This window comes from Aulonocara sp. 'chitande type north' Nkhata Bay, linkage group LG11 (assembly GCF_057382095.1).
Source record: "Aulonocara sp. 'chitande type north' Nkhata Bay isolate Kocher_YH1m ecotype deep benthic linkage group LG11, A_spYH_male_GT1.1, whole genome shotgun sequence".
In the NCBI taxonomy this organism is placed as follows: Eukaryota; Metazoa; Chordata; class Actinopteri; order Cichliformes; family Cichlidae; genus Aulonocara; species Aulonocara sp. 'chitande type north' Nkhata Bay.
Window position 1 is genome coordinate 15692487 of NC_141354.1, and position 409708 is coordinate 16102194.

Sequence of the window (409708 nt, forward strand, 5' to 3'; positions counted from 1 at the left end):
TACTTTGTTATAATACTGTGACATACTATGACATGGCCTCCTCACATGGGTGCCAGCGTCTGGATCTGCTAGCTTTGTTTATTGTCCTGGCATCTTAATAGAAGTTATTACAGTGGTCTGAGTTGTTGAGTTATTCAAAGGTTCAAAGGTATTTCAGATCATTGTCCCACAACAGCAGGACTCCTTCAGGACTTTAAGGTAAAGAGCAGAATTTATGGTTCCACTATACCAGGTCCTGAAGCAGCAAAGCAACCCCAGACCATCACGCTACCACCAACATGTTTGACTGTTGGGTTTTTTGTGTGTGAAACATTGTGTTAGTTTTCTCCATTTGTGGATAATGTCACTCACCACCATTCACTGGAATCCCAGACCCTTTTAAAATGCTTTGTAACCTTATCCAGCCTGATATATGTCAAGTTCTTTTAGATTGTGTTGCTTTTTGAAATCTTTTAGCCTACTTCACTTTGTCAGACAGGTTCTATTTAAGTGGTTTAATCCAGCATGTGTGGCATTAATTAGTCCTGGGTTTATCTTGTCAATTTCATCAACATGATAAAGTCACAAGTGTTCAAGATGCAGTCATGAAACTTCTGAGATGTGTAGTAAACACTGAAATGAAGACCCAGCTCAAAGAACATTGATACTGTGGTCTCTCTTCGTGACTGTAAATTTGCAGCAGCTTTTGTTTTTTTAACCACTGAATCTGTTGCCTTTTTAACACCAGCACTGGTTTCTGGGTTGTCTACAAAGGAGACACTAGTGGTGTCAGTGAAAGTGAATTACATGTCTGATTCAATGGGCGGTGAATGTATATAAAGTATTTTTGTTGCCTAACGTGAGACCTGAAACCTACTGGCCTGAATTAACCGGAAGAACAGGAAGCTTAAAATTAGATTAGCACCAAGAGATGAAAGAGAAGAAGCAAGTATCTTACAGAAAGATTGCATACTTTCTCATAGAGGTAGTACTGCAATACTTCTGTTAGAATGCATGCTCTTTCCAGCTTTGCTGCTTTGCACATGGGTTGTATGGGTTTAGTCTGTCTCTGCAAGACAGACTAAACAAGTTTGCACCCACATGTCTTCTCTTGTGTAAGGAAACATGTGAACACAGTGATTTCCTCTTTAATGCAGAAGAAAGCAAATAAATCAACTCATAGTGAAGAATATATGTATATGAGTACATATCTTGTGATGATTTGGGAAGAATTTAGTAATCATCTCCAATATGTTGCATGTTTTATTTCATCCTAAGAAAATACTGAGTTTCTGCTGTCTGCACAACTAAAAACAAAGTGGAAGTTCCGTCATCCTCAGATAATTACCAATTCAGCATCAGTGCTGTTTATAGTCTACTCGAATTTGTAGAGCCACCAAGACATATTCTCACTAATTGTTTATGTCTCTTTCAGTGCTTTTAAAACACATTAAACACCCTGATGAATCTCTACTGCAGGTCACAGGGCAGCACAGAGAGGTTTAGAAGCTCTTAATGCATCGTTGATAAATTAGCTTGACAGACCCATACTTGCATGCATATGCTGCACATAATGACAGCATTATGCGGTGTAAACTTATCAGATAATTACACCTCATGCCTCTAATGTATGGGTGTAGGAGGCTGGTCCACTTTAAACCCTGCTGCCTCCATTTCCCTTCACGCACCCTTCAGCCACTCCCACCACATCGCCCCATCTACCTAACTATTTCAACAGGGCTGACTCTCACAGGGAGCCGCTGTGTGAAACACTGTACACAACCCTCTTCCCCACCACTGCTTGACAGAAAGTAGTCCCCAGACTAGCTCAGGACAAACCCATATCTCTTACATGTCAAAGCTGTGTACCACTCAGCACGCTGCAATTGAATTATCAAAAAGGAAACTCTTATCCTTGTAGAATTACAGATATCAGAGTTAACAGCAATCAGTGCACATTTCAACATGGGGCAAATATGCTGGCCATGTAATGGGATCTCTGTGGTCTCAAACGCATTGTGATTTGAGATTCAGTTACGTGCTGATGGCTAGTAGATTATAATGTTTTCCCATCTGATCCCTCCCAAGTGAAACAGCATCTTGGGCATGCTTTCAGGAAAAACCTCACATACCAGATATTTGAAGGCTGCTGAGCCTAGTGGGCTGACAGCATGTGTTGGACTGGACGAGTCCAACACATCAGGGCTCAAATATGCATTTTCAATATGAGATTATATATTTGTAGTTTTCTGTTCTGATCTATTTCTATCTGTTCAAATAATTATGCACTGCAATACAAATGTGCTTTGCTCTCTGAATGTTTTGGCAGTACCGTAAAGACTCATGTTTGAACCTAGTTTGGAACAAAGCATAGGTTTCACATCACAAGTTCAACTTTGCAGCTAAGAATAGATGCTAGAAAAACACTTTTCACAGGTCCTGCCCTCCCTGTCTTTATGTATCTCCCACCTTTGCAATTACCTGCTCTGCCCCAGTGTGTTGCACCTGTGAGTAATTCCCTTCCCTTGTATTCAAAATGTGTTTTTTGCCTGTCCTTTGTCAGCTCGCTTTTGTTTATGTATGCACTTCAGTAATACTGCTCTTGCATTGGATTTCCCACGCGCCTAACCCTGTTTTGCCTTTTGGCTTTTGCCTCTGCTTGTTCCAGGTTTTGTCTGCTTTGATCACGGTTTGATCACCTGTGGAACAAACTGTGCTTTACCTCAGTGAAGTGGTGAACTCTCATGTGGTCTCTCATACATTTCAGTTCTGTGTTGTTACAACAGGAATGCTGGTTAGATAAAAAAAAAAGAAGGCTGATCTTTTACTATCTCTTTGAGACTTATTGAATTCACCGCTGTTTCTACGCTCATTCTTTTATTTCTTTTTTATCAACCAATCACACCCTGTGAAAGAATGCATCATACCAAGGTCACCAAGCACCTAGCTAAGATAAAAGTTTCCACCCCGTCTAAGATTCCTTCCATGAAAATGTTTGCACTCTCTGACAGGATTCTCTACTGTCCAGAAAACAACGGAAATGAGCGCAGACACCAGAGGGACAAATAAACAAAAGACCGATACATATGTGATTGCAATGCTGTATAGTTGCACAGAGCCTAGAAAACTGTGATATACAGTGAAGTTAGTTCTTTTTCTGGACTGAAGCAGTACTGGGGATCTTATGCTAAGTTAGAGGAAAAACACCAATACTTTAGATCATTTATTTTAAATAAAACTGCTGTTCCTCAAATGTTACTGAATTCAACTGAAAGACTTTCTTTGAAACTTTTAATAGAGATTTCGTAGCGTATGTCCCTGAGATAAATTCTTGGGAATACTTTAGTGGTTTTCTGCCTTTGGTCACTTAATATCTGTGCAATCAAAAGTCACTCTGTGCATGTTCACATTCATGTTCAACTGAAGACAAAGAAACGTTTTTAGAAGACTTTTCACTGTTAAAAGACTTTTTCATGAGCAGAGAGTGGAAACTGACTCATAAAATCTAAGTCTTGATTGAAATACGGTAGATTATGTATAAAAATTCCTGAACAGCTGATCAAATACTTTTGTGAGAAGCTTTAAATTAAAGCTGAAAGTCTGCACTTGAATCACATGATGTTTGTTAGATTTAAAATCCTCTGTACAGCAACAACAGTTGCCACTGTCCAAAACTGGACCAGAGACAAGTTATTTCTCGTTGATGAAATAACTTGTCTCTGCTTTATTTGGATTAAAGGTTAATGTCAGATAGCTTTTGAGCTGTCTGTAATACAACCTAATAATATTACACTAATGTTACCCCCCTTTGTCTCGCCCTGCTTTCTTCTCTTTCAGGCTCTCATTTGCAACCTACTGGAGCAGATGGCAGACTCTCCTTGATCCTGGTCCTGCCTGAGATTCCTTCCTGTTAAAAGGGAGTTTTTCCTTCCCACTATGACCGAGTGTTTGCTCATTGTCAGTTGTCTGCTTGTTGAGTCTTGCAATATAAAGTACCCTGAGGCAACAATTACTGTGACTTACCGCAATATAAAAAAAACTAAATTGAATTTAACTACAGAGTACACACATAAGATTGAAGTCAGTTTACTATGCATTGAATATTTCTGATTATAAGCTTGATTATTTTAATATGGAATCAACATTTCTCAGTGCTGGGTTGTTCTCATTTTAAGGTAAGCATTATTTAAAGATGTTACCATACTAGTATTCAACTAAATTCATTTAAATGTTATTTATATAGGGCTAAATTACAACAGCAGTCACCTTAAGGTGCTTCATATTGTAAGAAAAGGGCCTAACAATAATGGAGAGAAACCCCCAACAATCAGACAACTCCCTTTGGTCAAGCACCTCATAGTGTGGAGGAAAATCTCCCTTTGAACAGGAAGAAACCTCCAGCAGAACCAGGCTCAGGGACAGGCAGCCATCTATTAGGACTGAATGGTGCTGAGCAAAGAAGAAAACCAAGTGTCCAGTCTTTCTCCCAGATCCAACCTGGGAGCTATTTCCACAGAAGAAGAACCTAAAAGCTGAAGGCTCTACAACATTTTTAAACCATTACTCCTGTGTAGCTGTCAGAAATACTGATCATGTGTCTGTTGGCATCTCCTTGTGGCCAAACTGCAAAATGCATGTCCAGAAACATTTGTAATGCTTGAAGCAAAACTCTCTCTCTCCTTTTTTTTTTTTTACACGTGTACACTCAGGAGGAGCAGCAATAAAGCTGCCAGCAAAATTATTGTAAAATCCCCAACTAAGAGTCAGTAAAATATGTGCTTCCATCCCCTTCACCCCAAGTGCTCAAATAAATGTTTAATTATAATTGCAAGGCCTTATGAAAGCATCTGAGGACTGAGACAATCACTCAGACAAGTCAGCAACTGTGATAACATAAAAGCAGCCTACAAAGGATTTCAAAAAAGAACGCAATCTTTGCTTTTATCTCAGTATGAAGTTGATTCAAGCCTGATTTTCCCCCTTCAATATTTAAGATGATCACTTCATTACCAGGGGAACGACATTTTCTGTTAAACTGACACAATGATAACAAATAAAAATGCTGATTAAAGTAAAGAAGTAAAAGTAAAGAATTAGTAAATAATTCACTGAAGACAAAAGAATATTCATAAAAAAATTTCTTTGCATTATCCTCTCTGTAGATAAAGAGTTAACATTTCACTCAAGTCAAGTGAGTGCCTGGTGGAAGCACATTTTTTATTCATAAAGTCTATACAGGTGACGTTCTCTATTGTAAGCACTAGAAGTAAGACCTCTCAAGTAGCATTGTTATGTCTCGTGTCTCCTATCATCATGATTTACAATTTTAACTGAACAGACAGACCATGTGACCTTTTTCTCTTTGGCATTTTCCAAAGCAGCCGTATCATTTTTAAAGAGAAGTCTTCCTCTACAACTGTTGCTGTGTGATAGTTGCCTGTAGAATTTATATTTATATTTTTGAAGCAAGCAAGTGAACTGGCCAATAATACTGACGAGTAATCAGGGACTAAGAAGTAACATCTAATACTGAATCCTCATTTGTATTTATAGAAGGCCGGCCTTTGTCCTCAGGGATTAAGATGCTCAGAGGAGGCTGATTTGCAAGACATGCTGTTTGTGTGTGTGTGTGTGTGTGTGTGTGTTGAGCAATTTCTGGACTGCTGGCAGGTCAGTTTATCCACTCACTCTTTTCATGGCATTTGGAATAGCTGCAGAACATTGCTCGGCATTGTCCTGTTACCTTCCCTAGCTTACCTTCCCTAAAGAAGACGTCACCTGGAGGGCAGCATGTATTGCTCCTAAAGCTGTATATATAAGTTAGTATAGTCACACATGTGCATGTTATCCATGTCATGTGCCGAAAATGCGCCCCATACCATCAAAAAAATCAGATTGTATTTTAAACCTTGAAAGAGGATTGAAAAGTGACACCATGCAGACTACAGCAGACTTTATTCAAAGAAACCACATCACTCCATGCAGCACAGTCTAGCCAATGAGGAAACACTTGGGTCGGACACCGCCACTGACGTTAGCACAATCATCTGAAATTACAGCAATGCGTGGTGATGCTAGAGCACAGATTTCTAAATCCCCTAAAGGGCAGGTGTAAAGGGTCAGGTCAGGTGCAAAACTATAATGGTTTGGCAGGGGATGTAGTTACGTTTGATCATTATGAAAATTTATCTGAGTTCTCCAGGTTTTAAAAATATATAACAGGACAGTAAAGTGTGGCATCCTATATTTCTGGTACATTCAAATCAAAGACAAATGCCAAATCAGTGACGCAGAGAAAAAAGTGAGCAAATATTTAATAAATTTGCATAATTTAGGTTTTAAACTTTCATCTTAATATTTTTTTCTGTCTGAGCACAGAAATGTAATGAAATTTAGTTTATTTGAATGTACGAAAAAGTCCCAAAGGAGCATAATTTCACTTTAAGCCCACTGACAGTGACTGAGTGATTGTCTTGTACTGCTGTTGGGGAATACTGGCCAGCTGTCATAAGACACAATATGAATCAATAACATATAATCAGCCCTAATCTGCCATTGTATATTTAAAAAATACTACTTTTGCAAATTAGTTAATAAATAACTTAATCACTAGGATATTATATTAGAAATCTTTAGCCTGACACTTCATGAAGCCCTCCATGTATCACGCATATATTCATTTGGAAGCAGTTTCTGACTGAGCACCTAAAAAAAAAATAGTTGCAGACAAACACTGAGTCAGAAATTCACAAAGTGTGCAATACATTCTTTGCTGAACTCAAAAATAATTTAGCCTCAATTCAACCACACAAAACACTGAATTTACCCCCAAACAAGTTTTACACACAGAAGACACAGAAGCGGCATAGACAAGTGCACTGTGACGTGGACAATAACGTGATTAGTGATCCGTGAGAGACAACGTGGAGTCAACAGAGGGAGAAAATGCAGATATAAAATGTTATTTTTGGAAGTCTACATATGTTTTTGTCATAATTAGTAGATACATAAATATACAATAATTTGCGACAATGTAATATTTACCACTGTTAACTCGACTGGATTCTTTGCTGCAGACAGAAGGAGAACTGCCTGTTAGACAAATTACTCCACATTCCCTTTATGACATTTTACATCTGCAAAACTCCATCAAACGTCAGTCACAACTTTGGTTATCATTCAGGGATCGGAGTGGACGACCCCTTTTCCAGCGTTTTTTTTTAATGACTGGCCTCCTGCAGAAGCTCAAATGTCAGCTGCGTGATGTGCTGCCATGCTTGCTGGATGTGATGTGACTCAGTAGTGCGTGCACAGATGGCAAAGCGCAGGACAAAGCGGCCTGAGAGCTGACAAGGCACCAGATGGATCTCTCTGCTCTTGGTGATCCTTTTCAGCAACTCTTGGTTCAGTTCATTGGAGCCCTGAGAGGAGAAAGCAAGGAAGAATTACACCAGCTAGGCTTTGTGTCATGACTACTTAATAATTAGGTGACTGGATTAAAGTAATCACAGTCTTGACAGTCAAATTCCCATAGACAGGGAGCTCTGATATGCATTTTCTAGCTTTTCTAAATAATGCCCTCGGTGTTATTGAACCTTTGAGGTTTCTAGGTGACTTTTTTACTTTTTGTGACCACTGCAGAGATCAGATCATAGAGCTGTACCGTTGGGTGCTGTTACCTTGAGCCTGAAGCAGACCAGTCCCAGGACAACTTCAGCACAGATCTCAAACCTCTTGTCTGCTCGCACCAGACTCTCAAACTCCTTGGCCAGGGCCACTTGCTGTAACAGAGGATGTGAATTATTCATAAATATTTCATGAAATGTAAAAGATTTATTGTACATGCAAATAAAAGTGAAGTTTTTTTAAACCAATAGTTTTTTAAGCATTTGCTTAAAAAAAAATCCTTCACCTGCAAACAATATTAGCTGTAATTGGCATTATTTTCCACTAGATGCCAGTGTGGTTTGTTACGTAGCCTCGTGCTTTAGGATTGGAAGACTTTTTTCTTGTCATTCTTAATTAAAACCTTTCTTTTTTCTTAGAGCATCACTGCTTACTGTGAAGTAAATGCGTTCATCTGATTAAACAAGCATGCAGTGTGATATTTCACATTTTAGAAGAGACAATTCCTGGTGAGCTCAAATCAGACAAGTTCAAAATTTGTACTCAGCACCCATGAAATAGCCTTTATCAAAGTCTGCTCTGAAAATGTCATCTTCCTCATACTGATTTTTCTAAACATGGTACTTATCAAAGATGTTCCTTAAGTACAATTTATCCACTTAAGATCAAAGACTCTGCTGATGCATGCTGAAACGTGCGTCAATGCAGTTATCCCGGTTATATCGTTGAGCTTCCACTCAACTTTTCCAACTGGTAAATAAAGCCAAACCTCTGGCATAAATGGCCAACAATTGGTTGACTGTGATCTTGTTTCTTAAGTCCCAGCAGATAATCCAGTATCACTGTATTTGATTACAAGCTAAACTCCAGTGACCTCACTTCCTGTCCTACTGCTGACTGTATGCCAGGCAGAACTTTTCATACATATTATTCATATTTTGCGGTTTCAGATGACTGCAGGGATCGATTCTGCTCCTGTCACTTTATTTGAAATGGAGCATAAACACAAAACAGGCTGATTTGATTGACAGAGCAGACTGGAAGAAGAGAGAGCGAGTCAGACAGGGGTCATGCATCAAAAAGAAAAGATGAAAAGAAAAGGCATGTGCAGGGTTGGGAAAGGAAATGTAGTTTTAAATAGAAGATACATGCCAGACATATATGACTGCAGGGCTAATTATGCCGATGAAGAGATAGAAGAGGAGGGAGGGCAATGGCAGGACATTAGTGGTAAGGAGGATTAGGAGCAAAGAGTTCTAGGAAGCAGGAAGGCGAAGGCATTTCCCATAAAGGCATATATGATTTCCTGAAGTGTTTTTTTTTCTTTTGGAAGTGACTGAGATGTAGAGAAGTGGTGTGTGACAGATAAATGGAGGTGAAACAGCAAAGTGAGACTGATACCACTGGCACCACTGTTGGTACAAGGTTAATCTTTTTACTACATGGAGGATAAGAAACGCAGGTTAGCAGGGTTACAAAGCCTGAATTAGCACTAACACACTGCTACTTCTTAAAGTAATTGATCTGTTATTTACATCAGCTCTCACACATTATGGGGAATAATTGTCAGTAATCCCTGCACAGCTAAATGAATGGAATAAGTGAAATCCATCCATGCTCTTCTGCTTTAGGGTCACGGGGGTGCTGCAGCCTATCCCACCTGTCATAGGGTGAGAACCTGGAGAAAAACAACACCGGAGAAAATATGCAAACTCCTGGATTCAGACCCAGAACCTTCCTGCTGTAAGGTGACAGTGCTGACCACAGCACCACTGCACCATCCACATATGAAAGCATATATTTGAATAACCTCAAATTTAATGTGTAACAGGCAAATAAATGATCCTATTACTTCAAATTTTGACCACAAATGCCACAAATTTGAAGAAACCCTTCACATCCCCAGGAACAGGTACATTTGCCGATGCTGAGTGAGAGATCATTTTCCTGCGTGTTTACCTTGCGTATATGAGCTTGCAGACCTTTGAGCCCATACATGCGAAAGACAAACCACATCTTCAGTGAGCGAAATCTCCTTCCCAGTGGGATCTGCCAGTGCTGCAGGCCAGAATTGGATAAGGAGAGAAGTTATTACCACAATGTTCAAATCATGATTATTAATCATGATAATAATTCATCTTACCCGATAATCTGTGACCAGTCCTGTTGATAGAAAAACAGATAATGTTGTCCATTACATGTGCACAGTCTTAATTTTAAATAAAACCCCTTTAAACTACTCGTGTCAGCCAGCCTGCTTCCTGGTTAATAAGAATCGTAAGTGCAGTCAGTGCATTTTGAATCACAGACTAAACGCGTTTTGCACAAACAGAATAGGCGAAAATGGCATTTTATAAGATTATAAGATTTTATAAGATACAAGATCTATATTTTCTGAATGTAAAGCAACACACCACAGATTACAACTTGCATCGACTTAACAAAGCTCCAACATTAAAACAACCCTTTTAAATTCAAAATGTATCTTCTATAACAGCTGCTTTTTGCTATTATCTTAGCGTACTGTTGATTGTCCAGGTGTTGCTGTCACTGCGCTCAGCGCCTCTATCTCACTAATCACAGGTAGCTCATCTCTGCAGAATAGATGTCTGTGTTAGCCTGGACTAATAACCACTAATTAGATTGAGGAGTCCAGAGTGCATGAGCATACGCTTTTGTAAGGTGCTTCACAGTGGTGGGAGGCACTGCAGCTCTCAGTCTTTCTGTCTGCTTGACAAGTAAATTACAGTGAAAATCTGAGACCATCTGCAGGCTATAGGAGAATTTGCACAGACACACAAAGTAGAAGCAGACAAAATTGTTGTATAGGAAATTCCCTGATTATATCTTTATAGTTTTTGTTTTTATTCAAGTCTCCAAGACAGGACAATAGTTTACCAATGGAATTTGGACAAATACTGTCGACTTCTAAAAGGATATCAGTGAAAACTATAACTACCTGATTCCTGGTTTTCATGTTTCAGGTAAAGTGGTTCCATTTTAAAGGCTCCAATGATGTCTGCTCTCTCCTTCACCCTGTGGACAAAAACGTCTTAATATGGCATTAAGCTCTAAGAAAAATGTCCAAAAATTGAGTGTTTTACTTTATTCGTGGGGGTTTGCCACGCAAGATTTTTAGGAAAATTCCACCTCTTTTCAACCAATGAGTTGCAAAGTGAATCTATGGTATAGAAATAATATTTAAACACTTTATTAAAACTTAATAAATGACCTTTTGGCTTTAGACCTGTATTTTTAAGGAAATCAGCATATGCTTTATGAAACAGGCTAGTCTGCTCTAGTTTTTGCATAGTTTGGAAATGAGTTATGGTTCATTATCCTGTAGGAGGAAACTGTCTCCAGTTGAGCAGTTTCAGAGTACAGGATGGTACCGTGATGTGATCAATTTCCTTCTGCTATCATATTTTCTCTTTTAATCTTATTAAGTGAATTTCTCAAGCATTTATCCATTTATTTTATTTTGTGTTGTAAAAAAAAAAACCCATAACATCTAATATTAATATTTTCATTTGTAACTTCAACATCCTGATAATGCCTGTTGGCCTGTTGTTTTGCTGTTATGATTTAGTGAGACTGAGAATTTAAGACCTGTTAAGTGTCTGTTTTTGAAACATGAGACTCTGATGCACTTGTCCAGTTGCTCTGCTGTGCACCTGAATGTCCCACTTCTCCTTCTATTCTGGTTAGAGGCAGGTCATCAGTTTTATTTAGACATCACTGTCTGGCATCTTAATGTGTTTATATAATTGACAAAATTCATTAGACTATTCATCTGGTGAATAAGTGTTACTAGAATGCTGAAGTGATAGTTACTGAAAAAAACCTCTGTATTTCTACACACCTACACTTAATTATATCCATTTTTATATAATAATAATAATAATAATAATAATAATATTTACCTATATATTCTATACCCAAATGTGAGCCAGCACACTGGACTTCTCTGAAAATGAAGAAATTGATCAAGCATAACATTTGATCACAATTTTTTTTCTTCAGGAATTCTAGTGAATAACTAAAAAAATATATGTATAATGTGATTTCCTATTTTTCATCTATTATTAAAATAGTTCATTTGAAAATTCATGCATAACAACATTATCTATATTGAATAGAAAAAATATAATTGTGATTAAAGTGCATACTGGTAGATTAACCATTACAGAAACAGTGGTAATTACCACTGCTGTTTATTTAGGGGAGCTTTGTGATCGGGTGGTTTGCACATTTGTTTAGCACCAGAAATCCCAAATTTTTTCACCACCATGTAAAATGCTCCTATTAGCCCATACTTGACTTGTTCGTCCTCCAGATAAGCAGTTTACTGTACAGGGTGGGCCATTTATATGGATACACCGTAATAACATTGGAATGGTTGGTGATATTAAAGTCCTGTTTGTGGCACATTAGTATATGTGAGGGGGCAAACTCCTCAAGATGGGTGGTGACCATGGTGCCCATTTAGAAGTCGCCATCTTGGATACAACTTTTGTTTTTTCAATAGGAAGAGGGCCATGTGACACATCAAACTTATTGGTAATGTCACAAGAAAAACAATGGTGTGATTGGTTTCAACATAACTTTATTCTTTCATGAGTTATTTACAAGTTTCTCTTTGTTCATAGCCATTGACATGTCGAAGAGGTTAACACATGAGGAGCGGATCGAAATTGTGTTGATATCTGGTGAACGCAGTAACCGGGTCATTGCAGCAGATTTCAATGCAAGACACCCTACGAGACCACCCATCTCCAATGCTACAGTCAGCAAACTGCTTGCTAAGTTTCGTGAAACTGGTTCAGTGTTGGATTTGCCAAAATGTGGACGCAAGAAAACTGTCACTAATGAAGAAACATCAGTGGCTGTCCTAGCTTCATTCAGCAAGAGCCCACAGCGTAGCACTTGCCGCATGTCACTGGAGGGTGGCATTAGTCGAACATTCCTTCGGCGGATATTAGCTACTCACAAATGGCACCCTTACAAACTCCAGCTACTGCAGCATCTCAACAAGGATGACCCAGATCGGCGCACAGAATTTGCCGAATGGGCAAAACAAAAATTGGAACAAGTTCACGCAGAAGATTTTGTTCAGTGATGAGGCAAACTTTTATGTGAATGGTGAAGTTAACAAACAAAACCACCGCTATTGGTCTGACACTAACCCACATTGGATGGATCCCTCCAAGACTGTTGGAACAACAAAAGTGATGGTTTGGTGTGGTATATGGGGTACAACGACACTGGGTCCATTCTTCATCAATGGTAACCTCAAGGCCACTGGATATTTGAACTTGCTACACGATGATGTGTTTCCCTCTTTATGCACTGAAGCTGGCACGTTCCCTGAGTTTTTCCAGTAAGATGGTGCACCACCACATTATGGGTGCCAGGTCCGAGCATTCCTAGATGAACAGTTTCCTGGAAAGTGGATTGGTCATCGTGGGCCAGTTGAATGGCCCCCAAGGTCTCCCGATCTGACCCCCTTAGACTTTTATCTTTGGGGTCATCTGAAGGCAATTGTCTATGGTGTGAAGATACGAGATGTGCAGCACCTGAAACTACACATACTGGATGCCTGTGCTGGCATTTCTCCTGCGGTGTTGCTATCAGTGTGTGAAGAGTGGGAGAAGAGGGTTGCATTGACAATCCAACACAATGGGCAGCACATTGAACACATTTTATAAGTGGTCAGAAACTTGTAAGAAAGAATAAAGTTATGTTGAAACCAAGCACACCATTGTTTTTCTTGTGACATTACCAATAAGTTTGATGTGTCACATGGCCCTCTTCCTATTGAAAAAACAAAAGTTGTATCCAAGATGGCTGACTTCTAAATGGGCACCATGGTCACCACCCATCTTGAGGAGTTTGCCCCCTCACATATACTAATGTGCCACAAACAGGACTTTAATATCACAAACCATTCAATTTTATTACGGTGTATCCATTAGACCCCATTTCTACAAAACTGCTCAAAGACGTCCTGCCATTAATTAATGCTTCAATCTTAGATATGATCAACCTATCTCTAATAATCGGCTATGTACCACAGGCCTTCAAGGTGGCTGTAGTTAAACCTTTACTCAAAAAGCCATCTCTAGACCCAGCTATCATAGCTAATTATAGGCCAATCTCCAACCTTCCTTTCATATCAAAAATCCTTGAAAGAGTAGTTGTCAAAACAGCTAACAGATCATCTGTGGAGGAATGGCTTATTAGAAGAGCTTCAGTCAGGTTTCAGAGCTCATCAAGATTAGGCTTAAAACTTTCCTTTTTGCTAAAGCATATAGTTAGGGCTGGACCAGGTGACCCTGAATCCTCCCTTAGTTATGCTGCAATAGACGTAGGCTGCCGGGGGATTCCCATGACGCATTGAGTTTTTCCTTTCCATTCACCTTTCTCACTCACTATGTGTTAATAGACCTCTCTACATTGAATCATATCTGTTATTAACCTCTGTCTCTCTTCCACAGCATGTCTTTATCCTGTTTTCCTTCTCCCACCCCAACCGGTCGCAGCAGATGGCCCCGCCCCTCCCTGAGCCTGGTTCTGCCGGAGGTTTCTTCCTGTTAAAAGGGAGTTTTTCCTTCCCACTGTCGCCAAAGCGCTTGCTCATAGGGGGTCATATGATTGTTGGGCTTTTCTCTGTATCTACTGTACAATATAAAGTGCCTTGAGGTGACCTTTGTTGTGATTTGGCGCTATATAAATAAAATTGAATTGAATTGAATTAAATGGCCCACCCTGTACATTTACCCCTGAGACCACTTTTAAGATAAGATAAGATAAGATAACCTTTATTAGTCCCACACGTGGGAAATTTGTTTTGTCACAGCAGGAAGTGGACAGTGCAAAAGTTATGAGGCAAAAATTAGAATACAATAAGAATAAATACAGTACACAACTGTACAGAATAGAATAAAATAAAATACTATATACAGTAGAATAAAATAAAATAAATATACAATAAGATAAAAATAGAATACAAATACAAATACTATATACAACTGAGTAAAAATACAACGATGACAGAAAGGATTATTGCACTTAGTATTATTGCATATGTATGGATGTGTGTGCTTGATCAGTTAAAGTCTTTATTATGGAGTCTGACAGCAGTGGGGAGGAAAGACCTGCGAAATCTCTCCGTCCCACACCGTGGGTGCCGCAGTCTCCCACTGAAGGAGCTGCTCAGTGCTGTCACAGTCTGCTGCATGGGGTGGGAGATGTTGTCCATCAGGGATGACAGCTTAGCCGCCGTTCTCCTGTCACTCACCACCTCCACTGGGTCCAGAGGGCATCCTAGAACAGAGCTGGCCCTTCGGATCACCCTGTTCAGTCTCTTCCTGTCCCCAGCAGAGATGCTGCCGCCCCAGCAGACCACGCCATAAAAGATAGCAGAAGCCACAACAGAGTCATAGAAGGTCTTCAGGAGTGGGCCCTCCACTCCAAACGACCTGAGTCTCCGCAGCAGGTACAGCCTGCTCTGCCCTTTCCTGTAGAGGGCGTCTGAGTTATGAGTCCAGTCCAGTCTATTGTTCAGATGAACACCAAGGTACCCGTAGCTGTCCACAGCCTCAATGTCCATACCTTGGATGTTCAGTGGTTGCAGTGGAGAATGCTTGTGCCTGCGGAAGTCTACCACCAGTTCCTTGGTTTTACTGGCGTTGATCTGGAGGTAGTTCAGCTGGCACCAGTCCACAAAGTCTTGGGTCAGACCTCTGTACTCCTTGTCGTCCCCATCAGTGATGAGGCCGACTATTGCAGAGTCATCAGAGAACTTCTGCAGGAAGCACTGGGTGGAATTGTGGGAGAAGTCTGCAGTGTAGATGGTGAAGAGGAACGGAGCCAGAACCGTTCCCTGTGGGGCCCCCGTACTGCAGACGACCCTGTCCGACACACAGCCCTGAGTCCTCACATACTGTGGTCGGTCGGTGAGGTAGTCCAGGATCCAGGTAGTGAGGTGATGGTCCACTCCAGAGTTCACCAGCTTGTCCTTTAGAACCGAGGGAAGAATGGTGTTGAAGGCATTGGAGAAATCAAAGAACATGATTCTCACAATGCTTCCAGCGGTCTCCAGGTGAGCGAGGGAACGATGTAGGAGGTGAATGACGGCATCATCCGCTCCAATGCCAGGCTGGTAGGCAAACTGAAGTGGGTCCAGTGATGAGCTTATTAGGCGCCGAAGCTGAGCCAGGACCAACCGCTCCAGGGTCTTCATCAGGTGGGATGTCAGAGCCACCGGCCTGTAGCTGTTGAGGTCCTTGGGGCGTGAAGTCTTTGGCACTGGTACAACATATACCTTCTTTTTACATTTTCTGAGGGGTTTTTAAACAGGAACTGTTCCTGTTTTCTTACAGCAACCTCGTATGCACTCTTTTTTAGTGTTGCCATGTTAATCTGAGACAGCCTTATTATGCTAAGAATATAAGTTGAATTCCTGTGTTTTTAAAATAGTTCTAAACCTTCTACTCTTTTTAATAATTTCCATGATTATATAAATATGAGATTTTTGATGTGCCCTCAGGCATTTAAACCCTACACAGGACACCTTTTTTGAATAAGGTTCAATGATTTTAAAGAACAGTATCAGACAACTAAAACATTAGGCTGTCTTATTGGTTATATTGTTATATTGTCAACAGTAAGAGAGTACGAGACAGGCAATGGAAAATGTTTTTTAAGATCCTCTTCCTCTAACCACATGTTGAGTTTCTAACTTTTTCCATCTTGTGAAACACATGTCTTGTTTTGTGGATGCTGACAGAAGAGGCAGGTGGAAGGCGTGAGTCTATTTTTACTGTGCAAATGACTGAGGTGTAGATGGATATCAGTAGTCATTGTTACTTCATGGGAGCATGTGTGAGGTGAACTTGAAAAGAAATTCTGGAACAAAACAAAACAGTACTGGATACTATAAATGGTGTGTGTAATGCTCCCTTTTTTAAATAATACTTATTTAACTATTGCTGCTGTCATATCTGGTGTGTGTTAGACATCTTACCACATCGCGGAGCAGTCAAAGTTGACTAAAAGCCACTTGTGTGGGTTGAAGTTGAAAGAGTCTGCAAACTAAAATAAAAACCAAAAAGTTAGCCACAGTGCTAAATCTTGAACAAAGTGATCGGAGACCAAATAATCCTGTAAAAAAAATAATTTTTTTTGTACATGCTTTGTACATGCTTATTTAGTCTTACTAGTGCCAAGAAAATCCTATCACCAACATTATTATCTAGACAGAAGGTGTCACAGTGTATCTGAAATGCAAAAGAGGAAGATCCAGCCATCAAGCTCACAGAATACACTGGAAATAACCCTTTCCTGACAGGGTTCATTCAAAGAGAGACAAACCAGTCTTAATCTGCTCTCATCTTTTTGTTGGCTATCTTCTGTAATATCCTTTTCCCTACCTCCACAAATGCAATAAGACAGCGCAGAGAGACAATGTGATATAAACCCCTGTCTGACAGTTGCCATGCTGACTGATTCAAAGTGGGGGGTGGTTGCTTCCTCGTCCCCGTCATTCATATCCTAGCAACCATCACTTCAGCAGGGCTGCTCTCTCATCCAAAAAGGACCGGGCTTCCTCTTCATGCCCTCATCCAGTCATTTTCACTGACCTCATAATGCTTCAAAGTTATGCAGTAGAACTACGGTGCTATAAATGAAATCCAACTATTGTTACATGTGGCTTAAATACTTTTTTTTTTGTCAGTGACGTTTAAATAATATTAGAAATTCTAAAATGATGTGTTACAGGTACAAACCCAAAATCAGCACTGGCAACAGCCACACTAAAAGAGAGGATGGAACAACAGCTGTTCCTTTTACAGTTAAGTCTGTTTTCTCTGTGTCTCCACCAACGTTGTTTGAACTTGTGTGTCTAATAAACAGTGATATATAAAGGTCTAACGCTGCCTCAGGAAATTACTCTGTCCTTATCTCTGCGTCTCTGCACAGCTTGGGGAGCAACAGCTGCCTCGGCAGCCTCAAAAGGCAGATTGATGCTCAGCGGTTTATGCTGATTGTTCGGTCTAACACTCAGCCCTTCACGCTTCCTCCTTGACATTAACGTTATGCCCTTTTCAGACAGTATACGGTTAGTGTTTGCTTTCATAGATGCAACGGCCGATACTACATGTGCAATCTGGCAGGATAGGTTTAGCACCGCCTAAATTTCTGACCACAATTAAACCACATTAATCACACGGAACCACATTAGTCACTGTACCGGCAATGATTAGAGTTAAAATTGTGCTGTGCCACTTTTGTGTTGGAGGTTCTTGTAGCAATCGTGATTGTAGAACCTTCATGAAGGACTAAAACATTGCGGCTAAGATTAGTCAGGGTCTTAGTGCACTACATGAACATGACAACTTGTACGTTTTACTCACCTCAACACCGTTCAACAAAGGTCTAAATTCTGGACAGATGAATGCACTCCCAGCATACGCCGCATCAATGTGCATCCACATATTTTCCTCATTACCTGAACAAGAAAAGGAGACATTATAAATGTTTGTAAGACAGTTTGTCAGTATAGATAACTACTATCAAATATTCTGGACCATCATAAAAATGAACTGAGATTATTCAGAAAACTGACTTTTTTGTTCTTTCTCAGCAAATTCATGAAGTGCATTTGGCATTTCTCTTCCTGGTCTTATTAAATCAAAGTCACTCTCAATGTGCTTGTTAGGATTTATTTGTGTGCTACAAAACAGAAAAAAACGAGTGTGTGCGGCAGCGACTTGTTGACTCACATAAGGGTCCCAGCTCAGTGAGGTGATCAAAAGCACAGGAGGGAGTGGTGCCCAGCGTCGCACAGAACTGAAACATACAAATATTGGACACACCAAAGTGCCGTGTTTCCTGTGTTTCCAATTTGACTGTCACAACTGTAACAGCTGCTGTAAGACATTGCTTTTATATCAATTTCTAAAACATAGATTAAAGATAGGTTATCACTCCTGACACAGCGATGATTCAGAGCTGCTGCCTTTTCTTTAATATTCACTGATAGTGATCTGTAGGTCCAGATGAGCCAGGGATTATTGTCCTTAACCGGATAGACATACATTATATTCAACAGAAACAATGTTATCCTTCAGCAGAAGCCTCAGGGTGCATACAGCTGCATCACAGGCTAATTGTATCATTGTGGCTAACAGCTGACAGACGTGTTGCTCAACTGCTTGTAAGCTTTAGTAGCGAAAGCAAAGCAATGACAAATGAGAATTTAATTCCAAACTGTTAAAATCTATATTTTTTGGTTGCCGTATGTGTCTTTCTGTGTGATAGTTAAGTAAATGCATGGGGAGTTTTGTCTTTTCCTACATAGAAAGGGATGAGTCCAGCTGCTTTGTCCTCCTCCACCATCTTCTTAAGCATTTCCCTTCTGACAGCATAACGGTTATCTGTGGGCACCTTCCTCATCATGACTGCTCCAATCAGAGCAGCACGCTCCACTGAAGAATGGGCCTTAGGACAAAAGAGATCCAGCTCAAGTGAGAACAACAATTCAATCAAGTTCTTGGAACACCTGCTCCTTTAAGTAGCTGCATAAAGCTGCCATGCAAACAGCTAAGTTCAGCTTTATGGATACTAAATGATTTTATCTGATTATTATGCAGGCAAAAGGTCAGAGAGCACACGTCAAGTCTCACAGCAATCAATTGCAGACAATCAGCTTATTAAAACAAAGTGTTCAAACAACAAAGTACTATGAACTGTACAGTATGAAGTCAAGTATCACTGTTGTGATGTAGTTTTATGCCATTTGATTCATGCTGTAAAATTTAAGTAACACAAACTAAAGATGAAGATTTCTTTCCTGTGCTTAATTTGTTTTTGGCTAACAGTGCACAATACTAAACGGCACAAATCAATCAATTTTGAATTACCTGCAGGAGATTATCACTAAACATAACTATTCACTGTGAAAAAGGCATATGTTGGATGGATTTGTTGCTCCTGAACAGGCAGTAGACAAAAATCGCCGATCTCCCTGTAAAGGTCGGTGTGGCCCTCGGGCGACTCCCTAACACAATCACAAAGTCAGCCTGGTATTAAACCTGATCCGAGCGCGCTACTGCCTGGCTGACCCTCTGTCTTCCTAAATTGCTGTTACTGACGTAACCGCTGCCGTCACATGGACTGCCGTTTAACTGAGTCTACTTAAAGAAAATCTGTGTTTGTAATGCATTTCATTTATCTTTATGTCACAGTTGCGTAACTTAAAACTATATACCTGCAGATATATTAAGCTGTTTTGAAATATAGCAAAGCTAATAACTTGCATGTGAACTTTAGATGAATGTAAACACTGTGACTATGGTTCTTCACAGTTGTAATAATAAACAAGTAAATGTTAAAGTGATGGAAAAAAAACTAAAATTTAAGTAAAGTTAGTCATTTTGAGATGAATTGTAGAATTAATGTAGAATTATGGACATGCAGTAATTGCATCGTTTATATGCAAGTAAAGTTGATAATTTTGATCACATCAGGAGTTTGCATCAAATAACAGAAGAAGAAGAATAGTAGAAAGTATATGTTGCTCTTACTTGGTCAGATGTGTATGCCACCAGCTTGGAAAGGATTTCAGACTCAGACTTTTTGGCATTGATCGTCTGGACCCGTCTGACTGCTTTACAGCGTGCAGCGAGCAAAGATATCAGGGTGGCCTCACTGGCAGTTCCCTGTTGAAGAATTAAGGAGGCTGTGAAGCAAAGCCTTGCTGCTGTGGATGTTATTTGACTGTAAAAAAAAAAAATCAGATGCTACATGGTTGCCAGTCAACGCCAGTCATCCTTTTGTTTACGATGGACTCTTGGAGCTTAATTATTGGTTTTTAAAGGCAGGGTTTCTGCAGGTGTTCTACAAATTGTCTAGAATGTTGCTGCTGTGTCACATTACTTCTATCCTCTTTGCACTGGTTCCCTTTAAAATTTAAGGTTCAGTTTAAGATTTTGTTGATCCATTTCTTTGCTCTTAATAGTCCGAAGCCTCCCTTTATTATTGAACTACTTCATCTGTAACTGTTAAATCTTAGATCAGCAGATTAGTGCTCATTGACTGTAGCTGAGTTCAGGTTAAAGACAAAAGGAGAAGACAGCGCTTCTGTTTTCTTGCTTTTATTTTTGTGGCTCCCAAGTTGTGGAACTCACTTCCATTGGAGGCAAGATCAGTGAACACTGTTGATAAAAAGAAGCTGGTGTCCTGTGCAGGATTGCCTTTCATTAGTTTTATTAATTTATATTATTTTAATTTTTGTATTGTTTTGTTTTTTAAGGACTTTGTGACTTTTGTTTTTTGAAAAGTGTGCTATAAGTAAACTTTAATTCTTTACTTGTAAAAAATTAGGCATTCAATTATTATTTATATTTCATTTTAGAATAATGAAAGCTATTAATAGAGAATTTAATTTCCATCTTTAAACCCGAGACGATATGTTATGCATGTCTATATACATTTCAATCTGAGATGTCTGTGGTCCCCTATGAAAATTATTTAATGATAAGGATTCTGTTATATCTCTTTTGTTAATTAACTATGTCTGTATGAAACTTTGAGAAACTTTGTTTGATTAAACATGTAAAGTTTTTGTGCTGGTGGATAGTCCCTTTGACTGCATGACTCATGTTTAGACCAGAAAAAAAGAAATTTGGAAATTGTTGTTTGAAAATAATCATCAACCAGCCAGCTGATACAGTGGCAACTGTTGGAGCTGGATATTAATAAAGTGAAGCATGGCTTCTAAGGTTTGTGGAGTCCTTTTCACAAGGAGATCAATGAAATGTTAAAATCACCCAATTAATAGGCACAAATCAGCAGAAAGAAATTACATCAGTGGTTTTTAATCAAACTTTTGTCACTGACTAACTCCAAGGGATGAGTGTGAGGCTTGAAAACTCGTGCTAGAGAGCTGGGTGGAAGGCTTGGTTGAATGTGATTTTAGGATTTTGGACATGCATATAGATCTGTAACCAGCTATAAGGACATCTGAAATGTGAAGATTTTGTAAATATAATAATAACAATGCAACCTTTCACCAGAAGCATATTGTAAGTATTTTCAGATGTGAAGGCGGGAAGCGCTAACCAATCACGACTCTGAGAGCTTGTGCAATGTAGTCATCATGAAGGAGTTTAAAGCTTTCTGCCTAGCCAGGTGGTAAAACTGGGTTTATGACTCTGTGTGTAGAAAGTTGCCTTTTTATTTTAAAAGGCTTTCAGATAAAGGGTCCCTACTCCTCTGTAAATGAACAAACCATGTAACAAACTGTTTTATGAGGCGATGTGAAAATCGCATTAGACTTTGGGACCATATCTGGATGCACTGAGTATCCTGGTTTGTAAATATATCAAGAACTTTGAAATTCTTTGAAAAGCATGAGGACACAATGGGTTTTTCCAGCTTTCACACACCCAGCTGTACTAATAGGAAAATGTAGCCTTTTATTTTTCATGTATATTTGATTCTACCTTTTATCAGCTGAAAAGAAGAACAGAAGCCAAGATGTAGTACTGCTAAAGATGAACTGTGTAGTTTCAAGAATTTAACATGTTTTTGAAATAAATGTATAATGGTCACACACACAAACATACACACACTTTTTTAAATTGAAGCCATTAGTCAATTAGCACATGTAATCTTTTTAAGTAGTATTTTTCTCTGTCATCACGATTCATACGGGGTAAAAAGGGAACTCTAAGGTCACCAGAGGTTTTTTTTTAACCATCCCACTTCCCCTTTGTGTTGGTATAAGGTTTATAATAATAGGTCTGCAACGTGCAGTCACAACACTCAATTAGCCTTGCTGCAGCGAGAAGAGCCCCATTCGTTGCCATAGTGAGTCGTGCTAAAACAGGAGAGAGGCAAGACAGAAACAAAAACACGATGAGCCAGATGAGCACGCACACAAAAAACACGCCCTCACACTCAGGTGGTCACAATAGAGGAGGCATGAAATGATCTGTCATCAGAGTGTGCTCTCATGCTCCACCATTCAACATCCCATTAACACACACACACATATATATAGAGTGTATCCTCAGCTATTGCTTTCTGTATTTCTGTCAATGGAACACCAAACTAATGCTTAGCCTTTTTCCACACGAAACAATCCCAGCACCATCATTGTCATCTCTGCCTGCCTGTGGATGACACATTAAAAGGCAATTTCCTGCCAATTTTCTGCTGGATTGAACCAGACAGAGGCAGAGACAACAAATCAATAGCATAAAAGCTGGTGATGAATATGAGCACAGGGGCAACCAGGTTATTTGTATACACATAAAGACTCTCAAAGTCAATCTGCACCGAAACTTTTAAACAATAACATGTATAAAAGTGTCAGTTAGAGCCACTGATCTTCAAACTAGTGTTAAAATATGCAGAAGCTGGTTGGACTCCTTGATAGTGGTAGCCAACCAAGTGTTTGACCAAAGCACACATGCAATGAACACATACAAATGACCGTTACCTGAATGACACCACCTCCACGGCCATGTGTCCCAGCTATAAAACACTCAGGCAGCTGAAGCATCTTCCCAAGCCAATCTAACATCACTGTCTCTAGCTCGGTGCAGGCTGGGCTGGCAGCCTGAAACCACACGGCCAAAATGCAAATGAAAATGTCAAACACTTCAGATATGGATTAATTTCGAAATGCTGAGTCAGATACAGGAATACAGAAAGGTTTCAGTTACCCAGGAAAATCCAATGCAGCCAATAGCTCCACAGAGCATGTCGGCCACCATGGCAGGGTAAGAGGATGCTGCTGGAAAGTAAGCAAAGAAGTACGGGCTGTGCCAGTGGGTGACCTGGAAAAACACAAAACATAGTACAAGTGGTTATCTAAATTCATCTTATTCCTTATTTTGAACAGCTAATTGACCATCCTATATGGCCCAACAGAGTCCTAATATCCTGCAAACAACCCTTTTAAAAGCTGAAGCTTTAACCAGCAACCAGTTTCTACCAGATCATCTACTAAGTTTAAACTGCTACACCAGAGTTGCCTGAACCTCAGAGATATCTAAATCACAAATGAATACATTTATACCCCCAAAATATATATAATATATACCCCTGGCATTATGACCCTCTCGACGTCTTTTATAATGTCCTCATAGCTTTCTGGCTCCAGTGGTGCCTCATTGGGGATTAAAGAGCGAAGATATCCTGGTTCCAGATCTGGGTAGACGGGTCGCTTCTCTATGTTTTCTAGGTAGTCGGCCACATAGTCTACCATCTCTTTGCCTCTGCGTCGAAATTCTGCTGCATCCATGGTACAACTGTAAGACACCACAGACACTCATTACCTTTCAGTTTTTGTTGTTGCTTTGACTGCTTATAAATGATTTTGGTGTGTTTTAAGATTAAGATACTACAGAGTGGTACCAAATATTTAAAAGAGCAGCTATATTAGCACACAGAAGTTTGACCTTTGATCTTGCTGTAAGATGATGCTAAGTTATGTCCGGAGTTTTTGATCATGAGGCGTTTAAAATACATAAAAGCAGTTAAAAGTTACATTTAGTCACTCATTAATAAATACATATACACTCACATTCACTCAATCATATACACTTCATCACCTGTACTGGCTTAGATCCTCTTTTGATTTCATAACTGCATTAATTCTTTGCTGCACAGATTCAACAAGTTGCCGGAAACATTCCTCAAACATTTTGTTGCAGCAGATTTGTCAGCTGCACATTTAAGATGTGAATCTCCCTTTCCACCACGTTGTCGTCTTTGATTGAGAACTCGTTGTGTTCAAGAAACCAGTTTGAGATGACTAGAGCTTTAGGGCGTAGTACGTTATCCTGACAGTAGTGGTATCTGACGCGGTCTTCTGCAGCTGTAGCCGATCTGTTTCAAGGCTGTGTATTCAGAGATGCTTTTCTGCAAACGCTGGTTAAAATAAGTAGTTATTTGAGTCATTGTTGCTTTCCTATTAGCTTTAAAGAGCCTTGCCATTCTCCTCTGATCTCTGGCTTCAGCAAGGGACTGTAACCCAGAGAACTCTCTGTGTGCCTAAAGGCTTTGACTTGTTGTCATGTGATTTCATGATTAGACATTTGAAGCAGTTATTATATGTACAGTATCTGTACTGTACATACTGTATATAAGCACAAACATTCTGGATATATTTGTCTCATCTCAAACTATAATTCTATTTTTAGAGACAGCTCAGGGTTCAGTATCTTACCCAAGGTTATATGAGAATCCGCTTGGCCACTTGAGCATTTTTACACATGCCACATATCCTGATTCTTTAATATTGAGGATAAGAACAAACCAACACTGGCCCAGATGAGTTCAGTCAAACGATGATTTTATTAAACACACGCGTGGGAAGATGTATACTGTAACAACATCAGCATAGATCTCCGCTAAAAAGCACACTTCAAAATGGTTTTAATATGTCAGGGTTCAGCCCTTTCTTGCGTCAGCGAAGAATATAACATGCATCAGTTACAGTTAATGATTGATTAACAGTTAATGACAGTTAGACAAGTTCCCATTATCAGCAACATTTTTACCATACATGGCTGTTTGTTTCAACCGTCTCCCCCTCCAGATGGTTCCTGATGACTTGTTCATTTCACGTTTATTTTAACACCTCTTGCATCAACTGTTACTATGCAGGCACAAATGCAGTTACCAGCAAAATGTATCTCTCACCTCTGACCTAGAACTTCATCTACAGTTAGTTGCAGAGGTGTGGACTCAAGTCACATGACTTGGACTCGAGTCAGACTCGAGTCATTAATTTTATGACTTTAGACTTGACTTGAAAAAATGTTCTAAGACTTGTGACTTGACTTGGACTTTTACACCAATGACTTGGGACTTGAATTGGACTTGAACCGGTTTACTTGAAAAGACTTGATATTTCACCCCAAATATAAAATTTAACACGCATATTATATAGAGATTGAAAATGTGACGTCATTCATGGGTAGAACCGCAAAGGATTCTGGGAACTCGTGGCAAGCGGTACTAGCGCACGCAGGCTTTCAATTAAAATCAGTCACACAGCGATAAAAAGAAACACAAAAATGTCAAGAAGCTGTTGTATTATTAACTGCAATAGCCGGTCGCATGACAGCCACGGGAAGCCGACGGGTAAAGAGATCGGTTGTTATCGGATTACGTCGTGGAAGAGAAATTGTTCAAACCATGTTTCCGAAGTAACAAAGAGGCGACTGGATTGCAGCCATTCAAAGATCAAATATAACGTCCTAGAACACTCCAGCTCACATGTTAGTCTGCTCCAAGCATTTACACAAAGGTCAGTGTTTTTTAGTAGTTAATACGTCATTTTCATAACATAATTGGTGATATAGGTTACAAGCAAGTCTGGCGCTGAACAGAAATGGTCGCGCTATGCTCCTTTATTTATTGTGCATAAATAGTAAATTATCCTGACACAATATTGCGTTTCGCTTCTGTTATTATGGTACACTGACAAAAACACATACTTTTATTCACAGGATAAAACAGGTTTTTTGTATCACTAATTGCCCAGTACGATTACAGCATACAATATTATTGTCACTGCTACATTTCTGTGATGCTACCAGAAATTATTTCCACTACTAATTAATTACCGTTGAGCTCAAAGGTCCTATTAATAAACGGTTAAGGAATGTGTATTTATGAAGACGATTTGTGAGACTGGTAAACTTATGATACGTACGATGGTCTTTCGTTCTACACGGTGCATTTCAAGGTCCTGCACCCATCCGTCGGTAAACTGTACCTGGGCTTGTTGCAGTGACCTGAAGTTACTAAACTTCATGAGTGTATGCACTCACTCCAAGAACCGTATAATTATAAATATGCATATAAATATGCTAAGATGAGATAGCTGACTTCATCTAACTAGCAAATGTTTTCCAGGCTACGTTGGTGATACAGTTTTTTTTAATGTGTATGATATTTTTGTCATGCGATTTTAAAGCTGGTCCTACAACCGCATCCAAGAATAACATGCAGCGTATCTCAGAACTGTCGGTGAAAATTATTCTTGGAGCTAAGTTTAATTGAGCTGCATTTTAAAGAGGTGCAATTTCACAATTTGTGTATATTTTCTAAGTTCACTATTTTGTATGTGTTGAGAAAAACACAGATTTTAAAATTACATGGTCTAATATTTACATTTAGCATAACTGCAACATTATTTTTTCGTTGTTTTTTTTTTTAAAGACTCGAAAGGACTTGAAATTCAAAGTTTCAGACTTGTGACTTGACTCGGACTTTTACACCAGTGACTTGAGACTCGACTCTGACTTGCCTGACATTACTTGAGACTTGACTTGAGACTTGAGGATAAAGACTTGAGACTTACTTGAGACTTGCAAAACAATGACTTGGTCCCACCTCTGGTTAGTTGTGTCTGTAAGCGTGCTTGCCTTGGCCTTCTTGCACTCTGGTCACCTTACACAATAGATCACCTGGACATTCACGCCAGACAAAGCTTATGACCCTCAAAAGGACTGAGCACCACATTTGCGAAGTGTGTATAAAAATAGCTACAACTACAAGTTTTAATAAGGTGGCACTAAAGCAAGCCATGTTAGCACTTTTAATTCCGCACACAAAACTTGATTAATCCTGGAGTCACGTAGCCACAGTCGTTCGGGTTTTTCTAATTGCTTTCTTCTTTTATTTTAGTCAGTTTATTGAGTTTTTCATAGCAAATAGTTCTTCCATTGAATAATTGTTACAGAGGTTTAGAGGCAAACAACATCCTGGCATCTGGATTTTTAACATGGGTCAGACATGGATCCCAGGTCCTTTCAAATAGCCTAATACAGCCTTACTGGCCAGGATCAACTTAATTTCTTCCAATGTGAGAGAATAAAGGACCTCCCCAATTTAGCATGTATACAGTAAATAGGTGAGGCTGGAGATTTCCTGTTTAATAGCATTAGTTATCTGGCCAGCAGAACTGTGAAAGCTTTTAAATTTAACAGGAGTGAAAGTAGCCTCAGTGAATAGGGCAGTCATGGCATTAGGAGTAACGTCGCTTCCAGTTAACGTGGAAGACATTTAAAAGATTTCAGACAAGAAATCATGGCCTTTTCGCATAGAGGAAACACAGTATCAAATATTTTGCGTGCTGAGCTTTAGCATAGGGAGCTTGATGTAGGATCTGACATGGGACAAGATTGTGTCTGTTCATTCTGACAGTAAAATGAGAAAATCCTTTTGTATTTATCCTGGCAGCCATGGAAAGATTTAGGAGTAAGTATTTCTATTTCTATTTATTTATTTATATAGCACTTTTAATAACAACAGTGGTGTTGACCAAAGTGCTGTACAAACATACAAATTACACAATAAAATAACACACAATAAAATAGCAATATCAATTAACATCAATGCCAAATAGCTAATAACAAGTGAATAAGTAAATAACGCTCATGCAGTCTTAAAAGCCAGTGAGCAGAAATGTGTTTTAAGATAGGATTTAAAAAGGTTAAGGGTAGGAGCCTGTCTAATGTGGAGAGGCAAATCATTCCACAATTTAGACTGCACGACCGCAAATGCACGATCACCTCTAAGAACCAGGCTCGACCTTGGTGTGGCCAAGAGCAAAAGATCACCCAATCTAAGAGCTCTAGGGGGAATACAAGTCTGACTGATACCCTGGGGCCTGTCCATTCAGTGCTTTATAAGTCACCAATAAGATTTTATAATTGATTCAAAAATGTACAGGGAGCCAGTAAAGCGAGGCAAGCACCGGGGAGATGTGCTCATGTCTCTTCGTTCGTGTCAAAAGATGAGCAGCAGCATTCTGGACCAGCTGGAGCCTTGCAAGACAAGTCTGACTAATGCCTAAATATAAAGAATTACAATAGTCCAGTTGGGATAGCATGAAAGCATGAATTGCCCATTCTAGGTTTTTAAAAGACAAAAAATATCTCAAAGTGGATAAAAGCCTCAGTTTAAAGAAAGACCGCTGTACAACTAAACTAATCTGTTTCTCAGAGGTGAACTTATTGTCAAATATAATCCTCAAATTTTTAGCATGCAATTTAATAAAAGGTTCTAAACTGCGAAAATTAAAATGTGAGGTTCTAGAATTACAACTTGGTCCAAAAACGATCACTTCGGTTTTATTTTTGTTGAAATTGAGGAAATTAGAGGCCATCCAGACCTTAACTTCGCCAAGACACTGAAATAATGTTTCTTGGGAGGCAGAACTGTTTCTCTTTAGCTGAAGATAGATCTGAGTGTCGTCAGCATATGAATGAAAACTGATATTATATTTCCTGAAAATAAGACCCAGATGCAACATATAGATAGAGAAAAGAATTGGCTCCAGTACAGAACCTTGGGGAACACCACAAGTAAAGGGGGCTGTGGAAGAGGTAAAATCTCCAATCTTCACTGAGAAAGTCCTATTAGAGAGGTATGACCTGAACCACTCTAATGGAGTGCCTTTGATGCCGCAGTGCTTCAACCGAGAGATAAAAATGCTGTGGTCAACAGTATCAAATGCAGCGGTCAAATCCAAAAGCAGAAGCACAGCTGAATCGCCTGAGTCAGTGGCTCGTAAAAGATCGTTAAGAACTTTTAAAAGTGCAGTTTCAGTGCTAGGAAAAGCTTTAAAACCAGACTGAAACTCTCGAGAACATTGTGACCATATAGAAAAGATTGCAGCTGAACAAATACAATCTTTTCTAAAAAAAAATTGACTGAAAGGGGAGCTTTGAAATAGGCCTGAAGTTTGCAAGTACAGAGGATGAGAGATTAGGTTTTTTTAAGCACTGGTTGCACAACAGCATGTTTAAAACAGGCTGGCACAACACCTGATTTAAGACTGCTATTAAAAATCGCTAAAATGTAAAGGGCTGTGAGGACCGAGCATGACAGATCGGACAAAAGTAACCAAAAGGTCATCTCCGTAAAGGGCCATGCAGATGACCCATGGTATTTCTGACTGTGCCAGGATCATAACAGGATCAGACAGTGACGCAAAGGGCTGCCTTGTAGAATGATATAAATGAAAATATTCAGAATTTGAGTCATTTCACTCAAAAGCTGCCTGAGAGGAAATGTATGGTAATATCACACATGAAACTAATTTTTCCCCAATCCCAATCTACTCTGTCAAACGCCTTTTCGGCATCCAGAAGAAGCATCCAGCTTTAATATGAATTGAAACTTCTAGTAGAGCAGTTGGAGAGGAGTTATAAACTATACTAACAACTTGTTTTTTTAATCAGTGAGATACAATCCTGGTTCAGAGTTTCAGGGAGTATGCCTGTATTAAAAGACCTGATAAACATCTCTAGCAGGAATGTGACCGCCTGCTTCCAAAAGGTTCAGCCTGGGCTTTCACAGCTTTGTGAAACCTCGACGCTCCAGTTCAGATTCTGATCCAGAGCAGGGGTGTTGAAACTGTTTCAAATGGCCTATAATCTATCGAACATATCTCTCTTGAATTAATTTTCTCTGTTTTCTTTGTGTTATTGTTGGGTCTCCATCTTACATTATAAAGCATGTAGTGATTTGGTGTATATAAATAAAATGGAATTGAATGACATCAAGTCAATTTGCACCTGAAAAAACATTCCTGTCACAATGTAAAAGCCAAAATCATTTTTTGGAAATTAGACATTTATATATGCTTTATTTATCTACATAAAAGGTATCACTGACACTAAAAATGCCAAGGGCAGCAGAAATGGCACCAATAACATCCCAGTTTTATAAAGATTTTAATGCCGAGTAATAAAGACACTTTTATGCATAACCCTTTCTTAAATCCTGTTGACTACAGTCTATTTCCTAATATACGCAAAGACAGACATTCAAAAAAAAAAAACACTCAGAAACATCAGAAATTGGCACAAACCTGGCAGCACTGATAAAACCTGTCTAAAAAGGGATTTTTCATCACATTTGGGAGCAAGACCCACCTTTATGTCAGAAATGTGCTCCAAGAAGATTATAAACCTGCCAGCAGAATCAGAAATGCTTTTACCATGAACAAAAGGAGAAGCTCTACAGTATGTATAAGAAAAGCAACATCTCTTAATTTACTGGAAATCGATGAAAGATAAGCTTTCTCAACGCAGGTTCTTTTCAGTCTAGTATTATCTCTAAAATGAGTTTCCTGCAAGTATATGACAATCAAGGTGCTGTAAATACTAGAAATGCTAGATGGTGATTTCTTAAGCTGAGCCATAAAGAGACAAAGCTTTCAACATGTGACCAGAACAATAAAAGGAAAAGACAAGAGAGAGGAAAAAAGGACAAAGACAAACAATTCTAAATATACAAGAGCACACTAAGCACAACAGAAGCATCCATACAATTATGTGTGTTACTTCTGCCCACAATAAACCAAAACAACCTGTGAACAACAGAAGAGACAGTGATGTCATTTTAAATTAAAAAAAGAAAAGTAACTTTTTTTTCAAGTAAACAGAATTTTTTTAAAAAAAAAATACGAGTAATTCAGCATCAGTATGCTTCAAGTAGAGCACTCCATATTATATCCAAGTCTGTGAACAGAGACAGCAGCAGCACAGCACATAGCTGATGCTACATGCTGGAAATGTAGTTTTAAGTCACAATATTTAGGGGAGTTTTTGTATCTGCCAGAATAACAGCTACAAGTATTCCTTTTTCAATCCTGCTTAGTTTATACAAACAGTCATTGAAAATGTGCATTGCTTGCCCAACTTAAACAGCCCAAAAGCTCCGTTTGCATTCACTGTATAGAGTACAGGCATGGTTTCATAACAGAGTGTCAGTTTCATGAATCTGTTCAAATCAAGCAACCATCAAGGCTTCCTTGTTCGTGTTAACATTGAATTATTTCAACGCATTTAATTTCCATTTCACACGTCTCACAGTAACAAGCAAACCTTTTGCAATTAAATGAATAGCAGCACAAGAACACAAGCTTTAAAGACACCGTATTTGAACAGAAATGACTGTCAAACTGCTGATTCAGTGCCACAACAGCATATGAACATTGCCCCCTGAGCTCCACTACTGCTATCATTCAACAAGTGTTTCACCCTGCAAGTCTCTGTCCCTTGTTGAGATGACAAGTGAGTCCCTTATCCTTATCCTTATCCCAAATAGGATTACACATGTTGCATGAATATCTGTGTGTGTCTGTATACTCACATCTACAGGTGAGCTTCAGCTTCAGCAGCGGTGTTTGGATAGTGGATCTCTTCCTTTAGCGTCCACAAAGAGACCGACAGCTAGGCACGTGGTGAGTGTGTTTGTGTGTGTGTGTAAGCAGGACAAGAGACATTTGCTCCTTTTATCTTGCCACTTACCACCCTCATCCCACCAACCCCCACCAGACCAGCCAATGGGAATGGGGCTCATGGCCAACGTAAGAAAGACTGATTCACAAGGAGTTCCTGGAGCTGCTATTACCATGTCTCTACACACACATGTACATTGCACTTGTGCACACAGTGCATACAAACACACAAAAACGGGCACTCAGTCTTTTTACATATATTTTTACCACATCCTCTAAATGTACACAGATATAGACATAAAGACATATTTAGCACTAAAATAATGTGCACATAAAGATAAAATAAACAACTAGTAACAAAAATAGTGTTAGTAATTTGTAATTTTATGATAACGCATTGTACTTTTGCACAGTTAGGAGGTACTTTTTTTGTGACAAAGGAAAAGCCTAATGCATCCAATTTGAAACCACCACTAAATAAAGTGGTTGTTTACACAATTTCTTTGAAATCACACTGAAAAATATGTTTTTGTAAACCAGCCTGGTGTTATTATTGTTTTCATTTTTGCTCATTATGAGCTGTCCATGTGTGTTACACATATGATGTGGAAATCAACCTGAAATAATTAGAATTCCCTGTAAGTTTATATGAATTTGAATGAACTAGAGCACTCAAAGTGCTTTATGGTAAAAATGCTATTCTACTATTTCTATCTACTACATACAGTCAAATCTGTCAAAATGCTTTAATGCTATTAGTACTCTTTCTTTATAAAATGCATCCTGACTTAACAAAATGAGGTTCGAAATACTCAGAACCAGCATCCACATCTTGAAATAGAAGCCAAAATGTAAGCTAATGTGCAATAGCACTGAGGTAAGACAGGAGCTCCTACTTACTCTGGCAACATGTAATTCTCTATCAAAGCAGCAAATTATTGTATTCTTCCTGATCACTGTGCTGGTGGGTATGATCACTCATTTCAGCAGATGTTAGTCATCAAAGTTAGATATTTTTGCATGCGTGACATTTTTGATTGATACACCTGGATTGAGGGAATTTACAATCCTCAGGCCAGAAATGTCAGAGTGTGAGTGAGTGAGTGAGTGAGTGAGTGAGTGAGTGAGTGAGTGAGTGTGTGTGTGTGTGTGTGTGTGTGTGTGTGTGTGTGTGTGTGTCTGTCTCAACATTTCTAGCTTGAATAAGCATTTAATTGTCCACAGTGAGTTTTTCAGTTCACCTCTTTTATTCATTTCAATCAAAAAGGGATTCTGGTATATCTGTTTTTCTTCTCCTTTTTTTTCTCCTTTTCTTAATAGTTTCCTTTGAGAAAATGAGAACATTGCATTTTGCTTGTTAACTCAGTTCAGGAATTGCTATAATATTTCCCAGAGCAGGTGCTAACTACTGGACTACACCAAAGAACTTTCAATGCAATTTAGTATGCCAAACCCCCCACTGTAAATCAAGAGGGCGGCTCCACCTGGGTTCTTTCAGCTTCCCGAATGTGCACTATATTAACATTAAATGTGACTTTGGAATTCAAGGTACTAACCTATTTGATTTCCCCTTTTGTCACTTTTTTTCTGAGCATTGAGGTTTGAGGTTCACTGCATGTTTGACTTTCCCACTAGATGGCTCATGCACTTTCACTGGGCTGAACTTATAAGAACTTAACACAGAGTGTCTGTGTGTGAGTGAAAAAGATTACATTTCCTGTGACAGTGAAAGAGACAGTTTGACAGGTGGTGTCATCCAACCGTGTAAGGTAACAGAAAAGATGCTTATTTTACATTATTTATTCATCATTTGTCAATACACTGATTTCCCCCCCCCCTCTTCAATATTTGTTAACACACAGTCTAAATGAATGTTATTTACTTTTATATTAGGTAAGCAATCAATCTAAATGGTAAAAATGGTAAATGGCCTGCATTTGTATAGCGCTTTACACTACATTCAGTCATTCACCCATTCACACACACATTCACACACACTGGCAATGGCAAGCTACCTTGTAGCCACAGCTGCCCTGGGGCGCACTGACAGAGGCGAGGCTGCCGGACACTGGCGCCACCGGGCCCTCTGACCACCACCAGTAGGCAAACATGGGGTTAGTATCTTGCCCAAGTATATTTGGCATGCAGCCAGGAGGCAGCCCTGGATCGAACCACCGACCTTCTGATTAGTGGCTGACCTGCTCTGCCACCTGAGCTACAGCCTAAAGGCAATCGCAGCAAACTACACACACAGCAGTGTTGGGGAGTAACGGAATACATGTACCGCCATTAAGTATTTAAAATACAAAATATGAGTAACTGTATTCCGTTACAGTTACCGTTTAAAAAGGTGGTATTTAGCATACAGTTACTTTGTTGAAATAAATGGATTACACGGCGGTATTTTCCTGTTTCATTTCCTGTCTCATTGAGTAACGTAACACGTTACAAAATACATTTTGGGGCATGTATTCTGTAATCTGTAGTGGAATACATTTTAAAAGTAACCTTCCCAACACTGATACACAGAAACACTCAATGCACAGACATAGCACCTCCTATATTAAAGTCTATTTAGAGCTGTAAGATTAAGAAGGTAGATGGAAAAACAAATACTGGTTCATAAAGTAATCCATTTCTTTCAGAGTTTCACAAATGTTAAACTCTCTCCAGCAAAGTGGGCACAAAAAAGCTTTAAGCAAAAGTATAGGCAACTCACCTTGTGTCCGGATGTTATAAAAGTTTCTTTGGTTGCAGGCTGCGAAGCTGCAGACATGTTAATCTTTAAACTTTTTCTTTGCCCACAACAAAACTGAGCCTCAACACATGACTCACAATCCAAAGGGCGTGACAGATGGTGTCAAAGGGCAATTTCACGATGCCTTTAATGACAGCCCCGCAACTACCAACTTTTCTTAGCACCACTAACCACATATCACAAAGATTTATTCTGAGATTTTAATGTACTAAATCCTAAATCTATCAAATACTTCCAGAGACACTTTATTTGCTAGCTCTTGAGCTGGCTGTAGCACTGCACCATCTTCTGGAATAACCAAGTATTACACTTCATGGGTGAAAACACGAGGTTTTATGATATCACATTTTTAAAGTTTCCAGGAAGGCTTTCTACAAGATTTTGGCATGTCTGTGTGAATTTTTGCCCTGGAAGAAATTTCACACATTTGTTATAACAGAAGCCTCCTACTACAGGACCACACCCGAAATGAGGGAATACTTAAAGCCCCCAAGAATGGGTCGTTTTGTTTTATGCAAAAGGACTGAATGAAACACCCAAAATTAGTTATTAGTAGATGTGTCCATTTAGTGTATACAGCACTTGACTCAATTATCTGTTTTACCCAAAGTAGCAGATAGAATAGCTTTATAATTTGTTTTTCACATTCAATTTAATGTACTGTGTTAGTCCCTCACAGAAACCTTCACATGCTACTTTTAATAAGACATATGAAAGGGAAGCTTCTCTGCATAAAGACAAACACTGTCTTTTTTTATATCAATGTATTAATGTTTTATTCTAATTACAATAAACAGAATATATCAGTCCCTTATTTGTACAAAAATACCTGAAAAGGTTACAATTAAGATTTATCAGCCATTAAACTCTTTACAGATTGAAGCAAAGCACATTATGAATACAGAAGCTCTCTCTTACAAAAAGAGAAGTTACCGTTTTCTTTTTTGCATTCCCTGAAATACATAAGTTTATATTTTTATAGACAGATTTTTACTTTTACTCATTTGTACAGCCACATTATCTTGCATTATGACAATGTTATGAAAATGCACAAGAGTCAGAACAGATTGCGCCACCTTTGCAGAATAAGGGCCAAATGTCTGAGCTCCAGAAGCACACCAAAACTGCAGCTGAAGAGAAAAGCATTCATTCCTAACAGCTTATACCAGATTCAGAGTGTGAGTGTGTGTGTGTTTTATATGTAGTCATCAAGTGTTTATGGACAGTAGCTTTGCCATTGGTCCACATCTTAGACCTAGTTGGTGCACAGGAATGGTGGTGGGGTGTATCAGAGGCACGATCTGTGGGTACAAGTTACCTGACTGCCAAAGCTAACAACATGCTCCAACATGAGTGATATACGCTTGTCTAATTTGAGTGTGTATTTGGCGGTGCGGGAGGGGGGTTGAATCAGCTCAGGAAACCAGTATTTCAGGCCTTTAACAACAAACAGAAAAAAATACAAACAAATTATGGAAAAACCAAAAACACCGTGTTCTTTAAAAATAGCTTGTTCTGTTTGATTTTCTCCATATATACTTTATGTAATCACAACTAGCAAATGGGTGGTGCATGCAATGGAGAAAAGTCTCAACTTAATTAAACTACAATATCCAAGTTTGTCATCATTGTGTACTCGTCTTTTGACAGATTAGTAATTTTAACATGCTTCAAGTGCGCCCTGAGCAACCCAGGTGTATTCAGTTCAGTTAGGCAAAAATATCGATAACCAAAAATACTTACTCCACCTTCCACGTGTTCCCCAATTTAAACTGAGTTTCGCATTTAGTGTTAGTACAACCCTTACCGTTTTTATGTAAAATATAAACCCACACTTACAAAGCTCCCTGTACTGTCCCTCACATGGTAACATCTGCTACATCAAAACAAAGCCTCATTGGGGGGTACTTAACATTTTCATATTACAATAAAACTAACGGTAAGGACTCAGCAGCTTAGGATGACTTCCAGCAACTGTGAAACACTGTGTGATAATCCATATTCGTCCAAATCTCTGCAAGTAAAACATCAGTGACAGACTCCTCCCACATTCATACAATGATTAAAAACAGCATCGTCCTTTTTTCATTCTTAAAAAGATACCATTATTGTAATATTGTTTATTATATCCAATCTAAAATTTTTACTTTAATTTCTAAAACTCCTTTTTAACAACAATGTTGTCCTCTACCTGACCGAGTTTCCCAAAACATTTGTGGATTTATTACTTTAGTTCATGTCTATGGTTCTTTAAGGACACCACGAGAAAGCCAACTTTAGAGGTTTTGTGTTCTGGAAAATTTTGATATCTGGAATAAATATCAGAACTGTCAAAGAAAACTGAAAAAAAAAAAATTCAAAGTGATCAATGCTTTGGGAAACCCAGATACCTTTCATTCTTTCATTTTTCCAGCATGCCATCATTTGGAATGACAATGTTAACACTACGGAGGCCAGTGTGCTTTAAACATGACTTCATAACAAGACTGATGATAACAAATCATTGCTGAATAATCAAAACTAAAAAGTCAATATAGGTCATGTCATTACAATTCTATTAATCACCCTGAACAATGAATTTAAAGTAATGACAAAAAACAAAAACAAAGTACTGAACAGCGCCGAGAAAAATATCTAAAAATTTCAAGTAATCAGTCACATCCAGGTAAATAAATAAACATTTTGCTGCAACAATAAAAACAAAAAAAAGCCATTGCATCTTACATAAATAATGGTGAACACACGGAGTGTCAACATAGCGCTGCTATTCTGCATCTCACTTCTAAAATACCTTAAGACAACCTGCTGGCAAATAATAGATGGCTGTTGATGTAAAAATGGTAGAAAAAAATAAACACTCCGCAGAGATTGTTGATTCTGAACCTACTTAAGTGGAGGAAAGCGAGAGCCTCCAACATTTACGTCCAGTGTAACTCTGAGATGCCAGTTGTGCGTCATCTATAGTGGGAGTGTACGAGTCTATCCAACGAGAAAGCTGATCTATATGGAGACTCCAAACTGAAACAGGTGATTCTAGGAGCTCCATCGCAGACAACTTTTCAGCCAAAAAAACATTTATTTGTATTATTCAAATTGTTTTGTGTGGGACAAAAGGTAGTCACAACTGCTTCCAGACCAACTGTATGAGCTGTTCTCAGTCTGATGCTCCTATTGTTGTCACTCAAACACACATATTTAGTAATATTTCCAGTTTTCCCTCTCTGCTTACAGAGTATGTTCACTTTATCGAAGAGCAGGCTGAAGAAAGAGTAACAAGGCCGGGATAGGAAAAACGAGAAGGCGGCGATACAGGTATCACTGTTGGATGTTCTGATGGTGTACTTTTGTGAAAGGTCTTTCCTGGTTGTAAAAAGGTGGGCTGTAAATGTATGTGTGACTGTGTCTTGGTACAAGTAGTTCCAGATAGAAAGAAAAAAAAAAAAAAAGGCAACATTATGTGAGAAGTAATGCACAGAGTCTGCCATTAATGTCAGAGCACGCCAAACTGTTTTCATTGCCACATGTGTGTTTTACAGCAGTTATGAGGTCATTTATGGAGCAAAGGAGCGTCACTGTGGGACGGAGGCTCCCCACAGGATCGTCTGCATCTCTGGGGGGAATTTTGTGTTGTTTTTTTTTTTTTTTTTTTTTTTTTTAAACGAACCACATTTCCTTTGATGTGTTGGTAGTTACCTCTAGAGGAAATGCTAGTGGTTATCCTTCCCTGTGCTGTGGCAAAGAGAAATGAAGCACTGATACCGTCCTGCATACAGCTGCAATAGTATTTTTTTTTTCCCCAACTGGGCCTCAATTTAATTTGACCAAAATTCACTCTTCTAGTTTGTTTTTGTGGAAGTTGCTTTAAGAATGTCTTGGAAAACTGAATTGCAGGTAGAATAGATAAAAAGCTTATGTGAAAATCAAGAGCTTTTAAAATCCAGGATGCAAAAAGGTGGATTTTGTCTTTAGTAATGATAATAACTGAAGCTGTGTGTGGGAAAAGATTTTGTACTTATACCAAAAGCTTTGTTTCAATAACCTTTAATTTTTGCAAAACTCAATGGGATTAAAAAATAGAAACCCTGGTGCCTCAAAATGTCCATGCATTCTTATGACACTAGAGGGCGATGGCACCACCTCACAGTTAAGTAATGCGCCACTTGAGAGATCATGCGGCATCCAATGCCATGCCCACTTCCACGAGTACAAAACTAAGAGACAAACTCTTAATTCATTCTGAGGACATTTGATAAAAATGAGCGAGACTCGTTTGTCCTTAAAGAGCAGAGTAGTCCGCATGAAAGCTTCAATTCTCCTGCTGATTGTCCAGTTGAAGGGGAACGGTGCTCACATTTGAGCTGCGTGGTAAAACCTCGAGGGTCCACGCTTTTCTGGTGACTATTGGTAAGAATAATGTGGAAGATTCTGCAACAGCATCGACACAAATGGCAGTGTTCATTTCTTTCATCTTCTCTTAAAACTGCGAGCCTCTGGAGTGAAGTTGTGCATCAGACTCCTCGAACCTCCATGCAGATGAAATGAAATCCCCCCCCAAAAAAAAAAAAAAAAAAAAATCAGCAGTCTCCAGCAAGCTCACAACAATATAAAAACAAGTGTAACAACAACAACGTCAGTCAATTCACCAGCTTCTTACAAAGATAAAAACAAAAAGAAACGATCAACGGGGAGATTCTTTTCATTTTAGGCAGAGTCAGGTCAAGTGTTGGGGGGCGGGGTCATGTGATCTGAAGGTGTCATAAGGCCACGACGGTGCACGGGTGTTTGAGTTTGCAAGGCAGCACTCCTCTGTTGAGCTGGTAGAACTCCACCAGCTGAATCAGGTCGGTGAACTTGGTGGCGCCGTCATCAAGGCTGAAGAAGCCTTGGCCATCCTCTTCACACTGGCGGCACAGGCGAGAGCGAACGGCAGAGGGAGGGAAGAGGTGGAAAAGACAACATCAGACTTTCCTCTTATGGATCAACAAAATAATTTGAAATGTCTGATCGGTGCATTTTTTAACATAGCTTATGAAATAATGCTTTAACCCTGAAAAGCCTGGATCATCAAGTGGAGTGATTACTGAACCTTATGACAAATTTAAAAATTAAATATCAATTTGCATATATGTGTTTTGATTTTGCCACATTTGGAATTTCTGTGCAATTTAGTTTTTTATATTAGTGCTGTCAGCGTTAATATCGTTAAAATGACGTTGACGCCGTGCAGCGGCTACATACCATACATACAAATAAAAAAATAAATTAAAATATAAAATATAAAAACACTGGTGGTTTAAAGATCAAACACTCATAACTATGGTACACTTGGCATTACAGGGTTAACAGACTAAGCTACCATGGAAGATGCAGTATTTAACAAACGTATTAGACCAACACCCAGTGTGAGTTTTATGCCACAGCTGCCCTAAACAACAACAACAACTGCTTGTAATTATCAAATAATATTTTTGTTTCTGTAATGGTTAATGTAATGGTCCAAATTTAATATTGTATTTTTAAAAAAGTTGAAAACAATAACAAACATTTAATTTGGCATCTTAAGGGGAAAAAATGAGTTCATTACTTACATACCTGAACAGGAATTATACTTGATTAATTTTTGACAGAGTTCTAAAACTCTTGTGTTTACTTACTTTAATTGTGGTCTAATAGATTTGGCAAGCACTTAAATGCAGTAAAGTAAAGCCATCAGGTGCAACAATATACAAACACGCACGAGACATGTAACAAGTAAGCGAGAGTCTTACCGGTAGGATCTGGAAATGCTTGATTTTCTGGTGATGGCACAATGTGAGCACAAACGCCTTGGGATTACTCTGACTGACTCTCAGCAGAAACAACCTGTGCGACAAAAAAGGAGACGAAATGTTGTAAAAGCCTTCACTTAGTGTTACAGATTATATATCTATATAGACACACCGATATATAAATAAATAAGTGTAAAAATATATAAAGAAAAAAGCTTTGCCAGCTTACTTACCCATCTACTTGTCCCTGCTGGTGGATAATGCGGTGGGACTCTTCTCTGGTTATCCTGCCATGGAACCAGAGCTGAGCTATGTGGATGACTGCAGAGAATAACATTTTTTTTTTTAAAGTACATTTTTATAAAATAACATTATATACACAGAAAGAATATGCAAAGTTAGGGAGCAGTTGCAAGTTTTTTTTCCTGTTTTGCATTTACCTGAGCTTAGTGAGGAGTGGTGTAATGGACTGTTGGACCCCAGTATGTTCATTCGTTGAGTCCTCTTCTGAGAAAGATGCCACACAGAGACAAAACAATGTGGTTTAGTTCATGGTCTGTTTGAGCGACAGTAAACAGCAGCAATTTGTAGCATCTTAACATAATTCTGATAACTTTAAGTGAAAAACAATCACTAAAACAGTAAACAGGCTAAGGAAAGATCAGATCAAATGTGGTGAACGCATGGTCTAATTTTAAGACTGTGGAACCTGATCATTGTCTCCTTTACAATTGGACAGAAAATGGAATTTCAGACAGCCTAAATCAAGTACTTAAAAGTCACCTTGTACATTTATAAGTTAAATGAATTTTTCCAACTAACTCTCTATAATCATCGGAGCAAACATAAACAGAACTGCAAGGATCATTAAAAAACAAAAACAAAAAACCTAACAGGTAACAAAAAGCCGAGCATCTCTCACCCGCCACGCGTGCCCCTCCTCCATGGCAGCACTCTGAGCTTCGACCGGGTTGTCAATCACTCTGCCTATCCTCCCTGAGAAATCCATTGCCACGAGGGAGTTCTCTGATACGCTCCTCTAGAGGGAGACAAAGACACATGACAGTCAAAATACAAGAGTGCAGACAGACTACATACGAAGGCAGATCATTTACCTAAACTAAGTCAGACTATATCCTTACATGCATAATCACTCCAGTAAACTTACCACAGGAGCTGAAAAGTGTGAAAGTAAAGTTTTCCTTTGTTGAGGAATCTTGTAATTCTGGTACAATACGATCCCATACTGCAAAGGAAAAGGAACAGAGTAGTGAATAAAGGCCATCAAATTACTTGCATTACAAAGAATTAAAAGTATGCTAGAAGTCATGTTGGCTGTACTGTGATGTAGGCAGTGCAGAATTACCTTAAAGATTCGAAAAGCAGTCATCCAACAGCTTCTGCTCTGTTCGTCCTCTGCACACAGCATTCTCAGCTCCTTCATATCCCCTCTGCTTTTATTAGGCTGCCAATGAACAATTTACACAATCAGAACAGAGACTACGCTCACTGCATCAAACTCTTATTTTTGACACCACTTCTATCACCATTATTATTAATTGGAGAGAGAAAGATGATATGAACAACAAAACCAAAGACAGTTCATCTGAGTTTATAACTCATAAATCACAGGGAGGGAAAAAAAAAAAAGTTGCTGCGCTGATAAACCAGTTCCACTGAGACAAGAAACGGCACAGGATATGAATCATACTCAGCTCATAATATTTCATCATTCCACTATTTCATAATTAGATAAAATCTGTTTCATCTCACTTGCGTCTCACCTTGATGCAGAAGCCGTAGTCTGTGGGTGCGCCGTGCTGCTTCTTGCCTGTGATGACAGTGAAGATGTTGCTGTCCTCAAGGTCTGCTAGTAACTGTAGATGTCTGGGCTCCTGGAGACAGAAATTAATAAATTAAAATATCAGAGAGGAGACAGCCCGGAGGCACACGAACAGACAGAGGCGTGTGCAACTCGGCCGTCAATAATACGGAGTTTCTTTCAAGGAGATTACATTTAAGGTGGACTGTATTTCGCGTCTGAGATGAATGGAGCGAGCCGCCGTTACCTTTGAGGTTCCTTTTGTAGAACAGTAGAGCCCTGAGCGCCGCAGAAACATGTAAACCTTCTTCCATGATTTCCTTCCCACGTCCTTCATGTACAGATGCCCCTGGATTTCTGGACAGCTGTTGGTGGCTAGGAAGTTCTAAAACAGGGAGCAGGAAAATGCAAATAAATAACAATTTATTCCCTCTGTCATTTCTTTTGTAAAAAGGAGCCAGATTACATCTGAAGCCTTTGAACCCCCTGTCACTACCACAGGCAGAAAGCTGGCACCATCTGTAGGGGTATCAAAGACAGGAGGCTCATTGTGACAATGTGTGAAAACTCAAAGGCTGTCACAATCCTGATAGTGACATTTGTACATTTAATTACAAAAAATAAGAGAACAGTATATGCATAATTTACTAATACTGCTTGGAAAAGATATGTCTGTTAAACTCAAAAGAAAAACTCCATTAAAACTGTGTCCTGTTGTGTTTTGTGGCTTTAAAATGAAAATCGTGCATTTCTACAGGGAAGCCTAACTTGTCTTATAGGTGTTTGAAGAATTGGGTGTTTGTGGTTTCCATGTTTTAGGAAAGCATTTCACCGTGAACTGCAAGTCAAGTTACTGAAGCTGATCTGGAATCTGTGGCTTGCGGGTAAAGGCAAACTGTTCCACAGTACTTTTGAATATTTAAAGCATGTGTTTCCCAGTGTTTTGGAAACAATTTGACATTAGGCTTCGTGCATGAACATTATCCAAACTCTGCACAGTCACACGGAACGTTAATACAAAGAGCTGTCCCTTGGAGGCCGTTCGCTTCAGTAACTTACTCACATGCATCTTGCATAATGCCAAATATTGCAAACACCTGGAGGAGCTCAGGATTAGAGAGCGCCTTGGTTTACACAGGACTCTGAGTGCAAAGATCTTGTGTTTGGAAGAATTCCGGCTCTGGAAATTCCTGACAACTCCAGCTCACCTCATTCCGATCCAGTTATTAACTCCTCTATGCAGAGGATAAGTGCGCATAACTTCTATATGATCAGCCGGACTTAAAAGCTTTCTGTGAGTGGCTACCTTGAAGTGATGGATTCCACTTGTGATTTTAACTCTGACAGCTCCATTACATGATGCAGGAGAACGCCAGCCAATCCCATTAAGATATTTCAAAAAAATAAATAAAAAAAAAATCTCCTACCAGACATTTTCTCTTTTTTGATATTTGTAAAGAGTATATTGGGAGTATTAGTGAGAAGCCAAAAAGTACACATGACACACATGTGGAAACAGTACTGAGAAAACATACAACAGGTAGGTGCAGATCCCAACTTGGCTAATAAAAACAAACTGAGTGTAATTACCTAGAACCCCAAAACAGAACACATGGCTCGAGGCCCGAGTCATTCTAACCAAAAGGTCACCATTTGAAAATTTTCCACTATGGAACTACGCAAATTGTTTAAATCCTATTGCAGAGACACTCAGAAGATGGATGTATGAACATAAAGATATTTGGAGATTTATACACAGGAAATCCCACGAATATAAACCTGCCTCGGCCCAACCTGTCTAAGTCCTTACAGATTTCCTAAAGGGTGAGAAGTCTGGAGAAAGGATCATTCAACATCTAACATGTATCGACAGCCAGCTTTTCTGACAGCCATTTACAGCATCTGTGATAAAAACATGAATAATTTCCTAACATGTACAGCTGCGAGTTGGATCTGAAGCTCTGAATATGATGATACTGACAGGCACAATTTTGTCCACTAAGCAGAAGCCACTGGACACACCCACTGCAAATTAAAACGACAGCACATATTTGTAACTACATTAGAGAAAGTCCACTAAAAAACTTCAGCAAACCTATCAAGTTTTTTCATTTTGGTTGCTACTACAGCTTTGACAAAAAAAGCATCTTAATATATCCGACCAGCCTCCTTCACAAAAGCGGCTCACCGAATTACCATCATAATCCTCCAGTCCACAACCTGCCCCCACCCCAAACCTCCCACAACATTAAAAAGGTAAATGTTTTAGAAGATATTTTATTTTTTGCCCCATCATTCATTCCGCTGTCTGTACATTTTAAAAGACACTGTTAAAAAAATTCAATTCAGCTGTGTTTTGCTCGTATTTCAATCAATAAAAAAAATAAAATAAAAATAAATAAATAAATAAAAATTCCCAACCGCACAAGGGTAGATCCGAAACTCTGCGTTCTATTTCTGATGGCTTAATTCCATCCATCACAAGAGCCGGACCTGTGGTGTGCGCCGAGACAGTCGTGTCAACAGGGGATCAACACTAGTTATTACTGCAGGCTCTGACGAGACACACTGTCTAAGGGTCAGAGGTGAGGTATGCCAGCTTGATTGTACAGTATGCATGTAGCAGGTGCTGACTCTGAAAACGAAACTGTTTGCGTGTTAAGAAGAGCAGCGAGACTGCAGCGTGTGTGAGCTGTACGTACCTGAAGGAGCTGAGATGGTAGAATTGCATGATTAGTTTCCTGGCACCACGCGACCATGTGCTCTGGGAAAAACGTCTGTTCAAAGAAGGAGGTGTGGAGAGAGAGAGAGGCAGAATTACAGATACTGTGACGATAATTATAGTGTCAGATTTTGTGACAGAAGCACAGGTGACTACTTTCATTATTGCAGTCTGCTGTAATTATGAAATAATCTGCAAGGTTAAGCTGGCTCAAATTTGCTGTTTTTACAGGCTCTGTATTTCAACAAGATGCCGTCACGAGTGACGTGGAAAGTAAAGAAGTGTGTCAGGAAAAATAATTACCAGGGGGTTTCTGAAGAATTCATATTTGGCATAGTTCTTCCTGAAGAGGAATCTACCGTCGCTGTTCATGGAGGCCTGGACCTGAACCACCAGCTCATGGTCTTCTAGACAGCGTTCTGAGAGGAGACGGGAAGAGAAAGTCAAGCTAATTTCACAAGCTTGGCCGAAAACATCTTCAACATCTCACAAACACCCTCGCACCAAACTTAAATAATTAAACAAGAGAAATATTAGTCATCAACATTTCTTGTAAACCAGAAATTAAACTTAAAGGGGGAGAAAAAAAAGCAAAAACAAAAACTCAGTGGGGTACTTTCGGCTGCTCCCTTATTTCCCAGGAGATTGCCACGGTGGATGTTTAATTTGGCACAGATTTTACGCCGGATGCCCTTCCTAATGAAACCCTCCCATTTGTACAGGCTTGGCACCGGCATGAGGAGTACACTAGCTAGCTTGTGAGTTTGCGTCTCCTTCCGTGCTCAAACCAGGAATCTTTTACAATTAGAAGTAACCGTGTTTACTACTACTACACAGCAGAGCCAGAAAGGAATCAATCGCAGTCATTTGGTCTAAATTTAAAAAAAACAAAAACAAAACATAGAAGCAGTATGATGTCATCTCATCTTTTCCCAAGATAAAAAAGGACAGGATGTCATTATAATAATTGCAATGTACATATGTCCGTATGTTCCCCATCTCTGTCGCTGACGAGTGGACCAATCTTGATTAAACTTTGCATAAATATTGCTTAGGGCACTGAGTGCCAACATCTATATGGGATATACAAAAACTTTATGCTAATCCCACAAATGTAAGTATTTGTACATCTGACAGTTCAATTAAGCACCGAATAGAATCTCAGATTAGAATGGAATCACAATAGGATTTCTCACAGCATCAAACTGTAGTGATTCCTGGCATATGTATGTTTATATATTCCCTATGTAGTATATATCCATATAAATCACTAAACTACAGATGTGCTTTATTGGTTCGTGCCCAGTGCCTCTCAGTGCTACTAAATAAATGGTTAAATCTGCGAATCAACTAAAAGTGTCCTTGAAGGAATGTGGAGTCAGAGGTCCTGCTGATTTAGAGTTTCTGATTGTGACACATTGGACCGGAACATGAGTCACACGGTTACTGCCTCCGAGTCCTGTCATGTCTTAAATTAAAGACATCCTGCCTTTTCAAGTGCATCTAATTAAATAGTGGAACTTACCAAACTTTTTGAGGACCATTAGACACCAGATCAGACACAACTCTTTCATGTAAAAAAAGGAATACTCGAGAGCAATTTTTCAGTAAACTCATCTCACATTATTATCTCATTCCATGAGCCCCCTCCTCTTTACCCCCGCGGCCACAATCTCCACTCTGTCACGACTCATCTTTCTCTTTCCGTTTAATCCTGTTGCCTGTCTGATGAGTCACTCATGTTCGTGACCGTGACTCACCCTGGCAGCCCCACCTCCCCGCCTGATAGTTGTTAACCTTTGCAAACCCACTAGCAGAGGTCAGTGTTACTTATCTCAAAAGGGCCATTCAGCAGCATAGCAAGAGTGGGCAGCAGGAATAGGCACTGTATTGTTCTAGACTCCCGGAAACATCTATTCTCGTCTACCGTCCAACTGCATGTGCACACATTCGGGATCACATGCCGTGTGCTGACCCGACATAAAGCGGGGGTGCGCACGCAAATGGAGGCAGGAGTCTCACATACTGCTACAATTCAATTTCACTATATGAAAGAAATATTTAATGCACATATTACAGTGGCCGGCACCTCTCACGCAATTAAATATCAGCAAACAGCTACCGAACCGAGTTTTGGATATTAAAACGTTCCATCAAATACTTAACTGCATTTATCACAAATGCAATTTTGTCTTTTATGGCCACAAGGCTATTAAAAAAAAACAAAAAAAACCCAAAATCAATACTTGAGGGAGAATAAAGTAAACAAATGTAATTATGGCCTGTGACAAGCAATTAAGCACATCTGTTAGCTACTCAAAAATACTGACGAGAGCCACATATATGGAAATGTGTCAGCAAATGTGTTGTGATGCATACACTGAGCTTACTTTGATTTTTTTTAAGAACACACATACAAATGGAGTGAAGCAAGTATAACATTAACAAACGGCACGCTGACGTCTCACTTACTGAAACGTCTAAACACTGGAGATGATAAGTAGCAATTCCAGACCTGAAAAGAACAGCGTTGCAGTACAGGTGTGCCAGAACAGAATAAAGGGCTCCCAGCCAAAAATGATGTCACTCACAATAAGCCAACTTAACTGTATTTGGCAGCAAGGTGCTGGCAGGAGTGATGAGAAATGTAAGCAGATCATGATAGATGGTGAAATGTAAGGTTAGAGCTTTGGGACTTTTACTTGCAGAGAACAGATCGTATTATTCCAAGTTTCCTCACCTGACAACATTAACAGCTAGCACAAAAAAATAAAATAAATAAAACTACACAAATATACTGACACAAGTTACTGGTTCATAAATTAAATGTCTTTTTTTTGTGTGTTAAACCGTGTTTCTGTCTACTGTGCACTTCACTTCCAGACATGCAGCTCTATATAAAATTACACCCCCTTCTCTCCCACATCTGTTCAACTGTGCAGACATGAGCAGAGAGCACAGGCTCAACTTGTCTCTCATAAGTGCTTTATAATTGCCCCCTCCTCGGGGGTTTCTTTCCTTTTTTCTTAAACAGTCAGCTGGCCACAACCTTCCAAAGCCCCTCTTATACTGCTGAGTCTAGCACAAAAATCACCCGGACATAAATGTAAACCTCTGCGGCCTTCTTAATGCAGCACCAAGTTAAAATAGAGCTGTGTCTTTATAATGCTACGTTAGTAGTTTGGTAGTATTCGAAACTAAATGTCACATTCTTATACTTTTTAGCAAATCGGGGTAAATGTTAAGCCAAGTCGGCCGCACTGCGTTACCTTCTTTCCACCTTTTTGAATAACTTCAGCAGTGTTTACCTCTAAATACAAGAAGAACATATAGTATAACACACTACACATGTCCCTACTAATGAGCAGCAAAATCATCCCCATCAGGTCAGCATCTGGTGCACTCATTGGCTTCACCTCTCCATCAGTTACAATAGCAGGTCTAGTAACAAAAGCTTTAAACAACTCCATCTGCTAACACATAACCACCAACCTCTCAAACCGTATCAACTGTAATCACATTTTAGGTCAAAATATTTCCCAACAAATAGATCAGGGCTCATAATGACAGGTGGAAGTGTCCTGGATTCTTTGTCCATTCCCATTATGATTGTTTTGTATTGTTTTTATTTGATCTTAAATCAGTCTGCCAGAGTTAAAAATATCAGGACGTCCAATATAATTACTCTGCACTGGAACTACTTTCTCAAAAATTAAACAACAATCAAAAGCATACTAAAAGAACCTCAAGATATTGATTTTAATGTAATCGTGCACACATGGAGATTAGACTGTCTTTTGCTCTCATTTAACTGCTCGGTTTTGAGCTTTCTTTTAGATATTTCTTCCCCAAATAATCTTTTGTCTCTTCTCTATTGAATGTGAAAATAATTAACCTGTCAGTACTAAAATAACCCTCCTATCGGCTACTGCAACTTTCCACACAGCCACTGCGTGATACTGGATAAGATCAATGGAATTTTTGGCTTCATGCATGCATATGCTTTCTAGCATGCACTCATGCTTGAATACACGCCTGGGTAAGAATCAGCGCCTCAACTGTCCAGCCAAGTATACGGGCATGCATGCATGCATGCATAAATATCAATGCACCTGTAACTCAGTGATTGAATTGCAAGTCTGAGCCCACCCATGAGCCCATGGGTTTCTGTGTGGGAAAATGTGCCTGTTCATGTGTGCTCACGGGTATGTGTGTCTGTGTATGAGACTGAGAATGTTTTCAGGCTTCTACAGCTCTGTTCCTTACCTAGCCCTAGAAGTGGGTGGTGTTCAACAAGTGCCCAACTGTTGTCATCCACACAATGGCTTTTATAAACCAGGAGCTGGCACAGGTCCCTGGCTGTCATGTTGGCTGGGATCTCCACAACTTTACCCATGCCGTCTTCACTGAAGATCTTCACAATCTGTGACAAGAAATCCAAGGTTTCAGTTTGAGTGAACAGAAATCACATGAAGGTAGTCTGACAAACGAAATACTAAAAAAAAGTGAGAAGAAACTTTTACAGTAAACCCATCGTGACTTTTACACAAATCCTTTTTTTGAACACTAGAGTCTAATAGGTGGGTGAAGCCAGCAATTTTCCTCAAACACTGCAATACGGTTTCTCATATAGCACCTTATGCACTATAGCATACGCAGCCTTGTAATTACGGCACACAATAGAAAAGAACAGACATTCAAAACTATACGGTAATTGTGGCGTTAGAAATAACAGATGAGATTTTCTTATAGCAACTTGTCGATGTAATACAAAAGCAAATACACTCCAGTGCATAACAAGTGTCCGCTCTTGTGAACACAAAGCCGGTCCAAATGGGTACGTACTGAACACAGCTCAAAGAGAAGTAAGCACAGTTTTAAGTTACAGTATATAAAAGATGAGGAATACGAACACTGTGCTTTCCAGCTTAACCTCAAACAAAACTGTCTTAACTCGAACTGACTGTTGTTAAATTGTTTACTTTCTTTAATAACGCATTTCACACAGTAGCATCATGAACGTTGGTAATAGTACTCTAGCCAGCTCAAAAATAAATAATATCAATAAAACCCATATTTCTATTAAAAGCATGCTCGTTTGGGGAAGGTTGTAATATTTGGAGATGGTTGAGGTGGAATTTGTTTTTATTTTGTACGAAACAAAAAGGACAAACAAATTTGGAGCGCTGTTACACCTCTGCATAAAATGTAAACACATCTACTCCACTGATTGATTGATTGGTAATTTATTTCAACATGTGAACAATATACAAGTACATTTAGAAAAGAAATGAGAGAAAAAAATATACTATACAAATTACATACAAAAAAACATTCTGATTAATTTACATGTTGAAAGGGAGTGGGAAGAAGTATACACTTATTTAATCCCACCCCTGTCCCATAAATTATCAGTGAATATTTAGTCAGCTTCCTTACTGATATAATTTGTAATAAAAATAGTGAACAGATTTCTGATATACTATATACTATAATATCACATCATGAATTTTTTGTTTGTTTGTTTTTAAATAGAGACATTCACTTAATTTAAATATTTTCCTTTTCTTTATAGATCGAGAAGATCATATTTTTATAACTCTTTTTGAACAGTTTTATGTTTGGACATTGCTTTAATTCCATATTCAGTTTGTTCCATAGTTTCACTCCTTGAACAGAAACACAAAAGCCTTTTCTTGTGGTACGTACCTTCATTGTTTTGAAGTTACAAAAACCCCTTAAATTATAACTTCCTTCTTTCAAAAAAAACATACTCTGAATATTACCTGGCAGTTCTTTATTTTTTGCTTTGAATAGAATTTGTGCTGTTTGGAATTTCACTATATCGTCAATTTTCAATATTTCAGACTGCAAAAATAGTGAGTTTGTATGTTCCCTATAACCTGCATTGTGGATGATTCGAATTGCTTTCTTTTGAAGAGTAAAAAGTGAATGTAATGTGGTTTTATAGTTATTGCCCCAGACCTCTGCACAATAGCTTAAGTATGGTGAAACCAGTGAACAGTAGAGAATATGAAGTGATGTTCTGTCGAATACCTGTTTTGCCTTGTTTAGTATTGCAATGCTTCGTGATACTTTGGAATGATCTTTCTATATATTGCTGTACAGCAATAATGCATGAGGTGCTGAACAGCTAAAACCTTCCTCTAATATCCCATCTGTGTGAGAGCCTACCATCACTATCCAGGCGTCTAATATTAGCATTAGTAGCACTACATCTATACTGTGGATAAGCCTTTTATTCCACCACATAATCCAGGGGATTTTGACAGTCCAAGTTCCCAGAGCCATTTTTTTAATAAACAGGACAACATGTGTTAACATTTACTTGATACATTTCTAATGGCCCCCAGAGAAACTAGAGCAACCTACTTAACCTACAGACAAATGCAGCCCTTAGTAGGCTGGATTCCTGTGTAGGCTAAGCTTTCACATGTATGCATGCCTCCCACATAATATCATGACAAAGAAATTCTGTTCTCTTCCTGAGCAAATACCCAGCTTATAGCATCACAGTTTGCACAAGCCAGGCCTAAGGCACTCTGCCCATCAAAGATGTTTAAGATGAAACGCAATGGAGCATATACCCCTTTTCAAGGGTGCTGACGTATTTGGATCCTTTTGCTCTGCTCACATCTTGGAAAAGGGAAAAAAAAAAAAAGAAAAATGTCTTCGGCCTTAACAGTATTTACACATTACATTTCCTGCCTCAGGTTTAACGTGAAAGTACTTCAAAGAGAAAATGTCTTAAATTGTAAAAAGAGGAGAGGGAGGCGAAAAGAGAAATGAGACACAGGAAGAGGGGTCTTACCTCCACGGCCCGCAATAGGCAGCAGTCCGGGGAACACGAAGGCATTTTCGGAATGAATCGGCTCCCACAAACACTCACATAAGCGCACTCACTCCAATATAGTCAATAAGACAGAAAACCTCGCTGTTCTGTCGCCCTGTGTCCTCCAGAAAGAAAGGTACCAATTTGAATGCCAACAGCTGACAGTTGTGCTACCTGTCATGAGGCTAGTCCTCAAGTCTATCTGTAGACTGCAGTCTCCAAAAAAGAAAAAAGGAGGAAAAAAAAAAAAAAAAGGAAAGGAAAGGAAAGGAAAAGAACAAACTGTCTGTGTGACCTAATGCCGGTATGTATACAGCGCACAGGACGAAGACACTGAAGCAGTCGGCAATCGGATGGTACAGTAGAGTGCTTCCAGTGCCGGTTGAGTCTGACAACTATGCTCTGTCTCTCTCTCTCCCTCACAAAGGGTTACAGCCTCAGCCATGGGCTCTGAGGCACACTGAATCAAACCACACGCTCACTAACCAATCATAAAGCTGCAGCAGGCTGATGTAATCATTCCCACACAGACCGAGGCGCGCACACAACACACACACGCTCCCTCCGAGGCACTCAAGTAGACACACATACGCACAGTCATGCACAAACACAGCCAACTTTTTCAGACCTCTTGACGATCTGTGCTTAAGTTTCTTTTCAGAGCTCGATGCAAGAGGGGGCACGTTTGGAAAGAGTGCGGCACAGTGAAGAGGACAAAGACAACAACCCCCCCCCCCCCAAAAAAGTTTCTCTTTATTGCTCCTCTCGTTCCAAAATGTTCGCAAGTTTTTAGGTGAACGTTCGGAGGCTTGTCCGTTTTTCCTTCTTTTGTGTTCACCTTCCCTCCCTTCTTACCTGCATTCCTCCCTTTATGTGGCTTAACTTTTAACTCCCAGCTTACAGCAGTAACAAGACTCATTACAGTGCAAATGAAATGAAACAGACCTGGGCTGGCACTTCAGCACTCCAACCTCCTACTTCTCCCGTAGTGGCTCGCTTTGTGCCAACATTCTTTCTCTCTAAAGAACAAAAAAGCTAGAGACTTCTGCACACATGCACACACACACATCACACCGCTCCTTTCAACTCTGATATTTAATATAGCATCAGACAGACAAAAGCTTTGACACACCCCGTCTGGGAAAGGCAAGAGGAGCTTTACCTTATCCTTGAAGTAACTTCCCCTTCCCCCCCCCCCTTACTTCTTCTGGGAAAAGCAGGATGCGTGTGCTTATACATGTGTGGGTGAGGTGTGATGACAAAATGAGCACAGTTCCTCGGAAGAAAGGAGGAAATAGTGGTTAAAGTGGTAGCGGGAAACTTTGGGGAGAGAGCGGGAAAGAGTAAGGCTGGGAGAGAGGGGAGACAGGGGGAGAGTGAGCGAGCAAGGGAGAAGTGTATGATTGAACATGGGCAGTGGCAAGTATGTGGGAGTGTGTGTGGGATAGGGAGAAAGAGACAGACGGATGTGAGATGTGAAGGAAAACGAGTGGGAAGCAGAGGGAAGTGAGAAAGAAAGACTGTCTGGTGACACGCTGCAGCAGAATGTGTAGTATGAAAGCTCTCTATTGTTAACCGTCTCTAGCCTGCACAGCTGTTCCCACACACCCCCTCACTGTCACTGCATTCACCCTCACTGAGACCAGGACACACTCCCATGCATACGTCACAGTTTGTTGGCAAGCAAGGAAAGTCCCAGGAAGGCTGCACGCATCATACGTGTGATTTAATCAAACTGTTTAGTAGCGAGTTTGTTTTGTTGTTGGTTGTTTTTTTTTTGTTTTTTTTAAACCTTGCACATTAGGGCTGTGAGGGTCAACAAAAGTGCTCTTCTTTTGGTAAATTAGAACTCCTTTGCACTAACCATTTAAAAGCATTGTATCACCATCTTTGCCAATTTACATTCTATGACTGTGCACCTGTTTTATTAAGATCACTCTAAAACTGAACAAAACTGCCAAGTAAACAAATATTTTTTGAAACCATGCATGGCTGGTGGTACTCTGGTGTACACACACACACACACACACACACACACACGCAAATCAACCAGAAATCACCAGTTACTAGACTGATGGCATTTTCTCTAATCCACACAGGGTCAAAGTTGTACATACCATAGACCTCCACTAATATTATGTTAAAATCGCTTAGTAAGTTTAGTAACCATCAACAAACTCATAGCATAATTCTGGCTTGATATTTGGACACTCTTCTTGGCAGAATTGAGTTAATTTAAATTGGTTGGTTTCCTGGCTTTTAAGTACAGTCCACAAATTTTGCAACAGGGTTGAAATCAGCTTTTGAGAAAACTACTCAAGAAGCCTAATGTTGAGTGTTGAGATTGTTGTCTTGTTGGAAAAACCAGTAGTGTCAAGGTTTCGACCATCTACCTGCTGATGTAAAGTAAAGTTGAATAATTATGATTCCATCTACTTTTTGCAATTCCATTAGTGTCAAAACAGGCCCAGAACATGATGCTTCCACCACGCTTAACAGTCAGTACAGTGTTTTTAGGTTTGAAAGCCTCACATTTACTCCTCCAAACATACCTTTTGTCATTGTCGCCATATGGCTCAGTCTTTGTCTAGTCTGACCAGAAAACTTCACCAAAAAGCATTTGTCTTTATGATGTGGGCAGCTCTAAGTTTCACTCAAACTTTAAGGTTTTTGGGCGTTCCCATTGTTCCGAGTATTGGTCAGTCCATTGAGTGCTGTCCAACAAACCCTTACCTGGCATAGAGAAACTTCCAGTTGTAATCAATCAATCATGATCACTAACGGCATTAATAGACTTTGACCTTGTCAAGTTAAGACATCGTAAAACCGTCAGCACCACCTAAAAAATTCAAGTGAATGCATGTCTATATTTGAGCCTGTGTTGCTTTCTAGACACATGATGAAGCTAAAACTGGGATTAACTACTGAAAATAATAACCAGCATCTGCAAGAACAGCATGACTTATTGTTGGAAAAGCATCTGTTTTTATGTTACTAAAGAACCAACACATGGACATGTTTCACTGTTAAAACAGTCAGGAATACACCAATGAGCTACGAGAGTGTGTGGCTTGGTTTGAAAGTAAATTTTCCTTTTCTGTCATACCTTAGTGTTCATAAAAACAACATACAACTGTATGACCAAAAGAAATTTGTGCATATAGTAGAAAAGAGGAAGGAAAGCTTTCAGAGGGCCTCTCAACCTCTGTGATGACTCAGGTCTGATAGCTGCCCCGTGATGCAATCCCCCAAAGAGAGACTGAAAGCTTCTAGCAACACACATATACACAATCCAGACAGACCGGAACCAGATGTGTTCATATATGCATCTTCATATACACTGACCCATTTTTTTTGTATATTACAGTATCTGCACAAACATACATGCAGAATTCTCCAAAGATACAGCTAGACACAAATTGGAGAAATACAGTTGGGTCAAAGCAAAGCTGAAATATGTACACAAGCATGTGTGTGCATGCCCTGCAGCCAACACGCACACTCACATCAATCTCTGAGAATTGGCTGCAGCTCTATAAATAGTTCCACTGGTATTACGTACACATTACAAGCTATTACATCAGACAGGAGTTACTAAAGACTATTAGCCATTTGGCACACAAGCCTGCACACATTAAGATCCAACACATACAGGAAGTTTTGTTAGAAGGTAAAAAAGATGGCAGGCTGGATGACAGCTGTGCCATAGGAGAGGAGTCAGTGTTCATAAAACAGTAGGAGGGAAAGTGGGGACGACGCTAACAACATCCATATTTAATTCACTGTAATCAAAGATAAGTGATGAATTAGAAATAAAATGTCTCAATTATTCTTTGTCATTACTAATATGATCTCAACCTTCTGGATTACATGAGCTACCTAACTATGGCATTTTTAACTATGCATATTTTAAATAGTTTTATCTTTGTAATTTTGGAAGGGGTCCATGTATTATCATTTGTGGATGTTGCAGGTGTTGCAAGGGAACACTGACTATTAAAAACTCCTGCACTTAAATTCAACATCCAATGGATTTGAAACCATGCAAAACCACTTTGTCAGTGGGAATTTGTACACCTGGTAGGGCTGCACGATTAATCGTTAGAAAATCGCGATCTCGATTCATACTTATGTGCGATCTCATTTCCAAATGACAACGATTTAAAAAAAAAAAAAAAAAAAGACGATGACGACGTCCCGGCATTTTGATCCGGGACGTAATCTGCAAGTAAACAAGCGCTCACTCTTCCTGCTCAACAAATGACAAGGGCGGAGCCTTATACCACGTGGTACAGAAGCTGTGCCGTGTGATGCTAAAATTAGCAGGGAAAAAACAACGGAGAGCACGTCAGGGATGACGAGAAAGTGACAGGAGAAAATCCGCCCCGGTCAACCACCCAAACATCAATAACGGGAACCTTATACAGCGCTTCCCTATACCCGTCGAACTCCCGCAGGCACAAAGAAATTACGGAGGCTATCACTTATCACCTGACCAAAGATATGGCTCCCATCAACACTGTGCAAAACGAGGGATTTAGGAAAATGATCAACACCCTAGACAAACGCTACACAGTGCCGTCCCGCAACTATTTTTCTATTGTTGCACTACCTGCTCTATACACGCAGCGCCGAGCAACGGTGGAGACGGAATTTCAAGCAGTACAACATTTTGCGGCAACAACAAAACGTGAGACATTTGTTGTTTTATGTTTATTTATTGTTTTTATGTTCAGTCTCAACTGTTACGAAGTTGATGTGCAGTTAATAAGTGCAATAAATATTTATACTGGAAAAGAAAATCGTGAGAGAATCGTGATCTCAATTCTAAGCCAAAAAAAATCGTGATTCTCATTTTATGCAAAATCGTGCAGCCCTAACACCTGGTGCAAGTTAGTGTGGATATCCCCCCACAACCTGGTGAAGACGCAACAATGCTGATGCAAACATTTGAATGTATTGCCTTAGTAAGGCTTTAGGTCACCAGAATAGCTTCAATATGCCTTGCTGTGTCATGTTGATGATGGTGCCGACTGTTATTTTCTTTGATGTAGGTCTAATATCCCACATGTGTTTCTACAGGTTGAGCTCTGAAGACTGATAAAAGGCTTTCTTAAAGGTCAAGTCAACTTCAAAGTGATTTTCAGTGGCCTTTCCCTCTAAGCACACAAGTGGACAAAAACTACCAGCAAAGGGTCAAGGGTTCAGGTTTTTCTTTTAATTGCCACCCGTCTGTATAACTGCCATCTCTGTTTTACAAAAGCCCTTCATGTTGCCAGAGAAGAACTGTAGCCATTGATAGGCTGATTTGGCTCACACGACCCACCCTAGTTCCATATTCCCATTAACAAGTACGCCTTATAAAGCCCCTCTGACTGTAATGCAGGGCTGTGTGTGGTCCAGGGCGCTCCTGGAAACTGACGTCTGGATGATGAGATGGAGGCACAAAAACCTGAATGAGCCTGGGACAATTGGCCATCCCTGGTCAATGCCTGTAGTCAGCATAAGTGGGAGGCATTAGCCAAGAATACTCTGCTGACTCACTAAGAAAGGATAGTGAGTGGTCCCTCACCATCCAATTACAGCATCAAATTAAGACCCAAGATATAAAAGGGCCTATCTGGGCTTAGCAGAGCCAGGATAGGGCAAAGTCCAGAAGGCAAGAATAAAAAAAAGGTTTACTGGACAAGAGACAGACAGAGGAAAAAAGATGATGAAGAGGACTGATGTATAGAGAGAAGCAAAGAAGGAAACAGTGCACAGTAACTGTACACATTTAAGTATGGTGGCAAGCTGCCATCTCTGCCACTGTGCAGCCAGGAAGAAGACTATACACTCTATATTGGGCAGTTAGTTAGCCCACAGAGCCTGCTCTGTCTGTAAACAATGGAGTCTTAACACCCATTTAGACCCAAAGTTAAAGCTTGGAGGATTCCAGAACCGAACTGAGTCAAATTTAATTAGCAAAGCAGGCCATGTAGCAAAAATTTAGGTCAGACATTTGGATAAGAAACAGTATTTAACAGCCACAGGAAATTAATATTAGGAATATGAAGGTAGAGGGAAGGTACGTTATATTTTGACTTCAACTAAAGTGTTAGTTGCCATTTTAAAAGCATCTCAGACCCCATCTGCACTTTATTAGTTAGGTCAAAGTCATATTCAAGTTTAGTGGGTTATAAAAGCAGCCAAGTTAAATGAACTTGATAAATGTGTCAAGTAAAATTACAATTACTGTAATATGACTATTTGTCACAAACCCCATTGTTATAGTCTTGCTTTTCTAAAAGCAAATTGTTTATTTTAAATGGAAAACTCACAGCCCCGGTTTTTAAATGCATTATTTTTAAACCACAGAAACACAATAATACGAGTTTACAGGAGTGGCAATAAAATGTGGTCACGGTAACAGAAGTAATTAACGTGACTGAATTTAACATGTATTAAAAGTGTGTTTATTTGGTATGTGTAATCTTTTTTTTTTTTTTTTTTTAAAGCGTGGGTCTTGTTCGAAGCTAGCCGTTACATTACTTCTGTCTCTCGTAAACTTAAGACAGAACTGTTCATTCAGTACGTGCTACAAAAGAAAGCCACTGCCGAAATACAGCTACAGCGTAGTCAGTTATTTTGTGTATTTTTAATGCCAAAAAAGTTGATAAGAAAACTAGAGGAAACTATGCTTACCCAAAATGTAAAAATCCATGCAATTTACTAATGTTCATTTGAATTTTAGTGGCACACTATTAAAAATTGGTTGAACATGCACAGTTTATGGCAACACGCTTTAGTGAAGGCCATCTAGACTGGGTTACCACGATGCAAGAACGGAGTCCCCCTATTTACTGTGACCACCTGCTGAGAAACACCCCGCATGGAGTCAAATATTTTACCAACAAGATTAGAAGTGGCAGTAAATGCTTAATTGTGCACCAGGGCTGATTGCCATCAAACCCTGGGGAGCAAATGTGCTTTCAGACCACTGCTGATTTGGACACAATGTCCAATTACAGCAGGAGGGCAAGATGAGGGGGTGGTGGAATTGGATGAACAAAGGATGACATCATTAGTATGATTTTGGCACTAAACCAAGAATGGTCCACTTGTTGTATGGCAAGCAGTGACAGTGTTGAACTGTTACCCTGAAGAAAGTTGAAACGACCAGCTGACGTGAGTGTATTCCTCTCATTTGCATTTCATACAATTTTATAAAATCTAACTACATTTTTACGCTACAGAAGGGAGAGGAAGCTACAGGTCTCTGTAGCATGATTGATTGAAGAAAAAACAAAGAGACTAATAGCATAACAGGCAAGTACAAACAACGATTTCCCATTCAGAGGAATCACAGCATGTGCCTCCGTTCTGTACAAACTGTCCTCAATAATGGGAGTTTTCTCTGGAGACATCAAGATCACAGTGTCTGTCTGTCACATTCTCTCTCTCTCTCTCTCATTGCTGACACAAATCCCATTGCCATCTTTTTGAGTCGAGCACTCGTCTCTTAAGTTTCTTGGATCAGAGTCTTTAAGCAATGGGGGAAAAAAAGTTGGTCTGAAGGCTGGTTGATTTCAGCGTTTCCCTTCTTTTTGTCATTTTCCCTATCGTCTACATTTTTCCAAGTTAAAGCTTCCAAGGGATGCTTATAGGTAAAAAAAAACAAACAAACAAAAGAACATAACTGGCTTTTCCATGCCATTTATTTTTTACTTAAGAGCCGTCTCCTCGATTTGGAAAGCAGTTCTAGTGGCATTCAATCATCCATTCGCTTCCGCTTATCTTTTTCAGGGTCACAGGGAGCGCTGGAGCCTATCCTAGCTGTCATAGGGCGACAGGTAGGGCACACCCTGGACAGGCTGCCAGTCTGTCACAGGGCCAACACAGAGACAAAGACAACCATTCACTCACATTCACTCCCGCATTCACACCTATGGGCAATTTAGTGTTTCCAGTTAACCTAACCCCACTAAGTGCATGTCTTTGGACAGAGGGAGGAAGCCGGAGTACCCGGGGAGAACCCACACAAACATGGGAGAACATGCAAACTCCACACAGAAAGACCCCGGCCTGATGGTGGAATTGAACTCAAGATCTCCTTGCTGTGAGGCAACAGTGCTAACCACCGTCTGTAAACATCCAAACAGTCTGTTGCAATCTAGGGAGATAAATGGTTTCATTTTTTACACTAAAAGCATAACTTAGCAACAAATTCATGTAATAAATAACTGAAAAAAAACCCTTTAACAATACTTAAATTATCCCTCTTAGCAGCTTTTAATTTCTTCCTCCCTCATACTCCTGTCGCTTCTCTCCTTTTTTTGCCTTTCCACAGCAGCAGTTTCTGAAATCTGATCTGTCCTACTTTCCCCAGTCAGAGACAGAGAGGGAGAGAGCGAGCGAACGGGGGAAGGCTAGGAGAGAGGGAAATGCAGTCTTCATGACCTACATGAGTCCAACAGCTCTGTTCAGCTTCAGCCAGATAAAATGCCTACAGGCAGCAACACACAGCTGTCTATGTGCGACGCACGGATATAAACAAACGGACATGTGTATACATACACATGTACATACACCTTGAAATGTGTGTGCAAGAAGAAGAAAGAAAAGAAAGAAAAACATTCCCTGAAAACCTTGTGCTAGAAAAGGCCTGATGATGTAAAAATACTTAGTTAAGCTTCATGCACTACACGTTAAGCTGTTATCATAATCTGATGAATGAAAGTATTCTCACACATATTTGACACAGACCATCACGTATAGACTGAGAAACAGAGCAGAAAGCAAACAGTATCAGGGATTCCCATTAGTTGTGGGAGTAATATGACCCCGCCCTTTTAGCTGGGAGAAATGTGGCTTCTAATCTTACACTGCTTCGGGGACAAGGAGTGAAAGATGGACCCTTAAAGGTGTATCATCCTCCAGTGCCTGGGTGGTCTCACCATGCTCCCATTAAAAGACAAATTATTCAGTTAAAATTAATACTAAGAGGTAGTAAAAACAACTCAATTATATGCAACGCTTGGAGCTTTCTTCCAAAACCCCAAGGAAGGACCAAATCTCACCAAAAAGTAAATGCCTCCTAAATCCGTCACTAAAACATAAGTCTTTGATGAAACAGTAGGGATGCTGGGATGAAAAGGGATCAGTATTTACTTGGAGGTCTCTTCCGGTTTAGCGATAGTCTAGCTTCATTCTTGGGCTTACTCAAGAACGAACATGTTCTTGCTCGCTTTCTCTTGAACTTCAAAATAAAAGTACTTAAAACACTTTATCACAAACCTCCAGTTTAATCTTTATTGCTCTACTTTATGTGCTTTTAATCATACTGCAGCACCATGGCTGATATGGGATTATTTTAAGTATTTATAACAACAATGCTTCAACAAATATCAGGTCTTTGTTGGATTTTTTCGTAGTTCTGAAAGAAATTACTTTAAGAAGCTGTCCACCTGCTGTAGATGGTTTGGGGTTTGTTTTTTTAGGCCTGCCGCTTCTGTCGTTTTTGACTTGTCCAGTTTCCTCAAATTGTATTATACAATTCAAACAATACAAAGATTTGTCAGGTTTTCAGTTTGGAAATCACCTTGTTTGTGCAAAAGAGCAACAACTTGATCCCTGTCAAACTGGATGTTTTTTCTCCCATAGATTCAACTAAAGAAATGAAACAAATGTGTGACAGGCTGCTAGTAATAATGTGCCTAAAGATACAATTTAAATGTGGTTCTTTCCCCAAGTTGTGTGTATGCAGACAACACTGGTTCATCTCTAGAATTGGGGATTAATTACGAGTTAATTTTTTATGCTTTAATGATTCATAGGTCAGCAGTGTTAAGTGAAAATGGGCAGCCATAATGATTGGACAGAAAACACCAGTGTCCAAAGAAAAACTTTGAATGACTTTGAGAAGTAATGATCACATGAGTCTAGCTGGAAGCATAATATTAATAAACGAGGGCTGGATCAAGACTTGTAAAGCATTTGCATTTTTCCACAAACCAAGTTCATCTCAGGAGGTCTTTATTATGGTGGGTCATTTTATTTTCTAAGCATTTACCTTGATATTAATACAGCTGTGAAATAAGATGAGCTGCTCTGTTCCGAGTCCCAATTATTGTTTGTACTCCAACTAATCATGCCAGTGTATTAAACAGGCTGTGTGTGTACATTTGTGCCCGTTCATCCATGTGTGGCACTAGCAGGCCGAGACATGTTTCCATTTAGTGGCTCGGGATAAATGCGGTGCTGACACACGAGATGTTCCAGACTCGACCGCAACCTGGCTGGCTCCCCTCCAGGTTGTATTTGTTCAGCGGGTGCCAAACAATTTGTATTTTGCAGCACTGAATACTGCAAATCCACTCACTTAATTCATTGTGTATACACACAGAATTTGCAGGACAAATGTCTCATTGGGTTGCTCTACATTTTCAGAAGTGTACCCAAGTGTCTGTTTGGTACTTCTGCCTTTTCAGGTTCCTTCTTTAAAAGATAATCCTACCATTGAACATTACATTTACTTTGCCACGCCCATACAGGAGGTTAATATGAGAGCTATTGGGATATGTTTTAATGCAGTCGATTACATCAGCAAAGCAGAAAATTAAAAAAAATAAACTGCAAAACTCTTTGATTACTTGGGTTAATCATTACATTTCACAGATATAATAATAAGAAAGTCAGCATACGAGTTCTCACAAAGGGTTACTGCTCCTTGCATTTTATTTTTACTCCTGCCACAAAAAGCATCACTTTGAGCTCAGGGCTAGATATAATGTTAGGAATAATGAGGCCAACAGGCAGACATGCATCAAACACACATGTCTATACACACGCACAATAAAACATCCAGTCTGAGTTACAAATAATCACAAAGACATAAACAGTACAAATCACACACACGTACACCACAAATGTATAAATGTAACTCGCCAGTGATTGCAGAATACAACAAGTGTCTGTATGTGTGTGTTTTCCATGTTTTACTTTAAGATCCACTTAAAAGCAAGGCTGGCAGCTGGAAGAGTGAGCCAGCAGATTTCTGGCGCTGCGTCACCTTTGATCTCTGCACAGTGTGGCTTGCAGAACACGGGAATGCGCGCACATAAACGTACTGTCGAGCACTCACAAACCTACAGATCCCCTATCGTAAAGACAGCCGTACGTGCGTTAGAAACGTGCAAATACACAAAAACGACCCTCCTCGCCAACAGACCTCTACTTTTGCATACATGCGCGCACACACACGCACAGCTGCGCGCAGCCACAGATGTTCCCACACATTAAGGCCAACAGTTTGGGCATCAGCAGCATTCCATTCTGAGTTTACAATGGAAAAATCTGCCCTTTGACCTGGAGCATTTTCAACATTCATGAAAGCAACAGCCAGGGAATGCCTTGTTTGAGTGCTGAGAGGTGGGATGGATTGATGTCCTTTATTTATACATCAGCTGTTTCTGGTTAAATACTGTTATGTTTATTTTCCTCCTCCAACCAACAGAACGGACGTCTAAGAATTCTGAGTTTTATTAAAATGACAATCCATTTATACGTGGAATAAACAGTACACCTTGTAAAACTATTACATATTATTATAGTCTCCATTATTTTGAAGCTTCTTTAATCACTATTTTGAAAACAAACAATCAAAAAATTAAATAAAATGTGTGAATTTTGAACTTTTAAGATGACTTGACATGCACAAACTGAGCATCAGAATTGATGTGATTTTAGTAACTTGTTTTTAGTGCCAGATGGGCTGTCTGAGTATTTTAGAAACTGCTGATCTGCTGGGATTTCCCACACAACCGTTTCTAGCGTTTACAAAAAATGGTCAGAGGGAAAATATCCAATGGCAGTTCTCTGGAACAAGCAGGTGGTCAGAGGAAAGAAGGAGGCCAGGATGCCTCAACCGGTGGCAACAGCAACTAAAATAACTACTAGTTATAACCAAAGTCCACTTCAGGTCATCAGCTAAGAACAGAAAACTGAGGCTAAAATTCAATGATCACCAAATTTAGACAACAGAAGAGTGAAGAAGCTTTGCCTGTCCTGATCAGCCTTGAGATACAGGAAGTTGGGTCCAAATTTGGCATAAATAACAGGAAAGGGTAACAGTGTGGGGGATGTTTTCATGGACTTATCAACTGAGCATTGTTTACCCGAGTACTGTTGCTGACAACACCCGTTCCAGTTGCCGAATCCTGCTTCCAGCAAGATAATGCAATTTGTCAGATCATCTCAAAAGGATTTCTTGCATATGGCAATGACTTTATCCCTCCACAGTCACCAGATCCCAGCACCTCTGGGATGTGGTGGAATGGGAGAGTCACATCGCAGATGTTTAGATAACACATCTGCAAGAACTTTGTGATGTCATGATGCCAATGTGGAGTAATATATTTGAGGAATGTTTGCAAAACTTTTCTGAAACTATGCCATGAAGGCATCTCTAAAGGAAAAAGGCAAAAGGCAAATAAAAGCATGTAGCAAGGTCCCAAAAAAAAAAAAAAAAAAGTTGTCTCTATTCATCTGGACGTAGCGTTTTCAGTGGGAGAAACATTTCCTCACTCATTCCAAGTGACTTGTGCCGTCTCAACTGACTGTAAAACTTTTAAAAAGCACATTTGCATAATGACTGAAACTAGCAATGGGCTGTGAGGCCAGTGTTAGTCAGTGGCCTGTATTTCCAGATGCAATATTTGCATAGAGATGGTGATTTTACATGCAAGGCTCTGTTATCTTTCAGAAAACACATAATCAGATGCAATACTTTTATAACACTGAACATATTATATCTGAAGAATAGCCAGTGTTCGTTCATGCTAGAACACTGATGAAATTTTAGACTGTCAGTTTTCTTAAATCTGCCTAAAAAAAACACAGCAATTACAATTTTATTTAATCCGACTTGCTCAACTGGACATGATGATGACACTGAAAACCAACAGCCCATTTGCACATTATTAGTGTCAACCAATCTTCCCCAGCTTGTCTGGCACTATGAGCTATTTTGGGTTTGTCATATCATCATGTGCAAATGAGTATTCATCTACAGAACTTAACTGTCACAGGACACACTTGGAAGTACTAGGGCCAAGCTAAGACCAAGTGGATCTTTGGATGACTAAAAGCTTGGAGTAAAGACCTAACAAGAGATGATGACAGAGAGAAAAGGACAGATGCAGTTTAACACCCCCCCCCCCCCCATTGGGATGATAGTGAAACAGACAAGAGAAGCCTGCCATAATGTGGAGTAAAGGGCTACAGGACATACAGGGTATGCTGAAGCCAACAAAATCTGGCTATCCAGTGACCATATCACTGCTTTTTACTCCAGAATGAATGGGACAACTATGGAAGCACAGCATCCACCAAGCAATGACTACACTACTGTTGTTTCTTAGAGGATTTCCCATAACACAAGAATACATGCTGTCCTACATGGTTCACAATGGGTACATGTATGTAGCCGGAGAACTGCCTAAAATAAAAAGCATGTTGGCAGTAATACAATGTACAGTACCTATGCACGCTTTTAAACATGCCACAGTAGTTAAGTGTCAGTGATCTTACAAAAAAAAAAAACTAGATAGTTCAGCTTTGTTGATCATCCAGAAGCTCTTGAAATAACCTATTTTAATGATTCTCATGCACCATCACTGACTAAAGCTTTACACGAACACTGTATTTGATCTCTGTTCATTAAAAATAAAATAAAAACACAAAACAAAAGAAAACACTAGCCCATGTATTTCACAGTGTACAGTTAAAAAAAAAAAAAAAAAAAAAAGCCTGTGAAAGGAGAGCTGAGAATTAAGTGGAGGAAAACGGGAATGGGTTGGGATGGGGTGGCTTTTGGGGGCTGGGTGGGTAATTGCGAATCATATGGCTGTGTCAAACTGCGTGGCCAATGATTCCTGACAGCCCTGCACTACATCCTCATGCACGGAGGCCAAGGGCTGAAGTAAGGAGGACCAGAAAGACAGAAGTATGAGTCTGTCAGAAAACGCCTGGAGGTCGGAAAATTCTGTAAACTAAACAGAAACTTCTCCACAGCAGACTGGCTGCTTTAATTTAGTATTTGGAGGACATGCAGATGAGTACACAGAGACAATGTCAAAGACAGAAGAAAGGGCAGAAAGAAGAAAAAAGGCACACAACAGGGCACATATGGTTTAAATGATAAAGTAGAAAGTAGGTGCAATAATTTACATGCTCACCATCCTACATGTCAAACCTAAACAACTCACTTTCTTCTTTATGGATCTGAACCACTATACCACAAGAAAGTGGTGCCATCGTCTCCGAAACTGGACCCCCTTATTAGGCACTGGTGTGAGATGAGATTGCTCCATGGGAGAGTTTTTAGTGGAAAGGTGCTGAATCAAATTTCCAATGAGACATACTTTCCATTGCTATCAACAATGGATAGACAGTGCCAGTGCTGTAAATAGTTTACAGAACTCACAAAGAGTAAGAGGCGTTTGTGAATGCAGCCACACATGTATCTAAAAAACAAATATACCCGTATGCATGGACGGATGCATAGCGCGTTTGCATGTTTACAAAAGTGTGTACACCGTAAACACACAAAAGGAGTTAAATTTTCCATAGTTGCTCTTCTTTGTAAAAGTTTGGTGATCCGTAAAAAACCTGCAAAAGGTCCTGTTGGTCTTTTTTTTGTGGGGGGGGGCTGTTTATCTTTATGGGTATGTTCAAGGTTTATTACAGTCTCAGTATATGTATAGCAGAGATTCAGCACGTCATGCTAACCTTCAATTATGACTGGCAAACAGATCTCTCATAATTAAAATCAAACCAGTCTCACAAGACAAACACTTCATGATGAAATTAAATGTTTACACAGCGCGTGAAAGATGTAAACAAAACGTTAGCTTGGAGTTGTCATATACAGAACAACAGTAATAGGAGCCAGACTGATTTATCATAGGGCCAATATCATCAGCTGGTAATTAGCCATTTGCTAATGAATCACAGCAGCAATTACAGTCGGTAAATTACAATTTAAAAGATTAAAAGTAAAGACGACCCTTCAACCATGTTATGGGTGTGGAAATAGAGTTTGTCCACCTGAGGCATTCAACAATTTCCTCTCCTACAAAGACAACCCCAGCCCAGTTTATGTCCAGCTGTGTTGGGAAAAACTAAATGCTGCCAGATGTATCTGAATATTGGAGAGGAGAAAAAAAACCAAAAAAAACCCCCAAAAAACCACACACCACCAAATATTGGTCTATGCCTTAAAAGTCTAATAATAAAAAATAAAATTAAAATAAAATACAAAAAAGTCTAATAATCAGTCAGGCTTTCATCTTTTGCTGCTTTATTAAATCATTGCTTGTTACAATGCTCGGCACAAACAACACATCAGATCACCGCAGCTCTGCTTCAATGTTAGTGGAAACTGTTGGTTTGTAACAACTCCAGTTCCTCTCCACATTCCCCAAGACCGCACTTTACACTCTGCATAGAATATTTAATTTAATATGTGTATTTTAAAACAAAAAACATCAAAAACATTCACATGCAGAGTGAGTCACCCACTATAATAAAGTGGTTTCGAATATTTACCCAATACGCCTGCTTTACTAACATACAGACAAAATGTTTGCACAGTTAGCAATTTAATCTGAAACTCAAAGTCCTCGTGAGACATTAATCTTTTTAACCGCATGACCGATGATTTACCAAGGTGTGTTTGATACCTGATGAGCTTGGCAAGCAGTGTCTGGAACAGTTTTGAAAAAGCCAGACCAAAAAATAAATAAATAAAAAAAACATTTTTTTTATAATTTAAAACTAATTAGATAAAATGTATCAGTGAAAACAGACGATAAATTCAACTTCTTTCAAAACCAGTTAAGGGAAAGAAACTTTTTTGTTTGTCTATTACAAAAACAGAGAAACTCTGCTATAGCTGATGCTAGAGCGCAGTATACACCAGTCCAGCTTGTTTCCTTTTTGACTGTCGTCACACCAAAAAAAGACAAAAAAATAAAATAAAAAAAAGACAAAAAAGAAAAACAAAACAAAACCACAGCCGTGGATGCCAGGGAACTCAACTGTGGTTCACTCACAAGCACATATGCTACACACTGGGCAAGACGTAATCTTGCAGATCTCATGAGAATCCAGCTGCCTCACAAGGTACCTGGATTTATGGCACATCTAGGATTTCAAGCTCAGAACGTTTCCACACAACTTTGTTTTTTGAGGGAGGGCTCAGAACGACTCAGCTGGAACTAGAGTCTGTGATCTCGTACCAGAACAGGCAGGAGCTGCAGCCAGAGTATTTATGAGAAATAGTCCACCCCCATATTACTGTAAACTGCTATGTTACTGTAACCAGTGTTGGCTGGTTCCATATGAAGATCATTAACCTTGTTAATAGAGAGACTCCAGCTTCCAGGAACAGACAGAAGAGTCCCTAAATCTTTGTCAGCACATAACAAACACACATGCCAACATTCAGCCATGTGTGCAGGTACACATGCTCACAAACAAACACACACGCACACACAAACGCTTCCAGTCCACATCTCACTATTTTCCTTAAATCGAGCCGCACACCCTCTTGAAAACATGTGCACTGTACAGTACAGTGTCATCACATGCAAGCAATAAACATGCCTCAGACGAGCAAAACACGGGGCAGATGTGAGCCAGGAGACTTTCCCAAATGTTTGACATGGCTAGCATACAGATGATTCACAATATTTAAAATCTGCATCCTTCAAAACAAATACAGCACTTTGAGTCGAATGTGCTTCAGTCAACAACATGAAAATAAATCAAGGGTCTGTGAATGTGTCACATCCAGTTCTTCAAGAGGGGAAAAAAAAGTCTTCCATGCTCTCCCAAACAATAAGACAAAAAATGTTTTTGATCCAACACATCCAAACGCAAAGAGATTAACATGTAAAGTAGGGAAGCCCGTTTCCGCCACAAAAAAAAAAAAAAAAAGGATCCATAACTTGAAATTTCGAGTTAGCGCTGCCAATCAGTAATCTACGTGAATGACGTCATTTCCTTGTTACCCGGAAGCTGAAGCCCTGAGCTACAAATGCTACAGCTAAGCTACCAGTATTATATCCAGTCATGAATCCACAGATTGCTGAGTATTTTCAGCGTGGCTTTAAACATGATGAAATCCTTGTGTTATTAGCTGAATCGCATGACGTCGCTATCAGCAAACGTGCACACGAAAGCGCCAATTTGTTGCGATGCGGTTTTGAGTGCGCGTTACTCTGCGCCATATGCTTCCGGGTAACAAGAAAGTGACCTCATTCACGTAGCTTAATGATTGGCAGAGCTAACTCGAGAAAAGTTTGAGTTATGTTTCTCCAAATTTCGAGTTAATAAGTCGAAATTTCAACAAAATATTTCGAAACTTCGAGTTATGGATACTTGTTTGTTTTTTTTAAGTGGCGGAAACTGGTGAAAAAGAGGCGAAAAAAAAAAAAAAAAAAAAAAACCAACTTGAATTTTACTTACATATTTTCCCGAGGAAGGTTCCCCAGGTGGTAGAGACCCAGGACTGAGGACAGGTGAGCTAGCTGGACTGCAGAGCTCAGGGAAAGGGTTGGGGATGGCCGGGAGAGATGACGTCCTCAGCTGCTGCTCCTGCTCCTGCAATCTCCTGAAGAAAGAGGCGGATAAAGACGTGTAAAGTGGTTTGATGAACAGAGCATGTCTTTTGGTTTAAGCTTATGTTTATTATTATGGTTACAAAAAACAAAAAACAAACTTTAGTCCAAGTCCATGACCTGGAACAGCCTTTTTAGAAGCAAACTTTAAAACAGAGCTGCTGACAGCTGTGAAATACGTGCAGGAAAGGCGGCTAGAATTAATAAAAGTTCTGCTGTACAGTATTCAGCCTCATGCCCGTTTCTGTCTGATCTGCTCGTAATGAACAGTCTCGAAGCAAGTGGAAATCACAGAGCCACCCCAGCCAGCTAGTTAATTTTTTTCAATTAATAATACATCAATGACGAATCAAGACATCGCTTTAAAGCAGATTTCTCTTTTTTTAAATATATAAATTTGGCACATGCAGTGTAAGACTCAAATTATTATCGGACAGCCAATCAACCATTACTTTCAGTATTTTTTAAATTGGCAAGTCTGTTTGTGGAATCCCAGCTTAATAACTACAAATAAATAAATGTGTGGAAGACTGCTTAGCCTCCGTTTCTCTTCCTCAGTCGAGCTCTGTCGCTCCGAAGAACCCAGCGAGTTCAAAAGGGAACGGGCCTTTTGATGTCGTCCCATCTGAGCCGGAGAACAGGGTTATCTAGAGGTCAGTCCTGAATAATAAGAACTTCAGGGCCTGCTTCTGTGCGTTTGAAAAAGAGCGCTCGTAAGACAGAATACTCCATTACCTGATGCTCCCCTCCTGTGTTATTGTCACGTAGTCCAAAGGCGAGTAATGGGCGCTGACACCAGCTCTGCGGTGCATGCACACAGCTATACTTCTATTCTCCCAACGTGTATGAGTGCAGCCTCGAGGAGGATGCGGGATAGCACGGTTTAATTTGAAAGAGACATATGCACATGGTACTTAAATGAGAATCTTCTTCTCGCCTTTGCAGGCTGATGTAAAAGAGGAGTGAAAGGGAGGAACGGGTCATACAGGGGTTACAGATCGGGAGCCAGGAGGAACCATTATGCTCAATTATCGAGTGGGTGTGGAGGGATGATGGTGTACAGTGAAAATTCTCTTTTGAAATTTGAAGAGAAAAAAAGGGTTTGAAGTCTTGCTGTGTGGCTACGCATGTGGCAAACGCATAATACGAGGCTGAAAGAAGTTTGTGGCTGAAGTTACTACCACACTTTTGCTGATTCTGTGGGTGCACGAGCAGTTATAGCCCTGTTGTTTTTAGCATTTTTTTAAATTTACTTATTTTAGGGCGATGATTGCACATGTCTTGACAGTTAACAGAGGATGAATGAGATGCCCAAAGATGGTGTAACATATACTGAAACCTAATGTCTCAGATTAAATGGAGCCTGAACTCCCATCCAGCTCCACATTTAACTTTGAATACTACCAAGTTACTTTGCACACATCACAGACTAAAAGCATGCTTACTCCTCTTATCCTGTTAATTACTAAAGCCCCTCAGTTCATCTACTGCCTCAAACAAGCATTTTTAGCACCCTCTCCCCTTCTGTAAAGCCAACTCTGATCTGATTGGCTGTGCCTCACACACAAAAGTTTTGAACAGGAGGTACATGGAGTTTCTGCTTCTGCCGTCACTGTGGAAAACCAAATATTTAGAGCAGTCTGAAGCTTGAGCCTTTGGCTTATGAAGATTACAACGACTTACACTGACCTAATTTGAAACTTTGGCCATGTAGAATTGAGGGGGGGGGGGCAGCATAATAGATTCTCTTTATAGGTTTCCTCCAGTCCGAACTTTAAACCCATACTCTTAACACTGAAAGTTAAGTTTACTATCACATCAAGCAAAAAAAACAAACAAACAGAAAGCTCATAACTGGAGGAGATGAAACTAGTTGAGCAGCTACCTGACAGCATTGATGTGCATCGGCTGTGACCGTCGGAGGCCGGTTTGAGGCGAGTCTGAAGACGAGGAGGGCGGCTCTGGGGAGATGTGGCTTATCCCGTGTGAGTGCTGTCCCTGCCGTGGCTGGTTGTGTTGATGTGCTTGATGGTGGTGGCTGTGTGACGTCGAGGTCCGTCCGTTGTGCAGCAGAGGAGTCGATTCTGTCTGTGGACCGCTGCACGAGTACAGGCTCTCCAGTGAAGAGTCCATTTCATTCACCAGGGCCTCCAAGTCGACATCATCCTCTAAAAGACACAGATATGGCAGAACAAATCTGTGAGTTAGCATTAACCTGACATGAGCTCCTGTAAAGTAACAGCATGAACTGCTTGTGTAATGAAAAGAACTACAACAAATCGACAAACACCAAAGGGAACCAGTGCGCATATTAAATTTGAGGTTTCAAATAACGTGTATGTGAAATTTGCACTGTGGGCCAATGGTCATATGTTTTAGATCGGTCCAAGCTCTTCTGTAGGCTCAGGAGGTAGAGTGGATCATCTACCACTCAGAAGGTAGGTGGTGGTTCAAACCCTGGCTGAGTTCAGCATCTTGCCTCTGTGCATTCATTAGTGTGTGAGGTAGGTTTAAAGTGCTTAGTTACAGAATTGAGTGCTTAACTTAAAAAGCACTATATGAGTACCAGTCCACTCCTTTTCTGTATTCCTTTTTTAAAACCGTATACTTGTTTACAGGGTGGGGGGCCTTGAAGTGATAGGAGCTAAAACAGCCAACGCAGTTTAAAAAAAAAAAAAAAAGTTCCTTTAGAGGAGACTTCAAAATAAATATTAAAAATAAAAAGTCAGCCCCCATAAACTCAGTGTTAAAATGTCCAACTTTAGCATTTAAAAGCATGTTCACAGCCTGGTAGAAACAATTTTGGCATCTATGGATACTTTTCCCCACTTTAAAAGATCGGCAACTGTGACCGTCAGCTGAAACTCGCTCCAGCTAATAGAGCAGCTGCTGTAAAACCATGTTCAAAAAGTTCATACAGACAACTCAAGTGCCCAAATACCTAAAAATCTAAAGGTGGAAATCAGCATAATAGGTATCCTGTAAGTGCAACAACACATAGTGGGGTTGGGGGTGCGAGTGCTGCAGACTTATAGGACTGATTCTTATTTTAAAACACAGTAAAATGATTAAGTCCCTGGGTATTCAGCCACTTTCCCCTTTCAGTTTCTCATCTAGCTGTGGCCTGGATTTGAACCTTTGCACTAGTAACTCAAGGTAAAAGAAAAAAAGAAAGAAAATACACAACACACAAGCGCCCACGCAGACACGCGCACAGATTTGTTGCCAGTTTTGCCAGAGTGCTCAATCAGCAGGAATATCTTAACATCTCGACTGAATACACCGTAATGCCCTGTGAGCCAAATCTCCAGGGAGATCAGGTACAAGCACAAACCTGCCCATGACACTTTTCAGCTCCAACCGTTGGGGTTCAATGTAAAGGCACCGCACTGCAAGCATCTGCTCTGCATTCAGGGCAGCTTTCAAACACTCAGCTTTTAAATGTCTTTAAAAGAAAGATGTGAAATTCTTCTCAGAAGGTGTCTATCTTCAAAGTCCTCGCGAAAACCTCCAGGCACATTTAAATTCCTGAAGTGAATTTTTCAACCGACTCCAGGAGCATGTTTTATCAAAGCCTGACGTGAGCTCAGCTGAAGGGAAACTCGTCTAATTGCTCCATGCTGTGAAAGTTTGAGCATCTGGGTAAACTGACAGCCCAACTTTGCTCTTTTTAAATTACAAGCCGCAGCTGTGATTCTGCTTGTGATTAATAATTCTCCATTATGAAAAAGAAATCTATCCCATGAATTTATCATAAGGTCTCTGTAGAGATCCCAACCGTGCTGTTGCACAAATGCAAACCACTAGAGGGAGACAAACTAATTGGATGAGGAAAGGAGCTTTGAGACTCCTGAAAACAAACATTTTTCAAAAACTACATTAAATTTGCATCCCTGGAACACAGGACCAGAAGACTTTTGGGATTAGGAAGCACTGAGGTTGTTAGTTTCTTGTTCAGCAGTGAAGATGCCCTTTGTGAAAAATCTTATGTGGATGGATTATACATCTATGCTCATTTATGAATATGCACACGTCAGCTTTAGATCATAGTTCTGTTAGTAACTAATTGGTAAGTCTAAATGAAATGGAAAGTAATACAGATGCTTTGTTAGCACCAGCCGCCTCCTGCATCCACAAAACCTTAGGCTATACCCAGTATACTTGAGAAAAAAAAAATACTAATCTAATGAATGTAAATTAATACTACATTGTAACTTTAACAGACACCGGACTGCTGTCAGAATTCAAATGAGCCCCACATGCCTCACGTACTGTCCCTGCTGACTCAGAGTGCAGCACACCTGACAGCTGGATCATGCAGGTGTCATATCACAGGTAAAAATCCCATGACTCATCAGAAAGCTTACATTGGAAAACTGTAATCTGACTAATGTAGTTTTAAAAGCACTGGCCTCAAAGTGAGCACCAGTCTGGCAATGGGCCATTTTTCTTTTGGAAATGCCACTTTTTCCCTCTTCTGGGAAAAAAAGGGAGAAAAAAAAAAAAAGAAGAAGGAGGGATTAAACAACAAGAGGCGTCACAGGTTAGTGAGTCAGTATCTTCACGCAAACATCTACATGCAAAGGCATGGCTCTGCCTCTAGCTATAGCTACCTGCTAAAACTTGTGTCGCCTTTGAGGACCTTTTCCTTAAAACAAAATGTAAGGAAGGTGCACCACAGGTGTCTGAACTGCTGGCGCTTAATCTGCAGGTATAAATAGTGACAGATAAGCTGCAGCAGCTACTTATAGATAGCCTAGAGAGCTAAAGACCTATATGCCACAGGATCCAGGGTGCATACGGGGCTAAACACAGGACTAAGGACAGACAACACAGTTGTAATATCGAACAGAGCACCACGACCTGCATGCTGCACCTGTTGTTTAAAAAAGGAAATCTACATACATCTAAAAGTTTAGAAAATCTACATGAAATGTAAGACCAAATTTCAAAAATTACTTTTATCCTTTTTATTCTTCAGAGATGCGACATGACCCTCAAGGTAGGGAGAGCATGTACCCGACCTAGTATGGCTTCTGGGGAACTGTCAGCATACAAAGAAACACCACCCATAAACTCTTGCAGCTATGGAAGACTTGTGCGTCATTATCAGTCATATGATCGCAATCACCACTGCATGTCACAATCGCACAAACAAAGATATGCGTCATGCTCCGTGGCGTGAGGCAGACAGACTGATGACACAGAAGGCATGCAGGCAGGCACGCACACATGCACAGGATTTAAACTCTGAAGATCTGGAGAGGGAAGCAGCCTATCATTGTTCGTCGTTGGACACAGCCCAGAAAACAGAAGCTACACGTGATACTTGGCTTTGGCAGCCACGAGAAATGACACAAACCTTTATATCTATCCTCACATGTGCTCTCACTATATTACAGAAATTATAATATACTAATAAAATATCACAGCAGCTCGTGCAGCAGGAAGCACACATAGCTGCAGCTTTAGACTCAAAACAGGGAGGAAAGAAAGAGACAAGTAGCAGCTCTGATGCATATGCTTAATGTACAGCATCACTACCATGTTATGAGCCTTGTTGTAGGCATGGAGCTTTAAAACAACACTGAACCTCGCTGTGAAAGCCATTACACAGTTGCTGCACTCCTATTCACCACCATGCGCAAAGTTTACAGAGCAAAACAGATTGAAAGAACCAACAGATAGCAGGATTTATTTAAAGCTGTATTCACCCGAGAGGCATCTCGGTTAAAAATCTTACAGCTACAGGCTCTGACTCAGCCTCATCCGTTCCTCACAGGAAGTATTTACAAATGCAACAGGGATCACACAACAGAATGGGTAGGAAGGAAATCACTAGCGGCAGAAATTAGTCCTAATACTGAGCGGTAAATGGATATGAGCACAGGTAACAAGTACCTCATTACTTAATCCTTTCGCTAAATTAGTCCTTTAAGAGGTGCGATTATCCTGGATCCTATCATCTTAGAGACTGTGCATCCACGTGGAGGTGGTTCAGTTACTGTGCTTTTCTTCTACATTTGAAGAGCACTGGGTTACTATTTAAGCTCCATTTGAGCAAATTGCTTTAACTGTCATATTTGATAAGTATATTTTTGGTTTATTCATAATAACCAAATCCTTTCCCCTTTTCTTTTTAAAGAACTCGGCCTAAACTCCACTGGAGAAGTCAGATCCAAATATAAAGCCTCGACCGCTCCAAGACCAACACGGACATTACTGTTCTCATTTACTCATCGTTTCACTTCTCCCATGAGTGGAATTCATTCCCTCCCCTCCTCCTCTGACATCTTTACTGCCCTCCCTCCTCTTCATAGGACCCATAACAGGTTAAATTAGGGGTAAAAATAGCCCAAGCACCCTCTATTGTTTGAGCCACGCCAAATACAGTCAGAACACACTGAACTAGTTGGACCTGACAAAAATCTGCATAAAATCCGTTTTGAATATTTTGGATCATTAGCGAGAGAGCGACGTGGACAAAAGCAAGACTATTGCGATGATGGCAGACACGTATGGCTCTCCAGGAATGCTGCCTTTTCATCTTTTATTCATTCCTGCTAGTTAAGAAAACAAAAAGGGCCGCAACCCTAAAGAAGGGGGAATATATACATGTACAGTACATCAACTGCACACACACACACACAAAAGATGTACTGAGGGACAAACAGCATTTGAATACGAGCCCAGCAGAGGGGTTTACATTCAAAGAGATTGGGGGAGTATAGACGGGCCAAGTCTGAACTGTTAAGCGTGGCTCTGCACTGGGGAGTACAATACCTCCGGTGACAACACCCACTGAGGGCCAAGCCTCCTGATTTGGAGGGAGTGTGGGATAGGGTCTGAATGAAACTGGAGGAGAGGAGGAGGAGGGGGAAGATTGGACAAGAACTGAAGGAAAGAAAATACAGGAGTGAACAGAGGATCAGAAACACATCTGAGTGGGAATTATATGTAAAAGGAAAAGTGGGTGAAATTGCTTAGAGTGATAATTAACAGCGCAGATCTGGCTAGAGGGATGATGGTCTATCAGCTGGCTGACCACTGTTAATCTCTCAATAGTGTTAGGCTTGCCACAGAGTTATGGTTCACAGGGCCAATTATAATATAATATCCCTTGTTACACTCTCACAAATCTTCTCACACTGCTATACACGTCCAAACACACCTTCTCAATGTTTGGGGTCTGACCAAGTATTCACCCTTGTTCTTTGCTGCATGCCTGCACACAAAAGCCCAAACCCAAAAGCTTTGCAGCTGCCACACTGATGTAGCTCTTGCTAAAAGCATTTCAACCTCCACCCACTAGCTTCCCCTTAAGTGAGAAGTTAGCATTGTCACTCCCCTGCTGGGATGACCTTGACATATCTCTGTGGGAAGCCAAAGTGTCAGAGCTTAGGCATAATACATACAGGACCTAAGAATGAATTTCACACGAACTGGGTGAAATGCTGTTTGTTAAAATGGTGCGTCTGTCACATCCTCCTTAAAAATACCAAGCATAACTTGAAGACCTAGGATCTTCATTTCCAGCCTGAGATCTTGACTGGTTGACCCCTTGAGGAGCCACGCCATCAGATTACTGAACTGCATTGGTTGCATTGGTAGCATTGATGGGATTTGTTGCCTAGCAGCTGCATACCCATCACAGATATGCCCCCACCACCACCAGGAACAATGGTCACATCCATGTTTACCAGTGAGGGTCTGAGGTGCGACAGTGGAGAGATGTGGGACTCAAACATCTTACACTTGTGGCAGATGGCATTTTGCTACATTCACTGGATTCAAAAAGGCCAATAAATACTGCTACTATTAAATAACCTTTACATAGTCACATTCAGAGGATTTCATCTTGCAGTCGGCAAAGTGTATTTATGACAGAAGACGTTTAAGATGTGTTAGACAATATGGGTCTTTTTTTGCCTTCATAAGGAGAGAACGATGTCAGAACAATTCCAAAATATGAAATAACACCCAAGAATTCAGATTGTAAAGATGCAGATTTTCCTTATTGTCAGAGATACATCAGAACACACAAAAAACTTGCTGTGTCAAAACACATGCTGTCATTAAGCTCCGTTATACCAGAGAAATAACTGACACGAACATGGAGAAAAACAACAAAAGCAGAAGGAATTAGCACACTCTGAGCCCTTGACACGAGATGACTCACGTGGCATGCTAAGGTACTGGACAATGTGGTCTTGTCAGTTTTCTGCTTACGCACTTGGACCAACATAAGCTGTGCAAAACACTCAACTCCACACTAAATTAATTATAACCTAATGTGGTTAGCACAGCTGCATGTTGAGAACATCATCCAGAGCAGCTCCTATTTCATCAAATCAAATACTGGCTTGCAAATGATTCGATAAAGGCCATTGTCCAACAAAGCTGTACTGTTTCATTTGTGAATACTTGTGACTTTAATGGGCTAAAAAGGATAAAAGTGGATAGTTATTTGAAAACAAGCTTAATAATGTCAGCAAGTACAGTGATTCGACTAAAAATCCAGATGTACCAATCGAGTGTTAAAGTGCTTGAATGAGCTCTTGTAATAATTTGTCGTCCAATGTATGAAACTGTAAAATAAGCATGACAAAGAGATATTCCGAGTGTGTAAACAAAAATATCGCCTAGTGACACTCATCTCCATTCATCTGCCTCTCCAGTCCTCAGTTCCCTCTATCCCAGATGATCCTGAAAAATGACAATGTAATTTCTGCTCCATTTATTTCCCATGCCAGCGACAAGCGTTCTAATTCACTGGTTGAGTCCTCACAGACTCCCCACCCTTACCTCCCATGCTGAGCCAATATTGTGTTTAAATCTCATGCTCCGATTGTCATGGATGAGCCCTGTATGGCACAATTCCATAGACAGTGTAATTATAATAGCACCCTGCGTCCATGCACATCATCCTTTGAACAGCTCAAGTGTTGACAGCGGAAGAGACCCAAATATATATCACACCCCCAAAACCAACACGTGAACAGAATGGCAATGGAAAAATGTTTGATATGTATTTTATTTTATGTATATTTTAAATAGCATGCAGTCTTAAATGACAAGCTCCAAAACATGCCCAAAACTAGACATTTTAAAATGTGCAATCAGGTAAAAAACAAAACAAAAAAAAGGACCAACCTTGATGGTTAGGAGAACTCTGATTGGCCGGTTGCTGAAATCTTGGACCAATGAGATCAGTCTGTCTGTGATTGGAAGACCGGTCTATATTTTCCTGCTGAGGGAGAGAGAAGCAAGAAGACAGAAAAAAACAAAACAAATAATAAAGAGTTGCTTAGAACTTTGTTACAGTAGCCAATGTAAACATGCATTATCTAAACATGATCAACATTTAAAATCACCAGTATATTACCCCTTTAAATGTCAGCTGAATGCAAATTTTGTTTTCTCTCCCCTTTCATTCATTTATTTTTAAATTAACCATTCATGCTGTGGAACTGAACGCCCACATGGTGGAGCACGTTCTTGTTGAAACTTGTTCGATCACGTAAAGGACCGATGAGTAGGAATTAGTGGCATCTGGCCCAGAGTTTGCAAACTGCAACCAGCTAAATATGCCTTTCTCACAAGCATGTAGAATAATCTTATGGTGGCCATCATTTCCATGTGAAACCACAACACGAGGCCCTCTAAAGTGCCAGTGTTAGGGTCGTTTGTCCTGGTCTACTGTCAAAATAAGCAACAGAAACAACCACTGATAGGAACCGGTGATTATACATGAACGCATATATCATTTTGAATAGTATATTCCATTTCTGGAAATCATTTTTCCTGCAGAGCTGCACTTTAAAAGGCGAAGCTATAACTAAACAGAAACAGCTTTTTTTCCTAAGAACATTTTAGGGGAAGTAAAAGCTATAAATGGAAATAACCAACGGAAAACAAACCTCAGTTACAAAGCCTTCAGAAAACCTGAGCCAACTTATTCTCTACTCTCCCTACACTGCGAATGTAAAATGACACCACATATAGCATAAACAGTGTGCAAACATGGGCAGGTGTGCATCAGAGCACAGATGGAAAGCACTTAAGATACCACTCATCCACAGTGTCCTCGATTGCCCTTTGTTATGCTGGCTTGAAGCAGTCCAGTCAGGACAAACTGTTCAAAAAGTCAGAAATAAAATAAAAATCAGAGTAAAAGGAGCGACCATGTACATTTGTGTAAACATATTCGTCTCAGATTTGTTTCTGGCACAGCTAGAGCAACTTATCATTTGTCTGTGTCCCGACTAGCGTCCCGCACAGGACCTGACACAGCAGGAGAGGGAACAGAACGTTCTGGGTGGACAGTGTTCAGAAAAACATCACTACTCACTGTAAGCACACAAGACCTCCTCTGACGCTGTAATAAAAGCTGCTACAGTAGCTTGTTCTGTCTCATTTAGAGTACAGACAATGCAGGCAGAACTAGATTTTTTTTTTTGTATAAAAACACACCTCACAATTTTTTTTTTTTATTGTTTTTTGAAACTATAATGGAGTCTGTGCCCCACATTGGAGTTAACAGGTCAAAAGGATTGCAACAAGCAGCCTTTTGCTAATACATTTAAGGTTTTAGGTGAATCTCATTAAATTTGTTTCCTTGCAGCGCAGTGCTTGATGGCAACAACACATTTAATCTTTATCTTGTTACACAAATGTGAGGCTAGCAGTGATTCCTAATCAAAACTGATTTTACACCGTAATGTAAACACTATAACAAGCTTTATTATTCTCATGCTCAAGTTTTAAAGCATTTTGACATCTAAACCCCACTAACCAGGACTGTTGAACAGTTCAAAGAGGATCTAGTCACTTTGAAATACTGTTGAATTTCACCCTGATGTCTCCATTCTTCAAAAATAATGGTACTGCTATACTGAATTAATGCACGTTTAACTTTTTTCTCTCCTCTGTTAAAAACCAAAGCCTTGGTAAAAAAATAAAAAAATAAACTGGTATACATGCTATGTACTTTGTCAGTGTATGTCTGTCGACCACAGCTACCCCCAACCGCTTTTCTATACCAACTAACCCAACCGCATCCAATCATTAAGCTGTATTGTTCAGTCTTTTATTGTCTTGAATTTCAGTGGTATTTCTCCCCCCCCCCCAGAAAGAAATGACCACCACACTACTACATTTGTTCCCATAACACAGCAAACCCATCATCAACACACACCGTCTGGTCCAGCTACCAGACTGTGACTGATCCGTACCCAGTCACCCAAGCAGTTTGGTTGGCGTGCAAGTGTATCACAAAGTTGCTGTGTGTATTCAGGACAGGATGGTCATGGTTGAGCATCACTGAGCAGAAGTGTAAAGACTCTTTCACACCATATACTGTTCTTCAATGCTGTATGGCATGGCTGTCTGGAAGTAAACCACACGCACGCACACCTCGTGTCTTACCAACAAAGGAAAAAAAAGGTTCTTTTTCCTGTATTCTTGCATTTTGTCATCACACCTCTGAATCTTATAAGCACAGGCACATAGAGCTGGGCGATATGAGATTTTTTCATATCACGATATGTTTTTTTCATTTCAGGCGATAACGATATCTATCACGATATAAGCCAAATAACTATATTTGTAAGATTTAAATGTGCCGTTGCTCACAAGTAAAATGTGAAATAATCAGCAGCTTGTTTTTATTTAAATATTTATTTCCCATAATAAGTTCAACAGGGTAGATGTACTTAAGGAACATGAGACTTTTTCAGATAAATAAAGGCAAATATTGCAAACTACACAAAAGGCAGCCGCTAAAGCGTTTAAGTTTCAAAATAGAACAAACGAAACAGACTAAATTGTCAATTCCACTTAGAAACAAAATATTAATTCTAAAAATAAATCTTAGTTTGTTTTACAGAAGAACAGACAAAACTGACTAACTTTTGTCAATATCAAATAAACTGAGAACTAAAAGGAAATTCTCAATCTCTCCTTGTTGTATAGCTGAGCTTTTCAAACAGTTTTAACAGTTACTTTAGTCTGACAAAAGCCGAATGACGAATTAGCGCTTCCAGTCAGAGACTGAGGCTACGTCCACACGTACACGGGTATTTTTGAAAACGGAGATTTTCCGTTTTCGTTTTAAAAAATAATCCCGTCCACACATAAAGGCAGAAATGAAGGAAAACGCTGCTATGAACATGCCAAAGCAGCAGGTGGCGCTAGATTCCTAACCGTGCAGAAATATTGGCCAATCAGAAGTCTAGAAGCCTCGGTGGGAAAAAGTAAACAAAGCTGGGGCATAGAAGCAGAACCGAGTCGTATGTGTGGAGGGACAGTAACTGTGTGTATTTGTAAGCATTTAAACACTGCAGAGAGTAGAATTAACAGTATTGTAGAAATTCATTTCACCGAAACAATAACGTGGCGCACAGTGTGACGCATGCACCAGTTTATTGTATTTCCAGACTTGCTTTCGGCACAATTTACAGTGCACGCTACTCTGTTTTTGTCAGACTTGAAATAGCCGAAATACCTTCACACTACGGAACTTCTATGGCTCTTCCGTTCGACAATCTCTCCGGCATTGGAACCATCATCTGTTTTCTCTTCGGTCACGCTCGGTTGATTTTTCTAGTCGGCGCACTCATTTCCTCCATTACGCGCTGGCTGCTTCCCAAACAAACACACGTGCGGCTTGGCACTTGTGCGGTACGTAACAAGTCACGCGACGTGACGCTGCGGCTGTGATTGGTTCGGCTCTGCGCTACTTAATTTGGATTGGCTGACCTTTTTTTTTTTTTTTTTTTTTTTTTTTTTTTTTTAAGAGGACAAGAGCGGCGAGGTCTATCGCGATAGCTTAATTTCTCTATCGAGTAAAAGTTATATCGCGATACATATCGTTATCGTTCTATCGCCCAGCTCTACAGGCACATATGCACAGACTTCCCCACCCACCCACATATCCTGCACACTATTAAGGGGCAAAAAGCAGGACTTTGACTGTAGGCCAAATTTTGACAAGGAGCACAGAAGAGCCCTTTCATTTTAATGAAGTTGAAAAGAACTTCAAAAAGAAGTCAGGAGGTTGAGGATTTAACCCTTTAAAAAGGGGTCAGTGGAAGGCCAGAGGCAAGGTTAAGGCACAGACGAAAAGGAGTGGAGGCTGGACCTCAAACACACACTAGTAGTTGATTCACATTCACCAGTAAGTGAAGTCATCATTGTTAACACAGCTCAACATTCCACTCTGATCCTGACAGTCTTCTCTTCACCATTGAGTTCAGACTGTTGCTAGTTTAGGTCGTTTCCATCAGTTGAATTCAAAACTAGCTCACGTGAGTATGATTCAAAACGTCGGTACCTCAGCAGCCTTTTATTTAAAGCCGAGTTATCAGATTACAACTGTCAAGCAAGCGTCACTCACAAGCAGTGTTGGGACTAACGCGTTATTAAGTAACGCGTTACAGTAACTACGTTATTATTGTGGTAACGAGCACGGTAACTAGTTATTATGCCAAAATCAGGAACGCGTTACTCGTTACTGGGATTTAGATAGGGTCGTTACTCGTTACTTCGTGTGGTGGCTATCGCGGAGCTTCCACAGATTCAGTAACATTAGCAAGTGGTGGAGGCAGCAGGTGGATGAAGGAAAAGGGACGCAGAAGGAAAAGGGACCCGAGGCGGCCGCCGGTCCAAGTGTGAACTGAACTTCAGGTAAGAAGTTATGACCTGCAGTCTCTCTGGGTCAGATATGAACCAAGTTTAGGTGGAGTTTATTTTCGTTATTCTGACTTTTTCCGTACTGCGTGCTAGCTAGCATGACGGAGTTTCTATACAGCTGGGTGGGTGCTATGAAGTTAATGATGTTGAACCTTATTTTGTTCATAAGTTATTAGAGTTGCCAACCGTCCCGTCTGGTATTCAGAGAAATATTACGCGTTTCTTATTGAGGTGAAAAGGAACAGTTTGTCCCGTAATTCAGCTACAATGAAAAAGGCACAAAGCTGGAGTTATTCTGTGTCTTTACGCTGCACAGCTGCCTCTTCTTCTCTCATTCTCCCCCCTCCCTCTCCCGTTTCTACTTCAATCATGAAAACTGATCAATGATCAGCTGATCGGCTCTCTTGTTTGTTTATCGCCCACTTTGCACCGAAAGAGGAAACCAGCGGATGTCGCGCTAAACAACAGCAGCACGTTTAAGCTTGATCAGCTGTTGTTAGAATTTATTTAATATTAATTTTAAGTATCAGCTGATGTTTGCTGGAGCCACAGCTGTAAAAAAAAAAAGCTGCTGGTCATGATATGGTTTGGTTATCTGGTGAGAGGGAAACATGAAGATGAAACCAGGAGATGTCCTTACTGAATCATCAGAGCTGTGATGGAGAAACAGGTTTACCTTTTAGGTGACATGAATGAGTTGAAGGGAAGTTATGAACTGTTTCTGAGAGACAAATAACCCCAGGATCCTTTTTTAGGTAGCTGACAGCTGGTAACTGTGCAGGGGCGGATCTAGCAAAGTGTGGCCAAGGGGGCAGGTAGGGCATTAACAGGGAATGGGGGGCACAAAGAAATACTTTTCTTTCTTATTCTCATTTAAAATGTCTAGCTTTTAAAAAATAATTATCTGAATCTTACAACAAACGATTGATAGATTGATGCATATATACCATCAAAACAGTGTACATCACTGTCACAACAGTGTTTGTTTTCATTCAAAGGCTTTATGATTTTTCCTATAATGGTGGGCCAGTTTCTAGTCAAAATGCCCGGGCCAATTTTCTTTCCCAGTCCAGCCCTGTGTGCAGCTCATCTGCAGTCTGGTGTTACCTACATCTTCCTATTCAGAAGGCAGAATTTCTGAGTTCTGAGTACAATCGAAAGCACCACGACTGCAGTTTTTGTGTTGGAATCAAAAGGCGCACATGACTCTGTGACGTAGGCTAGAATCATGGCAGCAGTCAATGACGGTTCAGGCGTGGGATTTCTCTCGTGGAAATATGCACATTATCTTTTCCTTTCTATTGGTAGGTGGCACAGTGCACTTGTGGCAAGTAAGCAAGCTAGAAGACTGGCAAAGTTATGGAAGCAACACATTAACAAGAGAATTCTGAGTAAAACCAAAGTTACTTTCCCTAGTAACTAGTTACTTTGAAAGTAACGAGTAACTTGAAGTAACTGAGTTACTTTTGAGAGAACTAGTAATGTAACTAAGTTACTATTTTAAAGTAACTTACCCAACACTGCTCACAAGTGAGGGGAGGTTTTTTCCTCCTGCCTGGCAGCTCCATCTTCAACATCCTTTTTCCCCAGTACGTTCAATTCAAAATTTTTAACTTTTCAGTGCACACAGTAATTACATAAGCACCAACTGTGCTCATTTAGGATCCTTACTGCAAAACTGTCCACTTGTCCTCTGCACAGTGGACACTACACGCTTGACTGCAGTCTGCAGACATTAGAGAGGCTGAAGCTTTTAAGTATCACAGGATAAAAATTGCACTTTCTATTACCGTTTTAATGAGAACAAAAATTCTTTAAATATAAGATCACTAATGCTAAAAGGGTCCTAGTCTTATTTCAGACTGACCTACTGGGAAAAAAACAACGCTAATAGGCTTGTTGCAACATACAGTACATGAACACTAGGCAGCAAGTGGAAATCCCTTATTACATAACTAGAATGAGATCAGGAGGTCACACTAATGTCTGCTACAAAGCTTTGTTGATTAATTTGTTTATACTGTGGAAACGTAGCTGTAGTTAAAATCAAATGAGCCATGGCAGAGCTGGGCCATGACAGACATTTGCATAACATTACAAGACTGAGGGCTTTAATCACCACTTTTTAGTCTGGAAATGTTATAGTAGTAAACCATTTCAGGTTTTGTGCTTATAAAGAAAAGAAGAGCCTTGAATATCCTTTACAGATCCTTATGACTGCTTAAAGAAACTACAAAAGTTGTTAAAAATGAACAAACTCTAGTTTTGCCCTCACGTGTAGCATACTGCTGGTCTTAATGTTCATGCACTGACAGTAAACTGGAAAAGTGAAAAGATGCACATCTTCACACTGCATAAACAAGGACAGTCTTTAGAAACTCCGAACTGCTGATGTTAAGCCCAAATGACATGCAAATGCTCAGGTAACTCTTGTTATAACTAGCATTAATATTAGCGTCCTGGGGTTGGTGCATGTTTATTCAGTGAACATTTCGTGACAGTATTGTTCACTGGCATGTGGAGATCTCTTTAGATGGCATTTTAGTGTTTTAGTCCTTGTGTCACAAGGAACTCTCCTTGTACTCTCCATAGTTACATAAAACCGCATACACTGACATTTATACAGACTTTGACTTGGTAGGGCATAGTGTAGCTTCCTAGCAAGCGTCCTTTACTTCATCAGATGTGCCTAGTTCTGCACATATAGATCATTTAGCCAGCAGTCAAGATTATCAAGATTACATCTGAAACAAGATTAAAGTGGTGATATAATCCCTGGAGTATAGAATGAATGTTATCTTTAGCTGAATCGGTTTGGTACTGCTGCTTCAGTTTTATCAGGGAAAATCTTCCACAACCCTGGAATTTCACAGTGAATGGGTTTTCTCATCCAGTGAGTCAAGGTACATCTGTTATAGGTGAATGGTTTCCAAACAGCCGAGTGAGCGAGTACTGCTCTGTGTGTGTGTGTGTGTGTGTGTGTGTGTGTGTGTGTGTGTGTGTACATTAACATCCATATACTACAGCTCTAACAGGACCCGCCCAATCCATTGGCAAAGAAATAAGAGCTAAATGATGTCTCATTTCTTTCTGAAACAGCCTCCAGTCTGTCTTTAATTAGTGCTGAATAATCTAAAACAAGAAAAATATTAATGCAGGGCCAGATGCAGGAAAATTATTAGCCTGCACATATTTACACTGCCATCTTTGGGCACCATGGTTTTTTGTTTGTTATTTTTTAAATTCACTGTGCCTTTTCACTTTCTGGCAGCTTTTTCAATAACTTGTTATTAAAAATAAAGACCAGCAGATACAATATACAGCTGCTAGAAATTGCTGTATATTGTAGTAGAACCACTGACACAAACCTACTACATATACAAGTATGTGAGCACATGTACATAAAAGAAATTTGAAAACTGTGCCAAAATAAATGAATCGACACAGACTAGCAGACTGAACTGTATCGCACAGCCGGACTGGCCTGCTCTGAATGCTTGGAAGCCCTTTGCTCCACTGAGGGTGATGTGATGATTCTGCTAAATCTAACAGCAAGGTCAAAAAGTCAAGTTTGTTCTTGTTCCTCTGCAACAAATGATGGCATTCGCTTGTAAATCAATGTCTGTGGAAATTTGAATTAAACAGAAAAAGACAATAAGATCAGGGACAACTTGACCAAAAGACAAATCCATATCTAAACCTCAGCAGCTGGGACAGCTGAGGGGATACTGAGTGATGGAATTTGGTCATGTGCAGTTTGTAGAGTGAAGTTTTATTCATAACCATCACACCGTTTGGGCCAACTGTGATGTCACCAATGCAATCTTCTCCTGAATTACGGGCATCACCATTCAGGAAAATCCCTGGCATCAGCACTAACATGGGAGTAGAAGAGTTAAAACAAACAGGAAGCAGAGAAAGCACAGAGTCTCTGCGCTCTAATATTCCACATCTACACAATCGATAATCGCACACTCATGACACCAAAGCACAGTTCATATTAGTAGCTGTGACATCACTTGTTGTGCAAAGACCAGGTGTAAGGAGACAAATCTGACTCCAAAGTCAGCCAAAGTTAAGGATTTTAAGAGAAATCATGAATTAATTTAACAATTTAGTTTACTTTAGTATCTTTTTGGAGCCTCAGAGGTCCAGCCAGCTGCTGCTCTTTGTGGATTCATCTTAGTAGAATGATGCAACCATGCCACGACAAGTTACTGACTCGGTCTTTGATCAGGGAGGATAAAAGAACATTTTTGCCCTTTTCCCAAAAAAAAAAAAAAAAAAAAAAAAAAAATAGAATATCTCAAATGAAATATTTCCATTTACCTGATAATTGGGATGATGCAGGAAATAATCCGGACATCCGGCCACAGCCATGGCTTACGTTTCTCAGATATTTTTTTTTGCAATTGGTTTTGATATTAGGTGCTCAGAGCGACACCTGTGGAGAAAGAACACAAATGGAGCTTAGTGGAAAAGTACAAAGGAAGCAGGGAAAAGATAAGAGCGTCCACGAGAGGACGGATGAAGGAAGGAGAGGCGGATGACACAAGGAATGGAAGATGAAGTCTGAAGAAGACAGATATAGCACAGAGTAGTACTTAACCCACATAGACTACACAACGTCAACAACAACACAGAAGATATAATGGTTGGTTTAGAGAGACATCAGCACTTGTTTCAGAATTCACTCATGTACCAATGAATGTTGCTTGAAAGTGACTTCGAAGCTGGAAAATAAGGGTGAAGAAAAAAAAAAAAAAGCTGCTTTTAATACATTTTTGAAAGGTGGGCAGTTAAAGGTCAGCTGTGTGTACAAATCAAAGTTAAAAAAAAAAAAAAAAAAAAAAAAAAAAAAAAAAAATCCTCACACTACCAGGTTTTCATATTTAAAACCAGCTTAACCCTACAGAGGGTTAAGCTGGTTTACAGGAGAACAAAGGCTACTTGAAACTGCGGCGTTAGTTTACTCCACCATAAAAGTGCATTCAGTAAGCCAAAACAAACTTTTGCTTTATTCACATAATACAGCCAAATGAAAACCCCACTACCAAGAGCATCGCATCCCTGCGGCAACTTCAGCTTTACTGTAGATCTTTTGCACCCTCTTACAAAACATGAAAATTCTACAATTCGCTTCCCCCCTCATTACGAGTCCTGCACTTGCCTTCCTGCCTTCTAGATTTAGTTCACCAAGGTGGATCTGAAGTGACAGGCCATAAGTCATAAGTCAGTTTTAGACAAATAAAACCACTGCACAATCTGAGGTGTGGTCTTTGATAAAATAACTGAATTTACTGCAATAGATGCGGCACTTTACGGTACTAAAAATTTGAGATAGACCGATCCGATATTACGTATCGGTATCGGTCCGATACTGACCTAAATTACTGGATCGGATATCGGAGAAAAATAAAAAATGTAATCCGATCCATTAAATATCACGAAAGCACCTCACAAAACTTGCAACACACCGTAACTCACCTCAGAACGTTAGCACGTCAGAGCAGTAGGCATCACGTGATAGAGCGGCTGTGGCATGCGGGACCTGTCGGTGGTCTGGATAGCATTTGGAGCTTCGCTAGCAACCCGGCATTTCATCTCCGACAAAGTTATCCCCGAGAGAAGTAAAGCAAGTGTGTAAGTCCATCTCTGAATGTTTGTAAAGCATTCCTGCGTTAAGCTTAACGAGCGATATATGGAGCGACTGCCTCTTCTTGCTGCTACTTCAATCGTGAAACTGCTTAACGATCAGCTGATCGGCTTTTCTGTCGCGAGTCCGTGTCTCTAGTTTGCTTTTGGCCCACTTTGCACCAGAAAGAGGAAACCAGCAGCTGAACAACAGCAGCACGTTTAAGCTTGATCAGCTGTTGTTAGAATGTATTTATTATTACTTTCTACTCCAGGATCTTTTTCTACGTAGCTGACGGCTGGTAACTGTGCAGGGGCGGATCTAGCAAAGTTTAGCCAGGGGGGCCGATAGGGCATTAACAGGGAAAAGAGGGCACAAAGACATACTTTTCTTTCTTATTCTCATTTAAAATGTCTAGCTTTTAATAAATAATTATCTGACACCCAAAGTTTTAATTTGATGTAAAAGGAATAGAAGTCAATTACTGTATATAGTGACTATTAAGTCTAATATATATACCCTAGTAAGCTATAGTACTTTTTCCCTTTGGGAAGGTACCATCTGTGCAGTCTGCAATTTTGTTGAAGAAAGATGTTGAATCTATTTAATATTTCTTGAAAAATAATTGATTTCTGTGCATTTTTTTTCACACTGCATCAAATTAAGGTTGATTACGTCGATTAAGCATCATGAGGTGGAGCGTGAGGGGTGGTTCCCTATTTTTTATTTTTTTATTTTTGTTGTTGCTGGGAGTTGGAACCCTATTAGTTAGGTTGCTTAATATTTATGCTAAGTACTCTTTAAAATACCAGAATAGGGAGGATGGTGTAGGTTTAAGTTTATTAGATTGATCAGTATTGCTGAACTATGAAATATTTTTTTTTGCATACAGGTATAACAGAATAGCTTTAGTGTAGTTGTTGTTTTAAACTTGAGTATGAACTTGCAGACTTGCAAAATGCAGCAAGATATTTTAAAAAACACTTTTGTTGATTAAAAAAAACACTATCGGATTCATATCGGTATCGGCAGATATCCAAATTTATGATATCGGTATCGGTATCGGACATAAAAAAGTGGTATCGTGCCATCTCTACTAAAAATAAGTGCTCCTGCTCCAAGACCCTGCCTCCCGGCTATCCTTGGTCAAAATAACCATAATTTCAACAACATGAACTCCAGTGTATTTGAACTTCTTAAAGTGGGTATCCTACTAACCTCCTGGCATTGCTGCCAGTGAACAAACACCTGTAAACACTGACCCAAAAATACCCTACAGGCACATATCCAGGTCTGAAGTTATACCCTGGGGTATATTTGGAGTCGAGCAGCTCAGGCTCATAACTGTGATGGTCTTTTATGCAGCAGTTCGTGACCCCCAGTTCACATTATAAAAATAGGACCTGGCATTTTATAGATTGCTAATATTATCTCATGCTTGCATTAGCGGTCGTGAGCCAGCTGCCCTTGCGGTGGAGCAGTGTTTGTATGTGTGCGTTTCTGCCAAACAGTGTTTGTTTCAGCATGTACATGTGCACACGACGGTATGTGTGGATGTTTGCGTCCAGTATACTGCAAATACTTGTGTGTAGGTGTGTACTTTTAAGAATCAAGTCATGTTTGGAAAGACCTCAACAACTTCAGAGTCCCATGAAATCCGATTTGTATACGGCGATATGTCCTCTCCCAGCTCCAGCAGAGTTGACTGTTAAGCACACATATTGCTAAAGTGCAAAGCTTCCTGGAAAAGGAGAATCAAGCAAGCAGCAGCAAACACATTGCACTTGTACGCTCTTGCTTTTGATGCAGACACATTACTTATTACACTTTTAAGATGTTATCCTGACACTGTGCCCACTGAAAAGATAAAGTTGTCGATTTCCACGGGTTTTTTTTTTTTCCCCCTTGAAGCCCTAAAATAAAACCTCCAAAACTGGACTTGCAAATACCGACCAAACTATGAATGCAGTCTAAACAAAGAGTTTGGCACCGTGTTCACTAGGACCAATGAAAGGGCTCGCTTGTAATGTGCGTGGCATCTGTGCGAGTATGAGCGTTAACCCTTTCAATCCATGTGTGGGGCCTAGCTGGCTGGCCAACAAGCACAACTTTTCATCTACTCATCATTTACAGACACACCGTTGACAACAAAAACAAAAACTAATTTACATCAGCCTAAACGCTCCAAGCCACCCCTCACTAAGCGCCACGAACCTACTATTCGTGGCCAAACTCTAGGCTGGGTTATTGTTTTTTTTTTCCCCTTCCAGAAATCAGGAGGTTAAGCAAGGGAAACAAGTAAGCTTCAACTAATTGTGCTTCTGGATGCCAAACAAATAGTTGGGCATCACTGGAAATTTTTGTCAGGGTTATATGCAAAACAGTCAATACCACAAAAACAAAAGATACACTCAGCCAACATTACAGGTGTGCGCTGGAAGGTTAGTTTCAACTGTGCGTGATAAAACATGAGAAAAAGTCCAGGTGCTTGATTTAGCATTTTAAAAAAGTTCAAGGAGCTCATACATGCCATAGCTACTCTCAGTGACTGATCTATTGACCAAACATACATGTACCTATTCTTAATTGTGCCCTGACACAATCAAAGCCATTCCAGTGCAGGGATTAGACCCCTTCAGAGCCCTTTGATTCAATTCCTTCCACTTGAACAGTGTACTGAAACCTAACCATCCATGACCTTGACAGTACAATTATCGTCATAGCAGAATGGGAGACTTTGGGGTGCAGTGACACTGAGAGTACGGCATCTGGTTTAATTAAGGTGGTTTTGTTTAAACTTGCATGACAGTAGGTTGTTCAATGATAGAGTTCAAAATGTAACAGTGTCACAATGCTAACTGTAAATCATAAATTTTTCCTTTGTGAAACCAGCAAAACAAAAACAAGCAAGCAAGCAAACAAACAAACAAACAAAAAAAGCAAAACACCTGGTTTACTATAGTAACACCTAAGCACAAGGAAAAAAAAAAAATCACAAGGAAAAAGGGGAGAAACTATAGTAAACCAAGTGTAAGAATAGCGGTCTGACATGAGACTTATTTTTTGAAAAGGGTCACTAAGCGAGTTCTTGCAACTTGTTTGGGGAAATGCTATCTTTGTATCCTATATGATAGGATTATTAATTATGATAATTAAAATGTTCATTCCTCTTTTTGATCACAATATAGTAGTCTGCAGTCTGACTACTATATTGTGATAACAGCTTGCACATGCTATACGACCCGTTTGTTATTTGCAGACTCGGCCTGTACTTTTCTTAACATCCATCAGTGGGCCAGTGAAGTCATCCCCTGACTCGCCACCATATAATACAGGAGAACTCAGGGAAATGTTTCTGCTGATTACATGAGACTTCAATTAGCCAAGGTTTCTGACCTTACCTTTGGCATCACTGCAGGGCTTATCACCTTGGGATATTAAAGCTGGACCCTTGAGGTATACGCACATATCAGCACATTAACCACTAGACCAATTAAGCATGCAGAACTTCTATTTGTTCAAAAATCTATTCTTTTCACAACTTCCCTAAGTGTAACTGCACAGCTATATGTAAACACTGTGCATCAAGTACTGTGTAAGCTGCTGTATAATATAAAAGGCCAAAGTGTGCTATTTAAACAACATCCTCCTACAAATACATCAAATGAACTTTCGAGGGAAGTAAAGCCCTAACTGAATAATTGCCTTAGCTCTGAGTAATGGCTTATTGGTCCAGTGCAATGTTGTGTAATACCGTGTCCCAGCTCATTAAGAGAAAAATCCCACCAAGTCCACATTGGTGCTGAGTGTTTTCTAAATATAGGGTTTTGTTAGAGTTTCTGTGATTTTTACTTAGTAGAAGCCAACTAGAAAATGCCCAGCCCACCACAGCAAACAGGAAGTTCCAGTTTTGTGTATATCACCATAACAACAAAACTACACATTCACTGCATGGTTTTATTATTTATTGTTACTGAAGTTTTAAAAATGTTATATGAAAGCAAACCATGCATATATAGTCTACTGATTTGAGGGCAGTGTCCCACTGCAACATTTCCATCATGCAGGACTTTTCTAAGATAGCATTTAACCCACCCCAAACAAGTTGCAAGAACTCAGTGGAAATTACACAAATAGTGCTTTGTGGCAAAACCTTAAAAAAAATAAGTCTCATGTCAGGCTGCTATTATTACACTTGGTTTACTATAGTTTCTCCCCTTTTTCCTTGTGCTTAGGTGTTAAACTGCTTTGGTTGCCTATTCTTTTGGGAAATCATGGATGCTGTGTTCTCTACCATCCGGCTTGTTACCAGCACTCAGGTCAAAAGTAGACATGGCAAAAGTTTACGGAGTAGTTTAAAATGATTTGAAAATCATTGCATTCTCTTTCTAATTTACATCTTACATCAGGGGTCGGCATCCCCGGGGCACGCGTTCCACGGCTGGCACGCCAAGGGTTAACTGATGGCACAACCACAGCTGGACTGGCCATCGGGCATTTTCCCGGTGGGTCAATGGTGATTTTTCGTTTTTATGAGCCGATGTTTTTTTGTTGTTGTTTTTTTTTTTTGTAACGGTAAACAATGAAAGGTGGTGCATTGGCCAAATGCTGGCAGATGTGTAAAAATAACTCCGTTGTTCAGTTGTTTGGTGGGTGCTATGATGTTACTGATAGTGAACTTTATTTTATTCATAAGGTTAGTTAGTAGAGTTGCCAACCGTCCCGTAAAAAACGGAATCGTCCCGTAAAAAACGGAATCGTCCCGTATTGAGAGAAAATATTACGCGTTTTGTGTTGAGCTGAGAAGGAACAGTTTGTCCCGGACTTCAGCTAGAATGAAAAAGACAGAGCTGGAGTTATTCTGTGTCTTTACGCTGCCAGCTGCCTCTTCTCTCATTCTCTCCCCCTCCCTCTCATGAAACTGATCAATGATCAGCTGATCGGCTTTTCTCTCTTGTTTATCGCCCACTTTGCGCCAGAAAGAGGAAACCAGCGGATGTCGCGCTAAACAACAGCAGCACATTTAAGCTTGATCAGCTGTTTTTAGAATTTATTTAATATTAATTTCTAGTATCAGCTGATGTTTGCTGGAGCCACAGCTGTAAAAGCTGCTGGTCATGATATCGGTTTGGTTATCTGGTGAGAGGGAAACATGAAGATGAAACCAGGAGATGTCCTTACTGAATCATCAGAGCTGTGATGGAGAAACAGGTTTACCTTTTAGGTGACATGAATGAGTTGAAGGGAAGTTATGAACTGTTTCTGAGAGACAAATAACACCAGGATCCTTTTCTATGTAGCTGACAGCTGGTAACTGTGCAGGGGCGGGTCTAGCAAAGTTTTGCCAGGGGGCCAGGTAGGACATTAAAAGGGAAAGGGGGGCACAAGGAAATACTTTTCTTTCTTATTCTCATTTAAAATGTCTAGTTTTTATTAAATAATTGTCTGAATCTTACAACCAAAGTTTTTATCTGATGTAAAATGTATAGAAATCATACATATACCAACAAGACTGTATATCACTGTCACAACAGCATTTGTTTTCATTCAAAGGCTTTATGGCTTTTCCTATAATACCTGGTGGGCCGGTCTCTAGTCAAAATACCCGGGCCGTTTTTCTTTTTGTCCCAGTTCAGCCCTGGGCACGACACGCAGTGAATTAATCTAAGATCACATTAACTCTGTATCTCTGTATTAACAAACATGCCATATTGGCCCAGTTTATTTTTCTTATTGTTGTGAGGAGATCATAAATAGCATTTGCCTTTTCTGTTTTAGTTCATCTGGTGTTATGGAGTTCTTGTTATGGATAAAAAGTGTCTTTTTTGGGGTTTCAAAATAGCTGATAACTATTCGCTGATAGCTGCCAACATCTGCAAACAAATATAATTCTATAAAGTGGTTCTATATAGTGTGTAACTGTTAATATAGAGCGTTATGAAATTTATTGCTAATGCAATCATATGGCACACTGACTTTGAGGAAATTTTAGATGGCACTCATCAGAAAGGTTGCCTACCCCGTCTTACATAATACCACAACCTTTCTTGGAAACAAGATTCTGAGTAGTTACTTTAAAAATAAAAAATAAACTTCATGCCCTTTGCTCTAGTTTTTCTGTATTAACTGCCAACCTGTCTGTTCAGTTTGTATTTCCTACTTTTTGTCAGCATGTTAGTTACTGATTAGTTTACCAATCCAGTCACAGCATAGCTTCCTGCTAGGATCTGTGACACACTCAATACTTTACCATAGTATATCACTTTATACCTCTTTCGTTATTGGGGGGGACACACACACACACACACACACACACACACACACACACACACACACCTGTGTCAACTACTCTTGTTGTGTATACAATTGTAAAATATGTTCACCGCAGTCAGCCTAATTCCAGCTGATTAGACTGGACACAGCTTAACAGGTGGCTGTTCAACTCTACTCAGTCATCTCTGGAACGCAGAGAGCATTCTTTCCACACACTGTTGACAGAGGAATCACAGGCAATACAGTCCTCTGTAATATGATTTAATATCAATGTGCATCTAGTGTGCAATCATTTACAATACACACTTACACAGTGTTTAAGCTTCCTAGTTAGGTATCATAACATCAAAAGGTGACTTTTTTAACCCCTAAAGGGGTGGTCTTGTGCTTTTTCTTAAAACAGACCAATGCCCTGGAGTCAACATCTGCACAGGACTCCTTTTCCAAGCTCACCTGTTTCTCCTGCAGGGATTCTGATCACTCATTGAACACCTTTGATCTCTCCCTCACTCATTCTCTCTCTCATCCCACTGGGAAAAATATGGGAAAGATGTTCGACGGCTTAATAAGTCAGTATTTAAAGATTATTGGAAAAAAGGTTGCGTTTTGAGAACGTGCTCACAACAGGAACAGATTTCCAAATAAAATTCATGTCTCGTTAATATATTTTATATATTAACACACTTCATGCAATGCTAGTCAAACCAGGTAAGATTAAAATGAAGCACCCTTTTATATTCTTCGACAGTCAATCCTGTGATTATGATGCAGACAACATAAGATCGCGTCCTTGATTTCCATGTACATGAGATGCTCAGCTCTTGTTTTATGCAAGTCCTGTCACCGCAACAAAGTGCAGGTGGAACAAGCTTGACATCACTCGACATCTTCAAATGGAAGTGTCAAGAGCCTGACGAAAGAGTCCGCTTCTAACCCGAGGGGTAGAGAAAAGTAACTTGTTACACCGCCATTATATTTTGAGTCTGCTAGTATGCAATGGTCAAGTTGCTTTGGACAGATTTTATCAGAGGGTGAACATGTGCATTGTTTCAGGTGGATTCCAAGTGGACCTGAAAAAAGAAAAAAAAAAAGTATAACAAAAACAACCACTTGTCAGTGGCTCCTGCAGTTGTCTGCACGAGCCCCTGTAAGCAAGAGTAACCCAGTCCTTCAGTTCTTTTTACTACTGCAAACATTACTTAAGAGAATTGACACAGAATAAACAGTTTTACTGGATGGTAACTGATGACTTCCAGAGTAGCAATAATTGAAAAAGAACACCGTTTAGGTAAATGTTTCTCATTTGAGCAGATGGCAAATTAACTGGCAGTTGGTGCTTAAGGAGGAAGTTATAAATGACAACATTTGTTGGCACACAAAGCGGGCAGTTAGCAGTAGTGCTGCAGCTATCGATGAATCGATTTTATCGATAAAATAAGAATACTGAAAACACCGTACTCTATAATGCATCTTCACATCCACCCAGTCGATTCCAATATGTATGGCTTTTCTTCACACAGTCTTTGGAGAAAAGCATTCTGGAATTAAATCATGAACGTTCAGTTATTGCCAGCCCCTGCCGCTTCCTTAGACGCAGCTGTAATAACTGCTGCTTGGTTACATGTGCGCCTGCATTGCCCATCTTTGTCCTACTGAGAACTTTGGGTGGGGCTTATGTGTCCGTCTTGAGGTGTGTAGTTAAAGTTAAGTCATAGCTCAAAGATGGGTGTTAAAAGAATTCACTGCAGTGACTCTAATGACTGATGTAATGTTTATGAGATAGTCACAAGTGTGATTGTGACTGTCCTGACCAAGTTTTTTTTTTTTTGTAAGAACAGTCTTTAGACATTATTTATGTTTGCACAAATCTGTACTTGCCAATTTACTTTTGCTGGAAAAAACATGAATAATTTTTTTTTTTTTTGCAGTAATAGAGATTCAAAATCTACACAACTAGGATAAGTGGCAGAAAATAGATGGATTGGTTTTGGTCTCTAAAGAACTGCCAAACAAATAATCACCAAGGAAGAAAGAAAATCCATCCATCCATGAATCACTAAAGACTGGTTGGCAACCCAATAACAATCACCACTTATATATTTTTCCTTTTCCCCAACTGTTGTTGCCATTCGCTATTTGAAATCATTCTTTAAGAAGTTGCAGCACCAAAAACCTCCTGCTGATAGCGCTGGTCACTAGCAGTTTGCAATCTTTGCCTGTGGCTGATTTGTCTATCAACACTAACCACCAGCTGAGCAGTTGTTTGCTGTAACTTGTCCCTGACTGCTGCAGCCAACATGTTTCAAAAGCACAACTTTTACTTTGAAAGCACCTGTCTCCATTTCTGATTTGTGGCCATCTTTCAGTTTTATGACCACTTAGAGACTAGCTGGTGAGTGTTTGCAGACAAGTCAGTGACTTGCAAACCACGGTAGTCTCGCTAACTAGTTGAGAAACACATTTTTCCCTTTGCGACTGGCATTTGCCAGATGGTTGCCAATTGATCTGTTAGCAGATGTGATTATGACAATTCCATATTTACAGCTCGTTTCTACTGCTCCCAAGTGTCCAAAAAATATCAGGTAATGTGTTTTTAAGAATTCTTATAATGGCCCTTCTTGACATGGAATACATAACGAAGCCCAAAGTTGGTGTTTGACAACTTTCTAAATCTGAACAGATCAGACTCTGGTACAATAACTATGGCAAGCTTACCCATTCCGATTATCACAGTTAATCGATGCTGCAGTGTAACAGACCAGCTACCGCCCCTTTCTCCAAACCCTCTCTCAGTCTCAGCCCCTGTGCTTCAGTCCAGACCATAAACAGTGTCTCAATTCAAGAATTGAAACAGCTCCAACTAATGTCTAGGGACTTGTGGAGAACCCACTGAAGGGAATGACCGTAACCCAACCCTGAGGGAGGGAAGGTCAGTCATTTTTCTGTATGTTTAAAGAAGCCAGACACCTTAAGTGATAATATTCAGTTTTTAAAGCTGCATGTTATCAATTCGTCCTATGACAGGGCAACCTACAGAAATCTATTACATGCCAGAGTGTGAGTGGTAAGGGTGTAGCACTTTGACACATACAGCACCATAATGTAAATCGAGTGAGCTGGAGATTTACTCTCGATACCTTAGGCTCCATAGGTTTATCTTTAAATCTGTGTAATTTCTTTATATCTTGAACATTATTAAACAAATATAATTCACTGCATGTATTGTAAGATATTAAACCCACAAATAACTATTGACACTTGCCAATACCTGAAATTATTAATGTTTAAGCCTTTCTAGTAAGGTTGCCAGAGCTGGCGGTTTTTACAGCAATGCAACGCTGAAAGACGGAAAGAAAAAGTTAAACAGAGGATCTCTGTCTTCTGTTTTAATCAGCAGATCAGATGGTAGTCACTCCTCAGTGGATGTGCTTGTTGCACATCTTGATTAGTCATTAATTGGCAGCTTTCATTATTTGTGAGCAGCAGCGTAAAGTGGGGCTATAAGAGAGGGCCTGATGTCATGCCGGGGTAGGCTGAATAGCACCAGTCTAGGAGAGAAAAGCCTTTTGGAAATGTGGACAGTGCCTAATTGGATGAGGATTTCACTTGGCTGCTTTGGAGAACTGGTCTTATGCAATGGCATAGATGAATGGACCAGGCTTGGGAGCCACGATGCTTGCACTCAACTTGGTTGCAGTGGTGGCCCCAAGGGGTTACATTAGATGTATTTGCCTTCTCATGACACCATCTTTACAACACGTTAGGTGGTGGGAGCACCCAACACCGTTAACTGTACAGCGCTGTAACATGCAAAGAAATGCCACACCATAAAGCTGATAAATACCAAAACTGAGTCACACAGTCTCATCCTCCATACAAAAACAAAACATCAAACCCAACTAAAACTGTCCTTGTAATGAAAACTCAAATCAGAAAGGCTCTTGAGTTCTGCGTGACCACTTTAGGGGAATAAGACTTATTTTACTTACTTAGTCTTAGGAATGCTAACAAACTTGGCTGTCTGAAAAACAATTACCGTAACAAGGACTTAACATAAGTCCTATTCATAAGTACCAAAGTACACCACATTAAGTCCTAATCCCTTTTAAGACTGAGAAATAATACTGGCAAACCAAGGGGCAGAAAATCTAGTAATGTACAGAAAAATAAACATGTTCATAGTCAATGGTGTGGCATTCAGATACAAGAGAGACTAAGACACCGATTTAGTCCAGAACAGATATAACTAACACCACAAATACTGTTAAGAGTTCTTGCTGGGGATAGTTTCTAGGGGAAAAATAAAAAATTAATCACGCAGTTCATGAAGACAGCTAATTTTGCTTTGCAGATTCCATCTAACATAGTAAGACTGATAAAGATGGTAAGTAAAAGTAGGAGATAGGTTGCACCTAGACAAAGACAATGCGCTACACTGTGAGAACTAAAACTAAATATTGTAACTATGTATAAGAGGGGTCATTTCATCATCACCGTGCAACCACAGCACATTACCTGCACCCAAGTGACCACAGGCTCCGGTAGGCGTTTTGTTACCTGCAGAATAAAGGAAACATTCTTGCCACTCGCACAGGCTTTCAGCTACATTTGGGCGAACACCAGACAGTGAGAAACTATCCACTGTACTTAGACAAGCAAGCACTGCATCTCCTCAGGTCACAAGTGGAAAGTGGTGAGAATCAGGTTTATACAGGTCCATATTTACAGTATGGAGGTGGGGGGGAAGAATAACACCACAAAGTTTTTCCTCTGGCAAGGGTTTAGGTTCTTAGAAATTACTTTTCACAAAGCAATACATGATTACTCAGCAGTTATAGTTGAGATACCAAGGCATTCATTATTCTGTAAGCAGTCGGGGACACTCAATCCAATGTATACAATTTTAACAGTATACACAGTCCAAAAAAAGAAATAAATTATACATGTTTATGCAACTGAGTCTAAATTTACCTTTGTCCAGAAACTCAAAAAGCTGTCCCTAACATCACAAGTTTTTAATCACCGACAGCTCAGCTGAACATTTTGGCACAAAGGGTAAAGTTGCTCTGCTTTTAGATCCGGAGTCAGTGGAATAACATGAACTATGCTGTGGTCCCTGAGCAGACCTAGGTTAATGGTGTCATGGCATCAGGGAGGGGGGGTATTAACAGTGTATAAGCCCAGACCAACCAGTTCTGAATGACTGTTAGCTGACGCAAGACCTGATGGAATGCTGCTCAGAGCACGACCACAAGCTCTTACACCACCAATACCAGTTAACAGGATATCTCTGCTAATTTTCCCCTTGGACAGCAAGTGAAACTATGCATTTATAAAAGCAGCAGTAACAGAGATACCCACTGCATACATATACGTACCTACCGTATGTCACATCGCCTCGAGTTTAAAACGAGACTCAAGTCTTGGCTTTGAAATAATTGTATTTATTACTGCAAAGCAGACGATATTAAAAAAAAAAAAAAAAAAAAAAAGTATGTGCAACAGAACCAAACTCATTGTAGATTCTTATGAAATACACAAACCTGAATCCTTGTGGGATTGAAGTATAACTTATTGTAAAATTCTTTGGAATACGTGCAGTCAGCAGCGTTTTGGCAGCCTGTAGCTGTACAGAGTTCATGCCCCATCATGCCTGTGCTTACTTAGCATTGACTTGAAATAGCAGGACTGGTGCTGGAGGGGGTGAAAGAAACCGCAGCTCTGGCAGTTGCCATGTGCGCAGTGATTTGACCACAAAATAATCAAACTAGAAGGGCATTTAGAGAGAGCATTCCCAACGAGGTCAATGCCCTTTATTCCATTGTTTTCAAAAAGTGACCGAAGTCTGCACCAAAATGTAATGGGTCCTTCTTTTACTCATGCGCTACCTCTCTGACAAGGTTCGTGAAATCTGACAGTTTTTTTTGTTTTTGCTTAACCTTGTTGACCGATACCATGATCACAAACCTTTACCTCTGAGATATAGAAACGATATGTAGCGGCAGCCACGTGATAAGGCCACTTCAAAGTTGTGTGAGAACCAAGTCTCACCACTTGGCAGCGATTTCATCAAGACCAAGATCCCATCTAAACTGGGAAAGAGCAATAACTTTCAGTGGTCACGGGGACATAAAATAGCTTGTGCTGAAACACCGCTTAAATCGGTCATGTTTTACTGCATTGCTAAATATTTTGCATCATTAACAGCTCAGCCCAGAGTGGCAAATTGATCAACTCCTCAAGCTCATCTCACCAAATATCATGCGAACTCCCATTAAAGACAATAAACCAAGAAAAACAACTTCACTTACCTACAGTTCTGTGTAAATCTCTTTAGCTACCCCTGATGTTGTTACAATTTGCTATAAAAGGAGCGCTGACCTTCATTTCATTTTTAAATTGGTTTTGAGTAATAGTTCTCTAGGCCTTCTGAGAGATCATTCAAGGTTTTTATTTGGGCATTAGCTGCTTTGTCACTCAATTTCATTCCAGCCCTTGGGCTTAACCATTTACATTTTCCTCCTCTCACCCCCAAGCGGTCGTAGCAGAGGCTGCCCCTCCCTGAGCCTGCTACGGAAGTTTCCTCCTATTATAAGGGAGTTTTTCCTTCCCACTGCCACCAAAGTGCCTACTCATTTGGGTGGGTGGGGCATCTCTGTCTTGCCTGTATCATTGTAGGGTGTTACAACAAAAGGGTTTTAAGGCAACTGTTGTTATACAGTGATTTGGCCCTGTATAGATCAAACTGAGCTGGACTAAATTTATAAAATTTGAGGAAACTGGAGATAGAGGACCGAAGGAAGTGGCAAGCCTTAAGAGGGGGACGAAACAAAAAAAAGAAGACATACAACACTATCTACAGCAGATAAGCACTAGGGCTGCCACAAACGATTATTTTGATAGTCGACTAGTCACCGATTATTTTTGCGATTAGTCGACTAATCAGATCATCATCCATTAGACGTAAAACTACAGCTTATTGCACCAGCAGCATCTGCTCTTATATAACTATCATTAGCTTACAGCTTTAAGTGTTTAAGGTCTGTGCTAACTAAAAATAAAGACAAGATGATAGTTTATTAAATTTTAATGAAATTTGCAGATTGTTTCGGTGAAGTTTAATAAACTCCTTGCTATCTAAAATATAACAGGACACTGGAGTATATTCTGGAGCATCTCACACTTCTGATAATCAGCTGTCTGCTTGACGTTTATTCAGCTGTGTAAAAACCAGGGGCGGAGCCTGGGGGTGGCTTACTGGGCTTAAGCCCGGGTTGTTTTGTCAGAAGCCCGGGGTCTTTTGGAGTGTAATTTTTCATAGTTAGATGTCTGGCTGACAACTGTATAAAAGAAAAAGTACACACAATATTCGAAGCACATAGTGCACACTGTGGGAATTTACGACTGTGCGTGAATCCCCCCTGATATTGGTATGATCCGAGCTCAGGCACTAAGCGACTGAGCGAGGGGGCGGGGCAGCTGCTGCCTGTGAGTGCGCTGTTGGAGAAACTGAGCCAGCTATACTAAGGAGAGCTTAAGTTTGACCAGGTACCAAAGCAAATCATTCGTACCGTACAAATAATGTAAATATGACGGTGAATCACGAAAGATTGATATCAAACTGATCACTTGACCCATATTACGTTACTTGCTCTTCAAGTGAATCAACAAATGGCGAAATGAAAAGCGAACAAATGCTATTTTTTTAAGAGTCTTAGCTTACATGTGTTTATTTCATATTTTCAGTTCTTACCCTCCCCGACTAAATCGGTTTCAGTTATGTACTGAAATATAAGAATGGACATTAGAGGCTTCTTTCAAAGAAAAAACTCTGGTAAATGTTATTTTATATATTATGCTTTGTATGTTGTTCAGTATATTTCTATGCAAAACAAGAGGGGTTTCAGTACACAGCAGGATATTCACATTTGTAACCAGATATTTACACTTTAGGGAGAAAATTTTTTTTACTGTACAACATCAATTTAGAGTAAACTTTTGTTAGATAAATATTGAAATATCTTTTGAATTAGTTTAATGTCAGAATAAAGAGAGACAGAGCTGTCTATTTTTTATCACTTTGATCAAATTTAGGAGTACATGTACACTAAGTTTGTTAATTAATAAGAAACTGCAGACGATTCCATTCTGAGCTGAAGAAGCTTCTGATAGGTTAGTAGAGTCCATGTGAGTAAATTGGTGGCACACCTGTGGATGCATATAAGGCAAAACACAGAGCCTGTTTCTTTGAAATGGGAAAATCAAGAGATGTCAACCAAAACACCAGGAAAAGAATTGTGGAGCTCCATAAATGTGGCTCAAGTTTGAATACAATTTGGTGCCATTTGCAATTAAGAAATACAGATAGTTTCTCTCTTTACCCTTAAAGTTAACAAATATGTTTTTTTATATTTATCAATCTAAAAAAATAAACATTTAGTTTGATTTGATCTTACAATTAAAAAAGTGTTTGTGTTTTGATCTGAAGAGTACATAAATATGTGGTTTCAACTGTATATTTGATGATTGTCAGCACAAAGAGCGAGAGAGAGGAACAGAGAGGGAGATGGAGAATGAGGACAGAACAGAGATGAAGAAGAGCAGGTGAGACATACATGTTAGTCAAATGGTTGTTTACCAAAAGTATCACCGTATCATAGGTCCTCGTGTATCTCGTACCTAGTGTTTCTTTTTAGGTTTGTTATTTTTCAAATTCTATATTTATTAAGTTATGCAGGCTTGTTTGCACAACAAGGCTAAATGATTATATAAACTTTTCTCAATCTAAATAGTGGACTTTGGTAGAATTAAAAAAATAAGTGTAGTGCAGGTCTATGATGATTTTTAGTGCTACTATCATCTAGTTCTGATTCTGGTTCTGTCTTTGTTAAGTCCTAAGTAGTCCTGATTTTGAACTCTTGTAGTCCTGTTTTAATTCCGGATCAGTTCTGGGTCTGGTTGAATTGGGGTTTAGTCTTCGTGTCTTGATACACCCCCGACTTTGTTCTGCCTTGCTGCTTAATTAAAAAACTAGTTTAAGGTGTCCTGCACATGTGATATATATTTTTCCCTATATGAAGTCATTCATTATTGAACAAAACTCAAAACAGAGCCTATTAATCTTTCAGTCATTTCTAAACACCCCCCCCCAAAAAAAAAAAAAAAAAAAAAAAAAAAATCCCACATGCATACTACCCTTTAGGGCTAAGCCCCGGGTGTTTCAAATGTCTGGCTCCGCCTCTGGTAAAAACTATAACTTTAATCTCAGACAAACTGATTTACTCAGGAACAAATAAAATACTAAAAAAAAAAAAAAAAAGCCAAACAATAACATTTTAAGTTATCTAAGTGACTCATATATATTTAACCTGAGTAGCGAAAGACGGCGGTGGGTTTGAAAACGATTTGCGGGGAGTCTGGTGTTCTCACGGCGCTAGTGAGCCTAGCCCCCGGCTCGCTAACGAGCTAGTGGGTAACAGATGTCTCCGAAAATGTCGGAGCGCTTTTGAAAATATGTGGTGTCCTGATAAACTGAGCAGATATTTGAGGTTTACACAGCTACATTCTCGCCTGAAAATATGTTAAACTTTATTTTGTGACCAGAAAGAATAATAAGAGTAACATTAAAACTAACTAGCTGCCGCCATTGTTGGAAACTGCGCTGGGCCGCGCTATGAATTCTGGGACACAGCTGCTTCTTCTTCTTCTTTGGGGTTTAACGGTAGCTGACATCCTTGTACATGCAATGCTGCCATCTTCTGTTTCAGTCCGTTATTACACTCTTAAATCCTGCCACTTATTCCTGCGTCTTTTGTGATCGTACAAAGTTTCAAACGACGCGTCGACTATTAAATCAGTCGTCGACGATTTTGATAGTCGACGTAATCGTGACTAGTCGACAAATCGTGGCAGCCCTAATAAGCACCATCTGAAAATCATGTCTTTAAGCAAAGACCTGACACAGAACCTAAGAGATGCATCTGATGCTTCAGTTGATACATCGGCTATTCACTAAAGCCTCATTAGAAATGGTTTCAGTAGATGGGTTGCTGTCAAAAAGCTATTCTTACGGAAGGGAAACAGGGGGAATAGGCTAAGATTTAAAAGCATAGCAAGACAGAGGAAAAAGAAAAGGAAATCCCCACAAAGCAGCACCACCAGTCATGGATTGGCCTCATTCAAGCTGTAATGATGATGAATACAGGTTGCCAAACATCAACTTTCAAGTTCATGAGAATTGTATTAACTGTTTTTGCCTTATATAATGCATTTCTGTGTATATTTGCACATGTTTCAATAAATCACCCATTTCCCTACCAAATATAAATGAGGGTTGGCTCAGGGCTTTTGCACGGTACAGTACAGCTTGACTACAATAAGTAGACATACCATCATAATACAGTTGTGAACATCATAACCTGGAATGTGGCTTATGTTTTTGTTTGGTCCTGCTGTTGATTGGCTCTCTGGTGGCAGGAACGAGGATCCTTTAAGTTGCAAGAGTTTGTAATAATGATTCTGTTTAAGAAGCACTTCCCAATTTCATGTGCACCAACTGGCAACTTAAGTAAGATATCAGGAGTTGGCAGCACTGCCCTCTACCTGTATTTGTTCTGAGATGGTATATTAAGTAAGTATTAAGTATGCTGTGACAAAACAAATTTCCCACGTGTGGGACTAATAAAGGTTATCTTATCTTATCTTAATTTGAAGACATGCTACCAAATTTAAATGCTGTGGATTTGGAATCTCTTTTTTAATATCAGAACCAGGGTTGAAAACAAACAAAAAATATATATATATCAGACAAGTTCATTGGTTATTGATCGTCGGGTGTTTTATGTTTAATTTTGTGCTGTTTTTATGTGTGCCTTTTCCTTGTTTCTATTAACAGTCCAGTTCCTTGAGAATCAACTTAGCAAATAACTAAATGCAATTAGGAAGTCTTGCTTTTCTGAGTTAATGAGCTATCCCAGAGCTCATTCTAGGGAAGCCAGCCTCATATTGCTGGTTTTTCCCCACCAGCAACAACACACCTGACAGGTTCTGCTCCATATGTTATCACCACCTGTTTGTAAATGGAATGGCTGCAAAAGTGTCCTTCATCTGATTGCCTCATTTAGGTCAATCAGTCTGTGAAGCACAAACACCTTGGTGAATAGATCAACAACTGGATTAGTGGGCTGACAGCAGCCTTTTTTGGAAGGATTTAACTTAATGTTGTAGTTGTATTCAAAATAACTAGATATAATTCCTACTTTAATGCTGACCAATTTTATACAATAATAGTTAAACAAGAGGAGGCTGAAAGAAAACTGAAGATCATCAGATAAGTTTGAGTTTAGAGAAAAGCAAATAGTCCATATTTTGACAAGACAGAAGTACTTTAATAAAAAAAAAGGAAAAAAAAGTGGTAGTAGTCAGTCATGCATCAGCCTCCAAGCGCCCCTCTCTGGTCCCACCCCACATTCCCAGAGAGAACACTGATCTGTATTCAAAACACACAGGCCAACATCAATAGTCTCTAGAATCATAAATTTGGGCGGTTATGTAACTTTCTGCAGAGACCACATGCAGCCAATAAAGAAATTGATTGGACGAATGCCCAAATGACAAGGCAGATTAGAGGACCTAAGAAGAGTTGCTTTGTCAGGACCTTTCCACATAAAGTTAGATAATGATCAGGCTCTCTCATTTACTAATCCTTTCACTGCTAAAATTGTGATCACCAAACATGTTTCTCAAAGTATTGTATAACAGACAAAATATTGGGCTGTTGACTTAATATGTGCTCCAACGGCCTTTAAGACAGCGTGCAATACAGACTGAAGTGTTCAACAGACAGGCTCCCCTTGTGCATTCAAAGTATTTGGGGTAAAGCTCAAAGACGGGGTGCCTAAAGATTTTCACACTAAGCAGCCTCTATAATGGAGCCTGGATTGAAGCTTACACCCTCTGAGAGCATTATTGATTCTTCTTCCAACTAAAGTGACACCTGTTACAACCCATTAAAAACAAAATACTTCTCTCACTTTATCCTGGACCACCTGGAACCCACTCAAGGACCCATTTGGGGTCCCAGGAGCCCACTTTGAGAACCTCTGCAATGGGGCAACAAGAGTATCCCTGGAACAACTTCCTTTACCCCTCTCCCTCCCCTCTCCCGGAGTAAATGCTGCAAAAGGGATAAAGAGATAAGGCGAGAGTGGTGAAACTCTTGGGAAGGGTGTAAAGGAGAAGAGGAGGAGGGGGAGGTGGACACGGGGAGCTGGAGTCCTACTGGATACAAAGAAGGCTAAAGGGCCACTGCAGACTGCTGTCAAAGTACTACAAACAAGGCAGGCTCCTGGAATTCCAAACTGGAATAAGATAAGATAAGATAGAACTTTATTAATCCCTCGGGTGGGTTCCTCTGGGAAATTCGACTTCCAAAAAGCACAGCAACGACCGAAGTTACAGTTACAGAATTGTTATATATACACACACACACACACACACACACATATATAAATACAGAGACAAATATAAATAAAATATACAAAGGGGATAAATAGAATAAATAGGAATAAAAAATAAATGCCAAGAAACGCAGAGAAAGGTTTGGGAAATGCACGAGATTCACTGCACGAGATTCACGCACGGCTTCTCGACGTGCCTGTTCGCCTCAGGACAGGCCAGCCTGGGGCATCTTCAGCGGAAGCTTTCCACTTGTAGGTTTACAACATGGTCAGTTCAAGTGACTGCCGAAGAGCGGCGCAATGAATAAACTTTCCAAAGTTCAATGACACACCGTTGTCAAAGAGGGAGGCAGGTCCCGCACATGTCCCGAACATTCATAATGGCTTGTGTCATCGTTAAACTTTTACTACACGTCCACAATGAGCACTCTTCTGACACGCACGAGAAGCATGCTCTCGGAAACATGCACCCACCTTACAGCGAAAGCACCTCGGGCAGGCTGCGACCCTCACACGCGGACGGACACGGAGAGCCGGGGCAGGCTGGAGATGAAGGGACTGACGACAGCGTTGGATCAGGACACGCTGGTGAGCATTCCGGAGTGAACCGCTAGAGACAGAGGAGGAGAGGAGAACGCAAAAACAGTGACTGTAAAGACTGCAGGGCACTCGTCATCTCATGCGGCTAGGGGAGGACTCTCTCTCTCTAACACACGCGCACGCTTACAAACACACCCTCGCAAACGACGCCTCCCATTTATATTAGACCACGCCCACTAGAGAGACCCGATTAATGCGGCGTTCAGGTCTAAGTGGGGGAGGGCGTGTTCAGAGGGTTCCCGTGGTTTCTGGAGATGTATGTTACACTAGAACTTGGCGTTCAGTTCTTGCTGTCAGGGAGCACACGGAGGGGATTATAGAGCCGGAAATGCTATGTGCGGACATAACGTCATGCTGTCGGGGTAGCTCGTTTTCTTGTGTTTGGGGACTCTAACGTTTGTGCCCTTTAATGAATGAAAATAAAAGACAAAAACAGAGTTTCTGTAATTCCAACGAGCCTGAAAGTCAATATTTAACATGAGCACCTTTATTCTTTAAGCAAACCTGAACTATCTCTCTTTTTCCTGTAATTTCTTTAAGTAGCATTCATGAATAGTTGTATGGGCTTCTTGAAGGATATTCAAAGCTCTTCTTTGGATGTTGGCTGCCTTTTGGTCTGGTCTCCATGAAGATGATTCCACATGATATATTGAGATCTGGGTGCTGGGGAGGCCAATCCATGACAAGAACTTTTAGTCCAGTTCTTGTGTGATTTGGCATACCTCAGCCTTTTCTCTCTGCTTCTTGACAGACACCCTTCTGCTGAGACCAGTACCGATAAGGCGTCAGTGAAGAGTAAATGGATCACCTGTAGGGCCTGTGTCGGATCTTTGCTTAAGCTTTTTGTTTTGTTTTGTTTGTTTGTTTTTTTTAAAAAGGACATGATTTTCAGATACTGTTCATCTGCTGTAGATAATTTTTTTGGCCGCTTGTGCTTTTGTCCTCCACTTGCAGAACACACTGCACACCATGCTGTGATATACCAATTTTTCTGCTAATAGCTAGAATCACCTTGTTGGTGCCTGTCAAACTGTGCTATATTTAGCATTTTCTGTAGATTCAATTAAAGAAATATGAAGAAATACCTAAAGATAAAGTTCAAAATTGATTATGTGCTAAGTTGTCTTATATATAGATACAACACTGGTTCGTTCCTTGGATTAAGTGCCTTTTTATGCTTTAATGATTCCTCGGTTAGTTTTAAGTGGCTTGACCAAAAAAGAATCCTTTGAAAAAGATCAGTTGAGTTAAAAAGCAGTCAATGTCCAAAGAAAAACTGTCAAAGACCCTTAGAAAGGGGCTGCAGCTGCAGTAATGCAGACGCTGCACCGGTCCGTCGTGGTGAAGAGGGAGCTGAGTGTAAAAGCGAAGCTCTCAATTTACCGGTTGATCTACGTCCCTACCCTCACCTATGGCCACGAGCTGTGGGTAGTGACCGAAAGAACGAGATCACGGATACAAGCGGCAGAAATAAGCTTCCTCCGAAGGGTGGCTGGCCTCTCCCTTAGAGATAGGGTGAGAAGTTCGGCCATCCGGGAGGGGCTCAGAGTAGAGCCGCTGCTGCTCCACATTGAAAGGAGCCAGCTGAGGTGGTTCGGGAATCTGACAAGGATGCCCCCTGGGCGCCTCCTGGGTGAGGTGTTCCAGGCATGTCCCACTGGGAGGAGGCCCCGGGGCAGTCCCAGGACACGCTGGAGAGATTATATCTCTCGGCTGGCCTGGGAACGCCTTGGTGTTCCCGCGGATAAGCTGGAGGAGGTGGCTGGGGAGAGGGAGGTCTGGGCCTCTTTGCTTAGGCTGCTGCCCCCCCAACCCGGCCTCGGATAAAGCGGATGAAGATGGATGGATCGATGGATGGATGGACCCTTAGAAAGCTGAAACTGAAGCCTGGGCTATTGCTCTAAATCCCTTAAAAATACAAGAATACAAGTCTAGCTTTTTAGAAGCAAAACATAAAGAAATGAAATAAAAGAAGCAGTACAGCATGTCAGTGTTAGGCCTACAGATTAAAGTCTAAAATTACTTGTCAGGACTGAAATAGTGAACCATGGTGGCTGCATGTAAAGAGTGCTATTAAAGTGATACACCTGCAGCCTAAAGCTAAGGACTCCGCTTTTAATTAGAGCCGTGCTCTGACAAGCACAATCTGAAACAAAAACACCAGTAGCTGGAAGGTATATAAATTGCACAACTGAGGGTCAGATCTCATTCTAAGTTATCTCTCAGCACTGGTGTGTTTTCACCCCTCTGAGTTTCCCCATATTGCATAAGAGCTTCTCATGTTTATGTTATTGAAAGCAACGTCAGTGTTGCAAACGTAGCTTGTGTGTTTTTGTAATGTAGGCTGTTAACTACTTTAAAACATACACACACTTTTTAGGCAGACTGTAATGCATCAAAGAGAACAACTTGAAACGAGTGCCCCACCCCTTCTGTCTCCACCAGGAATTAACCAGTGTTCAGTTCATTTTTATGCATACATAAAGCTTGAATAGCTTCATAAGTGATGGGAAAACCCCATAAGAGTCTGAACTGCAAGAACTCGTCAGTCCTGAGCTGTTTGCATATGCCAGGACTTAAAGAATAGACACTGTGAAGCCACCCAGTCACACACACTTACACACGCTGACATACAAGCATGCAACAAAGCATTCGCTTTATGTCTGTCATTTGAGAAAAAAGTAAACACACAGTGTGCTGATTTTATGTCATCAGACATTCAGCTTCACACAGGCCTTTTGTTTAAATGATTGATCAGATACATAGTAGACTAGCCAACACTGGAAAACAAAAAGAGCGCAACCCCTGCTGATAGTCAGCGTGTCCATCACTCATAAGTCGCCGAGTCGAAACTAACAAAGCTGGGTAATATACACCCAGGCAATTAGTGAAGCGTTTATTAAAGTTTCTTACATGATTATGGATGGGCCACTATGGAGGGACATAAGGCCATGGTTAGTACTTATTAGCTATTTATTTTATTATTTTAAACTTATTGTGCTGTCTTTGATCCCTTTTCCATTAGTGAACATGGAGGCTGTCAGAAATCTAACCCTTAACAGGCTCAGGCCTACATGTTACCATTAATATGTAATGGTTAACAAACACAAACCCAGCAATGAGGAATAAAATCAAGAACCAGAGTCAAACCTGAATGACTATATTTTTGTTCGATTATGTGGCGTAACCTTCTGGTAATTCTTGATTTGGAGGTTGTTTACGTTGGTAGGCTGGTTAAAATGGTTTGGAACGGCAACAAAGGCACAAGCCCGAATACACGTACATGCTCAGAACAAAAATATCACCCGCAGTAACCCACCCACTGACACACAGACATCCACCCACTCAAACACACCCTTTCACATATTTGTAAGGAGGATTAGAATGGTTGTAGAGCGAGCATGAATGCGAACCCACTAAAGAGTCTGTGGTCCCAGCAGGAATTTACTGCTCTCTCTCTTGGCCAAGCTCACCCTTCTGCACTCTGATATTTTTTTCTCCGCCGTGAAAGTTTCAATTAACCTGTCTGTCTGGGAACACCTTGAGAGAAGGCATTTAAAAAGCCTCAGTGTTCAAATTCTGCTAGCTTTTACACGACACTTGTGGCGAACCAGGATGTGCGTGCACAAAATATGCATTTCTAGTTCAATTTGGAATAAAATCTGGATGTTTGCATCATTCATTTGCATCTGAGGGGTGGGGGGAGTGAAGCGGCACAAAGTCTAATGTTTCAGGATTCAGGAATACAGGAAAGGTTCAAGTTCTTTGAGAGTAATTTTGTGTGACCACATAGTGATGAGTCACGGCCATGAGCTGCTGCCCGGAATAGTAGCTCATCTGTGGCGTGGCAGAGAGGTTACAATATGTTTCATAAGGACTGCAGGATAGCCACAGTCTTCCAGCGAACCACAGTGCTGGGAATGGCACAGACACATCGGGAGGTGGGGTGGGATGCTTTCCAGGGCAAGGTTCATGCTGCCATCTGCTAAACCTAACATCTGTCTAATTGCTATTTGAGAGGTGGGGCACATATTTTCATTTATATAATCAAAACAAAAGACAGTAGCAGGTAAATTTTTGCTTGATTACAAAATGTATTTATTGAATCAAAAAAAAGGTAAACAAAATTAACCTTCTCCATAAAACAATGTGCACTTTAAACATAAAAAGCAATAGCTTATAAAAACGTTCACTCAGTAAGTGGAATAAAGCAAATCTATCGCAATGATTTACAAGATATACACTTCGGTAGGCTTTTATTTTGTAGCTCCCTCCCAAAATTAAGTTAAAGTTTACCTCTGAAGTTATAGAATTTTGCATCATGCATGAAGTAAACACAAATTAAAGTTAGTGTCTATAAAACTAGTTAACCCCCTTTACTCAAAGACTCGAAATACACAGCAGCAAACATTTTACCTGAATATGGAGCGTAAGCTTTTCTTCATTCTAACGATGATCCAGCATGGACTTTAATCGTATCTAATACAAACTATTTAATGGCTCTCACTCATAGCTATGACCCACTAAACCTCCCCTACATAGCAGAAAGAAATGCAATAATGCTTAAATTATGACATAAGCTTTACTAAAGCTGGTTTTAGATTATCTTATCGATTTAATACACTAATCTCTTTGCTTTTTGTGAAACCGTTCTTATGGTTTTTAATGAAAATGCTTCAAAATGTTGAAATGTCAAAAAAAAAAAAAAAACTATTTCAGCTACAGTATGTACAGTATGTATTTATAGCAAATGTTAAGGCTATGCTTATCATGTTTTCCACCGTGAGTCAGAAATATCACAACATAGCATCTACAGATTTTTAACAGCAGCACAAATGAAGGTTAGAAGCTTAAACAGGAGCACAGTGCACTAACAGGCACCAGCCAGTTGTTACAATATGACTCCTTAGAGTCTGAACTGTGGAAGTTGGCATTACGGACGAGATCTCCATAAAATAATACACTTAAAGCACTGCTCACGGACCTACTGTTTTCTTAAATATACAAAAAAAATTGTTTTAAATAATGTTAATTGTTACAATAAAATAGGAAGTAGTCCAGAATCTGATCAAACTTATTGCACCTCACATCGATTTTTTTTAAACAAACAATATGTGCATAACACTGACTTAGCATTAGGCATATAAGGCATTTGAAACCTACAGTGGTAAAGGCAAATGGAAATGATCACAACACAAAATGATATGAAAGTCTCATATACTATTACATTTTGCTTTCATTGGCACAGATTTATGTCAATGCTCTAGTTGCGCCTTGTGAATTCAAGGGTGGATGGCAGCGGATGTATTTACGAACAGCAATATGTTACAAAGGTGGAAAGGAACATTTCCCAGCAAGCTGCTGTTTGTCAAAGCGGAACATAAACTGCAAACCTTTCACCTATCGCACCCTTTGTTAGACAGATTTTGCAGGTGTTTGGCTACTAACACAGTGAGGTTCTTCTTGCTAGAAGAAATGTTTAAATCCTTCCTCATTCATAAGTAATTACATCCCCGCTTTGCTGTTCCTTTTAGAACTACACCAATGTACGAATGAGGCCCAATATTAGTAGTAAGAGGTGTGAATCTTATTCTGAATTATTTATTTTTACTTGATTTTTCACAATTTCTGCAGTGCAAAAAAATATATCAGACAGCATTCACTGAAAATGCAACTCAAACTGTTTTTCCCCAAACACCTGCTGTAAAAGCACTATGGCAAAACACAGAAACTAAGACTACACTTAATCTATTATTTCTTGTTGTGGTGATGCTGGCTCCCCCTCTTACTGCTCAGGGATTGTTGAGGAGCTCGCTTGGATCGTTCCCAGTTTGCCGTTCACTTGAACCGTCTTCTTGGGAACTGCGACCTAGTTGAAAGAAATTGAACATGTCATTTTATTTCTCCACTGTGATAATGACAGGAGCAACAGTTTGAGGCAACACAACAACATGTGATCGGGAGTTCTTTGATTTTTCGCCCTCTTGATGCTATTCAGTCGCTACCATTGTTCCTTTCTGGTATAAACAGGGCAAAAATAACAATTCAAAAGTTTCAGAAGTCTTATTTTTCCATAGCTGCTGACCTAAAATTGAACTTTATCCCCTCGAAAATACTCATGGAGCAGTACAGTATGGCTGTCAGATTTATCTTTGTACGTGTTACAATCTGCAACTCATTTCCAGTTTCCTGGCTACTAGACCGCAGGAGATCTTTGTAGTGCCAGTGATGTCTTCCAGCAAGGGAAGCTGTGTGAAACCAGACCAAAGATGTTTTTCACGAAACTGCTGCTAATATAAAGCAAACAAAGGTTGTTCATAGTTGTAAACTTCTCTATATATTTTTAATAGTTTTACCTTTTTGAGCCTCTCAGCCGCAGATCCAGAGCGGATCGCCTCCAGCATAGCCTCCCTGGCTAGAGCAGGGTTCCTGGGGGCGTTCGCATTCGAATGTGGCACAGAGCTAGTTTTACCCTGGGGCAAGACAGGGGCAGGAGGTGGCGGTGCAATCATCGGTGGTGGTGGAGGTGGTGGGTGCGTAAAGAGAGGAGAGGTGCAGGTCAAATTCTCGGGGGAAGAGGGAGAGCTTGGACTGCTTCTCTCTTCTTCAGATGCCAACTTTCTGAATTTCTCAAGCTCATGGGCAGCTACAGATTTGACCTGTCACACAGAGCGGTGAGACAATGGTAACTGTAGACATGTAACCATATGGAAGGACAGCTGCTCCCATATGAGTCTCTGACACACACTCCTGATACACCTGATGCATAGCTAGAAAGACAAACAAAGCCTTTTCTATTTTCTTGTTAGAGACATTCAAATTTATATGAGCACTCATTACTTATTTTATAACTCCATTTAATATACATATTCAGTCTGTTTACCCTCCTTTTCAAAGAAGTACAACAGTTTTGTTTTCCGACTAAGTCATACAGCATTCCAGAGATTCCAGATCTGGCAGGGAACCTCCAGAATAGAGCCACAGATGTTTCAGCAGCAGTAGCACATTTTCTGCCTCTTTCATTCCACTCTGGTACGCAAATGTGAGCAAACCACAGAACGCTTTCCAAAAGGGTGGATGAAAATAGACACATGTGCTAGCATAACCTGCATTGCAGTGTAAGCTGCTAATGAACTAATAACACGAGACAAAGTGTTTAGCATTTACATTCTAATTTAAGCTCTTCTTGACTGTAAATGTAACGGGTACACATGCTCGTACTGTGCAAAACCATATGCGTACAACATAAAATGATATTATCAGCTTTGCTATGTATTACATTTGGCATAGCAACATGCTCACAACAACAGTTCAAACATGCTGATGTTTATTAAGTACATACAGGATATTTGACCTGCAAATGGCACTCAGAAATCACAGGGTATAGATAATATTAGGAGTTATGCTCTGCGGATATTAAATAACTGTATACTGGATACATTTTAATCTGCATCCAAATGGTGAGAAGCATTGTAACTACATGCTAAAAAGAACAGCATTTTATATATTTATAAGGAAGTGTTTTTTTATACATGCATAAATGTTAAAATAATAACTCATACTTGTATGTTTTAGATCACATCCCTCTTACTTCCACCCTGGATATCAGCATATAGAGATCAATGATACTTCTTAGCTGTTAGGATAATATTTTACCTTCTTCAGCCTGCCGGTGTTATTCTGGGCTCTAATGGCAGCCAAAAGAGCAGACCTCTCATTCTCCTCTTCAACATAAGGCCCTTTCTTTAAGGAGCTGGGGCCAGAAGTTGATATCTAACAAGGCAATAAAAAAGGAGAAAATCAGCCAACATTATTACCTAGCTTGTTTAGATGAACATATGAAACCAGATAGATGGGCAAAACGCTATCCTACAAATCATTTTATCTTGAGCTCACTTTCTTCAGCCTGTCTTTGCCTCCACCTGTCTGGATTGCCTCCATCAGACTGCTGTGCAGAGACGTCTCTTTCTCAACAGATTTATGGATCACTGGTCTGAACTTTTTAATTGGCCCAAACACCGTCACACTGCTGTCTGACACTGTTTCAGGCAGTTGAGATTTTGAAGCTGTCTCCTCTGAGTTCTGTGAATTATAAAAACAATTATTTATAGTATATTTTCAAGATTTGTATGTTGTAATATTAACAGTATAATCCAGGTTAAACTTACGTTTGTCTGTCCTTGAGATATGGTCTTTGGGGCTGTTGGTGGTTTGATATATGAGTTTAGGGCATAGCTTTTTGCTGGGCTCGGACCTCCAAGCTGATGTTTGACATTATCTTGGTCATTGGCAGTTACTTTTATGTTGGTGGATCCACTCAACTCAGCGTGATTATTCTTGGCTGGTTTGGTTTCCAACATATCAGAACTTCTTTTGGTGGCTACAACACCATTTTCAAATCCACCCCTGTTTGCTTCTCTAAAATCTTTCTGTTGATCTGACATATACTCTGGGTAGCTTGTAGATCTTTGAGGACCAGGATACCTGACTGCAGAATTAGAGCTATTCTCCTTATTCTCTAACAAAGACGACAGGGAAGATTGTCGCGGATTAACTTGCATCGATCGACCTGATTTCTGGAGGTCAGTAGTCGGTGTCTTCAGGGAAGCAGAGCATTCAGGGCTGTTAGGGACATAGCTGGGTTTCGCTAAGGTCTTTGGGGGGTGTTTAGCGATGGCAGACGCTACATATTGGCTTGAGGTTCGCCTGGGCGGTCTGAGGAAGGACAAGTCTGGAAGTATTGAAGGAGGAATGGTAGGTTTGTCAGCTGGGGGCTGAACATTTTTGGGTACTGAACTTTTGCTCCCCACCTCAACACAGCCTTTGTCTGGAACTTTGACATTCCTTATAGGCTCTTTAGTTTCTTCTTTCACCACCTCTTTAGGTTGGATTCTCTCTGGAGGTTTAGAAACTGTACTCTGTGTTGATTTCAGGTACTCTGTGTTACTGGTCTTCAGTGTAGTTTCTGTGACTGCTGTAGAAGCACTTTTCAGTTTGTTTTTGCTCTCCTCAGCTTTATCTTTGCTGGGGTTCACAGGAGTGTCTTGTCTTTCATTTGAGCTCCAAAAAGCTTTGGCCTTCCCAAGAAGAGGAGAACCCTCATCAGAATTGATCTGTGACTCTGAAGACCTACTGACATTATTCCTGGAGATACCCTCTTTCACCATGTTTCCCTGATCGTCGATCTTAATGGCACCAATGGTAAATCGAACACCTGACTGTTCTTTAGCAGTGTTTATAACAGAGGGCTTGGGAGGGATCACAGTGAAGGTTTTCATACCAAATCGTGATGTGACGTTGCGAGTAATTTTATTATGTGAAGTAGGGAAAACCCTATGCGTCTGTTCATCTTTTTCCATAGATACTGGTTTCTGACTTGCTGGTGGAAAATCCGGTTTCTTCTTCTCAAAAGACTCAGCATTATATCTCACAGGGTCAGGCAGTATCTCAGCGCTCTCCATGTTTTCGTGCACGTCATCATTAGATTTAACAGCCGATATTTGCTTATCTCCTTTCACGCTGTTGCTATTGACGAGATTCATCTCTTTAATTTTTTTCTCCTTTATCTTTTTTTCCTTTCTGTCACACACAGACTTGCTCTCCGCTGGTTTAGTGTACTGCTCAGATTGAGACAAACCCTTAGTATTTGTATGGTTTCTTTTATTATTGACTGCTTCTGTATAAGCATTGTTGTTTTTGTTCTCGGGCTCCATTCTGGACTTGTGACAAAAGCCATGTTCTGTGATAAGATAAGGGAAGAAAAATTGTAGTAAACATAATACAGAAAAGCAAACCATTTTAAATCTGATGCACTGGTTGTTTTTCCTACCTTTGCTGCCAGCTGACTCCTTCCTGGTAAATGACTTCACCTCATGTTCAATAATATTATGATCATAGTCCTCCAGTACTTCATCTATGGCTGTAACTGGCACATCCAAGTCCACTACAGACACTGGAACCTCATTACTGTCACTAGACATGGTATAAGGAGCCTCTTTTGCTGAGACTACATCTTCATGGTCTGCAAAAGAGTGACAGATCCAGGTCTTAATAGGTAATCCACTTAGTGTGGAAAAGTCGCTTCATGTGGAGTATCATGAAGTGTTGTGTTTTATGTTATATAGAACATTTACAGGATTACTTCAGTTGATCCAGCTACAGTAGTGTTATGATGATCAACAGGTTAAACCCTTTAGGAATTGTTTTTCAATTTCAGTGCTGGATGTATACATCTCAGTGAAGACATTTCTATTCAGTGTAGCTTATATTTTTGCCCCTTTTACCTGCAAGGTCTGCTTCAAAATCAGCCAAAGTCTGATGGAGCTCGGCTGCGAGCTTTGGATCATCTTCAAAGTTGTTTTTCAAAATCACTGACTGCGACTGAGGGCTGATGTCTTTGTGCCTGAGAAGGGTACATAAAAAGAAGTCATCATCATGTATATTACATACACATGTAAATATAATCACGTAGAGACCCTTATCGTTTATAAAAAAAAGTCACTACTGAAAAGACTATATAGTAAAACCCATTACTTTAGTGATGCTGTTATATTCAGCACCCTTTGCTTAAGTAATCTGCCTAAGAAATCAAAAGGGTAAAGGCAGTTCAGAAGTAGAGGAAAGAAAAATATGTGTAGACTTTAAGTGTTTAAAGTCACATTTTATTTTCACTGGAGTCTGCTGGCTTTGAAACACACAGCTGTTAAGATATTAATACCACAGTTCAAACTTCCTGCACTCTCTTCAGTGGTTCAACAGAGAATTCTCATGGGTTAGTGGCATATTAGCCATAACAAATTGCATCAAGAAGGCCAACCCAAATAGAATTTATCTTCTAAGAGACTTGGACGGGTCCTCTTTTCCTCAATAATTCTGAGAAAACTGGGTTATAGTGGTTTCCTGGAATAATGAAGAGCTGGCAACATCAGGCCAGAACCTGGATTCATAAAATTTCTCTGAGTAGGGGCATCAATCCAAGATCCCTGGTCTGGGTAAATGAGCGTATGCTTTTCAAAACAACTTAAAATGTGAAAAGGGATCTGGAGCAGCATTGATTTTTCACAGACTTTTGATTAAGGGCCTAAAACCATAACTATAAAAGCCCAGAATGCAAAGCTGACTCAAATATACTATGGTAGGAACAGCTCTTGATTTTTACTGCTGGCTCAATAACAAATATCAACTTTGTTAAAATCAAGTTGGATAAAACTGTGACAGTTTGTTGTAATAAGATAAGATAAGATAAGATAGAACTTTATTAATCCCTCGGGAGGGTTCCTCTGGGAAATTCGACTTCCAAAAAAAGCACAGCAACGACCGAAGTTACAGTTACAGAACTGTTATATATATATATATATATATACACACACACACACACACACACACACACACACACACACACACACACACACACACACACACACACACACATATATAAATACAGAGACAAATATAAATAAAATATACAAAGGGGATAAATAGAATAAATAGGAATAATAGCAGTTAGGCTAGCTTAAATGGACAGCTCAGTGGATTAGAGAAGATGAGCTAATATTGACAATAAGATTAGTAAGTATGGGAAAGAAGTCAGGTCGATAAATGAAGTAAATGCAGATTTCTTAATTAGTCCCACCATCTTGAATATAACTTTAGTCAAATTCTTTATATGCAAATATGAGAAATAATTTTGTTGTGAGTCTCATTTAAACTGCCCAACCCACTTTCTTGGTTCCGTTTTCTACCTGTGTACTGATCCCCAGGTGGCACATCCCTCATCGCTCTCACTGGAACTATCTCGCACTGGCCCCGCCGGTTTCCACCCACTACTTCCATCCAGAGACACGCTCCCATCGGGGGAAGTGGGTTGGGTGTCAGAGGGAGAACTGATCATGCCCGAGTCCTCGCCCTCTGCCATACCTTCAGAGGCAGCGTAACCCTGGTCATGCAGGCTGCTGCCGGCACTGCTGCTGCCCAAAGACAGAGTCTCGGCCAGAGGTGCTTCAGTTTCTGGTTTCTGGTCACTGACTGCAGAGTTCTGAACAGAATGGAGCCAAGCTGGGAGAGAACAGAAAATCTTAGCACTGGGACTGACTGTTATCGCAGTCAAGAAATATTAGATTACAGAACAGTAAGGCCACAAGTGTTTTAATTAGGAAGTGCATTATAGTTTCTCTGATCAACAAAACTTAGAAGATTAATGATGGCTAAAACCTTCTAAGTGAGAGGAATAAAAACAAGAACAAAAAAAAGCACAAGCTACAGAACAGGCATGAAGATCAAGAGACGGTAAACATGGAGGGAAAAAAACCGGGTAAGTATTTAGTTTAGTTTCAAGATTTCATTCTGACATCAAACACACACCCAGACACACCCACACACAGATACACATGCACCCAAGCCAAAAAACATAAGCCAAATATGTTAAAAGCAAGACTGAAGAACCACCACTTGTGGCTTGATAAACCATCTTTAATGATGTGTGGGTAGATTTACTGTATTCAAACTCTGTTGATTAGATTTTCACTGTACAGTTTTAGATTTGAGGGAAACCTAGCATTGCTTATACCCTCTCATTTTTTAGTACACTCATGTTCTGGTCAGTCATGTGGGTTTGGGGAAGTTATTTACTCCATCACTGATCTCACTGAACTCAAGGCCAGAAGAATAAAAATCAATGTACCACTTGTTTGCTTTTTATTAGATCAACGAGCAAGCACAGCGCTGGCTATTTAGCAGTGAACTTTTTTTTTAATGAATTTAACAATGAATGACTCTGTTTGTAATACCAGTTGTCAATAAGATTGTGCATGCATTTGGTCATGCACTGCACTGCAATATAATGTGTGTTGCAGTGTACTAGGACTGTCAGTTTTGGGTCTGCTCCTACTGGTGTGGAGAGAACAGTCCGTTCCAGGAGATGTGGTGATGACTCACAGGGCTGTCCCCCCAGCTCCTTCCCAGCAACAGCTTAGTCATGCTGGCAACAGCCGCAATCGGCACACATCCACAGAGACGTGCAAAGACAAGTGCACATATGCACACACAGATTTATGCTTGCATATGTATACGCTTGCAGACAAGCACACCCACACACAAACAGACAAACTTCCAACTCAACATGACCTTGGGCAAAATTGTCTGTTAGAGCTAAACTAAGGGTGTCTCCATTCCCAAGCTGTTAATACTGTGACATGCCACTACATTCCATGCACAGTGCTAAATCAGTGTCCTGGAATCTTGGGGCAGTCTTGAAAAGTTTAATCAACTATTTCTTGTAAACATATTATTTTTTCAATCACCCCAAAAAAGGAAAAAGAAAAAAAAGAAATCGATGATCAATCCTTTGCAGGTTCAAAAAGTACTTAATTTAAATTATACATCCCCTGAAATAGGCTACGCATATGCACCGTATTTCAAAGGCTTGGAAGATTCAGAGTTCTAAAAATGTCATCAGAAAGAAAATTAAATTACCGTACAATTAAAATGTAATCAGTTCAGGCCTGTACATTGCTGTCTAAAACTGTCCTCATCTCAAAAAAGTAAAATTCGTCTTCACCGCATAATACACTTCAATACCACAAATGTTGCATTCATACAATAGAGAATTGCTTAATAAAAACAAAGATAACACAAAAAACTGTACTTTAGCATGCAGGATGTTTTCTATTACACCGCTCGTAACTGTACACAAGTTCTTTCTATGAAACAGTTTTTTAAAGCTCAGATTTCTTGTGGTTTTTCATCCTAAATAAAATTCCTAATTCTACAGTTAATGCAATCCTTCAAAAACAAAATGTGAAGCATTAACTGAGCTACAAGCTGCCTCCAGTTCACAGTGTCTTGTTAATTTTGAAGTAGACTGTTAAAAGCTTTCTTTGGAGAGAGGTCTTGTATTTCATATGCTTGTCTTTATGAAATTTAAGAGCCATTACCACCTAAAAGTAACATGTCATCGATACATCACTCTTTCCATACTTTTGCTAAAGTCAGCACGCGTTCGGGTTTTATGTTTCTAAACCAAGCCACAATACCAGGCAAAGACAGAGCGACGTACACTGTCCTGCAATCGATCTGCAGCTATCACATCACCGAAATATTGGCTGAAATCACATGACCTAGCACCGCTGCCTTCTGACCACATTCTGTGTCCACTTTTAACTCAACTCTCAACGCTGACAACCAGTGGATCAATGTGAAGTAAAAACCATGCAGAATATGTACAAACATTTGTAAAAAGGATAAAAACAATACAAACAGTACAAAAAAAACAAGCTTTTTTTTAAAGAGCAAAACTTTTTCCAACTTGCTTTCACTTTTGTCACAAGGTTATATGCAGTGAGAATGGATTCTGTAAAGGCAAGTTATACAAATGAAATGGTACTCAAACGGGAGACTGTAACACCAAATACAAGACAGCAGAGAACAGCAGAAGTAGACATCAAAGGGATGAGAGGAGGATGGTGATTATCAAAGAAAAGTCCAGCAGAAATAAGCGAGGCCATGGAGAACCAAAGGGAGCTGATGAAAAAGGACTGTCGGAGTGAAGGAAGGATCGAGCCAGAGAGAGAGAGGGAGAGAGAGAGACTTCAGGAGTGTTTGGAACGAAGACGCACAGGCCTGCAGCAGTACACTACACAGGAGGGTGAGGGGTGGGGGAGGAAAGAAGAGAACAGATGAGATTTGAGATGAGTAGATCATTAAATTTGTATTTGGTAAGGTAAGGAGCATTAAAAGAAAAACCAAAACATATAGGGAGCACCTACAGGGACAGAAGGTGGCATTAAAAACAGTTCAGCATCACTCAAAATTCTCGTCAATTATACATCTAATTTACTCCCACGTCCTGTTTAAATGCAACATGAAAGGTACTCAAGAAGATTGCTGTTGACCTTAGACCTGACCCTTTGGACCCAGGGAAAATATCAAAGCTTAGAGATTGACGTTTATATATATATATGAAGCCCCCTGACCTCATTTGGACCCAGCATCACTTAACAACTCTGCTGCCCAGGTCACTGAAGGAGAGATGGAAAACATGAAAGGACAGAGTTCAGGACTGCCATAGAAACACAAACATCAAGGTTTGGCAGTTAAGCCAGATACAAACTGTGACTGGGTGAAAACGAATTAAGAGCTGGAAAACCTGATTGGCAGCTTTTAGGAAAGACAAGAGAAAACAAGAATCGAGGTTAGGGGGAGGGCAGTCCATGTGGAACCTACACTGGGGAGCTTCCTCCACCTCCGTGAGATTCTGCGGAGAGTTGCTCTCTGTAGGCTCAGGGGGAGGGGGTGTCGAGGGAGGAGTAGAGGGTGATACATGCTGTGATGGCTCCTGCACGGGAGAACGGAGAGGTTTGGGTGGCACCAGACGATGAGTGTTTCCTAAAGGAAAAACAGCATGCGGGCAGGGCAAGCACTGATGGTCACACTTCAAAAATGGGGAAAGTGACTTAACAAGTTATATTGAAACTTCTCATTGAACTGGAAGTTGTAAAGAAAACTACATTTATTTGTGGAAACAGTTGCTTCTTTAGCCCTTTAAGTTCTCATGACAATCCATAAAATATGGACCCATGACGTCCATATTTTATTTGGGCAACTCTGTGACAAGTGCACAATGGTAGATCATGGGCATGTGAACCAGGGGCAGGTTTTGAAGGAGGAGGGGGGTGTTTGAGGATCCCCTCAACTTTTAATGATACAATAAATAGTTTTTATACATATTTTATTGACTCCATTTACATATAGGGGATTTTCACATACTTCACTGAAGAGGTATGTGCAACGCTGCCTAGACCTCTTGCTGCTGGGGTCAGAGGGCTAGACGATGTAAACCAGAAGGTTTGGTGAGACTATGTCATAAAGATTATTCATGAATCTGGTAACTAGAATTCAGATTTTTTTCTGCTGTTGTTCTAAATTGCCAATTATTATATTTTCTAAATCACCATGTTTGCCATTAGAGGCTCACTAGCCACAGGTTATGTCTATCACTGAGTTATAGGAAAGAGTTAGCTTTTTATTCATTTATTTTGCTGACCTTTATTTAACCTGGAAGTCCCAATATTATAAAAACGTATTTATAGAAAGTCCAAAGTCCACTCTCAATCAAATACTTGCTTTGTGCTTCTTCATTTGAATGAACCTCCCAACTGTAAAAGGCATCAAAAACCTACAGTGATGTGGAAATCAAAGCACTGTGGTCTGTCATAGCACTCCCACAAAGTTTTTGGCCCTTAAAGCACTACAAGGTCCTCTAGAATTGCATCTATGGTAATTTACAATGAGAGGCATCAATAATTAACAATATAAATAAGCTATATAACATCTCTAGGAAGCAGAGCTGTTATGACATAGTAAATTAAAACATTTTAACATATGTTAGTTAAGACTGCAGTTTTACTTGTTATAGCTATGAGTAAACACCTTTGAAACTAGATTTCCAGAAAAGACAAATGCAAAGCTTTGTTGAACTGTTTACAGGATCATTACTGAAAGCACAAACAGCTTTTAAGCAGTAAGGAAACAGTAAGAAAGGAAGTGAGGAGTCGACTGCAAATGATACATACGAAGCATCTGAAAAAGTAATAGGAATAAAAGCACAATAATGGGGAAAAGCTGTGCTGAAATCCAGCTGCCTAAATTTACTTATAAAGCTTGTGATTCGTCAACTTTCTATGTTTTCTGTTTACTCTGTTGTTGACAGTTGGATGGTACCGAAATAACAGGCAGGGCTGGGATGATAAACTACGCAGTTATAACCTTGAGAACCACTGGAGCGCACACTCATACACATATACACATTAAATGACAGGCTCAAAAAAATCATACATAAATTAAGGAATAATGAAAAACAGAGTAATTAAAACCCTTCAGATGGCAAATCTCTGCATTTTCAGGCATGAGTGAACCACTCTATATGTCATGTGCAGTGTTGGTCAAGTTACTTGAAAAAAGTAATCAGTAACTAATTACTGATTACTTCCCCCAAAAAGTAATCCCGTTACTTTACTGATTACTTATTTTCAAAAGTAATTAATTACTTAGTTACTTAGTTACTTTTTAAAAACACGATTTACAACCTGAATAGGTAATAAAGCGATAGATCTTTCAGCCCAATTCTGCTTTTTCTACATAATCCATCATACAAAATGTAATCAAATGGAAAAGTCTCTTTTTTTAACTTGTTTTATCAGTTTTAATCTTTTAACTTTATGCATCAAGCAAAAATTTAATTATATGCTACATTCTCTGACTTGAATAAATTTGTTTAACATTTAAACCTATTTTCTGCACATTCCAGCACATAAAATAAAATATTTTTTGTGTTTACACTCACTCTTTCAAATAGATGCAAGTAAAACACAGCAGAAAATAAATAAAGTCAAAGACTCAGCGGTCCTGTTGCTCTATTTTCACCTGTAAAGCAGGACTGCGGTAGGCGGCGGTTTACCCTGGTGCAGGTGTGCCGCGGTCAGTTGAAGAATCCGCGAGTGTCATGGTCTCCGCTCCTCGACAGCTGACAGCTGTCAGGTGCTTTGTTTTTGTTTCCCTTTCTCTCTCGCCCTCTTCCATTCTCTCTTTCTCCTGCCGGGGCGGAGCTCAGTATGGACTCCTGCCCCTGGCCTACACACCTGGAGGTGATCAGCACATCTGTTGCTGATCATAAGAGATTGGAACCCTTCTTAAGAGGGCGAGTCTGCTCTACTCGTCGCTGGATCGTTGAGCCATCAGCGTCAGTCGTCCTGTATTTTGTAAAGTCAGTTTGTGAGCCTGTCTGAACCAGGAAACTAATGGTTTTTTTCTGCCTGTGTATAGATCGCCTCTGGACCTGTTCTTTCCCTGTGCATGGTGACTGAACGGAAGCAAGAGAGATAAAGGAAAGGAGAGGAGATGTGCGAGGGCTGAATGAAAACCTTCCCTTCCTGGACTCCTGCCTCTTTCACTCCTGGACCCTGGAACCCCGGCCCCTTTTCCCCTTGACATCACTATATGTATATATGAATTCCACTGTAGAGGAACACTGTAAATAAATGCACCTTTTGAAGACACTAGTGGTCTGCGCGTGAGTCCGATCTACAAAACCTGACAGAACGATCCAGCCACAACATGGACTCAGCAGATCAGAATACCATCGGTCAGGCACTGGCTGCCCAAGAAGCGGCGCTGACTCGCCACGAACAAATGCTACATCAGCTGCGAGGTGAGATCGCCGCACTAACTCAAGCTGTTTGCGGTTTGACTACGCCAGGGGGAGTACAGCCAGGGACCCCCCAGCCGGCTCACCCTGCCCCGCAGGAGACACTCGCAGCGGCTATGGCAGGTCACTCATCGGCAGCCACCCCATCCTCTGACGGTCCCCTGTCTTCGCCCGAGCCCTTTTCGGGGGAGACAGAGAAGTGCCCTGGCTTTCTGGCCCAGTGTTCATTGATTTTCCGCGAACAGCGGCGTTTTCATAACAATGACGGGGCAAAGATTGCTTTTTTGGTACAGATGCTTCGTGACCGGGCTTTGAAATGGGCCCAGGTCGTGTTAAACTCCAACCCGGAGATCTCTTTTGAGAGGTTTGTGATTAACTTTAAGACTGTGTTTAATCAGGGCTCTGGAGTCGAGGCTGCGGCGCTCCGCCTCCTTAACTTTAAGCAAGGTAAGCGGAGTATGGCAGACTATTCAATCGATTTTTGGATTTTGGCAGAAGAAACCGGCTGGGGACCGGATGCGCTCAGGAGCACATTGTTAAATAACATCCGGGAAGATCTGAAAGATGAATTGATTATGCGGGACCTACCCACTGCTTTTGACGAATTGATGTCGTTATGTATTAAGGTGGATGAGCGGCTACGAGCTCGTCGGCAAGCACGGAACTCCAGTTCCCAGGAGGCCGCAGGGCCACGAGGGGCAGAGGCTTCGGCCGATTACCGGTACTCCCGGACATCAGGGGGCGCCGACGGAGAGGTACAGCCCATGCAAATCGGCAGCTCTCACCTAACTGCTGCAGAACGTCAGCAACGCATCACGGCCGGTGAGTGTCTGTATTGTGGTAATAAGGGACACATGATTGCCTCCTGTCCGTCGCGAGCAAAAGGCCGTGCCCGCCAGTGATGGTAGGAGTACTGGTGGGCGGTTTGAATCAGGATAAATCTCCTCCACGTTTAGCCCTGCCGGCTAAGCTTTTGGTCCACTCCGAGTGTCATTCACTTTCTGTGCTTATTGATTCTGGAGCAGAACAAAATTTCATTGACTCTGAACTAGCAAAACAACTCTGTGTGACTGTGGAGTCACTACCCCACGCCTTACGCGTCACGGCTTTATCAGGGCAGTGCCTCCCCGACATCACACACATCACTGAGCCGCTCACCCTCACACTGTCTGGTAATCATTCGGAGGAGATTAGCTTTTTTGTTTTTCACTCCACTCAGACGCCGTTAGTTCTCGGTCATCCCTGGCTCCAGCAACACAACCCCACGATTAATTGGCAGAAAGGAGGCATCACGGGCTGGGGAGAGGAGTGTCATATGACTTGCCTTAAGGCTGCTGTTCCTCCTAACAAATCGGTCACCGGCCCAGAGCCACCGCGGTCTTCCGACTTAGCAGATGTGCCGTCTGTTTACCACGATCTCGCTGAGGTGTTTCGGAAGGACCGAGCCCAGTCGCTGCCACCCCATCGGCCCTATGACTGTGCCATAGACCTGCTGCCGGGAGCTCCCTTACCGACCAGCCGCCTCTATAGCCTCTCGCTGCCGGAACGGGAGGCTATGGAGAAATATATAACTGAATCCCTCGCTGCCGGCATCATCCGTGCCTCTTCCTCACCCGTCGCAGCAGGTTTCTTCTTTGTGGAAAAGAAGGATAAGACCCTCCGACCCTGTATTGACTTTCGGGGACTCAATAACATTACGGTCAAGAATAAATATCCACTGCCCCTGCTCACCTCCGCTTTCGAACTTCTCCAGGGAGCCGTCATATTCAGCAAGCTGGACTTGAGAAACGCTTACCACCTGGTTCGGATTCGGGATGGCGATGAATGGAAGACGGCGTTCAATACTCACCTTGGACATTTCGAGTATCTGGTAATGCCATTCGGCCTCACTAACGCACCTGCAGTATTCCAGGCTCTGGTCAACGATGTTCTAAGGGACTTTATTAACCGATTTGTGTTTGTCTATCTAGACGACATTCTGATCTTCTCTTCCTCCCAGGCTGAACACGAGACCCAGGTCCGGCTGGTACTGCAACGCCTTCTGGAGAACCGGCTGTTCGTCAAAAGCGAGAAATGTGAGTTTCATGTGCCCTCAGTTGCCTTCCTAGGGTACATAATCGAGCGTGGAGATCTCCGACCCGACCCTGTGAAAGTCAAGGCTGTTGTGAACTGGCCCGAACCAGACAACCGTCGCCAGTTGCAACGCTTCCTTGGCTTCGCTAACTTCTACAGGAGATTCATACGGGACTTCAGCAGGATTGCCTTACCATTAACCCAGTTAACCTCTCCCAAGCTTGCTTTTCAGTGGAGTGATGCTGCCCAATCAGCCTTTCAGGAGCTCAAGAAACGGTTTGCTTCAGCGCCCATCCTGGTCCAACCTGACACTACTCTTCAGTTCGTGGTGGAGGTCGACGCATCCGACTCAGGGGTGGGGGCCGTCCTTTCCCAACAGAGGGAGGGTAAGATGCATCCTTGTGCCTATTTTTCCCGTCGTCTCACCCCTGCAGAACGTAACTACGACGTGGGCGATCGGGAGCTCTTGGCGATTAAGCTCGCCCTGGAAGAATGGCGGCATTGGCTGGAGGGCACCACTCAACCCTTCGTGGTCTGGACCGATCACAAAAACCTGGCCTACCTTCAAACGGCGAAACGTCTTAACGCTCGACAGGCCAGATGGGCCCTGTTTTTCACCCGTTTCCACTTCTCAATCACCTACAGACCCGGTTCCCGAAACGTCAAGCCGGACGCTCTCTCCCGTCAGTTCTCCGCTGCTGACGAAAAGGCGGATCCGGATTCTATCCTGCCGGCAACCTGTACTATCGGGGCCATCACCTGGGAGATCGAGGCGGCCGTCCGGGCGGCTCAGGTAGCCGAACCGGATCCGGGAGGGGGGCCCACCCACCGACTCTATGTTCCGCGCTCTGTCAGATCCCAGGTTCTACAATAGGCTCACACGGCCCGGTTCTCATGCCACCCAGGGATACATCGCACCATTAAGTTTCTCCAGCGGTGCTTCTGGTGGCCCTCACTCACCCAAGACACTCGGGAATACGTCACTGCTTGTACGGTCTGTGCCCGAAACAAACCATCGAACCAACCCCTGGCGGGTCAGCTACATCCGTTATCCACTCCTTCCAGGCCATGGTCTCACATAGCACTGGACTTCATCACCGGACTACCTCCATCAGCAGGTAACACTGTCATTCTCACCATAATCGATCGTTTCTCTAAAGCGGCTCATTTCATTGCTCTGCCTAAGCTTCCCACAGCTCTAGAGACCGCACGCCTACTCGCCACTCACGTCTTCCGCCTGCATGGGATCCTGGAAGACATAGTGTCCGACAGAGGGCCTCAATTCACTTCTCGGGTCTGGAAAGAGTTCTGCAACTCCCTGGGCGCAAAGGTTAGTCTATCCTCGGGTTATCATCCTCAGAGCAACGGCCAGTCCGAGCGGGCCAACCAAGAACTGGAGACCGCCCTGCGCTGTGTCGCCTCCACCAATCAAACCATCTGGAGTGAGGAGTTGCCGTGGATCGAGTATGCCCATAACAGCTTGACTGGACTCTTGGCGCCGGGGACGTGGCTGTCAGTACCTGGTTGACTGGGAGGGCTATGGCATGGGGGAGCGCTCCTGGGTCCCTCGGGCGGCCGTTCTGGACGTGCCCATGCTCCGGGAGTTTCACCGCCTGCATCCGGACAAGCCTGGTGGGTCGCCGGGAGGCTCCCGTTGAGGGGGGGGTACTGTCATGGTCTCCGCTCCTCGACAGCTGACAGCTGTCAGGTGCTTTGTTTTTGTTTCCCTTTCTCTCTCGCCCTCTTCCATTCTCTCTTTCATCTGTTGCTGATCATAAGAGATTGGAACCCTTCTTAAGAGGGCGAGTCTGCTCTACTCGTCGCTGGATCGTTGAGCCATCAGCGTCAGTCGTCCTGAATTTTGTAAAGTCAGTTTGTGAGCCTGTCTGAACCAGGAAACTAATGGTTTTTTTCTGCCTGTGTATAGATCGCCTCTGGACCTGTTCTTTCCCTGTGCATGGCGACTGAACGGAAGCAAGAGAGATAAAGGAAAGGAGAGGAGATGTGCGAGGGCTGAATGAAAACCTTCCCTTCCTGGACTCCTGCCTCTTTCACTCCTGGACCCTGGAACCCCGGCCCCTTTTCCCCTTGACATCACTATATGTATATATGAATTCCACTGTAGAGGAACACTGTAAATAAATGCACCTTTTGAAGACACTAGTGGTCTGCGCGTGAGTCCGATCTACAAAACCTGACAGCGAGTTTCTCTGTGAATTTCCCATTACGTCGTTGCGCACTCGGTGCTTGCTTGGAAGTTTAGGGGGTTTTTTCGCTGTAAAAAGAAGTTTTCTTCCCATGCACAACGGACACTAATGTTTTTGTCACTTTTTATGGAATCAAACTCAAAGTAAGGTCAGTACTTCCACGCTTTAAACGCTGCACGCTCATACTCTCTCCCACAATCGATATGTGATCCATTGTTGATCTGCACACAGCTGTTGTCACTAACGGCGCACTCGCTTACGTCACTGTCGTGAGACATTCTCGCAAAAAATCACGGTTTTAGTAACGCAGTAATGCAGCGTTCCTACAGGAAAGTAACGGTAATCTAATTACCGTTTTTGCAATAGTAATCCCTTACTTTACTCGTTACTTGAAAATAGTAATCAGATTACAGTAACGCATTACAAGTAATGCGTTACTGCCCATCTCTGGTCATGTGTAGGGTGATGCTGTTTACCTAACATATATGTAAGCTATTCACACAAGTTTGTACTTGTTCATGTATAACCAGTTCAGTTGTCAGGCAGAAAACATTTTTTAACAGTCACTGTGGGTGAAAAGTTTAAAGGGTGAAAAGGGACCACTTGAAGGAATGTAGTTTTTGGAGTATAACCATTTCAGCACAAATACACAAACACACATCTTAACTCAGCGAATAGTTTCTTATATAGTTTGAAGATACAGAAGAAAGACTGAAAATAGCAAAAGTCGAAGCAAAAGAGAGGCGAGAAGGTGGTGCACTGTCAGCAGAGCGTCAGGATAGAGAAAAAGAAAGTAGCTAGGTCTATAAATTTATTAATGACCTTCGTGCTGTGTCTTCTGAACTGTCTAATGCACTAACCTCCTCATACTTCATCCTTTCTCTTGCTTTCATCCGCCTGTCCATCACCCTTCTCTCCTTAAACTCCTCTAGTCCCCCTGCCTCTGCCTGCCACCCTCTGTCAAAACCTCTGTCAAAACCTTCCCATGCTCCACTCTCTCAACTTCATTCTCATACTCTCACCTTTCTCATCCCTTTTGAGGTCTACAGCTCTCTCATCTATGCCCCTGTCAGACACGACAACCCTCTGCCGCAATCTCGCTTTGCTGTGGAGAAAGATTTGGGTTATATAAAGATCAATATGAGGCCAGCTAAAGTTCAAGTAGATCCTGCTTAAATCTGTGATGGATCTGTCTGCCTTTGTATCTGCCAGCTTTAAAGGTTTGAGCGAGTGGGTGCAGGCATAAGAGAGATAGAGAGAAAGAAAGAGAGGAATATAAAAAAAATGAGTGTAACAAAAAAAGGGAGGGAGGGGGGTGAAAAAAGACAGAAGAATGTACTGTAAGAGGCTGATAAGCTTAAGGGAGAAACAAGGACTATATTGTCTCATGGGCGATGATGAAAACCAGCTCCACGAGTTCCTGTCCTTCATGACACGCACGCACGCACGCACGCACGCACGCACGCACGCACGCACACACACACACACACACACACACACACACACACACACACACTTTCCTTCAGCAGGTTATGCATGTCATTCGTGACACTTTCAGATGTTGCTGCAGTGTGACAGCTGAGCTCTCTCGAGCAGATATTCAGTCACTTCTAACACGTAGAAATCTCTACAGGCAACTTCTGACTCACCTCTCACTTCTTCAGCATATAGAAAGTGTGTTTACAGTCACTGTCAAGAGTTCAATGAACAATGGCAAAGCTCACTTTTTCTGCCAGTGGAATCATGATATGCTCTTTTTTTTAAGACAGACAGAGATACAAAGCATATATATGCAGTAGTTGTGTCTGAGAATAGGTAGATCTCAAAGTTTCCCTTGTATGCCTTCTATGTCACTATAAATATAATTATCTTTTTTTTTTTACTTGCTGCTAAACAATTTATGTGTCTTTTCTGCGTAACTTTTGTTGCTTTAGTGTGTGAATTTATGAAGGGAAGTCTTTAAATGTTTGCTGCTGTGTTGTACGCTTGCTGTAAGGCCATTTTATAGATATTTACCCATTCCGCTGTGCCTATTGTTCTCAGCCTCATCCAGCTTCAGGTTCAGGGCGGACTCAGTCTCCGACATGGAGTTATTCTCTGACGTCCTGTCTTGAGCTATTTTGCCGGCCGCGCTGCTGACTGAATCTTCCACTCTGCCGCTGGAGTTTTTCGCAGCAGGTTGGACCCGCACGGACCCACTTGTTGTGCTTCTGCTACTGTAGCTGTAATGGGATTCAGCCTGCTCTAGGTCAGCATCTGAATCATCAAGACCCTGGCTTAGTTCAGAGCTGGAATCCTGCACAGCAAGGCTGTCAGTAGTGCTGCTGCTCGGGGTTGGGGAGCTGGAGGTTGGCATGGCATTGGACACAGGATGTACTGCTATTTTGTGCGAGGCTGTTTTTTCTGTTAGTTTTATCACAGTGGCAGCTGAGGCTGTGGTCGAATGTGCCACCTTGATGCGGGATGCCGGCATAGGTTTATCAGGAGCTTGACTGTCAGGAGTGGGAGCCGGAGAGGCTGAAGTGTCATCAGAGCCTTGCGTGATGGATGTTGGAGTGGGAGGAGGAGCTGGAGCCTTTCTTTTCCTCTGCTGGCTCATCTGATAAAATTGAAGGAAAAGGAGGCAGACAGTACAAAGTTAATTTACATGAGCACCTTGTGCATATGTGTGTGTCTGTGTGTGGTTTAACCATAAATTAGCCTGTAAATTCAGTCTGCCAAGCCTCAAGTAGAGTTTCCTACAGACTAATTAAATCAAGTGGAGTTCTGGCAGGCGTACAGGTTTTTAAATCCATCAGAGTGCCAACATTCCTTTTAAATTATTCTCCAACAAGACATATAGGGCCCGGCGTAAATACAGTCGATATGATGCAGTGGCATATTACGAGTACAATATATGTACTTCACTATGGTATTTCTTAGTTATTCAACTGGTAAATCAACAATTATTCAAATGCAATGCTGTTATACTGCTGATTTACTTACTGCCAAGCCAGTGATGACTTCCAAAAGAGACATGAAAGTCAGATTGTGATTTTCAGGTCAGTGCTTTAACAGAAATATCAGTGGATGTTCATGACTGAAATATTGTTTTGTGTTTTTCACAACGACAGAAGCTGGAGCTGAAAACTGAATAATAAATTGCAACTGGATCGAGAGGATGTTTTAAAGAAGAAACAAACAGGAAAGAAGGACAGAGCAGGAAGGAGAGAAAATAAAATTAAAAACAGAGCGATGGGACAAACCAATGAATCAATAAGAAACTATGTGGAAACTCAGTTTTGCTCAATGAGCAGATGAGACCTTTCATATGCTTTTTTTTTCAAGTTAATCTCACTTTCTATGATACGGTTTCAAAGAATCAATTTAAAAGTGCTCTGGGCAGTCTTCAGCAGTATCGATAACCTACTTTCGACTGGCGATCACCGCTTATGCTTTCAGCTTTTCCTTCATTCTGAAACGCAACAGAGAACATGCCTAGAGCTGTATGGAGCTTTGCATCATACAACAGGACAAAAGAGCGATAAGGCCACCTTGCATTTTTGCAGGTATGCTGGGTTCAAACATGTGAACTCAATGAACTCACTGCATGGCATTCTATGGACCTCCAAATGTCTTTCAGCTGATTGGCTGTCTCTTTTTTGGTCTCCCACTTCTCTCCCTCTTTAGCATTCAAATATACGTGAATGCAGACATACCAGTGCAAGTGGACAATAGTTGAAGCTGCAATAGATGACTGACTGCTCCAGAAGATTGATGTGTATTTTTCTAAGTGTGTGTACGTGCCTGTATGTGCTGGCTGCAGAATTAAGAGTCAGGCCTGGTACAAAGGGAAAAGAGCAGTGGCCTCAATACACAAGCATATGCCCAACACTTTTCTGTGCAACTGTATGAGCACGAGCATGCACACAGACATACACTTACATATGCACCAAAGTGCACACACACATTAAAGGAACAGTATATCTCATACCTCAGGCTGAGCTGCTGTAGAGATTAGGGGGTTGTTACAGGCTGCATGGTTAAGTGTGTGTTGCTCTCATGAGCTTATTGGCGCCATGACTGGGAACGCAGCATGTACTTAAGATTGTTAGAGACTGAAGACCAGAACTCTGTAATATACTACACTCAAGGTCACACTATACATTAAGTTCAGCAGACTTTGCACTCTTATTATCTATAAACTATGTGTGTGCTGTTTAGTGATTCTCCATTTTCAATCAGACTATCTGTATTCTCAGTGCTGGCTGTTTTTCAGATTTATCACAGAGTGTTTCAGTATATTCAAGCTTTTTCATTATATACCACGGGGTTGGCAAAAACAATGTCAAATATAATTGACAAAAGGTAGTAAGTTCATCCACATCACAGTATAATAATTTCAAATTCAAATTCAAATTCAAATTTTTATTTGTCACGTACACAGTCATACACAGTACGATATGTAGTGAAATGCTTGGACAACTGCTCGTGACCTAAAGAAAACAAAAAAGGAAAAGGCTATGAATAAGAAAGGAAATAAATATGAAAAATTAAAAAGGGTAAATTTAACTAGGAAGGAATAAAATATAAATTAAGGTTAAAAATGAAATAACTGTACAACACAAATTAGAATGAAGGGTAAATTTAACTGGGAAGAATAAGATAAAATATATAAATTAAAGTTGAAAATAAAATAACTGTACAACAAAATACACAATATAGAACTATATAAGAATGTATGAAGAAATCTAAATATAAATAAATATATACACAATAACAGCAGCTGTACAAGTATTAACCGGAAATGAAGAATATAGTGACCAGTGTTGTGCAAAACCAAAGTCCAGAAAGTCCAGTGTGTGTGTAAGAACTGTATGTGTGGGTCAGTACTGTGTGGTGGTGTGATTGAGAGACCGTATCGCCTGCGGGAAGAAGCTCCTCCTCAGTCTCTCTGTGTTGGTCTTCAGGGAGCGGAATCGCTTTCCTGACCTCAGCAGAGAGAACAGTCTGTTGTTGGGATGGCTGAGGTCCTTCACGATCTTCCTGGCCTTGGTCCAGCACCGCCTGCTGTAGATTGAGTGCAGGTCAGGGAGCTCGGAGCGGATGGTGCGCTCAGCTGACCGCACAACCCTCTCTAGAGCTCGTCTGTCCTGCATGGTGCTGTTCCCGAACCAGGTTAAGATGTTTCCCGCCAGGATGCTCTCTATGGTGCACGAGTAAAAGTTCCTGAGCACCTTGGAGGGCAGTTGGAAGTCTCTAAAGCGTCTGAGGTGGTAGAGACGCTGTCGGGCCTTTTTCACCACGGTGTTGATGTGACAGGACCATGACAGGTCCTGCGTGATGTGAACTCCGAGGTATTTGAAGCTGTCCACTCTCTCCACTGGGCACTCGTTGATGACGGGGGTCTGGTAGTTCCTCTCCTGCTTAGTGCTGAAGTCCACTATCAGCTCCTTTGTCTTACTGACGTTTAGAAGGAGGTTGTTCCTCTGGCACCAGTTCTCCAGATTCCTAATCTCCTTCAGGTAGGCCGTCTCGTTGTTATCAGAGATCAGGCCCACCACGACGGTGTCGTCAGCAAACTTGATGATGGTGGTGGAGCTGGTAGTGGCCACACAGTCATATGTGTACAAAGAGTACAGCAGGGGGCTCAGAACACACCCCTGGGGGGCTCCAGTGCTGAGAGTGGTGGAGGCTGAGACATGTCCGCCCATCCTTACTGCCTGTGGTCTGCCAGTTAGGAAGTTGGAGATCCACTGACACATAGATGAGCTGAGTCCCAGATGCTCCAGCTTGGTGGTGAGTGTGGAGGGAATTATGGTGTTAAATGCAGAGCTGTAGTCTATGAAGAGCATTTTAACATAATTCCCCCTTCTAGTGTCCAAGTGAGTGAGTGATGTGTGGAGGAGATGAGAGATGGCATCGTCTGTGGAACGATTTGGACGGTAAGCGAACTGTAGTGGGTCCAGTGTGTCTGGTAGTGAAGAAATGATGAAGTCTCTGACCAGGCGTTCAAAGCACTTCATCACTACTGAGGTGAGGGCTACAGGGCGATAGTCATTGAGAGAAGCAGGGTGGGGTTTCTTCGGGACAGGAACAATGATGGACTCTTTGAAGCATGTGGGGATCACCGACTGAGATAAAGAGATGTTGAATATCTCAGTGAACACAGGAGCTAGCTGGTATGCGCAGTCTCTGAGGATACGACCTGGGATGCCGTCTGGTCCTGCTGCTTTCCTGGTGTTCACTCTCTTGAAGGCTCTCCTTACTTCATGCTCGGAGATGACGAGCACGTTTCCGGTGCTGGCAGTATCTTCCTGTCTGCAGCCGTTAGCGCCGCTAACACTAGCATTGTTGGAGACCTTAGCTGCAGCCTCGAAGCGAGCATAGAAAGTGTTCAGCTCGTCTGCCAGAGTCACGGCCGCGTTCGTCATACCGGTTGTTGGTGCTTTATAGTCCGTTATTGTCCTTAGTCCCCGCCACAGGCTCCTAGAGTCACTCTGTTGGAGTTGTGACTCTAGTTTCCTCCCGTAGCGCTGCTTCGCCTCTTTCACCGCCCTCCGCACGTTATATGACGCGGCTTTGTACGGGTCCATGTCCCCTGTCATGAGTCCCGTGTTGTAGGCAGCGGTGCGGGATCTCAGAGCGTCGCGGATGGTTTTATCCACCCACGGCTTCTGGTTGGGAAACGTTGTGATAGTCTTTGTCTCCACGGTATCATCCGCTAGTTTCCCGATGAATCCCACAACCGCTTCCGTAAACACGTTGACGTCATCGTCGGAGCTGTTTCTGAACATGCCCCAGTCTGCGTCATCGAGTGCGTCCTGTAACGCGGCCACCGATTGATCCGTCCAGCGCGCGACCTTCCTCTGAACCGGAACTTCCTGTTTCAGCCTTTGTTTGTATTTTGGCATGAGGAAGATGGCGGCGTGATCAGATTTGCCAAACGGGGGGCGGGATTGTGCCTTGTAGCCGTCCTTGACCGTAGTGTAGCAGTGGTCCAGTGTCCTTTCACCCCTGGTGGGGCAGGTGATGTGTTGATAAAAGTTCGGCGCTGCGCGTTTGAGGTTGGCGCTATTAAAGTCCCCCGTCACAATAAGCGCAGCGTCCCGGTGTTGTGTCTGGTGCTGTGTGAGTGCCTCATGCAGCTCGCATAAGGCGGTGACCGTGTCCGCTTGTGGTGGAATATAAACGGCACTTACAATGACCGATGTAAATTCCCGAGGTAGATAAAAAGGACGACACATGATGGACAGTAGTTCCAGATTTGGTGTGCAGGAGCGTGTGAGAGGAACAACGTTCGCACTGTTGCACCAGTTGTTGTTCACCATTAAACACACGCCGCCTCCCCTTGACTTCTCCGAGTCCCGTGTCCTGTCCATGCGGTGAACCGAGAGGAACTCGGCCGGCTGGATGGCGTGGTCCGGCACCGCTGGGTTCAGCCATGTCTCGGTGAAGCAGAGGAGATTGCAGTCCCGAATGTCTCTCTGGAACTTTATCCTGGCCCTGAGGTCGTCAAGCTTGTTCTCCAGTGACTGGACGTTGGCGAGCAGGATGCTAGGCAGAGAGCAGAGTGAAGCTGACCCCCCACCCACTTGAAACGTAAAGGCAAATAGGCGGAGCGGTTAGTGCTACGTTTGTGCTGATTTGTGCAGGTAAAATTAGCGTTTGTGCTGCTACGGTTTCCGAGATATTAAACTTTATTTTATAGGTCATTCAAAGGTCACCATCCCCCCAGACTGCTCCAAAACAAACCAAAATGGTCTACTTTTTTAGTGCTACGTTTGTGCAGATTTGTGCAGGTAAAATTAGCGTTTGTGCTGCTACGGTTTCCGAGATATTAAACTTTATTTTATAGGTCATTCAAAGGTCACCATCCCCCCAGACTGCTCCAAAATGGGCCAAAATGGTCTACTTTTTTAGTGCTACGTTTGTGCAGATTTGTGCAGGTAAAATTAGCGTTTGTGCTGCTACGGTTTCCGAGATATTAAACTTTATTTTATAGGTCATTCAAAGGTCACCATCCCCCCAGACTGCTCCAAAACGGGCCAAAATGGTCTACTTTTTTAGTGCTACGTTTGTGCTGGTTTGTGCAGGTAAAATTAGCGTTTGTGCTGCTTCTGTTTTAAAGATATTAATGAAAATGTAAAGGTCAACCAGCCCCCCCACATTACCCAAATCCAACAAAAGTGGTATCAAACGTTTGTGCTACGTTTGTGCTGGTTTGTGCTGCAAAGATTTGTTTGTGCTGCTATCATTTTAAAGATATTAATAACAATTTCTAGAGGTCATCAGAGGTCAACCAGCCCCCCCACATTAATTAAATCAAACAAAATGGGTGTCAATCAACTGTGCTACGTTTGTGCTGCTAAAATTTTCGTTTGTGCTGCTTCTGTTTTAAAGATATTAATGAAAATGTAAAGGTCAAAAGGTCAACCAGCCCCCCACATTACCCAAATCCAACAAAAGTGGTATCAAACGTTTGTGCTACGTTTGTGCTGGTTTGTGCTGCAGAAATTTTTGTTTGTGCCGTTATTATTTTAAAGATATTAACAAAAATTTCTAGAGGTCAACCAGCCCCCCCATATTAATGGAATCAAACAAAATGGATGTCAAACGTTTGTGCTGGTTTGTGCTGCAAAAATGTTTGTTTGTGCTGCTAACATTTTAAAATGTTTAATAAAATAACGTCTTGATGCGTGCTTAATCATCCAGGTAAGTAAATCCCAAAAGGTTGATTCTGTTCATCTGGACATTTTCAGTTGGAGAAACGTTTCGTCACTCATCCAAGTGACTTCTTCAGTCTCAGCTGACTGTAGGTTTCCCCAACCATATAAACAGTACATTTGCATAGTGAAGGAAACTAGCGCCACTGAATGAACAATGTGCCGGGGGGTTAATTCTATGATTGTTAGTATGCAAATTCTTATGACCATTGATCAATGACAACTAATCAAAGCCTATTGATCAATGGCCATGAGTACCATTCACAGAAAGTGGGGAATGGCTACAATCACAGCATTGTAGGATGGCGAAAGATGTACCCTTGGGCCCCCCTTCTCGATCCAGAGATGGTCAGCATCCTGACAGCCCGATGGACGAAGCTGTCTCTCAGTCTGCTGGTTCTGCCCCGGAGGCTCTTCAGTATCCTTCCTGATGGCAGCAAACTGAAGACGCTGTTGAAGGGATGAGTGGAGTCACCTGTAATGGAGACGACCTTCCAGATGAGGCAGGTGCAGTAGATCTCCTGGGGAGGGAGGCAAGAGAGGTCCCCACAATGCTCTCGGCTGCTCTCACTACCCGTTGTCATTTTTTCCTGCAGAACCCAATGCAGGAGTCATACCACACCAGTGATGCAGCTGGTGAGGATACTCTCAACTGTGCCTCTGTAAAAGGTGCTCATAATGGGGGTTGAATCTCTTGTGCTTCTCAGTTTGCAGAGGAAGTAGAGTCACTGTTGGTCTTCTCCACATTCAGGGACAGGTTGTTGTTGCTGTACCACTCTGGCAGATGGTTAACTTCACCCCTGTAGTAGATCTCGTCGTGGGTCAGCAGAGTGAAGAGAAGGGAGCTCAACACACATCCTTGGGTAGCCCCCGTATTCCGTGTTCTTGGGCTGGAGGTGTTGCTGTTGACCCGTACTGTCTGCTGTCTTCCTGTCAAGAAATCTAGCAGCCCGTTATACAGCAAGGTGCTGATCCCCAGCAGATCCAGTTTGTGAATGAGTTGCTGGGGAATGATGGTGTTGAATGCTGAACTGAAGTCTATGAACAGCACTCTGACATATGAGTCTCTAGTGTTCAGATGTGTGAGGGCTGAGTGAGGGGCAGTTGAAATTCCATCATCGGTTGAGCGTTTTGACCGGTATGCGAACTGAAATGGATCCAGGTTGGGGGAAAGCAATAATTTGATTTGATGCATGACTAACCGTTCAAAGCACTTAACTTAATAATGATGGAGGTGAGTTTGACAGGACGGTAGTCCTTAAAGCAGGAGATAGATGACTTCTTGGGTTCAGTAATGATGGTGGAGGGATCTCCACACACTGTCTGGGGATTGTGTCACCACGGTCTGTAGAGTGGGCTTGTAGTCTGTGATGGTTTGTATTCCTTGCCACTGCCTCCAAGTATCTCTGCTGTCGCTGAAGCTTTGCTGTAGCTGATGCCACGTGACAGGTTTGCCCTTGCTGTTCTTAGACTCACCTAATTCCCGGCTCTGAAGGCTTGCATTTTTCAACTTTAGGAGCATTTAAACCTGACCTGTGAGCCATGGTTTCTGATTGGCCCAGACAGTGATAGTCCTGGTCTCTGTGACATCATCGATGCATTTTGGGATGTAGGCAGTGACAGTTTCTGTATATTCCTGAAAGTCTGTGGTGTTGTCGTGTGTGGCGGCCTGTGGTGGAAAAGCAGTGCCTCTGAGGACCCTTCTGGCCACACCTGTACCTGCTTACGAACTGGTTTGGTGACTTTGACCAGGGGCCTGTGGGAACCCATGGCACACCTAGATTTCTGCCTGTACTGACCCTTATGCAAAATAGGTGGAATTAAGACAGTTCCAAAAGCAAACACAACTGATCAGTGCTGAGAGTGGTCCTGTTGCTGAGGTTGGGATGATCCTGTAATCTCTTATGAACGACCTCCAACGCTTCTATGACTGGGATGCAAGTGAAGACAGATGTAACATCTCTCTCTCACTGTACATGTACTGTTTATAAAATTAGGGAAACATAACCTGCACAAACAAAATAATTTGCAGGACAAATGTTTGACATCAATTTTGTTCGATTTGAAGAAGGTAGGGGGGGCAACTTCACTCACGGGTGTTTATAAGGTTGGGGAAACCTGCAGTCAGCTGAGACTGAAGAAGTCACTTGGATGAGTGACGAAACGTTTCTCCAACTGAAAATGTCCAGATGAACAGAATCAACCTTTTGGGATTTACTTACCTGGATGATTAAGCACGCATCAAGACGTTGTTTTATTAAACATTTTAAAATGTTAGCAGCACAAACAAACATTTTTGCAGCACAAACCAGCACAAACGTTTGACATCCATTTTGTTTGATTCCATTAATATGGGGGGGCTGGTTGACCTCTAGAAATTTTTGTTAATATCTTTAAAATAATAACGGCACAAACAAAAATTTCTGCAGCACAAACCAGCACAAACGTAGCACAAACGTTTGATACCACTTTTGTTGGATTTGGGTAATGTGGGGGGGCTGGTTGACCTTTTGACCTTTACATTTTCATTAATATCTTTAAAACAGAAGCAGCACAAACGAAAATTTTAGCAGCACAAACCAGCACAAACGTAGCACAGTTGATTGACACCCATTTTGTTTGATTTAATTAATGTGGGGGGGCTGGTTGACCTCTGATGACCTCTAGAAATTGTTATTAATATCTTTAAAATGATAGCAGCACAAACAAATCTTTGCAGCACAAACCAGCACAAACGTAGCACAAACGTTTGATACCACTTTTGTTGGATTTGGGTAATGTGGGGGGGCTGGTTGACCTTTACATTTTCATTAATATCTTTAAAACAGAAGCAGCACAAACGCTAATTTTACCTGCACAAACCAGCACAAACGTAGCACTAAAAAAGTAGACCATTTTGGCCCGTTTTGGAGCAGTCTGGGGGGATGGTGACCTTTGAATGACCTATAAAATAAAGTTTAATATCTCGGAAACCGTAGCAGCACAAACGCTAATTTTACCTGCACAAATCTGCACAAACGTAGCACTAAAAAAGTAGACCATTTTGGCCCGTTTTGGAGCAGTCTGGGGGGATGGTGACCTTTGAATGACCTATAAAATAAAGTTTAATATCTCGGAAACCGTAGCAGCACAAACGCTAATTTTACCTGCACAAACCAGCACAAACGTAGCACTAAAAAAGTAGACCATTTTGGTTTGTTTTGGAGCAGTCTGGGGGGATGGTGACCTTTGAATGACCTATAAAATAAAGTTTAATATCTCGGAAACCGTAGCAGCACAAACGCTAATTTTACCTGCACAAATCAGCACAAACGTAGCACTAACCGCTCCGCCTATTTGCCTTTACGTTTCAAGTGGGTGGGGGGTCAGCTTCACTCTGCTTAGGCAGAGGTGTGCGGTGTGCACGAGCTCTCAGCCTGTTCCTGACGCCGGCTCGCTTCCCTCTAGGACGCCGCCGCTTCCCTTTGTTCTCCCTCGAGATCTCACTCAGCCAGCTCGGATCCGGAGTTAAAAACTTCGAATTGTGAGTACATTGTATACCAATAGAAACAAGAGTGTCACTGTCATACCTAATGTACCCAATGGTGATGATTTTGCCGATTTAGAAACGCTGAAAACTAACTTAAAAAGCAAAGACAAAGAAAAAGTGGTCGGAGCAGTCGTGACGGCAGCCGACCTCACCGGCGCCATCTTATATCTTGTAATTTAAAAATTAATATATGTGAATATTAGCAATACTAACTATTTCCATTTAAATTAAAATTAATTAAATATATATACATATTTTACTCCGTTTGTACATTAAACATTTTTTATTATCACAGGCAGCCAGATAAATTTTGAGGTATATTAAAGTGGAAAGCAGAATTTTGTTTGTTCTACGGTAAAGTTACCAGCAAGACCACAACAAAACAAAGAAAGAAAACAGGTTTCTCTCTGCAATGATTTTGTCTCAGAAGTGCATTTAAACTGAATGCTGTACATTGGGTCAGTTTGTATGTCTCTAAACTTAGAAAGCAAGTGGAAAATAAAATAAATAACCTTGTCACATGTTTGATCAAAATAATTAATCACCACATTTCCCTGACATTACGCGATTTTATTTTTAAAAAACAAACAAAAAACATATGTGATACATGTGAGCAGTTTTTAAGGGGAATGGACATTTACAGAATGACGCACAGAAGGTGATACGCGGACAGTCTGCTGTGTCAATTAAATTTTCCACTCCGTGGTTTGGAAGGCAAAGGGCCCCATGTCAGAGCATGTTGATCAGATAGGGCCACCCATGGAGGCATCATCCTGGTAGCGTGACCATTCATCAGTTGTTTTTGAAGGACTCTTGATGGGTGAAGGCCTTTGTGACAGGGCAACATAACAAGAGTAATGTGGAACGTGAAAAGGATATAATGGATACATGAGAGGGGGCTGCTCTGTATTTGTGTGTGTCTAAGCACATCAGCAAGGATGACGTCATTGTGTATGTATGTGCTAATGAGAGACAACAAAGCAGCTGGACTGTCTTCGTCATCGCTCACTTTCCTGTACTGAACTAAAATGTGGAAGAGTGTGTATCAATGTTGACAACCACACGCTGCAGTCGTGTTTCTTATGTCGAATGCCTTTTAAGACAAGGTCAGCTAGGCACACTTTATTTGGTAAAAGCACACCACTGCTAGTCTTTGCAGTTTTAGGTTTTTGAGCCAGCTGGCATGTGATCAATCAGGCAAAAACTACTGTTTTTATTACTGCATTAATCCAAGACCGTAACAATAGGAACAAATCAGATGGTCATTGTCCTCTTTAGCCCAGATAATGCATACTCTGGCTTTCTCTGTGACTCCTTATTTTCTCACTCACAGTTACTATCAAAGCACACATTATTTGAAACCAGGTTAGACATTAGCAGAAAACCCAATAAATATCTTCAACATGAGCTCTTTTATGACATTTCTGTCATCACTGTAAGGACAAGATAGATAATATCGCAGAATATTCTGTTAATAATTTACATACTTTAAAACATAGTGATTAAATGCTGGTAGTCACGATTTTTAATATAACATACAGCGCAAGTCTTTTTAACTACAGGGAGTGCAGAATTATTAGGCAAATGAGTATTTTGTCCACATCATCCTCTTCATGCATGTTGTCTTACTCCAAGCTGTATAGGCTCGAAAGCCTACTACCAGTTAAGCATATTAGGTGATGTGCATCTCTGTAATGAGAAGGGGTGTGGTCTAATGACATCAACACCCTATATCAGGTGTGCATAATTATTAGGCAACTTCCTTTCCTTTGGCAAAATGGGTCAAAAGAAGGACTTGACAGGCTCAGAAAAGTCAAAAATAGTGAGATATCTTGCAGAGGGATGCAGCAGTCTCAAAATTGCAAAGCTTCTGAAGCGTGATCATCGAACAATCAAGCGTTTCATTCAAAATGGTCAACAGGGTCGCAAGAAGCGTGTGGAAAAACCAAGGCGCAAAATAACTGCCCATGAACTGAGAAAAGTCAAGCGTGCAGCTGCCAAGATGCCACTTGCCACCAGTTTGGCCATATTTCAGAGCTGCAACATCACTGGAGTGTCCAAAAGCACAAGGTGTGCAATACTCAGAGACATGGCCAAGGTAAGAAAGGCTGAAAGACGACCACCACTGAACAAGACACACAAGCTGAAACGTCAAGACTGGGCCAAGAAATATCTCAAGACTGATTTTTCTAAGGTTTTATGGACTGATGAAATGAGAGTGAGTCTTGATGGGCCAGATGGATGGGCCCGTGGTTGGATTGGTAAAGGGCAGAGAGCTCCAGTCCGACTCAGACGCCAGCAAGGTGGAGGTGGAGTACTGGTTTGGGCTGGTATCATCAAAGATGAGCTTGTGGGGCCTTTTCGGGTTGAGGATGGAGTCAAGCTCAACTCCCAGTCCTACTGCCAGTTTCTGGAAGACACCTTCTTCAAGCAGTGGTACAGGAAGAAGTCTGCATCCTTCAAGAAGAACATGATTTTCATGCAGGACAATGCTCCATCACACGCGTCCAAGTAGTCCACAGCGTGGCTGGCAAGAAAGGGTATAAAAGAAGAAAAACTAATGACATGGCCTCCTTGTTCACCTGATCTGAACCCCATTGAGAACCTGTGGTCCATCATCAAATGTGAGATTTACAAGGAGGGAAAACAGTACACCTCTCTGAACAGTGTCTGGGAGGCTGTGGTTGCTGCTGCACGCAATGTTGATGGTGAGCAGATCAAAACACTGACAGAACCCATGGATGGCAGGCTTTTGAGTGTCCTTGCAAAGAAAGGTGGCTATATTGGTCGCTGATTTGTTTTTGTTTTGTTTTTGAATGTCAGAAATGTATATTTGTGAATGTGGAGATGTTATATTGGTTTCCATCCATCCATCCATCTTCATCCGCTTTATCCGAGGCCGGGTTGGGGGGGCAGCAGCCTAAGCAAAGAGGCCCAGACCTCCCTCTACCCAGCCACCTCCTCCAGCTTATCCGCGGGAACACCAAGGCGTTCCCAGGCCAGCCGAGAGATATAATCTCTCCAGCGTGTCCTGGGTCTGCCCCGGGGCCTCCTCCCTGTGGGACATGCCTGGAACACCTCACCCAGGAGGCGCCCAGGAGGCATCCTTGTCAGATGCCCGAACCACCTCAGCTGGCTCCTTTCGATGTGGAGCAGCAGCAGCTCTACTCTGAGCCCCTCCCGGATGGCCAAACTTCTCACCCTATTTCTAAGGGAGAGGCCAGCCACCCTTCGGAGGAAGCTCATTTCTGCCGCTTGTATCCACGATCTCGTTCTTTCGGTCACTACCCACAGCTCGTGGCCATAGGTGAGGGTAGGGACGTAGATCGACCGGTAAATTGAGAGCTTCGCTTTTACACTCAGCTCCCTCTTCACCACGACGGACCGGTGCAGCATCTGCATTACTGCAGCTGCAGCCCCAATCCGTCTGTCGATCTCCGGCTCCCTTCTCCCATCACTCGCGAACAAGACCCCGAGATACTTGAACTCCTCCACTTGGGGCAGGAACTCATCCCCGACCCGGAGTGGGCACTCCACCCTTTTCCATGGCCTCAGATTTGGAGGTGCTGATCCTCATTCCCGCTGCTTCACACTCGGCTGCGAACCATTCCAGTGCGAGCTGGAGGCCCTCACCCGATGAAGCCAACAGAACCACATCATCCGCAAAAATCAGAGATGAGATTCTGAGGCCACCAAAGCGAAAGCCCTCTGGGGCCTCTGCTAGACGTTCCCAGCACACCCTCACTACGCGTTTAGGTGCACCAGGTCTGTCCAGCGTCCTCCCCCGCCACCTGATCCAACTCACCACCAGGTGGTGATCAGTTGACAGCTCAGCCCCTCTCTTTATTTTATATTGGTTTCACTGGTAAAAATAAATAATTGAAATGGGTATATATTTGTTTTTTGTTAAGTTGCCTAATAATTATGCACAGTAATAGTCACCTGCACACACAGATATCCCCCTAAAATAGCTAAAACTAAAGACAAACTAAAAACTACTTCCAAAAACATTCAGCTTTGATATTAATGAGTTTTTTGGGTTCATTGAGAACATGGTTGTTGTTCAATAATAAAATTATTCCTCAAAAATACAACTTGCTTAATAATTCTGCACTCCCTGTATGACATTATAATTCCAAGTAACTGAATCACAGGTGAAGAAGTAAACAGTCTAATCAGTTTGATCAATATTTTATATTTAGCTGCCGTCACCCGTAGTATGTCCCTGTCAGGTTTCAGATGAACAAATAGATTTAAACCTCTAATCTAATAAACTGCAATATTCTAGCTTTATGATCCATTAAAACTGGGATGCAATCATTTTAATTTGCGGTTGTACTAGATAAAAATGTAAGCTCAGATACCATGCTGAATTATGGCCATGTTTTCTCTCCCATTACACATTAACTCACACATTAACTCAAGAGCTGACTGTGCTAACTCTGCGTAGTTCTGATCTGTTTTAGGACCAAAGGTTTCCCAACTCAGGGTTAATCAACTCAAGAGTTTAGGCTTAGGCTCAGAGTTTGTTAAGCCTGCTTCCTGGAACAGACCCTGGTTTCATACATAAGATGTTTTGACAGCAAAGTGCAAACAGATCTTGTCATATATAGGCCGCATGGCAGGGGCACATATTCCCCTAATCCTGGCCCCTAACTAATACTAACACAGCCTTAAGGTTCAGTACGTTTGAAAGAATGCTTACTGTGCCATCTTACAATACTTTAGCCACAATAATCATATCACCTAAGAGTCCGCTGTGGCGAAAAATTGCAAGTCATGTCAGGACAGGACCTTATGTTATTTTAGAAAGAAATCCATTGATTCTATTTGAGTTTGCATTCAAAGAGGATAAATGATTTGATCTTAGACGTAACAGGAACAAATCTGTGATAGAAGCAGGCTCAGAGAGGGCAGCTGTTGAACTTAAACACATGAGGTGAGGGGACAGTTAACAGCCTTCCCCTTGAACACAAACTTGGAACTGGACACAGGAAAAGAGTGTAAAAACTGAAGGCTGTAAAATTAAAATGTAGTCAGCTAAGTTCGAGGAGTTTAATTCTATGTTTGCATTTTTTTAAACTTTTTCATATACACATTTTTTTTCCACTTGTAAATTATGTAAATGTACTACCGACGATGGTGCAAATGTCAGACACATTTAGACTGAGATTAAATCAAGTTTTCTGTTACATGCTTTGAACAGCTACGTCAAAGCCTTTCTGAACAAGTTTGTAAAATGTATACTGTCCTGCTAGAGCCAGACACCTGCTTATATTGGCCATAGCACACGTCAATAAAATTGACAGCTCCAAAGGAAAGTTAATGACAGATCTATAGTATACTGGATGATGTATTTGCTTTGGCACTAGTATAACATTCTTTTCCTTCTTTGCTCAACTTCTTTAGAGCATGTGGAGTGACACAGTGGTGCCATACAGCACACAGGATATCTTACCAAATAAACACATTTTCCTTCTTTTATTTTGCTTTGTTTTGCTCGCCTGTTCTTGAATAGATCTCGCATGTCTTTTGAGAGAGAGAAATGAAGAGAAACACACAAAAAAATCCATGCAGGAACTCCACACATATCCAATAGCAAACAAGAAACTGCTGGGTATGTACATGCATACATGCCAAAAACCAAATTTATGGGCACTGCAGGGCCATTAATATGGAGCTGGTCCGCTGAGTACTACAAGCAGAACTGCGAATTAAATTCACTTTATCATTTGGTGACAGAAGTCCAAAAATGTTTATTACAATTAAATATATAAGCGGAAAAAAGACATAAAAACTGAAAGATAAACTAGCTGTAGGTAATATATTTTAAAACATTTGAATTTAGAGACAGCCTGCTTACACGACCACGCTTTATAATATTTCTGTCCTCTGAGCTGTCGTGTAGTCCTCCTGCAAGGTGAGGGTGGTGCTAAGGACATGCCAAATAGATTTCATGCTGTACTGCATTTTGGAAACATGACCCCACAGCTAATACATTGTTAATGCTGTACAACTTAAACACACACCTAATACTCATATAAGACTGATGTTACCTTATTTTGACTGTCTCTGCAAACCTCTCACCAAAGTTTCTCACTTCTCTTTATCACCTCTCTTACTCTCTACTTCAAATGTCCTAACTCTTCGTGTACACACAGCAAAAAAATGTGTTTATTCAAGACGTATCTCCTTTTTACGGGCAGTGAAGCAGAGAGCTCAGAATTTCTCTCAATTTCTCTGTCACACGAGGCAACACAGACACGGCTTTCATCCCAAACCACAATAACAGATTGCCTATCACTGCTGGAAAAAAAAACAAACAAGGTTGTGTTTCTCTGAGCTCGATGTTCCAAAACATAATTCAATTAAGTCTGTCTCTCGTAAAGACATACACAGATTGTTGACTGTCGAGCTGGAAAATAAAAAAGACAAAGCTGTAACTTCCCTCCATGCTGGAGTCATTAACTGATCAAAGAGCATCTAATTCTCCTATAGCAGAGAATTGTTTTACATTCATCTGGAAATGTAACACCAATCCCAGAGTGTCACTTTTATTGCTGTATATAAATAAAAAATATAAAATAATATAATAAAATAGCTGTTGCCGTCGTTACAACTAGAGTTGGATGCTGACAGCCAGCTTTAATTCCTACTTTTCATTAAAAAGAATAATCAAAAACATGAATTTGCACTTTAATTAACCAGCAATCACTGACTATACCAGTGTTGCTTAGTTCCCTAACAGCTTTACTGAAACTTTGGTCTCTTGTCTATTGTAATCTTTGCAGGGCAATGAGTGTACTCGTCCAAAGTTCATATAAAAGAGGCACCTCTCTGCAATGTATCCCGAGTGAACTTTTAAGCTCATAGTAATGACTCATTAAAAATGTTGCATAATCAATATATTGAGCTAATAGCGTAGCTCTGAAACAGCTCTTCATTATTCAGATCAAATAATATATAAGTAATACAAACTAGTTTAGATAAAACTTATCCTGATTACATACAATTCAGTTTTAAGGCCTCTATAAAAAAGGAAAAACAAGGGACAGGGCTTCAGTTAAATCAGACCTTCCCAAAGTGTGGGGCCCGCAGAGCCATTGCAGGGGGGGCGCGGTATGAAAAGGAAAAAAACAAAAAAACCCAACAAAACGCTTGGACACTGCTAGCATAATGGACAGGTTTTTGACGGGGCGCCCACACAAATGCAAAGCAGGAGATGAAGCATCGCTGAATATGTTTCCAAACCAACTTCATTCTAAGCCAAAGACTAGAAAATATGGTGAAGCATATCTTCCCTTTGGTTTCACCTGCACAAGTGCCAAGGTAGGTCTCCCCTGCAGAATTGGTTTTCCCTTCGTCGGGAGCAGCGCTGGGTTCTTCAAATCACGGACAAACAGTATCCCACATTCTTGATTTTTAGTTCACAAACACTAGTTGTAATGACTAACTACTCCTGACACTTTGGAGATGTTAGCTCTGTATACAGTAAAGTTACAGTGGGATACAAATAACATCAGGCTGAGCCTGCCACGATTTGTTCCCCCGGTTCAAATCCCGGACAAACAGTATCCCACAGTTGTTTATGTTTTTAAACCGATTTTGCACAGAGAGGCATTTTTTGAAAAATGTATTGATAGCAATGTTGAATATTATTACACAGAAAAAAACAACTACACGTAAAATAATCACACCATGACGCCTCTGCTTTTGTAAATAGAGGGACATTAACTGCGTGTGTATATGTAAGCCTGTAAACCTGCAGATAGAGACAAAGTACTGTTAAGCTGACTATCTGTCATTCTGCAATTCATCTCATGTAAACAATAACGTGGCGCACAGCGTAACGTGACTCTAGTACCTCTGTATTCCTCGTTTACACGTACATGTGGACGAAAGGTCCAAACACATAGAAACAGCTGCATTTTCAAAAATACCCATGTAGGTGTGGACGTAGCGTAAAAGAGTTAGTAGTTTATTTTTTTAATACCTGTAATTTATTGCAGATTGCTTGTATTTAGTTAATTGTTTACTAATTGTTTGAGGTGTGAAATAAAGCGCAATGGAGCAAAATATGGGAGTGTGTGGTTAAAGGATGTGTTTGCGCATGCATGTGCGCGCGTGGCAAAAAAAGTTTGGGAACCACTGAGTTAAATGTTATATGCATCTAATCATTCTCTGATCAGTCACTGGGGATAGACACAGAGGGTGTAAACTGGTGCTGGCTTTTCAACACTCTGACCTTTCATGTGAAGAATGCTTTATTTCCATAGTCAATAATCAAGAGAGTCTGACCCTCCTAATTTTGTCATTGATTTTAATCAAACTATGTTGCTTGTATGATACAAATGGCCACACATAATGATCTCTGGTCTCTGATGTCTATTTAAAGCCACTTAGCTTCATTATAACAATCTCATCATTCTTATAGCTTATACTGCAATGCCAGTGTCAATTACTGTCTTGTAAGTCATAATTAGTTGACTACCTAAGCCTGTTTGGCGCATAGGGAATTCTATAATGAGGACAGCTGTCACAGAGAGCTGTCCTGAGATGACCTGTGTCCTGTAAAAACTGCCTATGACTCTCAGAAAGAACGCACGGAACGCTGACTCTGTTAAATTTACGGAAAATACGGAAAAGGTCAGAAAGTTTTCAGCCATCTGAGAACCCCCGCCCCCCAGAGTGCAGCTTTGATAGTAACTGTAAAAAAAGCAAATAAGCAAAAAAAAAAAAAAAGAAGATGTTTTTCACTGGTTAGTCATTGTTTGGTTGTGTAACAAAGTCCCAGAAAAACTCTCCAATGTTTGTTACAAAGTCAATGACTGAAAGAAAGAATCTCGGGTTCTTAAAAAGAAATTCATTAACTTCTGGATTCTATTTTAATAGTCGTACATGCCCACAGTTTCTAAAAAAAAATTATTTTAAAAAAACAACAACCTGAAAGACAAAAATACACTTTCCTATTTTGTGTTTTTATTTTACATAAAGACGCAAGCTCTGTATAAAATGCACTGGCATTTTTTTTTTAAGATAATTTGTATTCTAAAAACATAGGTAAGAATAAATGATCAACATGCAAATATATGATAAATAAAAGTTTATCATCTATCCAGTTGTCCTCATCATCAAACATGCACGTTCACATGATCTCATGTGTCATAGAGTCAACTACGTGCTGCAGAACTGAGAAGATATTTTCACGGCATGTCTGAGTAAGCAAAATATAACAAAAAAAAATAAAACAAAATAAAAATGAAAATAAATAAAATATAAAAAATCCCCACATTTGACAACTGTTTACTTCTGCATTATCCAAAGCTATTTGGGCCATTTGCTCAACAAATAAAATTTATGGTGTGACATCTGTTTTCACTGGAGCTTGAACTCATCTACAGACATAAAAGTTTGCAAGTCCCCCCCCCCCCCCAGTTTAGCACCCCACCCCCTCAAACAACTAATGTCAATGTGAAAGTACAACTTTTAAATGTAATGCAAACTGATTTAACATCTGCAGTTGGACCACATATTCAAGAACTAAGAGCTTGTTAATGCCAGTGTCCTGATATGCCCTCAGAAACTGTCCTGAGAAGCCTCTCTGCTATGGCATCTTTTTTAGTCACCTTCGTGAAGCACAAACATGCCAGGCATAGCGCTAAAGCCTGACTCCTTGCACTTCTGTTGCGTCGTTACACATAGTCTGTTTTTTTTAATCAAACAACCCTTTAAAGTCCCTTCATTCATTTCTAAGTGACTATCTCAGTTTTATGTGTTGTTTTTACTCTGTAAAATGTGTGCACCTGAACTGTCGATAAAACAATCTAAACACATCAAAAATATTCAAAAACAAGGACACGTGACAGGTGACCTGCACCGCAGTAGGACCTTGCATTACGATACATGTGATAGGCTAACAGTTTAGAGAAGGCATACGGAAAAAATGAAGAAATCTATTATTAGACTGTCCATCAAGTCCTCAGATAACCTTCCCAACTCTAGCTTCTCCTGTGAGTCTGGGTGGTGTCTGGTTATTTGAGCCCTGGTATCTGTCATAACTCTTAATCTGACAGGTGGACAGATAAATTACCATCTCTGTCTGCTCAGCAGCTATAAGGAGCCTATGACTCAGAGTCACAAAGGACTGCAAAACACAGGAATATAAAATATCTATATTTACGTTTCAGTTATTCTAATAAAGAGGACACCAATTTAGAAGGTGAGTTGACACTGAAGGTGTATTAATGTCTTGTCAAAGGGTCCTCTTGTAGTTGTTCTGCCATTATCAACTAAAGGACACAGATAGCTGAATGCTTTGGCTGACTTCTGATAAGTTAACTTGAGGTAAACACAAAGTTGGATGTGGAATAATGAACATTGATTCTCGTGGCTATGTGGTATTTTTGTCTTTAGTGCTTTAGTTAATATTGTTTATTGCATATTTAATGTTTTGAGAACAAGAGACTGTGAATCAAATCTTTTAGGATTGTATTTGCGGCCCCCTTCAGTACACACATTATTTCTCAGAAGACTTTTCTACTCCATACTCTGCTCTTTTTTGAAATAATTAAGCAAAAATCCATTAAATGCTTAGATGCTGAATAATGTTCTTTAAGATCACTGGTTCCTTAAAATAAATAAAACCTATTATCAGAGGGAGGGCAGAAGGATGTTGGTTGCTAAACAACATTTAGTAGCATGCCTCCATAACAGAATAATAAGACTGCAGGGAGTTGTTGCTTATTGTAGACAATACAGGTCATCCTGACTTTGAGGTCAGAATACCTAAAGGAAATTCTGCATCACACTGATTGCAGCTTTCAAATATACTCCATCGGGTCAGTGCTGAAAGCTGAGAGTTACTGTATTTGCTAGGATGCGGATTTTCCATAAGATGCACAAAATTAGCTGTGTCATTAAAATGATGCCAATCATGTTGAAATTGTGTTTTTAAGTAATGTGCATATACAGTGCATCTTTATATAATAACTAATTTCATTTGTGTTTCCTGGTACGACTTACTGCTTTAAAACACAGGATATGGATTCAATTTCACAACTCACAATTCCAGTCCAAGCGTTGTCATGAAACACAAACATAAAGAGCAACACACATAAATCTGGCACAGGTTAAACTGTTTCCTCACCTGACAGCTTTCAACTGTAGTGTGCTCCATCCTGGGTGCAGGGGCAGGAGGCAGTGGTGGGGCCCTCCTCTTCTTGGTCTCAGCCTTGGGAGACAACCTCGGGATACTGGCGACAGACTGAGACTGGCCCAAGGTGCCGGACCAATTAGGTCCACTGGAGAACCCAGATACTGTGGACACGTCCTGTGGGTAACATGAAAAATAAAAGGAGAGGGAATCAGACTGACAAATGGGAGGAGGAAACATGAAAAAATGTACAAATTTAAGAGTTTGAAAAACATTTTTGTAATTAGTTTAAAGCAAGGAACAAATATGATCACTGACTTGTAAACATAAAAATGACTGATGGCTAAATTGCCATTAAATTTTCAAGGACAGCTCAGAGCTGTCTTTATCAAAAATTAAATCCAGTTCATTCTGGGTTCATCTAATATGTTAACGACCATATTTGGAGATGAGGGGATAAAACTTACAGGAGTTTAAGAACATGTTTAGCACAGCATTTAAAATGGTGCAGAACTCTGCTTGGGTCAAAAATCACAACTAAGTGTAATGAAACCCAGTTGCTTCTTAATTTATGACGTGTATCCAAACTTAACTTGAAAACTATTAGACAGCAGAATATCCTGTTGATTCACTGACAATCTTGATTTCAAGGGTTATGTTTAGTGTAAAAGCTGACACGTGTATTCTTAACATCCACATCTAGGAAAGCCACAAACAAAATGAATAAAAACATGCACGCGTGCACAGACTATGAATGCAATGCACAGGAACATTTCTGAAAATACAGTCTATTCTTCAGTCATGACAATTATTGCAACATTTGATCAAATTGAGAGTGCGACCACATTTTCAAAGGGTGGCTGCTCCCGACCAAAGCATTGAAACAAAAATGGGTTTCGATTTCTGATCAAAGAGGGCCTAAAGTGCTCGTGAAAACCTCCACCTTCCTGTGGCTCAGCTTGGTACAGACCTTTGCAACAACAGGAGCACCAAAACCACAGCTCAAAACCCCATGATCGAAGAAAACAAAAAGTGCTTTAAAGCAGATTAATTGATGAGTTCAGACAATGCCTGGATACAACATAAAAGCAGAGCAAAAAGGAGCATAAAGTTCAGGTCATTAGGATTAATTGGGCCTTAGGTTATAACATCTCACAGTGGGGAAGGATGGGAAAAGAACAAGGCTTCAGAAAAAAAGAAATCTATAAGGAAAGTATAGCATGCCTGCAATTTTTCTTTCTTGCTTGTTACACACAAGACTATCGTTATTTACAGCACTGTCGGCCGATGTTTTTTTTTTCCTTTTACTTACTTCCGAAAAGAAAACCTTATTTCTGCCCTTCAATGGGCTACTGAACAAATTTAAACTTTTTAAAATTATGCAAAATGCAAAACGCTTAGCTGTGTCTCTAATAAAACTGCTGTAACTTCAGAGGTAATGTTCATATGTTGATTAATGGTTTTCTTTCGTTTTTGATATACTGCAGAATATTTTTATAAAATCCCAGGCCAGGAAAATCACCTTCATGTTTTTCTGTGTTTTATCTTCAGCTACTTTGACACAAAGGCATCTGCTGTGATGCTCACACCTTTGATAAAGTCTCAAAAGTGTCAGCTTCCTTTTTATAGATACAAAAATATGTAAATGTACTGATCTGAATTATAATATTTCTGACTGAGGCAAAATTTCCCTGATTCAAATTGAATTGAATCTAATCGAATCGTGGATCGAATCGATTCAGGGCCTTGTGAATCGGAATCGATTCTAGAAATCATTGACGATACCCAGCCCTACTATCCTCCTAATATATAATCACTAATATATAATTTACTATTGTGCAATAAAATAAAAGCTTCTAACTTCCTCTATCCTTATAACCATGGCAAAACTCAATATGTCTATGACTGTAAAAACACAAATGGAAGGCTTAAAGGGGAATATTAACACAGAACCACCTGAAACTGAAGCAGAACACACACACACACACATATTATATATATATATATATATATATATATATATATATATAAACTAATTACATATATAAACTACACGCCTTTGGAACAGAGGATCGCAAGTTCGATTCCTGCCTGGGGCGTCTGTATCCAGTAAGGGTCCTAAGGCTAGACCCCCTATGCTGAGCAAGCCTACCGCAGACATGAGCGAGACAGATAAATATGAAGGCATGCCGGCTCGGACGTCGCCCGGATCAACAAGGTCCGCGTCAGGTGTTGAGGAACCAGGGCACCCTGACGAAAAGTGGGCTACTGGAACAAGAAGGCATCGGTGGGCAAGAGACGAAAACAGGGCGTTGTTGGAATGCTACTATGCAAGTAACCCCGGCGGAAGGGGCTACATGAATAGGATGAGGGACCTATGGATTCTTCGATACCCAACATCCACAATGTGCGACAAATAAGGTGCCTAAGAAATACAGCAAGCTGTCCATACCTGAGGCCTTGGAAACTGCCAAGCAAAGACTCACAGCCTTGGCCAGCCGCTTGAGGAGGTACACCAGAGAGATAGAAGGCAGGAGAATAAACCAGCTGTTCTCCACAGAACCAGCAAAGGTGTACTCTCAGTGGCAAGGGAACAATAAGAGAACAGCACCACCAAAGCTGGAGACGGAGCAATACTGGAAGAGCATATGGGAGAAGGATGCAACCCATAACGGCAATGCTCAGTGGCTAGAGGATCTGACTGCACTCCACGAGCGTCTGGCAGCACAAATGAACCAGCTGCTAGTTAACGAGAGACACCCGGAATGGCTAACTGAAGGCCGGACGGTCCTGATCCCCAAGGACCCCAAGAAGGGACCGGTCCCCTCCAACTACCGACCAATAACCTGCCTCAGTACTACATGGAAGCTCCTGTCAGGCATCATATCGGCTAAGATGAACAGGCACATGGGTCAATACATGAGCGGGACACAGAAAGGAATTGGCAAGAATACCAGAGGCGCAAAACACCAGCTACTGGTAGACAGAACAATCAGCCGAGACTGCAAGACCAGACTGACCAACCTGTGCACTGACCAACCTGTGCACTGCCTGGATTGATTACAAGAAGGCCTATGACTCAATGCCCCACAGCTGGATACTGGAATGCCTAGAATTGTACAAGATCAATGGGACCCTAAGAGCCTTCATCAGGAACTCAATGGGGATGTGGCGTACAACACTAGAGGCCAACTCCAAGCCCATAGCACAAGTCACCATCAAGTGCGGGATCTACCAAGGAGATGCTCTGTCCCCACTGCTGTTCTGCATAGGCCTGAACCCCCTCAGTGAGATCATTAACAAGACTGGCTACGGATACCGACTACAGAACGGAGCAGTTGTCAGCCACCTCCTGTACATGGATGACATCAAGCTGTATGCCAAGAGTGAACGAGACATCGATTCACTGATCCACACTACCAGGCTATACAGCAATGACATTGGAATGTCGTTCGGACTGGAGAAGTGTAGTCGGATGGTAACAAAGAGAGGGAAGGTAGTCAGAACTGAGGGGATTGAACTACCAGAAGGCAACATTGCAGACATAGAGGACAGTTACAAGTACTTGGGGATCCCACAGGCGAATGGGAACCATGAAGAGGCCGCTAGAAAAGCTGCAACCACCAAGTACCTGCAGAGGGTCAGGCAAGTCCTGAGGAGTCAGCTGAATGGTAAGAACAAGATCCGGGCCATCAACACGTACGCCCTGCCCGTGATCAGGTACCCTGCTGGGGTAATAGGCTGGCCAAAGGAGGAGATAGAAGCCACTGACATAAAGACAAGAAAGCTCCTTACCATGCATGGAGGGTTTCACCCCAAGTCCAGCACCCTGAGGCTGTACGCTAAGCGGAAGGAAGGGGGCCGGGGACTGGTGAGTGTCAGCACCACAGTCCAGGATGAGACAACGAACATCCAAGAATACATTAGGAAGATGGCCCCAACTGACCGAGTGCTCAGTGAATACCTCAGGCAGCAGAAACCCAAGAAAGAGGAGGGAGACGAGGAACCATCATGGAAGGACAGGCCCCTGCACGGTATGTACCACCGGCAGATAGAGGAGGTGGCTGATATCCAGAAATCCTACCAGTGGCTGGACAAAGCTGGACTGAAAGACAGCACAGAGGCACTAATCATGGCAGCACAAGAACAAGCTCTGAGCACAAGATCCATAGAGGCTGGGGTCTATCACACCAGGCAAGACCCCAGGTGCAGGCTGTGTAAAGATGCCCCAGAGACAATCCAGCACATAACAGCAGGGTGCAAGATGCTAGCAGGCAAGGCATACATGGAACGCCATAACCAAGTGGCCGGCATAGTGTACAGGAACATCTGTGCCGAGTATAACCTGGAAGTCCCGAGGTCAAAATGGGAGATGCCCCCAAGGGTGGTGGAGAATGACCGAGCTACGATCCTGTGGGACTTCCAGATACAGACGGACAAAATGGTGGTGGCTAACCAACCGGACATAGTGGTGGTAGACAAACAGAAGAAGATGGCCGTAGTGATCGATGTAGCGGTTCCGAATGACAGCAATATCAGGAAGAAGGAACACGAGAAGCTGGAGAAATACCAAGGGCTCAGAGAAGAGCTCGAGAGGATGTGGAGGGTGAAGGTAACGGTGGTCCCCGTGGTAATCGGAGCACTAGGTGCGGTGACTCCCAAGCTAGGCGAGTGGCTCCAGCAGATCCCGGGAACAACATCGGAGATCTCTGTCCAGAAGAGCGCAGTCCTGGGAACAGCTAAGATACTGCGCAGGACCCTCAAGCTCCCAGGCCTCTGGTAGAGGACCCGAGCTTGAAGGATAAACCGCCCGCAGGGGCGTGCTGGGTGTTTTTTATAGATATAAAAAAATATGTGCCACAAGCCTGTTCTGTCATTTTTAACAGTTCGCTGTGTTGTGTGACTTGTGCATCTATGTTGTGACAGGAGTAACATCAGAGTGATGCAGAGGCAGAGGAGATGGCAGACAGAGGCTGACAGAATAAAAAAAAAATGCTGGAAGAGAGGAATGATGCGATTCCCATATGGAATCTTCAAAAACAAAAGTATGTTTTCACCTCAACAAAAATATAATGTTCAAAGTGGAAAATTCACATGAACTCTCCCTGACTTTTTCACCCTTTTCACCGTGGTAAACAATCTGAAATGTGTGGAAACAGTGAGAGAGGAAAACAGAACAAAAGGTACTCCAGCTCTTTTGGGGGGAAATGGAGTTCACAGCACATTTATAATTACAAAGTGTGTAACACAAAGTCAACCTTTTGAAGCTCTGTATAACTAGGATCATGACTTACACACTGAATCTCCTGGGAATTCCTTTCATGTTTTTATGGACAGGAAATTAACTTACTGACATTTTGTTACTGACATATATTTAATACATATATATATACATATACACACATATATATATATACACACACACACAGATATATATATATATATATACATATATATATATACATACATATATATGTATATATATGTATATACATACATATATATGTATATATATGTATGTATATACATATATATACTACGGCCGTAGTGATCGATGTAGCGGTTCCCAATGACAGCAATATCAGGAAGAAGGAACACGAGAAGCTGGAGAAATACCAAGGGCTCAGAGAAGAGCTCGAGAGGATGTGGAGGGTGAAGGTAACGGTGGTCCCCGTGGTAATCGGAGCACTAGGTGCGGTGACTCCCAAGCTAGGCGAGTGGCTCCAGCAGATCCCGGGAAAAACATCGGAGATCTCTGTCCAGAAGAGCGCAGTCCTGGGAACAGCTAAGATACTGCGCAGGACCCTCAAGCTCCCAGGCCTCTGGTAGAGGACCCGAGCTTGAAGGATGAACCGCCCGCAGGGGCGTGCTGGGTGTTTTTATATATATAGGGATGGGTGCCGGTGTCCGGTGCCATGATGGCACCGGTTCTGACATAAACGGTAGTAACTAGACCGAAAAGCAGAGCACATTTCGGTGCTTTATTTCGGTGCTTTTTTTTCCTGAGCTGTGATACACTTCTAGCCAATCATTTTACGTTTCCGAGGATAGTAGGCGGGGCCAGGTACGTACGTTCTGTTAGAGCAGAGCTACAGATTTAAAATGTCCAAGGCGAAGCGGTCAAAAGTCTGGCTGTACTTCACAGCAAAATATGCAAACTCCGCAGCCTGCAACAAGTGCTTTAAGCTGATACTGTGATACTGTCAAAGGAGGTAACACCAAGAATCCGATTAAACACCTGGCGACGCATAGCGGTTTTTTTAAAAGCCGAGAAATGCGCCGTATTTGATAGCTTGCTGCGAGACCTCACACCGTGCACGTCGGGTGGGTTGCCAGTTATCGGACCCGGAGCAACATCCCCCAAAAACCTGAAGAATAGAGTCCTGGCCCCTAGCCCTGCCAGTGTAGCAGAAATGATGACTGATGATGATGGCAGCAGCAGCCGTTCTTCTCTGCGTGAGTAGCTTCATGTTGTTCGTGTGTAATTTACATTGAGTAGGCTAACCACGTTATTACATTAATGCATGTAAGGTGAACTAGCAAACATCATCATAGCTACATGCGGCTGTCTTCTTGTTTGATGGCAGATACTCCCTTCACCCTGGCCAAAAAGGCTAAAATGACCAAAGAAAAAGTGGGAAACAGTTAAACATGAGAGGGTTTAAGTTTGTGGTTTTTCCATTGTTTAAGCACTGCTTCCAGCCAAGAGTGATGCCATATATGCCACATAGCTGCAGAAAAGGCACACATTGTTATCTTTTTACAAAAAAAACCAGCTGAACATGAGAGGTTTTTGGACAAAGTTTGTGTTCTCCATTCTTTAAGCACCGGTTCGAGCACCGTTTAAGCACCGGCACCGTTTCAAAAGTACCGATTTGGCACCGGTATCGGATAAAACCTAAACGATACCCATCCCTATATATATACATATATATATATATATATATATATATATATATATATATATATGTATATGTATATATATATATATATATATATATATATATATATAAAAACACCCAGCACGCCCCTGCGGGCAGTTTATCCTTCAAGCTCGGGTCCTCTACCAGAGGCCTGTGAGCTTGAGGGTCCTGCGCAGTATCTTAGCTGTTCCCAGGACTGCGCTCTTCTGGACAGAGATCTCTGATGTTATTCCCGGGATCTGCTGGAGCCACTCGCCTAGCTTGGGAGTCACCGCACCTAGTGCTCCGATTACCACGGGGACCACCGTTACCTTCCCCCTCCACATCCTCTCGAGCTCTTCTCTGAGCCTTTGGTATTTCTCCAGCTTCTCGTGCTCCTTCTTCCTGATATTGCTGTCACTCTGAACCGCTACATCGATCACTACGGCCGTCTTCTTCTGTTTGTCTACCACCACTATGTCCGGTTGGTTAGCCACCACCATTTTGTCCGTCTGTATCTGGAAGTCCCACAGGATCGTAGCTCGGTCATTCTCCACCACCCTTGGGGGCATCTCCCATTTTGACCTCGGGACTTCCAGGTTATACTCGGCACAGATGTTCCTGTACACTATGCCGACCACTTGGTTATGGCGTTCCATGTATGCCTTGCCTGCTAGCATCTTGCACCCTGCTGTTATGTGCTGGATTGTCTCTGGGGCATCTTTACACAGCCTGCACCTGGGGTCTTGCCTGGTGTGATAGACCCCAGCCTCTATGGATCTTGTACTCAGAGCTTGTTCTTGTGCTGCCATGATTAGTGCCTCTGTGCTGTCTTTTAGTCCAGCTTTGTCCAGCCACTGGTAGGATTTCTGGATATCAGCCACCTCCTCTATCTGCCGGTGGTACATACCGTGCAGGGGCCTGTCCTTCCATGATGGTTCCTCGTCTCCCTCCTCTTTCTTGGGTTTCTGCTGCCTGAGGTATTCACTGAGCACTCGGTCAGTTGGGGCCATCTTCCTAATGTATTCTTGGATGTTCGTTGTCTCATCCTGGACTGTGGTGCTGACACTCACCAGTCCCTGGCCCCCTTCCTTCCGCTTAGCGTACAGCCTCAGGGTGCTGGACTTGGGGTGAAACCCTCCATGCATGGTAAGGAGCTTTCTTGTCTTTATGTCAGTGGCTTCTATCTCCTCCTTTGGCCAGCCTATTACCCCAGCAGGGTACCTGATCACGGGCAGGGCGTACGTGTTGATGGCCCGGATCTTGTTCTTACCATTCAGCTGACTCCTCAGGACTTGCCTGACCCTCTGCAGGTACTTGGTGGTTGCAGCTTTTCTAGCGGCCTCTTCATGGTTCCCATTCGCCTGCGGGATCCCCAGGTACTTGTAACTGTCCTCTATGTCTGCAATGTTGCCTTCTGGTAACCTGATCCCCTCAGTTCTGACTACCTTCCCTCTCTTTGTTACCATCCGACTACACTTCTCCAGTCCGAACGACATTCCAATGTCACTGCTGTACAGCCTGGTAGTGTGGATCAGTGAATCGATGTCTTGTTCACTCTTGGCATACAGCTTGATGTCATCCATGTACAGGAGGTGGCTGACAACTGCTCCGTTCTGTAGTCGGTATCTGTAGCCAGTCTTGTTAATGATCTCACTGAGGGGGTTCAGGCCTATGCAGAACAGCAGTGGGGACAGATCATCTCCTTGGTAGACCCCGCACTTGATGGTGACTTGTGCTATGGGCTTGGAGTTGGCCTCTAGTGTTGTACGTCACATCCCCATTGAGTTCCTGATGAAGGCTCTTAGGGTCCCATTGATCTTGTACAATTCTAGGCATTCCAGTATCCAGCTGTGGGGCATTGAGTCATAGGCCTTCTTGTAATCAATCCAGGCAGTGCACAGGTTGGTCAGTCTGGTCTTGCAGTCTCGGCTGACTGTTCTGTCTACCAGTAGCTGGTGTTTTGCGCCTCTGGTATTCTTGCCAATTCCTTTCTGTGTCCCGCTCATGTATTGACCCATGTGCCTGTTCATCTTAGCCGATATGATGCCTGACAGGAGCTTCCATGTAGTACTGAGGCAGGTTATTGGTCGGTAGTTGGAGGGGACCGGTCCCTTCTTGGGGTCCTTGGGGATCAGGACCTTCCGACCTTCAGTTAGCCATTCCGGGTGTCTCTCGTTAACTAGCAGCTGGTTCATTTGTGCTGCCAGACGCTCGTGGAGTGCAGTCAGCTTCTTTAGCCAGTAGACGTGAACCATGTCGGGCCCTGGTGCTGTCCAACTCTTCATACTGGAGACCCTTTCTTGGATATCTGCCACTATGATGGTTACTGGACCCTGTTCAGGGAGGTCGCTATGGTCTGCCCTCAGATCCACTAGCCACTGAGCATTGCCGTTATGGGTTGCGTCCTTCTCCCATATGCTCTTCCAGTATTGCTCCGTCTCCAGCCTTGGTGGTGCTGTTCTCTTATTATTATTGTTCCCTTGCCACTGAGAGTACACCTTTGCTGGTTCTGTGGAGAACAGCTGGTTTATTCTCCTGCCTTCTATCTCTCTGGTGTACCTCCTCAAGCGGCTGGCCAAGGCTGTGAGTCTTTGCTTGGCAGTTTCCAAGGCCTCAGGTATGGACAGCTTGCTGTATTTCTTATGCACCTTCTTTGTCGCACCTTTCTGCAACTCCGTTAGTTGGCTAACCTCCCTCCGTGCTACTTTGATCTTGCCCTCTAGCCTCCTTCTCCATGGAGGGTACTGCCTCTTGTTGCTGTTCAACTTGTAGCCAAGCATCTCACTGATCACTGCTGCCGTTTTGTAGATCAGCTTGTTAGTGTCGGTAATCGTGGTTGTAGGTATTGTGTGTGTGTGTGTGTGTGTGTGTGTGTGTATATATGTATATATATATATGTATATATATATATATGTGTATATATATATATATATGTATATATGTGTGTATATATATATATATATATATATATATATATATATATATATATATATATATATATATACACATATATACATATATATATATATATACATGCTAAACTTTACCTCTCACTAATTGCTGTATCATTATTCATTTTGACATTTTCTGGATACTCTGAATTTTCCCTACTTCTATCTTTTAATGCTTCTGTCTTTCATTTAATCTAATTTGTTTTAATGACTTACTGGTTTTGTTATCATTAACTGTTTATTGTGTTATTGTGAAGCACTTTGGTATACCCTTGGTTTTAAATGTGCTATACAAATAAACCTGTATTGTATTGTATATTAAGAAGTATACGAGATCAAAATGGGAGACGCCTCTTAGGGTGGTTGAGAATAACTGAGCTAAGATCCTGTGGGACTTCCAGATACAGATGGACAAAATGGTGGCTAACCAACCGGACATAGTAGTGATAGACAAGCAGAAGAAGACGGCTGTAGTGATAGACGTAGTGATACCGAATGACAGCAACATCAGGAAGAAGGAACACGAGAAGCTGAAGATGTACCAAAGGCTCAGAGAAGAGCTCGAGAAGATGTGGAGGGTGAAGGCAACAGTGGTCCCAGTGGTAATTGGAGCACAAGGTGCAGTGACTCCCAAGCCAGGCGAGTGGCTCCAGCAGATCTCAGGAACAACATCTGCGATCTCTGTCCAGAAGAGCACAGTCCTAGGAACAGCTAAGATACTGCACAGGACCCTCAAGCTCCAAGTGCTCTGGTAGGACCCGAGCTTGAAGGAAATAAGAACAGGGCCCTGTTGGAATGCTACTCCGTTTCCAGCAGAAGAGGTTACTTGACTAGGATGTGGAACCTATGGAACCTTCGATACCCAGCAGACTGACAGAGAAACAACTAATAGCTTGGTGTTCCAACATTGAGTAGAAGGAACTGCTTTCACAGCTAGAGATCCATAAGGTATATAGCACAAATGCTATGGCAAGGGAGAGCCAGGACAACAAGTCAGGCGGGAGATATTACCTCCACCCGAGATTGAGTACCAGGCCCCAAGTACGATGGAAGAAGGAGCACTGAGTGCGAGCGTAGCTGACCAGAACGAGAGGATCATGGTGAAACTGGAAACCTGGACCCTCTGTAGTTGGTTACCAAGACTACATGAAGTACCCTCTGAAAGTCTACTAGAAGATGTGAATGCAGCACTAAGGAAAATTCCTACTGCAAACAGCAAGCTGCCCATATCTGACGCCTTAGAAACTGCCAAGCAAATACTCACAGCCTTGGCTAACCACTTGAAAAGGTATAGCAGAGAGATAGAAGGCAGGAGAATAAACCAGCTGTTCTGCACGGACACATCCAAGGTGTACTCTCAATAGCAAGGGAACAATATAAGAACAGCGTCACCAAGGCTGGAGACGGAGCAGTATTGGAAGAGCATATGGGAGAAGGATGCAACCTAAAAGAACAATGATCAGTGGCAAGTGGATCTAAGAGCAGTATGAAAAAAAAAAAAAAAACGCTTGGACACCGCTAGCATAATTGACAGGTTTTTGACGGGGCTTCCACACAAACGCAAAGCAGGAGATGAAGCATCGCCAAATATGTTTCCAAACCAACCAGCGCGAACATTTTTCTTGTAAAACAAAGGGGGGCCTAGCAAAAAAAGTTTGAGAACCACTGTATTAGAGGAACTTAAGCAATGCCACTCCCTAAAAAGCTAAGAACAAATAAATACTGCATATTTAAAAAAAAACTTTTAGAAGTGAGTTTGCTTTAGAATGAGGTCTTCCCAGACATAACGCTATTTGACCATGCTAATGTTTTATGACCACACACACTTACACTGACACACACAGTAGTTTAGCCCCTAATGAACAATTAGAGATAAGAGGCTGGGCTTTTAGTGCTAATGTAGCCAAGGTAGGGTAATGTGATGCCTTTGGGTTGATAACACTCTGTGGGTGTGTGTTTTCTGGTGTGTGCAAATGCATGCGTGTGGTCTAAAAACTGCCCAGGCTGAGAAACAATCATAGGGGGAAAAAAAGCTGCATTAAAGTCCAGTAGAAAAAAAAAGAATTATTAATCAATCCAACAAAACTGTCTTTCATACTTTTCAGTGTTTCAGCAAAGTAAATGAGTTGTGCTGTGTCTATAACAGTTTTGATGTTTAATTCATAGTCTGCTGACTTTTTTCCTTTTAATTACACTGTGATCCCTATATGCAAAATCTTTAAGAAATAATTAAAGATAACGAAGAGAATAAAAAAAGGACAAAGAGGACTGGCTGGAAAAGGAAAAGAAGAAGATAATGTTAATAATGCTCAGTATTAAGCAGTAGACACAAAGTTGGAAGGGTGGAGTCAAGGGCAAGCTTAGAGAAGCAGTGTACTGAATAGGAGGGAGGCAGGCAGGCTAATGTAATCAAATGCCATTGATTTAGTTATAGCTATAACAGCTTCAGTGCTGCTAAATGCAGCGTCTAAATGTGCATCTGGATATACTGCAGAGAAATCTTGGAGGAAAATCTTTTACATTATGTTACTGATGTTTATCATATTCAGATTCTAAAATCAGCTCAAATTTGTATACATATATATATATATATATATATATATATATATATAAACATTTGAGCTGATTTTAGATATATATGTATGTATATGTATCCAAATTGGATACGTACTACCAAATTAGTGCTCAGATGCAGAAGTAAAGAGATGGATGATGGTTGCTTAAAAGAAAATGTAATGGTGTTATGAACTGCACTGATAAAGACCTGTGATGAACAGATGCTTGAGAGTCTGCTGACTAATCTTATAGAATGACTGCCCTCTGGAGGACATCGGCACACATTACTGCATTGAAATAATCTAGTCTCTCTGCACCATAGTTTGTGCTTGGTCTTCATTCTAACAGCTCTCTCTGGTCCTCTTTTGTCTTTTCCTTCTACTTCCCTTCACCCCAACTGGTTCTGTATTAGATTTCTCCTGTCTGTAAGCCTGGATCTACAGGAGATTTATTTCTGCTAAAAGTTTTTTTGTTGTCCTGCAGTGTCATCAAGTTGTTGGTCATAAGGGAATGTTGGGTTTCTATTGCAGAACTACTTTTTAAAGCTGAAACAACTAAAAATTTCCATTAAAACGAATAAATTATCGGCCAAAGTGACGGGCTTTGGTGACACAGGCATGGATGGATTACTGTGACTGTGGGTCTTAAACACAAACTTGCCATGGGTCCTTGTTATCTACTCATGCAAATACCAGGCACAACATATGCCCTTGTCAAAAGACAGTTTTATTGCACGTAACAAGGCAACTTACATCCACATTTATCTTGTATTTGTTGACATGTTAAATTACTGCTATTATGACTACTGCTACATATAACTCGTGCAGGACAATTTACCCCGAGGCACCAACAGGAAGCTTTCAATAGTCTTAACTGTGTAAGTCAGTAAAATGTTAAATGCAATCCAAAATCAAGCACTAAAGGTGATGACAAAGGACACAGATGGCATAGTACTAGCAGTGCTGCTCTATTGCTAATGCTTGTTTCAAAGCTAAAGTCCATCCATCCATCCATTCGCTTCCGCTCATCCTTTTCAGGGTCGCCGGGGCGCTGGAGCCTATCCCAGCTGTCATAGGGCGAGAGGCGGGGTACACCCTGGACAGGTCGCCAGTCTGTCGCAGGGCTTCAAAGCTAAAGTCCTCCTGTTTATTTTGATACATTTTTTGAAAATCCCTTATATTAAAAAAATTAAGCAATGATGATGCACACAACTTAAGGTAAAAGCCACTGGCTCCAAGGTATGTTCCCAGTTTGCACAAACAGCAGTCTGTCCATAGAAGCAGTCTGTATTATGTTCCAGTTATACAGAATAACTGGAACACCGTATGGGATTGCACGGCTTCAGTAACAAGTTAAGATGAGAGCTTTATTTCCCTTCTGGACATTGTAAAAATTGTTAGACGTACTTACACAGGATTGTGTGTCAGTGTTTTGGATTATTTTATCATCAAAGTCATCCATGTCCACAGATGTTGTCTCTGTCTGCAAACGGAAGGCACAACTAACATGCAGCATCAAACTATTCAGCCATGCATTTAGCTTGCCTCAGCTATCAGTTAAGTATGAATGGCCTATAAGTATGATGCTAAAGGTTAGTTTGTAAATTACTTCACACTATTATTTTTCTAATGATACTTGTATAAATAATTAAATGCAAAAACTAAGGGCAGAATTATAATGATGTCCATGCTGTTTTCTTATTTAATAATTCAGACATACTTCCTGCACACATACAGCATATTGCCCAGGAATGAGTCTCACCTTGGATTTCCTCCTGTTGAACTGGAAGATACCCAGGAGGCCTTTTTTTTCTGGTCTGTCCAAACTGCCAGTACTGGAGCGAACAAAGTCTAAAAAAGTAAAACAAGAGCAGGAGGAAAGTAATGTAAGCACCTTATAATTAAAGAAAGGGAGGAAAGAAAAAGGGAAAGACATGGTTTTTTCTGCATGCAAAGGTTAACGAAAAGGTTAACATATGGTTAACAGAAAAAAATAGTTTTTTTTTTAACAGTCAGTCAACTCTAAATATTACTCCAAACAGATACCTTTGTTTTAAAAGCAATAAATTAACCTTCCAGTTTTGCTCAGAAGAGGGAGCTGCAGCTTTGCTTTTCCTCAGGTTCACCTCTACCCAACTTTTATAATCAGCTAAGCAGTAAGTAAGAATGTGTCGTGATAAAACTACAGACTCAAGGACTGAGAGGGAAGGTAAACTAACTATCAAACATTTAAGGGCTAATACTCATGATTTGGGTTCTGAAACGAGGCAGAAGCAAGCCAATTTATTAATAAAGCCTTTAAAAATTGAAGGCATTGATGTTCACGCAGGTTAAAAAAAAGTACATAAAGCAACAAATGATTTCTTTTAATATGGCTGGTTAATGGTTAATATCCAATGCAGCAACAATGCAGGGTTAATAAGCAAGCAGCGATACATTGGGTTAAACAACCACATGTATTTGAATGGTGCCAACGCTAAGACACACAATATATACGTCTAATACCTGTGTAGTTAAGTGCAGGGGCAGAAGCCATTTTAGGCTGGAAAGCTGTAAAACATGATAAAGTTTAAAAACACAAACGTCATTAATGGATAACTCATCTACATGACAGAGCGGCTGTGCTTGTGCTTTTGTGTCACAGCACAGCCGATGCGCTACGTAACTACTGATTCACAAGAGGAAGTCATTTGTATAATTGCCTCATAATAATGAAAGTAAACTACATTACTACTATGTTCAAAAGGGTAGGACTGTGTAAAATGTAACTGAAAACATGACGCGGTGATTTGGAAAGGATTCGAACCCTACAATTTACCAAAAACCTTTTAGCATACCAAATGCTGAGAAAGAAACATTTAAAGGGAAACTGGGTGGCCTTGTTGATTACCAAAATCTTGCACAAGAGTGCTTGACCATAAAAGTGACATAATGTTCTACTGTTCCCTTGTCACATCACTTAAGTGATAAAATACACGTTTTTACTGTGAGATCACAAGAGAACCTTTAACTATAAATACCAGTGGGTGTGGATAATCGCGCAGTAAACAACCATAACTTCATACTACATGAATTATGTATTAATACAAAGGCCGTACATGATTCATAAAAGCTCGCTATTTCAGCCATTGTATGGACAGGATAACAGCAGATACTGTGAGACAATAGCAGGGCAAGCCAAAGCACACACCAGTATCCACGCTAACATCCTTTGTCTGCTTAAATTTCACATCATCATCTTAAGTGTTACATCCTATGTTTACCAGATAGTTTTATTCAGCAGAGCAAAGCATTATTTTATCTTTTAAAAAGTTAATACAATTTTGAATATATGTACAGACACTTGCTTTAAAGTGACTGGAGTTAGAGGTGAAATGTGTAAGATTTAGGTATGTGCTTAACAAGTCCCCTAGAATTTTAAACGCTCTTTTTCTACAACAGCAGTCACCTAATGTTATTATGCGACCTGCAAAAAACTGGGGCTACAGCACGGACAGAGGGCTCCAACCCTCTTTCTCTCTGTTTTAGACATAGTGCATTTGAGCAAGGTGGAGAGCAAGCAGCTGACAGATGCAAAAATCAGCACGGCTGCACAGTACTTTGATGAAGAAAACGATGAGCAGTTGTACGTCTGTGGTGTCAGAGTAAAGTGGCATATAACCACGTAACCAAAGTGATGTGTAACCACATGCAGCACAGGAGCGTGAACGCTAACCTGGAAGGAAGGAGGGTTACCGGTGCTAGTACTGTAGACTTTAGCCACATTCAGGAAACTAATCTGGCAATCTGTGTCTGCTTAGATATATAAGATTTGCAACATTATAGATGGCACAGACATTTCAGCGACATCTAAAACAAAATACAATTATTAAGGAACCCGATTAAGAGTTTATCTAAACAATGTGAAAATTGAACAACTGAGATTTATTCTCAAAGACAGTTATAACAGATGTATCTACTGAATATAGGATGCTAACCCGTCTATGCTAACCTGTACCTACAGACAAAATAACAGAGGGGTAACTCGTCAGTAGTGCCTTAAACATATATTCTTTCAACTTCTGTGGTGGCAACAAGTCTTCCAGTTTGTGTAGAAACCTTTGGGAAATAATTTGGTAAACATAATTTCCTTAGGGATTAATAACGTATTCTGATTCTGAAAACAGACCTTAGCTCCATTTCTGTGAAACCTCTGTAAACTCCTAATAACTTTAAAGTCGCTCAAGTTCATTTTATCATTATCATTATTTATTTATTTTATTTATTATGACAGGTAGCTGACTGCTGTTACATTTACAGTCACAAGGTAGTACGTTCTTATCAACTCTTATCTTCCATTCACCTTTTCCCTCTGCGTTCCTCCCATACAAGCCCCAGATAAAATTTTGCCTGACCGACATGGTTCACCGATGGAAAAACAGAGAGGAAAAACCTTTTATTAAAAATCAAATCCAGAGAAAAAAAATGCCATCCTGTCTTCCTTCTCCTGTTTCCTGATCAATGTAGCCATTACAAAGACTGTAGCCATGTAAATATGGTTAGTGATATGTGTGTGATATGATATGTATATACGTTTGACTGTGAGATTGTGCAGCTTCTCCATTATAGCATTACACAGATTAATGAATAAATATTTCCACATTAAAAGAATCAAAAGAAAAAAGTATCATCGCTTAGGATCTGTATCATCTTGCGTGCTACTGGGAAAACAATACTAACAGAAATTTGACATATTTCACAAAGAGCAAAGAGAAATGAGGTCAGGCTTACCTAGCCTCTGATCATGTACGTAGAGATCTTTGATCCCGAGTTCTGCTAGAGTTTTGTCCAGCGGTAACTCTCGTTGGCTGATGCTATCCTTCAGCAGCAGGACACGTGTAGGGTCGAACTCACACTTGTCACAGATGACTGGTATCAGAGCCTGGAGCGATATCAAGGGGTTCACCCGTACTACGGCCTTCTGGTTGCCATGATAGTTCACCATCAATCGCACAGTTTTCTGATACACAGAGGGGAAAATGATGGAGAAAATTAGACACGCAAACAGCTGGATGACATTAAGAGCTAATCAAGGATGAATCATCAAGTCAAGAAAAAGGATGATGTAGTTAAGGGAAAAAATACAACAAAGTTAACTGACTGATAAAATATGCTAGCCTAAAAGACATACTTAACTAATATTTATACATATATATATAAATATATTTAAATATAGTCATATTTCTGATTGATGTACAATAGCATATTTTGGTTTAAAAATATAAAAAGTAGAGGAGAACACACAGAGGATGACACTGCAATAATAAAGAAAAAGAAATAACAATAAAAGAAAGCACAATTCTACCACAGTACTATTGGCAGCCTCTTTCGTGAATGTACCAAGCTTATCAGCAAATTGTGGAAGAGGTGCTAAGTTGTTATAATTTACCCATTATATATGAAAATGTTCAGGTTGATGGTCATAGGTTTTCCAAAATAAACAGTATTTTAAGCCTGTGACATGGGTATATTTTAATGTTTCTGCTAATATGGTCACTAGATAGATGGTTGAAATACTCGAGACTATCGGAAGGTTAAATGGAGACAAAAATAAATTTCCCATCTTTGTGACTGAAGCAATTTTTCCTAACCAAGAATAATCAAATTAGCAACCAAAACAGGTAACTGATAGTATAATGTAATATTAAAATAAGGTGCAAAACTGACATATTTGTTACTGGTAGCCATTTCCGTGTAGTTTTTCTGGTGCATCGGGAAAGGACAAACAGTTTATTTATCGCTAACTATTGTTCAGTTAATCAATTTAGTTACATAATTTCCTAAAGGATTAATAAAGTATTGTGATTCCTTACTTCTGACAATTTTATAAGTACTACACTAATTTTAAATGTTTGCATTTTACTGAATTTTGTTTCTAACATTTTGAACACCCCATTCATATCAACAAAAAACATTTCAATAGCAGTGTGAACGATATCTTCCATAACCGTAGACTTTATTCCTGGGCTAACATATTAGACTACTGGGTGGATCCAATACACTGGCAATCGAAACAAGCTATTTAATTTGAGCTGTTGAAATTGGTTACATAATGAGAAGATGTGAGATAAAACAGAGAAGACCAATGACTGACAGTGCTGTCTGAAACAGTGTCAGCCTCTGGCCTATGGCCAGGTGGGGTCAAAGGGAGAGAGAGCAGCCAGTGAGTCCTGAGAAGAGCAGAGAAATAATGCATGGTAACTAAAGGTAAGGTACTCATCAAATATTCAAACGGTAGGAGGAGAGTGAAGGCGAAGACAAGAAAAGGCAGAGAGAAAGAGATTGATGCTGAATAGAATAAAACATCCAGACAGACAGTAAGGCAGAAAAAGCACACTAGACTTAAAATCAGTTTATAAACTCCAATAAGGGACTTGCTGGCCAGTTTAATACCAACCAGCTTCCTACCTTAGAAATGGCCCTTACAGGATTCACTGGCCATGCTTTCTGCCAGTGGTCAGTGATAAAAGGCAGAGAGGGACAGGCATTACATAAGACTTGCAGTGAATGCAAATTTGATTTGTAAAAACATGAGATAACCCTTTGTGCAATCAAAACAACACAAATCCAAGCCAGGCATAAAAAAGAAAACATTTGCAGGTTTTAAATATGCTGTAACAGTATAGTCCAACATATAAAGCACATATGACAAAAGAGGAGGTGGCTCAAGGTGTCAGGATCCACTGCAACTCACCTCTGGCACTTTGGGTGCTGGTCTGCGCGCCACTTTCTCCTCCAACACTTTTTCCTTGATAAGCACACAGGCCACGTTAAGGGAGCCCAACAGTGCGTTGGGCTTGAAGCCCAAAGACCGGCCCTCAGGAGACAGAACCTCCAAAGTGTGCAGAGCTGGATTCAGGTGGTAGCGACTACACAGCTCGACCAGCAGATCCATCAGTGCTTTACTGAGAGGGAAAGAGAGAGATAATAGGAGTGAGAGGGAAAGTGTGTGTGTGTATGTGTGTGTGAGTGTGTGTGTTTAAGAAAGAAATGCAGAAGGAGATGAGAAGAGAAGAAAGGGAGGCAGGACAAAAGCTAGGGTTACAAAGTCTTCGAAGCTTAGCTGATGTAAAGAGAACGGAATGAAACAATGCCACACTCTCACTTGATGCACTTCAATGAAACAATGGGTGGTATTTTGATCTAAGCCATTTCCACAGACAAAATACAGATACAATGACAGCAGCAGTGATTTAAATATGAACATCAAAACATTGCCTTCATCTTAATTCTTTCTGTACAAATATTTTTCATTCATTTGAGGTTGATTGTATATTAGTAGCACCTTTTTCTGAGAATGTTCTTATCCATTTTAAACCCCTACAAAAATCCATGTTATTGTTTAATTTTGCCAAACTCTGACTGAAAAATAACACACTGTATGTGAAGTAGAACTAAAACCTGAGCGCGTCCATATGCTCTATAAAAGGTAAGGTGGTTGCTGAAGATTTCACCTGTGCAGTCCATCTAAGAGTCTTTACAAAAAAGGTAGTGACAAAGCACTGGGCATAAAAAATAATACCTCTGTCATTCACTTATGCCCATTGCTTTGTGTGCCTGTTTGGATTGCGGTGCTCATGTGGAGGCCTATAGTACTACTTGTCAATCCTCACATAAAGAAACCTAGAAACAGTCTCCAATGTTTTCTGGGAACAGAGATCAGATGACAGAACTGAGAGAGATACTGCTACAAAGAGCACCATTGACAATCACTAACACATGGATGCAGACTGCAACTAAAACCAAAAACAGACCCAGTGTCTGGTGTGCTTCTCGAGATTCATTTCATACAAAACATGCCAAAACATAATGACTATCTCTAAGTATTTACCGGTACTCTATTTTTTTCTATGTATTTACTCTAGCACTGAATATATACCTCCCTGGTTCACATAGGGTCATTTTTAACCATGTTATGGTCAAGCATTACTAAGCTGTAGTTTCAAGTACCTATCGTAGATATTTAAAGTGTGACAAATTACATTACGAGGGTGCACAGGGCATGTAGATCATTCATGAAGTGTGACACTGCGGTCATAAAAATAATATATTAGGTGTAATAATAATATTAATAGGAGCATGACAACAAAAACACACAACCAGATAATAACTAAATAAGTAACTAACTGCCTAAGCAACAGTATTAATTCAGTAATAACATATACTATCATGCCTGCATTGTAAATGCCTAGTGCAATATCTGCACCACATTTTTCACTATTTTTAAATCCTACAAAATAAACCTGCTCGTGGTGATTGATTATAGCAAATATCCTAAAGCTTGTTTTATTTTGTCAATAGTGAGATCATGTTTATTTAACATGACTACTCGACTTTTGTAAAATAAGTTTGTGCTTTAAGAGAGCAGCAAAGGTGCGTCAACTAGAGCAAAGCCTCTGAGAGTTTCTGAGTCCTTTGTGAGGCACAACTTCCCTTAATCACAGGATTAATAAGGCAGGAATGAAAGTAAAAAAACAAACAAAGACTGGAACTTTACATTGATAACTGAAGTTTATGAGATCAGAAGAATGCAAAGATATGCCATATCTTTATTCAACCACTGTTTCGCTTATTTTAAAAGTAGAGAATTACGTCATCTCTGGTATAGTCATGACTGGAATGTGTTTAGATGAGACAGTCTGTCTTTTAAGTTCACAAAACATAAAACTAAAAAGTCCCAAGCCCATAACTATAAACAAGATAAAATTATATGTTGCAATGTGCTGGCACATTCCTGTATGTGCTATTTTTAGTCCTTGAATTTAATCACTAACTAACTATCACTATAGAATATAACAGGTGATATAAGTCTATGAGGAGTCTGCACTTTGACCTTAGGGTGGAGATAGTGAATGAGCCTTTGTATGAATGATTTGTGTTTACCCCTTTGTCATTGTCATAGTTTGCCGAGGCAAACTGCGTGGCGTGCGAAGAGAGGACCCAGGTGCAGACATTCTCAAACTCAAACTTAACTGATGATGAACTGTTTATTAAAGCAGGCAGAACAGTACAAAATAAAAGGGTGAAAACAATGCAAACTAAGCAATAACCTAAACTGGGGTTTAGGTTGAAGAACATGAAGAACCCTGGCAAGTAGAAAACATAGGGAAACGCTAAACATGGCAATGTGGTGAGGAAAACCTGAAAGCAGGACATGGCAAGGGAAAACGCAGATGATCCGACAAAGACTGAATGAGAAGGCACAGACTAAATACACACAGGAGGCTAATGAGAGAAGTGGGAACACATGGGGGAAACAGCTGACACACATGAACATAACGACGTCACAGTGGAAGAGTAATACTAGACACAGGAACACAAGACCTCTTCAAAATAAAACAGGAAACATAAGACGCAGACATGACAACCTGAACTTGACAACGTAAGACACAGACATGAAACACATGAAGGGCAAGGGAGACTTAACAGGGGTGGAAGACACAAGGGGAATCTAATAACAAAGATCTAGAACAACCTAGGCATGATAAAAAATGAACTTAGAAAACCTGAAGAGCTTAAACATATACTAAAACTCAAAACGCTGGGTCAAAAGACCCAGGACCGTGACAGTCATAGCAACAGGTTCTGATGTTTTAAGCAGCATTGATCATAATATGACCATCTTCTATTAAACATAGAAGGTCATACAAGGTCTTACCTTCATAGTGTCATAACAACCCGTGGTTTGTGCAATATTTAAAAGTGGAATGGGGGGCAGAGCCTTCAGCTTTCAGGCCCCTCTTCTATTATACTAGTTTTGCATGTTAGAAAGCCTCTATGACAATAATATGATACATAGTTTTTCTGGTGATGAGCATAGAGAGGCATCTGATGGTGATACATTCTCTATAGTTATTAAAAGAGTCTCTTGTTGTTTTATACAAGATAGACATCCCCAGTTTTCTGCCCTAGAGACAATTGCCTCATTAGGGACAGAGAGCACTAGCAGGTCAGCCACTGACTCTCTGGGACAAAAAGCTTGTGTTGGAAATTGGAATGGAACCCCCCAACGAGGCCCCGCTGGCACAGCGAACAAAACATGCACAGGAGCAACAAACATACAGTTTTTCTGGTGACTGAATGAAGATCAACCTATAGAATCATATCGCAGAACTAACAATAAACTAAGGTTAGATTCGATTTGTATTTCCAGATATAAATAATAAAATAGCTACAGATATATGAAGATTTTATAGTCAAATAATATGAGATTAATGGGCAAAACTTTTGGTCATGACACATGTGACAATAAAATGAACAAATCAAAACTATGTTTGACATGTGCTTGTGTGGGCCTGTTTTTCTCACCTTCCATCCTCAGTCACATAAATCTGGTTGCCCTGTGGCAGGGTTAACTGTAAATCCACTGTGGCCCTCAGGATGTTCTCCTTGGCCTCCATGCCTGATGTCCCTCCCCCATCAGGTGTAGTGGTTCTGAAGATATGGCGTGGAGCGGGTTGAGGGGCCGGTGGTGGAGGTGGGGCATGGGCCTTCATCCTCCTTCTTGGTGATGAAAGTTGGAGAGATACACAAATAAGAATATTTTTTCTTTTTCAGGCCATCCTTTTCATATGATACAATACTTTAAAATTTCCTAATGACATATTTATTTTTATACAAACAAATTATATATTATAAATGTCTGTTTCCTCTGAATCATTACTGTTTTTTTTTCTGAAGTTCAGTCAGTTGCACAACATGACAGCCTATGAATACAAACCACTGCTACCACATCAGGGGCAGCCGGAATACTAATGTTGACTTTTTTTCTATCTTTCTGTTTCTGATTATGACATAACCTTCCCTTCATTTAGATTACATAACAAACTACAGACACGCCAAGATGATTATTTTGGTTATCAAGATCTCTGAGCCTTTTGGAGCTGTTTAATCTATCTGGTCTATTGCCTCTTTAATATCACTCCTACACTCCTACAATCAATGCCTGCTATCAAACAGCTTTCCAAAGGCAAATTAACATCTTTGCTTTGACAGAAACAACACCCCTCATTAGGGCTGGGCTATATCATACCGTTCACGGTAATACCGGTATTAATGTTGGGCAATGATAGGAAAATGAAATATCGTGATAGAATATGGGTAAAACGCGCATGCGCAGTGCCTACGTTTACATACGCACATGGCGGTGACGTAGAATGAGAAAAGCGAAAACAGATCGTTAAATGAAACGGATGAACCAGAACTGGTTTGTAAAAATGCTGCAACTTCAGTGGTGTGGAACTGGTTTAGTTTTCGTCCGTCAGATACACAACAAAGCACTGTTTTTGCTAGAACATGCTAGCGTGCCGTCGTTATTACCGTGTTGTTTGGACAATACGACACACTTAAAATCAATCCTTTGATTTTTCTGAAAATCGACAGTGCCCCTTATAATCCCGTGTGCCTTATGTATGAATTCTGGTTGTGTTTACTGACCTCTAAACGATTTTATGTACACGGCGCTCGAAAATCTGTCAAATGTTTTAGTACGACTTTGCTAAGCTACGAAGCCGCACCGCTTGATGGATTGTCGGAGCATCACGGCATCGTAGGCAGGAGCCTCGCGGAGTGATACTGTGCTTCAACATAATATTACCGTATTGTGTGTGTATAACCTCTTTTTAAGTTTTGTGGATATTATACATGGTTATGCTGAGGATATGTCGGCCAGTTTCCACTGGAAATGCCTTTTGATTAAACTGTCAGCAAGGAATTTGCACTGTTACATTTTTATATAACTTTAATGCACATAAAAAACAGCTGGTTGTTTATGTGAAAATACATTGATGGGTTTTTGGTTTTTTTGCACTAATAAAGTTGTGGAGTTGTAAAGTATTTTGTCTGGTGTCAATTATATCGTCAGTTATATTGTTATCGTAAATTTTCAAATGTATATCGTGATAAATATTTTTGGTCATATCGCCCTGCTCTACCCCTCATTCATTTTCATTCCACCCCTGAGGAGAATCTATAAACATATCTGAACATATGAATCAACAATGTTATAAACAGTAATACAAAATACAAAATTGGGCTGACAGAACTGTAGCACCGTTGAGAAAATTAGAAATTCTATTGGGGGGTTTTTCTTAACAGAAATAAAGGAAGCCATAAAGTACTGAATGAGCCAGGGTGCAGACCACGCATCATTGAATCTCTTTAAAATACTTTTATGAAAATCACAAATTAAAAAAACAAACGCAGATGCAAAACATACTCCAGCCACACAGCTCCTCGTGAGCACTGTGACAGATGTCAATGACAAGCTCCTTCTTGTGTGTTTGACCTCGGCTAAACATAAACTGTACTTGCCCTGACACACACAGCTGATTAGACAGAAATGAAACAGTTCATTCTCTCAGCAATGACAAGTGCCATATGATTAAGCACACACTCACTCTCTCAAGTATTAGCCTTGGATAAGAAAAGAAAAAACATCCCACTCACATCAAAAACAGTCCTTGTGCTGATTAAGTGTTCCGAACGTGTTATATATCAGACTGTTTAACTCTCGTTCCAAGGATTCGGGAGACACCCCGAAGAATCAGTGTAAGCATTTAATTGTAGACTCCGAAGTTGTTCAATCCAGTATTCTCGACGTTATCCCTGCCCAGTTTAAAGACAGCAAAATGAAGGACGTTTGCACATGGACATAGCACAGTGAGTGGACTCTAACCTGGCTAAAGTTAACCATTAACAGCTACGTCACATATCAACTAACTCGCGCCCAAAGGGCTCATAGAGTCATTGACTCATTATCCAGTGCAGTGAGAATGTTTCACTTTTTGGAATCACAGTGCACGTCATTTCTAATTATTGACTAGAAAATCTCTGACTATATACGCACCTAAAACTGTGTGTAGTGATGAAAGAGCAGACTTACAGACCTGTAACTGTGAGAGACTTTTGCATTTTCCTGTTAAGTCTGAGTCTTTTAAGGTAAACAGCACAGGGCTCTGTGGAACTGTGGGACTGGGTCCTGGCCAGGCTTAACACAGGCAGCTAGTATCCTCCTCTCTCTTTCGCTTGCTGTTTGTCTCACCGTAACATTTCCCTTTCCCTCTCTCTCTCTCGCTTTTCCTCGCTCAAACATGTACAAAGACTCCTTTAGAAGAAGCCTAGTCTCCCACAGAGTTAGAATGAGCGTAAACAGAGAGAAAGAGTGGGAAAGTAAAGAAGCACCAAGGAACGCAACGCAAAAGGAAACCCAGCTCTGGCACAGGGGGGCAGTAAGTGCTGCTGAAGAGACTAAGTTACAATGCTCACACACATACACACCTGCACACACAGAAAAGGTTACTAATGGATAGTTCATTTTACTTGACAAAACAGCATTAACAAGGATGGATTTCTTTTGCTGGCCTCTATTAAAATTCTTTTAAAAAATTCGTCCACAATACTTTCTGCACAGGAGTACACATCAGTTTCCCTTCTAATAAAAAGAAGTCTATAGCAATGTATTCACATATATAAAATAATTATTGGTTTATACAGCAATGTCAGAAGTTTTTAACCCTCAGCATCAGCCGGGCTCCAGTCTACGGTGCATCTGAAATTAGAACATGTGGGCAGCTATAAAAACTTACCAGAAGGCACATAAATAAATATTTGAAAACATGCTTTACCTCTTCTATAACCTGAATATTACTATGCTCAATCTTGATCAAGACACTTGGGTTAAATCGTGACTGAATGTTAAGGCATGACTTTGTGTGGTGGCACACATATTACACTACAAAATGTAAACACTGCCAATGTGTACGTCAGAGTTAAGATTATTCCTGTTTGATAAAAAGATTGCATAATACTAAATACACACTGGAGACCACCTTCACTTTGTTTTTAAATAGGGGAGAAATAAAGGTTAGACAATGTATCATTTATCCTTATTTGTCAGGGAAACACTGAGTAAATGGTCCCACGTTCCAAGATCTTATCAACCCAATATCCAAATATACTAGTGCATGACCCTAGTATATTATCCTCTATCAGAACCATCAAAACACATTTTTGAGTGGGTTGAGCAGGTGACCCATATGCCGAAAGGCTACTGCAGGATCCCTGGCACACTTCTTTATTTATCTGTTAAAAAAGGATTCTTTTACATTTAATTTATAAGAAAAAAACATTAAGCTTAATCTAGATAAAGCACAAAAAATATTTTTATGTTTTGTATGTCTTATCAGAATTAATCATTTATATTTCTTTCATGTATTTGTCCAGTAATCACACATTTGAAAAGTCAGACTTACGTTTTCACCTGATTACGCAATAGACACAGAGTGTGCAGCACACATCCGGGACACTCAGGTTCTCCCACCACACATGCATCTAGTCAGCATACCCTTTGAGTGTCATGGTGTCCCCATGGCAACCTATATTTACACCACTTGACTGCAAAAGAAGGCAGATCTTAGTCCAGTAGCAGCTGTGGATTGGAGAGGCATGCACACCCAGGGTGAGTGACCCGGAGAAACACCAGTGAACAAGAGACAGAGTGTGGGAGACTGAAATTGGACATATGAGCCAAGTAAAGCATTTGTTTGCAGTTGCTAGTCACAAAACCTTCTAATTCAGCATATGTCTTGATGCTCATATTACTATCAATGTGCTTAACCCCCACCGCATCTCAATGTCAAGTCTGGAAATGCCAGCTTCATCCTCTATATTCACAGTCTCACCGCTGCCCCTCTCACTACAGCAAAGTGAAAATTACAAAGCATAGAGAAGCAAATGAAAAAATGTCAACATTTATTTTTGAACCTCTGATTTTCTTAACAGACATACAAACAAATGTGTTGCCATAATATCTAAAAGGCAGTCCTGCTTAAATTCTTTAAATGCTAATCAAAGCTGGTTCAGTGCTTGAGTACAGGATGTACCAGACCAGCTTTTACAAAAGGATAATACCATCCCACTGCATTAGCTACATTTAAAGGTTATCAATATTTTATAAATGTAACAATTATTTTCTACAGTTAGACTGGTGCTAATTTATATTTAAGTATGGACAAGAGCAACTATTCGTATTGTAACAACCTTTTTGTTTCGCTGCTATTTCTAGCATGTAAGGGAAACAATATTTTTTAAAAAGTTGATGTTTTTTATAGCCTGCATAAAACATGGCAAGAATGCACAGGACAAAATATTTACAGCTGTCTCTGAGTGATCTTTGGGACATCACAAATTCACCACAGCCTTTTGCATGTGCACGCGTTTAGCACTGCTAAAGTATTCGTCTGTCTCCTTTTGATTTTTGCTTCACGTCATTCCTTGACCTCATGGAAGACCTCAAGGAAAAAATGATTAGGACGTAGGATGTAATTTCACCAACGATTTAACCACAACCCAGAGTATTTATTTCACAACTAAAGAGAAAAATCCACCTACTGTGGATAGCACCACTACACATCAACCCTCTTTTTTGTATTCATCTCTTTTGACATATATAGTTATCATGTCTGCTTGTGACCAGTGACTAAGAGACATGCTGTAAACAGTTTAGCACAAAACATGTACCAAGACAACCACAATTCTCCAAATACAGGAACAGGAAGCTGACTTAACAGACTGTCTGCAGAGCTGGAAAAATCATGCCAGTTTTTTCCTTTTCTTATTTGGTCTTTTTTGAACATTTATTAACTGGCCTGTTCCCAAGGGCATTTCACTGTGTTCCAGCTACATTGTGGTAAAGCTCACGGGTGGCAAACAGACCAACAGAAGTAAGAGAACAAAAAAAGACAATAAATGGTTAGTAAGAAAGAGAGAGAAGAGGGAATCTCAGGTGGCACAAAGCCTTGTGTCGAGGGGGAACAGGGGGAAAGGGAATAATAAGGGTGGAGCAAAGAGTGGAATGTAGAGGAACAACAGCAGGAAATAATAATTAGTTTATTCTCTATTCCCTAAGCTGCTGCTTGTTCAATTAGAGAGAACTCCTGCTGGAGTGACAGGAAGAAAAGAAGAAGCAAAAATTAAAAAATATAAATATATAACACAAATCAATGAAAAGCTTCAGAAAAGCTGAAAAGTGAAATATTATCACAGCATTTGTGGGGAGAAAGTACAAAAGCATTCATTCATAACTTTTGGCAGAAAGCCATGCCTTAAAGGAAGGTTTGCCAACGTGAAAAAAGACTGCATTATGTGTTTAATAATAATAGCTTAAAAATGTCACATGTTGGTAAATTACTGATATGATTACAGGTTATTTCTTATCTTTCTCTGCAATGAAGGCAAAAGCAGGGAGAAACATTCCAAGGTTAAACATGTGCAAATCTATCACATTGAACACTCCTCTGCTTTATCACATCAGCTAGATGAATCCACCCAGCTTTAGTCACACACATGCAGTCCGTCTGTCTTCCTCTGTGACAAACACACATACCACAGAGACTAACATATGACAGCAGGCTTCCAGAAATAAATCTGAGCAGTGCATAACAGCTGCATAATACAGGCAGATACAGTGTACTGTAGATACTGTCAAATATACAAGCACTACTTTGTTGTAAGGTGTCTGCTAGTGCTTTTTTTGCAGGGGAGGGAGGGTGGGGGCAGAGGTTGACAAGTGGAAGAAAACAGAGTGGATAATGTAGTGAACCTAAGGATCACGATAGTTTATAAATAGGGCCAGTCTAGATGTCTGAAATGTCACTGATATAACGAAGCATTGTGCTGGAGTAACTATCTTATGAGCATAAGTGCTGCCTGATAGTGCGCTGCCCAAGGACCGATTAATTTCATCCTACTGTGCCTGGCCTTGTAAAATGCACTGTTGTTGTTAATTAAAGGAGTAGCACTTCCAGTTAATTTAATTAATAAGCTAACTACTTCACATAAAGATTATATGCCAGTCTTGTGCTTTTGAGCAAATATATTCCATCAGCGTGTGCTGAACAGGCTTGCAGAAGCACTGCATCCACACCCTCTCTATTTTAAACGGGATGGCCTGAGAGCTAGATGCAGACATTACCAGATACATACTGCACTACTGCCAACAACGCATAGCCTCAAACGCAACCCTCTCTCTCCCATCTCAGCTTTCATGAGTTAAATTTAACTCATCATAAAAATAACGTCCAGCTGTTACCATGTACGCCCTTTGCTAAATATGCGCACTGTATAGGCTTCCGAGCAAAGACAAAAAGAAGGGAACTCCCTTAGTCAGCAGCCCTGAGCTAGTGGCCGACCACATGAACCTTAATATTTTATGAAGTGGGTGTGAGGTTTGGAAAGGTTACGTCTGCTTCTGTCTTAAAATCATCTGAGACACCAGCTAGGAAAAGACATACAGTATGCTAGCTTAGATTACTCTTAGTCTATCTATACGTGTGCAACACAAATGGCATTCAAATGCTATGCAAACAGTCAAACAGTAAGAATGGCATTTGAGTTCAGCGGACACAACTTCAAAGTAACGAACGTTTTTGACTGTAGCTAGGCGAGACCTCTCTTCATATACATCACTTATTAGCTCACACAGACATCCACATAGAACAGGACAGGCAGCGTGGCATGCAGTAATTACCTCTGGGTGTGTGTATTTGTATGCATGCATACAGAATTTATCTGTAAAATCTCCAACCCCATCTTCCTGGGGGTGTGTTTTTGATTGGGCACCAAAACAAATAAACCAAAAAAACTGCAGATGTGTTTAAAGTAGGATGTGTGGCCCACCAGCGATGAAGCACATGGCAGCACAAATCTGGACGTTGACGATGGTAAGGCTGTTTTATTTTTTTTGCTCTTTGCGCTTCAAGAGGCCCTTTGAACAGCTAATAAGTGGGACCAAATGTGAGGTTTGGGTGGATGATTGTTACTGGGGACTGAACCATGTGACCAAAGTAAACTCACAAGGTTCTGACGTCACATGCATCAACGGCGTCTCAAGAAAAGAGAAAAGAATTCTTATTAAACTTCTACCACCTCAGTAAAACACTTTGAAGGATGGAAGAAAAGAAAAACACAAGTGGGGAATTCTGTAAATTTGTAATTTACTTTAGTGGTTCTGCTTTAATTAATTCTCCATTTATTTAAGCCACTCTGCTGTTTCCTTATTGCTTCTGTGGGGTCGTGTACTAACCATAAGACCATGAAATAAAGCCATATTAAACAGACGCTTCTGCTCTCAACCTCGCTCGGCACACAAACAAGTACAGAGGCAGTCGCTTACTGACACACAAACACCCCAGGTCCAGACATGCAGAGGAAAACACCAGTGTGCTCATTAAGACTTCGAGAAAGAGGACTAGTCTGGTATAAATACAATGAACACACACTAAAAAAAGAGGGTGAGGTTAAGTAATGAAAACTATTTTGCTTCAGACGAGGACACATGTTGTCGAATGTTCATCCTGACTTTTTGTAACGTTCTCACTGGGAAATCATTTGTTTCTATTATTCAATTCAATTTCATTTTATTTACACAACAACTGTCATCTATACATCTTATATTGTAAACTGCAGACCTCACAGTATTACAGAAACAAACAAAAACAAGCACAAAATAAGCCAACAACAATCAAACGTTATATTCATGCCTAATTAGACTTTCTTTAAAGCTTAGGAACTAAGGCCTTATTCAGTCCAACTTTGCACTACTGATAAAAACAGGCTTTGTAAGCACTGATACACAATCAAACATGCACATGCTCAGATTTCACTAGCCAGGTACAAAAGTTTAAAAAAGAAAAAAAAGAAGAAAAACAATCAACGGTCTCTTCCCAGACTGTTTGACTGTGCTGCATGTTAATGCAGTTTTATGAGCTGTGTTTCACGAGGGCGGCACTACGTAGTAAAGTAGCTACTCCCTGTGTGATGACGAAAGAGAGATCACAGAACAAAAGTTGTCAAGGTAGATTTAAATGGGAATACCTGTCACATAAAGAGCAGATAAAAAGCCATTTTGCTTCCACTGCCAGCTACCTCCGTGACCTGTGCGCTTTATAATTTGGCCAACAAGCACTTAAGAGTCTGGATTCACTGTAATTAAGAGTATCTGGTTAAAGGAACCTTTGCTTTAAAGGTCACAGCAGGAGAAAAAAGAAAAGACCAAAATTTTATTCACCTCATCAACACTATCAAGTGTTGCTGGTATTTCCCCTGAAGAACATCACATTTTACTGTTTATACGATAGTGAACTATTACTACATAACTACAGCACATGAACGATGGCATTTTTATGGTGTCCCGCTGAGTAAAAGGTATGACTCATCTAAATTAGATCAGAATTGACAAGGTCAACGACAGGTGCTCTCAAGTACACAGGTATGACCATAATTAGCACCCAAGTACCACATAATGATGCTGAAGGACAGAGCAGCTCACCAGGACATTGCACACTAATTTTCTTTTGCTGACCACCCAGTAAAATACAAAACAAAAAAAACAGACACTGACTATTATGACATATTATTAAAAACATAGGCAGATGAAGGCTATAATTTGGCCTTTTATATCTTGCCTTTCTACCCCTGGACAACAAAAACAAACAGACTGGTAAATATAAATCAGCAATACTGCTTTTAGGGTGGAAAACACTTACTTTTATCCGCTTGTAGCACAACAACATGTGAAAGACTAAGACCTGCAATCATAGTGTGTGGACTCTGTCGTCAACAATAGCATGTTTTGGCATTCAAATGTACAGTAGATGATAAGGAGTTACTTGGTATGATCTGTTGGAGTGTGCCCTAATATAAGTTCTCATAACATGTAGGATAATCAGGTTGCATTTAGTTTATGTTTGGTTTTAAATGGCAGGCTCAATATGCAACTGGCGGCCCCACCCAAACTACACAATTAAAAGGAGCCTTTGGAAAGTACAGTTCACAGTTGTTGCTGTTCCAGCACCAGATCTTGATTAATGTCTCTCCATGAAACACCAAGGACACAGTTAAAATATTATGTGCTTCTAAGCCGCTCATGGTTTTTTCTATGTGTGTGGCAAACAGACTGGGCTGCTGGAACACTCTCTGTTGTCGGTGCTGACTATAGGCTGTGTGTTATTACTGGGCAGTCATATACACTTGAATGGGCAACGGGCCTATCTACAATAATTCATTGCCGTGAAAACAAACTTATAACAAATAGCACCCTATAATATCGCGGGAACATTAGAACCGAACCCATTAGTAGGTTATGGCTTTCATAGTAAGACTAGAAATTAGAGACTGTTATTCAGCCAAGGCGAATTCCCAGCTGACATTATTACAATTATCCAGAAACTTACGTAAACAATCAGAAGAAAAAACACTCACACGAACTGAGTTGTAAATAGTCTGGCGTGTCGAGTGTTTGTTTAGAAATGGGCTACTTACCCTAAAGGCGGCTTTGAGGACGCGCTCATCGCTGAGACTGCCTCCAACTTGAGATTAGCGGGGCTCGCTCCCAAAATGCGCTGTTACTCAGACTCGGTGGCTAACCATGATGTTGTCACCTGCGAGTTTTAGCATCATACTTACAATAATTTATAGTCGGCAAATTTTCTAGTATAACTCTAACAGGGAAAAACTGTCTATAAGAGTGCACAACAAGTGACAGTGTGCAAAGATGAGTCAGTCTGCTGTGAGCTGAAGCATACCAGCCGCAAACTGTCCCCGGAGGCTAGCAACGACCTAACAACATTAACACTATTGCTCACTATTTTTAAGTTATAGTCTATCCATGCTGAACATTCTTACTGAGTCATTCGGACTGAGTAACTTGTCATATCCACTTGTTGTAATCTTCGTATCCCTTCGCGAAGTTGTCAAGTCAACTGAACCATTAAAAAGACTACCGGGATGTCCTTCCAAACTAAAGGTTTCCTTTTGAAAACGCTCATTTCAAAGTCTTTCCGTCTTTGTGCGACTCTAATGAGGGATATATATTAGCTCCACAGAAAACATCTACGTTATAACTGTGCTATTTTCCCTACTGTACCTCGCGTGAGGACAGTCTTGTAGCGCTTAAAGCGCATTAACGCTTTTATTTAGAAAGGAATCCCAAGCGATTTCCGTTATCTACATACTCTTACTTTGCCGAGATTATTCTCTTCAGCCCGCTTTCGTCAGCAGATCTAATGTCAATCATCCTCATCGGGACTTCATTCAGCGCCAACTGGAGAGCGTCGTTACGAATACCGTATAGAAATAGCCTACTACCAAAACACAAAATATAACAACATAGCGTGTGTACAAACAGCAATATGAACTCCAATTAACACACACACACACACACACACACACACACATCTATCTATCTATCTATCTATCTATATGATGTATTATTATTATTGTTATATTTTGTTTGATGTCAGGTCTACAGCCGCCAAAGTCTGAGTCGTAGCTTCTAGGTGATAATACTTTATTTAAATTCTGCAATGACAATTCAAACCTTTTCTCCCAGCATGCTTTGTGCCACGAGAAAGCGTAGACATGTAGTCAAAACTGTCCACCACAAGAGGTCACCATAGACCATACAGTAATCACTCAGCGACTCTACTTTAAACATTATAAAAGTTATAGGTCTTATTAGGTTAAGAGTAGACTTTCTGTGGGTACACTGGCTATACTAAACGGTTTATAAAGATATTTATGTGGAATGTATGATATGAAGCAGAGGAAGAAGAGGAAGTAGTAGAGGAACAAGATGAAAAAGAAAAAGGAAAGTGAAGCTGGACGTGTGCAGGCTAAAACAAAATAACAATCAAACAAACAAACAAACAAACAAACAGTATTTGAACAATAATAACAAGTCCACCTATAGCCACAATAAAAATTCCTCTTTAAGCCTTTAAGCTAAAAGAAAAAAAAAAAGAAAAACTACAGTCCTTTTCTCATGATGTGAATAAGGTGTGTAACCACATGTTATGTGTTGTTTGCGAGATTTGCTTGATAGTTGTTTGGTAATTCTCACTTCTAGACAAACAGGAAACTCTATTGGCACCTCTATTTCTGCACACCTTGTACTTGCAGACTTTAAGAGTGATAATTCATCTGTACACATCTGAAAGCATCACATGAGGAGCTGTGAAGCGTAATTCCTGACTCTACTAATTTGAAGAGCAATCAGTGAGATATCACTAAGTCAGGTGAATACATCAAATAAATATTCACTGTCAGGGTTAATTTAGTTTTAAATCAATTCAATTGTACTCATATAGCACCAAATGGAAACAACAGTTGACTCAAGGCACTTACGATGGTATATAGTGACACTGGCCTGGTGAACTTTTAGACTCATAAGATTTGTCTTATATTAGTTGCAATGGTGATTTAGGTCAAGTTTTCATAAAGCAGTAGAATCACTTCGATTCATGAGAAGGAGTGACAAACATTCAGAAGAAAAGACTACCTATGACAGCTCATAAGCAGCTCATAAGGAAACTGTGTCCAGGTCTGAGTCTTGCACAGCAGGACAAATCCACAACTAATATCATATCAAGACCTAGATGCAGGTCATCCTGTCCAGATTCATTCACAACAGCCTGATTTTTCTCGACACGATCTGCAGTCTTTATTTAAACAGATCATCCCCCCCAAACTACTGAAATAACTCTGTCAAAGCTAAACTATTTCTTAAAACATGCTTGCCTTTACCGTTGAAACTAACGATTGAAAAACTTTTTTTTTTCAGTTAAATGTGAAACAATGACTGAATTCTGACTATGGGTGTGAGTGAGCCATTATTTTTCAGTTAAGGCTGACATTAGATCAGATTAAAAATGGTTACAGTGTGGGAAATTCAAGCAGAGTTTCTTTGAAATCCTATTAAGCATTTCTTATCCATTAATAACAAAAATAAAGAAATTCTTGTCTTAAAAAAAGGGAGGCTGCTATATTCCATCAGTAGATTAAAATGTTACTAAATAATTACTCAAACACTGGAATAATCATGAACTGTAGTACAAACTGTTTTTATTTAACTAAAAAACGGACTTGAGGGCAGATCACAGGTCCATCAATGATCTGTCTGATCTGTTTCTCCACATTTTTATCATCAGTTTCTGTCACCCACATATACTTACAGTTATAAAGATTTAATTGTCTTTATAATATGTATCTAAATATAATCATGATTATTAAAAAATTAAACATGTCCTCTGCCCATTGGATTAAAATGGTGTTGCCTTGGTGAATGCTGGGTTCTTTATTTCCCTACTCACCCATGTGCCAGGGTTACTACTCAGAATTGATTCAACTTACTCTGATGAGCTTTTCTTGGAACAGTTTCCTGTTCCAAGAAAAGCTCTGAGTTCAGCAACTGAGAGTTGCTGAACTGAGAGTTGCTGAACTCAGGGTTTATTTTTAAGCTGTTTTAAACTCAAAATTTGATGAACTTGTTTCCTGGAAATAGAGCCCAGAAAGCAAGTTTCCAACATGTTGATATAAATAACCAGGGTAATCCCTCGTGTGTGAGCTCCCCTAATATTGGAGAAGTAGATAGAAGAAGTAGATACAAGTTCATTATGAAAAGAGTGCCTGGTACACTGTGCAAAAATGGTAAATGGTAAATGGCCTGTATTTGTATAGCGCTTTTACTAGTCCCTAAGGACCCCAAAGCGCTTTACACATCCAGTCATCCAGTCATATCACTAAGTCAGGTAGGTGAATACATTTTGACAGTGTTTGAAATATATGCAGTGTGATGTTTTGCATGATTTTGGAAATATGTTTGCACTTTAATGTGTAAAGCTTAAGGGTGTACACATTGCTGTAGGGATTTGAATCCAAAACACTGTCACCTACTTTTTTTTCTATCCTTGTACTACTCTGATTGGAAATTGTTTGCAAAGAACAAAGAACAACGCGAGGATCAGTGTCTCTCCAGAATCTGCTATATAGCGGTTTTTGTTATCTATGACCTTGTCTGCTTTTTCCTTCCTCTTTGTGACGTTGAGTAGAAGGTGGGCAGGGGTTCCTGAAGGGAAGCAGACTTGTTGACACTTATTTAATAATGCTTGGTGGCAATTCTCTCCCCTGCAATCAAGCGTTTGGGAGGAAGTATGTCATCGATCTGTTTGTCTGTCTGTTTGTTAGTTAGTAACAATATACTAGGCATAAATACATTTGAATACACACACAGAATGTTTCACAAAAAACACAGACTGAAATACAGACACAAATTCCCTGTCCTCCAGCCTCTCCTGTTCCCTGTTCTTATTTTCTTTGTCTTTTTTTGTGGCAGTTTTGGATTTTGTGATTATTAAGAACTTTTCTGACCTCAGGGTTACTCCCAGTTTTACTTTATTAGCTTGTATCTCATGTGTCTTGTCCCAAATTTTACTTCCTGTATGTTATTTCCCTGTGACAGTCCTCCTCCTGATTGCACATGTATTCATTACAGGCGTGTCTGTCTTTGGTTTTATATGTGGCGTCTGTTGTATTCTTCAGTAACCTCACTTGTGTGCTGCCTGCCTGTTTCTTGGATTCAGTTTGCAATTTTTTTCCAGCATTTGGATTTTGTTTGGACTCTGCATATTTGGATTTTCCAACTTCCAAAATAAAGGTGCGTTTTCTGCGTATTAACATCTCCCTGTTCAGCATCTGGGTCCTGTCATTCCATACAATATGACACGTCCTGACCTTTTATGCCTTTGATCTCACTGTGGAAAGCACTTTTATCTCTTGGACCTATGCTCAGCTTCTTCTTTTTCTTTTTTTAAGCTTAGAGTTAACTTCATTCAGGCTATCGTTCCATTTCTTAAAAACACATCATGACACTGCCCAGATTCCATTAGACAGGGAAAAAACAATTTCACTTCCTCACCGAAAAGAAAACTTTATTCACCTCAATGACTCTATCCATTGCTGCCGATTTTGTCTCGAAGAACACCGCGCTTTAATAGACGTGGAGCTACTACTGCGTAAATACGTTATATAACTGCACAGCACGAGTTGCATGTTTTTAGAGTTTTTCACCACAAGATGACGATAAAGACCATGCATAAAATAGCAAGAATCGCTCTATAAAGAGTCATAAATATGCACCAGAGACGTACAACGAAACCAAGATCAAGGGAAAAAATATTTTAATATTATTAATATTTTAATAACAATACAAAACAAAAAATCAAAACAAAACGACAATAAAGACATATGAAGATATATATATATATATATATGGAAGCTAAAATAGAATAATTTGTAAAAAAAATCTCTAATTTGCCTTTTAATAGTGCAGCCCATTAAATAAATAAATAAATAAATAAAAACTTCATCCATCCATTGGTTCCCGCTTATCCTTTTCAGGGGGGGCGCTGAAGCCTATCCCAGATGTCATAGGGCGAGAGGCAGGGTCCACCCTGGACAGGTCGCCAGTCTGTCGCAGGGCTAAATAAAACCTTTTTAAAATTAATTTTACTTAATTAATTTTTTAAGAGGAAACTCTTAAAGCTAACTCTGGATAGAAGTCTTGAACAAATGCTAATATTTAATGCGTGCACATTTCTTATTCAAAGCTGCAAAATGTGACAGGAAATGTGGCAAACCAAAAGATAACCAGATACTGCAAACCTGTCTGATTAAAACAGATAAATAATTACCTTAACTTTAAGGAACTTTAAAAAGAGTAACATTTTATGAAACTGGAAAACACGAATAGCAACATGCATTTCAAAACGTTAATGACAAACTGTTTGGGCCTTTAAGCAAAAACTAACGGCTGTTTTCTAAAGGTGTGAAAATGTGTGTAATCATATGCTGTGCTGTTCTTGAATTATTTTTGGGTGTCTAGATGGTAAGCTCAGAGTTTAAACTGATAAAGATCTCACCCAAGGACGTACAGGAAACGACATCTGCACTTCTGCTTCAGTACTACTCATTATCAGACTGCAGCATTAAGACTGTTATTTATCTCTCCACATCTAAAGCTATCGTCGCATCAACAACAGAGGGGGAAAAAAACGAGCCTTGACGCGTAATTCCTGACTCTACTTGGTTGGATTAGCCATCACTGAGATATCACTATGTCAGGTGAATATATTTTAACATTAATCCCGAATTTGGGATATTTGCAGTATAAACAATTTTTTTGTGTTATAATGTGTAATGGTAAGTCTGTATGCATTGCTTTAAGAATTTAAATTCAAATGCTGTAATACGGCAAATACTTGTTTTTTTCTCTTTCCATATTTGATCTAGATAACATTTTATTTGAGAACACTGTGCTCGAAAAATTGTTTGTAAAAGTGTAAGAAATAAATGCACTGCTGCGATATCTTTGAAGTTCACCTTAATAAACCTTTTATATTTTCTTTGATCTGCAAACATGCATCTGCTGATTGAGACAATGTAAAAAATATTATTATAAAATGATGCTAATCATATTAAATAATCCATTAATTAAAATGTCCATGTAAGACAAAATGCTAAAATAAAGAAAAAGACCATAATGAAAGGTTAGTGGTTTAAGGTTTATAGGTTTATGGTGGTATTTGTGCTTTTAGCTTAATGTGATCTGGATTAAAATCAGCTACAATGGCGAACTAAAGTTTAAACTCTGTTCACATTCCCACAATTGGAGTACTTGTAATAACCAGCAGGTGGCTCAATAATCTCCGTTATCACTTGACTTAAACCTAATACAACAGAGCTGAACTGATTACTATTGGTATTTTTTTTTTTTTTTTTTTAGAAATAGAAAAAAAAACTCCTTTCAAAAAAACTGACGCGACAGCAACAGTGGTCTTCAACTTACATTGCAACTTTTTTCACCAGTTTTGTTGTTGTTGTTTTTAAATTAAAATGCTTGATAATGTGTGATAATATAACCTAATTTGGATGGTTAATTTTTGTAGTATGTGTGTAAATAATAATAACAAAAAATAAGACTACTACTACTACTAATAAAACAATTATAATAACTCTCTTTACAGAACAGACCACACTGTACAGTTACGAGGACTATGAAAATGGTATAGGCGACTACGCTCCTACCAATTTCAGTGATGTACAGGTCTTCAGCCAAGTGTTTCTATCCACTCTCTATAGTTTGGTTTTTGCCTTGGGCTTCATAGGTAGGTGTGTCTTCTACTATGGGAATGACAGTTGTGTTTACACATTGGAGGGAAAGTGTCAAAGGTATACAATTCTCGACTCTTTTTTTCTGCCAAAGGTAACGGACTAGTGGTGTATGTCGTGGTGAAGTACCGCAATCAGAGCAACCTGACAGACATCTGCCTCTTCAACCTGGCTCTCTCTGACCTCCTCTTCGTCTTCACGCTGCCGTTCTACTCTCACTATGCCAGGGTCGGCCAGTGGACTTTTGGAGACTTCATGTGCCGTTTGTTGTCCGGCTCTCACCAGACTGGCTTCTTCAGCAGCATCTTCTTCATGGTTGTCATGACGCTGGACCGTTATGTAATCATCGTGCACTCTCACAGGGTGGCACGTTATCGTACAACGAGGGCAGCCATCATTCTGACCGTGCTCGTTTGGACGCTGAGCTTGTTTGTATCTCTGCCGGATTTTATCTTCACACAGGAAACAAAGGACGAGTCTCAGAAGTTTGGATGTAACTATCCCGAGGAGAAGAAAGTCTGGAAGCATTACAACCTGTTCACCACAAATGTGCTGGGTCTCGTGATTCCCATGCTGGTGATGGTAGGTTGCTACTCCAGGATCATCCCCACACTGGTAAACATGAGGACCGCAAAGAAGCACCGCATTGTCAAGCTGATCATCTGCATAGTGGTTGCATTCTTCTTGCTCTGGGCTCCATATAACATTTCCCGTTTCTTGAAGTTTCTTCAGGAAAAAGGAAAAATCCTACGTGATCCCATCTGGTACAAAAATGTAAGGCTGTCAGTGGTAGTAACTGAGGCGTTTGCTTACACTCACTGCTGTCTGAATCCCATCATATATGCATTTGTGGGAGAGAAGTTTATGAGAAGGGCCTTGAAGCTGCTGAAAAATTTTGTGCCTGGCATCAGGAATCTTCCAGACAGCTCATTCAGGAGAAGCTCAGTTATTTCCAAGTCCTCTGAAGTCACCTCCACTTATATCATGTAGAAGGTGTAGGGAGGATTGTTTGACATGAATGTTTCACCCTGTTATTACTGCAGACCATATCTTATTCATGTTTCAGTGATTTGTTTTGTTAATTTGGTCACTCCCACTTGCCACATAGCAGTTTTCTTCACCTGTGTCTCACCATGTTGAATTTTCAGTATTGTTTTGACTGTAAGATTTCAGATTTAAAGGCTCATTACTTCTGAAATGATTGTAACCTGCTAGCACTGCTGTCTGCTTTACAGATTCTCAAGTCCTTTCTAAACTATGGAATGAGGTTTTTTTTGCTGATGGTGTAAAATGAAACTATTTTCTTCATGCATGTTTTTATTCAACAGCTATGTAGGATAAACATATCGAAAAAGAAAACAAGGCATAATGGAACATTTTATACTTGTGTGCATAAAGCGTTTCATTCAAATGTATGCAAATACAGTGCTAGGTGTTAAAAGTACATTTTCACGTGTCTTCTGACATAATATTGGGTATTTGACAAATGATAAGGAACAACCTTTCCAGTGTGTATTTTTGTGTCAATTTTGTATACGCATGTACAGTATGCTGTATAGAGTTTTATATATTAGATTTTCTTTTTTTGTTTCAGTGATTATTGCAGGTATTTCAAAGGTTATACTAAATATATATATTATCTTACTTTATTGTACACATTTGTTATGCTTTTTTTGGCTGCTGTTGTTTTTGATTCCTTGGCTTTGCAATTTCTTTACCAGTGAAAGTGATTATATTCTGCAATACTCATCTCTCATCCTGATTTTACATGGTAGTTTCCTTAAGACAGTCACTGATATGTAACTTCTGTCGGTGCTGTGCTTTTGGAAACCGAATTTCCCAGAGGAACCCACCCGAGGGATTAATAAAGTTTTATCTTATCTCTTATCTCTGATATTGCATATTTTGAGTATAATAGTGTGTATTGAGCATGATCTCCTATATTTCCCTTTGTAACTGTAAAGAAAAAATCCTTACATGAAAAGTCATGAAAAAAGAGATTATTAAAAAAAGACAAGATATGACGTGAGACAGTTCCTAATTTATTTATTTGATACTTAACTGTTTTCCACCATAGAACATTAGTGTTGTCTGTTATAGGGGACCATTAGTGGAAGACCAACTAGTATAACAAAGATTTCATCAGCTGTGAGTTATTTTCAACTGAAGTTGAAGTAAAGGTGAGCTGTGTAATTCCTCATGAGCTGAATGCTTTTTGCAGATGTTATATGAGAAGTATATTTGGCAAACAGTCTATTTTTGTAAAATCAAAGTAAGTAAGTTGCAGGGTAAGCAGAAACACCCTAAAAACACAATTCAATATTTTGAAAAGCATTAAAACTCAATATGTAGTTCAAATACAAAGAAAAATTACAAAAATTTAAAAATGTAGGTTATTTACTTACTTTGGGTGTTTGCGTGTTGTTGATTTTTTTAATGCTATTTTTAAATTATACATCAGCAAGAGCAACAGAAACAGAAAAATGTAATGCTTATAAAGTAAAACAACCTGGGTGCAAAATGACTGCTAACTATGTATATTATTGACATTCTTTGAAAAAAAGAGTTCAGAAATAATCTTTTCTTCCATGTAAGAGTAAAATAATTTGGGGATTTTGTATTTACATGCACAGTATGTTTTTGAAACATTCAGAAAATATGAATAACAACTATTGTTAAACTCAGCAAAGGTTGTCACTGCACCCCCAAACGCGAGTTTAAACACAAAGAAAAACTTAAGGTGAAGAAGCAGCAAACGTGCAGGAAAATGATGTATGGGTTGTATGGTACTTGAAAGAAAATCTACATTTACTTACTTTTTTCTCCAGTTGTGTTTTTAAGACAAACATTACGTGATAAATTACTTGTCTGGTCTGCACCAGGTGAACTTTGTCTTTAGGAAATCAAATCATTGTAATGTAACAGCATAGGTCAGAAACGATGAGATCGCCTGCAGTGGCTGTTAAATACAGAGATACAACCAGATTTAGCAATCTGAGGCACTGAGGCAGTGCCATAACTGGTCAGTGAGCTGCTAACCAGGATGTCACACACTTATTTCCTGTTGATTCATCTACCGGTAACCCCCCCACCCCCCACCCCTCAGACAGCCATCTCAGAAAATGACCATGTGGTTTGATTATGCGTCACTGAAATTCTACCAAAGAATTCAAACTTTTGAAATGTGCACCACTTTTCTAATTTTCCACCACAAGAGGTGGCAGTAGACCACACATACGTGTTTTCCAAGAATCAATCATCTCTCATAGAGTAAGTGGGTTGTGCAGCAATAAGTATATAGAAACGGGTATGTGGGGTCTATGTCATGGAGATGCACCACAATGACAACAAGAAGAGAAAATGATGACGAGAAAAGGAAGACATCAAGATAGAGATAGAAACACCAGTTTATAGTAATATTGCGTTTGACTCTGAATAGAAGTCTTTGAACAATTACTAATATCAGTCGAGCACATTTCTTAATCAAAGCTGCAACTTGTGATGTGAAATGTAACAAAGCAAAGACCAAAATATTAATTGCAGAAGTTATCACTCGCCCTTTCAGCTGTGAGTGAAATTATGCTGTTAAAATTAAAGATGTATTCATATTGAAAATTATTTGAAAAATAGTGCATTTTCTAAATAAGTTTAAGTAGAAGGAAAACTAAATATGGTGTAAACCTACATGCAAAAATCATGAAGGGTTTTAACTGTTTTTTAAAAGCCAGCATTCAGTTTTAGAGGTGTGAAGGGGTGTAACCACATGCCATTCTGCTCTTTGAATTATTTTTGGCATTCTTGATGTCTAGCAGACATCTAGACAAGATAAAGATCTTACTTACAGGACATACAGGAAGCAACATCTGCTCTTCTGTTTTTTTTTACTGCTCATTATCAGACTGCTAACTATTTGGGTGTTAGTTCATCTCTGCAGAATAAAGGCATCACATCATTAAGAACGAAAAACAAAAAGGGGGGAGCCTTGAAGTGCCATTCCTGACTCTACCTGGCTGGAAGAGCCATCATTGAGATATCACTATGCAAGGTGAATACATTTAATAAGTAATCCATTGGTATCCAAATTGGTACTTTTGCAGTGTAATATTTTAATATTTTCTTTTAAATATATCCATGTTATTATGTTTAATGTCTAAGGCTGTGCGCATTCCTGTAGAGATCTAAAACCAATAATACTGTAAAATATTATCTTTTTATTTCTATTTGATAGTTCTATTTCTATATTCTTCGAAAAGTCTTCACAAAAGTGTACAAAATATGTGTATAACCACAATGTCTGTGAAGGTGACCTTTTGCTGTCATCTACAAACATGTCTGTTAAGTTAGACAATATAATAAAAAATAATATTTTAAAATTATGTTGATAATCTTAAATAATCTCATTACATGGATATTTTTGTAAAAATGATTATAACATAACGAAATGGACGAAATGAAATAATAATTTTCAGTGCCCCAGGGTTCTAATAGTACACATTTAGACTGGGCTTATTGGCTTTTAGCCTCATATCACCTGTTTTTATTGTAGCTGATATGGTTTAAATCATAGACAGTATAAAGGAAGTTTAAATATCGTTTTTCATAAAGCAGAAGCATCCGGTGAAAAGTGACGAACGGTGGCTTGACAGACGTACCTGTAACTACCAGCAGGTGGCAAAATAATCCTCATTATCAACTGACTTTGAGGGCCTAAACATACGTAACAAAGGAAAATCATTTTCACAAACAGTAATCAGCACCAGTAACTTTTGAACTTTTTCCTGTGTTTCCATGAAAATGATTGAAACTTCATTATTAACATTTAATGCCGTGAGCACTCAAAGTGTTTGAATGCAGCATTGTAGACAGGTGCTATATCCATTGTACATTAATATTGATGGTCTGTGTTGAAATACTACTACTATACTACAGCTACTACTACTAATAACAGCTCTGTCTCTCTCTCTCTCTCCCCAGACGAGAATGCCACAGAAAATGACACATACAATTATACGAGTTACTATGATGAAGGTGTCACACAAGATTATGCTCCTATCAACTTAACTGATATTCAAGATTTCAGTCAAGTGTTTCTTGCCACTCTCTATAGTTTGGTTTTCATCCTGGGCTTCATAGGTAGGTGTGTCCTGTTGTATGTTGGCTGTGAGAACACGTCCTCACTTTCTGGGGACAGAGATAGATTTCGTAAGCTGTTGACTTTAAGGGATTCAGGGGAAAGAGTCTTGTATGTAGGTGTGTAACAGTGATGTAAGAAACACAAAAACAGACATCCTTATTTTACATGTAACAGTGTGACAGATACACTTATCGTGCCTTTTCTCACAAAGGTAACGGACTAGTGGTGTGTGTCCTGGTGAAGCATCGCAATCAGAGCAACCTGACAGACATCTGCCTCTTCAACCTGGCTCTCTCTGACCTCCTCTTCGTCTTCACGCTGCCGTTCTACTCTCACTATGCCAGGGTCGGCCAGTGGACTTTTGGAGACTTCATGTGCCGTTTGTTGTCCGGCTCTCACCAGACTGGCTTCTTCAGCAGCATCTTCTTCATGGTTGTCATGACGCTGGACCGCTACATGATCATCGTGCACGCTCACAGGGTTGCACGTTTTCGCACAATGAGGGCAGCCATCATTCTGACCGTGCTCGTTTGGATGCTGAGCTTGTTTGTCTCTCTGCCGGATTTTATCTCCACACGGGAAATAAAGGAAGAGCCTCAGAGGACTGGATGTAACTATCACAACAAAGTCTGGGAGCGTTACAACCTGTTCACCACAAATGTGCTGGGTCTCGTGATTCCTTTGCTGGTGATGGTAGGTTGCTACTCCAGGATCATCCCCACACTGATGAGCATGAGGACAGCAAAGAGGCACCGCATCGTCAAGTTGATCATCTGTATAGTTGTTGCGTTTTTCTTGCTCTGGACTCCATATAACATTTCTCGTTTCTTGAAGTTTCTTCAGGAAAAGGGGAAAATCCCACGTAATGACACCATGGACAAAAATATAAGGCTGTCAGTGGCAGTAACTGAGGCGTTTGCTTACACTCACTGCTGTCTGAACCCCATCATATATGCTTTTGTGGGAGAGAAGTTTATGAGACGAGCCTTGCAGCTGCTGAAAAAGTTGGTGCCTGGTTACAGCAGAGATTTGTCAGACAGCTCATTCAGGAGGAGCTCAGTTATGTCCAGGGGCTCTGAAATCACCTCCACTTTTAAACTGTAGAAGTTTGAGGGCAGTTGTAACTTGTTTAACATGCAGTTTTCACGTGTTATTACTGCAGAGCATATCTTGTTATTGTTTTTTTGTTCATTTGACCACTTGTATTTGACACATACTGCAGTGTTTTTCACTACAGAGTTTGTGTTTACACCTTTAGATCCTATGATTACAAGGGAATACTTCATTTTTATCATAACATTTCAGATGCAAAGGCTCAAAACTTATCTCCAGTGTTTTTGAGACTATGTAATGCTCGTCCTTCTTCTGCTCAGGCTCAGTGAAACTTGCTGGTGCATTTAACTGAACCTGCTGTTTGCAGCATCCTGTAACAACAAGCTGACACAAACATGCAAAAACAGCATACTGCAACACAAACAAACCAAAGATGGCAATACAGAATGTTCTAGTCTTAGATGAAATAGAAATCCTTCAATCAAATGTATACCAATACGGAGCATTTTCCATATTCACATGTCGTCATTGATAATTGAATCTTATAAAATGATGTGGAGCAAACGTTCCAGTATTGGCAACATTGTATATATGTACAGAATAGAGCTTTACATGCTGGATACATTGTCCTTATTGCTTCAGTGACTTTTACTGTTGTGCCAGACCTTCTTTGAATGAAACTGGTGCATTTTCTTACTTTAATTTACATATTTCTATCTTCAGCCCCATTCTGATGTTTCACTTTTTGCACTTTTTTTGTTTGTTACATCATTTTATGGTTCTTTGCATTTGTAATGACTGAGTCGAGTCAGACACTCCTTTATCTCTTTTGCTGATTTTATATGATAGTTTTCTTAAGACAATAAATGATAATGCAAATCTTCAGCTTACTTCAAATTAAAGTCATAAAGTGGTTTGTCATATTGGAGGAGTCCATTGTTCATTTTGAGAAGCTCTCTTAATTCTCTCTGTTATGGAAATGACAAATTCTGTACACAGTCAGAAAAAAGGATCTGTTAAAAAAGAAGTTCTGTGAGATAGTCCCAAACTAATTCATTAGATAGGTTACTCTTCACCATCACTATAATTTTTCTCGCCCGTGGAAGAGTTCAACTGAACCGTCATCTGAAATCTCGGGCTTTCAATTGAGGCCGCATGTAATGTCTTTTCAAAATGACAGGAGTTGCAGCTTCCACATTATGTCAACAGAGGAGGATACATGATTTTTTTGTTGTTGCTAAAAATCAAATTGATATCTTCACTTTGAGACCCTTAACTTTTCCTTTTAGCAGCACTTCAGAAATTCAGTAATTTTACTCCTTTCCAAAACCAAAATCATATTTGTTGCCCTTTGTAGTGGACAGCAGAAATAACTTTGGCATATTTTCAACCTATAATCATGTTTCAGGAAGTGAAAGTACGGATTTTCCTTAATATTGTGGAAGGAGAGTCAGATTAGAGCTGTCAAGACATTAGGTGGACATTAGAGTACAAAGGTGAAAGCTCAAAAGAGCACATACAGAGATTGTACCATGTATTGCTCTGACTTTTTTAGGCATTACAATTTCTAGAAGGGGAAATAAAAGCATTTTAAGTTGAATTCAAACACACATCAATTTAAGGTTTGATTTCTTTCTTCAGTTACCCTGTTGATTTATTCAGTTAATTATATTTGCTAAAAGTGCATTAAACTGTACCGTTTCTGTGTTTACCAGTTCAGTTTAAATTATACTGAAACTGGGTTGAAATCATTTTGTTGTTGGTGCTCATCTCTGAAGGCAGCATTAAAACTGAAATGAACAGAAAATATTCTTCAGCATATTGCTGTTGTCATATTACTGATGACTCAGATAACCTCTGAAAGGATTCAAATGAACTGGTTAGCCAATTCGGTAAGTCAAGACATGTTATTCAAGATTCACCAGCAGCCAACAGGCCCAGGGTCCTCCAGCATCTCCAGGCCCAGGACTCTCCAGCAGATACCAGGCCCACCACCAGGCCACGGTCAGGCTCCAATAGCCTGAGACCAGGCTTCCTTATTAGCCTGCAGGCGGAACAGAACGAAACTTCAGTAGTACCATAGCCAGTTTTTGCTTAAACGATACCAACTATGGCTGGTAAAAGTGCCTACTAAATGGTAAATGGACTGATTCTTACACAGTGCTTTTCTACTTTCCCAGAACACTCAAAGTGCTTAACATTCTTAACATGCCACATTCATCCATTTACACAAGCACTTTCTTCTATGCTATGTAAGTGCTTTCTACCTAACACTTGCACACATTCATACTCTGATGGATGCATGTTAGAGTAATTTAGGATTAATATCTTGTCCAGGGATATCTGGCATCCACACTGCCAAGGATTGAACCACCAACCTTCCAATCAGCAGATGACTTGGTCTACCTCCTTAGATGTCAGGAGAGCTTTCTAATACCTCTAAACAACAGAAGTTGCTATTGGATATGATGGAACAGATTAAAGAACTGCAAAAACTAAATGAAGAAAAGGATAAAAAAATAGCCCTCTTGGTTCCCAAGTGGATGATCTAGAGCAGTATACCTGTATGAATGGCTTAATAGTAAGTGGACTGGAGACCAAACACAGAACGTATGCTAGAGCTGTAGTGGCACAGGAAGTCAATGAGCCTACTAAAGCTGACGTCGACTCTTTGGAGCAACAAACTGTCAATTTCTTCAATGGCAAGTGAATAACTATTAATAGTAAAGACACTGAGGTTTGCCATTCTCTGCCTTCAAAAAGTAATAGAGTAAAACCATCTATAATAATAGGCTTTGTGAATAGAAAATCAAAAAGGACACTGTGAGCTGTGAGGAACCAGTGTCTACATAAACGAGCATCTGACAAAGAAAAATGCAGACATAGCATGACAAGCAGGAATACTAAGAAGACTAAAAACGGTGCAATCAACATCTACATCAAACTCAAAGGAACCCCAGAAGAACAAAAAGTTGTGGTCATTAAATTAGTTTCAGATCTGGATAAATATTAGAAATGAACTATGACAGGTTAAATAAAAAATATAATTCTCCATTAGGAATTCTTAACAACCAACTATACATAAGAATCATATAACATGACAAAATATGATGATAATAACTTTTCTTAGTAAAGTGAGAACCAACCTTCCCTATAAATAATCATTGTATATACATGATTTGGGACTAAAACCCTTTTAGTATACTGATCACAGACTATGGGTCTTGGAAAATGATATAGACCCTGAAAATAATTTCTACACCCATAAAGATGATCAACAATGTGAACGTTATACTAATGACCAGTTTAATGATGTAATAAGCTAGTGTGTGGAACACCTGTACAGATGAAGTTAAGAAAAGTCCATCAATACAAAAATTCACACCAATTTTGCTTTTCTAAGATCAGCTCTATAAATTCTCTCTTGTTCACGTATTACTTTTATCTGTTTATTTAATCACTTTTTTTTAGTGTTATTTCAGGTATTCAGGTTATTTTAGTTATAACATTGTGTGTAATATAGTATAGTATGAAAATATCTTAGCTGACAGAAAAAGAAAGGGAGGGGGAAGCAATAATACAAGGACAGTCCAGGGCAAGGTTTGTGAAACATGGAAAACCCCGCCCGCGCGCAGTGTTGAAAGCGCTACGTGGGTGTGTTGGTGAGTGTATAAAGTGCACAGGGTGAGTATGACTGTGTGAAAACTAGGGTGCTATTAAAACTTGTAAAACTTGCAGGGGCAACATCAGAACGAGTGTCCAAGTGTCCATACGTTGCGGTTGCTGTGCTTCGTCATCTAGCTAGCGCTGCAAAAGAGGAGCGAGCATAAAGGGGATAATGTTTTTTAAAATAGCAGTTAATTTCAAATGCAGCACTTTTATCAGCTCAACAAACATCACCAAACACACAAACTGCAGTTTATCTCACAGTGTGTTGCTAGCCTAAGGTCCAGCTGCTGTATTTCACAGGGAGGCAAAAGAAAGACACCTAACGTCACTAATTGATGAAGAAAGATTAAAAAAAGACAGGACAGGGAAGGAGAGGAAGAAGAGAGGTTATATAGGGACTGCTCAGTCTTGTTTGTGAACTAGAAATTTAAGGATTACATTAAAGATCAGATGTTGGGTAAGGCTCCCCTCTACAATGTGGGCAACAGAAATTCTTTTTAATTTTCTTCTTTTTCTTTGCTCATTTTCTGATTCAAACTGAGTGCATTCATTAAAATTTAGTTTTAAACAGAAGTAAAGTTTGTGATCTCAATATTATTTTATTATTACATTAATATAGAACAAGGTTCAGGTAGCATTGCACAAAAACAGCTGGCAGAAACATCATCCAGAGAGCAACTTTTTACTTTCTTCATTTCAGTGACTGTACTTTTTCACTACTTCAACTTCTACTGGAGTATTTTTCAACACTAGTGTCTGTACTTCTACCCAAGTAGAGAATGTCTGTACTTTCCCACCTCTGGGCAGATGTGACACAACCACCCAACTGCTGCAAGGTAGAGCCCCCTCATCGCCAAAAGCCTCAGTGTCTAACTTGCAGTTTATATCTCTATCACTAAGTCTTTATCTCCTTTGCTATCACTAACTCTATCTCTGTCCCTATCTTATCTACGTCTCTATCACAAACAGTATCTCTATTTTTATCTTCATCTCTGTTGTTATCTATATCTGCCATCAGTGAGGTTTACAGAAGAAACAAAACAATTGAGTGGCAGCTCTCTGGGTGAAAAATGTGCTTTTGATGCCAGAGGCAAGCTATCATCATCAATATGAACCAGCAGCTTGTTGAATCTATGCCATGTTGTATTGAAGTAGTTCTGAAAGCAAAACTCAGTCCAGTGATAACACGGTGTCTTTACTAAAGTGTCCTGAGATATACAGCGGTAATGTATAACAATGGGATCAAGAAGATGAAGGAACAAATAAAGAAAGAAATGATAATAATAATAAGCATTGTGACGTGCTAAAAACTAGCAGTCATCTTGTGAAGGTGTGAATTTGGGTCACCAAAAGCTGTCTTGCACTTTGAAGTATTATCTAGCTGTCTAGATTTTAAGCAGACTCCTGATAAAGATCTCACTTGAGGACGTACAGGAAGTGAAATCTGCTTTTCTACTGTGCTCCTCATTATAAGACTGCTGACTTTAAGACAGTTAGTTTATCTCTGAACATCTAAAGGGATCACATCAATAAAAAAATCAAAAAAAGAGTTCCTGACTTGACGTGTTTGGAAGATACAACACTGAGATATCACCATGTCAGGTGAATACATTTTAATAGTAATGCAGAATTTAGTATATTTAAAGTGTAATATCTTTCAGAGTTCTTAAAAATATATTTTTAATAATGTGTAACGTTCACAGCTGTACAAGTTGCCGCAGGGATTCAAAACCAAATGCTATAATTGAAATTATATCACAATTAGTTCATGATTGCTATTTCTAAATTTAGTCTACACGTTTGTTTTTTATTTTAGTCTACTGTGTTTGAAGATAGTTTTTGAAATTATTCAAAAGATATGCATTGCCACAATGTCTTGTGGTTGACCTTTATATCTACAATCATCTCACCCACAAACATGTATTTTTTTAAGGTAGACAAGAGAGTTGTACAATGATAATTATGTTAAATAATATCACTATGACCAAAACATACTAGCGTGAAAAATAATCATTAACAAACAGGCCAAATTGAATAGTAACGTTTATTACGCCTGCTGAAATGAGCAGGTTTATGATTGTACAAGCTGACGCTGGGTTTATGGGTTTAAAGCCTTTTATGACCTTTCTTCAGAATAGTTACAGGTTTAAATCATAGCCAAGGAGACTTAAATCCTACTTTAATACAGGAGCGTCACATTATGGATTGATGTGAAGTGGTGAGAACTTTCCTAAGGAGGGAGTACCTGTGACAACCAAAAGGTGGCAATCAATTATCAACTGGCTGGGGGCCAAAAGCCCAATGCAGCAGAGCTGAATGGAGTAGCATTTGTGGTGCTCATGGTTAAGGAAATTTCCCTTTTCAAACAGCAACATGTCGGCAAGAATACTACTGCTACTACTTTAACTAGCACGTTCTTCTTCTGTCCCAATAAAAACGGATGAAGCAGCAATACTATTTAATTTTCTATTCACCTTCCTCAGGAGACAAAAAGCAAAAATTTATATATATATATATATATATATATATATATATATGTATATATATATATATATATATATATATGTATATATATATATAAATTTTTTTTCTTTATCCAGATAATACAATTAACTTTACATTTGATCAACTTGCATATGTTTTTTGACTATGCATCTAAATATTACAAACAGAGTTGAAAGACTATTACTGATACTACTACTAGTACTAATGACATCATTCTCTCTCTCTCAGCAGAATTTAATGACACAGAAGACAATTATGGCAATTACAGTGATTTTGATTATGGAGACTATGCTCCAGCCAACTCCACCGATGTAAAGGAATTCAGCCAAGCGTTTCTTGCTATTCTCTACAGTTTGGTTTTCATCCTGGGCTTCATAGGTACGTGTGTCTTCTTGTGTCTATATTGTGGGGATTGTATTGTATTTACACATTGCAGGGACCTGTTGTCCCTTATGGGAACAGAAAGCACGTTTTAGGCCTAAACTCTGTATGCAGGTGTGTTTATGTGCAACACAACAACATGAGACCGACAGAGAGAAAGAGACAGAAAGAATATGTAACAGTGTGACATTTACACTTATTGCATCTTTTCTTCCAAAGGTAACGGACTAGTGGTGTGTGTCCTGGTGAAGCATCGCAATCAGAGCAACCTGACAGACATCTGCCTCTTCAACCTGGCTCTCTCTGACCTCCTCTTCGTCTTCATGCTGCCTTTCTTCTCTCACTATGCCAGGGTTGGCCAGTGGACCTTTGGAGACTTCATGTGCCGTTTGATCTCTGGCTCTCACCACATTGGCTTCTTCAGCAGCATCTTCTTCATGGTTGTCATGACGCTGGACCGCTACATGATCATCATGCACGCTCACAGGGTTGCACGTTATCGCACAAAGAAGGCAGCCATCATTCTGACCGTGCTCGTTTGGATGCTGAGCTTGTTTGTGTCTCTGCCGGATTTTATCTTCATACAGGAAACAAAAGAGTCCCAGAAGTTTGAATGTGACTATCCTAAGGAGAGCAAAGTCTGGGAGCATTACAACCTGTTCACCACAAATGTGCTGGGTCTTGTGATTCCCGTGCTGGTGATGGTAGGTTGCTACTCCAGGATCATCCCCAGGCTGGTAAACATGAGGACCGCAAAGAAGCACCGCATCGTCAAGCTGATCATCTGTATAGTGGTTGTATTCTTCTTCCTCTGGGCTCCATATAACATTTCCCTTTTCCTGGAGTTTCTTCAGGAAAGAGAAATAATCCTCAATGATGAAACCTGGTACAACAATGTAAAGCTGTCAATAACAGTGACCGAGGCCTTAGCTTACACTCACTGCTGTCTGAATCCCATCATTTATGCTTTTGTGGGAGAGAAGTTTATGAGACGAGCCTTGCAGCTGCTGAAAAAGTTGATGCCTGGTTACAGCAGAGATCTGACAGACAGCTCATTCAGGAGGAGCTCAGTTATGTCCAGGGGCTCTGAAATCACCTCCTCTTTTAAACTGTAGGAGGTGGAGGGCAGTTGTAAGTATTTTTACATGAATGTTTCACCCTGTTATTACTGCAGACCGTGCATCATGTTCGTATTGTTCATTTGGTCACTTCTATCTGACAAATACCACAGTGTTCTTCACCTGTGAGTCACCTTCAAAATGTCTCTGTACACTTTTGGACCCTTTGCATTTACATTGGTTTATATTTGATTCTGACCATAAGATTGTAGAAGTAAATTCTGCCTACTTATAAAATTAACATGTTAGCACTGCTAACTGCTTTATAGAATCTCAAGTATCTTACTATGTGATGCCCTTCCTTGTTTTGCTCAGGCTGACTTACATTAGATGGTCCATTAAACTGAACCTGCTGTTTATAGCAACTTGTAACAGTTTGCTTTGTTCTTCACACATTTTTAATGAGTTTGCTATTTTGCAGAAATGCACCAAAAATAGCGTACAACAGTTTTAGATTTTCTTTAAGCAAAAGAAGATGTGAAATAGCTGCATGTGTGAATCGTAATTTTCTCTACTTCCACGTTGTTTTCTGATGTTCAGCCTTATATAGTTCTTTTGTTTGTAGTATTATGTTGTGGATCCTTGTATTTGTCATTGTTTACCAATGGAGCTGATTGGAGTCAGGCATCCAATCATCTGCTTTCCGGATTTTGTATTATTGCTTTGCTAAGACAATAAATGATACTGCAGATCTCGAACTCATGTCACATGAAGGTCATAAAGTGGACTGTCATGTTGGAGAAGTACATTATTGCTTTTGAGAAGAATATTTGCAGCGAGCATGTTCTTCTGTTTCTCATTATTATTGTAATGACAAATTCTGTACACAGTGATGAAAACAAAGAAGATCAAAAGTTCTTTGAGATGGAGGTAGTTGTTCACATTCATAAAACAGCAGCATGATGTCATATAGAGGAACATTAGTGGAGGTAGACTTTATCAATAGTTAGAATATTCAGGGAAAGTTGATCAAGTTAAGCTTTCGAATTATTTTTGTTAGTAAAGATTAGTATTATAGATTTTTTTAACAAGTATTATTTTTTGAAACGAAACAAACAAAACAACTCTTTATCTGAAAACATTTTTCAGTGTCTTTTTATTTTTACTCATATTAACACAAAAGGCCAGTTTTGCTGAAAAATACAACTCCTTTGTCTGGTGAAAGTACGTTTTAGGATAAGCAGTAACAAGCCCCTTCATGTCCTTAAATTAAATTAATTCTTTTAAAAAAAAGAATAAAGGCGTGATGAGTCCTTTAGGTGTACAAATGGAATAGTTTTGCCACTGCATCAAATATTACCTGGAAACAGTTCAGTAATCCAAAAATAATGGGTTTTTTTCCCCATGTAGAATTCAAATACTTGGAATTTTCATATTTTCACATACAGTATGTTAATAAAAGGTTCAAAGGATATGAGTGACAACTGTTGCAAAACTGAACAGATTGTGTCACTACATGCAGACATGGTGAAGTTCACCCAATGAAGTTCAAGGTGAGCATCAAAATGTCAAAGAAAGCTGACCTAAGGGACGTTGAAGACAGGATGGTTTGCAGTGCCAAAGGGGATGGTGTATGTACTTCAGAAAATGAAAATGAGCATTCAGACATGCAGTCGTGGTCAAGTCAACCTGCTAAAGTTCACAGTGAGCATCGGAATAGAGAACATTTCTGCTAAAGTGTCCTGTGAGTGTAGAATCTATGATGAGCAGCCGGGCTGTACGACAGTGAGACCGAGAAGAGGAAGAAACAAACAATAATAGTAACGAAAATGATACTAATAAAGTCTCTTGTACTTTATATAAAAACCAGCAATCATTTTGTAAAGGTGTGAATTTGTACCACCATATGCTGTGTTGTTCTTTGAAGTATTTGTAATGACCTCACTTAAGGACAAACAGGAAGTGAAATCTGCTTTTCTTATTTTGCACTTCTCATGATCAGATTGCTGACTTTAAGACTGTTAGTTAATTCCTCCATATCTAAAGAGATCACATCAATAAAACACGAAAAAAACAAGCCTTGTGTTGTGTTTGGAACAAAGAGAACAACAAAGTCTGGGAGCGTTACAACCTGTTCACCACAAATGTGCTGGGTCTTGTGATTCCCGTGCTGGTGATGGTAGGTTGCTACTCCAGGATCATCCCCAGGCTGGTAAACATGAGGACCACGAAGAAGCACCGCATCGTCAAGCTGATAATTTGTTTAGTGGTTGTATTTTTCTTGCTCTGGGCTCCATATAACATTTCCCTTTTCCTGGAGTTTCTTCAGGAAAGAGAAATAATCCTCAATGATGGAACATGGGAGTAGCAGTAACCGAGGCCTTTGCTTACACTCACTGCTGCCTGAACCCCATCATTTATGCTTTTGTGGGAGAGAAGTTTATGATACGAGCCTTGCAGCTGCTGAAAAAGTTGATGCCTGCAGAGATGTGTTAGACAACTCATTTAGTACACATTCAAATCCTCTGATGTCACCTCCACTTTTATCTAGTAACTTTTTTTGCTCATTACTTCACAATGTAACACCCCTGTGTCAGATGTTATTGGGATTCAGTGCTGCATAAATGAAACTGAACTGAACTGAAGGTGGAGGGCAGACGAAACTCGTGTGACATGAATGTTTCACCTTGTTATTACTGCAGGCCGTGTCTTGTTCATGTTCTTTTTGTTTGTTTGGTCACTTCCTTGTTCTGCTCAGGCTAAATGAAACTTTTTGGTCTGTTAAACTGAGCCTGCTGTGTATAGAATCTGTAACAGTTTGATTTCTTCACACATTTTTTTCATGAGCTTCCATGTTTGCAGAAAAATATAAAAAAAAGGGCCTAAAATGGTTTCAGATCTCCTTTGTACAAAACTTGCTCATTGCCTTACTGTCATTCCTATTTATACCTACTTCCACATTTTCATGTTTTATACTCTTCTTCTTCACTTGTTCTACGTTATGGTTCCTCATATTTGTCATTACTTGGTACTCGGATTGATTCAAGTCAGACATCCATTCATTTCTTATCCCGATTTTGTTTTCTTGAAACAATAAATGATAATGCAAATCTTGAACTTACATCAAATGAAGGTCATAAATTGGATTGTCATGTTGGAGAAGTGCATTGTTCATTCTGAGAATATATTTGCAGTGAGAATGTTACTGCATTGACAAAATCTGTAGTGACAGTGAAAATTAAATCTGCATTTCCTCTTTTTTGTGCTTCTCGTTATCAGACTGCTGACTTTAAGACAGTCAATCTCTGCACATCTAAAGAGATCACATCAATAAAAAAAACAAAAAGGAGAAGCCTTGAATTATAATTCCTGACTTCACCTGATTTAAAACGACATCACTGCTATATGACCATGTCAGGTAAATATCTTTGAACAGTAATACAAAGTATATATATATATAAAATTCCCCGCTCGCCCCTGCGGGCAGTCAATTCTTCAAGCTTGGGTCCTCTACCAGAGGCCTGGAAGCTTGAGGGTCCTGCCAGTAGGTGTGAACCATGTAGGGGCCTAGTGCTGTCCAACTCTTCATACTGGAGACACTTCCTTGGATATCTGCCACTGTGATGGTTACTGGACTCTGTTCAGGGAGGTTGCTGTGGTTTGTCCTCAGATAAGATAAGATAAGATAACCTTTATTAGTCCCACACGTGGGAAATTTGTTTTGTCACAGCAGGAAGTGGACAGTGCAAAAGTTATGAGGCAAAAATTAGAATACAATAAGAATAAATACAGTACACAACTGTACAGAATAGAATAAAATAAAATACTATATACAGTAGAATAAAATAAAATAAATATACAATAAGATAAAAATAGAATACAAATACAAATACTATATACAACTGAGTAAAAATACATCCACTAGCCATAGATCCACTAGCCACTGAGCATTGCCGTTATGGGTTGCGTCCTTCTCCCATATGCTCTTCCAGTATTGTTCCGTATTGTTCACTTGCCACTGAGAGTACACCTTGGATGGTTCTGTGGAGAACAGCCCGGTACCAAACGACTCACGGACTGGTACCGGTCCGAGGCCCGGGGGTTGGGGACCACTGCGCTATACAAATACAGGCCATTTACGATTTAGTTCAGCTGGCACCAGTCCACAAAGTCTTTGGTCAGTCCTCTGTACTCCTTGTCGTCCCCATCAGTGATGAGGCCGACTATTGCAGAGTCATAAGAGAATAGTGATGGGTCGTTCGCGAACGAAATGGCTCTTAGAGCCGGCTCCTTATCGCGAGCCGTCACGTGGGTTTTCTTTTTTTTTTTTTTCTCTCAGCCTCTCTCTCGCACTTTTTTTCTGCTTCACTCAGCAAGCGAGCCTTGTGCTTTACGCTGGGCAGAGGGGGGAGGGGCGGTAATTACACTCAGTAACACAGGAACAGATCCAGAGGGGGAGAGAGAGAAAGAGAGCCAGGGACAACAACGTCACATTAGAAAGGTATAGTAATCATCGACAACTATTTTCGGTTGCAGATGATAAAGGATTCATCAAGTTTATTCATGCAGGCCCATATGACAGATAATGTGCATGTTTCTTTTTGTTTTCATATTTTAATTTATATTTAATTGTGTTGTGGTTTGCAGTGTTTTGTGTTGTTTCACTTTAAATTTGTAAAAGGAAAAAGCTGAAAATTTAAATACTTAAAAGTTGAAATGTGAATAGTTGATCTTTGTATTATATGATTTATTTATTATATTTTATATGGAGTGAATAAATAAAAGTATATTTACAGTGGCCCCTAGAGACAAAGCACATACAAACTTCAAATCATGTACGAACTCTGAAGCATGTACAAACTCCAAAACACGTAAAAACTCCAAAACACGTAAAAAGACGTACAAACTCCAAAACACGTAAAAACTCAGAAGCACATAAAAACTTAAAACACGTACAAAAGACAACAGAAGTGCTCCAGGATGCTAGGGGCAGTGTTGAACTTATACCGAGTGGCTACACAAGCCAGCAAGTACCAACGACCGGATTTGGTGTGTGGTAATAACCGGTAAATGAACATTTTTTTTAAATTATTTGAATATATATGAGTGCCTGTGTATAAATACACAAAGAATACACATATGCTTTCAATTGTGTAATTTAAGTGATCTAGTAGCTCTGCTTTGGAAGTTCAGTTCATGCTAGAAATGTGTCTTGGAGTTTGTACGTGTTTTGTCTCTAGGGACCACTGCATATGTTTATATATAAACATATATATATAAAACCACTTTTTTTTACGTTAGTAATTCCTTTTGTGCATAATTTTATAATATTGTTAATAATAAATTAATTAAAGCAACAAAACAACCTGAAGAGCCGGTTCGGAGCCGAAAGAGCCGGCTCTTTTTAGTGAGCTGAACCGAAAGAGCCGGATCTCTAAAAAGAGCCGGAAATCCCATCACTATAAGAGAACTTCTGCAGGAAGCACTGGGTGGAGTTGTGGGAGAAGTCTGCAGTGTAGATGGTGAAGAGGAACGGAGCCAGAACCGTTCCCTGTGGGGCCCCCGTACTGCAGATGAACCTAACCACAGCTCAGTGCAGTGGCTTCGGCAATGGAGATTCTGAACATGGTCCATCCCGACTCAATATTCCCAGTCTCCTTCTGAATACTGCTGAAGATCTGCCGGAGGTGTGCGTCGAAGATCTCGCAAACTGGGGCCTCTGCTAGGCATTCCCAGCAAATCAAATCAAATCAAATCACTTTTATTGTCACATCACATGTGCAGGCACACTGGCACAGCACATGCGAGTGAAATTCTTGTGTGCGAGCCCCACAAGCAACAGAGATGTGCAAACACAACAACACAAACGAGCAAAATACAAGAATGGCCAACCTGAAACTAATAAATATATGTACAATATATAATAGTGTATGCATTTCTGGATGTGTATACTAAATATTTTCCTACGTGTGTGTGTGTGTGTGTGTGTGTGTGTATACACATTTTTACAAATTAAATAGTAAAAAAAAAAATAATAATAATAATAATAATAATAAAATATATAAAATATACAGAGTTGAATATGTGCAAAACAAGTGGCATTTATATACAGTGTGGAGTGCATAATGTTGAAGTTCCAGTAGTGAAGCTGAGGTGTCTATGACGTGTTCAGCAGTCTGATGGCCTGATGGAAAAAGCTGTCTCTCAGTCTGCTGGTACGGGACCGGATGCTGCAGAACCTCCTTCCTGATGGAAGCAGTCTGAACAGTTTATGGCTGGGGTGACTGGAGTCCTTGATGATCCTCCCCGCTTTCCTCAGGCAGCGCTTCCTGTAGATGTCTTGGAGGGAGGGAAGCTCACCTCCAATTATCCATTCAGAGCACCGCACTACTCGCTGGAGAGCTTTGCAGTTGTAGGCGGTGCTGTTGCCATACCAGGTGGTGATGCATCCAGTGAGGATGCTCTCAATGGCACAGTGATAGAAGGTCCTGAGGATGCGGGGGCTCATGCCGAATCTTTTCAGTCTCCTGAGAAAGAAGAGGCGCTGCTGCGCCTTCTTCACTGTTTTGTTTGTGTGTACTGACCACGTAAGATCCTCAGCCAGATGTACTCCAAGGAACCGGAAGCTGCTCACTCTCTCCACAGCAGCGCCGTTGATGGTGATGGGGGTGTGTACTTCTCTGCACCTCCGGAAGTCCACTATCAACTCCTTTGTCTTTGCGACGTTGAGGGTGAGATGGTTGTCTTGACACCAGTGGGTCAGGGCGCTGACCTCCTCCCTGTAAGCCGTCTCATCACCGTTGGTGATAAGACCCACCACTGTAGTGTCGTCCGCAAACTTCACAATGATGTTGGAGCTGTTAGTGGCTGTGCAGTCGTAGGTGTAGAGTGAGTACAGGAGAGGGCTCAGTACACACCCCTGTGGAGCACCAGTGTTCAGTGTGATGGGGGATGAGGTGATGCTGCCCAGTCTGACCACCTGGCGTCTGTCAGACAGGAAGCTAAGGATCCAGCTGCAGAGGGAGCTGCTCAGTCCTAGATCCTGCAGTTTCCTGTCCAGCTTCGAGGGAACGATGGTATTGAATGCTGAGCTGTAATCTACAAACAGCATCCTCACATACGTGTCTCTCTTCTCCAGGTGTGACAGGGCAGTGTGTAGTGTCAGGGCTATGGCATCATCAGTGGACCTGTTGTGGCGGTATGCAAACTGTAGAGGGTCCAGTGAGTCGGGTAGTGCAGAGCAGATGAAGTCCCTGACCAGCTTCTCGAAGCATTTGCTTACGATGGGGGTCAGGGCTACAGGTCGCCAGTCGTTCAATGAGGAGATGGTGGAGGATTTGGGTACAGGGACGATGGTGGCCATTTTGAAGCAGGCTGGGACTACAGACAGAGAGAGGGAAAGGTTGAAGATGTGCGTGAACACTCCAGCCAGCTGAGCCGCGCATGACCTGAGGACGCGGCCGGGAATCCCGTCCGGACCAGTAGCTTTGCGTGCGTTCACCTTCCTGAAGCACTTCTGCACATCCTCCTCAGACACAGTGTGTGCGCACACTGTGTCTGAGCACACAGCACACCCTCACTATACGTTTAGGCACGCCAGGTCAGTCCAGTTACCTCACCAACCCTTTTTGCGTTACATGCTGAGCCACTAGCGCAAGAAGTGCAGCAACACCCAAATTTGGAGGAAGTTACTCTAGCTGAACAAAAACATCTTATTGGATTATTTGCTGATGATATCATTGTTTTCTTACGAGATTCTGACAAATGCTTTCCAATTCTGATGCAGTTATTCCATACTTACAAAAATCTATCGGGCTACACAATTAATGTATCCAAAACACAAATTCTATCATTTAACTATTCACCTTATCAAAAGATTAGAGACGAATATAAACTAAAGTGGCACTTGAACACCATGAAATATTTGGGCATAACCTTGACAAAATGACTATCATCCGCTATGTTTGAGACAAACTGCAATCAGGTGGAAGGTAACATAAAAAAAGAATTAGAACGGTGGTCAACAATACCTACAAATTTCTACTCTAGAATCCAAATAATAAAGATAAACATTCTCCCAAGATTACTGTACTTGGACCAGTCACTCCCACTTCCTATACCTCAAAGTAAATATAAGATATGGGAAAAAATGGTCACGAGGTTTTTATGGGATGGGAAAAAACCAAGAACAAGGACAACAACACTGCAACTCCCGAAGTGTAAGGGAGGGATGGCTTTGCCCAATCTAAGGGAATACTTTTATGCAGCTCAATTTAGACCCCTTGTTTGTTGGCGTAGACCAGACTATGAGGCAAAAGAAATTGAGAGAGAAATCGAGGGAAACAAAATGCAAATTTTTATCTCTGACAAACAACTAATGACCACTTATAGAAGTAGAATGAACCAAATTTTGAAATTTACATTAGAAATATGGCACACAGTAATAGAAAAATGCCAGTTAAAGGAAAAATTATTTTTACTGAAATGATTCAGACAAGTCCAAAGACATGCAGCTTATGGGGGTAGGTTAATTGGATAATCTAAATTGCCACTAGGTGTGAATGTGTGAATGAATGTGAGTGCGAATGGTTGTCTGTCCCTGTGTGTTGGCTCTGTGACAGACTGGCGACCTGTCCAGAGCGTACCCCGCCTCTCGCCCTATGACAGCTGGGATAGGCTCCAGCGCCCCCCGCGACCCTGAAAAGGAGAAGCGGAAGCGAATGGATGGATGATTCAGACAAGATTAAAAAATTTAAACCGGGACAATGGGACCAAACGTTTAAGCAATGGAAATTAAAAGGGATTACAGCAGTTTGTACACTAATGAAAAATGGAACACTAATGAGTTTCCAACAACTAAAAAATAAATACAAATTGGAAAATAGAGACTTTTTTAGATACCTGCAAGTAAGGGATTACAGCACAAAACAAATAAAGACCAACTGGTTTAAAAAACCATTGGGTATAATCAGACTAGTGAACAATTGCTATGAACAAAAACAATTCAAACCAATTCCCACCTTTTACAGATCATTAGAAGAAGGTAGACAGGATACAACCTGTTACCTTAAAAAGAAATGGGAAACTGAACTGACCATAAATATAACAGAGAAAGAATGGCTCAGTATGTGTGAAACACAACACAGTTCAACAAATTCGCCGTTGTGAAGGGAATTTTGCTGGACAAATCTGACCCGTTTTTTCATAACACCCCAAATTAAAAGCAAACGGATCTCAAGTCCACAGAGCTGTTGGGGGTCGTGTGGAGAAACGGAAGCTGATCATTCACACGTATTTTGGAAGTGCATAAAAAAAAAAAAAAAAGTACTGGGAAGATCTCAAAATGAACATGGATAATATTCTTGGTTATGCACTCCCAAACACCTGCCAAATTATGTACCTTGGAAACATAAAGGATCTGGTAAAGAAGGAGGACATGTATCTAGTAAAAATAATTCTAGCCGCAACAAAGAAAGCAATCACAAAGAACTGGCCACAACCAGACCCTCCCACTCAACAAGATTGGATTAGGAATGTAGAAGGCATCTCAGAGATGGAACTAATTACATACAATATTAGACCGATGGGATGTAAATATGATAGACAATGGGGGAAGTGGAAAGCTTGTTTAAGTTGCACCTTACAACATACTAAGAAATCTGCATGTGATAAAAGGTGAAAAAAAGTAATGTAAACTCCAGACTGTTTGTTTGTTTGTAATGTTCTTTACTGTAATGTTTTTTATACTAACTAAAATTAATGAATTGCAAAATAACAACATGTGAACAACAGAGAGAAAGAGACAGAAAGAATATGTAACAGTGTGACAGGTACACTTATTGCATCTTTTCTCACAAAAGTAATGGACTAGTTGTGTGTCCTGGTGAAGCATCGCAATTAGTGCAACCTGACAGACATCTGCCTCTTCAACCTGGCACTCTCTGACCTCCTCTTCGTCTTCACGCTGCCTTTCTACTCTCTCTATGCCAGGGTCGGCCAGTGGACTTCTGGAGACTTCATGTGCCGTTTGATCTCCGGCTCTCACCACATTGGCTTCTTCAGCAGCATCTTCTTCATGGTTGTCATGACGCTGGACCGCTACATGATCATCGTGCACGCTCACAGGGTTGCACGTTATCGCACAAAGAGGGCAGCCATCATTCTGACCGTGCTCGTTTGGATGCTGAGCTTGTTTGTCTCTCTGCCGGATTTTATCTTCACACAGGAAACAAAAGAGTCCCAGAAGTTTGGATGTGACTATCCCAAGGAGAGAAAAGTGCTGGGTCACGTTATTCCCTTGCTGGTGATGGTAGGTTGCTACTTTAGGATCATCCCCAGCAGAGATGGGCAGTAACGCGTTACTTGTAACGCGTTACTGTAATCTGATTACTTTTTTCAAGTAACGAGTAAAGTAAGGGATTACTATTGCAAAAACGGTAATTAGATTACTGTTACTTTCCCGTAGGAACGCTGCGTTACTGCGTTACTAAAACCGTGATTTTTTGCGAGAATGTCTCACGACAGTGACGTAAGCGAGTGCGCCGTTAGTGACAACAGCTGTGTGCAGATCAACAATGGATCACATATCAATTGTGGGAGAGAGTATGAGCGTGCAGCGTTTAAAGCGTGGAAGTACTGACCTTACTTTCAGTTTGATTCCATAAAAAGTGACAAAAACATTAGCGTCCATCGTGCGTGGGGAGAAAACTTCTTTTTACAGCGAAAACCCCCCCCCCCTAAACTTCCGAGCAAGCACCGAGTGCACAACGACGTAATGGGAAATTCACAGAGAAACTCGCGGATTCTTCAACTGACCGCGGCACACCTGCACCAGGGTAAACCTCCGCCTACCGCAGTCCTGCTTTACAGGTGAAAATAGAGCAACAGGACCGCTGAGTCTTTGACTTTATTTATTTTCTGCTGTGTTTTACTTGCATCTATTTGAAAGAGTGAGTGTAAACACAAACAATATTTTATTTTATGTGCTGAAATGTGCAGAAAATAGGTTTAAATGTTAAACAAATTTATTCAAGTTTGTGTTTACACTCAGTCTTTCAAATAGATGCAAGTAAAACACAGCAGAAAATAAATAAAGACAAAGACTCAGCGGTCCTGTTGCTCTATTTTCACCTGTAAAGCAGGACTGCGGTAGGCGGAGGTTTACCCTGGTGCAGGTGTGCCGCGGTCAGTTGAAGAATCCGCGAATTTCTCTGTGAATTTCCCATTACGTCGTTGCGCACTCGGTGCTTGCTTGGAAGTTTAGGGGGGTTTTTTTCGCTGTAAAAAGAAGTTTTCTTCCCACGCACGATGGACGCTAATGTTTTTGTCACGTTTTATGGAATCAAACTGAAAGTAAGGTCAGTACTTCCACGCTTTAAACGCTGCACACTCATATTCTCTCCCACAATCGATATGTGATCCATTGTTGATCTGCACACAGCTGTTGTCACTAACGGCGCACTCGCTTACGTCACTGTCGTGAGACATTCTCGCAAAAAATCACGGTTTTAGTAACGCAGTAACGCAGCGTTCCTACGGGAAAGTAACTGTAATCTACTTACCGTTTTTGCAATAGTGATCCCTTACTTTACTCATTACTTGAAAAAAGTAATCAGATTACAGTAACGCGTTACTGCCCATCTCTGGCTGTGTGTAAGATAAGATACAGTTTACATTTGGAAATTTTTTTTTTGGTCACAGCAGAGAGTTAAGAGCAGTAAAAAAAATACAATGGAATAGGATAAGATAAAACATAATAACATACTTGTACAAAATAGAATAAATGACAGTACAAAATAGAATAAAATGCTTTGTTGTGGTAGGAAAAACTGCAATTGTGTATGCGATGTGTGTGCGTGTGTCTCCTTCTGCACATGTGTGGTCATCTGCAGAGACCATGTTGTAGAATCTGACAGCAGCTGGAAGGAAAGACCTGCGAAATCTCTCTGTTCCATATCATGGGTGCCGCAGCCTGCCACTGAAGGAGCTGCTCAGTGCTGTCAGATAACTTGATTACAGCGGTACCAATGCCCCTGTGGGGTTGTATTTATCTGGGGTGGATTTGGTTTTTTAAAAAGGGGCACCTGTTTTCTTTTGGTGAGAGCGAGTTATGAGGTGATTGTGACATTGCAGGCAGGTTGCACCATTAAAGGTACATTGTTGGTCGTAAGTGACCTTTTATTACAATGTTCTAATTTTATTGCAAACTGTATTTTTTTCCTTTACTTTTAAAATAATAAAATCTGATATATTCTGGCTGATATTGACCATATAAATAAAGAAAGAATAATAATAAAGATCAATGAATTGGACCATGGCAAAGCCATAATGATCTGCCTTCAGACAATAATTCTGATTGCTACAGTGCCAAACAGGACTTATGGAGGGAAATGTAAACTCAAAAACACTCAGCTTTATTGCTGGATTTCAGACAAAACAGAAAAGTAGCTAAACTGAGAATACAAAAAACTAAACAGGTAGGCAAGCTGGCAGAGGGGACACACAGTGTAGAATGATGGACGACAGTTCGACGAGCAAGGGAAAACACAGATACTATATACAAGAGGTGAACAGGACTAAGAGGAAACAGCTGGGAGACACGGCTGACACTGATTACATAGAAAAGACGGAGGAGCACACAAAACTGAATACACTGACATAAGACACAGACCTTCAAAGTAAAACAGGAAACTCAACACACATGCAGAGACACAGACTCAGAACTGACTGAACAGGAACAGAGGGAATACAAAACCAAAACCTAAAAACTAGCAAATCCAAACAGAAGACATAACCAGAATAAATAAGAACATAAGATAATATTAACAAACACAAAACACTGAGTCATCAGACTCAGGACCATGACACAGTTTTACAGAAAATCACTAAATACAATATTTTGTGATCTGGATGAAAATGGTCAGTCATCTTTCAGCTAAAATGATTGCAACAGTAACTAAAATAATAACTTGTTACACCAAAATATATAGAAAGAATGTAATGTAAAACATGCTTTGAGTAGATAAGCTACACCAGCTTAAGACCACTGGATGCCACTCCTCAGATAAGAACAAGAAAATGAGGATGCAGTTTGCACCACATAATTCGGACAACTGAAGATTGGAAAATGTCATCAGTTCATATTAATCTCAACTTCTGCTCCTAAAATTGAATGGTAGAGTCAGAATTTGGCAGAATGGTGCATCTCCCTGTGCATCTCTTCATGATCACAGTGTTCCGATCTTCTGATGGTTGCTTCCAGCAGGATAACACACCATGTCACAGAGTCCAAACATCTGAAACTCTTTTTTAATCTGACAATAAGTTCGCTGTGCCCAAATGGGCTCCACAGTCACCACAGTCTTAATCCAACTGAAGAGCTTTGGGATGTGGTAGGAGGTTCTGAATGTGCAGCCAACAAATTTACAGCCGCCGTGTGATACTATCACATCAACATGAACCAGTATCTCAAAGGAATGTTTTTAGCAGCTTGTTTAATCAATGCTGTGTAGAATTAGAGTAGTTCTGAAGACAAAAGTTGGTCCAAACCAATACGTGCAAGACATACTACTAAAGTGTCTCATGAGTGTAGAATCGATGATGTGCACTGATGTACAACAGTGAGACCAAGAAGAGGAAGAAACAAATAATAATAGTAGCGAAAATGACAATAATAAACTCTCTCATATGTTATGTAAAAACCAGCAGTCATTTTGTAAAGGTGAGAATTTATGTTACCATATTCTGTGTTGTTCTTTGAAGTATTTGTCATGATCTCACTTAAGCACATGCAGGAAGTGAAATCTATATTTCTTTTTTTGTGCTCCTCGTTATCAGACTGCTGACTTTAAGACTGTTAGTTAATCCCTGCACACCTAAAGAGATCACATCAATAAAACACGAAAAACAAGAAGCGTTGAAGAGTAATTCCTGACCTCACCTGAGACATCACTGAGATATCACCATGGCAGGTAAATATCTTTTAAAAGTAATACAAAAATGTTATATATTTAAAGTTTAGCATTTTTCAGAGTTCTTGAAAATACATGTTTATAATGTGTTAAATCTGTTAAGGCTGTACATAGTAGAAATTCAAATGCTGTAATTTAAAATTGTATCACAATTTATTAGGGGTGGGACATGATATACACTCAACAAAAATATAAACGCAACACCTTTGTTACTGCTCCCATTCCCCATGGGATGGACGTAGAGACCTAAAATTCATTCTAGATACACAATATAACCATCCCTCCCAAACAGTGGTCACAAATCAGTCCAAATGTGTGGTAGTGGGCACATCTGCTATATTGAGATAATCCATCCCACCTCACAGGTGTGCCACATCAGGATGCTGATCTGACATCATGAGTAGTGCACTCAGTACCTCAGACTGCCCACAACAAAAGGCCACCCTGGAATGTGCAGTTTTTTGCGCTATTGGGGGTCTGGGGACCCAGAACCGGTCAGTATCTGGTGTGACCACCATTTGCCTCATGCAGTGCAACACATCGTCGCATGGAGTCTATCAGATTGTCAATTGTGGCCTGTGGAATGTTGGTCCACTCCACTTCAATGGCTGTGCGAGGTTGTTGGGTATTCGTGGGAACTGGTACACGCTGTCGTATACGCCGGTCAAGCACATCCCGAACATGCTCAATGGGTGACATGTCCAGTGAGTATGCTGGCCATGCAAGAACTGGGACATTCTCAGCTGCCATCTGCCCTGAACAATGTGAACCATGATTCATCCGTGAAGCGCACACCTCTCCAACGTGCCAGACGGCATTGAATGTGAGCATTTGCCCACACAAGTCTGTTACGGCGACGAGCTGGAGTGAGGTCAAGATCCCGATGAGGACGACGGGCATGCAGTTGAGCGTCCCTGAGACGGTTTCTGACAGTTTGTGCAGAAATTGTTTGGTTGTGCAAACCAATTGTTCCAGCAGCTGTCTGGGTGGCTGGTCTCAGACGATCTTGGAGGTGAACCTGCTGGATGTGGAGGTCCTGGGCTGGTGTGGTTACACGAGGTCTGTGGTTGTGAGGCCGGTTGGATGTGCTGCCATATTCTCTGAAACGCCTGTGGAGACGGCTTATGGTTGAGAAATGAACATTCAATGCACGGGCGACAGATCTGGTTGACATTCCTGCTGTCAGCATGCCAATTGCACGCTCCCTCATTGCTTGTGGCATCTGTGGCATTTTGCTGTGAGACAAAACTGCACATTCCAGGGTGGCCTTTTGTTGTGGGCAGTCTGAGGTACACCTGTGCACTACTCATGATGTCAGATCAGCATCCTGATGTGGCACACCTGTGAGGTGGGATGGATTATCTCAATATAGCAGATGTGCCCACTACCACACATTTGGACTGATTTGTGACCACTGTTTGGGAGGGATGGTTATATTGTGTATCTGGAATGAATTTTAGGTCTCTACGTCCATCCCATGGGGAATGGGAGCAGTAACAAAGGTGTTGCGTTTATATTTTTGTTGAGTGTATATACATATATTTTAATGAATTAGAGGTTTTGTAGTTAATTAATCTTGATTAATCGCATTTAAGGTGTTTTAGTGGGCGACGGAATTAAACAATAAACATGGACATGAATATTGTAAACTCCAGCTCTTTTAATTTCTGGGGGGGGGAAGACAAACTAACCTTTTGTTTTAGTCTAAAACTGTACTCACCTCTACCATGACCATGTGTCTACACTAATACACTGTAGCTATTAATTTTCACTGCTTGTGATGAGAAATAAAAGAATAAAATAAATAAATAATAAATACCTACTCTCTCTCTCTCTCAGCAGAATATAATGACACAGAAGACAATTACGGCAATTACAGTGATTTTGATTATGGAGACTATGCTCCAGCCACCGATGTACAGGAATTCAGCCAAGCGTTTCTTGCCACTCTCTACAGTTTGGTTTTCATCCTGGGCTTCATAGGTACGTGTGTCTTCTTGTGTCTATATTGTGGGGATTGTATTGTATTTACACATTGCAGGGACCTGTTGTCCCTTATGGGAACAGAAAGCACGTTTTAGGCCTAAACTCTGTATGCAGGTGTGTTTATGTGCAACACAACAACATGAGACTGACAGAGAGAAAGAGACAGAAAGAATATGTAACAGTGTGACATTTACACTTATTGTATATTTTCTTCCAAAGGTAACGGACTAGTGGTGTGTGTCCTGGTGAAGCATCGCAATCAGAGCAACCTGACAGACATCTGCCTCTTCAACCTGGCTCTCTCTGACCTCCTCTTCGTCTTCACGCTGCCTTTCTTCTCTCACAATACCAGGGTTGGCCAGTGGACTTTTGGAGACTTCATGTGCCGTTTGATCTCTGGCTCTCACCACATTGGCTTCTTCAGCAGCATCTTCTTCATGGTTGTCATGACGCTGGACCGCTACATGATCATCATGCACGCTCACAGGGTTGCACGTTATCGCACAAAGAAGGCAGCCATCATTCTGACCGTGCTCGTTTGGATGCTGAGCTTGTTTGTGTCTCTGCCGGATTTTATCTTCATACAGGAAACAGAGGAGTACCAGGAGTTTGGATGTGACTATCCTAAGGAGAGCAAAGTCTGGGAGCGTTACAACCTGTTCACCACAAATGTGCTGGGTCTTGTGATTCCCGTGCTGGTGATGGTAGGTTGCTACTCCAGGATCATCCCCAGGCTGATAAACATGAGGACTGCAAAGAAGCACCGCATCGTCAAGCTGATCATCTGTATAGTGGTTGTATTTTTCTTGTTGTGGGCTCCATATAACATTTCCCTTTTCCTGGAGTTCCTTCAGGAAAGAGAAATAATCCCTGATGATGAAACCTGGTACAAAAATGTAAAGCTGTCAATAACAGTGACCGAGGCCTTAGCTTACACTCACTGCTGTCTGAATCCCATCATTTATGCTTTTGTGGGAGAGAGGTTTATGAGACGAGCCTTGCAGCTGCTGAAAAAGTTGATGCCTGGTTACAGCAGAGATCTGACAGACAGCTCATTCAGGAGGAGCTCAGTTATGTCCAGGGGCTCTGAAATCACCTCCTCCTTTAAACTGTAGGAGGTGGAGGGCAGTTGTAAGTATTTTTACATGAATGTTTCACCCTGTTATTACTGCAGACCGTGTCTCATACTTTTTTCATTCATTTGGTCACTTCTATCTGACAAATACCACAGTGTTCTTCACCTGTGTGGCACCTTCGAAATGTGTTTGTACACCTTTGAACTTACAGTAATTTCTTCCCCTGACTGTTAGATTTTAAATGTACTCATTACTTCTTCAATGCCTTTAATGTGTGTTAGCACTGCCAATTTACAGTATATTAATTACCTTCGACTCTAATTATCAAATTCTAAATGTAAATGCTGCCTACTTATAAAATTAACCTGTTAGCTGTGCTGGCTGCTTTACAGAATCTCGAGTATCTCACTTTTTAATGCCCTTCCTTCCTCAAGCGGAACTAAACTTGCTGGTCTGTTAAACTGAACCTGCTGTTTATTTCAATGTGTAACTTTCTTCTTCTTCTTTTTTATGACCTTGCAATTTCATAGAAGCACATCAAAAATAGCATACAACAATTTCCGAGTATATCTTTGTACAAAAGAAGATCTGAAATAGCTGCATGTGTGAATTGTAATTCTCTCTACTTCCACATTGCTCTCTGATGTTTAGCCTGATATTGTTCTTTTGTTTGTTGTATTATGTTGTGGTTCCTTGTATTTGTCATTGTTTGCCAATGGAGCTGATTGGAGTCAGGCATCCAATCATCTCTTATCCTCATTTTGTATTATAGCTTTATGAAGACAATAAATGATACTGCAGATATTGAACTTATGTCAAAGAAGGTCATCAAGTGGATTGTCACACTGGAGAAGTACATTATTCCTTTTGAGAAGAAGTTTTGTTATTAACATGTTTGTTTGTTTCTTATTGTTATTGCAATGAGAAATTCTGTAAACAGTGATGAAAAGAAAGAAGATCAAAAGTTCTTTGAGATGGAGGTAGTTGTTCACATTCATAAAACAGCAGCATGATGTCATATAGACGACCATTAGTGGAGGTGGATTTCATAAACAGTTAGAATATTCAGGGAAAGTTGATCAAGTTAAGCTTTCTAATTACTGTTGTTTATACAGATTAGTATTATAGATTTTTTAAAGAAGTATATCTGAAAAAAAAAAGAAACAAACAAAACAACTCTTTATCTGGGGAAGGACATTTCAGGAAAAGCAGCAACAAGCGACTTCATACATTCTTATATAGTTCTATATTGTGTATTTTGTTGTACAGTTATTTTATTTTCAACTTTAATTTATATATCTTATCTTATTCTTCCCAGTTAAATTTACCCTTCATTCTAATTTGTGTTGTACAGTTATTTCATTTTTAACCTTAATTTATATTTTATTCCTTCCTAGTTAAATTTACCCTTTTTAATTTTTCATATTTATTTCCTATCTTATTCATAGCCTTTTCCTTTTTTTTTCTTTAGGTCACGAGCAGTTGTCCAAGCATTTCACTACATATCGTACTGTGTATGACTGTGTACGTGACAAATAAAAATTTGAATTTGAATTTGAATTCATCTCGTAAAATTAAATTAATCTTTAAAAATAAAGAATAAAGACACGACGAGTCTTCTAGATGTAAAAATAAATGTTTTTGCCACTGCATCAAGAATTACCTGGGAATAATAGTTCAGTAATTTAAAAATAATGGGTTTTTTCATGTAGAATCAAATAATTTGGAGATTTCATATTTTAACATATAGCATGTTATTAAAAGAGAGCATGAGTATACACTTACTCCTCATATAAAAAGAACAAAACATGCCTTTTCAACTGCACATGAACGCAAATATCTAATCAGCCAATCACGTGGCAGCAACTCGGAGCATTTAGACATGCACATGAGGTCCAGTTGACCTCCTGAAGTTCATGGTAAGCATCAGAATAGAAAACGTTTGTGCTAAATTGTGCTGTAAGTGTAGAATCTTCGACAGTGAGACCAAGAAGAGGAAGAAACAAATAATAATATTTATGAAAACGATAATAATAAACTCTCTCATACGTTGTGTAAAAACCAGCAGTCATTTTGTAAGGTGTGAATTTGTGTCACCATATGCTGTGTTGTTCTTTGAAGTATTTGCAATGATCTCACTTAAGCACATGCAGGAAGTGAAATCTGCTTTTTGTTTTTTTGTACTCCTCATCATCAGACTGCTGACTTTAAGACTGTTAAAGTCAGCAGTCTGACTTTAAACGATCGCATGCTCAGTGAATACCTCTGGCAGCAGAAACCAAAGAATGAGGAGGAAGGTGAGGAACAATCATGGAAGGACCCAGTGGTAATCGGAGTACTAGGTGTGGTGACTCCCAAATTAGGCAAGTGGCTCCAGCAGATCCCAGGAACAGCATTGGAGATCTCTGTCCAGAAGAGCGCAGTCCTAGGAACAGCTAAGATACTATGCAGGACCCTTGAGCTCCCAGGCCTTTGGTAGAGGGGCGAAAGGGGAAGTAAGTATATATGTATATACTATTATATCTTACAAGATTTCAGATGTAAATGCTCATTATTTATAAAATGCTAATTTCTTTTACGAATTTCAAGTGTATTGGATACTTTGTCATCATTTGTTTATAGCAACCTGAAAGCGTTTGATTTCTCACACATTTTTTTGAGCCTACAAGTTCAAACAAACAAACCAAAATAAGCATACAAAGACATCAGATCTTTTTCTTTAGAAGACCTGCACTTTGTCTTGCTGTCATTCAGATATTTCTATCTAGTTCCCCATTACTTTCGGATGCATAGCCTTATACACTTCTTTTTGGTTATGGTTCTTATATTTGTCATTAACTTTCCACTTGAGTTGATTCAAGCCAAGCATCCATTTAACTGGTATCCTGATTTTGTTTTCTGAAAACAATGAATGATAATGCAGATCTTGAACTTACTTCAAATGAGCGTCATAAAGTGGAGTCATATTGAAGAAGTCCATTGTTCATTCTGAGAATACATTTGCAGTGAGTATGTTCTTTCACACAGTTATGAGTAGTTAAGTAAGTCAAGTAGTTAAACTCAACTTTAGGTCTTTAATTCCTGATAAGATGTTAAAATACACTCAGAACATTTAAGAAGTATTTTCAAAAAAACAAAAAATAAATAATGTTTTGAGATGCTCTAAAGACAAGTAGGGACCTGCTGGATCCCAAGACAACAAAAGAGGTGAGGCAGTTTCTGGGGCTGGCCGGTTATTACCACAGGTTTGTACCTAACTTTGTGGAACTGACCAGCCCTCTGACCACCTTCACCTGGAGGGCTGCCCCGAATCTAGTTTAGGGTACAGAACAGTGTCCCCTAAACTGTTCTCCATAGTGATGCCTTGAGCATAGGGCTAAGGCCATTTTGTTCCAGCTGATAAGGGAGGGGTGTACATCAGTCAAACGTTATTAGAGCATTAGAATGGCTACAGTAGCTTAGGCTCCCTGGTGGTGAAGTGTGGCTTGTGGCTCAGCTGCAGGGAAGAGGTATTGTAGCGAGTTTTGGGGTCAGTGGCAGGGCAGGCTAGCTGGCACAGGTCAGGTCTTTTCCATATTTAAAGCAGTAGCAAGCTGGGATGGGTGTGGGTGGGGAGAGAGAGAAGACTGAACAGAGTGATTGGATCTATAATATAGATGCTGCTTTCATATAGCTGCTATATGAAAGCAGCACGACAGTAATCAGTCAAACTACGCAATAACAAGGTCACGTGTTGGCCAGCAAACACTGTGTCTGCAGCATCATGCTGGAGTTTCCTGTAGCTTGAGACATGCTACAATGAACCATCGTGAAAATCTCAGAGAAATACATTCAGCAGCTTGCTGCATCTACATTATAAGTAACTAAAGTATCCTGTGAGCGTAGAGTCTATGCTGTGCAGCAGTGATGTGACCATGAGACCAAGAAGAAGAAGAAACAAATAATAACAGTAGTGAAAATGATAATATTAAACTTTGTGACACATTAGGTAAAAACCAGCAGTCATTTTGTGAAGGTGTCAATTTGTGTCACTGCATGCTTCGTTGTTCTTTGAAGTATTTTTTGTCTGTCTAGATGTTGAACAGACTCCTGATAACGATCTCACTTGGGCACGTACAGGAAGTGAATTCTGCATTTCTGTTTTGTGCTCTTCTTTATCAGACTGCTGACAGTGAGACAGATTGTTCATTTCTACATATCTAATAGGATAACAACAGTAAAACCGAAAAAAGCAGCTGAAGTGCAATTCCTGACTTCACGTGGTTGGAAAAGACACCACTGAGATATGTTGGGTGAATACATTTTAACAGTAATACAGAAATCCTAATGTTGCAACTGAAATTATACCATAATTCATGTTTTCTGTTTTATATCGTCTAAAGATCTTTTGATTTTAACATCTTTTGTGAAAAGTAAAAAGATACGCACTGCCACAATCGCTTTGAAGGTGTCCTTTACATCTGCTAACATCTACAATCATCTCACCCGCAAACATGTATTTTTTGAAGCTACTCAATATATGAATACTATTTTAATAAGATAGTTGTCAAGTTACATAATATCATGGTATGCAAAAAGAAAAAAAAGATCTGTGTGGAAAATTATTGAAAAGGAGACCGAAAGAAATATTGCACCAGCATTACAGCCTATTCACCTTCATGGTTGTCATGACGCTGGATTGCTACACGATTATTGTGCACGTTCACAGGGTTCGCACAATGAGGGCTTCCATCATTCTGACCGTGCTCGTTTGGATCCTGAGCTTGTTTGTGTCTCTGCCAGATTTTATCTTCAGAAAGGCAAAAGAACAGGAATCCCAAGGAGTGGAGTGTGACTATCCTGAAGAAAGCGTTATGATATGGGAGCGTTATGATTTGTTCACCACAAATGTGCTGAGTCTCGTGATTCCCGTGCTGGCTGGTAAACATGAGGACTGCAAAGAAGATTGTCAAGCTGATCATCTGTATAGTGGTTGTATTTTTCCTACTCTGGGCCCCATATAACATTTCCCTAAAGCGCTATACAAATACAGGCCATTTACCATTTTCCTGAAGTTCCTTCGGGAAAGAGAAATAATCCTCAATGATGAAACCTGGTCCAAAAATGTAAGGCTGTCGATAACAGTAACTGAGACCTTAGCTTATACTCACTGCTGAGCCTTGCAGCTGCTGAAGAAGTTGGTGCCATACAGGCCATTTACCATTTAAAAGGATAGAAGGTGGAGGGCAGGTGAGTTTTTTGACATGCATTTATCACGCTTGGAAAAAACAACAAACAAACTCTTCACCTGATAACATTTTTTACTTTCTTTTTTCTGCCTCTTATTTGTACAAAAATGTCACTTCTCAGAAAACACCTTGTTGTGGGTAAATTAAATTGAAGCATAAGCAGCAACAGTAGAAGTCATTGCATAAAATCAACCTAATCTTTCTTTAAAAACAAGAATGAGTCTTTCAGAAGAAAAGATGGAGAGGGCTTTCTCATAGGAATAAAAATTTAAACAGTTCAGCAATCTGAACATAATGTTCGTTTTTTGTAAGATTCAAATAATTTGAGGATTATATATTTTTCATGTACAGTATGTTAATATAGATTCAAAAATTACGAGTGACAGCTCCAAAGTGTGTTACACCCAAATACAAGTTTAAACTATTCCATGCAAAGAAAAGTTATACATTTACTGCACGCATCAATAAACTTGCCCGTTCAACTGCACATGAACACAAATATTTAATCAGCCAATCACATGGCAGCAACTCAGAGCATTTAGACCTGCAGACATGGTCAAGTCAACCTGCTGAAGTTTAAAGCGAGCATCATAATAGGGAAGGAAGTGGATTTCAGTTAAAGTTACAATGAACATGATGTGATTATTTGTGCCAGAGGGGCTGATTTGAATATTTAAGTGTGCAACCATCTCTAGTGTTTACAGAAAATGGTCCAGAAAAGAAACAATATACAGCCAGTTATCGTTGAGCTGGTAAGATTGCAACATTAACTCAAATAAAAACTTGTTACAACCAGAGATGGGCAGTAACGCGTTACTTGTAACACATTACTGTAATCTGATTACTTTTTTTCAAGTAACGAGTAAAGTAAGGGATTACTATTGCAAAAACGGTAATTAGATTACAGTTACTTTCCCGTAGGAACGCTGCGTTACTGCTAGGGGTGCAACGATATTCGTATCGATATTGAACCGTTCGATACAGTGCTCGACAGTGCAGCCTAGGCGGAGTAGTCGAATGCAGATTCACTGAGCGCTCAACACAGACAGCATAGTCAGAAGGAAGAGCGCAGGGCAAGCTAGCGAGACAGAAGTTAAGCTCTCCTTGTAACAGGCAAATTGAACCTCATTCAGATCTGGCGTTTGGAATTATTTTGGTTTTCATTATGTTAGCACATGATTCTCCTTATGCTGCTGAGAATATAGCCCAGAAGAAGCGGATAGTATAGCTTTTATTTTGGAAAGAGACATTTCTCTGTAATAAACTCTCTTTTCCAAAGATGAGTGATTCCTCAATCAGATACAGGGCTCGCAATATCACTAGCCCGACGTCCCGGAGCTAGCGATTTTTTCAGTCGGGCTACCAAAATCTATCTCTTCCCTGCCCGTCGGGCTATTGTAGGAAAAATATATGTCAATGCTTTTGCATTCTTTCAGAAATGTAGCTGGGTAATTATGTCATTGGCATCGGTGAGCCACTGTCAATATGTGACATATTGAAGTCGCGTTTGAATTTGCGCTTGTTTTTTTGCTTTCACTTTGCAATCGTGCGAACTGTGTATAGAGAGCGACAGCACTGATCTGTGAGTGATGATAATTTGTGCACCAATTCCTCTGACATCGTCTTATTAATCGTTAGCTTACTATGCAAACATGACAAGTGAAATCTCCCGCAGCTTAAACATGTGAGAGGTTGATCGCGCAGAGAATCGCTGAGCTTATGTGAGTGCGTGTGTAAAAGCATTTCAGTTCTGCTGAGCCAAATAAGACAGGTCAGGGTGAAGAAGTGACAGCCAAAGAAAAGCTTACCACAAAACGGAGAAGTTATGACAAATCAGACTATAAGGCAAAAAGAAAGTGCAGCTTTATGGTTTCATGGACAAAAGAATTTCTGTGGCTGCAATATGATGAGCTAAATAACCAGGGCTGCACATAAGTGGTCCGCAGGTGCGCATTCGCTGTCAAAATAAAAAACACGCACAAGGGTTAGGGTTAAATTTAAAAACTGTACTTTTGAGTTAAAATATATATTTATAATTTTAATAAATGACAAATAAAAAATGCATGAACATTTTTTTTGTATCGAAAAAATATCGAACCGTGACACCAAAGTATCGAACCGAACCGAACCGTGAATTTTGTGTATCGTTGCACCCCTAGTTACTGCGTTACTAAAACGGTGATTTTTTGCGAGAATGTGTCACGACAGCTGTGTTGGTGACAACAGCTGTGTGCAGATCAACAATGGATCACATATCGATTGTGGGAGAGAATATGAGCGTGCAGGATTTAAAGCGTGGAAGTACTGACCTTTGAGTTTGATTCCATAAAAAGTGACAAAAACATTAGCGTCCATCGTGCATGGGAAGAAAACTTCTTTTTACAGCGAAAAAACCCCCTAAACTTCCGAGCAAGCACCAAGTGCGCAACGACGTAATGGGAAATTCACAGAGAAACTCGCGGATTCTTCAACTGACCGCGGCACACCTGCACCAGGGTAAACCTCCGCCTACCCTAGTCCTGCTTTACAGGTGAAAATAGAGCAACAGGACCGCTGAGTCTTTGACTTTATTTATTTCCTGCTGTGTTTTACTTGCATCTATTTGAAAGACTGAGTGTAAACACAAAAAATATTTTATTTTATGTGCTGGAATGTGTAGAAAATAGGTTTAAATGTTAAACTAATTTATTCAAGTCAGAGAATGTAGCATATAATTAAATTTTTGCTTGATGCATAAAGTTAAAAGATTAAAACTGATAAAACAAGTTAAAAAAAAAGAGACTTTTCCATTTGATTAAATTTTGTATGATGGATTATGTAGAAAGTGGGGGGAAGTAATCAGTAATTAGTTACTGATTACTTTTTTCAAGTAACTTGACCAACACTGGTTACAACCAAAGTATAGAAGAGCATCTCTGAATGTATAATATACATTGATCTAGATGAACTACAGCAGCAGAAGACACTCAATGGTACTCAAATAGCTTTCACAGCCATAAATCTAACAGACCAGCTTTGGGATGTGGCTTAGCTGGAGGTTTGTCTTTATAAATGTGCAGCCACCAAATCTACAGCAACTGCACGATGCTATTACATCAACATGAACCAAAATCTCTGAGGAATGTTTGCAGCACCTGTTGAAGGTAAAAGTGGGTCCGAACCAGTATTAGTGAGGCACAATGGCTAAAGTCTCCTGTAAGTGCACAATGTATGATACTGAGCAGTATCCTTAATGAGTCAAAGAAGAAAAACAAATAAAAATAGTAACAATATTAATAATAATAAACCTTCTGTCACTTTAAGAGATAACGTGCAGTCATTTTCTGAAGGTGTGAATTTGTGTCACCATTTGCTGTGTTGTGCTTTGAACCATTTTCTGGCAGTCTAGATTTAGGGCAGACTCCTGATAAAGATCAGATTTGGGGACGTACAGGAAGCAACATCTTTTTTTCCCTTTTCTGTTCTCATCAATAGGGGACTGCAGAACTTTTGATAGTTAGTTCATTTCTGCACATCTAAAGGGATCACATCAGTAAACGGGGAAAGGGAGCCTTGAAGTGTAATTCTTGACTGGACCTGGTTGGATGAGCCATCACTGAGATATCACAATGTCAGGTAATTATCTTTCAACAGTAATCCAGAATTTAGACTATTTAAAGTGTCATTTTTTTTTACAGAGTTCTTGGAAATTTACTTGGGTTATAAAGTGTAGTGTTCAAAGCTGCACTCATTGTCACAGAGATCTAAAACCAAATGCTGTGACTGAAACTATGTCAAAGTTACTTCATGATTTCTAATTTCATCTTTAATCTAGAAATCTTATTTTTACTGTTGTTTTTTATTAGTAGATGAAAACATATAAAAGTTATTCACTGCCACAATGCCTTAATATGACTTTTACAGCTGCTGTTATCTCCAACCATGTATCTGTTACTTTCAGAATAATTCTAATAGTAATTTTGTAAAATCCCAGTAATAGTATAGAAAAATTTCAAATGTGCCAAAAAACACAGCAAAAAACAAGTCTACATGAAAAATCATAATAAGATAGATAAACAAAGTAAATGAAATAGTCTGTCCTAGATTTATAGCTGTATACCATGTAATGAATTTGAATCCTCATAAAACCAGTTTTCAGATTAAATCCTGTTTTTATAAAGTTTTGGCTCAATGATAATGTTCCCAAGGACGGAGTACCAATGAGCACCAATAGGTGGCAAAATCACCCCCACTGTCAACTCCCTGGGGGGCCAAACCAGCAGACGTGAATGGATTATTTGTGGTGCTCATAGCAAAGGAAAACCTCCTTTAAAACAGAAACATGTCATCAGCAATAGGTTGGAAATTCAGGCTGCACTTGATAAGGGTTGAAACGGCATTACGAAACCAAACCTAACACTTTGATGCAATGAGCATTCAAAAATAAATCCAGTTAACCTCTAACGGTAGCATGTGTTTACAGCAGTAAAGAAGTCTTTGATATACTGTTATGCATCTTAACTGTCGTAGCCTGTGCTGAAATTAATATAAAAAATAATAATAGTAAATCTTTCTCTTTCTTTCTGCAGAAGAAAACACCACATACTATGATTACTCTGAGAACAACACAGGCTTTACTCCTACCTACATGGGTGATGTAAAGGACTTTAACAAAGTGTTTCTCACCACTCTCTACAGTTTGGTTTTCATCCTAGGATTCATAGGTAGGTGTGTCCTCTTGTGTGTATGCTGTGGAGATTATGGATTGTTACTACACATTGCACAGACCTCCTTTTCTGGGAATTTCCATTTTGCATACTTTAAAATATGTATGCAGGTGTGTGTATGTGAGACACACAGATGAAACGGGAAAGAGAGAATGTTGTTCAACGTGTAACAGTGTGACATTTACACTTATTGTGTATTTTCTTCCAAAGGTAACGGACTAGTGGTGTGTGTCCTGGTGAAGCATCGCAATCAGTGCAACCTGACAGACATCTGCCTCTTCAACCTGGCTCTCTCTGACCTCCTCTTCGTCTTCATGCTGCCATTCTACTCTCACTATGTCAGGGTTGGCCAGTGGACTTTTGGAGACTTCATGTGCCATTTGATCTCCGGGTCTCACCACATTGGCTTCTTCAGCAGCATCTTCTTCATGGTTGTCATGACGCTGGACCGCTACATGATCATCGTGCACGCTCACAGGGTTGCACGTTATCGCACAAAGAGGGCTTCCATCATTCTGACCGTGCTCGTTTGGATGCTGAGCTTGTTTGTGTCTCTGCCGGATTTTATCTTCAGAAAGACAAAAGAACAGGAATCCCAAGGAGTGCAGTGTGACTATCCCGAGGAGAGCAAAGTCTGGGAGCGTTATGATTTGTTCACCACAAATGTGCTGGGTCTCGTGATTCCCGTGCTGGTGATGGCAGGTTGCTACTCCAGGATCATCCCCACACTGATGAGCATGAGGACAGCAAAGAGGCACCGCATCGTCAAGCTGATCATCTGTATAGTGGTTGTATTTTTCTTACTCTGGGCTCCATATAACATTTCCCTTTTCCTGGAGTTCTTCCTGGAAAAAGAAATAATCCTCAATGATAAAGTCTTGGATGAAAATATAAGGCTGTCTATAACAGTGACCGAAGCCTTAGCTTACACTCACTGCTGTCTGAATCCCATCATTTATGCTTTTGTGGGAGAGAAGTTTATGAGACGAGCCTTGCAGCTGCTGAAAAAGTTGGTGCCTGGTTACAGCAGAGATCTGACAGACAGCTCATTCAGGAGGAGCTCAGTTATGTCCAGGGGCTCTGAAATCACCTCCTCTTTTAAACTGTAGAAGGTGGAGGGCAGTTGTAAGTATTTTGTCATGAATGTTTCACCCTGTTATTACTGCAGACCGTGCCATGTTCATGTTTGTTTTCTTCATTTGGGAGCATTATTTGACACATACCACAGTGTTCTTCACCTGTGTGGCACCTTCAAAATGTGTCTCTACACTTTTGGACCTTTTGAATTTACAGCAATCTTTTTTTTCTCCCCTGACGGTTAGATTGTAAATGTACTCAATACTTCTCTCATGCCTTTATTGTGCGTTAGCACTGCCGATATACAGAATCTTAATCACCTTCGACTCTAATGCTCTTCCTTCTTCTGCTCAGGTTAAATTAAACCTGCTGGTCTGTTAAACCGTACCTGCTGTTTTATAGCAACCTGTAACAGTTTGCTTACTTCTTCAGACATCTTTTATGAGCCTTACATGTTTGCAGAAACACACCAAAAAGAGCATAAAACTCTTTCAGATCTCGATTGTACAAAATGTGCACACTGTCTTACTGTTATTCACATTTCTACCTACTTCCACATTGTTTTCTAATGTTCAGCCTTTTATAGTTGTTTTGTTTGTTGTATTATGTTATGGTTCCTTGTATTTGTCGCTATTTGCCAGTGGAGTTGACTCCTATCCTGATTTTGTATTATCGCTTTGTTAAGACAATAAATGATACAGCAGGTCCTCCGCTTACATTAGATGAAGGTCATGAAGTGCATTGTTCATTCGGAGAAGAATATTTGCAGTGAACATATTCTTTTATTTCTCACTGTTACTGCAATGACAAATTCTGTACACAGTCATGAAAAGAGAGAAGATGTCTCAGATTAGTTTTACTATGCAGGTAATTCTTCACTATCGTAAAACAGCAGCATGATCTAATACATGGCACCATAATCAATTGTACACATTTCCCCTCTCTTTTTTCTATTTCATATTAATGCTAATGGAAAAAAAACCTTATTTGCATACAATTAAATTAATCTTTCTGATGAGTCTTTCAAAACGAAAAATGAAGAAGTCTTCTTCGCTGCATCAAAAGTTCCTGACTAAATAGTTCAGCAATCTGAACATAATGTTTGTTCCATGTAAGCATAAAAGAAAAGGTGGATTTCATATGTTCATATACAGTATGTTTAAAAAAAGGTTCAAACAATATGAGTGACAGCTTTGCCAAAATAACCAAAGTGTGTCACTGCATCCCCAAATACAAGTTTAAACTGTTCCATGCAAAAACAAAGTTATACATTTACTGCACACATCAATAAACTTGCTCGTTCAACTGCACATGAACACAAATATTTAATCAGCCAATCACATGGCAGCAACTCAGAGCATTTAGACCTGCAGACATGGTCAAGTCAACCTGCTGAAGTTTAAAGCGAGCATCATAATAGGGAAGAAAGTGGATTTCAGTTAAAGTTACAATGAACATGATGTGATTATTTGTGCCAAAGAAGACCACACTGGATGCCATTCTTATCAACAGATCAAGAAACTGAGGCAGCAGTTTGCACTACATAGTTTGGACAACTGAAGACTGGAAAATGCTGTCAGTTCATATTATTCTTGAGTTCTAATGCCATACTTGGATGGCAGGGACATGATGCCAGATGTTAGAATTGGGTATAGACAACATGAAAGGATGGATCGATCCTTCCTTGTATCAACAGTTCATGGTGCTGCTGGTGGTGTAATGGTGTGGGGGATATTTTCATGGAAATGTTTGTGACCCTCAGCACCAACTGAGCATCCTGAGTATTGCTGTTGACTATATGCAACTCTTCATGACTGTTTTAATCTTCTAATTCCTGATTCCAGCAGGAACACCCACCAAGTGTGAGTTCAAATAACCTCACACTATTATATTTACATGACAAGCTCAATGTGCTCAAAAGGCTTCCACAGCCACCACAGCCTAAATCCACCAGACCAGCTTTGGGATGTGGCTGAACTGGAGGTTTGTCTTTATGAATGTGCTGCCACCAAATCTACAGCAACTGCACGATGCTATCACGTCAGCATGGAACCAGAATTTCAATTCAATTCAATTCAATTTTATTTATATAGCACCAAATCACAACAACAGTCACCTCAAGGTGCTTTATATTGTAAGGTAGAAGAGAAAAACAATCATATGACCCCCTATGAACAAGCACTTTGGCGACAGGGCGAAGGAAAAACTCCCTTTTAACAGGAAGAAACCTCCGGCAGAACCAGGCTCAGGGAGGGGCGGGGCCATCTGCTGCGACCGGTTGGGGTGGGAGAAGGAAAACAGGATAAAGACATGCTGTGGAAGAGAGACAGAGATTAAAAACAAGTAAGATTCAATGCAGAGAGGTCTATTCACACATAGTGAGTGAGAAAGGTGACTGGAAAGGAAAAACTCAATGCATCATGGGAATCTCCCAACAGCCTACATCTATTGCAGCATAACTAAGGGAGGATTCAGGGTCACCTGGTCCAGCCCTAACTATATGCTTTAGCAAAAAGGAAAGTTTTAAGCCTAATCTTAAAAGTAGAGATAGTGTCTGTCTCCTGAATCCAAACTGGAAGCTGGTTCCACAGAAGAGGGGCCTGAAAACTGAAGGCTCTCCCTCCCATCCTACTTTTAAATACTCTAGGAACAACAAGTAGGCCTGCAGAGCGAGAGCGAAGTGGTCTAATAGGGTGATATGGTACTACAATGTCATTAAGATAAGATGGGGCCTGATTATTTAAGACCTTGTATGTGAGGAGCAGGATTTTGAATTCAATTCTGGATTTAACAGGAAGCCAATGAAGGGAAGCCAAAACAGGAGAAATATGCTCTCTCTTTCTAGTCCCTGTCAGGACTCTTGCTGCAGCATTTTGGATTAGCTGAAGGCTTTTCAGTGAGTTTTTAGCACATCCTGATAATAATGAATTACAGTAGTCCAGCCTAAAAGTAATAAATGCATGAACTAGTTTTTCAGCGTCACTCTGAGACAGGATATTTCTAACTTTAAAGATGTTGCGCAAATGTAAGAAAGCAGTCCTACATATTTGTTTAATATGTGCGTTGAAGGACATCCCTGGTCAAAAATGACTCCAAGGTTCCTCACAGTGTTACTGGAGGCCAAAGTAATGCCATCCAATCTGGTTAGATACCATATGTCTAAGATTTTCAGGGCCGAGTACAATAACCTCAGTTTGATCTGAATTAAGAAGCAGAAAGTTAGCGGCCATCCAGGTCTTTATGTCTTTAAGACATTTCTGCAGTTTAACTAATTGGTGTGTGTCATCTGGCTTCATGGACAGATAAAGCTGAGTGTCATCAGCATAGCAGTGAAAATTTATGCTACGTCTTCTGATGATACTGCCTAAGGGAAGCATGTATAATGTAAACAGAATTGGTCCCAGCACTGAACCCTGTGGAACTCCATAATTAACCTCAGTGTGTGAAGAAGACTCTCCATTTACATGAACAAACTGGAGTCTATTAGATAGATATGATACAAACCACTGCAGCACAGTACCTGTAATACCTACAGCATGTTCTAATCGCTCTAATAGGATATTATGGTCAACAGTATCGAATGCTGCACTGAGGTCTAGCAGGACAAGCACAGAGATGAGTCCACTGTCAGAGGCCATAAGAAGATCATTTGTAACCTTCACTAAAGCTGTTTCTGTGCTGTGATGAGCTCTGAAACCTGACTGAAACTCTTCAAATAAACCATTCCTCTGCAGATGATCTGTTAGCTGTTTGACAACTACTCTTTCAAGGATTTTTGATATGAAAGGAAGGTTGGAGATTGGCCTATAATTAGCTAAGACTGCTGGGTCTAGAGATGCTTTTTGAGTAAAGGTTTAACTACAGCCAGCTAGAAGGCCTGTGGTACATAGCCGATTATTGGAGATAGGTTGATCATATCTAAGATTGAAGCATTAATTAATGGCAGGACTTCTTTGAGCGGTTTTGTAGGAATGGGGTCTAAAAGACACGTTGATGGTTTGGAGGAAGTAATTATTGAAGTTAACTCAGAAAGATCAACTGGAGAAAAAGAGTCTAAATGAACATCAGTGGTACTAAGAGTAGCTGTAGATAATATTACATCTGTGAGATAGTTATGGGTAATTTTTTCTCTAATGATTAAATTTTTATTTGTGAAGAAGTTCAAGAAGTTATTACTAGTTAACATTAAAGGGATGGTGGCTCAACAGTGCTCTGACTTTTTGTCAGCCTGGCTACAGAGCTGAAGAGAAACCTGGGGTTGTTCTTATTTTCTTCAATCAGTAATGAATAGTAAGATGTTCTGGCTTTGCGGAGGGCTCGCTTGTAAAGCAACAAACTATTTCTCCAGGCTAAATGATGATCTTCAGCATTTCCTCGCCAACGTACGAGTTATCTGCTTTAGGCTACGTGTTTGTAGTCATGGAGTGAAGTACTTCTCATTTGAGGCCTTAGTTTTCATAGGAGCTACAGTATCCAGGGTCGTACTTAGTGAGGAGGCAAAGTTATTAACAAGATAATCAACCTCTGTTGGAGTAGCGTTCAGATAGCTGCTCTGCTCTGTGTTGGTACAGGGCATTGAAGATGATAACAGTGGGTGGATTATATTCTTAAACTTAATTACAGCATTTTCAGAAAGACATCTATTGTGATTAGATCTACTCTCCACTGCTGTGTAATCAATTATTGCAAATGTAAATGTTATCAGGAAATCATCAGACAGGAGACGGTTTTCAGGAAACACTGTTAAATGTTCAGTTTCTATGCCGTATGTTAAAATAAGATCTAGAGTGTGATTAAAGTGGTGGGTGGGTTCTTTTACATTTTGAGAGAAGCCAGTTGAGTCTAATAACAGATTAAATGCCACGTTGAGGCTGTCATTTTTAGCATCTACATGGATGTTAAAATCACCCACAATAATTATTTTATCTGAGCTGAGCACTAAACCAGATAAAAAAAAAGTCCAAGAAATCAGACAGAAACTCTGTGTTAGGTCCAGCTGGACGATAGATGATAACAAATAAGACAGTTGGGGTTGAGTTTGACAAGGCTAAGCATCAGGCTTTCAAATGAATTAAAAGTCTGTCTTGGTCTTTCGTTAATTAAGAGGCTGGTGTGAAAACTTGCTGCCACACCGCCCGCGCGGCCTGTGGTTCGAGATTTCTGGTAGTTAGAGTGACTCGGGGGTGTTGATTCATTTAAACTAACATAATCATACTGGATCTCTAAGTAATGTTTGCAGCACCTGTTGCAGGTAAAAGTTGGTCCAACACAGTAAGGCATAGCAACTAAAGACTCCTGTAAGTGCACAGAGTATGATATTGAACAGTGGTGTACATTAATGAGTCCACGAAGAAAAACAAATAAAAAATAGTATCAGTAACAATATTAATAATAATAAACCTTCTGTCACTTTAAGAGATAACGTGCAGTCATTTTCTGAAGGTGTGAATTTGTGTCACCATTTGCTGTGTTGTGCTTTGAACCATTTTCTGGCAGTCTAGATTTAGGGCAGACTCCTGATAAAGATCAGATTTGGGGACGTACAGGAAGCAACATCTTTCTTCCCCTTTTAGGTTCTCATCAATAGGGGACTGCAGAACTTTTGATAGTTAGTTCATTTCTGCACATCTAAAGGGATCACATCAGTAAACGGGGAAAGGGAGCCTTGAAGTGTAATTCCTGACTGGACCTGGTTGGATGAGCCATCACTGAGATATCACAATGTCAGGTAATTATCTTTCAACAGTAATCCAGAATTGAGACTATTTAAAGTGTCATTTTTTTACAGAGTTCTTGGGAATTTACTTGGGTTATAAAGTGTAGTGTTCAAAGCTGCACGCATTGTCACAGAGATCTAAAACCAAATGCTGTGACTGAAACTATGTCAAAGCTACTTCATGATTTCTAATTTCATCTTTAATCTAGAGATCTTATTTTTACTGTTGTTTTTTATTAGTAGATGAAAACATATAAAAGTTATTCACTGCCACAATGCCTTAATATGACGTTTACAGCTGCTGTTATCTCCAACCATGTATCTGTTACTTTCAGAATAATTCTAATAGTAATTTTGTAAAATCCCAGTAATAGTATAGAAAAATTTCAAATGTGCCAAAAAACACAGCAAAAAACAAGTCTACATGAAAAATCATAATAAGATAGATAAACAAAGTAAATGAAATAGTCTGTCCTAGATTTATAGCTGTATACCATGTAATGAATTTGAATCCTCATAAAACCAGTTTTCAGATTAAATCCTGTTTTTATAAAGTTTTGGCTCAATGATAATGTTCCCAAGGACGGAGTACCAATGAGCACCAATAGGTGGCAAAATCACCCCCACTGTCAACTCCCTGGGGGGCCAAACCAGCAGACGTGAATGGATTATTTGTGGTGCTCATAGCAAAGGAAAACCTCCTTTAAAACAGAAACATGTCATCAGCAATAGGTTGGCAATTCAGGCTGCACTTGATAAGGGTTGAAACGGCATTACGAAACCAAACCTAACACTTTGATGCAATGAGCATTCGAAAATAAATCCAGTTAACCTCTAACCGTAGCATGTGTTTAAAGCAGTAAAGAAGTCTTTGATATACTGTTTTGCATCTTATTTGTTGTAGCCTGTGCTGAAATTAATATAAAAAATAATAATAGTAAATCTTTCTCTTTCTTTCTGCAGAAGAAAACACCACATACTATGATTACCTATATTTCTATGAGCTTTCTAACAACAACTCTGAGAACGACACAGGCTTTACTCCTACCTACATGGGTGATGTAAAGGACTTTAACAAAGTGTTTCTCACCACTCTCTACAGTTTGGTTTTCATCCTGGGATTCATAGGTAGGTGTGTCCTCTTGTGTGTATGCTGTGGAGATTATGGATTGTTACTACACATTGCACAGACCTCCTTTTCTGGGAATTTTCAACTTGCTGACTTTTAACTATGTATGCAGGTGTGTGTATGTGAGACACAGATGAAACGGGAAACAGAGAATGTTGTTCAACATGTAACAGTGTGACAGGTACACTTATTGCGTTTTGTCTCCCAAAGGTAACGGACTAGTGGTGTGTGTCCTGGTGAAGCATCGCAATCAGTGCAACCTGACAGACATCTGCCTCTTCAACCTGGCTCTCTCTGACCTCCTCTTCGTCTTCACGCTGCCATTCTTCTCTCACTATGCCAGGGTTGGCCAGTGGACTTTTGGAGACTTCATGTGCCATTTGATCTCCGGGTCTCACCACATTGGCTTCTTCAGCAGCATCTTCTTCATGGTTGTCATGACGCTGGACCGCTACATGATCATCGTGCACGCTCACAGGGTTGCACGTTATCGCACAAAGAGGGCAGCCATCATTCTGACCGTGCTCGTTTGGATGCTGAGCTTGTTTGTCTCTCTGCCGGATTTTATCTTCAGAAAGGCAAAAGAACAGGAATCCCAAGGAGTGCAGTGTGACTATCCCGAGGAGAGCAAAGTCTGGGAGCGTTATGATTTGTTCACCACAAATGTGCTGGGTCTCGTGATTCCCGTGCTGGTGATGGCAGGTTGCTACTCCAGGATCATCCCCACACTGATGAGCATGAGGACAGCAAAGAGGCACCGCATCGTCAAGCTGATCATCTGTATAGTGGTTGTATTTTTCTTACTCTGGGCCCCGTATAACATTTCCCTTTTCCTGGAGTTCCTCCTGGACAAAGAAATAATCCCTGATGATCAAACCTGGTACAAAAATGTAAAGCTGTCAATAAAAGTGACCGAAGCCTTAGCTTACACTCACTGCTGTCTGAATCCCATCATATATGCTTTTGTGGGAGAGAAGTTTATGAGACGAGCCTTGCAGCTGCTGAAAAAGTTGATGCCTGGTTACAGCAGAGATCTGACAGACAGCTCATTCAGGAGGAGCTCAGTTATGTCCAGGGGCTCTGAAATCACCTCCTCTTTTAAACTGTAGAAGGTGGAGGGCAGTTGTAAGTATTTTGTCGCGGACCGTGCCATGGACAAGTGAACTGAATCATTTCTTTAACAGGTTTGATTCATCCAGGATGCAGTATCCAACATGGGTTGCAGTCTCACCCAGAATCTTAATCACCTTCGACTCTAATGCTCTTCCTTCTTCTGCTCAGGTTAAATTAAACCTGCTGGTCTGTTAAACCGTACCTGCTGTTTTATAGCAACCTGTAACAGTTTGCTTACTTCTTCAGACATCTTTTATGAGCCTTACATGTTTGCAGAAACACACCAAAAAGAGCATAAAACTCTTTCAGATCTCGATTGTACAAAATGTGCACACTGTCTTACTGTTATTCACATTTCTACCTACTTCCACATTGTTTTCTAATGTTCAGCCTTTTATAGTTGTTTTGTTTGTTGTATTATGTTATGGTTCCTTGTATTTGTCGCTATTTGCCAGTGGAGTTGACTCCTATCCTGATTTTGTATTATCGCTTTGTTAAGACAATAAATGATACAGCAGGTCCTCCGCTTACATTAGATGAAGGTCATGAAGTGCATTGTTCATTCGGAGAAGAATATTTGCAGTGAACATATTCTTTTATTTCTCACTGTTACTGCAATGACAAATTCTGTACACAGTCATGAAAAGAGAGAAGATGTCTCAGATTAGTTTTACTATGCAGGTAATTCTTCACTATCGTAAAACAGCAGCATGATCTAATACATGGCACCATAATCAATTGTACACATTTCCCCTCTCTTTTTTTCTATTTCATATTAATGCTAATGGAAAAAAAACCTTATTTGCATACAATTAAATTAATCTTTCTGATGAGTCTTTCAAAACGAAAAATGAAGAAGTCTTCTTCGCTGCATCAAAAGTTCCTGACTAAATAGTTCAGCAATCTGAACATAATGTTTGTTCCATGTAAGCATAAAAGAAAAGGTGGATTTCATATGTTCATATACAGTATGTTTAAAAAAAGGTTCAAACAATATGAGTGACAGCTTTGCCAAAATAACCAAAGTGTGTCACTGCATCCCCAAATACAAGTTTAAACTGTTCCATGCAAAAACAAAGTTATACATTTACTGCACACATCAATAAACTTGCTCATTCAACTGCACACGAACACAAATATTTAATCAGCCAATCACATGGCAGCAACTCAGAGCATTTAGACCTGCAGACATGGTCAAGTCAACCTGCTGAAGTTTAAAGCGAGCATCATAATAGGGAAGAAAGTGGATTTCAGTTAAAGTTACAATGAACATGATGTGATTATTTGTGCCAAAGAAGACCACACTGGATGCCATTCTTATCAACAGATCAAGAAACTGAGGCAGCAGTTTGCACTACATAGTTTGGACAACTGAAGACTGGAAAATGCTGTCAGTTCATATTATTCTTGAGTTCTGCTGCCATACTTGGATGGCAGGGACATGATGCCAGATGTTAGAATTGGGTATAGACAACATGAAAGGATGGATCGATCCTTCCTTGTATCAACAGTTCATGGTGCTGCTGGTGGTGTAATGGTGTGGGGGATATTTTCATGGAAATGTTTGTGACCCTCAGCACCAACTGAGCATCCTGAGTATTGCTGTTGACTATATGCAACTCTTCATGACTGTTTTAATCTTCTAATTCCTGATTCCAGCAGGAACACCCACCAAGTGTGAGTTCAAATAACCTCACACTATTATATTTACATGACAAGCTCAATGTGCTCAAAAGGCTTCCACAGCCACCACAGCCTAAATCCACCAGACCAGCTTTGGGATGTGGCTGAACTGGAGGTTTGTCTTTATGAATGTGCTGCCACCAAATCTACAGCAACTGCACGATGCTATCACGTCAGCATGGAACCAGAATTTCAATTCAATTCAGTTCAATTTTATTTATATAGCACCAAATCACAACAACAGTCACCTCAAGGTGCTTTATATTGTAAGGTAGAAGAGAAAAACAATCATATGACCCCCTATGAACAAGCACTTTGGCGACAGGGCGAAGGAAAAACTCCCTTTTAACAGGAAGAAACCTCCGGCAGAACCAGGCTCAGGGAGGGGCGGGGCCATCTGCTGCGACCGGTTGGGGTGGGAGAAGGAAAACAGGATAAAGACATGCTGTGGAAGAGAGACAGAGATTAAAAACAAGTAAGATTCAATGCAGAGAGGTCTATTCACACATAGTGAGTGAGAAAGGTGACTGGAAAGGAAAAACTCAATGCATCATGGGAATCTCCCAACAGCCTACATCTATTGCAGCATAACTAAGGGAGGATTCAGGGTCACCTGGTCCAGCCCTAACTATATGCTTTAGCAAAAAGGAAAGTTTTAAGCCTAATCTTAAAAGTAGAGATAGTGTCTGTCTCCTGAATCCAAACTGGAAGCTGGTTCCACAGAAGAGGGGCCTGAAAACTGAAGGCTCTCCCTCCCATCCTACTTTTAAATACTCTAGGAACAACAAGTAGGCCTGCAGAGCGAGAGCGAAGTGGTCTAATAGGGTGATATGGTACTACAATGTCATTAAGATAAGATGGGGCCTGATTATTTAAGACCTTGTATGTGAGGAGCAGGATTTTGAATTCAATTCTGGATTTAAAAGGAAGCCAATGAAGGGAAGCCAAAACAGGAGAAATATGCTCTCTCTTTCTAGTCCCTGTCAGGACTCTTGCTGCAGCATTTTGGATTAGCTGAAGGCTTTTCAGTGAGTTTTTAGCACATCCTGATAATAATGAATTACAGTCGTCCAGCCTAAAAGTAATAAATGCATGAACTAGTTTTTCAGCGTCACTCTGAGACAGGATATTTCTAACTTTAAAGATGTTGCGCAAATGTAAGAAAGCAGTCTTACATATTTGTTTAATATGTGCGTTGAAGGACATCCCTGGTCAAAAATGACTCCAAGGTTCCTCACAGTGTTACTGGAGGCCAAAGTAATGCCATCCAATCTGGTTAGATACCATATGTCTAAGATTTTCAGGGCCGAGTACAATAACCTCAGTTTGATCTGAATTAAGAAGCAGAAAGTTAGCGGCCATCCAGGTCTTTATGTCTTTAAGACATTTCTGCAGTTTAACTAATTGGTGTGTGTTATCTGGCTTCATGGACAGATAAAGCTGAGTGTCATCAGCATAGCAGTGAAAATTTATGCTATGTCTTCTGATGATACTGCCTAAGGGAAGCATGTATAATGTAAACAGAATTGGTCCCAGCACTGAACCCTGTGGAACTCCATAATTAACCTCAGTGTGTGAAGAAGACTCTCCATTTACATGAACAAACTGGAGTCTATTAGATAGATATGATACAAACCACTGCAGCACAGTACCTGTAATACCTACAGCATGTTCTAATCGCTCTAATAGGATATTATGGTCAACAGTATCGAATGCTGCACTGAGGTCTAGCAGGACAAGCACAGAGATGAGTCCACTGTCAGAGGCCATAAGAAGATCATTTGTAACCTTCACTAAAGCTGTTTCTGTGATGAGCTCTGAAACCTGACTGAAACTCTTCAAATAAACCATTCCTCTGCAGATGATCTGTTAGCTGTTTGACAACTACTCTTTCAAGGATTTTTGATATGAAAGGAAGGTTGGAGATTGGCCTATAATTAGCTAAGACTGCTGGGTCTAGAGATGCTTTTTGAGTAAAGGTTTAACTACAGCCAGCTTGAAGGCCTGTGGTACATAGCCGATTATTGGAGATAGGTTGATCATATCTAAGATTGAAGCATTAATTAATGGCAGGACTTCTTTGAGCGGTTTTGTAGGAATGGGGTCTAAAAGACACGTTGATGGTTTGGAGGAAGTAATTATTGAAGTTAACTCAGAAAGATCAACTGGAGAAAAAGAGTCTAAATGAACATCAGTGGTACTAAGAGTAGCTGTAGATAATATTACATCTGTGAGATAGTTATGGGTAATTTTTTCTCTAATGATTAAATTTTTATTTGTGAAGAAGTTCAAGAAGTTATTACTAGTTAACATTAAAGGGATGGTGGCTCAACAGTGCTCTGACTTTTTGTCAGCCTGGCTACAGTGCTGAAGAGAAACCTGGGGTTGTTCTTATTTTCTTCAATCAGTAATGAATAGTAAGATGTTCTGGCTTTGCGGAGGGCTCGCTTGTAAAGCAACAAACTATTTCTCCAGGCTAAATGATGATCTTCAGCATTTCCTCGCCAACGTACGAGTTATCTGCTTTAGGCTACGTGTTTGTAGTCATGGAGTGAAGTACTTCTCATTTGAGGCCTTAGTTTTCATAGGAGCTACAGTATCCAGGGTCGTACTTAGTGAGGAGGCAAAGTTATTAACAAGATAATCAACCTCTGTTGGAGTAGCGTTCAGATAGCTGCTCTGCTCTGTGTTGGTACAGGGCATTGAAAATGATAACAGTGGGTGGATTATATTCTTAAACTTAATTACAGCATTTTCAGAAAGACATCTTTTGTGATTAGATCTACTCTCCACTGCTGTGTAATCAATTATTGCAAATGTAAATGTTATCAGGAAATCATCAGACAGGAGACGGTTTTCAGGAAACACTGTTAAATGTTCAGTTTCTATGCCGTATGTTAAAATAAGATCTAGAGTGTGATTAAAGTGGTGGGTGGGTTCTTTTACATTTTGAGAGAAGCCAGTTGAGTCTAATAACAGATTAAATGCCACGTTGAGGCTGTCATTTTTAGCATCTACATGGATGTTAAAATCACCCACAATAATTATTTTATCTGAGCTGAGCACTAAACCAGATAAAAAAAAAGTCCAAGAAATCAGACAGAAACTCTGTGTTAGGTCCAGCTGGACGATAGATGATAACAAATAAGACAGTTGGGGTTGAGTTTGACAAGGCTAAGCATCAGGCTTTCAAATGAATTAAAAGTCTGTCTTGGTCTTTCGTTAATTAAGAGGCTGGTGTGAAAACTTGCTGCCACACCGCCCGCGCGGCCTGTGGTTCGAGATTTCTGGTAGTTAGAGTGACTCGGGGGTGTTGATTCATTTAAACTAACATAATCATACTGGATCTCTAAGTAATGTTTGCAGCACCTGTTGCAGGTAAAAGTTGGTCCAACACAGTAAGGCATAGCAACTAAAGACTCCTGTAAGTGCACAGAGTATGATATTGAACAGTGGTGTACATTAATGAGTCCACGAAGAAAAACAAATAAAAAATAGTATCAGTAACAATATTAATAATAATAAACCTTCTGTCACTTTAAGAGATAACGTGCAGTCATTTTCTGAAGGTGTGAATTTGTGTCACCATTTGCTGTGTTGTGCTTTGAACCATTTTCTGGCAGTCTAGATTTAGGGCAGACTCCTGATAAAGATCAGATTTGGGGACGTACAGGAAGCAACATCTTTCTTCCCCTTTTAGGTTCTCATCAATAGGGGACTGCAGAACTTTTGATAGTTAGTTCATTTCTGCACATCTAAAGGGATCACATCAGTAAACGGGGAAAGGGAGCCTTGAAGTGTAATTCTTGACTGGACCTGGTTGGATGAGCCATCACTGAGATATCACAATGTCAGGTAATTATCTTTCAACAGTAATCCAGAATTGAGACTATTTAAAGTGTCATTTTTTTACAGAGTTCTTGGGAATTTACTTGGGTTATAAAGTGTAGTGTTCAAAGCTGCACGCATTGTCACAGAGATCTAAAACCAAATGCTGTGACTGAAACTATGTCAAAGCTACTTCATGATTTCTAATTTCATCTTTAATCTAGAGATCTTATTTTTACTGTTGTTTTTTATTAGTAGATGAAAACATATAAAAGTTATTCACTGCCACAATGCCTTAATATGACGTTTACAGCTGCTGTTATCTCCAACCATGTATCTGTTACTTTCAGAATAATTCTAATAGTAATTTTGTAAAATCCCAGTAATAGTATAGAAAAATTTCAAATGTGCCAAAAAACACAGCAAAAAACAAGTCTACATGAAAAATCATAATAAGATAGATAAACAAAGTAAATGAAATAGTCTGTCCTAGATTTATAGCTGTATACCATGTAATGAATTTGAATCCTCATAAAACCAGTTTTCAGATTAAATCCTGTTTTTATAAAGTTTTGGCTCAATGATAATGTTCCCAAGGACGGAGTACCAATGAGCACCAATAGGTTGCAAAATCACCCCCACTGTCAAATGACTGATGGCCAAACCAGCAGACGTGAATGGATTATTTGTGGTGCTCATAGCAAAGGAAAACCTCCTTTAAAACAGAAACATGTCATCAGCAATAGGTTGGAAATTCAGGCTGCACTTGATAAGGGTTGAAACGGCATTACGAAACCAAACCTAACACTTTGATGCAATGAGCATTCAAAAATAAATCCAGTTAACCTCTAACCGTAGCATGTGTTTAAAGCAGTAAAGAAGTCTTTGATATACTGTTTTGCATCTTATTTGTTGTAGCCTGTGCTGAAATAAATATAAAAAATAATAATAGTAAATCTTTCTCTTTCTTTCTGCAGAAGAAAACACCACATACTATGATTACCTATATTTCTATAAGCTTTCTAACAACAACTCTGAGAACGACACAGGCTTTACTCCTACCTACATGGGTGATGTAAAGGACTTTAACAAAGTGTTTCTCACCACTCTCTACAGTTTGGTTTTCATCCTGGGCTTCATAGGTAGGTGTGTCCTCTTGTGTGTATGCTGTGGAGATTATGGATTGTTACTACACATTGCACAGACCTCCTTTTCTGGGAATTTTCAACTTGCTGACTTTTAACTATGTATGCAGGTGTGTGTATGTGAGACACAGATGAAACGGGAAAGAGAGAATGTTGTTCAACATGTAACAGTGTGACAGGTACACTTATTGCGTTTTGTCTCCCAAAGGTAACGGACTAGTGGTGTGTGTCCTGGTGAAGCACCGCAATCAGTGCAACCTGACAGACATCTGCCTCTTCAACCTGGCTCTCTCTGACCTCCTCTTCGTCTTCACGCTGCCATTCTTCTCTCACTATGCCAGGGTTGGCCAGTGGACTTTTGGAGACTTCATGTGCCGTTTGATCTCCGGGTCTCACCACATTGGCTTCTTCAGCAGCATCTTCTTCATGGTTGTCATGACGCTGGACCGCTACATGATCATCGTGCACGCTCACAGGGTTGCACGTTATCGCACAAAGAGGGCTTCCATCATTCTGACCGTGCTCGTTTGGATGCTGAGCTTGTTTGTGTCTCTGCCGGATTTTATCTTCAGAAAGGCAAAAGAACAGGAATCCCAAGGAGTGCAGTGTGACTATCCCGAGGAGAGCAAAGTCTGGGAGCGTTATGATTTGTTCACCACAAATGTGCTGGGTCTCGTGATTCCCGTGCTGGTGATGGCAGGTTGCTACTCCAGGATCATCCCCACACTGATGAGCATGAGGACAGCAAAGAGGCACCGCATCGTCAAGCTGATCATCTGTATAGTGGTTGTATTTTTCTTACTCTGGGCCCCGTATAACATTTCCCTTTTCCTGGAGTTCCTCCTGGACAAAGAAATAATCCCTGATGATCAAACCTGGTACAAAAATGTAAAGCTGTCAATAAAAGTGACCGAAGCCTTAGCTTACACTCACTGCTGTCTGAATCCCATCATATATGCTTTTGTGGGAGAGAAGTTTATGAGACGAGCCTTGCAGCTGCTGAAAAAGTTGATGCCTGGTTACAGCAGAGATCTGACAGACAGCTCATTCAGGAGGAGCTCAGTTATGTCCAGGGGCTCTGAAATCACCTCCTCCTTTAAACTGTAGAAGGTGGAGGGCAGTTGTAAGTATTTTGTCGCGGACCGTGCCATGGACAAGTGAACTGAATCATTTCTTTAACAGGTTTGATTCATCCAGGATGCAGTATCCAACATGGGTTGCAGTCTCACCCAGAATCTTAATCACCTTCGACTCTAATGCTCTTCCTTCTTCTGCTCAGGTTAAATTAAACCTGCTTGTCTGATAAACCGTACCTGCTGTTTTATAGCAACCTTTAACAGTTTGCTTACTTCTTCAGACATCTTTTATGAGCCTTACATGTTTGCAGAAACACACCAAAAGAGCATAAAACTATTTTAGATCTTGATGTGCACACTGTCTTACTGTTATTCACATTTCTACCTACTTCCACACTGTTTTTTAATGTTCAGCCTTTTATATGTGTGTGTGTGTGTGTGTGTACATATACATATAGATATAGATATAGATATATATATAGAGAGAGATATATTTTGTTGTATTATGTTATGGTTCCTTGTATTTGTCGCTACTTGCCAGTGGAGTTGACTCCTATCCTGATTTTGTATTATCGCTTTGTTAAGACAATAAATGATACAGCAGGTCCTCTGCTTACATTAGATGAAGGTCATGAAGTGCATTGTTCATTCGGAGAAGAATATTTGCAGTGAACATATTCTTTTATTTCTCACTGTTACTGCAATGACAAATTCTGTACACAGTCATGAAAAGAGAGAAGATGTCTCAGATTAGTTTTACTATGCAGGTAATTCTTCACTATCGTAAAACAGCAGCATGATCTAATACATGGCACCATAAGTGGTGCAAAGACCTACAATAAAGATGCCATCAATTGTAAACATATTCAAGTAAAATGAAGGTCTGAAGTTCCTGATAAGCTGTACTGAATATACAGTCAGTTTATTCAAGAAGTATATGTGAAAGAACAAAAAATAAACTCTTCATTTGCAAATATTTTCGCCTCTCTTTTTTCTATTTCATATCAATGCTAATGGGAAAAAAAACTACACCACCTCCTTGGCGTGGGGAATGTGAGTTTCAGGACAAACAAGAAAAAGCCCATTATTTGCATACATTTTAAAAAGGAAAAAGGACATGATGGGTCTTTCAAACAAAAAAGTGGAAAAGTCTTTGACGCTGCATCAAAAACTACCTGACTAAAAAGTTCAGCAATCTGAACACAATGTTTGTTCCATGTAAGCATCAAAGAAAAGGGGGATTTCATATTTTCAAAAGATAAGATGAGATAACCTTTATTAGTCTCACACGTGGGAAATTTGTTGTGTCTCAGCAGAAAGTGGACAGTGCAAAGCTACAGGAGAAAAAAAAACCCCACTGCAATAGGATAAGATAAGATAATAAGAATTGGGGGGGGGGGTCTCTATCTATCTAATCTTCCATTAAAATGGGCCCAGTGTCTCATGTGTGTAGGTGTGATACAGCATAAGGCCCACTTGTAGTGCACATGTCACAAGTAACGCGTTACTGTAATCTGATTTTTTCAAGTAACGAGTAAAGTAAGGGATTACTATTGCAAAATCGGTAATTAGATTACCGTTACTTTCCCGTAGGAACGCTGCGTTACTGCGTTACTAAAACCGTGAGTTTTTTGCGAGAATGTCTCATGACAGTGACGTAACCAAGTGCGACGTTCGTGACAACAGCTGTGGATAATATATCGAGTGCGGGAGAGAGTATGAGTGTGCAGCGTTTAAAGCGTGGAAATTCACAGAGAAACTCGCGGATTCTTCCACTGACCGCTGCAGCACACCTGCACCAGGGTAAACCTCCACCCACCCTACTCCTGCTTTACAGGTGAAAACAGAGCAACAGGACCGCTGAGTCTTTGATTTTATTTATTTCCTGCTGTGTTTTACTTGCATCTATTTGAAAGAGTGAGTGTAAACACAAAAAAATATTTTATTTTATGTGCTGGAATGTGCAGAAAATAGGTTTAAATATTAAACAAATTTCTTCCAGTCAGAGAATGTTGCATATAATTAAATTTTTGCTTCATGCATAAAGTTAAAAGGTTAAAACTAATAAAACAAGTTAAAAAAAAGAGACTTTTCCATTTGATTACATTTTGTATGATGGATTATGCAGAAAAAGTAGAATTGGGCTGAAAGATCTATCACTTTATTACCTATTCAGGTTGTAAATCGTGTTTTTAAAAAGTAACTAAGAAACTAAGTAATTAATTACTTTTGAAAATGAGTAATCAGTAAAGTAACGGGATTACTTTTTTGGGGAAGTAATCAGTAATTAGTTACTGATTACTTTTTTCAAGTAACTTGACCAGCACTGCCTGCCACTGAAGGAGGTGTTCAGTGCTGTCTGTCAGGAGTTGCTGAGTGGATGTGGAGAAGAGGACTCAAACACAGAACTCACGGTGAGGATTCAGGGTGTTTATTGTGAGGGACGAATGACGAAAACAGGAGATGGCTGACTGACTGAATAACTGGACTGAATGAATGGCTGACTGATCTGAACTGAAAGGCAAACATGTGGCATAGATAGCAGTGACAACATCACATGAACATCACATGAACATCAATGACGCGACCAAGACCAGGAGAGAACTGAGGACTTAAATACACTGGCTGAATAATGACTGATAGGTGACAGGTGAGTGAGCAGCTGAACATAATTGAACTAAAGATTCATGGAATAAGAACTGGAACATAATGCACACAGAGTAACGCTAACACAAAACAGGAAGTGGAACATACAGAGGATAAACAGATGAACAGAAAATACTGGGTCAATGACTGGGTCAACTGTCAGGGTCTCCTGCATGGGATGGGGGATGTTGTCCACAGCTTAGCTACCATTCTCCTGTCATTCAGCACCTTCACAGGGTCCAGAGAGCATCCTAGAACACAGCTGGCCCTCCTGATCAGCCTGTTCAGTCTCTTCCTGTCCCCAGCAGAGATGCTGCCGCCCCAGTAGATCACACCGTAAAAGAGGCCACCCACCACAGAGTCATAGGCCATGTCCACAATAATACATTTTTGTTTGAAAACACATCTTTTTCTCTCCGTTTTGGCCTTCTGTCCACACTGAGACAGCGATTTTTGTCAAGGAAAACAGAGCTTTTTGAAAATGCTCTCCAAAGCGGATACATTTGAAAGTGGATACATTTCGCTGCATAGTGTAGACTGCGTAAACGGAGACTTTTCAAAACGATGACGCATTTTATTCATATGATGCAGTCATGTGACCAGTTATACTAAGATAGCGGAGGGCATTATACAGCAGTTGTATAGCTTTTCTTCAAATTCTTTAATTCTCAACCCTTTTGCAACTTTGTACTTTTATGTTACTTGCAGCAACAACTCCACCTCATTGTCAGTCCATTTAAAAAACACGGTGCTTTTCTACAACATTTTGCTGCGAGGTTTCAAATTATAGCCAGAAAGTAAATACGGGGCAGACAGGGCAGTCTTATGTTTCACCCATGTGCAATACAGGAACACAGTAGTTTCGATTGTTTCAGTGTGGATGAACAACTGTTTGGAAACGCTCGAAAACAATAGAAAATGCCGTTATTTAATTTTATCCGGGCTAGTGTAGACGTAGCCATAGAAGGTCTTCAGGAGTTGACCCTTCACTCTGAAAGACCTGAATCTCCACAGCAGGTACAGCCTGTTCTGCCATTTCGTGTTGAGGGCATCTGAATTACGAGTCCAGTCCAGTTTATTGTTCAGATAAACACCAAGGTACCTGTAGCTATCCACAGCCTCAATATCCATACCTTGAATGTTAAGTGGTTGCAGTGGAGGATGTTTGTGCCTGCGGAAGTCTACCACCAGCTCCTTGGTTTTACTGGTGTTGATCTGGAGGTAGTTCTGCTGGCACTAGTCCACAAAGACTTGGGTCAGTTCTCTGTACTGCCTGTCATCCCCATCAATGTTGAGGGCGACAATTGCAGAGTCATCAGAGAACTTCTGAAGGAAGCACTGGGTGGAGTTGTGGGAGAAGTCTGCAGTGTAGATGGTGAAAAGCAACGGAGCCTGAACCGTTCCCTGTGGGGGCCCCGTACTGCAGACAACCCTGTCCGACACACAGCCCTGAATTCTTGCGTACTGTGGTCGGTCGGTGAGGTAGTCCAGTATCCATGATGTGAGGTCATGGTCCACTCCTAAGTTCTCCAGCTTGTCCTTCAGGACCGTGGGAAGAATGGTGTTGAAGGCATTGGAGAAATCAAAGAGTATGATTCTCACAATGCTCCCACTGGTCCACAAGTGAGAGAGGGAACGATGTAGGAGGTGATTGACGGCATCATCCACTCCAATGCCAGGTTGGTAGGCAAACTGAAGTGGGTCCAGTGATGATCTCACCAGGGTCCGAAGCTGAGCCAGCACCAGCCGCTCCAGGGTCTTCATCAGGTGGGGAGTCAGAGCCACTGGCCTGTAGCTGTTGAGAGCATTTAGACCTGCACACATGGTCATGTCAACCTGCTGAAGTTCAAAGTGAGCATCATAATGGGGAAGAAATTCAGTTTAATTTCTGTTTACCATAACGTGGTTGTTTGTGCAGAGGGGCTGTTCTGAATGTTTCAGGAACTACTGCACTATCTATTCAACCATCTTTAGTGTTTACAGAGAATAGTCCAAAATAGAAACGATATCCAGTGAGTTGCAGTTCTCTGGTTGAAAATGTCTTGTTGATGGAGAAGACCCAGACTTCTGACACAGACAGCTGGCACGAATGCACCAGTACCTCAAATAACAACTCGGTATGACCAAAGTATGCAGAAGAGCATCTCTGAATGCACAACTCTTCAAATCTTGCAGTAGATGTGCTACAGCAACAGAAGACCACATTGGATGCAACGCTGTCAGATAAGAGTATGGGTAATGGCTTATTTGAAGAGTTTCAGTCAGGTTTCAGAGCTCATCACAGCACAGAAACAGCTTTAGTGAAAGTTACAAATGATCTTCTTATGGCCTCTGACAGTGGACTCATCTCTGTGCTTGTCCTGCTAGACCTCAGTGCAGCATTCGATACTGTTGACCATAATGTTGTATTAGAGCGATTAGAACATGCTGTAGGTATTACAGGTACTGCACTGCAGTGGTTTGTATCATATCTATCTAATAGACTCCAATTTTTTCATGTAAATGGAGAGTCCTCTTCACACACTGAGGTTAATTATGGAGTTCCACAGGGTTCAGTGCTAGGACCAATTCTGTTTACATTATACATGCTTCCCTTAGGCAGTATCATCAGAAGACATAGTGTACATTTTCACTGCTATGCTGATGACACTCAGCTTTATCTATCTATGAAGCCAGACAACACACACCAATTAGTTAAACTGCAGGAATGTCTTAAAGACATAAAGACCTGGATGGCCGCTAACTTTCTGCTTCTTAATTCAGATAAAACTGAGGTTATTGTACTCGGCCCTGAAAATCTTAGACATATGGTATCTAACCAGATTCTTACTCTGGATGGCATTACCTTGGCCTCCAGTAACACTGTGAGGAACCTTGGAGTCATTTTTGACCAGGACATGTCCTTCAACGCACATATAAAACAAATATGTAGGACTGCTTTCTTCCATTTGCGCAACATCTTTAAAGTTAGAAATATCCTGTCTCAGAGTGACGCTGAAAAACTAGTTCATGCATTTATTACTTTTAGGCTGGACTACTGTAATTCATTATTATCAGGATGTCCTACAGACTCCCTGAAAAGCCTTCAATTAATCCAAAATGCTGCAGCAAGAGTACTGACAGGGGCTAGAAAGAGAGAGCATATTTCTCCTGTTTCGGCTTCCCTCCATTGGCTTCCTGTTAAATCCAGAATTGAATTCAAAATCCTGCTCCTCACATACAAGGTCTTAAATAATCAGGCCCCATCTTATCTTAATGACATTGTAGTACCATATTAGATACCATATTAGGTACCATATTAGAGCACTTCGCTCTTGCTCTGCAGGCCTACTTGTTGTTCCTAGAGTATTTAAAAGTAGAATGGGAGGGAGAGCCTTCAGTTTTCAGGCCCCTTTTCTGTGGAACCAGCTTCCAGTTTGGATTCGGGAGACAGACACTATCTCTACTTTTAAGATTAGGCTTAAAACTTTCCTTTTTGCTAAAGCATATAGTTAGGGCTGGACCAGGTGACCCTGAATCCTCCCTTAGTTATGCTGCAATAGGGATAGGCTGTTGGGGGATTCCCATCATACATTGAGTTTTTCCTTTCCAGTCACCTTTCTCACTCACTATGCGTTAATAGACCTCTCTGCAATTAATCATACCTGTTATTAATCTCTGTTACATATGATTGTTGGGTTTTTCTCTGTATCTATTATGTATTTACTATTGTATGATCTACTGTACAATATAAAGCGCCTTAAGGTGACTGTTGTTGTGATTTGGTGCTATATAAATAAAATTGAATTGAATTAAATTGAAATTCTGGTTCCATGCTGACGTGATAGCATCGTGCAGTTGCTGTAGATTTGGTGGCAGCACATTCATAAAGACAAACTTCCAGTTCAGCCACATCCCAAAGCTGGTCTGGTGGATTTAGGCTGTGGTGGCTGTGGAAGCCTTTTGAGCACATTGAGCTTGTCATGTAAATATAATAGTGTGAGGTTATTTGAACTCACGCATGGTGGGTGTTCCTGCTGGAATCAACCATTAGAAGATTAAAACATTAGAGTGATGAAGAGTTGCATATAGTCAACAGCAAAACTCAGGATGCTCAGCTGGTGCTTAATAAACCATGGTGAGGCAAAACACACAGAGTCTGTGTGAAAGTTACTGCATATATGTTCAGTGCAGACAGATATATAGTGCATATGGTTATATAGGTATACATGTCATCCAAAAGTCCCCCCGCCCCCCCTTTCGTGTTACTCTTCACTATATCTATCAAAACAGGACCCAATATAATTATTCTTTAAAGAAAATGAATGTGCAGCCACCAAATCTACAGCAGCTGCACGATGCTATCACATCAACATGAACCAAAATAACTGAGGAGTGTTTGCAGCACCTGTTGAAAGTTAAAGTGGTTCCAACACAGTATTAGTGAGGCATAATGGCTAAAGTCTCCTGTTAGTACAAAGTATATAATATGTAGCAGTGGTGTACATTAATGAGTCCAAGAAGAAAAACAAATAAAAATAGTAACAATAACAATAAAAATAAACTTTCTGTCACTTTTGGCAAAAACCAGCAGTCATTTAGTCAAAGTAGAAATTTCTGTCACCATTTGCTGTGTTGTGCTTTGAACCATTTTCTGGCAGTCTAGATTTCAAGCAGACTCCTGATAAAGATCAGACTTGGGGACGTACAGGAAGCAGCACCTTTTTTTTCTCTTTCTGTTCTCATCATTAGCGGACTGCAGAACTTTTGATAGTTAGTTCATTTCTGCATACCTAAAGGGATCACATCAGTAAACGGGGAAAGGGAGCCTTGAAGTGTAATTCCTGACTTGACCTGGTTGGAAGAGCCTTCACTGAGATATCACAATGTCAGGTAATTATCTTTCAACATTAATCCACAATTTAGACTATTTAAAGTGTCATGTTTTACAGAGCTCTTGGAAATTTACTTGGGTTATAAAGTGTAGTGTTCAAAGCTGCACGCATTGTCACAGAGATCTAAAACCAAATGCTGTGACTGAAACTATGTCAAAGCTACTTCATGATTTCTAATTTCATCTTTAATCTAGAGATCTTATTTTTACTGTTGTTTTTTTAATAGTAGTTAAAAACAACACAACACTGCCACAATGCCTTAATACAACTTTTACAAGTGCTGTTATCTCCATCCATGTATCTGTTATTTTCAGAATAATAATGGTAATATTGTAAAATCATTGTAATAGTGTTAAAACCTTTCATCACATCCAAAACAATGCTTACACAAAAAATTACAATAACACAGATAAACAAACCCAATAGTTGATCGTAGGTTTATTATGGAATACCATCCTCGTCTAATAATTTTAATCCCAACAAAACCAGTTATCAGATTTGTTACAATAATGGTGCAGGTTTAAATCATAGACTTTGTGAAGAAGATTTTAATCCTATTTTTTAAAAAGAAGCATTTTATGGATTAACGATGTTCCCAAGAGGGAGTACCAATGAGCACCAATAGGTGGCAAAATCACCCCCACTGTCAACTGCCTGGGGGGCCAAACCAGCAGATGTGAATGGATTATTTGTGGTGCTCATAGCAAAGGAAAACCTCCTTTAAAACAGAAACATGTCATCAGCAATAGGTTGGAAATTCAGGCTGCACTTGATAAGGGTTGAAACGGCATTACGAAACCAAACCTAACACTTTGATGCAATGAGCAATATAGTAAATCTTTCTCTCTCTTGCTGCAGAAGAAAACACCGCAATCTATGATTACCCAGATTACCATGAGAACGACACAGGCTTTTCTCCTACCAACCTAAGTGATGTAAAGGACTTTAACAAAGTGTTTCTCACCACTCTCTACAGTTTGGTTTTCATCCTGGGATTCATAGGTAGGTGTGTCCTCTTGTGTGTATGCTGTGGAGATTATGGATTGTTTCTACACATTGCACAGACCTCCTTTTCTGGGAATTTCTAACTTGCTGACTTTTACCTATGTATGTAGGTGTGTGTATGTGAGACACGCAGATGGAACGGGAAAGAGAGAATGTTGTTCAACATGTAACAGCGTGGCAGGTAGGGCTGGGCCATATCATACCGTTCACGGTAATACCGGTATAATGTTGGGCAATGATAAGAAAATGAAATATCACAATAGAATTTGGGTAAAACGCGCATGTGCAGTGCCTTTGTTTTTATATGCACATGGCGGAAAAAGCATGGCAGCGATGGAGAATGAGAAGGGCAAAAGCTGATCTAAGGAGCTTGGAAAGAAAAGCGTCTGGACTTCTTTGAGTTGCTTGAAAACGTTTCACCTCTCATCCGATAAGCTTCTTTATTTCTAAGGGTCAAATGGTGGAGAGTGCCAGATTTAAAACCACTGGGAGTTTCCCCCCAAAGAGGGACAAAGGACCCCCTGATGATCCTCTACCTATTCACATGAGCCAAGGTGTGAAAGCGGGTGTGGGTCACAATCAGCCAGGGTTTCGGGTGAGTTCATTGTGAAACCTGGCCCCACCCTATCATGTGATTTCCTGAGGTCAGATGGCCCAGGATGTGAGTGGGCATTAAGGCGTCTGGGAAGGGATCTCAAAACTGGATTATAGATGGCAGACAGTTGGTGTCGTAAACCACCGCCTCTGTTCAAAGATGGTCGCTCACAGTGGACGTAAATCAGAGGTCCCCAACCCTCGGACCGGTACCGGTCCGTGAGTCGTTTGGTACCGGGCCGCGAGAGTTGAGGCTCAGGTGTGAAATGTATAATTTTCAGGGTTTTTATTGGTTTTCAGCGTTATTTTGTCATCGTTTTTATCGTTAACTTGGTTTTCCTGGGTCTTTTCATGTGTGTTATGAATAAATTTTCTTTTTTTCGGTACCGGTACTAGTTTTATTTTGTTGTATTTATCCGCGACACCTTAAAGGCCGGTCCATGAAAATATTGTCAGGCATAAACCGGTCCGTGGCGCAAAAAAGGTTGGGGACCGCTGACGTAAATGACTTCTTTCACTCCTCTTTCAAACCATCTGTCCTCTCTGTCCAAAATGTGAACATTGGCATCCTCGAAAGAGTGACCTTTGTCCTTTAGATGCAGATGGACAGCTGAGTCTTGTCCTGTGGAGGTGGCTCTTCTATGTTGTGCCATGCCCTTGTGAAGTGGCTGTTTGGTCTCTCCGATGTAGAGGTCTGGGCATTCCTTGCTGCACTGTACAGCATATACCACGTTGTTAAGTTTGTTTGCTCCTTAGACTACGATGACCTGGATGACTGAGAACCTTCACAGCAAAAGCGGATCGTTGAATGAAACGGTTGAACCAATTGGTTTGTAAAAATGCTGCAACTTCAGTGGTGTGGAACTGGTTTAGCGTTCGTCTGTCAGATACACAACAAAGCACTATTTCTGCTAGAGCATGCTAGCGGACCGTCGTTATTACCATGTTTTTCGGAAAATACGGCGCGCTTAAAATCAATCCTTGGATTTTTATAAAAATCGACAGTGCCCGTGTGCCTTATGTATGAATTCTGGTTGTGTTTACTGACCTCGAAATGATTTTATGTACACGGCGCTCGAAAATCTGTCAAATGTTTTAGTACAACTTTGCTAAGCTACGAACCCGCACCGCTTGATGGATTGTCGGAGCATCACGGCTACCGTAGGCAGGCGCCTTGCGGAGTGATACGTACTGTGTTTCAACATAATATTACAGTATTGTGTGTGTATAACCTCTTTTTAAGTTTTGTGGATATTTTACATGGTTATGCTGAGGATATGTCGGTCAATTTCAACTGGAAATGCCTTTTGATTAAACTGTCAGCAAGGAATTTGCATTTGCACTGTTAAATTTTTATATAACTTTAATGCACATCAAAAACAGCTGCTTGTTTAAGTGAAAATAAATTGATGGGGGTTTTGCACTAATGAAGTTGTGGAGTTGTAAAGTATTTTGTCTAGTGTCAATTATATCGTCAGTTATATCGGTATTGCAAATTTTCAAATGTATTGATAGGTTTGTAGCTTAAACCTATTCACTGGAACGTTGAAGACAATGTAATTACACAGCAAAGCAAGACACGAGTAGGCAAAGTTCTTCATGTTTCTCGTGCACGGGAGAGAACCGGACAAGCGCCGTTCCTTCGCTTGACCCCAGTTGCTCTCGTCCGCTCCCCCGTAACACTGCTTTTATTGAGGTTACATGAATATACATAGGTTCATTAACATATGACGTCTACATACAAACAAAGAGTACCTTGCCTGTGTGTGTGTGTGTGTGTGTGTGTGTGTGTGTGTGTGTGTGTGTGTGTGTGTGTGTGTGTGTGTGTGTGTGTGTGTGTGTGTGGGGTCAGAGTATGACCCCATGAAGACTTCCCTAAACCTGCTGGTCTGGAAGTCCAGCAGTTTATCTAAACAAAGGGCACTTAGCCTAAAACAGATATAGATACATTTATCCTACCATAAAACAATAAGAAAAGGTACGACCTCTCCCATCCTCCCAGAGTGTGGGTCTTAATGCCAGAGCACTCTGGAATGCACACTATGTCTCTGCAGACTACTAAGGATCAAACCTCTATCAATCTACAACTAATTATAAAACTCTAAGCCTACATAAGTAGATATTTCTAAGCATAAATGATAATCAACAATACAAATCCAACATGTATATCGTGATAAATATTTTTGGTCATATCGCCCTGCTCTACTGACAGGTACATATATTATGTCTTTTCCCCCAAAGGTAATGGGCTAGTGGTGTGTGTCCTGGTGAAGCATCGCAATCAGAGCAACCTGACAGACATCTGCCTCTTCAACCTGGCTCTCTCTGACCTCCTCTTCGTCTTCACGCTGCCTTTCTACTCTCACAACGCCAGGGTCGGTCAGTGGGCTTTTGGAGACTTCATGTGCCGTTTGATCTCCGGGTCTCACCACATTGGCTTCTTCAGCAGCATCTTCTTCATGGTTGTCATGACACTGGAGCGCTACATGATCATCGTGCACGCTCACAGGGTTGCACGTTATCGCACAAAGAGGGTTTCCATCATTCTGACCGTGCTCGTTTGGATGCTGAGCTTGTTTGTGTCTCTGCCGGATTTTATCTTCATGAAGGCAATAGAACAGGAATCCCATAGGGTGGAGTGTGACTATCCCGAGGAGAGCAAAGTCTGGGAGCGTTACAGCCTGTTCACCATAAATGTGCTGGGTCTCATCATTCCCTTGCTGGTGATGGTAGGTTGCTACTCCACGATCATTCCCACGCTGTTGAGCATGAGGACCGCAAAGAAGCACCGCATCGTCAAGCTGATCATCTGCATAGTGCTTGCATTTTTCTTACTATGGGCTCCATATAACATTTACCTTTTCCTGGAGTTTCTTCAGAAAAGAGAAATAATCCTCAATGATGAAACCTGGTACAACAATGTAAAGCTGTCTATAACAGTGACCGAGGCCTTAGCTTACACTCACTGCTGTCTGAATCCCATCATTTATGCTTTTGTGGGAGAGAAGTTTATGAGACGAGCCTTGCAGCTGCTGAAAAAGTTGATGCCTGGTTACAGCAGAGATCTGACAGACAGCTCATTCAGGAGGAGCTCAGTTATGTCCAGGGGCTCTGAAGTCACCTCCTCTTTTAAACTGTAGAAGGTGGAGGGCAGTTGTAATTGTTTTTGTCATGAATGTTTTAGTGTTCAGTTTCAGTGTTTTTCCTGTTAGTTTTGTTTGTTTGTCACTTTGCCACATAGCACCAGTGTTTTTCACCAGTGTCTCTCCTTTAAAGTTTGTCTGTACACCTTTAGATCCTGCTAATGTTGTTATGGCCATAAGATTTCAAATGTGTTATAAACGACACTATTCTGTTACCATAGCCATATGTTTTAGAGAATCTCACGTCTTTTCCAAACTCTGTGCAATGCCCTTTCTTCTTCTGCTCAGGCTTAATGAAACTTGCTTAAACCGAACCTTTTGTTTACAACAGTATTTGCAACAATCTGTTAGTTTGTTTTTTGTCACACATCTTTAATGAGCTTGTGGAAAAGTGGTTTATTCAAATGTATGGAATTCTGAAGTTGGGTTTTAGAATAACTTTTGAAAAAAATGCTTTATGCCAGCATTTATAATGGAATTGGATTGGAAACAAACTTTCCAGTGTTGGTTTTTGTCTCACTTTTTAATACACACACACACACACACACACACACACACACACACACACACACACACACACACACACACACACACACACACACACACACACACACACACACACACACAAATATATAGTGCCCCATATAATATACAGTGGACTGACCTACTTTTGCTACCTTTTACTTTTACATTGTAAGTAAATTCCTTTCTTTTGCCTCAGTAACTTTGACTCCCATTTCAGATGGGTTTTTGGTTTTGGTTTTTTGTACCGTACTGTTTTCCAGGTATTGATCTTATGCATGCTTATGTTTTGTTATGATACTTGTACTTGTACTTTCACTGTTCATGAATCAAGGCTGGCATCCACTCGTCTCTTGTCCTCATTTTGTATCAGAATTTTCTTAAGTGAAAACATTTTACTGCAGATCTTGAATTTACTTAAAATAAAAATCACATTGTCCCGACATCCCCGATGTCACATTGTCCCTGTGACATCGGGGAAGTACACTTAGGAGCAGCTTAAGTGGTAATATTCTACATTCATTCCATATGTTTGTATCTCAATTGAACAAAGTTCAATTCCTAAAATTAAAATAACTCAAATAAAAACTTGTTACAACTACAATATGTAGAAAAGCATCTCTGAATATATAATATACATTGACCCAGATGTGCTACAGCAGCAGAAGACCACACTGGATGCCATTCCGATCAACAGATCAAGAAACTGAGGGAGCAGTTTGCACTACATAGTTTGGACAACTGAAGACTGGAAAATGCTGTCAGTTCATATTATTCTTGAGTTCTGCTGCTGTTGTGATATTTTGATACCATGGTAGCATTTACAGGATATTGTTTTATAGTGATATTATACAGGAAAACTGTTACTCAATAAGGCCCATTTACTAGTTGTTTTTCTCTTTCTCTGTGACCCAAGAATTAATGTGTAAGAATCAAAGGCTGGTACCTCAAGGTCGAAAATACCACAGAGATCACTTCCTTACTCACATCCTCCCTTCTTTATCTCTTAGAAAAAGGTTTGTTAAAGGCCAGGTGGTTTGTTTCAGAATTCACTAATGAAAGAACTCTGTATTCTATGTCTAGGAGTGTATTTCGCTGGGATAATCATAAATTGTAGCTGAAATGATAAACTATACAAAGGATACTCCTTTGCTCAGAGGGCAGGAAGACGCTTCCATATTTGGTCTGTACCGGTTTGAACTGAGAATCTGCTGACACACGAACCTTTTTCCTCTATATAAACTGTTGTATGATGAATAAACCTTTGAGTTGGTTTGGGAAGGCAACCTGAAGCAGTCTGTGTTTCCTTGTTCTCCCAAGCTACTCCCGACGTCGTAACTAACCTGCTGAACGGCATACCTGAGTGTTACTTTGAATAATTTTGAATCTTATAGGGTAAAGACAAAACTCTGCTTATAGGTGCCCACGCCTCGGAGGAAAACCGATCCACGGATGACCCGGGACGGAGATTTCTTTCAGCTGCCATACTTGGATGGCAGGGACATGATGCCAGATGTTAGAATTTGGTGTAGACAACATGAAAGGATGGATTGATCCTTCTTTGTATCAACAGTTCATGGTGGTGTAATGGTGTGGGGGATATTTTCGTGGCAAAGTTTGTGACCCTCAGCACCAACTGCGCATCCTGAGTATTGCTTTTGACTATGTGCATCACTGTAGAGTTTCCATCTTCTGATGGCTGATTCCAGCAGGAGCACCCACCATGTCATAGAGTTCAAATCACCACACACTGTTATTTTTACATGACAAGTTCACTGTGCTCAAATGGCTTCCACAGCCACCACAGCCTAAATCCACCAGACCAGCTTTGGGATGTGGCTGAACTGGAGGTTTGTCTTTATGAATGTGCTGCCACCGGAGCACATTCATACTGTGCTCCGCTACCGGAGCTGGAAAGTGAGTTATTCAGGAGAACTCTCCCCAGCATTAACTGCTCTGCTACTGTACCACCTTAATAAACCATGTTGAGGAAAAACATCTTGTGCTTAAGAGTCTGTGTGAAAGTTACTGCATATATGTTCAGTGCAGACAGATATATAGTGCATATGGTTATATAGGTATACATGTCATCCAAAAGTCCCCCCGCCCCCCCTTTCGTGTCACTCTTCACTATATCTATCAAAACAGGACCCAATATAATTATTCTTTAAAGAAAATGAATGTGCAGCCACCAAATCTACAGCAGCTGCACGATGCTATCACATCAACATGAACCAAAATAACTGAGGAGTGTTTGCAGCACCTGTTGAAAGTTAAAGTGGGTCCAACACAGTATTAGTGAGGCATAATGGCTAAAGTCTCCTGTTAGTACAAAGTATATAATATGTAGCAGTGGTGTACATTAATGAGTCCAAGAAGAAAAACAAATAAAAATAGTAACAATAACAATAAAAATAAACTTTCTGTCACTTTTGGCAAAAACCAGCAGTCATTTAGTCAAAGTAGAAATTTGTGTCACCATTTGCTGTGTTGTGCTTTGAACCATTTTCTGGCAGTCTAGATTTCAAGCAGACTCCTGATAAAGATCAGACTTGGGGACGTACAGGAAGCAGCACCTTTTTTTTCTCTTTCTGTTCTCATCATTAGCGGACTGCAGAACTTTTGATAGTTAGTTCATTTCTGCACATCTAAAGGGATCACATCAGTAAACGGGGAAAGGGAGCCTTGAAGTGTAATTCCTGACTTGACCTGGTTGGATGAGCCTTCACTGAGATATCACAATGTCAGGTAATTATCTTTCAACATTAATCCACAATTTAGACTATTTAAAGTGTCATGTTTTACAGAGCTCTTGGAAATTTACTTGGGTTATAAAGTGTAGTGTTCAAAGCTGCACGCATTGTCACAGAGATCTAAAACCAAATACTGTGACTGAAACTATGTCAAAGCTACTTCATGATTTCTAATTTCATCTTTAATCTAGAGATCTTATTTTTACTGTTGTTTTTTTAATAGTAGTTAAAAACAACACAACACTGCCACAATGCCTTAATACAACTTTTACAAGTGCTGTTATCTCCATCCATGTATCTGTTATTTTCAGAATAATAATGGTAATATTGTAAAATCATTGTAATAGTGTTAAAACCTTTCATCACATCCAAAACAATGCTTACATTAAAAATTACAATAACACAGATAAACAAACCCAATAGTTGATCGTAGGTTTATTATGGAATACCATCCTCGTCTAATAATTTTAATCCCAACAAAACCAGTTATCAGATTTGTTACAATAATGGTGCAGGTTTAAATCATAGACAGTGTGAAGAAGATTTTAATCCTATTTTTTAAAAAGAAGCATTTTATGGATTAACGATGTTCCCAAGAGGGAGTACCAATGAGCACCAATAGGTGGCAAAATCACCCCCACTGTCAACTCCCTGGGGGGCCAAACCAGCAGATGTGAATGGATTATTTGTGGTGCTCATAGCAAAGGAAAACCTCCTTTAAAACAGAAACATGTCATCAGCAATAGGTTGGAAATTCAGGCTGCACTTGATAAGGGTTGAAACGGCATTACGAAACCAAACCTAACACTTTGATGCAATGAGCATTCAAAAATAAATCCAGTTAACCTCCAACGGCAGCATGTGTTTACAGCAGTAAAGAAGTCTTTGATATACTGCATCTTATTTGTTGTAGCCTGTGCTGAAATTAATATAAATAATAATGTTAATAACAAATCTTTCTCTCTCTTTCTGCAGGAGAAAACACCACAGCCTATGATTATTCATTTTACTATGAGTTTCCTAACGACACAGACCCTTCTCCTACCTACATGGGTGATGTAAAGGACTTTAACAAAGTGTTTCTCACCACTCTCTACAGTTTGGTTTTCATCATGGGCTTCATAGGTAGGTGTGTCCTCTTGTGTGTATGCTGTGGAGATTATGAGTTTCTACACATTGCACAGACCTCCTTTTCTGGGAATTTCCAACTTGAGAATCTTTACCTATGCATGTAGGTGTGTGTATGTGAGACACAGATGAAATGCAAAAGAGAGAGAATGCTGTTCAACATGTAACAGTGTGACAGGTACACTTATTGTGTCTTTTCTTCCAAAGGTAACGGACTAGTGGTGTGTGTCCTGGTGAAGCATCGCAATCAGAGCAACTTGACAGACATCTGCCTCTTCAACCTGGCTCTCTCTGACCTCCTCTTCGTCTTCACGCTGCCTTTCTACTCTCACAACGCCAGGGTCGGTCAGTGGGCTTTTGGAGACTTCATGTGCCGTTTGATCTCCGGGTCTCACCACATTGGCTTCTTCAGCAGCATCTTCTTCATGGTTGTCATGACGCTGGACCGCTACATGATCATCGTGCACGCTCACAGAGTTGCACGTTATCGCACAAAGAAGGCAGCCATCATTCTGACCGTGCTCGTTTGGATGCTGAGCTTGTTTGTCTCTCTGCCGGATTTTATCTTCATGAAGGCAATAGAACAGGAATCCAAAGGAGTGGAGTGTGACTATCCCGAGGAGAGCAAAGTCTGGGAGCGTTACAGCCTGTTCACCATAAATGTGCTGGGTCTCATCATTCCCTTGTTGGTGATGGTAGGTTGCTACTCCAGAATCATTCCCACGCTGGTGAGCATGAGGACCGCAAAGAAGCACCGCATCGTCAAGCTGATCATCTGCATAGTGGTTGCATTTTTCTTACTATGGGCTCCATATAACATTTCCCTTTTCCTGGAGTTTCTTCAGAAAAGAGGAATAGTCCACAATAATATAACCTGGTTCAAAAATATAAGGCTGTCAAAAACAGTGACCGAGGCCTTAGCTTACACTCACTGCTGTCTGAATCCCATCATTTATGCTTTTGTGGGAGAGAAGTTTATGAGACGAGCCTTGCAGCTGCTGAAAAAGTTGATGCCTTTTTATGGAAGATATTTGTCAGACAGCTCATTCAGGAGGAGCTCAGTTATGTCCAGGGGCTCTGAAGTCACCTCTGCTTCTTTTAAACTGTAGAAGGTGGAGGGCAGTTGTAATTGTTTTTGTCATGAATGTTTTAGTGTTCAGTTTCAGTGTTTTTCCTGTTAGTTTTGTTTGTTTGTCACTTTGCCACATAGCACCAGTGTTTTTCACCAGTGTCTCTCCTTTAAAGTTTGTCTGTACACCTTTAGATCCTGCTAATGTTGTTATGGCCATAAGATTTCAAAGGTGTTATAAATGACTGTGAAAAGTGGTTTATTCAAATGTATGGCATTCTGAAGTTGGGAATTTGATGTTAAAGAAACTTTCCAGTGTCGATTTTTTTCTCACTTTTTAAATTTATATATAATATACAGTGGTCTGACCTACTTTTACTACTTTTTACTTTTACATTGTAAATAAATTCTTTTCTTTTGCCTCAATAACTTTGACTCCCATTTCAGATGGGTTTTTGTTTTTGCTCTTTTTTTTACTCTGCGTGCATACTGTACTGTTTTCCAGGTATTGATCTTATGCACACTTCTGTTTTGTATGACACTTGTACCTGTACTTGGACTGTTCATGAATCAAGGCTGGCATCCACTTAGTTCTTGTCCTCATTTTGTATCAGAAAATTTTGTATTTTGTATCAGAATTTTCTTAAATCAAAACATTTTACTGCAGATCTTGAATTTACTCAAAATAAAAATCACACTGGGTTCTTAATTGACCCTGTGACATCGGGGATGTACATTGAAGAGCAGCTTGAAGTGGTCACATTCATTCTATATGCTTTTATCTCAAGTTAAGCAAATTTCAGTTCCTACAATATTTAACTGAGAAAATTCTGCATCCAATCATGAAGTGTGAAATGATCAAATTCATTTGTCCCAGATTAATTTATTAGACAAGTAATTGTTCACTATCATGAAAGCTTTGTAGTTACTGATGAGCTTCTATTAACACAGAATCAAATTATTTTCATTTGAATACATTTTCCCTTTCCTATTTAAATCTAATGATCACGCACGAAGGGACAATTGTTGAAAACGTACACCAACAACTTTGTGTGAGAGAAATGAAGTTGCAGGGAAGCACAAGTACACATATTTGCATAAACTTACCTTATACTTTTAGCTTATCCTACCTTATACATTTCACTTCAGCAAGAGAAAGACTTTATTTTTTTATCCCGTGCATTGACACAACACTGCAAGAGATAAAGAGGTAACATAAGGCTCCGCAGGCTAGGCCCACTATGCTACCCAAGCCTGCCCTGGAAAATGAGCAAGAGACACATAGCTGAAACCTTACTGCCTCGGACGTCGCATCTTGTGTTGAGGAACCAGGACACACTGATGAGAAGTGGGCTACTGAAGTATCAAGGCATAAGTGGACAAGCACTGAGAATAGATGTTGGAATGCTACTACACCCAATATATAAAGTAATGGCAAAATATCTGACAGCTATGTGTTTAAATATCCTTAATTGGCAACTGCTATCACAACTAGAGATTGATGAGTTACAACACAAATGATACGGCAAGGGGTGCTAGCATATCAGGTCAGGAGGGAGATATCATCACCCCACCCTCAAAGATTGGCCACCGAGCCCCAAGAACAATTAGTGCATTAAAGGCATTGAATACAAGAGCAGCTTACCTGAGAGACAGGCTCATAGCTAAGGTGGAAACCTGGACACTTCATGGTCGATTACCAAGATTACATTAAGTACACCTGAAAGTCTGCTAAAAGAGATGTGAATGTAGCATTTTGGACAATCCCTACTGCGACCATCACTGAAAACAAGCAGCTGAACGACACAATGGCAACAATGATCCTTGAGATGTTGGCTACAAGATGAACAGCCACATAGAGCAGTGCTCTTTATGAAAAAGAAAGAGATTGGAGGTAAAGATCAAGGCAGCACGGAGGGAGGTTAGCCAATTCTAAGAGTGGCTTATATGTGTGGCAGAAAGATGCAATAAAGAAAGGGATGTACTAAGAAGTGCAACTAGCTGCCAATAGCTCATGCCCTAGGAGCTCCCAAGCAAGACTCAAAGCATTGGCTAGCTGCTTGAAGAGGTACACCAGAGAGACAGAAGCCAGTAGAGAACCCAGATGTTCTCCACTGAACCATCGAAGATGCAATCCCAGTGGCACTTCACTCCATAAATGTTTGGCAGTGCAAATGAATGAGCTGCTAATGGATGAGAGCTAGCCAGAACGGCTAACGCCTATAATACAGTAACTCGAAAAACTGATGTACTATTAGCTTTCAGTGTAAACTAGACATTCATGAATAAATAACAAAAACATATAGGCTGTGTTCAGAAATCAAAGCTGGAAGGCTGCTGCACATGTCCCTTTAAACAAGAGGTTTGTAAGTAGCACAGAAGGACCCAACTGGAGTAACTTGTTCTGTACACAACATGACAAGTGACAAACACACTCTTTAGCTTCTGACTTTCTCTCTGAGATGTAACCTTACTTTTAAATGCATACATTTTTCACAGTTCTGTTGCTAATCTTGACAATCTGTCTATTTTGCATTGGCCAATTTGTGAAAAACACACAAAATATTGAGAGGAGGAGGGATTTTGTATTTTTTATGGGTCAGAGTAATTTTTCATGTTGTTTTTGAGTTAAAATCTCAAACATTTTTTTTATTATAGAAATGCACTTATTAACAAGCTGAAGGTAATAGCTTTCTTTGAATCAGTTTTTCATTGTGATGCTAAAACCATGTGTTAGCTAGGTAAAAATGCTTATCAAGAGGTCAGCTTGTGTGACAACCAGGCCCCTGAGAATGAGAAATGGTTTTACAGTTATGTGTTTTTGTTCCTTTGTTGGATAAGCAGCTTGTATTAAGCCGTATAGCAATAGCTGGCCCACGAAGCAGGGCTTCAATGTGTTGTCTGCAAAAACTGATCACTCAAAGATTATATCTCTGACAATCCGGTATGCATATTTGTCATAAATGAGTTGTGTGACTAATGCACAGGTTTGCTAGATAAAGACTAGCAAGCTTAAAAAATAGGCTGCCTTTCCTTATCTGGATGATCTAGCATGCATCAAGATTTTTACACTGACTTGCTCACTGTTGCTCAGGTTATCATGCATAAAAACAATTTGTCTTTTAAAAGATATTTTTGGCCTTTTTGAAATTATATCAATGATACATCAGTACAAAATGTAGTCATGGTGGAGTGTGCCGATTGTTCTCAGTTGTTTTTGTGATTTTTAATAAAGGTTACATTATTAAAGCACTTGTATTTAAATGACGCAGTGTTTATTTCTAAACTTGTTTATGTCTCTATCTGAAAAAAATATAGAATAAAATCAAGCCTTTTTTTTACATAACCAGGGATAACCACCCCCATACTGTGTGACAAACAGCCCCATGATGGAATTGGTTGTCACAAAGTGTTAGAGTGTGGTAATTACTTTTTGTTACAGTTAATTGCAAACATGATAAGCAGACCCATTTTGAGCCAACCCGAACCTTAAACTTCAACTTCATGAAGGAAATGGTATTTAAGGATGTTTCAACAACGAATTTTAGCAGTACTAAAATGTGGGCAGACCTTCCCAAAGTGTGGGGACAGTAACTGCGTGTGTGTATGTAAGCCTGTAAAAACCGAAGATAGTCAGATTAACAGTATTTTGCCTCTAACTGCTATTCTGCAATTCATCTCATGTAAACAATAACGTGGCGCACAGCGTGACGTGGAAAAAGGCGCATACCTTTGACGTTGTGTGACAAACTCTGTATTCCTCGTCCACACAAAAGGAGTTTTAAAAAATCTCCGTTTTCGGTGATTCGAAACGCCGTTTACGTGTGGACAAAACAGCTGCGTTTTCAAAAATACTCGTGTAGCATAAAAGAGTTAGTAGTTTATTTTATTACTACCTGTAATTTATTGCAGATTACTTGTATTTGCTTATTTGTTTACTAAATGTTTGAGGTGTGAAATAAACCGCAATGGAGCAAAATAGGGGTGTGTGTGGTTGGAGGGTGTGTGCGTGCGCGTGCACGTGCGGGGGGGGGGGGGGGGGGGGCGCGAACATTTTTCTTTTAAAACAAAAGGGGCCCTGGCAAAAAAGGTTTGGGAACCACTGGTCTATGCTGCAAGTAAAGGCAGACAGTAGGAGAGAAGCAGACAGACATAAACTGCTAAGAAAACAAGTTGAAGGAGATAATATGTACTGAAAACACAGAAACACGCTCAGTACTCAATACTATAAATGGGCCTTTCTGCATTCCAAGGTTGTCCCTCAGAATTATGTTTTCCCACATAGGTCTAAATGTGTGCATGTGATAATTATAGCTTGATAGCTACAATTAGCTCCACTAGACACTAACAGGATGTCCTGTTTGTGAAGTAATTATCTGAGTTAGTTCACTGGGTTTTCAGTTCTTGTGGTTATTTTTGGTTATATTATGAAATATTTTCATAGTTGCTTGCAGAGATGCCCTTCTTTATATTTTACCAGAGGTGCTATGTTTTTGTTTAACACACCAGTCTCCAATTTAAAAAAAAAGCACTAACATTACCTCAGAGGACTGGTTACTTTGTGACTTCATGCATTCACCCATCTGTTTTCCAGTTTTTCCATTTTGTTCTGTGGAATTTGGTGGTTTTGACCAAAAGAGGACTTTAGTTCCTCTTCACAAAGAGCTGCACAGCAGATTAGGCTCCAGAAAGACTTTAAATTCAACTTAAAGTTAAAATGTTGGCGATTTTATTTACTGTGCTGTTTTGTGGCGGCACTGACACCGACAGAAGTTTGCAGTGAAGAGGAAGATCTGTGGTCTCTCACAAAGATCGATGGAGAGGGAGAGAGATTATCCTAACCTATCACAAGAGGGTATTCAAACACAACACCCTCTCAAGTGTAAAATATCTGCACATGTCAGCAAAGCTGCAGTTAAAGTCTGTGTGCCGCTCTAGCCATCTCCTCAAACAAAATGGCTTATACTCTCCAAGCTCGAAATTTCTATCCAGCTGCTAAAAAAATACGATAGTTCCAACAAGTTACACTACAGATTTTTGTGTATGCTTTCCTACTATCAACCCGGAGAAGACATTGGAAATAAGACCCCCTTTCTTATTATTTGATGGTGGAATATTTGCTGTAGAGTAAAAATTGTGGGATTGTTTAAAGAATTTCTCTGTATCTCCATTTTACTGGTTGACTAGTTCACTGTAGCCTTATCAATTACTCAACTGGAAGGAATTTGGGAGATTTCTGAAAAAAAATTTAAGCAATACATTTATAAAAACTTGGAGAAAAAAAAGTAGACAGAGTTATTTTAGCCATTTGATTTGCTGGAAGAACAGTGCCTCTATGACACCCAGTCTGAGAGGATATGGGTATTGAGGAATAACAACAAATAATAAAGAATTTAGATGACGGCAGCATATGTTGGGATGATTCAGTGTTTATAAAATCACATTATTAATAAACCCTTTAACGCTTTAAGCAAAGTCCAACAGTCGTTTTCTGAAGCTGTGTCCACATGTCCTGTCTTTCTCTTTAAAGTTGTATTGCTGTTTTGGATGTCAAGCTATATCTTTAACAACAGAATCCTGATAAGGATCTCACTTAGGGCACATACACGAAACAACATGTGCACTTCTGTTTCTGTGGTCCTTATTATCGGACTGCAGACATCAAGACGGTTACTTCACCTCTGCATGTCTAGAGGCATCACGTCAGTAAAAGAGGGAAAAGGAAGCTTGAAGTGGAATTCCTGGCTGTACCTGGAAGAACCTTCACTGAGACATCGCCATGGAAGGTGAATATATTTTAACAGCAATTCAGTATTCGGTTGTCTTTGAAAATTGTTTGCAAAAAGATACAAATTCTATGCATTGTCACAATGTCATTAAAGTTCATCTTAAGGCTTTTGTATTTTCCTGTCATTTAATGTCCTATCATTTAACTCATATGAACTAAATAAGTTATAATAATTCAGGTTTAATTAACAGACCAAATCCTATTTTAGTGTAGCAGGGGTATCTTATGGACTGATGACAGTGGGAAATGAAGGGGTGAGAAACTTCCAAAAATATACCTGTGGGAAAATAAACCCTCATTTATCAATTATCTCTGAGGGGCCAAAATGCCAGGTAACGACAGTTCCGTCAATGATTATCAGTGGTTTTCTCAGAAAAGGAAAAATCACCTTAAAAATACACACAAAAGTAACCTTTGATCGGGCGACTACAGCCAGCACTTTCTTCTCCTGTCGCATCCCCAACAGTCAGCAGCAGGTGTATACAGTAGCAGTTGTGTTTGTGTTTCCTAATAAATAGGCTCTAATCCTGATGCATGTGTGTTGTATCGTAATTGTTGACATTTTAAAAGCTTTTCTCTCCCTTTGCAGGAGAGAACATCACAGAATACACCACAATGTATGATTACAGCACTTTTTTTACTGACGATGGAAACTACAATCCTATCAGCTACAGCGACGTAATGGACTTCATCAGAGTGTTTCTGGCCACTCTCTATAGTTTGGTTTTCATCCTGGGCTTCATAGGTAGGTGCGTCCTCTTGTGAGTATATTATGGGTGTTGGATTGTATTTAAATGATGTATGAAAGTGTGTGTATGTAAGAGAAAGAGAGATGATGTTGTTCTACATGTAACAGTGTGACAAGTACACTTATTGTGTCTTTTCCCCCAAAGGTAACGGACTAGTGGTGTGTGTCCTGGTGAAGCATCGCAATCAGAGCAACCTGACAGACATCTGCCTCTTCAACCTGGCTCTCTCTGACCTCCTCTTCGTCTTCACGCTGCCTTTCTACTCTCACTATGCCAGGGTCGGCCAGTGGACTTTTGGAGACTTCATGTGCCGTTTAGTCTCCGGCTCTCACCAGATTGGCTTCTTCAGCAGCATCTTCTACATGGTTGTCATGACGCTGGACCGCTACATGATCATCTTGCACGCTCACAGGGTTGCACGTTATCGTACAAAGAAGGCAGCCATCATTCTGACCGTGCTCGTTTGGATGCTGAGCTTGTTTGTCTCTCTGCCGGATTTTATCTTCACACAGGAAACAGAAGAGTCCCAGAAGTTTGGATGTGACTATCCCGAGGAGAGCAAAATCTGGGCTCATTACAACCTGTTCACCATAAATGTGCTGGGTCTCGTGATTCCTTTGTTGGTGATGGTAGGTTGCTACTCCAGGATCATTCCCACACTGGTGAGCATGAGGACCTCAAAGAAGCACCGCATCGTCAAGCTGATCATCTGCATAGTGGTTGCATTTTTCTTGCTCTGGGCTCCATTTAACATTTCTCGTTTCTTGAAGTTTCTTCAGGAAAAAGGAAAAATCCCACATGATGAAACTTGGGAGAAAAATATAATGAAATCAATAATAGTGACCCAGGCCTTAGCTTACGCTCACTGCTGCCTGAACCCCATCATATATGCTTTTGTGGGAGAGAAGTTTATGAGACGAGCCTTGCAGCTGCTGAAAAAGTTTGTGCCTGGTTACAGCAGAGATGTGGCAGACAGGAGAAGCACAGTTATGTCCAGATCCACTGAAGTCACCTCCACTTACATCTATGGAGGTCAGTTGTAGCCACAGTACTCTTCACCGGTGTCTTAGCTTCAAGGCCTGTCTGCACACGTTTAGACCATTTGAATGAGTATAACCTCTTAGCACTGCCACCTGCTTTACAGAATTTCAAGTCTTTTCTAAACTCTGTGTAATGCTTTTCCTTCGTCTGCTCAGGCCAAATGAAACTTGCTGTTCACGGCAGCCTGTAACAGTTTGCTTTCTTCTTTTACGTGTTTTTAATGAGCTGTGGAAAAAGTGTTTCATTCAAATGTATCGCATTATGAAGTTAAGGTTTAGAAGCATAATTTCCACATTTCACATCATAATGGAATTTGATATGTTTATGTGGAACAAACTTTCCAGTGTTGCCAGATTTTATGCTCTCACTTTTGTATTTCTGTACATTATACGGTGTGCTGTTTTTCATTCTAAACATATTCTAAAATAAACTTTTTCTGATGTTTGTACAAAACCTGTACTTTCATTTATATATTTCAAGCTAATCTCTTTCTAAATTTCAAATATATGCAATTTCTCTTTCTTTTATTATTTCATGATTTCATGATGTATTTGTAAGTACCCTGCAAATGGAGAGATCAAAGTCTTTCATGTACTTATCTCTCATCTTGTTTCTGTGTAACTGTTTTCTTAGGACAATAAATGATACAGCACATCTTGAACTTGAAATGACAGTCATACACTTGGTCATTGAGCATTCTTGTCAGATTCCAAAATTACATTTGAGATATGTACATTTGGTAAGACATGTTAAGTAGTTTCAGATCAATGTATTTATGGTTGCAGCCACCAGTAAACACTAGCATGATTTATTTCAGGCAGGAACTGTGAGTAAGTTCAAGTAAAGTTGTGCAAACTAGGCTCAGTCATTCCTGATAAGCTGAATTTAGTTTTTAGAAATCAGATTATTAAGAGGTATATTTGAAAGGAATAAAAAGGAAACTCCTCATTTGAATATATTTTTCCCCTTTGTCTTTTCCCGCCTCATGTTAACGCATAAAGGGACATTTCTGAGAAAACCACACCAACACCTCTTTGCAGGTTTAACACAATGCGGAGGAAACAGCAAAACCCAGAGTTCACGTTACCAGAAATGAGCTCCGCTGCAGGATTTGACACAAAAAGCAAGCAATGCATATTGGCAGGATGACATGTAAGCTCGGCGCGCAGCACAAGAACATACACATTCAGGAGCAGTGATTTTGGCCAAAAGTGTGGTAAGCGTGTTCAGATTTTTGATTTCTAAACATTTAGTTTCAACTTACTAGACTTACTTCAGCTCGTTCACCTCCTACACCCTTTAACCCACTGTGTAGTTGAGGAATATGCGTGTGTGTATGTGTGTGTGTGTCAGCGCGTAAACACTGTCACCCACAGGAAGTGAGGGTCGGCAACGGTAACAAGTCAGGTGGTTGTGCATCTGTTTATAGTGAAAGGAAAAATGTTTGACATGCGGTTTGAATAGATCACATCAATTTGATTATGGTCACGCCGGCAGGAAGTTTTGAGATATCTATGGATGTATAAGCATTCATCTACAGCCATTCATTATATTTAGCCTGTACTTTGAAAACAGAAGTTAACCTTCTGGGTGGTTTTTACACATAAGCCTCTCTTACATGACTCACTAAATGATGATTCTATCAAAAATGTTCTACTTAAAGGGCAGGAAAGTCCAGTCCACTCTATCAATTCCCTGTTTGAACTAATTTTTCCCTTTGAAGAATTTATCATCACTTTAAAATGTTCATTTGATGAGCAAACTGTTCATTCATCATGCTTGTGGGGAATAGTGTGTCTAATAAAGAGAAGAAATAAACAACATACTCCTTTTCTGTTTCTTGAAGACTGGCTTTAAAGACTTCTGATAGCTAAACTATGGAGGAAATTCTTATGTGACTTTCCACAAGAAAAATTAAATCAGGAGCCAAAAGGTGCCATCATAAAGTAAGTAGGCTTTTTTTCTTTTTACACATACATACATATTTATATGTAAAATATTCAGGTGCTTTGGCTTTAAAATAGAATGAGAACAGACTCAAGTTAATGTTTGGTAAGAAATTCAGTAACTACCACAAATGGCTTGTAGACATGTTCTGGCATAATATGGCACAAAAAACATAATCTTATAATGATCATAGATGTAAATGTACCTCTTTAAATTATCTGTGATATCTGTTAGACAGCAGAGTGACTGAAGAGTGCGTGGCACTGGGGAAAGGGAACACAAAAGGCATTTGAGGACAAAAACTGAATAGAGGAAGTTTTATGTCTTTTGGGCATTTCTCTCTATCTGTATTGCCACTTTTTAATCTTCTGATGGGCTGAAGAAAAAGGAGGAAAACACTGGAACACTTCATATGTGTGCATGTATGTCAGAGACTCACCCAAAACAATCCAGAACTGGGTTTGAAACTGAAAACATGATCAGACAGGTCCAGCTGCTTGAGTGGTTTGGCTGGTGCTTTTTAAAGCACTGAGCTGCACCTTTTTTAACACCAGACGAACTACTTTTATTTGATTTCCCAACAAGCTGATTTAACAGATTTGGTATTGTTGGTGCCAATTACATCTATATAGTAACAACGGGCAGCCTCCATATTGTTATTACTTGTGTATTGTTTACATCATTTAAATAACTTGAGATGAATATATTGACAATAGTTCAGGTAATTGTTTTTTTCTTTTTTTCTCTTTATGTAAAAGACCACAGTAGCTTTTAAACGTGATGGTGACATTCTCACCTTTTTGCATGACTGTTGTACTACATTGACCCAATTTCCTTTTCTGTCTCACAGCTGTACCACCATGTCAGATAACGGGACCTTTAACTACTTAGAAATTTATGACTATGATTACAATGATACCTGCAATCCGGATTCAAGTTCGGATTTCATTGGATCCATGGTCTTAACAGTGCTTTGCTATGTGCTGTTTTGTGTTGGTATTCTAGGTATGTATCTTTTTTTTTCCATACCAATTCTATGTAACACAGCATTTATAAACCAGCCCCGATAAGGCTTTTTGAATACACAGACATAGCTTGTACGATAGCCCAAGACTCAACTCTGTATACTGAAGCACAGAACTCATCAATAAAGTTCATGCATGCATCAGACTTTCACATACGTTCTGTTCTAAGATTAATATCTGAATTTATTTCACAGGAAACAGCACAGTCCTGTGGGTCCTCCTGCGACATGTTAAGCTCAGAACTATGACTGATGTATGTCTTCTCAACCTGACTCTGTCAGACCTCTTAGTGGCTGTATCACTGCCCCTCTGGGCCCACAGTTCCCAGAACCTCGGCTTATGCAAAATAAAAACAGGAGTTTATCAGGTAGTTATTTTCTTTCTCACTTTCTTTCTCTAAATGGAAAACCTCATGTGTACCATAATAACACATGGAATGCATATTCATTATTGGAACAACTGAAGCACTTCAACTTTCATGATTGACACGTCGATACCGTGCCTTCTTCAGAGCCAAGGCTGCGGTCCACGAGATTTACAAAACAGATAATCTGGAGTCTGTTGAATTTGAAATGTTGCAACTATGACTGACGAACTGCAACTTCCTCATGGCTTTGCCATGTCGCTGGCGAAGACAAAGAGATGATTATTCTTAGGCTCATCAAAATCAATAGTTTTCGGTTGTATTGAATCATATGTACTACCAAAAAGTAAAGTTTATATATAAACGAAGTAATCCGAATGGGCTCCTTTGTCAAGATGAAAATTTTTTTATGTTACTTTTTTTTTTAAATAAGTGAAAGTTTAACCAGTTTACTCACATTAATTACTTCATATTTTAGTCAAAAGAAATGATTTCTGTTTTCTGAATGCAAAATTCCCAAACAATTACACCTGTGTAGTTGTTCGATTCTCTAAAGCTCAGGTGATGCGTGAAGCAACTGCTGGGTAATGTCAGATTTGTGAAGAACCTCACTGACGCATTTAAAGCCTCATCAAAGGTTTCCTCATCTCATGTCACATCCTGTTCTAATTTTACTTCCTCTCTTCTTCCACCCAACAGTTAGGCTTCTACAGTGGGACCTTGTTCGTGACCTTCATGAGCGTGGACCGCTACCTGGCCATCGTCCATGCCGTGGCAGCCATTCGAGCCCGGACACGTCGCTACGGCATCACAGCCAGCATCATTATTTGGGCGATATCTGTCACTATGGCAACCCCTCGGGTAGTATTTGCCTCCTTGGAGTCTGATGATAACGTCTCAGAGTGCCAGCCCATCTACCCAGAAGACACAGAGCATTTCTGGAAGTTGCAGCGCAACTTCAGTGAGAACACAGTGGGCCTTTTTCTGTGCCTTCCCATCATGATTTTCTGCTATGTGAAAATCCTCATTGTGCTGTCAAAGTCCAGGAACTCTAATAGGAACAAGGCTGTGAAGCTGATTTTCATCATTGTGTGTGTGTTTGTGGTGTGCTGGGTTCCCTATAATGTTGCAGTTTTTTTCGAAACACTGGAGGTGTTTGACATAAACCTGGGACCCAACCCCTGTGTGAGTTCAACAGCCCTCAACACTGCCATGAGCATTGCTGAGATTATCGCGCTGTCCCACTGCTGTGTAAATCCAGTGATCTACGCATTTGTAGGAGAGAAGTTTAGGAAGTCATTGAACAAGGTGATGGCTAAATACTTTGGTTGGAGTTACCCAAGCAGTGGTCCTTACAGCCACAGAGATACCACAGACAAAGAAACCTCCAACACACCTGTAAGATCAGAGTATTAAAAATGGGTTATGTGCTTTGCTGATGGGTGTAACTGTTTCCGCAGCACTGGATTTTTTTTTTTTTTTTGAAACTGAGAGACTAGAAAGATCACAAATTGTGTGTGTGTGTGTGTGTGTGTGTGTGTGTGTGTGTGTGTGTGTGTGTGTGTGTGTGTGTGTGTGTGTGTGTGTGTGAGCGCACGTGTGTGTGAACGCATGTCTGTGGTTAGTACTTCTGAGTGGTGTAAAACAATTCTCAAAACCAATTTGCAGTTACAAGCATTCAGTTTTGAAACTGCTTAAAACAAAACACATGCATCAAAACATAAATGTCGTGTTTATTTTTGAAAAAATAAAATTATTGAACAAAAAAAACCCTTTCGTCATTCTTCTTTCCTTTTACAGTAAGAGGAAAAAAGTCTCTGAAGTGTGTTAAAGGGTGTTACCAACAGTGTGTTTTTGCAGGGTAAGATAGACGCATAGCAACCCTTTATGATGGAAGCGGCAAAACCACTTTCACTGCTGTAATTCCTGTCAGAAGGTTATTATTATTTGAAAAGAAGTGTTCAGATCTGAGTTCATGTGTCATCTAACAACAACATGTCTGAGTAACACAAGGCATTGTTGGGGCCTACGAGGTGAATTTAAATGATGCACAACAATATTAAGATCTGGTAAACACACAAGTCACACAGAAGGTTTCCTCTTTAAATTTTAGTCAGAAGTCTACCCCTAACTCAAAGAAAGAAATGCATTTAGCAGACACGATGCTATTCTGAAACCATTGTCTGTACAGGGTGCACTGCTGGCTGTGGCGGTAGTATCACTTCTGTCAGGCAAAAAAAACAAAAAACCCACATGCAAGCCTCCAGCTGTGTGCGCCTGCAGGTCTGGTCAGAGTCACCTTGCATATTTAAAAGTTTGCATATATGGACTTGTGGTTCTATAGCTGCACAGACTGTGGGCTTTTGCACTGCGTGTTTCGAAAACAGTCTCAGGAAACTATTAAACCATACATCTCACATCGGAACCCGCAAGCCCACCCAGTTAACTTGGTTTTGAGGAAGGTTGTACTTTTAAAAAAAAAGCAACACCTTCAATTTTTTTTCATGTGTGTGCAAACCATTTCTCACTTCACACATCTTAATGCAAAGTGGATAACTTGTTTGATTAGACAAGCCATCTCTCTATCCTGCGATCCACAATGAATTCCACCATCAGCACCATGGAAAGGTAAAAATATTCCCACTTTATATGCAGAATGATTCAGGCTAACATGTCAGCAGTATTGCTGCACGCCTTTACAGTTCTGCAAGTGGGAAGAAAACAATGACGCACACTTATTTATCTTCAGCCTGTAACAATTGAATTTTTTTTTTCTTTAATGGAAAGCATCTATAATCATAACTAAATGGACAAAAGTATAAAGCAAAAAGAGGAAGGTCAGTGTAATGACTGTCATTTCTCATTAAAAGTTCAATTATAATGCTCAAAATGTTTTGGATTTAGCTCATTGATCCATATCTTAGACGCAAGATCTTTATCAGTTCATCTTTTACCTGTTGTGGCACAGGGCAATCTGAGTGAAGAATAGTGAACTGGGGCACAGTGAGGAATGTGTTATCTATGCATTATTTAATTAATGACAGTAATGCTGCCTTTTTTTCTTTTTTTCTTTTTGTAAGTGATAATAGAGACAAGCACCAAGGTGCATTTTCTGTATCTGTCTATCTGCTGACAGTGACAGGGCATTTTCTCTTTTGCATGTGTTAAATTTAGGTCAGTGGAAGAGGAAATTACATCCTCATCTCATTCGTAACACTTTTGAATATAAAATGCAATATCCTTTGATAATATCCAAGTTATCCAAGTAGTTTTCTACTTTTTTTTTGCCTTGTTTTGTTTATTTGTCTTTTTGTGTGTGTTTTTTTAAATTAATGGAACGTGTTAAAAAAACTTATCTTAATTCTTGAAAAACAGTAGTAGCTATCATCAATCGTCAATTAGACTGACGCTAATCACAAAGCATTTTAAATATAGTGCAGCGCACTAACTGCAAAGTCCTCACAATTCAAGACAGTTATTTTTTCAGTCTTAAGTAAATAAACCACTTACAATGGAGATGTCTTCTTCTGTGGCCAGGATTTTTACTTTATAGTCTATACCTTATTTGGCTTCCTTTTTTAATACTTTAATGTTTAAAGTGATCTTGAGTTCCATGAAAGATATCAAATAAAGCTAAGCTATTATTATTATTACTATTATTATTATCAGCATTATAATATTGTGTAAACAAGCTGCCGATACTTACTGCTGAGTGATGTACACAAATCCTATGCCAACTCAGGTTCTGATAGTAATCATGACATAATCAACTTTAGGGGGATATTCTCCTCTAACATTACTTTTCATAGATTTATTTATTTGTAGTATTTTGTTTTTTGCACACAGCTGCTGAAAATGTGTTATAGGCACATCACTGAAGAAGCTACAACAGTCAGTGTGCTGCTGTAACAGATCCTTTATTAGATTAAATTTACCAAAATTTGAATCAAAAGTGGAGAGGTAGAGGGAAGAGATGACAAAACCACTGCTGGGGAAGCCTACCACAGACTGATGCAGTGCACTGATTCTAATCCACCTGTGTGAAATGTAATAAACCAAAAGTGCTATGAAGTTAAAAGGGCATACAAAAGAAATCTGTTGCCACAAACCATAGCAGGAGCAAATGTGGGTCACCCTCCCCTCAATACATGGAATGACCACAAGCATGTAAGTCATCAGCAACTAGAAGCAGTGAGATCTTTAAAAAATGTTGCAAGTATGTAAAACTTATTTATATAGCACTTTATAAAACATGTAACCAGTCACAAAGTTTCATATTATTTCATAATAAAGCAGTTAAAGACTAAAGAGCATTAGATTGATTGGTAAAATAATCCCAAAATTAACAGCAATCAGTTCTCAAATTAGTTCCGATTGCGCACGGAGCAGATTTGACTTGGCTAGCTATAGACGTGTAGTGTTTTTCCCCACTCCTCTGTACAACCTCGCTTCAATTCATTGTGATATTCAGGAATTTGTTCATGCACACCTCTCAAGGGCCAGCCACAGCATTTCAATCAGCCTAACGTCTGGACTTGATCCTCTTCTTTTTCAGCCATTCTTTTGTGTTAGGGATCACTGTCACTGTCATCATTGATCAAACTGGGTCAGGCTTGAGCTGTCAGACAGGTGGCATTTGACATTTGATTCTAGAGTATTTTGGTATACACAAGAGAGCATGGTTGACTTAATGATTGCAAGGTGCACAGATCCTGTGGCTGCAAAAAAACCCTATATCCTCGCCTTTCCTCACCATCGTGTTTGACACTTGGTATGTGGTTTTTGTACTGACATGCTGTGCTTGGTTTTCACTGAACGTAGAGCATGTTTGGCTTCATGGCCAATCATCTCTACTTTGGATATCTTACTTTATCGGATTATTCATGTGATGTTTATTTCCACTTCTGCACCATAATGGGCCTTCTAATTTATCCCATTTCTTTGAACACTTTTGTTACTTATATTTTTGCAGATCCACTCATATACAAAGAAGTTGCCTAATAAATGTAATTCAAAAATATGATCTATATGACGACTTCACGTCAAGAATTGGCCCAATAAAGCCCCTGTGCCCCCCTCAGCTGAATTCTGTGAATATATGTCAACTATAAGTTACACTGATTTATACAGATAAATGAACTTGCAGATAAGCTTGCAAGCTGGGTTTAATTATTAGATTAACAGCAGTATAGAATCATTAACATTTGGTTAACCACAAATACTTCTGCTGCGATCGAGGTAAGCAGCATGCCTGTGAGGCACAGCGTTGAGAGGTAACCCTCATATATATTTGTAACTAAAATCAGGTCACTCATCAGTATGTGTGGTCAGTTTTAAAGCACAACCCTACTCAAAACCTTCAAAACAAACAGAACTGCGTTGAAAATAAATGCGTGCTCACAGTCAGCTCTCCCACTGTGTGTGGCGGTGCGTCTGCTTTCAAACACATGTATTTTCCCACTTTTGTATCTGTGGCTACATTCCTCTATGACATTATCATGCGTGTACGGGTGCATTTATGCAGGGTATGTGTGAGTGCAATCACATTTTGTATTCTAATTCATGTAATAGCAAAGTGAATTGAGCCAAATCCCCCCATCAAAGCTGCTTGCCCATCCAGTTCACATGGCCTGGTGCTGAACCTGTCCCTGTGTGTGCATATACTTACACGCACATTTAATTTGCCCAGATTTAACTCAGTTTAAGATTTAACATTTGAGTTATGTATCAAAATTGCATAGAACATTTACATGCAATTTAATGATTAAACTAATTTACATCCTTTTTTACCATATAAGTAGGGCTGATTTTTTGCTAACGAGTGAAAACTAGAGATTTATTTCACTCCTTTACAGTATAGAGTTAAAATACAGTATCCCCACCCCTGCCACTTTAGGAGGTAGGACGGGATTTCAGTTCTTTGGCTTCTTTCTTTTTCTTTTTTAAAGCAGCTGATCATGGACGAGACCACCGAAACTGACTTTACTTTCAGTTTGAATCTTACTGAATCTTCACTTTTCCAAGGGTAAGATCAGCTATAACAAACCTCTATCGGCATTTTCTTCATTTATTGCTCATCGTGAGACTATTTTAAGCTTTTTAATATCATTACTATCCACTCCCCCGTCTTTTTGAATCTTCGCGGTTTTCACCTTCCTTTCATTTTTCCTTCCAGGCGACGCATTCCTAGTTATTGTTTTAGCGTTGGCCTGCGTTTAGACAGTTTGTGTCACTTTCTCATGAACTGCGAGGGATTCAAAATCTTCAAGCACTTCGTCATTTGTCGCCAAATACTTGTGATTTGCTCGCTTGTAAACAATCGCCAGCTGTTTGTTTTCACAGTTGCTGGCCCCCTGCCCTTCCTTCCAACAGAGCAGCAGCAGTCACAGACGGTCTGTCTCGTAGGAAGTTTAAAAAAGAAGCCTGATAAAGCTTACCTCACTGCCACGTGAGCTCGTGCAGTGGTTCTCTTACTTTGCTACAGTTCTTATCTGCACCAAAACAACCGTGCTGCTTCACTAACCGCTTATTTTATTTACAACCGCAGCACTTCATAATAAAATTTGACTTCCTGCTGAGCTGTAAGACTGAAATTCAACTGAACTAAATAAACAGAATGTTATGAATATTCTTTAGATTATATATATATCATAAAATAAATGTTAATTGTACTTACAGATTGAAAAACTGTGGTCACACAGTGTCCGATTGCCTGCGTTTAAGAGTGCCAGGAGGCATTTTAAGATGGTTGCAAAACCTGATGAACGCATTGAGAAACTCTTTGATAGAAGGACTTTGGCTGGCTGACACCATATTATAAATTGATTACATTCAGTTAAATTCATTTTTATTTGTGTACGTCCAAATCTCAGCAAGGTGCCTCAAGGTGTTTTATTTTGTAAGCTAAAGCTTCTATAATAAATACATAACACGATAAATTATCAAATGTAATCTTAGTTTCATCATTGTATATGTTGGTTTTGCACTATACTCTCATTTAGTTAAAATGTTGCTATTAATTAATTATTGTATTCTGTATGCTGTGCAGTGTCACAGCTGTGGTGCTGCTATTCAGATGACTCAGATGAAAGTATCTATCGGTACTATCACACACAAACTTACACGTTCTCAGCGGCTTCACTTTAAATGTATCAGTGCATTTAAAGTGAAGAAAATCTCCTCAGTGCTCCTGTTAATCAACTTTTACCTGAGCAGCTGACCGCTAAACAACTTCTTTATCCCCTGCCTTGATTTAGCTGATCCCAGTATTCTGATAAATACGCTGCTTTATATAAATTGTTTCTGTTTAGACTTCCAACATTTTGAACAGCTTTGGTCAAGGTCAGACATAGTACCAAAACCGCTGATCATGTGAGTGACTGGTTTTGAAAGTTCCTCGTGCCAGTCCTGAAAGTGAAGAAATGCTTTCCGATACTGTTTAAATGAGCTGCCACACAGTTTGAAGCCTGCAGATCATCGCTGAGTTAAACTGTTTATAAATGTGTTGTTTTATATAGATGCATACTTTAATCTGTGATAGACAAAGTTGTTGAAAATAAGTAAGGCATAATGAGTAAATCTAATCATTTGTTTTTGTGCCTCTGTTTCTTTCCAGCTTCAGCACGCCTCCAACTGAAAATAGTCCTGCATATAGTTCTGAATATACTACTGACTATTACTATGACCCCGACATGGATGGATTTGGACCATGTGTATATACGCGACACGGAGCAACTTTTCTTCCTGCCATCTACATCATTTTCTTCCTGCTGGGCGTTCTGGGTAACTCTCTGGTTTTCTGGGTCATTACTTGTGGAGCGCGACTCCGCACCATGACCGACGTGTGCTTGTTAAACTTGGCCATTGCTGACCTCCTTTTGGTGTGTTGCCTGCCCTTCCTAGCCCACCAAGCCTGGGACCAGTGGGTGTTTGGGGATGCTATGTGCAAAATAGTCTTGGGCATTTATCATATCGTCTTTTACTGTGGGATATTTTTTATCACTCTAATGAGCATTGATCGGTACTTGGCTATAGTGCATGCTGTTTGTGCTATGAGAGCACGTACACGCTCCTTTGGAATGATTGCAGCTGCTGTTACATGGGGAGCGGGATTTCTGGCTTCTTTTCCTGACCTGATCTTCCTCCAAGAGCAAAGAAATGTGTCGGGACAGCACACTTGCTATCCTGGATTTCCAGACGTGAGTTCCAGTCTTCATTTTTGGCAGGTCTTCAGCATCGCTAAAATGAACATTGTAGGCCTGCTCATTCCGATCATCATTCTGGGTTTCTGCTACTCACAGATCATCTGGAGGTTACTGAACAGCCAGTCATCCAAGAAACAAGCTATCCGCCTTGTTGTCATAGTGGTAGCTATTTTCTTCTGTTGCTGGATTCCCTACAACATTGCGTCACTTGCCCGAGCACTGGAGCTAAAGCACCAGTTTTTAGATTGTGGGCACAGCAAAGCCGTCAGACTGGCTTTACAAATCACAGAGGCCATTGCTTACTCTCACAGTTGCCTCAACCCCATCCTGTATGTGTTTGTCGGGGAGAAGTTCAGGAGGCACCTGTTGCGGATGATAAACAGATCTCCCTGCAGACTGTGCCAGCTGATCAAGGTCTTCATACCACAGGACAGAATTTCTACATCAGTCTACTCACAAACTACCAGCGTGGATGAGAGGAGCACTGCTATGTAGTGAACTACAGTTGGGGGATGTGCTTCTTTTCATTTTTTCATGTCCAGTAAAAATAGATCACTGTGGCTTATTGTCACTTCTAGAGTGTTAAGGTTTGGCACTTGTGAATGTATGCATGTGACTGTATATTAATATAATGTACCACAGATATGTATTTTTACTCTGTTTTTGTACTTCTATGAGTTATGACCAAAATGTATGCAATTCCATTATAAATCTGATTTTGAATACTTTGGTGTATCTTCACCTGGGACGATGAGTCACAGTTAGACTTGTTGCAGTTTGTTTTGCCGCTGGCTCTTTACTTAGCACGAAACTGTGTCAACTACAACATCTGTCAGCAGCTACGGCAACGTCATCCAGTTTAAGTGGGGAAACGCACCACCATGAAAAGTTACATGTCATAGTAGCCTACATTTTTATCCAAACACGATGACCCCCCTCACAGTTGTACCCGTTGCATCAGTCTGCGCACAGGAAATCGTGTTCAGTGCAACTTTGCAGATTCAGCAGTGTAGGTTGCCTAGCATCATTAGCAGAACATTTGCACTTTACCCAACACAGAGAAAACCACAACCTGAAAGAGGAAGCATGAAACCAAGCTGTTAGTTTAACCTTTGCAGTCTTTGTGCACATCCGAGCCGTTTGTTATCAAGTGACTTCATAGTTCTGCTGGTTTTTCTCGTGATATTAATCAGGATTGCAAGAAAGAAGTCCCTTTTTACAAGAGTTTATCGATGGGCATGCAGACAGTTCCTCTTTCAGCTTCTTTGTTTCAATGCCCGGATGGATGACAAATTACAGGAAAAATCGCAAAAATTCCAGGCTGCATTTTACTGGATCCTCTAAGAGAAGGGGAGCTCTGAATCAATAGAAAGTTGTTCTCATATGAATTGATATCATTATTACTATTATGATATTATTACCCCCACCCCCCTTTTCCAGAAAAACAGTCATAAGGAGTCCCTGAATTGTCTGATAAAGCTTGGTTCTATCTTTTCACCTATAATTCCGCTGATGTTTTTTTTTCCATATTTGCTTCAGTTTCCAGTTTTTTGATAGTTTTTGTAACATAAACATTTCTGGTTTCTGTCAAATGGATCCAGTCATTGGGGCCACAAGAATTCCGATTCGGTTTTTGGGGTAATTTAAATGTTTGATCAGTCTTTGTGTTGTATTTTCTCATTCCTGTTTAAAAAAGGTGTTTGTAATCAGCTGACAATACAGAATAAAGGTGTTATATTTCTATGGTAAGTGCGGCATCCCTGTGACACGAATGAGTGTGTATGGTGAAAAGGTGTGACAGATCCAATCTAACCGCAGTTGCCTCTTTTCACTATTTTTACCTTTTGCTTTAAGTGCTTCCACAAAATAAGGAGTATCTGCACTGACTAACAAACCAACTTTGATATGCATGTTACTGTAGAGTAGAGAGGTGTTATTGTTCCTGTAATAAACTGTACGATTCATCTGGTTTCGGTCAGTGAAGCTGTTTGCTTTACAGGCACTCACATTTTTCATCTGATAAATTAGCCACACATTTCTTGTAACTTCCTGGCGTCATCATTTTCTTTCGTTGATTTACATATATATTCAATTTTACTATATTTTGAAAAGAAGCATGCAGCTACCCATCATATACCTTTTTTTAAATCTAAAAAATCCTTTTTTGTGCATTATACCATTGTCTATGTGGAGAGATATGAGCTAAAACATCATTTCTGTTAGTCTAGCAGAAAGTCAGAGTGGAGCACTGAGTCCATTCTTGGGAAACCCAGTTATGTCGACTCTTGAGGAAAGTGACAGAATACGCCCATCCCTTAATAACACAATCTGCTTCTGTTTTTTTTTTTTTTAAAGAGCTTGCTCTTAAACTACTGAGAACACAGTGTACTGAGGAAGTGGAAACCCTAAACTGAGAGGAGGGGCAGGCTTGACCCTGTCTATAGATGTAGATTGATGATTACTGCTTCCTCAGAAAGTGTTAGGTGAAACCTGCCTTATTTAGACCGCTGACATTTAGTGTCTGCTGTTTAAGTCCCAAGACAATGGAGTTCTTAAGATGCTCAAAACAATGGCGAGCATCATCTTCATCATCATCATTATCATCATCAACATGTAGATTTCAAATGAAAAAATTCCAGCCCAGGAAGAAAACATCTGATGCAAAAAGAGTCAAAGTGAACGTGTTTATTTTCAGAAAGCACAAATTTGGTCTGAATCAAAAGCGTGCCAGGGAGAAACATTTGCTGTGCAAAAAGACGATTACTGGCACAAATTGGGGCTTTTTGTTCTGGGTGGATGAATCCAAAATTGTAGTTACTGACCTTCCTGAAGACCACTTTGACGTGTATCTACCATCAGGAAAAGCCCCTGTAAAACAAACTATATATACTGTGATCTAACTAAACGGGAGTGTAAGGAGTTAATGGATGTTACAGCATCCTACAGAGCTGTAAAGCATGATCTGAAGGTGCTGCACGGCTGTAAGCAGTTTTAGGGTTGGCACAAACATTTGGTTTCTGTGGTCAAAGAACTGCTGAGGCAGTACAGAAGCATCTCACCAGATAAGGCTGTTTAGGCAAGGAAACGGAAAAACAACCTGCAAGTAAACAGTCTGACAACTGTCTGCGATATAAAAACACAAAAGCTGAACAATTATTCCCACTGCAGTACTAATGAGAAAGAAGAAACAAGCAAACATAAAAAACATTATTAGCCCCCCCAAATAACCCAGGTTAGTACAGCAGAGGACTGAAAGCGTGTCTTAAATGCATTCCAGATGTCAACAGCTGAACTACTTCTTGTTGTACACAAGTCTGGAGAATGCAGCGATAAAGCAGCAGCTCTGACAAGCTCTGGGGGAAAGTTTCACACTAACTACTCGGAAAATGCTTTCCCTGCAATGCTGAAATGATTAAAAGTGAAGTCTTCCTTTCACTCTATAACTCAACCGCTCACGTGGATTGACTCATGCCAGACTTCAGATACTGATCTGTGGGCTTAACTGATAAATGACTCGACTTTACTTCAGCTTGGCGCTCATGACTTGAAAAACTTGAAAAAGCTGTTGTTGTTGTTGTTGCATTTGTGTTGCATCCATTTTTAATGTATTGACAAGTTATGTGTTCTTAACCCTGATTGGGTGAGTTCAAGTTATGATCTCTCTCCTCCCCCCTTCCTCTTAGCATGTGTGTGTGTCGGGGGAGGGGGCGTCAAACTAAAATACACTTGTGGAGACCTCTAGTGTAAAAAGGTTCAGTGGCAGGTCTGCAGGTTTGCTGGCAGATTTTTATCAATGTGGAAGCATCACAGCCATGAAAGAAGTCCAAAGATTTGATGCCATCTATTAAAGACATCAAAATGAAAGTCAAATTCCAAAAACAGTGGACTTAGGGAGACTTTGTGATGTGTCATGTGTTTTCCCCTTATCGTCATGTTCTCACAGTACAGTTACAAAAAAAGGACAAAGGGTCAAGTGAGAAAGATGGTAAACAGATATGTGAGAGTTGGGGCTGTGATGTCAGTACTTGTTCCTACTGGTTGCCACGCAGCGTGAAATACCAGTACGATATAACATATGATATAAAACTCATATTTTCACATTCGCCTGTTTTTGCTCTCACCACTTTAAATGTGGAAACTGGGCCAGCGAGTTTCATGTGAACTGCCTGGCCTGTAGCAGAGAGCGTGACTCAACTGCCCAATTCTCACTACATGGGAACCACCTCTGCTAAACACACAAAACTCTAGTGAACCTACAGAGGGAATTTACCCTCTGTAGGTTCAACAGTGTTTCAGCAGTGCATTGCACATTTAACCTTTTAATAACACACAGTTCTGTTATCTCCTTCAAACCCCTTTCAACACTACGTGCTGTTTCTGTTGTTCTTCTCCAGGCTGCAGTACTTTCTGTTTCGAGCTTGGCCAATCAAATTTGCCGGTGGTTCTTTAATAACGTCTGTAAGTTGATGCTCTGCAGGTTGTTTTGCACACGATGTGTTCCGCTATCGGCACTTTCTTGAAACCAAGATCTCCGATGCCATCTAGTGGTCTCTTGTCTCCTGATTGTGGTTAGATAGTAGGAGTGTTCTTGTTTACAGGCTTGCAACTCGCGTCCCGTCCCGTTAGTGTGTGGGCCACAATCACGTCATTATTCTCCTCATCAGTGTGAACTTTCTAAGTATTTGATATCTCTTTCTCTGACTCACGTTTGCTTTTGGTTTTAAACTACAGCCAGACAGGACTCTCCCCATATGAGTGAATGCTGAATTCAGTGGGTGGAAAATGCCCAGAAGCAACAGTGGGTGAGAAGGCGCAAAACTGGGAAATATCGGGCTGTCAAGAAATGCGCATAATCGCATATTAGGTATTTGTGTCGAGTTAAACGTGTGGGCTTAAAGTAAAGCAGTACCCGAATAATTAAAATGAATAAACAACACAGTATTTGGTCACAGGTCAAATCAAGTTTGTAGAACAGAAAAAAAAAAACTGCGCTGGCGTGCATCACCTTCACACTTCACAGCTCTTGCGTGAGATTTTGATCACAAGATTTTGTGTAAAGATTGTAAAGATACCCCTTCTGTGGTTTCATGCAAAAAATAAAAACAAAACAAAAACTGTTGCTAAGAAAGACGAAATAGATTTCACACTCGATAAGTGCACAGGCACCTTTCAGGCACTGGGTGAAAGCGCCGCTTTCAGAACAGAGACACAGGTGCGTCAGGTGAAGTAAATAACCTCGAATGGGGCTTAGATGACAAATACTCCAGGCTGATAACGCTCATGTGTAGATACCAGGGTTTAAAATGCTGCAAAAATGTTCTCTAGCAGACCTCAGTGAGTAACTATTGTAGCGGACGTGGGTTGAGTGGGAGGTAAAATCGTGCGTTCTTTGTGCAGTGATGCAACACACACTGCTTGCACTGATTCAAAAACAGCAGCGGCATCTGCTCCGGACTGATAAGATCAGCAACAGTCCCCTTCCTGATACCTTCTCATAGTTTATCTCTCGAACTGATCTTCATCACAGTAATGACATTCGTTCACTATTACTGTACACGTATATTCCTCCTGATTTTAATATTCTCACTTTGCTTTTCATTGTTTCCCCGCAGTGCTTCCAAATGTCACTCTTCATATGAAAATAAAAAGTAAAGAAAAACGTGTCAAAGGTGTTACGCTATCGCAAACAACAATCCCCTCTAATGCAAGGCTTAACATGGCTGCTGTGTTAGTTGGGTTTCTTGTGTTTAATAATTTTAATGAATGACTGATTGCAGCCATGTGAATTAAGGGTTTTCCCCTGCTTTCTAATCATGCCGGGAATACAGATTTATCTCACCCTCCAGCCCTCAAAAGCTTATGGGAAATCATGAATGAATAATAATAACAGACATTCTCATGGGGGTGGAGATGAATGAATATATGCGCACAAAAGTTTCAGTAACGCTGACTGTGCCTTGTACGTTTAATGGCAAAATAACAGAGGACAAAATAAGTTATTTACAACACGTAGTAACATGTAAACACAATCTTCTGTACAAAGAAATATACATGCAAAAGTAAAAATAAGTCATACTAAGACATTCAAGATGACATTTCTGCAGTCTTGTTTTAGGTGTATTTAAAATATGACAGTTGTGAGGTTTACATCCCGGGTGTGGGCGAACTGCCCGACCCTTCTCTGTACATCTTTACATCGTGAGCAGGCGGGCTTCCCAAGAAACCGTTTCTCTTCGATCGTAACCTGACAAAGCGATGATCAGGATAGTTTCAGGGAAACCCTTATCCACATTAATAAATAAAAATGACACAAAATGAAAGACGGAGACTTTACAGACCAGAGAGACAAGTCAATAAACTCAACATGTTATCGACAGCAACTGACAACCTTCAAATAAAACGAGAAGCGACGCGAGTTTTTCATTTTTACCAACCTCTCGAACTTAATTCACTGGACTGGCACTTTAAAGAAGTTTTTAAGCAACTTTTTAACCTAAAGACGTCATCGTATTTAAATGAAAACAACTGGCAGACCTTTTTCACGGGAGATACCTGTTAATGCTAATCAGAAAAAACTGTGGTTCAGGGGTTGTTATTATCTGCCAGAAGGTATGATTCTTTCATCAGTGCAGTCCATGGTGACTTTTTCACCCCAGACCTATTGCTTGGTGAAGATATAAACCAATACGGTCTAGCAACATACACTAGTATCTACCTACAAGAGCCAAACAAACTAACTTTGTGCACGGCTTGAAAAAAAACAAAAAAGAAAAGAAATAATAATAAAAAAAGACAAGTCAATATAATTTTTTTCAGCAATAAACCACCAAACAATCTTCTTATTACAATAAGAATAAATAAAACCACAAGGAACCTTTGTAAACGCTCATATGCCTCTGCTCAGTGTGGTCTGTTATGACTCAACATGACAAGTCATTAAATAAGCAAACAAACATATTAGCAGGAGAACAAAGCAGAGCCAACTTTGGTATTGTTACAAAAAAACAAAAGCGAAACAAGGACGACATAAAAGCATAAGTGCCTATATTTCATAGATACACATTTTTATACATTATTTTGGAAAAACTCTCCTTTTGTTGCAGGGTTGTTGTTGTTGTTGTTGTTGTTGTTGTTGTTTTTTTTTGTTTTTTTTGCAGGATATTAATACTGAACTTAATACATAAGAGTTAACACAATACATACATCTATTGCAGTACCAGGTACGTACATGCCTTTTTAAGAATACGGCTACAACACAAGTTTTCATAAATAGTTGCATAAATGTTAAAGCTGCGACATTGCACGTGGGAACCTAGTAGCGGTTTGATCCGTCCGTCCGCAGGGACTCACTAAAACTCAGCAGATGGAATCGTTTTTGTTCGTCGAGAGATAAATCCGTCAAAATGAGAACGAAAAGCGGGAAAAACGTTATTTACATATAAGGCGGATGCAGGTAAAAATCTGAGAAGCTCTATCGGGATATTCTTTTTTGCTGAGTTGTTTTAATGCTTTGTTCAAGTTAGTTTCTCTTAGTGTCACAAACAGAAGTGATTTAACCTTTGAAACTGAAGCGGGGGAGAGTTAAGAAAAGCAAACTATTGCACTGAATGTAAGTTTCTGCAAAACGTGGTTTTGGTAGTTACATCTTGTTCCAGAATAAGAGGACCCTGCTGATGGGTGCCACTTCACCACGCAAATCTCACTTCCCTTTTTTTTTTCGTTTTTTACTTTTTCTACTCGCCAACTACCCTTTGTTTTCCAAAAGGTTATGAATAAAGACAGTTCTCCGTCTCCTCGCTGTACATTTTGTTTCATTTACAAAAAGTAATCTCTCGTTACAAAAAACATTTTCTTGTGTTCAACCGAAAGCAGCCTGAAATATTCCTATTGTACAGTATTCTTCTTTTTTTTTTTCTTTGTTTAACACTGTCCGAAACGCAAGACTCGCTCACGCTGGCTTGTTGAGAAAGCTTGGTTTTCTCCCTGCTGAGTCAAGGTTTTGAAATCTCAAATGGATTCCAAGAGTTCGCTTGTTGTGCAGGCATAGTGACGGTATGCCAGGTTTAAGGAGGGGAAGGGCTTGGGGGTTCGAAGGGTTTAATCGGCAGAGGTTAGTCAGTCGGCAGCAGCAGCAGCAGCAGGACTTTTGTGGCTTTGTGAGGGAAAAGGGGATTGTAGCAGGCGTGTCGCTGGTGGTGCTCTCAGTAGGCTTCTAACAAGGATCAAGTGAATGAAGAGCAGTAGTGGACGTAATTCCTTCTGGTCGTGTTTACCTGGTGACCTACTGTCAGGTCTGGCTGAGCAGGCGGCTGTGAAGGAAGGCCTTAATGGTGCCTATGGGCCGGACATCATTCTGGTGTTTCCGTCTCTCGATGAAAGAAATGAGCCTGGATGTGTCCAGATGTGTGCCGCAATGATTCCGAGATGGTGACAGTGCTGGTGGCTGTGTGGGATTTAAGGTTGAGTCACTGCTTGATAAACCTCGAGGCTGGAGCCAGGGCTCCTCCAGGCAGGACGCAGCAGGGGGCCGTCGCTCTGGCTCGCCCCGGAGCAGCAGGCAGATGAAGTCTCTGGCAGCTGGGCTCACACCCTGGAAGTAATCCTGAGGGAAGCTAAAGTCCAGGCGACAGATGTTCAGACACGTCTCCTCAAGGCTCTCGTCCAGGAATGGAGAGGCGCCGCTCAGAACCACATAGGTCACCACCCCTGTAAATCAACCAGTTGGTCAATCAACAGGTTATTTAGCCAAATTAAATTAACTCATTCAGCTCACTTTTAAATCCCCTTTGATAATTAATATAGCTTTATATTAAACAATCATGCACAAAAGCAGCTTCTGCAGCTGCTAAAATATTATAGCACCAAGACTACAACAATAACAATCCTCTGTTAGATAATTTGCCTGCTTGTTGAGGCTTTCACTGCATTATTGTAGGGTCTTTACCTTACAACACAAAAAAGCCTATAAATGCCATATAAACAAAACTGAACTGAATCATTCATTTTACACTGCACTCCCTTACGCTGTACTAATATATACATTTTTCTGATGAAACTCATCATCTACATACATAGCAGTAAAATATCACTTGAATTTAAATCACTGAACTTTGCATCCCCAGAGAGGCTGACTGACTGCACTGCAGAGGAAACACTTGTGTTAACGCACCTGGCTTAGAGATTGAGATGATAGTATCGCATGGGAGTATTTCTGTCTATTTTTGTGTCTTAGTCAAATATCAATAAGCAGCCTTTTGCACATACTGACAAATAAGAACAAAGGAATGTGTATTTAATACTATTACAGTGGGTTTCTGCTGCTGTGATTGTGTATTCGAGTACATAAAGGGTTCTCTAATGCAAAAATCAGCAAGATACAATTTCTCTACAGACCTAAGCTCCAGAGGTCAGACGTCAGTGAGACGGGCTGACCCAGGATCAGTTCAGGAGCAGAGAACTCTGGGCTTCCCAGAAGAGGATGGATGTAAGAGGAGGGGGGGTTCAGTTGAACAGCATCACCAAAGTCTGTCAGCTTGATCACTGGCTGGGAGGACGCATGTTCCACCACAATGTTTTCAGGCTGTAGGAGCAGGATAGGAGGATATAGGACACAATCATCAGACCTAGAGAAGCACAACAGCAGTGCAACAGCTTCCCCAAAAAAAGATTTAGATTGTAATGCTTTGTTTGTTGAACTGTTTACTTTGAGGTCAAGATGTGCTATCCTCCAGCTGTGCAGGTAATGGAGAGCTTCAAGAATATCTCTGAGGTATAAAGCAACTTTCTCCTCCGTCAGGTTGCCCCAGCTCACGATGTAGTCCAGGAATCGCCCCTGGTCTGCCCTGATAACACAAACACAACATGCATTTTATTTATTTATTTTTTTTAGAGACAAATCTAAGTATGTTTTTCAAACAGATCAGATGTCACAGTCGTTTTACTTACATCTCTAGTACCAGTACGTAGCTGCTGGCTGTCTCATACGTGTCTAGCAGCTTGACCAGATTGGGATGGTCTAGATTCTGGAGGAGTCTGATCTCCTGCAGGACCTGTTCTCGACGCAACAGCTTCTTGTTAACATGCTTTGCTGCAACTGTGCGTTTACTCCCTCTCTGGTCGCATCGCTTAGTCACTGAGAACCGACCCCTGCAAGGCAAAAATTAGTAGTTAGGAATAAGACATTTCATTTGTGACTCACTTTTTAAAAATATCCTACATCAAATTTATAAACTATAACGCCCAATCATGACTGGTGGACTTGGATGTATAATGTCAATCTACTTCTTTGTTGATTATCTATATCAGCTTGTCCAATGTACAACCTCATTTCCAAAAAAGCTTGTGACACTTTCTGAAAATGTCGTTTCTCATTGCTTAGTAAAGTTTGAACTTGTATTTGTGAATGCAGTCACAAATTGTGTTAAATGATTTGAATATTGCTGCATTCTCTAACCAGCTACTGAGGAATAAGCAACTCATTCCTCATTTAAATACCTTCACTTGTATCATCTGTCGCTACTGCTATTACTACTACTACTATATATATGAGTGCTGCTCCTAATTTATTAGCTTTGATGTGGTCGAGAAGCACTGCGTGACAGGAAAACACACCTTCCTAGTTCAGTAATCTCTGTGTACTGGGACTCAAAGCCGTTTTTCCAGAGGAGTTCGCTGCCATCGTCAGGGGTTCCTGAGACAACACAGTGAATTCACAATGATTCAAGTATCAAATGTAAAAATTATAAAATCAATGTTTTAAATGTTTCAAACACCTGCGTGGCATAATATCAAGAGACATACACAATGACAGGACTCTGACCTGACACTCTAAGACTGGCAGAAGAGGTGACAGCGCCTGCTATGTTTGTAGCAACACAGGTATACACGCCGCTGTCCTCTACAGACGCGTCCGTGATGCACAGGGACGCCTCTCCGGTCTCACTGCAGAAATGGAGAATAAAAGGAAACAAAGCATTAAGTGAAATTCACAAACTGATACTGTAATTTGCACAGAGTTATTATGACTTCATATTCTTTTTTAACAACATGAATGTGTTAACTGAGTTTGTTAGCAGCACATCTGCACCTTTACGTCACAGGCTAATGTAAGATTTGGATTTTTCTAGCTAAAAATCAATAAAAGAAATTCAAGTGAGCCCCCCCACACCTGTAGGTCATGCTGTATTGTCCGTTGTTGCTCAGAGAGTTGTTGTCAGGGCCACGCCAAGTGATGGTTGGTCGGGGGCGACCGCAAACTTTACACCTCAGAGTAACTGCATCGCCACTCTCACATGTTGCATCACTAACTGGAATGAGGAACTCTGGGGGACCTAAAAACAACAACAACAAAAACCCAGTGAAGCTTATTGTTTATCTTTTTGAATTTTTATTCCAAATGCAAGGAAAGATTTGCTCCTTGGCTGAAGCAACAACGTGCACGTACCTTCATAGATAAAGTTGGGATTCAGAAGCTGAAATGACAATTTGAAGACATAATTAGATTTCTTGCACAAATTGCAGTGGATGTCGGTGGGGTGGCGTTTAATGTGACACTTTTCTACCTTGACAGAGACTTTGTTGGCCAGGCTGTCCTGAGACTTTCGGTAGCCGTTCTCAATTTTCCTGCCCTCCTTGTCTCTTTTCTCAGACTTCCGGCGAATGCGCAGTGCTGTGTGCCACGATAATGACTTTCTAAACAAACGCAAGAACAAAAATCGAGAAGTTTCAGGTTTCACGTTTGCATAATCGTAATCACTATGACTGTCGTGTTTTCTGTGGCAACCTAAAAAGGAAGGAAGGCTGCTTATGCTTACTTTATGGTGCCTTCGGAGAGCTCGGGTGTGACTGAGGATGAAGTGTGTCCTAACACGTAGCCAGGGATCCAGCCCTCAGCCGCAGGGCAGTGCTCATTGGCTGCCCGGTACACCAGGAACATGTTCTGCTGGTTGCTTGCTAGCATTTGGACCACCTCACCCTGCACCACACTGATCTCATCCTCCTTCACTGCCACATAATCCTGAGTCACCAGCATGGTGGACACGCTGCTGCTGCTACTACTGCTTTCACTCTGTCAGGAGGAGAACACATTAAATCATGAGTTACTGCACACATTAACACACATGAAAATACATAAATGCACATATGTCTAAAAGGGAAATGTTACTTCACACCAATCAAATGGATAGTTTGATTGCAGGGAACATGTATAAAAATGAAATTGAGAATATGTTGAACGCATGCAGTGCAAAATGCTTTTTTTTTTCTTCTTTTTTTGAAAAAGCACTTGTTTGTATTTAGAGCAACGGGCTGACAAGTTAGACTGAGAAGTTACAAAAGCACAGAGCTTATGATCCCCCCGGGCAGGGATGATGAAATGAGGAACTTTATGTTTTCAAAGACAAAGACGAGTTTTCAAGAAGAGGTGCTGAAGACACTTTGAAACAAACAGGGCAGGTTGTGCAAACAAGCTTTTAGCCTTTGTGAGGTGAGAAACCATCTCACCAGATAAAAAGCCATTTCAAAAAGAAATTCTGTTGGTACTGTCAAACAAACAAGGCAGGTTGCGGAAAACAAAACGCTGTTTGTGCAATCATAAGGTTAATCTCTGTGAAGTGAGAAACCATCTTACCAGAAAAGAAACGGCTTTTTTGAAATGTGCTAATGTTTTCAAAAACCAAAGAAAAAAAAAAACGTCCCATAGCTTTTGAAAGGAGATTGGAAGTTATCACCTAACGGAAAAAAGAGATAACATGTTTTTGAAATGGCACTTGTTAATGTTTAGTAGCTACAGTTGGAAAGCAAATGCGTACTGAAGCTCAGAGAGAGTCTTGAAAAGCAGATACAAGTTTCTCTGTGACTCAGATCCACACTGTTAGTAGTTTCCGGAAAGGCAAAAAATCTCCCTCACACACACTGTCGGTGAAGTTAGTGCACTCAGATAGGTGTTATTCTTCAGTCATTCAAGTGTTTCAGCAGCAGTAGTAGTTGTTGAATTTAAAAGCCATTCTCAGAGCCAGCGGCAGGTTGACTGACTGGCAGACAGGCAGCCACTAAGGGTGAGGTTAGTGACTAGTAAGTACTCTAGGCCTCGCTGAAGCCTGGGCCTCGACTTGGCATCTTACCCCGTTGCTCTGGGTGGAGTGTATGGAGTGCTCGCTGGTGGAGGAGCAGGTGCTCATGCGATCTATGTCCTTACTGTGGCTGGAGTGGCGGTGATGAGAGGGAGTCCCGTAACTTCCTCTGCCCAGAGAGTCGCCTCCACTGCCACCATTGTCACTGGGGTAGGAGAAGGAACCTGGCCTGCTGGCAGGAGAGGGAGGCAGAGCGGGGACTATGGCCCAGAAAGCGTTGCCTTTATGAGCTGGGCTGGTGGGGACGAACGCTTCCTTTCCTCCTCCTCCTCCGGGAGTTTGAGGTAATATCAGAGGTGAAACTGTCCCAACTCGAGGGCTTTTGAGATGAAAATTCAGAGGAGCTACTGGCATCTGTGGTCTGCTGGCCATTTGATGCTTCGGCATTTCCTCTGAGCCTCCGAGAACCTGTCTGACACTGCTGTCCATACTACCTGATGGCCTGTTACTGTTATTACTGTTACTTCCATGAGGACTATCCAGCATCCTCATCTTAGGGACCTCTGAGGCTAACAGCTCTCCATTAGCTGTGTTGCCTGAACGGGGGTTAGAGGAGAGGGACTGAAGCGGCTGTGGGTGGCAGAGTGACCACATACCTGCTGATCTGTCGGGACCCTCGGGGCCCGGGGGGTGATGGTGGTGAACAGGCTGGGGGAGGCGTGAGGACGGCTGGGGGATGCGAGATGGTCGGGAGCGCGGGCCGCACAGGGAGGAGGCGCTACCCCCTGATCCTCCAGAGCTGCCTTCGCCGCCACCTCCTCCCCCCATATTGCAGGTACTGTTGGAGCTGCTGCCTCCTGGTAGACCTGCAGTACTGCTGCTGCTAGGTGGACCGCTTGGCCCACCACCTCCCACATGGTTCCTCTGATACTCTATAGGTGACGTCAAAGCTGTGGGAGCAGACAAGAGGTTTTTTTTTTTAACAACTTAATAGCCCTCTTAAACTAAAAGGACCAAGAGTGTCAAAATGTTTTATGTAAAAATGTAATTTTGTGTGTTACAGTATTCACAACAATTTCTTACCATTGAGGAAATTTCTCTGATTCTCCAGGATCTGGCTGACCTGATGGATCCAGACTTGACTGACTCCAGGACTTGGTGAATGGAAAGTGTACCTCTCCAGGTTGCCACTAGATGACCTGGAGGTCAGTGTGAACTTGCAGGGGTCATCAGCATTTTCTTCTAGACCCAACCAGCTCACCTGAAGTTATGTGGCAGGCAAGGGTAAAGAGACAAAGATAAGAAAAAATATATAGATATGAAATAAAATAGAGCAGGTTTAGCTTCATGATCAATAGGGACAATCCAAAGTAAGTCCACAGTTGGTCTCAAAGCTATTTAAGTGAGCTGTATTCACCTTAATGCTGTTCTTGAAGAGGTAGCCAGGAGTAGAGAAGCCCTTCTTTTTGTCCAGGGGTTCACTGAAGATAACTATCTGCTCAAACAGAAACACTCTCCTCTCTTTCATCCTGGATAGGAGCCCTCCGTCCTGGTCTGAAACCATGAAAGTGTCTTGGAGAAGCAATCTGCCCTGAGCCACAATTTTACCCTGAGAAACAAACAGGCAATCCAAAGAAAGTTCTAGATGGTGAAGGAGTTTTCTTAAATAGTTTTATTTTGGATAAGTTATTAGAAAAAATGAAAACACACAAAATCCGACAACAAACTAGAGCTGCAAAAACAAGCGCACACTGACACCTAGTGGCAGTTGCCTGAAGCAAGACAAAAAATGTGAAGCATTTACTCTATTGTATTATGTATTTTGGAAACATTCACACACTATCAGAGGTACCAAAGGGAGACTTACATCAAAGCCTTGAAGGCGCCCAACATTCATCATGTCATTGCAGCGTTTTGGGACCACGCACATCACTTCTACAGCTTTCTGTGGAAGAACACGAGAGAAAAAAAAAGTTAAAAACTACTTATCTAGTTATGATACTTTCACAGCATTCATTGGAAAACACAACAGATTATTATTGCTTCATTAGTTTTGTGCTGAATCCTGGGCTTTTTCTCGATTGTACCTCCAGCTCTGTGGCATCCACTCCAGCCTTCTTAGAAATTTTAAGAAGATCCTGTGAAGAAGTTAACAGAGGTAAGGAGAGAAATTCAGACTGCGTTGATCATAATTTATGTTGTACAGAAAAAGATTTACCTTCAGTAGCAGTTGGTACTTCATTATGCGCTGGACAGGTTTGATGAGTAAGTCAGTGAGTTGCAGTCTGTGTCCCAGTCGCTGCTTCAGGTCCTGAAGAAAAATAAAAATCTATCATGTCCGGGACCTGACTCATGACACGGACAATACAATACAGATAGCATGCTGTGGCTATGAGGTGCAAAATGATTAAACAATCTTACCTCAAAGTACGTATCAATATACTCCGACACGATGTGCTCAGACTTAGGCTTGTTTTGGCAGTACACAATATACATGTGCAGTCTCCGTTCCTGTATTTGCAACAAAAACAGAAAAGAATATTACAGATAAGAACATGTAATACCCTCTTTAACAAAATCATGCTGCAAAACTAGTGCATTTCTTACTTGTTTGACAAATAACGGTCCCAGCCGGTCAGGATCCTCCAAACACTTTTCAAGTTCTCCCAGGAAAAAACTGTGAATGGATACAGACATGTGATTTAACCTGCCAAGAAACAGCATGTTGACATTTTCTTTGTATAATGCTGCATATGCCCTGAAGCAGGGGCAGGTACTACAGCTGAAGGATTCTGCCAGCGTACTCTTTGTGCCAGTCATAGATCTGATGGATGTTTCCAAAAACAATCTTGTCTTTTCCTTTCATGTCATCTGGAACTCCTTCCTCTTTCATTCTGCTCATGTAGCCCTGAAAGAAAGAGCCACCCAAAGTGTAAGAAGCACAAGCAAACGCTGACCAACAACTATGTCCGAAAATTTATTTATCCAGATTGTCTTCTTTTCTTACCTCCACCACTGATCCCAGGTCTCTGACATAGTCTCTCTCAGTCTCCACCAGCTCCAGAAGTACATAACTGAGAGAAAGAACACACAGAAATTGTCACGTAAGACGAATGCAACGCTCAGCTGTGGATGAATATCAGAAATGCTCCATATAAGCACACGAATGAGGACAAACATCATTTACTGTCTGGGTTCAAGCAGCTTTTATTTATAAAAACACCAACAGGACTTATAACTCACTGTCTTCTCTTGAGGAAGCCAGATTTGCGCTCGTCCACCTCGTCGATGGGTGAGGAGGAGGAGAGGAGGGAGTTGTCGGAGGGATTGAGAGAGGGAGAGCTGCTGTCACCTTGCTCCACCAACAGAGAACTGGGACGGTCTTCCAGTGACTGAATTAAAGAATTAAGAAATTAAGAGGCAGAAAAATATGTTCCACTTACTTATCTTTATCAAAATGAAGCATAATATACGTGGAGGCCAGTCTGCATGAGTATACTGGGGATATTCGCCAGCGTGCAGTGCCCATTTGTTGGAACAGAGGACAGCTGGGATAGTTAGTCACAGTTTTGACAGATGACTTGCTGGCAATGATGCCATTCTCTGTCACTAACACCAGAAAGAAAGCGTGCGCTTGTATCTACATCTATTAAAATTGTTCTGTGTGCAAGTGGGCCTCATTTGCAAGTATTTGTGAGTGTTTATGAAATCCATCTCACCATCTTGCTCTTCACCAGTTCTTCGATGGCACTGACCAGTTCAGCCGCACTGGGTGTCTCTGAGCTACTGGGACGGCCAGACAGCCGAGATGCAGACTGAAAGAGAGAGAAGAAATGGAAGGAATAAAGAAAACTAACGGTTAATCTTCAAGACACTGTGAATGGAGAACTTTTAGGTGTTGCATGCATACAGGAGTCATACATTCTTAGAGACTTGAGCTCACCATTGTCGTGATTTGGACCTCGATATTCCACATGTCCAAATAAAGACTTGGTTTGTGTGATCTCCCTAATAAAAGGGTTAATTGGGAGCCAACTTGGAGCCAATCACAGACTATATTCTTGGGAAAACAGGGGTTATGAGGTGGGTTTAGGTCAGGGGGAAACTGTGATTGGAGTGCTCTTCAAGCACACGCGCCATAATTGGTCGAAAAAATACTCCATTGGACGGAAAGTTTGCCTCTGCTACAGAGCTTAGTCGGAGGCACAAAGGGCAGGGCGAGATTTAAACGATCCACAATGCACAACCATTTAATGTCACAGACATTTTGCTACTGCAAAGACATGTAAATGGATTCACTTCAGCAAAAAAAGAAGAAAAAAAAGAAGAAAAAACATGTAGAGGGAATTTAATTAGACAGAAAGGAAAGAAAGGAAAAATCTAGATAGGATCATTTAGAGGGTTTCACATGGACAGATAGGGAAACTGGGACAGAAGAGAAGCAGAACAGAAATCAACATAATGCTGAAGGAGGGAACATGCAACCATTAAGAAAATAGGAGAAAACAGGCAGAGTTATTAGTGCCAAAATAAAGTTAAGCTGTTATTTTAAGCTGTGAGTGGAGGAGCAAGTTAAAAATCTTGCTGCCTATGAGTCATGTGGATTAATAACAGAACAAATACAAACAGAAATAAACAAAGAAAAAGCTCAAATATTTGTCCACTTTATGCTGTTCAATCTATCTTACTGTCTCTCTTGCTGATGCACATGATGAGCTGTTGTGTGTACATCATATATTTATGACTGCGTCTCGATTGCTCTGCATGTCCCCACCTTGTCATCCTGAGAGTCGGGCTGAAGCAGGCTGTGTTGCTGAATGGCCATTGGGGGAGGCAGCGGGACAGCGTCCGCCCCCTCTTCTCCTTCCTCCTCACCGCAGCTCTGCATGCCCGATGAGGAAGACTTGGACAGGGTGCCGCTGCTCAGCCCCTCATTGCGCATACGCTGGAGAGAAATAAAGAACAAGTGGTAGTTCAGAGTCAGACATGGTCACAGTTATTCAGCATTACGGTGCGTCGTCTTACTTCTTCCAGGGTCTCATCTTGTGGAGTGGCGGCGCTGTCGTCAGAGTCCTTCTGCGAGCCGGGCATCGCGTCCATGTTCTTCCTCGTGCCATCGCGGTTCTTCTTATGCTTGTGGGCGAGCTTTTTGACGTGGCCGTCGGCTTTACCGGAGCTGAGCCGCCGAACCGGACTCGTCAGCCACTTCCTTAGTGTGTTTCCAGGACGTTTGGGACCTGGGGAGCTGTGAGGACCCAGCGTTTGGCTGGAGCCGGGCTGCAGGGCGTCATTGCTGGATACGGACAAGGTGTCTGAATGGACAGAGGAAAGAGAACGAAGCACATCCAGTGTTACTCAAACGAAACACAAAGAACATGCAACCATTAAAGAAAAAAACAAACTTTTTTCAGTTTTACACTGACTGGCAGATCTTTCAAATCAGGGACTAACAATGGACAGCTAATCCACGTGATTAATGCTATCTGATTGTGCTGTTGTGAAGGTTTGTTTACATCACACATGCTTTTACACTGGCACAAACTCGTCCTGGAATATGCAAGTATGACCCAAATCAAATCTGTCGAATTTATTGCTCATTGCAAAAATCATACATATTCATGTTAAGATGTTAAGTGTCACCAACTCATCTATTTCTGCATTAAACAAAACTCTATGCATATGTAACATAGCCTAGAGGCAGAGAGAAGAAAAAAATAAAGTCAATATATGTTAAAGATAACTGTGGATGTGTTTGTTTGTGCTCTGTGCAGGAGGCAGGATGGCCTCCTCCCCCTCTCACAGTGATGACGGTTCCTCGGGGAATCTGTAGGAGGAAAGCTCTTTTTCTTCGACTAGAAATGGAGCGGTGAGAAAATAACGCAGTATAAAGGGATGCTTGAGGCTTTGTCTGAGTACTTCAAACATACAGCCATCTGTCTGTCTCACCTGTCTCTGCTCATTTACTCTTACTTATCTCCCTCTAAGCTTAATTTGTTTGCCCTTGTATCACCCTTTATCATTCACTGCACTACCATCCTCCTCTTTAGCTTCCTTTGCTCTCGTTGAAAATGCTGATGGGAGACTCACAAGTCTGACAACTAAACAAGCTTCTGACAATCTCTGAGCAATCTCAGGATGAGGGTGGATATCCTCAAGCAGTTCAACCGAGGGTAACAACCTGATTTAAAAGTTTTTCTCGATCTGCTCATTTCATGAGAGAAAGAAAAACAAAAACCACAAGCAGTGGATACCACAGAATACATTATGTTAATTAATTGAAATTAATTACACTGCTGCACAGTTTGTCAGCCACGGTGGACATATACTGTTGGACACACTTTCATCCCAAGATTGTTTTATACTATGTTTTTTTTTCTCTATTTGGCCAAATTATTATCAATCACCATGTCAGCTACAATTTTTATGCACGACGGAGAGCTGTAGTTATAGAAAAATTATGAAAGCATCCCCAGTGCATGCAAACATCGTATAATAATAACATAAAATTAGGGATTTTAAACGATACTGTTTTTTTAATCTTAGAAATAATCTAAATGGACAAAAGTACTGGGGCCACAACACATCACACCTACAGGAGCTGTTCAGCCATGCCAAGAAGCTCCCGGTGCAATTTCTCTGCTGATGTTAATGCCAGAGGAGGCTTCAAACTTAGTTATTGAGTCAGCAATAAGTGACTGATAGAGGCTTTTACACACTATGCGCCTCAGCACTTAATGACTGCGATCTGACACTTTGTGGTTAAGCTGCTGTGGCTTCTAAATGTTTCCGCTTTACAAGCTGATCTAGGACAAAAGAGTGACTTCTTGTCGCATCCTCTTTCTGTACCACAATTCACTGAGCTCTTTAGAATGACCCATTTGTTCACATATGTGCGGTAAAGGGACAGAAAAGACCTGAATTCAAAGATTACGAGAGTGTGGGACCCAAAACTTGTTTCCATTTTCAAAGTCTCACCTTTCAGAACAATAGGGGTGGGGGAAAAAATCGATACTGTGTAGTATCGTGATATTTTGTTTGCTAATAATGTATCGATACAGGGACAGCAGAAATCGATATTTTGTTACAAACAATTTTTTCTCTGAAGTCAACATGCTCTGGAGTCAGAGCATGTTGACTTCAGAGCATGTTGACTTCAGAGCATGTTGACTTCAGAGCATGTTGACTTCAGAGCATGTTGATCCTTTTTCTGAGCAAGAATCCTGACATTCCTTCACTGTCCAAATGTGTTTAACTTTTTTTTTTGGCAGCAATAAACATGACAGTTTACTTATTTTAATTTAAGACATGTTTAATTTTAATTAAGTTTAAAACTTTTTTATTTAATGTAAAATTATAGTTTTTTTAAATTTACTTTCAAATTCTTCAGTTGCTGAAGGGGCTGCATAGTTTTCATAAATTGCATAGTTCAGAATAGCTATAATTGTACCAGATGGTTGCATTCAGTTAAGTTGGACTAGACTGTAATACAAACCGTTCAAGTTTGTCAACAATAAAACTGACTGAAATGAGAGAAAGACTGAGTGTGAGACTTTGATATTAGATAAAATGAATATTGATAAACTTTACCTTTATGTGCAGAATTTAAATATCGCAAAATATTTTAAAAAATCGCAATAATATCGTATCGTGCGTTAAGTATTCTGATAATATCGTATCGCGAGTTGTATGCTGATTCCCACCTCTACAGAACAATGCCTCATTTCTTCATGCTTTTATCACTGCCAATTTAGACTAATAAACAGCACTTATTCTTTTTTTTGTTGAATTTAGAAAACAAGCAAACAAACGAACAAACAAAATGAACTACAGTGACACTGCACTGGCTCTCTGTACCTTATAGAACCCGTTTGTTTCGTTCCCCTCTACATGAGAGACTTCATTTCCTTTTATGTTTCAGCCAGATCACTGCTGGTCCATCACTGCTTTTCAGCAGTGAAACCACCTACTGATTTAACCCCTCATACAGGCTTTCAGTATATTTCAAAAAACAATTTAACACCGGTCTGTTAAATGAAGCGCTTGTTATATTATACCCATAGTTTTATTCATGTTAAAGTCTTTGTTTTAAATCCTATTTTGCCCTCTGTTTTTATTACACTGATTTCTTTAGATTAGAGAGATTAGATAGAACTTTATTAATCCCTCGGGTGGGTTCCTCTGGGAAATTCGATTTCCAAAAAAGCACAGCACCGACAGAAGTTACAGAATATTTATATATATATATATATATATATATATATATATATATATATATATATATATATATATATAGATAGATATATAGATATATATATATATACAGAGACAATATAAATAAAATATACAAAGGGGATAAATAGAATAAATAGGAATAAAAAATAAAAATACAAGTGAATTGCACATTTCAAGTATTGAGTCTATTGCACCGTTGACTATTTACAAAAGTATTGCACAAGGTATTGCACAGTGAGGTGCAGAGGCACTACAGCTTAGTTGTTCCCTCCTTTGTCCTCCTGTTTCCCCTCCCTCTCCCCTCCAGAGAGGAGTTAAACAGTCTGATGGCGTGTGGGACAAAGGAGTTTTTAAGTCTGTTAGTTCTTGTCTTGGGGAGAAGCAACCTGTCACTGAACAGACTCTTCTGATTGTTTATGGCCGTGTGCAGAGGATGCCTGGCATTGTCCATAATGTCCATCAGTTTCTTTAATGTCCTTTTCTCTGCCACTGTCACCAGAGTGTCCAGCTTCATGCCGACCACAGAGCTAGCCCTCCTGATCAGTTTCTCCAGCCTGGATGAGTCCTTCTTTGCTGTGCTGCTCCCCCAGCACACCACAGCATAGAAAAGTACTCCAGCAACCACCGACTGGTAAAACATCCTCAGGAGCTTCCTGCAGATGTTAAAAGACCTCAGCCTCCTGAGGAAGTACAGTCGGCTTTGGGCTTTTTTATACAGGTGCTCTGTGTTGCATGACCAGTCCAGTTTATTGTCCACCCACAGCCCGAGGTATTTGTACTTGTTGACCACCTCCACCTCCTCCCCCTCTATCTGAACCGGCAGTGGACCTGCTCTAGACCTCCCGAAGTCCACAACCAGTTCCTTAGTCTTTGAGGTGTTGAGTTGCAGGTGGTTTGTGTGACTCCATGCGACAAAGTTCCTCACCAGACTTCTGTACTCCTCTTCCTGATCATCCCAGATACACCCCATGATGGCCGTGTCGTCTGCAAACTTCTGAATGTGGCATAATTCAGAGTTGTAGCAGAAGTCAGAGGTGTACAGGGTGAAGAGAAGAGGGGACAGCACAGTTCCCTGTGGTGCTCCTGTGCTGCTGACCACAGTGTCAGACGTGATGTCCTTCAGCCTGACGTACTGTGGTCTGTCGGTGAAGTAGTCGGAGATCCAAGCGACCAGGCAGGGGTCCACCTCCATCCTGTTCAGTTTTTCCTGAAGCATACAGGGCCGGATGGTATTAAAGGCACTGGAAAAGTCAAGAAACAGGATCCTGACCGTGCCTTTTCCCCCATCCAGGTGTGAGTGGGCTCTGTGTAGGAGGTACAGGATGGCATCCTCCACTCCGACACCCACCTTGTATGCAAACTGTAGTGGGTCCTGAGCATGTTGTACCTGTGGTCGGAGGAGGTTGAGGAAGAGCCGCTCTAGAGTCTTCATAAGATGTGACGTCAGTGCCACCGGTCGGAAGTCATTCAGCTCATTGGGCCGGTTCTTTTTGGGGACCGGGACGATGCAGGATGTCTTCCATAGGGCGGGCACTCTCCCCAGTCGCAGACTGAGGTTGAAGACTCGTTGTAGCGGCTCCCCAAGTTCAGCAACACATGCCTTAAGCATCCTAGGACACACCTTGTCTGGGCCTGCTGCCTTTCTGGGGCGAAGCTTCCTCAGTTGCCTCCTGACCTGATCCACTGTGACACTGGGAGATGTTTGGGAGGAGGGGAGGGGGGGAGATGTCTTGCTGCTGAGAGAGGGATTGGAGGAGGGGGGTGTCATGGTGTCAGGAAGGGGGGGAAGCGAGGGAGGTAGGAGAGTGGGGATTGGACTCTGTAGTGAAGGTGAGGGTGAGGGTGAGGGTGGGGGGGTTGTGGGCTGGTCAAACCTGTTGAAGAAGTTGTTGAGTTCGTTTGCCTTCTCCACAGTCCCCCCCACTGTGCTTTTCTTGGTGTTGTGGCCTGTGATGGTTTTCACACCATTCCAGACCTCCCTCATATTGTTCCTCTCCAACTTCTGCTCCACCTTCCTCCTGTAGGTGTCCTTTGCTTCCCTCGGGCAGCGTTTCACCTCCCGCTGTGCTGCTTTCATCTCCTCCTTCACTTTGCTCCTGAAAGCCTTCTTCTTCATGTTGAGGACAGCTTTGACTTCCTGTGTTACCCACGGTTTGTTATTAGGATAATACCGTACCGTCTTAGCAGGGGCGACCGTGTCCACACAAAAGTTGAGATAGTCTGTAAGACAGTGTGTCGGAGGGATGTAAACACACACACAGATCACATGACTGAACTCCCGAGGTAGATAATATGGCCGCAAGCTAACAGCTTGCAGCTCCAGGTCCGGACGGCATACCGAAACTTTAACGGAGACGTGTCCAGGGTTACAGTATCTGTTGTTAACGTAGACAATGAGTCCCCCACCTCTGCTTTTTCCGCTGGCCTGCGTGTCCCTATCGGCTCTCACGGATGTGAAACCGCATAGGTCTACGTTAGCCTGCGGCGTTAGCTCGGTTAGCCACGTCTCCGTGAAGATAAACAAGCTGCACTCACGGTATAGTCTGTGGTTGTTCAGAGCGCACAGTTCGTCAATCTTATTCTGTAGCGAGTTCACGTTGCCCATGATCACTGTCGGGATTGATGGTTTGAATCGCCTCCGGTGATCCGCTCTCCTCGCTCCAGCTCCAGCTTAAAGATCCTTGCTGTTAATACAGCGAGTTAAATTAAAGGCCGTTTCTTGATACAGGCGGTGATGACCTTTTCATTGTGGACACGACTTCCAGTGAGGAAGTGACTGCAAAAATATGTTTATTCATACAGGGGCGATGAGTCAGGACAACACACTCTCCTCCTACATCACTCTGCTTTAAATTGTTTGCATGAAAACACGATGAGCTTGAAAACAAACATCCAGAAAGGAGAACAGAGAGATGTTTTTCATCTTTTAGAAGTTATCTAGGTTTTACAGCTAGACTAAAGGCAAGGTTTAAAATACTCAAATTCAGTCATTAGAGCATTTAAAAAAGTGCAGCTGCAAAAGATTAAGGCACACGCCTGAGCCGAACGGCTTTTATGAATAGCAGGTGTGGAATTTCTGCCGTTCTTCATTGGACGATTTCACCCAGCCTGACTTAATGCAGCAACATGTGAATGTGTGGCCGTCATTAAGCCTCCAGAAGACTTTTCTTCTTACTTATAGAATGTGTTCTTACGTCACATGCAAAGGAATGAAGACAGCTCGGTTCCTCAACAACAAGAATCTCCCACATCAGGCACTGCAAAGGCTTTAAATCCATCTTTACTAAGATTCCTCGCACCATCTTCTTCTCACGGTAAAAATCTTTCAATATGGTGCACTTTGATGGCACAGAAATGAGAACACATGTTTTTTACAGGTTGCTTTCATTCTGTTCAAACATCTTGAAGGGATGGGAAGGGGAAACTTGGGACGCTTTGCAAATCAATATTTTCCACCCAAACACTCTATTTAAAGACAACAGGGGGTGTCGAAGATTTGTGTGTTTTGCTTGAGGGCAACTTCATCGCTTTTGTTGGCTCAAAAGTTTTACGTGCAACCTCGCTGGTTAGAGCAGATTTGTGGGGGAGCTTTGTAAAATGCTCTCCTCTAACAGATCCCCTGCAGTACTAAATGAAAACCAGTCACAATTGCTGGTTACAGTACTACCCTGGAATTTTTTAGTCACGGGTGCATTCACAGATCCTGTTTAAGGCTGTAATTCTGATGACTCAGAATACCTTTGTTGGTCTCCGAGGATTCCAAATCCCTCACTTATGAGTTCTGAATCCTTCCCCAAATCATGTTTACATTTTATCCACTATTCATGCTAAACGTTAAAACTACAGGTGCTGACTAGACCTTTGATTTATTAGTGTTTAATATCAGGAAGAGTGTAGGTAAATACCTGCATTAGACAACTGTTGTTCACTAATGGGAACCAGATGAGTCTTTGATACATGTTCACCCAGACTGATAAACTGTAGCAGTTAAATCAAATTTAACCCAAGCTAAAGTGATTAAGGTAACCGCTAAAATGATCACTGAACTGAGAGACCACACTGATCAGCTCCAGCACTTAGGTGAAAACTGCTGCTTTCACTAGGAAAGCACAGAGAATAATAATAATGGATTGGATTTATATAGCGCTTTTCAAGGCACCCAAAGCACTTTACAATGCCACTATTCATTCACTCTCACATTCATACACTGGTGGAGGCAGCTACAGTTGTAACCACAGACTGACAGAAGCGAGGCTGCCATTTCGCGCCATCGGCCCCTCTGGCCAACACCAGTAGGCAAGTAGGGTAAAGTGTCTTGCCCAGGGACACAACGACCAGGACAGAGAGCCCAGGGATCGAACCGGCGACCTTCCGGTTACAGATGCGAGTCCCAACCCCCTGAGCCACGGTTGCCCAGTGAGGACTTCTCATGAAGAGCAAATGGACTGTGGTTCCTGCAGACATGTGGTGGTTAACAAGCATGAGGTACAGCTACTTGTTTCATAGCCTCACCTTGATGTAATTCAAATAATAGCAAAAAATACTACTTTATAAAACAGTAGCAGTGAGGTAAAACTGTCTTCATAACTGCACTGGAATTTTATAGGTTTGCATATACATAAGCAGAGAATGGAATGTGCTGGTTATTTATTGTGATCAATATGCAGATATACAGTGTGCAAGATATTGTTTACATAAGTAGTAAGTGTGACGCTGTTGATTTTTCACTAGTCCCACCTGTCTCATGCTTAAAAATCTTCAAGCTTTGGCTTGATAAGTGTTAAGTGGCAAACTGAAGATGTTGATCTAACAGGAGTGTAAATGAAAGTGTGAGACACCTCTCGAACAGCTGGTCAGCCTCTCGCTCGTGGGGAAACAAACAGAGGGAAGTGGCAATTTGTTTGAAGCCTTCTTTTTAATTTTATTCTTTTACTGGCAATTATATTTAAATCCATCCATCCATCCATTCGCTTCCGCTTCTCCTTTTTCAGTGTCGCGGGGGGCGCTGGAGCCTATCCCAGCTGTCATAGGGCGAGAGGCGGGGTACACTCTGGACAGGTCGCCAGTCTGTCGCAGGGCCAACACACAGGGACAGACAACCATTCGCACTCACATTCACTCGCACATTCACACCTAGTGGCAATTTGGATTATCCAATTAACCTACCCCCACAAACTGCATGTCTTTGGAAGGTGGGAGGAAGCCGGAGTACCCGGAGGGAACCCACAAAGACACGGGGAGAACATGCTCCACACAGAAAGACCCCGGCCTGATGGTGGAATTGAACTCAGGACCTTCTTGCTGTGCGGCAACAGTGCTAACCACCGTGCCTATATATATATTTAAATCACAGAAATAAATCATGTTTTTTGTTCAAATGAGCTATAACTGCATGAACTGTATTATAGGCATCATCCTTGAAGACCTTTCAATTTTGCTGCTAAAAATAACACAGAATGTTCTACTGGCAGCGGGAGCAACAGTGTCTGCTTTAAAGAAGTTTGAGTTTTTCTATAACTTACATTTAGATATTTTTTCTTTATTGTATTATCATTAATTTTATTTTTGGATTTTAAAACGTACTCTTTTACAAAAAAAGCTGAAAAAAAATCTGGTTTAGCAGTTACAAGTTTGATTAATTGCTGACTTCTTAGAACAGTAAATGGCCTGTATTTGTATAGCGCTCTACTAGTCCCTAAGGACCCCAAAGCGCTTTACATATCCAGTCATCCACCCATTCACACACACATTCACACACTGGTGATGGAAAGCTACATTGTAGCCACAGCCACCCTGGGGCGCACTGAGAACAGTCCAGCCTGCAGGCTCATCCTTAGATACAGAAACAGGAATTCAGTTTCTTATTTGCCTAATAAATAACATAATAATATATAATAATATTTTTTTGCAGGTGGTCTAATAAATTGGTTAGGAAGTATACGTACATAGATGAGAAAAACTTAAAATGTATTCTACTTTCTTCATAATTCTGGCTAAACATACAAAACAACAGTACTTGTGATAGACTTCTCAATACCCACCAGATGTTCTAATACTACTTAAGCATTATGTGATTTATCAGCAAGCTTCCGACACAATGTGACAACTCAGTCGATGCTCCTTTACACTGCTGCAAAGAACATGCTAGATTTACAACTTTATGTGTGTTCTTGTGTCTCTAAGAATAAAAGTGGGGTAGGTGGAGGGGCTTTTGTACAACTGCAGTGATCCAAAAAAGCGCTGTTCAACAGAAGCATGCCTGGGATTCCAGAGGTGTCACCAGGGGAGCATCTTTCATGTGCCCTAATCTTGCCAAGAAGAACCAAAACAAACACACAAAGCCATAAACATCAGTTGGTGTGGCTGGGAACGTGCTTTTAGGGGCGGAGGTGCAGCGTGTGGGGAGAGCTCCAGGGGATTTTGGTAGATGATCTGAAAAAATGTGTACAACGCTAGAGAGGGCTTGCCACCAACAGCCACATTTAGGGAAGGGAGTGGTAATGGGATGAGAGACCACCCAGTGCACATTCTGGCAGAACTAGTGCATATTTGGGTGATTTGTAATGGTTTATCACACTGTATCTAACAGACACCTGTGAAAACATTAAAAAGGAAAGGGATTCCATTGTTTAAGAGTCCTCATTCTCCCCTTCTCGTCAGTTTGACCTCAACAACACCCTCTGTCCATCTGTGAGCCCAACCTGGATTTCAACAGGAACGAAGACATAATCTTATCCTGGTGATTTTAGTGAATTTTAATATTTCATTATGTAACGATGCATTCACCAAATTACTTTTGCAGCTATAATGCCACCACATGATCGACAGATGAACTGTGAAATTGCAGCACAAAGCCCGTACAAAAATAGCTGATGCAAACCCAGCAAATAAGGACAAGCTGTCAAAACGACAAATGTAGAGTTGCAGTTGTTTCTTGCACAGCTGGAGCTTCAATGTCGCACTTTAGAGCAAAAAAAGACCCGTTTTAATGTCATAAGACCAGAAGCATAGTCTAATTGAGATCCTAATGTTATGCTTTCGTTACATTTTCACCAGAGGAACAAACAATAGCAGCAAGCCGCTAAACCAGAACAACTTAGCGCAACTTATCATTTGTGTTTTCCCAAGCACACTGCATAAGAAGCAAATCTAGCATTAACAGGATAAGAGGAAGCAATTTACTTTTGTCCTACACATGGCACCTACCCAGATCCAACAGCCAGAACTTGCAGTTGTCAGAGTGTTCTCCCTGCGCCGAATCCACAGAGTAAAAAGGGTTCAAAGACACTAAAGATTCAATTCCACGGGCCATGCTAGTGGAATATAAAACTCTGACTTGAAATATTTCCTTAGAGCATCTCCAAAGGTATGCCAAATGGCTTTAAGATCCTTTGAAAAAATCCCAGAATCTTTATAAATAACAATAAACCTGCAGTAACTACGTCGCTGAAATTCCAGGGAAAGTGTGAAGTCCAGTGTGAGAGAAAAGCAAAAGTCAAATGCAGCATTAGAGAGTAGGATGTTTTCTCTCTCTTTCTTTGTATCTCCATCCCTCCCTCTCTCCCTCCCTCACGAGTGGGCTGCTGTGAGGATATTGGGCAAACCTCCACTGTGCCTCTCTCGTTCCAAGGGGACGTCTGGAAACAGGCAGCATTTCTACCGTATTACCCTTTGTAGAAGCACCCACTCAGTTTGTGTGGGCGGGTGCATATTTTACAGGCATTAGGTCGCATACAACTTGTGCAGTATGCTTGGAACAAATATAGATTTGGTTATAAAATCGAACACAAATGAACAGCATAAAGCTTGGTTTAAAAAAGGAATATGTTTTCTATTAAGTTGTTCATCAAAAGTGTTGCGCGCACATTTCAGATTTTCTTTTTACATTTATTTAGTTTCTGAATGGCACTACTGACTATTTATCCAACACATAACTCTGTTTTTGGAGCGTCTTCATCTGAAACTGTGCTCTGTGCAGCCTTGAGCAGTTATGCAAGCTAGTCGCACAAAGACCTGCCTGTTTAACTATGAGTGTGTGTTTATGTGTATCTCTTTGGGCTTTAAACACACTCTCTGCTGTTAGGGCACACACAGGCACACACAGGCACACACAGGCACTCCGAGTGCTTATTCAATCAAATTAAGTTTCATTAAGTGGGTACTTTTGTATTTATTCCATCGCGAGGGGCAGTGCAGTCCACCTGCATGTCTGACAAATCTGTGATATTACATAGCAGGGACGCGCAGGCTTGTGCAACTGTCAGCAATTGGATCAGAGCCAGAAAAACAAAAGAAACATATCATAAATCTGAATAACTGAAACTGCCAAGTGTACATTTTGTGGCTTAATTCATCTGCATGTGAAGCCTTCTATGGTACTCTGTCCCCTCAGATGCCTCAAACTGCCAGGAATTCTTAGTGGTGAGAAATTGCAGCTGTAGTCACTGGTTGTCTGCGAGGCTTCACCTCAGTTTATTTTTGTCACTGAACTGTTTGTTTCTTTTGGAGGATTTATAATGGCATTTTTCCTGAAAAATGATATGGCTTACTACCTTGCTAGAATTAACTGAAACCTTAAAAAGACTGAATCAGGAGTGTCAAAAATAACCCCAAAGCCTGAGGGCCAAAATCGGCCTTGCAAAGACTCTATTCTGGCCCCGTAACCGGCTTTGAAAAGTGTGAAGGAGGACACAGATTTTGGACTTTTACTACAAGCAAACACCTCTCCCACCATCATTCATAGTACACCGAAGTCATTACGTAATAGAAAAGCAATTAAATGACTGAAAATGTTCCATTTTTTCAATATACATTCTATAGAAATTTTAGGATTTCAATGTGCTACCAGAAATTTTACACACTTAAGACCCAAAGAGTCATGTTGACGGATTTCTTTTTTAATTTCTAAATTAAAGTTTTAACAGAGAGTTATGCTTCTTTGACTTTTTACTTAAGCTCAAAGTGGAGTGTAGGAGGCCCACGATGTAAAATGTGTTTGACATTCCTGCTCAAAATAGTCTTGAAAACTCAAGGTTTCGACGAGCATAAGCTGATGATTAAATAAAATGCCTCCAAAGAACACTGGATGAAATGTCAGGGTGAATATCTATACACATTTTTACCTTTAACGTACAGTCTATGATTGTGAGACATGACAAGAAAAATGGGAGATTTCCTGGACGACCACCCTAATCCCCTAAACTTTCACCCTTCCACCACTTTGGACAAAGCGGCATCCACGGTTGGTCTGTAAATAAAAAAAGGCTGACAAAAACTGCACAAAAAGCTTTTTTCCCCCTTTTTTGTCATCCTTGTCTCCCTCCTCTTGAGCAGCAGCCTTTCTGACGAGAGTAACCCCTGCAGAGAAAGGCTCCTTTTCATCACCCCCTCTGACCGCACAAACACACAGTGACAAACGGACAAGAAACACGAGTCCCAGTAAACGAAGTAAGGATGACAAACAAAGAGCTGGAGTTGAAAGCGTAAAATAATTGGTTGGAAAATTGTAGCTTTCTTCTCGTGGCGGTCTAGTAAATCATTCAGCTAATGCCAAAATTGTTAGTTCCTGTATTCACCATCCAAGCATTCTTTAATTTTAAATGCAGACCTTTCTCGTACTGACTACAAAGACGCTGCCAGCAAAATATTTGTATGCTATATCACCATAGAAACAAGCAGTCCACCTCTCACCCACTCTTCCAGATTAAAAAGAGAAAGGCACAAGCAGAAACTTCTCTCAAGACATGATGACAGCAGCTCATAACTCCAACTGGCTACGTGAAATTTGATCACAGCTTGGATTATGAGTGTTTTGGTCAATAGAACAACAGTTCACAGCAATAACTAGACAACCCTATGATATATTCACATAAGAAAAAAAATGAATATAAAGCATCTAGCTAAGCCAGCTACAAGTCACTGTGTGACTAATTAAACTAAAAGCATGCATGTTTTACAGCAATGCAGCATTAGCATTGGTGGAAAGTCCTTAAGCAAAATTATGTGCTACAGTACAGTTCTGAGGAATATGTTCTGCTTTCCTTTAGGCTATATGGTAGTATCGAAAACTCTGAATTAGTGCCACTTTTGCCAACAGCAAAATGTAATTTATGCTAAGGTAAGAGTAGGGCCACTCCAATTGATGAGCACTTCTTTTTTGGTGCTACAAGTATAATTAAATATTAATAACTTGTAAGGATAGTGGGATTCATTGTGTGTGTCATTTTTTGCTGCAGACCTACAAGCCCCTACTTCAGGAAAAAAATATTTTATTTTAGAACCATCTGGCTATAGGTGTATTTTTGGATCTAATACCTTCAGAGGAAGTACCTCCTTCTCTGTGTGCCTGCACAATCCCGGCCACAATCCCTCATCAGTGTTGAGACTTCGAGTTTTTATGTCCTTTGCCCAACTTCACGTGTTAGATAATGCTTCAAATAACAACCCAAATAAGTTCCTGGAAGTCTTCCATGGCGAGTGCTGAATGACTAGACTTAGTTTGAGAAGGGCTTTGGTGTTAATACATACAGATTGAGAAAATCCATTTGAAATGTGTTTTTTTTCTGCCAAAATATGTCAGGTATAAGAGCAAAGGCACCAACACAAGGACAAAATCAGGTTTTCTGACAGTAATAACATCTGTCAATGGTAAAATTGTTAATGAAAAAAGTTTAAAAAAAGAGTCTAATGAAAAAAAAACTGCTGTGCTTCAAGTGGGCCTTCCACAGTTGCATAGCAACACCTAGAAATACATGTCTGTGTTCCCCGAAGCAGCTGTTTAATGGAAAGTGAAGGCTCTACGGGTCATCGATGTTGTATTTGCAAACAGGAACCGAATCCGATATGTCCATGCTCGTGCATGTATGCAACGAGCAGCTGTTTTTAAGTGTTCAGATGTGCTTCGTGAAAAAACAAACATCAAAAAACATCATTCAGTGCACCTGTAATAAGCCAAGAAATTATTCTCCTCCTACCTTTGTGGTTGAAGAGGCCCTCCATCTCCATGGAGGACCTGGAGTGAGCGATGCAGAGCATGGAGCAGGGCACAATGCCCTCCTGGGCTGGCGAGCGATCCGTGGTCCGGACCAAGCACCAGTCCGGCTTGTCGTGCAGTCGCTCCAAAACCTCAACAGTCTGGCCGCGGCGGACTGTCAGCTCCCCGTTGCTTCCGCCGTTACTGGCCACAAAGTCGTGTATGACCACTGTGAGTTCACAGCCACCAGAGAGCTGGAAGGGAAACAACAGTACTCTGAATGTTTTTTCAAGAGGATAACCTCCATATTAATAGGTATTAGGCTAGTGTGTAGAAAAATTTCCAAACAATCCATTATTGCCTCATTGTGTTCCCTTAGAATATACATAAACATTTCTGAGTAGTTTTCTGCATTTTATTAATCTTATCACCAACACTTGCTCGATGTTAAATAATAACCCTGCAATAAAACTTTCCCTGGCAATTAATTAATAACTGTAAAGCAGATGTGCCCACACAATATCATGTGCTAACAGCACAGGGACTCAAGAAGCTCTGTACAGTGTAAGAATGAACCGGTGACTCATCCAAGCTCAACCGAATAAAACGTCATTCTGACGACGTGATCGTCTATGAAAGGAAAGGCAATTTTAGGTAGAGGTGGAGCGAGTCGGGATTAGTCATTTTTCTCACTGGTTATTTTAAAAGGTTTGTCCTTTTAACATGTGAGTGAAAAAGCAGCTGCTAGTCGCTAATGATGCTTTGATCTGTTGTGGAGGCACAGAGGGTGAGCAAATGTGGCTATTCTGCAAACACAAGAGCAGAAAAGATAGAACATTTAAAATGTTTTATGCAATTACAATTCTGGGAAATACGGACCTGAAAACATTTAATATATTAATACTATAATTGTTGCAATGGACATTCTCTGTTTTTAATGCTGTAGTTCAGTAATCACTGGGAGTATAATTGTCATCTTTGAATGACACGTTTTCAAGAAGGAAAACTTGTGTTTATTTATGTTAAACATAAAAATTATTAGCAACAGATGAACAGTCTTGGAAATGGAGTGAAGCCATGCAGCAGTCATTAGCTACACACTCTGCAGTGTAAATACTCTGTAAAACTCTGTAAATACTGTAAAAACGTCCCATGTTTTCCGATACTTACCACTGCTCTAACTGCTTGTGTGCGCTTCCATTTGAGTCTTTCAAAGCATATATTATTGCTCAATATTTTATTCACAGCACACTGCACTGCATTAATTGTCACGGCAAAGCAAAGCAGATTATCTGAAACATACCCTTTGGTAGTGGGGCAAAGCCAGAGAGCTTAGGAGCTGAGAAATGGGATGTGAGCTCCTTTCTCCAAACCTGTCCATTGTTTTCCACTCCCTCATTGCAAGAAAAGTTCCAAAAAAAGATAGAAAAACTCTACAGAGCAGAGTTATCTGTGTCTCAGTCCACTAAAGTTCGAATCACACTAAGGGAATGCAGGGAAGCAGGTAAGTAGAAGTTAAAAAAGAGGAATAATCATTCATTTTCAATTAGTATTAAAATTCCTGATCCCAACATTCCAAAGCCAGTAGAAAACTTCCTGCTGTCCACTGTAATTACACTCCTCTGTGGGTCCTTACAATCAGACTATTGAAGATTAAATGATTCCTTCTCTTGTGTCACTTTCCAGAAGCGGCGCAATTAATCCACCCGTGTCTTTTAACAATTACTTTCACACTGAACCTTTCATCAAGAAAAACAAAACACACACACCGGGAAAATTAGCGGTAAAAACATTCTGGTAGCCTGTATTTTGAAGCAAAGAGTAAGATCGATAGCTGTGAGGACTTAAAACTGTGCTCTCCTGTCTGGCATACAGACGAGCATCCTCTGTGAAGTGAGCGTGGGAGGCTGAAGCTGCTGACACACAACAAGTCAGTCACTAAAGCTGAAAAGCACACAGGAACACGAGCGCGCACACACACGGCAACACAAACACGCCACTGTCACTTCCCCTTGAATGAAACGTCTCATGGAGTCCGCACAAAGCGAGAGATAAAGAGATGCATTCAAAAAGTGAGAATGAGATGCTAATTTGAATTTGCAGGTGTTTCAAATGTGTATGCATGTGACTGCTGCCTAAACTGAGGCACTGTGACTAATTAATCAGTGTCTGTGATAGTTTAGACTTCAGCGGATGCTCCTCACCCCCTCGACCATTAAAATTTCACATTTGGGTCATGTGAAACGACTGCAACTCAAGCATGAAAATAAGGAACCGATGCAGGAGTCCAGTGATCAGTTTATAATTAGTATGAGATAAACGTACGGGGAGGCTATTTTATCTGTGTGTGTGTGTGCTGCATGTTTTTTAGCTTTACAGTTGATCATACTGAGCGTAGGAGGACAAGCCTTCTGTGGTGCTATTACCAGATATAACCACAGCCACAAGCGCAAATACACACGAAAAAACAAACACACACATGCCGCTTTAAAGCTCTGAGAGTCGGGCTGTTTCTTCCTCCTAACACAATCAAACAATTTCACAGGAAACGACTTGAGGACAGTCGACTGCATCTAAGCATTTTGCACATTTGTTTTGTGTTTTTTTTTTTTGCAATCGTATTACTGAGTGACAGCATTAATCGACAGCAGAGCTGCAATGTGACTGCATGAACTGCACAGTAAGACAGGACAAAATAAAAACAAAAAAAAGAAATAAATAGCACTGAAAACTTGACTATTTTTAATGTGGCTAAAGTGCTTCCCTTACATACTGGTTATGACGAACGTCCGCGTGAGTTGTGTTTTTACCTTATCGCTGTCCAGTGTGTTCTGGGACGTACGTGAGGCAATAGAGATGGTATCAGGTTGGCTGCTGGCGTCTCCCTGGCTGTCCAGCTCCTCTCCATCCCTGCAGGCAGGCATCATTACAGCAGACCCATAATTACTATGACCAATAAACATGACATTTACCCTATAGGGCTATCTTCACGCCATATAGTTTTGTTCGGCTGAAATGCTTCTAGGCATTATCATGAAACTGATTTCTTTTCTTTTTTTTGCCTGACAGTAATCTACTTTTAGCTCACCTTCTGCCTTTGTGTTTAGTTGTGGTGGCTTTAGGGATGTGGATGGGTTCCTTCAGAGCTCCACGCAGGTGGATTGTTCGCTCCTGTATGACTTCCCGAATGTGTTTGATCCAGTCCTGCTTATTCTCAATACTTGAAGCCTGGTGCATAACAGATAACTGGGTTAGATATATGTTAGATTTCAAGGTTTCTTAAGTGCACAGTACTGTTTTCTCTTTTTTAAATACAATGACAGCATTAATAGCAAGAAAAACACAGGTCTACAAATAAGGCCTAATTTAGTTATTTTAATTCTCTCTCTTCCCACAGTGTGCTTAAGCCCTGCAGTCTTTAACTTGACTCACATGTCTATATGATCAGCACATATTCACTCAGAGCCCCAAAAAGCAACCACGGTCTATTACTGTGTTTATTTACGTCACAGATTCAATGTGTAGATGCAGCTTTCATCCTATAACCACCCTCATTTGAGTTTTCCCTTCCTTTTTCACTTAGCAACCAGGACCATGACTTCCATGGAGCCGAGTTATATAAGATACAGTTTAAGATGATCATCAGAAGTTATGTAATAAGACAGAAAGCTGTACAGCACACATTGCCAAATCGTAACACACCCCGGGAGCCTTTCTCTGTGTCAGTCTCAAAAAGCAAACGCATATCTACACACACACAGCATGCATAAAACATTGCTTCTGACTCACTGCGTGAGAATTACCAAGTCGCTTGTGAGGTTTGGATTATGACCCATCAACTGCTATGCTAATGTGATGAGTGAAGAAGCAGCAGAAAGTAACACTCCACCCCCTTAAAGGGACTGAACTTTGTTGGCTGAACAAAAGGAGCCAGGGAGGATTTAGTGAGGATGAACTATAGACATGAAGTAACACTTCTTCATGTATCAAAAACCTTACCACTTCCTGTGATCATATGAGAAGTACGTCCATATGAAAAAGAGCGTTTTCACAGGACTTTATGCATTCCTCTGAGAAACACAGCACACCCAAGATTCAGCGGCTTGTAGAACCACTTTTAACACCAATAACTTGAACTGTTTGACTTCTTCAGTCTCACACATAATTGCGGAGGAAATCTGCCCCAGTCTTTTTTACAATGTAGCTTCACTTCATTGAGGTTTATGTGTTTATGTATAGCTCTCCTAAGGTCTTGCCACGGCATTTCAGTTAGTTTGGCATCTGGACTTTGACTGAGCCACTGAAACACCTTGATTCATTCCATTTTCAAAGGACGTTGTTCCAGACGTCTTGTAGTTTGTTCAGATGCAACTTTTGCAAACCTAAGCTCTGCAGCCATGCTCTTTTTAGAGAGAAGAGGTTTTCTCCTGGCAATGCTTCAGCACAAGCCACACTTGTTCAGCTATTTTCCAGTTGAACTTTAAGTTTGAGCATAATCTGACCTTAGTTTGAATTTGCTGGGATAGCCACACTCTTGGGAAGATTGCATTAACACACACTTCAACACTCAAACAGCTGGTTTTATGGAAGTGCTCACATTCACTGGTCATTTAATCAAGTACTTGTGATTAGCAGCACTTGGCTGCTTTTTACTCTCTTATTTCCCATGGAAGCAGTAAGGGTGTACTTAGTTTTTCACTGTACTGTATATAGAGCCCTATGAAAACTTTCTTCACACAACTTTATAGTAACAATGCTAGAAAAGCTTTTTTGCAAGAGGATTACTTCTAAAATGATTACATCAGATCTGTTATAATATTCAAGGCTTTCAGTAAATCTGTTGGTTAATCTTAAAATACTGTTAAAATAAATATGAATGCAATGACTCTTTCCATAACCCATCGAAGTCAACATCTTCATACCTTCAGAACAATCTTGTTGTCTGAGGTTGGGGTCCTCCCCAACCAGAGGGCAAACTTGCAAGGATCTCCCTCCACATGTTCTGTCACTCCAAGCTCTGACGTCTGATGAGATGAAAAATGTGCAAATAAATTAGACGAAATATAAAAATATCTCAGATCTACCATCCTACAGTTGCATTCTTCTGCTAAGTTTTTTAAGACTTAACATCTTTATCATTACTTCATATTATTTTTTTATGCAGTTGTGTCTAATTTAGACATATTCAGCGTTATGGCCAAGGTCACAGTGAATGGTACGATTTGAAAGAATTCCCTCGAGGTGATCGAGAGATATCAAGTTCAAAATGGGAGCGGCGGACAAACAGGCTGACTCATAGAAGTAGGGGCAACTGAGAAGCATTCTGTCTCCAGCCACAACCGTTGCCATCACAGAGGCATAAAAATATGTGATAACAGCCTTGTAACCCAGATAAAAACAACAGGTGTCTCAAAGGACCTGGCGTGGATCCACTCAGTACAGCCGGATAAAACAATTCTTACAAAGAGCTTGCTCTTGTAGAGGTATTTGCTGCGCCCATTAGAGTCTTTCACTTCTTTGCTGAAGACCAGAGACATCTCAAAGAGGAAGAGGTGTCGATCCCGACCCTTCCGGATAAGAGTCTTAGGATCCCAGACCTGGAAGGACTCCTGGAGTATCAGCTCTCCCTGGGAGTCGATGTTTCCATCAAATCCTGAGGTAGTGAAAGGAAAATCAGGGAAGAATCACCTAAGGGGGCTTTCTTGTTTCTGCAGTAAATGCAAATATGTTTGTAGGAGGCAAGTTGAAAAAATTTACTTCTGACTCACAGCTGAGTCAGAAATACAACTGACTATAAAAGTGAGCAACATATTTCATTTTCTCTCAAAATAGCAAAGTGACAGTTCAGTCACTGGCTACAGACAAGCAAAGAAAAACATACTAGCAGATGTACACATATGTATACCCACCCTCCAGCATAGAGAGGTGCATGGCATCGTTGGCTCTCTTGGGGACACTGAGCATCACTTCCAGGCCATCCTTGATCTCCCCTTTTCCTTCCTCACAGCATGTTAACAGTTCCTACAGTGGAGCACACAAACGTGTCAATCCAGTGGCATTTAAATACAAAACCTTCTTAAGATTCATTTAAATGTATGCTCTACCTTTAGAAGCAACTGGTATTTTGTGATTCTTTGGACTGGCTTGATCAGGTAAGAGGAGATAGAGTTTGCGAGACGATGTCTTTGCTGAATTTCCTGTAAATTGAAAAAGGAAAGAGACACTTTTACAGGAAAGTGCTTCATTCATTCTAAATCATGCAGCACACAGAGGAACCATGAGAGTTAAATTAATTATGATTCGAAGTGAGTCAATTTCAGATATAAAATGCAAATTTAGTATTTCTACTCCCCGAGGATGAACAGAAAAGATTAATGCTGTTGGTAATATCTTACATCAAAGTAGGGTCCAGCATGTTCCACGATGAGCTGAGTTGAATCTGGCTTGTTCTTACAGTAGTTCACATACATCTGAAACTTATCAGCCTTAGCAGGAAAAATAACAGCAGTATTTATTCACCAGAGATATGGATAAAACATAAACCTTTTTAGAAGAAATGGACTATTGTACTATGTCATGTTTTAGCATTTAACATAGTGTAGAAAGAAACAAATTACTAAGGTGCAAGTTTATCTCTTACCCAGGTTACAAAACAATGGCCGACATCTTCTGGAAGCTGCTCGTACTTTTCTAACTCCTTCAGGAAAATACTGTACAGAAAGAGGAAAAGGTAGACGGTCAAATTTCAGGGTCAAACTGTGGATTCACTGCACCTAACAATGATTTTTTTTTAAATCAACCGATATTGATGGTAAGGAAAACAAAGTGTCACAAAATAATGCACTACTGACTTGTGATGAAACTCATAGAGGTCCTGCATGTTCCCAAAAATGATGTGTTCCTTGTTGACAATACCAGGAGGAATTTCCTCCACGCCGCTGGTCATTTCCCACAGGTAGGTCTGCACAGACGCGCACGCCACAGAATAATTAATTCATCACCTAGACTTGTGTCTAGCTTAAAGAAAAAGTAAACTGGCAGTGTAACCAAATGGAAATCATTTTAAAGAAAAATATCGTCATAATTCAAGAACAAAGAATGAAATGCGTAAAGTTTTATTTGTATTGCACCTTTCAAGATAAACATCAAAGTGCTTCACAACAAAAAGAGTAAAAAGTATGAACAAAAAGCTACCTATGAGAAAGTTTAAAAAGATGCGTTTTCAGCTGTTTAGTGAAGACTCGCGTCTGTTACAATACTTACATCCATACACTCCCGTAGGTCTCGTACATAGGCTTTCTCTGTTTGAATCAGCTCTGCCATTATAAATCTGAAACGATATAAATATTGGGAAATACAGAAAGTGATGCACACGGCACACTGCTGTGACTGACAAAATGCAAGTAAATATAACTCAAAAACAAAAGGATTTCTGAAGAGATTAAAGATTGCAATTTAGATCAACACTTTAGAAGAAACGAAGAAGAAGAAATTAAAGGATTTTATGAACAATTTATCCACAGATGTGCTTGTAAAACCTGTACCTTTTTGTTTCTTAAAGATGACTTCATGACGTCAATGAGTTAAACAAACCAATCGGTATGATAGAAGTAATCCGTGTGTGTGTAAATATTACAAAAAAATTGGTTAACAAGGAAAGACACATAGAACAGCTCTATGTGGAAGCATTATAATTCCCCTTGCTTATAGCTGCTTATGAGTAGTTACAACAGATATTTTTTACAGCATCAGCAACACAAAGTTGTGCCATTAAAGCTCATAACTCTGTGTCGTTGTGCACTATAAACTGTTTTTGTACACACTTGAATGAATCTGAGGTAATCCGGATGATATTTACATGAAGTTTGGGTTATTTAACATGAATTTACACATTACTTAACAGTAAATATAAAATGAAAGCTAACCTCAAGCTAGATATTGTCAACAGCACTGAAAAAACTGAAAATGTTTTTATATGTTAGCTGGAAATGATGTGCCTGAAACCTATGGCCCGGGAAATAAGTGGAAAATCAACCCGTCTGCTGCCCTTACTCTTTCCTTCGTGCTGATTTCCTCTTCTCCTCATTGAGTTCATGGGCAGCGTCCCGCAACTTGACCTCTGACCCTGGAGCACTGGCTGGAATGATGTCCAGTTGCAACTCTTTACTCTGAGAACACAGGAGCCAAGGGCTATTATGTGGTGCACAACAGGCCACATCAGTCACTCAGCAGTTCCACACACCAGTGGGTGATTTATCAGCAGTTAAACAAACAGGATTCAGCCCAGGTGTAGTTTATTTGGGCTATATCAATGTTAATCCCATCAAGCACAAAATGATTTTTGAAAAGCTGAAAGTCGAAGCAAACGGTCATAATGCATAGTTATATCTCGCAAATACACATATATGCGTGCAATTTCATTTTTAAAGCTGCTTGAAAGATCAGATATGGTGTTATCAGCGATGGGCACTCACGGCTTTGTTTGAGTCGGAAGAAATGCCAAGCGCTGATTCCAGGCAGGTTCGGTATTTGTCCATGCGGAGAGAGAAGTCCCTGTAGCGCTTGTCCACCGAGGACACCCATTTCTTTATTTCCGAGGCATGGGCGTGGCCCTTGTCACAAAACCCATCCGCCAGCTGGATCAACAGCTTTACCCGCTCTTTGGTTTGCTGTCAATAGAGAGGGAGGGGGCACAGAGTGGAGAGGGATGGCCATACAGAGGAAAGGTAGATGGCAGAGAAAAAGAAAGAGAGTGTTAGGAAACAGTGTGTTGCCTGATGGACACAATAGACTGCTCCCTAACATAATAACAGCGACACAGTAAAGAGGAAACAGGACAATATGCCGCCCTGGGAAAGGGCCTCACAGCAGAGGGTGAGACTGTGCAAATATACACGCAACGCAACCAGTAAGTAGCAGGTAGGAAAAAAACTGCAAACAGGCTCGTCCTCCTTCTTTTATGGATAAATAAACAGACATAAATGTACACACACATACCTTTGCTGTGATCTGGAAATCTTCATGTTCCTTCAGTAGCTCCTGTGTGTGGTGAATGCTCGACCCGGTGGATGTGTGAGTGGACAGGTAAAACTCCCCAGTGTCATGGATCCACTCCAGGGCCTGAGGAAACAGCCAATCACAAATGAGTATGTATACAGTGAAGGGATTTTAGTTTAACACAGACTACCCAAATCTGAGGACCTAATGCACTTAAAACTACAAAAAAATATAAAAATAAACCCTTAGTGTATTATGTAGTATGTATATGTATATTTAAACTAACAATAATTCTTGTGTTTAAACTGATTGTGGTCTCTCAGTAGTATTTTCTGCCATACAGATTGCCTCTAAGACTCCCTTTATAATTCCCTACGATCACATTCATGGGACTTCTGGATGAGGAAAGTTGACATCAGTATGACCTTGTGAAAATAACAAGACATGGAAATATTATGCATCATTTTATGTTTTTTGGTTTCCCTCCAGATCCAATCATTTAACACGTATTAAAATAATTAGTTAGTTCCTAAATTTCTAGCATTCACTTAAAATATGTCCTATTTAATTTCTATCCTTATTAGTGTTTGCGTACTTTAAAACTGGGTCTACCTCCCAACCAGTGATGGCAGAACTGGTCCAGTCAAACTGTGAGACCAGAAACAAGCCCTGGGCCCTGGGGATAAAACCTGGACCAGCCTAGAATAGCCATGTCCTAGAAACACGCTCGATGTCATCTGGCTTTATTGGCTAAGAGAATTGGTCCGTGCATACACCCGAACACCACAAGAGGGAGCCAAGTGGCTTATATTAAACAACCTAAGGCACCCTAGTACAGGAAAATAGAGTGCAGATTCAAACTTGCTTTGGCTCTCTCATGCCATGTTTAAATAAAGCATTCCAGTTATGAGCTCAGTTTGTAGAGTGTAAGGGCATCCCGCCTGCTACTGCAAACAATATTAACCAAACTTTTCTCAAAGTGAGACATGTTTGAATGGGAAATATTGAGTGTTCTTTGGAACTGTGGTCTAGCTCAGTTCTCTTATTCTTCACAGAAAAGCTTCCCAAGGTCAGGTTGACATGTAGGGGGGGGGAAAAGAGTTGAAGAGATGCTTTGGAAATGCTTTCCAGTAACTCTAACCTTTATATGTCCTGTGCCACATAATGGTAGCCATCCTTAAGACATTTATACATATCACTGCCTGTTTGCAGCACTTCCAGTTGAATGTGCCATTATAAAGAAACACTAACTCATTGTTTAATTCAAAAAGAGAGACAAAACAAGATGGAAGTTGCAGCTGCTCGCCAACAAAACGAATATGCTGATATACTCCCACTCCAAACACGAGGCTTATTTCTACTTCTCAGTCTGCAGTAAATCAAACACCACAATGCAGTTATCTGCTGAGCCTCATGATCAGATTGTGCTTATTCCCACTGCACATATAAACAAGCACACACCTGTTTGGCGCTGCGTTCAAACACTACATATTGCTGGCACTGGTCCAGTCTCCGCTTCCTCATGGTCCAGAAGTGAAGCACTCTGTTTTCTCTCTGCAGCAGCTCATTCAAGATATCTGATGAATCGACACAAGCACTTTGTTTATTCGAGTCGGTTACGAATTTCTGCTTAACACGCAAACAAACGCAGGAAAAAAAAATTGAACGCATGAAATCAAAACTTCGCAGAATTATTAAAATGGTGCAAGGAAAGTTAAAAAAAAAAGCCCTTTTAATCATGGAATAGTTCACACATCTGTTAATATTAATGTTTATGTTCGTGCATTTGTTATTAGCCTTACATGCAAAAGCACTGATGGATTTATGCCACTGTCAGCATAAACTCTAGTTTAGTGTAACACTGTATACGTGCAGTAATCAAAGAGAGGTGAGAAATTGCTATAACCCTCCCACAAATACTCAGGAAGTGGGCGATCTCCCCCAGACTGGGAATAGCAAAAGTCCATCACAGTCTTTTATCTTATTGCAAATTAGCAGCAGTGTTGTTGAGACAAAATGCTATTATGTAAATGTGTTTACTGCTTCAATAAACCTAGATGAGAGAATTGTGCAGCTGTAATTTTCAGTGAACACATCTATCACTGTGACTGCATGCATGGACCACTGCCCTGACTTTTATTTAAAAGCTCTGGGGAACTTTCCAATCAGACATGAAGAGATGTTAAGATGCCATCGAGTTAACGGCAATGAGTGCATGTCTGAAAGGGGCTTAGGTTTATACCAACTGTGTAAAAAACATTTGTAATGATTCCTGTAAACTGTAATAATGAGATCCAGAAAGGATGACAGTTATCTCTGAGGTGTTTACTTACTCTTAACCTGAGTCTCTGGAGCTTTGACGTGGGACAGCATGCCAGGCATGTTGACGCTGTTTCTGTGCAGGTACTTCAAGAAAACATCAGCGTTGCGTCTGGCTAGCGTACAAGCCTGTAATTGTGCAGAAAGAACCCGAATGTTACTCAGCGGGTCAACACATTCATATCCTTATAATCAGAGGTTGCAATGGGAATTGGAACCCTAAGATCCAGGGTAGAAGCGCAGCGGCGAGCATGCCTGTTTCACAAGCCCTAGACAGTACAACGTTGGACTTTTCCTTTTGCTACCAAATGTATTTATATTTATCAAACATCACTTGTTGAGCAGTCTTTACCTTTGAAAACAGTCTCTCATCTTTCTTTTGTACATCTTTCTCTATCTCTGAGTGAACTTCTCACACATTAGCTCTTTTTTTCTCCCTGCAAACATGGAAACACTACCTTTAACTAACATGTGCTACTTCAAAATGTAACTGCTAATACTCTCGCTCCTTTTTTGTCACGGTAGCTAGAGTGGGTGTCCTGGGTTACGTCTTTTGTCTGCCTTTTGAATGCTTCGTTCCACCAGATGAGCTGGAGGAGTTGGCTGGGAAGAGGGAAGTCTGGGCTTCTCTGCTTGGGGTGCTGCCTCTGTAACCCTGCCCCACATAAGTGGCAAAAAATGGATGGCTTGATAGCTAGATGCTGAAATACCAAGAGCCCAACATTTACTGACGCTTGCGTACGCTTGACGAGGACAAAAAGTAAATAAAATGTGTGTAGACTGTGCAGATGGGATCAAGGCTAACATTACTTTCTCAGCAGTAGCAGCTGTTAGCAACAACAAGCGGCAGCACATTAATAATGAACTCACTTGATCTTATTTTGCATTAAACTGCCTGTCAGATTTAATTACTGTGCAGGAATGCCATTCTGGATCAGTCCAGGCCACATTAACCCCCCTAAAATGCTGACGTTTATTTTCGTATTTGCAATAAAATCATCGTTCTCACCTTGAGGAAGGCCTCTTTCTGCTCCAGATGTTTGCTGACCATGGGAGTGACATGGTCTGATTCACTGTTAGGGCCCAGTTTATCAGCACCACCGCACCAGTCTTCTTCTCTCTTATACTCCTGCTCGAGGCTTTCTAGCACACTGCACACCTACGACACAGATGACACAGTGCAGTTTGTAAAAAAAAACTGCTCTTCAGTAATCCACTCCTGGTCTACACTTTCATGCAACCTGTGCAAATTCGGGCTGCTGGAAGCAATTTTCTTATCCGAATGTAAGTCTGCAGGCACTAACTTTGGGGACTGATGCTTACCAGGGAAAGAGAATGTTTTTAAACTTAAATTTATACTAAAATTACTCATACACTAAGATCAGATATTACTTTGGTGGCACCCACTCCCACACTCATATGCATTCACGTGCACAAACAATAATACCTGTTCAGAGGTCTTGTAGAAAGCCACAGAAGCATTAACCAGCTTAAGTCTGTCCTCCATCTTTAGCATCAGCTGCTGCCAGTGGTCTGCCACCTTCAAGTCAAACAAAATAAATCAGTTTACCAGCCACTGCACTGCCCGCACTATTTTCCCTCAGAGACAACACAAAGCAACAATACCTTTTCTGCACAGTCTCTGATCATATCCATGTCATAGTGGTTTGCCTGGAGTAGAGCCTCAGCTTTCTGCTGTACCTGCAGCGCGCTCTGATGGGTTTTCTGCACGCAGGGGAAGGGTGATATGAAAAACAATGAATTTCAGGTGGTACATGAATCTGTATATCACAACGATTGCTTTGAAAATTCGATCTCAGCTTCCTCTTGGCCCCACGGGGCACTTTGGTAGAGATCTGTGAACTGGGAAGCAACAAAGTAAAGGCAATATAAACAAAAGCTGTGTCTGATTATAGCTGTGCCATAAAGGTTGTCCTAGAGTGAGCATTTCGGAGAGGAAATGAGATCGAGGGTAACAAAAAAAAAAAAAAAACAGTATCTGGTGATGTTTGAGTTAAAGTGCATAGCCCGAGAGTAAGGCTTTTGCTTCCTGCTGGACTCGGGGCAGTCGAGGATAAACAAAAGAAAAAAATTAACGATATCTTGCTAGCTTTGATAATATTTTTGTGGGATAAGTCTTAAGTCCGAAGCATCTGCTGTGTACAATTAAGAAAGATATTACTTTTTTCCCTTCACTAGTGCTGGGGTGGGAATCAGGGGTGTGCAGCATGTGTTAAAATTCCACTCTGACTTACACAACAATAAAAAACAATGTTCTTCTATGTGTGAATTGTTGCATGTATGTCAGCGTCGTAGAAGTAGGTCAGGCACAGGCCTGCATTAAAATGAACCAATGCACCCCGAATAATCAGGGGTAAAGAGGAGAAGGAAAATAAGGGGGAAAGGTAAAAGCAGCGAGAGAAGAAAGAGAGGGGTATAGATGCCGGTTATTCATAATTCCATTTCATGGCTGACTTGTGATCAGACGGAGAGGCCGTGTGCAGCGATATCAGCCTTAAAAAGAGTTTTAGAAAAGCAAAAGGTTGGAAGATGAAGGGCAAGAAAGCGACACGGGAGCAGAAGCGAGGATGGAAAAGGCAACTAGACCTTTAAAAATGAATCAAGGTAAACCTGGTGAAAGGGGGAAGGGCGGGGAATTAAGTTTTTACAAAAAACACAGAAGCAAAAAAATGAGGCAGCTGAGTTTCTTGTACCTCTATTGCATGTTGAAATTGTTCGTGCTCCTTTTGCAGCTGTTCGGCCTCTTGTAAGGAACTGGCTGTGATCAGACCTGCGTTCAGCATCGACTCACCATTACGGATCCAACCCAGCACCTACAGCACAACAGAAAGCTTCGAAATTTATCTTCGAAAAGAGTGGGATTAAATTTATTATGACATTTTAAAAACAACTGAAAAACAAAAAAAAGTGGACTGGTCGTTTATTTTTTAGCTACTTCTCTATTCTGCTATATTTTACTGTCGGTACTCTGTGACAGAAATGCTCATTTCCAACTTTTTGATCTTGAAATTATACCCTGCGCACATTTCCCAAACCACCTTCTCTACCCCGCCTTGCATACACGCTGCCTGCAGCGCCCAAAAATCACATTTGCTTTTGTTTTTCACTGGCCTAATTCTAGTCAAAGGTTAGTCTCTCGAAGACACCTCGCTCACTCTCTCTGACTCAGCATGCACGCCTGCTGAGTGGGTGGTAGCAGAACTGCATATGAAGCCTGGCCAGAAAATGAATGACGCTACACAACACTGACACCTGTTTTTGAGAAGTTTTAACAGGGTCAGTGTTTCCATTGCACTTGCAACGACCTGGGGCGGGGCAGGTATGAGGTTAGCTTTTTAATCTCAGAGGAGCTGTGGGGACATGTGGCTTAACACAGATGTGTGAATGAACACTAAACCCTTTTATAATATAGCTCAATATTTTATCAAACCATGGCATAAAAACACAGCTTTATCTATTTACAATCCTTTTATTTCGTTTGAGCTCCCGCTTTTCTATTATAAGGCCTCCAGCAGACCTAATAAGAAACTACTTCTGGGTTTGGGTTAAAAAAACAAACACACAAACTTACACTGGTAAATTTAGCACAGCAATATTTAGAGATAGTTCAGCAGCATAAACACACAAGCTACAATTACAAGATTACTGTTGTTCCCGGCTTTACTGTAAAAGGGTGCAGTTAGAGGATTCAGAGCAGGTTGTGTAATAGCTAAGCTCCCCCGTGTAAGAGAGTGGATGGCAAAAGCTGTTGAAGTGTATTTTACACCGAATTCCTGAAATAATACGCACTAACCACACTGACGATCTCCATCCCAATTCAGATTTTCTGAGCTGAATAAACAATTATCACGCTCTGTAAAAGAGCCGCACCTGCAGCAACCTTTCTCTATGAATGATGAGCAACTGCATTCAGTAACTGAATGAAAACTAACTCCATGCTAACACGCTATCATCATTCTGTCAGCTGTCGTATCATTGTGACGGCAGTGCGTTTGAAATGTTTTGACGCGGCCCTCCTCGAGTATCAATATCATTTTCTTTTCCAGTAACCAAATTTTTTTTCATTAGTTTTAGTTCAAGTTCAAGCCTAAGACTGTTGTTGTTTGGCTGCATCACCACAATAAGAGTCCTTGTTGTGAAAATTGCCTCCGTGTTTGTTGATGTTTGGGTTTCAGATAGCAGCAGGAAAGATTGCTCCACATGATTGTCTTGCTGTAATTGTGTTCCACTACTGAATAGATACTGTTAGGGAATAACTAGATGACATGCAAAACAATAGGAAAGAAACCACATCTGTTTTTGTCTGGATTATTGGTTTTTCTTGTGTTTCTTTGTAACATTGCTGTTTATTCAAGTATTTGAACAAATAGGAATAGATTTTTCTTAATGCTCTGTGCATTAAATGTACAATAAATTAGTGGACACTACACCAAATTTCAAAGTTGCTACTTTTCTAGCTACATTGAAAGACATTTGTGGGTAATATACAGTGATGAGAAAAACGTCATTAAAACAGATCATTATGGAGGGATTTTGGTTCATTCTTCTTTACAATCTTGTTTAAGTTCATTGAGGTTTGTTGGCATTCATTTTAGCACAGCTCTCTTAAAGTCTTACAGTCATTACAGCGCTGAGGTCTGGGCTCTGACTGTGTTGTTACAGCACAGGATTCAGCTCTTTTTCAGCCATTCTGTTGCAGATTTGCTGGTGTGCTCGGGATTATTGTTGCATCTTGAGATGTAGCTGAGACATGACGTCACATTTGAATCCTTTGGTGTACAGAGGAGTTCATAGCTGACAAAAGCATTCAGATTCATAACAAGCCCAAATAATTACCCCTCTACCATCGCGCATGATAGTAGTTAGGAGGTGTTTTTACTCGGTGGTTTTCACCAAATGTGGCAAACAGCTCCACTTTGGTCTTGTCTGTCAAAAGGACATTATTTCAGAAGTTTGCGGTTTGTTCAGATATAACTTAGCAAATCTAAGCTGCGCTGCTATTTTGTTTTCAAAGAGAGGAGGCTTTCTCCTCGCAACTCTTCCAAACAAGCCATACTTGTTCAGTATTTTTCTAATTGTACTGTTATGAACTTTAACATGCTCACTGAGCCTTTTATAGTCTAAGATAAGACCTGAATGCTGAAAACCAGCAAACTGCCAAAACGTCTGCTTTTATAGAGGTGCTCACACTTGCTGATAACAGTTAATCAAGTGCATTTGATTAGCAGCAACTGGCTCCCACTTGCACTTTTAATTCCTAAGGAAGCAGTAAAAGTGTACTTCATTTTTCACAGCACTCTTGTGAGAAAATCTCTATCCGTCATAATGCATGATGCCATGCACCTGGACAGATCAAAGTGGAGTCAAAGAAATTCATATTTAGTATTCTGATGAAAATTGAATGATGGATCAATTATTGCACTGCAAACTAAATTTGCTCATTACTGAATATTTTTGGGAGAAGCAGAATGAATACAGTTAAGAACGAGTGAGAGAGACAGAGAGAAATTGTTGACACAGGATGAGTCATCTACCCATGGTCATGTACAGACACAACATAGTATGTGCTAAAAGGCCGAACTATCACTCTCTGCTGCAGATTCTCAGTATGTTAGCACTGAACTGCCAGAACGGATTTCCATTCAGCAGCGTGACTACAGGAAAAAAGAAGATTCATGTGAATATTCATGTGTGACTATATGTATGGGACACATATATGCAGTTCATAATATATAAATATATTATGAGTTACCAGATGTCAGAAAACAGTTTCAGGCTTTGTAAGCAGTCATTGTTCTTTTTCTAGCTTTTAGAGAGCTTTTGAAACCCAAGTCAAACCTTAATCGCTGCTTTAGTGTTGCATCTTTGTCTCCCCTGAGTCACATACATACCTGTTTGACTTCAGCCTGCAGATGCCTTAACTGGACACACTGCTCCAAGTGTCTCCTGTGCTGTTCTGCGGCGAGATCCAACTCCTGCTGCTTCTCGTGGAGAAACTCCAGCAGGTCCTGAACCCGTGTGGCCATGTCCACGTCTCGGTCGCATAACAGCTCCACACCTGCAGAAAGTGGACATTCTGTTGTGTTACCAACACTGAAAAAGGTTTTCTAACATAATCAGGATGGTTATACTATACATCACTATATTTCCCAGCATCCATACAACAGCAGCAGCCACAGCTGGATGGCTTCCTATTTTTACACTCTACAAATTATTCATGGAAGGCACGAGTAGAGGAATGAGCTGGGAAATGACAGTAGCAAAGGTTTGGCCTACCAGAAGTCAAATAAGGGACTGAGCTCCCGAGGGTATTTTAGCCCGTGCAGAATTTCCCCTAACGACTGGCACTGGGTCGCCCCCTTGAATAAATACTCAAGGTTTAAATGTATTTATATTCCCTAACTCACCAGACGCCTGGACCTCCGTGACATACTGCAGCAGCTCTTGTCCCTGGTGGATGACATCAAAGGTGAGGTTGTTCATGGTAAGAGCTTTGTCCGCATGATGCTGCAGCCTCTGCTCAGCCAGTGTGAGATCCTCCGTGTCAAAGTCGCTCATCTGCTGTGACAGTTCCTCATTCCATGACTCCAGGTCTGAGATGATCTGAGAGGGGCAGAGAGGGTTAAGGCAGGAAGAAGGGCTAACATGCACATAAAATGGGAGAACGTTTCCTTTTTGTATTATTATTTCCAAAAAGGACAGTGACAATGAAGAAACATTTGCACCAACAGCTGTGCGCTACTTAATCCCAGCAATTTGTCTTCTACACCACAGTTACCCCTCGATCTAGATATATATGTGTATTTTTGGTTAGTTAAAATCATTTTAAATGTATGTTCATTTGGTGTTGAAAAAGGGGGAAAATATATACCAAATGACTATGAATTCAAAAAAAAATCAGGGTTTCTATGTTTAAATATTATCCTGCTAATTCAAAGACAGATGTCTGACAAAAAAACAAAAGAAGAAGAAAGAGGGAAAGAATTGCATTTAAAAATATGACAGCTGTTTCATCTTCAATTAGCAACTCAAGCACTTTAAGAGCTGTAAGCCAGCAGCGCGCTGGCTTCCACAATAATGGATAATATATTACAAATGGTAATAAACGGCTGGTGGAGCAGATGTACCGAGATGTCAGCGCTTGTCTCTGACTGCCCACACAGACTGAATCATGATACCAGGAGCACCTTGATCCTGGCACCATTCAGCTCTGTCTCCATGCTGTCTCGATCTTTTTTGTCTTTCTTGTTTTCAAACCGTGAGTTATAGTTTTGTTGTTTTCTAGAAGGCATTCACCTCTTGCTCTGCAGTCTTTACTTATTGTATCAAGAGAGAGAATCACGTTTTATGAATACTGTTATTACAAGCAAACTTTTTTTTAACTAAACTTGACTTTACACATTCCAAAAGCACTTTAAGCACACAGGTATGCTGGGGAATCACATCTTAATGTCAGATCTGAGCTTTAGAGGGTGATATTTACATTGCTGCATCGGCACAAAATCAACTTATCAGATTTCAATATCCATGCTTTGTGCTGTTTTAGTAATATGAGCAAAATCCTGAAGTTTCTTTCGAGGTCTGACCCTAGTCTCTGTCCTAGTGTAACCCAACAAATGCATGTAAAGAATTTAAAGTTACCTTTGGGTAACTTGAGTCACCGTGCCCTAAAAATCAAAAGTCCAGATAAGAATTAAACATTTTCCTTGAAAATCAAAGCTGTCCTCTTCAAATTATAAACAGTTATCCTGTTATCCTGTTACTGTCATGGTCCTGGGTTTGTGACCAAGTAGTTTGTGCTTGTCTTGAATTGTTAGGTATTTCTGGAATGAGGTTTAAGATAATGTGTTATTTCCTGAGTATAATTTCCTTCTGTTTCTTAGTTTGGTTAATTCTCTGTTCCTTGTTTAGTTTCATTTAGTTCCCTTTTCATGTCCAGTCTTCCCTCTGTGTACCCGTGTTAGTTATTTGTGTCTCCCTGTGTAATCTGTCGTGTCTCCATCTTTATTGGACTTTTTCCTCAGTCTTCTATCTTCTATCTTTCCTCAGTCCCTATCTGGTCCCTCTGTTCCCTCTGTGTCCTGTGTGCGAGTTCTGAATCTGTCTCCGAGTCTCACACATGACAGTTACCCAGAAAACCTCCAACACAGCGAGGAAAAATAAGCCAACTGCTAACAGCCAGGCCAGTGAGTTTCAATATAAGGCAGAAAAATAAAAATCGGGAGATAGTCATACAGAAAATAGATGTTGAAAAAAGGAGAACAGCATTGATGGCATCACGTTCCTAATCATACGTGAATAAGTTAAACCTCCTCAGCCAGTACTGTGCTTAATTTAATCTGTCCCTCAGGTACATCCCCTGATCCAGATTGCCAGAGACAGTTATTTTATTCATAATGCAGTTACACTGTACACTGCTAAAAATTTAATTTACTACAGCTTCTACATAACGTGTAATTATACATTTTGCAATGCTTAAGATTGTTACTGGTGTTCTCAGAGAGGTTCGCCTAGTAAGTGTGAGACAGCTGAGAGCTTTAAATATTCCCCCGAGATACAGAAAACAAGCCACAAATTCCAGCAACAAGAAAAACGTTGTGTTTCAAGAGTTTCTATGAATAAATACATATTCTGTGGAGGTATATTCATATTTTGGGAGGTATCAGTCTTCAGCTTCCTGATTTCTTTCTCCTTTTTCACCTCATGACAAAAGCAGACTCAGATGAGAATTGAACCAAGGGGAAAAAAAAGATTCACAAAGTTTAAAACTGATATATTGTAATTATTCAAAGCAATGCATGCATGAAAGTCTACTTCACAGGAAGGTCCTAATTGTAACTATTGAATAAGTATACAAAAGGCGAGATAGACCACTTCTACAACAGAGAACATTACCCTGTCTCCAAATGAAAAAGTGCCTCTGCTTTCTGCGCTGTGCTGTAGGAGTTTGGATTAATAGAATAAAATCTGCTCTGTACAGAGACACAATTTTTCTTTCAGTTAACACACAGGATAATCTTATCAAGCTTCCATAAGACAATAACAGATAATACCTTCTTAAACCAATATGATGATTTTTACAAATCTGGCAACAAAGTTTTAACAAACTTACCAAGCGCTCATTTAGACTCTGCTCTCCTCTCCTCTTACAGTTGAGTAAAATGCCCTCTGAGTACAAAAAGACCATTTCCTTAATCTACAAAGTCTGAAATGACTAACTAATGGAGGAGAAGTGTCCCCTCTGACTGTTTTGGTCTTGGTGCTATGCACTCATACACAGCTTTTGTCAGGCAATAAAGCACTGAGGGAGGAGTGTGCGTCTCACCTCAACCAGTGCCCTCATCTAACATACACACCCCCCCAAGTTAAGCCAGGAGGGAGTGTCGTTGTGCAACTGCGCGTGTGTGGAGTGGCAGGAATGCCTTTTCCACTCATCATATTCCTCAAAGTCCCTCTGTTAATCCTGTGTGCAAGAGTGGGTGTACCTGACCTGACACGCACATGTAATATACACCCCTTCATATAATACTAAATTTTAAAAGCTTTACATATTGTAATGTTTTGACTCTACATTATATTTAAGAGGTTTAAGAGGTTTGTGCTCACCTTTTTATGTGGGCCCACAGTAGTCAAGAAATCACCCGAGACGTCTGCCCGTCTGACCACTAAATCCTGCTCGACCACCGTGGAAGTAACCCCATTAGCACTCTACAATTGCCCGCATCCTCCACCAAAGCTGTCGCGAAATCAATCAATGTAGAGCAGTGTCACAAACCACGGAGGCCCCAGAAAAGTCCGCCCGGAGAAAACATCAATATATGTCTTCTGACCAAAATACATGTTTTGGATACTTATAAAGCAGTGGGGTACACGCCCCCCCCCCCCCCCCCCCCCCATGGCGTCAATGACAGATTAAAATAGGTTCCAGACAATGTTGGATAACACCTCCCACCCACTCCATAACATGTTGGTCAGTCACAGGAGCTCGTTCAGTGAGAGACTGAGATTACCGAAAAGCACCACTGAACGACACAGGAAATCATTCCTGCCTGTGGCCATCTCCCTGTACAACGCATCCACTTAACACACTGTTTGCTGCTACAACTACACATGTTTCTTTTCCAACTATTTATTTATAAGTGACTTATGTATGTATGTATGTATATATATGTATATATTGTACTATTCTTAGTTAGCGTATTGTCTGTCTTGTCTTAATGTTGGTTTAAAATGGAGCACTGTAACAAAAAATAATTTCCCCCAGGGATCAATAAAGTATTCTGATTCTGATTCTGATTAGTCACAGTTAATCGTACATCTTTAATAGCTATAAGCAGACATAGAACTTCTCTTTTCTATAACACCTTCCATACAAGGTAATAAACTTCAAGCCCTCAGGGTCTCTGGAGCTAATTATTGACTCTGATCGTCTGTTACCAAGTAGAATAAAATATAGTGAGACACCAAATGAGTTGAGGCCTCAGGCCGGACACATTCCTAGATTATATGTATTATATGTACTGTAAGCATGCATTGCAGTTATCCTTCTATGTTCTAGTTTCCCTCAGCATGTATCACCTGGACAGTCACGCCAGTGAAGCTTAAGACCCTCAATGAACCGAACATCAACTCAAAATAAGCACAGATATGCAATGTGTATGAAATACTTCTGACTGTACCTGTAATAAAAGTTAACATAATGGAAGGATCCTCAAATGGACATCTTCAATAAACAACTGTAATGCAGTATCAATACTGTGAGAAATATTATTACATGAAATAATGCTGTAAAGAATGTTATTAATGCAATTATAATGATGCAGATTATATGGCAGCAATAAAAGAATTTCTGTATCTCCACAATACTTATGGTTCGTAGATTCTTCTTAAGTTAACGATATTTTTGTTCAGATGAAGAGAGCAGACAACTCAACACTTAACATGCTAGCTGATATGTGACGAGCATTTTTAACATATTTATCATTTGCTACTAATAACATTACAACCAGGTTTATTTTAAGGATATTAATAGAAACGTACCCATTGACTGTTTATAGACTGTTAGAGACGCTAATAAAAGCCTTGCGATTCTTACAGTTCTTCATAATATTCACAAACATATGTGAGTCTAAGTCATTTATCAGTTGGGTAACTGTTAACAAATGAACTTTTTTAGTTTTATAGGATACATTTTTGTTATACATTTATTTGCAGTCAAGTATGCATTTTTGCAGCTATTACATTTATTAACATTTGCTATGTTATGCTGTACTATGCTTTATTATGCTAAAAGATGACAAAAGACGCTTATTATTAGATAATTACATAATCATATCTTCATTAACGCGCTCACCAGACACTTTGTGGGGTTCACCTGTTTGACTGCTCGTGAATGAAAATATCCGATTAGCCAAACACAGGCAGCGACATTTACGCATGTCAACATGGTCTTGAGACATCCTGTTCAAACTCAAGCTAAACGTCAGAGTGGGGGAAAATTTTCCCACACTGATGTCTCTAGAGTTTAAAGAGAATGGTCTGAATAAGGGAAAATCAGTGAGTGTGAGTTCTCTGGGTGCGTTATTGATTAGAGCGAATGACCAGATAGTTTCAAGCTGATAGGAAGACAACAGTAACTCAAATAACCACTTGTTACAACCAAGCTGTGTAGATCAGCATTTCTGGACATGCAGTGTGGCAAACCTCGAAGCAGATGAGCTACAGCAGCAGACGACCACCACAGATTCTGCTCATGCCAGCTAAGAACGGGAAACTGAGGCTGCAGTTCACACGAGCTCACTAAATTTAGAGAATAGAAGATTTGATAAACGTTTTCTGGTCTCATGAGTCTCGATTTCTGCTGTGACATTCACATGGTTGGGCCACAATTTTCTGTAAATAGCATAAAAACACAGTCCTATCTTGTATTGTATTAACGTTTAGAGCCAATGGTGGGAAAATATGCGTGACCGATATTTTCATGCCACACTTTGGGGCCCTTAGTATCAACTGAGCATTTAAACACTGCAGTCTGCCTGAGTTTTGTTGCTGACCATTTTCATCCCTTCACAAAGCTGAAATTATCTCAAACTGGTTTCTTGAACAAGACAATGAGCTGACTGTATTCAAATGGCATAGACAGCCATAGATCCCAGAGCAACTTTGGCATGTGGTGAAAAGAGAGATTCACATCATGGATGCACAGCCAACAAATCTGCAGCAACTGTGTGATGCTATCATGTCAATGTGCAGCAAAATCTCTGATGAATGTTTCTAACACCTTTGTTGAATCAATGCCACAAAGAATTAAGGAAGCAAAAGTAAGTCTAATCCAGTACTAGTAGGTTGTACCTAACAAGGTGGCTGATGAGTGTAAAGTAAAGCCAAGAGATAATCAGGAGACTCATTCTGTGGGCTTTCCATTTACCATCATCATCATCATCATCATCATCATCATCATCATCATCATCATCATCATCATCGCAGGATCACCAAACCAAGTTACAGTCATCCACTTACCATGAGTGCTGGTGCTCTATGGAGTAGCTGTTTAAGCTATTTTTATTCTGGACCAAAAACACTAAACTTACCACCCACAGAAACCACAAGTGATGAGTTTATAATTGAAAACCATTTTCCAAGATTAATATATTCATTATGTCCTCAATAATGACTTTCCACATCTCTTCTTCTTACTTACATGATTCTTATTAATACAAGCCTGCATCTCTTTTCAGTGCGTTTGCTTCAAAAGTGCCAGAGTGTAATTCTTCTGTCAGCACAGTATGGCTCAACAAATCTAATTTGATAGCCATGATAAAAATAAAAGCAATGCTTTCTTTCTTTCTTTCCGTCTTTCTTTCTTTCTTTCTTTCTTTCTTTCTGTTTTTTTTAAGAGCACCAGCTGAGTACAGCGTTCACTCTCACAGCAAGATGCTAAGGAATTAGCAAACTGCTAACTGGGGAGGGGGAGACATAACTGGAGCGAGTCAGTGGATGAGATTCATCGAGTGGAACTAAACACTTTTTTAATGTAGCGCACGTGTGAGTATGACTGTGAATTTAGCCGAGATTTAAACCAGCTGGAATCCTCACTCCAGGACTGAATCTTCCTTTCACGCTGTAATGGTCCATCAGCTCACAGTCACAGTCATTTTGGTTTGCCAGTAAGCCCGCTGTCACATGTAATTGATCTTTTCAACAGCCAATAAGAAAAAACAAATTGGCTGATATGATACATTCTGTTATTTCTTTCTTAGCGTATCACATGTGTAGCACTTTGTTTTTCATGTCCAAACTTTTAGTCTTTTTGGTCCCTGCTGTACACCTTAATTTCTCCCTTTTCATTGAAAACACCTTCCTGCGGTGTGGATATTTGAAACATTCTGTCTTCGCTTTTACATCTAAAGATCACGAGTTCTACTATTCTGGTGTTTCTTGTTCTGTCTTCCTCACTCTCACTTTAAAAATAAATATGCATCATACACCAACCCTCTATTTTCCGCCTACTTACGTCAATTGCGTCCCTTTCAAAGATGCGGAGCTGGAGGAAGAGCTCAAGTTTGATCTTCCTTTCCTGGAACAACTCCTCCATCTGGCCCTGGGCCTCGTCCAGCTGCTGCAGCACGCTCTCAATGTGGGCCATGGAGCTGTTGTGCGGAGTCTTGTTGCTCGAAATGGCAGAGTCTCTGTAAGCAGGGGTTAAATGGAGAGGACTTTGTTCCCAATTTTTGTCAAGTCATTCTGTTAGAAATCACCCTCACCCATTTTTCCCAGTGTATTCTTCTATCAGCGCTTCTTGTTTTCCTTTTATCTCATGAACACATGATTGTTGAATAATTGGAAAATATGTGTAACCCAAGGCCATCTCCAGATGGCAAATGTGACAGATGATCAGATGAACATTGAATATTACAATATTCAGACTTTAGTGAGGCATTTAAAAATGTAATAATACTAATAAATGATCACCTGAGCTGTTGTATGAGGTCCTCTCCTTCCTTTATAACATTGACTGTTGCCTGCAGGGTGGTCTGCTGCTGCTGGCCGAATCGCTTGATCAGATCCTGGACTGCCTCGACTGACTCTGCGTAAACATCATCCAGCAGTTCTTTCTGAAGCTCCTCCAGCCATGTCCACAGCTAAGTGTGATCGACAAAGAAAAAAAAGCCAGTTCAAATGTAGAGAAAAACAGCACAATAATCTGCAGACACATGTTTGAGGGTGGTGCATATAGTGGTGTGAGTTAAACAGAAATCTAAGAATAAACAGACGAGCTGCCAAATGGATAGACAAGAGATATGAGACAGAAATCAACAACAAATCAAATCCAACCAGTTCTTTTCAAAGCTGGTGTTTTGTGAATGGTCATCTTTGTAACAGATTAGCCATCTGGGTGAATTGGCTCAGGGTACTGAAGCCCTGGCATACGGTCCAGGCTGCAGGGGAGAGACCCTGGCACCCATTGTTTGTCTAACACCCACGCTGCCAACACAAAAACATGCCTACTTTTGATATTGTTAACTGCGTTAACTATGTTACATATTACATGGTTTCCATACTGACACAGACCATTAAAAATGTGTGAAAAGTGAAATCAAGTGAGCGACTAATTTTTCAGAACAAATGCTTCTCTCTTTGTCAAAGCCCTTGTCTGAGAATTTCTGATTAAATAAAGATGGTTACTTTTATTAGTCCGAGCCTTCTGATCAGTTAGCTTCGTGGAAAACAGGTAAACTGCTTCTTATACAATGTAGTTCATGCCCTGTCATCACAGTAAATTTGCCCTCTATCACACTGGACTGCATCCAAAGGATTCTGCAGCACTTGAAGAAGTGATGGGCAGCAGAGTTGGAAACATTCACTTGTACAAACATATGCATGCAGAGAAAAGAATCATAGTGGCACAAACACAAACACACATGCTCAGAAATGCACGTGCGCTCACACAGATAGCGTACTGCTATCATTGTGAGCTGACAGATGGGATGAAGGAGATTAGTCCATATGGGCATTAAAGACTAGCTTCATTAATAATACCTAGGCTCTTACTGTCTATGAGTCTATGTAAACAGGATGTAGTGTTAACACATGCAGAGAGCACTGCCTTTCCGTCTGGGAAGGTTAATTTTGACAGTCAAAGATGCACAAAAGAGTTATTTCAAGGAGTGCTTAGCACAAATGCATTTTTACAGCTCCCTAAAGGCTTAAGAAGACAACCTAAAGACCCGCCTGCCTTAATCAAAGTCAAGGAGAAGGCAGATGAGGTCAGATTACCTTTGTATGGCGTGTGAATGGTTACTACAGAGGCAAAAGAAAATTATACTCTTTGTTTTTTACAAACAGCATAATGATTGTTGCAGGAACACATCTGGAACCAATCTGATGAATTTATACAAACACACTTTACATAAATTGCTACGGCTATTCAACATAGCCTGCATGTGAAAATGCCAGAGCAAAGTTAGCCTGCGGAGTTTATTGCATTTCAGCTGGAGCTGCAACAAAAATATGAAGACAGGTAACTCAGTTTAAAATATGTTTCTTAATACAGAATAAACATCATTGCATCATTTTTATACACGCTGTCCTCTTACTGTATTAGTCGCATTAAATTCTAGCAATAAGCAAAACGGAGGAGTGAAATCAATGCTGCAAACAGGACAAGTTGAAGCAGGGAGAGGGACACACACCTCTTTGACATGTGTGTGGAAGGCAACAGACATGTCCAGCAGCACTTTACGTTGCTCGACACGTCGCACAAAATCCTGGATGCGGTCTTCAAGCTGGTGGGCGGCCTGGTAAATTTCCTCTGGGTCGCACTCTCCGGTCTGGGCCAGCTGCTCTGCAGCCTCTAGTAACTTGTCAGCATTGGTGTAGGTGTTCTGAAAGATTAAATACATTTAAAATGGGAATATTCTATCTCTTCCAAGTGACCTTTACAAGAAGAACTTTACTTACTTTCTCTTGTCATTTTTGTCACAACTTATTAAACTGAACGTACCAACTCAACATTTTGCTTTGTTTTGGGTTGTTTTTTGTCAAGTCTACACAGTGAAATACTGTTTTCAGGTTGTTGCAAAAATAATAAATTGATGGGAAAAAGTACGTCACAGAACAAAAAGTGTTTGCTTTGCTCACCTGTGCAACCTCTTCAAAGTCTTCATGCCTTTTCTGTAAAGCCCTGGCTCTGTGCAAAGACTTTCCAACACCTGTATGTTTGCTAAGGAAGGCCTCACCGTGATTTTCTATCCAGTCCAGCACCTTTAAAAACACACACAAACACATGCAGACACACAAGCACATTTAAACAGGTAAAAATAAGCAGTGCATTTGAGGATGCAGTACGTATTTCCCAGCAGTAGGGGGTACAATCGCCTGCATTTAGACCACATTAATTACAGCAGTCTATAGATGTCATCTCTCTGCTTCTCCCCACCCCCTTTTCTTTACTCCTTTCCTCCATATGCAGTCTGTCATGTTTAAATTACAGCCTGGGTGACTGGGTTTTGCTTCAGTGTAAATCCAAAGCAGTGTAAAGAGTCAGCATTCCCATTGTGGCTGTGAACAGATATAAGTCTTTGTACTTATTAATAACCTTATTATTTATTAAACAGATGGCCTAACTCCATCTGTTTCTATGTGGGGTTGTGAAAGGGATTTTCAACATCTCTGAGAGAATATTTTGATGAGACAAACACATATGAACATGCACACAATGCCCTCGACACATTATGTGACAGTAAATTGCATCACCATGGAAACCACTACCAAGAGAAAAAGGTGATAAAGAAGAGATGGGGAAGACAGAAGCATAGATGTACAGCAAGAATGAGTGAGAGAGAAGGAGAGGTGGAAGAGGGGTTCCTGCCCAGAGGACAGAAATACACCAACTCAGAACTTTGATCTAAGAACTTGATCCCACCACAGCCACACATAGAGACGCTCACTCAAAAGAAATTAAAAAAAATCCCCAGAGGAACTTAAAAAAAGCTACTGAAATAACTGGAGATTATTATATCGTATTCTTAATATCACCCCCTCATTTTTTAAATTCAATTTCCAGTTTGAACTGGAAAATACAAATATTTATAAGATTCAATAACCCTAAAATTGACATATAATGACAAGCCTAGGAAATCGCTCTTCATTGACATCCTCTCAAGCTCTCAGAGTAAAAAATGCTTAAGTGGACGGATTCCTGGATTGGATAGTTAAGTAGCCAGAGTACAGACAATTTAAGTCTACAGGGAAACTAATTCAGACATAAGGGCAAGATGGGACAGCACTTTATGCAATTCCTACTGTACTGTCGTTGTGTGGGCGTTGAGAGTCTCAGCAAAGCCAGGTTTTGCTGTGGATGTTTGCACACATTTCTTACTTGCTGTACATCCTGCTGAAAGACACACAGCTGCAGGCGCTGATGCAGACGGACTTTGCGATGCTGCCAGATGTTTTCCAGTTGCCTTTGATGATGCAACACCTCATGGATGATATCCAAAACATGATGCACAGCCTTGGAGTAGTTAGCTGATGCCATCAACGAATCTGCACTTCCTGGGGTCAAGGGTCGCTGCAGTTTGTCCAACAGAGACTTGCCATCCTGGCTTACCTTTGAAAGTTGATGGGCAGTGTGACATTTAGTACTGGGTGGATCTGATGCGTTTGATGCTGTAAGTAGACTTAGAATATTAATATTAATACAAAACTAAAATAATTTGAATATTATATATGTATAATATATGTTCTTTATAATTTAATTCAAAAAGTTAAAACTATTACGTAATCTATATTCATTTACATGCTGTATAGAAACATTTCAAGGCATTTTATGTAATTTTGAAAATGATGAGCTATGGCTCATGAAAATCAGAGTCTAAGATCTCATATTATTAGAATATTTCCTAAGATGAATAAAAACAGGATTTCTAATGTAGAAATGTGGAATTTCTGGAATTTTTGGGCTTCCTCTTGACAATATCGCATAGATTGTCTGTGGAGTTGGCTGGCTAGTCAAGCGTACCAGTAACATGGTCAGCAAACCATTTAGAAGTAGTTTTACCACTCTGGGAAGATGCTAAGCATCTCCATAAGGTTTGTCAACAGACTGAAGCAGGAAGTGCTCTAAAATCTCATGGGAGGCGACTACTATAGCACACAGTGGACCAACCACTACTAAATACCAGTAGATAACATAACACCCCTAATAATGTTTTTTTTTATCTCATCATGTCATGTATGTTTTTAACTGAATATTGTTTTAGATTTCTTAGCTGGAGGCAGTGAATCTACCAATTTCAAACTAAATTTCAAACATTGTTTAATTTGTGTTATTTGCTTTATTTTAAGTTGTGAAACTAACTAAAACCCAAAGAGATGTATCGATGGAGAAAGTTTCCATTGTTGCTGAAGGCATGTGTGAATATTTTGAATGCACGATTTGCATAATCATCACATCTATTGTTTGTATTCCATAGAGTCACAATGATATTTGTATATATATTTGTATACTCTGTGTGTTTGCATGCTTATTTGTGTCGCGCACTTATGGTTCGGACGCACTGTCTCCGCAAATGTGCCTGTTTCTACTGACCTCAGAGTATGCTGTGGTGATGTGCTCATACAGCCCCTGGTGATGATGGATTGTGTCTTCCAGATCCTGGAGTTCAGAGGGCAGCTCTCCCTCACCACATGCCTTACACCACGGCTCCACTTTACTCATGTACTGCGAAAAAAGACAGATATACAGTATTTGTATAGAAACACAAGTACAGCATCATACAAATGCTATTAAGACCGAACAAGCAGGTCAGTTAAAGATTACAATAGCTTTAATATGTCTTCGAAAGTCATTTTTGCACACAAATAATAACCCTGAAGTTTTCTATCCAGATGGTGGTGCATATGAGAATTTCTATGGGAGGACCAACACAGTCAAAAAGAGAAAAGTAAGACATCACTTGGAAAAAGAAAGACAGAGTGATGGTATTTATTCACAAAACTGTTAACAACTGATGGATTTTGATCTTATATGTCACTTACAAGGAAGTCTTGGGCATGAAAGACCACACAGAAAAAGAGCCACTCAGCAAACAACAGTTGTCAACAACTAATGTTCTGCTACTGCATCCGTAAGCACAACAGTTTAAAGTAGTATTGATCATTTAAATGGTCTCTCATTGGCAAGGTTCCACAGTAACCTCAGGGGCTTTAAATTGGAAAGTTTTTTTTTAATCTAAATGTATAAGTAAGAGTACAAGTAAGAGTAGAAAATTACACAAAGCTGTAATATGGTTTAGATGACAAAAACACATCATTACATAACAGATCATATGCTGCATGCTCCAATTATTGTTTGCACAGCATGTACTAAATGAATGTAAGAACTCACAACTTTATAAATACATGCAGATATTCTGATGCTTTCAAGCAGAGCTGCCAACAGCGCATTTACGTCTGCCAAAAAAAGTCTTTTTGCACATATAGAAAAGAAGAAATGTGCATCTATTATGCACACATGTATTACTATAATATCAGAAGTGTAATTAATTTTTTGCATCCCAGTACCTGATCTGCTTTCTGGTGGAAGCTGGCAGACATCTCCAGCAAGGTGCTGCGTTCGTCCAGTGCTGCAGCAAAGGCCTTCCACTCTTGCTCCAGCTGGCTTGAGATCTGCTGGATCTGCTGAGAGGCATAGTGGCTGGACTCCAGGAGCCGATTTCCAACAGACATGATTCGATTGATGTTCACATACACATTCTGTTTTTCAGAGAGAAACAGATACAGAGAAAAAAAACCCCAAAACATATTAAAAATTATTTAATATGGTTTTACTCTTTTAATTAATTTCAGTTCTATACAAAAGAAAAGAAAAGCTACATTTATATAAAGAGTGCTCTTATCGTTAATATTTGGACATCTTCAGTCCAAATATTCACCACCACACACACACACACACACACACACACACACACACACACACACACACACACACACACACACACACACACACACGGGAGACATACCCCCATGTGAATAATAAAAAAGCCCATTTGCCTCTTAATCTTTCAGTCTTTTTTAATATATGGGCCCCAAGCTGTTTTGTGTAGATAGGCATGGATCAGCAAACGCTAATTAACAACTGTGTTAACAGTGTGTTATTATTCTATTCAATTACTGCTCCTGGAGCCTATTATGGCTCTTAGCTAGCTTGTTTCAATCACAATGGGAAGGAAAGATGAACCAAACACCAGCTACGACCCTTAAAGCAGTTTTCATCAAAGCTGTGGACACTGGATTTACTTTGTTCAACTCAGGAAGCTTTGAGTTTGTCTGTTTTTATATTAGGGTTTAGAGAGATTTTAAACAGCTCTGCATTTGCGTGTACTGTAGAAGAACAATCCATACTGTGCAGAATCAACACTGAAACGTGCTCGATACAATCTGATGTTGGTTCAAGGATAAGAGCGACAGTGGTGAGCTAAACAGCACGGCTAACACGAGTTCAGCTTTTGAATACACAGCAGAAGTTAAGTTGTCATAAATAAAAGCATGGCGGTTAGGACTAGAACTACTATAATCCCATAATAAATCTTACACATCAAATGTCACAGGAAGAACTGTCTCTGAGGTTTTATGTGGTATTAGGGACTATTGGGATTTTGGGGGGGGACCTCCAAATCACACAATCATTCAGGGGAAGAGAGGAAATGCAGACATGTTGGACTACTTCGGGTGGTAATCTAAAACTGATGGCTGAAGGAGAGAAGGGAGGAGGAGTTGGGAGAATATAAATTTAAAAAGTCTTCTTAATTTAAAACTGATGGTGCCATAGGGAATGAGAGTGGCTGTGGGAGAGAAAACAGACAGAAATACGGAAAATGGAAAAGAGGACAGGTCCCAGAAATGAATCGATCTGTAGAAATAGACAGTGTCTATCCTGTAAAGGAAGCACAAGAAACAGTAAAAACTCCCAAAACCTTAAAGCTTTAAATACTTCCTGTTTCTAAAATGACCAGTAACCAGACTCGCTGCTTTAGTTACAATATTTACTGAAGTGAAAAATTCATGGGTAATATAGGGATGTCAAGCAATATAAAAATATCTCTGCAATGTGCAATTCTTCAGCTAGCTATAGGTTAATATAAATGTAACTTTGCAGGACGTGTGAATTTATGCTAACCATGAACAGTATGAATGAACAAACCAGTCATATTGGACAGGATCCTAATTCAGTCAGCAAGGTAGCTGTATGGAGATGACTGGCTTTGTAACATGAAACACTAGTAAACCCAAAGAGTCATTTGTAAGATTCCTTTACTCAAACAATGTAAACCCAGTTTTGAATAACTGGGTTATCTCACAGTTCACTTTCCCAACACCCTGTGCTCCTGCTTTCCAGTTTTCACAGGAACTACTCCTAATCTCTGTGAACCATCTCTTTGTATACAAACTAAAGGCAAATCATTTATTTGCCTTTAGGAATTTTTCTGGGTTTTCCATTTTTTAGTCCACTGAACAAGATACAGTATCAAAATCCCTCCCGAATCCTTTGGAATTCAGATTCTTTTTTTGTAAACATTCATTCTTCTTTTCTTTTTTTACATTTTTATATAATATATGCTGTTATATTCCAGATGTAAAAAGTAGCTGCCCGATGCTTCCAGTGAAACCTTTTTACATTGGCCCCTCCTACCAAGTCATTTGCATCCATAAAAATCTGTAAGGCATTTTAGAAAAACACATCACACAGTCACTAACAACCAAAGACACCACTCAGCAATGGCGGAGCCGGCAGCAGAAAACGAAGATTACATGACAATGGATGCTGACCTGTGGTCAGAAGACGACAATACTTATGAAGTTGCAGACACACTCGGTATAGATTACAACGCAACGAGGGACTCAAGAGAACAGCAACCAAACCCTGTGTTCAATGGTAAGAACAGAGAGGAGCTGAAAAATCAGAGAGCTGCGACAAACGCAACACTGCCAAACATCGGAAACCAAAGCGCAGCCACCAACCGCCCCCCCTCTCTTAGGTACATGACTATCAGATGGCCAGCGTTCAATTCCAACAATGGAAGAAAGCAACCTCCTGAGTTAGGTAAGACAAATATTCAAATTCAGATGATACAAACACATTAAATACAAACACACAAAACTATTAACATTATTTTCTCATTAGTTTTTTTCAGGCATGCTACAGTGTGTCTGGTGGTTCTGTGTATTCTGTTAATCAGCGTACTCATCTGTGTGAGCATCGCTTGTGAGTGTGAACTTCACTTTCGTGAAATCATAATGTTATCACCATGTGTATACACTGATCTACGCACTGATGTATGGAAGACATTTTTAAGCCACTACACCAGATCTAACAGACTACATTTAAAAATAGTGATACTTACAATGACTGAAAGTTTTATCCTCATCTTCAGTGAATATATTAGCTCATTTATCACTTAGTCATGTTACTTTAACTGTCCATAGGACCATGAGCGTGGAATAAATCTTCTTTGCATTGCTGTCCTTTGTAAAGAATTACGTCTGTATGTGAGCTTCAGTTGTACATGAACTCATAAACGTATCATTCCTTTCATAATAGGTGCCACTTTAGCTGGGCATCAGATGAAGTTGACTGAAGAAAACAACAAGCTACGCGGAAAAAACAATGAGTTGACGAATCAACTAGGCACGTAGTCAATAAACACAAAATCAGCATTAACATCTTCGAAATTCAGCACAACTTCATCACAACAGAGTGCAAAAAACACAAAATTATGTCCAGTCTAAATCCTTGAGCAAACAGTTTCTTAGATATATAAATATATATTTATTTGAAAGTGTACTTTTTTGAAAAAACCTGTTTCTGTATTTACAGATAATTTAAGAAACGTTTCCACAGCAGCATATGATGTTTCCAGTGATGCTTACCCTGCCTGCCTCTCTGGAAGAACATTCTTTGTACTTAATTATGAAGTACTTGATGTAAGAAAGCTCTTTCCCTGTATCTCTATGTGTGCGTGTGTATATGAATGTTATGGGTATCAAACATTATGCTCAAACATAACAGCTTCATTTATCTTTAATGCAGGATATCATGACAGAGTGCTACTTCTATCTGCGCAAAGTCAGCATGGATGGTAAAGGCTGCAATAGCACATTTTCTTGGAGGTGTGCACGTACCTTTCTCTGAGACTGCAGCAAATATACAAAACGACTGCTTGTACAGATCATGGCATTTCTACAGTCTGATTTCGGGCTTATATTGCAATATTTTTTGGACAGTTGTTATATTTGCTGCATAACATACATCATGTGTTTCCTTCTCAACAAATATGACTAGAAACATTTCGACTCCACGCATGACAGTTCGAACAAATCTACTAGCAATGCTTATTAAATTTAATCATTACAAGATACCCAAGTCCTGTGGCTTCAACACAATCCCACCATCCCCTCCATCACCTGAGGCCCGTGGATTCTTGTAGTTGGATCTTAGCATTTCTATGACCTTTAGCTTAATTTGTTGGGATGTCCACTCCTTGCAAAACTTTCAACTGTCTTGATTTTTTTCCCAATTGTGAAAATTGTAGAATTACAGAATAAGTTTGGAAATGTCCTAACGATTGATGGTTAGCAACAATTGCTTCTTTGAGATCATTACTGTTGACTTGCTTCTTTGGCATCTACATCAAACATCTGAATGTGTCGCATCATCAAACTGTTAAAATCTTCAGCAAAACTGTGTTAGTTAACAAAACAAGCCAAACAATCTGAACTCTCTGAATTCATTTTGTGATATTAGAGTTTTAAAACCTGTAGTAGTTGGGAAAAAAGGCATCATATGCCACATGTGTAAAATGACGGCTCTATTAAAAGTGTTTAAAAAAAAGCTCCTTGACTCCTAAAGTGAATTTTTAAGTACCTCCCATAGGGGGAGTAACAGTATCATAACCCTAGGGGTTGTATTTTGCAACGTGACACATTATCTCTCACATAACAACAAAGAGTCACCATCAGCATTTGGTCCAAACCTTCACTTACACATGACACTCCCATCACTGATGACTGCCTGACACAATACAGTAAACACATGCTGGTGGGTTTTTTTTTGTTTAGTCGCTGGAAACTGGCAAACGAGTAATTGCGTTGTTTCACCTTGGTTTTACTCTTGCTACAATGTTGACACAGTCGGAGAACGCGGACACACAAACAGGAGAACAGGCAGTATAAACACACCTACTGACACTGTGTGTTTCCATTGTGCTGTGCAGGCAACAGGAAGGGGAAACACCGCTTCCTGTGGAAGAATAGGTGGAGGGGGCGGTGGTCTTTCACTGTTAAACCATCTGTATGCATGTTTGTATATGTTTGTCTACCCCAGGGGTAGGCAACTCCAGGCCTCGAGTGCCGGTGTCCTGCAGGTTTTAGATGTGTCCTTGATCCATCACAGCTGATTTAAATGGCTAAATGACCTCCTCAACATGTCTTGAAGTTCTCCAGGGGGCTGGTAATGAACTAATCATTTGATTCAGGTGTGTTGACCCAGGCTGAGATCTAAAACCTGCAGGACACCGGCACTCGAAGCCTGGCGTTGCCTACCACTGGTCTACCCTGTCAATATGGGCCTGAGTATACAGTGTAGGTCTATCTGTCTTCTCAGCTGTCTCAGTTGCTTTTTGGCTCACCTCAGCCAGTACAGTTGAAACATCCGGCTGTGGGAGGTCACTGAAACCGCCCTCTCTGGGCTGAATGTTGCAAATGATCTGTAACACCAGTGACTCTATAAGAAGATTTAGGCCAGTTGCCCTGCTCTCCATTGGTTTCACTTTTGCACTAAAAATAATTACTTTTAGAAAGTAGCACGGAAAAATGGCAGGCTAGTTTGCTGTTCAAATCAGAGGTAGTGGGCTACATCCTTATTGTTTCTCAGATTATTTTGAAGCTGTTTTTAGTCTAAAATAAATCTACTAATTTAAATGCATCCCACGAAGCCTGGAACAAGCTTGGTTTACTTGCTTGATGATATATGACAAGCAGGAATAACACACCATTATAAGTTATGAGGGATGTAAGAAGAAAGTGCACTGCAAAGGATTGACAAAAAGGATGAAACAGAAACCTTGCAAAGCTTACCAGTCAAACTGTGACAAAGGAAAACAAAGTTAGGGCAGAGTGCATAGTGTGGTGGGTGCAGTGACACAATACTATATCCTCAGCTAAATTTATTAGCCAACAGCAGAGCTCTAAGGACTAGAGTGAGCTATGATGTCGCAGGGAGGAGGGTGGAGCAGAGCAGCAAAGGGCAGCACACAGCGGTGGGAGGGGCACAAAGGCAATGCGGGTCAATTATGGGAACAGCACCATGACAAGACATGACAAACTGGGGCAGAGTTGAAGCAGAGTAAAAAAAAGATGAATATGAGAAAAAGAGCATGGCAAGACAGAAGACATCAGTTTCCCCATATAGGTAGAGGGTGGTTTGGGATGAAGGGTGGGGAAAAAAAGCATTTAGTGTGGATGAGAGGAATGACGGCAGTTTACGATTGCATTACCTGTTTCTGTGCATTTGTATGTGCGTGACAGCTAACGATAGGGTCTTACCATGCAGTTCATAGCGAAGTGGTTGTGCTGCGTCTGCAACTCCACAGCATGCTGGTGGTTCCCTCCGATCTCTGTGTAACTGGTCAGGAAAAGCCCCTTGTTGTGCATTATCCAATCAAACATCTACAGAGAGTAGGTGGAGAAAACACAGTTAGCTTTACAAAAAGCACATCAAATGAAAAGCTGCCCATCTTGTGGTAACTCATAGCAGCAGGAGTGAGAGGCCTTGTTGATTGCTAATTAACCACAACCGCTGAAGAAGGCAAAGGTCATCTCCAAGCTCCTCTGATAGGAAAACTAAAAAACTAAAAGACCGCTGTTGTTCACCCTCTATTGAGGTAAGAATATGACAAATGTCTGTTAAATAAAGGTACTTGCCAAAAACCCTGAAAAGTGTATAGGGCTACAGTTTCCATTAGCACACACTCACACATTACTTAGAATATGAAAAACTCAATTATATATTTCCAAAGGGCATTTAAAAGCTTGTAAACTCAATGGGCAACCAGAAATCTAAATATATATTTAAAGAATATAAGCAATTTCCACTGTAAGTGTAAAGATGACGTATTATGTCATCCATTCATTTAGAAGGAAAAGAAAATTAATATTCAACACCTGCCATCAGTCAGCTTTATTAAACCTTTACAACCATATTGAGCCTCAATTATCTGGCTTACATGGTAATGATGATGATCATGTTATATTCTTTTATGCCTGAATAGAATTGGTAAGTATGCTCATGCAAAAGATTAGTCAGGAATGACTGCATGTCCAAAAAGTTAAACCGCTGTAGTGGCATATTTAACATCAGGCATACTGCAGAACTGACAACACAATTAACTTTGTGATTAGTTCATTTGTGATTAGAATGATTAGTTCTCTGACCTTCTCAGCATCTTGCTCAAACAGCCGCAGTTGGAAACACTGGTCCAGCTTCAGTTTCCTCATGTGCCACAACTGCTGCAGATTCTGCCGCATCCCGTGCAGCTTATCCAACACACCCGTCACTTTAGCCACCAGATTGTGCGCGTCCGCGTGCACGTGAAACCCGTGATGGTGGTCGTTAGAATCTCCGCTAGCTCCAACACTCCCAACCCCTGCAGTCTGTGACTGTAGCCTTTGGAGCAGCCTCCGTCCCTGTGCGTCGAGCTCCTCTACCGATGCTTTGGTGGCCCTTTTCTTCAGTGCAGCATGTTCTTCCATTAACCGCCGAGCCCCTTCCAGATCCCGTGGGAGATCACGCTGGGACAAGGTTTCCTGGAGTTCTTCAAGGCGTGATAAAGCCCGCGCTGCATCACTGGCAAACGTCTCATAAGAGAGCCGCACCTGAAAGGAAAGTTAAAAGTCAACTTTTTTTCCCCAATGAGGATACGGAATTGAATTTTTAAAAAGATCTGAAATAAGACTGGTCTTTGACTGATGTTTTCTTAAGTAAGCGCACAAAAGATTTAAATTAAAAACCATCTTATGAAGGAACAGATGTAAACAAAAGAAAAGAATCAAAACCTCAATCCATTCATCATGGTTGTATTCTAGGCTGCCCTCGAAGTCGGCTGTCAGCTGGGAAGGGTCCACAATCTTGGTTAAACCCTCTAAGGAGACCATCACCGTCTGGTGCGGGAAGGCAGATTTGGGACACACAAGAAAATAAAAAAGAATTACAAATAGATGAAAGGGCGAAAGAGGAAAAATAAGCACAGTTTACACTAATATAATCACCACCATATTCCAGACTAGTCAACTGTTAAGTTTCTAAAATATTTCTTACTGTAAAAACTTGACTCTAAAGATAATGTGCAATCAGTAAGCACTGTACACCCACTGTTAGAATGGGTGTGGTGAGGTGACAAGAAAGACTGAGTTATCTCTCATACGAATGCTTCTATCACTGTGATCTGCCTGATAAGTAAAACTCTACGGCACTTGATGTGCACCCAAAAATAGTACGTTTGACGTCATACACAAAAAGAAAAAAAAAACAAAAATACAACAAGTTGCTTGTCCAAAGCCAAATGCACTAAAGTTAGGAATAAACTCTTTGCCATGTCCTATATATCCTGTTTCCATAGTAACTGGGTCAGAACTAAATATACCACCTCAACATGCCCACACGGGACAGAATCGTGCCACTGACACAAAGCACAGTCCAATTAGAGCTGGTAAAAAAGGCCAGTGGGTATGCAAAACTAACTAACAGTTTACAACAATTTGCTCATCTGAGCATACGGTACACTGACATGACGAGACAACAAAACAAAATGCATTAATCATTATCGAAAAGAGAAGAAAATCAAACCAAAAACCAAAAATTACAAAAAAAACAAGCTGGAGGGGTTAAAATGATTACCTTTTTATGTTGAACTATTTAAAGCGCGTTCGAGCATCGCCTACCTCAAATTCAAACTTGGAGCTGCCAAAGTTGGTCCTCTGCTTCTGCCAGAAGTTGTCTGGCTTGATGATAAGAGCAACGTGAATACAAGAAGGGAATGATTCCTGAAGGATCTTTAGCAGAGGTTTGATGCTGTCCCACTTAGAACCACGCATGTCCACAATGACTGTGAAGCCATGTCTGGCCACCTCCTCACTGCAGAAAAAAAGGAAATAAATAAAAGAGGTCATATCCCAGGATAAAGGGCTAATTCACAAAGAAAAAGATGCAGTACGTTTAACATTTATAATGCTAACATAGAACCATTAAAGCCAGGTTAGAGAAAAAAAAACTTGCTGGCAACGAAAGGACAAAATTTGACGTCACTGCCTCGAGTCGTAACATAACATTACACAGCCCTTTTCTAAAGGAACTGCTGTAACTGAAGTATCCAATCTCCACAGCATCTGGAGAGGAAAGAAAACAGTTAAAACATTCAAGCGTTGAAGTTTCCACCGCCGCTTACCAGGAGTCCTGCTGCCGTACACTTCCATAAAAGGTTGTTTCTCAGTATTAAAGGCTTTAATCTGAATGTGTAGCTAGGACACAGAAATAGACGCAGGGCCTCCTGCTCTATCTCACTCTGACCACACTCTATGAAAACAGATCGGCAGCCAAATGGATAGAGAAAAAAAAAAACAGAGCAGAGCCGATAGAGAGGAGAGCGAGTGAGAAAGAGAGATACTGAGACTGGAAGGAGGGTAAAGAAAAAAAAGGGGGTAAGGCAGCAGAAATATTTAGACAGGAGGAAGAGAAATTAAGCTGAGGAAAAGAAGCTGGCCTCCTCCTGACTTATGACACTCCTCGGCCTTCCGACTGGATGACTGGCCACCTCTGACTAATCTTTTATCCTCTCCAGTCTTACCTCTTTCTAAAGAGCTGAGCAGTTTGGAAGCCTGTAAGTCTTTGCACACCAGCTGTATCGGCTTCTACGGCTTTAGTTAGAGGTAGATACTTGTTTTTTTTTACCTCTCAGCCCTAAAAAATACTTTAGAGAAAATTATTGCAACACTTTTAATAAAGAGATCAGATTGGCAAAATGATCTGCCTTCAGATAATGATTTTAACATAAACTTTTTATCCAACACAGACTGCTCTCCAAACTTAAAATAACAGGCACTTTGACATAAAACATAAACTCCTTGCGTGCATAATTTAGACTTCATTCACCCTCTTTTTGGGTTTTAAGGCATTTGATCTGAGAATATATTCTGTGGGATGATAACTACGCACATAATCTATAGGGAGTAAACAAAGTAAAGCTGTGAACCCAACAGTTAAACTTGATTCTGCTGCTGCTACTGAAATTTATGCAGGAACTGAAAATGCCTCATTCAGCCTCTGACATCCCACAGATGAACTAAAAGATCAGTGAATCTGCACTCCATCTTTTTTTTCAGTAACTGATCTGGACCACTTCTTGCCTCAAGACAAATCTCCAAACTCCACCGTGAAAAAGACTTTAAAGCAGTCAACCTGCAAAGCACTAGTAAGCATAGCACAGGGGAGATCAGACGCAGCAGAGAAGAAAAGTGCAAACTTCCCTCTAAGCTAATGACAACTGACTCCAAACAGGTAAACGCCCGGAGCTACGTATTAAAAGTGCTTCTAGATTTGAAGATCAGCCTGCACACAACTACAGGGAGCAACTTTGGAAATGCTTCCTGTGGCAACACGTTTTGAGTGTGCAGCAGACTCTAGTCTAGCATGACAACACATCAAATGCAGGAATGAGAGGTGAGGTGGGGGGTCAACAATTGGCAATACACCCTTAGACACTTTACAGAGAATCCAAAATAAAAACAGCCCAGTTTTTTTTTTTTTAATTAAGAAAGGTGGGAAAGTCAAACACAAACCAAACAATGAGTATACTTTGTCTGTCTTCAGGCTTTGTGGATACATGACCGCTAACCATCTGATGTTAACTTGTTTGACATTTTGGATGTGGGACAATCATGGTGACAATGTAGGATCAAGTGAATAAGGTCCCAGTCATACAGGCCTAGAGCGCACAACCATCTGGCAATCAATGGTCATGAAGGAAAGATGAGTATTTCCTGAGCGAGTTGTAAGTGCAGGTTGATGGAAGTCGCTGAGAGCTTTACTTAAGCCAGTCAGCGACCCCCTGGCAGCTACCTTTTGGCTGGGAGAAAAGTGCATTCCCCCAAAATGTCCTTGTGACTACATTGGTTGTTAGCGTATTGCCATGGTGGTAGACTGAATGGAGCTGATGGACTTGTCTACAAAGATTGGCTGGCTACTCTCTAAGCTGTAGCAAAACTGTGAAAAGTACTACTGCTCACCTACAGGCAACTACAGGCAACCTGCTAAAAACCAAAGCAATCACCAAAAGGTTTCTGGAGCAGCATCTTCTTTAAAACTAATTTTACCCAGTAACAGCCTCCAGAAACCACTGCAAACCAGTTGGGGAACACACATTTTCATCTAGCAGTTGTCAGTTGTATCATGTCCAGTTATTGCAAACAACTCTCGATGTCACGTGGGAAACATCAATAGCAAGCTATAGCAGAGGTTATATTTGAGCGTCTACGCACGTCCATAGTTGGGTGTGTGTTCCACTATCCTTACCTTGGGATTGTGGCCAAGTATGCTATGAGCCTGCGCAGGTCTTCGGGTCGTATTCTGTCATGGTTGCTCCGTGCTGGAAAGGTGAGAATCGGACCTCCACGTCTGTCTCTGCCACCTTCGCATAGAAATACAATGACACAAAGAAAACCTATTTAAATTATGAAGATATTTTCTTTTTACAATTGTCAGAGATAACTAGTGAGTAGAGATAGCTGGTTCAGATAGAAAGACAGGTCAAATCACAGTTACAAGAGTGGTAATGGAGTTCCAGTCACAGAGCTATAACAAACCACACCAACTACTAATCTGACAGAAAAAAAACATCTTAAATTACTCACAACTATGCCAATACAGTTAACACAAATGATGTAAAAGTCAGATCAAAACCATGCTGTGTCAAATTCACAGTTCAGAGAAATAAGTGAATGCTAATAAATTAGCTACACATACCAAATGCAACAGGGGAGCCAACAACTATACCCAAGACCAGTCTCCATTTCCATGTGAAAATTTCACACTTGATGTCACTGACCTCTCACCTTTAAAGCCAAAAATGTGCCCATGTTATCAACCTATTAAGCTAGCAAATTGAACACCTGCCACAAAATTAGACAATTAGCCCCTAATGGTTTATAATACAGTCAAAAAGATAGAGACTCCTGCTGCAGATAAGCACACTACATAGTTGGCTTAAAGTACTACAGAAAATACTGCTCAAGTTTTGGTTCCTAGAGTTTCAGTTGTGCATGTTTCACTAAATAAATAGATTAGAAATGTGAATAGGGAAAGTGTCTAACCGAACTCATGACTAGCTAGTAGGCTAGCAACATAGGCAGCATCTGTATAGTTAGCTTAAGCCAAGTGAAAATGATGAGGCGTCAGTGATCATATGCAACATTTTTTGAAGCTTTCAAGATTGGTTAATCTAGATAAACTATGAGTTTGGTGTCATCACAGTAGCTATTTGGATAAGTGACCTAGCCTACACAAGCGAGAGAAGAAGCAGGTGACAAAAAATGAGACATCAAAAAGTATCCATGTGATTAGAAAAGTGTACTCCTATAAAACTCTGATGAGGAAATTATATTTAATATTGTGGATAATGGTTTATGTTAATGAATACAGATTAATGAGAAAGGTCAACCACAGAAATATAAATCAGAAAAATAACATGATTTGGAAGAAAATGAGAGATACCGAGGAAACAGATTAAGATATTAAACTAGACAATAAATGCGATAATTTAGGTCATCTGGCTGCAAGAATCGGCGAGATTCACTAAACAACGACCAATACTCAGGGGGAAGTATCAATTCTCGGTTGGGCAGAAAACTCACCATGGACTAAGCTCACTGGTCTTTAAGCCGGATGAGCAAAAAATGTTTGACAGGTTTCACAGAATACATTATTTGATAGAAACAAAGGGATTTTCTAAATGGCTGACAGTCTAAGAAAGTAGAATTAGAGCAAAGCATATTCTCAGGTTTGTCTAAATGCTAAAGTGGCTTTACTCCAGCCTGCCTTGCAAACACTAAAATACAGGGAATGACACCAAACATAGAGCACTGTAAGGACTCTACAGCAATATAGTGATACAATGGCTCCTTAAAATAAGAGCACAATTTTGCTGAATGTCAGAAGTAACTAGACTGACTTCTTCACTGAAAAAGGATGGATGGAAGTTTCAGTGAGCTTAAAGTTGAAACAGATATTTACAATTACAGCACATAAAAATGACACTGACCTGAGAGAAAGGCAACCTTCTCCTTGAGGATTGGAAGCACATCAATGGCCTTCATATCCTCATTACGATGAAACCCTGAAACACAGAAAAAATAAGCAGAATAGAATATTTAAAATCAAAATATTTAACGCAGAGACAGCAATTAGACCAAGTTCATTCAACCTTTACACCCACGTAGAGAATACATGACCCTGCAGCACACCAAAAAAGACGAAACACTTAAATAAGGTAACCCACTTTATAGCACAGCGCGCAAAAAACAACATAAATGTACATTATAATGCTTTTTGTAACTTTGTTCATATCAATGACCACAGACACAGCAGAAGTGGCTCTATGGAACTGGTTAGAGTTAAGGTTGATGTTGTTACTAGTAGCAATTCTGAGGAAGTTAAGACTGGCTGCAGATCTAACTAGTTGCCAAGAAAATCTCTGTTTTAACTATCTGCTTCTTGTATCTTGCAAGCTATTACATTTGCATTATTTTTGAAATAGTCCATTGCTTTAGCACTGAATGTTCAGCCTACTTAGGTTTACTCAGGAATTCCCACAATAGTCAGTGTGTTACACTATGTTGCTGAAATGTCATCCCCTTTGCCTCGCCTCCTCAACAGATGGCACATGGTTAATACCAGGAAGATGGAGCATTTATGTACACACACACACACACACACACACACACACACACACACACACACCCTCAGTCTCTCTTTCTCCTTAACATGAAAACAGCACGTTTACTGAAGGCAGTATTTTGGTATTTGGTGATAACTGATAAGCATATTTATTCTTCAGGAAATTTCATTATGAGGACTGAAAAGGGCAATAATGCATAGCTGAACGCAATCATGCCATAGTTAGTAAAAGAAAATATACATCAGCCATGATGATATTGACATTTCAGGCTGGTGAATATATGAGTAAGGAGCTGGCGGGTAGGGAGGGGGCTCTGCCTGCACTTTCAGTTTGCTAGTGATGTCATCAGATATTCCTCACGTAGCTCTTAGTCATCTCTCTCACACAAACACATAAGAAATGTAACCGATGCAGTTCATTATCTTAAGTCCCGCCACCACATAAATCACCGCTATCACCTGAACTACAACTGACTCAAGGCGTGATAATGCTATTAGAACTGAGGGCACAGACTATCACATCCAGGATGGCGCTGAAAAATAACAGTCCTGCTTTGCATAAAATGCTTCAATAAGATGCCGTTTGGGGGGCTAAGTTCTGATAAACAGAGCCTAGGGGGTCAAAAAAAGAAATATATAGTAACAACTTTGCACAAACACGGTGCTGCTTTGGCATTTCTAATATAAGCACTTTATCATACTGACTACCAACAGAAACCAACTAATCAGAGAGGCCAGTCTACTGAGTGCTGAATCATGCCAAATTCCCTTCAATAAAAGTCAGTCGTGACAAGTACAAGCCAATATCTCCAGCAGGAGGTAGTGACTTAATATTACTCTAAAAAAAGTGATGGCTTGATGGCACAATTCAGACACTGAGTGACATGCTGTAATGTAGATATATTTCAACACGAGTGCCATTAAACCTGTGATTGCGTCTCCTAAGTTGTTAGTGAGTTATAAGCTGAAGATATGAAGAAACAAGAAACAGGCTATCTTTTAAATGTGCAGTATGACATCACAGGAATAGAGAAGCCAAGTCGTATTTGTGAAAGCATAGAGAAGAATATGAGGACAGAACGACCAGCTGTGACAGCACACACACAGGACTGCAGAAAAGCAAAGAGAAAACAACTAAATAGCTCCTGCAGGTTTAAACAGCTCCTGTAATATTGATTTCAGCCACGGTTTGAAGTCAGGCCTGAGCGGTATCACGTCACCTCTCTGTAGGAAGCGACTGGACTGATTCAAGGATAATGTCACAACCAGCTGACAGAAAATGGGACTGACGTAGCATCAATGGCTTTTTATTGTCTTTCCATTGGTAAGAGGATAGGGAAACCCACATATTTTAAGCCTCCATGCTTCATGTCCTCCTACACCTGTGTGTCTTCTCTTGACTTGCAGATTTTAAAAAAAAAACCCATAGTAATAATCATGGAAAGAGTTAACAGAGAGACTTCATTGTGTGTCTTTAGAATAGTGCTTTGTTGCTGGGACTGCATTCACTGAAAATCAGCACTATACAGAGCAAAGGCAAAAAGAAACAATACACCTCTAGCAGGTTTTTGTGTTAGCACATGTGTGCCTTTCCTGTGAAGTGTGCCCCAGACACATTCCTCTCAGTGGTAGTTTATGTAAGATACTGACTCTGGCACGCAGCCAGCACTGACCTCTGTTACACTCCTGCTTTCCCCGCTAAAACTCAAGCTACGCACCTTTCTCAAACACCACAGATCAGACCAGGTCAGCAGAAAGCTGGGCATATATGCACTTAAGCTTTATGTTGAGGACTGTGCTAAGCTAAACAGATCTGCAGTTGTATATTTTAATGCCTAAATACTGATTTTTCAAAATTCGGTGGTGAATTTAACATAAATGCTGCATTGCTTAAAAAAAAAATCGAGAGCAGCTGGCAGTAAAGAGAAAGTTTCACAGTATGATGGCCTATTACTTATGACATCAGAGCCTCTCCTAATTTTAGTAAACAGTAAGTACTACCCTACACACTGTGATTCATGACATCCCATCACCGCCTCTTGCCACACACACACTGTTGTGTAGTTCTTCAGGCTTTCTAGGGGTGTTTCAAGTTTTTCTTTGGACATTTTCACTCATTTTCAATCCAGTCCTTATACCTGACCAAACCACTTAACACTGAACTGTGAATCATTCAAGCATAAAAAAGGTAACTAAATCAAGGGATTAACCAGTGTTGTGTCTACACATAACAGAAAACTTAGGAAAGAAACAGTTTTAAATTGTATTGCAAAAACACATCATTTGTTTCCATTTCTTCAAAAGAATCTATGAAAAATGTCAAAGACAACACAGTCCAAGCATTTTTTCAACCAACAAGTTGAGTCTTAAACCGCTGTTAGCCAAAACTTATATCTCAGCATGTGTGCAGTATGACTTTAAAAAAATCTGAGGAAACTGGACAAGTGTTGGACAAAAGGTGTGCCAGGCCTAAGAAAAAACATTTCAGCAAATGAACAGCATCTGTAAGTCACGTCCTTATGAAACAGGAATAAATCCTTGACCTGACACACGAACTGAAAAAAGCAGCTGGCCCATCAGTTGATCTTTCTACTGTTGACCGAAGTTCATCATTGGAAGGGAGGCTGTCAAATTACATTTGACTGAAAATCAGTGACAGTAATGAATCCAAGATAAATTTTTTGGTTCAAATGGTCATTGGTATGTGCACAGGAGATCAGCAGTGAGGTACAACAGTGAATGTCTACATCATCATGTCATGGTGGAATTGATGGAATGGAATTATGAACTCAGAAAAGTACCATCAAACTTCGATCCACCATGCAATACTATGAGGAAAAAATCTCATTGGTGAAATGACTTCATTTTGTAACACAACAATTGCTAAAATATTAAAAGGCATATCTTGTTGGTCAAAAACACAACATAGCCTCCCAAGAGCCCAACGTGGGCTCATCTTTGAATGGAAACCAAGAAGCCTGGAGAACTATTCCTGAAGACTAATGAAGAAAGAAATTACTTAAAGCTGTGTTGAAGAATAAAGGTGGTCACACCAAATATTGACTTTCAAGCTTGTTACAATTGTGCAAATGCCGTTTTTCCCTTAAGTACTGTATTTCAAGTTATGTTTACACATTTTTCAATAACTTCCTGCACCTATTTGTACACATTTCCAATTTTCCTAGCGAAATATAAAGAAATGGGGGGTGGCTCGAGGCTTTTGCATAGCACTGTATTAAAACAAAAGAAGCACACACACAACAACCTCCTCCTTTCACTACATGCGACCCTTCATTTACAAGTCTACTGAGCATGAAATAAAGCTTTTCAATCAAAGATTCTTTGTTCATAGCGGTCTCATAATGAGTACAATCCATTTTACTGGTGGCGTGCATTCAGCACCCTGTAATATGAATAATGCTTGTCCACAAAATATGCCCTTTATAGTAAGCTTTTTATTATTATAACATATTACAACAATTTAAACAGGAAATAAAGACAAAGGGCCTTAGCAACATATCTCTCCTCAAATCTAGAAAGTATCAGGATATGCCAGGTGATGAATGCGAAACACCTGGCAGATCAGATGAAACAGATCATCTAGACATATGCAATGCATAACAGTTTCTCATTCATTACAGGCAGAAATGTGGGCAGCGACATATGCACTTAAACACTCTCTGTCTCTTTGCGCGTTTGTTTATGGAGACATTGTGCAGACATCCATCAAAGGTGCAAATAACACATAATGTGTGAAATAAGACAATTCTCTGGGTTGCGAGGCGTGCTCTTTGTAGCAATTTGCATTTCCACTACATATTTAGGTCGTGCACTATACTCTGATATTGTTTTACTTTATTAAATTTTTTTAATTTAATGGATATTCAGTGTGGTTCAAAACCATGTAATATTCACGATCCCAACAAGTCATCGCAAATGGCTATCCTGCCCTGAGCCTGGTTCTGCTGGAGGTTTCTTCCTTTCCACTTTCGCCAAGTGCTTACTGATTGGCTGTTCTCTGATTGTTGGGGTTTCCCTGTAATATTGGAGGGTCTTTACCTTACAATGCTTTTGCGCTATATAATTGGAGATTATGTATCGGAATTTCAGAAGCGGGACCACGCCTCCTTCTCCTTCATCTATATAGGTTCCCCCCAGTTCTGCAAACTGTTCATTCTTGTTTACGTGCCCCACCCTCCCTCCCTCCTTGTTCTCAATTCTTTAACTTCTTCACTCCTATTTAGTACATGGGGATCTGTCAGGCCCAGGAGCTGTCGCCAGTCCCCTTCGAGGCCTTCCCCAAACCGCAGCTCAATTCATGTCCAAGCATTCACCTTTACCTACTAAAACGCTGTCAAACCTACAATGAGGACGTGGGCCCAGCTAGTGGAATAAAAGTAAAAATAATTGAATTGAATAGAAGAAAAGGTCAGAGGTGAATGATTTTTCTCTCTTTCTTGCAATCAATAACAAGCAAAAAGCAAAGATGATCTCGTACAGTTTGCTCATTTGTATAATAATGCAAACTGCTGTATGTTTAGTAGTGGCAGCAACTTGGCAAAACTTGTGTTTTCATGTTGCCCGAGGGTCAGTCAACCCTTACAGTTTAGTTGAGCTTAAGACAGAAAATTGCAGCTTGCATTTAACTTCACGTGAGATCTTAACTGAGCCTGTACGTGGGAGTAAAGAGCTTCATGCATGGTTTCGAAACTGTAATGTTTCTGTGATTCCAAAATTCCACAAAGAACATTGCGTTTTCAATCTGTTACTGTTGCTCTGCATGAATTTAGAAAGCAGAGTCGGAGCAAGAGGTGATGACACAGATTCACTCTGTTCAGCCCTTTTTTTTGTCTTTCTAACTCCAAAAGGATTCTGCCCTAAATCCATCAATTCGCGTAGTCATGTAGCAGAAGCATGCCAATCCTTTTCCCTTTGCCCTCCTAACTCCGGGCTGGAAAGACTCACATACTAATCTGAATACACTACTGGAGAACAGATTGTCTTCAGTGTTGTACTAATTCTTCACAGCACAGACTGAGAACATCTTACATCGTTTCCAATCTGGGTTACAGGCTAGTTTTTAGAAGGCTTTATTGAGATGTAATGGGGGAATGAATGCAGTAAGTTTAGACAGTAATGTAGAAATTCTACGAACCCCCAACCAAAATTGCAACACATGCAGAGATAATTGCAAGCAATTGCTTCACCTACAAGCGCTGTAACAACATCTCATAATCCAAAATGAGCATATGTGCGTCGTCTTTCCACAGAAAGTTGGAAATCACAGCCTCGATGCACAGGGCCAATCCCTTTGATTCCAATCCGTCAGACCACAGGCTAGACTGAACACGGTGCATCTGTGCAGCCTGCCATGCCACATGATGCCAATCCTCTGGCTCATAACCTCGTAACCTCAAACTCAGACCAATTACAAGCCAGGCTAAATGTAGTGCAGTGGAACAGATCAGGCATGCAGCATAATGCTGCAGAAATGCTACAGTACAATTCCACTGGCTGATATCGTGACCATCCCAGCAAAAATTTGATAACGTGCATTCCAGCTGCCAGCGAGGATAACTGTGGTGAGATTCAGAGATTTAGAGCAGCACTTGCTATGAAATGAATTTCATACTAAAAATGTGCACCCAGCATTTTTTCATACAACAATATTTTACCGGACAAATCTAACAAATTACAGCTGTAAGAATGAAAGACTCTTTAAAATTAAGTGGTGACTACGTATGAAGATTTATAATGCAAGAGCAACATGAACTGCAGTGCAGTTCATATGCTTCTTCCATACTTCAGTTCTGGGTCAGAGCCCAGTATGTGACCCTCACTATGTGTTAGTGCTAAAAGAGAGAACTGGGAGTCATTTGTTGCACTGCTCAGCATGGTTTGGCTCAGTATATATGCAGCTTTTAGGGAACAGCGCAGACACTGAGGAAGTGTGGGAGCGGATTCATTTATGGGGCCAATATACCCTGTCAGAACAGCTTGTTGGACAGTCCAGAAGCTTTGGAAACTGCCTGACATATATCTAACCCTGTCATTGTTACATATACAGAAAGGCACACTTGTAGCTTTAAAGGTTCTGTATGTGTACGGATGTGTGCTGGTGCTGTTCTGGCTGGTGCTTCACGGTGCAGCAGTGTGACTGACATCCTTTGTGAGCCTCTCAGAATAGTGCTCCCTCAGAGGGACGGATGTGCCAATTTATAAGCTTTTTGGATAAAAGTAAAGAGAACTTTGGCAAAAAGCAGGGCACAGGCCACAGACACTCCATAAACTGTACATAAAGGATGGAAATAGTCACTGTGTTGCCACCCACTAGTCTTGGAAACCTTAACCTTAGGATTTTGTATGCCATTATATTAGCTCTTTAAGAAAGTTTGGGAGAGAGGGCGAGCTGTTACACTATTAGTTAACACTAGCATCCCTGGTTAGCAAGCTGTATCCATAAATGTTGCACAAACACGTATTTGCTAGTCAGTGGAGATTAATATCAATACAACACTAGCAAACTTCAACAGACCATTGGTCACCAATACCGAAACACATTCATCTTGGAAGGGATGTACCACACAGCAAGCCATAGTATTTGTTAGATAATGTCATTAAAAATGTTGTAACATGCACTGACAGCATAAACATGTCCAAGAGGTCCAGCACAGTGAAACAGTGTAAGTGAGACCTGGCAGACAAGCTATACATCAGCATCCTTCTGGAACCTTCTCTCTCTGAATGCATACAATCAAGTTTTGGAGGTTTTTGCAGTATTTTTGATGTATTTAGCCAAAACTGTTCCAGCCAGTATTCTGGCTTACTTTGAGCTAATTGTGTAATTGTGACACTAGGTATGCCATTTGTTTTAAGCTCAATAAGCTCCAAATTTTTATTTTTGAATCAGAGTTGCTTTGCATGATTCACGGTTCAAAATAGCTCTTGCTTAGCCTATACTGGACGCTAGCACAAACCATCAGTTCATCCGCTGTCTGACAAACGCTGCTCCAGGTCCTGTCACTTTAAACAAGCTTTCTTCTAACTGGCTGCCTCTCAGTCTGAAATGCCAGTGAGTGGTTCTGCTGGGCTTACAGACAGAGCTGTAAGTTGGAAATAAAGATATATCTATGACATCATACAGATCTAAGAGTAGAGATAATGTATAGTGTTTAACATGAGCATCCACCATTGCACCACTAGCGCAAAAGTAAGGCAGAAAATTAAAAAAGCACAATAACTCCACAATAACAACAACAACAAAATCTTCAACACGCAGCTTATACAATTCAATACTGAACTATTGCAGGTATTTTTGCAATCTTTTACAACAGGCTTAGAAAAGCATCTTTAAGCTCAGTTAGCACATCCATTCACACATCACCTAGATTTGTCATGTGTCTGCCATATGAAGTTTTCGTGTCGCGCTCTATTTCTGCTCATCCCCCTAGTGTGTAGTGGAGATCAAGCTACCTTTCCCTTCATGTATGAATGTTTGGCCTGGTCTCTATGACAAGCAGGGCAGTCATCATGTCCCTGGTGTGACAACCAGGACTAGGAAGTGAGTGTTGCTCCGTGCAACAGGGTGATAAGATAAAAAACAGCAAACTCTCTCATCGCGCTCTCTCTTGTTCTGCTCCTCTCCCTCTGATTCTCTTTCTAGGCTCTTCAGCTGTAAATCACCTGCATTTATTTATTTTTGCCGCTTTCATTCACACGTCTTCCTCACATACAAAGCCACTTCTAGCAGCCCCTGCCCCACTCCACTCTAATTCTGCGACCTTCATCGGGAGCTGGCAGGGGGCCTGGGGACTGTGGCGAGCTCAACTTTCATCGGGTTTCTCATATTGTTGTTACAGTGTGGCTTACAGCAAAAATAACACTTTGCTCCAACCGCAACCCCTCGACCGGGATATAACCCCTAAACCCAACAGAAAGAGGCCATGAATAAATCATAACAAACTGGAAAGGTAGAATACAAAAAACTAATACCACGCTGTGGCTCTCACACTGTGCTTAAATCTCAAATCTGCAATGTCGCTCCTTCAGATAAAACACTGCTATCATGGATTCTTCTTTTTTTTTCTCATAAATTTTTTAAATGCTGCTCGGCACATTACTACAAACAGCACAATGTTTAAAACAAGCTGAATGAAAACTTAAATGGAACCTTTCAACACAATGTCACTTGCGTAAATAAGTTATTATGGGGATTATCACAGGAAAACCTAAGAGATGACAGACTGAAACTAAATATATGTTAAAGATTAAAAAGTCCCGCTGAATGAACGAGTCATCGTCCAGAACAAACCGCGGGACTAACAGCTCTGTAAAATCATGTCCAAGTCAAACAATACAACAAATACAACTCGATCCCTAATTATAACTCTTATTTAGCAGAGTGTGTGAGCAGTTGAGGGGCAGTGCAAAGATAAACAATGGTCAGCAGTCTTATGCAAGCCAGTGATTGTGCATGTGAAGGCTGTTTCACTGAGCTGTTTGTGAGGGAGGCCGACGAAGGGTACAATCAAAGTTTCAATGCTGGATAATGAACTACTGTGGTCACATCTGTGCCCTCATAATAGTGCATCGCTACGCAAAACACTTGCATGCACACTCCTGGAATTATCTTGCAAGTGTAGCACTTTGCAGCGATATATATACGAGGTCTGCAGAACTTGGGAGTGAGCCTGCGGTCATGAGACAACGTGCGCGGCTGTCTGTTTGTATGTGCAGCTGTTTCATTCGCGATCCGGTTAGAATACACCTTGAGAGATTATGTCCTTTATGTGTTCTTATTAAGATGCTACAGCTGTTTCTCTGTTCTGTTCACAGCTCACTGAGTCTGAATAACAACCACAGTGTTTATGTCTCCTCCTTGCTTTGTTCTTTGCACTTTTCATCTCTTGTGTGACGTCCTTTCACTCTGCCTGTCTCCATTCTCACCTCCCTCTGCAGTTTGACTGTATTTGCTTCTGACATACTTGGCATTCCCCTCTGCCTCACTACTAGTAACCCACTGTTTCGGTTTGTTTCTGTTTGGCATTACTTAGTTTAGTCTTAAATCTTGGGGTGTGGGCAAAGTTGCTGCTGAAATAAATGATGCAGGACGACAGCATCAGGTTTTTGATCCAGGCGATGTCAGCAACAGAGGACGGCCTTTCGATTGGAAGCGCTCAGCATTTTGCATCTATCCAGCTTTTATAGGGCAGGAGAGCCATAGCAGAATATATAAATGAGACATCTAAAGTGCTGCAGCATTTAATTTCCCTCAATAACATTCATCAGAACATCACAGTGCACACATACTCATGCTTTTACAGTACTGTTGATCATCGGGCCAAAAGACTAGGTCAGTGCGCTTTACCATACAAAACAAAAGCTCACTCAGTCTCAGGTGCAAAGATTGATCCGAGCGTTGCCTTAGTGTATGTATTTTAAATTAAACTATGCCAGCGGCTTCATATATCCTCCCTCAGCTGGCTCTGTTTGGATCTCACTCTGCTGTGTACCCATCGTGACAAATCGCACCACTTCTCCTAATCGCCTCAGAAGTCATCTACTCAGACACCTGCATTCATTACCCCTACAGGTACTCAGTCTTGTGATTAAACTAGTATGGAGGAAGAAAAAAAAAGATGGTTTTTACTACAAAAAGATGGGTAGCTGTCATTTCTTCTAGTGGCATTAGAGGAATATATTAAGGAACTAAAACCATCCCAAAGCTATGCACAATATGTGAATCTTTCCATCAAGACCAGCTGTACTGGTCAATCTGTTTCAACACATGGCACTGACCCACTGTGGCTGTGCAGACTGACTATTTAGGTATGGTCTTGATTTTCATAATGCACCCTTAACACCCAATAAACAAATATAAGATAGTATTTTCATTTTCTTCCTATTTATATGGTAATATAACTTACAGTTCTTAGTCTCAATCACTCTTGCTACCTACTTAACAGGAAAATGATAACCTTTTCAAGCATCCGACAATGTACACATAGACTCTCTTGTCCCTCCGACTGCCATAAACATCAAAACACAAACCCCTACATCTTGGCTCCTGCGACCTAAAGAGCAACACAGCTCAATAAAACCACAGGCTTAAAAACATAACCTCAGTTAAAAAAAAGTTTAAAAAAAAAATCTAAATTAAAATCTTCACAATAGTATCATTTAGTGTGCATTTTTTGAACTGGTTTGCTATGCATTCCTATTATTTATTTCTCATGGGATAAGCTTTGATACAGCTGTATTGCATTAAAGCCATTCTGCACTAATCATGGGACACAAACATCACAACTGACAAAGCATTGTGAGGCCTAATGAGGCTCCTGATCACGAACATTAAATAAGGAGGGAAAATAAATACATCTCTAGAGATCGGAATGAATTTTGGTAAATATCTCTTCGTGGACATTATTATTTTTTAACCACACACCCTGTCTCATCACAGGATTTTGGATAAGCATAACAAAATACATTTATAATAAACAATACTCTACCTGATAGCCTGATCAGGGTTTTTCCAGCCTGGGCGTACTGCCAGCTGTGGTTATCCAGCACTGCCATGGGTAAACTAAATCCAGCAGCAAACCATTCCAATCTATATAGTCCTACACAACATCCTATCAAAATTTACAGTGGCTATCGCCCCTACCCATTCTAGCTTTCTGATTATACCACTGTGGCATGGTGAGGAGGCAACTAAACAGCCGTGCCATATATTGGTCAACGCCCCGCCACCCACTGAGCTGCAGAAAGCCAAAGACACTGCCAGCTCCTTTTTGCCTTCACCAACTGGCTTTTCTTCACTATGTCTCCCCACATGTCACTAACCCCTCCCCAAAACAAGATTTAGTAACAAGTGCTGCTTTGCATTTAATAGTTTCTCCCCACCCTGTGTGCCTGGCTAGGGTTAAGCCAGCCAAACAGTTGTAGCTGGTGGATTTGTGAGTGAAATAGGCTTTAATAATGATTGGTTGTAATCTGCTCTCTGACTAATACTCAGAATCTGTTGCTATGAGCTTTAGCAGTGGGCCACCTCAGGGCCCTTAATGTAAATAATGTCCTTCTTGTCATCTCTTCAAGTGTATTTACATACAGTGTGTCTGCTGGGACTTGGATCTTCTTCACCTGATGCAGTTAGTCTTTAAAATTGATTGATGAAGCATGCACACACACTAATAATCAGTTTGTTCATTTGTGTGAAAAGCTTTTATATTTTAGCCCTTGCGTCATGTTAATAAACCTCAAAATAACTGAAGCAACATTGATGCATAAAGTAATTAGCTTGCTGTTTTCCTATTCTATCGGGATGAATTGTATTGATATCCATCCAAACTGTTGCATTTTCTATTTTTTTTACAAATTATAAAGAAAGTTTAGATAAGACTGAAAAATAAGAGGCTCAAAAACACATGAACCAGCAACCAAAAGTGTGCTTAGCGTGCATCAGCATTCAAGCCGCAGCAAAGACTTTATCTAGACATAAAGCATGACACTGAAATTTAGCATGTGCAGACATTTTTGACACAAAAGCCATAAAAAAGACAAGAAATGTGAATACTAACATTCACATCTTTAGTATTCTTTCAGCAGCACTTTCTGGGTGCACCTACCGACTCTGTTAGCTGCCTGATGCGGTTCCGCTGTCAGCCGACCTTTCCTGTCCCTGAGAAAGCCCATGTAGTGCAACCGGAATAACACGGTCAGACTAGCCATATCCAGAGTCACAGATAACAACCCGGGGTCTCATAGGAGCTTCGAAAGGCAGCGATCCTTTCGGTTTCCTCTAACTTGTGGGGAATTTATACCCTCTGAGGTGCTGAATGTGTTCTCTGAGGTTTTGAATTAAATAGTTATCTAAGCGCACAGAACCTGAGGGTTAACTGTGCTTTGTTTTGGTTTAGATCTTCAAGTATTATCTTAGAGCGTGAAAGCTCACAGCGTCTTGTCTCTATGAGCTGAAAGAGAGGTCTGTCCCTGCTGCATGTGAAAGCAAGAAGGCCAGGTCACATATATGTGACTGATCCTGTTGGAATAAATAACTGAGAGGGATTGTCACCTCTCGGTGAGGGAGTCAGTGACATGCTGACAGATGAGTGTGTGTAATAGGTCAGGCTTTTCAAGCTGTAGATATACAACAACCTAACAGCCAATAACATTACCTTCTAGACATGGACTGCGTCGCCTTTCTATAAGTATGCTAATTACAATGAAATGTGTATATGTCAGTATATTAGGTCAATATTAATTGTGTTGTTACACTTTAACAGATAACTGAATACAAAAAGTAAATTATTTGAAGACGGTTATTAGATAAGGTCTCTCATTCAGATTGTTTCCAACTGCAGTTTTTGTATTTCTTATGGATCACATTTCATGCGTTTCAAGCAGAGGGAATACAGAAAAGCAGCAGTTATGAATTTAATTGCTGCACACGCATTTTGTGTCTGTATTAACATTTTGAATGTAATTTTTTCACTGTATCACTTTAGTTAATTAGCTCTCTTTGCCCTTTTGTTTTTATCCTGTCAGTTTCCTTTTCTTCACAACTTGGTTCATTCTTCTTCCCTCACTCGTTTGATAAGCAACGACTGTGACAAGCAGTGTGTCAAACAGGGAGGTAAATCCGTCCAGAACTCCTTTGTGCTTTAATCAAACTATCCTTATTTGGTCCTACTGGAATAATTAATGGTTGTTAAGAGGAAGTGATATATATTTGTATCTTTTATTTCATCTATTTATTCTATAGTTGTATTAACTTTAATGCAGCTTTCATATTTGAAATTTTATTCCTAGTCCTGTGTGCACCCTATTCTGTGTTTGGACTACATATTGTGTGTATTCTTGGCCCACGTGGATCACTACAATGGCACTTTGGGTCAGCTTTGGTTATGTTTAAAAATAATAAATAATTAAAAAATAATAATTAAAAGCGACTCAAGCCCAACCAATATATCAACCAGTATTAGTTATTTCCCAATTTATCAGTATTGACATTTATAATCTCAGATAAATGATAATGTAAAAGGTAAAGAAGAGACGGGAGAAACATCCTTCAACCATCCTTCAAGGGCGTTCTGCTACGTCTTTGTTGGCAACACATCTCAAAAAGAGACCACGAACACCGCAAGCAGATGATAAATGAGAAATCCGTGAATTGTTGTGATATTAAAACAAGAATATTTTTAAACTGTCTTAATCTTAAAAAGGGCTCATAAATACGTACACTTTACAAACGTTAGGAAATACATGTGTTTGAAAGACAAAAAAAAATATCAGCGGATGTTTATCTGTCGGGCTGTAAAAGATGCATACTTGATATATCAGTCATATCTGCCATATTAGGATACTATACCAAGACTAGCCATCCAAAGCTAATTGTGATCTATGTTAATAAGTTGTCACTTAGAGTAGAATTTCATTCATAGAAATGTGTTCACCAAAAGAACTATTCGTGGTAGCTTCCTGTAGCCTTTAAACTGCGTCTCTGTGACCTCCAAACAGACTCCATGTTACATGCTACACAGCTACTGTAGCAGAGAGAGGGAGAGGGAGGGCAAAGGAGAACAGAAAGACCACAAGAGAAGCAGTCACTGGGAGAGGGACTATAAAGAAGATTGAATGTCCTTTTCAGTGCTGAGCGTCCATGTGCATCTGTCTGCTTGCAAACCCACAACAGTACACAGTACGAACTCACTGGGCAGCCAGCTGAGCCGCATCAACACATCAATGAAGCGGGGAGGAGGACGCTTTGTACAGCTCTGGATGCGCCATTCATCAGTTTCCTCTAACCAAACCACCCGATTGTCCCGCTGCACAACAAAAAACAGGCCAATAAAACACAGCAGACCAAATAACACTCGACAAGCAGGGCGCAGGAGGGAGAGAGCGAGAGGGACGAGTGGAGAGAGCTAGCGCCGCTGTGGTCTGATGTGTCACTAACTGCCTCAGAAGAAAGGGGGGCAGAAAAGAGAAAGAGGAGGAGAAAGAGAAAGATAGAAAGAAAGTGCTCAGCTGTCCCTCATTCATCAAGACAGTTGTGGCCTGAAGCAGATGGGACTTGAAACGATGATGTCAGACGGTGGGAGAGAGAGGTGAGGAGCGGAAGAGAGAGAGAGAGAAAGAGAGAGATGGGGAAGGCACTTGTTTTTCTAAGCTCTTCCAAATCTGATGCTTGAAAATACTTTAATAGTGCAAGTGTACAAATGTGGGTTGCTAAAATGTAGGAGAGCAAAAGTGGGCCGTCACATGATCGCCACCTACATATTTATCTGATAAAACCATGTGATCCATGCAGATCCATGTTGGTATTTGATTGATACTAGCATGATGGGATCAGTACTTTGTCCTCTAATGTCAGTATGTAGCCAACTGAATTGTATTCAATTATTTTCATTTGAAAATGTAAAAAAATCGATTTCAAACACGAACTATGAAAAATCTTTTTTGTGCTGACTGTCACATCTATTTTATTTACATCCAATATCACATTTCAACAACAGACACTTACCCTTGATTTAAAGAGACAGGTGTGTTTACATCCCAGGTTTTTAAAAACACGCTGAAAAGTGGGGGGTTGTGGAAAGTAAAAGTGTGTTCATTAAAATGTGCTCAGAATTTGTAAACTGATGATGATTTATCTCAATACAAAATACTGGACACGCGTAATGCACACACACAGTAGGCAATAAGTGCATTCTTGTATGGAACGGCACAGAAAGAAGAACTATCAGATCAGCCGACTCACGACCTGGGCTGACAGCAGCACTAACAGAGCGACAGCTGAGCTCTGATAATAGGATTAATTACTCCTACAAACCTCAGGGACAAAACTAACAATTAACACGTGATGAGCTTTAAAAGCTAGTCATTAGCGCGAGCACCGTGATGACGCTCGACTCTGCACCGGAGACGTCTGGCACACTTCGCTGACATAAAGCTGTGAACGTGACTCTCGGCAAAACATTTTTTAGTAAACAAGCTAAAAAAATAAATAAAGGAATGCTTAAAAGAATCCAGTAGTGGCTTACTGTCCAGTCTTTCCCTTGGTAGCTGCTTTTGGAAAGTAAAAAAACAACAGACAAAATGTGAAATGAAGTGCTGCTGAGAGCTCGCCAACTGGTAATTTCTTTCTGTAAACAGTATCTGTAATGAAAACCTCTAACAGAGCGCCGAATGATAAACAGAGAATCCGGTCCTGCAATTTGTGTCTCAACAAATCCAGCAAAACAGATAAAAACTATCATAGGCGAATCCAGCTTTTTTTTTTTTTTGATGACGTGTGTAAGCACCTGCAGGGCTCCAGTTTGCTAAAAGCAGGATAGTTCCTGTTTACAAGCTCGGCAGTCAGAGTCTGCTCCCAGAGGAAGACACAGAAAGACACGTGTGTGCACATTACTGTTACTAATGTATATCTGTGTGCGTGTGTCAATGTAGTCCAGGGGGAGTTTGCGTGGACTGTTTATGAGCTCCTGTTGCACAGATGCATCACTTTCTCTTCTCCTGTCATCCTTCGCTCCTCTGCAGCCAACTTCCTAAGCACATCCCCTCTCTGTTACCCCTCTCCTATCGCACCGTCGCCCTTCCTTGCCTTTTTTTCCCCAATCCAAAACAGTCTCTCCCAGTCATTTCCAATCATACCCTCCCTCTCCCCATCGCCTCTAACCCTATCCCCCAGTAAGTAGATTTTCACTAGACTTGTCCTCAACAAAGACCAGTGTCCTGTTGAGTACACACACAGCAAACACGGAACTACGGGGCTACAGCAGGAGGCCCCGACCGGGTCCCATGGTTATCCAGTGTTATCACAGCCCTGAAAAACAACTGGCTTAGAAAAACAGGCGCCACCGCACTATCTTATGGAACATCTGACTTATTGTACACGCATGGATACTCAAGTGATGCACAGATTCCCCACAACAGAGTGGTCAATAGTCACCAGGAGGAGAAAAGTGACATGTTTGCTCTCTACTTCAGATAAATGATATAAAAAAACACCAAAAAACACTCTTTTGCATGAGCACAAAGCTACATTTTGCAGTGAAAAAAATACCCGCATGCAGCGAATAAGCAGCACTTACTGGTGGGAGTATATTTGCAACATGCCAATTGATTTACAACAGTGTTTCTACCGAGGGAAAAATTTCACATCAATTCAGACAGTTGAGCAGTCCCAAATCTAATCTCATCTAGATGTTTCCAGGGTTTGTTCAGGCTCCTGACTGTCTCAGTTTGTAACCATCCTCTGAGAGGAAAGGGGGGGTGAGAAAGTAAGGGTGCGAGGAGTAGGGGACGATAAGAGAAAAGACAGAAGAAGACTTCAGGATTTGTTTGTGCCTCCTCATAATTTGCTCTCTTCTAGCCATTTCATTTTTGGTCTTTTATGACTTTGGGGGCCTCAAATTCATGCTCAACTCAGAACCACATCTGCATCCAGACTCCACCCTGACTACATATAGATAGGATGCAACACACAATCATGTACATGCTTTCTGTTTTTAGCAGCGCAACTTCTCCATAGTAAACACAAACACAAACCACACCTATGAACTTAACACGGAGCAGATACGCAGAATTACACGCAAATAACACATAAAATGACAGTATTACTGCAAGAGAAAAAGAGAGAACGAGATGGGGAGGGACAAACACAAGTCCCTGCACTCTTTACACTCACACAGTAAGGGTCACTAGATGCATTTATCAGTTATTCATTGGTAGGAATAAACATATTTTAAAACTGAGAAGATAGCATTTATCCAATTAGTTTCTGGGAGGAAACTCCTTACCAGCAAAAAACAAAGAGATATATCACTTTTTAAGCTCCAACATCTTTTCAACATGAAAGCCATGAATTGGAATTGTTAACTGATTAGTCTTAATCCGCCTAAAGGCACTAATTACAGTGGGCAAGTTAATTATTTTATTTGCATGATTTCTTTAACATCCTGGGCCTACACTCTGGCTGGCATCTTGCTCTTTTTTCCATCTCTAAGCTGAAAGGCTTTTGTACCAAGATGCCATGATGAATAAAATATTCGCCCTTAAAGTATACATTTTAACGTGGAACGCAGCATCCTCAGGGAAAAACTGCGAGTGGCTGAGCGCTTTCGTCTTGAGCTTTAGTATTCAGCTACGGTATTCAGCGTTTGATTTCTGGACGTCATTCAAAAAACACATTTTCATTTAACGCTGGAAGAAAGGAATATCATCAGTCTTGGGTTCGGCAAATTACGTCGACAGTGCTGACAACTTATTACTCTGTCACAGAATACGTGCATCAGCAGCCATGTCGAGAGGGGGGAGAAAATGGAAAAAATTATTTGATTATGTGGCTTTCTGCTTTGAAAATCAGGCGTTTCTGTCTTCAGTTAGCACAGTGCGACTTAAAAACGCTTCTTCCCAAAATTTAAATGAGTAACAGGAAACCAATAGAGCAGGCATTCCCAGCATTAATGGCCCTAATATTCCCATAATCCAGCCGTATAAAACTGTATTGACAAGCAGCTTACATATTAAAAGCTTACAGGTCACTAAACCCTTTTTCTTTCCCCACTGCCAAGAAGGTCACAGCTCGCTGTCTGCTCATGTTTTGATCAATGAGTAATATGAACAGGTTATTTGATATGCCGAGCAGCTACAGGCTAACTTGTTCAGGTGCAAGCAGAAGTTTTTGGTGGCTAATATTAGCCACTGTTGGCAAACTTTGAGCATAAATCATTGGCTGATAACTTGACCACCTTGAGTACTCTTTTGTACTTGCACCCCTGGTAAACATTCACCGGTATCCTCTAAGTTGCCACTCTTTAACTAAAAACCTAAAAAAAAATTAATTTAATCACCACCGTGGACTCCAGCTGCTCGCTCAAAGTTCATATCTTCACTTTGAAGTTGGTTCAGCTCTATTACTTGTCTTTTATGTTGAGAACTGCTGGCAAAGTGATATGCTACACCTTTATAGATTTTATATATGGTCTTGCTGGTGGCCACACCCCTTTCTATGTAAACATAACCCTTTGCAAGAGGATAGGCAAGGCCTCGTGACTCACATGCATTCATTAGTTACCCAGCAGACCAAAAATAGGTGGTTGTGACACTGCTGAGAAGTAGCTCTAAGCATAGCTCAGCAGAGTTTAATAGAATCCAAACGCTGCCAATGGAAATAATGCATTTTTTTAATGGGCATTAGGCATATGTTTTGGATTAATCGGCAAAAAAACAAACATAACAATAGATGAACATTTCAAAGCCTGTACTTTTCTTTGCTGTGTTTGAAACAAGTCAGTCTAGCTTTGTTTTATCATATCATACTTACAAGCTTTTACAGACATGATCCAGATGGTCAGTCAGCTGACCAACAAAGCAAGCAGCATGCCAGCGCAGGAGGGATTCCAGCCAGAGGATAGTAGATTGTATAGCCTCTCTCATTTAAAAAAAAAGTTTCAAGTTTCAACAACTAAAGCCGTTACCACCTGGGTTTCTCTCCATTATAAACACTGCTCTACTGAGTGTCAACTCTTATCTTGTGTTGACTCCATATTAGTATAAACCTGCAGGGTATAAACCAATCTAATTCATGAGAAACTGTCGTTATTAGTTCTGCTGCATGTGCTTAAATGCCTGAACTGAACTGTGGAATCACTATAATAGTCCAACTGCCACATTTCTGCAGTGCAACAAACCTTTGACTACAGTATTCCAGCATGAAAATGATCCAGTTCACTGCACAGATGCAACTACTATCAACAAATCCAACACCATGCTCCCACTGCTCACTTGAATGAATGAAGAGAAATTTTAGAACAGGAAATCAGATGTTTTGTCATAAATCATAGATCAGCACTGCTCCTGCAGCAGCTCAAGCATCAAAAAGTGAAATTATGGTCCTTTTGAAAAGGATGGAGCAGGCGTTGCAATGATATTCCTCTGTCCTCGGAGCAGCCAAGCATCCTTTATATCCCTGGAATCAAGCAGCAACCAGCAAGCACACGTATACACCCCCCACCCCCTTCCTGTTCAGCCCCTCCCCCGAGATGGCTATTTCCAGCAAGCAATTGGCTGATGCGCAGGGGGAAGAGGTTGATGGCGAGTGGATGGGTGTTAAGAATGGAAACCCTGACTTCCTATGCTTCAGTGCTCTCCAGGAAAAGGCCGGCTAAGTGACAGAGGACAAGATGATAATGATGTGAGAAGTAAGAATGATATGATGGTGTGGAGGACAGGGAGGAGGCGCGGTGGGATATAAGCTGCTAAAGATGAGCTGCATCATCTAAATTCTAATGAAATACTGTCTGGAATACATCTGTATTTTATTACTATTAACATGAAGTTTTGCAGACAGAGGATTCTGATGAAAAGAGTGGACCTGACGTTAACGGTGCAGGGGGAAAAAAAGTGCAGAGGAACTCACTGCCTGAACGTCAGGCCAGATACAGTTCACAACAGATGGAACCAATTAGCAGACAGCACAGCGGTGTAAATTTCTGCATTTAACATGCGTGTTTGTATGTGTCAGGAAAAACCCGATCAGCAGCGCATGGTAATAAGGAAAACAAATATTGATAAAGCTATGAATGACCTAATCCTCAAGGGAATATTGGTCATAGTGTTGGGATGTAGCTGGAGGTGTCTGAATGTCCATAGGTTGTGGAGAGGGAGCGGTAGCTGATCCCAGCTGACAGAGTTAAAAGCAAGGTGCACCATGCACACTCTGACATCCTACAACCAATTTAGAACCACCAAATAACCTGACATGCCTCTCTTTGGACTTTAAGAGAGGGAGAATATGCACAGAAAGGCTCAAGCTGACCTAGAGGTACAAGCAGAAAAGTTCCTGGTGACAGTGATAACCACTGCACCACCCACACGATGGCTCTGAAATCCCTTAAAGCAGCGGTCCCCATGCCCCGGACCACGGACCCGTACCAGTCCGTGAGTCGTTTGGTGCCGGACCGCGAGAGTTGAGGCTTGGGTGTGAAATTTATGGTTTTCAGTGATTTTAGCGTTTTTTGTTTTGTTTTATCGTTTTTATCGTTAACTTAGTTTCCCTGGGTCTTTTCCCACGTGTTATGAATAAATCTTTTATTTTGGTACAGGTACTGGTTTTATTTTGTTGTATTTATCTGCGACACCTTAAAGGCCGGTCTGTGAAAATATTGTCGGAATAAACCGGTCCTTGGCACAAAAAATGTTGGGGACAGCTGCCTTAGAGCAACACATTCAAACATATAGGGTAACTCTAAAAGTAAATGGTCAGGTGGTAAATTTCCAGATGTAATGTGGGTTATTTTTACATGGTACCTACCTACATCATTGCCTTTCTATGATGGCAACGAGTACTGTATAAAGAAAGATTGCATAAAGAAAACAATCACATTTACTTCCTACAATTTACGTGGTTATTACGTTTTAAATTAAATCTCAGACACTATTGGACCCATTAAAACATGCACATTTTCAATCAGTTTAATCATCATCCTTTTATTCAAATAATGACAGCTTTTTTGACAGCAACTAATAACTCCAGTAAACCTGTCCAACTCTTTTTAAGAGTAGTAATACAGATATTTAAAGCTATGCTCAAAATTCATTATCAACTGACAAAAACATCTACTCTACAGTGTGCATGGATTAAATAAGAACAAGACTACATTTCACTAATAGGCTCCAGCTTAAACAAGCCAGAGTGTGGTTTGGAAAAAGAAACTTTTTGGATTCGATTGTCTTATTATTTGCAGCCATCGGAAATGCGGCACGGCCAAACAGATATCATTATGTTGATATCCTGTCACAGAAGGATGCAAGCTGTGCGCTTAAAAAAAAGAAAAGAAAGACAGCCAGTGTTCTACAGCATGATCCAATTAAGGTCGTCTGCGCAAACACATACGCACACGTACAAAAGAGGTCAGGATGCACACATCCACATGCAGAAATCCACAGAAGGTTCACAAAGACACACTGCAGAGTGCAGAGTCCAGCTGTCTCTGTGTAAGACACCACAGGGAGTCTAACTGGCTTTCCTCTCTTTTATCATATCTCACGAGTTTGTGTGTGTGAGTGTGTGTGTGTGTGTGTGTGTGTGTGTGTGTGTGTGTGTGTGTGTGTGTGTGTGTGTGTGTGTGTGTGTGTGTGTGTGTGTAACTGTCAGGAAGAATTTGGTCATTTTAACTCTAATAACTATGTAGCGGCACGGGAGTCAGTTAACTCTAAACCACGATATTATTGAGAGGCTGTGATTCATTACACATTCCAGTGAACACTTTGCAAAGTCCCTGTTCCATAGTAGTGCATGTATAAGGTCTACCTGCCATACTAAACAGTAAGCATGCCGTAGCTGTTACACACATAGATGTTAACCACACTATGCACACTTTTTAGGCTATAGCATAAGCTACACTGACAAATATAAAATGTTATGGCACACTGTTGAATACACAATAGATGTGAGATTAATTAGTCATCTGCTTTTACGATAGTTCAAATTAGGTTCAGAGAGCCCCTTCTTTAAACCACAATATTAAACACACACATTGTGTGCTGTGGAAGTACATCTGTGAACTTACAGACTTAACTTAGGTTACAGTATAGCTGCCTTCCATTTGTCTCCTCATGCCGCCTGTTTTATTAGAGCTTTCATGACCTTTTGTTTCACCCTTTTGGTCTGTTCTCTGCATTTAAGTTGAAGTTAATTACAAATGAAGCTAAAGCTTCATTTAGATACCAGATAGAAAAAAGAGCAAGTAAACAATCAAACAGTCAAACACACACACACTCTACACTCCAGAGTTTAGTGTTTCCAATCCTGGACTTTGCAGGGGAGAAAAAAAAGATCCAATGAACTCCAGAGAAAACCACTTCCTCTTTGCTTAGAAGTTTGTGTGTGTGTGTGTGTGTGCGTGTGTGTGTCTGAGTGAGCCTGCCTGCCCGTCTTACCCGTGGTGCACATGGTTAGCATTCAAAGCCTAGTTCAATAGGAACCACACAGTGAGCCCAGTATGGGCAGAATGGGAGACTGAGCTCACAGCTGAATTAAACTGAACAGAAACATATGGAGGAAATCAGAGGAGAGGAATGGAGGAGTGGAGGGTTGGTTTTTTTTTTTTCAGTCAACAAGTATAAGACTGAAAATCGCTCTCATCTAATTCACTGTTGACTGTCTGCGCTAGAAATTATTAGGCCAGAAAAAGAGATGAAAATCATCCTGACTAAACTGGCAGTTGGCTACTGTTGCAGATGATTATTTTGGAATGAGCCTCAGCATATCTGGGGAATAGTCCAACACTTTACTCTAAGCATGCTTAGTCTGTAAATCCATATGCATGCAACAGTGTTTTGGGGACACTTGTGATTTTGTGGTTAAGTGTCTTCTACAAACTCGGCTGTAAGTAATGCATTTTTTTTTAATCTCCTCTTCTATGACAAATTGAAATGAATTTGTAACGCTCAATCCTGTTAATGCATAAATCAATGCATAAAAATTAAATAAAACAGAAAAGTGATCATATAAGCAAGGAAGTAAACCTCCACAGTATGTGCAGAATAAAAGCACCAATGTTTAGATGCGGGATGGATCCCTGCCCCTGTGTGGCACTGCGTGCTACCAGTGGAACAGATGAGTGCTGGCAGATCAGACAGACGAGGCAGGTTGATGTTGAAGAAAGGTTGAAGTTAGCATGAGTTTGTGGGATGCAGAAACATCACTCACCACTAAAGCAAGACCTAAAAATCTACCAATTCCCAGCATTATTTACACTTTTAAACCTAAATGATAACATAACTGATCGATCTTCTCTTTCTATGAAATGTGCAGCATCTTTCCCAATGAATGAAACAGGCTGTTATTGTTGTTCAAAAATAGCTGTATGCAGATTATGTAATATTACCTAACATGGCTCTGTTTTTTGGCTATAAGTGTGATTCTAATAATGGAATCCCTTCTCTGAACCACTGCTTGGCCTACACGATACTGCAAATATCTTCATTGAGCGACTTCATCCAGTATTTTTCTTCATTAGGATGCCATTTCATACGCCAATGCTAACATAAAACATTAGGTTTTCTCTATATATATTTTTATTTGGAAAGATCTGCATCCATACAAAGATGTGGGAAAACCACAGCTTTTGTTATATCCTCACAACATTTTATTTTTTCATGAAAACTGCTGTACCCAGGCTCTACGGAGAAGTAAATTGTAACAATGAGGAAAGCTACAGCAGAAAGGGCTACATTGTTGTAACTTACAACATGTGGGCATCACGGGCCAATAATTCATGTGACCATCAGCTCATTATCTCACAGAGGAATGGCTACTGCTGTCTTATGTTCAAAAATATCTCCAATAGTAAGGTAGTCCACATGCACTTGCATTCTTTGCATCCAATGAAGTTGGACTAGACTGTAACACAAAGAGTTTATCAGGTGCTTGTAATACTTATGATCGGTCATAGTGATAGTGTTGATCAGTCTGCCTGCTTGACAATCCCATTTTATCTTAAACAAAATGAGTGAAGTAAAAGGAATGGACTGAGAACTAAAACAGATATTCACAAAGTTTACCTTTGTGGATTTTAATTTGCAAAAACCATCTAAACCGTCGTGATTTTGTTTGTGATAGTGTCTCATGACGATGCCGTACAAGCATGTGACGCCCGTGGCAGCAACAGATGTGCGCAGATCAACAATGGAAAATATGGAGTGTGGGAGAGAGTGCGACCATGCAGCGTTTAAAGCGTGGATGTGCTGACATTACTTTAAGTTTTATTCTGTAAAAAGTGACAAAAACATTAGCGTCCACTGTACACTCTGCGTGGGAATAAAACTTATTTCTAGGAAGCCGCCACAGGAATGTGAAATTTACAGAGAAACCTCAGGATCCTCCCACTGACATGACTGCTGCGGCACCGAGCAAACCTCCAATATCCCCACTCCTGCTAAACAGGTGAAAATACAGTGGCTTGCAAAAGTATTCGGCCCCCTTGAACTTTTCCACATTTTGTCACATTACAGCCACAAACATAAATCAATTTTAGTGGAATTCCACGTGAAAGACCAATACAAGGTGGTGTACACGTGAGAAGTGGAACGTAAATCATACATGATTCCAAACATTTTTTTTACAAATAAATAACTGAAAAGTGGGACTCAGTCCCCTGAGTCAATACTTTGTAGAACCACCTTTTGCTGCAATTACAGCTGCCAGTCTTTTAGGGTCTGTCTTTACCAGCTTTGCACATCTACAGACTGAAATCTTTGCCCATTCTTCTTTGCAAAACAGCTCCAGCTCAGTCAGATTAGATGGACAGCGTTTGTGAACAGCAGTTTTCAGATCTTGCCACAGATTCTCGATTGGATTTAGATCTGGACTTTGACTGGGCCAGTCTAACACATGGATATGTTTTGTTTTAAACCCTGGCTTTATGTTTAGGGTCGTTGTCCTGCTGGAAGGTGAACCTCCGCCCCAGTCTCAAGTCTTTTGCTGACTCCAAAAGGTTTTCTTCCAAGATTGCCCTGTATTTGGCTCCATCCATCTTCCCATCAACTCTGACCAGCTTCCCTGTCCCTGTTGAAGAGAAGCACTCCCAGAACATGATGCTGCCACCAACATATTTGACAGTGGGGATGGTGTGTTCAGAGTGATGTGCAGTGTTAGTTTTCCGCCACACATAGCGTTTTGCATTTTAGCCAAAAAGTTCTAAAGACTAATAGTTGTCCTATGGACAGATTCCCCCACCTGAGCTGTAGATCTCTGCAGCTCGTCCAGAGTCACCATGGGCCTCTTGGCTGCATTTCTGATCAGTGCTCTCCTTGTTCGGCCTGTGAGTTTAGGTGGATGGCCTTGTCTTGGTAGGTTTATAGTTGTGCCGTACTCCTTCCATTTCTGAATGATCGCTTGAACAGCGCTCCGTGGGATGTTCAAGGCTTGGGAAATCTTTTTGTAGCCTAAGCCTGCTTTAAATTTAAATTTCAATAACTTTAACCCTGACCTGTCTGGTGTCTAAATCCAACCGAGAATCTGTGGCAAGATCTAAAAAAACTGCTGTTCACAAACGGCATCTAATCTGACTGAGCTGGAGCTGTTTTGCAAAGAAGAATGGGCAAGGATTTCAGTCTGTAGATGTGCAAAGCTGGTAGAGACAGACCCTAAAAGACTGGCAGCTGTAATTGCAGCAAAAGGTGGTTCTACAAAGTATTGACTCAGGGGACTGAGTCCCACTTTTCAGTTATTTATTTGTAAAAAAAAGGTTGGAATCATGTATGATTTACGTTCCACTTCTCACGTGTGCACCACCTTGTGTTGGTCTTTCACGTGGAATTCCACTAAAATTGATTTATGTTTGTGGCTGTAATGTGACAAAATGTGGAAAAGTTCAAGGGGGCCGAATACTTTTGCAAGCCACTGTAGATTTAAGAGCGGCAGGACTTAGTGCTGCTGAATCTTTGATTTTATTGATCTTTTGCTGTGTTTTACTTGCATCTATTTGAAAGAGTGAGTGTAAACCCAAAACATTATTTTATTTTATATGCTGCAATATGCAGAAAATGGGTTTAAATGTTAAAGAATTTCTTCAAGTCAAAGACTGTTGCATGTAATTTAATTTTTTGCTTAATGCAATGTGTATAAAATTAAAAGATTAAAACTCATAATACAATTTTTAAAAAGAGGCTTTCCATTTGATTCAATTTAATATGACGGATTATGCATAAAAAATAGAATTGGGCTGAAAGGTCTATTGTGTTATTACGTATTCAGGTCGTGTATCGTGTTTTTAAAAAGTAACTAAGTAACTAATTACTTTAGAAAATAAGTAATCAGTAACGTAACGGGATTACTTTTTTGGCAAAGTAATCAGTAATTAATTACTAATTACTGTTTTCAAGTAACTTGACCAACGCTGATATACACACACGGGCTTAAACAATTCTTAACCCTCTTGCACTTTCTAACAGGGCTGCAGACATACTCAGGTAAAGGGTAAAAGCTTGTATTCTTCATTAACATTCACAATACATGTTTAAAATGCACCACATCAGCACAAAAGCTTTTCCACAAGGACACCTGCAATTTCATGTTACAGTGTAATAGATTGCTACAGGCAATTTGCTAACCTGACACTTAATTCAACAGCAAGATGATTTTCTTCACAGTAATTGAGAATGAACAATGAACAATCAGCCATAAGCGGCCAATACAATCTGATTACCTTTGATTCGCCGTGAGCAGCTCAATTTCTTAATTTCTGCCCGATTTTCACAGAAACACAAAGACACCAAAGCAGCTCTAATTTTTTTCGTGTCAGCTTCAGGAATGAAGTTCAAAGTTCACAGGATTTAGCTGGTTTGTTCCAATCATTTTCACATTAACACCCATTCAGATTCTGGCAACAGGGAATAATAGCCCAAACGGTCAATTGAAAAGCAGTCTTCTTTTCATCCCTGGATGACCCAGTTGGAAAACATCAGGTCAAAACTGTGTCAGGCCCACATTTATATGGTATAATCTATGATCTAAGTGCATACACTAATATGGGCCATTTAACTGACCTGCTTATACTGCAAAACAAATCACCCTGGCAAGTGTGACTTGATATATTTTTAGTATGTGTGTCCTGGGGGTATTGGGCTGAGAAGCAACAAGGTCATGGTTGCTATCTGATGCACAGAGGAATATGAGTGTAATGGGATTGGACACAGAGAGCTTTGATGGAAGACAACATTTTATTTAAAGTGGACATAGTATATGGTGTCAGCCATGTTTTGGGGGTTTCAACACTGCCTCTCTTCTACCCACACAAATACATATACTATAAAACTATGCTGTCCCAGCCATGCTAAACTGGAGAGCATTTTAAGTGTGAGCCTTCCTTCTTTGGCTATAGAAGTCTTAACAAACACAAATGTGCATTTTACAGACCTCTGAGGCTTTCGTGGAATTCTGTTTGATGTGGGACAAATGAGATTATGTATAACTTATTTTGTGATCGCTAACTGCGAGATTCACGGGACGTTAAGGGATCATGTGCATCTATTCCCCTCTGTAAAGGGATTTCTGATTAATCCCTCGTGACCTACCTGAAGTTTGACCGGGGCCATCCAGTTTGGATTCACATTTTGGAAGAGAGCAATCTAAAAAGAGACAGAGATAAAAATGAGAGAGGGAGAGAGAAATTTTAAGAAAGGAAATATAGAGCTAAAGGACTGCCCAGTGACCCACTAAAGCAGCAGCATGACCTTCATAAAGCCTTGGGATTACAAATGAGAGCGAGTGAGCAATTCGAGAGGAGCCCTTTGATCTGCATATCTGGACAGACCCACCCTGAGATTAAACGCCATCAGACATTTTGTACGTAGTTCTACACACACACACACACACACACACACACACACACACACACACACACACACACACACACACACAGAGTTGTGTTTTCATATCTTAGTGGGGACATCTACCTGACATAATGCTTTCCCTAATCACATACCCTAAACATAACCTAATTGTAACCCTGATACTAAAAAAAATATTTTGAGTCTCAAAAATGTCTTCAAACTCATGCAGACAGGTATTTTGTCCCCATAACGGCTGTTGGTCCCACAAGTATAGTAACATCCCAGTTTTTGTTCCCCACAAAGATATGTAAACAAACACACACAGGCGTGCACGTTTACATAGATTTATAAATGTGCTACTATATGTGTTATCTGTATTTATCAAGAATATAGGTTTTTCTGTGCTCTTAAACACACGCTTAGACATACTCTCACACACATGTAGGACACCCAGCACTGATAAGTGAATTAACTTTTAAAAGATACCAAGTACAGCTGATACCATAGTATCTACTGCCTGAGAAACCATCTTTAAGGAGATAAAATTATTCAACCAGATATGTGAAAAAGCAAAGCTGCGTGCTTGGCAATTTCTATGCTAAGCGTGTAACACTACAGTTGAGACAAATTTGGTCTGCCCAAACTGCTAAGCTGGAATCAATAATGTCAGTTTGAGCACCTCAATTAATTCAGGATAAAATAATCAATAATGACTCATTCATAATGGATCCTCTCCTAGTCCACACATCCAGCACACAAATCTAATTTTGCCAAATTCATACATAAATAAATAAGGCAACATTACTTCAAAGGGAACACTGATGTGAGAGACATTCCATGCCGATGACATAAACCCTTGAAAATAAATAAAAATGAATGAAATGACTCCAGACTGTAATAGAAGTTTCCCAGAAGTCAGTGCAGGTAACAGCTGGACCAAATGACCAAATCATCTTGTAGCCTGTAGAAGACTGAGAAACTCTTTCTGGGTCGCTCACTAGTTGTACACTATAGTGGCAAAAGATAACAGAGAGGAGAGAAGAGGGGCAGCTTAGTCCTTCACTCTAACTTTTCCTGGACTCCTTTATGAAAAGAACAGCCTGGCATATGCTGTCGCCTAGCCAGGATTACAGTAAGCACCTGTTCACGCACAGTACGCTTCATTTTGTACAGTGTAGATAAAGTTTTTGGTCCAGTGAAAAGCACTAACAGAATTTTCAAGAGCTTATATATACATGCATGCACAGCAGCCTGCGAGAGACAGACAGGCAGTCGGAGACGCCAAAGGGAACACAAAACAGAAGGTAACCGTCTACCAAATACTGTGAAATAAACAAACCACTAGGTTAAAAATAATTGAAAGAATCTTTACTTGTACCTGAGGACAAGGTCAAGCTGTTAGGAGGTTTTAAAGTAAGTAGGAACTATCCAGATTTCTCCAAAATCTGCACAAATGAACTTCTAGAGAATAAATAATGCAGATTATTTAATGTAAGAGAATTAATATAAGAGAAATGTCATGTTTACAAAAGGGAAAACAGAGGAAAACCCTTTTAGAGCAACGATGATATAGAAAGATGTTAACCTAAATCCTGTGCCTGTTTTTGTGATTGTGTAGGAAAAGAGAGAGGGGAAAAAAGTGAAATCATGCACCACTAAGTGTGACCAATCAAATTCATTTGAGTGCATGTGTAAATTCGACAACAGCAGAAGCAAGAACCAGTACTTCTGCAAGCCTATACATTAGGATGGTATGTTAGTTTGATCCTCAACCCATTTTATATAAAGGCAGAGAGGCTTTGTCGGCTAAGTCCGAGGAGCACTGGGCTGGCACTGTTCACGCAACACAGATCAGAGCCTGCTGCTGCCTTCAAAGCAAGGGTGAATGATGCAGAGTCAGTCTGTTTGTGAAGGGAAGAGAGACTACACAGTTCCTGCTGGACAGAGTAAGTACAGCTGTTGGCAGAAGACAAGCAGTCACGGGCAGCACACAAGCTCACACATGTATGCAAACACACTCTGCAAGCTGTGCTTTGATTTTACCAAAGCTGAGCCCATGATGCACTTTAGTCCGATTTGTTGTTTTCATGCTGACTAAAGAGCGTCCTTGACTTGCCTGCTAAAGAAAGTAAAACATGCAGAGAAGAGCAGTAAAGAGAACGGGTATATTATCAGAATCAGCTTAAGCATAAATAGGAAAAGTGTTAAATTAAATATTCCAAAGTTAACAACACTATGTACAATATAAGCAAGATATTACAAGTGAAAAATAGTCCAGATGTCATAAGGAGGAGATGTAAAGTTTAATTGCAGTAGGTAGGAATGCTTTCCTGTGCTGTTCTGCGGTACATCGTGGTAGAATGAGTCTTTTGCTGACCGTGCTACTGTGGCTTTCCAGCAGAAGATGGAGAGGGTGTAAACTAAGAAGCTTGGAAAGAAAAGTGTCTGGACTTCTTTAAGTTGCTTGAAAACGTTTCACCTCTCATCCGAGAAGCTTCTTCAGTTCTAGGGTCAAATGGTGACACCAACTCTCTGCCATCTATAATCCAGTTTTGAGATCCCTTCACAGACGCCTTAACACCCACTCACATCCTGGGCCATCTGACCTCAGGAAATCACATGATAGGGTGGGGGCAAGGTTTCACAATGAGCTCACCAGAAACCCTGTCTGATTGTGACCTACACCCGTTTTCACACCTTGGCTCATGTGATTAGGTAGAGGATCATTAGGGGGTCCATTGTCCCCCTTGGGGGGGATACTCCCACAGGGCTTAAATCTGGGACTCTCCATCATTTGACCTTAGAACTGAAGAAGCTTCTCGGATGAGAGGTGAAACGTCTTCAAGCAACTTAAAGACGTCCAGACGCTTTTCTTTCCAAGCTCCTTAGACTACGATGACCTGGATGACTGAGAACCTTCACAGAGAAGATGTAATAGATCGTTAAATACTGTCCGTAACTTGGACAGCATCCTCCTTTCTGAAACCGCTGTCAGAGAGTCGAGCTCCACACCCACAGCATCACTGACCTTGTAGGTCAGTTTATTGAGTCTGTTGCTATCCGTTGCACCACAGCGCAGACAATGGCACTGGCCACCACAGACTCATAAAACTTCCTGAGCATCATCCGGCATATATCAAAGGACCTCAGTAGTCTCTGAGAATACAGATGGCTTTGGCCCTTCTTCTAGAGGGTTTCTGTGTTTTTAATGAAGTCCAAGGGTTTTTTTTGTCAATGTGATCACCACGGTAACAGTATATGAAGTTTCATGAATGCAGCTTTTGCATGTGTGCTTCTGTGTGTGTGACAGAATATCATTTAAAGTTACTGCCATCAGCCTCATATAAAATTCAACAGAAAGACTTGAATTAGGAGCTGTAATTTTTTTAAAAGCAAGAAACTAGAGTGCACAGTGCAAGAATGAGGCCTCCTTTTCTTTCTAACTCTACGCAGGAAAAGCAACTGGTACTCTCGCTAACTGGTTTTATGAATGGAAAAAAATAGCACACTGCCTGACACTTGACATGCAACCTTTCTCTCAAAAAGTATTTAAAAAAATAGCCCCAGAACTCAAGCAGAGCACTGGCCTCATGAGTCATTGCTCGTGTTTTTTTTTTTTCAAAGTGCTTTTGGTGAAAGTAAAACTGAGACACAAAGCATTGCATGATGCTCCTGACTTAAAAGACTCCACATTCAGATACTACCTTTGCCTGAAAGAGAGACGAGATAAGGGAGGCTATAAGCAGAAAGCTTGAGAAAGGAAGAATCATATTTTCGTTTATGAACATACGGAACTTCATATGACAATGTAAAGCATTTTATAATCTCTGCATTGGTGTCTCGGTTACTGAAGGTACAAGAAAAGAATGGAATTAGATGTGGTGGGACTTGCAAACAGAAGATCTGAATATTACAATAAAAGATCATTACTTGGATATATTACAACCCTGAGCAGAAGCGAGGTCTGAAGTAATGATGGAAGGCTGTGTGGGAGAGAAGTGGAGGAGGCGAGGAAAGGAATGAAAAAGGACAGAACGAGTGGGAGACTGCAGTTGAGTGATAGGCTTCGCTCTTATCAGATGGGGGATTTGCAGAAGACACAGAGACGAACCCACAGCTTATTTTTATGACCTGCAATCCTCCTTCATCCACCCAACCCCCCCTGTGCTTCATAAGCCCGGGGCGACGTGGGTGGGATGTAGTGATTTATACCTATGTGCACGTGTGTGTCATATGTATATGAATGTGCATGTGTTAGAACACAAGACGAACGTACTGGAATTCCTGGTAATTGACTTGACACTAGTAACCGATGCCATTCACATATGTGCACAAATACTCAGCTGATCTTTCTGGATAATTTTCCTGTTAACCACTTTAAATGAACGAACGTGATCTCTGTCACGGTGCAAAATAAGGCAGCGTAGTTTCACTCAAGACCTTAACTCAAATTAACTCAAGAAAATAAATGGCAAACTGAAAAGTTTGATTGGCTTCATTAAAGCTGAAACAACCGCGGCACGTACTTCCACATTTCCTGTGTTAACGTAATGGCCCAGGCCATGTCGGTGTGTCTTCAAAGCGACTCCACAGATGTACGTGACATTTTACAACAATCAATAACTTGGCGTGATGGAGTGTATTACGACTCTCAAAAAGGTCGAGAGCCTTTGATGAGATCGATCAGCATGGTCTGGCTGGTGTAACAGGTAATTGCCTCACTGTGCACCCTTCTTGATTGTCTTTGCCATAAAACTCTTAGAAATGGATCCCGATATCTGGCCCTTATAATACAGTGTACAGTAGGCTTTTTATATAAATTCACAGTAAGTGGAGGATTAACTCTTTATTAGCCATATCAGCAACTTTGTGAGGGTATTTCAGGCACACAGGCACCAGCATCTGGTCTGTTTATTGCACATACTTGCTCAATTTGATCACAAGTGGGATGGAACATAAATGCCACTCCACTGCAACATATATGTTTAAGGGGGAAAATTAGTACATCTGTTTAAATTCAATTTGCTAATATCAGGGATTAAATACTTTCCATACAGTTTGACTCCTATATAAGTCTCACCACACTGCCAATGCTTTAAATTGAAATTAGGAATTATTAATGCCTTAAACACACTGTAAAGCTACTCAGTGGGTTAGATCGGACCCTATGGTGGGCCAGTTTTTGCTTACTGGCTGTGCACAACTGATTTATGGGTCTGTTATCTCTCTCTTACATGGAGAATTAATTTTGGAATACGCTGTTGCTTGCACACCTGTGAAAGATAATTGGATTTTGAAGGAAGATTTGGACATTCAGCAGATGATAAACAAGCATAAATGGTTAAAAACTTACTGTAAGGCTCAGCATGAATGTGCAAATATTTATTACTTATGGTACAAAAACCGAAAGTATACAGTATTAAATGACCAATTTGAGAGAACTCAAGTTCATAAGCACTCCTTTTGGTCCAGTTTGTATCACTTTGTTTTCAAGCAAGCGCTCTGAAAACAGCCTAAAACATTTCCTGGCTTCGAGATGTTGGCATTTAATATACATAATCTGCATGTTTTGTGGACAGCGTCTTAACTGTTGGCTTTAGAGCAAAGGTTCTAACATTTCTGATGAGCACACGAGTAAAAATGTACACGTCGGCCAAAGATACGGAGAATCTCTACTGTGAATAAAAACAGCCAAGCAATGACGCAATGAAGAATAACTGGACTTTCCAATATTTCGAATGTTTGCTATCTTAAGACTTTTTGAAAATATGTCTTAAAACTATGCCAAAAAATGCAGTTTACTGAATAGTTTTCTGATGCATGAAGTCTAAATAACACACAGTTTTACTCCAAATCTTTGTCCCACAAGGAGGTCGGCTAGGAGGAAAACACCCTGATGAGTGCAGCCACACAAACCTTGGGCTGCGACCTGGCCAGTCATTCAACCAGCAAAATTTCCCCCCGTTTTGCTGACAGCTTCTCCATCTTTAGCCTGTGGCACTATGTGGATTATGATTGATCGACAGTTGCTTGTAAAGCCAGTGGAGTTAAAACTTTGATCTGCAAACATGCTACAAGTCAATCTTGGACTTTACTCTGGTTTTCTCTGCTGCGTCACACTTATTTAACAAATAGTTTATTGGTTGTTGTCATTTTGGCTTCTTTTACTGATTTTTAACTATTACCAAGGTACTAATTCTTGACCACTGCCTTATTTGGCATTGGACGGTATAATCAGCTGATGATGGCTAATAAAGAAGAGTTAAAATAAAAGAAAAATGATTATTTAGTAGTGCTGTCAGCATTAATCTTGTAAAAATGACGTAAACTCCATAACCGCATTAACGCCACAAATCTCCGTTAGCGAGTTAATGCGGATCGCCCCTTACATGGGGCTGCACGGCGCTAAGGCATTAACGAGCTAACCGCGCCAAAGCGTTAACGAGCTAACCGCGCTAATGCATTGATGCTGTGCAGCCCCACGCATGGGGAGCTCTGCGTTAACTCGCTAACTCGATTTGTGGCATTAATGTGTTTATGGCGTTAACGTCATTTTAACAAGATTAATGCTGACAGCACTATAATTTAGGTTTTTTTAAAAATGTATTTGTATACAGTGACACAGAATGAGGATGCTTTATTTTTATCACATTTGCAAGGCAGACAAAAGTGTTACCAATGTTTACCACTAGTCAATTACTCTAAACCCCTAGTTCTAAAGTAACGTTTCACATATAAAAATGTTGGTTCATGTTGTTACTCTGTGCAACACTTAAATACACTCATATATCCCAGCGTTAAGGAAGGCAAAGCTACTTATCAGCCTGTTTCTTGTGATTGCACACACAAATGCTGCCATGAAAGAGATTGTTATTTTGTCCTTCTGTAACTAGCATTTTACAAAAAGCATAGGGATATCTATGTTTTTCAAACTAGTCCTGTTTTTCTGTGGAAGTTTACCTAACAGACTCTTTAAGCAGTGCCGGCTGATTTAGCAGCACAGGCACTGCCAATCTAAGCTTACAGTCTTTAACTCTGACCAACTGCCAATTAAGCTGCTCCGAGAAGCGACCGTAAGGTCTCAGCCTCAAGACCAGAGTAGCCTACATTTTGCAGGGTGTACTCCACCCAAGCCTCAGATCTATAATTTGATGACTGAAGGGTTTTTTTGTCCCTCTAAGTATGTCATGTCCTCTCTTTCTGGATCTCACTCCAGTTCCCCTCAATCCCACATTTACATTCACTTTCTTCAATCTGTTTCTCTTTGCCTTCACTCTGCCGTTTCTCTCAGTACACACTGCATGTTTTAAGATGCATACTGCACTGTCTGTTGAAGTTCTCTTCCTCATCTAAATGATTATATAAGATTTACGCTTGAGTCTGCAAGGCAACGCTAGGTCGTTATGCTTCCATCGATTGCGAGTGTGCTCAACGAAAATAAAGAATCACTGCTTAGTGATCTGGCTGCTATTGCAGCCTGCAACTGGCAGAGGTCACTGGGTTCACTTTGCAAAAAACCTAAACCCTAGGGCTGGGCCATATCACGGTAATACTGTTATAATGTTGGGCAATGATAAGAAAATGAAATATCGCGATAGAATATGAGTAAAACGCGCATGCGCAGTGCCTTTGTTTTCATATGCACATGACGGAAAAGGCATGGTGGCTATGGAGAATGAGTAGGGCAAAAGCAGATCATTGAATGAAACAGATGAACCAGAATTGGTTTGTAAAAATGGTGCAGCTTCAGTGATGTGGAACTGCTTTGGTTTTTGTCCGTCATATAGCCACCAAAGCACATTTTTTTGTACATGGCGCTCAAAAATCTGTCAAAAAATGTTTTAGTACGACTTTGCATTATGTCTACCATAGTCAGGAGCCACTTGGAGTAATACGTACTGTGCTTCAACCTAATATTACCGTATTGTGTGTGTATAAGGATCCCAAAATGGCACCTGTTAAGAGACATGCGTATGAAGCGGATTTTAAACTCAGTCGTGCAGTAGAACATGGGAATAGAGCAGCTGTGACAGAATTCAGAATTAATGAATCAATGGTATGGAAGTGGAAGAAGCAAGAAGAATGAGTTGAGTATGGTTTGACTAATCTGACTGTTTTGTTTCACTTAATGCGCCAGAAAAATACGTATTTGACTTATTTATTTGGCACACTGCAGTTTCATGTTGCTAAGCACCTCTTTTTAACTTTTGTGGATATTATACATGGTTATGCTGAGGATATTTCCGCCCATTTTCACTGGAAATGCCTTTTGGTTAAACTTTGCAAGGAATGCAAATTCCTTGCAAATGCAATTTTTTATATAGCTTTAATGCACATAAAAAACAGCTGCTTGTTTAAGTGAAATAAAACTGATGGGGTTTTTTGCGCTGATAAAGTTGTCGAGTTGTAAAGTATTTTGTTTCACATCAATTATATCGTCAGTTATATCGTTATCGCAAATTTTCAAATATATATCATGATAAATATTTTTGGCCATATTGCCCTACCGTACTAAACCCTATAGTTTATTGATATTATGACTAAAGATGCCAGTCCTATGACCAATGTAGTTGACTGCAGACTGGGAATATGGCTCTAATGCAAGATGTTTTGACAGTTATTGGACCTTCTTCCAACATACATCTGGTTGCTTTTACGCCAATTGAGTTTCACAGTGCAGCTCTGTACAATAATAGTATTGCGCAGGGCCAGTAACTTCATTTAGCATCACTCAAAAGACTATATGAATTAATGCCTTTTATAATATACCATCATCCCAGTTTTATTTTTTTGTCTTGCCAGTAAGGCTTGCCCCAAAGCGCCTTAATGTATTTGAAAGCGGTTAATCAGAAGATATGATGGGTTGCAACATAATCTGATTTGTTGGCTCATATTGCTAGTGATGCAAGTGTCACATCACTGGCCATATGGAATACAGAAGACTCTATTCAGCAATCTGCCAAATTAGAAATTGGCTGCACATCTTAATGACAGACATGCTGTATGTATGACATTACATGGAATAGAGTCATTTAAGCATGAAATAACACTTATTGGTCAATATTTGTAGAAGTCAAACTGGATAATGATTTGTATTTTGCACAACTTGCAATGTAGAACATGCAATACTCACTGCAAACTGCAAACTCAGAGCACTGCAACCCCAGTTCTATAATTGTCTGAATGAATGAATGAACAGAAGTTTAAAATCCCAACTTTACTCACGCACTCTTACATTATTAACAGCAAACCCAGGAAAATAACTATATACATGACAAAGAGTGCTGTTCTTTGACAGACCTACACTTCAAGTTTACTCATTTTGACAATGAGTGGATTTTTAGGTTGCAAACTAATGGTTGTATTGCACATTAAATAAGGATAATTGTATATAATAATTAGAGCAGGGCGATATGACCAAAATATTTATCACAATATGCATTTGAAAATTTGCGATAACGACATAACTGACGATATAATTGACACTAGACAAAATACTTTACAACTCGACAACTTTATTAGTGCAAAAAAACCCCTATCAATGTATTTTTACTTAAACAAGCAGCTGTTTTTGATGTGCATTAAAGTTATATAAAAATTTAACAGTGCAAAAGCAAATTCCTTGCTGACAGTTTAACCAAAAGGCATTTCCAATGGAAATTGACCGACATATCCTCAGCATAACCATGTATAATATCCACAAGTTAAAAAGAGGTTATACACACACAATACGGTAATATTATGTTGAAGCACAGTATCACTTCGCGAGGCTCCTGCCTACGGTAGCCGTAATGCTCCGACAATCCATCAAGCAGTGCGGCTTCGTAGCTTAGCAAAGTCGTACTAAAACATTTGACAGATTTTCGAGCGCCGTGTACCACATAAAATCGTTAAGGGGCACTGTTGATTTTCAGAAAAATCAAAAGATTAATTTTAAGTGTGCCGTATTTTGAAAAAAAATACGGTAATAACGACGGCCCGCTAGCATGCTCTAGCAAAAATAGTGATTTGTTGTGTATCTGACAGATGAAAGCTAAACCAGTTCCACACCACTGAAGTTGCAGCATTTTTACAAACCAATTCTGGTTCATCCGTTTCATTCAACGATCCGCTTTCGCCCTTCTCATTCTCCATCGCCGCCATGCTTTTTCCGCCATGTGCATATGTAAACAAAGGCACTGTGCATGCGCATTTTACCCATATTCTATCGCGATATTTCATTTTCTTATCATTGCCCAACATTATACCGGTATTACCGTGAATGGTATGATATGGCCCAGCCCTAATAATGATATATTACAAAAAACTATATATTTAGATAGGCGTAGGTAACTTATTATAGATCAGTGCACAGTTACACATATATTATTGCAATGAGGGACTGTGTATTACATAGCTCTATTTATTTACATATAGTGTATATGTATATATTAGACTGTATAACCAAGAACAGACATATAATGAGTTAAATAGGGAATGAATAAGCATTTGCTCCACCCACTCATTTTCAAACAGGAAATGGTTGATATTTTATAGGATTTCAGTCTATTGAGTTTGACTGACATGGTTTTTTCACATTAATATGATGGCTTTCTTTTATTTAATGTTTCTTGGGCTTTTTTATCTTTATTTACATTAGTTACATGTTCAAAACTAAGATCTCATCCATACAACTTTCATGCTCATTTAGACAGATAAAGATATGGAACAGTTCCTGACTTCTATATCTAGGGAAATCTTTAGTTATGAGCAACTTGCCTTGATCACAAATGACCTAATATTTTCACAGTTACGTTTTCGAGTAATCAGCTGTTGCACCATGATGCCTTACTTCAAATAATTGGTCCAATCCAAAATTCAAACTGGAAACAAAGGAGTATTAATACATATTCTTGATCTGATAGTCAACTGATTGTGCTATTTATATAAAGGATAGGGAACAACTAAATATAACTATGAGGAGTGTTATTGTACTGCCATGCCTTATGAGGTTTTCTCTGCAGTTAGGTGAAAATCTTGACGGATGCTCGAACAGCTGAGCAGCTGAATATGTCTCATCTTTGACCAGTTGCAACATTTTCGAGATTAGAGTCTAAGTCATGGCACAAGAAACCTCGGAGAGTGACTCAGCGGCTGAGCTGTGATCCACAGCAACAGTGTGGGACTCAGAGATGGAGCACCATCTGCTCACTGAAAATAATCACGCGGAGATGAACACTGAGTATTTTCGAGGACCAGTGAGAATATTATCCGTTCAGGTGAGGCGAATTAAACACCAGGGCTGGATGTGGATGTAAATGTGTTGATGAAACTCAAATCACTTTCAATCCAAATAGTCCACCAGCTTTATACATAATGTACAAGCTTAAATAGTTATCCAGATCGTAAAGACGTTAGTCTTTCTCTAAGTCAGACTCTTAGTCAGTGACCAAGCTGTTCAGGTAGCCCATCGATCACTTTAGTGTTGGTTCAGTAAAAGAATCTGCTACCTTTTGTTTTCCTTCACTGACTAACTAGGGCACCACAGTGCACCCACTGACACACACTCACACACACAAATTCCCAAAATAGGTATTCAGAATCAACTAGGATGGGCAGCTGTTTGGCAATATTTCAACATGGAACGGGCTGGCATGGATTCAAGCTATGCATGCAGGAACAAATTAATTAATTGACATGTTTGCATTGGGCTGAGAGTAAAAAGGTATAGAAATAGAACATAAAAAGAAAGGTCAGGGAAATTGATGAATGAATCAATCAGCTTTAAGGAGATGTACATAGAAATTAATATAAGAGTGTTGAAAGGAGGAAACTGCTAAATGGTAAAAATATATCACTTTCAATGTCAGATTGATTTCAGGTTATTAATGTATTTGAGTGCACATGATTTTGTGCTTTTGGGCATATTTTTCAAAGTCTCAAAAAGCAAAGAAAAGCGTAACTTTCACCTTTGAACTGTCCGACAGTATTCACAATGCATTTTGTTGTTTTCCCAGAACCTTCTTTTTCCATACTTTCTCTTCATAATAGGCTCTCGTAAAAGTTTCTTGAGGGCATAACCTATTTCTGTCTCCATCATGAATACTGTATGAACTGCATTTGCTGCTATATAAACAACCAAGCAGCCCAACTTCACTCTGAGCCAACTTTCCAGCCTGATACAACACAGCTATAGGAAAATACATTGGCAGGCATCCAACCAACCGTAACAACGGATTTGAATACAATCCATTTTGACAACATTCCTTACTGTCTGACTGGCAGGGAAGGCAATATCCAGGAGAAGGTATGGGGTTTATATCGGCTGTTTAAAAAGTGCGCACGTGCAAGCGCAAGGCTGCTGCATTTTATCAAATAATTTTCACTTAAGTGGTGTAAGTGTGTGTGAGCGTGTGTGTTCCTACAAGTGGATGTGGTGGACAGCAGACCCCAAGGCACCAGGTGTCAGAGAGAGAAACAGCTGAGAGAGAGAGACAGCTGCTTGTGCTGTTGTGTATCAGAGGTGCTCCCAATACTGGACTGTCAGCCTAATGATTGTCAGATTCGATTAAAGAGGTATGCTATAAAGACTGAATAGGATAAAAAGAAAACATTTAATCATGAATGTGTTAAGTCTGTTTAAGATACAGATTAAAACAGATCTTCCTATAGAGTGGAACACATAAGGAATTATTATCACTGGAGTAAGGACACTCTAGTTATCTGAAATGACAGATCAAAAACGGATTAAAAAAAATGTTTGCCACAGACACCTAAATCTTAATGCATGGCTGATATCAAGGAGGCTTAAAGCCCTCTAGGACCTATAAATAGTGTTTACATTATTTCCATGGTGAGGGATAAGGCTGGCAGGCAAATCCTTGTTTGTTGTGATGATGCCATCATATCAGGGAGGCTCTACGCTGTAGAGTGCAACCTATTGCCCATACATGCATCTATGGCCTAGCCTATGAGTGCATAAGATGATGAGAGAGGTTCGCTAAGATCCCCATCTACTGGCTTCCCGTGTTTCTCTCTATTTGAAGACATGGAAAATACATTTTACAAAAGGATCGAGTCACATCTGGTGGGGTTTGTGATGGATAGTGTGTGTATAGCATCAAAACACTCCTTCAGCCCGAGGAGACCACGGTCTAGTTCTATCACATCCACACCTTGTTGTAGCCTAGGCTGCTTGGTCCAACCCAAAATGGGGTCACTGCATAATAATCAAATCCCATATTTCAGGAGGTATGATTGGTGGTTGTCATTAAAAAAGGTGCGACATGACAACTGAGTGGTTGACTACAATGTGGTAAATAACTACAAAACTGTGAGCATCTCTCCAGCACGTCCGACGCGCACTCTGCATCTCGCCCATCACTGCTTTTTGTCATATTTGGCAACAATGTGGCAGACCACCAGTGAACACGCCGATAGCTCAGGGTCTCCTAGAGGGAGACTCGCCCCTTCTCTGACTTACCGGATTTGAAAAACGCCGCTATGTCTGCCGCGTCCTTCCCAGCCTCATCTAGCCCCTCTCCTGCGCTCATGGCTGCGCTCGCTTGTGCGGAAATAGCGATAGATATCCTCAAAGTGTTAGGTTGCTGCAAGAACTATTATATCAGCAAAAGCGGGTCCTGATGCCGATCATTGAAGCAGATCCGCTCATATAGTCGGTGCTCTCTTCATTAAGCGAGAGACCTTCTCCTCCATTTTGGCCGAGAAGGGAAAATCCTGGCGACCGATCGGCGGCGCTCCCGAGTTGGGGACGTGAGGCCGACAGCCGGGGAGGAGGAGGAGGAGGAAGGGGGTGATAATGAGAGAAGGCGGAGGTAAAAGAGGAGGGGAATAGGAGGACTGAGGAACGAGGGCTATTCCGATTCGAGGGGTGGGTGGGGGTGGGATATCCTGGGATTCCGTTTCGGGGGGTTTTGGTGCAGTGTGCGCCACCCAAATTTAGTGTGCGCCACAGCACATCAGCAGTCCCAGGCGTCACTTAATGCGGTGCTGATGCGGGTTGCGTGGGAGTCATACCATAGAAATTTATGCTTTAATTGCTTCAAGCTCAGATATTACATCAGATGTGATATGGAGAGGCACAGATGTCCATGTCGGCACAGTGAAGTTGTATTCACATATCTGACTTTCTCATATAGTCCAGGCCTTTCTAACGAAATTCTTACGAAGGAAAACACGATTTCACATGTCCACGAGGGTCACTGAGTTCTGGTGTTGCATCATTTAGTTCCCGGTTTGCTTTTAGCTGCTGCGAGGTGTCGCGTGTCTTCTCTCAGTGATGCCAATCCACCCACGCTTTTAGTTATAACAGGGTGAAAACGACCGTGGCAGAGAATGACATCATCATCCTCTCTTCATCTCCTCTGTGATGAAGAGGATGCTACGGCATGAGGTCATTTGCCCCACAAATCTAACCCAGTTCAACAGGACAGCTGCAGCTCAGTCCTGGAAGAACAGGACGCTGCTGCCATCTAGGGGTTGTCGTCACATATTGCCTCGGGAGGTCAGCAGCGCTGCACGGTGGAGATGTTTGCGAATAGAAATTGACTTTATTACCTCCAGCAGTTGGCGCTGTTTGTAAAAGTAAGCATATTGACTAAGCCAGTGACTCTCACCCAGGAGTCCAGGAACTAAACGGGGTGCTTTTACACTTTCAGTAGAACAATTAGGTCACCTACTTGGACATATAAATAAAAAGAAAGGAAGGAAAGAAAGAAAATCTAGTTAAGTAGAAATAAAAAGGTATGGAAGGTAATAGCATTAAAAACGGCTTCCTAAACATTTAAAATTGAATAGAAGCTCAAAGTAGTGAATTAACTAGTAGTAAGTGTGTCATCAAATGACTTGAAGTCGATAACAAGAATCTTATACATCAGGCAGGTCATCTGGGGTAACTTTTATAGCCTGCAAGGTCAAGGTGGCCTATTAGCTGAAGAACCACCCATGTTAGCAAGTTATCTGTGATAGTAGGCCAGAGAATGGTTGGAGAAGGTGGGAGAGATGAAAGTTGTGAAATTAACCATAACTGATAAATGTTTAACTGAATACAACAGCTGAGAATAAACAGTATAAGGTCAACAAATTAAGAAATGGTTCAAGTAGCTGAAAGCTAAGAGACTATATAGTTAAATTCAGTACAGTGCAAATGTGTTGAGCCACCACTCATTTCTTTACATTTTCCTCGAAAGATAGAAAATAGGTGCAGAAATTTATTGAGCCGTGTGCAACTATACATGGCAATACTTTAAATGATACAGAGTTTGTATAATCTATCTATCTATCTATCTATTAGGGGTGCAACGATATTTGTATCGATATTGAACCGTTCGATACAGTGCTTTCGGTTCGGTACACATATGTATCGAACAATACAAAATTTTTAATTTATTTTATCAACTTTCCTTCTGACGATGCTGTCTGTGTTGAGCGCTCAGTGAATCTGCGTTCGACTACTCCGCCTAGGCTCGACAGTGCAGCCTAGGCGGAGTAGTCAAACGCAGATTCACTGAGCGCTCAACACAGACAGCATCGTCAGAAGGAAGAGCGCAGGGCAAGCTAGCGAGACAGAAGTTAAGCTCTCCTTGCAACATGGACCTCCCGCACCCTCATTCAGATTTGGAATTATTTTGGTTTTCATGTGACGTATGACCCTAAAGGTAAGCGAGTCATGCACTAAAGTAAAACAGTATGTTGGATGTGCCATGCAATGCTCAATTACATGGGTGGGAACTAGTGTGTTAGCGCAGTTAGCTCGTTAACGTGTTGGCCGTCTAGCCCCATGCACGGGGCGATCGGCGGTAGCTCGTTAACGGAGATTTGCCGTGTTGTGGCGTTAAGGTCATTTCAACGAGATTAACCTGAAAGCACTAGTGGGAACACAACGAATATGACTGCACATTTACGCCGACATCATCCTAGTGCAAAGACAGGTGGAAGCAGAAAAAAAACAAGCAAGCATGCTACTAACTTTAGCCGAGTCATTTAGACAGCTGTTAGCACATGATTCTCCTTATATGTTTAATATGCTGCTGAGAATATAGCCCAGAAGAAGCGGATAGTATAGCTTTTATTTTGGAAAGAGACATTTCTCTGTAATAAACTCTCTTTTCCAAAGATGAGTGATTCCTCAATCAGATACAGGGCTCGCAATATCGCTAGCCCGACATCCCGGGGCTAGCGATCTTTTCAGTCGGGCTACCAAAATCTATCTCTGCCCTGCCCGTCGGGCTATTGTAGGAAGGAAAAATATATGTCAATGCTTTTGCATTCTTTCAGAAATGTAGCTGGGTAATTATGTCATTGGCATCAGTGAGCCACTGTCAATATGTGACATATTGAAATCGCGTTTGAATTTGCGCTTGCTTTTTTGCTTTCACTTTGCAATGACAGCACTGATCTGTGAGTGATGATAATTTGTGCACCAATTCCTCTGACATCGTCTTATTAATCGTTAGCTTACTATGCAAACATGACAAGTGAAATCTCCCGCAGCAAGCTTAAACATGTGAGAGGTTGATCGCGCAGAGAATCGCTGAGCTTATGTGAGTGCGTGTGTAAAAGCAGCAGGATATATATTTGACTACGATGACCCTCACAGACAGATATATATTTTAGTTCTGCTGAGCCAAATAAGACAGGTCAGGGTGAAGAAGTGACAGCCAAAGAAAAGCTTACCACAAAACGAAAAAGTTATGACAAATCAGACTATAAGGCAAAAAGAAAGTGCAGCTTTATGGTTTCATGGACAAAATCATTTCTGTGGCTGCAATATGACGAGCTAAATAACCAGGGCTGCACATAAGTGGTCCGCAGGTGCGCATTCGCTGTCAAAATAAAAAACACGCACAAGGGTTAGGGTTAAATTTAAAAACTGTACTTTTGAGTTAAAATATATATTTATAATTTGAATAAATGACAAATTAAAAAGGCATGAACATTTTTTTGTATCGAAAAAATATCGAACCGTGACACCAAAGTATCGAACCGAACCGTGAATTTTGTGTATCGTTGCACCCCTACTATCTATCTATCTATCTATCTATCTATCTATCTATCTATCTATCTATCTATCTATCTATCTATCTATCAAAACTCAAGGAATACAAATATTGTACTGTGCGGTCATGTCTAGGACATTGACCTATACCAAGAGTATAACTGATATTATTGATTTCTTCTCTCTGCTTACACTGCAGACCAGTGTCAATCTGTGGGAGAGTGAATCCCTGGAGTATGTTACTTGGCACACACACAAGCACACGTACACACCGGAAAAGGCAGAACAACAAGCACATCCTTCCACCTTTTGTGCACAACTGGAGAGCCTACAGACAATGACATTAAAAAATATCACACATTACAATAAAACAGTTGATCTACAAGTGTAAGTCCTTCTCTGGAGGCCAGAAATGGAGCAAAGATTACACTAATTTCTATGCTAGACTTGCTGGTCTTGGTACTCATCCAGATCACTTACATCTTGGTGCAAGTTCCTGTATGTTGTCTGTCAAGGTTCTCAGTCATCCAGGTCAAAGAGCTTGGAAAGAAAGTGACATTGCACCTCTCATCCAAGAGGCTTCTTCAGTTCTGAAACCAAAGCGTCCCAGGTTCAGGTTCTCGATGGGGATATGAGTACAACACACAGTACCACAGTCCTGGATGAAACAACGAACATTCACGAGTACGTCAGGAAGATGGCCACGACACGCTCAGTGAATATCTCAGGTAGCAGAAACTCAAGAAAGAAGACCAAGATTAGGAGCCATCATGGAAGGTCAGGCCCCTCCATGGTATGTACCACCGGCAGATAGAGGAAGTGGCTGATATCTAGAAATCCTACCGGTAGCTGGACAAAGCTGGACTGCAGAGAAACACCCACTTTGTCTTTCGTTATATTTTGCTTTCAAGAAGCCAGTCATT

At 40.4% G+C, this 409708-nt stretch overlaps 18 protein-coding genes and 1 long non-coding RNA gene across 39 annotated transcripts; 15 read left to right on the forward strand and 4 right to left on the reverse strand.

The window, feature by feature from the left end:
- Nucleotides 1-5917: 5917 nt before the first annotated feature.
- On the reverse strand, nt 5918-34721 carry ddc (dopa decarboxylase). Of its 2 annotated transcripts, none has more exons than XM_086310768.1 (14): nt 34608-34721; nt 23723-23930; nt 23343-23456; nt 23117-23236; nt 20196-20330; nt 18967-19110; nt 18393-18459; nt 18024-18118; nt 16634-16701; nt 10565-10641; nt 9749-9768; nt 9565-9663; nt 7659-7760; nt 5918-7400 (listed from the first exon to the last, which is right to left on the reverse strand). In XM_086310768.1, exons 2-14 carry the CDS (start codon nt 23921-23923, stop codon nt 7200-7202), a joined length of 1443 nt encoding a protein of 480 aa, XP_086166894.1. In that variant the 5' UTR covers nt 23924-23930; nt 34608-34721; the 3' UTR covers nt 5918-7199. The 2 variants fall into 2 exon arrangements, with proteins under 2 accessions (XP_086166894.1, XP_086166893.1); XM_086310767.1 differs by lacking the exon at nt 34608-34721 and adding an exon at nt 31801-31959.
- LOC147318697 (uncharacterized) lies at nt 8723-13449 on the forward strand. The gene is made up of 3 exons (XR_015131481.1): nt 8723-9067; nt 9237-9353; nt 12255-13449. It is a non-coding gene; the product is annotated as an uncharacterized LOC147318697 (long non-coding RNA).
- Nucleotides 34722-35354: 633 nt separating the features above from the next.
- Nucleotides 35355-108263, reverse strand: grb10b (growth factor receptor-bound protein 10b). Of its 3 annotated transcripts, none has more exons than XM_086310771.1 (17): nt 108007-108263; nt 87496-87610; nt 78628-78721; nt 71360-71642; nt 69323-69467; nt 49225-49381; nt 45262-45377; nt 44939-45013; nt 42484-42621; nt 42199-42309; nt 41781-41879; nt 41583-41660; nt 41337-41453; nt 40855-40921; nt 40648-40735; nt 40415-40508; nt 35355-39547 (listed from the first exon to the last, which is right to left on the reverse strand). In XM_086310771.1, exons 2-17 carry the CDS (start codon nt 87544-87546, stop codon nt 39401-39403), a joined length of 1860 nt encoding a protein of 619 aa, XP_086166897.1. In that variant the 5' UTR covers nt 87547-87610; nt 108007-108263; the 3' UTR covers nt 35355-39400. The 3 variants fall into 3 exon arrangements, with proteins under 3 accessions (XP_086166897.1, XP_086166898.1, XP_086166896.1); XM_086310772.1 differs by having other exon boundaries at nt 40855-40918; nt 78628-78724; XM_086310770.1 differs by having other exon boundaries at nt 35356-39547; nt 78628-78724.
- A 3941-nt stretch (nt 108264-112204) lies between these two features.
- Nucleotides 112205-187207, reverse strand: cobl (cordon-bleu WH2 repeat protein). 8 transcript variants are annotated; one of them, XM_086310779.1, is made up of 19 exons: nt 187130-187174; nt 186767-186885; nt 176756-176950; nt 173142-173352; nt 171179-171407; nt 168914-168958; nt 168171-168259; nt 167820-167891; nt 153992-154174; nt 132628-133210; nt 123352-123513; nt 119874-120186; nt 118416-118534; nt 117962-118153; nt 116301-117871; nt 116029-116214; nt 115789-115905; nt 114489-114791; nt 112205-114001 (listed from the first exon to the last, which is right to left on the reverse strand). In XM_086310779.1, exons 2-19 carry the CDS (start codon nt 186793-186795, stop codon nt 113918-113920), a joined length of 4683 nt encoding a protein of 1560 aa, XP_086166905.1. In that variant the 5' UTR covers nt 186796-186885; nt 187130-187174; the 3' UTR covers nt 112205-113917. The 8 variants fall into 8 exon arrangements, with proteins under 8 accessions (XP_086166905.1, XP_086166906.1, XP_086166907.1 ...); XM_086310780.1 differs by having other exon boundaries at nt 176756-176947; nt 186767-187207; XM_086310781.1 differs by lacking the exons at nt 186767-186885; nt 187130-187174 and adding an exon at nt 178895-179072.
- Nucleotides 187208-190617: 3410 nt separating this feature from the next.
- Nucleotides 190618-195457, forward strand: LOC147318700 (C-C chemokine receptor type 3-like). Its single transcript, XM_086310788.1, has 4 exons — nt 190618-190937; nt 192301-192403; nt 193306-193446; nt 193545-195457. Exons 2-4 carry the CDS (start codon nt 192397-192399, stop codon nt 194438-194440), a joined length of 1044 nt encoding a protein of 347 aa, XP_086166914.1. The 5' UTR covers nt 190618-190937; nt 192301-192396; the 3' UTR covers nt 194441-195457.
- Nucleotides 195458-197488: 2031 nt separating this feature from the next.
- On the forward strand, nt 197489-200375 carry LOC147318701 (C-C chemokine receptor type 2-like). The gene is made up of 3 exons (XM_086310158.1): nt 197489-197495; nt 198425-198583; nt 198796-200375. The coding sequence occupies exons 1-3, from the start codon at nt 197489-197491 to the stop codon at nt 199686-199688; spliced, it is 1059 nt and encodes a 352-aa protein (XP_086166284.1). The 3' UTR covers nt 199689-200375.
- A 4450-nt stretch (nt 200376-204825) lies between these two features.
- On the forward strand, nt 204826-207307 carry LOC147318702 (C-C chemokine receptor type 5-like). The gene is made up of 3 exons (XM_086309898.1): nt 204826-204908; nt 206040-206189; nt 206412-207307. Exons 1-3 carry the CDS (start codon nt 204902-204904, stop codon nt 207305-207307), a joined length of 1053 nt encoding a protein of 350 aa, XP_086166024.1. The 5' UTR covers nt 204826-204901.
- Nucleotides 207308-215210: 7903 nt separating this feature from the next.
- On the forward strand, nt 215211-217604 carry LOC147318703 (C-C chemokine receptor type 5-like). The gene is made up of 2 exons (XM_086310159.1): nt 215211-215241; nt 217165-217604. The coding sequence occupies exons 1-2, from the start codon at nt 215211-215213 to the stop codon at nt 217602-217604; spliced, it is 471 nt and encodes a 156-aa protein (XP_086166285.1).
- LOC147318704 (C-C chemokine receptor type 1-like) lies at nt 217433-224875 on the forward strand. Its single transcript, XM_086309899.1, has 4 exons — nt 217433-217559; nt 221087-221220; nt 223060-223203; nt 223426-224875. Exons 2-4 carry the CDS (start codon nt 221214-221216, stop codon nt 224319-224321), a joined length of 1047 nt encoding a protein of 348 aa, XP_086166025.1. The 5' UTR covers nt 217433-217559; nt 221087-221213; the 3' UTR covers nt 224322-224875.
- Nucleotides 224876-234093: 9218 nt separating this feature from the next.
- LOC147318705 (C-C chemokine receptor type 2-like) lies at nt 234094-235913 on the forward strand. Its single transcript, XM_086309900.1, has 2 exons — nt 234094-234213; nt 234427-235913. The coding sequence occupies exons 1-2, from the start codon at nt 234138-234140 to the stop codon at nt 235323-235325; spliced, it is 975 nt and encodes a 324-aa protein (XP_086166026.1). The 5' UTR covers nt 234094-234137; the 3' UTR covers nt 235326-235913.
- Nucleotides 235914-241014: 5101 nt separating this feature from the next.
- Nucleotides 241015-243247, forward strand: LOC147318706 (C-C chemokine receptor type 2-like). The gene is made up of 3 exons (XM_086310160.1): nt 241015-241021; nt 241973-242137; nt 242349-243247. The coding sequence occupies exons 1-3, from the start codon at nt 241015-241017 to the stop codon at nt 243245-243247; spliced, it is 1071 nt and encodes a 356-aa protein (XP_086166286.1).
- Nucleotides 243248-248782: 5535 nt separating this feature from the next.
- On the forward strand, nt 248783-251014 carry LOC147318707 (C-C chemokine receptor type 2-like). Its single transcript, XM_086310162.1, has 3 exons — nt 248783-248789; nt 249740-249904; nt 250116-251014. Exons 1-3 carry the CDS (start codon nt 248783-248785, stop codon nt 251012-251014), a joined length of 1071 nt encoding a protein of 356 aa, XP_086166288.1.
- A 7403-nt stretch (nt 251015-258417) lies between these two features.
- Nucleotides 258418-263771, forward strand: LOC147318708 (C-C chemokine receptor type 4-like). Its single transcript, XM_086309901.1, has 3 exons — nt 258418-258501; nt 259362-259505; nt 262344-263771. Exons 1-3 carry the CDS (start codon nt 258495-258497, stop codon nt 263240-263242), a joined length of 1050 nt encoding a protein of 349 aa, XP_086166027.1. The 5' UTR covers nt 258418-258494; the 3' UTR covers nt 263243-263771.
- Nucleotides 263772-266410: 2639 nt separating this feature from the next.
- On the forward strand, nt 266411-269302 carry LOC147318709 (C-C chemokine receptor type 2-like). Its single transcript, XM_086309902.1, has 3 exons — nt 266411-266515; nt 267496-267645; nt 267856-269302. Exons 1-3 carry the CDS (start codon nt 266509-266511, stop codon nt 268755-268757), a joined length of 1059 nt encoding a protein of 352 aa, XP_086166028.1. The 5' UTR covers nt 266411-266508; the 3' UTR covers nt 268758-269302.
- Nucleotides 269303-275096: 5794 nt separating this feature from the next.
- LOC147318710 (C-C chemokine receptor type 2-like) lies at nt 275097-276619 on the forward strand. The gene is made up of 2 exons (XM_086309903.1): nt 275097-275250; nt 275399-276619. Exons 1-2 carry the CDS (start codon nt 275121-275123, stop codon nt 276295-276297), a joined length of 1029 nt encoding a protein of 342 aa, XP_086166029.1. The 5' UTR covers nt 275097-275120; the 3' UTR covers nt 276298-276619.
- Nucleotides 276620-277385: 766 nt separating this feature from the next.
- LOC147318711 (C-C chemokine receptor type 2-like) lies at nt 277386-281363 on the forward strand. 3 transcript variants are annotated; one of them, XM_086309905.1, is made up of 5 exons: nt 277386-277511; nt 278142-278241; nt 279093-279247; nt 279462-279634; nt 280331-281363. In XM_086309905.1, the coding sequence occupies exons 3-5, from the start codon at nt 279103-279105 to the stop codon at nt 281045-281047; spliced, it is 1035 nt and encodes a 344-aa protein (XP_086166031.1). In that variant the 5' UTR covers nt 277386-277511; nt 278142-278241; nt 279093-279102; the 3' UTR covers nt 281048-281363. The 3 variants fall into 3 exon arrangements, with proteins under 3 accessions (XP_086166031.1, XP_086166032.1, XP_086166033.1); XM_086309906.1 differs by lacking the exon at nt 277386-277511 and having other exon boundaries at nt 277865-278241; XM_086309907.1 differs by lacking the exons at nt 277386-277511; nt 278142-278241 and having other exon boundaries at nt 278523-279247.
- An 824-nt stretch (nt 281364-282187) lies between these two features.
- ccr8.2 (chemokine (C-C motif) receptor 8.2) lies at nt 282188-289578 on the forward strand. Of its 2 annotated transcripts, none has more exons than XM_086309909.1 (2): nt 282188-282259; nt 287247-289578. In XM_086309909.1, the coding sequence occupies exons 1-2, from the start codon at nt 282231-282233 to the stop codon at nt 288328-288330; spliced, it is 1113 nt and encodes a 370-aa protein (XP_086166035.1). In that variant the 5' UTR covers nt 282188-282230; the 3' UTR covers nt 288331-289578. The 2 variants fall into 2 exon arrangements, with proteins under 2 accessions (XP_086166035.1, XP_086166034.1); XM_086309908.1 differs by lacking the exon at nt 282188-282259 and adding an exon at nt 285588-285656.
- A 6062-nt stretch (nt 289579-295640) lies between these two features.
- Nucleotides 295641-405583, reverse strand: triob (trio Rho guanine nucleotide exchange factor b). Of its 8 annotated transcripts, XM_086310795.1 has the most exons (61): nt 405252-405581; nt 391532-391585; nt 363816-363890; nt 362072-362186; nt 359446-359638; nt 358561-358665; nt 357940-358380; nt 357052-357174; nt 351013-351204; nt 350039-350170; nt 348827-349057; nt 347587-347709; nt 347139-347330; nt 345418-345587; nt 344960-345134; nt 337854-338049; nt 337338-337504; nt 334140-334259; nt 333052-333150; nt 332873-332965; nt 332435-332584; nt 331440-331554; nt 330568-330683; nt 329107-329229; nt 328584-328778; nt 328162-328277; nt 327373-327439; nt 326961-327070; nt 326750-326819; nt 326505-326594; nt 326214-326306; nt 326019-326130; nt 325572-325762; nt 325032-325133; nt 323198-323337; nt 322920-323019; nt 320111-320363; nt 305931-306217; nt 305680-305850; nt 304625-304720; nt 304149-304297; nt 303913-303979; nt 303710-303813; nt 303513-303582; nt 303327-303416; nt 303124-303216; nt 302993-303043; nt 302773-302850; nt 302323-302514; nt 301989-302166; nt 300957-301855; nt 299649-299902; nt 299397-299526; nt 299279-299306; nt 299003-299165; nt 298655-298776; nt 298447-298525; nt 297781-297981; nt 297539-297677; nt 297229-297415; nt 295641-296541 (listed from the first exon to the last, which is right to left on the reverse strand). In XM_086310795.1, the coding sequence occupies exons 1-61, from the start codon at nt 405319-405321 to the stop codon at nt 296123-296125; spliced, it is 9456 nt and encodes a 3151-aa protein (XP_086166921.1). In that variant the 5' UTR covers nt 405322-405581; the 3' UTR covers nt 295641-296122. The 8 variants fall into 8 exon arrangements, with proteins under 8 accessions (XP_086166921.1, XP_086166917.1, XP_086166916.1 ...); XM_086310791.1 differs by having other exon boundaries at nt 299279-299526; nt 405252-405583; XM_086310790.1 differs by lacking the exons at nt 391532-391585; nt 405252-405581 and adding an exon at nt 382303-382323.
- LOC147318714 (uncharacterized) lies at nt 353207-355308 on the forward strand. The gene is made up of 5 exons (XM_086309910.1): nt 353207-353551; nt 353633-353713; nt 354050-354136; nt 354326-354432; nt 354539-355308. Exons 1-5 carry the CDS (start codon nt 353227-353229, stop codon nt 354638-354640), a joined length of 702 nt encoding a protein of 233 aa, XP_086166036.1. The 5' UTR covers nt 353207-353226; the 3' UTR covers nt 354641-355308.
- Nucleotides 405584-409708: the final 4125 nt, after the last annotated feature.

Coding starts and splice junctions, on each gene's coding strand:
- LOC147318700 (XM_086310788.1), top strand. Junction 193,447..193,544: donor TTTTGCCTTGGGCTTCATAG/GTAGGTGTGTCT, acceptor TTTCTGCCAAAG/GTAACGGACTAGTGGTGTAT.
- LOC147318703 (XM_086310159.1), top strand. CDS start 215,211: ATGTTTGAGACAAACTGCAATCAGGTGGAAG. Junction 215,242..217,164: donor AAACTGCAATCAGGTGGAAG/GTAACATAAAAA, acceptor GCAACCTGACAG/ACATCTGCCTCTTCAACCTG.
- LOC147318714 (XM_086309910.1), top strand. CDS start 353,227: ATGGCGGAGCCGGCAGCAGAAAACGAAGATTACATGACAATGGATGCT. Junction 353,552..353,632: donor AAAGCAACCTCCTGAGTTAG/GTAAGACAAATA, acceptor TTTTCTCATTAG/TTTTTTTCAGGCATGCTACA. Junction 353,714..354,049: donor CATCTGTGTGAGCATCGCTT/GTGAGTGTGAAC, acceptor CTTTCATAATAG/GTGCCACTTTAGCTGGGCAT.
- LOC147318704 (XM_086309899.1), top strand. Junction 223,204..223,425: donor TTTCATCCTGGGCTTCATAG/GTACGTGTGTCT, acceptor TTTCTTCCAAAG/GTAACGGACTAGTGGTGTGT.
- LOC147318701 (XM_086310158.1), top strand. Junction 198,584..198,795: donor TTTCATCCTGGGCTTCATAG/GTAGGTGTGTCC, acceptor TTTCTCACAAAG/GTAACGGACTAGTGGTGTGT.
- LOC147318706 (XM_086310160.1), top strand. Junction 242,138..242,348: donor TTTCATCCTGGGATTCATAG/GTAGGTGTGTCC, acceptor TGTCTCCCAAAG/GTAACGGACTAGTGGTGTGT.
- triob (XM_086310791.1), bottom strand. CDS start 405,321: ATGAGCGCAGGAGAGGGGCTAGATGAGGCTGGGAAGGACGCGGCAGAC. Junction 345,135..345,417: donor GACCTCATACAACAGCTCAG/GTGATCATTTAT, acceptor CCCTGCTTACAG/AGACTCTGCCATTTCGAGCA. Junction 329,230..330,567: donor TTGAACGCAGCGCCAAACAG/GTGTGTGCTTGT, acceptor CTGTTTCCTCAG/GCCCTGGAGTGGATCCATGA.
- LOC147318711 (XM_086309905.1), top strand. CDS start 279,103: ATGTCAGATAACGGGACCTTTAACTACTTAGAAATTTATGACTATGAT. Junction 279,248..279,461: donor GTTTTGTGTTGGTATTCTAG/GTATGTATCTTT, acceptor TTTATTTCACAG/GAAACAGCACAGTCCTGTGG. Junction 279,635..280,330: donor TAAAAACAGGAGTTTATCAG/GTAGTTATTTTC, acceptor TCCACCCAACAG/TTAGGCTTCTACAGTGGGAC.
- ddc (XM_086310768.1), bottom strand. CDS start 23,923: ATGGATGCAGCAGAATTTCGACGCAGAGGCAAAGAGATGGTAGACTAT. Junction 23,237..23,342: donor GCTGCATTGGATTTTCCTGG/GTAACTGAAACC, acceptor GTGTGGTTTCAG/GCTGCCAGCCCAGCCTGCAC. Junction 10,642..16,633: donor TTTGACTGCTCCGCGATGTG/GTAAGATGTCTA, acceptor TTTTGTCCACAG/GGTGAAGGAGAGAGCAGACA.
- ccr8.2 (XM_086309908.1), top strand. CDS start 285,589: ATGGACGAGACCACCGAAACTGACTTTACTTTCAGTTTGAATCTTACT. Junction 285,657..287,246: donor GAATCTTCACTTTTCCAAGG/GTAAGATCAGCT, acceptor GTTTCTTTCCAG/CTTCAGCACGCCTCCAACTG.
- LOC147318702 (XM_086309898.1), top strand. Junction 206,190..206,411: donor TTTCATCCTGGGCTTCATAG/GTACGTGTGTCT, acceptor TTTCTTCCAAAG/GTAACGGACTAGTGGTGTGT.
- grb10b (XM_086310770.1), bottom strand. CDS start 87,546: ATGGCTGTGGCCGGATGTCCGGATTATTTCCTGCATCATCCCAATTAT. Junction 42,622..44,938: donor TACCATCTCAGCTCCTTCAG/GTACGTACAGCT, acceptor TCCCTGTTTTAG/AACTTCCTAGCCACCAACAG. Junction 41,454..41,582: donor CACACTTTTCAGCTCCTGTG/GTAAGTTTACTG, acceptor GTCTCCCTCTAG/AGGAGCGTATCAGAGAACTC.
- LOC147318709 (XM_086309902.1), top strand. Junction 267,646..267,855: donor TTTCATCATGGGCTTCATAG/GTAGGTGTGTCC, acceptor TTTCTTCCAAAG/GTAACGGACTAGTGGTGTGT.
- LOC147318705 (XM_086309900.1), top strand. CDS start 234,138: ATGGGTGATGTAAAGGACTTTAACAAAGTGTTTCTCACCACTCTCTAC. Junction 234,214..234,426: donor TTTCATCCTAGGATTCATAG/GTAGGTGTGTCC, acceptor TTTCTTCCAAAG/GTAACGGACTAGTGGTGTGT.
- LOC147318710 (XM_086309903.1), top strand. CDS start 275,121: ATGTATGATTACAGCACTTTTTTTACTGACGATGGAAACTACAATCCT. Junction 275,251..275,398: donor TTTCATCCTGGGCTTCATAG/GTAGGTGCGTCC, acceptor TTTCCCCCAAAG/GTAACGGACTAGTGGTGTGT.
- cobl (XM_086310786.1), bottom strand. CDS start 186,795: ATGAGCGCGTCCTCAAAGCCGCCTTTAGG. Junction 176,951..186,766: donor TCCTCAAAGCCGCCTTTAGG/GTAAGTAGCCCA, acceptor TTCATCACCAAG/AAGGAGGATGAAGGCCCATG. Junction 171,408..173,141: donor CAGCACCCAAAGTGCCAGAG/GTGAGTTGCAGT, acceptor TCTGTGTATCAG/AAAACTGTGCGATTGATGGT.
- LOC147318708 (XM_086309901.1), top strand. Junction 259,506..262,343: donor TTTCATCCTGGGATTCATAG/GTAGGTGTGTCC, acceptor TTTCCCCCAAAG/GTAATGGGCTAGTGGTGTGT.
- LOC147318707 (XM_086310162.1), top strand. Junction 249,905..250,115: donor TTTCATCCTGGGCTTCATAG/GTAGGTGTGTCC, acceptor TGTCTCCCAAAG/GTAACGGACTAGTGGTGTGT.